The following is a 502,188-nucleotide window of genomic DNA, read 5'->3' as shown; positions in this document are numbered from 1 at the left end:
ACATATTAAAATCTGAGAAAAATTCACAGAAGGGTAATTGAGCTAGTCGTCGATAAAGACAATCATGTCAATTTTCACATCTAGAAAAATTCCCTCCCATAGAGATAACACGTCATAATGAAGATAAAGAAAGAAGTACATATGACCTTTGACCCTACTTTGCACAGACAAGATGGCGTCTGAGCAAAGAGTGGTTATTTTGGTGAAATGATTCTTGTAACATGATCTTTGCGTGTGCAAAATATGGGAGAGATAGGACATGTATTCACTTAGATACAGGATGAACCATTTATGACCTTTGACCCTAATTTACAAACCGAAGATTGTGTCCGGTCAAGTAATTGTTATTTTATGAAATGATGTACGTAACGTGAACTAAACATGTGCGAAATATTGGGTAGATAGGGCTTGTTTTTCTTGAGTTATTGCAAAGAAAGTTGCAAAAGGAAATTAATATGAAAATACATCGAAGATAAGCTTCAATTTCAACCAAGTTTTTCGACGTGATCCCGACACAGTATGAAAAAATGAAGGGCACATTTACGATAGCCCAAAGTCTCAGCTACAACATACTAAAATCTGGGAGAAATTCACCGAAGCATAAGTGAGCTAGTGCTCGAAAAAGAGAGTCATGTCAATTTTCACTGCCAGAAAAACTGCTCTCCCATAGAGATAACACGTAAACTGGTCAGATTTGACAATATTACTTTCAATCCATTTTTACGAGGTGATGCCGTCCTCCTATCAAAATGTTGTAATAATATTTATGAAAGATCATTTAATAAGCTACAATATACTGAAATTTGGGTGTAAATTGGCAAAGGATAAGTGAGATACGCTCGAGTGAACTTGAAATTTGATGACGTCATTTTGAAAATTTACTTTTTTTATTTTATCAAGAAATTTGATATCTTTTGATCATTTTGCCAGCATCGCCAACCCATGAAATGACATGTACAACTCATCAGCTTTCAGAATATGTAAAGAAAATGGGGGGTCACCGTCCATCCTGACGAGTAAAATCGGATTTAAAATTGGCAGTTTTTTGGCATTGTTGCACTGTATATCGCCATTGACGCGCGCGCGGAATTTCAACTTTGACGGACCCGTATGACGTCATTTTGAGTGGGATTGACTTGAAACTTGGTAGAAATATTCCTTGACATTTCAGACATCCGATCAAAGTGAAAAAACGGGAAATTTTCATTGCATATGAGCTGTGCGTGCGTATATGTGCGCGCGCGTACGCGTCCGTCCGATTTTTTTCAATTTTTCAAAAAATGCTCCAAATGGTCTGAAACGTGTGCAAAAAAATTTTGAGCTCGGTTTGAGCATACAAATATTTCAACGCGCGCGTACGCGCACGTTTTGATAATAAATATGAATTTTGATAATATGAGTAGAATGCGCTTGACTTGAAATATATGTGACGTAAATTTCATTGAAAATTTCCATTCCATTAATGAGATATGAATGAAAATGTGTTTTCATATAATGACGTCATCGTGACGTCACGGTCGACTGATCACTATGATACATTAGATTTGTCATCTTTGTGACATGATACATACATGGTATGATTTTGAAATTGATAGGCAGAGGACTTTCTGAGCTAACCTCTGCACAACTTTTGAGGAGAAATAAAGAAACAAAGAAGAAGAAGAAGAAGAAGAAGAAGACTAGAACCGGAATTTGTCAACACTGACAAATTAGGTGATCCGATCTCTTCGAAAATCAATGATTTGAGTCCTGATCCAAATATTCATGACCATACAGGTTTCATCTGTGTTGACGGGACATTGGCCGTGTGATGTTTGGATTCTCATTTAGAAAAGGGAGTGAGACCTGCCATCTTTGGTACCGAATTCCGTATACACTAACGGAAATACAGAATGAAGTATATTTGACCTTTGACCTCACTTTGCACACCCAAGATGGCGTCTAAGCAAAAAGTGATTATTTTCTGAAATGATTGTTGTAACATGGTCTTTGCGTGTGCAAAATATGGGAAAGATAGGACATGTATTCACCAAGATACAGGATGAAACATTTTTGACCTTTGACCCTAATTTACATACCCAAGAAGGTGCCCGATCAAGTAGTTGTTATTTTATGAAATAATGTACGTGACATAAACTAAACATGTGCAAAATATTGGGCTGATAGAGCTTGTTTTTCTTGAGTTATTGCAAAGAAAGTTGCAGAAAGAAAGGAATATGAAAATACATGGAAGATAAGCTTTAATTTCAACCAAGTTTTTGGGCATGATGCCGACTCCGTGTGAAAAAACGAAGGGCACACTGACGATAGCCCAAAGTCTCAGCTACAACATACTAAAATATGGGAGAAATTCACCGAAGCATAAGTGAGCTAGTGCTCGATAAAGATAGTCATGTCAGTTTTCATTTCCAGAAAAACTGTACTCCCATAGAGATAACACGTAAACTGGTCAAATTTAACAATGTTACTTTTAATCCCTTTTTACGAGGTGATGCCGTCATCCAATCATATTGTTGTTATTATATACCTGAAAGACCATTTAATAAGCTACAACATATTGAAATTTGGACGAAAATCAACTAACGAATAGGTGATATATGCTTGAATGAACTTGAAATTTGATGACATGATTTTGAAAATTTACTTTTTTAATTTTATTAAGAAATTTGATATATTTCAATCATTTTTCCAGCATTGCCAACCCATGAAATGACATGTACAACTCATCAGCTTTCAGAATATGTAAAGAAAATGGGGGGTCACCGTCCATCATGACGAGTAAAATCGGATTTAAAATTGGCAGTTTTTTGGCATTGTTGCACTGTATATCGCCATTGACGCGCGCGCGGAATTTCAACTTTGACGGACCCGTATGACGTCATTTTGAGTGGGATTGACTTGAAACTTGGTAGAAATATTCCTTGACATTTCAGACATCCGATCAAAGTGAAAAAACGGGAAATTTTCATTGCATATGAGCTGTGCGTGCGTATATGTGCGCGCGCGTACGCGTCCGTCCGATTTTTTCAATTTTTCAAAAAATGCTCCAAATGGTCTGAAACGTGTGCAAAAAAATTTTGAGCTCGATTTGAACATACAAATATTTTAACGCGCGCGTACGCGCACGTTTTAAGGGAATATATGAATTCTGAAAATATGAGTAGAATGCGCATGATTTGAAATATATGTGACGTAAATTTCATTGAAAAATTCCATTCCATTAATGACATATGAATGAGAATGTGTTTTCATATAATGACGTCATAGTGACGTCACGGTCGACTGATCACAATGATTTTACTTGATGGATCGTCTTTGGGACTCGATACATATATGGTATAATTTTGACATTGATAGGAAGAGGACTTTCTGAGCTAACCGATACACAAATTTTGTCCAGAAATAAAGAAGAAGAATAAAGAATCCGTACAGATACAGAAGGTGATCCGAGAGGATTCTCGGATCACCTAACTAGACTTGGAATTTGTCAACACTGACAAATTAGGTGATCCGATCTATTTGGAAATCAATGATTTACGTCCTGATCCCAATAGGCATGACCATAAATGTTTCATCTGCGTTTAGGGGACATTGGCCGTGTGATGTTTGGATTCTCATTTAGTAAAGGGAGTAAGACCTGCCATCTTTGGTACCGAATTCCGTATACACTAACGAAGATACAGAATGAAGTATATTTGACCTTTGACCCCACTTTGCACACCCAAGATGGGATCTGAGCAAAAATTGGTTATTTTGTGAAATGATTCTTCTAACATGGTCTTTGCGTGTGCAAAATATGGGAAAGATAGGACATGTATTCACCAAGATACAGGATTAAACATTTATGACCTTTGACCCTAATTTACATACCCAAGATGGTGTCTGATCAAGTAGCTGTTATTTCATGAGATAATGTACGTGACACGAACTAAACATGTGCAAAATATGGGGGTGATAGAGGCTGTTTTTCTTGAGTTATTGCAAAGAAAGTTGCAGAAAGAAAGAAATATCTCAATACATCGAAGATAAGCTTTAATTTCAACCAAGTTTTTTAACATGATCCCGACATTGTATGAAAAAACTAAGGGTACATGACGATAGCCCAAAGTCTCAGCTACAACCTATCAAAATCTGGGAGATATTTACCGAAGGGTAAGTGAGCTAGTGCTCGATACAGACAGTCATGTCAATTTTCATTTCCAGATAAACTCCACTCCAATAGAGATAACACGTAAACTGGTCAAATTTGACAAGGTTACTTTCAATCCATTTTTACGAGGTAATGACGTCACCCAATCAAAATCATGATGAACAAAACAAAAAGAGCAAATAATAAGCTACAACATAATAATTTATTAAAATCTGGGAGAAATTCACCGAAGGGTAAGTAAGCTAGTGCTCGATAAAGACAATCGTGTCAATTTTCACATCTAGAAAAATTCGCTCCCATATAGATAACACGTCATAACGAAGATACAGGAAGAAGTACAATTATGACCTTTGACCCACTTTGCACAGACAAGATGGCCTCTGAGCCAAAAATAGTTATTTTGTGAAATGATCCTTGTAACATGGTCTTTACGTGTGCAGAATATGGGAAAGATAGGACATGTATTCACCAAGATACAGGATGACACATTTATGACCTTTGACCCTAATTTACATACCCAAGATGGTGTCTGATCAAGTAGTTGTTATTTTGTGAAATAATGTAAGTGACATGAACTAAACATGTGCAAAATATGGTGGTGATAGAATATGTTTTTCTTGAGTTATTGCAGAGAAAGTTGCAGAAAGAAAGAAATATTTCAATACATCGAAGATAAGCTTTAATTTCAACCAAGTTTTTGGACGTGATGCCGACTCCGTATGAAAAAATAAAGGGCACACCAACGATAGCTCAAAGTCTCAGCTACAACATACTAAAATATGGGAGAAATTCACCGAAGCATAAGTGAGCTAGTGCTCGATAAAGATAGTCATGTCAGTTTTCATTTCCAGAAAAACTGCACTCCCATAGAGATAACACGTAAACTGGTCAAATTTAACAATGTTACTTTTAATCCCCTTTTACGAGGTGATGCCGTCATCCAATCAAAATGTTGTTATTATATGACTGAAACACCATTTATTAGGCTACAACATATTGAAATTTGGACGAAATCAACACAAGATTAAGTGAGATACGCCTGAGTGAACTTGAAATTTGATGACGTCATTTTGAAAATTTACTTTTTTTACTTTATTAAGAAATTTGATACCTTTTAATCATTTTTTCAGCATCGCCAACCCATGAAATGACATGTACAACTCATCAGCTTTTAGAATATGTAAAGAAAATGGGGGGTCACCGTCCATCCTGACGAGTAAAATCGGATTTAAAATTGGCAGTTTTTTGGCATTGTTGCACTGTATATCGCCATTGACGCGCGCGCGGAATTTCAACTTTGACGGGCCCGTATGACGTCATCTTGAGTCGGATTGACTTGAAACTTGGTAGAAATATTCCTTGACATTTCAGACATCCGATCAAAGTGAAAAAACGGGAAATTGTTATTGCATATGAGCTGTGCGTGCGTATATGCGCGCGCGCGTACGCGTCCGTCCGATTTTTTCAATTTTTCAAAAAATGCTCCAAATGGTCTGAAACGTGTGCAAAAAAATTTTGAGCTCGATTTGAGCATACAAATATTTCAACGCGCGCGTACGCGCACGGTTTTAAAATAAATATGAATTTTGAGGATATGAGTATGTTGCGCTTAACTTGAACTATATGTGACGTAAATTTGATCGAAAAATTCCATTCCATTAATGAGATATGAATGAAAATGTGTTTTCATATAATGACGTCATAGTGACGTCACGGTCGACTGATCACTATGATTTTACTTGCGCTGTCGTCTTTGCGACATGATACATATATGGTATAAGTTTGACATTGATAGGCAATGCACTTTCTGAGCTAACCTCTGCACAACTTTTGTCCAGAAATAAAGAAAGAAAGAAAGAAAGAATCCGTACAGATACAAAAGGTGATCCGAGAGGATTCTCGGATCACCTAAAGAATCCGTACAGATACAATAGGTGATCCGAGAGGATTCTCGGATCACCTAATAAAGGATATTCAACAAAAATTCACTTTTCTAGAATTATGAAAGAGCAGTGGACCAACCGCTTTCAGAAAGCAGGGGGAATAATTGCTACCCTTAACATATGTCAATATCAAGTTGATGGAATTTGTAATTTTCATGAAAAATGGATTTTTGTAGTATTTTCTTTATATTTTCTTGATATTGTAGTCCACTCATACGTCATAACCTCTAGTAGTCTCCTCATCCAGCGGTTCCAACACCAAAACTTTAAAAATTCATAACTTTTGCATCGACTGTCCGATTTTCTTCAAACTTTCACTGATGTGTTCTACTAATGTTGCTGTTTTCACTCAATCCACATTGTTCTTGGGGTTTATCTTCCCTTTGAGCTCAGTTTGAATTGTTATATGTCGTTGTATAAAAAACCGGAATCTACCATAATATCTGAAATGTAGTAACAGTATGACCACTTATGACTGTTGTTGTTGTTGTTATCATTATTATTATTATTATCATTATTATTATTACTGTTGTTGTTGTTATTGTTATTGTTATTGTTATTGTTATTGTTATTGTTATTGTTATTGTTCTTGACCTTAAACTTTTTAGTGAATTGATTCTACTGCCCTCACGGTTTCCACGATTTTTTTTACTTCGCACAAAAATGGCGTCAGATGTTTTTCTTTATAGTTGCATAGTTTGTCATTTTTTCGTGAATACATATTTGATGTATCGTAACCGGAGCTTTGGCCCGAGTCTGATAGCCATACAATCAACATCATAATTGCAGTAACTGAGTGTTTCATTCCACCCCTTTCTCTTTTTTCCTCCATTCTTTCTTCGTCCTTTTCTTTCTTTCTTTTTTTTTTTTTTTTTTGGTTTTTCCCCTCCTAAGTACACACGACGCTACCGCGTCAGACGTTAATGCGTGGCTAATGCTTAATTCAAAATTTTAAAAGGTTTACATAATTGTTTCCTTTTCGGATTTGGGAAAAAAGCTTTCACTTCTTTTTTTTTTTTTCCTTGTCTAATGAAGATCGCTAAATGATGTATCTATTCTAGTGCACCGGGACGAGACTTGTCTTAACAACAAACAACAAAAACGCAAAAAGAATAATATCCCTATACAGTTGTATGACGTAGGACTATGTTTTTGAGACACAATATTCTATCATAACAAAGTAAAACTTGCCTGGCTCGTGGAGAGCTATGATAAATGCAGTGTCACGCAAAAGAAAACGATGTACGTGCCAACGAATCATTTTTGTGATCTAAAATGTTTCGTTTCTTTTGATTTATTAGCGAGTGTCTCATATTTTGAGAAAGACGATTGAAACAAAAGGAGAACGAATGTATTGATTATTATATATATATAGAAAAAAATATTTCATATGCTGTTTTTCCATGTAAGAAAAACATCGATTTATTTATTCACACATTCCAGCGGAATGTACAGCAACGAATGAAATCAAAATAAAAAATGGAGAAAAAATGTGAGTGAGGTGTGTATGTGTGTGTGTATATGTATGTGTGTGTGTTTGTATGAGTAGGCCTACTTAATAATGTAAAACGTGTAAATGTCTATTGGGTGTGTCTTTCTGAGATAGGTGTCTTTTCTCCACTAATAGAACTAATTGATCTACGTCACTCACTGCTTTGTAGAGTGATTGATGGCGTCTCTTTGTGGCACCTCGCTGCCTTCGACTGCAAATCTGGAAAGCCTACTGAGAAGCTCATCACGTGACTTCCACACTGCTAATGAAGAAATGAGTGCCGTTGATATGAGAGGATTCTACCGATGGCTGTCCCATTTTTTTCCTCCTTCACAAACATCACTTCAACTCCATGTCGGCCGCTGAGCTCATCGCCTTGACATTTAGGCTAGATCCGCTGGCGTGATAAATCACGGACAGCGCAATTTTGGCGGCAGTCTGACAGCTTAAAATTTTGTCGCCGCTTGATCGTCTTCTTCGCGTATTTCAATTGTCGTTTTGAATGAATCTCGTACTGGACATGCTGAATACCTCAAACTTAACACACTAACACACACATATACACCCACACACACACACACACACACACACACACACACACACACACACACACACACACGCACACGCACACACACAGACACACACACACACACACACACACACACACACGCACACACACACACATACACTTACATTCACAGGCCTAATACATACATTATGCTTGCACTATCCAAAATATCTCAAAAACGCATGTATCAAACGCTTTTGTTTCCCTGATTATAGACCAGAGATGATATTCAATCATACATCACCTTCTTATAATAATAGACTGTGGTGGACACATTTTCACGTGATTTGTCTATCTTGGTTACTTTTGGTAGGATTTCCGTTCCCTCGGCACTGAGTGCTTTAAGTTCGACAGAAATGCCGAGGAACAGAAGTGTGTGTGTGTTTTTTTTTTCGTTGTTGTTGTTGTTTTTTTTTAAAGCTAGCTTTGAAGCCCAAATAAATAGTATATCAACTGCAACATGCTTTCGACCACTCGATTTTCTGAGTGGATACCGTAATTGCCCCATTATTAACTACAAACAATTGAGACAAGTCATCATTGAAAATGATAAGTGGACAGATTTAAATGCCATCGATTTTAAATGTGTGTGTGTGTGTGTGTGTGTGTGTGTGTGTACCCTCGGTGCGTATGTGTGTGATGGTGTGTGTGATGGTGTGTGTGCGCGTGTGTGTGTGTATGTGATTGTGTTTGGGGTGGGGGAAGATAGGAGTGAGATAAACAGTATTTTTCTCGTTGTCATGGTTACGTCTAGCTTGTATTAATTCACATAATCTTTCCTCCTCCTTCCTCGGAATCATCATAATAATTGGGGAAAAAAACAGGTCCTTTTATCACCGCAAGCGACGACGTTGTTGTGATATTCAATGATAAAAATTTCACCGCTATGCTGTTGTTTCTTTTTCTACAACTCCGTTATTATTATCATTGTACTATTAAACTATCAAAGTAGAAAAGAAAAAAATGCTAGCTTGAGCAATTCTACACCATATTATTTACGCTGACCTTAAATTCAGACGTAAATTCAAGATTCAGACAATCTTCCTAATTCTTGCATACCAAACACTTTGTCATATCATGGCTCATACAGCACCAACACTATACATCTGTATCCCATCCAGGACTTAATACAACTCTACATGCCATCAATGTAACTATGCTCCTCAATCAAATGAGCGTTATCGAAGTGTCATACCCTCCCCCTACTTTTTAATGATATTCAAATAATAAATGTTTATGAGTGCAATGGACAGAATATTTCATGAGGTGAAAGATGAAATGATCCATTCAACGAGGCGCAGCCGAGTTGAATGGATCAAACATTTCATTTTTCACCAAATGAAATTTTCTGTCCACCGCTCGAATGAAAAACATTCATTATTTGTTTTATATAACGCCTAAAATAGATCCTTGTCATTTGATGTTTTATCAATTTAGAAACAAAGAGAGAATCTAAGATCGCGAGAGTGCTCGCTGAGCGCTTTACGCTAGCGCGCTGTCGCATACACACACTGCAAACGCAAGCTTCTAGCGCGCTGTACCTAGCATACTACACACACTGCAAACGCAAGCGTTTTACACGCGTGTGTGCCGGGCTCTCAGCGAGCGTGCAATGGACCAAATCGTATGGATCCAAAATTGCAGGGTAAATGGAGCCACAATTGCACGGGTGATGATGTCATAGTGAAATGGGCCGAATGATCAATGTCAAACAACCAATCAAATCACAAGGATCTCCCCAGGCGTTATATAATATATAATAAATATTTCCATGGTGGGAACTGCACTAAAAATGTTACATGCATAGATTATCAGCCTGTATGTTGATCTCCTCCGCTAAGAAGTCCATCGGTTTGTGTACAAAAATTATGATAATAGGCATGATTGGGTATAGATAATCTAGCAATTACTGTGGAACCCTCTCCCACTATCTTTTTTAGATATTGTATTGTCAAAAAAGGAGGAGATCTGCTTTTGATTTGTGTGTAGGAGACGTCATCAGTCCACGTCATCATTACGTCATCTCATTTGCATTATGGGGTTGCTATCAATATCACTGTTATGTTTCCCGACGGCATGCTGAACTTCGAAATGGTATACATAATGCCATCATTTTTTTCTGTTTGTTTTGTTTGTTTGTGTGTGTGTGTGTGTGTGTGTTGTTGTTGTTTGTTTGTTTTGGGGTTTTTTTATACTTTTTTTAGGTCCGAAGTTGACGAAACCTCTACTATCAACTTAGAGTGATTTTATTCTGCAAAAATCAATCAGATCTACAACATACAAGTAATCAATGATATCTTCCATAAACCTCACTTCTTCAAATTTAGTTGCTGAAGAGTCGTTGACACCAAATTTTATACTGTAATGCTTCTTCTTCGAAGCTTTTTTTTTTTTTGAGACAATGATAGAAACGGCAACATGCATAATTTTGTATTTTTACTCGAGAAAACATGATTCATCTATCAAAAGTTGGAAACGAAGAGTATACAGTTTCCTCCAGGATTTCGAAACGCTTCAGTAATTACATGGATTTCTGTGAAGAAAATATAAAACAAAATACGACATGTGTTATTGATATATATGCTAGGTAACTTATTGTTCATTTGGAAGAAATGAAAAGCACCATTATAGCTTCTAAAAATAAATTTGCCCTCGATCGCCGGATGACTGGATTTCCCTTTCATCCCCCTTTCCCGTCCCCTCCCTTCTCTCTCCCTCTCCTTCTCACTCTTTTTTCAATCTCTAGCTATATCTCTTTATCTATCTCCGCTTTTCTTGTTTTCTTATAGATCGCTGTCTTATTTGTTTTTTTTTTCCTCAATGCATTTTTTTTTTCATCTCTCACTCAAAATGTCATCGCTGAATCTGCAAATCCCCCTCGCATAAGCAACGAGTTTGAAACCATGCCGTGCTGAATGCCGGTGAATGCAAGCCTACTAAGCGAAGCGTGAAGAGGAATAATGAGATATTCCTCTCTTTTTTTTTTCAGTCACAGGGACTGCATCAAGAAAGGAGAATGTTGCCATGGTAACACCTGTCAGCATCCTAAAGGACCCTGCCTCATCCTTCTCGCAGAATTCATCTCTTCTCTAAGTCGGTCAGAAGAGGAAGTAGCGAGCAGTTTTTGTCGTCACACTTGTTGCCTGCTCCACCCCTCGAAGAAGAGAGAGAGAGAGAGAAAAAAAAAATCATCTCTCTATCCGATGATATGTTCTATACAGTCTTTATCTCAATATGGTGTAGTCTCGTTTTCAGCTTTCTGACTGCTTTTTCCTCCTTCAATTTTTCACAATTGAAACAATATAGACACATTATTGGGCATATAATGATATTAAAATGATAATAATAATAATAATAATAATAATAATAATAATAATAATAATAATAATAATAATGATAATAATAATAATAATAATAATAATAATAATAATAATAATGATAATGATACTACTACTACTACTACTACTACTACTAATAATAATAATAATAATAACAATATTAATAATAAGACTAACAAGCAAACAGAACATACAAAATAGTGCAAGTATATTACACAATCCCATGTGAGAATGATTGTGCAGAGTTCCATATTCCCAACATTAAAACTAGCCATACGTAGGCGGAAGATTCCATTGAGCTTTAGTTGTTGCTTATATGGCTGTAGTTTAAAGCGACTATAAAATATTATGGCGATCCGCCAAGTCAACAATAATTCAATTTGCACATTGTAGAGACTGGCAACAATTATTATCATATTATATCAATAGTTCATCTTTAGGGATATGAACTTTTCCAGTGAAATCAAAATTTAGCAACAGAAAGTGGGGTAGCTAGCACGGAAATCAGGGAAGGTGGACAGGAGGTTTATAGAATTTGCATTTTAATTATACGGTTTCCTTGTCAGGAGCACTCTTATAATGAATACAAATGAGGGAACAAATTGGCCTGCTGTGATTGATTGGCTTTGGTTTCCTTCATGTATGCCCCCCCCCCCTTTTTTTTTTCCGGCAAGGGGGAGGGGGCGTTCTTTCGACGTGGGAGCTCAGCTCCCAGTTTCATTACCCTGTCTTTCCAGGTAGGAGCATTCAGCCCATTTAACCTGCCGGCTTGATGCACGTCACATTCTCTATCCTGTCCACTAAAGAGAATTATAATGAGTGGAGCGTATATTACATTATGGAGCGTCGGATTACTTTAAAATTCAGGAGGCGAGTAGCAATAATGATATTAATCATAACTAGCATAAATTTGATTCAAGTATATGAGATATAGGTTCTGTGTAATCCTTCATTCTGACGCCACACGTTATCATCAAGCAAACATTCATAACCAAGCTGGACATCATATTTGTTTATGACAGTAATTCAAGTCTTGCTTCAGCCAGTTTGGAGTCATAAGTGTATTTTGCCTTTGCACCCCTTGAGATCATTAAATTAATCCTCGTGGTATTCATCTTCAAGAGCTGTTGGTATCAGCAGTCTGCACGGAGGCGCTTTTTTGATTAGTTTGTGCGAAGAGGAATAAGGAAATAAAGAACGTGATTAAGAAACACTCTCAGGGCAAACACAACACACAGCAATACAGGAAACATTGAGAACTCCAAAGGTTAACTTCCCCCTTAATTTTCTACACCCATTTTTTTTTCTCTTTTCTTTTCTTTTCTTTTTTTTTGGGCAAAACTCTGCAAATGTGCATATTCGCACACGACAAAATGTAAACAAATAGTAGCAATAGAAAAGAGGAGAAATTCAAACATGATTCCGTGAATAGTACAATTAAAAAAGATGTGCATAAATGCATAAAGTGAATGACAAACTTGAGGAATCTTATGAATATTTCAAATCAGATTGTTTCAGAAACTCAGATGAGGACATAAGATAAAAGAATTACAATGATTGTATACACAGTTCATTGTATAAGCATGTAAATATAATGCATTGATATACACACATACACATATACATAAATGTTAATACATACATACATACATACATACATACATACACTGTGCACATACATACATATTATGCAATACAAACAAAGAGATCTTTCGAATAAGGCCATTTTGCCGTTTTGTTTGGAGTTGCTATAGAAGGGTACCTTTCCTAACAAAAATCATACGGAAATAACAACAGTGAAATGCGCTCATCCCACGTGAACCAGCCAAAGGTTTTGTAAGCAATCATTTTGAAATCATCCCGTATAATCAACACCCATCCCATACAATGCCATTGCCTGTTCATGGCGGCGTATCCTCGCTAATACCTCGCAGAAAATTGCGCAGTTAATTAAACATCACATTATATGTCTGAGAGGTTAAGATAAAAACATAAAAAACCCCGCACTGAATGCTGTTAACACATTTTCCCCCTTTAATCTTTGAATTGCGTCATTAAGAACGGCTTTCGCCTCTTACAATAGTAATTGGATAATGCATCCATTACACTAATCAAAACGGGCCGTGTCCATTTTCGAGCGAGCTTTCAATGCCTTTGCCATTATCACAGTCGTCGAGGGCAATATTCGTCATCCGGGTTTGTTGGTTCGATCAGCAGATAAGAGCAATATAGCAGATAAGAGCAATATAACACTGACTACTTAAGGGCGGGCAATGTAATTTTGTCCCACGAGTGTGACGACAAATTGACGAGATGAACACGCACATGCAAAACCGGGATGTCAATATTCTTCCCATTACGATAATATTATGCTCCACGACCGTGTGTCATTGACATGCTAGATGTAGATGGCATGAGTTAAATGACGCAGCGAGGAGATCTGTCATGTCATGTTAGTCTTTGAAATGGCTGCTCAATATCAGTCCTATCTCTCACACTTATACTAGACCCAGTTCCAAAAAGCAGTGTGTCATAAGCGATTGAAAGGAAAATTCGTGATATGAGATATCCGTTGTTTCCTTTTTATTGACTTTGCAACTTCTTAATCCTGTCAATAAACTTGAATTTAAAAAGCTTTCCACATGTTAGCCCCCCCCCCCCCCCTTCTTCGAAATACTGACATACAGCAATTTGTGATTGGTTCATTCTTCCACCAAAACTTATGAATTCATCTTTGCAGTCTATTCTATACTGTAATAAACAATAACAACAATAACACACATGCGCGCGCGCGCACACACACACACACACACACACACAACAAACAATAACAAATCCACGAATTCTTAGACGGATTAGGAGACAGGTGCCTTTTTGAGGGGAAGTCGTAGGAGAGATATTTTGAACGGATGGGAATAATGTAAAGAAATCAATACATTTTTTTTTTCAACGTTCTTCGAAGACATACTTTTCTCTATTTTGTTTCAGAAGTGGGAGGGGAAGGGGACTGGAGAAGTGGAGACTAAGGATGGACAGGTACTGAGGAGGGGTTAGGGATCTCATTTCTTTCTCGTGCTTTAATGATATGCTTTATTATATTCCTGACGAATGTCAGGAGTGATGCATTAAGAGCACACACTGTCTAGAAAGGCAAGGTGGTAAAAAGACATGCACGTATAGGCCTCCCACATGTACTACGTCTACATCTCATTTCTTTCCTTTTTTACGATCCATGAAAGTAACAAGAAAAGTATACTATTTGCAATATGAACAGCACCTTTCCAAATGCCCCCCCCCCCCCCCAAAAAAAAAAGAAGAAGAAGAAGAAGAAGAACGACTAGTTGTTCACCCTCTTTAAGTTGATATTATGATAAAATAGTGTACAACGCCGTGAACGGAGTTAAAACGACGGCAATAGATGGCGCTCTATATACAATACACACTGGTCCACCCGTGCCAACCAGTCTGCGAGCCCTTTCCACCCTACAGACCAGTTCGGAGTAGGCGATGGATTAAATGTAACCGAATTATCGAAACGAAACAGTTGAAGAGTGGTATCGCAAACGATCTAACTCCATTATTGTGATTAAAGCTGCTAAATAGCAAAGACAATTATTTAGAAAATAATAATTTTTAATCAATAACTTCTAGAATATTCCGTGTTTTGTATCAAGTCAGGTATTATTTTTTTTACTGGAAATGTTTATTTTGCTCTATCTAATGATGGACTTACTTTGAAATGTTTAAAACTCTTCAGTTGTAAAAAAAAAAAAAAGATATTACCCACTTACGTAGTCCATCTTGTTCTTATATCAAACTTCAATTGGAATGTTGAGAATTGTCTTTCACTGCGACGTCAAAAAAATTCATGCATGACGGGTTGTGCAGTCTGCTGTCCATGATATCGCTCATTATTACACCTTTGAATATCATTGTTTTTCTCACTGTTCTTTAATCTTCTAACTCACAGAATGCAACTCCAAAGTGGCTCACCTTTACATAAAGTAGACCAGTCCTAGCCTTATCACTTTGTCGCACCAAAGATACTTGAGATCTGGAATATAAAAACATAACAGAAGTATACAAGCCATACTAATGAGGTGTGGATGGTGAGGGTGAATCTTTATTTGTTTACTCATTTTCATTTTTTTTTTATTTATTTCCTTTTTACAAAAGACACTTTTAAAACTACGGCTTATAGGCCTATCTTCAGAAAGGCCTACACCTTTGTGTGAAACTGTAACCGGGGATTGATCTGCAATCCGCCCCCCCCCCCCCGTCCCTTTTTGATTATTCAAATTTCAGAACTAATGGAGTAAATTAGTAAATACATTGATGTAGTAAAAATGTGTGAAACACGAAAGACAGTAAATATTTCGGATATTTTTTATATTTTTTTAAAATTACTTATTTTTTTTAACAATGAAAAGAGTATTAACAGGTGTAAACGCATAATTTATCAAGTCTAATCGATAGAGCAATTTATTCTAATCTGGCGTGTTGCTTTATAAGAATTTTCAGGTTTATTTTGACATTATTCTAGCGCTAATGGCTAGTCCACTAAATTGGTGCAAGGCCATTAAAGTCAAACCATGGACCCTGCACCTGGTACAGAGACTCACACAAACACATTCTACAACAAATTTGCATCCACGCACACAAGGGCAAGACAAATGCGTCCATACACCTCACTATAGTTTTAAGCCTTGGCCTACAATACATGTTTATTTATACAACTTTCGATCGCTTTCAAGATTGTCAATTTTACTTACTTCCATTTCTTCTTTTTTTTTTTCTTTAAAACATTGGCTGCAAGTAATTTTAATGCCCTTTAATTGACAACACTCACACACCCATGCACACCCCCACGTGAAATATCATACTGCCACACGCATACAAATACATACAAACATAATCCATATGCATTTTCTCTCACGCACGCAAAAACGAAGTAATAATTTACTCCCCCCCCCCCCTCTCTCTCTTTCCCTCTCCGCCTCTGTCTTCTACGGCCTCTCCCGCCTGCATTCTTGTTCATCGATTCGTGAGGTCAATAGAAAAAGCCTCTGACCTCTGACCCCTGACGATCAACATGTCAGATACTGTCAACGAATGGGACGTTGAAGGAGAGGATAACAAGCTGTATTGGTTGTGATAGTTTGTGAAACCAGACCCAGTCTTTATCAAAATATAATAGTCTATCACAACACACACACACACATACACACACACATCAACACTTATATCACAGTTTTCGCGACATAATATACTATATTATAACATTATTACGCATGCATACGTCATACAGGCTCATACGAATTTGAGTAAAAACAATACATACGATGAAAATGCATGTTTATAGCTGTAACACATCCATACATACATCTGCACACAGACACGTACACACAAACACACACATACACACACACACACACACACACACACACACACACATGTACATTAGTTTTTGTTTCGATAAGGACTTGAAGAGATAGCTTCATACCCGTCGGTCATGACTCTCTTTATTATATATCTTTCCAAAATTAATTTGAATTATATAATCGAAAGTCCCACTTGGTAATCATCTATTATTCATTATCAATACATTGTATGCAAACCATCTGCCATATATTGTGGAATTTGAATTTGTAGGATTTTATTGCCTCTTTCGAAAAAACAACTGTGGAATATAAATACCAGTATCAAGAAAAATATTGTGAACACAATTCTTTTAGATTATGCATGACACAAGATGTAAAAGATAATGAACAAACATGAGTAACATGAAAAGAGAAACACAAAAATAAAAGAAATAAAAATGAAATAATGCATGTAATGACAAAACATGAATTTGAAAACAACTAGGACCTACAGACAATCTAAATGAAATTAAAATAGTATATTTTAGAAGAGGATCCACCCTTGGAAAGAATGTTTAGAAGTTCACCGAAAAATACAGAAGCAACTGTTACTTTTGTATCCAATCTTAAGAATGGAGCCCTATGCTGTCTACAAACTGTTCTGTTCGCCTATAGAAACGCGTTCAGGTATTCTGCAACGTGTTTTGAGGATTCAGCAATAATTACATCAAAAGACGTTTATCGCCCGTTCTGGGAACACTCCGAAGCTACATAGCTGAGACATATTCTGGAAATTCAAACCATTGTCTGCTTAATCAAAACTGGGCTTTGAGCCACTCAAGACATTAATGTATAACAAGTGCGACGGATTAAGATGCACCCGATAGATATCGTTTCCTATAATCTCATAACATGTTTGTTTGTTTTTTCGCAAAGATTTTCGGACGACTCTGTCCGCAAATGATACTGTTTGCACCATGTCCTGTTTCCTTATGTTCTAACCAGGTATAAGATGACTATCATAACAAGACTACCAAAATTCGTCTCCTGACCACGCACACTAACAATTCGGTGGGAAACCTCCGGAACTTATACTTAAAACAAAGATAGACTTGGTGATGTATTGTTTGTAGTTCTGAGGGTATCTGCCGGACGTCCTCTCGAGAAACACATACATGGCTGTGATGTTTCCAGATAGAGGGTGGAGGAAATAATTCGTCGAAAACATGCGTACAGGCTGACACAGAGGGGCAGAGACGTCAGGAATCATAGCTCCATGGTATCAAGGTAAGAATTGTTCATTTCATTTCTATTCGCGTCATGCATGTGTCGCGTGAAATGGCAATGCGATAACATGCATAAGGGCAGTCACAAGCTGGCTCGCTATCATTGTGCATCATGTACTTTTTGACTAGATCCCTTGGGTTGGCTCAGAATGCAAATAGTATGCAAGGCATTGGAAGGTATGTACATTTCACGGCACGGCTTCGTTAGCAAACGCGTCATGGCAATAATCATACGTGAAAGTGAATTAGTGAAATATCTGGGCAGCAAATGTGGGCTTATGGTTAAAGGGTTCTGTTTACCTTTGGGAGCAGTACTGGTAGGCCCTAGTGTCTGGGAATCTTGACCTACAAACTGTAACTATAATGCATGATTATTTATCCCAACTAGTAAAACGTGACAATACCTGGTATGAGTGTAAGAAGTTTTAAGAAGGCTATTGCTTTTGATATTCATTTTGTGTTATTTCACTATTTAATTTTTCTATTTCTTTTGTTTTTATTCATTTTTCAAATATACGCAAAGTCTTTTACGTTTGTTGTGAACCAAAAACACCTTACCACTACGTTGACAAAAAGAAACGCAACAACTCCGAATGACCTGCATGTGTCCTTTATTCGAAAGTGGTAAGTTGACGCTCACACTTATTGTTGTTTGTGCTAAGGTCAAAGTAAATAATGATGAAACATGCATGTCAAAATATGAGATGTTGTAGGGGCATGAGCACAAAATAATATTCGAAAATTTTAGTTAACTACGGTGAAAAAAATTAAGGGACGAGAACACAAAAACCAAAGAAACTATCTAAGTTTAAACAATTAATAAAAACAATATATTAATGAAACTGTACACGCGCGTTGTGAATCCATTTCTTCTTTTTTTAGTGGCCATTAGAAAAATTTAAAAGAACGCTGGAGGAAGAAATGCAACACTATACGCCTTGACTAGGAGGCCAGTAAAATGTCCGATGTCATATAGAGTGACGTGCTGCCAGAATTAAAATCTTCAGAACACGGTGTAAGGTACATCTCTAGCTTTGTAGCTCTCCTTCTCCAAAGAGTATAAACCGCGTTGTTCAATGCAAACCCTTATGATATTATACATTACGATATTAGGAAAATCAGAAGGATCCACACCACCATCATCACCCCCATCCCCCACACACCCTCATGGCTGAATGGCGGAAGTTGTGGAAGCAAGCTGCAGCCCATCAAGTATAGTAACAATCGAATTCGACGTGCTGCTTCTAATATTCCCACAATATTCCGTAAAGTAATCATTCCATGCCAGTTGCAATCACATCCACATGGAGTAGATGGGTCTATGAGCGTTGAATATCAAGAGTTGTTTTCGACTACTATACAGGAGTTTGCAAAATGTACCTTTTTGCTTATTTACATATGGTTATCTTTAACGCTCTCAATGACCTCTTGATTTTCGTTGATTCCTATGTTAAGGATATCATTCCTGAATGCAGTTTTTAAGCTATGATACCAAAACAGGGTAAAACACAAAGCTAAAATCGTAATTTTCCAAAATGTTTAATAAAAAGAAATGTTATTTATTATTAAGACAAAATAATTTGCTGAGTTGATGGTCACTTTGGCAGAACGTTACACCCAGTTTCCGTAAAACAAAACAAAACAAAACAAACACAAAAACCAACAATAAAAAATCTCCCGCTGCTCTGTATTATTATGATAACAATGATAATGATGATATTGAGAGATTTACTTGAAGCGTACACTAAATGCCTTGCAAGTATGTGTGAATTCAATAAATGCAGATGAATAGAAATCGGATAAGCAAAATTGGAGAATCCTTTCAACAGTCAGACATTTGTAAAAAGCTTTGATGTGTTTCATGTGCTGTCATCGCCATTGTAGTGTTAGATAAGGAGGCTAAAAAAAAAAAAACCAGTTTGTATACTTATCATTACCGCAGAGGAACGATACAAAGAATATAAAGAGAATTTTAAAATATTATGATTATTTTTACTTTTCTTGCATGAAGGAAGAGCGCCATATCCACCTATAAGACAAGGCAGGAGAGTATCAATCCTTAGTACACATTAGTTTAATCAAGCAAGTAGAGGGAAATATTTACGTTCCATGTAATAATACTAATAATACTAATAATACTAATACTACTACTACTACTACTACTAATAATAATAATAATAATAATAATAATAATAATAATGATAATGATAATAATAATAATAATAATAATAATAATAATAATAATAATAATAATTTTATGGAATTTTGTTTTTGTAGTGACACTCTGGTTGCACCAGCTATCGTTGCACCCTTCCCATCCAGCTGTGACAACACTTGGGTTTTTAGAAATAACTTTTGAGCAGAATTGTCTGATTTCTTTTTTCTCAATTTTCACTGATGTGTTCTACTATTTCTGCATGCACAGAATCTGGCATGCACGTATGCACTTCTTGTTTGAATTAACTCTCAAAAGACAGATCTGTACGTGACATATTCCGTGTGATGAATTTGGCAAAGCAGTGCCGAATTAGATAACGTTCGATTACATATTCCCCCGACAGCAACCATTTATTCATTCTCGGCTCTTGTTTATTTCCAACCTTTAATGTTAGAAAACGTGTCCTTTATCCACCGTGTGATATTGGGATCACTGAGAACGGAAACTGAAGACCTACACCTGGGGTCGTTCAACTTGGGCCCCGATGCCATGTCTGCATGTAAGCTCTATCATACGTCAGAATATTGGCCTCAAGGATGAATTCTGGTTCTGCGTTATAGACGCTTTGTTATTCATTGCCGGCTGTTGGGAATTTCCTCATATCTCCTGTTTGTGTCACTGCGATTTATGTAAATTCTATTTAAAAACAATCAGGATGGCATTAGACAATGTTAGACAAGACACATCAATTCAGATTATACAAGTTTGATGTGTAATGAAATGTCTTCCCAATCGCCTTGTATAATAAGTGTGATACAGTCATGCTTTACTGTAATTTGTATTCGTTTGCATGCTTATTTCTTTTTTTTTCTGTCCCGTCTATGTCTTGTAATGTCTGCCATGTCCAGAATGACTTTTGTATCCTCTTTTTGTAATTCTTTAATAATCATATGAGTTTTCCATAGCATACAAGCTCTGATTTTCAGTGGATTTCTCAATCTTTTTTCCTCTCAGAGCGTGGATAATGTAACTGTCACAGGGGACCCTTTTTCTACAGCTAGAAACGAAAGTTCTCCCTGCAACTGTGATTTTTCTTTCTGCAGTCAATAGCATTGTCTATCTCCAAAATGGAGCAGATTAACTATTAGGTAACAGACCATCACTCGTTAAATGTTTAACAAAAGACATTGGAATGCACCTTCCTCTCGACTCAGCATAACTTGCATGTTTCTGTCATATTTAATAAATGTGACTAACAAAAGACATGGCGAGGGAACATGCAAGTTATGCTGAGTCGAGGGGAAGGTGCATTCCAATGTCTTTTGTTAAACATTTCAGTACTTTAGCAATGATTGACAGATGAGGTCATCTCAAGAATATTAATATTGACTGGTTTGGAAGGATTTTCGTTGATGGGCGTTCCCAAGTAATCTGAAGAAAAATAGAAGAAAAAAAAACCGTTAAAAATACATGGAATGTTTCTAGATATTCGTTTCACCACAAAAGTGATGTTGAGGGTATCATAAATCAACACAAATAAACGTGCATTTGGATTTCAGGGCCCCTTTAACTTGTTCAACTTGTGCAATCAATGTTCCTCGATATGGTGGGGGGGGGGGGGGCAAAATATCATTTACCCCCCCCCCCCTCCATTATTCCCGAGATGAGAAGATTTTCTTGTTATTTTGAAAGAAAACTGTCCAATAAATATTTCACCCAAAGTGTGCACCAGATTGCTGAGTTTCATTTCTAATTAATGTAAAATCTCTCTCGCGTGGGATACCGCCTCCCACATTACCATCCCCCTTTAGGTCCCCTTCCATTATTCACTTCTTTTAGCACACTTGGGGGATTAACAAATTTCAGAATATTTCATCAAAAAGTGTCCATCATATTTGTCACTTCAATACAAATAACTTTTATGTTCAAAAGTGCCCTCGCCATCTTCTATTGAATTACCTTTTGCCCTCTCGGTTCCTATCCATCAAAGATTTAGACTCGGCACACTTTGGGAATTGACGAATTTCCGAATATTTCACACAAGTGTGCATCAGATCGTTCTATTTCAATTCTAAATATGCAAAATGTGGGAGGCCCCCCCCCCCAACTTCCATTTATCACTATAGGCCTACACATATCTCACACTCGAAACAATTAAGAGCTGAGATACCCCGATTTAGTCATTCAGTTATCTGTGAATATTTATTTTTCTTACTTTGTGATATAAAAAAAAAAACCCACAATTTCACCAAAAGCGTGCACCAGATCGCTGGATTTCAGATCTGAAAATGCGAAATCTCCTTGATAATATAAAGGAGCGGCTACTTTTATTATAAAGGGAAATTTGATTCTGATATTTCATTCCTTTGTATAAAGACAAAGAAATAGGTGAAGATTTTGGAAAATGTCAGATGAATTTTTTTTTTAAAGTGATGAACTGTAAATTTAGAGAATAAGGTAATTGGCAACTCTCTGTGATCTATAGCGTTGAGCAGCTCTCTATATCTGGTTTACACACAAAATTTAACTGGTTCTCATTACTGTTTTTTCTCAAACTTTTGGACACAGAACTTATCCGATCGAGGACACAAAAAAGCGTAGTCCTATTATCATGATACCAAGAGGATGTCGGAAGATCTTCCTTTTTTCTTTTTTCTTTTTTGATAGGAAAATTTGATATGACTGGTGAATTTTTGTGTACAAACCTTATTAAGAACTTCTTCTCACCTAGATAAATCACAATGCCAAGTATTACTCGATACTGTACATAACTTTTCTGATATGAGTTTGCTTTTCGCAATTTTTTTCACTGATCTACTTCTAGATCATTATATTTCTATTTTTCATACAAAGCATTCACTACACACTGTGCAAAAGTTAGTTCAAATGTATCTGTATGGGCAATGAAAGAGCAGAGATTAAAAAAAGAAAAAAACGTAATCTCGGCGCTTTGTACAGGCGCGTATTATGTGTGTAACGTACGCGCAGCACAGTCACCTTCTCGCTCACTGGACTGCGCGGCTAGGGATTGACCATTACGTAATAATACAAAGCTAAGACTATCGTTTGTAAACACACGTGTATACAGTGCATACTTATGTACTTGGTACGTAGGCCTACAGGTGAATACTACTACAGTACTGTGAGGAGCTTAATTTAGTTGTTTCCTTTAGTAGTTTCTGATTCTACCTGACGAAAAAAATGATCCCTCTACAGGGTCGGATCTTGTCGAGCTGCCGTTTTACTGCCGGTGAGTTGATGCCGTATCTAATACTAGTAATTATAGGACACACGATGTACGTCAATTTCTACGTGCATAGCCGTGTTGTAGGCCTATGTAGGCATCCCAATGGTACAGGTATTTTCAATGGCAATGCGTGCCAATAAAGTACGCCGAATCACGGTGCATTGAGTAAAATGAAAGAGGACGTGAAGCAGTTTACCGGGCGGGGGATAGTTGCTGCATTGTGGCAGGCTATGTAGTTATTAATTGTCAGTAATTCACGTAAGCACTGTTGGCTTCCTTTTTGCTCTGTCTTGAGTCTGTGACAGGCGTCATCCCGAATTTAGGGGTCTAACGTTACTATCCTTTGGCATTGTTATGTGTATTGTTAGCAACCATTTTTCCAATTTCTAACACTTTTTGTTTAGAGTAAGAAGATTTGGTAATGGCAGGAATACGATCTCCGCTGCTGATCGGCATCACATAGCCCGTTTTTGGCGTGGGTACGTGGGTACTCAGTATGTGGGTGGACCGCTTCACTCGTGAGCACCCTGCTCATTACGATGAATGAATGAAACACATTGGGATCTATACGTCCCTGTACGTGAGTGAGTCCCATCATTCCCCCATCCCCCCCCCCCCCCCAATCCCCGGACGACATGTCCAGTTTCTTTATCAAGAATATAGCGGAAGCATTCAATTCAAACTGCACTACGAAAGAGGCGTAATGATATTAATAATAAATCCTGACAATCATTGCCAACTTGAATTCGAATCTGGACGTCTGACGCATACCTCACGGCAACCCTTGTCAAAAATAAGGAAGGACTGTTAAAGTAAGCTATGCCTGATCTTGTCGATTTCGACCCCAGTTTGAGCCTACGGCAAGTTTTTAGCAATATAAGACCATTATTAGATTGGCGATACAGTCACCGTGCATCCTCTGTTCTCTCTCCCTCTCTCTCCCTCTCACCTATTTTCCGTTTTCATCTGATGGTTGCAGGCCTCCTCCGCAGGATCTCGGGTTGAAGTGATTTCAAGGTTCAGCACGTACGTGTCAAGCAAACATGGCGACAGGAATAGGGAAAGGACTGGTAGGTATGAGACATTTGATTTTTCCCCACCCCCCCCCCTCCCCACACACACACAAGCACACACACACACACACACGCACGCACACATCCACCATCATACGGAGACGTAATGTTCTGCTGTTATACATTCAGCGAAGTCATTTCTACCAAACGGTTGCAAGGAGAAAGAGAGAGAAAAAGTGAGCATGACTTTGTGTAGATAATCATGCACTATGGTATGTAGGCCTAATGTATTTTGCTTGACGGTGTGTGTGTGGGGGGGGGGGGGGGAGGAGTGATTTTTTTCGTGCATTAGAGCCACTATCTATCATTTGCAGATGAAAAAACAAACAAACAACAAACAAACCTAACTTTAGTGCTTCAAAATAGTTCTATAATGTGAGTTAGCCGTTAGAAAACAACCAACATAAGAATAATGTTAATCATGATAATCAATGTTGAATATATACAAAATTGGAACAATAGCTTTATCAAAATCGTTTCTAGAATAAACCGTCAATAGTTAAGTTTTATTGAGAAATTTTTTCTCAATGTTGTGATGTTTCCCCTGTATTTGCGGCTTTATTGCCAAATTTTTATGTGGTAAAATGTTTTGTGATACAACTGAACTATATACTAGATGCATTGTAAAGTTCGAATATTATTTGTAATCACTGCTCCTAATGGTACACAGTTGCTTTGTTAACCTTTTTCCTCCTAACCTGACCTGCTGCACTCCATTGCAAATGCTATTTCCCATTCACAGACAGGCCTTCATAGTTTGTCGAAAAAAATTAGATGGACATTATTCAGATTGCCCTCTTCAGTTTCTAACCAGAGATTCAGTGACGTCATCAACGCCTATTTGAAACTGAAATGATCAAGGTTGAATTGATTTTTGAAGTTTTAGGAGGTTGGAAATCGATTCCAGTTTTCCTAACCGGCGTCTGCAATCTATTCGGTGTGGAGATACAATTTTGTATCATTTTAACTGCAAAATGTACTCAGGATCAACCCCATGTGAAAGGAAAAAGAAACGAAACAGAGCAAATAATTATATAAAGGCGGTCCTTAATTCTTTTATAACAACGCAAAAAAAAAACAAAAACAAATCGTGTGAATAGACTAGTGTGGGGAACATTGGACTGGCAAAAGGGAAAAATCACAATGGTTCAAAATGTCATTATGAAAACGAATTCTTCTAACAGGTTCCGTTTAAGTCCGTTTAATGTTGTTTAGTAGCGCTCGTGGTTGGTTGGTTGAAGGTTCAATGCCACCCATCCCCACGTTTCTCGGGTCCACAAGAGAATCAAATTAGTATGATAGATTTGATGATTTTCTTCAAAAATCAGTGATAACTTTAAAGTGAAAACATAGTTCCCATGTGCCTACACACCTGTTAATTTTTTGATCAACAATGTATTACATACACATTAGAATTTATGTGTAAAATAAGGCTGTAGTAACACAATTTCAATTGGGTAACGACAGAAGTACGAAATATTATCCCCCCCCCCCAAAAAAAAAGAAGGTTTGCCGAAATCTTTTAATAGGAGCATGCCCGATCGTGGTTGCTACGTACGTATTTTTTGTTTATAATCGATTATCGATAATCGACAAATCGGGTAACAGCAGTAGAAAATACGATTGTTAGGGCACGATATCGTTACGAAATGTTCTACCTACCCACAATGTTTAACGGGAATGGCTCTTCTGGGATTTAAGTCTTGTACTACGATTGAAATTATTCTACATTTTTTTATATCAAATAGCGAATCGTCCTGGCAAATCGCGTCAGCCAGGTAAGTTTCTTGGTAGACCCTTGCGATTTCAAGGAAATTCCAAATGGTGGAAGATGAATTTTAAGCCCTTCTGAGAACTGGCTTTAAAGACACCTCAATTTTTCGTCCATTTACCTGACGCAGTACCAATGTTAATATTCATGTAGCCATTTTTCCCCCAAAGTTTGGCAGTATCCATCACTGATCCTTTTCTTCTGTACCCATAAATTAGGGCTAAAAATCCCAAATGAGGTAATCTCTCCCTATACTACTGTTTTGTTTTGTTGGGGTTTTTTTTTTGTGTGTGTTTGTTTTAAGAGATAGACTTGTGAAGAATATATAGAGAGGGAATGTTCCCATTAATCTTGAAAAGTTAATTGATCTTCCAGTAATCATATTTCTTTTCCAGCTGCAGAAGCCGAAAACTATCGGCTTCTTCTTCGCAGCTTGCAGTTTCCTGTCGTTGGCCTACTACCACCGAGCACTCCATTATGACTGGCACTCGACAGACATGACAGATCGTGAACTTTCGTCGGCTCGTCTCGGCGAGTACATAATCCCGACCGTCCATGGGGACCGGGAATCTGGGAGGAGGTCCCCGTTTACTTGGGGAAATAATCAGCAGAGACGTTACTCAGTCAGCAAGCTGCCTCGGACTGAATTCGTTATGGGCGGAAAAATAGAAAGAGACGGTCGTTCTGACGTCACAGGCGGGATTCGATCACGACTTGGCTTGAAAAACACCCCGAATCGCTCGATGCACCGATCGTTGGCTAATCGCACATCACCAATGCATAGAAAGATAAGTCACGGTAGGAACGTTATCGAGGAACTTAAATCCCTTGAGAGGACACTTGATGCGGATTTACAGCGGAGAGAGACGTTGGAGGGACTGCCGCTGAATGCATCTCTTCACGTAAACGATACCGACTTCCAAGGATTGCTGCGGAAAATCCGCGAAGAACTCGCGGATATGGCAGCTATTTCAAGCCGGAAAGCGCTGTGGACGTACAACCGTTCGGCGCTCCCAAAGAATCTGACTCGTCTTGGTCGAATGGTTTGTCATATAACACTTTCCTTATCAGTCAGCCTATGATCTGCAAATATGACGATTTTCTTAGCGTTGATACATAAGGCACCAAATTTCGGTTTGCAATGATTTTAAAACTGCTTGAAAGTAGAGCGGAGCCGCCCCTTCAACTAAAAATGGTATTCGCTGGTTTGTTTATCTCTTTGCTTGTGGAATTGGCTGTGCCACGTAAGACATGTATGTAACATTAAAATTTGTCCCAATGTATGGACACATCATCCTTTTCAAGAAAGGTGAAAGGTAAATTTTTCATCAGGTAACATGCTGGGAATATCTAATCAAATTCATTCATCTTCTTGAGGGGTGAGAATAATTCAAGGTAGACCCTTTTGATTGATGTTTAGGGAAAAAAAAAAAAAAGATTCCCCGATTTGTGGCCAGTCAAAGATGCTATCGCCAGGTATATTTCCATCCCATGCTTTACGATTGTGTGTCCTCCTTCAAACATAAGTGATTTGGGTTTCTTGTGGTTTTGAACTATTCATGATCTTAATGATATTGGTAATATTGATTTGATAGTAATATGATATGGCATGTCAGAGACGAAAATAGGACAGCGAATGAATTTGATATGTGTCTAATTAAATGCCAGTTTGAATCCAGTTGTACATTTCATACTCCCTCTCCACCCCCTCTTCCCCTTCACTCGTTGACACTCGTTGCTCTTCTATGACCCCATTCTTTCCTCCCTGGCACCTTCAGATTTTCCGAATGGTCCCGAAAAGGTTTTTACCCGACTACCGAAGTCCGTGTTTCTACTCATCCACGGATGACTTGGGACTGGTGTGTCTGCCCTACTTCTTTCTCGCCGGATTTCCGAAGTGCGCCACCACCGATCTGTACAAGAAACTCTTGAGTCACCCCGACATCGTTGAGGCGTGGAAAGAGCCACACTGGTGGACGCGTACGACATTTACGAGTACGGAAAAATTATAGGCTGTTAACACTTTTCCACTCAGAAGAAAGAAACTGTCGGAACGAGAAAATGTAATTTCTATCAGGTATTATATTATACTAGTATAGCAGTGAAGTAATAATTGCAAAAGAGTAAAAAGGGAATGAATTAGCCATGGATTATATAGATAGGGAGTAGCTGAATAGAATTTAAAGGGAATTTCCATCTTCATATTTATGTGGATTGAGTGAATGCAGCAATATCAGTAGAACACATCAGTGAAAGTTTGTCGGAAGTCAGGCAATTCATTTAAAAGTTATGAATTTTTAAAATTTCTGCGTGGTCAGTGCTTGATGAGAAGACTCCTACAGGTTAAGAAGTCGCATGCGTAGAACGATAAGGAAAATATGAAGAGAATTCCACAACTTTTTTTTTTTTGATTGTGCACATTCCCTTGACTTGTCACTGGTGTGAATTAAGGGATATATCGTTCTCCCTACATTCTGTAATAGGCAAGTAAAGTGATCTTTTATTGCGAGAGACAAACAAAATATGGTGAATTTCCTTTATTCTATGCATGTCACATCATCACAAGCTATTGTAGTCTTCTTATCCAGCGATGGCAGCGCTGATCTTCTAAAATGCATAATTAATGAATGGATTATCAGATTTTCCTCAAACGTTCACTGACGTGTTCTACTAATATTGGTGCATTCTCTCGATCATTATATTAACTACATTAAGGTGAACTTGTCTTTTAAAACTCTTGTGGAAATTGAAATATATTCAATTCGTCAATGTTCTCTCTCTCTCCCTCTCTATACCTTTGTACTTTCTCTACTCTATATTTCTTTCTTTCTATCTCTCTCTTCCTGTTTCTATCTCTTTCTATCCTTCTCAATCCAGGAGCAAGTGTTACCCACTACTTTGGCCATCAAAGAAATCTAATCAAAGAAATGAGAAAAGGTGGGAACAAGCAGCTTATCACACGTGAGTTCCTGTATATCATACCAATTCTTTGGTGTGAATTATGTAAATGCCTATTATCGAAAGACAATAGTCGCAGATATGGCAACTACTCTGTGCATATTGACAATTATTTCACTTTCGTTATCTCAGCAACTTTCTTACCGCAGCATCCATTGTAAAATGTTCAATTAGTATTTCTCTGTACAAATTTGTATGCACTATTTTGTCACTGAAGAAAGTGAGATGTCTGTTTATAGATTATTTCATTGTGGAAAGAAGAAATATATTTGAACTGAACTGTACTGAGCTGAACTGAACTGAACCACAACCTACATCTTACATTCCGTCTCTGCGCATCTTTGGAATGACGAAACTGCTCTCCTATCGGCAACAGTGAATTTTGGTTTGTCTCCACCTGTTTCGAATTCTATGTGAACATGTTAGTCAGCATCACTGTAGGGGCGATTAAAGGGATGGTACAGTATTGGTGGAGGTGCGGAATGGGCTTTTAACTTTTTGTGAGATACAACTGTACCAAGAAACCAACTATGAAATTGTATAGAGGATACCATTCTAAGAGGAATTCAAAGTTTGTTTAATGAAAAGCGTTTTTAGAATTGCTGAGACATCAAAAACAAAGTAAAGCAAAGTGATTGTAATGAAAGGTTGGTCCCACCTTTTATTAGGATCACTCTGTTTTGTATATCTCAGCCATTTCAAAACCAATTTTCAATAAATGCTGAATTCCTCTTAAAATTACATGCTCATTTATATTTCATAACATGTTTTTCATTATCTCACAAAAAAAAAAATCATTAATTCATCGCTCCAAACTTCGATTCGACAAACTTTTTAATTGGTCTAGTACATCTAAAAACACCATTCATAAACACACACACACACACACACACACACAAAATAATCGTATTTGTTATTGTAAATGTCTTTAGGTTTGCCTGCGGGCTGCCATGGTAAGTGATGAATAGATTAGATAGATAAACAGAGACGTCTTCTGATCATCTTTTGCCCATTGAAGAATGTCAGTAGAGCCAATGAGGTATGTGTGATACCTCCTTGCCATAGCAAACGGCAATTCCACCGATAGTGTAATAACATGTGAGAAAGGTCAGTAGATTGATACTCTCGTGTCTTTCGTCGTATTGCGCATCCCCATGTCGAAATTTTATTACATTATGCATATTATAGAGGAAATATTATTACGTATTTATTCTATTGTCTATAACTTATTCATTCATTCATTCTTTGATTTTTATATAATGTCTCCATCTATCTTTCTATCTATCTATCTATGTTTCTATTTATCTATTTTTCATTCATTCAATTTTGCAGTTGATGCTTCGGCGAGTACATTGTGGGATACAGCCTACTCCATAGGCAAGTTTTCCCTTCGCGCTCCTCTTCCGTTCACGCACGCGGACGTCATGCGCGCACTTCTTCCCGATACGCGTTTCGTTGTTCTGCTACGTGCACCGTCGGAGCGGCTCTACTCGGACTACATGGCATTTGACAAATTGTGGCGCCGGGAAAAATCGCCAGAGGACTTCCACCGCCGCCTTATACTGTGCCTTGAGGACTTCCGCCAGTGTATAGAGCAGTTCTCTTTCAGGACATGCACTCAAATAATCTCCCACTTGGTAAGTTATCATAGACCTACTGTCGACAAACTTCAGAGCTGGGCCCTGTTTCATAAAGCTGTTCGTAAAGGTACGAACAACTTACGACCGACTGGTGATCAGTTCTAATGTGCTATACTTATCAGAATTTCCATAATTCAGCACAAGAACTGATCACCAGTCGCTCGTAAGTCGTTCGTAACTTCACGAACAGCTTTATGAAACACCCCCATGGACTTGCATTCAACATGGGTCAGTTTCATGAAAGTCTTATGAGAGACTTTTTGCTCATTACATAAGACACACTCATTAGAGACTTCATGAAGTGGATTTAACTTCTCTTCGAAAGTCTCTCATAGCTACATATTGACTGATGGCTTGATTGATTTGATTTGATTTGATTTGTGAACATCCAAGAAGAGTATCTTCACATCCCAGGTGATATATGAGCAACTTGGCCATTGTGAGATTTATGTTACGACTTTTATGTGATGACGTCATGGAACACGGAACCCATCGCAGGCTATTTATTGGAGTTCAGACTACTTCAGTGTGAACATCCAGGAAGAGTATCTGCACATCCCAGGTGATATTGATCATAATGCACATGAAGATGCATGTAAATGGTCATATTGCAAAAATACAGACACGCAAAATAGATGCAGGGGAAAGTGGAGTCCCGCTAAACATGAACGACTTTCATAGGTACGTGATGACACATGCATAGAGAAATGTTCCATACCACACACCAACACCACTGAAAAATCATTTGATGTGTATAATACGTTTTTCCTTGTCCCAGGGGTGGATCTAGAGGGGGGCGCACCGGGCGCGCTCCCCTCTTTATTTTTTGTTAAAACAAAAGAAATAAAAAGAAAAAAAATGGGGGGGGGGGGGTGCTTGCGCCCCTCCCCCTTTAATTTTGTAACAAATTTTTATAAAGGTGCCTTCCCTTTACGGAATTCCTGGATCCGCCCCTGTTGTCCTGCCACCCACCTACCCCAATCGTGACATACAATGTAAGATGTGTCATGATACAGGTTATGTCACATTCTCCATTGCATACCAGAGGCTGAATGTGGGCCTTTATTCCGTTTTCATCCGGCAATGGCTGGAGCGATTTCCACGTGAACAGTTCTACATTCTGCGAACGGAGGACTGGGCCAAAGACCCCGCGAAAGAACTGGCTCAAATCTTCGCATTTCTCGGTCTATGTACGTGCAAGTTATGCCTTCTTATGGTATGGTATGGTATGGTATGGTATGGTATGGTATGGTATGGTATGGTATGGTGTGATATGGCATGGTTTGTTATGGCACCTTTTTTATATGATATTATGATACCTTGATAGTTGCGTAAAACAGGTCCCTACAAATGGATGGCCCTACTCAGCGATGACCACATAGCAAAGATCTAATTCACATGAACATGTGACTTGGTACGTCTCGAAAAATACAATAAAAATCTGAGACATTCTGAAATGGTCAGAACATACACAAACGGGCAAAATACAATAAACATTTACCGTGGTAAACATCTTGCTCAAAGTAAAAAGGGTGTGATTGCAATCGTATGAAATAGGTGGATATAATTGCAGTTAGAAAAAAAAATCAAACAAATTTTATATCAGATTCCTCTGGAGAGTAAAAAACAAACAAACTTGTAACAATAATGTGAATAAAGAGGAGAAGTATGATCTTAATATCTTATCAATATTTTATCAATTGCTGTTTCTCATTCGTATGGCAAGTTGGCCTGAGACTTTGCCAAACATGGCTGCAAGTAGGCACCAAATGCAAAATACAAACGAGCAAGCAAGCAAGGAAGCGCGCAAACATAAACTCAAACGCACACACACACGCACACACTTTCCCTCCTTACGCGATACGCTCCTCGAAAAAAAAAGCACAAACAGATTACACATAACTGACAATGACCGCACATTAAGATCATTTGGGTTTTTTTTTTTTTATTCGTGTATTCATTATATCACAATTCTATGCTTAAATCCACTTCTTCTTTGTTTGTGTAAACATTTTTTATGTAATAAAGTGCTGACAGACAGAAAATGCACCGTGTTTATAAAATGCTGCTGAGAATACTTTGCTGTTTACTTTCATCATTATTTGACGGTTGGATACGTCACTTTATTTTCAGACCCACTCCCGTCATCCGTCCTGAAAAATGTTACAACGCAGGGAAGAGAGAACAAGAGGAGGGACCCGGATGTCTTGCTCGGACAAATGTTGCCGGAATCGAAGCGGCTATTAGACGCGTTTTACCAGCCGTTCAATGAGGATCTCTCCAGACTGCTGGGAAACGACGACTATTTGTGGCGAACCGCATGACGTTTGCAAGGCTCATCCTAGATTTGCGCCCCATTTGGCACATAACCGTGCTCACAATGTATTTAGTAACGTTCAATGTCCGAACTTAAGATCTGAAACTGTAAAGCAAGACTTCCTGCTTCAAGAAAATGTTGTGAAATCATGGCGGCTATTGGGCAAACAAAAAACAGACAGTCGATAAATCGATTTTTAATAATGATTATTTGTGTTGAACCCGTAGAAGTATGTACACGGTGTTCTTGGAGGGGTGTGCAAAACCAGTAATGAACAAATGCTCCGAGCTTAATAGTGGTTGTTGCTGTTGTATGACACGTCTTACACGTCATTTACAGAAGGAATTGCAATAGTATTTAAATACGGTCACTCTTCAGTAGATTATAGTAAGCTTTAGATCTGCGACTCTAATCCTACGACGCGGTTATAAGGAGAAAGTTTTTGTTCAGCACACATGCGACAAACAGCTTTCCCCATTTTCTAAATGTTTATAGTCGATAAGATAAGTTAAGATAGTTTCACATCCCCAAAAATCAACCTGTTTTACCCCAGTCCTTAGGTTTGCGAAGAGTTCTCATCTAGTAAAGACGTTCCTAATGAGATAAATAGGTTTCTTTACTCAAATTTTTCGAGCGTTATGTTAATCCACGCTGAAACAAATTAGTCCCTCTTTATTGAAACGAAAGCGTGTGTACCCAGTAGCTGAGGTGCATTCTGCAGAGAAATTCATCGCATCAACTGTACATTGTTAATAAGTATTAATCGAACTGGTCTTGCTGATTTGTTTATGAAACTTTCCCCGCTTTATTTTGGTATCTTTGATAAGGCAGATAATGAGGCCGGGGATAGCTCACTTTAAAGTGTGAGACCTTAACAGCGGTCCTACGATTTCACTGTCGCTGTGGTGATATCCATGTCCATAATGTATCCTGCAAGGTTTTGTATGATTGAATGTACATTCATTCAGACACTTTGACTCATTACATCAATTGCTTTCATGGCCTAGAGGGAGACACGCCCACCCCCTCTTCCGTATTCTGCTACAAGTGTCAAATTACGATGTGACGTTTCTCGTATTATTACGTAAATCCACGCCGTCTGGTAGGAAAAAAAAAAGAAAGAAAGAAAGAAAAAGCATTAAGCAATAACTATTTGATTATTATCATGATTTGTAGTGAGCTTTGAGAAAAGCAAAGTCTTTGGACGTTTAACCAATCAGCTCGTCTCAATGCAGAATTCTTCTTCCAGCGTTCTCATTATCCTTTAAGCATATTAAGGACAATTCCTAATTTACATTTGGAAGCGTGGTATGCTCGTAAAGTGATGTTGTTTTGTTGATAGGGATTCATATAGTTAAGCGGTTTTCATCAGTGATTTGTTTTATTCTTTCTCTCTGACTATATCACAATGATGTTCGTTTTCTGCTACTTACGTTTGCATTGTACGTTCGATAAAAGATAAAGCATAAATTGAGTATTGACCACTCTGAATATAAGGAGAGAAATTATACATTGTCATTATAAATTCCAATAATATGCACAGATCAAAAATTTTACAAATTTACACGAAATTTGTTACAGAAACGTAAACTTCATCGTCAAATGAACATGACTCTTAAGAAAATCAGTTGCAAATTTAGTGGCTGAAAGCTAAAAAAAAATGTCAATTGAACAAAAAACTACATATGAACTGCAAAGGACTCGAATGAAATGAACACTTCTACACACATTCTCTTGTTACTTAATCCTACCTTATGAAACACTGACATTGAATAATAGGAATAATAGAAAAATTAGGAAATACAGCCCCAACTACAGAAAAGTGACTTCGTAGGCTTGATCGGCTAATACATCGTGGGATATGGATTGTAGCTGTAACTCGCCAAGCATTCAAATGGCAAATGTTTAAATGTTTGTGGTAGGATTCAATTTCATCTTCATGTTGCTTCGTGCACTGCGAGACATCTTGAGCTGAAACAAGGAAAAGGAAACCAGGAAAAATAAAATCATTTCGTTTTTGGTTCATCTCATCGCCGACGCTCAGTCATTTTAAGCAGTTTGATGTCTTCCGACGCAAAATACTGGATGCGGCCGCCTTGAACTTCTTGTTACTGCAGAGAAAGATGTATGGCATAGCCGCTGGATAGACGGGCATGAAGTAACCATAGAAGTATAAAACCGCGCGGAAACGACCAACGTTGTAATTTGTCGGAGTAGTAGCTGCAAAAGCGCACATCCGAAAAATCATCGGCACGACGAGTACAATATACATTGAAACCATCATCTTCACGATGCGCACTTCACTCTCTCCAAGGTGACGATTAAAATGAGGTCGAATGCTCCTCGCGAGTATTATCGTCCTCAGTCTCCTTGAGAACGTTTTTCTGTTGAGCAATTCCTTACCCTCGATGACAGCTGATTCTGGACGAGAACAAGACAACTGATCGTTGATTACTATCCCGCCACTGTGGGAAGTCCCTACCGTTCCCGAAGAGGATGATGCTATATCCTTTAGAGTGGTCAGTTCCGCAACCTCCAGTCCGTTAGCGCCCGAGACGCGGAAAGGCTCCTGGTGATGACTGCCGTGCTCCTTGCTTTCTCCTGCGCTTGGTCCAACTCTGCGACTTTGTATTCGCCTTCGACTCTTACCAATGGCTCGCAGCGTCAGCGCGTGCATTATGGGAATGACTACCATGGGCACATACGTGATGACAAATGCAAGATTGCAGAGAATCGTATAGTCTTGAACCAGGAACTGATCGTAGACGCGTAATTCTAGGGATGTGGTCAGAAACCAAATGGGTGCGGTAGTGATCACAGCTCCAGCCTTGATTCCGATCATGATTTTCGCCAGTGTGCTGCGACGAACGCACCACACCCTGAAAGCTGTGTGAGGCCTGGTGAGCAGGAGCCAGCGGTTGATTCCCACTGAACAGAGGCTGTACATTGATATCACATTCGTAGTCTGCAGGAAGGCGAAAGCTGACATGCCCGCCCAGTAGTCGTCGCATAAAAAGGCCGAGATGTAGATAGCATTGACAAGAAGCGACGAGAATAGATTGATGGCAGAAGTATGGACCATAAGGACGTTCATGGAATGAGCTCTAAGGGGTCGATGGACAAAGAATGCAAGGAGAACCAAGCCGTTTCCCAGCGTTCCACACACCACCATTGTTACGAAGTACACGAATGCACTGGTTCGGATGTAACCCAGGTCTGGAAGGGTGTGGTCGTAAAGCTGGTACTCCTGCTTCATCTCCGACTTGGTACTCGGAAGAATCTTGGTGACATTTTCCATTGTGCCTACTACAACTGTATAAACAAGGAAGTCACAACAGCGAAATAAATGTCCGATTCCACGTCTTCTGCATGTGAAACTCTTTGAGGAGACTGCACTAAAACTGAGAGCCACCAAGGAGCAGCTAAAGTTTCCGTCCTGAATAGCGCTGACAGCGAAATGCGTGTCTGCCGTGGACGCCTCGAGAGAAATAATGCAGCGTACATGTTTCAACTAAAACCACCCTGCTGTAAAGAAAGAAGACGCCCCTACTCTTTTAGTTGTCAAGGAGCGGAAATGACATGCAATCTCGGTATCATTAATGATCGTAGTCATAACGGTGATAGTATCATTTTTGGTAGTGTTTGCGAAGATAGTTCCAGGGTAGTTAACCGATGGAGCTCATGCTTTGTTGGAAATGCAATCTATCATTTTTAATCATGTGCCATGATTGATAGAGCCAATAACCAGCCAGCGATTATCACCCTATCCCTCTCTCTCTCTCTCTCTCTCTTTCTCTTTCTCTGTCTCTTTCAGTACCTTTTTGTAATTATGTACAAATGATCGTTTCGCGCTGGATATTGCCTCCTTGCATTGTCTGAGGTGCATGGAAACGTCATGAATTTTCAAAGATTATATTTTACGCTAATGATGATATCACTGCCCATCACTTAACCTCATCCATCAATATCATCCGTTTTGCTAACGCCTACTAAGCCTGTAATATTACAGAAAGCTTATTCTCATACTCTTTTATGCTGCATATAGGCCTACTCTACCCAACCCAATGAGGAAAAGACACGCTGGTGCGCCCTCCTTTCCCGGCGAGACAACTGCTGTCGCGCTTCTCTAGCACAATGCCCCTACCCATTCTTTTCTCTCTCTCCCTGGAACTAATATGCCCGAGCACCGTCTTTATTTCCTGAGTTGACAATGCTCTCTTGCTGTGGCAATGTCAGCGGGATAGTTATTGCGAGATCTCCGCGCTTCACTGATGTCCTAACCCGAACTCAAATTAAAAAGAAAGAAGGAAAGAAAAACTCACAAAAGGAAAGGTAATGTACACAGTTTTTCTAACGAGTGCGTACACTCTGTTGTAGGTATGAGTTGGTGAAACACTGAGCTGTTAGACCTGTTGACATTCACTAGTTTCTTTTCATATACACTGTAATAATATGTGAACAAGCAAAATATACCTGACATTATGTTAACTGAGATGATTAATTTTCAGATTGTTCGTAAAGATGGCGTAGCTGTTTGAATAATTATAGCCATTTGGAAATCCATCTCTTGAACCTTTTGGTCCAACATCACAAACAATGCACGAGAGAGTGGCAGCACTGCAGCAAAATTGCTACAAACAAAGTGACACCGAGGATGTCCCCGGGAAATCCAGAGTACATTCTGTACGATTCTGAGACCCTAAGGTGAGGAATGAAATGTGCGGCCATGGCAACCTCCAGGACATCCAATTTCAACCACAAGACTAGATGGTTGCCAACTGTTCAATCTCTGGACAAGAAACCGGAAAATGCCGTCGAATCATCCTCGTCGTTTGAGGAGGGAGCATCATGGGATCAACGTTAATTTTCCCTATCCGTTGATCGGATGTTACTCTAACATGGTTACCGAGCCCGACGGTTGACTAAACTTTAATATCCACGCCTGGTTGTCCACCACAGACTTGCTTGTCTCCGCTATAAAAGGTTTGGGAGCACAGAACGCCTCGTTCGGGACACAAGAGACAGGTTGTCTTCAAGGACGTGATGAGCCCACTTCAATATTGACCGAACAGATGGGCGACAACGACTTCGTTGTTCATGCGCCTGTCGGTTGTTTCTCCGTCCTCCGGATACCCGGGCACTAGCCGGGACTGCGGATCCTCTAAAAGCTGACAAATCCCCGCTAATTTCCCTCATATTTGGCGACAATTCACCTACTAATAAATCCCGACCCCCATACCACCAGAGAACTTTTCAATCATGGACAAAGTTCATGGCCCCATACCGGGCGTTGATTTGTCAAATTTCGAACGAAGTCACGGCCCTCGTACCACGGAAGAAATTCAGTTTACAAAATGTCGGGAGAAAGTTTACCTGTTCTTGATTTCGAATGAAATTGTCACGCACTATGAATGAACAACAGTGGCGGAGCTGTGGCATAGTGGATAAGACTTCGGAATCGGAGGACCCGAGTTCGATTCTCGCCATGTGCTTACGTCCTTGGACAAGACGTTTTTACCCACTATGTCCCTCTCGACCCACTTGTATAAATGGGCACGTGGCAACGCTAGGGTAATAATAATTTCAGGGCTCTCTGGTAGAGCAGTGTCAGCACTGAAGAGGCTACCCTGGATAAAGAAGATATTATTATTATTATTATTATTATTATTATTATTATTATTACTATTGCTATCATTATTATTATTATTTTCATTTTTGTTATCATTATTATAACTCTGCCGTAGGGGCTTTATATTTTGTGGAGGTGTCTAATAGGTCCAATTTGTTTTTCTATCATGTTGCGAATAAGTAGATACGATATGCTTATTAATGCGTCTCTGTATGTCTGTGTGTGCGCTTGGAGATGGATATTTGACATGATTCTAATTTTCAGTGCCTTTGTTGGGATTTTTCAAACTCACGGGAAATGTTGTGAAAGAATGCAGAATTTCCGACATGCATCCGTTTTCTGGCTTCAGATGACGTGCTGAATGAACCCGAATATGGAACAATATTTTAAGTCTCTTACCGTTCTACCAACTGCGAAAGCTTCTTTCAAAGGGCTATTATTTTCCTTATAAATTTCAATTTCTTACTATTCAGTCTATTTTGTCTCGCCCCCAACCCTTCAAGCTTTTTTTAGGTGTAAAAAGACAGGAGGAGTCTAAAAGAGTTTGGATAGTTTGAAACAAAGTGATTGACAGACAAGACGACGTTGCAGGTTTAAACGCTTATTGTCTATTTTATTCGTGATTTCGGTCCAGGACCTCCGTCAGTGGTGAAAACTGACTGCAATAGACAGCATGCTAGTATAATTTATATGTTGGTACATTGTATGCACATAACTGTAGATCCAGCTGTAAGGAGACATGGTGTAGATTAGCGAGGTCAGCAAGAAAACATGCGATTGAATGGGATATAGCTTGCGACTGAATGGGATAAAGCAAAGACTTTGAAAACATAATCGTCTACCTAAAGCTGGATCCACAGGTATAAAATAACATCAATAGATACATTTTACACTCAACCTGTCTTAGCCGACACACTTACACACACACAAAATAACGCATCATACTACAGACTCAGTCAATAGCGACCACCTGTGTATAACGGCCACATAGATTTGACTGCAATGTATACATAGCATATACAGCTCGGAATTTGATACATTTAGTACATTTTCAAATATCACGAGGATACAGTATTGATTTAAAAAGAACTATACTTTATGAGAACTATGTACATGTTTTGTTTTGTTTTTTCTTTACGTTATAGAACAGACATTTCTTTGAACATTCATTCGAACATAGAGAAGGCATTGTATCTGCATGTTAAGTCCAAATTTGAGATGGGTCTCCTATGTACACATACAAAAGAAATTTAACAATGTAACCCTAAACAGTGAATCTACCTCTTCAGCAAAGAACACGAACTCCGTTTCCTAGAGACATTTTCCCTAAGATCCACGCATGTTTTTTTATCATGAAGCCTGATTTGAGATCTTTCTCTAATATGGAAGGGGAAAGAAATAGCTCCATTCTTCCATAGACCAAAAAGCGGCATTCTCAATGTATATGTGTGTGTATGTATCTATGATGTGTGTGAAAGTTATCACGCTTAAGGCGGACGTCACTTTATAATAATTATATACTTTTCCTTTTAGTCAAGCTTTTGGCCTGTCATGGTCTTCATCATAATTTACTAAGAGGATATACATTACAATAATTGTCTAGATGGCATAATAGACCGTGATTTGATAGGTGCAATACCATATGCAACGCAATATTAAATACTTTAATGAAATGCTGATAACAATATAATTCTGGAATAATTACTATAATCAACTTTGCTCAAATGAATCGAATACTTCAACAGGGATATGCAGAGTAATGGAATATAATGTTGTAAATGTTTAGTGAATAATCGAATGTTTCGAAGGAGAGAGTTGATAGGTGTCTTGAGTCGAGGTCTTTTTTGTTCTCCATTCCCTTTAATTTCTTCCTCTGTTGGTTTATTCACGCATTCATAGTTGCGTGTGCATGTGTGGCGACTTCTTTTCTGAGGACCTACCCCCACAAGCATTTTGTTTTCTGCAGGTTCCCCCACACCCTGTCACAATTTTCAAATATAATTTGGCTTACCCTACAGTCATTTTAAGCCTCGTTGAGTGTATTCTGTGACTTTGTTCAATATTTCATTCTCTCTGCCTGTCTACTTTTTTTTAATTTTCCCTATACTATACGCAAGTGGTTGTATGTGTGTAGATGGATAATGTTACTTTTCTATTGTAGGAAATCTAAGGAACAAATGAAGTGCACAAAAAATGTACCAAACGCACGTGAGAATGTCTCAAAAAGTGCGCAAACTATTTGCGAATGTCGAACGAACCTTGCGGCTTTCGTTAAAGTATATGATATTTGGATAACAAATCACGAGCAAATCTCGAATCAGTGCGAGGAAAATGACCCAAGAAATTCCCAGTTTTACTTGTTTATAATTACCACCAAAAGAAAAACGACACCCACGAACAGTTAACGACGTTTTCGAACCCACGCGCCTGTTTGCCGATCTAGATTCCATTTAGCATGTGTTTGAGCATGAATTTTGGAGTGTCGAAAAAAGGCAAAGTCCATTATTCCTGTTTTAGTCTGCAAAAGATTGCAAAACCAGCGCGGTGGTTCGTCAACTGTTTATTCGTGATCTGTTCTCGAAAATGTCTTGAAAGCCTCGTCATATGCGCACGAACTACGCAAGACGATGTTCGCAAAATGCTCGTGAAACCTCAAAACCTGATCTCGACAGCGTGGAGAATGTCTCGTGTTTGTGCCGCGAAATTTGAACATTTAAATATATATCCACCAACTGTTTACGTACTTTTTTTGCGAGTATAATATAGCCTATGTGACATTACAAACTGTACTAGTATTTTAATCTAGCAGTGACTACATAAAAACTTTAAAATTCATTACTTTTAAACGGATTGTCTGACTTTCCTGAAACTTTCACAGATGTGTTCCATTGCAGGATTCACTTACACTCTGTAATTCATATATGTATATTAAGGCGAATTCGTCCTTTAAGCTGCCGAAACATTCAAGAGGCAGGCGCAGTAGTCAACGTCATCTTCATGCTGCTTCTCACACTGCGAGACATCATGAGCCCATGCAAGATCACCAGGAGACAATATCACTCAGTTATTTTAAGCATTTTGATGTCTTCCGACGCAGTATACTGGATGCGGCCGCCTTGAACTTCTTGTTACTGCAGAGAAAGATGAATGGCATAGCTGCTGGATAAACGGGCATGAAGAAACCGTAGAAATATAAAACCGTGCGGAAGCGACCAACGTAGTAGTTTGTCGGAGTAAGACTGGCGAGAGCGCACATCTTTAATATCGCCGGCACGACGAGAACAATGTACATGGATACCATCATCTTCATGATCCGTACTTCACTCTCTCCAAGATGACGTTTAAAGTGAGGTCGGATGCTCCTCGCGAGTATCATCGGCCGTAATCTCCTGGACAACCTAATGCTGTTGAACGATCCCCTGCCCTCAATGATCACTGGTTCTGCGCCAGAAAAAGATGGTTGGTCTTTGGTTACCAACAATCCGCTGTGGGAAGTTCCTACCGTTCCCGAAGAAGATGATGCTACATCCTTGAGAGTGGTCAGTTCCGCAACCTCCAGTCCGTTAGCGCCCGAGACGCGGAAAGGCTCCTGGTGATGACTGCCGTGTTCCTTGCTTTCCCCAGCGCTTGGTCCAACTCTGCGACTTTGTATTCGCCTGCGATTCTTGCCAATGGCTCGCAGGGTCAGGACGTGCGTTACAGGGATAACTAATATGGGCAGGTGCGTGAGGCCGAATACAACACTGTTTAAGGCCGTATAAGCTTTAATCGTGAGTTGATCATTAATGAGTTTCTTGGGGCAGGCGACCAGTATCCAGATGGGTGCAGTATTGATCGCAGCTCCGGCCATGATCCCGATCATGATTTTCGCCAGTGTGCTCCGACGGACGCAGCACATCCTGAAAGCTGTGTGAGGCCTGGTGAGCAGGAGCCAGCGATTGATTCCGACCAAACAGAGGCTGTACATCGATATCACATTCACAGTATGCAGGAAGGCGGAAGCCGACATGCCCGGTCTGTAAAAGTCGTCGTAGAAGAAAGCAATGGTGTAAAATCCATTCACGAAGAACGATGCAAGCAGATTCATGATAGAAGTATGGACCATGAGGACGTTCATGGAATGAGCTCTAAGCGGTCGATGGGTAATGAATGCCAGGAAAACCAAGCCGTTCCCTATCGTTCCACACACCACCATTGTTATGAAGTACACGAATGCACTCGTGCGGATGTAAACCAGGTCTGGTAGGGTGTGGTCGTAAAGCTGGTACTTATGTCTCATCTCCGACCCGGTACTCAGAAGTGTATTTGTAGCGTTTGCCATTGTACTCAGAAAATAAGAAATTTGCAAAAATTGTTTCAGTTGGATCAATTCTGAAACCCTCGTAGCAGACTTTACTACACCAAACTGGGGAGCTAGCATGGAGTAGCTAAGGAGTAGCTAAAGTTTTCGCTGCACGTAGCCCTGACTCGGAAATTGCACGTCTATCGGGGAGGCCTCGAGAGAAGAAATACATGTTTCATCCCAGACAATCTTCCTGTGAAGAAAGAAGACACCCCTCTACTCTTAAAGTTGCCAAGTGATAGAAATGACAAGCAATCTCGGCATCATTCATGATTATAGCAATAACTTATGGTGTCAGTTCTTGCGGTGTTTGTGAAGATTGCAGTTTCAGTGTAATGGACCGATGATGCTCATGCTTTGTGGAAATGTAATCTTGTCATTGTCAGCTATGTCATGATCGATACAACCAATAACCAGCCAGAGATGATCACCCTGTCCTCTCTCTCTCTCTCTCTCTCTCTCCATCTATCCATATATCTATCTCTCAGTACTTTTTCTGTAATTACAATGTATTTTTTTCGCGCTGGATATTGCAGCACTTATTGAGGGGCTTGGAAACACTTGGAAACATCAGTTACTGTAGTTTGAAAGATTATTATTTTACGCTGATGATATCAAAAGCCCATTACCTGCGCTCATCTATCAATATCTTCCTTTTCGCTCACTCCTGTACTAACTCTCTGGTTTCCTGAGAAAGCTTATTCTCATATTACTGTTTTACTGTACCAGACAACAGTGAGTCTATTCTCTTTTTCTTTTTTATATCCGTTCCTATGCATTCATACCGGTATATGCACCAAATCAATCGCAATATCAAACCAGGGAGCGTTTTATCGTTTTATCGTTTTATCATTGCATTTACATCATGAAGTACAGTATGCTTGTGTCCACGATGGCGTGTGTTGTATCATAGTCTCATTTTCCCTTTTTTCTTCTTTTTCCTTTTTTTTTTCTTTTTTCCTTCCTACGTTTATTTCATGTCAGTTGACATTGGTTTCTTTGATTTTGTGTACGTATTTTCCGAGGGTCCCATACCCTACAAGCTTTGCTTTTTCGTGGGACCCTCCACTTCCATTCTAATCTTTGTATTATGTATATGTATATACCTTAGAAAGGAATTTCTGTTGTTACTCGTGACCACTTGTACGTTTTCTTTGAAATTGTTACAAATATGTTCTGTAAATGTATTGTATATAATTTTCCCTGTTTATTCAATGGAAATGGAATTAAATTGAAATTGAAATTGAAATTGAAATATTAAGCTTATCTTATATTATACACAACCCTTAGAAATCATGAGGAAAAGACATACTGGCAAACTCTCATTTCCGGGCGAGATTGACAACTGATTTCAAACAATTACCCCCTCTCCACTTTTATTTTATTATTATTAATTTTTTCTAGGTAACGCAATATGCACTAGCCTCGTCTTCATTTCCTTGAGCTTCTAATGCTCTTCAGCTGGTGTGGCATTGTCAGCGCTGCGGGAAAGTTATCGCGAGAGCCTTATCAATTTTTTTTTCAATGATATTTTATTGATTTCATTCAAATCAATCATAAATCAACCCATTCTGGGTGTAACATGAACATACACGTAAAAACGGTACAAATGCCATTCAAAAGACAAATCCATTACCAACTTATACTGCCATTCATCTCCATTCAAACATAACAACTCGATTATAAATCATTCCTACTGACCATTTCTTCACGAGAAAGTATTGACATGTACAAATATATATATATATATATATATATATATATACATATCTTTGACTATGGTATACTTATACTGCCAATCATCTCTCTTCAACATAACAACTCGATTATAAATCGAGTATATAAGGGTATATACAAGGGTATATACATAAAAAAGCAAAAAAAAAAAATCGTTATACAAAACTAGAATGAAATCATTTCATTGAAAATCAAATCCCCATCCCCACCAACCCCGATGCACTCAAACCTATCCCACACCCCCACCACAACCTCAAACACATACATCCACAACCACCACACACATACACCCCAAACACCCACACACATACACACCAACACCAAAAACACACCTACACACACACCCCACACACAAAACACACCCGAAGCGGTACCGATTGCTCACAAAAAGAACACCGGTTATTTGCAACGAAACCAAACTCAAAAAGATTTTCCTTTGTGTAAACAACTCCGTGTAATAATTTATGCTGAAATTCCCTAAGTTTTGTTAGAAGTGTTGTCATTCTTGGTCTTAAAAATATATGTGTAATTTCCTTTTTCGAAAACAAATAATCATTTTGGCCATCTTTCATTCGTAAAACATACAATTCCTGTAAATTTGTAACAAAGAGTTCATACACCTTTCCAAATGAAACATCTTTCAATAAAATTACATTCTCAAAAATTTTCAAAGAAATATTATATTCCTCTTTATCAACAGAATAAAGATCATATATATTTCCCTCAAATTTCTGGCTTCTTACAACAACCTCCCCTATTTCCCAAACTTTAACTATATTTTCACTATCTAATCCTAACCTGTGAAAATATACTGCTGATCTCATACGATCTTTTTCCAAAATTTGCTTCACTAAATAAATATTCTTCCTATATAAATTTTCACAAAAAATCATATTTCCTTTACACAAATAATCCTTATTATTAAAAAAAAAAAAAAATTGGATTAATCTTGCCTTCTTGATAATTCCGGTTATTCTCCATTTCTTGCCATGCCCTCAAAATTTCTAAATAAAACAATGGTACATTAAACTTTAGAAATCGTATATCATAATTGCACAAAAATATGAATCTTCCTCCCGCAGTCCTAAAAATAAAATAAAAAAAGTTTCCAAACTCGAACACACACACACACAAACAAACACACACACATACACACAAAGAAAGGTAGCGCACACATTCAGCGGTTCAAGCCAGTCCGCAGACTCTGTCGTAGGCATAAATGCAGGTATTATAGGTGCTTGTTATATTAATCACAGTGTGAGACGAAGTGATTATAAACAAAAAGGAGACGCCGCAGGTTTGAACTAACATTCTCTATTTCTTTTTTAAGGCTTCAGTTCAAGACCTTCTTCAGTGTTATACTATTATTATTAACTTATACGATATGAGTTTATACAGATCAAAATTTGCTGCTAGTGACATATTTATTGTCAATCATGACGAGGTGTACAACAGTAAAAAGTTGTTTGTATAATATAATACACATGTATACATTTTTCTACAGACTTGTTTATTTGAACATTCATTCGAACATGCACAATTTTCGTTGAATTTGCATTATTCAGTCAAAATTTATTAGATATAGGTCAGCTTTTCAAAATAAAATGGAAAAAAACATGTATATACAATCTAGATCCAACGAAGTTCCAAAGACTGAACTTATCTCTATGCTTGCTTCAGCACAAAACAAAAACTTTATTTAGAATGACATTATCCCATAAGGTCCACACAATGTGGATTGTGCAACGGTCTATGTGACTGATGCGACGGTCACCCCAATGGTGATCATCGAATACAAGTACATATGTATTTCGTGTTCATCAAATTTAATCTTCTTCTTCTTCTTACATAAAGGACAACGAAGCAAAGTTCACAATTACAAACCTTGACGAGCCTGCATGGTTTCAACACTGTGTCTGCAATATAATCGAATAGGACTTTGTTTGTTCTATAGTAGATTCATTGTATAAAGTGTATCCTTAATTTAAGAATATGAACGTGAAAATGCTTAACAACGCAATCAAATTTAGATAAGATATGATGATGAAACAGCATTTATATAGCGCCATTTATCTGCAGAAACATTCAAAGGCGCCAAATGGTAATAGGGGCGTTCCAAAGTCAATAAAGGTGAATTCTGTTTTGTTGTACCAGGGGCGGATCTAGGAATTCCGTAAAGAGGGGGCGCCTTTACGAATTTATAGGGGGGGGGGCGCACGCCCCTCCCATTTTTTTTCTTTTGTTTTTTAAAAATAAAGAGGGGCGCGCGCCGGTGCCATCCCCCTGGATCCACCACTGTGTATTATATTTTAGTCCAGCGGCATATCAAAAATAGTTTGATATCCGACCAATTTAGTCTTGTCTTAAGCACCAAATTTTACAAACATGCAGATTGATAGATTTCGAATTACTTAATTGGTTTTCGGAAGTCCAAGTGTTAAACTATGGTAACAGCCATTTTTTTTTAACATCTCCACGACCTTGAATGACTGGGGATTTTTGCAATTAAATTAGTAATTCTAAATCCATACATTTAGTTACTTTTATTAAATTTTGATGTAGTAAGATTGAAAATAATGATTGTATACTATAGTCTGCACTTTTCGAAAATACTTCCTTAACATGCCAACGAGAGAAGACGTCAAAATTCTGAAGGGTTCAGAATTTGGTGCTTTTAGACCGAACTATGCATGCAATATTGTTTCACTATGCCACCGGAATAGTTTCATCTTTCATCTCGCAGAGAGATAGAGGCGAAATAGACGTATGTTTTGTTTTTAAAGGGTAGACACAATGAAATAAAATGTAGATTTCTTTCCCAGCTGTATCCAACACGCCTTTTTGTTGTTGTTTTCGAACTCTGCCTCCATTTTCTGATAAACAGTATCTATACACCTGCACATGTATTCAAGTTTGACCGTGACCGTGGCGGCCTGTCATAATTACGGTTTGCCATCAGTTACAATACGAGCGTAACAAAAGAGAGGAAACGAAATTATCTTCAACATGGAAGCTAAAACTTTTGTTGTGGATGCATGATGGATGAAACAGCTACTCTTTATCTACCGCCCACTCAAGTCAAAGTGCTGTGAAAACAAAAGCAATATGTGGCTGTATGCGGCAACGAGTATACATCGTAAACAGCGCTGTCGACCCACGTTACCAAACGGGAAGTTTGCAAATGAACGCTTCGACAGTGAACTCCAAATTGGGTTCACAGGCCAGATCGTTCCAGGTGTGCTCCCAGTCCACGCAGAAGGAGATACAGTCTTGCTCTCCCTGGTAGCTGTTAGGCTGTCCGGATGCAAAGTTACGGTAGTCAAGGGGTGAGCCGTCGCTCCAGGTGAATGTGTCTTCCGTGACCTTGTCGTGCAATCCGATCCAGACCCTGGTCTTAGTGGACACCTGTGAGAGAGACCACGAGCAAACAGCATCAGTGCAGGCTCAGTGCAGCTGCGGAACAAGGAAAACTAAATGTGTAGGGCTCCCTCCTATGATTATTTTCTTTAACTCTTTGGCCCGAATTCACGAAGGTGGTACAAATGAAACCATGGTTTAAACCATGGACAAAAACCATGGAGCGCCAAGTGTCGCACGGAATATTTCGTTACGAAATTGGTCATTTCGTCGACAAAATGACCGTTTCGTTAACGAAATTATCATTTCGTGGACGAAATTTTCATTTAGTTACAAAATGTTGTCATTTCGTTACAAAATAAACATTTCATCGACGAAATGACTGATTTTGTAACGAAATATTCCATGCGACACTTGGCGCTTCATGGTTTTTTGTCAATGGTCTAAACCATGGTTTCATTTGTACCACCTTCGTGAATTCGGGCCATGTGCCACGTTCGCACGCCTGACTCAGTCGACGGTGTGCCAAGTTCGCATATTCTGCTCAAACGCACGAACCCGCCCAAGCCCATCGATAAATCGTCAAATTCCACAGTACTCTGTAGAATGAAAAGGTTTCACACGATTCCGTTTCTCTCACAATCAACTTGCATTTTATGTAGTGATTGACTATTAAATGGTGTTCTCTACTCGATTTGCGAGTAAATCTTAAGTTTCTGTCACTGTGCCATGTGCAAAAGTCATGCCTTTATAGTAATGCATTTACTAATTAAAGAAAAAAAAATCATAGATTTGTCATTCAATCTCTGTAAAAGCAAAAACTTGGCATTTCCTCTGCAACTTTGCTCACCACATGTCCAGAGTAACAGAGTTATATAGATTTGAAAAACAGAATTCTTTTTCTCAAAGCATGACTACAATGGTACCTCAGAATAATGTGGCACACAGGGGGTTTCCACATTGGCACATAAAAAGTTAATGCCATTGGTGCGTTCACCATTAGGTGTAACTGAACGACTTCAAATTTTTTAACGAAATTCGCAGGGCTACATTCATATTATACTATACGAATGCATAACACGTGCAATGTATGTCTATCTTTATTGAAACTGCAATTAAATGAGCACCAAATGTGTTTATACCAATACATAGAGTTACTCTCCTCTGATGCAATCGCTGAAGAACGGATACATGACAAAAAGTAGGCCTCCACGGAAAAGTCGGAAAACGGTTTGCCCATACAACAATATTGTGCTTAACTATCAGAGTATAGTTTACATTACACAGAAGCAAGCACTGAAAGTTTTCACTTTAAAAGATGTCGTTTGGTGATGTGAGTATAGGATCTGAAACCTTTTATAAACAAAATAATGTTGCTCAAGATTTGATGTAAGCAGTAAACGGGGTCTGGGTGTTTCTCTCTTTCTCAAAATTATTGTCTTTAATCGTTTATTTGTGATTTGTTTATGACTTGCTTCATTTTGAGATGACAACTACTCTACATTGTAAGTCGAGCTCACCCGCTTGTTCCGGAGCGTTTCGTAGAGAGACACGATGAAGTCCGTTTCCTCCTGTGAGTGTATAGAGACGAGATGGCCCAGTTGAGGTGCACCGTCTCTTTCATTACATGGAACAGCGAAAGATCGGCAATGCAGCTCCGCTTCGTACCACGTTGTGTTCTCCACCGAAAAGTATCTGAGACGAAAATAAGGCGAATCAACTCGAAGTATGATTTTCGAAGGTTGCACGCTACGCTCAACTTGGCGTTGAGGAAAAGAGCAAAAACATCAAAAGGAATGAATACGAGATGTGTCATCAAAATCAGGCCCAAGATAAGAGAGTTATAGAATCTTCGAATTGTCATGTTTTCGCAAATTGGTTATAATAATCCTCTCAGTTACATAATCAAATCGGCAATATTGATGGTGTCTTAACTGCGCTGAACACAATACATCTTTACTAAATTTGTAGTTCGGCTTGAAATCAAGAAGAAATAATATTCATCCTTAAAATCAAACTACGTTTGTATTGTAGACTGTAGTCGTAGTATGACAGCGATGAGGAGAGAAGTATCATGGATTGCCTGATCAATGTCAAAAGAGCGGTGTTAGATTTAACACCAAGGGTGTTAAATCTACCACCGATCAAGTGTCAATAGAGGACCACACTGACAGATGTAGAAGTACGTTTTGATGGTGTTGAAAAGTGTTCACCTGGCCCTTCCTGGTGTTAATTTGACACTAGAGCTGGTGATATTTTGACACTGCGCTAGTCATGCTAGTGTTAAATCAACAATTACACTACTTGGTGTTGATTTGATATTGCTGGTGTTAATGTCAATGGCGTAACACCAGCCCAGCTTCAATAGGAGACCACACCAACTGGTGTTACTGTGGTGTAAATGTGTTTCCAACTTTTTTTCTTAAATCAAATTCTTTATCAATTAAAAGCTCTCCATCGGTGTCTTATTGAAGTTCAAAATCAACAAGAAAAACAGTAGCTAATCACCTATATCTAAAATTCAGTTTTATATTTTGAAGTGACACCCGGGGGGCATTTCATGAAGCATATTGTCTGACAAATTGGTTGGACAAATTTGCTGTCAGCCAATCACATGCAAGAATTTCAGTAGCATATCACAGTTTGTCAGAAAAATACCGACCAAAACGCTTCATGAAATGCCCCCCCCCCCCAGGTGTTAATTTAACACCAGAAATTTAACTCCAGCTTGGCTTTTCACAGTTAACACTCAATTTTTTGCAGTGATCACTGACGAAAATCGTGATGTTTGGATGGCAGCATTAGCTTACTAAGAAAGCAGATAAGGAATGACAAAAGTGCCTCATCAGAATGCGTGTATAGGATTGGATGAATTCGCGTGACACTCTGTAACAATTAATTCCTATATAAGTTTTGCGAGTTAAATGTCCACTGGTTGAAAACACTGAGGTGGAACTTTGCCCACATTACTGGTTGAAGCCGGTTGTATAGCCTGCTCATATGTCCATATAGTTGAATGAGTGCCCACAATAATATTGGTACCAAATTAGGCTGCCCAATATCCATGTACAGACATGAAATAATGTTCATAGCATACAAAGTAATGTCAAACATCAGACTATGAATGGGCAGACCAAATGTCGCATAGGCAAATTATATCCAAGTTGCTAGATCAGTGTTCCAGTAGAAAAGTCAAATTTCGAATACTGAAAAAAAAATATATACACAAATGACAAAACGTCCATGAATCTTATGAATATGACTTCCTTACATGTATGTTTGCATACGACTAAATAGAACTTTCTAGCAGTTGGCTATTCATTTTCTTTTGTGTCTAAAATACAAAAGTGCAAAAAAAAAAATTCTTGGAAATGATTTTTAAATCTTTCATATATGCCTTAAAATAAATCTTTTCATACAAAAAAGGCCATTCATATTCCATCATACAGTTGCCATAGATTTGTTGCCAAAAAAAAAAAAAGATTCTCATCAAATTTTAAAATCTAAATTGTATTGCGTTTCCTATATGGAAAAAGACTAGGAATAACTCCATGAATTCATTAAAGCTGCAGAAAACCCTTGAAAAATAAACACAGATTTGTCCTATTCTGACAAAAATACTAACTTTATTCGTTTAACGAGTCCACTGTGGCCAACTTGACAATGAGTAACCAAACGAGAAACATTGTTTTCGACAATTCTGCCAAAATGAAGAATGGTTTAATGACCAATAACTGTTATAGGGCTTACCTAAAATCAGAGTTTGTACTGTAATGTTTTCCATTGTAGAATACTAATGACCAAAATGTAGGGCTTACCTAAAATCAGACTTTGTACTGTTATGTCTCCATTGTAGAACACCGACAGTGATTAATCAATGTAAAAAAAGATAAAGCACGAAACCAATTCTCTCCGGACCCTCATGTTTGATTCCATGTTCCTTGAAAACAAAACATCCCACCCTGTACAATCCAATTACTTCCACTTGCCACGGACTAGGACTATCTTCGCAGTCTCTATTCGACACACTTTTTTTTTTTTTTGCTTTCATTTTGTCCAATATTTTGGAACTCTCTCAATACCACTTAAGACGAAACTTTAAGATTTAATACCTTTACTTTCATTTGTGCTTTGTGCTTACTCTTGGGAAGCGTTCTGTATGAAAATCGATGTTTCATGAATGTGTTTTAATATTACAGACAACAGGTATATAATAGGTCTATAATGTAACAAAACTTGTTGAAATTACCCAATTAACTGCGCATGCTGAGTAATATTATGTGTATACAATGTATGATGAAATTGAGCAAAATTAATGTTAGAAAAAAAGCATTGCCATACAGAAAATGAAAATCAAATCAAATCAAGTCAACATCTATCTGATCACCACTCACCTGTAGCAATGCCCCTGGAATGCGGTCCACAACGGTGGGCAGCCACAACCACCGGCCTGGGTGCCTTGCAGCGCTGCCAGTGCAAACCCGAGGAAAACCACGGGGTAGAGCCTCACGAATACGGAAAACATGCTGCCGAGTTTCTCGTATGCGATATCGTCAACACAATCACCAAGCGACACTGGCTACGACAAGTCCAACGCTGGATCGTAATAAAGTCATCGCTGGTGATAAGCCTTACAGATGCATGGTGTAATGTTAAAGATGACCCTGGAACCTATCATATGCCTGTTTTGATCATCAGTCGGTTTGTTTTTCTTAGTTTGTCGTGTGTGGTTATGTTAGCAGGAAGAGCGCCGACCGCTTCGGGAGAAATGAACTTCCTCGTGTTTACACAAACTATATTCTGATTTCCAGCTACATCCTGTCATGATACCACCTAGGCCTATTGAGTATGTTGAATGATACTTGACGTTTATTTCCTTTGATCGAATATTTGTTATTCGTGACATTATGTTCACATACATGTAAACATATATAAATGTTTTTCCTCGTATAATATCTACACAAACTAGGTCCTCCTCAATTGTTTTACATTCTCTTCGATACATAATGTTCTGTTTACCTTATTCTCTGTTGTCAAAAGAAGTGTAACTTATATGTTTTGTCGAAAAATGAAATAAACTTTGAATTGAATTGAATTTAAAAACTGTATTTCTTTGTTTTGGCTACCACTGAAACAGCTCAAAATACATAAAGTTAGTCTGTTTGACAAAACAAAGACTTATCAAGTACTTTGTAGGCTATAAGGTGATGATGACACCCCCATAATCAAGGATATCTGCCTGGATCTATTTATTCACCTTATGAAGAACTGATCAAAACTGCAAGATTTATATAAAAAAGGGCATGATTTTCAAAAGTGTCCCTTTGAGAAGCTTTATAAGATTTATTAAAAGAAAAAAAAAACCCAAAGGGCATGATTTTCAAAAGTGTCCCTTTGAGAAGCTTTATAACCCTTGAATGTGTAATTTCTCATATGATGTCGGGGCAAATATCATCAAATACACATTTATGATGCTAAAAAGTCAAATAAGAAATATGACCTCCGCTATAGGGCTCACACCTGTAAATAAAATGGACTTACCCAGACCCCTTCACAAATTCGTACCAAAGATACCAAAATAAATGAAGAAAAAAAATTAATTAAAAATCAATGATGTAGTTTGCCAAAAAACTGAATAGCTGTAGATATTACGTATGAATTCCTCTACAAACTGCATTTTGGTTGGAAGAAGACAGCTTTTCTGATGGAATTTGAGGGGACCGTATATTTCATTGGGTACGTGTACGGAAAATAGGTGATTTTTTGAGTGACAATAACTCGTAGTCTGGCTTTGCGGACCCTTGGACAGAATTTGAGCAGAAGAACCCACCCTGGAAATTTGATGGATGAAAGGTAATATCTCACTTATCCAGGTTAGTGAAGATGAAACACCTCATTTCTCCCAGCTATTTTACAGAATTTTTTTGAAATTTGAATTTTAACACACGTCTCTATGGGGAATTATTTACCCGTGTGAGCCCTTAAGTGTAAATGTGTGATACACTTCACCTCTCATTTGCATGTAAACTGTACATGTGTTCGTAACCATCCGACTCTACCGAGTTTTCGAGGGATTTAACGCCGATGTATTAACATTTCAACCCCCAAGGGTAGAACTCATTGCATATAAGATATAAGTACACTTTATAATACTTCATATAGGATGTTTAAGAATGTAGAGGGATTAGAAAATGCTTATTTCATAGGTGACACGCGTTACCATCCCATAGTTTGTCAGTGACATGAAGCCAAAGAATACAAAGGTTTGGAGCCACGGTACTGTGTTCCATGATTTCAATATACAAAATCAGTATTGCTACATTGATGGGTTGGGTTCTTGGGGAAAATTAAGTAACAGGGGTATGTGTACAGGGATGGGGTTGACATGATGCCACTGGGCGATTGAGGTTAGGAAGGGAGAAGAAGAGAGAGGGAGAGAGGAGGACAGATTGCGAGGATGCAATGTATTCAATTTTATAATACATGTAATCTCATATCGAGAAGAACCGTGATGCAGAAATCCTGGGTCCTATATAGATAGCTTGACAGCTTTAAAAGTAGACAGCATTTTTTTTTTTTTTGATTAGTAGTATCATGTTATTATTGTAACCAAAAGTGGATGGGGCGGGGTCACAGTATTACCCTCTCCCCCATGTATAACACGTTGACACTCACTCACTCAGCCACATTTAAACTTAAAAACCTCCACAAAACAACAACAACAACCGTTGAAACCATCTTTGCTATACCTCTTCGTTTATTACTTTTGACAATTCATGTTGTTTATTCAGTAAAGGCCGATATAGATTGGACACACCTTCTCACCTTCCCATTATTGCCGGGGAAAATATCGTCTGCTTTCGACAGGAAATACGCGGATACTATAGCCTAACGTGATAAACAGAGATGTATTTCCTTTACACATGAAAGAATATACGAAAATGATATCACACTGCCTCCAAATGACAATCAGGAAAATCCGTTGTGAAACGATAGTTCCTGGTCGCTTGTATACAGTCGTTTTTAATACTCCTTGAGGGTTATGTTACAAAATCACAGCATACAAATATTAATCGATGAATTCGTAATACTTTCTATCTTTAAGTATATACTTGTAATACACCGGACATTCTTGTCGGAAAAAAGAAAAGCTAAAGACGCTAATTTTATCTGTCGTTAATCTTGAAATACAGTATGTGAAAAAAAAATATATGAACTTAAGAGAAAAGCCGGAATCCTAATAAACGTGTCACCACGTTTTCATGTATTCGCTCCAAAACCAAGTAAATATTTCTACAACAAAACTATAATTGCTTCGTTAACGAAGTACTTGTCAAGTACTTCGTTAACGAAGCAATTATAGTTTACATTGTATGTTTTTGAAATGTTGATTTATCAGCATTATTGAGAGATGTACTGAATTGCAACTTTATATCTGTTTACAAACGAAAATGGATATCTTCTCTCAGCAGGAGATCACCTTTGTTTATCAGAATTCTTTTTTTGTTTTTAAGTCCAAAATAAACTATTTCAAACAGGGACATTTTTTCCCATAACACTGGGTTGTAGTTCGACTTTTGCTCGATGAAGATAATAAAGATTTGCATATAGCATGTTTTTCCTTTCTCTTCCTTATACATGAATTTGTCATCTGTTATTGCCAGAGTTGTTTCTCAGACTTTGTTATGATTTCTTACGAACTATATTGCATGGTTTCTCTGGTGTGCCTTTGAGTGGGTGATACAACATTTGCTCGTGCGACAAAATTGCTTATTTCCTCGATGGACATTAGGTTAGGGTTGTGATAGAGTTTTATGTTTAGTTTGATGTGAGGATTATAGTTAGGTTTAGGGATACATTTTTGGGGTATAATTTAGGTTTGGCTGTAAAAGCGTGCAGATATTTCATGGGAGCAATGCATTGTAACAAGAGCAAATGTCATTGAACCCTTTGAACGTGCTCGTCTACTGCAAAGATGGCATCGCTGTCGTCTGTAGTGATGTAACAGCCAAATTCTTCCTTAGTAAAAGAGAGGACCAAGCAAGTCCAGCGATGGCATCTCAACCGGGCGGCGAGAAAGCATATCGATGCTCTGTGTAGACAGTCAGAAAATCAATCAATCAATTAATTAATCAATCAATCAATCTATCAATCAATTAATCAATCAGTCAATAAGTAGATGTATGAATATCTATATAAATAAATGAATAAATATAAACTTACGTATGTATACATACATACATACATACATACATGCATACATAAGGCAAAAAAAAAAAATGTTTGTTTGCCCTTAATTGTCAAATCCCAAAAGGGTCAGTAGGTCGGGGTTTTTTTTTAATACTCGTTTTACCCATGTAATTTTGTAACTTTGGCAGGGCATCTCGTAATACACTCATCCTTCTGGCAATACTTCGAGTTCTAGTTCAACTTTTTACAGGATGTGGCGCAAGTTTAATGTACTCAAAACTCGAAGAGATTCATTCAAATTTACGTCTTGCCAGGGCCCGGAAGGCGAGGCAGAAACACTCACTGACAAACACTTATAACGTTCATTTGCAAACAGCTCCAAAAAAAGTACCTTCCAGTGAGATGCTGGCAACTGAACTCCAAACAGTTTTGGTGCCATGACAGCTGGTAACGGATGCTGCAAAAGTAGCCATCTTGGCAGTCGCGCTGCGCTGCGCCGCGGCCGGTACGGTAGCTAGCTAGCTAGCGCACTACCTATGCACGTAAGCCAAAAAGGTAGCTAGCATGCAATGCATGCTATAAAACGTAGCCTGCGGCCTCGCGCGGCCCGAACACAATTACGACGGGTCGATGAGATGAAAAAACATTTTCAGATTTTTTTTTAATTCTTTCTTTAGCTTAAAATGGATAATTTTGCGTTTAAAACCGTTCACAAATTTGCAGAAGATGAAATTTGTGGAAAAAATAAACTTGAAAGAGAAAAAAAAAAAAACGACCCGAAATTTCCGTAATTTTCGGTCGGTTGCGAAGGGCAAACAAACCATTTTATTTTTTTTTTGCCTAATCATAATGATTGTGTGTGTGTGTGTGTGTGTGTGTGTGTGTGGGTACACTGTACAACACATAAATGAATAAGGACGATAAGGGTTAATGACTGGGGATGGGAGGGGTGGGGCGGAAGCAAAGTAATATCGTCTGGTTGAAGAATTTCACGCTACAGTATACATTTTTTATTATCATTATGTATATATATATATATATATATATATATATATATATTTTTACGAAGTGTGAGGAGGCGGATGAGGTTAAATTCTCCATGTCTGCAGAAAATACCATGCAGACTGTTCACTCACACCACCAATTTGAACCTATTGTAAGGGATGCATATGATATTGTAACACATTGTAATATATAAGAATATATATATATTGAATATTGTCTCACCTCGTCGCTGCAATACGATGGAACAGTAAACCACCTCTCTGGATCTGGTATCCCAAGGGTTATGTTCATCATTTCGCCAGAGCTCACCACGAACACTATGTGCCAAAGGTGCAATTTCGGCGGAAAAAAAAAGCAGAAGAAAAATGTTTCAAAATGTGTTTCTGTCATGACCAATTACTTTCTTTATGTTAAGTTTTGTTTTGTGTGTTAGTGCACGTTTGTCTTTCTTCTCAATAACAAGGGCTTCATATTCCCTTCGTAGTATGTCTAAAATGATGTGGGCTCAATATTGCTCTGCAGATAGATATTTACTCTGTTTGAATCGGTACTAAAGTCGAGATCGAAGACTTACTTAACTAAGACTTACTTTCAGGCCCCGGACCCATGCTGAATTGGCCGGTGAATATCTTGCCCACAGGAAAGCAGGTTTCTTGGACGACGCTGAGATGAAGCGTCCCCCTGCAGCCGCGCCCGGAGCGATGGGCGTGACAACTGTACTTCCAGTTATCCACTGGCACTCCGTTCGGACCGCCGATAACGGCACTTCCGGTGTACGTTCCGTTGTCTGCAAAATGATGATGATAATAATGATGAAGATCATAATAATAATAACAATATTAATGATAATAATAATAACAACAATAATTAAAATCATCATCATCATCATCATCATCATCATCATCATCATCCAGAGTACCATCTTAAATGCTGCCTCTGTTCTACCAGAGAGCCCTGTCATTATTATTACCCTAGCGTTGCAAGGTACCTATTTATACACCTGGGTCAAGAGGGACATGGGTGGGTAAAAAAAAAAAAAAAAAAAAAAAAAAAAAAAAAAAAAAAAAAAAAAAAAAATCTTGTCCAAGGACGTAAGCATGCACTGATATGGGTGGAAATCGAACGCGGGTCCTCCGATTGGGAGTTGGGAGTCTTATCCACTAAGCCACAGCACCCCCCCCCCCCCCAAAAAAAAAAAGAAGAAGAAAGAAATGACAGAAGGATACATAGAATTTCTGTCTCCTGGTACAGGAACCATGGTACAATGTATATACAAGTTGTAAGTATAAGTAATGGATTTAGGGTTCGAATCCTGTCCTGCACGTACATCCTTGGAGAAGATAAAAATCATCCGTCCAAAGCTTTACTCTAGATTCCTAGGTGTATAATCACAGGGTACCCTGATGGCAATACCGGTAATGAAAATGACAGGGACCTTTATTGACAATTAATTAAGCAATGCAATGCAATGCAATGCAAAGCAATTATTTACAGGCATGCTTTATATCATATTATATTTCTTTCTCTCCTTGTTGGATGGAAAATAAAAACTGAATTGAACTTGAACTTGAGAAGACCATATTAATATCCAATGGTTAACTAAGCCCATAATTGTTATGACAGTAGTTATACTCATCACTTTATTTTATATCAAACAGCAGAGGGGAAAAGTTGATGGAAATAACAACACAATTCGAAATTACAGCTAGCTTTTCACTGCCTAGGACAGTGCGTATAAATGAACATGCAGAGCCAATGATACTATACAGGACAAATTATTTTACTTCAACTATAGTTACATACAAATCTGTGATGAGGACAGTTGTACAGTATGTCCCCACCCCCCCCCCTCAAAAAAAAAATACAATCAAATTTTCGCATTGATAACACCCAAAATGATTAAACTGTCTAAATGCTACTTCAGGGTCTTAAGATATAACATCTTAGCTCTATTTTGCAGAAAACCCCAAATGTGGAATGCTGGAAAGCATGTCATGAGTCTGATTCTTCCAAGTTTAGCACTTCGGTGCTTTTGTGTGTGAATACAATACACAGAACTTGGAGGGAAGAGATTCTTGACATCCTCTACAAAATTCCTCATTTCTCTTTAACCACTACGGTGCAGTAGTCAGTGTCAGTGGCAGTGATAAAATGAACACAGTGAAGCTTGAGGATATTGCACAATCGGGTTAAAGGAAACCAATACTTTCAGATGAAGTTTTTTCTTATTCAAACACACAAAAAAACAAATCATTTTGAAAGATGAAAGGAGGAGATCATACTTTTAGTTGAATGTATGCATATGTATATGTATGCACTACTAGTTGAATCATGAATGCATATAATAATTCATGATTTATTCTGTGTTATAAAAATGTTTTGTTGGAAAAAGGATGAAAATAAATGAATTGAATCGAATTGAATTGAATTGAATATCGCTACAGTCGACTGTTACTCTTCTATTTTGTTTTTTCTGCATTCACTGAATTCATATGCGTGGTCGAGGTAAGCCTTTAGTCTCCTTTAATGTCCCTCCCCTACCCTGTGGATCCTGAGATCGGCCCTGTGATGTAATTTGTTAATTAAATAATAATCATCATCATCATCATCATCATCTTCTTCATAATCATAATAAAATAGCTCCATCCAAGCATGTTTCTTGTTGAACAACAACAGAAACCAAGTCTCGGAGAGGAGGCTATACCTGTCAACCAGTCACAGTCACATGGTCCTGCAAGTTTATCACCAGGAAGGTAGAATTCTATTTTCACCCTCCTGGTATTACCGTATAGGTATTATGATATCACTCATACACTCACCTCGCAGACAGTTGGAGGGCTCCCTCATTGAGGACATCCTGCGCTTCTCGCAGTACTGTAAATCATCCAAGATGATCCACGTGGTATTCTGACAGATCAAAGATCAAGAGAGAGAGAGAAAAAAAAATATATTACTCCCTCAGTTCATTCTTTTGTACATCTTGAAACGTTCCGGTCATATCAATTTACCCCTAATTTTCTCAACTTTTGTCTACTGATATAATAACAAAAATTCCGAATAATGTCATAATGTTGGCCAGGATTAACGAATCCTATTTAATTTTCAACTAGTTTTAACGAACATCTACTTTTATACGGAATTTGTATGTTGCGAAATAACGAACTCTACGTAATTCTCGAATTAACGAACCTTCAAAATAACGAACATCACTAGCTGCAAATACCTGAGCAAACTTCTGGATAACCCTGGAGTACGATGTTCGGTATCCGATGGTGTTCATCATGTAGAAGCCGAACACGCGGGCGGCGAAATCGTAAGCTCCATACAAGTACATTTCCCCATTCCTTGTCCCGTGTCTGGGATCCGTCTCAGACCATACCACACCTGCATTATTTGTACATAATATGTATGGGCAATTCCACGGTAACTCGCGTTACAAATAATGGGTACATTTATGGGACAATGTGCCAATATCTTTGTAATTGGTAGGATCTACAAGTTACTTTTTTCATCATGGGTTAAGTAGACATACACCAACTAAATGAATCCAAAAAGAAAAATAAAGGACAAACATGTTGGGATTCTTGAATCATTTAATTTTGGTAACTCGCGTTACACAAAAAGGACGTGGTCAATTCTATAAAGACCTCTTTTTGGAAAGTCTCCTCATATCAGACAATCTTGATAAAACTTTTCCTACCTTCACTTGATAGTGGGTTAGGACTCATAAATTAACACTTTCAAAGTTGAGTAACAATGACCTGGTGTAGGGAGCCTTTATGTCGGTAACTCGCGTTACGGTAACTCGCGTTACATTATGTCCACTAACACAGGGTGACACAAATTGATGACATACAACTGTTCTGATGGCACTGAATCTTGTGTTGAATATTTTTAGAGATGCTTATTTTTGTACATAGTAAAATAATCAATGTTAAACAAATATTTTACTAATGAACCCAATAGAAGAATGCGTTTAAGACTAATAAGAGCTTCACTCCTCATAGAGACCTTGAATATGTTTTAATATATACCCAGATGATTTAGGTGTATAATTGCATTGTAATTTTCAGAGTGTAAAGATGAAAAATGTTGAAAGTCTTTTTAAAACAAAACATACTACTTGTAAAAGTATCAAACCCTATCTACAAGTTTACAAAAAAAAAAGCTTACAATCTTTCAAAAATTCAAATTCTATCTTTGTGAGTGTAAACTAGTACATTTCCTTGCAACTGATTGACAAATAGACCAGTTCTTAATTCCACTTTGCGCATGAGCAGAAAAAGGTACTAACTACTAAAGGAAAATAACTTTGTACTAACAGACATTTTGGTTTGTAAATTCAGTGAGATAGGCATCTGTGATGCGATGATTATTCATGCGATCCTTATCTAAATGATGCTTGCAAGCACATCCACCTGACAGCAAGAATGGTATTTCGCAATATAAAAGGAAATTTAAGCTGTTACTGCATTCAATACAAAACAATGAAAATGGATGCCTGCTAAATTAGAAACTGATGGGAGTATTCTGATCCCCTGATCTAAATGCAAGTTTATTCTTTTTTTTTTTTTTTGAACATGAATTCCATAAATTGTTATGTCGGGCAAGCTTATGCATTATGTCGCTTTGAAAACAAGTGAAGTGCCGAACCAACTGAGAAAAAAGAAAGGTCATTTGTACCAATGTGTACATGAGCTAAAGTGGATTATGAACTGGCTTATTACCCTACATCGACGTAAATAAGCACTGAATTTATCAGTGCTGTAGTAGTAGCCATGATAAAAAAAAAAGTCATTGGCGTACATACTCGAGCAGTATTCGAACCTAGGACCTCCTGATCACCGAACGGGCATTATCTCCACTAGACCACCGAGCTTTCGCCCAACAGCAAGTGTTGGATCTAATCCTTATAGCATGCAGCAGGTACTGCGTAATTATTCAAATTCATGAAATTCTTCCGTTGAGATGTTTTCATTGCAACTGATTGACAAATTGCACTACATCGACGTATTAATTAGCACTGAATTAATCAGTATTTTAGTACGTAGTAGCCATGACAAAAAATCATGAGCATACAGCTGTACATACTCGAGCAGGATTCGAACCCACAACCTCCTGATCTCCGGACAGGCGTCATCTTCACTAGACCACCGAATAAGGATTAGAACCAACACTTGCTGCTTTATAGCATTTTGTTATTAAAATTCTGAAATACTGATGCAGGAAATTCAGAAGATAAATTTCATGTTCTCATTCACTGCTGGATGTACATGTACACATGCAGTGAAAGCCTGGCTAGACTCTTCAATGTGGCATGTGATCAGTGGCCTTGATGCTAGTATTATACAATCACAGTTTATTAGGCTGCCCTCCTTTGTTTCAGTCCAGCATAGTGTGTATAACACTGCATTTGATTGTTTTCACCACAATCTAGCTCAATTAAGTGTTAAAATTTGCTTATGTTGGTGGAAACTTGTGTTTATAGTCGGTAACTCGCGTTACATACCGGTAACTAGCGTTACACGGTAACTCGCGTTACACTTTTCATTGAGATTTTTTAATGTGATAACAGTGTTTATTCAAGTCAACATCCTGTGTACAGTATCAGGGTGTGATGAATTTAGAAAATTATGATTCCCAATAAATTACCTTCGCTGCTTCCTTCAGAATGAAAAATATTTCTTGTTTCGGTAACTCGCGTTACATGGCTCAAGGGCTGAACTTTCATGTGGTGATTAAAATTTTCTGAAGGTGGCATAAAAATTTCCTCATGGGAGACTGAAGTAGAACCAATTTGCTTCTTTAAAATAAATTAATTGAAGTGCTAGCAGAATTTTTCTATTAAAAAAATGTATATTAAGTTAAGCATGCATTATAGCAATTTGGATGACTGAAAAATTGTCTTCGACATTTGTAGCTGTTTCTCGGGAAATATTTGATCAATTGATCTAATTCTTTGAGTTTCTTTAACTTCAATATATGGATAATACATAATGAGTAATTCTTTTGCAATATGATAAACTTGAAATTTTAGTGCCATGTCCACATTCCCATGGAATTGCCCGTATGTATTTACTACGGATCGAGCTATTTCTCAAATGAGTCAAACCAAACAAAACGAGTAGGGGGCCTACATACGGAATTTGTATGAACAATGACAACGACAAAACACAATATACCACATATTAATAATACAAACGCAACTGAAAAAAAATAAACTGAACTACAGTGAACTGAACTGTAGATCTTTGACGTCTGAAAGAGCAGAAGAAAGGATATTAAGAGAGAGAGAGAGAGAGAGAGAGATAAGGAGGGGAAGAGAGAGAGGGAGAGAGAGAAGAGTAAGACAGAGAAGAAACAATGGTAAGAAGCAATGATATTCTAATAAACTCATGTGTGCTTTGTCTATACAGTGACGCTCTAAAATCCGGATTGCATAATGATTTGAATCGACCAAATGGCAAAGACACAAAGAGTTGCCTAGATGAACGCCAGAAAATCTGATGGACATTATTATTGTTGTTATCATTATTATTGTTATGTTATTATTGTCATCGTCATATTATTATTATTATTATTATTATTATTATTATTATTATTATTATTATTATTATTATTATTATTATTATTATTTTATTATCATTATTATTACTATTATTATTATTATTTTATTATTATTATTATTATTATTATTATTATTCCTACTATTATTACTATTATTATTATTACTATTTTCAAATGCATTCTTAAGAAAATGTACAAAAATTGCCAAGAGACATATCCCTCAAGAGGTAAAGTGGTCAAGATTTCATATAGCGTTTCCGTCATGTTCGTTCTCTCTTTCTCTGTTATTTTACGACTACAATATCAACACGACAGTTGAAGTACAACTTTTACCGTATATTTTTCTCTTTTTAAGACTTAAGAAACTTTATGTGTATATTCAGGTTTTTGTGTTATCATAATGTATTAGGTGTTTGTTTGTTTGCTTGTTTACAAAACATCAATATAGAGAAAATTGAAACTGAAATTGAATGCTCTGACAGAGTATGGCACTTGATGACAGCATCACTGATTATGTTCTCGATCTGCGTCGAAGTCAAAACTAAAACCATCCTGCCTCCCCTTCCTTACCGCGAGAAAAGAGAGGGAGAAAAAACAAACGCACACACACACCACACACACACACACACACAGAACAGAATTGACTTTGTTTTATGTCATTGTTAAAGTGTGTCCGTGTGCGTGTGTGTTCTAGAATACTACTCTAATATAGGTTTTCCCGCCCAATTTCATCAGATTTGCATTTGATTTAACTATGCGGTCATTCAAGTTCGAGTGAATTTGAATGATCGCCGAGATCGACATTCGAAAAGGTAACTAGTTCATTCAAATTTAATTTCATCAGCATGCGATTTCATGAGTTTCTCACACAAGGATGTAAAAAGGGCACTCAAAATTAAAGATGCAAGTGCAACGCATTCAAATTCGCATCAGCACCGCCGTGGAGAGCGTTAAGGAATTCAAATTCACGATTAGGCAAACAATTACAAAGTATGGGCAGTCTTTTTCGTTGTTGCTTTTATTCCTTGTAGTTGCTCAGCTGTTTGAATATGCAAACTTAATATACCTTGAAATGTGTTTTGTTTTTGTTTTTTACTCATACTATATAGCTTATAACTCGTATAACCCCACTTTCCTTAATATAATATGTTAAGGAAAGTGGGTTTATATGTATATTATACATTTACATGAGTGAACATCTCGAATACGGACAGAATTAGTGGGTGAAGCACGACCTTGATAACAAGCAAAACTGGCGATATAACTCTTTGGTGAAATAGGTCTATCTACAGCTGATCCGACTGCGGCAACTTGTGATATGGACACGGTGAAGTAAGGAATGGAATCAAAATGGATCAATATGGATTTGGACGTACAGGACCCCTAAGATATAAAATTCTGAGATATGGCTATTTCCTAAATGTTACATCCATACTGTTAGCGATGAATTGAAAGTGACAGAAAGGTCGACCGGAAAGAAATATATCCAATACAATTAAGATAATTAAATGAGACTTTGAAATGAAAATGATATTGTATCATCCAATCGCATGACAGTAGAAGCTGTGTATGTTGATTGAATTCGAACGTTCAAAGTGCGAAGTCGAGTTCCTATGTAAATGAAATGAAGCTGCTATTAGGCACGAATTTTAACGTTTATCCAGCTGACGCGAAATTGAATAAATTTCTCTCTAAATTGAATGAAATAAAATCTAAAAGGAATGACATGAAATGAAATTGAATACTCAAAGAATTAAAATGAACCGTGAAAGGAGAGCAGTGACCAAAATCGCTTGAATTTGAACGCCTTTTCGTTCATTCGAATGCAAATCTGATGAAATTGGGCGGGGAAACCTATATTATGCTTATAATCGCTGTAGCACAAACTTACTCCTTCCGGACATGAATTTGTCGGGGGCACAGCACGGTTTCTGGGCGTTGACCACCGCTACAGCTGCCGCAACCAGAAAGGCAATCAAGTGCATCTCGATCGGGTCTCGCTGCATGAAATTCAGACTAGGAAAAAACAAACAAACATGGTGATACCAGGGACGTGTGCTTCAGCTAGTCTTGTTACCATGGTTACGTACACTGCAAAGCCGCGGCCCCGTCGCGGCCGTGATTCGACAGAGCTACGTATCTCGATTTTTTGACATTTTTGTTTTTTGGCTTTTTGAGTTTTTCATAACATCATGCTTAAGATGTTGAAATAATTATGATGTTATAACTCTTTATCATTTTTAGAATAAAATTCTCAAATATAAAGGTTTTGGAGTTAAAATGACGTCATTGAGCTGGCAGAAGTACGTTACTGCTATAGTTGCGTAGTTTCGCCTGATCGTACTCCTTCATTGAGGCAGCTTGATCGGCTGGCAGAACTACATGTCTCAAGTTCCGATCCGTGCGCCCGTCTCGTATTTGTACACAATCTGATCTCATGATCAGGCAAACGCGATCTTCTGCGAGTATAATCCAGTGTCATTCTGTCCATGTTCCAAAGTCGAACACCTATAGCCCCGTCTTTCTTCTTCTATACATCCCATTCCGAAGAACAGACAGAATGTGGAATTCTCTCTCACCAGCCTTGATTGTTACCTGATATTCCTTATGGTCTTTTTCAGGTCAACAAGAAATGCACATTGTTTTCTTGATGCAGTAATAACTTGTACATGTATTACTTTAAGAGCCGCTTTCAGCTACTTCATCCCCCCCCCCCCCCACTTCATCCTCCACCGATCATGTCAATTATAAAGGTGGTATATCATACAAGAAGCTGGTCGACTATGCTTTATTCTGTATTGAAATGATACAAATCACAATAGAGTTTTGTCGTCCTTTCAATTTTCTTGATGATAACCAGAGAGTAGCCTATATACTAAGAAGTATGATGAATAAAAATCTTTCCTTCCACTCACCTATCTGCTTCCGCCAGCGAATGAGAACTAATTGCAGAGGACTTGAAAGGATTTGCTGGTTCTCCTCCGTCACGTTCCGATGTGGCGCTGGGTCAATTATGCAGGAAAAATTTTATCGTTATTAGATTTATAGAATTATTGCAAACACACTGACAACACTACAGTGGGCATGCGCTGAAGTGAGGTGTCGAAATAACATTAATACACACGCATGATACAGACATGTCTCTGTTGTCGGTCAACAAAAACTGAAACTGGCCCGTCGTGCAAGGTACAAAGTGTATCCTCTTTATGTCATAGCGTCAAAGTAATTTTTCAAATGAAATTCGAAGCACGGGACTACATGAACACGAAGGACTCCTCGAGATTTGTGTAGGCTTTCCGATATCAAACTTATGTTGACGGGCTCTAATTGCAACCGAAAGTAAAAACGCGACTCAATATCGAAGGGCAAGTTACAGTCCAGCACTATATGTCAGTTGAAGAGAGGAGTGTAAGCAGCAACGCGTGATCTGTAATGAATAGAAAGATTTTTATCTTTTGTCTTAACAGCTCCTAAAACTGACAGCTTTCTGATCATAATGGTGATGTGAGAATAATATATTCGTTTTAACCTTGTCATATAGATACGGTTTAATCGTGACAAGCGCATTGATCATTATTACTGACACTGACTGAAGGTATGCGATACCAAAGATTGTTTATTGCTGCCATTATCATTTATCACTATCATAATTATTAATAATTATTATTATTATCATTATAATTATCTCATCACGATCATCATTATTAGTATAATTATTATTGTTATGATTAGTAATACTACGACCTAGTACTACTGCCATTAATGATACTATACTCTCTCACAGTGGCGGATCCAGGCAGGTGTGCACCGGGCGTCCCCCCCCCCTTTTTTTTTTAAGAACAAAAGAAATAAAAAGAAGAAAGTGGGGGGCATTCGCCCCCTTTAATTTTGTAAAGGCGTCCCATCTTTACAGAATCCCTGGATCCGCCCCTGCTCTTATTATCATTGTTACATAGGTGATAGAATCAATGATAACAATGGATTTCTTTGGAGGCCAGATGTTTCGAAGCTTTGGACATCTCTTCAGGTTAACAGAATGCCTGCTCGGCAGAAGTGTCTGCGGCATAATTTATAGATCTTTTGGTGTGGCAGGATGTCAGGGTGCTGCTGTTCGTTATTCCGAAGGTTCGTTAATCCGAAAATGAAAAAAAAAAAAAAAAAAGTTCGTTAATCCGAACACCTGTGTCGTTATACCGAAGATTCGTTATTCCGAAGGTTCGTTAATCCGAAAATGAAATAAGGTTCGCTTATTCCGAAGGCCTTTTTTATCCGAAAATGAAATTGGGATCGTTCTTCCGAAGGTTCGTTAATCCGAAAATGAAATAAGGTTCGTTATTCCGAAGGTAAGTTGATCCGAAAATGAAATGGGATCCGTAACGAAATTTCGGAATGTTTCATTTTCGGATTAACGAACCTTCGGAATAACAAACTGTAACCGAATGTCATACCTCAGTGAAGGGTAGGCTGTCATTATCAACATTTTCCACTACGGTATACAGTATTAACGTGTATTTGTAAGTCAGAATCATAGCGCAGTAAACAAATACACCTTGTGCTAAGAGGCTCTTCGTAATTATGGATTACGAGGAGGAAAGGATTGATTATTTTAAATAGTATAGTACTGTACATTTTCTTAGGGGACTAGCCACAAATTCCGAAAAGCTCTCGTCCTGATATACCGACCGCCATGCACCACGGGGTGGCAATTTTCCACGATTTTTTTTTTTTTTTTTTTTTAAGCGGATTTAACCGTAATGCCGCTGATGTTGACAGGAGAATACAATGTATAATAATATTATGAGTGAGAGTGATCTGCAATGCATCATTTCTAAATATAGTAAGATACTATGCACCTCCCATATTGATTGAGTTAACGTGGGTTGTGAGCTACAAGACCGTGAAGATGTTTTAATTATGGGGAATTTAAAATTCATCTTTTAAGTTTCTATGTAGGCATAATTTGGAACGTAAAAGGCAGACCTAACGGCACAAGCTGAATACAAACAAGGAAGCGTTGATACACAGCAGCCTAATACGAAGATTTCTATTGATGAAGCATACTCAAAACAAATTTGCAGTCATAGGCAATCTCACTTCCTCGTTTTGTGATGGGTAAATACATACATGTATTGTGGTGTAAGCATTTCCTGGACGTGTATATTTAGAATAAAGGAAGAGGAGTTATTTTTTTTTTCACACTGAAGTGGTCATGGAGAATTTTCTGCTTGAAGTGAACTAGGAAGTTTTGAGTAGAAACACTCGGTGAGTAGAAACACTCGTCTTTAAAACCGGAATATCAAGGTGCAATTCCACACAACGTTTTAGTTAAACTATGCAATGCAAATGTATGTTCACTAATTGTGTGGATTCATGATTCGCTTAACACCATCCATGTGGCCCAATGAATATCTTAATTGTATGCTATATGATATACAAGTATTGTCCTATTTTCCTCAATCACATTATCTTCAGTGATCTTGGATAGATCAAAGGATTGGACAAAAATCCTTCTAAGAGACATCATCTGTCAATCATTGCTGTTAGGTACTAATTTATGATCATCAAAAATATACTGGAATACACCTTCCCCCAAAGTGAACATACCTTGCATGTTTCTCTGCAATGTTTTTTATTGAACTCAATCACACTAGTAACTTGAAAACAATTAGTTTGGTCGTGTCGCAATATCCCTCCAACGGTAATTTTTCCTTCTTTTTTTTTTTTTTAAAGCGGGATAGAGGTTTGCCCTGATAATCATCGGCAGAAAAAAAAATATATAAATATGTTCATGCTATTTTTTGGCGCACAAACAAAAGGGAGAGCTACGAGTAAGCTAGCATAATCGCATTAGCTGAGGTGCCTTCCTTTCTCGACATTAATACACTGTGTATCAATATGCTTATATATTCCTTGTCAGATTTCCTTCAAACTGGGGCGACGCCCTCTTCGACTCGTCACGTTCTACCGTTGCAACTGCATTCTGTATGTGCAACTACTGATACATGTACAATCATTACAGCGTGGTACAGGATGTTCACACACACGCACACACACACTTTTTTTTTCCAATTGTATTCGTATTCATTACCACTAACACTAAAAGTATAATACAAACGGAATATATGCATTGCAAACTAGTATTGCTGCAACAAAGTAAAAAACCTTCTTTATCATTCACTCATTTATAGAGACAACCCTTTTATACAATGCAAATTCACTTTTTTACACGAATGTGCTTTTTGTAAGGTTTTCCATCCCCAACTTACACTTGCGTACGCATATATATTTGTGTATACAATTGTATACATGTATAATAAAAAAAAATCATCATGGTCTTTGCCTAAATTTAGCAAGGGTAACAACCTACCTATACATTGTACGAATATTTTAACTCACTGGCACAGAAAAAAAAAAATGACAAAGGCGTCATTGTGAATCGTACACTTGTTGTGTATGATATTGTGACAGTATTTGTATACCCAAGCATGTCATTGTATCCCCGATTTCTTTGAGATCAAATAAAACAATTTAAACTTGAACTTAGTCTTAAAGAAAACAATCCATATTATATATATATATATATACATTATATATATATATATATATATATATATATATATATATATATATATATATATATATATATATATATACAGTGTGTATATATGAAGGGTTTGTTTGCAAAAACCGATAAGTCCATTTTTGAAGATTTCGAAGTACGATCTTTGTCATAAAGTACAAAATAATACCTTTTACATGATATATTGGTCACTACATATAAAGATATATTCTTTAAGTTATGGTCAAAAGAAGCAAAAATTTTCTTATTATTCTCTTTATTTTTTTTTAACCTTTAATCGCAAATATCTCCATTTGGCAAATATGGACTTATCGGTTTTTGCAAACAAACTCTTCATATATATATATATATATATATATATATATATATATATATATATATATATACATATATAGTCATTTACCTTGGACGCACAGAGACCACTACCAACGGTTTCACGTCCTGCTATATATTAGCATAGGGCATTTTTCCTGAATCCTTCACAAACTCTTCGCACATATCTATCTATCGAGATCTATCTATCTATCTATCTATATATATATATATATATATATATATATATATATATATATATATGTATATATATATATATGTACCCTTGCTTGATTTAGCAAAGACAGCAATGATTAATTAAAGTGGCATGTATGCAGAGAGTTATTTATCATCCCCTCTCATTTTGTGGCATTCATGACATGGGGTAATGTGTAACAACATTCGTGTCGTCAAGTCCAAAAATTTCTGGCTCTGATGAGGCTACCACTAAAGATAATCGTGGTCATACCAAACTTTGTGTAAGAGGTCAACCAAGTAAAGTTCCTACAAATTTGCAATGGCAATGTCATCCTTGACTTCAGAAAGGTATACACAGTCTACAACGAACACTTTCCTAGGAAATGTATATAATTTATTGAATGAGATGCAGGTGAATGATCAAAACTAATACGATTAAAATATTATCTTGATAACAATATCTATTTGAAAGACTTATGACCTGTGGTAGGTGTAGAAAACTTGCATATTACAGAGTACTTGGTACGAATTCATTATAAACTTCAGCCAAGAAAAAATGAATACATACATGAACAGAAAGTAAAGAGAAAGAAAACATATAAGTGAACTGTACTTTGCACATTAACTTATTTCTAAAATGTTACCTGTCTGAGTGCAATTCAGCCTATAAAGATCAATCTTTGCCAACAATGTTTAAAACATTTGGCAATCAGCAACAGTCTACTCTAAACAAAAATAAGAAGAAGAAGAAAAAAAAAAGGAAACTAAAAAATTACTGATACTAAAAATTTTCATCGGCTGGGGATGATGAATGATCAGTAATTCAAGGTTGGTTGAAGCTCAGTCATTTAATTAAAAAATTACTCTTCAATGTCCAGCTTGCGAGAAGAGATCATCATAGTATAATTATTTGAACAAAGAATAAATTTCTGTGCTAAACACATGACAGACAAATTAAAGAAACATTGTACGACAGGTGTAAAAAATGTACAGTACTGTAAATGAATTTGCCATTGAGTCCTTTTACATCTCTGTGTATAATATTCTCTATTGCTCACCTCCCCTTCTTCATTTCTCTTCCTTTGTGGCATGCCAAACTACACAAAAGCAAACAATACCGCTATAACAATCACAACAACAATAGGATTTCTGCTCTTCTGCAACAACTAACTTGTTTTTTTGTGTGGGTAGGGGAAAAGGACGAAAAAATGACTTCATCTCTGGCATAAAGGAGCAACACATTAGCCTCTTGTCTGCCAAAATACACAAATGGTGTGACCCATCTCAACGTGATTTCTTTGAGGGGGGGGGGGGGTTCCAATATGTATAAAAAAAAAAAACTTGCTCACTTGTTCTGATTTGAGATGATACCATTAGATTTGACACTGATTATGATGTTAATACAGTAGTAGGGCAGATATGTAGCAAATATTGGTCGAGATGCTCACATCCGGCGGAAAGTATGAAATTTTGCATTCAGGGGAATTTTGGAGTGCTGATTTCAAAAATTGCCGGATCCTAGAGATCTGACCACGGGGTCGGCAGCCATTTTGAATTCCAATATGGCCGCCATCACAAAACAAATTAATGATTCCTATCTTCAGTTCTGAATGACGTCACATGTGGCACCAAAATTTGGTACACAAGAGCAGTTTGACATATTGAATTTGGTGACAGATTAATTTGAAGTGTCTGACAAACATCAAACCGCCGCCATTTTGAATTCTAATATGTCCGCCTTGACGAAAATAAATGTTCAAAATTCCTATCTCGACTTCTAAGTGGTGAGTGACGCTGAAAGTAGAAGCAAACAAATATTTTAACACACTGAAGTAAAAAATGAACTAATGTGATGTGTCTGACGAATGCAATGGCTGCTATTTTGAATTCCACTATGGCAGCGAAGATAAACATCACGACTAACACTCACAGGCATGCCAAAAAGTGCACAAAAATGAAGCATAATGCACCTTCCACTGACGTCACAATGGAAATACAGCAGCGCGCACTCAATCAGTTACAAACGCGTGCTCAATCAGGTAACCCAATTTACAAACCAGAGATAGAGATTTTCAACACTCCAACATGGCAACTATGTAGGAAAATCCAAATTGGCTGCCATGCAGCTTGTCAGACATATTAAACAAGTCTGTTATTGAAGTCATCATATCACCACGCTTTTAAAGGGGCATTCCGGACGATTTTCATAATTTCACATCATGTAGTACATAAATCAAAAGCTCCATGTATAGATCCATGGAATTTATTGTGGTCCTTGAGCAGAGAAACCAATAAATTGAAAATCTTAAACAAATTACACTGAAGAGTGATGATGACATCAGAGCCTCATATATTTCAGAAATGTAGCAGTGTAATTCCATTACAATACCGCTTGCTCAACAAGTTCACCTGTGAAAATTCATGCATACCTTCTTTTGTTCTGCTTCCTTGAGCCCCAATGCATTCTTAAGGTGAGGCTGTCATGTCATCATCCTTGTTCATTGCAATTCATAATAAATTTTGAAAACATTCTCATTACTTATCCCAATCACTATGAATTCTGAAACTCTGTGCTCAGTTTGACTAATTTATAGTTGTTTAAATGTAAAAGTCTGAAAATCATCCGGAGGTCCCCTTGAAGTGTCAAATTTCAATGGCTTATGTCATTCAGAACTGAAGATAGGGATCTTTGACGGCGGCCATATTGGAATTCAAAATGGCGGCCGACCCAGTGGTCAGATCTCTTGGATTCAGCAATTTTTGAAATCAGTGCCTCAAAATACCCTTACATGCAAAATTTCATACTTTCCGCCGGATGTGAGCATATTTTTCACATATCTGCCCCACTATAATGGATGTACAATTCATTTATTGTTAATATCCAGACAAAAACATATTTACGATGCATGATTTCTGTCTTACACCATTAGGCTCTTTGTCTGTCAATAATACACACTTCATGTGCCCATGCACTTAAAGGGGAAATCCAGTCCAGATAAATTTAGTCTGATAAAAAAGAGTAAAATCTTACAAATTCAACAGTAAAGAATTCACTGAAATCAAATGAAAAATAAGGAAGTGATGACATAATGAAGTTTTGCTAATTTCTGCAAAACAGTTCTTGGACAGTGGAAATGAATATGCAAATGAGTGAGCTTACCATGTCACACCCTCACAATTTTCCATTGATCATGTACAAAAATATGATCAAAATTCAATGTTTCTGTTACGGAAGTCTGAAACATGATGTTATTCCTGGTTGAATAACTTCAAAATAGTGATAATTGCATTTGAATGGAAAAATGGAAATTTCACAATCCTATGTATGAACCATAATAGTTATGGAAGTTGTGAGGGGATGACATGCTCACTTTGCCATTTGCATTATTCAATAATGACGGTTCAAGAACTGTTTCCTGAAAAACTAGCAAAACCTAGAATTGTCATAACTTCCTTATTTTTCATCCCATTTTGACCAAAACTTTACTGTTTGACTCATAAGGATTTACTTGACTAGATTATGCCTTTTCATACCACTATTCAATGGCATGACATCTATGCCAGCAGGTTAACTACACTATGCCACCTTCAGTTCCAACTCCAGCTCCACCTCTACCTCAACGCAGCCTCTTCCTCCTGTTGTCTCAGAAGAGGGAGGGTATGATAAACTCACCAAAGTCCGGCAACTCTTGACCACTCTTGGAAGATGTGTGGCTGTCCTGTTTGAAGATACATAATATATACAGTGTACAAGATACATGTATGAAACGAACCATTCTTAGCTCAGCAGATTTACCAATCTTTGCTCAATCAATTAAAGACTGTGCAGTCTGAGGATCTGTGGGTGGTTCATTTCATTCGCTGCCCAACTGATTACTCAGTGTTTTAGTAGTAGCCATGATAAAAATCATGTGCATGACATATTGTATACTTGGCTTGGACTTGACACAATAACCTGATTACTAGACAGACATCATGCCCACCAGACTTCCAAACTTCGGCCTGATTGCCAGCGCTTACAGATGGATGGTATGATCAAGGGCAATGGAGGGAAGGACAGATGGACAACCCAAAAACACAATGCTTCCTGCAATACTTTGTGGCAAAGGCATAAGTGACCCGCTACAACAAAAGGATCCTAAAGTCGCTGACGGGTGAACCGAGCATGGCCCAGAAAAATGCTCTTTTCAGGCCTTTCCTTTGATCACTTAGCTTCGAAATTTCGGCAGACGATAGAATATACATTCGACTACAAAGTTATGTTAAAAACAGAAATCCGAACGTTTTGACAGACTTTGGTGAGTTGACTTCAAACTCGATTTTCTCGGCTCACATATAGTCAGAGAGCTAGCGACCACTCAATTTACCCCATCAAACCCAAAAGGTTTGACCCTTCAGAGTTGTTGGGGCCACCCTCCTCATTCACAAAATGCGCGTCAGCCTGATCCCTGAGGGTGGGTTCGGCCCCCAGGGACCCCCCTAAAAGGGCCCTTGGCGGGTGTAATTTACCCCATGGAGCCCATGGACCAAACTTGGTGTAAAAGAATGTCCTATGGGTGTACATCATAAAAATATAAAAACTGACAAAATATCTGGTTGAGAAAGGGGTTGCCAGACCGCTAGTTGGCAGGCACAAACCCTTGTTGGTGGTGAATGAGTCTGCGCCAAGACTACACTTTCCCATAGGCCCTGTACTGTAGCGTCTCTCAACAGTCCGAGGGACAGTGCCAGTTTAGTGCATGTAGTAGTCTTGGCGCAGACCCCTATACTCCTAACAAGGGTTTGGCCTATATCCTGGGACCCAGGGTAGTTTGCAGGCACAAATTGACCAGGCACAATAGAACACACTCACACACACACACACACACACACACACACAACTCGCACGCACACATTTATGTTCCGCACATGACTCCAAGTATATACATTGTACAAGTACACAAAACATGTCACTTGAATTGGTAATCTAATTCTACAGCCATAGCACCTGCACATAATACAGGTCGGACCTAATTAAAGATGTTCATACTTTTTGAATGTTTTACATGGATACTATCAATGAACCTTCAAGCAAGAACTCGAAAGCAAGATCTCAAGCGAGATGTAGTTGTTATGTTTTACTGGCCACGCAGCCTGCTTATCCTTTATTATGTTTCCATAGTATTAGTATGTATGTCACAAATAGTTTTTGGAAATGCTGAAACAAGCCCTTTGTTGTCTACCCTATATAATAGGATGCATGACTTGATTTGTAATTACCAGGGTTATAATGACAACTAAATTATAGGCATGAATTGCATTGTAACTGCATAACTATTTGTGACACCCTGAAAGTTGATTTTTTTTTTTTTTTGGGGGGGGGGGGGTGTAGGCAAAGTATCTCACAAATGAGTGGACAAAAATGTTGATACAGTGTATAAAAGAGAACACAAAAACAATCATGTGGATGCTCTCAACATGCATGCTATAGTTAAAAGAAATCAAGCTAGCATTTCATTCAGTTGGTAATTTGATGTTTCAATTTTGTGTGTAATGTCAAGGGTTAATGACAATCACAATGCTATCGTTGCAGTATGTGACACCATAGATTGAGTTTTGTGTGGGGATGGAAAACTAAAGATGATTATAGAAATGAGGAGTTGACAAAAGTGCTGATATAAAGAGAACACATCAAGTTAACACTCTCAACCTGCATGCTATATAGAGCTTAGCATTTCATTCAAGTGATGATTCAGTGTTTCAACTTGGTGTGTATTACTGGCCAGGGTCAATGGCAGTGCAGTTTGCAGTATGTGATACAATTGAGTTTCATTTGTGTGGGGCTGGGAATTATTCTAAAGTTATAAATGTATCTCCAGAATTATCATAAAGTTATAATGTATCTCCATTATAAAGAATCTCCAGGAACAAAAAGTCGACAAAAGTACTGAAATAAGCGTTCTATAGTAAACCTTGTTATCTAATGTTTCAAGGAAGTTCAGGAATACATCTGATTTGGAATTTATTAAAATCGAATAAAGGAAATACTGGCATAAATGTTGTAATCCTTGCCATTTTTCGTACGTAAAAGGTGATATCCAAAAAAAAATCATGTAAGGATTGAGACTTGGTTTTTGCATTTTAATCATAAAATCATGAGAAAAAAGAAGTACTCCAAGCTATATCTGACTTTCTTTTGTTGACACGAACTTTATAAAAGTTATATTGAACACTGTTGATAATATGGTTTACTTCAATGTGCTATATAACTGGTCTTTAGTGCTTCTGTGGTTGGTCTGAAACTGAAGTCTCTACTCACAACAAAGGGTTCATTTCAGCATTTTCTGAAAAGCTATGGTGTCTCATGAGGTGAATACATAATACTGTAAATGGTAGGGCCAGTATAACATACATACAACTTCACACAAATTCTAAATTCTCCTAAGTGTTCCCGCTTGAATGTACATTGATAGCATCCATGTAAAACATTCAAAAAAAGTGAATTTCTTATAGGTCTGACATTTATTATACATGTGCAAGGTATCATGGCTGGAGAGACCTGTGAGACGTGTTTTGTGTAAAGGTATGTAGGTACATGTATGTACATAAAGAAATATGTGAACGTATGCGCATGCATGTGTGTGTGTGTGTGTGTGTGTGTGTGCGTGTGTGTGTGCGTGTGTGTGTGTGTGTGTTCTATTGTGCCTGGTCAATTTGTGCCTGCAAACTACCCTGGGTCCCAGGATATAGGCCAAACCCTTGTTAGGAGTATAGGGGTCTGCGCCAAGACTACTACATGCACTAAACTGGCACTGTCCCTCGGTCTATGGGAAAGTGTAGTCTTGGCGCAGACTCATTCACCACCACCAAGGGTTTGTGCCTGCAAACTAGCGGTCTGGCAACCCCTTTCCCAACCAGATATTTTGTCAGTTTTTATATTTTTATGATGTACACCCATAGGACATTCTTTTACACCAAGTTTGGTCCATGGGCTCCATGGGGTAAATTACATCCGCCAAGGGCCCTCTTAGGGGGGTCCCTGGGGGCCGAACCCGCCCTCAGGGATCAGGCTGACGTGCATTTTGTGAATGAGGAGGGTGGTCCCAACAACTCTGAGGGGTCAAACCTTTTGGGCTTGATGGGGTAAATTGAGTGGTCGCTAGCTCTCTGGCTAATAGAAAACAAACTGGCATTGAAAGATCGCATCAAATATCTTTTTTTTTTTTCAAGAGTTGTCATCAGCAAAATCTCAGTATTGACAAAATTGATAACAGCTACAAGGTAATGATCAGAATTTGAAAGATCAATGTCTAAAAGGTTCATCATAGAGAACATTTCCGATCACTTCACATGGCCTGCACAGACACAGAACACTTTTTAGAATTCAAGGAAGTAATGGCTTTCATATCACTCATATTTCACAAGAGCACATGACATGCTATCATACACTGCAACAAAACTATCAGGGCTATAAATTGCCCATTAAAGCTAGAATCTATTTTTGGGTGAGTTTCCGGGAAGGGGGGGGGGGGGGGGTGTTTCATAAAGCTGTTTGTAAAGTTACAAACTTATGAGCGATTGGTGATCAGTTCTAATAAGCTATACTTATCAGAATTTCGATAATTCAGCACAAGAACTGATCACCAGTCACTTGCAAGTTGTTCATAACTTTACAAACAGCTTTATGAGACAGGGCCCTGGTTGGATACTGAAATTGGAGGTTGTTGTGTTGTGCTTAAATGCAAGGTTTGAAGTCATGTCATTGTAGGATAAATATATTATGAAATTCATACACAGTGCATCAATGTAAACTCAGTGCACATGGAAAGTTATACATTTTCTTTGTTTATTAAGGTCAATCAAACTTTTTTTTTACCAGGATGCAGAAAAGAACACATTTATCACGATTTCTTTTCAAAATTATCCTACGAAAAAAAAAGAAGATATTATATACATATATTTATATACAATTATACATATGTATAATGGATGAGATTTTGATTCCATAAAAAAAAAGAAATACTAAGAGCTCAACACATAGTCTTACCCCATTGAGGACAGACTGATTTTGCTAAACCACCCATTTCCCATACACACCTGCCCGAGTATACTCGGGACTTGTCCTCAATGGGTTAACCATTACGGTTTTATTTTTAATGATCATTAGATCTCTAGTGAACTGATGTACCAATGCAATTTCATGTATGCCCAAATACATTTTGTGCCAAACTCTCAGTCAACATTCTACAGCAATGTGTTTTAAGAGGAAGTACGTACAAAGAGTAACATATGAAGTTTAGAAAACAGTGAATGCAGCAATGAAATTGTGAAACACAAAAAGTGAAAGTTTAAAGTGTTCTAAAATATACAGGTTGTGATTAATTCTGCTTGACACACTCTCTCATGTGACAAAATTACAATGACATATGACAGGAAGTACACTGTATACAAAGAATTTCCCACAATTCAATATCTCAAAGGAGTACTTTAGTTATGAGTCCTTCTCAAGGTATGGACAGTGACTGTAGCTAAACTTAAAAGCAGTAGTGAGTCAAGAAAGGTTTCGTTTTGTTTTGTTTTTGTTATTAAATTGAAAACACAGTTAGATGAAATCATGTTAGGTTAAACAAATTTTACGCATATACACACACAGATATCCATGCCCTTTGGAGGAGCTACATGTAGGTTGAGTGCTCTTTTGAATCTCCCCGGAAAAAAAAAAAAAAAAAAAACATTTATCTAAATTCTTTTTGCATTTTAAGAGTTTGTTCCCAAAAACCGATAAGTCCATTTTTGAAGATTTTGAAGTACGGTCTCTGTCATAAAGTACAAAATAATACCTTTTGAATGATACATTGGTCACTACACATAAAGGTACATGTTTGAAGTTATGGTCAAAAGAAGCAAAAATTCACTTATTATTCTCTTTATTTTTCTTGACCTTTAATCGTAAATATCTCCATTTGGCAAATATGGACTTATCGGTTTTTGCGAACAAACTCTTCATTTCCTTCATGTTCTTCTACTGCACTTTTGTGACACGGCAAGTTGGTGTGAAGTTCCCATTCAGAAGTGTAACACAGATTTAACCACACTTTAAAAAAAAAAGTTATTAGATAGACCATGACAGTGTTATTCAAGCAAACTTTCACTGCTAATCTCCCTGCATCTACTGAATCCCTACATGTTCAAGAAGACATCCCAATTTACATCAAATTCATTGTGATGACAAGTTTGTAAACTGAGAGCAATGAGCTGTCAAAATCTGCCAGAAGGATGTACATGTAAGTATAAAAGGGATGGTATGGCTTTTGTTGAGATGAGGATTCATATTTTAACATTTTGAGAGAAAATCATAGACCACTTATGAAATATCAAAGAGAATACAATTTTACGAGGAATTAGAAAATTATATGAAGAAAATTGGTTTTGGGGCCCTAAGAGGCCCTAATAAAAAGTGGGACCAACATTTTATCATGACCACTTTGTTTTACTTTGTTTTGAGATATCTCAGACATTTCAAAACCAATTTCCATCAAATACACTTTTAATTCCTTTTAAATGCTCTTAAAATTTCATAAAAGTGGTTTCCAATTATCGGGGCAAAAAGTTAAAACCTGGATACCCATCTCAACAAAACCTATACCATCCCTTCTTAATGAAACTTACCTCATTGCAGAACGAGGGGAGATTAAACCACTTGCCAGGGTCTGGAATGCCAACAGTCACGTTTGAAAACCCTGAAATTTCCATCATGCCAGCTGAAAATCAAGAAGAATACATTATAAACACTCTCTTCTTGCAGCAATTAATGAACACTCTCTTCTTGTGGCATTATGATTTTCATACCAGGTAATATTAAGGTGTTGAACATATGAGCATTACCATGTGTTGCACTGATAATTAGATATTCTTTGGAGTAGATGATGATTTCAGGCAAGGAACTTTTTCCAAACACTTTTAATAACTTGAAATGTGAATGTGGTATATAACATGCTATAAAGATTATTCAAGCAATTTCATGGAACAGGGGAAGGGGGTATGGGGAAGGAAGAGGCATGAGAAAGGTGGGTTGTTTGGAAAGGAGGGGATATTGGAAAAGTGGGTCATGTAGCCCATGGGGTAGGGAGGGGTATCTATCAGTGGTGGATCCAGAGGCCTGGGGGGGGGGGGGGGGGGCACACCATGCACACGCCCCCTCTTTATTTGTTGTTTCAACTAGAAATGTCGCTATGGCGACTGATGCCCCCACCATAATGCATGATTCTCCCAATAGGTGTATAGTACAATGTCTTCACAATGTGTGATGACAGTTTCACATAACTGGCAAAATACTGAAATGACAGGTTTGTCAGAAATATCTTGAATATGTTCACTTTCCTTGAACTGGGTTTGCTATAGTTGTCTTAGAGTGCAGGTACACATATTTAGGGAATTGAGAATTTTTGCTTGACTTCCGACGGACCCTTTTATAAGTTTAATGCATTGAGTAATTTCCAAGGTATGAAGAAAGAGTGTAATTACAGTACAAAATAGATTTTTTTTTTTTTTTTTTTTGGGGGGGGGCATTGAAACCTGGCCTTTGACCCTTAACCTTTGACCTTTTACCTTCTGGCTGGAAATTTCCAGGAGAATCTCCATTAGGTAATGTATGTATATGTTAAGTTTTTAAACTAATAATGCAAGCATTGCATATACTAGTATATGAGGGAAATAGTAAAATTTGGAGGATTTGACCTTGACCTTTGACCCCCTCACTATTGACCCATGACCCCTAACTTCCCTAGATAATCCCTGCCAGTCAGTACATGCATATGTACCAAGTTCCATGAAGATACATTGAACCATTTGCGAGAAAAGTGATATTGCAACATTTTCACCTAACCTCTGACCTTTTGACCTTTGACCTTATGACATGAAACTCTCTCTGGAGAATCTTAACGCAGTAGTACATGTCTACACTAAGTTTCAAGAAAATACCTTTGGGCATTGCATAGATATGGGGGAAATAGCAACATTTTTAGCATTTGACCTTGACCTTTTGACCTTTGACCTCTTGCCAATGTCACTAAAATCTACTCAACTAATTTTCCCATCATACATCATCCTTGGACTAAGTTTGGTGAAAGATGCTTCATCCAGTTTTGAGTTATTACGTAAACAGATAAATTTTATGATTTGACCTTGATATTTGACCTTTGACCTCTGTCCGATTTCACTCAAAAACTAATCAAGTAATTGCCCCATCACACGTCATCCTCCGACAAAGTTTGGTGAAATTTGCTTGATCCGGTCTCGAGTTATCGCGTAAACGGATACAATTTCATGATTTGACCTTGACCTTTGACCTTTGACCTTAGGCCGATTTCACCCAAAATCCAATCAAATAATTGCCCCATCATACTTTGTACTTTGACCAAGTTTGGTAAAATTCCAGTGAATATTACTCAAGTTATCGCGTAAACGAAAGCGGACGGACGGACGGACGGACGGACGGACAACCCGAAAACATAATGCCTCCGGCACCACTTCGTGGCGGAGGCATAATTATTGAGGATGTCAAAAAATGAAGTCTGTGTATTTATAAACATAGGTATTTTGTCATACCTGTTTACCCATGCTGACTGAAAGTGTGCGAAGTAATAAACAGATTTCTAGTGGAATAAGTTGAAGAATGGGAGTAACAAATCAGGGGGAAAAAGGAAATTTCAATTTACCCAACTTGAATTTTCAACTTGTATGTCACAATTTCAGTCCCAACCCCATGGAATTACCCATATGGAGAAAAACATGAAATTTCAACCTTTTGACTTGACCTTTGACCCTTGACCTTTGACCTCGTGACTCAAAACTCTCTCTGGAGAATCTTAATTTGGTAGTTCATATATACACTAAGTTTCAAGAAAATAACTTCAGGCATTGCATGGATATGGGGGAAATATTGAAATTTTGAGCATTTGACCTTGACCTTTTGACCTTTGACCTTGAGCATGTGCATCTAAAAGTTGATAGGCACAACTTCACTCACTCATACATATACATGCCAAGTTTCATTTAGATACCTCAACTGGTTTTTTAGTTATGCTGTCCACAAAATTGATTACGGACGAAAGGACGGACGGACGGACGGACAACCCGAAAACATAATGCCTCCAGCACCACTTCGTGGCGGAGGCATAACAAAAGAAATAAAAAGGAAAAAAATAAGATGAAACCCAGAAGTAGCACCAGAAATATTGTTTGTGCCCTCTTTTACAGAATTCCTGGGTATGGAGAAGGGGAGGGGTATGACAAAAGGGAGGGAGTATAACAAAGAAAAGGGGGTGGTAAAGGTCAGTACAGGTTGTGGGAAATTGAATGGATTATGTGAAACAAAGGGGTATGAACAAGGGAAAGGGTAAAGCGAAGGAAGGGGTGTTGGAAAGGGGTGGAGTATGGGGAAGGGAAAGGATAAATGGTAAGAAAGGGTGTGGTGAAGGGAGAGAATGTAAGAAAGGAGAGGGACAAAGGGAAGGAAAACGCTTCATGCTGTCACTCATTCAATTACATCTGTTCAGAATTAATCTAAAAATATACATAACATACAGTTTTGTACTCTGAAGAATTTTGGAATCCAAGCTGGTTTCAAGTGAGGGTCGGTGGTCAATACATTGACAAGGAAACCTTAGGCTCACTGACCTACGAGAGGCATGTCACTGCGGCTACCCTGGAATTGACTGCTGACAGGGGTGCATATTCCTGAGTTGTTGGTCTTCCGCACCCCGAGATTCACAATCCCTTGCCGTGGGTCATCGGGTCCAGGAAAGTAATAAAAGGAGCTGACCATTATCCCATCCACTCCTCCAATGACGCCATCACCAACAGGCACAGCTCCATCTGCAAATTGGAAATGTAAAAAAAAAAAAAAAAATCATAAAAAAAAAAGATAAATAAACCAATGGTCAGAATTGCTGTTAAAGTGAAATTTTCTTTTGTGATGTTGAAATTTTTGTGCATTTCATGCAACCAGAAAGTAGCATGATACATGTAAATAAAAACATGCAAATATATTTCCTTGCCATATGTTCCAGTAGTTAATATTCACTTCAAGGCTACATCAAAATGCAGGACTTGGGTGAGAAGTTCCTGCAACGATCAACCACTCGTATCTAGAAAACTAAGTAGACAAATAAAAAATATAAATACACAAATAAACAGATAAAACATTCTAAAACAACAATATCATACACAGCTGTACATAACTGAAACATCTACACACCTACAAACACCTAACAAACAATTCAAATATTTTTTTTGAATTCATCCCTCCACACATACAGAAACTACTCCAACTAACTCACTGACTACCTAACTAACTAACTGACTGTATAGAACTACGTAAATGAATAAGATAAAACTAATTTACTGTGAAATACATGAAATACAAGATAAAACAAATCATGTAAAGTGTTGTCAGCATGTTCATTGAAAAGTTGCCATGTGCTCCTCTCATGCACTAAGCTAACTAGTCCATGCAGATCTTCTGTCCAGGAATAAGAACTCCAAATTCTTCACAAATGCACACATTATACACACACATCTCACATGCTCCTCCCCCCCCCCCCCCCCCCAAGGGAAAACGCAGTATCTACATGATGAATATTTCCCCAAGGAAAAACGCAGTATCTACAAAGCTAGTCTTAATTACCAGACACTGTTATTTATATGTGAATACTTTGCCAGTTGTTCTGTAATTTGAACGTAAATTACTTTCGTTAGATATACTTGCTGAATAATAAGACATAATGTTCAAAATATCTAACCGAAACAATATTGATTAGTAAATATTTTGATGAGATCGTGATCCTAATATAAAACACAGTGTGCGATTAAGACTAACTGAGTGCACATTAAAACAATTTATAAAATGGGTTCAAGAATGTAGCCAATTGGAAGCGCTGAAATGAGTCACATGTGCGTTCATTAATTTCTCACTAACATTCACGGCCTGATGTCACAATGTTTACACTAGCAGTGCGCACTCCATCAGTTTTTACAAGTGCGTCGCGCGCTACTATACGCGCTGTCAATCCTGTAAACAACTTCTAGTTCGGGCCGCCGGCCGGCCTTTCTTGTGTGCATAACATGTGTGGCGTACGTATACTCTTATACATACATATACTCTTATACGTACAGTACTTATATGTGCGGGATTTCAGAGTGCGACGTGCGTAAATGTTTGGGACCAACATCTTCGGACATCGATTCTTGAGCGAGTGCTACATGTAGCTGACTGGTATTGACCCACAAATGTACGTGAAAAATGATGTTAGTTTTCTACCCATTTTATAAAACAAATGATGCACAGGATTATTTCGTGGCGTTAGTGGAGATGCAGCTCACTCTCGGGTATTTACAATGTAGGGCAACATGCACTCGGCTTCGCCTCGTGCATGTTTCACAATTGTAAATACCCTCAAGTGCGCTACATCTCCACTAACGCACTCTATCCTGTGCATCATTTGTATAACAGCACAACACTGTTAATGACAGCAGCTTGCAGCTAGCTGCACTGAGCATGCAGTCAGCACAGGGCACGGCTAGTCAGCATACAGTGTGGATTAAAACAAAATGTTGTCGTAGGGAAAATTACTCGTGAGCCTAGCCCTCAAGAAAAATTTATCTGAAAATAATGAGTAAGTTATTCAAAACTATTTCAATATTGAAAGAATAAAGCTGATCGTTTGTCGTTTGATAAACGATCAGCTTTATTCTTTCATAATACCTCGATGATGAACATCTTCCGTACTATTTCAATATTAACTTGTTGTGAAGTAACTTTGTTAGGCCTAGACCCTAGTCAAAATTCCTCAGGCTCCGAATCCGAAAGTTTCGGCGAAAGTCAATAGATCTACAATGTATTTGTGTTGTATCGGATAAACGTCAGGTTATGTAACATGTTAGACCCTATATTTAGATCTAAGTCTAAGACATGTCTGGTTAGACAGTAACGTTTGAGTCTTGCGTCTCTTTTCTAACGTTAGACTTAACGTTAATCAGAACTTTCAGGGTCCGTATTCCGAAAGTCTAAAGAAAGATCTAGTGTAGGACTAGAATAGGCCTACTACTAGGGCAGGCCTGTTTATAAAACTAACGTTAAGTAAGAAGTCAAAAAGTAAAACTTAACCACTTAGAATCCTATTACCTACAGTAAGTCTAGTGATGTGTCAATGTTCAATTATCTACTCCATACCATACTGTCTTAAAATTAAATACAGCTGTAGCTGACAATAGATTATATGAGGTAAATAGACAAAATAGAAACAGTTAAGAATAAGTTCTATTTTAATTCTTATCTAGAAAGTGTCTAGACCCTAACGTTAGTGAGACTGGGTTGGGTAAAATGCTAACTACACGCAGCCGCTGTCGCTGTGCGCCACAGCCGTCTGGTCATGCTAGGTAAAATGCTATGAAACTATACACAGCCCAGTCGCTGTACATGGTACGTCGCGTTTTCGCATAGCGTAGTAACAGCGTCTGGTCGGGCTAGTAAAATGCATGCATGATCCCATGCTGCATGCCACAACTTACAAGTAAAAAAAGTTACATTACAAATTTACATGACATAAAAAACTTAGGTTCAATCCAGAAGGAATAGGCCTAGAGAGCGGATGTCACTTCGATCTAGACCGGTTCTAGATATGTATTTTCTCGTCTCGTGTCTCGTGTAGGGCTTCTACTAGACTAAACCTTCTTCTAGGCTATTTTTTTTTTTCTGTGAGTATCATGCATGTATAGCCTAAGGCTGTATAGACTCGTGTAGCCTGCTACGTAGCCAGCCTAGAATAAACGATATAAAAACTAGTCTAGATCGATCTAGGTCCAGACATCCGATTTAGATTTATTTTGGTCTAGACAGACTCTAGCCCAGACTGTACAGATCTAGATCTAGTATTCTAGATGCTAGTTAGCGGCTAGGCCATGTAGCATCACATTACAGCCCTGGCAAGCTTCATATTAAACATGCAATGTTACAGCAAGATCGGTCTGGGAATGTAAGCAAAACGTTCCAAGAACGATCTGTTATTTGTTAATGTTATGAAGCCTGCTCTGTAATCAGGGCATAAATGGGGGGATGGAGGATGCATCCCCCAGGGCCAGAGGTTGAGGATGGTGCATCATGAATACTTGTACAATGATGTATACATGCATACATAATTATGGCAGAAGATTAATCCTAGTCATTCCGCTGTAGATACTGCGTTTTTCCTTGGGGAAATTCGTTCCATTGTAGATACTGCGTTTTTCCATGGGGAAATCAGTCAATTGCATGGGGTTTTCCCAAAGTATCTACATTTTCATCAATAACTTAAAAACAAAACAAAAACACAAAATGATATTTTCCAGGAAAATTGGTAGCTAGATAGACTAAAATTCCACAATGAAGGAATTTTTCAAAAGATTTCCAGGGGCTTTGGCAAAAATATAAAATGGTGAATATCTCGGTTGTTGAGAAATGAAGCTGGATGTAGATACTGCGTTTTTCCTGGGGGGGGGGGGGGCAGTCCTGGGGCAGCGTACTCACCTGGAATGCATCTGTTAGGCACAGGTTTGAAGGCAGGCTGCTTGACACACACCTTGTATGAATCAAAGATGGCCCACTGAGTGTCCTGGTGAGAATTGGTAGAGAATGAAATGAGATGGAGAGGAAACAAAAGTGAACATGAGAATCAAAGCAGGGCCGGCGGAGCGTTTTCAAAAGTGGGGTGCACTTCCGAGTCTGATGAGCTAACAAGCAAAAACAAACAAACAAACAAACAAAAATGGGCCTCAGCCCATCTCTCCCCTTCCACTTCTGGATTTCTTCTGCCAAAGTGATGACATTTTATTACGTATGTATTCCTTTGTATGGTGCACAAAAAGTACTGCCGGCCATGCAAAGTATCAAGTGTCTTTCCGTAATTATTTTTTAGTGATCATGAATTCTGTTATCTCATTGGTCAATCACACTAAGACCAACAACTGAATATTTTCCGTATTCCGTGATATGACGTCATGATATTACACAGCTAGCTGTGCTTGTACATATGCGCGCATAATCAGCCCGCGAGATGTAAGGTCAAAATGGCTAGGCTTAGAGCCAGCAATGTCAACATCATTCACCAGAGGAAATCAGTGATAAGAAGGTTTTAAATAGCACTTACACTTAAAAAGATAAAATCATTGCCCCCTGCTTGTTCTCACAAAATATGGGAAATATCTATGGTCTGGTGCCATATTCGATTCGGCTTTCGGCCTCATGGAATATGGCACCAGGCCTTAGATATCTGCCCGTATTTCATGAACAAGCAGGGGGTAACTAACATTACCTCTGCCAAGGAGGATATAATGTTTGTCAGCAATAGTAAGACAAGCTGGTGGATAAAGGATAACACTTATTAGCACTGCTTGAAATCTAAATAAAAGGCAAAAATATGGTCAAAACTGTAATTAACAAGCCTTGAAAGATACCTTGTAGAAACTCACTCCCCTGCATATAGAGCAAAATTAAACGTTTCCAGCAATATCTCACTTGTATCACAACAATGAATATTCAAGAAGTTATGGTTAAAGTTATCCTGTATTTTCTTATCATTTTCTTTGTTTTTGGCAGCTATAATAAAAAAATATCTCAACTTAACAAGAATGGAGTTAGCTCGTCCTGCGATAAAACTCTACAATTAGTGACTTTGGAGTTAAAAAATGATCCAATTTTTGCTGCATGAGTAGACTGTAAATATGCCAACAGGGCCATGTGAGACATACAGCAATAAAAAATATGCATAATGGAAAATAAAAGGGAAACAACATCTGTAATACCAGATTCAACTACAACTAGAAATACATGTAATTATTAATCTCCACTCAAACTTCACCACTGTTGGTTTCCAGTGTCTCATTAAAGACATGTATTGTTAATGCTACATTGTACATATGTATGTTTGCTCGGTTGGTGTGGCACAAAGCCTGATCTTTGTATCATTGAGCACACTGTCCAAATGCCCTTATACTGGCACAGATATGGTTAACTGGTGTTCGCTTACTGTGGTATAGTTCTGGATTATCCGAAAATAGATCTGCGTCCCATTCAAGTAGTCAATGTACATGCCAAAGCCGAAAGTCATCGCAGAAAAGTCGAAGGCGCCATAGATGTAGCTGGATAACCCAGAGCCGCCTTTGAAGTACTCGTACTGCCCCATGGAGGTCCCTAAAATTTGAAGCACACAACATGAGGACATTTTCAACAGCAAAAAAATATTTTAGTAGAAGTCACAGTCTTTGAAATTTGCACAATATCACCTTCATCCCTCCATTGCCCCCCCCCCCCTTTCAGGCTAATGTAATCTACAAGACTGTATAGCTAGATTTATCAAATTTTAATTCATGTATTTTTTTTTATATTAATTAATCTATGCTAATTTATGCAAAAATATTTTTTTGCTTATAAATAAAAAAATAAAGCTCAAAGACTTCTAGATTTTCGGTGAACATATTCTTTTCAATATCCTCAACAATAATATTGAAGCAAAAATTCGGCTTCATAATCATTTCTGATGTATTTTATTGTTTATTTAATTTCTTATGTATTTCTCTGTTTTTGTTGGGGGTTTTTCGTTGAAATTTGTCGCAGAAACTTTTTAAAACATAATCAGGCTAAAATCAATCATTTTCAGCCATTGAAAGTAAAAATATTTATTTCTATATGAATTAATTGCAAACAACATAATTCACATTGGATTTGTACACAAAATCATGTTTTTGAGCAATTTTTGGGTTGACAGTTTTTTTTTTCAAAGGGGCGTGGCTTCAAAACGGTATGGCCAGGAGTGACAAATTTGGTCTCAAAAGTTGCACGATACTTGAAAGAAATATGTCATACAATGTCGAGGCAAGAGCATCACGCCTTGCGGAATAACCACGCGAAACGTCAAGGGGGTTTGCCCCCCCTTGACGTGGGAATAGGGTTAAAGGGACGGTATAGTATTGGTTTTCAAAGATGGGGTTTCATCAGGCTACCAACTGTCTTGTGAGATAATTGGAAACCACTTACGAAAAATGAAAGAGCATACAATCTTAAGAGGAATTCAAAGTTTGTCTGATGAAAATTGAAATGGCTGAGACATTCCCCCCCCCCCCCAAAAAAAAGGGGGGCCGATTTATAAAAGGTGATACCCACCTTTTATCAGGACCACTTTGTTTTAGTTTGTTTTTGGATATCTCAGCCATTTCACCCTCGAATTTCATCAAATAAACTTTGAATCTCTGTACAATTTTGTGCTCTTTAATGTCATATTTAAGTGATTTGTTATTATCTTGCAAAAAATCCAAATCTGAATCTCCTACCTCAACCAAAACCTCACCATCCCTTCACAGTGATTCACATACAAGCTCCACTTACCGATTCCTGCCATGTACTGCAGGGGTGCACAGCAAGCTGACTGAGCATTGGCTGACGACACAGCAACTACGAGAGTGGTGATGGCAAATAGCTTCATCTTCAAGCTGTGGCAGATCTATAATAAAGAAGAAGAAGAATGGAAAAAAAAAAAGAAATCAACTAGAAATGTCGCTATGGCGACTGGTATGCCTCCGCCATAACGCACGATTCTCCTAATAGGTCTATAGTACATGTGGACAATGTGTGATTACATTTTCACAAAATTGGCAAAATATCAAAATGACATGTTTGTCACAAATGTGTTGAATGTTCACCTTCCTTGACCTAGATTTAATTGGATGAATAGGAGAGCATGTACATGTAATTTTCAAGGTATGGAGAAAAAGTGCAATTTCTGTATTGAATAGTAAATTTTTACCATTTTCATCTGGCCTTTGACCCTAAAATTCATAAGAGAATCACTGTCAGGCAGAACATGCATAAACATGTACTAAGTTTCAAGATAACTTGAGCCACTTCCGAGATATGGAGGAATTGTAAGTTCAGCACTTTCACTTGATCTTTGACCTTTTGACCTTTGACCTTTTTGGCAAAAAAAAAAAATACCCAAAGAATCTCTATTCAGTTAAAAGGCCTACATGCATACACCAAGTAAAAAAAAAAAATGCATTGCACAAATATGAGGGAAATAGTAAAATTTTGAAGTGTTGCCCTTGACCTTTGACCCCTGACCTTTAACCCATGAACCCCAAATTGCCTAGATAATCACTGCCAGTCAGTGCATGCATATATACTATGTTCAATGAAGATACCTTGAACAATTTCCAAGATACAGAGAAAAAAGTGAAATTTTACCATTTTTGCTTGACCTTTTGACCTTTGACCTTTGACCTCATGACCCAAAACTTTTACCAGAGAATCTTAATTGGGTAATACATGTATATACTAGGTTTCAAGAAAATATCTTCAGGCATTGCATAGATATGGGGGATATAGTGAAATTTTAAGCATTTGACCTTGACCTTTTGACCTTTGACCTTGAGCATGTGCACCCAAAAGTTGATAGGCACAACTTCACCCCCTAATACACATACATGCCAAGTTTCATTAGGATACCTCAAAAGGTTTTGATAGTTACCTTGTCCACAAAATTCATTACGGACAGAAGGACGGACGGAAGGACGGACGGACGGACGGACGGACGGACGGACGGACGGACGGACGGACAACCCAAAAACATAATGCCTCCGGCACCACTTCGTGGCGGAGGCATAAAAACTAATTCAGTTAGCTGTGATCAACATACAGATGATAAGAAATCAATACAAGTTGTACATTATTGTCTTGCATGTAATATGGGTACCCTCCTCCTTCTTAAGCTTTTTTTTCCCTTTTTTTTTTTTTTTTTCAAAAGTGCCACTTCGTTACATTGTACACTTCCATCATCAGGATCCATTTTCACAATGCGGATAAACAGGGAGATACAAGATTAACACATCTTGTATCATATTGCAATGTTTGCACTGGGCCGGATTTCAACTAATGGACTTTAGTTCGGCACTATAATATCCATTGAGTTCAGTGTCTAGGCAGATACATTTTACATTTGAATGTTCCCTCTTACATACTACTACTAGAATTGTTTCAATGAAAGCACTATACATTACATCATCACCTACAGTGCAGCTGATGTTGGTGTCTCTATATCATCCTATATTTCTCTTTAAATTGTATATATACCTACCCAAAGTATTGTATATTCATTTCAAATCTAAAACCAGAAGCAAATTATCAAAATCTATACACCATTTACAGAGACAATAGATCATTGCACTAAAAAGACAAAGGAATAAGAACCACTACAAGGTTGTACCTGGCCAGCACTAAAGTACCAGTGGCACTCCACAACCATACACACAGCCACCACCAAATTTTTCTCAATATCTCCACACAAATGTAGATTCTGTCACATTTGAGCTACATGTATACATGTGTGTGTGTGACGTGTGTGAAGGTGCCGACATGCAATGTTCCATCTGTAGAATGAGATAGGCAATAACGAGGCACCTGCACTATTCTTGATTTTGGAACCCCAGGGGCTCTATCATGCAGTTGTCCTTTTAACTCTTTATGTGCCACGTTCGCACGTCCGACTCAGTCGACGGCATGCCAACTTCGCATATTCTGCTCATCACACAAAGCCGCCAAAACCGATCGATATATCGCTAATCCCGCGGTACAACAAAAGCGTTTCACACACTTTTGTTCCTCTCACATACGGCTCGCATTCTATGTGGTGATTGACTATCAAGTGGTGTTCCCGACTAGATTTGCGTGTACATTGTAAGTTTCTGTCACGGTTTTATGTGCAAAAGTAATGAATTTACAGTAATGTAGCAACTGGTAATTCAGAAGACAAATTGAAAATAGATTTTTCATACAAATTATATCGAGGCAAAGTTTGGCATTCCTCTTTAACTTTGTTTACTATTATGTCCATCTTAACAGAAATTTGTAGAAGTTATGCAAATTGGAAAAGCAGAATTCTTTCTCTTCTAAAGCTTGACTACCTTCGGAACGCGGCACACAGGGGTTTCCACCATGGTACTAGTACATTGAGAGTTAAGGCTGGTCCCCCCCCCCCCCCCTAACTTTTTATAACAGAACGCCCCAGGGTTGTGGCACAAAAACAATATACCACACCACTAATATTTTTTTTTTTCTATTTTCTAGGTGTCACTTCCGGGGTGAAAGAAAAATGTGGTATGTGGGGAGGGGGGAGGGGCAGAGTGGTGAAACCCTAAGTATTCCTATGTTCAGGTGCAAAAAAAAGGGCCCCCTTCCCCCCCCCCCCCCCCCGGTTTATCACCCCTGTAATTGAAACATAACAAAGTAAAATCTAAAGCATGAAATATTGTGTCAGTTTAGGTAATTGAAACATAACAAAGTATCTGTAATTGAAACATAACAAAGTAAAATCTAAAGCATGAAATATCGTGTCAGTTTAGGTGCACTGCAGCCCACTTTGCACTCAAACCAAAAGGAGGTAGAGGTACATCCATGCTCAAACTCAGAAGGTAACTCTTTACCTATCCCCGGGGCGCTCCTTATGTACACAATAAGTTATACAGTATTCGGGCTGGTTACCCTTCACCCTACGCGCCCCGGAGACCGCGCCGCTGCACGTAGTCGTTGGGGCTGGTCGCAGTTACCTTTACCCCACCTATACAGAGCGCTGCCACACACACAACTGTGCGGTTGACCCCATACGCCCAACGGTATTACACTGCCGATCGATCCCTATCAGGATTTATTCGACAGGTAGACAGTCTAATTCACGTTAGTATGAATTACAGGGTTGCGAACGGAGAACTCTGGTGCTAATGAAGTATCAAACTAGATAATCGGCAATTGTTGGTATATTAACAAAAATACGTTGAATAAAAGCGAAGCAGTCTTACCAACATTCGTCTTGAAACAGAATACCCGAGTACATGGGTCTGACACGGGAGTCGAGTCCGGGCCTGAGTGTAGAACAAGTGTGACACCCAGCTACTGGCGGCCAGGGCAGGCGGTTTGGCAGGGGCGACAAGCAGCTCCCCTCGTATACAGCAAAATTCTTCCAGGGTAGCTGTCAGTATGCGATACGGGTATTATACAGTCACGAGTTCGTCTAAAGTTGGGAAATGACGTAATGTTTACGGCAGAAGTGACGTAATGTTTACGGCAAATTGAAGCGACTGTCTGTTCGCCACCTGTACCATCACAGTGGCCCAGAATAGCAATGAGAACGCCTACTGTTCAATACAGACCAGTAATTGGCGCTATGTGAAAGGCCCTTCAGCATAATAATTGGCAAGGACTGTTGACACATTATTAGGTGATCCGAGTATCCTCTCGGATCACCTATTGTATCTGTACGGATTCTTTCTTCTTCTTCTTTATTTCTTTCTCCTCAAATCTTGTGCAGAGGTTAACTCAAAAAGTCCCTTACTATCACTTTCAAACTTATACCATGTATGTATCATGTCATAAGGACGACAGATCTAGTGTATCAATGTGATCAGTTAACCGTGACGTCATTATGACGTCATTATCTGAAATCACGTTTACATCAATATCTCATTAATGGAACGGAATTTTTGAATGAAATTAACATATCATATAGTTCAAGTCAAGGTCTATTGATATATTTCATAAAATTTAGTCACGTTCATACTAAACGAGCGCGTACGCGCGCGTTGAAATTCAAACATACTCTAATCAACCTCAAAATTGTTTTGCACACGTTTCAGGTCATTTACAGCATTTCAAAAAAAAATCGACGGACGCGTACGCGCGCGCGCATATACGCACCTACAGCTCATATTAATAGAAATTTCCCGTTTTATTGCACGGATCGAATGTCTAAAATGTCAAGGAATACTTCTACCAAGTTTCAAGACGATCCGACCCAATATGACGTCATACGGGCCCATCAAAGTTGAAATTCCGCGCGCGCGTCAATGGCGATATACAGCGCAACCATGCCAAAAAACCGCCAATTTTAAGTCCGATTTTACTCGTCAGGATGGACGGTGACCCCCCAATTTCTTTACATATTTTGAAAGCTGATGAGTTGTACATGTCATTTCATGGGGTGGCAATGCTGGCAAAATGATTAAAAGATATCTAATTTCTTAATAAAGTAAAAAAAGTAAATTTTCAAAATGACGTCATCAAATTTCAAGTTTACTCGAGCGTATCTCACTTATCCTTGGCCAATTTTTACCCAGATTTCAGTATATAGTAGCTTATTGAATGCTTTTTCATTAACATAATAACAGTATTTTGATTAGATGACGGCATCATCTCGTAAAAAAGGATTGAAAGTAATCTTGTCAAATTTGACCAGTTTACGTGTTATCTCTATGGGAGTGCAGTTTTTCAGGAAATGAAAATTGACATGACTATCTTTATCGAGCACTAGCTCACTTATGCTTCGGTGAATTTCTCCCAGATTTTAGTATGTTGTAGCTGAGACTTTGTGCTATCGTAATGTGCCCTTCGTTTTTTCATACAATGTCTGCATCACGTCAAAAAACCTGGTTGAAATTAAAGCTTATCTTCGATGTATTGAGATATTCTTTCTTTCTGCAACTTTCTTTGCAATAGTTCAAGAAAAACATATCTAATCACCCCCATATTTTGCACATGTTTAGTTCATGTCACGTACATTATTTGATAAAATAACAACTACTTGATCAGACGCCATCTTGGGTATATAAATTAGGGTCAAAGGTCATAAATGGTTCATCCTGTATCTAAGTGAATACATGTTCTATCTCTCCCATATTTTGCACACGCAAGGATCATGTTACAAGAATCATTTCACAAAATAACCACTCTTTGCTCAGATGCCATCTTGTCTGTGCAAAGTGGGGTCAAAAGGTCATATGTACTTCTTTCTGTTTCTTCGTTATGATGTGTTATCTCTATGGGAGGAATTTTTCTTGATGTGAAAATTGACATGATTGTCTTTATCGAGCACTAGCTCACTTACCCTTCGGTGAATTTTTCTCAGATTTTAATATGTTGTAACTGAGACTTTGCGCTATCTTTGAGTGTCCTTTGTTTTTTCATAATCCTGTCGCAATCATGTTAAAATACTTGGTTGAAATTAAAGCTTATCTTCGATGTATTGAGATATTTCTATGTTTCTGCAACTTTCTTTGCAATAACTCAAGAAAAAAAGCCCCTATCACCCCCATATTGTGCACATGTTTAGTGCATGTCACGTACATTATTTCATAAAATAACAACCACTTGATCGGACAACATCTTGGGTATGTAAATTAGGGTCAAAGGTCACAAATGTTTCATCCTGTATCTTGGTGAATACATGTCTTTTCTTTCCCATATTTTGCACACGCAAAGATCATGTTACAAGAATCATTTCACAAAATAACCACTTTTTGCTCAGATGCCATCTAGGTTGTGCAAAGTGGGGTCAAAGGTCATATGTACTTGTTGCTGTATCTTCGTTATAGTGTATACAGATTTGGTACCAAAGATGGCAGATATGACTCCCTTTTCTAAATTAGAATCCAAACATCACACGGCCAATGTCTCTGAACACAGATGAAACCTGCATGGTCATGCCTATTGCGATCAGGACTTGAATCATTGATTAAAAAAAATCGGATCACCTTAATTTGTCAGTGATGACAAATTACAATCTCTAGTTTATTTATTTTTTTTATTTATTTATTTATTTTTTTTTTGTCGCGACAGTCGCTGGCTTTTAATTACAACCCCACCCCGGTACTTTCTTGGCTTTACAGTCCCACCACTCCTACAACCGGCCCTACCACTACCAGTACCACCACTGTTCAAATGGTCCACGGACCACGCCCTATAGCAGCTGTCCGAATCCATAATCTTCATGGCGGATTCAGATCTTAACTTTTTCCGAGGTTATGAAATATTAACGAGCACTCAATTCTAAGAGTAATTCAAAGACTGATGATTCCGTTGAATTGATGTTGAAAAGGTAGAGATATTATTTTTTAATTAAAACGAAGTGGTCCTAATAAAAGTCACGGGGTCTCACCTCTTGTATTAGGACCACGTGACGTACTATGTATTTGCTCAAATTCAATTTTCATCGAATAAACTTTGAATATCTATTAGTATTGTATGTTTTTTTCATAATGATCTAATGACGTTTCTCATTATCTCAGAGACAGGTAGTAAAGCCAAAGCCCCAAAACTATACCATCCCTTTAATTTATCGCATGCATGTATATATGGGTGATACGGATGGTTCAAAATCTTCTTTTGTGTTGGGTGTTTGTATTGTTTTTTTTCCCGCAAGTTTAAAATTGTAATTCCCAAAGAGAACGGCCCAAGTTGAGATAAAAGCACTGCTGATTTGTAGAGAAAATTGATTGGGTCACAGAGCTTCAATGACATGACATCCATGCCATCAATAAGATTTTATCAAATATAGGACAAAAATAAAGTACTGAAATTTTTGTCGAGGAGTTTCGCGCATATTCGCGTTAGGAGTCTCAATCTATGGGGCGAGACACAAGTGATTACTGTGTACATTGCCCCTCAAGTAACGCTATGGGGTTTTATAGAATCGAAATAACATCATCATATATAGCCATTTCTTTGTCGAAAATTTGATTAAAACGATAAATCAGTGGCGGATGGGGGGGGGGGAGGGTGGCACCGGGTGCGCCCCTTTATTTTTTCTTTAAACAAAAGAATAATATAAGATAAAAGAGAATGAAAGGGGTGCTTGTGCGCCCCAATTTCTTTTTAATTTATTGTAGTGGCACCCAAAGAGATTATAGAATCTCTTTGGTGGCACCCAAAAATTGTACTAAAGCCTTTTTTTTTCTTGCACCCCCCCCCCCCCCCCCTACGGAATACTGGATCCGCCCCTGTAAACCCTTTCCCCTTTTACAAAGCCAACAGGTGGTTTTGTGGGGGGGGGTTACATTTTTTTTCGAAGACAGGACAATCTCCTCGAAACTGAGAATAATTCTGAAGATTAACGAAATAATAAGGTTATTTCGTCATCAATGTATGTGATTGGAATGATATTGTAGGAGTACACAATGTCATACTATATTCTGAAAACATGTGGAACCAGAACTCGATTGTATCAGTTACATTTGCATGTACTGTTCTGTTTGTTTGAGTTCCCTATGTGTACCAATGTACATTACAAAAATACATGTATATTCCTTGAAGAGTTTGAATGCGAAGACAGATGCCATTTCAATTTTCTAAAGGTCATCATTCAAATGGAGAAATTTGTTTCTTTTTTTTTCTAAAAATACTGCACTTCCAACATGTAACAAGAAATAATTTTTTGAAGGTATTCAAATTGACACGCTAATTGTTTTATTTATTTCTCACCAGCTTTAATCTCAAATTAAGCTCAGACTCATAGAAATGGATGAATCTATTTTGGCTTATAATCTCGATCTTCAATCAGATATCTAAACTCAAAACAAATCCTAAGTAACGTTCACGTCATGTGCTAGCTTAGAACAGAGATTAGAGGCACTCTATATTTACCATTTTGTAGATTTAAAAAGCCGGCTTTATTAGAGTGCTTCAAAATAGTTCTAAAACGTGAGTTAAGGATAGAAAAAAATGTGAAAATGTTAATCAGTAGGCCTTATAATCAATGTTAAGTATTTTTAAATGTGCACAATGTTAACAACAGTTTTGTTAAAATTATTTCTATAATAAACTGTCTGCAGTAATGGTTTATAAAAATTGAGAAAAAAAGTGTCTCCTTTTCTCCTTATACTTGATGCGTTATTGCAAAAGTTTTATATTATGGTAAGATGTTTTGTGATGCAACTGATGTACTTATGCATGAACTATTTGATAAATCGAATATTTTCATTTTTAAATTACTGCTCCTGATGGAAAACAACGGCTCTAAACAGAATAGACAGAGGATCAAAGATCATGAACGCAATGCTCATTCTACACTGTTCTAGATTTCAGTCACACTCGGTATTTTTTTTTTGACGCTTTTTATAGCCTTTATTCAGACAATTCAAATGAAATTGTTACATTGTAATGACACAAAATATAACTTTAATACAATATTTAACGGACAACAAAAGGTTGTGTGCAAAGTAGTACGAGTGTATAGTTTATCTATACTGTACTACATACATAAATTGTACACATTTGACATGATTCATGAATGTTCAATAAACACCTCATACAGAAATGAAATAGACATAATTCTAAGACACTCAGCCTTCCTACTCGAGGAAAGGAGTCACCAGCCTGAATAAAGATTTTATCTAAAACAAATACAAAAAACGTGAGAGGTGATGGACTTTCAAAATCTTTAAAATGTATCCTATTCACCAGTTATGAACATCATAATGACTAATATATCGCAGGGTCTTATGCAAGAGGAGATTCATAACCAAATAATATTTGATTAAGTTTTAATGATATGAGGATCAGAGAAAATAAACAAGTGGAGCGGGCAAAGCTGAAAACACAGGAGTTTCAAATCACAATACGCAGTGCAGTACACTACACAATACACAGTGCAGTACACAATAAAGAGCGCCCTCACTTGACACGCTTCCCCCCCCCCTCTCTCTCTCCCTCTCTCTCTCCCACTCACTTCCGCTCTCTTGATGACAGGGACTGTAGCAGCTAGTTTTGCTTCGAGAAGAAAATAGAGTCAAAGACTCGGCTTTAGTCTGATCTTTCGGTTTATTCATTTTACAAAGCATGCACAGCTTTCCTTCTCATCACACCTTTTTCAAACTTGTAGGCCTACTGATCTGCACAATGTTTTGATAATCCATCTGTGTATGAGGTACGTGTAGACCGATTATCAATGCGATAATAAATTTAAATACGATGATGAGACACTGTGAGAACACTTAATCATTGGTTCACTTGCACCACATGTAAGCTTCATGAAAGCTTCTGTTGTGTGTGTGTTTTAATCAGCTAAAATAAAGAAACAGTAAATTGAACCGTTCAGTCGTAATGTTGTATGAACGAAAACCATGGTGTCAAATTATCAATACTGTTATCAAAATCATATCAACTTGAATCAGGTATGATACGTCATGGTCTACTGACGGTGTAACTGCCATAGGTTCCTCCTCAATTCTAGAAGAAACGCGGGATGCGGATCTTGCTAAGGTCCGGCAGATGTTTGGGAAGGGCTGAAGACGTCATGTTGCTCTGTGAAAGGGGAATTACCAGTAAATGAGTCTTAAATGGGAAAATGCATTTGACATTACGCAGCGTTTGAGTAAAATCTTTAAGAATTTATCAGTCAACAAAGAGCATTATGTAGGATGAGAGTAGAAGGCGCCGAGACTATTGAGCGACTAAAGACAGGGAATACAATTTTTTATTCATTTATTGTGTTGACTGAACTATATATAGAACTTACAATGAAGCGGAGAAGACAACCATTAGTTGTCATAAGATTGATTAAGAATTTCTTCGTAGACACGAGTGAAGCTTACCACAAGGAATAATTAGTTGTATCACCTCAGTGATCATAAACCACAAAGACAATTTAATGACAGGAAATTATTACAACCTTGCTGCAAGGAAAAAAAAAAGTAACGTGCGAATCATCTGATTCAAAATATGGCGTCGGTTGTTAATGAAATCGGTAGAAAGGCATAGCATAATTATATTTAGAGCTTTTGCTACGAATGCAATACAGTATTAAGAAGGGGGAAATATGATGCTACACAAAACTGTAATAATCAAGAAGATTTTTTTTTTTAAAGGTGAAAAACGGTCAATGTCTGACCTGTTTTCGGCAAACTTCAGGGAGTCTTAGCCACCTTTCTGGGTCTTCAATTCCAACTGTGGTGTTGATAAATCCGGAAGTCTCGAAGATAGAAGCTATAAATATAACAAAGTGTGCACAAAAAAGCAGCTAGATTAACACCGTGATGTGTATCAATAGAGGCATCGGAGTTTCACCCTTCTCTAAATAAGTTTTATAAGGGAACAGCACATGAACTGGCCAAAGCGTAAGCACAATTAGTTCTCTGAGTTTGACCAGAGAGGTCACCTCCATGGTTGGTCTTATACTTAGTAGGGCCCACATCTCTTCAGTTGGACTCTATGGCCCGAATTCACGAAGGTGGTACAAATGAAACCATGGTTTAAACCATGGACAAAATCTATGGAGCGCCAAGTGTCGCACGGAATATTTCGTTACGAAATCTGTCATTTCGTCTACACGAAATCTGTCATTTCGTCAACTAAATGATTATTTTGTAACGAAATGACAACGTTTGGTAACTAAATGAACACTTCGTCCACGAAATGATAATTTCGTTAACGAAACGGTCATTTTGTCGACGAAATGACCAATTTCGTAACGAAATATGCCGAGCGACACTTGGCACTCCACAGTTTTTGTCCATGGTTTAAACCATGGTTTCATTTGTGCCACCTTCGTGAATTCGGGCCAAACGGTTTGTATGCATGTATTGCTAGGACTTATTATTACCCTATTGTTGTCCCTCTCGACGCAGTATACAGTTTAGTGTAAATGTGATTCCTGATGTAGAGTGCTATAGGGTTAGCCCAATATGGCATAAGGTCCTTGGTAATAATATGGAGCACTATACGCTCCATATAAGAGAGCTGTGATTAGGATTACACTTGTGAATCTGTCCAACATTGAAAATGAGCCTGTTAATTGATGAACTGTCAAACAAATAGTGAGTATGGTCCATAAGCCTCCCCATCCCCCGCCCCGAACCATAACCCCAGCGAGGGAGACTGATCATGCTCGAACAATAGCATCAGTATCATGATAAAATAACTGTCTTATTTAACATTTTTGTCTTCTAAAATTATAAAAAATCATCAACATCAATACCACCACCATCACCCGCATTGTCATCACTATAGGGAGCTTTAGATTTTCGCGACGCGAACGTTCAGAGGGAAAAAAAAAAAAATGTTCTGCGCATTCGCACAAAAACGCTTATCAACTAGAAATGTCGCTACGGCGACTGGTGTATGCCTCCGCCATAATGCATGGTTCTCCTAATAGGTCTATAGTACAATGTCTTGACAATGTGTGATGAAAGGTTCACACAATTGGCAAAATATCAAAATGACAGGTTTGCCACAAACGTGCTGAATGTTCACTTTCCTAGAACTAGGTTTAATTCGATGAATGATTAAAACGTCAGAGTGCAGGTATTTGGGGGAACTGATGATTTTTACTTGACTTTTGACCCTTTTATAAGTTTATGCATTGAGTAATATTCAAGGTATTGAGAAAAAGTATAATTTCAGTATCAAATGGTAAAATAGTATTATCTAAACCTGGCCTTTGACCTTTGACCTCACAGTTCCAAAGAGAATCACTGTTAGGCAGAACATGCATAAATATGCAAGTTTCATGATAATACCTTGAGTTACTTTTGAGATATGGAGAAAGAAGTGCAATTTAGCACTTTCACTTGACCTTTGACCTTTTGACCTTTGACCTTTTGGCAAGAAACTTCCCACAGAATATATATATTGGGTTATACATGCATACATCAAGTTTAAAAAAAAAATCCTTCAGGCATTGCATAAATATAAGGAAAGCAGTGATATTTTGAGGAGTTGACCTTGACCTTTGACCCCTTGACCTTTGACCCATGACCTCCAACTTCCCTAGATAATCACTGCCCATCGGTACATGCATATATACTCAGTTCCATGAAGATACCTTGAACCATTTGCGAGATAGAGAAAAACATGAAATTTCAACCTTTTTTTCACAAAATAACCTGTGACCTTTGACCTTTGACCCCGTGACCCTAAAATCCAAACATAGTATCATCCCCCCAGGATATACCCTCATACCAAGTTTGATGCAAAACCACCTCACGGTTCTTGAGCTATGGACAAAAACCAAAACGGGACGGACGGACGGACGGACGGACGTACGGACGGACGGACGACCCGAAAACGTATAGTAATGCCTCCGGCCACTTCGTTGGCGGAGGCATAAAAATCGATCTCGCATCGTCTGAGTTTTCACTACGCGTTCTGGGCCATTGATTTTGCATCTGCTAAATTCACGACGCAGAGAGATACTACTAGTAACTTGATGCAATGATGTGGGGGGGGGGGGGGGAGGACGCCATTTTACTTTGAAAAGGCTGCGTCCTCGCGTAATTTGAACGGCCAAACGCAATCGTAGTCTAAACGTCCGCCCCCGAAAATCTAAAGCTCCTTACTTACAGCCTTTGGGTATGTCATTTCTCGTCCCGAGGAAGGAAGAGCCGACAAAGAAGCACGAGTCCTCGGTCACCGTGACGGTCGAAAGTCCATGAAGAGCCTCCCATGGGTGCACGTAGTCGTAGGTGTAGGACTTCACCTTGAGTCCGTTTGGACCGCCCGACACGAAATTACCGTCGTATCTAGAACCCTCTGGAGAAAAATACAACACTTCACTATCATAATAATGGTAGTAACAACAACAATAATGATGATGATGATGACGATTACGATGATAATAATAATGATGATAATAATCATTATTTATCATTATTATTGTTTTCATTATTATCATTATTAGTAGTAGTAGTATTAGTATTAGTATTATTATTATATTCACAAAGCGCTTAATACATGAGGTCATGCTTCCAATGCCTGCCAACATCTCTAAACATGGGTACTTCCCGCAACCCCCCCCCCCCCTCAAAAAAAAAAAAAAAAGTATTAATGGTAAAAATGGCGTCATAGCACGCTTGAAGAGGTGGACCCTTCAAACTCGGAGACGCCACATGAAAGGAATATAAAATAGTTGCAATACACACAGTGTTATCATATACACATATTGTTATCATATTGAATCGTCATCTACATGATAATTTACTCGCTTGAATGTTTTGGCGTGATGCACTTATTTGCATGCATGAAACATACGTTGTGATACTAGACTACTTTTTCTTGCTTTTTCTTCCTTATTTTCATTAGCCAGTTCGGATTACATACGTGTATATATGTACAGATCATGATCAGATAAAGTTCCTCTGAGAACAACAACAACAAAAAAAAACGACTTAATGACACACAAAGTTGTCATGAGCAATGTCGTGGACATCGTCTGAGCAATTTCCTTATACATTGTACGTTGCAGTGAAAGAACATTTCTAAACATCCGCGGGAGCTTGTTATTATTAACAAAAAAGCAATATGGATTTACGTATTATAAATGGATGATATCTAGCTTTACAGCTGATTTGTTTAAATGGTGTAAAATTCGGGGGTGTTTCGAATCATCGCTTACTGCGAACTGATCTATTGATGATGAATCAATAAATTCACTTGCCGTGGATGCAGTTAGATGGTTCGGGTTCATAGGCTGGTTGTTTCAAACAGAGCCCATAGTCGGCAAGAATGACCCATTGAGTTTTCTGTCAAAGTTAGAGAGTATTTCAGACAAATATATATATATATATATATTTATTTATTTATTTATTTATTTATTTATTTATTTATTTATTTATTTATTTATTCATTCATTCATTCATTTATTCATTCTGTTTTATTCTCACATGGTAGCCCATTCAGTAAAAACAAAACAAAACACCACAACAAACTGATTTACAATGGGGCCCTGCATAAAAACGATACAAATATAATGCAGAATATTACATTCTTGCCATGTTGTATTGTTTAGACAATCATTTCTTGGGTCACTGACCTCGTCAAGCGTTTGCTTATCCCCTGTACTTCTGCTACATCAATAGCGTTTCTTAACTGATTTTGTCTTTGAACGACAGATACACGGGATCCTACGATTGCACAAAATGTATGCATACAATAATGCCTGTTTGTTTTCATTTTGCATTGTGTTAATGTTGAATCAATCATTTACCAGTTTTAACCATGAGACTCAAATTATATTATACTGCGTTCAATTAGTTCGTTCAATTGACTTTGGGTTTTTGGGGGGTTTTTTGTATGAAAAAGAAATTCGGAAATACAATCAATCAATCAATCAATCAAAATACATACAAGGTTTCATACTAAAGTACAAAATTAAAGTAAATAAAACAAGAAAAAGAAATACACATGGCTTACAGAACTCAATACAGAATAAGAAAAAAAAATACAGACAAAACATATTTCACAAAAGGGCTTGGAAAACATTTTCTAACATTTGCAACTTGCAAAGTACATTATAATTTAATACCACGCTATATGGACCTGGTTTATGGAATAAACTCACTGAAACAGAACATTGGAAACCTCATCAAATCAATGCAGACAAAGAACGCAGAAAGTCACAGAAATCAAGTTCTTCTGGACTCAGATTTAACACAATGCAGACACAGAACTAACGAAATTAAGGCTGTTTTTAAGAGCTATCCACGTCGCACTATGGTTCGCCGGGAACATGGTGTAAACGTATACAGTTGTAGCATTAGTTTTCGCCTTCATTGACTTGCGCACAAATTCATGGTACTGGTTCACCCTTTCAAAGTGGCGGATCCAGATGGGCACCTTATTTGTTGTTAAAACAAAAGAAATAAAAGAAGAACCCGAGACGAAACCCGGAAGTAGCACCAGAAATATTGTTTGCGCCAACCTCCGCCCCTTTACAGAATTCCCCGCACCTGTTTTGTTTGTGTTTTGTTTTGTTTTTTATAATAAGGGGTCTCTTATGAAGTATGAAAGAGCGTACAATGATTCTATTAAAGAGCAATTCAAAGTTTACTTGACAAAAATTGTGGGTTTTTTTTTTTTATGCTTGATTGGAGATATCCGGAAACAAAGAGGTCGTAATAAAAGGTGGGGACTACCTTTTACTGAGATCATCACTTTGTTTATTTATTTTTCTTTTTGATGTCTCAGACATTTTCAAAGTCGATTTTCATCAATTATCTTTAATGCATGTACATCTTAAAATTGTATACTCTTTCATGTCTCATAAGTAGTTTCACATTTGTTTCAAATTTGTTTCAAATGAATTCAAAGGGAATAAATCTGTCACGATAGCCCAAGTAAATCATAATTTTTCACATTTTCGCGTCCCCGAAATACACAAGCACTTATCACGTCCAATTATAGGGTCAATTTAGTAATTGACTTGAGGGTCGGATTCTGATTTTCATATTGAAGTCAACATTTTACTTGCCCCTATCTGGCAGGCAACTTGTAACATATAATATCTAGTTGCATGACATATAATCTTACTAGCCCCGGCTCAACGGACACCCAAGTGCCAATGCCGAACCTTGTATTACTCTACATTATTACTATCATACCTCGGCGTAGTGTTGGATCATCTTGAAGAATATTGTAGTGCCGTTGAGGTAGTCAACCGATATGTCGAAACCAAATTGTCGTTCTTCAAAATCAAAAGCACCGTAGATGAACGTAGAGGAAGGTTGAGTACCCTCGGGTGACGTATAAACACCAGTAGTACCTGATGTTTGAGGGATAAGGGAAATTATTTTTCTGTTATCCGTGAAGAATTCACCTACCCAATACAATCGATACATGAGAAATACGGTGAAGTGAATATTACATGTAGCTCGATATCTTCGAAATTATAGAGTGTAACGACCTGATATACAAGAGAAAAAGCCATAGGCATAATGGTATATACGCCGACATATATTGCGACCATGGACCTGATTGCGACGTAAAACAACGTAGATTACGTACACGACGACAACAATTGTAACAACGATAATTGTATCTTCCATTACAGGATTACAAAAAGGACAAGTTCACCTTCATACACATGTGGGTTGAGTGCATGGAGCAATATTAGTAGAACACATCAGTGACAGTTTGAGGAGAATTGGACAACCCGTTCAAAAGTTATGAATTTTTGAAGTTTCTCCTCTCAAGACTGATGAGAAGACTACTATAGCTTGTGATGTCACATGAGTACAACAATATAAAGAAAGAATAAAGAAAATTCCACATATTTTCACTTTTCTCGCTTCACAAAGGAACACTTGACTTCTCTCTTTCAGAAGGCAGGAGGAATAATATTACCCTTAACATATGTCAGTAACAAGTCGAAGAAGTTTTGTGAAATTCTCTTTTTATTTTCTTTATATCGTTGTACGCATATGACATCATACACTGTAGTGGTGTTCTCATCCAGCAGTGACTGCGCAGATACTTTAAAAATTCATAACTTTTGAACAGATTGTCCGATTTTCCCCAAACTTTCTCTGATGTGTTCTATTAATATTGTTGCATTCACTCAATCCACAGTATATGAAGGTGAACTTGTCCTTTACGTAAACGAAATATAGTGAAAGGTTTTGGGCATTCTAAAGCACCTTGGTGCTTCTCAGAGGCAGAACTAAGACTGGATTGAAGCCTGCACGGATCCATATAGGCCTAAATAGTTGAAATGATTGGTATAATGCCATCATTTTCACTCTTCCTCTTTATAATGATGATGATGAATGAGGACTATAATAGTAATTTTATTCATGAAAATAATAGTAATGATGACGATAAGAACAATACTAATAACAATTACAATTATGATATCATAATTAGTAGTAGTAGTAGTAGTACACGTAGTAGTAGTAGAAGTATCATTATAGAAGAAGCATTATTATCATTATCATTATTATTATTATTATCATCATTGTTATTATTATATCATTATTGATATCCTCATCATTTTCTTCATTTTCGGGGCACCATTATCATCATCTTTTTGTATGCAAGGCCCCCCAAAAAAGAGAAAAACAATTCCGTTCTCGCGAACAAAGCAGCTACGTGTAGCAATAATTGAACGATTTTCCTCAAACTTTCAATGCTGTGTTCTACTAATATTGCTACATTCGCTCAATCCTCATGTTAATGAAGGTGAACTTGTCCTTTTACTTGGCTATTAGCCAAGCTATTCTGTTCTCATAGAGCTTTTTACCGATTCCTTGCATGATTTGTTTTGGAAAGCAGCAGGGTCTCTGTGCGCTGACTGCAGCAGCAGCAACCAGGACGAGAAATACGTCGAGCTTCATCTCGAACATAGGGAGCAGCTGTCGAGATTGAATCATACAAACAAAATATATTCAGTAAATAAAACATGTATATATATATATATATATATATATGATAAGCCATCATGAAAGTAATTGCTTTGGTCATAAAATGTAGCACATACAGTATGCATCTTAGTGAAAAGAGGCGCAATACGATTATCAGTATACTAATTTGATACATCTATAGGCCTTAACTAATTTTGCTTCTCCCTGAAAAGAAGTCTACTTTTCCAGGTGCAAGCAAAACCAGAATGCTAAATGTGATCCGAGAATTATAGTCTGCACCAATTATTTGTACTATTCAAAAATTACGGGAAAAGAAGACAACCCCTATCACCAACCAAACAAACGACAATGCAAATTTGAGACATCCAATTGATACTTGGGTACTTACATCGTGATCATCACCCCATTAAACGTGCACATCACTTTGGATGTCACAAATCCCACTGTCTTTAAAAAGAAGAAGAAAATGAAACGAAAATGGGGGTTAAACTCCCGTAAATTTCCCTCCCATCCTGTTCATTTGATTTCAGTCTGTAACAGAAACGGTGAGATCACGTACGATTTCCATTCATAGTAGCAAAATGTGTCTTCAATAAATCAACTTTGTCATTAGTGATGCAGCACTATATACACGAGTAAATGATAAAAAACTTACCAATACGCCAGAACGATAACAATTAATGTGTAGGCCTAACGTTACCTCTCTCCAGATAAAAGCCACCAACGAGAAATGACGTCCGTACTTGAGTCGGCTAGCTCTTTATACGAGAACCATGAGAGTTAACAGAATTCGGGGCTCCTCGTTATCTCAAATACGTAAGATTCCAATTTAAGAACACGATCCCAACGAACAACACACACCAGCAAATATTTACTTGCACGCGCACATTCGGTAGAGTCTTTTTCGATTTAACGCCATATTGACACATTACGTAACATCGGTCATGTGGCTGTGGGCGAATAATGACGAAGCAATCGCTTTGTACGCTAAATGGCTATTGTGCCTGTACAAGAAGTATTCAATAGTCCATGGGCCAGGCCAGATATTGGTACCACCTGAGGTGGCAAAACCTTTTTGGTGTCATTTTGTTTGTCGGGCATAGATATCACTTATCAAGTTATGATAGCATTTCCAAATGAGTAGCTTAGTCATAATAACTGAATTTTTAACCAATTTGGTCTCGTTGTTATATCCTTATACTTCTGAATCGACACTAACCGCTATACAAAGAAGAGAACAAGAAGGTTCTCCAAAAGACTTAGAGTTATGCAGGTAATATTTTTTTTTTAAGTTTTTGTTTAATTTAGATTTGCACACTGCACAACCGGATGTTTGCTTATTACATAATGTAAAATTTTGAATTATATGTAAATCATATGTTTATTTATTGGAAAATACATATGAAATACAGCTGTAGTTATTTTTGATGTTTACGAATTATCGCATTCGGGAGTCTGCTTGTGCACCATATAATATACGTTGGGCAGAGGGTCCCGAGTGCGGCAAATGAGGGATCTAGGTCTGTGTGCGCGACCGAGAAGCCTGCTCAATGTAACGAGCCAGGCTGATCAGAGTTTGCCATCAGCATGCACCAGAACTTATTTGCCCCAACCGTATAACAGCAGATACATAGCGCGCATAAAAATAATTGTATTTTTTTTTAATTAACTATATGTAAAATAATGATATTATAAAGATAAAGGCGCAAATATTCACATCTGAATGACGCGCGTCAAATACAAAAACAACAAAACAAAAAGAGCACTGTCTTCTGTATGTCCACAGGTGTTATTGTTGTTGTTGTTTTGTGTTTAGTGGCGTTTTCCATTCTCTTTAGAATATTTACGCCAAACACTTATCTTTAAATTTATTTTCCTTTTATCATTTTTTTTTTCAAAAAAAAAAAAATATTGTAATGAGTATCCTTGGTCAGCTGTCGGTACGTCTCTGGCCAATCCGGCTCATTGTCTCGAGCAGACTTCTCAGCCGTTATTAGCGGCCTAGGCCCCTCCGATATGCAGGCAGTAGAGTCCGATGCTTATACCAGCACAGGAACCTCGATTGGTCCGATTGCCCGGTTGTAAACGCGTTGCGCTTAGTCTTTATTCAAGGCAGCGAAGGGAATATCCAAAGGTTATGTTGTTGTTGTTGTTGTTGTTTTGTGTTTAGTGCTGTTTTCCATTCTCTTTAGAATATTCATGATGTTCACAGCGCTTAGTCTTTATTCAAGACGGCGAAGGGAATATACAAAGCTTATGATACACTGTATATCCCTTTATCTTAAAACAAAAACAACAACAATAAAAATTCCTCATGGATTTTGCCGTATTTTTCAATTATTCATCATTTTCCGGTGAAAACGCTACGGTGAAAACGCTAATGTCACGCCAATGTCGCTTTATTTCCATCCAACAATGAAAGATAATGCAAAAACAATGTACCGGTACACTATACAATACATTACAATAAATAATATTGTAAATGAACAGAGTGATTTTTGTTTAAACCTGATGTATTTGTTGAGAGGGTAGTATAAAAACAGTATAAATAATTCCTTCTATTAGAAACTTTAAATACAGTATGATAATGGGACATTGTTTTGTTTTGTTTTGTTTTTTTTCTTTTTTAGCTGTGCTTACCAGAATATTGATGTTAATCAGGCAAAAAAAAAAAAAAAAAAAAAAAAAAAAAAACACGGAAGCAATTGTCACATGTATATGTAAAGACGCAGTATTGTAGCAGAAATTAAGAACACATTGACAGGACAATGAAGGTCAAAAAGACAAAAGAAGGGGGTGAGAAGAAAGACAGAGAGAAATCTGAATGCCACGCGCAACTCCATCACCAGCTGGAAGTTTGGGCGGTGAGTTGGCTCAGTCGGTAGCGCGTCTGCCTCACGATCACGCCGCCCGGGTTCGAACCCGAGTCTGGACTGAGCAATGTTGTGTGTAAACATACCGTCCCCTCTAGCAAGAGGCAAAAACACTCTGTTCCTCGGATAGGACATAAAATGGAGGTCCCGTGTATGAGAGAGTCACAGCTCATGAACGTAAAAGATCCCGCTTCATTCATTCATCGCAAAGAGCAGGGTGTCTAACCCGGTGAAGTGGTCCCACCCCACAACCAACTGGACCCCATGGAAGACCAGCTTAGTGTAGCTGAATATGGGCTATCCAGCCATCTTCACAGATGGAAAAATGAACAACAACAAGTACGTATGGAAGTCATCCCGGAGATCAAGGTGAGTTGTTACACTTCACTGTGCTTCTATTTTAATATAACCGGTGAAATTTTGATGGTGTCATTTTTTAGAGCATCATATGCTGAATATATACGCCAAATTTCAGAGGAAATGGTTTAAAAACCTTGAAATTTTCAAAGGTCACACTCTGCCTGTCTTTGGTCAAAGAGCGTCAAAAAATATTTGGTATTGGTCGGGTTAATGGCTGAAATCTATGACTAAGCTACTACTCTGGAAATGCTATCATAGCAAAATATATGACATTTCATAATGCACAACTAGAACTTGCCACCTCAGGTGGTACCAAAAACCCATTTTTCGGGTCTTGGCCCATGGACTAATTATGAGACAATTGGTTGTTTTTTTTTTTTTTTTTTGGTTTTTTTTTTTTGCCTGATTAACAATATTCTGGTAAACACTGCTAAAAAGAAAAACAAAAAACTAGAGGGGCCGTCAAAGGCGGCAGACCCACGCCTTTATAGCGGCGCTACAGAGTAGGGGGTAAGCCTACCAGTACATATTCGGTCACCTACCGGAATTCGGTCACTTATCACTAATCACCAGCCAGCCAGTGAGTTCTACCATCACAACACACGCAAATCACATCATTTAACATACTGGCACACTCATTCACAACAGGAAAGTCCTTTAGTCCCCTCCAAAATTTCATCGAAAAACCCAAATTAAGTCTAGTTTTAAAGGAGCTGTACAGTGAACAGTACTGGTTCTTCTTCTTCTTCTTCTGATTAAGTCTGCCTCCTTCAATAGACTGAAGATTCTTGCAGACTGGTGCTATTTACATTATAATACAATTTATTTACAGATATTTACAAGCACATAGAAAATTTGACGAAAAAACTAGCCACTGTGATCAACCGTTAGACAGTTTCGAAATGATCCCACAGATGGCGCTGAAACAATTTCTGACGACAGGGAATTCCAGTTCCTTCACTAGGCCTACAGTTCTTGGGAAGAACGAATGGCGATGCGATTCAGTTCTCGAATATGGTACCTGATAGGAGTGTGGTTGCGAGGCTCTCGTTAACTGAGTAGCCTGTTTGATAACATAGTCCTGTGCTGAAAAAGGAGTGAGATTATTGTGTATTTTGTACATCATAATTAGCCTGTCATTTTGAGGTGGGGATTCATGTTTTTTACATTCCTAAGTGAGATAATGAGAACCTCTTATGAAATATGAAAGAGCATCAATTTCAAGAAGGATTCAACGTTTATTTGATGAAAATTGGTTTTCAGATGGCCGAGATATCCAAAAAAGTGAATAATAAAAGACTATACAGTCCACGCCTTTTATTAGGATCTCTTTGTTTCACCTTGTTTTTGGATATCTCAGCCATTTCAAAACCGATTTTCACGAAATAAACTTTTGATACCCCTGAGAATTGCATGCTCTTTGACATTTCATAGAGTGGTTTCTGAATACCTCGCAAAACGTTAAAAGCTAAATCCTCACCTCGACCAGAACTGTAGGGTACCTACACACCCTTTCAGAGTACGGGTCGCCGAAAAAGCGCTAAAAATCGAGAAATAACGCTGTTTTCTCGCAAGCTGAGAGTGTGATGGTATCCGCAAAAACGCAAAAGAAAAACAAAATTTCCGTACGTGCCGATGCAGTGATTCAATGTACACAAGGGTTGAATGCAAGGGTCGACTGCACCAGTATTCGGTCACCAACGAGCGCCGCAACGTCCCCGATGCAATTTTGCACCAACAGGGTAGTGCGCGGCGCATTTTCAGCTGCCCTGAACACGCATTGACTTTGAACGCGCATATCGTGCAGTGTGACTGGGACCGAGCAAAAGTTTTTCCGTGATTGAGGAATGTTCCTCCAACAAAACAACAAAAAAAGAATCAATATCAATATGAAAGATCACCAAATATGGGCCATTTTGTGACGACAGAAAGTGAACTTTCACAAAATTTTCACAAATTCAGAAGCAGATAAGGACTAGTCCCTCAAATAAACGTAAATTTCGCAATTCTTACGAACATTTGAGTAGCGATGTCCGTCGTCTGGGAGTTCTGTTTTCGTATGGTAGTGGAAAATCGCAAAGTAAGAAACGGGAAAATGTTTGGAGTGGTCACTATACTTATGGGGTCAAAACTACAAGGTCACACAGCCTTTGCAGGGGTCAACCGATTATCACCAATATCTAATCGATTCTTTCCTGTCACTATCCAAACATTCCCTGAACATTTGATGCAAATCCGTTTACCCGTTCTCTAGTGTTATCTTGTACACAAACAAACAAGCAAGCAAACAAACAAACAAACATACGGAACCCTTTAAATTTTACATAACCCCCTGCCGATTTTCATCGAAGCGGGTAACAATGTACCGTTGTCAAATCTAAAGTTCCTAATAAATGGGATTATCTATACTGTTTTTATAATTATACTACCCTCTCAACAAATACATCAGTTTTAAACAAAAATCACTCTGTTCATTTACAATATTATTTATTATAATGTGGTGTATCGGTACATTGTTTTTGCATTATCTTTCATTGTTGGATGGAAATAAAGCGACATTGGCGTGGTATTAGCATTTTCACCGTAGCGTTTTCACCGGAAAATGATGAATAATTGAAAAATACGGCAAAATTCACGAGAACTTTTTTTTTTTTTTAAAGATAAAGGGATATACACTGTATCATAAGCTTTGGATATTCCCTTATTTGCCGTCTTCAATAAAGACTAAGCGCACCGCGTGACTGCTGTGGACGTCATAACCGCTTGGATATTCCCTTCGCTGCCTTGAATAAAGACTAAGCGCACCGCGTTTACAACAGAACACCACCACCACCACCACCAACAACAACAACAACCACAGAACTCCTGTGGACATACCACCGTCACTGTGTTTCTAGTTCGGTGGGACATACAAAGACAGTGCTCTTGTTTGTATAGCGGTTAGTTTCGATTCAGAAGTATAGGGATATAAAAACGAGACCAAATTGGTTAAAAATTAATTTATTATGACTATAAAAGCTACTCATTTGGAAATGCTATCATAGCTTGATAAGCATATCTATGCCTGACAAACAAAATGACACCAAAAAGGTTTTGCCACCTCAGGTGGTACCAATAACCCATTTTTCGGGTCTTGGCCCATGGACTATTGTGTCTATAAATATGGGGTAGCCGTGAACAGCATGTCTCATTCATGTTCATCACTCTATCGTTCAAAACACTGCCCATCCATCATCCACTCATTTTAACAGCCTTCACCTTACTAGGTCACATAATGACACCACAAAATATACTCAATCCAATATTTTGGGATATAGCCTGCCGAGCTACTAGAATGACTACCACAAAGAAGGGCGTTTTCCGGGTCATTTTTTTTTTCAAAATGCCAAGATCGGATGCTATGAAACATGATCGCTCCTCAAACAATTTCTAGTAATGTTTCATAAAACGTATCAAAACGTATCAAGGACGACAAAAATCGTATGAGAGTAAACAACATTAATGCCCCCAGTTTTCATATAAGCCGGAATATAAATATTTCACTTGTATTTTCTGAACAAGGTGAGAAATTTAAATCTCCTGCATAACTGTATATTTATGTCTCAATTACATAATGACCTATGCTCTGCCTCATACAACTACCATTTATTTACAAATGTAACGCCTGAGTGACTGATAGTATTTCTTCCAGACTATCCTCTATATAGCCATCTTTGGCCCTGTCTCCTTTCCATCTACCGTGTCTTTTCCATATTCTGTCCTTCACTTTGGCCCTGGCAGCAGCCGTGGCTCCACTGGCTCTTAATGAGTGAAGACCCAAATTCAAGCCTTCGTCGACCTCTTTCAGGCGAGCTACAACCGTCTCGCGTGTTCTTGTGTAACTCATGGACTTGTTTTTATGTATCAAAAACACTTTGCCTTTATTGGCGTATGCAGGCTTGAACAGAAAATGACCCGACTTTGGGTCTATTTTTGCACACTCCATATAACGTTTCAAAATTCTCATGGGGCATGCATTTGTCAGACCTTTGCTGATGACTACTTCATCTCCCTTCCTGAATTGATCAGTCTTACTTTTCGAAACGTACACAGACATGTAATTATCATGAAAAGTAATATCGTTACACTTCAAGGAACGAGCTTCGTCGAACCTAAAAAATCCACTAAAACAAAGAACGATGAACGCTAAATCGCGAAGAACCAGAATGTCATGGGTGTCACTGTGATTGTCACAAAGGCGCACAAGTTGCTCATTTGACAAAATATCCTTCTTAGATACTCTTTTGTAATTCTTCCTTTTTGCTGCTTTGATCAAATTTAACACAAAATTATTGGTCGTAGGATCCTCTAGACCCCTCATACTGTGGGCCCATTTAATGGCATACATGGCGCTTTGAACGGCGCTAGGTGACTTTCCCTCGTCGATCAGACTCGTCAAGTACAGCGCAACGTGTAGGGCTCACACCTGTAAATAAAATGGACTGTCCCAGACCCCTTCACAAATTCGTACCAAAGATACCAAAATAAATGAAGAAAAAAATTAATTAAAAATCAATGATGTAGTTTGGCAAAAAACTGAATAGCTGTAGATATTGAGTATGAATTCCTCTACAAACTGCATTTTGGTTGGAAGATGAAAGCTTTTCTGATGGAATTTGAGGGGACTATATTTCATTGGGTACGTGTACGGAAAATAGGTGATTTTTTGAGTGACAAGAACTCGTAGTCTGGCTTTGCGGACCCCTGGACAGAATTAGAGCAGAACAACCCACCCTGGCAATCTGATGGATGAAAGGTAATATCTCACTTATTCAGGTTAGTGAAGATGAAACACCTCATTTTTCCCAGCTATTCTACAGAATTTTTTGAAATTTGAATTTTAACACACGTCTCTATGGGGAATTATTTACCCGTGTGAGCCCTGTATGGGCTCTGCCGGAATCACTCTACCGCCCTCTGCGGTGATAAACGCTTCCCATTTACGAAAAGATGAGTAATACTTGTTTGAGGTGCCATCGCTCCTGGACTGCACTAAATGAGATGCCATGCTGCCGGCTAAATTTAGAAGATTCCTTGTCTGCGTTCCGGATGCCTTGATCTCATCTGTGATCGCAGCTGATAGTCCTAGACCTGTCGCGATGCGATAAACAAGATCAAAAACGTAATTTCAATGCGATTAAAGTGAAATCTGTTGTTCTCGAAGAACCAAAGATGCCATTGTTACCCTTTCCTTTCTTTACTTCCTTTGAGGAAAACATAAATGAATTCTCAATGAAAGGTGCAAATTTGCCTCCTTTGAAAATTTTTGGCCAAAATGGAGCAGATTTCAACTGCGGCACAACTAGGGTACCATTGGCACAATCTTGTACTGCCTTATCAATAACCCTGGCTGCCAGCCGCGGTGGTGGCACCCACCAATTAATATCGTCACTCCAGGCCTGTTTAAATGCGTCTACCCCTTCTGAATTTGGACATCCCCACCTGGAATTAAACCTTCTACACTGTGAGTTATAATCGCATGCAAATCTGTCTACTGTGTGTGGCCCCCATCTGCGATCCAGATAACCAAATACATTTGGACTTATGTACCAATCATCGCTGTCTACAATTTTACTGAGGTTATCAGCTCGTGTATTCTGTTCTCTAGGAATCCAAACCGGAATTATGGTTAAACCAAACTTTTCACAAGTTTCATGAATTTCAAGGGCAATGCTCTGTAATTGCCGGCTTCTACTTCCTTTCTGGACAATTCTCGTGACATTTCTATTATCCGTAAACCAACGGACACTCTGCCCTTCCAGGCACGAACCAAACGATTTTAGTGCTCTGCTTAGAGCTTCAATTTCTCTCCACGAAGAGCTATACTCTTTTTCTTGTTCTTTCCAGAAACCAATTCCAGATTGGAATCTTCATACGTAGGCGCCGTACCCAGTGGCCGACGCGTCTGTAAACAAAGTAGCATTACATGGTTTCACGAATGTCATAGGGATGCCATTCACCCGTTCTATGTTCTTATACCAAAACATAAACTCTGATACTGCCTCGTCAGAAACTAACACTGGGGCATTCCACGAAGCCCTGCTATTAATGCACTTGAATATTTCTCTCGTTTTCAACTGAACTACTAACCCGACTGCGGCTTGAGTGGAAATGATTTGCCCAGCAACACTTGCTAGTTCGCGTACCAAAACAAGCCTGTTACCTCTGTTCACTTTGGTCAAAATACTTTCGACTGACTTTTTCAATTTTTGTATCCTGCGGTCCGTTACATGAACTACTCCCAATGCAAAATTCCAATCCAATCCTAGCCAGGTTGCGTTACTGCTAGGTTCCCACTCGCACTTTTCATCCGCTAAAAGGAAACCCAATTCGTTCAATTCTGATTTAATTGACCCGCTCATTTTTATCGCTTCTGTCTTATCGCTGCATCCCGCAATCCCGTCGTCTAGAAACATGACAATCTTTTTCCCTTGTGCTCTCCAGTAGGTGATTGGAACCCGTGTTATTTTTGTAAAAACATAACCCGCCGTGGAAATTCCAAATGGTAACACATTAAACACGAAATACCTTGTTTGACCTTCAGAACACCACGAAAATCCTAAATACTGTCTGTGTGGTTCAAAAATCTCTACATGATGGTATGCAGATTTAAGATCAATAAATGTGAACACATGATCCCCTTCTTCGAACACATCCTTCGCCACTGATGTATCTTCATACAGCTGTATTTAAACTTTTGCTTGAACGAATGTGGATTAATGTGTATGCAGTCCAAAACGAGCCTACATTTGTCCTTATTCTCCGAAACTGTCAAAGGATTCACAACAGTGGGCCTTGATTTAACTTCTGTCACACAACCCTTCTCCAATAACCTTCCAATCTCCTCTTCCACAAACATGCCATGATTTAAAGCGGATCTATTATTACGAAGCTCTTTACTATCAGGCAATGTGTGCAAAGGCAATTTGCAGCCATTCTCAATAATATCCAAGATTTCCCTACTGGCCCCGAAATCGGCCCACTTATTCACATTTTGTTTCAATCTCCCAACAGGGGACACATTAATCTTATTGCCACTATTTTTGGGCAGTGCCTTCAAGTCATTTGTCCTATCAAATTGATCCCTTTCTATCGAATCTAACTTAGACTCTGTGTCATTCTCTTTATCTACGTGAATAAATTCTGATCCACTTATCTGGTCGGATCTATTGCCTCTTGCTAGACAGTCAGCCTTCCAGTGACCGGGTTTACCGCAGGCGAAACAAAGCCCCGGCCTCTTGCGTTCGTCTACTCCTCCGCGGCTGGTTAAAGCGTGATTTTCTTGGTCTTTGGCGCCAGTCTGAATCGGCCTCCATGATTATCGGTTCATGGCGTATGGTTGGAATCGCCTTGGTTCCCACTGCTTTTTGACTTTTTTCGCTTTCCTCTCGGCTCTAGCCTCTGCTTTGAACATCCACTTTTCATCGTTGGAATTGTCGGCTAAAGAGTTCTTCTCGTACTCTGCTACCATCTTCCACCCCAAGGGTGAACTGTCGGCCATTTTGATTAACTTTTGCCGTTTGTCTATAATGTCAATACCTTCCGCGATTTTTGCTTTCGCGTCGGCAACGGATGCTGTAATATCGTTTTCTTCTTTCAGAATCTGTTCTGTTTCCCTCAACTTCCTCTGGACTTTAATGTTGACTTTGTACTGCTCCTCGTTGCCCTTGCGTTGAAATTTGTAGTTGTCCGTATGCATTTCTTCAATTTTGGCTACTTGCGCGTCACTGAGAGCTTTCTGAGATTCGTTCAAAGATTGCTGAAAATTGCTCAGTCTGTTTGAAATTAAATTATCGAGGTCTGATAAAAGACGGTTTTGGCTCTGATTGACTTTAGAGTCAATCATGTCGGCTATCCTGGCTGCATTCATATTGATAAACCGCGTAAAACGAAGGTAAATTGTGAGAGGCCCAAAATTCGAACGTGCTACCAATGGAGTGCAAGGCTAGAATGCCTCTTCTTCCTCACCGCTCCCTACACAGGCATCTATCACCTTTCATATTCAAATTTCCCTCCACTCGCATGACGGATACAATGCATTCCGTCATGCGTTCCTGAAAACAATTAAGTGTTCGCACTTTTGCCGTCTAAACAATATTTGCCAGCTATACTGCGTAACGCAGGCAAATACATTTTATAGTCATTCTTCCCAGATACTACATCCATCTCACAGCCACCCTTCCCCAGTCAAGCTCCTTATCAGTTCTCTGGTTTCTGTCTCTGGTCAAGATCAACTGATCTTCTGACATGCTGACAGCCACTTCCTATTCCAACTTCCTTTTCGCCCCCCCCCCCCCCCCCCCCCGCGATTTGTGTTTACCTCATCTCATGATAATTATAAGCAGTGCGTACGTAGGGCCTACAAAATACAACACCGGGAAGTCACCGGGAGATGTTTTGGATTATATTGGAGAATATTGAATAAAGAAAGACACTTGCATTCCGACTCAAACTATAGAAGCTGCTCATGCCTCGATAACTCTTCTGAGTCTATTGATAAGCGTCTAACTACCCCCACAAACACAAAGATGGCCTTCCTATTGTATGCCATATTTAATTGCAATTCTATTCATTCTATCAATAAAAGGCAATTTTCATTAAAAGTTTTTTTTTTTCATATTGCGTAATACGTCTTCTTGATTTATTCCTCTTTTAGCATCTGTATAGATGGAGATGGCCCATTACATTTCATGTCGTTGTCGTAATGCCATAACGGTAATGATCATCAGCGTAGAAAAACTGATAATGATAATAATATCAACAATCGTTATGTTATCACTATTATCCGTCTTGACATCATTACCATTATTATTGATATCAACATCATCATCATCATACAGGGAATGCGAAGTGCGAAATTCTGAAGATTAACGAAATAATGAGGTTATTTTGTAATCAACGCAATTGATGGAATGAATATTGTAGGTGTGCACAATGTCATATTATTTTCTGAAAACATGTGGAACCAGAACTCCATTGTTTCAGTTACATTTGCACGCACTGTTCTGTTTGTTTGAGTTTTCTATGTGTACCAATACACATTTAAAAAAAAAAATCATATATTTCTTGAAGAGCTTGAATGCAAAATCGGATGATGCCATTTTAATTTTTCTAAAGGTGATCATCAAATAGAGATTTTTTTCTAATATTACTGCACTTGCAACATATAAGATAATTTTGAAGGTATTCAAATTGACACGCTAATTATTTCATTTGTTTCTCACCAGCTTTAATCTCAAATTAAGCTTGGATTCTTAGAAATGGATAAATCTATTTTGGCTTATAAATTCGAACTTCAATCAGATATTTAAACTCAACACAAATCCTAAGTATCGCCCATGTGCTCAACAGAGTTTCGAGGCACTATTTACCATCTGGATCTGGATCTGGATGTAGTACAACAGTGCAGGACCTTTTGGTGTAAGGCACCGGGCGGGAGAGGGCGCGTGTTACTTTAGTCGAATCGAAGATGACTTTTCTCAATCTTTGCTTTGAATACTTCAGGTGGTAATGCTATTGACAACAGCACTTCGGTGGGGCGCCAGAGTTGTTTTCATTAAAAAAAAAAAGGAATTTTCAGTTACTTTGTTTTACAATGTCTTTAAATACCGAGTAATACTTTATATGATTTGTAACGTGTTTCTCTGCAATGTTGTCTACGTTACAATCTTCGAATTTCTAATTTGCTGTGATATTTCGCTATCATTTCTTGGTCTTACTTTTGAAAGAAAGCTTTCAACAGGTAGGACTGGGACCAACCCCTCGACCACTTTGAAGAAGGATGTTAATCTCATTACCTAATTTACAGATTTAAAAAAAAAATGCTTTAGTGCCTCAAAATAGTTTTAAAACGTGAGTTAGGGATAGACAAAAAAAAAATTGAAAAAATGTTAATCAGTAGGCCTTATAATCAATGTTTAGGATTTTGATATACACAATGTTAACACTAGTTTCATTAAAATTATTTCTAGAATAAACTGCCATGGTTTTCGAGGAAGAAAAAGAGTCTCCTTTTCTCCTTAAAGGAAGCGTATGGTTTTGGTTGTTGTTTCTAACATTTTTTGGCGAGATAATGAGAAGCCTCGTATGAAATATGAAAGAGCATGCAATTCCATGAGGAATTCAACGTTTATGTGATGAAAATTGGTTTTGAAATGGCTGAGATATCCCATGTGGGACCCACCTTTTATAACGATCGCTTTGTTCTACTTCGTTTTTTGGATATTTCAGTCATTCAAAACCCGATTTTCATCAAATAAACTTTGAATTCCTCTTAAAATGGTATGCTCTGTACTATTTCATATGTATTTTCTTGATATCTCGCAAATAGTTAAGAGCCCAATTCTCGTCTCCACCAATAGGCCCTACTGTATCATCCCTTTAATTCTTGATGTGTTATTGCGAAAGTTTTGCATGGAAGGATGTTTCGTGATGCAACAGACCTACTGTTTAAAGGGATGGTACAGTATTGGTGGAGATGAGAATTGGGCTTTTAACTTTTTGCGAGATACCAAGAAAACACTTATGATATAGTACAGGGCATACCATTTTAAGAGGAATTCAAAGTTTATTTGATGAAAATCGGGTTTGGAATGACTTAAACATCCAAAAACAAAGTAAAACAAAGCATTCGTAATAAAGTGTGGGTCCCACACTTTATTAGAATCGCTCTTTTTTTTTTTTTGATATCTCGACCAATTCAAAACCAATTTTCATTAAATAAACGTTGAATTCCTCAAAGAATTACATGCTCTTTAATATCTTATAAGAGGTTTCTCATTATCTCACCAAAAATGTTAGAAATTTGAAATTAGATCCCTTTAACACATACAGTATGCATGAAATTTGATAATTTGAACATTGTTACTTTTAAAGAACTGCTCCCAGTGGAAAACAACGGCTCTAAACAGAATAGACAGAGGGTCAAAGATCATGTGATCATGTTTTGTGATAATAATATTCTTTGCATTGTATATTGTTGTTGTTGTTGTTGTTCATTTTCCATCTGTGAAGATGGCTGGATAGCCCATATTCAGCTACACTAAGCTGGTCTTCCATGGGGTCCAGTTGGATGTGGGGTGGGACCACTTCACCGGGTTAGACACCCTGCTCTTTGCGATGAATGAATGAAGCGGGATCTTTTACGTGCATGAGCTGTGACTCTCTCATATGGGGGACCTCCATTTTATGTCCTATCCGAGGGACAGAGTGTTTTGCCTCTTGCTAGAGGGGACGGTATGTTTACACACAACATTTCTCAGTCCAGACTTGAGTTCGAACCCGGGCCGCGTGATCGTGAGGCAGACGCGCTACCGACTGAGCCAACTCACCGCCCTTGTAAAAAGGGTACCTTGTAAAAGGTATCTTCACGTATTTGTGTATAATTTGTTTTGTAAACGGGAATTATAAGTCTTCGGACTTTTCACCCGTCTGTGTGTTTTTTTGGATGGCAATAAACCTGATCAATCATCAATCAATCAATGAACACAATGCCCCTTCTATACTGTTCAAGATTTCAGTCATTTTCAGTACACAATAAAGAGCGCCCCACTTGGCATGCTCCCTTCCTCTCTCCCTCTCTCCCTCCCTCCCTCTCTTTCTTGATGACAGGTAGGCCTAACTGCAGCAGCTAGTTTTGCTTCGAGAGGAAAATAGAGTCAAAGACGCAGCTTTATTCTGATCTTTCGTCAGTTTATTTATTTTTCAAAGCATGCTCAGCTTTCCTTTCTCATCACACTTTTTTTAAAATTGAAACGTATAGGCCTACTGATCTGCACAATATTTTAATAATCCGTCTGTGTATGAGGTACGTGTAGGACGATTATGAGATGATGAATTTAGATACGATGATGACACACTGTGAGAACACGTAATTCATTGGTTCACTTACACCACATGTAAGCTTGGTTTCTGTTGTGTGTGTGTGTATGTGTGTATGTGTTTTAATCAGCTTAAGTAAGGAAACAGTAAATTGAACCGTTCAGTCGTAATGTTGTATGAACGAAAACCATGGTGTCAGTTATTGAAATCATATCAACTTGAATCAGGTATGATACGTCAGGGTCTACTGATGGTGTATAGCTGCCATAGGTTCCTCCTCAATTCTAGAAGAAACGCGGGATGTGGATCTTGCTAAGGTCCGGCAGATCTTTGGGAAGGGCTGAAGACGTCATGTTGCTCTGTGAAAGGGGAAGTACATGTACCGGTAAATGAGTCTTGAAGGGGAAAATGCATTTGACATTACGCAGCTAGCGTTTGAGTTATAATTATGTTAACAAAGAGTATGGTGTAGAAAGAGAATAGAGGGAGATAAGACTATGAGCGACTCAGAGCTGTGAAGTTACAGCTCTAAACAAGAGCAATTATAGACAGTGAATTCCTTCATTGTTTAGACTATCAACGAATCGGAGAAGACAACTCACAGTAGTTGTCTTAATTATTAGATTGATTAAGAATTCCTTTGTAGACACGGGTGAAAGTTAATACATGAAACTTAAAGCAATAATAAGGAATCTCTTGTATCACCTCATCAGCGGTCTAGAACCACAAAACAAGTTTTTAGTGACAGGAATATTACGACTTTGCTGCAAGAAAATGAAACGTATAACGTGCGAATGCTCTTATTCAAAGAACGTCGGTTACTAACGAACTCGGAAGAAAGGCAACGAAAATAGCGTGTGCTATGAAAGCAAAATATAGGTGGGGGAAATATCATGATGCTGTAAAAATAATAAAAGTGATGATCAAGATGATGCCTTACCTGTTTCCGGCAAAGTTCAGGAAGTCTTAGCCACCGTTCTGGATCTTCAATTCCCACTGTGATGTTGACTGATCCGGATGTATCGAAGAGAGAAGCTATTATAATAAAGTCAGCAATAAAAGCAGCTATAGGTTAACGTGTACCATGATTCAGGGGATAAAATTGCACCGGAGTTTCACCCTTCTCAATAATCTAATTTATAGTTTAGAAGTGAACAGCACCTGAATAGGCCGCGTGAGGCTCAGGAACGTAAGCACAAGTTTCTAACCCGGAGGCCTCCTCCTTGGTTGGATTTCAATTAGTACATCCAAGGAGCTCCTACATCTGTACAGTTGGACTCGAACGGTATGAATACTTAATACCCCACCTATCATTATTGTCCCGCTCGACACAGTTATAAGAAATGTGTGTCCTGCGTGCTAGGGGTTACCCCCAATGGGGGATGATCTTTGGTATAAGAGCATGGAACACTATTTCATAGCTATGTTCCATAAGAGGGCTGTGATTAGGCCTACATTTTGTGAATCTGTCCAACGTTAAAAATGTGAGTGTTATTCGATACTGTCAAATAAAATAATGGTCCGACCCATTAACCCCAGCGAGTGAGGTTGATCATGCACATTTAGAAATAAAGATCTGCGTGAACGACAGCATTAGTAATATTACTGTTTAATTTTTCATAATGATACTGTCCAATTCAGGAGTATTGTCGTCTTTATTGTGGTGATTTTCTTTATGAAACCATTATCATAAACATAATCATCATCACCATCACCATCACTTTCATTGTCATTGTCATCATACTTACTGCCTTTGGGTAGGTCATATCTCGTCCCGAGGAAAGTAGAGCCGACGAAGAAGCACGAGTCCTCGGTCACCGTGGCGGTCGAAACCCCCTGAAGAGCCTCCCACGGATGGTACTCGTAGCTGTATGACTTCACATTCAGTCCGTTTGGACCGCCCATCACGAAATTACCGCCATATCTAGAACCCTCTGGAGAAAAATATGACTTACTTTGATAATAATAATAATAATAATAATAATAACAAAGATGATGACGATTATAGAAAATAACATAATAAATGCAGAGGTCATACTTTCAATTCCTGCCAAAATCTTTGAACGATTGTAGTCCCCGTCCCCAACCGCCCCCCCCCCCCCCAAAAAAAAAAATGAAATGTCTCCTCTTGAGATTTCACTCTACAGCTCGTGTAGAAGAGTTGAACCTCTTAACTCGGAGACGCCATAGAGTAGAATAATTAAGATAGTTACAATGCTATCCCTTTTTGGTTGTGAAAATACATTATCATTATATTCAATCGTCATCTCTGGTCATTCATTCGCTTGAATGTTTTGGCGTGATGCACTTTATAATATTTGCATGCATGTGATACTACATTACTTTTCCTGGCTTTTCTTTTCTTTTCGCTAATCAGTTAGGATATACATACTGCGCATGATCAGGTAAAGTATCTCTGAGAAATACGATGTGATGAAACACTACATGAAACACACAGTTGTAATGTGCAATGTCATTGCAGCGCCTGAACGGTTAATTGCATTACGTTGTAGTGAAAGAACATTCAGAAATATCCAGGCCCTGGGAACTTGTTAACACAAAAGAAAGATGGATTTACGTAAGTAAACTGCGGAAGTAGTCTATTGTATCAAAATAATGATGAATGAATAAATTCACTTGCCGTGGACGCAGTTAGTTGGTTCGGGTTCATAGGCTGGCTGCTCCAAACAGAGTCCGTAGTTAGCAAGTATAACCCATTGAGTTTTCTGTCAAAGTTAAAAGAGTATAGATTAAAAAAAATAATAATCTATGTTGCATGCAGTTGATAGTCACAAAACGGAATAAACTAACAGAGACAAAACATTTAAAATCTTATTAAATCCATCAATGTACATGCAGCCAAAAAACGCGGGAAGTCACAGAAATCAAGTTCTTCTGGAAAGATTTATCACAATGTCACAGAAGAAAGTAAGACTCTTACTTTTTTCTTTTTTTTTTTTTGGTACTCATCCTTGTGACTAAGTATTTCATGGCTAGTGACAGCACCGGCGGAGCGTTTTCAAAAGTGTGGGGGCCCACTTCAGGATTTCATGAGCTAACAAGCAAAGACAAACAAATAAACAAACAAACAGACAAACAAACAAATAAAGGTTTTCAGTGAAAAACTTAACCTCAACGCGCTCACACTTCAAGATCTCTACCTATTTCTATTAAGTGCCACTTACGTACTTCCGGGTTTAAAAAAAAAAAAGTGTAGGGGCCCAAAGTGATGACACCTTATGTATTCCTTTGTATGGTGTACAAAATGTGTGGGGCCCGAGACCCCACGGCCTCCACGGTTCCGCCGGCCATGAGTGACATCAATAGTTTCCTTCCTCATTGACAAAGGATTCAAAGGTGGGGGAATAAATTTCTCAACCTTTTTCTGCAGGCCCGAAATCAATTCTTCCTTCATTTGCCCGACGGCTAAGTAAGGGCAAATCATTTGTTTTTACGTACTATAGTATGTGCTTGCCCTAAATGAAAAACCGTTTTACAGGGCCTACAGTTAAAGCTACTGAGTAGCCTACCATGATACTGCAGATGAAAAAATAAATCAGTGCTTTAGTGCTTCAAAATAATGCCAAAATGTGAATTGGAGATAGAAACAAATAATGTGAAAAGGATTATCAGCATAATCAGTGTTAAGGATTGTTAAACATACAAAATGTGAAGAATAGAACTTTTTATAAAAATTATTTCTAGAATAAACCGTCTGCATTATGGTTTTAAATTTGAGAAAATTGGTGCAATCTCCTTATATTTGCGACTTTATTGCAAAAATTTCATATGGTATAGGATGTTTTGCTGAGCTACTATGCATCATAACTCGCAATTTTTCTTTTTTTTTTATCACAGCTTCCAATGGTGAATTGCGGCTTTTAAACGCCCTTGTGGAATTAATATGACAATCAGATTCCGATGATAAGAAAGCCAAAAGTTTACTTGCCCCTATCTGGCAAGTAACCTGTATCATAATTCTATATCTTCACTTGCACGGCATACAGTCTTCCGAGCCCCGGTCTAGCGGACAAGTGCCAATGACGCGCCATGCATTGCACTCTACTATGTATTCAGTTACCTCGCCGTAGTGTTGGATGATCTTGAAGAACGTCGTTGTGCCGTTGAGGTAGTCAATAAACATGTCGAAACCAAATTTTCGTTCCTCAAAATCAAATGCCCCGTATAGGAAGGAAGTAGAAGGTTGAGTACCCTCGGATGACGTTTGAACACTAGTAGTGCCTGGTGTTAAAGACATGGGGAATATATTTTTCTTTTATTCTTTGAAGAATTCACCTACCCAATACAATCGATTCGTGAGAAATAGGGCGAAGTAATGGTTATAGCTCGATATCTTCAAAATTATGGAGTGTAACTACCTGATCTACAAGAGAATGAGCTATAGGCATAATGATACGCGGACATGTTATATTGTGATCTTAAACAACATAGATTACGTGCTCAACAACAATGATGATAACGATAAATGTATGTTCCAAAGGATTAATAAAGTGATAAAAATAATGGAAGTTTTTTTTTTTTTTTTAGTGTTCCAAGCATCTTGGTGCTTCCCAGAGGCAGAGCTAACACAGGATTGAAGCTTGCAAGGATGATAACATTATAGATATTTGAAATAATTAATCAGTAATGCCATCATGTTCATTCGTTCTCTTTATAATGATGATGATGATGATAATGATAATGATAATAATGATAAAAATGAGTGAATATCCTTATTGTTATTACTATTTGACGCATTAGATGACGTTATTATTATCATCATCAATATATGACGAAGATGATGATGATGATAATACCAATAAAGATAATAATAATAAAAATAATAATAATATCATTATTGTTATCATTATTGTTATCATTATAATCATCATCGTCACTATTATTATCCTCATTATTTTGTTCATTTCGGCTGCACCATTATCATTACCGTTTTGTATGCAAGTTGTGCAGGCAAAGTAAAAAAAAAAACAAACTCCGTTGTCGCAAACAAATTTAAAGCAGCCACTTGTAGCAATAATTGAAGACTTCATTAATTTGGTCAAATTCTATTTCGACATCCCTATTCTGTTCTCAGCAGCTTAATCATTACCGATTCCTCCCATGAATTGTTTTGGAGAGCAGCAGGGTCTCTGTGCGCTGACTGCAGCAGCAGCAACCAGGATGAGAAATACGTAGAGCTTCATCTCGAACATAGGGAGCAGCTGTCGGGATTGAATCATACTAAAAATATATACATATAAAGTAGATAAGACAATGTATATAATATACATAAGCCATCATGAAAATAATTGATTTTGGTCATATGTAGCACTTTATGCATCAAGTAAAAAGAGGCGCGATATGATTATCAGTTATTTAATCTTACTAATTTGATACATCTTGGCCCTAACTGATTTTGTTTCTCCCTGAAATAGAGTCGATTTTTCCAGGTGATAAGCAACTCCAGAATGCTGAGTGTTATCCGAAAAGTAGTTTGTACCAAAATTAATATTCTTACTATCAAAAAATTAGGAAAAAAAGTGCACAACCCTTGCCACAACGAAAGAAACGACAGTGCAAATTTGAGATAATTTTGATACGTAATAACATCGTGATCATCATCCCATTAAATGTGAATATCACCTTGTCACCAATTCCACTGTCTTTAAAAGAAAAAACTAGAAATGTCGATATGGCGACTGGTATGCCTCCACCATAATGCATAATGTTCCCAATAGGTCTATACTACAATGTATAATGTGTGATAACAGTATCCCATAATTGGCAGAATATCAAAATGACAGGTTTGTCACAAATGTGTTGAATTTTCACTTTTCTTGAACTAGGTTTATGGCTATATACTGTCTCAGAGTGCAGGCATTTGGGGATGTCAGGATTTTTGCTTGACTTTTGACCCTTTTATAAGTTTATGCATTGAGTAATTTTCAAGGTACGGATAAAAAGTGTAATTTCAGTAAATATTTTAGCATTTAACCTATCCTTTGACCCTTGAACTTGAACCTTGAACCTATGTCCCTAAAATTCCCTAGAGAATCACTGCCAGGTGTAGAACATGCATAAATATGTACTAAATTTCATATCTTGAGTTACTTCCGAGACATGAACGAAGAAGTGAAATTTAGCACTTTCACTTGACCTCTGACCTTTGACCTTTTGCAAGAAACTTCCGAGAGAATCTGTATTGGGTAATACATGTTAAGTTTATTATTCTGCAGGCATTGCATAAATACAGTGTATGAGGGAAATAGTGAAACTTAAAGGAGTTGACCATGACCTTTCACCCATGACCTTTGACCCATGAACCTAAATTCCCTAGATAATTACTGCCAGTCAGTACATGTATATGCACTAAGTTCCATGAAGATACCTTGAACTATTTGCGAGATAGAAAAAAGGGAAATGTTGACATTATTTTTCACTTGACCTTTGACCTTTGACTGCATGACCTGAAACTCTCTCGGGAGAATATTTGGTAGTACATGCGTACACCAAGTTTCAAGAAAATACCTTCAGGCACTGCAAAGACATGGGGAAATAGTGAAATTTTGAGCATTTGACCTGGAGCTTTTGACCTCTGACCTTGACCATGTGCACTCTAAAGTTGATAGGCACAACTTCGCCCACTCATACGTAATATATGCCAAGTTTCATTAGGATAACTCAAAAGGTTTTGTAGTTACGCTGTCCACAAAATTGACTACGGACGGGAGAACGGACGGAAGGACTGATGGGCGGGCGGACAACCCGAAAACATAACGCCTCTGGCGACACTTTGTGGCGGAGGCATAAGAAGCAAAATAAAAAAATGGGGATTAAAATCTCGTAATTTCCCTCCCATCCTGTTCATTCGATTTCACTCTGTAGTAGAAACAGTGAGATACGCGCGATTTCCATGTCTTCGATAAACCAGGGAGGTGGTTCTCTTCCACATCCCTGGATAAACCAAGTGGTGCAGCACTACACGAGTACAATGTAAAACTTACCAATAACGCCAGAAAGATAGCAAATGTATTTCTCTCTCCAGATAAAAATCACCGACGAGAAGTGACGTCCGTTTGAGTCGGCTGGCTTTTTATATGAGAACCTCGAGTGTTACCAGAATTCGGGGCTCTTCGATATCTCAATTACGTAAGATTCCAATATAAGAACACGATCCCAACGAACAACACACACACCAGCAAATATTTACTTGCACGCGCACATTCGGTAGAGCATGGGTAGCTAGAGGTTTTTGTTTTTCTTCATCTTCAACTATAACGCCTTATTGACACATTTCGTAACATCTGTCATGTGACAGAATGACGAAGCAATCGATTTGTGCGCTAAATCGTCTCATTTATGCCATATTTTTGGTGCAATTCTATATTCTTTCAATTAAAGGCAATTTCCATCAACATTTTTTTTTTTCATATTGCACAATATGTCGTTTCGAGTTATCCCCCTTTGGCATCTGCATAGATGTAGACGGTCCGTTACACTTATACCATCATCTTCGAATGTCATAATGATAATCATCAGCGTAGCAAAATGGCAGTGATAATAATATAAACAATGGTAATCTTATTCTGATTACTATCTTCTGTCGCATTATCATTACTATACTATATGTATAGTAACATTCTTATCATTGACATCGTTATCATATCATCATACAGGAAATGCAAACAATATAATGTTTCCAAATACAGATCTCTCTCAAGCATACTGTGCCTTATTCCAATTATAATCATGGCTGGAATATCTTCTAAAAGTTGATGGTTGAGAGGAACAGGTCCCGGAAGTTGATATGCCGTAATATATCATCACACGTGATGCTACGGAATCGAGAGAAACCCTGTTAAAGGGTGTGTACAGTACTGGTTGAGGTGAGGATTTAGCTTTTAACATTTTGCAAGATATTCAGAAACCGCTCTATGAGATGTCACAGAGCATGCAATTCCAAGGGGTATCAAAAGTTTATTTGATGAAAATCGGTTTTGAAATGGCTGAGATAGCCAAAAACAAGGTGAAACAAAGAGTACAGTCCCTTTAAAGCTAGATTTGTCTTTCTGTGTTTTTATCACTAGCGCAAACAGGGCGGGAAGAAGACTGTGTCCAAAGTGCGGAGGTCGTCTCTTTGTATTACGTAATGTTTGGGGTCTGACGATGTAAATAATCCTTATGCGTTTATTTTCAAAAGCAGAGACATCCTATACCAAAACAATTCAAATCACTTTAGAAAATAACTTAAAGAATTAATCACTTAAGTACTGCGGTGTTGTTGTTGTTGTTGTTGTTGTTGTTTGTGTTTTTTTTTTTTTTTTACCTACTATACTGCATAGTTCATATTGGGATTTTTTTCTTTCTTTTTCATCTAAGTGCAATGAACATTCATGCATACACAAAGGGTACACATCCCGCTGTTTTGGAGCTATTGCTATTCGCATTCGCGAAGAGCGATCAGCAGGATGAGTACGATCATTTCGTAATTTCGCAAGGCGCTATCTTAATCATTAGAAATTCAGGGCGTTTATGTTTTATCATGATACAGTACCACAACTATCACACTCGTGGTATTTAAGATCTTGACTGATTACCATAATTGGTTGCGGCTTGATTTTTGGTTCACATCACTGTAAACATGGTTGTCAGCTAGGGAGTGTGTGTGATACCTACAGTTGTAAAACTATTCGGCAACCACCTTCATGGTTTAAAAAAAAAAGAAAGAAAAAATATTTGTCTTCTTGGGTATCCTTCATTCAGGGTATAGCCTCTTCAGTGTTGACACTGTTCTACCACAGATCCCTGACACTATCATTACCCTAGCGAATTACAGGCTGTACCCATTTATACACCTAGGTCGAGAGGGACATTTTGGATAAACACATTATAGTTCAAAGACGCAAGCCCTGGGCGGGAATCGAACTCAGGTCCTAGGGCCCTCCGATTGGGAGTCGGGAGTCTCATCTACTATACCACAGCGCTCTTTATGACAAAGAGGATCCCCGACCACAGGTCTGCCGTGTGTAAATATTTAGATTCCTGCTAGTTTGTACATGATATGGGCGATGATGTAAGTCTGGAGCAAACTGTTTGGTGTATACCCTACCCGGGACTGGAATTAGGTCATTGGCTTTTATTTTTCTGCAACTGTTACAAACTAAGGGCGCCTAACTGCTTAAAGGGACTGTACAGTACTGGTTGAGGCGGGGATTCATGTCTTGAATATTCCTACTAAAGTCAGATAATGATAAACCTCTTATGAAATGTGAAAGAGCATGTAATTCTAAGAAGGATTCAACGTTATATTTGATGAAAATTGGTTTTCAAGTGGCTGAGATATCCAAAAAAGTGATAACAATAAAAAGTGACAGGCGACATCTTTTATTAGAATCTTTCTGTTTCATCTTGTACTTGGATATCTCAGCCATTTCAAAACCGATTTTCATCAAATAAACCTTGGATACCCCTTGGAATTGCATATATCTCATAGAGTGGTTTCTGAATATCTCACAAAACGTTAAGAGCTAAATCCTCACCTCAACCAGAATTGTACACACCCTTTATACCTTCAAGAGAGAAGTGGTCATGAATCAACCTGTCTGCTAATGGAAGGCATGCTTGTTGCTAAAATAGTTGTAGATCAGAAAAAAAATATAAAAATTCTAACTTGAACTTGAACTTGATATATGTATATATATGTATAAGTGTGCCTGTGTGTATAATATGTATATTTATACGTATATACATAATGATATCTAACTTCACTAATGGAGAAACACTATGACAAACCAGATTTCTTGTGTTATCGGATGGTTGGTGTCACAAATGGTGTAGGTCCAATCATTATGACAATTATTGGACCGCGAGTTCGAATCCCGCCCAGTGCTTACATCCTTGGACAAGATGTTTTTACCCACAATGTCCCTCTCCACCCAGGTGTATAAATGGGTACCTGGCAACGCTAGGGTAATAATAACAGTAGGGCCCTCTGGTAGAGCAGTGGCAACACTGAAGAGGCTACCCTGGGTAAATAAGACCTTACTCTTATTATTATTATTATTATTATTATTATTATTATTATATACTTATCAATCATCATAATTTGCATGGAAATTTAAGAAAATTGTAATAATAACAGTATTATCATCTTCTCCATCATCAACACCATCATGATCACCATCACAATTACCATTATGATTATAATTATCACTATCAAAATGTCATCATAGTCATCAGTTGGACTGAGACTGTGTAAACCTTTCAGGATATCAAAGGCTTATAACTAATTTTTTAAAGTATTCTTTCTCCCTCTGACTTTAGACATTTCATAAAAAATGTTTGAAGGGTCAATTCCAAGCTAGACAAGACAAGTGAAAGAACAGACAAAAACACCCAGTGGTTATGGTGATAAGCAAGATACCGCTTTTTATTTGGATACTTTTACAAAACATACACGAGCAATTTTAACAAATCATCATTTTGGCGATGAATCAACAAAAGACAGCTTTACGAAGCCTGCGGGCTGAGCTCACGTAACCGCAGCCAATCATAAAATCACTCTCATCCAGTCTTTGCTTTAAAAATGATAACGAAAAAAAAAAGAAGCCATTTTCTGACGTTCATTCTTGTGATAATAAAAGGCGACGAGCATCTCTCCTATATAAACTGGCATCAAACGAAGTTTCCAAGTATGTGTATGCGTGTGTGTGTGTGTGTGTCTTTTTCTACACGGTAGGCCTATAACATGTACACTCCATTTTTGTGCCTTTATACTCTTTGCAAGAGTGTGACACTTCAAAAAAAAAAAAGGACATCATCTCTTTGGCACCACCGGTCAGTTGTTTTCTCCCCCCCCCCCCCCCCCCCCCTCCAGTCTTCTTCCCTCCTAAAACTGAAGCTTACTCTTGTCCATTCCACTACATGAAATATCACTGAACACCCTGAAATGCACAAAATCCATATTACATGTACTAAGGTTTCTATGTTTCTCCGCCTTGACAGACTCCACAGAATGCATTCAGTGACAGATGTACACTGTACCTCAAATATCATACCCGCAGAACAGTGCAGTTTTTGCAGTTCTTGAAACCTTACTGGCACATTACGTGCTCTGTGATACCAGTGCCAAAATGAATTCGCGTGCAATTATTTGCTTGTACTTTCCTTTACTCGGCGTCGATGTGAATCAATGTTATAACTTGTAAAGCATCAACAATTAGTGATTTACAAAATTTGTGAATTTCATATCATTATTAAATTGCACTCTCAAAAATCGATTTCACAAAAATTTCCACTGTTGCAGTACAGTATATCACAAAAAAATGCGCAACTCCACTGTGCTTTAAAGTGCTAATTAGCACAAACTTCCCATAACATTGTACAAACTGTCCAAAGTCCATGGCACAGCAAAACTGAAAAAAAAAAAGAAAAGAAAGAAAGCTCCATCATTCTAAACTCGCTCTTATTAGGCATGTTTCTGTGTAGGCATTTTTTTCCCCCCGCCAAAGCACCAAAATCATATTACCAACAACACATCAACAAACTGACCACTGTGAAACAATATAAAAACACACAAAAAAAAGATTTAAGATAGTGCCGGAGTGATCATGCCCCCATGATGAATGCCTGGGGTACATGGGATTTGGCACCCTTGACCAACATGTCTGGTGAATTCCTTCATGTAACATACAATTTACCGTGAAGCATGTGATACTATTCCAGACTGCACAGAAATCCAATCAGGCTTTATTACATCTTCATGTCAGGCTGTCGTGGTTGAAAAATTGGATTAAAACCAGGCAAACCAAACACACAAGTTCATCTATTCATTGTACCTATATTCAATGGTGCCTTTGAAATTTGTTACAATTACAACATTATTTGTAGGCCCTACATGCACCGGTGATTGTATGTACTGTACAGTGTACAACCACGTACAATCTTTAAGTGAAAAATAAAATATAGGTAACAGATGTGCATGAGTGAAATAAGTTATGATATCAAGGTTGTCAAACAAACCACAGATATCACTAAAGTCTGGTGAATAATTAAGTTGAAAATGTGCATCTCAATTTCTGCTTTGTTTGTTTGTTTGTCTGTCTTTCATTCCAGATATTAAAGGAAACCACTCTGATGCTTTTGTGTCTGTAAGTGCATTTTCTTGTATGTACATTGACCAGAACAGGTCATGTTTACTATTACAGTTGTGATGACAAAATACGATCTTCACAACTCTTCTCAAATTTGTCTTTTACTCAGCAGGACTTGTTGATAAAAGCACACGAAATGCAGCAAAATTTGTGCATTTACTTTGGCATGATCTGCAGCAAATCCAATCGGAACACACACTCTCACTCTAGTCAGCTCTAGATCAAGAAGGATTGAGTTTCTCTCAGAATCTCAATATCAGAGTGTTTTGATTTACTTTCAGTTGTATCGTTACGGTATCAAATAGCGAAAACAACATCTCCCGCAAATGCCTGTGACCCTTCTCATGCACAAAAATATCTGCATGTGAAAATAACGGCTTTTACAGTACATTACATTTCCCAATATGTGAATTTCGAGTTACAAGCAGAGTTACTCTCATACAACTTGATCCAGAACGGTTCCTTGCCATCCACATTTTCTATTTTACAATCTCATCGAAGCATCTTCATTATGATTAGACTTTGCGCTGCTGATATTCAAAACAACAAAACAAAACAAATGTTTAAGATGAATCTCTTCATGTAAAGAAAAACCAAAACCAAAACAAAGTTGACAGGGCTTTGGAAATTAGGGTTAAGAAGTTCCCAGAAAATAAACATAAAATATCTTTCACTAATAAGTTGATAGAGGAATTGTAAAATTACATACACAAAAAAGAAATATTTCATTTAGAGAAGTACAATATAACATGGTTTCTGACAAAAGAGACAGGTAGATGGCTCTCATTTACATACTGTTAGTTCATTTCTGTAGAGGAATATCAGTGAGTGCTTTTTATCTTTACATGGAAGTAAACAATACTATCATCTTAACCTGTTCCGTATGAGAATCTTGTGTCCTGCGTATTAAGTCTATGGGCATTTCAGAATTCAGTATGGATCAGGTTAATAAACCACCTTTTCAACTGTCTCCACCCTAAAGGTTCTACATAGTCTCCCTATTATGCTGGTGGCATCTTGAAACAAGAAACCACAACAGGTGCGTCCTACTGCTGCTCAGTTGATTTTCAGTGCCCTTGATTTACTTTGTGCACAAGAAATTAATACAGAGCAAACCGCCCTGCCTTGAAATTGATATGAATACACCGTACCGTTGATACCTACAGAATTTATAGGTGCAAAAGTTTTTGTTTTCCTAAAAATGAGAGAGCTGGTATTGTACACATTTCCGAGTATACCTGTAGCACCCAATTGCCGCTCTCTGAGAACCTGTCACATTCACGTCTTCATTCCTCAAACTCTTAAAGTACATCAACATTTAACACAGAAAAAAGAAAAGAAATGTCTCTCCATTCGGGTGAAGAGCATGATTGCACGCTTATTGTGGTGACTGGGGCAGACCCCAGTGAGGTGTGAGGTGCACCAGGTGAGATGGAGCCCAGAACTCTGGGGAGGATGGTGGGTGTCTTTGGTCTCCTCACCAGAATGGGCACCTTTATAGTGAGACAGAAGAAAATGCAGAGGAAACATTGCCAAGTCTGTTAGCATGCCTTTGAAAGAGACAGAACAAGACACAGAAGATACGTGAAAGAGACAGTCATCCTAGCTCCAGAGCAAATCATAACATGAAACACTCAAAACCCTGCTATTAGATCTTTTATTCATTCTGAAGTGTCTATTGAGAGCAAGGAGGTATGAGAGAACCCGTTCTCTCAAACCTCCTTGCTGAGAGACAATACCAAATTACAAGATGACACCAAATGGGACAAAATGATGCCATATGAGTCTTTCTTGATATAAAATGAAATATATAATCAATTCAAAGTCTAATACTCATATGGCGCTCTTATTTCATGCACAACTTTAAAATCATAGAAGAAAGAATTCAAATAACATCAATGTACAATGTAACACACAGTGTAACAATACCTGTAAGGACAGATTGTGCTAATTACACTAAAAAGTGCCAGACAGCTTTAATATTTCTGTAGTTTCATGTTATTTCTCTTTCATTTATGCAGTATTTTGGATCATATAAAGCTATCACGGTTGCAAAATTACTAAATTCCGACACTACACTGTGTCACATGCTCTCCTCAGATGGATTGATAGTAGTAAAAGAGGTAATGACAGTGGGTTTTAGGTTTGGTTTATTTTTCCTAGTTGCTCATTTGGTTAAAAAAACAAACAATGACGACGACGACAACGACAACGACGACGACGACGACGACGACGACAACAACAACAACAACGACAACAACAACAATAAAACACCCTAAACACCCAGATCTGTGTAAATAAATATCTCTGTATGTACGTTCTGTTCTACTACCTGTTCTGTAATAGAAATGTTATCTCAACTTTATCCCCCATCCCCTACCCTCTCTCAGTCTGATGTCGAGCAATCAGTTACTCATTAAGGCACACAGAAAAATGTTTGTTATTAGGCTGATTACAGGAAAGATTTGTATGCTTGCTAATAGCTTCAGCAAAGCTGATAAAAAAGGGATAAAAGGACTTAAATAAACAGCAGCAGACAAGGCTGTACTTGTGTAAGCATTATGTCTCTGTGCTCCAGTGATTCTGGAGTGAAGTATAGGTGCAAAGGAAAACAAAATTGAACTGAAATTCAATTTGTGGGAATGGCACATACAAAAGATTTATGGTTAACTTGGACATGCTTCACTGGTCAAAACTCTGTATGCTCTGCAGTGGGTTAATCAGTGATCAAATGTTTGAAAACAACTTCCCAAACAACTTCCAGACACAGATGTTTCTGAAGATCTCCATATCTACATTGAAGGTCTCTAAGAAGGTCCTAAGAGGGGGGCTTCTAGCAGCATCCCCTTGGGGTTCACCATACACATAAACCCTTTAAACCCCAACTAGAGATAAACTAACCTACATATTTCCTACCATTTAAAGGTGAACTTCTCTAGAAGTAGACTTGTTGACTATTGATAAGATGGTTACAATTCCTCCACGATCACTTCTCAGTTTTGGGATGATAATGTGCGTGAGATAATAAGAGGTTTGTGGATCATGGCTAAGTGCAAGAGAGGACACACAAGGGGGGGGGGGGGGTAACCTAATAAGAAATTTGCCATGGGGAGGAAGGGATGGGGATAGGGATAGGGGTAGGTCTTGGGTCCCCTTGGCACTCACCATCCGATGTAGCACTGACACAGGTTCTCGTGGGAGGTGGCCTGCTGGATGAGGAGCTCCACCTGGTTAGGCACGTCGACAGGGTTGTCCGTCGAAAAGTCACATCCTGCAGGATGGAGGAACGAGAAAAAAGGGCATCTGATTGAGATAATGAATTACTGAATAGATATGAATTGTATAAAACTAGCAGAAAAATATGTTTTTGTTCACCCAGGAAGGTCTGGACCAGTGTTAGCACTGTTCCTCCAACAAAAGATTGCAGAACATTTGTTAGTATTCTTGCACATGTGGAATTAATTTGTTTGCTTGTTTTGTTGGCATTGACGCATTTGGTGTCAGTTTAGATGTCAGATGGACGACAGTAACGTCACTGAGTTATTACTCAGTGGGCTACCAACAAATTTCCATATGGTTCTACTGTTAGTTAAAACCAGACTACTCCCACTACCAACCTTCAAATTTTATTCTCTAATGAAAGCTATTACAGCAATGGCCAGAAATTCTGAAAGCCGACTGGCTGTTGCTAAAGTATCTGTCATATTTGGTAACTTTTTCTTATGGTCAGTCATTGGTATAACAGGGCTCCACACTAACTTTTATTTTCGGTGGCCCAAAGGCAAACATCCGACCTTTTTTGGTGGCCCGATCAGGCCATCAAATTCTTCATTTCTGAAATTTTGGTGGCCCGACGTGCGTTCTTGGTGGCCATGGGCCACCGGGCCACCGTTAGTGTTGAGCCCTGGGTATAATCATTAATGCAAAAAAATCTTCCTGCCATTGATAATAGTTTCTCTTGTTTATTCATGTAACTAAATGTAATTGGCTGTTGCCCTGCAGGTCATAGGTCAATTGGACAGTGCTGCATCATGCACTTGTCACTATTCTCACTGAAAATGTTGCTGAATGAATGGTTAATTTGATCAATTAGGAATCAAAGAAACTTGGCATGAACGCCAACTCAACAGCAAATAATGCCATGATGAATGTGCTGATGACCTAACATAATAGTAGGACATATCAGATCAATCACATCTTGACTTGATGCCACCAAAATATCATAAAGGTTTGGTCTGTTGGAGGCTCTCACCTGTCAGTTTATCCTTGACTCTGTTGATGATGGAGATGGCCTTCTTGTTGAGGGCTTCTGGTTGAACACCTGGCTCTCCATCTGAAAGAAAAGCATTAAAAAACATGGAAACGATGATCCATAGTAACACTATATAAAACTTAAGTAACTGCAACAAAAACATACAACATAACAACAACCAAAATAAACAACATGACAACATGAACAAAAATATATAACATAACAATAACCACAATATACAACATAACAACAGGAACAAAATTTACATAACAATATGAACAAAATAATACATGATAGCAACCCACAGATACATACCAAAATGAACCGAATGTACTTGACAACAACCAAAATACACAAGCTAACATCAACATAAAGCAAAACATATAACATTACAAAAACCATGATATACAATACAAAGCAGTAAGAACAAAAAAGCAGAAAATAACATGGCAATATGACATGGCAAATTTCTGCCATTTTGTGGTACATGTAAATAAGAACATGATTAGCATCTCCACCTATCCCTAAGATTGACAGAATATTCTAAAATCAATCATAATTCTCGCTTATGACTACAGTCAAAGAACTACTGCAAAACATCAAGAGTGTCCCAAACGATTATAAATGATATATAATTGAATGAGAGAATGATACAAGTGCACAAACATACACAATGGGCAAACTGCTATGGTAACAAATCTATTGAAGTTGGAATCACTGGGCAAATGTGAATTCATGTCTGCTGCAGTCAATACAAGTCGCTTTCTCCCCGTCAAAATTGCACATATGGACAATTCATAAACAGGGCTTCGTATATATTATACTCTCTCTCTCTTTCTTGCCTATATATTGCATGACACAAATGGCTAAGTAGCACAAGGAAGGACAATGTTCATAGGACACCTACTGAGAAAGAGGGAGCATGATTGAGAGAGAGAAGTGGGAATCTTTTATGGGTTTTCCCCTTCTTCCCTCTTACCTTGGGACTGCACGCTGGAGTCTGCCTGTCCTGTTAGCTTCTTCTGTTTGGGTGTCTCCATGTCGACATTGTCCAGCAAGTCTGAAAGAGTTCATTTAGATTAAAATCTTGAATGCAATCCAAAAGAAAACATTTCATTCATAATTTGTATGATAAAACAAAAACACTTCACACATTTTTTTTCTTCTCTTGTCTGATATTAAAAGTTTTAAAGTTATAATTGCATTTATTAGTGGAAAAATGAGCAAAGAAAATGGGATTCCATCGGGATACGAACCCGAGACCTCCGGATTGCTAGCCCGGTGCTCTACTGCCTGAGCTACAGAAAGCCCTAGTTCAGTGTTCGTCCCAGAAACCCTAAATTCTCAATGTTCTGATGGTCAGAAGCTATAACGGTATGTTTGTGTGTGACACACACGCACACACTTAAACCTGGCATAAACCCGAAGGATAATTCAACTTGGGGATAAATGCGAGGGATCACCGAAGTGATGCAGCTTTTTGAGCATGTAACAAACGCAAACAGAAGAAAACTGACCAGAAATGAATATGAATTATTAGTGGAAAAATGAGCAAAGAAAATGGGATTCCATCGACATTTGCATGAGAAACACCATATACATGTACCAAACACATTCATCTTCGCCGATTCCCCAGTCTGTCACTCCTGGTTGCTGGGTTTGTCAACATTTCTATGGTATGTGTGTGCCTGTGTGTTTTTCTATAAAGTGAGACAAAATATACTTCAGTGGATAGCTTTTGAGTATGAAAAATTTGAAAATTGCAAAATCAAGAGATCGACGTGTGACTATGGTGTATTTCATCGTGCATTCGTAGTGATGTTTCAAGATCAGTTATCAACAACCACTCATCTCCTGTCCCTGATGTATGTGTGTCTGTGTGTCTGTGTGTCTGTGTGTTTACTATAAAAGTGAGACAAATTATTCATCAATGGATTGCTACTGGCGATGAAAAATTTGAAAATTCCCAAATCAGGAGATTGATGGGCGAATACTGTACGCTGTATGTCATCAAGCGTTTGCGGTGACGGGTTGCATGTTTGAAAATCAGTCTCAACCACTACTCACCTCCTGTCCCTGATTGGCTGGTGGAGTAAGCACCTGATCTGGCCTTTGACCTCTTGCCCTTAGGAGCTGTGGAGCGAGAGAAATGGTAAAGAGAAGGGGAGATACATGAAATGCTCATTCTCATCTTAAGTGTACCACTTAAGGAGTTAAACCCGTTGAGGGCGAACTGATTTTGCTATAACACACATTTCCCATGGTGCGTTACCAAAGATACTTGGAACGAACTGTAGTCTTTATCGGGTTATACGAAAGCCGGAGTTTAGTCATTCCATCTACAGTGTACTTTAATACAACATTTATGAAAAGTCCAAGAATAGTAATTGCATACATGTGTTTTAGTTAGATGTCTCAATTTATTTAGCTCATTCCTTTGAATTATGTTGTTGATTAATTATAATATATGAATTATTATAACACCTTGAGTAACATATAATTGTCAGGAAGTGTGCATTAGAAATATTTATTATTATTATTATTATTATTATTATTATTATTATTATTATTATTATTATTATTATTATTATTATTATTATTATTATTATTATTATTATTATTTTTATTTTCATTAAGTTCACTCACTGTCCATCAGTCTCCAGTTGAGCAGGGGGTCGTAGACAAAGGCCTCCAGCACGGCCATGATGCTGTCCTTGTGTTCGCGAAGCACCTGCATCACACTCTCGCAGGTGATGCGGTAGTTACCATCAATACCGGTCACCTGGGGTGGTGGGGTGGGGGGGTGTAGACATGGAAGAGATATCGGTTCAATTCAATTCAATTCAATTCAATTCAATTCAATTCAATTCAATTCAATTCAATTCAATTCAATTCAATCCAATCCAATCCAACCAACCCAATCAAATCCAATCCAATCCAATCCCATCCCATCCCATCCCAATTCATCCCATACAATCTAATCCAATCCAATTCAGTTCAGTTCAGTTCAGTTCAGTTCAGTTCAATTCAATTCAATTCAATTCAATTCAATTCAATTCAATCCAATCCAACCCAACCAACCCAATCAAATCAAATCCCATTCCACAATCTGTTCATCACTTTTCAACAGAACACATGTCATATTAAAGGCATAATTTACCATTTGCAGATGAAAGCATTAGTCCTATAAAACAGTTCTAAAATGTGAGTTAGGGATAGAAACAACCACTGTCAAAATTTGAATCCGTATAATGGATGTTAAGTGTTGTTAAATACACAAAATGTGAACAATAGTTATAATAAAAAAATTTCCAGACTAAACCGTATACAGTTACGGTTTATTGAGAAAAACCCTGATATCTCCTTATATTTTAGGTTTTATTGCAAATATTTCATATGGTAGGATGTTTTATGATACAACAGACCTACACATATGCATCACCTATGATATCTTGAAAATTTTTGAAATCACTGCTCCCAAAGGTAAATTGGACCTTTAACTGATTCATGATCGTTTATCATGATCCACAAAGCTTTGAAAGGCAAACTGTGCACTGCATGAAGTTGCCAGCAGAGAACAAAGAGGAACTTTTTTCATGAGGTGAATATGAGAAACTCCAGAACGAAACAGAGGAAGGGGGAGTGGAGATGTGCATGTGAGAGAAAAACATGATGAGAGGTAAACCAAAGAATTAGACAAGACAAAAAAAACCAACAACAAAGAAACAGACCATGAACATTAACAGTGAAGCATCTCTTCCTGTTGATTTCATGGGATACATCAGAAGAAAAAGAGAAGAGAGAGCAGATACACATAAATCAATTTACAAGCAAGATCAGGAGACAAAGGGAAACTTTGATAAACCATCTTGCCTCCATGACACCTCATGAGTCAGAAGGACAGAAGACAAGATGAGACAAAACAGACTGATAGACATGGAGGAGAGATGGAGGGGAGTAAGGGGAAAGAAAGGGAAGGGGATGGGGAGAGGGGGTGAAAGAGAGGGGGAAGAGAAGAGAAGAGGAAACAGATAACATTGCAGACAGACAATAAAATCAGAAGTTGCACAGACAAGAGGGAAATTCCACATGTCATCTCACCTCCATAGCATTGATCAGCATCCTGGTGAGTCGGAAGGGAATCTTCTCCGGGAACTTCTCTCTCGTCATGGCGACCTGCATCAACAATGACAACAACCACCATCACAACATCCTGCTTCATGTTCCACTGCCATGAGACAACATCGCAAGGGTCATCAATTAAAGTACAGACCATCCACATGCATTTCATATCAAAGGGTAATTCAGCTCCAAGTACAAGTTGGGTCAAATAAATTCAGCAAAACCAAACAAATGAAATGGTACAAATTTCGTCAAATCAGAAATTATGTAAGAAGTTGATGGTGTTTGTGGTGGGCATTAATAGTCCAGACTGCCCTTGCTCCACCATAAACTCAACTGATGCTTGGCAGTCCTACAAACAAGTCCCCTAAACTTGGATCTAGCATAATGTTTTGTTGGTTTGGTGCCAGAAGGGCATTAACATTGTACACATAGTCTATGAAAGCACTGTACACAGAGTCTATGAATTGCTTTAACACACATTTACTGTGAAACTCTCAACCAGTCTCACTTTGGAATTGTCACAACCTCAATACATTTGTACCTCCAAATCTGAACTGAAGACTTATCTTTCCCGCAACTTTGTGAATGATGTGTGACACATTGTGGGAGCCGGGGGCTTTTGAATGTTTCTACAGATAAATGGCCCTATAAACTGTAAATACTGTTTCATCATCATCATCATCATCATCAACATCATCATCATCATCATCATCATCAACATCATCATCATCTTCAAAAGATCAGGTCTTCTAGGATACCGCACCTCGAAACAGTCGCCGAAGTCGATGTGGATGATCTTGCCGGTGAGGCGGTCAAGCATGAGGTTGGAGGGATGTCGGTCACCCAGCCCCAGGATGTAGCCCACCATGGACATGACGGCCAATGACCGGGTGTAGTTGGTCCTTCTCTCGAACCAGACCTTGGGGGGAAAGGGAGGGAGGTGGAGGGGGCATAGAGCATGACAAATATTAGAACAATGCTAGAGCAGTATGTATCATAGCTTACTCTGTCCATCTTGCATGTATCCATATTATATGTGAGTCAAGCAAATCTTCCATAATTTCTTGTGTGCAGCAGCAATAACTGTTTATTTGTTCTTGTCTGGAAAAAGTCTCAAATATGCAGTGAATACCATGTGGCATGTAAATGTACAGTGTATGTGATATTCATGAATTCCTGATTAATCAACAATGTGTGCATAGCATCATCTCCTTCTTCTTCTCCCTCTTTCTTCTCCTTCTCATCCTCCTCCTCTTCTCCATCTTCTTCTTCTTTGACAACTTCTTTTATATTTTCTTTTTCTTTTTCTTCTTCACCTTACCCAACTGCACACTATCAGCCGCTAAAGTACAAACTTCATGGATGCGTGTTTACCACCTCAACGACCTTCTTGCCCTATTATCAAGTGATATGCATGAAGGCATGGCATGTTTGTGGAAGCATCTATGTTCTACTGATCTCACAATTTTAATCTGCATCAAAAGATGTATATGAATACAAGGTACCAGATTTATGGCCATTCACTAGTATATCATCCTTTCTATTATTCATGGTACAAATTAACTGTATGACTTGCCTTGTCTGTAAGTTTGTTTTCGTAACGCTTTAGGTAAGATCTCCTTTAATAGTGAAATGTATATCTACTGGAGGAATTAATTTTAGGACCATCTTGCACTCACCTCAGAGCTGGGGCTCTTGAGCCAGAGCAGCTTGGCAAGGTCGTCACCTTGGGTGTAGTCCAGGGCGTGCTCAAACACCTCCACCTTCTGCATGAGGGTCAGGTGCTCGTAGTCTGGCGCCATCTATAGTTCAGAGGGAGGACAGTGCGTAAGACCCTGCTATGATAAAACTTGTAAAATGATTGTGAGAATGTGGTCATGCAAGGGATTTTCTTCTTGGTGTCTTCATGATTTGCAAAACCACAGAATTGACACTAAAATCTGTCTAGTGTTCATGCAGTGTGATACATGATTACAAAAGGTAATTTTTCTAATTCATGAAATTCTTCCGTCGAGATGTTTTCATTGCAACTGATTGACAAATTGCCCTACATCGACATAAATAAGCACTGAATTGATCAGTGTTTTAGTAGTAGCCAAGATAAAAAATCATGGCCGTACATACTCGATCAGGATATTTTTTATCTTGGCTACTACTAAAACACTGATCAATTCATTGCTTATTTACATTGATGTAGGGCAATTTGTCAATCAGTTGCAAAAAGATAATTTATTCATTAATGTTAACAAAACATTATATGACCATGACATAAAAATTATCAATTGTTTCCCTCTACAAGTACTGGGATATGAGATATGAGTATATCTTTTTTTTTGCAAGTGCATCACATTGATGAAAGAAAAAAATATGATACTATTTCTTTGTTAATGTAAATGCAAAAATCACTGTAAATCGATGCAAACAGATGAAAAAAGGGTCTTAACTTGGAATGTACCTCTTTCTGTAGAAGTACATGTAAGCAAATAACAAGAATGCTAAACTCATTACATAATATGGGCGAGGTAACGCACCCTGAGCATGATGCGGTGTTCAATGTTGAGGAGGATCTTTTTCTTATCCCGATAGTCCCTGATGAGAGTATGGAGGGTATCACAGTGGCGTACCCAGCCGATGAGGCCTGAGTTGGTGGAGAGGGGTATGGCTGCATACCGCTGGATACTGTTCAGGGGATGTAGAAAATGGTACAGATTAGTACAAGTTTAGAATGATCATGACACATTGTAACACTGTAACAGTGGAAATTTTCGCGTTGTTTAAATTTTCGTGCATTTCGCGCAACCAGACAAGGGCGCGAAAATAAAAGCATGTGAATATTTTCGCTTGCCATATGTTCCAACCGTTGATGTCTTGATATAGCGGAATTAAAAACACGCGAAACTCTTCTTACACTGCCAAGCGCGAAAAATTAGTCGCGCAAACATATCCACTTTTATAGTACGGTACTCTTTCTCTACATTCGCTGAAGGACTGCTATTACAATTTGTCAAGTTCTGAATTGAAGAATCCACTAACTTTGTGATAGAGAAATCATCGTCTACTTTCAATAAAAAGCTTTTTCACGCACTCTTCCACAGGTACAACGTACCCTCTGAATATATGCACCTTAATTTGCCTAAATTCACATCCACATGCGAGGAAGATATACTAGTATTTGTAAATTGCAACAGACTTTCTTGGCCTACGCTGTGGAAGGTTAGCGTTAGAGAGATGCAAACTTGCAGTGTGACTTTATTGAGAGAGTTCAGGGCAGCAAAAAGAACAAGAAGGAAGAAAACAAGGGACATCATAATACACTTGACCTCCATAGAGACTTCAAGAAAGTTACATTAAACAGATATTCAACAACATATTGCAGATAGTCTGAAAATCATGGTGGTATCCTCTACTAAATAAGATAACGTGTATTCACAGTGTAACAAATGTGCATGGAATGATACAAGATGCCAATAAAAACGAATGATGTGAGACAGAAATATAGAAAGAAAGAATTGATGTTAAGATGTGTCAAAGAAAAAGATTATCCTGTATAAAATCAGCACTTCAGCAAGTGTGAAAAATAACATCTAAAAAAAAAAATAGATGAAAAATGTAACTTCACTGAGAGCTACTCTTGATAATATTCTATGAATTTTAAATAATTTTTCATGAAAGGGCTCTGAAGATATGAAAACTGGTAAGAGAATGTGTGGTGCTGCGAGAGTCACAGGTAAGTAAAGCTCAAATGTGCAAAACAAAAACTGGAAAGATAATCAGAAGCAGCAAGAAGGTGGACATGATGAACACAGAGCAGAACACGGATCTCACTTGAGATGTCTGCGGAAGGTGTCCGGGTTGTTGGCCAGTAAGGTGTTGACCAGTCCAAAGAGTTGCATCACCCTCTCATCCTGCCTCAGATCCTCATGACCCTTCAGCAGGTACATGAACTCTGCCCCATCACTCCCTATGAAGAGGAACATTGATATCAGATTATTTCACGGATCATCCAAAATATTGTACCCTTGCCACGCTATCTACACAGAGAGTAGATTGAATCCTGGATTATCCCATCAGCTTCATATTTATTCAAACTAGTATCTGGGCTACCCCTCCCGAAGTACATTAGAAAGTGGAACTACATAAATGTAACATGAGTAGAAATTGAATACCTAGTGTAAATGTGTAATAAACAGAAGTTCAATACAGTCTATAGTTACTTCTGCTCTACCTCACATGGATGGAAGCTTAAAACATCACACATTTCATAATAAGTAATCTTTGTATGTGATTCATACCAGCTTTCTCATAAAATATATATTTTTTTTTTAGATGATCAACAACAACTATTATGTTCATAGTAACAAGGATACAGAATCTGGAATTTTTCTTCTCTGTAATTCTATAACTGGACTTGCACATTGAAAGAGATAACAAGCTGGAAGAAAGTTATTCAAATTTTAGTGCAAACATACCATATCCAGACACAGAACAGTAAATAAATAGGAAAGTAAAAATGCCTCAATCTCCCACTGAAAGAACATACTGAAGCTGTTACTGAGTGAGCTCTGGGATTGCAAAGTTCTACATTTGATACAAAAGTTACAAGGTGATCTTTCAAACCTAAATTCAGAATCACTAATTTTTCTTCAACCTGTGTCTTTAACCCGTTGAGGACGGACTGATTTTGCTACAGCATGCATTTCCCATAGACACCTGCCCGAGTATACTGGGGACTCGTCCTCGACGGGTTAATCTTACCGAAGATGCTGAGCTTGCGAGGGCGCTGTTTAGATGTGATGACCTGCAGGGTGGACTGGACCCGCTGGATTTTGGCCACGGGTCGGTTGGGGTCGTAGGTGCCCGGGACGGCCAGCTCAAGGTCACGGCACATGAGGAGCTTGGGGGAGACCAGCTGGAGCTCCAGCTGGGTCAACTGGAGAGACAGAAGGAGAGGGTGGGAGAAAGAGAGAAAGAAGGAAAATATGAATGTGCATGTACATGTATGTGACAGTACATTGTATGTGTGTGTATTTGTGTGTGCAAGGAAAAGGAAGAGGAAGAGAAAGAGAGAGTGAGCATGAGAGAAAATGTGAATGTTTGCAAGGGTATGTGCGTGTGTTCATGTGTAATCAAATAAATATAATGTATTAATATCTCCACTGAATCTTATTAAGCCCCCCCCCCCCCCCCCCCCCCCCGACGTTTCGCGTGATTATTCCGCAAAACGTGATGCTCTCGCCATGACATTTTATGACTTTTTTCTTTCAAGTATCGCACAACTTTTGAGACCAAATTTATCACTCCCGGGCATACCGTTTTGAAGCCACAACCCTTTGAAAAAAATATGTCGACCCAAAAATTGCTCAAAAACATGATTTTGTGTACAAATCCAATGTAAACTGTGTTTTTGCAATTAATTCATATAAAAATAAATATTTTTACTTTCAATGGCTGATGATTTATTTTAGCCTGATCATGCTCTAAAAAATTTCTGCAACAAGTTTTGACAAAAAAACCCAACAAAAACAAAAAGTAAAAACACAAAGAAATACATAAGAAATTCAATAAACGATAAAATACATAAGAAATAATTATGAAGCCGAATTTTTGCTTCAATATTATTGTTATGGATATTGAAAAGAATATGTTCATCAAAAATTAGAAGTCTTGGAGCTTTATTTTTTGATTTATAGGCAAAAAATTCATTTTTGCATAAATTAGCATAAATTAATATAAAATACATAAATTTAAACTTCAAAAATCTAACTATACAGTTTTGTAGACTACATTGGCCTCTACCTTCGTGCAAATTTTCGCAAGGATCGTGCAATCCATGACGGAGATCGGGGGGGGGGGGGGGGGGCAAAAAGGCCCCCCTTGTGGTTTCAAGTCCCTCAAAAAAAACGGTGGGATTAGGGTTAAATCGATCAAACAACATCTCAAGAAATTGTCAGTGACCTCCTCATTCATGAAAAACAGCTTATACAGTATTCACTTTGAGGTCACAGGCAAGCCTGTACAGCCAGTCATAGACTTAAAGGCCCAAATTCACGAAGGTGGTAGAAATTTAAACCATGGTTTATGCAAATTTTTTCTGCGTAAATACAATGTATGATTGACAGATTTTTGACGTAGGACAGGACAGTTTTTTTTGACGTAGGACAACAGACTTCAAGTAAGAAATAATTGTACAAACATGCCAAAGGTACAGGTGAATGCCTATTTAACGTTTATTTTAGCCCATGGTCTAAGTTTAAACCACCTTCGTGAATTCGAGCCAGTATGTCTTTCCTGAACATGCCCTTCCTACAAATGGAATGCTGCCCCCTTTTGGCCAAGTCAGGGTAACTTGGTCAACCGTTACCTTGACTCGGTGAAGAACCTATCAACCAGCAGTATGGATACCATTGAGTGGGAAGGATGGCCTGGCTGCGTATTTTTTATTTACACCACTGCTCCTCCACAATATTGAAAAAACCCCACAGAAACGGCTCGCGCCCTAAGACTACGAGTATAGGGACTCTACCTAAGACAAATTGTGTTCACATAGGGCCTACTTCTTAATGACAATGACCACCGCTCTCGGCATCACCTCGCTTTGGCATGGTGAGATCGGGGCTTGGACTGAAAATCAGAAGGTCCGGTGTCACGGTGGTTCGACTCCCAATCGGGGTCTTGCTCAATATCTTGTTTTCATTTTTGCTCTTAATTTCTAAAGTATATGTAACGGTTTATTCCGTCAGGCTCAAGGCTAGAGAGAGTAAGAAAGTCAAAGACTTGATAGCCGTTTCTTTCATATTTCTGGGAATTGTGGCGGAGCAGTGGTGTAAATAAAAAATATGCGGCCTGGCTAGGATACATTCAAGAATTCCTGTAACACATTGTGTATAGCTTTATCACCGATCTCTGTGTAAGTACACCCACGGCTGAAGAATCTTGACTAGAGTCAACTGCCACCAATGAGTGAACACTTCGATGCACACATTCACTGACCAGTGCAACATGATTGTGGTTTTGAATGTACCCCGGTGGGCAGCGAGTAAATTGGGCCACCCATGATTCCCCACACACATGGGTCTTTAAAAGTAATTTACAAGCATGTAATTACTGAGAAGTTGGCTTGTGGTTGCCAAGCCATTGTCAGGAAATCTGCAAACATTTCATCCCACAAAAATACAGAAGTCACAAGATGAAACAGGAATGTGAAGTCACTTTACTTTTGTGTACAATTGGTCAAACAAATCCTCCTTTAACCCAATGAGGACGGGCTGATTTTGCTACAACACATATACATACAACATGTATTTCCCATAGACACCTGCCCGAGCATACTTGGGACTTGTCTTCAACTGGCTACTTTCAAATCTTTCTGTAAACACGGAGAAGTACAGATTTGAGATGACCAAAAAGATGCTCAACCAACCCCCTCTCCAACCCACCTGAGGTAGTTGCTTGGAGATCCTCCTGAAGACGTGGTAGTAGAGGTCCCAGGCCTGGGTGAGGTCCTTGACGTTCCTGGACCGGGAGTACTTGCGGCACCATTCCTGGGCCTCCATCAGGTCCCTACCATAGGCCTGGTGGAGATGAACACATCCAAGTCATTACAAGGAGCACTACTACTACTTTAATACGTCAATATCATCAATACAGTGGACTCCTGTTATAACAAAGTCCTCAAGACTGGCAGTCTTCTTTTGTTGCATAAAAATTTAATTATAACCGACAAATAAACAATTAAAAAGAACAACAACAAAACATGGAGCAGATAATGCTGCGGCCTGAATTTTCACTTCATTGCAACCAAAATTTCGTTACCACCGTGTTCATTATAATGGGAGTGCACTGTACTACTAGTACTACTACTGATATCCTTCCAACAACCAACAGTGTTACTACCTCAACTACTGCCACTACTGCTACTGCTGCTACTACTACTACTACTACTACTACTACTACTACTTCTACTACTACTACTACTACTACTACTACTACTACTACCACCATTACTACTACTTCTATTGGTACTACTGTGACTACTGTTACTTCTTCTACAATTATCACTGTTTATCATCATTATCACTATCTGCATTAACAGGATTAGGAATATTGTCCTCCTAACAAGATCACAACAATTGTTCCCTTTCTATATCATCCTCTTCTTGCTGTGACTGTTAGCTTTATTTCATTCTTTTTTGATGTACATTATGTTGGCTAGTTTTCACTGCTTTTCTTCCTCAATGTTCTGATAAATCTATTCTCAGGGTTACTAGCTACCTTACTGTTTGAAAATGCCATGTTTCCATTTCTTTTTCTTTTTTTCAGCCTTGTTTATAACTGTTAACATCTTCCAGCAACATTGGATAAAAGGTGAAAAAAAAAATCTGATCCAGGTAGGTGTGCACTTTCCAACTGACCCATTGAGTTAGCACGAAACCAAACAAGCAGAAAAGTCTTTCATAAATATCCTCGGTTATAATAACAAATGTTTATTATTGCCAAATATACAGATACAGGAGGGTCAAGTTGAGCGATGGATTTTTTTTTCTTCCAGCAACAAATATTCATGCATGTCCTGAAACATGTAGTGCACTCACTGGTCTTGGCCAACAGTCTGGTAAATTTAAATGTTGGAACAAAGTAATTTGTGTTGTATGTTGCTGTTCTACTCTTTCCATGTTAAATAGTGAAAAATATTGCCAAATATATGTTCTGGAAAATAGAATATAAAAATTTGATTAGGACTACATTTCAGTGTGTGGGTGTAGCCAAGACATTGTCATACATGGATTATTGTTTCAATTCTAAATTAAAAAAAAAAACAAAAAACATATTAATAAAACAAAAATAAAAACCCAACCTTTGCCAGGCATGAAAAATAAATAGATATGGGATAATGTTGTGACTGAGGAATTACATTTTTAATGTGCTGTAGATCAATGTTTATCATGTTCCATTCTATCTGCTGAAAACTTTGCCAAAAAGCTGTGCCTGAAAATAAACAGCCTTATTCTTCTAAAGATATAATTAGACAAAACTTGAATGGCAGCATGGTTGCAGCCAAACCCTACAGTAGTTATACATGTATTTCTGTTTTACATCTACATTTATTCTTTTTTTTTTCACTTATTTTTTTTTAATCCTTGCCAGGCATGCAACATAAATAAACATTGGATAGCTGGGAGAGATGCAGGCTTGGGGGAGGGGGCTGTCTGAATCATATGTGACAATTGAAGAGTGCTGTTGAAGAGTGCTGTTAACATAATCATTTCATTTATAGCAAGAGAAAGGGGGATTTGGGAGGGGAGGGCGAAAGGAGGGAAAGGGAGGGGGTGGGGGAGACCTAGGTTAGAACAATCTTTCAACTGCAGGGGTTTCAGGAAGCAAGGTTTACAAACATGACATGTCAGGCTGGATTTCTGGGCTGGTGGCAGCTGGGTGTCTTTGTCGCCATATGCAATTTTGCGATGACATAAATACAAGCCTAGAAGTAGGTCAACCGATCTTTAACAAGATAACATGCTTGCAATAGTATTGGTAACACAGGAATTTCTGCATGATAAAAAAAAAAGTGTTTGTGATTACATTGACAAGTACATTGTAGGTCCAATGTGGAAATTTCTATCATGAATTTCACTGTTTTGCGTTTTCTTTTTTAATCGTTTTCACTCAAACAGAGGAATTTTGTCAGCTGACTGATCACTCATATACTCACAACGTTGTCATCTTTAATTTCTCTTTGCCCTCCAAACCCCTCTCCTCTACATCTGTCTTCCTGTCTCTGATTGATTGATCTACCTATCTTTCTATTTATCTGTTTATCTATCTATCTACGTTGTATCTATCTATCTATCTATCTATTTACCAATCTATCTATCTGTGTATCTTTAATTCATCTACCTATTCATCTTATCATATATCAATCAAATGTCTTTCTATTCATCTATCTATCCAACTATCTATCATCTATCAATCTACCTATCTATCTATCTATCTATCTATCTATTAATCAATCTATCTACATTTTGTACCTATCCATCTATATCTATCTGTCTATGTATTCACCAATCTCTCTGTATCTCTCATGTATGTGTCAGTGTCAGTAGGAAGATTATTCTTGTTCTGAGTAACACATACTATTATTCTTTTAGGCGTATTATCAAACGCAGACATTCTTGACAGGTTTGCAATGTCCCCATCTTGTTGCCTGTAACTACTCAATTGTTGCTTCACATCCACAAATCAATCTATACGCCTATCATTCTACCATCTCTGGTTTCTCTGAGCCATTCCCACCCTCGACGAGACTAGTCTCCCTCTGCCAGACTTTTCCTTACCTGATTGAAAGATGTTTCCTTCATGGTCTGGGGTCCCCTCTCCATCATGGCGTGCAGCGGTTCCAGGACGGCGAACATCCCCTTGACGTTCCTCTCGCCGAAGTAGAGTCGGGACGCCTCCTCCAGTCCCTCGTGCCAGAGCTCATGCCAGAGGATGGCAACACGGATCAGCTCCTCGCTCACCTGACGGACCAAAGATGGAGATTGTGTCAATTTTTTTTTTTTTTTTTTTTTTTTTTTTGCTGAGATGAAACACAACTAAACGAGCCTGGAAACACATCTACAAAAAAGCACATCATTGCTGGGTTGACAAAACTTTGTATCTGAAATTTCGGAGAAAAATCACTTTTGGAGATTAATTGCTGGATAATCAGTTAATTAGTGATGTCCTAGTCCAAAAGCCAGCTGTCTTACCCCCATAAATGAAGCCATCACAGCATATCAAAGGAAAGGAGATGTCATTTATAGTGATTTGGCGGCCATGTTTTTTTTTCGCTCACCTGAACATGTGACAATTTTGGAGATACAAGGTTTTGTTGCCCAAAAAAAGCATTAGGAATCATCTCAGCTCTGTACAGAATTGAAATATGTGCTTCTTGCAGTGTGCAAAAAAAAAAAAAAAAAATCTTTCTGTCATCAAAATATTAACTTGTAGTAAAATTGGATAAAACACTCATATTCTGCTTGCCCTGTCTCGTTGATACCATGTCGACTATTCACAATTAGTTACCTTCGCTAAGGAAGGTTATGTTTTCATTGGCGTTGGTTTGTCTGTTTGCAAAATAGCTAAAAAAGTTGTGAACGGATTTGAATGAAACCTGCAGGAAAAGTCAATGACAGAAGGAACAAATGATTAAATTTTTGTAGTGATCTAGGAACTTTTATGGATCTTTGACAGATTTTTAAGCTTTTGGCAGATACAGTCAATGAACTTGAGAGTTCAAGCGGTGCATAGTTGAGCTTTGCATATGCACTCTAATAAAGTGCATGCTTTGCTCATGCAAGACATCGCCTAGCTGGAAGCTGATGACGTAAACAAAAGGCTTCTATGTATTGGGAAATTTGAAGATTTTCAGCACGCCTGTAAGGGTGAAAATTAGCTGCTTGGTGGAGGTCTGTGCTCTCAGGAGTGCTTTTCTAGTTTAGAATATTGCGGCTCTGTGGGTCTGGTTTAAGACATCTGTTGGACTAGAAACACTACACAGGTGTTCTGTCTCACGAACACTCACAGAAAATTCAAGCAAAGTGGTGAGTTGAAAGTTTAATCAAGATAGGGGGAGGAACCTCCAGTTGAAGAATGCTAGTCATTCATTCCTCGCAGTCAAAACCGGCTTTTAAACTTTATGCAGCAGTAAAAGTTAATGAATGGCAAAGAGAAGGGATAACTTAGAATGGCAAAACAGTGACAAGATAAACAAAAAAAAATTATTGGAATGTGACAGGGTGTGAGAGCACTTGCAGAAAAATGTCTGAAAAAGTCTGAAACTTACGTAGAAAACTTTGAAGTGCATTAAACTGTGAACATTTCAATGCCTTTGAACTACAAAAAAAAAAAAGTCTTTAAAGTGGGTTCTGGGCAGAGTAAAAAAAGTCTGAAATCAAATTAAACTCTAAACTCTCACATCCCTGATGTGAGGGAAAAGTTTGACGGACATTCTCACCATCATGGCCTGTTGGACCAGGGTATAGCTGTGTTCACACATGTTCTTGAGCACCTTGTTGGCGGCATTGTGTCGGGCGGAGCTCTGCGACTTTGAGGCCACAGTCAGGGGGTAGATCAGGGCCTGAGAAGAAGGAAAGGGGATACACACAATCATATTTACAACTGGTTCATTGATTTAAAGTATGATGAATGCACATGATGACACTACATGGTGGTACAGTGGTCTTGATTATACAGTGTATGCTCCGATGGTACATTTCACATTTGAAGCTCAGAGGTTCAAATCCCACCTATGACACTTTTGTCTTTTAGCACGAAAACTTTCAATCAACATTTTTCTCTCCAACATGTAAATGGTGGGTACCCATTGTCAAATGGAAAACACAAATACAATTAGTACAAAGTTTCAGCAGGACAAGGCTACTGATCTTACTAAAAAATCATTTGTTTCAAGCTCTCAGCTTTTGTTACTACCTTTCCCCCACCCTCCCCCCTTCAAAAATGTAAAAAGAAATGTAAGAAATGATAAACTAAAGAGCAGATCACACATTCAAACATGCATTTTCATCACTGTGCACAATAATTATGTGCAAGATCTTTGTCAGGTCTTCCAAAACTGTGAATGTGAGCAGCAGACTGTTCAGCTGATTGGACATGCAAAAAAAAACAAACACACAAATAAATACCTTAAGAGTGGACATTATCGCGGTGTTGAAATTTTTGCGCATTTCGCGCAACCAGAAACTAGCGCGAAAATAAAAGCCCGCGAATAGTTTTGCTTGCCGTATGTGTCAGTAGTTGATGTCTTGATTCCGTGGAATTAAAAACACATGAAACTTTTCTTACCCCGCCGATAAATATTAGTTGTTATATAAATATAACGATAAATATTAGTCGTGCAAAAATATCCACTTTTACAGTACACAAAAATAAAACAACAGCAACAACTAAACAAAAACAAAACAAGCCCCCAAATAACCTTATGACTTTGTAGAGCCATGACTTCACAATATCTTGTTGCAGTATAGATGGACAGCACACTTCATATTACAATTTTTAATGTCACAAAGTTTGCCAATTAAATATTTTGAGAATGGTCTTCCCAAGTTGGCCTTACCTGAGGATGCTGCTTGCCGATGTCTATGAGGAGCTGTTGGATGAGACGACCCACAAGCTGTCTGGTGTCAATCCTGGCTATCAGCTGGGGTATCACCTGGTGTATCAAGAGAGATGGAGAGGGGGAAGGATCACAGAAAAAAGGGAGGAAGACAAAGAAGGAGTAGAAGATGGAGAAGAAGAAGAAGCAGGAGAATAAAAAGAAGCCAAAGAATAAGAAGAAGCATGAAAGGGAAAAGGAAAAGAGAATGGAGAAAAAGAATAAGAGGAGAACAGAGGGGGGTTGCAGAAAAAGAAGAAAGAGAAAGACAGTTATCAAAACTTGGAATCTTCATCTATTTAAGCAGAGTTTTACCACTGTGAAATCAAATGTACACACTGTATACATAACAATGGGTACACTAGTGCACTACTATACATATGTTGCCATATCAAGACAATATGATGCATTTAATACTGAATTCAGGGCATTGTTCATAGTTTCTTTATGAGAGTATTGAGATTATGTAAAAAAAAATTAACAACTCTTCGAAATTCTATGCTGTATGTCAAATCACTTGAAAAGAAATGTGAAATCATGTAACATATACATTGACCACAGTCTTATTCAAAACAATACCTTTCTTCTCAGATTAGGTAATCTAAAGCATAGATATTGTATACACTGTCACCCATTGGTGGCATCACAAGTCATTACGATGAAGAGCAACAATCATTCTCGTGTATTAGATACCCCTGAAAGGATATTCAGATATAGAACTGCTTGACCACACAGGATTAAAGCAGCTTAAACTGCTTCTGAGTCTGTGTCTCCTTCCTCTCTCTCTTTCTTCATCTGTTTATATTTCTTTTGCCCCATCTCTCCCTTTCTCTCCCTATCTTTCTCCATATTCTCTCTCTCTCCAACTATATATATATATATATATATATATATATATATATATATATATCTAACTCTACATCTCTCTTTAAATATATATCTCTCCCTATAACTCCATATCTCTCCCTAACTCTATATCTCTCCCTAACTCTGTATCTCTCCCTTATCCCGTTGAGGACGGTTTGATTTTGCTATAACAGGCATTTCCCATAGACGCTTGCCCGAGTATACTCGGGACTCGTCCTCTAACGGGTTAAACTCTATCTCTTTCTCTCTCTCTCTCTCTCTCTCCCTCTATATCTCTCTGTAACTGTACATCTCTATCTCCCTCTATATCTCCCTCTAATTCTATATATCTCTCTCTGATCCCAAATAATTACATTAAGGGTCTGTCAGATAAACATCATACAAAGACATTGCACTATCACATGCTTAATCAGCTAGCACCATTTCTGAATTGGCTATGTCCTGATCACACATCGAACTGTCACAAGGGCATGACAGATCCCACGCTACTTATTGTCAACATGAAATGTGTTATGACTTAGATAGGCTTCAAGTGGCCACGACAATAACAGCTTAACAATGTAATAAATAATCCCGTTTGTCACGGACAGCTCTCATCCTCCCTCCCCCTCTACCTCTCCTTGAATAGTTGGTAGGATGTGTCTCCATGGCAACGTAATACATAACATGCAAGGAAGTGTGTTTCTATGGCAACATCGCATATGATATCCTCAGAAGTGTTGTTAGTTCCATCCTATTATCACTGGGAACTTCCGAATTTCATTAACACCTCAGCAAAAACATTTCATAACTCCAAAACCGGCTTTTGAAGCCATCCAAACATGCAGGGTTAGCATTCCTTTGTTGAACATTCAGCACGTATGCTATACTTAGGCTGATAACATTAGGACATGCTAAAATAGAAACCATTACTCATGGGACCACACACATACATGTAACTTGTAAAACATTACCAACATTCAATACCTCTTCCCTTCCTCCTCTCCCCCCCCCCTCCCAAAAAAAAAAAGAGAGAAAGAAAGAAAGAAAGATAATGCTGAAGTCTCCCACATCTGTTGGCCCACATTTTTATCCACTTGCACGTTTTGTAAAAATAGATCAAGAATCACAAAGGAGATCCTCCGTGAGCTCGACTCTACTCTTCCTTTCCGCCCTGGTGGAAAATTGACACTTCCCGAAAGGATGCCCCTTCATAACACTATTCCCTCACTGAATAATTAGAAAAATAGAGAGCAAAAGTGCCAGCCTCCATGGATCTGAACACCAATGCTAGACGAAAAAACTAATTTTTGCGAGGGTTTAATTATCACGAATTTCGCCAATAACATTTAGATCGCAAATTTAACAACACGCGAAAAAATGTTGCCATGCGCTTGGTTTACAATGCATTTATGATAGTGTCAGTTTCAATTTGCAAAAACAACATCACGTGAAAATGTCTGCGACCTCCTAATTTGCGAAAATACATGTATATGTCCGCAAAAATAACAGTTCATGCAGTACCAGGCTTGTGCAGTGAGGGAGAACAGGTCCCCCACAATGCACTTCTAATCTTTGATAAATTTATACAATGCCTTGAGTTGCGTCTCGATACTTTGATAATGTTCAGTGTTATTTATAGTATTTGATTTTTTGATGTTTTACATATTTTGTTTAAATTTGTTTGACAGCGAAAATATACCAACAACAGATAATGCATACACAATACATTATGATTTGTATCAGAACTTTATTAGAAGATATTGAAATAGTGCAACTTTGCACGCATTGTTCTCAATAGAATTATTTTTGGCAATGCACTAATTGGTAAGTATTGAAATAAGTGCAACTTTGCACGCATTGTTCTCAATATAATTATTTTCGGCAATGCCAAAATTAGTAGGTATTGAAATAGTGCATCTTTGCACACACTGTTCCCAGGAGAATTATTTTCGGCAATACACTTGGCCTGAATGTTTCATGATCCCAACTGATATTGTTGACTAAATTTTAAGGGTATATGATGCAATCAATTTTGGTCACTGTTCCATGTTTTGCTCATCAAAATTTGGTCCAACACAATCTACTCTACTTTTTATACCCCCTCCCATACTATTTTTTATTTTTTGATTTGTTTTGATTTATTTTGCTTTTTTTTTTTGAGGGGCGGAGGTAAATTTCTCAAATTAAGTGACTGACAATATTAACCAGATTCTACAAAGGTGCACAGATTCCATCAAGTTGAAATCAGATATAAATGAAAATTATGCTATAAGTTGGACATTGAATAAAAAGTGTTAAAAGCATTGTTTTCATTTAAAGTCATAGAGTACAAAGAAAGCACAAAATGTGATGTTCTGTATCAATTACTTCAGTGTAAAAATGTCCAAAGTAAAAATGTCAGAGGTAGAAATGTCAGCGGTATTGTCACAGGTAAATATCCAATTTTAATCAAATTTCCACTGTCTGCTGTTGTAGAATTTTACTCTTTCTTTCCTGGCTGACTTTTAACTGGTTCACAATTTACCTTTAACGAACCCCATGGGAGGTGAATTTTAAGTGAGGGAGTTTAAAACTGATGTCATAGTAAACTGGTCCCTGTAAATAATAATCAAGACTCCTACGTCCTAGCCACAAGACTGTTTCAGGTTATACCTCTATTACACCACATACTATAATGTTGTATGCACCACACTTATGGATTTATCATCGAGAGGTGTTCATGGATCAAGAGAACCAGAGACCTTTTACATGAATGACCTTGCACTCATCAAGGAGCAATTTATTCTATCATTGCCATTGGTTCTGGTCCATGGATAGGTAAAGGCCCCGTTCCATTGACCATCAGAAGCTCATCTGATTGCCAAAATTGCAAAAATTTCAAGTGGTTCAATGAGTTCTGATGAAATTTGATCTGACAAGCTCAGGAGACTCACACCGAGGTTCACCGAGGGTGATACCATTGCCAGAAGAGCCCCAGAACCAAGACTCAATTAACCTGAACGATGACTGTTTAACTGTCAGAAACTTAAATAACATACTGTCATTGGACATCAACTTGACACACATCTGAACTGGACTTGCAACTGGAAATGGCATACAATGGCGAATTAAGCTCTGAGCTTTTAGTTCCTTCATCAGACGATCTTGCCTGATTGGATCACACCCAACATGGATCTGACACTGACCTGGTGGTCGACTAACACAAGTCAGATTCACCAGACTGTGATCGGATCCAATACACTTCGATAGATAGCCAGAAGCAGAAAACTTTGCTTCTGATGAGTGACCAACGAGAAAAAAAAATCGGGGGGGGGGGGGGGGAGGGGGGTTACAAATGGGCAGAATGTTAGCAATTGAAACAGAGGACACTTGCATTCCATAGGATAATGGTCTTGAATAAAAGATGAAGGGTCAAGTTGTTTCCAAAGCCCAGTTTGTGGTGGCTTTCCAACTGGGTACTCATTGGCTGTGCATCCACTGAATTCCATGAAACAGGTGTTTACATTCAAAAGAAAAAGAAAGAAAAAAAAAATCAGGAGAAGACTATCTCTGACAGTGGAATGCCACGTTAGATTGGATTTTTAAAATCATTGCCAAAAGCACAAAGGAGATTTCTGGGGCCATATACAGGCATTGACTGTTAAGTAAATTTATTGTCTTGCTTTATTGTCATTGCATATGTTACACTCTGTGGAATCCGAGAAACTCCAAAATGATGGGATGACTTGTTACTGATAATGTTATTATTCCCCCTGCTTTCTGAAAGAATCAGGAACCTATACAGTCAAGTGCTCTGTTTTTAAAAAGAATATTATGCTAAAGTAAGTAAAAATATGTTAAATTTTCTTTATATATCCTTCGCATCAATTTCCATTAGTGAATTCACAATGTGTTGTAGTCTTTTCATCTTGCAATGGCTGCACCAAAACTTGATAACTTTTGAACAGATTGTCCAATTTTCCCCAACTTCGCTGATGTATTTGTATTCTACTAATATTGCTGCATTCCCTCAATTCAGATCAACAATATTTGGATTTCAGTCTCCTTTAACAAACACACTGTCATTATTCTGCACTGCCGAAGGGGTGTAATTATGATGAATACAGCCAACATGGGTTTCGGAAAACATATATCACTGCACTCCATACCATATGAAAGTGACATTCATCTGGTTGCCATATAAGTTGTACGTGAAGCTGAATTATATTGCTGTCATTAATCTACTAAGGAATCAGCATTTCAATCTTTTCCATAGAATAGCTGGGCCTTACCCCAATACTAAGGAATCCATTGAATTGAACCTGACTTGCAAAGATTGAAAACAAAAATCTGAATTAACAAAAACTTTGATATTACCCTCAAAGCAAGCACACTCAATGCCGCATGCCCTCTTGCTGAATCTAATTCCGACCCCTCCCCACATCTTTCCATCCATCTTCCTCTTCCTCTTCCTCCTCCTCCTCCTCCTTCTCCTCCTTTCCCATCTCCAGTTCTGCTTTTGGCAAGCAATAATGACCTTTCTCTCCTTGGGCCCCGTTTTACCAAAAGATATAGGCCTAACCGATTATAAATTTCCTTACCACACAGGCTGCCATAGACTTACCAAAGAAATCATCTATATAATCAATAACTCTTCATTAAACAGGGTCCTGGAATGCCAGTGACTGCTGCTGAGAGGTACAACTTAACACAACAAATGCTACAAACTCAGAAGGCCTATATCTCAATTATGAAACAATTTGATATTGTCAGCAAGAAGACATACTGTAAAACCAGGAATGTTTGCATGCATCTTAATTTCATGAATTTTGCCAGTGCCAAGGTTTGCAAAATCAAATATTTGCAAGCAGAAGTTCTTGTCTACTCTATACGCACTGAATGGCAGTGATGATTTGTGAAAATTTCATGTCATGAAAAAGGGCTGTCTGCTCTAATTTGTGAAAATTTCATGTCGCAAAAAATATCTTGTTTTACAGTAGTCACATACAGTCACAGTGACAGATTTCTGTACTTGAGTATACACTTTTGACATCTCTTTTGTTTTCTTCAATGATAGTAGGTGACCACTACTACACCAGAGGCTCAGAAAGTCCCACCAGGGGGGGTGAGTTTCCCTCCTTCCTGGCTACACTAACTGCTAGTTGGTAGGTGAACTTCTCCACTATTCATACACCACTATTTTCAAAGAAAATCATCATCACTGTTTTTGAACACTTGTCTTTAAAATACTTTTCTCTGAAATCAGAGATCTTATGCTATGACATGAAATGAATCATAAACTGCCAAAGATGATTTGGAATAAAAACAAACTTTACAAGAGACATCAATTTGGCCCACATCTAGCCATGTACATGGAAATTACCATATGACTACAGGCATTATCAAACATGCAAAATAAAAACTTGTATGAAATTTTTGAAAAGGCCGTATTTTGGGAACGTCAGCTTGAGGACAGCCAGAATGTTCTGCATGAGTCAGAAAATTTTTGAACTCATTAATCTTGGACTGGACTGAAATCATACATCATAATTTCAGCTCCTCCTTTATTGGCAGGCAATCCCCAAGACACCAATCTAGTGGCTTGCTTCTGCTCCTGAGGAAATCATTTGGAGAGACGACATTTCTCTTCCCAACCTCTGCAAGAATTTCATGACCTTGTCTACATCCCCGACTCTGGACATGAAACAAAACTTAAAAGAAACCAAAAAACTCAAAGAGAAATGTGGATTGAGTGAAAGCAGCAACATTAGTAGAACATATCAGTGAAAGTTTGAGGAAAATCAGACAATCGAATCAAAAGTTACGAATTCTCAAAGTTTTGGTGTTGCAGCCACTGGATAAGGAGACTACTACAGATTACGACGTATGTGTGGCCAACAATATAAAGAAAATATGAAGGTAATTTCACCCAAAAAAAAAAAAAAAAATCATTTTTTATGAAAATTATACATTCCATCAACTTCATACAAACATATGTTAAGGGTAGCAATTATTCCCCCTGCTTTCTGAAAGCAGTTAGTCAAGTGGTCCTTCATTATGCTAGAAAAGTGAATTTTTGTGGAATTTTCTTTATATTGTTGTCCACACATACGTCATAACCTCTAGTAGTCTCCTCATCCAGCGGTTCCAACACAAAAAACTTTAAAAATTCATAACTTTTGCATTGATTGTCCGATTTTCCTCAAACTTTCACTGGTGTGTTCTACTAAAATGTTGCTGCTTTCACTCAATCCACATTGCTCTTTGGGTTTGGGTTTCCTTTAAATTTGAGTATAATTGACCCTCGCTCTCCTCCATCTCAAATCTGCACCTTCTCCCTGCCACTCATGCGATAAAATACCAGGACCAAACAGCTGGTGCTATCTATTACTTCCTAAAACAAACACAGACCGTTTTCCAGTATGTGACCTTGATCCTTAAATGGTGAACTGTCAGAGCGGGGACAGCGATGTTTACAGGGAAAGCAGTTGTTTTATTATCGTTTATATTTTCTTCTTCGTCTCAGTAATGCTTGATGATTAACCCACTGAATACAGAGATGGGACATGGCGTGAGTTCACCGTATGGGGTACAGCAATATCAGGAGAGTGAAGGGTTTGATAGATAGCCATAAAAACCCTTTCTCCGGGTGTGTGACTGATCTGTAATTGATGAAACGTCAGAAGGATGACAGTCATATTTACATGGTCGACAGTTTGTTTTATCATCATTCTTATTCTCTCCTTTAATAGTATTACATGTACCAGATGGTTTTATAACCCACTGTATATGGAGACTGGATGTGCCATGCTGTTACCGCGTGGGATATAGCCATATCTCAAAGGTAGGAAGTAATTAAGGTGACATACCATGTCTCTCGAATGTCTGACAATCACAGTACTGTAAAACCAAACATTTGTGCATGCATGAAACTTTCTCAAATTAAGCAAGGAGCCAAGATTTGTGAAAGAAAAATGCACACAAAAGATTTTGTCTACACAATAAATGGAACACAAGTGGCAAATGGCAAAAGTTTCAAGCAGCGACTGTTTCTGGCTTTACAGCATGCTGCATCTCTTTCTGACTGCATAGTTTGAAAGTTCAAAAAAAACTCACATAAAGATACTAAAAAAAAAAGGAAGAAGAGTACCCAACTGACAATGCCTTTTTTCATTGAAATTGCTGGCGTAAAACAACTCTACCTTGTGCATATGACAATCCAATGTGAGTATTCATTGGTAGATGACATAATTTGACAAAGAACACTCATAAGCCTTCTTTTTTTTTTTTTTAGGTTCACAACACATTTCAAAGTTGAAATCCAACAAAACATCCCTAAATTGAATGTGGAGAATCTTCCTGATAAAAAAACAAAACGAAACAAAACAAAACAAAATAAAAACAGTGAATTTTCACAATTTCTCCCAATCCAAACATTCATGGAAACTTAAAATGGCCCTCCCACCCCACCCTTGGGGATCTCTACTCACTATATACCTCAACAAAACTCTAAGAACACAGTACAAATTCACCTTTGTCAACACATCCCAACCCCCAATATATTTCAAATGTAAAATGGGGTCAGACGAATAGGAAGGGATGCACCCTAAATGTTTCGTGAAAGGAATTCAACTTCATTAAGAATGGAAGGAAACTGTGCGGCAAGTCTCCCTCTAAAGGGGTATCACCTAACCGCATATATACACTGGGGACACGCTTGAAGCCAGAGAGAACATTAAACTTTGCCATCATACGTATACAGAGCATCCATTGTACCCTGCAAATGCGAAAGAAACTTGGGTTACGCGACAACATACCTGAGATTAATGCTGTCACAATTACACATTCTGTGTGGCGACATCAGCATTCAATCAGGTCCATTTTCGTCAAATTTGGCACACAATGAGTGCAAAGAAAACTTGTGAGATTTCAAATGGGAAGTCACCTACCAGGGCAAATCGAAGAATCCTCACACAACAATGGACCATTGTGACGAGAACCATTGCTGAGGGCCAGTCACATCATCTCTGAAAGGGAAACCACAGTTTGGGCCCAGACGACAGGGGGGGGGGGGGGGGACTTGCCCAAGTACCAGGAATATATTGATGTGCACATATTACAGCATCCTCTCATAGTGTCTTGTGTTTGACAAGGGTATTTGAATGTTGTATACCTTTTCATTTGTGCTGCAAAGGGTCTCTATTGGGAAATCACAGATTTGAATGGCTCGGATATACCAGCTTCTTGAGCTCCCGGATCAATTTTCAGGATGAAAAAGTAGATGTACATTTGAGGTGAGAATGAATATGAACAACAATGGATGAAAATAAATCAGTTGCAAAACTATAAATCACAAAGGTACTACCATGCACATTTTGTACATAAATCAGCTTATTGGCAGGCATCTAATACTGATTAACACAATCAAAAACAGCAGGACATTTAATATTCCAATGAAACATAAAATTTCAGGTCTTAAATGACTGCCATAAAGACTGTGATGGCCTCTTAGAGAATTCCAGTAAAATTCTGCTCATGACAGATGACTCTACATATCATGGAAAAAAACTCAACATCAAATTGATTTGAATCAGTTGGGCTGGAAAGAGATGAACTATGTACACCTGGCAAGTATTTCGGCACCAAGGTTAATGTCAGCAAAGTCATTCATCACACAATGCAAATGTCCACAAAACAGGAAGCACAGGAAAGGGAAAACATTTCACTAAAGTTTTAAAAATGAGCAAAGGAGATCATTTCAATCAAGGTTAGAATTCTTGGAGTAACTGCCGAAACAATCTTTGGTCCGCTGCACATATTTCTGACCTGATCATTTCATGCTGCATCTCACGGTCATGAGCTCAGAAATAGGCCGAGCAGTTTATCATTGGGAGGCCTACTAGATGAGCTGTGACACTTAATGGGAACTTTGCATCTAACTCCTCCACCCCCTTCCCTCCCCTACCCTCCCCCCCTAAGTTAAAAAAAGAAAAGAGAAAAGAGAAAAAATATTGAGTCTGTTGCTACGGAAATATTAAAGTGTGGGCAAATTTCCCCTCACAAGAAGTTATTTTGTGGTGTGTTTTTTTCTCTTTCTTTTCTTTTTTTTTCTTTTTTTGTTGTTGCAAATATCTCTGTCTCTGCAGACAATGCCAAAAGTCAGCTGTAGCTGTGTGTGTGTGGGTGGGTGTGTCTGTGTGGGTGTATGTGTGTCTCTGTGTATGTAACTCAATAGTCCAAGCAATCTAGGGGCCCTCTGAAACAGACATTATTTTGTAATTACAATGTATTGCAACATTGCAATGATTGATCTGATCTGAGTGCATCAAGGCCACAAGCATATATGCAATTGTGGACAGTTCCTGTTCAGATTCAGTGACAAAATTTTGCATGTAGGCCTACATGTATTCTGGGATATACCTGGGAAATAACTTATAAACTGTTTAACTCAGATAACACAGAATTATCATACTATGTGATTGTTAATTATATTTTTTTTTGTAATCTTGGATGGAATCTGCTTATACTCTAAAAGAAATGGGAGGGTGAAGCCTCAAAGAAAACCAGATGAATAATGAGATGAAGAGATCTGGACTACAGCGATGCAAAGCCATTAGGGATATTTTGCTTTAAAATTCTTCAAAGCAAACTACGGTGAGTGTGAACATCATCTAATTACAACAACTAAAAAAGAAAAAAAAAAAGATTCTGTCCCTAGAAGGCTGGGTAAAACAAGAGTGAGATGGGAGCAGAAGTGCAGAAGGCATGGAATGGATCAGGCAAATGGAGGGCCTCAATTGCAGTGTTGGTGTGGAGAGGGGGAAGCAAGGACGCTAGTGCTGACACCCAGATGATACGCGATGACAACGTGGATGTTGGTTATCAGCATCCACACACGTGTGCTGTCATCTGCGGAATGCTGCGGACGAAGTAAATTGTGACAGCGGATTATCACGCATGTAAAGCAAAATGAGCCCTTCAAGCAAAAAAAAAAAGAAAGAAAAAGAAATGAAAAAACGAGAAGACTCGGTAAAAACATTTAGGTCACTCAGACAAGCACCATGCTAAAATATTCACTGTATGTGTGGCGTGCTTATGCAAGAGTCTACATGTAACTGGTACTTATTCAAATTAGTTCACTCTTTTTATAAATTCATTTGGATCTCAGTGGGATTTTTTTGTGTTCAACAATAACTGATTTAAATCAATCAAACACACTGGCAGAGGCATGTCTTACATTTCTTCTGCTTGGTCAGTGTTTGTGGCACCTGTTTCACACAAAACTCAGCAATCATTGCAAGCTGCAATGAAGACAGGTACCACAGTAAATGCTTACAGCTGATTGGATGTATCATGGCTGATGTCAAAGCAACACTGCAAATTGCTGCAACTGACTATAATTGCTGATTATGGGATGGAGCCCTGGGTCATTATTAACAATTAAGTCCACCTGTAAGTGAGCTCCAGGAGCTTCTAAACAAATTATGCTCCAAGGTTTGCATTTCTAAAAAATATAAACATGAGTTCAATCCCCTGAAAGAGGGATAGGTCAGCCATTCATTGTCTATGGAAAGCCATGTGTTGTTAACTCCTTCACAGAATTCTTTTTTTTTCCACCTAGAGACAGGACTACATTTGTTGTTTTTATTAATTTCCATGCTTGAAAATAGCATGAGCATGCTTGGCTTGCCATACACCAGTGGAGTTGCAGTCTTTGCAGAGAGAATGGCATTCATTCCCTCTGCATTCTACCAAAATTTATGGCAATCAATTGGTAATTTTTGTCACTACAGTAGCATCATTTTATCTGAATACATATTTGAAAGCATCAAAAACTCATACAGTTGAAATATATGAAATGTACATTGAGACTTTACTCACTCCTCCCTCCCCCCCAAAAAGAAAGACATTTAAAAAACAAAACAAAACATGATTACAGAGTCGAGTTGTACAGATTGTGTGACTAATCTGTCCATTACTCGGCTGATGCATTTGATATATCACTTTGGTTTTTCTATCAGTTTGCTTCTTCTGTGCCTTGGACCCAGACACCTCATTCAAAGTCATTTACGCTCAGTACCCCAATTAGCATTCCTCAGGAGAGTTTGGGCATCGGTGGCTCCTCTTTCCAGCATCAGCTGCTGCTTTTGACGTCATCAGACTTCCAGCAGGAAGTGGATATGTGAGGAGAAATCCAAAATGATTCAGGATATATATCGCAAGCAAGCGTAAGAGGTAGAGGAGGGGGCAGAGTGCAAGTACTTTTGATTCATGTCTACCACTGGAGACTGTGTAGAGTATACTGCACCAATAAAAACTGCCTTTCCAAATCAGGAATACATCACTGCTACTTACAGTACATGTGATGCAATATAATATTGTAGGCAAGTATTTAACTCACAGCCAGAGAACTACTGATTGATAACCTTGCCACTATCTTTTTTTTTTTTGGGGGGGGGGGGAGGGGGGAGAGGGGGTGAATTGTAGATTAAAACTTGTAACTGATTATGCATTGAGAAAATCAAGGATATCTCTATCGATTCACTGCCCACTCTCCGCAGCCCTCCGCTGCCCCAAACCCCTTCCGGAATCCGGACGACGCTCCCTCATGAACATCACTGATATAAAGGCAGATTCCCTCTTGCCAAGAGACACGCCCACCTCATGACTGGCCGGAGGACGGGCTGGATGATATTCCGGTCTCCAGGCAACCAGATGAAAACACTTCAAAGGAGATGCTACATTTTTCTAGCTCTGTAGATGTATGTGACCGCGCATGGACTGTTTTTATCAACTCGCCATGCCAGCTTGTCTGGATAGGTCATCTGCCTTCCAGCACTCGGCATCATTAATGTTGACTCCAAGAAATAGTGTGGCTTTCCATAGATTAAAGGCATGGCGCATCAAGTTCCCATGAAGGCTGGTTCATATCTCAGTGACAACATCAAAGTTTGTTTTTGGAATCATTAATCATTTCAGAGCAGACAGCCAGTATGATTTGTAAACCGTATGGAGATTACAATTTTGATAATTCCATGCCGAGTTCTTGGCATCGTGTTTTGGGGGCATTCCACACTCAATCTTTAAATCTCTCAATACTTTGATGAAGAGAAAAATAAGCATCTTGGTATCACTGTAAATGACATAGGCAGTTCTGGAAATGCCCAACTATTAACCAGCCTCATATTTTCAATAATGGAGATACAGGGCTGATCTAAACAACCAATTCTATGTCTTTGTACATTTTTATTACATTTCCTGTTGACATTTGCACATTTTATTATAATTCCTGATGACATGATCAGACAGAACTCTGTAATACATTGATTTCCCACTGTTTGTTTCATTGCTGACTTTCATTATAGTTTTGCTACAGTCGGGTAACGTGATAAAGAAAATAGAAAGAAAATTCTTTTCAGAATTCCTTTTTCAATTAAAAGTACAAATTCCTTCAACTTATTACTGAGACATCAGAGTCTGTTGCAGTCTTCTTTTAATATCCAGCAATTATTTCACATGGATTTACCTAAAACTTATTTTTTTAAATTCATAAGTTTAGAACAGATACTCTGATTTTTGTCTTCTCCACTAATGAGTATATGTACTTCGAATATCTCTGCATTCACTCAGTCTACAAATTTGTGTATCTGCAGTAAAATCCTCTTTAATCGTTCTCAGATGGTTGCATGACAGATTTTTGGACTTCTTTTGTAATACCAATGTGTACATTGTACTTCTAATATTTCTGCATTCACTCAGTCAACTACTGTTATTTGCGGTAAATTCCCCTTTAATTACTCTCTGATGCTTGCATGTCAAGAGGCTGTAGCTCCACTTCCGTGTTCTGATGAGTGTGGCCCTGAGACGAACCTATAATCATTGGTAGTTTCAAAAAGTTTATTTCTGGTCTCCATCCATCAGCACATTCAACATGATCACTGTTCAGCTCGGAAACATGCCGCTGGAACATAGTTGAGAGCTTTGCGACTAACTGGTGCCTGAACATCTGCCAACTTAAGGACAAAGACAAATGCGCAGACTGATGATTTTAGAAGAGACAATTAAAGATGTGTGATATTCTTGGAAAGATTTCCCAGACAGACACCATCGGAAATATACTAATAGATTCACTCTTGTAGCGTATACTTAATTCAGGGGCTATATTAAGCCAGTGACTACAGTCTAATTTCACATTGACAATCATTCTTCAGTGAATGTTAGTTTTCAGAACTAACACTTAACCACTTAAGGTAAGCTGCATTTGCTATGATAGCACATATCTGACCGTGCATCTCAAAACGAACATAAAGTCGCACACACTGCGGGTCTTCTTTTACATTTTGCTAAAATTTGGTATCATAGAACGGGCAGGAAAGTGTGTTTTTTTAGCAGTTTATCTCGAACATTTTTGGTAGAATAGTGTGATTAGGTGTGTCTTTAGAATCCCTTTTTCATTTCTGAAAAACCTAGTCCACACTCTTCACTTTCAACTCTAACAACTTTTGAACGGATAGTGCTACTGCTTTGAAAGTTGACATTAATTATGGACAGAATGTGTTAATGAGGCATGCTTAATTTCAGTTTAATCTGATAATCCCTTCATTGTTGCTACTCTGGTGGTTTACTTCCTGTTTTTTGTCCCATTCATCGCACAGCCAGCGCGGTTTGGTAAAGATTAAGCGCTTGAATAGACACTGTACTTCAGGGCCTCTTTTCTCAGTTCACACTTTTCCTGAGTTTGTGCTTTCTTTCCAATATTTAGATAGGTTAGGAGAGTCCATTTGACTTGAGTTATACATAATTTTAAAGCTTAAAGTCTGCTCTTTCAGAATATGGTCTTAACTAAAAATTAATGTCTGGCGACTTTTTGTTTGTTTTGAGGTGCAGGGTCACATATTTCCCATAGACATGTGCGAGAGAATACGCGGGACTGGACTTCAGTGGGTTGACAGTGCTCCGATAACAACAAAGTATATTTTAAGCTTGGTATGGGCCTTCTATGCAAATTTCTCATATTGTTCGTATGTTCATCAACTTCCGCTATCTCTATTAAAATGGTACCGCTTCAGTCCTTGCAGTATCGAAATTCCCTCTTTCTTTTTTCAATATCATGTACAATTTATGCTTATAGCATTCATGTATTGTAATATATATTTTGAAAATACAATTGTCTCTCTATCCATTCATCTATATCCACATAGATATAATCTACCCTGCTACATCACTCTCTCTCTCTCTCTCTCTCTCTCTCTCTCTCTCTCTATCTCCTTTGATCTAGCCATCCAGCTAGTTATCGATCTATCTATCCATCCATCTATTCATCTAAACGTATGCATCTACTTCATATCATTTACAATACCAAACATCCATCCACTGCGCTTAAATTCTACGTATCCTCAAATCCGTTCATCATCTGTATCATCTGCCCAATCAGATACTTTCCCTTTACCGAGGAAAAACCTGGTGGGGCACTTTTCTGCCCCTCTCCCGGTGCAATTTGAGCCAAAACTCGAGACACAATCACCGATTTGATGACAGGTGATCACACTGACATCCAATCCTCCTAAGTGGGTTATTGCACAATGTGAACAAGGAGAAACAAGTTTCACTCTTTATTTGGGGCACGGACAGATAGTTTCCTCTCAAACATCTGAGGATAGCGTTGATGAAGCGACAGATGTCGCGCATTATCTTTCGGAACTATCTCCTCTCGTAAGGAAGAGAACTGGGATATCTTTTCTTGTTTCAAAGACCAGGCTTCCAGGATCCCTTTCGAACCATTGAGTCATGGCACATGATAGTTAACAACCCTTTGCACCTGCTGTACTGGAAATGTCATTCTTTTACGTCCTGGAAACAGGTTGTAAAGCAGGACAACATTCGAAAGTCTCTCACATGATTCACATATTAAGATGAGTCACCTTGCAATGTAGTGAAAATCCTAAGAACAAGAAGTACGCATCTCTAGCTTTTCTTACAATGCAATCCCCCCTCCATTGCACTCCTCCTACAGTATGTCATCCTGATATTCAGTTAAAAGGTTCTGGATGATTTTCCTAAATCGAGAATTGTTATTTTCTCACATTCTTCATATTGGGCTCTCACATTCTTCATATTGGGCTCTCAATTTCTGTATAAAGTGTTTGAAATCTTTGCACTAGAGTTGATGTGGGTGCACTTTTGATTCCACTGAAGATGGCTGAATTTTTTAATCATGATACATGTCATCACAGGACTGAAGACCCAAACAGAAGGCTGCTCACAATTGGTTCATGATGGGTCATTAGGAGTCCTCTACTCTAAAATAAAATCTTGAATCTTCAGGTGAAAAGGTGTATAGCATTGCACGCTGTTGCTATTAGAGAAAGAGTTAAATCAACCAATATTTCACTTCGTTTTGTGCATATAAAATGAAATAATTTAATAAATGTCACAATGAATAGAGCTGTAAAAGATATCTGAAATTAAAGGTCACAGAAAACTGACAAAAAACTTTGTGATATGATCTGGGGTATGTCTTGAAAAGGGGCTGTCTTTATGTTACTGTAAAGTACATCAGAGGTAAAATGAGTATCTTGTTGATATTCCAGAATAGGTGTGGGAGCGGCGACACCCATATGATAGATTGGCGGTATGGTATCCCTTTATGATACTATAAAAAATGTGGGGCCAGTCCTCATAGCTTTTGAGAGAAGAGAATGATTAATAATGAGGGCAGAACACATACCGGGGATCCCTTTTCAAGCAAGAACCATCAACTAATGTCTGTGAGGGTATAAAGGTCAAAATATGAAGCAGCTATGGGATGGCGACAAATGATGATTTATTTGACGGTTCCTTGGAACCATCTCTTTTATTTGGGGGTTATCATTAGTCATCTGACTGATAAAAACGGAGACAGAGGTTAATGTGAATGTGGGCCAATTCTCAAAGGGGGAAAACACTGAAACATTACAAATGGTTGAGCTTTTCATTCACACTACAATAAAAAATCCCGTAGTCAGAAATATTGCCACATTTCTTCAGATGCTGCAGTATGCTAATACGGTTAATACATGTTTGATGATGTCATGATAACCTGAGGGACTACTCCACACTCTGCACACAGCAGGGTGGAGAAATTCAATATCGAGTTGAAATCTTGTCACAAATAAAATTGTTTTTGTTTAATTTTGTTTGCTTTTTTATTGGTGAGAATCCTCACCATAAAATATCACAGCCAACTACAAGCAAAGTGAAACAAACTGAAAACTGAGTCTGCTGTACATCTGGTCGATGTTTCGGGTGACTCTCAGCACAGCTGGACAGCAACTGCCACTGAAATGATGTAATTTTTCGTTGCTGGTGAGAATAGCCTCAATGAGGAGTCTTCCATATACTCTATACGCCAAATATTTCGCGAGGTTTTTATTTTCGCGAATTGGGTGCTATTCACAAAATTAAAGACACGCGAAAATATTAACTCTGATCCCGAAGTAAATGTGACATACGCATGTACATTATGTCCGTTCAGTACAGGACTCCACGAATCGTCGGGAGTTCCTTATTCGCGAAAATTTAGATTGGCGAAATATATGCCGTATACAGTATTAAAATGTGAGCAAATGCAAAATGTGTCAAGCTAATTCACATTTTTGATTATGTGGACAAAAGGAGTTGTAAAGCAAAGAAAGCTGTTTGCAGTGAAAGAAGAGCAGAAATGAATAATTTCTGCCATTTATATATATAAAACATAAAGAAAATGAATTGTAAACACTCAAAGTCTCAAACCTGTTTTTCTTGTTGTTAATGTTCTAAGTCCATCAGCCCTCTCAATTATATTTGCATGGTAAGCACAGGCAAGAGACAGGCAGGTACTAACAACAAATAAATCAATAATAGTTATTAACAACATAAAATAAAGTTTCCCAAATGCAGTGTTTTTTTTTTTTTTTTTTTTTTTTTTTTACAAGGTAGAGCTCTGAGGTTAGAACAAAACTGTCCTCACAGACACTCGAAAATTAAACTGAACTTAATTATCAACTATACCACATACAGTAGACTGTTTTTAAGGCAGTGAACTACAATTTTAGTTGGCTAGTCATTAGCATGGCATTATGCTTCTGCATTTCTACCTCTCAGGAAGCAGAATTCTGAAATATGTCAAGTCCACATCCCCAACAGATAATCAGCTGATGTACATCTTCGACTGTGGTCCAGTGCATTTGACATTACACATCATTTTGAATTCAAAGAGGCAAAGTTCTGATGCATGCAGAAATGTGGACATTTATCTGTTAAAAAAGCATATTCCTCTCCTTTATATGCATTACATTAATTTTATTCTTTTTTGTTTTTTTCCTGTTGTCCTTCCCCTGTATTTGAAGAAAAAAAAATCCAAGACCAACTGGAAGCCTTATCTACAAACTGTAGCTCTGCTAGATTGGCACTTCTTGGGGGTGACATCATGAAGTTTATTTCCTGGGGTGGATATTTATAGCCTTGAAGGGTCTCCCACACCGCAAAATGGATTGAAATGTTTATTGAAGATGGAAAGAATGTGCAGACAATCTCCTGCCTTACTTCAAGATGCTAAAATGTCTACTATGGGGCAACATGGACTATACTTCATACAGTTGCTTTTAAATTTCATACCTTTTTTTATTCTGATGCAATCTAACTTAGATAAAACCCTTCATTTTTTCTTCTGTGAGTGTGGAATCACATATTTCACTAGATTGTGAGTGTCTTTTTCAGGGCGATGCTTTTGCCAGTACTGCTCAGGACTACCATTTTCAGTCTTTTGTAAAGATTTATGTTTCAGAGCATGGAATCTAATCAATCATTTGCATTCAGTAAAGCCTCTAATGGACAGTCCAAACCTTTTGACATATCTCCGCCCCATTACAGTGAACTTGGCCTGTGTAGACCATTTCATGGTCTGCCTCGTAATCGTCTGCAATTAATTTCTCTCTCAAAAGAATCATTGCGATGGCGGCTGTCCTGGGAACTCCTTGCTATTTGCCGTTGAGTGTCACCGTGCTCTGTGGTATTTTGCAGCAGTTAACTAACCCTAAATATCACCATGGCAACCTTCAGGGCCTAGCAACAGGCAGTGAAGAGTGTAATTGAAAACTTGATACTGAAGGAAGAAATAATTCTTGAACTTCTGCTCCCTCTTGCTAAACTACTAGCTGTTCGCTAGAAACAAAGGAAAAGGCTGCCACAACATGTCTCACGATTTTTCTGTTTTTTAATCGCTCCGTAGGGAGTCTAAGCATAGATCATGTATTTCCTTCCTGTAATAAACATGAATTAGTGATTAACTGATTCTCTTAACTATCGAGTACTCTTTCGGAGGAAGTGCTGGTAGGATGCCAAGGAGTGGATTTTCCTCCTCGTTTCAGCACACCAGGAAAGAATGCTTGGGCTACGAGGGGGGGGGGGGGGGAATGGCTATCAAACACAGGACAAGCCAAGCTTACCTCAGGCCCTGGTACATTTCTTTTTTCTCCTTTATTTTCCATTTCATTTCATGGAAAATATTCTACTGTACTCAACATAAGTAGATCTGTCTTCATGTAATTCATTCATTCATTCATTCATTCATTCATTCACTCACTCACTCACTCACTCACTCACTCACTCACTCACTCACTCACTCACTCATTCATTCATTCATTCATTCACTCACTCACTCATTCATTCATTCATTCATTCATTCATTCATTCATTCATGCATGCATGCAAATGTATGGTGCAATGTGTCTTGTGTCTTTTCAAAAATCAAATGGGGTATGGAAAGTTTTAGGGAATATAAGGAATTGGAAGCAAAACAGCTTGACTCTCACAACTTGGTATGATGCCGAGGTGAAGTGCACTGTACACCAGACAAGGCATTACCACAAGTACAGTGTAAAATATAGGGGACTTGTAAATCACTAATGGCCAGGAGGAACAGTACGAGCATTGCAGTGCCCCCCAAACTAATTTACTGTCCAAGTAATTATGTTGAATGATTTTTTTTTTCTGCCCAGCAACACCTTGTCTGATTCATGCAAAAGTCGTCATCTTTATGATGGGGAACTACTCGAGAATAGGTGGGTGCATGTATTTGTCATCACCAACACTTGGTACATGTATTATCGCATCTGTCAAACTGTCCATATTGAAATAGAAGACTGAGGTAAGAATATTCTAGTTGAAAAAATAGATAAATAAATAAAAATCAGTTGATGTGATCACAACATCCACACTCAGTACTGTGTCCTACAAGGCCTTCAAATTTCTTTATATTTTCTTTACATAATCAGAAGATTGTTGTGCTAAAACTGGGGAGGTTGCCAAAGTTCAAATAGAGTCTGTAATTGTAGACTACAAGAGCCTATGACTTGACCTGATGAGGACACATTCTGAGCATCCCACACACACTCCATGAAAAGAGAGTAAAAATATTTGGTACTAGGCATTTACAGTGTGTCTTTCAGACATTACCAAGCAATATCGTCTGATACACAAACAGTGCTTCTAATGAGACAATACTGCAAAAAGTGTCAATTACTCCATGAATTTGGAAGATTCAAAATACTTGTACAATGCAAAAATGGAGGGAGGGCAACCCTGTTGATTTATGTATGCCTGCTACAAGCAATAATCTCCCATTTGGTTGAGAACATCTATAATACTTTTAAAGGGACTGTACAGTACTGGTTGAGGTGGGGATTCATGTTTTGAACATCCCTAAGTGAGATAATGAAAAGCCTCTTATGAAATATGAAAGAGCATGTAATTCTAAGAAAGATTCAACGTTTATTTGATGAAAATTGGTTTTCAAATGGCTGAGATATCCAAAAAAGTGCTAATAATAAAAGGCGACATGCCACAACTTTATTAGGATCTCTTTGTTTCACCTTGTTTTTGGATATCTCAGCCATTACAAAACCGATTTTCATCGAATAAACTTTTGATACCCCTTAGAACTGCATGCTCTTTGACATCTCATAGAGTGGTTTCTGAATATCTCGCAAAACGTTAAAAGCTAAATCCTCACCTCGACCAGAACTGTACACACCCTTTAAAATCATCATTTTATCAACCTTGCTTTTATAGTCTAAGGGTGCGTTTATCAATTCTTTTTCTCAGCAGACACAGGTTTTCCAAACAACTTTCAGGGAATTTTTACGAGATGATGAACGCAAAGCTGTTTTGATTATGGGGTTCGGAAAGCCTTTTTGAAAACCGCACATTTGTGCTTTCCGAAACAGGTTTCCAGAAACCTGTTTCTAGAAGCCCTTTGAAGCAAGATAAACGCAAAGCTGTTTTGAAATGGCTTTGTACTGCGGTTACGAACCATGCGGGTCAAAATATGCATTGCAACTGCGCAGTGACAAGGCCAGATGTTCGCGATGAGTTAATAAGCGCAACTATTTTGGAAGCCGTTTCTAAAGGGCTTTGGAAATGGCTTTGGAAAGGGCTTTGGAAACGGCTTTCGAAAGCCGTTTCAAACAGGCGACAGATTCCATGACCCTGTCTAACCTTGTATGAAAACAAGGAGACAAATCCAATGAAGAGGTTATCACCCTGGCTGTGGCTCAAATTCAACCTACCAAATATATCAGATAGGCCTACCATACCACCATGAAATAGCAAAGCCCAGCCTCGTGTATTGCTCATCATTACGGGATAAACCTGTCTCCCTTCACCATTCTCCAAGGGGTGCACGTCCGGGCAACCACAAATTGTGCAGGATGGAAAATTTGCAGCAACCGCCTGTTTAACAACATATGGAAAGTGTCTTTAAAACTCTTCACATGTCCTTGTTGGAGTCAGAAAGGTTAATAGGATGGCTTCCTGTGCCCTTGAGATGCTGGGCATTGGACCCAGTTTTCTGCTTTCATCCAAAGAGAGAGGGATGACAAAAGATGCAGTCCTTCCTTGGAAGGCTTTAGCCCGTTGAGGACGGTTTGATTTTGCTAAAACATGCATTTCCCATAGACACTTGTCCAAGTATACTCGGGACTCATCCTCAATGGGTTAATATGTCAAACTTTCTGCAGTTGGTAACGCAATGTGATGAAACAGTGCTGTGTATGATCTAACAATCTTCATCATTATCATCATCATCCTCATCTATATCATCCTCATCATCATCATCATCATCATCGTCATCATCTTCATCATCATCATCATCATCGTCACCGTCATCATCGCCATTATCCTCATCATCGTCATCATTGTTATCATCTTCATCACAACCGAAGAGGATGTGGAGGAGCTTGGGAAGGTTTGCTCAAGGAAGGAGCTAACCCCGCGTTCACATTGGTCCCCACAACACGGGGAAAGTCCCGAGCTGTGGGACTTTCTCCACAAAAACCATAATGTGAACGCTCGCTGGGACTTGTCCCCTCGTCCCTGCGAAGCAAGTCGGGTACGGGGACAAGATTTGGAGGGGAGAGTGACCTTGGGGCGCAATTGATAGTGTCCAGCTGTGGTCATCAAATGTGCGCATGCGCTATGCCTGAATTCAAGTGGCAGAGCTCGCTCCAAGCCCCAAAATGCCCCCACAGCTCGGGGACGGATGAGATACCAAATGTGAACGGTCAGTCGTAAAAAAGATAAGATCTCTTGTGGCTGTCCCCGCGTCGCGGGGACCAATGTGAACGCGGGGTTAGATGCCCTAAGGCTGCATTCATGCGAAACTAGAATTGCGTTTCTAAACACGTTTAGTCGCTAAACGTGTTTAGTTGCGTTGCGTTCATGCGATTTTTCCATTTAAACGCGTTTCAAAACGCCGATCTGTAACATGGAAAAAAGGGCGTTTTGAATCATGATTCTGCCAGAATCATGATCGCAGAAACCGCATGAACGCAACCGTGATTTCAATCATGATTCTATGACGTCATTGTGCGCTGTGCGCATGCATGTCTCATGGGGTATCCCACAGCTTCTAGTTCTGTTCGTACGCTTGTGTACGTCTTATGAATCATGTGTTTTGGTACAATACTTGCACTTGTTTGTTTACATCAACGCCATACACCGATTCTATGCTAGTATGTAACGTTAAGTGTTTAATATAATAATACATGTAATTACTCTCCGATTGAGTTGATAAAAGTAATGGCTGCAGCGCTGTGTCTACCAAGGGAAACAGTTGGAGAGACGAAGAATTAGGATTATTCCTCGATCTGTTCCTCGATCTGTGGGCAGAGCCTGAATGACACAGCTTATCGGAAAGTATTCACCGAAATAAAAACGTAAAGGCCTGTACAGAAGGAGGTCTGGCTCGAGTTGTAGAGACGTAGACAAGGTCAAACTGCGCAGTGCACTGCGCAATGGCAAAGGATGAGCTGAGCCAGAATCAGCATTGCGAAAGCCCGCATGAACGCTCTTCCGCTGAGACCGTGATTTGAAACGCCGTTTTGAATCATGATTCATGTTTGTGAATCTGGCTACGAAATTTGCATGAACGCGGCCTAAATCGGGTGAGATGGAGAGAAGATGTGAGAGCAATCGCTGTGAGAGTGGGGGAAAGCCAGCCATCCCCGTTATTGGGGACAAACCTGGATGACAAATGGAGGATGAGCAGATCACAATCCATTTCATTTTCACTTTCACTAGCACAATCATAATCATAATCACTATCACTCTCATTATAATCATCAACATCAATAATTTCGTTGTCATTATCAAAGACATCAGTACTATAATTTTGCATCATTGAATCCTGAAAAAAGGGGAAATGTGATAAGACACTGCACACAGTTTGAGGTATGTTTCATAGAATTTTTCAAAACATGAAACTTTTTTTTTTCAAAAACTGTCAGGGAAGGAAACCATGATGAGACATACTGTGAGGGTTTTTTTTTTTTTTTTCGCAGTCACCCCATCTTATATATTCTGATTTTTAGAAAAGAAGTGTTATTCATAATGGATATACTCATACTTTCATATCATGAAATTCCTATTTTAAAGTTTAACTTAATTGGGCCTGTTTCAGAAATTAGTTTGTACTCTACATTCAACCACTCAAATGAACTCCATGAATATTCAGCCTAAATTATTTCATCATCAATTCCTCATCTACTTTTGGGCTTGAAGGTCTTATCTGTATTACCAAAAACAAAAGAAGAAGAAGAAGAAGAAGAAGAAGAAGAAGAAGAAGAAGAAGAAGAAGGAGGAGGAGGAGGAGGAGGAGGAGGAGGAGGAGGAGGGAAGATCAAAGAACAAGGTACCTTCCTTGACAATTTCAATGTTTCTATGGCAACCATAATCAAGGAGTGAGTGATAAGGAATGAATGTTTGTTGCTCCTCCTGGAGATGAAATCTGCAGGATGGGGCAAAAATTTGCGAGGTAGATTCACGTTTTCTGATGGGATACAGTCAACCCTTACACAACTAATTGAAGCAATTTTTGTTATGTAAGCAGACAGACAGTGTCATTGCTGCTGAATTTAAAGGTTGCAGCTCTTGTGTTTGAAACACCCTGCAATTTTTTTTTGTTTTTGTTTAAAATATCTCATTTTTGGTGATGTCTGGTGTAAATACTAAACTTTTCAGCCATCTGCCACTTCCAGTTTTATGATCTGACCTTACAATTTATGTAAGATGACAGACAGTTTGTACATTACATCTCTCAACAGTTAGTCTCTATTTTTTCTTCAATTTCTTGTGATTTCACACAGACAGGGAAAACAGTTTGCAGTAGCTGACACACAGGCATTGTTTGATGACCCTGAATTATCTGCGTTGATATAATCTCCCAACCTGGTGACTAATATCATTTCAGGGTAATATGTTCAAGAGACAGTCCCAACTCTGCCTCCCTGGAGGATGGAGCTATGGAATCAGGACTTATTGAATGCACCCTAACAGGTAGCTGAGTGATCATGGAGCGGGGGTTCGATTAGCTCGATCGGGACAGGGTTAATCGCAACTTGAGCTAATTGGCCCCCAGACAAAACATTTCCGCTTGTTTTCTGTGTTCAGGAAAACAATCCTCCCACAGGACTCTGTATTTTCACACGGGGGAGCATTCATGTTTTGGCAAGAATTGAGTCTAATGTTTCTCCTTTATCGATCCTGTAACTGAAGAGAACAATGTGGGTATGGTTGTACGTGCCCTCCAAGGGGGAGAGGTTAAGTGGCTGACACCCATACCACACCCATCGACATGTATAAAATGTTGCACATTCTCATGCACAGTCCGCCCACAAATGGTTCTAGCAGGTGTTTCCAAACACTGGCATTCGTTGTTGTAAAAGTGCCTGGATTCCTCCATGGCCTCATGGGTTATGTGACAGATAAGAGATGCGCTCAGGGTGACAGGAGCCACGTTCCATGATAGGCTGAGTCCGATCTACAGGTTTCCGCTCGTGGAGCATCTTTTGCTCAATGAAACATGAGCAGAGTTTGATGATGATGATGAGGAGGAGGAGGAGGAGGAGGAGGAGGAGGAGGAGGAGGAGGAGGAGGACGAGGAAGAAGAGGGCAGAGATGATATTGACTGTGATGCTGAAAATAGTGATGATGAAGATGATGAAGATGAAGATGATGATGATGATGATAATGATGATGAGGGAGGAGGAGGAGGAGGAGGAGGAGAAGGAGGAGGAGGGAGAGGACAGAGATGATGTCGACTGTGATGCTGATGATAGTGATGATGATGATGATGATGATGAAGATGACGATAATGATGATGATGACAATGATGACAAATATGACTGATGCCAACAATAATGATGTTAAATGATAGAAATGCCAGTATTTTTGACACTTGCGATAAGACAGCCACATGACATAGAATAGAAGAGATAGATAAACAAGGGTGATGATGGAGCTAGTAGTGGTGGTGTCACTTTCAGGGCTCAACATGTCTGCTGGCCCATGGCCACTAAAATTGGTACGGGGAAACCAAATCTATCGGGGGGGGGGATCCCATGGGTCAATTACGATTAAAATTGGATAGTTACTTTTGCTATTATTTCACGCCACTGCAAATCTTTTCAGGCTGCCAAAATTTCAGTCTTAAAAGATTTAAATGGCCAAAATGGCACACCAGACAAAAAAGTTTTTGTCAAGCCCTGCTTTAGTAGGTATTTGCAATAATGCTGACCACAATAATAATGGTGTTGATGACAAAGATGATACGACAGCAATGAAGATGATGGTGATGTAAATTTTGTCAATGACTGCTGCAAATGACTGACTACCAGAGTGATGAGGCTGATTACAATAATATGATGATGAAAATGCCAAAATGCGACCAAAAAACTCCAAAAAAATTGAAACAATAAGATATGGAATTATCTAGTTCCTTGCTTCTCAACCTTCTTCAACCAGAGGCTCACTTCAGCTCCTAATTCTTTTTTTTTTTTTGAGGCCCAATATTAAAGACTGAATGAGATTATTATTTCATTTCATGTTTGGCCGCACTGATTGAGAAGTAGGGGTCTACTTCATGTTGTGTGGATCATGCTGTCGTAACAACTTTTTGTTACTATAAGGCCCTCTCATGTCCTTGTAAATTTGCTACACGGACAAAAACAACAATCTCTTGGTGGCAGACACACACAAAAATATCAAATCAGCACCAGTGATCATTCTTTCTTTGGTATATGTTCGTGTTCTATTTTAACTAAAATTTCCCTGTACAAAGCTTGCAAAAGCTTGTGTTTTGCCTCTGTCAACGCAAAGCAGGAAAATTGATGGTGACAGTAGCCAATTCCAAATCTTACGCCATTTACCCCGAGAATGTTTATGACTTTGTTTGTGCAGTTTTCATGGTGATATTTTCAGATACAAGTTGCCTTATCTGGAATAATTGCTGCCTGAACACCTGTAAAATACAAGAAAAAAGGGCCAGCAAAAATCTGCAGCAGCTCCCCTTCCTTACCAATTACAACAACAGGCAACGACCCCCACCTGTAAAGTGATCCATAAAGCGACCGCCATCCCCGGACAAATGGATATGATGCCGTCGAGACCTCGATGACATTAGACTCACAAAGTGGCTTTGGGAGGGAAAACTAATTTCGAGAAGAATATAAACAGGAAAAATTTGTCTCAGCAGAAAGTGAATACGAACAAAACTAGAAATGTCGCTATGGCGACTGATGCCTCCGCCATAATGCATGATTCTCCCAATAGGCGTATAGTACAATGTCTTCACAATGTGTGATCCATGACAATTTCACATAACTGGCAAAATATTGAAATGACAGGTTTGTCAGAAATGTCTTGAACTGGGTTTGCTATAATTTTCTAAGTGTGCAGGTACACATATTTGGGGAATTTTGGGGAAGTTTATGCATTGAGTAATTTCCAAGGTACAAAGAAAGAGTGTGATGACGGTACAAAATAGATTTTTTTTTTTTTTTTTTTTTTTGGGGGGGGGGGGCATTGAAACCTGACCTTTGACCCTTAACCTTTGACCTTTGACCTTCTGGTTGGAAATTTCCCAGAGAATCTCCATTAGGTAATGCATGTATTAAGTTTTGAAACTAATAATGCAAGCATTGCATATACTAGTATATGAGGGAAATAGTAAAATTTTGAGGAGTTGACCTTGACCTTTGACCCCCCTGACTATTGACCCATGACCCCTAAATTCCCTAGATAATCCCTGCCAGACAGTACATGCATATGTACCAAGTTCCACAAAGATACATTGAACCATTTGCGAGAAAAGTAATATTGCAACATTTTCACCTAACCTTTGACCTTTTGACCTTTGACCTTATGACATGTAACTCTCTCTGCAGAATCTTTACGCAGTAGTACATGTCCACACCAAGTTTCAAGAAAATACCTTCGGGCATTGCATAGATATGGGGGAAATTGCAACATTTGTAGCATTTGACCTTGACCTTTTGACCTTTGACCTCTTGCCAATGTCACTAAAATCTACTCAACTAATTGTCCCATCATACATCATCCTTGGACCAAGTTTGGTGAAAGCTGCTTCATCCAGTTTTGAGTTATCACTTAAACAGATAAATTTTAGGATTTGACCTTGATCTTTGACCTTTGACCTCTGTTTGATTTCACTTAAAAACTATTCAAGTAATTGTCCTATCATACATCATCCTCCAACAAAGTTTGGTGAAATTTGCTCCATCCAGTCTTGAGTTATCGCGTATACAGATACAATTTCATGATTTGACCTTGACCTTTGACCTTTGACCTTTAGCCGATTTCACCCAAAATCTTATCAAATAATTGCCCCATCATACTTCATACTTGGACCAAGTTTGGTAAAATTCCAGTACATATTACTCAAGTTATCGCGTAAACGAAAGCGGACGGACGGACGTACAGACGTACGTACGTACGGACGTACGGACGTACGGACGGACGGACAACCCGAAAACATAATGCCTCTGGCACCACTTCGTGGCGGAGGCATAAAAAAAAACTTCAGTGATTCAGTTCTTGTCAGTTTGAGCTTGCAAATAGGAGGGAAAAAAATTCTATTAATCATGGTGCGATAAAATGATGACAAATGTGGGTATTCACTCATCTTCTTCATAACAAAGAAAAAATAAAACAAATAGCACAGCTTTGTTTGTCGTATGGGCTACCTTAAAGTGGTATTCAAGTCTTCATCATACAAAAATGCAATCGTGTTTGCAAATCATGCCGACTGTCATTTGCCCTGATGCAAAGTAGCCTCATCCCTTCTTCAGTGCTGTACGGCAGTGGCATCTAAAATTAAAGTTTCTCTATTTACAGCACCATTCAGAAAATGTTTACAAAGAAACGTGAAATGGGGGGGGGGGGGAAATAGTTCTCTGCAGGGACCTTGTAAGTGCTGGCAAACATTGCAATGCGATACAAAATGATTTGCATTCAAGGAAACTTTGTAAATTTCAATGTCCTCTGCTTACATTTGAAAAACAACAGAAGGAAAATTGCTGTAATTACATTGTGTATTGAGGTCACTGGTCACATGCCATTTCATGTCTAGGTTCTAAGTTGCAGCATCCCCCCCCCCTTTATTTTTTTGACTCTCGTTGTAAATTACAAACAAATTAGTTGGCAAAATACTTCTTTTCTAACATGCATCACAGCCAGCAGAACTAAATCTATTCAATCATATTTTCTTTCTTTTTTTATGTTACTGGGCAAGAAGAAACCAAAAAATTGCTGAAAACAATTTTTGTCTGAAGTGAAAGATAAAAGTGTGGAGGCCAATACCCCAATCACCTCCATTTCTACCCTTCCCCCTTTCCTCCAGCCCTCACCCCCCCCCCCCCAAAAAAAAGAAAGAAAGATAGGAAACTATAACATCAAATACAGCTTTGTTTGGCTGATCTTTCATATAACTTTGTTTTGCCAAGACTGTGGGACACACTTGCAAATGACATATAGCACCATACACCTAATCAGTTACACCATTCAACACACGCTGTGTGAGTACTGCCCCCTGTCATTTCAAAACACTGAGTTATCACAACGCATTACACTCATGTTTTATCTAGTCTGTCTTCCAGGCACTAAATTGTATTTCATTATCCCCAAAAGCATGGCAGGTACATTATCAGAATTCAACAGACTTCATGAGCTCAAGGTAGAGAAGCAATAGACCCAATTCAGATTTTCTTTCAGTTTTTTTTTTTTTTTTTGCCTTGTAGACGAGTACGTTCTGACGTTCTTGATGAAAGCATTCCTTACAATATGCTTGATGATACTGTATGAGAGAAAATTATTGCGTTGAAGAAATTCCATGCACTTTGCACGAAGGGTTGTGAGTATAGCTGTAGCTTGTTGTTACATTCTGAGAAAAAAAAAAACGAAAAAAAAAAAACTTGAATGTATATTTGAAAGCATAGGTAAATTAGCTTAAAGAAAAATTCCCCCTCCCCTCCATACCCCCCCCCCCAAGAAAAAATTATAATAAAAAAGAGAGGGAAAATGATGACAAGCTTGGGGTGCATTTATATTGAACATTTTTTGGCCATAATCAGTGTTTTGCAACATGATTAGTGCAAAACACTGTTGCATCCCAGCTTACTTTGATATGAACATTTCAAAACGCACAAAAAGATGCAATGACAATCGAAATCACTGTTGTGTCCCGACTTACTTTAATACGAACGTTTAAAAACACACAAAAAGATGCATTTACAATTGACCATTCTCTCTAACCACTGTCAACCACGTTCACTGATGCATGAAGGAACATCAAATTTATGATCTGCGATTCTCTCCAAATACATTTACTGGAGAAGTACAAATAATTATGTAAAATAATGAGTGCTGAACAGCAAGCTACAATAGGAGGCTTATAGTTTTTCAACAGTGCACAGTGCATGTTCCCTAAATTGGCTCAATTAGCTCCAAAAAAAGAAAAAAAAATTGGTATAAAAATTAATCCTGTAACATATGTTTTGGAACAGCGATTCAAAATGCTGATTCTGCCTTCACAAATTGAGCATGAACGCACCCTTACTCTTTGAGCTCGTTAAGTTATTGAGTTTCAACTCCTCCCCCCACCCCCACTTCAAAAAAAAAAAAAATAGAGAAAGAAGAATAGAGATGACAAAGAAGAATCTGCAAAAAATAAAATGAAAAGTTTTCCAACTTCTCTCAAAGGGTAATAGTGATTGGTCAGTCCTTGAGTCAGCAAAAATTAACTGGCCAACAGGACCTCTATGACCGCCCCTGCTGGCATTCCGTAAATTTTTGTTTTTCCTTGCATTCCAAGGCTCTATTTTCTACTCCTCCTCATTCCAAGTTAATGCAGATGTTTGCTGCGAATGAGACTCCATCCAAGTGCTCGGTAACAAGCCAAAATGCCACGTGGTACAGTAGTACATGCAACCCTGTCATATCACTGCACAGCATGCCTGTACCTTGAACAGGTAGATTTGGATATTTTGTTAAGGACATGGAGTTGAGAGATCATAATTTGTAAATTGTTAAACAGAGAATTATAATTTTCATTACAAAGAGACAATTTTGTTGTTGCTCCACAAATATTTTTTTTTTCTTTTTCAACAGTCCCATGTTTCATCACACCTACATTGTAAGCCAGAGTTGATCAAATAAAGATGAAGTGAAACAGTTACAGTTTGTTTTTCTGAAGGTTCGTTCATCCTAAAATGAAATAAGGTTCAATATTCTGAAAATAGATTAAGGTTCATTACTCCAAATATTTGTTAATCTGAAAATGAAATTAGGTACATCATTCAAAAAGTTTAATTATTCAAAGATTAAATGATTAGGTTCCTTATTCAAAAAGTTTGTTAATCCAAAAATGATATCAGGTTCATTAATCCGAAAACGTAAAGAGGGTGCATACTAATGAAACTTTGGAATTACGAACCTTATTTCATTTTCAGATTAACCAACCTTCTGTATAACGAACATCGCTCAAATGAAACATATGTCACAAGGCTTCTCAAACTGCTGCTTATGCACTCACAGTTTTGTAGGAGTTTCAAAGCCATTTCCTCCTTTTGCCCTTACAAGTATGTCATATTTTTTGTAGAGTTTGAATGTATGCAGGTTCTACCCAAGATACATGTACCATACACTCTGTCACTGGATGGGGAGATGTGATTGTCAGATATAATCGGATACGACCTTGAGTATTGTCACAGGAAAAAATCAACTGCATATTTTGTGCTCTTCAAAAAATATTCTGTGGGATTTTTCTCCATACCACACCTCTTTGGAAATCTACTGATTCCAAATAATGGTGCTATCTCACAACAAGCACATCATCAAAAGAAAAAAAAATACAAGAAACAGAAATTCCAAACAAAAACATGTAGAATGCATTCTGAAAGAATGTTTGCTCCACTGTTGAGGAGGCATTTAAAGGAGTCTTCACAGAAATATTTTGAGATTTCTTTGCAAATCCAACAAGACTGTTCATTATAAAAAGTTCTTCCTGACAGAGGATTTGGCCAACATCACTTGCTGAAAACTAATGTACATGCGAAAGCATCATAAGCACTTCATGCGGTGGCAGAAAATAATGCAGAGGTGTGGAAACATGGAGAGATGGCTTTTTCGGTACCGCCGACAAGGGGCACTCACTTCTACCTTTATCCCTCTCAAAAAAAAATTGTCTCAGACTGCCACTGACTTTGTAACGCAAACAAGCTGCGGATGCCCATGAGAGTCGTAATTCTTGAAGACCCTGCAGTCATATGCAACCAAAACATGGCATTGCACTTGCACACATTTGACTTCTCCCTTTCAATAAGAGCTACATACTCTCATGAACGCTGCCAAGTGTTGTCACGACATTATCTATCATGAAAAAATCTCATGAAGTCTCTCAATACAAAAAATAAAAAATAAAATCTCTAGATCCCTGAAAAGAACTGTGCTCATGCAGTGTGCGTCGACTCCTCAAAATGAATTTGCTGGCAAGCGCTTTCAGATATTGGGAAGTAATAAAATCTGAGATATTATTCGCTCTCACTGTTGCTGCTTTCCACAATGTGCGAGAAGAAAAAAAACAACAACAACTAAGGGGCAGAATCTCTCTACAGTTCCCACTCCCCCAATTTTGTCTGTAGGCAGTACACTATTCATGGTCAAGTTCTCACCAGGTGAACTTTTTAGGACCCATGAGGGAGCAACCACACACTAAGACATACATGTGGGACTAATCAGGCGCGGACGGAAGTAATTCAACCCATGCTCGGCGGTAGTGTTTTCCGATAATACCTGCTGACAGGCGTCTGTATTAATGTAGATGCAAAACATCTTTAATGCATCTGAAGAGGTTGTATGCTGATACACAGCACTGCAACAGATGCACAGACATAATCCAGAAATTCACACTTTGGTCCATTTTCATGAAACCATTATCATGAGAGACTGAAGACATATGGTGTGTCAAGTCATGTGAGAAATACACTGTATACCGCTGTGCAAATGGTGGTATTTCACTACACGATTCACACTCAAATCTCATATGCATACTTCCTGCAAAGTTTGAAATTTACCACTGGGAACAGCGTTTTAGAAAATGTTCAAGTTGCCACATTTGATGCATATGTGTAGGTCAGTTAATTGTATCACAAAACTTCCTACAGCTGTACCATACAAAAAATTTGCAATAAAGCCTAAAATATCAGGAAACATCACTATTTTTCTTACTAGACCATAACTGTATACGGCTTAGTCTAGAGACAATTTTATTATAGCTATTGTTCACATTTTGTATATCTAACAATACTTAACATTGATTATACAGTTGTACTGAATTTTTTTTTACATTGGTTGTTTCTATCCCTAACTCACATTTTAGAGCTATTTTGAAGCACTAAAGCTGGCCTTTGTTTCATCTGCAAATAGTAAATAATGCCTTTAATCATCATGGTATTTTGTGATGTATTTTCTGGTGTTTTGCACAATGAATATGCATTCACATTACAACACACCACAGTATTTAACCATCAATGTGAATGCACCTAATATCATGTTGCTATCATACATACGACATACTGGCAGGGAGTCAACTCAAAAAAGACTATTATAACAAAACTTTTCAAAACATTGCACATTACTCTGAAGAAACAAGCCTTTGTCTCATTATTTGTCCTTGGTGGATCGACACCATATTCTTTTTATCCCCAATGGAACTACAAATTTCTCATATCAGAAGAAAAGGAACAAACAAAAAAATCAAACTGCATACTACTATCACCTTCAATGCATAATGAGGAGAGATTGCTGATCATTACTACATTGTTGTGTTGCTGGGGCTTTTTTTCCATTGTTGTTGTTGTCATCGTTTTGGGTGTACATGGTCGAATGGCATGTAAAATGCAAGGTAAGAGATGTATACACAGAATTCATGTTATGTGCATGTGCAAACTACTGTACCCGAGGAAAAGACTCACACATACACAGACAAACACTGACTCACAAAGCACAAATCACCATCGTGCTTCTGATACCTTTCATCGCATGACAAACTTGGTATATACCTAAAAAAAAAAAAACACACACACACACAGAAAAAAAAAACCAACACTTTCACAACAGCATTCATCAAGATGATGAAGGACCGATGTTAACAGGGTCAAAGACTAATGTAGTTGGGTAGCGACATTATTCTGATAGCTCCGCATCCTCCCAGACAAAAGCTATCATGAAATTCCGCCAAGTTTCGGTTCAGTATTCGTCATCCGGAGGAACATATCGTATCTCTACCATCTCAGCGTCATTTTCGCAATTTCATGGGTGCTGCAAATAATGGCCCTCTCTTTGGCTGTGAAAGGATTTTCATGGGAAGTTCAATGTCACGCATCGAAGGAGGAAGTCTAATTTAACCCATCTTCTGCCTACCGGGTAAAAGGTGTTTTACGTATTCAGCTGATATGGTGAACTGCAGTAACTCAGCAGTGGAGAGAGGTTAATCAGTTACAGTAAGCATTAAATTGAAGAAATTAGAACCACAAACAGTAATTTGTGAAATAATAAGAAAACAGGATGAAATTCTAAATCTTGGACCCAGCAGTTGGGACTATTAAACCAAATAAAAATGTTGTTTGTGTGGGTGTATGTGTGTGTGTGTGTGTGTGTGTGTTTTAAAAAGTAAATGTTTTAGAGACAGAGAGAAAACAAATAAAAAAGAAATAACATATCCTAATAAAAACTGTAATGTGTGCACGTGTGGGTATGTGTGTCTGTCGTCTCACATAACACTACGCCAGGACAAAGGTGCATGGTAATACATGTACGTGCCATTGTTCAAAGTGTAATACAAATCATTTCACAAATTCTATGTTTCAAGAAACACAGACGAGATGATGACAGAAAAAAGAAAGTTAGATAATCTTACAACAAGAAAGATTTGGAAAAGAAGAACCATGAAAGGAGAACAAATTACAGGGAGACAGAAAAGTGGTGTCTAAGATGGAAAAAGATAAAAGTTCCAGGGCCAAACTTCATTTTTTTTTCTTCAACAAAGCTTTACATGAACTTCATCTTTCATCATGTATGAAAACACCCACACTCTCTTGTGCCAAAGGGTAACCCCCCATCCCTCCCCCCCCCCCATCCCTCCCATCCCCCCCTCCCAAAAGGAGTAAGAGAGCCTACAAAAACTCAAAGTCCAACACATCCACAAACTACACCTACGCCAGCCACACAATAAACATGGATCTCTTCAATGTCGTTGGTTGGTCCATCTTCAAAATTCCCTCACGTTCCACCAAACATCTCTCTCAAGCTCCCAGACACCAGCCGGAGGATTTCGCTCCACCAATGTTTGTGACAGGAGGAAGACATCCGGACGGATCGAGGGGAGACAATGAGTGATCCCCCGCATCCAGGGGGATGGCTGACATTTTGGATAGTTCCTCTTGTAACATATTTCGGTGCCATTTCAGTCGTCTTGTCCCTCGGACAGAGTGTTATGCTTGTCTTCACAAATCGTAAATCCTTCCAATTTTCGTACAATCTTGGCATCTCCCGGGTCACCGGGGCATGAAGAATTGAGACACGCTAGGTTTAATGTCGAATGGAGGAATAGAAACAACAAACCTAGAGCTGGCATCATGTTCTCAAGAAGGCTTGAAGAGCTCTTGCATTGGATGTCATCCATGCAATGACCTTCAGAAGACGGGAAAAAAAATAGTCTTTCATCTAAATCTACGCAAAGTCGGCGTTTGAAGTGTTTGTATGATAGAATAAAATCAAATCATACCGCTTTAAAAAAATAAAAAAATAAAAAAATGGGTTGGGCCAGACTGCCTGGGTATCACCAGAAAAATGTTGTACATTCTGTGCCAAGGCTACACCAAGAAGAAACAAACTTGCTCCCAGAATAACATGAAAGACAGAAATAAGGACTACACAACTGAGGGGACTTGCTTTCTCATTTTGCCTGGAAAGGATTTTGGAGATAGCTACGTGCTAAGACTTTGCAAACAGTAGAATTTGACTGGATGTAACAGACGCTCCCTTCTACAAGCACAATCATTGCAGTCAGAATAGTGTTTGGACGGTCTACACTTTCGGGCACATGGGAGGACGTCAGTAAAACTGTCTTTGATATATCGCTTTGTAAATGACACGAGGAAATTGAAAATAAAGCTCACTACATGCCACAACATTTGTCTGAATCATTCCTCTATCCGTGGATTCTACCATACATCAATCACACCTCTCTTGAGGGGATAAGAAAGGAAGAGACTTATTTTGTTAATGGATGGCAGACATGATGTGGAAAAAAAAAATAGAACTATCAATTTCAGTCATGTACCATGTAGTACCCTGCGGTGGAGAAAATTGGACATGTTCACCAACAATGCCATAATGGTCCAGTGATGGAATGTCATTAGAAACCTTTAGGGCAGGAAGAAGAGACGTTGAGGGAGTAAGAATGAGAAAGAGAGAAAGAGCGAGAGAGAGGGAGAGATGGAAGAAGAAGAAGACATTTGAGCACCAGCTGAGATGTCAATCACCAACAGCAATACCTATCATAACCCTCAGATCACAGCCCTAAGATCACCAAAGGTACAAACTGACATCAGTCCTACCCCACTCTGATCTCAGAACATGGTTTTTTTTTTCTTCAATCTATGCATACCTGGATTGTCTAGCAAAAACCAATAAAACAAAAAAAAAAGAGAAGGGATTGCATTAATGGTTGCACTGAAGAAAAAAAAAGCACAATTAAAGTACAATTAGGTATGTACACATATATGTACAAGTATGCATATGTCTTTCTATATTACATAAAACGAAATGGAGATAGACAGACAGACAGACAGATAGATAAATAGATAGATAGATAGATAGATAGATAGATAGATAGATAGATAGATAGATAGATAGATAGATAGATGGATAGATAGATAGATCACATGTAGATAGGTAGATAGATGGTAGGCCTATGTACATTGTGTGTTTATATACTACATTTTGTTACATTAGTCTCCTCTTTCACATTGCCCATCCTTGCTGCTAATGCAGTCCTCTGATTTATCTGCTGTTTATCCCAAAAACTCATGTCAGAGAAATTCAGAAGAGCGTGGCATGAAAAGTATCTGACAAACTTCTACGATTTAAAGGGACTGTACAGTAGTGGTTGAGGTGGTGATTCATGTTTTGAACATTCCTAAGTGAGATAATGAGAAACCTCTTATGAAATATGAAAGAGCATGTGATTTTAAGAAGGATTCAACGTTTATTTGAAGAAAATTGCTTTTCAAATGGCTGAGATATCCCCAAAAGTGATAATAATAAAAGGCGACATGCCCCACCTTTATTAGGATCTCTTTCTTTCACCTTGTTTTTGGATATCTCAGACATTTCAAAACCGATTTTCATCAAATGAACTTTTGATACCCCTTAGAATTGCATGCTCTTTGACATCTCATAGAGTGGTTTCTGAATATCTCGCAAAACGATAAACGCTAAATTCTCACCCCGACCAGAACTGTACACACCCTTTAAAGACCCCCCCCCAAAAAAAAAAAAAAAAAGGAAAAGAAAAATGGTACAAAATAAGACATGACATGAAGGAAGATGCATGACCCTATCCACTGACTGATGACTTCCTACAAGCCAGATACAATCAGAATAGAGGAAATCCAGGCTAGCCGTCAATGGATGAATGGACGGATATTCAGCATCTTCAAGCTACCTGTCACTCGAAATCATCCCGGTGCACACTGATTTATCTCTTGGGTAAGGAAAGGATAGTATGCAATAGTAGGAGGAGGTGAAAAGGAGATGATGATGAGTTGCAGAAGAAAGCAGGAGGAGAGGGAGAAGAGGAAGAAAAGGGCAAAGAGGAAAAAGTAGAGAAAGAGAACAGGATCAAAGAAAAGAATGGAATACTGTAAAAGTGGAAATTTTCGCGGTGTTGAAATTTTCACGCATTTCGCGCAACCAGAAGCTAGCGCGAAAATAAAAGCATGCGAATATTTTTGCGTGCCATATGTTCCAGTAGTCGATGTCCTGATTCCGCGAAATTAAAAAACACACGAAACTCTTCTTACCCGGCCAAGCGTGAAAAATTACTGTAAAACATGATATATTCGCAGCACAAAATTTTCGACAATTGGAGCCGACGGCCTTATTCGTGGCATGAAATTTTCGCGAATTGCCACTGGGGTTCAATGCGTATAGAGTAAACAAGAAATTTCGCGTGCATTTTAATTTCGTGAATCTTGGCACTCGCAAAATTAAAATGCATGCGAACATTTCCTGTTTTACAGTACTGAAGGGAAAGGAAGAAAAATAAGGAGAAGAGGTGTTGAGGTGAAAGAAAGAGCAGAATAAGAAAAGATGAAGATGAAGAAGACAAAATTAGAAGAAGAGGAAGATGAAAGAAAGATGGAGAAGACAAAAAGAGAAGAGGAAGAGGCAGGAAGAGGAGAAGGAAGAAGAAGAGGAGGAGGAGGGAAAAAATTTACCCAGTTTCTGGTTTCTGAAAGTGATCAATGTCTTGTTGTCTTGTCTTGTTGTCTTTCTATTGTGACATGTTTCAGTTTGTCTTTCTAGTCTGGTGTCCCCGTTTGCAGAATGAGGACACAGCAGTGCAGACTGCTCAATTTTTTCCTCCTTCATCTAATGCGGGAAGGGCGGGGGAGGGGCGAGGCAACAATATGATCAATTAATGACTTTATCAAGCCATCAGTGGGTACCAGTATACTGCAGGTGGACTCAATGTACACGTACAGGCAGATACATATTATGTATGTGATATGTTTGACACAAATTGTGTGTGTATGTGTATGTTTGTGTGTGTATGTGTTGGGGAGGGGAGTTTACATGATGGAAACATGCTTGGCACAGAGTAGAGGACTTACAAAAGAATTTTCAGACATTCATGGCTCAATGTTGAAATACATTCCACACTTCCAAAGGACCTCAACCTGGACTTCTTTGTTACAAAGTAACGCAAATACATCTCACCTTTATTATGTGTCAAAAGCTGCATGAGAATTGGGTGCTTCAAAGAAGTGTTCATTTTCGCACTCATGGTTGCAAAACTGGCAAAGGGTGCTCTGTCAATTTGATCTATTAAAATTTGATGATTCTTTGTGACAGGAATGCAGGTTTTTCATAAAACAAGAGAAATACCAGTGGGTTATCATGCTGTCAGCTCTTAACGGGTCAAGGCTAATCCAAGGAAATAAATTATGAAGCCCTTTACAATGAAAATCACTTCTCTCTCCTCTCACAAAGGATAGAGAGGTGAGGGGGTGGACCAGGTGACCCAAAGTTTGACAAGTTCGACTCCATCAAGCAAAGTGAAGGTGCCAGGTGGGGATCTAATCAAAATTAGAGTAATTTTTGTTTTCTCTGGTGGCAAATTTGTTATTAAATTGGTCTTCAAAAGCAAAAGGACGATGCCTCAGGGTGTCAAGAACAGAAAAAATAAATGCGGTCACTGTGTTCTAACAGTGAAAAACTGATCATCTCATTCATGGGGAAATTGTAGCGACTGAATTTAAAACTCTTGCCTATTTTTGCTTTGAGATTTGAATAAGAAAAAAAAATACTTCAAATGCAGAGTATGGTAAGCAAAGAAAAAAAAAAACTCAAACAGGAACAAAGTTGTAAACTAGCACTGCTTCTCTTTTCATATTTGTGTGCAATTTAGAAGAAATCTACAAATTGAATCTGGTGTGATACATTCTAGGACCTATATATGTTGAAAATCAAATGACTGACATACTTTCTCTGAAGCAAACAAAAGCATCAAATGAAACATTTCCGCACCCCATCCCTCAAGTGGGCAAATTTCAATGTATGGTCTATTTTGGATACATTTTTGTCATTTCCATTCACACTTTATGAGTCCATACATGACGAGAAATAACTACAAATTGCAGAGTCAATAAAAAATTCAAGCAGACATTGTCTATTTGTTGCAAAGAAAAAGTCTGTGCTATATGTGCAATTTTGAAGGTCTAGAACTGATGGAAATTGTACAGAGTATGATGGCACCTGAAACATTTGAAAGGAAGAGTTAATTGTTCATCATTACATGCTAATGCAACTCACTTCCTTCAAATAAAGCAATAAAAATGTATTTAGAACTGAAAAAAAAAAGTTAATCCTCATAAATGTTGCATCGTCTGCATTCTGGATATGCATAGTGTCATCACAGATTATAGATAAGGTTTGCTCCGCACAAACTCGTATGGGTGGTTGACGAGAAGCAGTGGCCGTCGACCTTTCAGAAAACTTGCTGGGGTCTGAGCCAAGTAATCTAATTGTGTCGGATTATCAGGGAAGCCTGTGAAAATGTTTTTGGAGTCCAACTCCGTTTTTTATGATATCTATATGAGTGTGCTACAGGCAAACTGCCTTGGACAGATCAGATTTGCAGGGCAGTAGGTACAGAGTCATTGAAGAAGCAACTTTATATTAAATCCTACACATTCATCACTCAGTAGCTCTTGATTTGCGTGGAAAAATGCTTGAACTAGAACAGCACTCTAAACTTTGAGTCTTTTCAGAAATTATTTGTCGCATCAATCTCCGTCTGATAAAAGGAAACAAAGTCAAGTACATGTGTAAATGTTTGAAGCAAGGTGTATGGGTTTTTATGATTAGCAGAATAGAAATAGGCCACAACAGCGCGATAGACTCCATCATACTGATCATTTCAAGAAATGCTAAAAGGTCTAAATCTTTGAATGCAAGTGTCTGTCCACACATGCGTGATAAAGCTCTTTCAGAAAACATTCCATGTGTACATCTTGTCGCAAAGTAATACAATATCAAACATAGATTTATAAACAGAAAACACAGTTGGTAATCCATAATGCCCCATCATCTCTGAGCTTACAAAACCAACTGAAATGACTGAAGAATGTAAAACTGCTCCCTGTTTAAATACTTACTAAAGGAAGCATCTAATTACAAAGCTACATTGTATCAGAGCCAGCAAAAATATATGTATTTAAAGAAGATTGAATTAAAAAGCACAAGATGTAAGTAGCCTTACAATTTATTTCAGTCATCTTACATGTGATGAATTTGGACACAGAGTAATTTTGTAAGGGCTTCTCATTATCATTCAAGGTTTTATTTTCTTTTTCTTTTTTTAAAATGAAAGTTATGATGACTGACAAAGTCGACAATTTTCCTAGGTTGCCATAATCTCTCTGAAGGCTACCATACCTACATCCGGACTGGTAAGTGGGACAAATTGGGGAAAGGTTATTAAAATGAGGCGTTTAATCAGTCGCTTTGGATTTAACAGTAATCCCTCTTCCTGAGTCTTCATACCTGGGCCACTGGCAGATAACTTCATTTGAAAAAATAAAATGAATATAAGGGGGAGGTGGAGGAGGGGTTGTGATAAAATCACAAGAGCAAACTAAACTATATATCCCCACCCCATCATCACCCCTCCCCCCATTTCCATTTCACTCACTCTCCATCTTACTTGGCTCTGAATTAAGTCAAGCGTTCTATCCCAGGCGACTAGACGCAGACATCTGTACTCTGTATCACATATCGGCGGAACTAATTCTCGTCATAATCCCTGATCCTGATCGTAGTCCTCATCTCCTAATACAACCTCCATTTTCAGTTTCGGACGGCGGTTGCTAAAAGTCGCTGCACTGTCACACCGGCATGGGAGGGGATCGGTCTACACCTGTGAGCCACCAAGATTGCGTGAGACGCTCGGAAATTATTTCTCGCACCATTTACGGCCAAGTCTTTCCGAGTGCGACAAGTTACAAATTCATAATTCCGGATGTCATACACACATCAACAGATTAGTGATGACAGAGAGGAATTACCATTCTTCAATTCTCAAATGTTTATTGAAGAGATAACGTGTGTGTGTGCGTATTTGGGTGTATTCACATACATATGTATGTGTGTACTTATGTATGACTAACAAATATATTCAATTTCATTTGATTAAATTGTAGTTAATTTCATTCCAACTTAAGGGGAAAATGTTTCACAAAACATTTTGTTTCAACAATTTGTAAAATATATTCAGTACGGGGTGAATTATGAAATATTGTATATGTACAAAGGAATTAAACAAAAAGAGAAACAACGCATACTTTGCAAGGTTGAATTAAAAGGAATGTGGTTCATATGGTGGAAAAGAGTGATCTACTGAAAAGAAGAGTTTATAAAATGACGATTTATAACCTAATAAGTACCTGTGCAAATGACACATCAAATAAAAGTTATCTGTGTCAAACCGTTGAATGTAATGCTGGTAATCTGAAAGCACATTGTAAAACTGTTACCATTTTAAAGTACAGAAAAACGAAAAATTGAAAATCAGATACCCTCTTTTTGTATTGTTCTGTCACGTTACTTCAGTATGACATGATTACTGCCATTCAAAGCCAAAAAGGCATTCCTGTCATTACAGGCATTTTGTTGCATCAATGCCCTTCTAGTCCTTAAAACATGATAGCATCTCAAAGTTCCTGGCATCAATTGTTGAGGGGCGACTGAGCAAGTGTTGCTCTTACTGTAAGTTGCATTTGACAACCCACAACCCAACCACAAAGGAAGCACTGAAACAGCGGGTGGATTACATCACCATCTGTGGTAACCACATACATCACAACAGCAGGTGATACAAACAAACTGTAGGCAAAAAAGAAAAAGAAAAGAATAATCATTTCATCTTTATGCAGAGAAAAAAGGCCTTGAACACACTAGTTTCCAGGGCAAAGGAATTAAAATACATGTATGTTTGTTTACTCATATATTGCTGAGATTACAAATTTGAATCATTTTGAGTTCACCTGTTGAAAGACAACATGTGCTTGAGTAAATTTTGACTAAAAGGTCCAAGAACCACTGACCCTAATTTAAAGAGCAAGTAGATTTGAAATTTCCTAAAAGACTGATTCATTGGGAAGAGACAAAAGCAAAAAATAAACACACAAACAGAATGATAAACACAAAGTAAAACACGTTAGTGGATGAATTTTCATCATAATTAGAAATGAATTAAAAGTTTTACGAACAAAACATCAAGAATATGAAAGACCTATTACAGGGCTGCAACATTTACCCACAAAAATCAGGGAGATGTCAACGATCAATCAGGGAGATACTTGTGTAATACATGCACTTTACTACATGGGTAAAAAAAGACACAAAAATCTATGAATCAGGAAGATTATCTCTTATCTAGACTCGAAGAGATACTAAAAGTTTCAAGAAAATAAGCCTCTTGCAGAATCAGGGAGACTTCTAAAGCAGCTCTGCTGTTATATAGCTGCTCCTTTCATCAGAATCCAACTTCATTTTCGTTTTTCTGTTTATTCACAATTCCCTGCCATCACATACTATTCCATCAAGATACACACATGCTTTAAATATTCAGGACAAAGGTTGAAGTTCAACTACCAGGCAGTGGGGTAACCACAAAAAGGGCATCGACCTTCCACCATCCTAACCAAGTATAGATGGTAGACTACACCGTTTTGTATGCAAGGAGAGGCCTGCAAAGTACATACAGTACTATTCTATCTAGATACACACATGCTTTAAATATTCAGGACAAAGGTTAAGGGTCAACCACCAGACAATGAGATAACCACAAAAAGTGCATTGACCTTCCACCATCCTAGCCACGTACAAATATGTAGATGGTAGACTATGCAAGGAGAGGCCTGCAAAGTACAGGAAAAAATCTGACAAAACACTCATGGATTTCTCATCAGCCTTTACATTTTAGCCTGGGCAATAATTGACATGTTGAGGTCACAACATTCCCATAGTTCAGCTGCACTAAAGGGAAGAGGGGGGGGGGGGGTAACGGGGGTAATTAACTTGTTTTTATAATAACACTGAGATGCATAAACTAAAATGAGGGATATTATCATACAAATGGCAGACCATTTATTCCATGCAAAAGCAATTATTATAGAAAACAGATCATCCCCCTGCCCACCTGACCCCCATCCTCACATTAAGTGCAATTCCAAATCATGTTTTAATAAGTTGGTGTCGATAGAGAAAACTCCCATGACTTAAACAAAATGACTGAGGTTTCATTACATATGACAAACAACAGGAAGTTAGTTTTATAAATAAGTATTTTGTGTTATATTTGTATATGGTTATGTCATCAACTTTTTTTTTTTTTAATCTGAGCAGGGGGTTGAAACCAATATAGAAAAAAAAAAACACAAATAAAGCTCAAAAGTGCCAGGACTATTTGATTTCATATCCAATTTGATGAAGTTTCTGCAATTCTGTTGATCTACTGTTACTATACATTCAATCTTGGTTGGAATTGAATTTTAAGGGAAAATGTAAGATAAAGATTTTTCTTTTCCTTTTGTCCCCATGTATCTCCTGACTGAAACAAACATGCAATAAGACATGCTTGATAGAGATTGGTGATGCTATGAGCAGAATCTGGAAAATATACATATTTTTCCATTTTCAATGTTTGGATGATGTAATCATGAAAGAGGATGGATAATGGGCATGCTGAGAAGAGCCAGCATAGTCTTATCAATGTTACATCGCTCATGACATTAAAGGGAAGATAAACCCCAAGAGCAATGTGGATTGAGTGAAAGCAGCAACATTAGTAGAACACATCAGTGAAAGTTTGAAGAAAATCGGACAATCGATGCAAAAGTTATGAATTTTTAAAGTTTTGGTGTTGGAACCGCTGGATGAGGAGACTACTAGAGGTTATGACGTATGAGTGGACAACAATACAAAGAAAATATAAAGAAAATTCTACAAAAATCCGTTTTTCATGAAAATTACAAATTCCATCAACTTGATATTGACATATGTTAAGGGTAGCAATTATTCCCCCTGCTTCCTGAAAGAGGTTGGTCCATTGCTCTTTCATGATTCTAGAAAAGTGAATTTTTGTTGAATTTCCTTTATATTTTCTTTGTATTGTTGTCCACTCATACGTCATATCCTCTAGTAGTCTCCTCATCCAGCGGTTCCAACACCAAAACTTTAAAAATTCATAACTTTTGCATCGATTGTCCGATTTTCCTCAAACTTTCACTGATGTGTTCTACTAATGTTGCTGCTTTCACTCAATCCACATTGCTCTTGGGGTTTATCTTCCCTTTAATACCCCCCAATTCATTTTCCGTCTCAAATTTCAGCCCCTTTTCGGCCTTTTTTAGCATTTCCTGAGAAGTCACGTTTTCTGGCACGATGAACTCGTACGACGCACTCTGGACGTTCTGTCATGTAACATCATTTTAAGGTCAATATATGGGAGTTAAAAAGCCTTCATGTAATTTCTAGGAAAATTCACAGGGCACCGAGATCACACAAGGATATTACAGTCATAATGTAATAAACAATGAAACAGTAAAAGGAAATAGAGATTATGTTGAGGTCCCCCAAGAGACGCCATGAAGATGAATTTTTGATCTGCAAACTGACGAACCTTTGTCTTCACTTGTCAGATTTCTCTCAACACAAGCACTGACACTGAAACTGATATACCTTCACAATTTCCTTGTCAGATTTTTCTAGGACCTTCCAGTTACCTGCTAACACAATATTTTGAAGGAAAAAAAATGCTTGGATTTCTTCATAACTTTCTATCATTTAACAGTTCAATTTCATTATTCACAAAAGAAACAATTCTGTTGCAAGAATTGTATTCCAGTCAAATAACAACAAACTTTGTAGGAGGGAGAGAAATCTTCTCTCAACTTTTCCCATTCTGGTCTCCCCTTTTGTTCCTTAATCTCGATTCAGTCTTGTCATGTTCCTCCTTGTTTGTCCTCTTTGATCAAGTGATATTGAAAACACTCATAAGTTCTTGTCACTAATTTTTGTGTGTAGATGCTTTATTACTTCAATTTAAAATACAGGAGAACTGTAACAAATCTTAATGCCAAGAGGTGGTTATCCAAGTCAGGCAAACTGCTTACTGATGAGATAATATGGAGGGAGGTTAACTTGAAAAGATAAGGAATCAAAACAATCAATAGAACAGCAATAAACCCCGCGTTCACATTGGTCCCCGCGACGCGGGGAAAGTCGCGAGCTGTGGGACTTTCTCCTCAAAAACCATAATGTGAACGCTCGCTGGGACTTGTCCCCTCGTCCCCACGAAGCAAGTCGGGTACGGGGACAAGATTTGGAGGGGAGAGTGACCTTGGGGCGCAATTGATAGCGTCCAGCTGTGGTCATCAAATGTGCGCATGCGCTATGCCTGGATTCAAGTGGCAGAGCTCGCTCCAAGCCCCAAAATGCCCCCACAGCTCGGGGACAGATGAGATACCAATGTGAACGGTCAGTCGTAAAAAAGATAAGATCTCTTGTGGCTGTCCCCGCGTTGCGGGGACCAATGTGAACGCGGGGTATATCTACGATGTCCGGACAGCTACATAACATACCTGAAATCTGCACATTTTTTATGTAAAAAAAAAAAGAAGTATATCATGTGCGTGAGGTCATGCCTATCAATCAAATGGAGTTAAGAAGAATTTAAAAAAAAATGTTCCTTCACAAGAAAAAAAAGTACATGTATGTGTGTGTGTGTGGGGGGGGGGGGGGGGGAGAACAGGTAGCCATATCACCTCAAGTGGCTTATCCAATACTTGCACAAGGCATTAGGGCCGACTCTACAATCTAAAACTTTGATACACTCTGGGAGGTGTGTTTGCTCAGCTCCAGCCAATCAGGATAGGGATGACCTTGGCTTTGTTTGCTGCCTGGCTAAGACCTACTGTACATCTTTACTCTGCAACCACTGAACATGTACATCTCATGCTCAAAGGCTTCTATCTTTCTTTCTTTCTTTTCTCTCTCTCTCTCTTTCATCGCACCCTCCCTCCACTTTATCAGTCTATTTAATAGCATACTGTTTTCCTTTTGGAACAGTGATTTAACAAAATTTCAAGATATGATACTTCATGCATATGTGCAGGTCTGTTGTACCACAAAATATTCTATCATACAAAATTTTCACGATAATGCCTAAAATACAAGGAGATATCTGAAATTTTCTCAATAAACAGTAACTGCAGATGGTTTAGTCTGGAAACATTTTAATTATAACTATTGCCCATATTTTGTATATCTAATAACACTTAACGTCCATTTTACCAATTCAAATTTTTACAGAGCCTTATTCTATCCCTAAATCACATTTTAGAACTATTTTAAAGCACTAATGCTGGGTTTTTGCTTCATCTGCAAATGGTAAATTATGCCCTTTAAGACATTAGATGGTTTTACATGGAGTATCTAGCTGTCATCAAGACCTTTGGTGTTACCTGCTTTAGCAGTGTATGTTCCACATTCTTCTAGCCAGGACTTGACTATGCATAGCAAAAATTGGGAATGGAAAATTCAATCCATCACCTACTGTAAAGCATTTTTCCCCCATTTTTCAACCCTGTAACATTCAATTTCCTATCTGTACTTATCAAATCCTATTTATTGTACTTTATCTATATTTATTCATGTAAACTTACATTTATCAATCATACCATCTTTATCTATTCTGATCTTGATTTAATATCTGTAATACTGGTAGCATGTAGGACCATGAATATTGTAGCTTAGATTTTTCAAACTGGAAATGTTGATTTTAAACAATGCCTTTAAACTGAATTTGGAGTTGATGCAGTTGTTAAATGTTTACTCACGACACCCCTTTCCCATGTCACTGATAGAAATGACAAGTATGAATGAGAGTAAGAATGTGCTGTTTACCAGTGGCTCATAATGACATTCATGGATTACTCCATATTGTTATTGTAATCAATCTTTCCCCACGAATATTGACATACAACATGTGTATTTCCCAGCTTGTCAAAATTTTGCATGGCTCTCTTTCTCATCACAAACACCAAATACAAATAAATGTGACTGGCGAGTATCCCTAGTACATGACTAGAATGATGGTGTTTTTCAGTGTTAATGATGTGCGATGTTGACCGTCTACATTCCAGTTTCCCATTTGACTCATCTCCCTGTGTCTCTTAAGGGTGCATCTAATATCAACTCACTAGAGGGCTTTTTACACTTGTGTTTCTTAACCCCGGACTTTCTCTGACCCAGGACTATCGTTAGTCCCGTACCAATTTTTTCAGCTTTTTACACTCGCCAATTAGTCCCGTACTATCTCTTGTCCGGGGCTAAGGAGAAAACTGACCTTTTTACACTCGTATTTCTTAGCCCCGGACTTTCCAAACCACATGAATATTCATAATTACGCTGTGTACTGTACACGTACATGCACGCACCGGCAGCACTTGATTACCTCGTTTCTGATTGGTCAGTGAGGGTCAGACTTCGTCTCTATCGCTTAGCCCAGGATTATTTTTTCGTTCTGTTTACACTCACTTGCTTGGCACCGCAATTGCGGTGCTAGCACCGCAATTGCGGTGCTAACCCCTGCTATTTTGCAGGGCCAGATAGTACCGTACTATCGGTGGGGCTAGCCCACTTTGGCAAAAACGAGTGTAAACAGAAAGTGGGCTAAGGCCCCCCCTTAGCCCCACCGTTGGTCCGGGGCTAAGCAAAAATTTACAAGTGTAAAAAGCCCTTTCCTGGATGTAGAATTAATGTCCCCAAACAACTTTCAAGGAGATTTGGGTCAATGATAAACGCAAGCTCTTTTCATTATGGGAATAAAAACACCTTTCTGAAACGCCGATAAACGTGTGATACGCGCTGGAGCCAGAAATGCGTTTCTGTGGAGATGATAAACGCAAAGTCATTTTGAAAAGAGTTTGTAGCTCGGGTCTGCCCTTGCCTACAAGACCACTGACTGCTCACAACATATCTCTGCTCCTCGGGTCAAACAGCGCAATGGAGCTGTGCAGTGACAAGGCCTTCCACTCGACTCACGATAAAGATGATAAATGCAACAACTCAAGAAACGCTATCCAAAAGGCCTTTGAAAACATGTTTTGATAATGGGAACTGTATAAGCTGTCATTTCGCAAGAGTTTAATTTTTACGAATTTCACGAATCACTATTGGATTGCGAATTGAATAACTTGCGAAAATGTTGCCGTAGGCTATGGTACCAATGCATTTATTATAGCTTCGGTGTCGATTCGCGAATACATCTCATGAAAATGCCTGTGACTTCCTAATTCGCAAAAATATCTGTACCCGAAAATAACAGCTTATGCAGTATAGAAATGTGTTTCACACATGGGAAAGATGATGAATGCAGCCTTAATTCTCCTTTCCTTCCTTTACAGTGATTCTTCAGTGTTTTATCTTTTCTCTTTGATGACTCATCCTTCTTTTTCATTTGATTTTTCCCTGCCTCATCTTACTTTCTATTTGATCTAGCTTTTAATTGTCTTCTCAGTTTTTCCTAATAATTCCTCAAAGATTTACCTTGGTGAATGTTAACAAAAAGTCTACAGCCGCTCTCCTCTCTGATTAAGAGTTCTGCACAAGATCAGCTTTCATTTCTTGGTCATTCTACAGACTGGTAGATATCACGAGTGAGTCATCCTTATAGAACTGAGCATGAAGGCCTTGGTGCCAAGTAAAGGAGGTACAATCGTAGCTCTAAAAAAAAAAAAAAAAAAAAAAAAAAAAGTGCACTGCAAAATTTCATCTGATTACATTGCAACCCACGTTTATTACTCATACCAGGGTAGAACTACAGTTGTATTCCTGAAATGGGATCAATAATGTAAGCCTATTTGAGAATGAAATTATTGACATTGCAATTATGAGGAAGTGATAGGGATTATTGTGGTGGACCCACAATTACTGGAGGGAGAAAAAATACAAAGAACTATTTCAAGAACAAGAGGGAAAAACAATCTAATATAATAGTTAAAGAAAATAATCTAAGCAAACCTACCAATAGGCATAAACATATTCAAAGGTAAAATAGATTTGTAACAGCAATGTATTTCAAATCTTATAAACACTTGAATACTGACAGGATATTGTGAAACAAATATCAGCATGCAAGTGTACTGACAGGAGAGTTTCACAGCGGTTCAGTTGGAAAAACAGAAGGGGCACTTTCAATAGTTAAATAAAACAGTTGAGGGGGTAAAAGGACTGGCAAAAGGGTTTAAAGGATTGGTTGATTTTGGCCAATTACACATCTGCTAACGTTCAGACACCACAATCGAGAGGTCCTAAAGAGCAACCTGGAAGATACTGATGTGCTATGTTCATCACTGTCAGCAAAAATACTTCCCAAATTTAAGAGGTGTATAGATTCTTTTGTCATGATGTGAAAGACATTTATTATGTGTATTTCAATTTTCCAGGGAGTCTGGGATCAAAATATTGTGCCTACATATTAATACACTTATCATAAATCTCAATAAGGGGCATGTAAAGCTTATTGGTCTTTGAAGTTCTTTATTCCTTCTATTTTGCCCTCCCCCCCCCCCCTCAAAAAAAAAAAAAAAAAAAAAAAAAACTAAACAGATCTTTAAAGGACAAGTTCACCTTCATAGACATGTGGGTTTAGTGTATGCAGCAATATTAGTAGAACACATCAGTGGGAGTTTGAGGAAAATCGGACAATCCATTCAAGAGTTATGAAATTTTGAAGTTTTTGCTCAGTCATGACTGGATGAGAAGACTACTATGGCTTGTGATGTCACATGAGTACAATGATATAAAGAAAAAATAAAGAAAATTCAACATATTTCCTTTTTTCTCGCATAACGAAAGAACACTCAACTTCTCTCTTTCAGAAGGCAGGGGGAATAATATTACCCTTAATATATGTCAGTGACAAGTTGAAGTAATGTGCACTTTATTCAAAAAGTAAAGTTTTGTGAACTTCTCTTTTTATTTTCCTTATATCGTTGTACGCATGTGACATCATACACTGTAGTAGTCTTCTAATCCAGCAGTGACTGTGCAGATACTTTAAAAAATTCATAACTTTTGAACGGATTGTCCGATTTTCCTCAAACTTTCACTGATGTGTTCTACTAATATTGCTGCACCCTCTATATCCTCACGTATATGAAGGTGGACTTGTCCTTTAAGGCATTATCTACAAATGTAACTCCACTTGACTGGTGTTCTCACATCTCTCAGCATGTTGCGGCACATAATAGTAGTGCGGTTTTCATCACGGTCCGCCAGTCGCTGGCTGTGTTTCAGTCACTTAATCTGAGTTCCCTACTGGGCAACAGACACCACACACGGGTTTACCACGAGCTCGGCCTTGTACATGAACCCTAAATTCCTACCAAATACCCCCCCCCCCCCCACCCAAGAAAATGCAGAAGAAAACAAGCAAAATAAAAAGAAAAGAAGGATAGGAGACGATTGAATGGAAAAACCAATGGAAACGTATTTTCTACTACTGAAAACTGTTAGTTGTCTAGTCAGTAGCTGTCCTTCGGACAGAATTTGGCGTAATTTGGAAACCCACTGGCTTTGCTCTTTATACCTACATTGTACTTGTTCCGCATCTTGTCAACCTCTTGAAGAATTTATCACACACCTAGTGACTACAGGATGATTTTAATTCCTATCATTTTCTTTAGCAGGCTCTACATGCCATGACTGCGACCCTGTCTAGACAAAGATAATATGGATGCCTTGGGTTGCAAATTTTTTATCTTTTTTTTTTCTTAAGTCTCTATCTCTCTATGAATCTTGAAATTCAGAAAGATTTTATTCCCAGTAGTTTATTCCAATGTAAGGTCTGTAATTTGTCTAGCATGTTTGCATCAGCCTATTAGTGGCAGCAGAAGTAATGAAGCGTGATTAACAACTTTTGAACAGATTGTCAGATTTTCCTCAAATTTTCACTGGAGTGTTCTACAAAAATATTTCTTTTAATAAAAAAATTATAAAAAAATTTCATGAATTTGACAAATATTGCTGCATTCACTCATTCCATATGTTTATCAAGGTAAATTTGTCCTTTAATAGCAGCGTAAACATTCAAACATCTGAAGCCCATCCTAAAGTCTTGCAAGTACCAACATGGTGGAATTCTCATGGGAATTTGGAGGGAACACAAGAGTCAAACTCATGATGTGGAATGAATGGGACAACATGGAGAAAAGGAAGTTGGACAAATGTAACCAAACGCTGACGGTCTAATGGCATGCTTCCACAAATCCAAAAATAATGTTGGATGATGGACAGACACACGTAAACAGAATGTGACTCTGTGACCCGAAAGAGGCAGACTGCCATCGGAGCGGATTTAGTATCGCTACGTGCTACAATCCCCACAGCCCACACCCATCCTCGCACCACCGTGAGTTGTACGCTTCTCGCGACAAAAATCTACAATGGCTAAGTCGGTGAGCAGTGCTCTTTGACACCGAAACAAACTCTCTGCTACCTACAAGGAGTGGTATACTGAATTAGAGATGATCCATTCTCTCCAGAGTTAGAGCAAGAATTACCTCACACAGTCTACAATGGCAACTAAAACATTCTTGGATCACATTATTACAAACTTTGCGCAGTGATCAAACATCGTGAATTGGATACAACTTAACATATGACTTAAATTTTGAGTGATTGAGATGGATGTTTAAGGTAAAGAATGTTGCATTTTCTTATGATACACATTGACTTCTCTGCATCTGGCTACTTTTTTCACTTACTCTTTATCTCCTCTCCACTCCCTTACAAAATACCCATATAAAACCCAAGAACTGAGATTTAGAAATAAGATTGTATATTTGATCTCAACTTTCTATATTTCAGTAAAGGTAATGTACAAAAAAAAAACTAAAATGATGAATATGAGCTGTATACAAACTGAAAAGAAAACCACACACACACACACACACAAAAACCCCACATACACAAAACACCTAGGTCCCATTCCATAAAAAGTCGTTGTGATAGCAACTCTTGCTGGAATGGTAATTTTCACGGTAATGACAAGAATCCAGCTTCCTGACTGGCTGTTGCTATGGGAAGTTGCCATTCTAGAAAGAGTTACTATCCTAACATCTCTTTATGAAATAGGGTCCAGGTCTGCTAGGAGATGCTTGGGCGTGTCAAAGTACCCCTCCCTCTTAAAGGAGAATCAGTTCTTGGCAGGTTAATGAATCTATGGGTTTGACTGACTGACAGTATCTCTCCCCATGGATGTAAACGATGATGATCGTCACAGCAGATGGCACGCTTGTGCCCTGGGGAAACTGACGAGAGAGCAGGAGGAGGAGGAGGAGGAGGAGGATGAGGAATCGGAATGATGACATCTGCGGTGGCCACACTCCATCATCCTCTTCTTGGTTCCACCTCACCGGGGGAATCGTGCCCTCGGCTCATCCCAACACTCAAACTGGCAGAGCAGGGGGTTTTCTGAGCTCGCAGTATTGGTACACCACAAAGAGGCAAAAGTGAAACAGTAGATGCCACCAGTATCACAGAAGAGAAAAGAGTGGCATTCTCATGTTTGACATCCACTGAGAAGCATTTTATCCTCATCATATGAGCTCAATTCTTGCGGTCATTAAGATTGAAGACATGATTGACCGTGATGGATTGGGGAGGGTAGTGAATTTGTGGGCTGAAGAGATGACAATTCAAAATGACTGGATCCTTCCTGTTAAAGTGAAGAAGGAGGTGTCATAAAAAGATGTCATTAAAGAATCCATCTATTTCCAGCTTCACATCCCTGTGCGCTCATGCACACTACTCTCAAAACCATTAATGCCATTTATTTTGTTTTGAAAAAAAAAAAAAGAGACATGTAAATGTAACCATTTTCTCTCACTGTACCCTGCTAGACTGAAATGTTTTCTTCTCTACTTCATCACCATGATCCTTGTCTGGTCTGACAACTTGTTATCTCCATAATAGTCTGTCAAGTTGACCTCACTTCACCCAGTCTTGGTCTTATCGTCCTCTTGCTCTAACATAAAAATAAATTGCTGTCATTCTCATAGCGCTAATTAGCCTTCCATTGGCATGGCATGGCATCTCCTTTGCTCGCTCATGCCTTCTGCCTCCAAGGCTTGAGGTGATACCCAGGATTACGCCATGCTCCCTTTTGCATCATTGCCAGAGGCTTCAACGACGTATAAACAGATACCCCCATCTTAAAGGTCCAGTTTACCTTTGGGAGCAGTGATTTCAAAAATTTTCAAGATATCATATTTGATGCATATGTGTAGGTCTGTTGTATCATAAAACATCCTACCATATGAAATATTTGCAATAAAACCTAAAATATAAGGAGATATCAGGGTTTTTCTCAATAAACCGTAACTGTATACGGTTTAGTCTGGAAAAATTTTTATTATAACTATTGTTCACATTTTGTGTATTTAACAACACTTAACATCGATTATACGGATTCAAATTTTGACAGTGGTTGTTTCTATCCCTAACTCACATTTCAGAAGTATTTTATAGCACTAAATGCTTTCATCTGCAAATGGTAAATTATGCCTTTAAGGAGAGATGTCACATCTTTGGTAGGAATGGGAGGATACGTTCACTCCACTTTTTTTTCTTCTTGTTTGAAGAGTAGCAATAGGGAAGGCAACTCTGCTCCGTGCTTGAGTTGAGCTCAACCGACAATAGTGTAGTTGAAACAGAGCCACAGAAGTTCATTTCAATGAGACACTACCTTGGGAAGTAGCACAGTTTTGAAGTTTTACATCTTTTCAAGAAATAGTGACATCTGCCGACTGTGTCCAAAAGACAGCTCCAAATTCTCTGTACATCTGTTCCAGATCTGCTTTGAATTAACTGAATCAATCTCAGGCATCTTTTCTTTTCTTTTTTTTTTTCCTTTGACAGTTAACTACAATCTGTCACACAAAGTCTAGCCCTTTTTACACTTGTGTTTCTTAACCCCGGACTTTCTCTGACCCAGGACTATCGTTAGTCCCTTACCAATTTTTTCAGCTTTTTACACTCGCCAATTAGTCCTGTACTATCTCTTGTCCGGGGCTAAGGAGAAAACTGACCTTTTTACACTTGTATTTCTTAGCCCCGGACTTTCCAAACCACATGAATATTCATGATTATGCTGTGTACTGTACACGTACACGCACGCACCGGCAGCACTTGATTACCTCATTTCTGATTGGTCAGTGAGGGTCGGACTTCGTCTCCGTCGCTTAGCCCAGGATTATTTTTTCGTTCTGTTTACACTCACTTGCTTGGCACCGCAATTGCGGTGCTAGCACCGCAATTGCGGTGCTAACCCTGCTATTTTGCAGGGCCAGATAGTACCGGACTATCGGTGGGGCTAGCCCACTTTGGCAAAAACGAGTGTAAACAGAAAGTGGGCTAAGGATAGTCCCGTACCAATGGTGGGGCTAAGGTCCCCCCTTAGCCCCACCGTTGGTACGGGACTAAGCAAAAATTTACAAGTGTAAAGAGCCCTATAGAAATCATACAACAAATAATGCACACAATGAAAAATAACTACTGGAAAGGAAATAAATCATGTCAGCATTATCTTTCAATTGAATATCAGTGGAAATCATGATACATGTATGAAACATAAACTCAAACTATCACACTGTAAAAGTAAGTACGTTCAGGACTAGTCCCAAAATGAACCAGGTTTTGGGGCCAGTTCACCCAGGCATTAATGGAATGTATCGCACCTCTATCAACCATTTCGCAAATAGTATTTGGAACATCCTCAGTCTGCACTAACTTCTCTTTCGTCAGCGCCTTTCACTGGACTCTGTCTCAACTTGGCAGGGACAGGCACATCATTACAGCAATGCGACAAAGTCATAAATCAAGGATGGCCATCTACGTGCCTCTGCACTGCCAAACAACCATATTTACCTTCTAAAAATGAGTCCTGCGGCGGATATATAATCGCATATACAGAGTAAATCTTCTGCTCTAAGGGCCATTGTACATGACTTTGGCTGAAAGATGGGAGTCCCCATGCCTTGGATTCTTGCACGCATGTTTTCGCCAAACAAGGTTTCTAGACAGGATCCGCAATTTGCGCTACCAAGTCTAATATAAAAGAAAATATCATTATACATTTGCTTCATGAAATAACACTGGACTAGCTCTCTTACAAAGAACTAAAACACAACCAAGTAAAGAACAGAGATCATGAAGATTAGCCATTGATTTGGAAGGTGAACACAAGTGTGATCTGGCAGACTTGAGTGACATGACATTAAACAACTAAGGTTTGGGCTATGGAAGATATACTTGTATGTTATTGCAAACATATAAGCCAGAGCTATTATGGGGGCATCAAAGGTGAGTCTACACTGTACCACTGGCATACCAGCTGCATCATCTTTCACAGTTTATTGACCTTTCAATATAAAAACAAAGAAGAGAGAGACATTGCAATGATGATGTCCCACATTGGGAGGGAAGGCAACCAGCCAACAGAGATGAACACATGTCTTTGATATTGTGACACTATCAAAACAGATGGGACAATATAACAAGTTTCATACTATATACAATGTACATGTATGAATGTTCCAGCTTTCATTCATCACAGTTATTTTGACATGTAAAAAAAAAAAAAATATGCTGAGTTTTGTAATTCTGCCTGAATCTAGAGAGCTAACCAGTCAAAATAAGCACTGTGGGTGGCTCTCCTGGACAGAAAGATCTTTTCAAAATACCTACTTAAATGTAATACTGTCACATATTCAAACTAAAGACGCATTTCAACAGACACACACACATACAGACGTACATGTACAAACGCACAGATCACACCTACAAATGACGACAACACACCTCAGTCCATATCTAGTTTGTACTTTCAATCGTTGTGACTGTTTATTTTCAACGACTTACAGAGTTACGACTGCTGGGAGCAGGAATTTGGTGCACGCTCCCAGCCCGTCATCAGGCACATTTAATAGTCAAAGGCAATCCAGAGATGAATTTTGATTACCTATATCTCTGCTTTTACGATCAATTAAAATACCTCCTTCAGGGGGAAACTTGAAAACTTCAAACTTCCAAATCAGAGACCCGAGTGTCTTTCCAAAGGCAAAGCTCTGTGACAGATAATGCTGAGAGCTGGAAGGATTTTTTGTTTGTTTTTTTTAATCGCAATTTCATTTCTGCTCAAGAACTAAATTGATTAAAACAAATTGAAAATATTATGACATGTTGAAGACACGTTTCCAAAACACATCTGAAATGTGGAGGTGGTAGGCTCTAATCTGCAACGCAACAGCGAAGATACGCCTCTAACTCTATCCAATGAGTTCAAATTCCCAAGAAGAACTGTGAAGAGACGTAACACTATTTTTTAAAATGTCATTAAGAAGATGCAAGAAATGTGATAAGGCATGCATCCAATATTTCAAGAGAAGAAGGAAAATGATCCATGAATGTATACAAAGGTCATTTGATGGGGAGGGGGCTGGAAGAAAATCTGCCTTTACATGCTGATATTTTTAAAAAGTTCAAATTCCTAAATACACAAAGTTAAAATAAAGTGAAACTGTTTCTTAAAGCTATCCAAAGACAGATCTACAGGTTGTGTTACAGCACATAAATAATATCTCAACATAAATGTACCAAGGATACATTAAATCATATGCAGGTCATTTCTTTCTTCTTCTTCTTCTTCTTTTTTTTTCTTTTTTTTTGGGGGGGAGGGGTAAATGTACAGGTTGTGATAAAGTTTGGATCAAATAATTGGAGAGGAATACAAGTACATATGTACATGTACAGGCTCACCTGAATATATACACATGTTGCTATAGTGGGTGGGGAGGGCAAAGAAATATGGAGGGAGTGTTGGTATCAAGCCCTTTTTACACTTGTGTTTCTTAACCCCATACTTTCATACGTTAGTCCCGTACCAATTTTTTCAGCTTTTTACACCCGCCAATAAATCCAGTACTAAGCTCTTGTCCTGGGCTAAGGAGAAAACTGACCTTTTTACACTCACTTTCTTAGCCCCGTACTTTCCAAACCACATGAATATTCATGATTACGCTGTGCACTGTACAAGTACACGCACGCACAGGCAGCACTTGATTACCTCGTTTCTGATTGGTCAGTGGGGGTCGGACTTCGTCTCCGTCGCTTAGCCCCGGATTATTTTTTCGTTCTGTTTACACTCGCTTGCTTGGCACCGCAATTGCGGGGTTAGCACCGCAGTTGCGGTGCTAACCCTGCTATTTTGCAGGGCCAGATAGTACGGGATTATCGGTGGGGCTAGCCCACTTTCGCAAAAACAAGTGTAAACAGAAAATGGGCTAAGGAAAGTCCGGTACCAACGGTGGGGCTAAGGCCCCCCCTTAGCCCCACCGTTGGTACGAGACTAAGCAAAAATTTGCAAGTGCAAAAAGCCCTTTATACCCCTTTCATAAACTCTATAATGCAGATAATATCCGCAACATTTGGTCGTAAAATCGGAGCAGGAAAAGAATAATGCGCTTTATTTCGACCCTTCTATTATCCGCATAATAGCAGCATCGGGACCAGATTTGGAGTTTATGAACGCAAACCCAAATAATGCGGATAATTGCCGGGGTGCGGTCAAACGTCACCTGTCTTTCTCGCAGGGGGGACGTGTGCAGTCACCATGACGATTATCCGCCTTTTTCAGGACGGGCGCTCGTAAAAATAATGCGGATTATTTTCAGAGTTCGTGAACGCATTTTTTATTGAATTGTCCGCATTATTCTTATGCGGATAATAGGAGGATGAGTTTATGAAAGGGGTATAAGTCTCTGGTAACCTGAACTAAGTTGGCTAACAACACATCACCAATTGACTCCAGATTATCTCTCTTGATGGCAACTATCAAAAGTACCTTCTCTGAAACGAGATCTCAGAGAGGAAAGAGGGGGAGTCTTTTTGATCTCTAATTACTCAAACGACCCGACAAGAAGAGACAGAACCATCTTCTGAAGCTCTGGGGACCACACAAAATGTCCTTATCATTCTCGCATCACTGAAACGCATGCATTCTTACATATATAGCTGTAAGATGTACTTCTGAAAAAAACACGCAAAAAAAACAACAACAAAACATTCCAATCAAGACCACACACACACAGGAAAAAGAGAAAAATATGTTCTTGATCACTGTTGACTACTACATATGTAAATAAGGGTGAAAAAAAGAAATAACCGAGATCATGTTAACCAGTATCTGGTCAAAGCACTTAAAGGACAAGTTCACCTTCATATACATGCAGATTGAGTGAATGCAATAATATCAGTAAAACACATCAGTGAAAGTTTGGGGAAAATCCAACTATCCGTCCCAAAGTTATGAATTTTTTAATACAGTCTCTGCGCAGTCACTGCTGGATGAGAAGTCTACCACAGTGTACGATGCCACATGCATAGAACAATATAAGGAAAATAAAAAGAGAATTTCACAAAACTTTACTTTTCGACAAAAGTGCACATTTCTTCGACTTGTTACTAAAGTATATCAAGAGCAATATTATACCCCCTGCCTTCTGAAAGAGAGAAGTCGAGTGTTCTTTAGTTATGCGGGACAAGTGAAAATATGTTGAATTTTCCTTATACTTTCTTTATATCATTGTACACATGTGACATCACAAGCTATAGTAGTCTTCTCATCCAGCCGTGACTGCGCAGAAACTTCAAAAATTCATAACTTTTGAGCGGATTGTCCAATTCCATGCTTATAGTGTAGACAAAAACTTTTGTGTGCATTCCATTTTTTCAAATCTTGGCTCCTCAGGAAATTTGCAAAAAATTTCATGCATGCAAAAATCTCTGCTTTCATAGCAAATACATATGATGTATACTTTGCAGGGTTTATATTTCCAAAAATTTCAGGAGACGGGTGATATTTTCAAATCTAACAATTAACACACACAAAAAAAATTTCAACTGAGATCCCAAAATGAACGTGACATGCATGTGCACACTTCTGCATTCATTACTGTAATCCACGCTGGCAAACTTAAAGGCATAATTTACCGTTTGCAGATGAAACAAAAACCCAGCATTAGTGCTTTAAAATAGTTCTAAAATGTGAGTTAGGGATAGAAACAACCACTGTCAAAATTTGAATGCGTATAATTGATGTTAAGTGTTGTTAAATACACAAAATGTGAACAATAGTTATGATAAAAATGTTTACAGACTAAACCGTATACAGTTACGGTTTATTGAGAAAAACCCTGATATCTCCTTATATTTTAGGTTTTATTGCAAATATTTCATATGGTAGGATGTTTTATGATACAACAGACCTACACATATGCATCAGATGTGATATCTTGAACATTTTTGAAATCACTGCTCCCAAAGGTAAACTGGACCTTTAACCACTCGAAAAATTGTCCAGAAGTCCTTATTCGCGAAAAATTAGACTCGCTGAATAATATGCCATATCCCCAGTACTTGAAGCAGCCTCGTGGGAGTGAACCTCACTTCCACAGCAGGATTCTAGTGCCAATAGTGTGTCAAACTTTGCAAAATGTCATTCATGGAGCTGTGGAAATTTGAGTGGTCCAGCAAGTATGCCAATCGAGAATGCGTGCCCAAACCACCCACGATCAGGATAAAAAAATTCATTCAATTCAATGTCTCCCATCTTCTTAATGTCATAACTGGTGACAGCTCGGTTGACTCAGCCTTTACGAGTCCAAGATTTTAATTCCCCTGCAAACTTCCCTACAAATAGTCGAAATCTTCTTAAAAATATGTACAGAAGCTCAAATTTTTAGTTAGCATATTCAGACTCTGAAATGCTCAGTTTCTGAATCAACATTTCCGCTTGACCCCAACTTGTAATATCTTTTCGTACCCACGGCTATCAGGCTATATGTCAATCTCTAGCAGGATATTTTGAAGGTCTCATTCAAGAATTTCATATTTACCATCTGTAACTCACACTCTTTCACAGCAAATTAATCCAAAGACTTATCAAAGTATTCCTTTTTTTAACCTTATTTACTTCTGCATTTCAACAGCAGAAAGCCACTCCATATTCCAATGACTACCATTAAAAGAATAAAATCTTATGAATGGAGTAAAATAAAAAAAAACCAGGATGGTACACATTCATCCAAACCTGACAAAAAATTACAAAGTATGTGTAACTGAATATCACGTCATATCATGGAGCAGTGATATTTCGTACAACTGCATTGAAGAGAAAATTAAATGAGATAATGGTGCCATCTAGAAAGTTGTAGATAGATTTCATTCCAGTGACATGACATGAAAATCGAAATGAAGAATTACCATATTCAAGCTTATAAAAAATTTTCCAAGAATATCCAGTTGTTGTCATGATTATTATAATTTCTTAAGGCAACACTGAATTTAGTGAATCAAATTTTCCACTGTTATAATCTATAGTGTAACACCAACAGCAGCCTCAAATTATAAATCATTACTTGTTGGTGACAGTGGACATAAGCAAATTTATATGCAAGCTCTAAAAAGTCTCCACCTTAATCCTGATAGGACTACATTTAAGAAAACACAATTTGACCTGATTCGTTGCACTTTCTAGTCATTGTTTGTAAGAGGCTGACTAAGTCAATTTTAAAGTGATTGGGATAGCCTTACAGTATGTCTTTGTGGTATGGAGCATTGTGTCAAATATCAAAGTATCTATTAAAGGTACATCCATTAGGTCCATAGTCCCACCCTACTGCACAAACTCACATAACATTCCAAACAAGTGGAGCTTCAAGGACCAATTAAATAAGATCATTGATATTATGTGACTCATCAAGGTAGAATGGGGACAGGGGGGAGGGGGGGGGGGTGATGGAGTTCCTCTTCACACCTTACTGATGACCCTCATGTGCCTTTTGTTAAGTCTGTCAAAGATAAAGGCTGGTGTAGTCTTACAATTCAACCAATACGACAGGTTTCTTTCTCTGTGTGTGTGTGTGTGTGTGTGTGTGTGCGTGTGTGCATTTGTGCATGCACATGTGTGCTTGTGTGCTTCTAAGGAATGCATGCTTCATTATACTGACAGTAAATCTCAGTAAACAGTACTTTAAAGAGTATCCCTCAACCTTTTTTTCATTGTTTCGCCCATTCAAGCTAAACAAGTGCATTTAAGGACACATACAATGTACCTCCCTCTAACAAACCTGATAAAGTTCCTCTTTTCCCCCAAGAGCCTGGCATCAAATCCTGCCTGCTACTTACAAGATATTTTACAGATTAACTCACTTTAATAAGTCCCTGAAGATCCATCAGTATAAATGGGTTATTGGTATTAATTACCCATTGTAGAAAATAATGCCATGTTTACATTGACAAGACTTCGGTGGGTAAATACAGTAATATCAATTATACCATATATATCATATTATACTATACTGTATTATATTTTATATTAAATCTACTAGATTATTACAATGTACATACAGGTGTAGTATACCACATCACATAATGTTTCAACATATTATAATATGTATATTATGATGTAATTCACAGCAAATCATTTCTTTTAACTTTTATGCCACACTGTCTTGTATCTTTTACTCATCTTTGATGAAGCTTTCTTTTCATCAGATATTGGGTAAATAACGCAGCTGAGGTGAGAACAATATTCTAAGACTGTTGTCAATGAGAATCATTATGGTAAGCACCAATGCAGTAAATTCCTCTTTTTAATCCCTCATTCCGTGCAGCTTGGAATATGATCTCTATATTAGCTGCTGCCTTGCAGGCAACAGATATGACACTGACCTCTTGGGAAGCAGAGACAAGATAGAGACAAGAGAGCTTGTGGATGCATGCGTGGGAGAGATAAAGTCAAATGGCAGTCATGGGAGGTGGAGTGTACAAGGTGTGACAATTCAAACACCACGCTCGGATCACTACTTTCAGCAGGAAACAGACCAGTGAATAGTCAGAGAGAATGCAGCAATAAGAGACTATTTATTAATAAAATCAATTTCTTCATCAGTGTTCATTAACTGCGTGTCAGGCGACTCTGTGAATGAGTTTTTAGAGCTGAAATTGGCAAAGCAGCTTTTGAGTTCCACCTTGATGCACACCAATAACCTTTTGTACCACAAGCTTGATATTTGGCACCATATTCGATGTTCCCTGGCAGACTGCTATCAGTCAGGGAATGCAAGTATTTCTTCCTCACTTGAAAGCTTCTAAACTTTCTTGTGAATGTCTCCTATGCATTTAAGAAAAGTTACAGCTCTAAACTTCAAAACAGTTTGGGGGGTTTCTTTTTTTTTTCAAAAGTACATTGTAGGTTTACTTACCAAAATCCTTATTCAAATTCTAAGAAATATAGATAGCATCCTTAATTTCCACATCATGAAAATATTGTGCAAACTTCAATCAATATCTTATAGATCATTAAGGGAGGTTTTGACCTAGACACTCTATTGTTTCCAGTGCCCATCTACAGACCTTTTATAAAGATTGTCAAATCAACATGAGTAAGTACAGCCTGTCATGCACATACAATGCTGAAACACTCTGTCATGTCCCTGTATATAGTTTTTCTCTCTCTCATGTGTCAAAATTACACACATGAATTCCTAATAATTCAGATTTACAATTTAAAAAAAAAAAGGAATATGTAAAGGATCATCGTCAAAGAGATAACAAACAAGAATCCTTATCAATTCTAGCACATTCTCTCATAATTGATTTAGCACATCCTAATGCAGATCAAAATGAAGAGCAGAAAAAAAGAAGAAGAAACAACCTAAAAATCAAAGGAAATAGAATGACACAACACAGAAACTTTAAAAACCTTGTGAAAATAAAGATGTAAACACCTGTCACTTCCCCTTCAATGCAATATTACTGTCTGCCTCTGATGTGGAACTACTGTATGTATTCCTGGACCTCCTAGACCCCGATTATAGTGGCTGGCCTGCCCGAGGCCGGGAAGTGAAGCTTCCTTTTGCATGTTCTATTTTTCATCATAGTGGTGCTTTACATACTTGTAAACATTTTTTCCCCCAGCAATCCCTACAGTACAAGTGAGTGGACTTGGCCACGCATTTGGGTCAGCTTGTGTTTATGTCCGCAATAGGTGGGCCTTGGATCGGCCCCGCTCTTGGTACAGCGATTACGTTGACTTTCAATTGGTGTAAACGGGGTCTTAGACCTGGACCCGTGCCAAAATACTTCTAGCATGACCCACACTTTGTAGCTGCCAAGCATCACTAATGAAGTTGAAGAAGGCTAGCTGCCCAGATAACCATGAACTCCCTCCCAGCAAAATTGCATTGTCAAACAGACCGCTTCCAATAGAAAAGCTCCTCCAAATAAAAACCTACATAATGAAAGAAAAAGGACTTCTGACTTCTTACAGGACTTAATTACATGTCAAGTCACATCTGCTCAACACATAAAAAGAGATCCCTTGATATGCGTTATTCTTTTCTTGTTTTTCATGCATCAATGAAAACAGACAAGGAGACAATAAAAAGAAAATGACAAGACATAGAAATGGACAAAGAAAGAGAAAAACCCTGAGTGAATAGCTTCACTGGTCTGTGTGCTTTTGTTATTCTGTTTGTTGTCATATTTTTGTTACACTCTTATAAAGATGTCAGGAGAACGCCCTGCTTTAATTACCTGCCACATGACCATACTTTCTGATTCACGGAATATACATCCTCACGTAAAATCAAGGCATGACAACATTGCAATGATTTACCATAAAGAAATATGCCTCAAAGTATTTTTCAATCATATTTGTGGAGCCAATCCTGAGAAGTTGTGCTTAGTAGTTTGAGATTGCTGGATGGCAAACACAAAAAACTGGTTTGCTGGCACAAACTTAATAAACTCCTTTCAAACAGTGTTTTGCTTTTGGTAAATTGAGAGCTTGCCTTTACCTTGCCTAACATAGCAACAGCTAATGCATTTCAGTTTGAGTCTAAGTACTAAAGTAGATTTAATAGAAACGGGTGATTTGAATACTAGCTTGTTGTTCCATCCTCATGTAAAAATGTCTAAGAACGTCATTTCGTGAGTAAACATGATAATCATGTTAAGTTTATTGAGATCTCAGCAGGAGCTGTTCTATCACCCTGAATTCAACTTCACGGTAGCTTTTTGGCCAGTAGGCTATGTACCTCAAAGCACACAAACATGACTACTCTATTAAGGAGTCTGGGGCATCCTAGTTATCATTTGCATATATGGTTTTTTGTTAGATGTCTCAATTTATCAAACTTACTTATCTTTTTGAATTATGTTGTTGAGTGATTATAATGTATCCATTATTGTAGCGCCTTGAGTAACATACTGTTAAAAAGTGCGTGTTAGAAATACTTATTATTATCATTTATTATCCTTCTGCATGTCTTCACAACCAGCCTGTATAGGAATCAATGTATTCCCATGTTTTACTTCATGTGTTTTACAACTTCATGTTTTACTTCAGTGTCAGAACCGCTTTGTCTTCAGTTTGTTTGACAATTTTTCTTTTCTTTTCTATCTCTGCTGGCAATGTTATACTAGCAGGAAGAATCAACAATGGCTGAACCAGTGAAGCCCATCTACATAAACCTTGAAGCATTATCAAGATGCAATACACCAAACACCTTCTTTTTTATCCTTTTCTTTTTTTAATCCATGGTCCCATGGATGTGTTCACACATATTCTGCATTGCTGCAGTTATGAAATTGAATAAAACAGAAGAGATTTTTTTTTTCTTTACCAAAATCATTTTTTGAAGTTCTACGACATTTGGCAGTCAAAACATGTAACCGTGTACAAAGGCCTTGAGTAGGCAAGAATTCAGTGGCAGACGCTGAAATCACCAATGAGCATTTCCGAGCAAATTTCCACTGGATTTGGTCCACTGGATTGTCCATCAAATTGGCTCCCCTCAAAATGGTCCGGACAGATGTTTCTGCCACTTTTTATGGGACCTCTGGAGTAAGAGATCCTCCTTGGGCATTCCGCAAAGGCCAGGTTCAATGCAACAAAGACTCGACCTCTGACCCCTGAAGAGGAAGCTGACGACCGTAACAGATATCTTGATTGAGGATTGTCTCCTTTTAGGAATGACAGCTGTCAAGATCTTCTTGCGGAGTTCCCTAAATACTATTCAAGTGCAATTCCCTAGACAACACAGAAGTGACCGTGCTAATAACCTGCTGCCTTGACACAGGAGATGGGGGGGAGGGGGGAAGTTTGAAAGAAGTGTGACTGAAACCAAAATGATGATCCAGATCTCAAGAATATATCATTTTTATTTGCTTACTGTCCTCACTTCAAGACTGCATATATATCTTCCTTGTTAATCCTACAGAGAGGCCACGTTTTTTAAAGACACCCATCATTCAACAGCGTAAACCAGGCGATGGTTTAGAGGCCAAGTACACTTGTACATCAACCGGACGGACGTGTGGTAGCTGGGCTCAGCCTCTCCCCATACCCCTGACCTAAAAAAAAAAAAAAAAAATATGATGCAGATCTCAAGAACAAATCTTTTCTATTTGCCTATACTGAAAGCAATATAAAATTTTATTTCTCTCCTCCATTTAACCCTACAAAGAGGTCATGTTTTAAGACACCCATCATTCAACAGCGTATTCCAGGTGATGATTTGAAGGCCAAGTACATGAACTGGATGGTCTTGTGGTCAATAGCTGGGCTCAGCCTCTCTCGTACCCCTGACCTCCCCAAGCGGCGACGCTGACATCCATTGTCGCCATCGGTAACGGATGGATAATGGTCAGGGAGGACCCAGGAGGGGGAGTGGTTGGTATTAAAGCTACCGGACCATTCCTAAGCTGCTGGCAGGGATCCAAGAAGGCATTATTGTAAATGTCTCTGACTGATATGACGCCAACTACTGAGAATCTGCTTCTTTGCCAATTTCTTCCCATACGGGAGGCATTCTATGGTGTTATCTATACATCTCTTCATCTACTGCTACCGTATCAGAAGAGGAAAGAAAATAAATATCAAAATCCCATCATGGACTCGCAAAGATCATTCTCTCATGATAGAAGTTAAAGATAATAAAAAGTTTTGGTACCTCAAAAATTTCCTTGTCTTAGTTTGTGTTTCAGGTTAAAGTACCTTTCATATGACTAACACTGTGAGACTTACTGGCCCCAAAGTGCTCTCATGTCTTAGTAATCATGCAATTAACTGCGACCAGCAGCCCCATACGCATAGCGACCAGCAGTCCCATACGCATAGCGTAATCGGGCTTCGCATTGTAGCATTCAGGATCATGACAGATATAGTATCGCGGGATAAATGTTAACTTAAAATCCCAAAAATTCTTCAATTTGAAGACTTACCAATTAAGGTGAAGTATTGAAAACAGGCTTCGGGCAACGTTTGGTTCTGGCTATAGTCCCTTTCTGTTCGAATTGATGACTGAATGTGACTCGGCCGAGAGGACCTTGGGAGAGCTACATACACCATGTACACTGAATACTACAGCCAGTGCATGCAAACACATCACATGCGCACAAATTTCAAATCCCATATCAACGGATAAGATGTTTGTGTGCGCATGCGCTGGCCGTAGTAGTCAGTGTATGCATCGGTCCATGGTGTATGTAGCTCTCCCAAGGTCCTCTCGACCGAGTCACATTCAGTCATCAATTCGAAAAGAAAGGGACTATTGGCAGAACCAAACGTTCAAAGCCTGTTTTCAATACTTCAACTTAATTGGTAAGTCTTCAAATCGAAGAAATTTTGGGATTTTAAATTGACATTTACCCGCGATACTAATTCTGTCATGATCCTGAATGTTACAATGCGAAGCCCCATTACGTTATGCGTATGGGGCTGCTGGTCGCAGTTAGCTATGCGTACAATGGGCTGCACGCTGCTGGTCGCAGTCAGTGGTTTCGTACAATATTTATCGACGCTGTACGGCGACGGCTCTGGTACGAAACCATTATTGCATGATTACTAAGACATGAGAGCACTTTGGGCGAGTAATTCTCACAGACAACATACTTTAACGTGAAACACAAACCAAGACAAGGAAATTCAGGGAAACTTTTGAGGTACCAAAACTTTTTATTATCTTTAACAAATAAGAACTGTTACCTATCAATATCTACATGTAACTACTAGGAAAAAAAAATCAACAGGAAAATAGGCATACAGAGAAGATATCAAAAATATTGTAATTGTTATCATAAGGAGCAAGGCATTCTCAAAGACATAATGTAAATATGTAAAAATGTATATGTGTGGACATGTATGTGTGTATCTTTCTCTCTCAGTCTCTCCCTCTTGCTCTCTCTCTCTCTCTCTTTCTCTCTCTCTGTCTCTCTTCCTGTATCTTTCTGTCTCATATACATACTCATATAGCAGCACAGCTATTTGAACTACAATGTACACACTTTACCTATCTTTTCAGAACCATTCAGCCACTCTCTCTGGAAAGGATTTCTTACCTGCAGAAGAACAAAAGAGAGGAACAAAGATGACATTATGTTAATGAGAGAAATGGTTTGATAAGATCTGCATACAAAACAGGTAATATTGACAAAGGCCACATACATTGTACTGCTTTGAAATAAAGTAAAAAAAAAAAAATGTGAGGTGCTCTTGAAATGAGTTATACGCAGCGGAGACTATGTGCCAAAAGAAAGAAAAAAAAAATGAAGTGCCCACTTTATTAACACTAGCATTACTTCCAATCAATGAAGAACATGCCAAACCATACTTTGATAACACAGTGGTGCTTGGAGTGTTTGTAGAATAAGCATAACTCAAGATATTACGCCTGGGGAACAGAAATTTCTTTTTCTACATAAACTCGTGGACTCTGCTCTCTTTGTTCAAGATATTTTCTCAATCCTTCACTCACATTAATAATCCTCTGTATTGAAGAGGCAGCGCTCATACGGAAATTGACCACACAAAAGACACAAAACTTATTTTACCCTTGTACCTCCTCTGCATTCCCTCTATGACTGAACCTCTTCTTAAAGTTTGTGCAAGACTTTCTCACAAGTCTCACTTAAAACTTATCATAAAAGTTTCCTTTGACATTACTGTATACTTTATGTACAGGTGCACTAAACATCCTAAAAACAGGGGTTGCAGTTTAGACATGGTAACATTACAAGTCTGTTTCCACATAAACAGTCTACATCTACAGGAGATAACCCTCATGCGTGATATGGTAGCTGAAATTTGAAACAAGCATAGTCTGGAGCACATTAAGTGGTAGATTACATTATATCTCTGAACCTCTTAAAGGCTTAAGAATGGCAAAACACCTTAGATCCCACTAAGATCCTGAACGCTGAATGGAGCACTCATTTAGAGCCATTACAAAAAGCATTCAACTATTTTCTGCTTCACCAAATGGGGAAAAAAATGGTTACAGCTGTAATTGGAAGTGTAGGAAATAGCAACATACCAAATATGCATGCATGTTTGAAGGTAGTTGTATGCAGAGTCTGTGTAGACTTGTACGAGTGTGTATGCAGAATTCATTATGAATTGCTTGAGCAGACAGGAAGTTCAAGAACATAATTCTAAGGCTGATACTTCTGACAATTCAAATCATTGAACATGAGCACTTCAGCCTCTCTCTACATTTCTCTCTTTCCCATTATCACCAATACTATGTACAAATTTAAGGCAACACTTAATGAGAAGATTGCCCAGAGAATGTACATGAAGTAAAGGATTTTCAAAAAACAACATCAACAGCCCATGTACACAAGCTACATTCTAGAAGGAGTAATATGGAAACTGTTTGCTGCAGTTATGATTGCTCGAAGCACTTTTTTTTTTTAACAATACTGTCATGTATTTGTGAGATATCCCTAATTAAAATTCATGATGAAATTGGTTGATATGACTGTCATACAGCCACAGCGAAGATGTAGAAGTGGGATATACACTGTAGAGAGATGTAAAGAGATATAAAAGAGAAGGGAATGAAAACATGACCCACCACCATCGCTGACCAATCAGTAGTGGTGATATATTATGGTGGGGGACAGACGGCTGTATACAAATAGGAATGTCAATATGTCGTATCAATTGGGGCTAACAAGCCCCAGTGGCTACAACTTCCCCGCCTGCCAGGATCCATCGTCCACTTTTCGGCACTTGAAAATAACCACAAACTTTTCCCCTGACAATCATTCTTTTGGAGTTTGTGATATTTCAATTTTATATTGTTCCCATTTTTGTTTCCTTCCTTCAGCTTTTATTTGTCAGCAACGAATAAAAACAGGAAGTATATGTCATAGTTGGCTATCTGAATAGAGCATATCATCAGCTGAGAAGCAGAAGGGTACAATTCGTCGCTGTCACCACGAACTGGCATTTTAGTGAAAAATGGTTGGATTTCACGTTTTCGAGATTTTCTCATTTTTCGATACTACTCTAGACCCTTTACATTCCTGCTAAATTTGGAGACTCATATTTCAATGGTTACGTAATTATGACGTACACATGAAACGACATTTAGCTAAATCCGCGGATTCAGATATCACAAAAGAGACACTTTGCAACGCGCGCTGAAATGTCTCTTTGTGAAAATTAACTTCGTAACTAAATCCACTGATCAAGATATCACAAAAGAGACACTTTGCAACGCGCACTAAAATGCCTCTTTAGTCCAGGCTAGACGGCACCTAAAATTGTTTCTTTTTTTATGTATACAATGTTTTTTAATGTTTTTTTTTGTCAATTCGGGTGCTGATTCCAAATCTGATTGATGCCACTCGCGAAACCTTGAGCATTTTCGGCAAAATGCAAAATCCAAAATGGCCGCCAATTATGCTAATTTGGCCGTGATAATCACAATAATATGCATTCTATGACCAATTATTCCACTAAACTTTGTACAGTTACACTGTATGTCCCTAGAGTTACTCCATCTGCATTTGCAAGACAATTTCCATTGCATAGGGTTAATTTAGTATTTAAAGCTCATTTTCAATTCAAAATGGCCGCCATTCCTATGCTCATGTACAATATGAATGGCAAAAAATATGCATGGAAGTATAAAACAAATTTACTGTATTTCCAGTCCCGTACCTACGCTGTTATAATGTGTTGCGTGTGCAATAGAAGTATATTGGGTGCCACTTACAATATAGACGGCCAACATGTATTTTTATTCTTTTAAATTCTAAAATTCAAAATGGTCGCCACTCTTATTCTCCTGTATAAGATGTATAGCAAAAATATATGTGGAAATAGAAAACCAATTTGCTGGGGTTTTTTTCTGACATGCAGCTACATCGTTTATTAACATTTAGTGCTGATCATATATCTGAAGAATGTTCTGAACAAAAAATTATTCTTTTGTAATGCAAAAGTCCTAATTTAGCAAATAGATTAGGATTCTTCCTACGAATTGAAGACCTGAATATAAGAACGACCCAAGTCCAATTTTTGGCCAAATTCAGTTTGACATAGCAAATTGTAGCTTATGCATGGACTCATCTTGTGTATATTTGATAAATCCTAATTACCCCCGGAAGTACCTGAAATGAATGAGTATGAATATAAGAATGAAGGACTTGGGTCATTCTTACATTCATATCATAGCGCCCTCTCTCATCCTTCTCTCATCTCTATAGCAGAATATCATGTATATGATTCAAATAACGACCCAAGTCCATCACACAAAATGGCCTCTCCACAATAATGTGAATGTTAATTGTCATAATAGTATAATATGTTCTAATTTGTATATACAATGTTACCTTCCCATCACATTTGAATAGAATATTATTGGACAAATAAAAAAGATATGAAGTTTTTTGAAGTTTACTCGAAATGGTCTTCCATGGACTTGGGTCTTTCTTATATTCAGATACTCAGTTATGAATGGAGTTTTGAGCATTTAATATTCATAAGCCTTACGATGTTTAACACAATTTCATATCTTTTATTTTGTTTCAACAAAGACATTGAAAGAATAAAAGTGCACTTAACATCACGCAAAAAATCAATACCATCATGTTCTACATGCAGGTTGAATATAAAAATGTCATACTTACACAATATATTAAGATGCTGAGATGCATGGTATTTATCAAATAATGTTAAAAATGGAGGGGAAGCTAGAAAGCAAAGCTTCTAATATGCATTCCCCTAAAACCATTATTAATAAGGTACAGAAAATCCTATACAGTAATGCAGAGATACATGGCTGCTGACAAAAACACATCGGACATTAAATGACAAAACTAAAAACCCTTTACGATGTAGCTTTTTTCAGCAAGGAGTATGGGGGGGGGGGTCCTGAGGCGAGTTTGAAATGGATCATAACCTCCATCACTGTGATATGATATAATTTAGGAGTACCGCCTTGATATTATCGAGCAAACTTGATTTTCTTCTTGAATTAAAACAACAACAAAAACTGGTGAAGGCATAAACGAAACTGTCCTAACGCAATACCGTACAAACTATTCATTAATATTCATTATTCATTATAGAATAATGGCCTGGAGGATTTGTTTCAAAATACGCCTGGAGTCTATCTTCAGAATACAAAAACGAGCTATAAGGATTATCAATTGTACCAATATTATTATTTAGCACCGACAAGCCCACTGTTCAAAAGTAATAACCTCTTAAAGATTTTTTTATGTATATTCTTACTCCCTTGGGATATTTATGTACCAGTTAACTAAATTACCTTATGCTTTCACTCCCATGTTTGTAAAAAATAAAGTTATACATTCCTACCCTACAAGACGGGAAAATTCATTTCACTTTTGTCCCGTGAGAACTGCAAACAATTATAGTACATACAGGTCCGACATTCTGGAATAGCCTTGACTCCGACATTACTGAATCGTTGTCACTGAATTGTTTTAAACGTAAACTAAAAAAAAAAAAATCCCTTGTGTAGGCTTATATCTAATAACAAAACATGCAATTTTATTTGAACTCCCTCTTCTTTATCAGATTCGTTGTTTATTATGTATTCCAGGTTTGCTTTTCGTTCTTTTTACTGAGTCATTTATGTCAAGGCTATTCCTGAATTAATGAATCATTATGTATCATGTGCATTTTTGCGCATTCTTACATTTACGTAACTGTGTTGCTCGGGTGACAAGGAGTCTTGTAAACGCAACTCAGGTGGCTACTTTGTATTTCGCTATGCTTTCATATATTTTATTCCTTTCTCTTGCTCTTTTTGCTCTCTTATCTTTTACGTCCCTTTCCTTCCTTTCATAGTTTTCGTTACTAGGTTGTTTAAGAAGACCAACACTTTCATCTATACAGGGACCTATACATTACAAGCTTTGCTTTTTAGTAGGTCCCCACATTTCATGTTTGTTAAATTGTCTTCTCTTGTATTCTTTGTAATCACGAAGCTATGTTCAATCGATCGTATCATGTTTGATGTTTTTAGATGTGGAGCAATAATATAAAAAAAAAATAAAAAAAATAATATAAACAAAATCAAATCAATTAAACATCAACCACCGAGCAATGTGAGGTACCTTTTTCAATTCTCTCTCAGTTCTCAGGTGTTGATTTATATACTTTGACATCATGAGGTCATTCATTCTTGTCTTAAAACTAAAACTGTCCTTTTTATTGTCTTCGAAGATCTTTTTAATTTGATGTTTGGCAGCAGGCGACATCAGCCCCAAATTTGCAGGATTCTCAGGCAAAAGATGCATAAATATCAGTCCTGCAATTGCCTTAATTGCAACCACATCTGATGATGTTCAGCACTTCCTCAGGAGTCAGAGGGTAATCATTTGCCATAGAAACAGGATGAAGACATGAAAATTTGCTTTACCACCCGTTGAAGCCCTTTGGCTTTGTTGCCAGGCCAGAGACAGTATTGTAGGTAACTTGGGTGGTATCAGAGATGGCATCAGACCAGCATCTGCACCACCAGTTTGGGGGTCAAAGCTTTCAAGTGATGGGAGGGAAATCTAGGTTGGCTTGTGGGATTTCAGAGGCATTGATGAGAATGAGGCAGCACCTTACAGATCTCAAAGGCTCCCTTGACATCACATGCAGATACATTCACTCCGAGAAAACTGGCGGTAAAATCCACATACCTCGAGAACAGTGAAGCCTTTCACCTATGTTAGTTGTTACCAGAATTGTAAATCTTGTATACCTTTAACCACCATGATGTAGAGTATCCCTCTCCTTCTTTCTTCCTCTCCTTTTTTCTTTCTTTCTCTCTCCTTCTCTCATTTCCCTATCTATGAATCAATTGAATGCGTATAATACATTTTTATTGTATGATGCTTATGTACATTATGTGCACCTTATCCATACTGGACGTCCCAGTCAAGCTTTTCATAGCTTATGACGTTCCACACAAAATGTATAATAACATGTTTCATGTACAAACTATGTACATAATAATTTGTGAATAATGTATGTATATGCATTTTGTGAATAAATCAAATCAAATCAAATCAAATTATGGCTGCAGTTAGGCAACAATGTCAGCATGCCTATTGTCAGATAGCTCTGTGGATGGTTGCTGGTAAGGTTGGGCTTTGGATCATCTGTATTAGGAGTGCTCAAGCAAGTCCCCATGTCTTCACCCTGTCTCTATATGGCAAGATCACCCAGTGACCCCTAAGTACCTTGTAAGGCAATTGCATGATTGCAGGGGTTGCGGAACCAAGGGATGGGCAGCAGCAGACCACCCTGAAGAGGTGGAGGCAAACAAGAGTAAAACAAGCCCCTTGACTAAAATGGACCTATCCCATTGCATAGCCATCATGAATCACCTGCATGCATTGTATTAACATTGGTTTTATTCCATGATTTCAGAATTCATCACAAAAGGAAAGGTGTGAGTAAAGAACTCATCTCCAGACACAAAAATGTGTCAATTTTACAGTGGCAAGCACAAAATTAAATTTACCTGATGTTGTTTTGTGCATTTTGAGTGAAAATAGGTGCCTACTTATGAGGTCAAATCTGTTTCAGTGGGAGTAACTAGGCGCTCTAACAGTTGTGTGGGGTGAGACAGACTTTTCTCCTGATGGAAGTAGCAATGCTCCTAACAACGACTCACTCTTCCATTCAAAAAGCTGAACAATTATGTATTAATATATCCATTTTATTTCATAATAATCGTGAGCTCAGCATGAAACATTTCCCAATTCTATGTGCCGGAGTCTAGGGAGTGTGTAACAGGTGATATGCTGTTTATAGTCGTAAGAACATTGTTTACTATATTTTTGTAGTCTCTCAAATTTGTTAGATGTGTAGCTCTAGTATGCTTTCACTGTCCCTGGTGCTGTGTAAATATGGAGCCCCGAAACTTTCACTTCAAAAAGTTTGTTAGGTGCTTCAAGAAGTGAAAGCAACGAATTTCATCATACTTCTGCGGGATATGGTTGTTGGAGTTTGATGAAACCTCATGGGAATGGTTTGTAGATATGGAGATAGTTATTCGTAAATTCCATTTGATATAGTGATAGCATCCGTTTAATACTTCGGTTTCAGAAACTGATCTTTTTTTCCTTTTTAACAACTTGGTACAGCTAACCAATCACATTCATCTCTTTAATCAAATCTTAGAAATATTCAACAATAAAGCGAACATATGCTGTTGAATTCTTTTAATGAAATGCTAGAGCCAGTGTTATGAAATAAAACCAATTTGGGTGTTGATGAAAATTTCATAATTTTTTTTTCAATAATTTGCATACTTGTTTACCTTTGGAATGATGATCAGCATTCTCATATGGTTGTATTGTACCAGAAGAGTGTTTCGCTCACATGTAAATGTGTTACACATTTCTTTATTGTGTCCAGGCCCGACCCAAATTAGTTTTTATTTTTCAGACCATTTTTGACCATTTTTGGTGCCTCGACTCCTCCCCCAAACCTTTTTGGTTTGTTTGTTTTTGTTTTGTTTTGCTTTTTTTTTTCATAGTATGACGCGTGGGGGGGGGGGATGGTGAGCGTCCGAAGATCACCGAAAAATCACGTTTTTTGTTTTGTTTTAGTCGAGATGGCTGAATATGTCATTCTGCATATTAGCTGTGTGAGCTTCTGTGGGTGTGTATGTGTGTTGTGTGTGTGTGTGTGTGGGGGGGGGGGTTGTGAGTGTGTGTGTTTGTCTGTGTGTACCCATAATGTCTGTGTACACCCTGTGTTATAATGTGAGAATGCGCATTGTATGTCTCTTTGTCAAAACTTCGGACTGTGTAGTGAAGTTTTCACAAAATGACATTTTTGTTTGGGAGCCCATATTGGCGTACTGAGAAATGATATTTCAGCACGATTCACATCTATGGAAAGCTTGTGTGCTGTTTATTCTTATTCATTAATTTTGAAATATTTTCAATAAGTTCAAGTATAGAAATATGAACAAACAAACGATTGCCCGATTTCTTATGATTTGTGCTGGATACTCCATTGACAATGCGTACACAACACTGAATATGTCACTTCGTGGTGACTGCGCACAGCGGGAAAACGATTTCTTTCGTCACCACGAACTGACATTTTTGTATGGAAGCTAATTCTGACGAAATTCTTGATGATTGATCATAAAAGAATACTCCAATAGAAAGCGTGAGTCATGTAGATTGACTACATATCAAATTCAGTGTAATCTTATTCCATTAACGCATTCAAACATAAAGTTTAAAAACATGAAAACTTTAAACGCGATTTACTCGAAATCAACGTTCGTGCGCTAGAGCGCTAAAATGCCAGTTCGTGGTGACAGCGACGAATTGCTTTCTAAGATTTGAGCATGAAAACAAAACGATTTTTAAAAAGATTTGAACATGAATGAAAACGAAGTAGTCAATTTTCATGAAATAAAAGGTTTATTGAATCAAAGTAGATAGATCTATAAGCATCGTTCTAAATATTGGATAAAATAGCACCCTTGAGGGTTTTTTCTTAATACATTTTACTGAAAGTGAAAATAATCTAAAATTGACATGGTAATGTAGCAGAGATTGCGATCTCTATATGATACCAATACCTCAATACCCCTAAAATTGCGAGAATGCCCTTCTAGTTCTCAGCTGGCAATATAAGAGCCTTTTTGCAATGGCTGTATCAAAGTGAGATTTGAATCACTGTACACACCATGCATATTTAGCAAATCTAATTTTTTGCAAATCGGCACTTCCCGACAATTTTGCAAGTGGTGGGATTCATGATCGTGGAGTACATGTAGGATATCAAATGGAGAAAAGTATGTGACTGTGCATGTCGCATTAATGTCATGATCAGAATTAATATTTTTGTGTGCTGCTGAATTTACAAATAGCACCAGACTCGTGGAATTCACAAAAATGAAAAGCCTGCGAAATCTAGTCTATGGCCTCCAGCAGAAGGTGCACAAAAACCTCCAATATTCATAACTTTGACATTGACCAATATGCTCTGCTAATATTGCCGCATTTTACTCAATCCACACATATAATATGGGTGACTTGTCCTTTAATGCAGGTCTTCAGCACACAAGTTATCAGCTTTCACACTTTAAAGAATTAGTAGGAGTAAAGTCCTTCTGCAAGAAAACTGGAACACATACTTTATATGTATCCTGTTTCAAAGATCAAGGTCATGAAGGTAATATTACTTTTCCATTTTCCTTATGTTTGTTTTAAATTCCCTACTCAATGAAGTAAACACAGTACACAGTAAATGACACAGTACACCAATCTTCAGTTCGTAACTCTGATTCTTTTATTTCGCCATAGGCTATTGGTATAACCCACTGTACACCTACTGTGGACAGCACCATCACTGGGCCCTGGGGCCTCCGAGATGCGTGAGGGCAGAAGTTAGAAATTAATGACCACAAGTGGAGAAATTATTTCGTGACTTCTCGCAGTTAGGAAAAGTAGGTCAGGTTGCATTTAAGTCGCTGTGGCAATGTTTGGGGGAGAGGTGCTAGGAATTGGGTCAGCGTCACCAATCATGATGTGGAGGCACTACCCCAACCCTTTTTTTTTTTTTTTTTTACTCCTTGACACTTTAGAAAAGAAAAAGAGAAATAGTAATAGCAACTCGTTTGTTACAATGTTTCCTTTCACTTATCCTAATAGGCCTTGGTGACATACTGTTGCAGTTTTCTACAATTCTGTTATATTTAGAGGCAAACATGAATGATACACAGTATAAGCTGAATTCATGACATACATGTAGACTTACTGTGGAATGTTTGCTTGTTTATTAGTGTCTGTTTATTTGCTGGTTGTTGTAGTTCTGTTATAATGCAGATAAAAAACACTGAACTATTTACACCTGTGCATCACATTTTCAGGGTATGTGGCCCAACAATAATAGAAAATGATGCCTCACAATGTAAACACATGACATCATAAGATGCATCATAGTGGAACGCGATAAAGACTTAACAAACAAAAACAAAACACACACACACACACACATACACTTTTCCTCTAAGCTGCCATTTTTATTTATTTATTACTATTTTTTTTTTGTTAAAAGAAAAGTGAAAGTATTTGGCTACTTTCTTGCCTCACAACTGTTGGAAAATATGAAAAGAATAATCACTGAATACTTCCATTTCAGATTCATGGAAAAAAAATGGGGAGGGGAGAGAAAATGGGGCAGCTTTAGGGAAATTCAGTAAACACACTCGATTCCTATATATAGTGAAAAGACTAAACTGGGCTAGCTAAAGGTACAATTTCAAATATGCCATTCACATTCCTCAAGCCGCCTACTTGCAAAATTAAGCAGAAATCCTCGAAATCCGGAAGTTACCTCCATCTTGAAGAGGGAGTTGCCCATAGATTGAGCACAATGAGAGGCTAGACTGAAATAACTTCCTGGAGGCTTGTTACAATGAATCACCTGGTGAACTTGTCAAAATATCAGCCCTAGACTAGACAGGTTGTATCTAAACCACTACCTCTGAAATTGGCAGTTTTGTCAGAGGATGTTCATCAAATCTACAGATCAATTGGCAAACTTCATGACCAATCTTCAATCTCCATTTTCTCAATGAAAAGTACCTTGGTCCAAATTTTGTACTCTACTTTATCGCCCAATGCCATCGGCATATTTGGTACAAAAAAGTTGACTACTTTATTGATTGTTATGGCGATTGATTCTCTTTATGAAATTATGGAAAGCTGGAAGTGCCAGGCCTCTCTAGCAAAGAGCTAATAAATAAAACCAGGAAAATCCAACAAAGACATAAGCCTGAGGTAGAGAAGGATCAGCAGGCCAATTTTTACCACCTGACCGTCCTGGGAGACAACCTTTGACCCAACCCACCTACTCCGAAGTCAGAGGTCAACCCTGGAGGTGTCTAGAGGCAGTCAGTGTGTAAAGTGATCGTAATTGGATTGGGAATTTCAACTGGAAGTCGAACACGGGGCTTAGAATACACTTTCTGGTACGTGTGAGCAAAAAAAAAAAAAAAAAAATGAGCTCAAGTGTGTTTATTGACACAGATATCTACAGCTGAGCTGTAAATTCCCTGAACTCTTAAAGAATGACAAAGAAAAGCAAACTTTTGGGAAGGAAGCAAATTTTATTAAAGGGAATGGATACCTCTGAGACAGATGCAGTCAGAATATTCTGACATAAATAGCTTTAAGTTATATGAATGTATCTCACTTTGCAAACTTATTAACATCAGTATGCTCTAACCATGCTACAAAAGTCAATGCATGATTACAAATAAAATTTATTTAACATACAATGTGTAGGTGAAATAGCCCTAATCTCTAATGGCACCAATAGTTCAAAAGTTCTTAAAGTTCTTAAATTTGTTACAGCTTTTAAAAGTGTATACAGGTTCAATGATCATTAGTCAAAATTGAATGTGAGAGATAATATCAAACTATCAAATATAATGTGACTATAACTGAAAAGTAATTTAAATTGTGACCATTTTGAGAAGACAAATGGGCAGAGCAATGCTACTTTTGCCTCATTTTGTGATTCTCTTCAAGTAAAATTAATGATGATAATAGAGATGATGATGACACAATTACAGTAACCACGGTGATGACGATGATAACGACCATGGTTTGAAAGAATTATAGCATTTCATTGAACTTCAGTCAAACACATCCAACGTTAGAAATACACGCAACTTTAAAATGCTACAACTACATAAACAGACGTACATGTAACACGTACATGTATTGGGCAAACTGCACAGAAAAGAAACAACCTGCTCTCTTAATTTCTAGGATTTATTTTTAAGTCCTAAGGATTTATTTCTTTAAGTCCTAGCGGACTGTAGATACGGACAGAACCTTAGGACTTAAAAGTAAGTCTTAGCTAGGATTTAAAAATTTAAGTCTATGTTCGACTTAAATTTCAAGTCTATAGGATTTATTTTTTAAGTCTTATTAGATTACATTTAAATCTTTCTTAGACTTGTTTTTAGAATAAATCCAGCTTGGATTTAAACAACAAAAGACTTATTTTAAACCTTCCTTGGATTTATTTCAAATAAATCCATCATGGATTTAAAATCAGACTACTGAAAATGACAGCCAGTTGATGCACTTTCTTCACATGTAAAGGTCTATTTATTTTAACAAAATCAAACTGATGCATTTTTCACAAACATCGATAAGTTACAAAATATAGAGATGATTGTCATACACATGTAGGCTCCAGAAAAAATGAAATACGACATGATGAAAACAGAGCATATTTTGCAATAGTCTCAGATGGTCACATCTTCACATTCATGTTACTGATGCTTTTTTCACTGTGTTCTGTAAACAAGTTACTAGACGACTGGAACCTTCATTGCCAAATAGATTACTTTTTTCACGTTTTTTTTTTTTAAATCTTGCAAGATGACTCCATACGACTCGATTCACTTTCATTTTATGTATTTCTTTCCCTGGTGAGCATCGTTAAGTTGTAAGATGGAAACTATGAACAAATATAAGATTATATCATAATGAATTCCAATAACTTAAATTTTAGAAATGATGCTGTGTAATAAACAATACAGCCTCCATTAAGTTGACGTTTAGATTTACACGATTTGTACGTCCCATGCATGCAATTTAAAGAATTATTTGATTTTTTGGAATGATGCATAGTATAAATTTAATCAAGAGGGAAGTAAAGGCCAAAATTAGTGTAATCAAGAGAAGAAATTTCCCTACACAGAATGGTGTAAAGACTATGAAAATCAGCTACGAAATAAGGAAGATATGCCTCTTTTCAATTTCACACATTTCCAGAAAACAGATCTTGTCCAGTCTTTATGAACGTCCAAATGAGGGAATTGATGATGTCATTCCTTCAAAATATTTTTACACTTTTCACCTGCATGTATTTGCATATTCATGTTTTCTGAAAACGTGTTACATTTCCTTATTTCTTACCAGACTTTCCTAATTTTTCCACTATTCCGTAGAGAAAATTTACAATTGAATCCAAACTGTATTACATACAACAAAAGGGAGCAAGATCTATGTAAACTCTGAAGTAAATTCACCTTAAAACATTAAGAAGCTCAAATAACAATTAACATTCTAAACTTACTTCTAAAATTCCTTGAATATCGATTGTCTGAAATGGATTTACATAAGTACATTTCCATACTGCATTTTGGTAGACAAAATGTTTGACAAAAGAATATACAAATTCCTGCTTAATCTATTGATATTTAAGAATCCATCTCAACTGATGACAGGGAACCATCTCAAGAGACTGTTCAAGTGAGATGGACCACTAGTTTCTTAATTACTTTGATGTCATATCTCGTAACAAAGCACTATGTTGAAGTGATGCAATCTGAATTTTTAACTAGAATTATCACTCATTGTGATTAATATACCCCACCCACAACTGAGGGAATTAGCTCAACCAGGATTATTTTTTCTTACTTTTTAATAAAGAAAAAAATTACCATGGCAATGCACTGTTCCACCTCTCAAATCAAGTGCTCAAAAACTGAGTGAGCAAGATAAATAAACTGACGATTTCTATGGTTTTTAATTTTACTAACAATTGTGTAACCATGGCAACACAATGTTGGACATTAAGAAAAAAATGAAGTTTGCACAAGTAAAGGCCCTATATCATAGCCGTCATATGTGCCAAATTTCAAGCTAAATGCTAAAAGGGTGAGGGGTTTAGTTGAATTCACATTACTGTATCATTTTCATGCAAAATATACTGTTACCATGGCAACACATTTTCCACACTGACAAAAGATTTTTTGCACATCTAGGTAATGCAGAGGTAACATGTGCCAAATTTGAAGCCAAAATGCTCTGATGTTTGTATGATTTTCATTGAAAATGCACCGTTACTATGGCAACACATTGTTTAACAATGATGAAATATGAAGTTTGCATATTTCTGAACTACAATGGTTGCATGTGCCAAATTTCCAGCCAAATGCTCAAAGACTGAGGGAGTTACCTGAATCCAAAATATTTTTGTACGATTTTCATTCAAACTATGTTGTTACCATGGCAACACAATGATCAACAATGACAAAAGGTTAAGTTTGCACATCTACGTACCATAGTGGTCAGGTGTGCCAAATTTCAAGCTAAATGCTCAAAGACTGAGGTTGTTACATGAATCCACAATATCTTTGTATGCATTTTAGTGAAAAGATGCTGTTACTATGGCAACGCATTGTTCACCATTGATGAAAGATTAAGTTTGCACATCTATATGCTAAAGTTGTTGCATGTGCCAAATGTCAAGCCAATTACTCAAAGAGTGAGGGAGTTAACTGAATCCACAATATTTTTGTATGATTTTCATTCAAAATATGCCGTTACCATGGCAACACATTGATCGACACTTACGAAAGAATACGTTTACACATCTACATACCACAGTGGTCTGTTGTGCCAAATTTCTAGCTAAATGCTCGAAGACTAAAGGAAGTGAGCTGAATCCACAATATTTTTGTATGTTTTTTTGGTTTAAAAAAAGCTGTTACCATGGCAAAGCATTGCTCACCACATTGTTTCCATATATACCATAGTGGTCATGTGTGCCAAATTTCAAGTCAAATGCTCTAAATTTGTTTAAGGTGCCCACCTGCGCTGAATCTATCCTTCCTCGTGGGTTCAAGCACATACTTTGGCTGGAAAACCAAAGTTTATTTCTTTATAAATAGAGAGTTTCATATTAAAGTGTTTAGCCACAACGTCATAATGAAAATAGCAACAAATCAGCGCTCAATAAATGTGATGGACAATGGCTCAACAACACTGTGGGAGTGATGAAAATTAGGTAATCTTTGAATAATTACAAAAGTGTTCAGGGGAACTTAAAACTTTCTTCTTTCAATTTAAATCAATGCGGATCTGGCATTACTTTTTTTTTCATCATCAACCAGACATAATATACAGAAAACAAGCCAAAGATGAACAATAAATAAATTGAAACTGGACGTGTATAAAAACTTGAAATATTGTTTAAATGTTCACGTAGCAATGCAAATGCAAAAGTGAGGCACACACATACATGATAGTACCTCTAAAGGTAACATTGCGGCATGAACTTTCCTTATTGTGTTATTTTCATTTAAAAATGCACACACAAAAAAAAAAATTACAAGGAAACTTTACTACAACCAGGGCATGACAGATATGCTTCTTGTGTGCATGGATTTGTAGCTCAATATAAATGGAAAAGTGAGGCACACATAACATAACTCAATATCCATGAGTCAAACATTATGCATGATAGTATCTTCAAAGGAAATATTGCAGCATTTTACCTGTGTTTCTTTGATTTAAGAATTCACCGAAAATTAAGAAAACTTTGCTGCACATCAGGGCAAGTCAGATATGCTTCTTGTGTGCATGAGTTTGTGGCACAATGTCGGAAAATCTTACTAGCATCATACACTGACGTATTCTTGAAGTTCGTGGCTAATGCCCAGAACGAAGCCCTCACTTGGGATTGTAGTAGTACATGAATATGCCGCCACAAAATCAAAGAATGCTTCAAGCACCCAAGCATATTTGACGATGAAGACACAGTGGGCTTTAAAGAGTCTGTCAAATTCTTGCTTCTGGTCATCTCCAGCCTGGACTTAGTATGGTCTCGTCCAGGATGAGAAAATACTGGATGTACGTCTAGTCACTCCCTTATCTGACTAAGCAGGGCTGGCTGAAGGTGGCATCTTTAGCATCACTGAACTTCGCGCTTCTCGCTCGTGATGTATACGTTTCGCGCGGATCAACTTGGCGTTTCCCGTTTGCTAGGGCTTTCAGGTGGGAGAATCTCCAGATCAGAAGATGCTTGGGGCTGGGGTTGGAGTCTCTGCATCAGCAATGCCATGAACATTGGTTCCTACCTGAAAAGAGATTGAACATGTATAGCACTACTGATATTTCGAACTAAATTTCACTTGAATCGTTTGAGCAAATGACAAAGACTACAATTATTATCAAATAAACTTTGCATTACATAGAGGGAAGTTAAGTTCTCAGTGAGAGGGCACTCTGGAGGGAAAAAATATTAAAATATAATTTTACATATTGATCTTAAATACAATATTCATCACATAACTGTTAGTTTGTGATGTACAAGTAAATATTTCTGATATATTTCAGAACATATTATTTTAAAACATTTTGTCTCATCTGGTAAACCTCAAAGCCTTGAAAAAAATTCCCAGAAATCAGATTACTTTTTGCCATCATCGGGTGGGGCCTACTTGATATTTACATGTTCCAGACTCATAAGATATTTGATATACATATTATTACAAATCAATAGAAGTCAGCATGCATTTCTAATCCGTAATTTAATGAATTTAAAAGAAAACTGTCAAAACACGGTAGATACCCCTACACAATACTCATTGCTGAATGTTCTAAAGTTTGTTTGAGAAGAATCACTTCAAAAACACTGATATATCAGAGAAGAAAACTTTGCATTTCTCACGACAGCATGAGAAATTCAGATTTTTAAATTCCACCTGTTACTGAGTACTTGCAGATTCTACACGAGTCTTGCTTTGTAAGATACGAAGCTAAAATATTCTTCTCTAAACATGAGCTGGTACTTAAAAACCCAATGAAACATGCATATTGATAATTGTTAAAATTGGAAGCTCAATGATTTGATCATAAACTGATTTCAAGTCTATAAACATTAAGCATATACTGTACTTACAGGCACATAGTCATTCTGCACCAGGTACTGCTGGGCATCCCTCGGGAGCATGAGAGGTCCTCTCCCTTTCTTGTACATGGGGATGTTGGGTCTGTGAAGCATCGCTGCAAGTAGTGACATTCCACAAAATTCCTATAGAATGGAACACAATACAAAATATTTTTTTTTCAACTTTAAGTATTTCACACATTCTCTTTAACATATTAGATATGACGTATTGTATAAGCTCTGACAATCCCTAACATTCAGTTTTCGACTTATTATCAATATCAGTCTATGAAGAGCAAACTCGTACACATTCACTTTCCTGAAAGGTGTAATAGCAATGAAGCATAAACAAATGAGTAAGTTTTACTCTTACACTTTGGACAGAAATTGTTCCAGTAATTATAATCAATGCCACAAGATCTATGAGGATTGGCGGAAGGACTTACTGTCTCCATCCATGTCTTCACATCTTCTTACGATGTCTTGCAACTAAGGGTAGTTTCGCTTGGCAAGTGCAAGATTCTATTGACGTAAAATGGCCCCCATCTGTTCACCATCTCCTGCACTTTTCTCGGTATAACTGGGCAAAGTCCGCATTGATCTGAAAATAAACACAAAAACTGTGAAATATCAGTGATAAGGAAGTGGAAAATGAAAAACAGAAACGCTTGACAAAAAAAAAAAAAAAAAGGAAGCAAACAAATATGCTTCGGGGGTATAAACGGTCGCCATAGCCACATTTTTAGATTTTTATGTAATTAATTATTTCTTATTGGTCTCGAGGGTTGTATTTCATGCTGGAGGAAAAAATGAGACCGATATCTCTGATTTTTGTTTCAGATGTTATCGTTAAAATCAATTTTTAGAAATACCAGGGATGTCTTGCATATCTAAACACCAAGAAGGGATAGTCCTGACAGAGTACTTCTTGGAGTACAAATTATACAAATAACAGGTAATTTGCATTCCCTTTATCTTAAAAAATATCAAAAGTAAAAAATAAAAAAAAAGGCCTCATATATTGTAAAACTTCACTACATTCTCTCACTGGTGTATGTGATGCTTAAAGCATACAGTATCTCGGCCAGAAGTGTAGATCTGTAGAATTTTTAAGTCTAGATCCTTCTACTCAAACACAGATCACCACATTATGCTACAAAGAGAAAGACTGGAGTAGAATATCTTTATCCAGGTGCGAAATCTTGTTCCATTGCACGAGTTAATCCCATACATTATTTGTTTCATACAACGCCTTCAACAATAACACTAAGAGACGTACTAGTTATAAGTTCAAGAAAGAGTCTTGAATTCAGTGCAGAAATGGCAACCATAAGGCCTAGGTGTCCAGGCCTACTACTGAGTGGTAGTAATAATAGTAGAAGTATTTTCATGGAATGCAAATCAGTAGCACAATCACATGTACGCAGCCGAGTGCAAGTAGCATTGAAGTTGATTATTCCAGTAAAATGAGTGACATGATGCACGCTTGATAGTAAGAGTGTTGAGTGCACACGCCAAAGGTAATTGTTTATTGTGACATCAGACTCAGTAGACCTAGTCATGCATTGGAACAGAAACTGTTTATTAATTGTAGACCCCCTATTTTAATATGGGAGTCAATGGAAATTGGTGATGTCAGCCAATATGGCCCATGCGATAGAAGTTTTTACAGTTCAGAGCTTGACGCCACTGCACTGGCATTGCAACATTGGCGCCCTAAACCCTGGGGCGCTCATCACATAGCCTCAGGGGGCTTCGTGTTTGGGATGGTCGCAGTTCTATTTTATTAGTGCCCTTAGGGTCTACGTACTATTGGTGGCCTATAAACACAACATTAAAAATAAAACCCATCTAACAGCATAGGCCTATGCCCTAACGTTACATTTTATCACAGCATAGGGCATGATAAGGCCTAGAACTGTGCCTTTCTACGTAGAAATTGATAAATTAAACCTTACAAGAGTGTAGGAAGGGGTGAACTGACACTAACTTGTTACTGTTACTCAGTCAGTGTTAGACGACAGTTGAGCTAGGCCTACGCTACAGTAGCCTGTCGTTATGCCCATAGCTTTACCTTTCAGTCAAGACACTAACATCGTAAATCATTTAGGTCTATAGGTAGAATGGGCGCTTTATAAGAGTCCCTGTTACACTTGTACTTGCAGTTTCACCGAGATAGAGCCCCCACAATACTAGTAAACGCGTATAACGTTAGCCTACATGTAACTTGCTACAATGTTTGGATAGACACATTAGCCATGAACAGCTAACGTTAGCACTGGCGCTTTCAAAGGGATGGACAGCGCTGTATACAGCGGCAAGGCTCAAACTCGCCAAAAATGTAGGGCGGTTAGTGCACATCTTAACATCTTTTATCTTTGGTTACTGAGTCCCAGAGTTATCAAACACATTCTTAAGCATTCATACAGTAATATGCTCACCTTTAAGCAACTTGGTCAAGCTTCCGTCAGATCATGCCCTCAAAAAACTCCGGCCTGCATGACTTCTGCCTTCAAGACCAACTCAACTGTTCGAGTCAATAGCGTTTGTTTGCAAATGGTCGATGGTGGTATAGTAGACGTCGACTGTGCACTGAATGTACAATATGTGTGTGTATGACTACGCTATCGCTAGCATCGCATGAAGCAAAGTGACGGCCAGCGCCAATTCCGGTTTTAGGCGGTTCAAGATAGCGCATGACGTCATTTACAAGTCATCTGATTGGCTGAAAGTTTAAGTCCTTGTTAGATTTAGATTGCGAACAGCTTCGACACTCAACTTTTAATCGAAGCCACCTAAAATAAGTCTTAAAGACTTAAAATATTTTAAGTCGTAAGAAAGATTTAAAATTTAAGTCCTAGAAATTAAGAGAGTGACCTACACACCTGTAATAATAAACAGTCAACGAAACAACTACGAAACAAAGTTGCACTCACGCAAACATTTCTGCCATCATAAGAATTTTCGCAAAGTCGGAAGAGTTTGACAAATTCTCTCTACTGTGCACAAATCTCAGCATGAACAAGGCTTTGCGCTTTGGAAATATTTGAAGTCAAAAGGGGGAGGAGAAAAAGCATAAATTCTCACAAACAGATATGTTAATGGCTGCGGAAAATGCTGGCTTTCTGGTCGTGTTTTATATCAACAGGCAATGTTATCACAGCAAACAGGGACCGGTGTGGGTGTGTGGTTTGCTTTTCTATGCATGACAACATTGCCAATATCATTTTCAATGCCAGGGACAAAATTATGCATTTGTGTGGAAATTGGAAGCAAAAGTGAGAATAAAGTCAGGAATAATGTGTAGCAACAATGATCAGCATTCCCACCACACCTCAGAAAAGGGGGAAAAAATGAAGTCAAAGAAGATTTGACATAGGGGACATTCACACTGACAGAAATAAAAAAAGAATAGAAAAATCAAGACATTTTGTTAGAGTTTGCTTGGCAGCTATGATAAAAGCCAACCAAAGCAGCCAAAACTATTTCACATCCGACTGTGACTTTCTTTAAAGATTCCACAGTGATGTATGCAATGTTTTTATCTCACATTTAGAGGAAGTATAACCACACACATGCGCACACACAGTAAAATATCATAGCACAACGGACAATCTGATCATAAGTCTGCCTTGGCACAATAACAGTGCGCAACCGCAGAAATACACATTCACAAGTTTACACAGTTGATTTATCTCCACTGTCATTTCTGAGTTTTGTGATCTTTATGAAATAGGGACAAAACGTAAGGCTTCGAGAAATAGTTACTCTCAGATCCTGAAAAGGTTTGCCCACATTCAAAAGCTTATTTTCTGCAAATAAAAGACACTATTTGGAAAGCAGATTTTGAAAAAAAAAGAGGAAAATACAGGCAGTGAAACATTTTTAATGCAAACTAGTTGACAGACGGGATACGAGACATCAGACTGTAGTTTAGAAGATTATTTGATATCATTGTTGGATATTTCACATTTCACTGAGTGATATTTGTTAGATTTACACTCCCTGATATGAACTATCTCCAAAATACATGTACAAATGTGTACACACACATATACACATGTACAGCTGTGTATCTACAGATATGTCTCTATGATAACCACAGACACAGACACAAACACATACATATATGCCTTTAAAGGGGATGGCTAGTAACTGATCAGTGGAAATCAGTGGGAATGCTGGGGGATGATTGTTCCAATCCTTGTGGATTCATTTAAGAGTACATGTATCTATTTTTGTGTGAAAATTATTTGCTTCAAAATGGTCTCATATTCAAGTAATGTGCAATTTAATGTTTCCAGGTTAGCATGCCTGTACAGTGACGGGGCGATTAAACTGCACGTTACTTGAATATGAGACCATTCTGAAGCAAATAATTTTCACACAATAATAGATATATAATGTACTCTTAAATGAATCCCACAAGGATTGGAACAATCATCCCCCAGCATTCCCACTGATTCCCACTAATCAGTTACTAGCCATCCCCTTTAACATGCAAATCTGCCAAATAATATAAGTTACAGCCTGTAACTGCACTTATAATTGCATTACACAGACATTACTTATACAGTAAAGCCTCCTTCGTGTTTGATTATCTGGTATTTACCTTATAAAAGAAATAGATCGAGCAATCATCTGTATTTGCTGACAGTGGGGATTTACCGCCAACTATTAATGCTCCTTTTTGTCAGACAGAACTATAGCGTATTTGCGGATGATTATCCTACCATCGATAATCAAGCGCCTTTTTGGAAGCCAGCAGACACTGTGCCTGTAATCACAAAGACGCCAAAGACACTTGAGTCCCAATAAAGCTGTTTTCTTTTATTTCCAGTAAACTTTGAATTGTCTCTTCTTTCTTGGGGCCAGATAGGGGTTAAGTGGAAATGCACCGTCCAACTGTCATACCATCAAAACGACTCTGCATTCCTCATTCATTCCTCAGGATGATTTCTGCCAATCATCGTCACTGACCCACCACGGTGTCCTTTTTTTCTTTTTCTTCTTCTTTTTTTTTCAAGAATTGAGCCAAATTAGGCAGAAAGTTTGGACACAACAGACAGTGGAAGACTTACAAAAAGTCACCACCTGACAAGATAGTACACGTATTAAATGTTCAATGTTGGGGGGGGGGAGACAAAAACAAAGGGGACCACCTCATCCTGGTGATACATGTTGTAGTAAAAGTCCAGAATAGTAAAGAGAAATCTTTGGAGGAGAAAAAGAGGAAAGAGGCAGAAAATAGATTTTAAGTGCATCTCATGCCTAAGGAATATCAAGACATAGCTGTGGACTAAGTATGAATAGCGATGAGCCCTTCACACTGAATACCTACCAGTATGCTTCCACAAAAGGCTCTCATTGTGTTGGATTATTAGGGGAAAGGTGTGTACACAAAGCCACGAATGGGAACGACCCGGGGGAAAGAAAGAAAAAAAAACCGCTGCATTGGACTAGATCACACAGCCGAATCAAGGCTCTAGGACCATTGTGCTTTTGTGTCGCTGGAGAAAAGAATTTCCCCTCTTTGGAGGGAAATGGAAACCACACAATTACAGACAGAATTCGTAGACAGTACCCACATGGCTTGTAAGAAACCATGAAGAAACCAACATTCCTTCTAACAGTAATTATGTAAAACAGCAATCCAGCCCCAAATGACTCCCTCAAGACCACTCATATCAATTGTTTGCCATCGTTTGAAAATGTTTCCGGTTTCTGTTATAGGAACCCCCAAATTAACAACATGTTAAAGAAAATTTACTTGTAGTATTGACTGTTGTTTGTCATCTAATGATTTTCTTTCATCAAGTCATTAACTTGTTGAAGAGTAGTCCAAAGTCTCAGGCAAGCATCACTGGGAAATGCATAAAAATATACAATGTACAATGTATAGCAAGCAAGAGATACACCAAAGAGGGCACAGTTGATCTTCCAAAGAACATATGAGATTTTATTTCTATTCTCTGAAAATTAATTTTTGTAAAATTCCATCATTTTTTTTATTTATTATTTATATATCTATCTATCTATCTATCTATCTATCTATCTACCTATCTATTAAAGGGGACGGCTAGTAACTGATCAGTGGGAATCAGTGGGAATGCTGGGGGATGATTGTTCCAATTCTTGTGGGATTTATTTAAGTGTACATTACATATCTATTGTTGTGTGAAAATTACTTGCTTCAGATTGGTCTCATATTCAAGTAATGTGCAGTTCAATGTTTCCAGGTAAGCATGACAGTACAGTGTCGGGCTGTTAACGCTCGCCCCGACAAGACATAGAAGCGGTAGAATATCATTTGATTAACATGCTGAGCCCATTAATAGCATGGTGAAATCTGTTCACTGATTCCTTAATATAGTGACAGCATGACTCTCAAGGCTTTGCAACAATGGTGTTTTCTCTCTCCATTCGTTTGAAGATCATGCACTGATACAGCACAGTCGAGCAATACTCAACAATGTTTGATACTGAGTTGTCACTTGTCACATTGTGGAACAGGCTTGTTAAAGGTACACGGTCCTGTCGTGGCAGAATATTTTCATACTTATTAGCTGAACATCATGGTCATAAAGTTTAAGTGTCTTGCAAAAGCTCTACTGTACCCTTAAAGGTATTGTAAAATTTTGGTTGAGATAATACAAAACCTTTTATGCAGTATGAAAGAACACGTAATTCCAAGAGAAAATAAACATTTAAGAGGAATTAAACGTTTATTTGAAATGAAAATTGATATGTAGATGGCTTTTTCACTATCCATTTATTACATTTATTATATATCATTACAGTGGCTTTGTTAGGTGATACGCTATCAGCGTATCACCTATTGTGATTGTCAAAATCTGTCTTTTTTCTTATTCTTCTTTCTTTCTGGCCTATTTTGTGTCGTCAATATCTCAAGAATGACATTACGGAGTAACATGACATTTTCAGTCAACATGTCTCATGACAATATCTAGCCACAATAAGGTTTTCATGACAGTAACGTATCTATGACGTCATCTAGGCGCCATTTTGTGATTTTCGGACCATGTTACATGATCGATCATAACTTCATAACTAAAGGTCCTTTCTGTATCAGTTTTTGTGGACATAAAGTTCAGGTCACGCTCTATCTTTCTTTCTCTGATGCTAATTACCTAGGACGTCATCTAGGACGCGTAAGCGCGCGTCAAACATTTAAAAGGCTCAAAACAACTTTCCAATGGGAAATCTCGAAGTTTCAGACAATCTTAAGCGTTTCAAACAATTTTGCGCGTGCGCGTCCGTCCGCGCATTTTCGCGCGCACAGCGCGTCAGTAACATGAAAACGCACATTTTTTGACTGATCTGGATTCCTGATACTTTGAGTAACAATATCCATTGATTTCTGATCGATTTTGACAAATAACAAAGCAATGCACTGTCGTCAAAGTTGAAATTTCGCGTGCGCATCTATATGCAAATATAGTGAAAAAACATGTCTTTGTTTATTTCGCCATAGCTCTTTAAAACGTCAGGTGACCCTATGTTTTTATTGCATATTACAAAAGCATATGAATTGAAAATAACGTTTCAAGTATCATTATTTCCATAATTACAATATGACGTCATCATATCGTCATCTGAAATCAAAAAAGTGGAATTAATTTTTTTAAGGTACTGTTTCTGACATTCATTTGCTCGTATCTCTGTTGTTTAAGCTCAATATTATCCCAAATTCAGATATGTTGTACTTTGAACATTTGCCTTTTAAGTCCATGTCATGCTTTTGATATTTGATGACGTCATCATACCTTAAATTGTGATTAAAGGTAAAGACGCAAAATCGGACAAGTTTACGTGTATTGTCTATGGGAGGTGATTTTTTTTTAAAGCATCAATTGACTTAACAACGTTTAAGCACCTTTATCTCAGCTGATTTTGCTTCATTTCCTCTGAAACTTTAATATGTTGTAGCTGAGACAATAAGCTGCAGTAATCATGCATTTTATTCTTTGAAATCTCCTCATCAGATTGACAATTTTGCAGTTTAAAACTGAAAATGAAAATGGAATGTGGACAAAACGATTCCCCATGTATCTTTCACATACATAAGTTTACGTTCCCCATATTTTCTCGTCGAGACGTATGGCCGAGTGGTTAAAGGCGCCGTCTCAGAGACGTGAGATTGCGGGTTCGAACCCCACAAGATCACGAAACATTTTTTTTTTATTTTACTTTTTTTTCTTCAATTTTGTATTACATATTCGTCCATGTAGAAATCACGTTCGTATATAAACGCACCTATATACACACACAGACACACACACACGCCATATCCCTCTTTTTTGTGTGTTGGAGACCACATTGCTTCGACTGCAGCAACATTTTGCAGGTTGACTTTGTCAAACCGATCATAGTATGTAATGACGACGACTGAGGTGTTGTACTTTGAACAATTGTCTTTCAAGACGATGTCATTGTTTTGTAATTTGATGACGTCATTACACTGAAAATTGTGATTAAAGGCAAGGTATCAAAACCAGCCGATTATAGGTTTTATGTCTGCGGGACGTATTTTTCCCAAGTTGCCAGAAATGGCATAGTGACCTCAGTGGTTACAGGGCCGCTTCTCCGTCTAGCAATGCAATAGATGTTCACCAGGCCACGTTAGTTGAGTGGGCATTGACTTTCCCCCTGTTATATCTATACATTGTTGTTGTTTTTTTGTCTTACCATTTCCGGGGATGTCCCGTGGCCGAGTGGTTACAGAAACGGTTTCGCATGCACGCTCAATATAACTTCAAGGTGCCTATATCACATTCTTTTCTTTGTCGATCACAGATGACCGTCATCTGATGACCACAAGCGTATCACCTAACTCGTCCTCAATGTGACGAGTTTTCATGTCTCGTTTTACTTTGTTTTTGGATGTCCCAGCCATTTAAAACTGATTTTCATCAAATAAACTTTGAATTCCTCTTAGAATGGTATGGTGTGTTCTATTTTACATGTGGTTTCTTGGTATCTCCCAAAAAGTTAAAAGCCCAAAGCTCATCTCCACCAATACTATACCATCCCTTTAAAGAAGGCATTTAATTTGCATATTTGGGGCATGTTACAGTTATGGTCACACACACTTTTTCTGGGTTTTTTTTTTCTTTTTCAACAGGGAAGAGACTGTAATAGATAAAAGCACCGCAGATTTGATAAAGATCTTCAAACGCTGAACAAAAAAGATAATTTACTCAATGACATTTTGGATGGCACCTGACTTTACACCATTACTTGATGATGTACTGGAGCTTTAAAGATATTCTTTCTTTATGTTATTTTTTTTTCCCTCTCTCTTTCTAAAATTGTGGCACAAGAAACTGAACCTCACAAAAGCACAATGACCTAATGGAGGGTGTGTATTGAATGATATAGTGGGAACTTGATTTATCTCTCCCATTAGCTAGCAAGTGAGCTGCATCATGACGGTAATGTCATTACCGTAATTATTATCGATTTCCAGCAATTCATCCCCAGAAATGGGATGGTGAAAGGAAAAGAAAGAAAGATATCAAGATGAAAATGAACAAATGTTACAAGTCTTTTGGGCTTCTCTAATGCTCTTTGTATGTATTGACACCAAAAGAGTGGCCGCCACTTTATCCACGAGCTCTCGACCGAACAGTCTCCAACTAAAGTCGATTTCGCAGCCGCTGAGCCGTGTCATGGAAATTGCCGTCTCTTTGAGGCAAGAGGGCCCAGTTTAGGGTACGACTTCTGGTCAAATTTTCCTAGTTTTTTATATCATACTCACCCCTGTTCCCCGTACCCCCCAAAAGCACCTGCCACAGCCACAGTAAGGGTTTGTCATGTATATACTGGAGTACATTGTACTTCTAAGAGAAGCATCAACCCATGAACTCCTATTAACCCATTGAGGACGAGTCCTGTGTATACTTGAGCAGGTGTCTATGGGAAATGCGTGTCGTAGCACAATCAATCCGTCCTCAATGAGTTAAAAAGAGAGATTCTGCTCGAGAAGTCAATGCTGAGACAGCACAAAATTGGCACCTCTGGCTTTCACTGCATAATCTCACACTGGAATAAAAGATTCCATGAAACTTGCTTAAATTTGTTATAAATCTGCACTAAATCAGACAGAAACTTGCAAAAAAAAAGTGCCTTTTTGAGATAGAAACAGAAACTTTCATCTTCAAAATTAGGTTACCAAGGCTATAGAAGAAACTGCTACTGAAAAAGAACAGCCATATCTACAAAAATGAGCTGATATGAAAGAGAATCTGTTAACTTTTAAATGAAACACTGATGTAGAAAAGTCACAATTATGCTAAAAAGAAATGGCTCAAAACTAAAGTAATATGTTCTCCATGAACTTCATGGGCTAAAGAATAAGGAAAACTCTCTTATCCATATGTAAGTTCTTTTCCTTTCTCCCCACACATTTTCTTGACCCTTGGATGGCACTTGTACCTGTGTGTCTTATCAATGAAAAAAAAAAATTGACTTTGATAATCTTCTTTTGCAGTCGGCATAGCTTAATTGATCTTTTGAAATTGCACTCTTTCAGAAAGACACAGAAAACGTGCTACACAAAGAAAACAGATAATTGTACACTTTATGGTTTCTTCCACATTACTTGCGAAGCAGCAAAAATTGCGAAATTGGTATGCAGATGCTATTCAGAACCACTTCACCGCATCAGACACTGGAATTTGTTTTGATTTGTTTTGTTCTGTTTTGGAGGGGAGGGGGGAGGATAGGGAGAGGGGAAGTGTAGAAAGTTAATCTTGACTTGAAACAATCTTGTTTCCCACCCGTCATGGGCTCATTTCCTTGTATTTGTTCCTATTTTTTTTTTCCACACCTTGTGATATTAAAGTATACTTGCCAATAGGGCCGTCCTCATTACAACAACAAAAAAATTAAAAAAAATGAAAGTGTAACTTGACAATTTGTGAAGTTTATATGTGTCTTCATTATAAAAAAAAAGAAAAAAAATCAGTAAGTAGGCTCTTACAAAAAAACAAAAACAAAAACAAAACAACAACAATCAAACAAACAAAAGGAGACAAGACACAAAAAAATCATGAAGTTTTGGGAAGAAGTGTGCATGAACAGTATACTCCTGCAACATGCTCTACAGGAAAAGTAGATGCAGATGTTCCATGAGCATGTGTGTGTTCTCATCACAAAAGTTTAGAAAAAGATTGCACTCTGACTTGCAAGTTTTCCTGCAAAATATCCTGTGGAAATTGGTAAAGTTGCTAGGCAACCTTCTCCCTATACTTTTTTTTTTATAGCTTTGTGAGTTTTGAAGCCCAATGAGATTGGTCCTATTGTGTCCCTAGTATGTGAAATGGGGTAAGGGGCAGGAGAGGTAAGAAGGTATTACGGAGCAAGGGGCGGAAGATATCACCCCTGTGTGTCTTCTTTGTGACCCACTAACACCACTGGAAGCACAAAAGAGTCCTAGAACCATCGTATGGTATAGAGAAAAAAGTGTACCACGCACTGGTAACTTTTTAAAGGCAGGTGTCACCAATAAACAGGACAGTACGTGTTTATATTTTTTGACAGAACTTTATGAAAAGACAGTATGTAAGTTGTGATGATTGCAGCTACAAATACGATACAGCTATGAAGCTATCATTTTGTTGAGAGGATGTACACTGTATTTATATCACCATTTTTATAAATATTATCTTCACTGTTTTAGCTTCAGTTCTTATATAATGATATCTACCAGTAGGGGGAATGAAGCATACATGGAGGTACATGTAGTTGTTGATCCACACTGTAATTTGAAACCAAAGTAGAACTTGAAAATCTATGGATCATGTTGCCGTATAGTGATGAATACATGATGACCCCTGACATCATAATTGGTCCTGCATGGTTACCCATCTCGAGGTCGCTAGTTTAATCACTCTGGTAGGTGCATGCGTTTATGGGCAAAAAACATATTATATTAGAAATACTCTGGTTTTTATCCTGATAAACAAATTCCAAAAGATAAAATGGACCAGGATTTTAATAGATATGAATAGATTAAAAAGTAAAGGTTCATAGGCCTTGCTTGTCAATACACATCAATGTTGAATACACAGATTGTCCATTTCTACAGTATAGTTCTCACTCAATACTTCTTTCACACTAGTTTAATTTTTTACATATATACATGATCTTTTCCTTAAGTTCTTTTTGAATAATAAAAAGATACATGTATCATGTACGTTATTCTTAATCAAAATTTAAAAGTAAATTTACTTCTTATAGTTATATCTTGAGATGCAGAGACTTATGACTATTCAAAATCATCTCTATCCTGGCAAACATATATCACTATATCACCTGTTGAGGATGGTTTGATTTTGCTACAACATGCATTTCCCATAGACGCTTGCCCGAGTATATACTCGGGCCTCGTCCTCAACGGGTTAAAACAAATTTATATTTTCTCTCCCTTCAGGTCTTCTCTTCGCCTAGTCAAGCTTCACTCGCCTCGCGGCGACTTCAGGACAAGACGTGAAGAAAGTCTCCATGAGTCTCATTTTAAGACAGAATATGATGGTCATGTGATAAATTACAGTCGCATTGTGGTGTTCCAGATCAATTACAAATCAATATCAAAGGCAAGAGTGATGTTCAAGTGAAGAGACGAATAACAGCAATAGCGATGATATTGGAATATCATGGACAACCAGAAAGACTGATGTATACTTTTTTTTTTGGGGGGGGGGGGGGGGTTGTCCAAGATCAAATCAAACAAAGCAGGGCACAAAAGAAAGGAAAAGGAAAACAAACTTGAAATGTGTCTTTTATTAAAGCTAGCTAGGGATCGTATAGTTTTGGTTGAGACCTAATTTCAGGTTTCCTACATTTTTTTATGAGATAATGAGAAACCTCTTATGAAATATGAAAGAGCATGTAATTCTATGAGGAATTCAACGTTTATTTGATGAAAATTGGTTTTGAAATGGCTGAGATATAAAAAAAAAAGAAGGATTCTAATAAAGTGTGGGACCCACACTTTATTACGATCGCTTTGTTTTACTGTGTTTTTGGATGTTTCAGTCATTCCAAACCCGATTTTCATCAAATAAACTTTGAATTCCTCTTAAAATGGTATGCTCTGTACTATATAATAAGTGCTTTCTTGGTATCTTGAAAAAAGTTAAAAGCCCAATTCTCATCTCCACCAATGTGTAACTGTACCATCCCTTTAAGAACACATCACCAAAAACCTGGGGCAGCATCATCTTGACAAGCTGGCAGTGGCTGATGTTTCATTACTTAAACTGCTAAATCATTACACTCATAATCCCCCTTCATGTTAACATCCTTACAGGTGTAGATTCGACCTTTCAACGGTGGACTTGTACAATGGTATTTGTATTTTGGGGCTTGTCATGTCCCTGTCAAAATCGATGCGAAATGCCACCACTGATCGATGACTGTCGTCAACAGCACGGCAATCAATAACTGGCAGATCATTGCGTCATCTTTTTTGCCTAAATTCTGCACCACAATACCTTTATTTTTTTCACAAGCATGCTCAAAATCCTGGGTACGTACATATGAAGCATACAATGTCTGTCATTGCGACAAATTCCATGGAATCCATCTCAAGTCATTTCATCAATATACAAGTAGCATCATAATGGAAAGACAGATGTATACAGAAGGAACAGACCCCAAAATGTGATGCCTCTGATATAACTGGCCAGCTCATTTCAAAGTCTCAACAAATGTGTAGCATTAAAAGGGACCGTTAGAGATAAACAGCACTCGTCCAAGGGACTAGATTAACCCATTGAGGATGGTTTGATTTTGCTACAACACGCATTTCCCATAGACGCTTGCCCGAGTATACTTGGGACTCGTCCTCAACGGGATAAAACCTGGAGACAGTATTCATTTTACCAGTGAGGTAGTACACAACGTAACTTGAGCATTCCGCACTTTGCATCATTCACTGCTCTTTCAACCTTGCTTATTCAAAATGGCAGCTAACAATTTCTAGATCCAGTGTTCAAGTATGTGATGTTCCAGAGGCCTAATATGACCTCTATTATCAGTTTGCTAATTTTACTGAGAGAAGGTTTGTGAGTGGCCACACCGACAAAGCCACTTGCTGTAAAGTGGCCATTTAGTTTGAATTCCCTTTATCCATCTTCATATTATCGACTGCCGTACCCTAAATAGCATCCATCTGATGATACAGTTGTAGTTTTGTAGACAACGAATGAACAGTGCTGGACTAATACCCTCTATTTGTGGTCAAGATTGCACACTCGGGCCAGAACCAAATCTGCACAAATCGCCCATATTGTCAGAAACTACAATGTATTCTCCACACTAAAGTGTAATAACTACTCATGGCGAGCAAGGACACAGAATCTATCTCACATAATGAATTCACTCTGGACAAGGGTAATTTGTAACAATCATATTGAAAAGAGGATGGGAACTTTCTGGGCGCAAACTGCCCTGGGTGGGCTATTCTACACTGACCATCATTGTCGGTGAATTACGGAAGAGAGATTCTAGACACCATGGCCTAGAATGATAATTTCCATATATACAATGCACACAATGAAGCCTCTTGTGTGATATGCAGCCACTAATTTGCGGTTAATAAGATCTCCTCACACTGTGTAAAAACCATTCTGGAGGTCATACAAGCTTTAAATACTTCAATGTATTGTTGACTCTCAAATTGTCTGCTCTTACTTATAAGTACATAGAGAATGTATTACACTTGTTATCAGGTTTTTCTGTAAATTTCTTCTTTCCTCTTGTATTTTAATACAATCTATTCCCACAGTATGTGCTTCCTCAATCAATATCTCACTCTTTCTTAAACATAACTGATGCTGCCTCCTGTTGTTGCCGTAGCCATGGCAACAGAGCGGATGCGGAATTGAGTAGAAGAACAGCATGGAGTGGGCTGGACATACTAATGAATTCAAACATGTTGAGCGGAAGGTTCCTGTCAGTGTAGATACAACACAATATGTACAACGTCGATACATATTGTATTAAGTATAATATGTGTGTGTGGAGAGTGCAATGATTCTCTGTGTAAAGGTCATCACATCATTCCTCATTCCAAGCTTTCATTTACTTACAAAGAGAATACATGATGCACAGTTAAGTTTAACATTTAATAGGAATATTTTAACACATGATTGGCCTAAAATATTTCTAGCTGTCCAAGAACATTTTATTTTAGTATAGCAATGTATTGTAAATATGCAGGGTTGCAAACTAACCCATTTTTTTCCCCCTACTGATTCAGCCTGTCTGTCGGACCAGTACCCCCGTAGATACTCAATGTTTCCATTTTTTTCTTGGTCCATTCCTGAAAAAGTTACTATCTGACAGTGATTTTTACTGGTCAGGGACTGTCAGACCAGTGCCACTGTGCAGCGCTGGTATATGTACATTAATAATACTTTCAGAGCACAAACAAACAAGATATTCCAAAAGTTCCAGAGAATCCTCCCCCACCCTCTGAGAACGAGGAGCGCCAATTGTCAAACTCTAATCTCCACTCTTTGCTCTTTTGATCTTTGATTCACGCTACCTGTTTTGTCTTAATTAAAGTGGAGCAATTCTTCAAAGTGCTCTACATGCTGACGGCTTCCTGTCGCCATCCTTGATAAGAACGAATCTGGGTGATTGCATGGCGTCCTCAGCGAGCAAATATTGTGGTGGGACGCCCGAGCTGGCAGCCCCAAACTGATATTTGCAGAGGACAGGAAATGGACACAGTCCAATGATCGTTTCATGCACTTGATTGTGAACAGGTGGTTTTGGCGACAGACACATGAAGTTTAAAATCACGTGCAGTTCAGCTTGGAATGTGTAAACTGTCAAAAGGAAGCAATCAAGAGGCAAATTTTGGCAGAAACTGCTTTTAATTTTGACATCCCGTATAAACAAAGTATAACTGAAATGAATTGAACTTTGAACTTCCCTGAAAAGTACACACCTTGGTCTGTTCTTTTCCTTGCTATTCATTGAATCGATCTAACAAACAAAACAGTAATTTCTTTCAATCAAGTAAAAAAGATGGGAATTTTGATGACACTCAAGTTTGCATTTTAGCAGCTGGTGGCCAACTGAACAGGCGTGACACAGGGACATCTTTCCCATTGATTGGTACCGAAAGATTTGAGATGTGAGGCATCATACATGTATAGTCCACATATTAGTGTCTATTTGCAACAACATGTTCATGCATGTACAGGTGTATATATTTATGTGTCTGTGCAGGTATGAACATATGTATTCAAGATCTCATATATCAGAAACGGTTCTCAGGCAATTATCCTCGGGAAAATTACCCCAGACCCTGATACGATTAGAAACATTATTTAATATCATACACATGCATCAATATTTTAACAAACATTTCTGATTACCAGAAAACTTAAAATGATTGTCATCACAAGATGAGAATATGTATTTCATTACAAGATATGAAATACTGCAGAACTTCAACAGTTGCCCTTGTGTCCAATGACAATTTACAATATGCACAGCTTATTCATTATGCTGCTTCTGAAGTGTAAATAAATAGTAAACACTGGTTTTAACAACACCAAACAGACCATGGACATACTCAGGTCAGTTTGACAATGGTAGGTTCAGCAAACACGCTTTGGCGACAATACGACAAACTCAAAAGCACGGTGATAATCTGTTGGCTTTATGCATTCAGTCCTAATCTGGTGCAGGGAAAACTTGATGGGGTTATTTCTCAATTATTTACAATGGGACATATCTATTCAGAATTAGATCTAATTGTTGTTTACGAATCTCTCCTTTGGCATGTCCAGCTAAAAGAGGAGGACAAGAATTGAACTGTCAGCAGTGGCAATACACAAAATGTATGCCCTGCAGGTATAGAGACTGGGTCACCATTGCCCGTCTACTAATATGTACATATATGTCAAAGATCTGTAAAGGGATCTAACCTAATATTGCATCGGTACCATTTACTTGTTGCTGTTGTTACTTACTGCAGAGCCCCTTTTACTAGGCAGGTGTAGTTTGTTTTCATTATCGTTGTAGGCAAGTCTTTTCTTGACAACAAAAAGATACTGTGCATCTTCCCCCCCCCCCCAAAAAAAAGCGTCTAGGTTATTCAGCTTCGGTTATTGATTAGGATAATGGTATCTGAAATGAAACTTCAGGCTGCCCTAAACGGTATGGACAGGCAGTTTGGTTTGTAGCCACATACAAAAGATTGCAAAGGATCCCAAAACTAACTTAGGTAGAAAGGGGGAAAAATATCAAGAAAAGTAGCTTGGCTCTCAGCCAGTCGGAAGTATGCATGACTAGAGAATCAACATTATCCTTCAGTTGGATTATATCAAAGCTCTTCTCTTCAACATGGCTATACAGCATGAGAAAGTAGATTTATATGAGCATATACTAAGTGCAGTATGCTTCCACACCCGCAATTTTGTAGAGTTAAAATTCTCAAGAATATGTGATAAAAAGAAATGGGTTCAAATTCTCATAAACAGTCTATCATAAAGGGATTTCATCCTGAGGGTTATTTGACCTGTGACCATTTCTTCTGCTGTAGTGAGGTTTCGTAATTAATCAAGGAGGTGGCCTAATATGTCAAACGCATATTCAAAGCAGACTCATGATTGCATTATTATCACAAAGACAGACTACAAGGTCTTATTGAGGTATGAAGGAGAAATACTCCAAAACAGTGTCATAAATCTGTAAAACCACTGTCGATCTGTCCCCTAAATGGAGTTATACCGCATCATCCTCGGTGTTCAGACATCTCTCAAAAGGAGAATTGGCATTAATGCCCTTCTGGCATTCAAGTAATGAGAGGCAAATTCCTTCCTGATATCATGTTGCTTTGTACCACAACAGAATAATCAGAAAAGTAGATCAGTGAGTTTCTTTCTTTCTTTTTTTTAGAATTTGAAAGTGGAGGGGGGATCAGACAAACACAAAAAGTTATGAACTAAGAAAGTTTAGAGAGTAAACCTAATTGGTAACTCTGATTAAGGTGTTAAAACGGATCTCTATTTTTAATATCTGCACATACAGAAATTTATCAATTTTTCATTTTTGCTCTGGACAAAACGCCTTCAGATCTGTTCTTGGTAAGTAATACAAAAGAGTAATATGATTTTGCATACATCTTTGCCATTCGATCGAAGTTCTCACTGTTCCTAAATATAAAAAAACCCCACAAAATTATTGCTATTATGTGTACAGAGTAAACAGCAAAGCAGCTGAACACCTACATTACACAGAGTTGTCAATTTGTCTTTACCTTCTAATACAGTCTCTGTTCATATTTTTTTTTAGTTTGTTTGATTCCCTTCACCCATCCCACCCGCCCCCCCCCCAAAAAAAAAGTATATCACTGATCTAATTTTCTGATTATTCTGTTGCACAAAGAAACATAATGGTTACACCATGGTGCAGAAAGAGTTACTGTATAAGCTGTTATTTTCGCGAGGGTTTAATTTTCGCGAATTTCGCGAATCACAGTTGGATCACGAATTTAACAACACGCGAAAATGCTTCCATGCGCTTTGTTCATAGAGCATTAATGTAAGCGTCGGCGTCAATTCACAAAAAAAAAAACATCTTGCGAAAATGTCTGTGACCTTGCCATTCGCGAAAATATCTGTACGCGAAAATAACAGCGTATACAGTGATAGTTCAAGTTTGGATGGATTACAGATATCTAATGCCAAAGATTGGCAAGTTAGGCTGAGTGCCCTGGCACAGAAATGGTTAAACATGGAATAGGAGTTTCACTGTCAAGTCGACAGACCAACATTGGTTTTACAGATTTATGACACTGTTTTAGCGTATTTCTCCTTCATACCTCAATAAGACCTCGTAATCTGTCTTTGTGATAATAATGCGCTCATGTGCCTGCTTTTAATATGCGTTTGACATGCAAGGCCACCTACTTGATTAATTACGAGACCTCACTGCAGCAGAAGAATGACAGCAGGCCGAGAGACCCTCAGGTCAAAATCCCTTTATGATAGACTGTTTAATGAGAAAAGTGATATCTTTATATCACATATTCTTGAGAATTTTAACTCTATAAAATTGCAGGTGGGGAAGTATGTACTGGGCCTATATGCTCATGTCAATCTATCTTCCCATGCTGTATAGCCATAATTAAGAGAAGAGCTTTGATATATAATGCAAATGAAATATCCTGTTGATTCTTTAGATACATATACATCTGACTAGCTGAAAGCCATGCTATTTGTCTTGATATTTTTCCCCCCTCTGAAACAACCTGTCACTGAAACAACCTGTTGCTGAGCTCATAACATCCAAAGCGAGCCACTTACCTCACAACTTTCTGACAATGCACAACTGTCTACTGCTTAATACTCTACGGGTAGTAGGATTCCAGAAGGTGATTCTTACCTGTGTGATGAAAAGAGAAAGAAAAGACAAAAATGATTCTATTTTCTCAATCAAAGAAATGGACCTGATTTATCCTGTAACATACAAAAACAGGTCCTAGGAAGAGTTTACTCACACGATATAAGGGCAGGCAAGATGCCAACCTTGTAAACAGCACTGCAGTATTTGGAGGGATGTACATGTGTACAATATTTTTGCCTTTCTCTTCCTGCACTAGACATCATTATCACTGAGGAAAATTATAACAGTTAAGAAAGAATAAAGTACACCACCATCAGAAAACTACACTACCTCTGTAGTAATACAGTTTTGGAAAACAATGTTTTCCATGAAATCTGCAGCATCTTTGAAAAAAAAAAAACAGTGTAAAGTACTGAAAAAAAGTAATAGTTGGCAATCTGTCAGTGGAAGGTGAATGTGTGAAGGTATGAATGTGTAAGAAAACTCAGGATTATTCTACTGCCTGCAATTTCTGCCACAGAGCAGCATAATTGGTTTGAATATGCCTATACAGGTGGGTTACAAATAAAAAAGCAATCATACATAATATGAACAAACAACAACAGAGCAAAGTTTAAGCTCATTTTTGCAACAACATGGTGTATAAAGAATAAACATATTTATATATTTATATTCATATATAAACATATTTGTTTATTCCTGCACAGGTACATGTTCATGTATGCATGTTTGTGTCACAGTAGCATTAGAACTCACCAATGAAAGCATTGAACTCCTCATCCTTTGAAGAGAGTGACAATGGTCTTTCTAATGTCTCATGATTTCAATTCAGCTGTGCTTCTCTTTTGTAATCAGGGACGCATGAGAATGTACATTCTCTGACATCTACAACAAAATCTTGACTGTTCTTGTTTCTTTCTTTTTCAACACTGAACTTTGCTCCTAATGTCACATGACAGTCAGTGGCAAGTTTGATTCTTTTTTGTTCCAAATCAGCTTGTATAAATTCACATTCTGTCATTGTCAATAAATCATAATGCTGATTCCTTGCATACAGAGTCTCCTCACATTAGTTCGTTCTTGCGAGACTCTCAACCAAATTCCTCTTGAAGTTCTACTTTGGCAAAGCACACAAGAGAAAAAAAAAGCATACCACACAAAAGGAGATTAGAAGAGAACCTGATATCATGGCAAATTACCCAGTGTCTATTGTCAGAATATTACATTCCTCCTGTTACTAAACCCCCCCCCCCAAAAAAAAAAAAGAAATCTCCATCCCGATCGCAAAGATGTAGAAAGAATTAAACATTAGCCGACTGGAGACTTGAACTCCAGACATTTTCTCAGGTGAAAGCGCACCGAAAATCAGCCGGTGATGAGTTGATCGCTTCGCTGACATACGGGAATGCTATTCAAGAAATAAGAATCCAGTAAATAACGAAATAGAGCAGCGAACTCGATTGATGTCGAATTGATTTTCCGTGGTGATTGACGCTTTTGAGATTCCATTTCTGATCAAATGTGAATGCTTTTATGTGCATACGACATTGAATTCTACCTCACATGGTGCATGTAGAACACTCAACAATTTACCACATAGGGAGGCAGCTAAGCAGCAAATTGTAGAAGCATGGTGATGGCGAACATAAATGTTGTAGTAGTAGTAGGAGGAGGAGAAGGAGGAGTTGTAGCAGGCTGGTGGCTGTGGTAGTAGTAGAAGTAGTAGTAGTAGTAGAAGTAGTAGTAGTAGTAGTAGTAGTAGTAGTAGTAGTAGCAGTAGTAGTAGTAGTAGTAGTAGTAGTAGCAGTAGTAGTAGTAGTAGTAGTAGAAGTAATAGTAGTAGTAGTAGTAGTAGTAGTAGTAGTAGTAGTAGTAGTAGTAGCAGTAGTAGTAGTAGTAGTAGTTGTAGCAGTAGCAGCAGCAGCAGTAGCAGCAGCAGCAGCAGCGCTGATAGTAGTTGTTGTTGTTGTAATGCAAGTATTGGTAAAAAATAGTAGTAGTTGTGCTAGTATGAGCATGGTTTATCTCAAATATTCTCATACAAAACTCTCTGTCTAGTACATGTAAGCTTTTACCTTTTATTTAAATTTATTATCTTCTTTCATACAAGCATAATTTTTGGCCTTTAAAAGTTGCTCTTGCAGCAGCAGTTTAAAACCTTTCTTTATTTCTTTTCTTTTCTCTTTGATTGCAAATGCAATCAACTGTCGTCTCCAGATCGGCTCCTCCGAAATGTCACAGGCTGCTCTCAAATTCTCCAATTTTTGACCGACTATTTTGACAATAATACAGTCATTGTTGTCTATTGCCTAAGCTTCTACAAGTTTTACACATACATCTTTAACATTCTGAGAAGCTGAAAAAAAAAAAGAAGAGGCAGAGAAGAACATTGGGGGGGGGGACCTATTGAGGCTTTGATTTATTTCAGACAAACAGGATAAACATTCACCCGTGGATCCTGAAAAGTCAAAAGAAGACAATGCACGCACACAAGACATAATACAAACCCGCGAAACCACTCATTTGACACGTGCAAAAGCTCAAAATAATGTGACACATGTTTGCTAGAGTTTGACTCTTGAAGATTTACGCCTTGAGGATTGCTAACAGGCACATTTTCTGACTGTACACCATACTTTCTTCTTCTTCTTTTTTTTTTTTTTTTTTTTTTTTTTTGAGGGTGTTAATTATTGTCATCTCTTGCTGGGTTGTTGTGAGGTTCTTTAAGCTTTTCCAATAGAATAGATTGGACATTATACACCATCTTGTGTGAATTACATCTAAATAGCACTTTGGTTCAAATCAGACGGATGTGTTGAAATCTGCCACAATACATCCAGGCACGCTTCATTTCCTCACAAAATTACAGCTTCTTCATCAGCTTATTTACGGACTCTAAATCTCCCTCCCTCCCTCCCCCTCTCTCTCTCCGAGATCATTTTTACTCTCACTAATATCCTTTTCACACAGGAAATCTAGAGCACTCCAGGAGCATTCCTGAATCCCACTGAACTCTATAATTGGTGTATAATCATGAAGAGACAGTCAGGCTCTGGAGCGCTCTCAAGTTATAGGTCCGAGCCATAAATGCGTTTCAAAATGACTTTGCATTTATCAGTTATACAGAAATACATTTCTGGCTCAAACGCATAGAAATTTGTTTGTGACTGCATTTTTTTTTCAGCATTCAGAAATGTGTTTCTAACTCCTAATAATCAAAACAGCTTTGTATTTGTCAACTGCCCAGAACTCCTTGAAAGTTACTTGGAAACCTTAATTCTGCGCCAGGAGTGAGTTGATAAATGCACCCTCGGAGGGGCATAAGTCTAAGCGCTTCAGGAGCAGGGATGCCAAGTTCAAAAACATTTTTGGAATGAGATTTTCATGACACGGCATCTCGGCGCGAATGTGCCCGCGAGCGAGGGTGTGGGAGGGGTTTTTTCTCCCTCCCACGGTAGGGAGCTTTTTCAATTTTTAGCTTTTAATGGTGCGATCAGGTGCATACTTACAAGTAAGTGACTATTTTTTTACTTATTTTGAAAGACAAAAGGGAAATCCTTTGAGCTATGCTCATTATTATAGGCCCAAGTTGCAGACTTTGCCCGATGTGTGAGAAAAATGGGTGCCATGCATAAGATGGTGAGACGGACCCTAAATGCTTGAGTCTCACGCAGAATGCATGAGACTTGGTAGCTCTGCTTGAGACTTGGTAGCTCTGCAGGAGCGCTCCTGGGCCCAACTTTGTGTGTGAACGGGGTATCACTTCTGGTCCTTCCTCTCCTCCTCACTTCTCTGTCTCTCTCCAAAATCAGAGCACTGTTCCCTCTTCTCTTCTCCCACGCTTGCCCACACACACAGATAACCACCTTGTGTAAATCCCCAAAGACATCTTATAATCAAACTACAAGAGATAATTTGTCCAGGCGAGAAGAAAGGCACCCTGCAACTGATGTCCACTGGTGGAGGAGAGTGAGAATAAGCCCTGATTATCCCAAACTGACCATAATGACCATAATTTTCGCCACTCCATTCTCGTACTCTCACCACCTGATGAAAAACACCCGCACTCATTCACCAAGGGGTACTCAATCTCCTCAGTGTTCATGCCACTTGATAATCAAATGTGTTAAAGGCATAATTTACCATTTGCAGATGAAACAGAAACCCAGCATTAGTGCTTTAAAGTAGTTCTAAAATGTGAGTTAGGGATAGAAACAAACACTGTAAAAATTTGAATCCGTATGATCAATGTTAAGTATTGTTAAATACACAAAATGTGAACAATAGTTATAATAAGAATTCTTCCAGATTGAACCGTCTACAGTTATGGTTTAGTGAGAAAAATACTGATATCTCCTTATATTTTAGGCCTTTTTGTGAAAATTTTATATGGTAGGATGTTTTGTGATACAACAGACCTACACATATGCATCAAATGTTTTATCTTGAACATTTTTAAAAACACTTCTCCCAAAGGTAAACTGGACCTTTAATATTGTCCTGGGACCCATACACTGTAGCTTGGCTTTGTAATGATAACAGATAAAAGATTCATCCTTTGTGGTTCTCTTTTTTTTTTTTTTTTTTTTTTTTAAGCTACTTTTTTGGTGACTCCTAAGATATGTTGGTAGACATAACTACAGTATTCTAAATGTTAGGCAGATGTCATATTTCACTGAAAGTGTGAATAGTCCTTGGAAGAAAAAGAATTTTGTAAGTGGTTATCCTTATGAAAACAAAACAAAACAAAGCAAAATTTGCACCATACAAGTATCTGATGAAGCTTGTCACTAATTTCCAACCATATCAAGAATTGCTTGAAATATAGTCCTATATGATAGTCTCTTGCATTTTCCAACTGACAGCTACATCAATCCCATTTGTTATCATGACGATTATGTGAGTTTTCAAAAACTTTTTTTGTGGTAGACTACAACTCATTTTACCCTCTGGAGCCAAGTCAGATCTGATCAAGTTTTACAAGTAACTCTTTGATGGACTAGTATCAGCCTGTGTTGTGGTGATCTAGTCTCAGACTTGTCTCATGAAATTTAACTGCAACTCCCTAACTTCTTTTTGTACATGTGGGACTAGGCAAGAATGTCACATATGCCCAATGTATGGCTCCAACTGTGCTTCAATCAGCTCGCACAGTAAAAAGCCTGATTGTTCAGATCACAGTGTTTTGCCCTTCACCCACAAAGGCGTGAATATTGGACAGACACAATGACCTTTTTCCCCTCACATCTTTTTTTTTTTTTTTTTGTCAAAAGAGTACAACCATGACACTCAAATATTTGCTTAATCCAACTTTTCTGATTCATCCAACTGCTTTCTCGTGTGAGGCGTTCAACCTTTTGACTTGCATATCTGACGTTTATGAATGTTCGTCGGGAACGATCAAATGAAAGCTGTTAAGAAACAGCAGGCGCTTGACCTTACGTGAACACACCTGAGGAGAATTCAGTCTCGCCATGATGGCTGGCCGAGATTGAGAATACCACAGTTAAGGCACAGATATTGAGAAGCTTCTGTGATCCACAACTGCTCATAAGTTTGAAAAGGCATGTCTCTCTATCTTCAACGGACATCATTTTGCAAAAATTCTTGGCTGTAACAGGGCAGGTATTTAATGAAAAGCTTTGACTTTTATTTGCTTTTATAATCAAATAGTGAATGGTCACGAGTGCAATGGTACGAGATTTCGCATGAGGTGAAAGATAGAGGCGCTCTATTCAAAGAGGCAAAGCCGAGTTGAATAGTGCGCCTCATCTTTCACCGAGTGCGAAATCTTGTTCCATTGCACGAATAAAGACCATACACTATTTGTTTTATACAACACCTCGAACGTCAACCAATTTGGTACTCACAGATTCTTGAATTTAGCACAGAAATGGCAACCATTTTCCATGAAAGACAAATGAGTAGCCTCACAGTCGCAGTCACCGTGTATGTACATGTTAACGTGTATGTACGTATGCGAAACGAAGTTGTTTACAAAAAATAGTGACAAAAGTACGCGCTTGTACATTGTAAGTGCGCTTGTAGTTGTTGAGTGCGCGCGGCACATGTTTGTTTATTGTGACATCAGAGCGCGTGCAATAGAACATTTTGATCGAACTAAAATTGCACGCTGAGACAGCCAGAGCGTGTAATAGAACCTTTCACTAAATGTCACGTGATGGGCAATCGACCAATCAGATAGCTACATTCTAAATAGGTGTTGTATAAATGTGATGATTTTTGACTGCAAACTTCAAATGCCCATTCGTAGTATATTCTACACTCATAACACACTGCACTGAGTTCCATCAGAGCGCTTTATCATCCAAAATAGGATGGATTTAATTTGCACTTCATGGATGGAAGACGGCTGTATCTTGATAGTTTCCATACGTATACCTTTTCAAATGTTTGCAGTCCACCCATGATTCTGTGATGATGCAGTGTTGAAAACAAATTCCAAATTTATGCAGTTTCAAAAGAAAAACTCTTACAAAGTTGATTTCATTGCAAAAGGGACTTCTAGAAACTATACCTGAGAGAAGCTTGTTTATGAATTTAAAAGACAATAGCAAGTGCTGTACCATTACGATATAAATGAAATGATTATTTATACAGCAGTACAAAAAAAAATGAAATTTCTTAAATTATGCAACCCTAGATGTACTCATAATACACAGACTAATTACTAAAAGAATTCTTTCTTAATACTGTGGTAACAAAATCTCATTATCGAAAAACTATCACAATGATGGCATCCATTTCTGGTAACATATATCCCCCTTTAAGTATGGGGAAAGAAAAAAAAAACAGCATGTAGGGTTTACATTAAATCTCTTTTTTTTTGCCCTGGAATGACAAAGGAACCATAGGCAAGGTGCGCTGTGGCAGTCAATGTCAAAGTTCTCACAAAACTTGTCAAAGCCCACTGAGCAGTGGCAACTACAGCTCTCGGTGCGTGGGGCGGGCAAACAGGGCGCCGTTGTACACTCCCCCCCCCCCCCCAACCTCCCTCCACCGCTGGCAGGCGACGGCGCGGGGACAATATCACACTGACTGACAGGGAGATGGCAAGCCGCGCACTGTGCAGCCACACGTGACATGGAGATTTATATCCACCCAGTCCGCGTTTACATTCACAGGCTGAGACAGAGAGAAAGCACACATTTTACATTTAACTCTCTCAAACCCATGATCTTTCACTTCCATTGCTATCATACAAAAATGACAATCTTTGGCCATGAAAAGGTTACACAAAGAGCAATCCAAAGGATTGTTTCATCCATGTTGCTTTGTCTATTGAATTGATCTACTTCATATTTGCTATTCGCTTGTAAGTTGTTAGTGCCTTGCATTTCACTCCTGTGATTTTCATAAAATGGCTCAATGGACCGATATGAAGCCACTGTGTGATAAAGTTTCTAGTTTATAAAATCTGAGCTGCATGGTCCCCTGTGGCACCAGAGCCTCTAATTTTGTGTAAATGTAAAGCCGTGAAAAAAGAACAAAAACAAAAACTGTTCAAAAGAATAATTTAAGAAGTGAAACTTACTTTTATTATTATTACTGCCATGAAGGTTAACTTTTGCTGCATTTTTTTTTTTTTTGTTCACATACAGTTCTTAAGTGCACTACTATAAAGTAGAAGTTCAACAGGTGACTAGTTTCCAGTGATGCTCTGAATCCCATATGTTGTATGGATGAGTTGACAGTTCTATGGCAGTAGTGACTCTATGGCCTTGGAAAAAAGGTTTACATCCCTCTAGGGGCTTTCTTAAAGTCTTAATTGGTAAATCATTGTTTTATCTATGAACATAAATAAGAAAGGAATATACCCACAAGTATACAGATAAAAATGAGGCCAGAAAACATACACCCTCCCCCTAAACCCGAATAATCCAGCTCATGTTTAGATTTCAGTAGCGGGGACTTTTCAATTGTATGGACGGTGATGCCGTTCTCACACAAGAGCAGTTCCAATTGGCTGAGGTCCACTCGTTACGTCCGCGGTGTTATCACCCATTTCGATTTTCAGTGCGCACCTTTCATGACATACTGTTATGATGTCATGGCCCCGTCCCCTTCCATGGGCTGGCGATTGGTGAGCCAAAGCAATGACGTAATTCCCGTCCTGAATCTAGGAGGGCGTGAAATCCGTAGAAGACGCATTCTCGATTCTGGCACTGGACGTGCGGGAGAACTCGGAGCATGCGCAGTTCCTTCAAAATGACGTCATTACGTCGTGGTCCGTGTCCAGGATGTGAAATCAAAAAAATCCCTAGTAATGCGGTCTTGTGAACGCTATTGTATTTCTAGAGTGTGAATTGGGCAATGTCTCATCCAAGTTCAAGAAAAGTAACTGCAGCAAGCATGGCTGCTCCTTTGTGTCAGGTAAATGGAATGTGATCATCTAAGATTTCTGCAGATCACTGACTTTCCCACGACATTTGTTTTGCTCTATTTTGTATTTTTAGTTTGTTTTGCTTTGTTTGTTTTGCATTAGTGTTAGTAGAGGGGGATGCGCTGAATAGTCTTGATGAGAGTGAATGAATGAAAACAAAAGGCGTTCTTTTTTGCCAAGTCAGCCATGCGTTTTTGCAACCAGGGTTGACACTGACAGTGCCGGAAAGAAAGAAGTGTACACAAAAATTTCAATGCATTTTTCACAACAATGAAAACACAAACAAAACTACCAGGAGGCAAATATTCAAGCAATCTGACACCACTGAATGGACTGAAGGAATTCATCATTTGAACATTATGGTCAAAGACCTATGAAAAATGGAAAGTATCAATTTTGATCATTTTGACTCTCATACATGTAGAAGGCAAAGTTTTCGTTCTTGTATAAAGCTTTCTTGGCACAGAACATCAGATCACAAACATTTCTGGCTCATGCGCAAATACATACTATGGCTTGAATGTATATAATGTAAAACCAGAAACACTTGTGAGATGAAACTTTCTCAAATTAAAGCCAACAGCCCTTTACGCAGCATGGAAATTTTGTGAATTGTCATTGGCATTTAATGCGTTGTGTAGACAAAACCTTTCCATGCTCATTTTACTTTTGCAAATCTTCGCTCCTTGTGAAATTGCGAAAGCTTCATACTGTACAAGCTGAAATGTTCGCGTACAGATATTTTCATGAATTGCCACTAGAAGGACATTTTCACGTGTTGTTAATTTCGCGGTTGCGAGGTCTAACTGTACTTATCTATTCGCACGTTGTTATTTTCGCGTGTTGTTATTTTCGCGGTTCAAAGGCGATTCACGAAATTCGCGAAAATTTCAGCTCGTACAGTACTTGCATAGATTACTAGTTTTACTCTGACCTAACTGTAGTTGTGATAGCTATACCAGTTCAGTGTATGGAGTGTAACACCAAAACACAAAGTGATAGTGCACCAGTGTATATATTCCCCAGGGTGTCCTAGGAGGTGCATATGGGCTTGGCGAGGAAGAAAACAAGCAAATTTTAGGATTAGGCAAGTAATAATGACAGATGATCACCCAATTAAAGGAATTAATCACAAGATCCTGTGCAACAAATGGCAGTGGACAATTGAAAATGGATGAGTGCACAGGTGTACAGCACCGTCTAACGTAATAGAGGCTTTGAAGAGCCATTCCAGTTTACTCAGGGTCAAATGCACAAATGAATATATTGTACACATTTACTCTCTTTGTCACTCTGTCTCTCTCTTCCTCTCTCTCTTCCTCTTGCACCCCCCCCCCCCCACATTCTGTTCTTCTTTCTTCACTCTGTCTCCTCTTTTATACTTTCTCATACTGATGAATCATAAGGACAGCTTAAAGGGAAAGCATAGTTTCGCTTGAGATGTGGTTTCCGGGTTGTTGTTGGGTTTGTTTTTTTTTTTTGTGTTTTTTTTTTTTTGGGGGGGGGGGTAAGATATTGAGAAAGAGTGTACAATTCCATGAGGAATTCTAATCTTATTTGATGAAAATCAGTTTCGACATTGCTGAGATATCCAAAAACAAAGTGGTCCTAATAAAAGGCGGGACCTTTTTGCATGTCTTACAAGTGGTTTATTTGATGAGAATCAGCTTTGAAGTGGCTGAGATATCCAAAAACACAGTAGCCCTTGTGTAAAGATTTGGCCCCAACTTTTATTACGACCACTTTGTTTTTGGATATATCTAAGCCATTTAAAAAGCGATTTTCATCAAATCAACTTTGATTTCCTTTCAGAAATGTAGGGTTTTTTTTCATATTTCGTAAGTACAGTGAAGATTCTCATTATGCCACACATAAAAAAAACAAACAAACAAAAGATCTGGAGCCCCATCTCAACTACAAGCAGCTATACCATTCCTTTAAGACTTTGTATTGATCTGTTTCTGCTATCAACATGCGAGGCATATACTGGAGATATTCATACTATGTGTACATATTACACTATATGGTCAATCTTCTACATTGTATACATAGATCTATGGAAGTCCATTGGTGACTTCTTTAACAGACTGAATATGTACACCTTTTCTTTCACTCAATTTGATAAATATCATGATTATAATTTGCTTTCATTTTGAGAATTCAAATCACAATTGTCACTGACAATTTCTGTGCATAACGTTACAGTCGGTATTCTACTGATTTATCTTTAGTTACTGAATTGCTTTCTTCTGGGATTTTCTCTCCAATTCTCACGTTATTATCATAGTAGGGTCTGTAAGATGAAGACTATTGATCATCTTGGGTTTGCAGTGGACAATATCGGCTCACAGTAGGGAGTAATTAATACGGGTGATGCAAGTTCAAGGCAAGTTATGGATGCCTTCGAGCTGGGATTACAGAGTGCAGTACCCATTCTATGCATGGCTTGGCAGGCCACTTCAAGCCACTCGATATCATTATACTGGCAGAAGAGTTCTCAGAAATAAAACAAAACAAAACAAAAACACTTGCAGAACTGTTAAATCAGCATCATGAATTTGGAACCACCCCTCCACCCCCCCCCCCCCCCCAAAAAAAGAAGAAAAGAACAGAGAAGAATACACCAAAAATGATCTTGTGATAAATTCATGGAGAAATTAGTACATGATGAATATATTATGAAATAAAGGTAGATGATCAGGGCCAGTGACAGTGAATTAGCTTTTATATCAGCAGAAAACTGCACTTCAACAAATTATAAAAAGGCAGTTCACTCCCTCCCCTTCCCCTTTTTCTTTTCTTTTCTTCCCTTCTCTTCTCTTTTCTTCTCTTAATCTTCTTTCTTTTTTCTATTTTGAAAAAGTGCAACAGACCTTGAGGTATTAAAGGTATCCTTTTCCCCCGTGTACACACAGAATTCTGAATGGACATGTGCTATGGATCAATCAGTCTGAGAAATATAATACAAGGTTGTGTTGCACTTTGCTATGGCTTTTCATAGCCTATACTGAAGTCCCTTGAAGAGATGTGTAAAAAAGCACAAATTTGCAAAGGGAGTTACATCTGCAACTATATTAAAGTTCCAAGCATCACAAACTCTGTACCAGGTTCCCCCCCCCCAATAAAAAAAAATAGTAATAATAAATAAATAAATAAATAAATAAATAAATAAATAAATAAATAAATAAATAAATAAATAAAATAAAATAAAATATTACAATACTTCAATATTCCAACAAAACCAGTTTTGCCCCATGATAGATACAGGTTATATCTTCAGCACATTTTCCATTCTTGTATAGGCCCTATCTATCATGTTCCCATACTTATTGGGATTGTGGGAATGATCACCAATCTCTGCTACCACGGATAGCATCAAGACTTGCCAAGATCTAAAGGAAGACACTGTTCACCTTACTCTAGAAAGACACAAAGGACATACATGATTAAATGTAAACTTTTTTTTCCTTAGCTGATGATGAACATAAACATCCTATCAAAATTACAGATAGTATGAAAAAAATTCTTATACTCCATTGGTCTCATGAAATGATTTTGATTAATAGCTAACTTGGTATTGGGTAAGAAAAAAATACACAGACAAACAAACAAATCAGGTCATTTGTTTTCCTTATTTCCCTTCCACCAAACTAAAACAAAAAAAACCAGCAGTTATTCACATTTCTGAGGGTTTAGAGCCCATTTATGTGGAAAGCCTGTAAAATGCAGATTTTCACTTGGGCATTGTGTGTGAGGTATTGCTTGTCAAAACAACAAACAGGGCAAACAGCAAAATACCACTGACTTTTTTCCCATTCTGGCAAGAAATGAGTTAGGTTTGTACTGAGCAATGCGATTTCAAGTTAACATAACATTGATTAACTCCAGTGATAAAGGAACCCAAACAGAGCTAACATTAACTTTCAGAATGTGCAAATGCTCTTACATAGCTAATTTTGAAATTATCATCAAATTTCCTATCGGGCAAAATTCATCATAGTTAAATCATGGATAGAATCAAGGACAAGAGTTCTGTAGAGCTCACCCAAAATTGATATATGCATTGCTGTTGTCTGAATGATGGAAATTACCAGATAAGTGCAGCTTTAAAATATCAATACATGCTGAGTACAGATCATGCCTTGTAAGGTATCGAGTGTTGCATTAAAGTTGCATTAAATGCATGCATGATTTCAATACTGAAAATGCCTTATCATTGGCTGTATGTTCTTTTGCCTGTTTTTTTAATGGCACTGAAATAACTTCCAATTATCTATTTTTTTCAATGAGCTTTTACAGACAGCATAGCCTGCGGTACTAGCAGCATTATACAAATACGAGTATCAGTCAGTCTTCCATGGAGATTAATCGCACACCCCAGAGGAAGCTGGTATTAAAAGACACTAATGAGATGTACTCAAATTTGTCTACCGTGCTCCACAAAATGCACATCTCTATTCAGCCTCTGGGATCCTCTTCCTTCATTCATTCACTGACTGTCATATTGAAGCATTCAAACTATTTGATAAGCACTGGAATCAAAGGACTGGGTCTACAACTGTTATGCACGCTTACACTGGGTGGAGGACCTATTACAGTGGGATTCATATACTCAAGTAGTTTTGGGGGGACTTTTATGTTCTTTTTTTTCTTTCTTTCTTTTTCTGCTACTTTGGTCAATCTTTCTTGTTGGCCTGATGTCTGTACCTTTCAACAAAAGCTTTCCTCTGCCTCCTATTGTACCAATGCTATGCTGTGTCTCTCTCTCAATCAAAGACTGGTAAGGTGGGTATATACTTGGTTCACAGCAGAAAATTGAGGAGCATTCAGTGAACAATTATTTTGAAGCACAACTCCACACTATTTTTGGACCAACTTCCATGGATAAAGCCAAACATAGTGAGTGAGTGTCATTTCATCCAACTTCCAGCCTCAAATTATATGAAGTTTAAAAGTGATGCGTGTACATGTATTTACGAAAGAGTGATTAAAACAATCGATCACATTCTTATAAGCCCAGTTGATAACGTACTAGCATCACCACAAATCTGCCTACACACAGATTTCCACAATGTACAACGTAGTTGAAACTTCATTCTGCTCAAATTTTCCTAGATCTTTTCATTCTGTTTTGCAGCAGTCACAGAATACATCTCTACTTTATTGTAGGTCTTCCTTTAAAGGTAGGGAATCCCATTTGCAAGCCTGAAATGAAGAGTTGTATAAATACAGTGGTATGTTGAAGAGAGTATCATTTTAGAAATTCCCATAAAGTATTGAAAGTGGAAGGTAACATTTAGTACATTTTTATTGACCGTTAGATTTTGAATTGAATTTTTTTCGGGGCTCACCATAAATTTCAGTACATTACTAGGCTACCTTTGCAGACCCATGCACTGCATGTGTGTCCATCATGTATATTTTGTGAAGAAAGTTCATCAAAACTTACAAACATTTCTATATACATTCTTGCCACACACTCTATATGTTATTACATCAGCTCTTATACTTTTAGATTTGTGTTTATAGATTAAAAAAAAAAAAATACAGAAGACTGCAACAAAAAGGCTTAAGTGTGGCTGACACACAGAACTACTGAGTAGTTGAGTTTCGTGCATTATTCAAATTGTAGATAACTGTTGACTTCCAAATTTCTCAGCAGTGGCCTAAACAAGTCCCATGAGGTTCATATTTAATGTTTTGCTGCATTTTGGGAGGTCTGTAAAAGGTATCCCCTACCTTTAAGTGTCATTGATTTATCCACTAGTCCTCGTACAGTTTCCACAAAACAGTTTATTGTAATGATGTCTTACTCCATGGTTCTTATCTCTTTTATTTGTATGTGTTTGTCCATGCATTCCTAGGGTGCTCTGATTTTTATCAACTGTTTATAGTCGACATCATACTTTATTGCTATTATGGCTGGAATCCTACATACATCATTATGACATGCTATGATTTTTACAAATCTAGCCTCTCCAGGAAGTCTTGCTTGATTGTTCCTTTAATGTTTCATAATTTCTTGTGCCCCTTCCTCCTTCCTCAAACCACACCATAAACATCAATAACTTATTTCCATCCGATTCCACCACACAGTGGCAAGTAAAGATTCCATGAGCTGCTATGCTCCCTACTGTCCAGTGTGACTGCAGCTCTTTCATTCCACACGAGCCAGTCACTCACAGTCAGGAGCCACTCAGGCTGACGCTATGATTGGCTGGCCGAGTGAACTTTAGCAAAGAGTGGGCGGGGCTCAGCTGCACTGTGGGCCAATCACTGGGGAGTTATTCCTGGCATCCTCCCCTGCTCTCCCCCCCCCCCCCAAATCCTTTTTCAACCAACTCGAGTGGTCTCTCACAGTTTGCCTGGGAGGCAAAAAGGAATAGGAGCACTTGGCATAAAACTTGCAGAGCCAAAGAGAGGTGGTATACAAGAACTGATTAAACTGAGCTCTGGCTTTCAGTCTTGCGCTCTTGAAAAATAAGAGGAGTGAAGTCAGCTTTGAGCTCTGAAAGAAAGTGCCACCTCAGGCCACCCCTGTCAGGAAAGCTACGCCACTTGCTCCATCCTCTTGTCGTCGAAATAACTTCATGCTGGTCGGTGAATAGATCTGAAGTACCAGTGGATGACAGTAAACTGGATGCCATTTAATCTGCTGGACACCAAACTGGATTATCATAACTGCTTGAAGTCAATGTGAATACTTTGTTATCTACGTGCTGGACTGATTAATACAGATTCTTCACTGGAGGAAAAAAAAGTGAAGGATTTCACATCATATACAATTTATTCGGTGGGCACTGGAGAGGACCACTAACTGTGAGGAACTAGTTCTTACAAATGAACCTCCCCACTGGGATCACCACCGGTGACATATAGCAGTTAGACAATTGGAGAAGTTTTTGGGAGGACAGGTACCAACCAATTTAGCTTTTGATTGCTTGGGTACGAACAGAACGAGGAGCACCCCCTCAATAACATTTTGATTCTTAAAGAGATTTTTTTTTTCATCATCCCAGCTGCCAGCGTGTCACTGCCATTTTGGAGCAGACCAATCTAGGCCTAATAGATACATCAGTAGAGTTCTTAACTTTGAGTTGGAAAACCTCCCGAGTGTCTTGGAGCTCTTACTGTACATCGCTGGGTTGGCGTCTGGCATCCACCTACCAAGGTATTACAGAGGAAGGCACACGATAAAGACTGCCATCTCCTTTTTTCTTTCTTTTTTGTTTTTGTTTTTTTTTTTGGTGGTATAAAGCAAATGTTACAATATGTTTTTGTGCATTGTTTATGTCTGATTTTTGTTCTTATTGTTCACCAGCTATAAAATGCATTGGTGCATCTTGTGGTATGATTTTGTGTTTGTTTGTATTATTTTTTTCATTATTTGAAAGTCTGATAAACCTGCTACTGTGTGTGCTTTGGAGGGCACTGTTGGGCAATTGTCTGGCTTGGCTGACAAAGTAAAGTGTCAGTTTGTGCAAAAGCAGGCTTCATTTGAAGTGCTGCATGGGCAACCGGCAATAGTTCATTTTGAGGGTTTCATGGCAAACACTACACCAGCATGTTTTGGGGGTATTTGAGTATGTGTGTGTCTCTCTCTCTTTCTAAAAGGAGAGGCATATTTCTACGAACAACTCAACATTTACTGGTAGAGCACGACGGGGCATTTTGAACAAAAGCAGGCGTGCTGCAACTTGCGAAGACAACTTGCAGAGTAAACACATGGTAACAATGCACCCATGGTCATGATGGGACCTAGAAAAGAAGAGAAACTATTTTCCATTCTTCTTCTTTCTTTCTTTTTTTTCCCTCCCCGATTCCAAGGTTGGAAATGTCTTGTGTATTCAATGGGGAAACCAGTTATCATTTGACTTCTCACATTTAGCATGGACATTCACTGAAATCAAAGTAGCATGCTACTGATCTCTAATGGTATGTAAAGCAGGAATTTTGTGAAATCTTGGAGGGCTGCTGTTTAGTGGGTCACTGAATACAGTCTCCTTTTCAGGAATCGAAGTGCTGCCAGAGTAAAGAAATGTACAGGTCCCCTTTAATACACATAGCTATTTTTGTTTACTATGCAAAGCTTCCGTATTTTCTCTGGTATAGGGCCTACTACATATTTTGTAACATACCACTGCCTGGTAAGTAAATCTGCAGGACATTATTTTTGCATAATGTTTTGACTACTAGGTCAGAATAACCAGTACAAGAACGTTTGTTTGTTGTTGAAAACCAATGGTAAAAGTTTCAATAAATCTCTTTTGTTTACACTGCTCTTGGTGGAGTATAATTTCACTCGTACAGATTAGACTAATGTGACTAAGTCGGAAAGCTAAGCATTCTAGCCAACTAAAATCTATGATCATTAAATGTTAAAAAAAACAATGTGCAAATACATTCAGCCTTGCACTGTTATCCATCAACTAAAGTGTGCACATCAGTGGCTGAGTATTATTTCTTGCTTTTGTTTTGTTGTATCTTTTCAGGAAAGGACAGAGTATCGCCCACTGCCATGGTAACAGATTTTCTTGGAATCATATATTGAGGATTTAACCAAGGAACATCTGGGGTGTAATTCTTGACTAGCGGAATTGGTTTGGAAGAAGCAGTGGGCAGCAGTCGTGGTTTTCAGTTGACAGATTCATCTATTTTCTCTTTGAGTCCCCAAACGATACAGTGGAAGCGCCATGGGTTTTATATGGTACACAGTGTACGTATTTGCCAGTGTAGTCATCTTTTCAAGTTTGATGGCCCAGCACACTGCATCTGGTGCAGCAGATGACTACTATGGGAGACTACGCTCACAGCGCCTGTCGAATCCCAACCCCACGACCACAGAGCAGCCTACAGATTCTACCGCAGAGGAGCAGTGCGTTAGCTGCTGCCGGGGTCCAGGCATGGGCATGGGCATGCCTGGGCCGCCTGGCCCACCAGGCGTGGCAGGGGCTCCAGGAATCCCCGGCGTGCCTGGAAATCACGGCATCTCAGGCCATGACGGGAATCCCGGCGTGCACGGCCCAAAAGGTGACATGGGTCCCCAGGGACTGCCCGGTCTGAAGGGGTCATCAGGTACCCCTGGTCGTCCTGGAGCCCCTGGTTTGCAGGGGCGTGTTGGGCCAAGGGGACCGCCAGGATCGGGAAACCAGGAGCAGGAGGTTATGAAAAGCGCCTTCTCCGCCGCTCGACTCACCACCCTCACAGCTCCTGCAGAGTCTGACATTATCGTCACATTTGAGCACGTCTTCACTAACTACGGCAACCACTTTGATGCCTACACCGGAGTCTACACAGTCCCTGCTTCGGGCGCCTACTTCTTTATCTTCAATATCCACATGGCATCCACACACAAGAACCCCTACGTCAAACTCATGCTCAACGGCAAGATGCAGGTGTCCGTCCATGACTATGACAACAGGGATGCCTTCGACTCGACAAGCAACAGCGTCATCTTGGAGGTGGAGACAGGTGACCAGATTTGGTTACAGCTCGACGCTGACAATGAAGTCAGCAGTAACAGCAACAGGTACACAACCTTTTCTGGATATTTATTGTTCAAGGTATGAGACAGGGACTATGAATGACTGTGCTAGTGACTAAAATTACTGGGTACAGCAAACTTTGAGCACATGCTTCTGCATCAATCGACTGGCTGAGAAACCCCCCAACAGACACTTGGCAAATATGATATGGACTCTTCACCGATGATTTCTCAGAGGGATTTGTGAAGCTTTGACAGGCGAGAAATTGAAAAGAAGAGAGTTGCGCTTGGAATGTGTGGGGGTTCTTTTCCTCCAAGGAAACATAAACTGTAAGAAAGAACAGCAGTGGGTATTGTTATGTGCCTTGTTATGTATTTGACAGCAGGCTATTGTGAATGAAGAGAAGACTGCCCCAGTTAAATGGAGGGACGGTAAACAGAATGTTTAAGGTCACATAACAATTGTTGACATGGAACCGACAGCGTGGAGACAGCATCAAGTGAGGGATGTGTACACTTAGTGTTGCCAGTGTTCTTATCAAATGTCCAATGCATTTTGAATGAATAGTCTAATATCGAAGTCTTTTGTCACAAACTGGTCTCTCTGGTAAAAACTTCAAAGTGTAGATGCAACCTTATCCTCGCTTCATTGCAATTTCGATTCAGGTGTCATAATCATCAATGTTGACAAATTAATCTTGGCTAAATTATGTATTCAAATTGATCAAAGTTGAGGTAATAACAAATTACATGCATGTTGTGAACCTATGGTACAAGATAGTGTACTAATCAACCTTTTTTTTTTTTTTTTTTGCGAATCAGAAGAAACGTTACAATGGAAGCTTCCAAAGTGTGTCATTTGGCATGATTTCTGGAATTAGAGTATCAACAAATGCATTTCCAGAGAGGCCAGTTAGCAAAGAGATTTACACTTTGATTCATGATTTCGTAAGATTTTAATATGACATTGTAGACACACTTTACGTAGGACTATGTACAATCATGTCCGTCTTGAATGTATCAAAGGCGTTGTTTCAGTAAAGTTATTCTGGCACCCTGTGTCAATGTAAACTTCAGTTCTCAATTTACATGTACATTGTGAAAGTATTAAATGACTATGGCAGATATTTATTTTTGGGGCAAGGAAGTTGAGATCGACTATATGCTATTCATTTCTGTATTGTGATGAATATTGAAGATTGTACTTAATTTATTCTCAGCAACTCATTCATATCAGATCTTGAGTATTTGAGAAACAAAATGATATGTATTGTAAAAATTCACAGTGGCATTTGCCAGGAACAAACATGTAATGAAAGACTTGATGCAGCAGTTAATTTCTTCATGATTGTAGTCTGTGGCACTCAACTGCACTCTTTCTATAAAGAGAGGTGTTGCAAAGAAAACCTGGATGGATGTACAGTTCTTTGTTTTCCTTCAAAGGGATTGTATAGTTGTGGTTGAGACCAAAATTCAGGTTTCTAACATTTTTGGTGGGATAATGAGAAACCTCTTATTAAATGTGAAAGAGCATGTAATTCCAAGAGGAATTCAATGTTTATTTGATAAAGATTGGTCTTGAAATGGCTGAGATATCCAAAACAGAATGATCCTGATAAAAGGTGGGATCTACCTTTCATCATCATCGCTTTGTTTTACTTTGTTTTTGGATGTCTCAGCCATTCCAAAACTGATTATCATCAAATAAATTTGAATTCATCTTAAAAATCATAAGTGGTTTCTTGATAGCTCACAAAAAGTTAAAAGCCCAATCCTCATATCCACCAATACTATACCATCCCTATATAACCTGGTGTATTACTTCATGGAACATCTCAAGTTTATTTCCAAATAGAGATAAAAAATAGCAAAACAAAGGAAGGAAGTTCCATGATATCACACCGACCCTGTATCTTCTTGACTATAAGGTCTGCTTAAAATCTTACATTCGAGCACAAGTATAGAAAAACATCTACTGCAATACGTGGTACTTGTAGACGAGCGAAGGCCATTTTTTTTTTTTAATTCTTAAGTCTCATTCATACAGAAGTGCCATGCTTAGACACCATTAGATGTGCTAATTGATGTTTAAATTCATTTTAACTTCCTGTTGCTACAACATATCCTTTTCCCTGAAAGGCAGAAATGCCACTCGCCAAAGTGCTCTATGGCTGATTACACGCAAATGCAATCATCTAGGATTCAACAGTCCCTTTCAACTTTATTTTCTGTACCTATCTGTAACATTATGCAACTCATGATGATTGGTGCAGGGTACATTATCTTTTTAAATTATGGGTGTGAGAGTACTTGCAGAAAAAAAAAAAACACTAATCTCATTAAAAAAAAAATGTTGAAAGTGCATTATAATGCATTTGAACTGCAAAAAAAAAAAAAAAAGGTATGAAAAGTGAGATTTGGGCAGAATTAAAAGAAGTCTGAAATCAGACTAAACTCTGAATTCTCACATCCCTGTAAAATTCATCTGCAATGGTGCATCAAATTTCATATATTTAGTATATACCTCCTTTATGCAAGTCAGCTGATAAGATCACTGAATTTAGCCAACGGGCAAGAGATTATATAAAGTCTTATATAGTGGAGAAGTAGCAGCATGCTTGATTTACGTGTAACTCTGTGCACAATCATAAAACAATTTGCGCAAAAAAAATGGATATTGCAATTTATTTGATACAAAAAATAAATGAAAAGTATTGATGATCAGTCATGTATGTTTGAAAGATCAGAAAGATATTCATGTAAAGCATACAAGTATACAAACCTTTTGTAGCCATTGATTCTAAATGGATATGTCATCCTGAAAAAAATACTTCATCAAAATAAAACAAACAGCTTCCAGTAACTCTTTCTCAATCACTTTAATCTGTTGAAGACTAGCCTCAGTCAAGTACTCATGGGCAGGTGTCTATGAATAATATGCGCAATAACAAAATCAGCTCCCTGTCAATATAGGTTAAAAATGTTATAAAATCATTCTACTGGTTGTGATAGAACTTGCTAGTTTTGAGCAGTGTATCAAGTATATATCCAAATTAATATGAAGATTTTTTTTTTTAATAATTACAATTTGTCAAACGTGACCCTTTGCCATCAAAGCCTCGTAAAGTTGCTACCAGCTGGCTTCCATATTGTGGCACTTTTAACGTCCTGAGAATCTGAGCACGACAAGAAAATACGTTCTGTCTCAAAAGCCCAGCAGAGAGAAGGTAGCAAAGTTTCTATCAGTCATGAAAGACACTACAATAGATTTAAACACAATGGCTCAATGGCAAATGCCAGGCTACCATGCAGTGCATACAAACAAAAATGTTTTTCATTTCATAAAATGCTCTTTGATGACAAACATATACTTATTTTTTAACAAAATATTCTCAGACAAACAAAAATGTTTTTCAATTTACAAAATGTTCTCAGACTTTTGGAGGCTGGACAGGATGCGGCTAAATTACAAAACTCAAAAGTTTTTGAGCAAATATAAGATTTCTTGTTTGTCAGTCAGATTGGCTTATTTCACAGATTTTTCATTTTATAAATTTGTGACTTTATTAGGACAACATGGTGAAGGGTCCCAAATGACAGAGAGAGAGATGTGTAACATATGAAAAACTGAATAGCATAAGACATGGTAGCCAACAAACAAATATAATAAAGCAACAGAAAACTATAAATTGCAGCCACTTCTGAGGAAATGGGCAAGGACAATTGGATTTACATGAGCAGGATGGGTGATCACAAGTTTATTATTCATCTCAGAAAAAAAAAAAGGTTTTATAACAAAAATGAAGTCATAATGACCTAATATATTTAAATTTATATGAACTGTTATGTTCTTTTTTTTTGTCTCAAAGAGTCAGTTGTTTTCTTCCTTTCTTGTCTGAAGTCTGTCTCAGAGAATACATGCCTCAGTGATTTGTTTTGAATAACTACAAAGAGAAAATGTCTCAATTTTCTTGTCTCATCGATCTCTTTCTTCAAACCACGTCATCACGAAGTTTGAGGTGGTATGCAGACGCACGTCACCTCTACAACAAAAAAATACATGACTGTTCTAATTGTTTTCCATCTGAGTAGTTTAAAGAGACTACTTTGCATTATTCATATCACATGTTGAAGTGCTTCAATTCTAATAAAGGAATGATGTAATTTGTCAACACATCAGAAGTCTATTGTTTGGATTTGAAGAAGGCAAATAATTGATCCCCAGACAAGATTGACAAGCCTTTTCCTGTTATTATGTCTGTAAATCTATTTCTCTCACGTGAAAAACACCATTAGAAACATCCATTTCGTCACATTCTTTGTTCTGTACGAGTGATTCCTTTAGTCATCAATTCAAACTCCCTTCATCCGTGTCCTTCAATTCTAATGAGCAATGCCCCATTGAAGGAAAACACACTCTCTTGTGTCTACATTGCAACAAGCAAGACATTTGCCACTCAAAGTCGTAACTTGCCAAATCACAGGCTTGCTGGCACCATACTGTCGAAGTGGTAGAAAAGGGACACATGACTATAAAGAAGAAAATCAGAATGACAATTGTTCCAAATCACGCCAGGTCTATGACTTGCCAAGGAATAAAACTACACATTCAAAGAAGAGATTAGATCAAATCAAGACCAAATTCAATAAAGCAGCAGTCCAAAATGCTAGATGATGATTTGGTTTTTGCTAGCCCATTCTCATTTTAAACAAAAATGAATTCACTGATACTCTTGCACTATAGAGTTGGAAAAATTCAAATCAAGACAATCTATGTCACCACAACTCATATGATATGACCTGGGAAAATATTACTTGTGAGCAAAATGTATTGCTGGTGCAAATAAAGTAAGGTGATATTTATGAAGCTTTGCAATGTGCACTATGGCAAAAGAGTGAAGTTACTCTTTGTCAAAAGTCATGCCAGCATTTTTGGTACTTTCTGTTTCATGTTTCATTCTGTTTTTCATGACTCACAGTCTCTCTTTTGTTCGAGCATTTGCAGCAGATGTTACTGCTTCATCAATTTCCTTGGATTTGTCCTATGTAGCTTACATGTAATAGGAGAAAAAAGTGTTAGATATTATTATTATTATTACTGTTGTATTTGTGTTGCTAAATGGTACCTCATCATAAAGATTTACTTTTCACTATGTGTATGAGCTGAAGCTGAGGACTTGCAGAGTCCACGTGCTCGCATTATTACTGTTGTAATTGTGTTGCTAAATGGTACCTCATCATAAAGATTTACTTTTCACTATGTGTATGAGCTGAAGCTGAGGACTTGCAGAGTCCACGTGCTCGCCTATTTCAGAGTTATTATTGTCGTCAGTAAAGTATAAATATCCTCAGATGAATCAGCAGCTATTTCCAATAAAGTCTACTTCATTCAATGTAGTACAATCTGTTCAGAGCTTCTGTCACTGTTTCTATTAATATTGAAATGGTTTACAAATCTGTTTGAATTTGGATTGGTGTAACTAAACAGACAGTACAATTTATTTGTGGGACTTAGGAATATGAAGGGATCAAACTAAAAACAACATTGTGTTTATTGCAAAATCTACAGTAATCATAAACTCAGTTCACCTCTTGTTTACACAGTCTGCTCTTTGCGGATTTGAAAACTTTCTTTTTATTTCAACGTTACCCAATTTACATCATTACCATTTATGGTAATACCAACCGTTTTTGTTCTCTCTTGTTGGTGGTTTTATTTCCCCTAGTGGTAGTAGACTGCTAAATTATTTATACTTTTTAAGCCAGATACTTTAACTCTTTATGTGCCATGGTAGAAACCCCCTGCGTGCCACATTATTCTGAGACACGAAGGTAGTCATGCTTTGAGAGAGAATTCTGTTTTTCCAATTTGTATAACTTCAACAAATTTATGTTAAGATGGGCATAATAGTAAGCAAAGTTAAAGACGAATGCCAAGCTTTGTTTCGATATAAATTGTATGACAAATCTATTTTCAATTTTTCTTTTGAATGACCAGTTGCTACATTACTGTAAAGGCATGCCTTTTGCACATAAAACCGTGACAGAAACTTAGAATGTACGAGCAAATCTGATTGGGAACACGGCTTGATAGTCAATCACCACATAGAATGCAAGCCGTATATGAGAGGAACAAAAGCACGAGAAACGCTTCCATTGTGCCGCAGGATTAGCAGTGATTAGCGATTTATCAATCGGTTTTGGCGGCTTTGTTTGTTGAGCAGAATAATTATGCGAAGTTGGCACGCCGTCGACTGAGTCGGACGTGCGAACGTGGCACATAAAGAGTTAAAGGTTTATCTGACCACATAAGCCATTTTTGGCTTACAATTACATGGTTTAATGTTGTTGTTTTTTTTCAATAAGCACAAACTCTCTAAGGCCATAATACATTACGATAAGATCAATGGTCTCTCACACTTATCCACTGTCAATACTACCATATTCTTTGCAATGGAATGCCTTCAGTTTCTTTCTTCTTTGTGGTAACATCTCAACATCTCAAGAAAGTTGTCAGGTGATCAGAATTGAATTTGACTCCAAGAACCATCATGAAATAACTTTTTGAACAGTTGTATATAATCAAAATGACCCAACAGATTGGAAAGTTCTCATATTCATACTTGTATTACTTCATTAACGTATTCAAAATAAAAAGTCATAAAGTGGCCAGGAGGCAACCAAATATTGAGTTAGCCTCTAAGAAAAATCATAAAACAACTTTTCTTACATTTGTATATCAAACACAATTCTATTCAAAATGACAAAGGGGAAATTCATCCAATGCAAACGCTTTTCTGTGCTCTTTGGTTTTGGTTTTGTTTTGTGTTTTTCTGGTTTTTCTTTCCAAGAAGAGCATGATGCCACATTGGCACTGAAAAGTGTGCCTGTTGAAAGATATGTTGGTTGTAAGCCCCACCCCCTTGGGGAAAAGAAAAGGAGATGAAAGGTGATAGAAGAGAGAAAGTGTTCTGTCATCATGCTGAACTGACACATGTCCACCTGCTGCATCCGTCTCAGCAGGGAGGTGGTTTCCACCTCCCTGGTCTCAGTAAGGAGCAAAGGAGCCATGACTCACACTGTGATGAGGAGGAGGAAAGGTGAGGGGGGGGGGGGGTTGTGTTCAGGATCATGAAATGTCCTTAATCTTTTCTTTCTTTTTTTGGTGGTGGCGGTTTTCATGCTTTCAGTTATTGAGGTTTCTCTATGGGTGTCCAGAGATTATGCAGCACTTATCCACTCAAGCTCTTACCCATCATCTCTGATATATATACATGTAGGGCATTGCGTTATGAATTGAACAAGAATTAACTGTGTCATACCTTAAAACAATTACAATGTTGGTCTGCTTAAACATGTTGTATTATGATCCCCCCTCCTTTTTTTTTTTTTTTTTTCAGGTGGGGGGGGGGGGGGCATTAGCCCATAAGGATTTCAAGTGATAGATTTGATATAAATTTATTTATCTACTAGATATATATTATTTCAGGCATTCCTAAAAATAAGAAGATATTGTCTTTCCTAGATCCAAATGATCAGTTCTTCTATCTGACATTTGACAAATTTCTTAATACACTGTACGGCTATTATTTGTACAGCCCCCCCCCCCCCCCCTCCCCAGAAAAAAAAAAAATGAACAGGAGCAATTAAAAAAAAAAAAACAGATTCATCACATATTATTCACTAGCAATAGAGAGTGAAAGGTGATAGGTGAAAGGGTTTTTTTTTTCAAAGTATGAATGAATATCGGCCTATCTGTAATATCAGAGTAAAGCTGACAGCAACAACAAAAAAAAAAGAGGTTAAAAATTATTCAATATGACAAGACTTCATATTTTGTAACTTTCAGTACACTTGGAGATAATGCATATTCAAAAATTACTCATGTGTCTTCTGACATGACTTTTCAAAAGGGTAACTCAAACACTGCCCTTGATTCCTTCTAGGAGGCTGCATGTAATCTCGGAGGAACGGCTTGAAATGTTTCCAGGAAATCATACCAGGCAGCCCCTCATTCTCACACAACATTCCAAAGAATCTCCTCAACAAGTCAGGATACATGTATATTGGATACAGTAAAATAAAATAAAAAGTACAGTTTCTGAATCACACTGTCACCTGGGTTAGTAAGACAATACAAAAGTAAAGTGTCCCCAAATGCACTTTCCTCATTGTTTTTAATCTACCTGTGTGTGTTCCTTGGCATTCGCATAGAAATTAGGTGCAGCCACTTTGTACCTTTTTTTTTTAAATTCAACTCCATTTCTGTTCAGCATGCAGTACCTTCAATCTATTTCGTGACAATTCCTTGAATATAAACAAAAAGGAAAAACACTCTCTCTTTCCCTTTACTTTTACAGCAGAAATATAAACAGAGGAAATGGTTCTTCCAAATGTCAAAATGAAACATTTTGGAGATTATCCAAGTTCGGTGCGAAGACTGATCACTTTTTTTGCCGGACTGGCGCAAGTTTGCGGATGACGCGGACCTCGGAAAGTGATTTCACACATTGCGTTTGGAATGTCATAAAGACACTTGAGAAACACTGAATGTTCGGCTCATTGCAAACATTTTTTTAGATGGAAAGGCAAAAAAAAAAAAAAATGATTGTCAGCATATTTGTGGCAAATTTTTCTGCCATGAATGCAAAACATGTATTAGCAAACCACTCATTCTTTGTGAATTTTTCTCTGAGGTTCTAACCAAGCTTCACTCATCTGAGCATACATATCAAACTTGCACATCAACATGTACACTCTGTACACACACACTGTGCTAGGCAAATTATCCCAATAGTTTGTTTTATTTTTTGCATTTTGTTTTTTGTTAATATCAAACAGGACTGATTTTGCAGATAGCGATTATTAAGTTTCTTCGTGTCTACACACATAAATTAACAGTTTTCACATCATGCTCGAAAAATCTCATTTTTAGATACCATTAATTTCGGGCATGTGTGAATGATGCTAATGGTGCTTACATTCTCCGTCATGAAGGAATTGCATGTTTGATGGACAGTGCGCAGAGACTGCAGTGCAGATGTTGTATGGTACGACTTTGGCAGTTAGCAGTTGGCGAGAAGACTCATTTCAGAATCTCCATGCTGCACCATCTTTTTACACACTTTCTCAGGACATCTGTCGGAGACGTGACTCACAAACGAGTTCTTTAGTTAAGTGTGAAACGGCACTGGGCTTCCTTGCTTAACAATCTCCTGCTGAGATGCGCCATATTCTACAAAGAAACGTCATATCAAACCTTGTTTGTTCCTCATTCACTAAGGACCTTTGTCCAAACAACTCTTCGGCTACCGAACAGAGAACATAAGGTATGCAAATGAACAATGACGATTCATCCTGCCATTATTTGATCTGTATGCCCATCGAGATTTTTTTTCTGTTTTTTTGTTTTTAAATGCGGGAATTGTTCCAAAGTATTTGTAATCCAGCCTTGATGGGGAATGATGATCAAATAAAAATGCCATCGCATTCCGACAGGGCACTAAAGGCTCGTTGACATGCAGTTTATACAGCAATGGTGTCATCATGGGCAGCCTACAGCATTCATGTAGAGTATCAAATCGTGTGCATTCAGTACCCACGTGTATCCTTGCACAAAAGAAAGAAGAAAACCTTGGAGACCTTCAGAGTTGGCAAAAGTATATTGAATGCATTTTTTCCCAAGAAGATTTTACACATTTGTCCCTGCAGTACTATTAGGATCTTGAGGCTGAATTGAGTTGACTGGCATTGATCTATCACTTGACATGTGGAAATGAATTCTTCTTTTGCAGTGGCAGTTTCATTTCCAGAAGCAGAACTGATTTTAATGGGGAGGGGGTAGTAGGGGAACGGTCTTACTTACATGAGGCAGCCATAAATTACAAAGAAATCATGCTCCTTAGTTCATTTTTCTCTCAGCCAATATCCATGAGTGACTGTGGCACATTGCTGAACATATGGGCATACTAAACATCAAGAACATTTCAAAAGAGATAAACCCCAAGCAAGGAAGCTACCTTGCTTGAAAATATCATGAAAAGTGAAAAGTTAATGAGTAAATCATTGATAAAATGAAGTATACCATGGTTCATGAAAAAAAAGGGGGAAATACCCACTTTAATCATTTTGAATGAGACAGCTCAAATTCTCTCATTTTCGAAAACTATCAGTTCAGTTCAAATTTATTTTGTCAGGAAACGAAACTATAATAGCATAACAAAAAGGTAATCAAATATCTGTGGCCACACTATGACTACAAGCTATTACAATTCTAAGTAAGATCAAGATGAACTATTTTTGGTGATATATTCATATATTGATACTGTTGTTCTTTCCTTCTCAAAGGGATTGTTTACAATTGGGAGCAGTGATTTAAAAAAATGTTTGAGTTATCAAATTTGATGCATATGTGCAGGTCACTTACTGTATATCTCAAAACATCCCAACTACATAGAAATTTAATAACAAAGCCTACAATATAAGGTGATATTTTATCACTATTTTTCTCAATAAACCATAACTGTAGACGATTTATTGTAGAAAAAAAAATATCATAACTATTGTTCACATTTCGTAAGTTTAATAAAACTTAACACTGATTATACTGATTAACATTTTTACATTGTTTCTTTCTATACCTAACCCATATTTTAGAATTATTTTGAAGCACTAAAGCTGGGTTTAAGTTGTTTCATCTGCACATGGTAAATAATGCCTTTAGCCAGGGAACAAGTTTCATGCACTTAGCATGAATACAGAGACCATCATATTCTATGAGAAGCTACATTTCCTATCAAGTGACATATATCATCATTTCACCAACAGACTCTTAATCTGGCACAGGTCGAATATGAGAACATGTTATACCCACCACCCATCTATGACTTGAATCACTATGCGCATCGCCTTAGAAATCGGGTCCACGAATTTCGCTGGTTGGAATGTTAAAGGACGAGTTCACCTTCATAGACATGTGGGTTTTTGTGAATGCAGCAATATTAGTAGATCAGCAAGAGTTTGAGGAAAATCGGACACTCCGTTCAAAAGTTATGAATTTTTGAAGTTTCTACTCAGTCACGACTGGATGACAAGACTACTATAGCTTGTGATGTCACATGAGTACAACGAAAGTATAAAGAAAATTCAACATATTTTTACTTTTCTTGTGTAACAAAAGAACACTTGACTTCTCTCTGTCAGGAGGCATGGGGAATAATATTACCCTTAACATATGTCAGTAACCAGTCAGAGAAATGTGCACTTTATTCAAAAAGTACAGTTTTGTGAAATTCTCTTTTTATTTTCTTTATATCGTTGTATGCATGTGACATCATACACTGTAGTAGTCTTTTCATCCAACAGTGACTGCACAGATACTTTAAAAAAATCATAACTTTTGAACGGATCGTCCGATTTTCCCCAAACTTGCGCTGGTACTAGTATTGTTGTCTTCACTCAATCCACATGTCTTTGAAGGTGGACTTGTCCTTTAACATTACGAAACTCCCCCCAGTGGATCGCCTCCACACTGTCGACTTGAAGACCCGTCGACCCCAAATCACAAATCTCTCCAGGTTGTGGGGAGAAAGTGTTTTCTAACATCGCCTGCCTCATTTGATAATGGGGGCGTGTCTGCAGCGTTCAATCAGAGCGCTCCCCTCCAAACACGGGGTGACAAGCATCTGTTGAGGTGGTGGATCTCTCCACATAATGTCTGACGCCGACTAATGAGCATTGACAGACTGATGGAAGAAACCTGGTCTCAACATTATTTGCTTTCGCTCATATAAAACATTCTTGAATCATTAGTTCATTACATTTAGGAAATGTCTGAGCTAATGCTTCCTGTCCCGATCACAACATGTTTTACCCCCAATAAATTCTTGAAAGGCTTGGAAGATTCTGATTCAAAGGTCTCTATTTCCGACTCATGCCATACATTTGTAAAGCTGACCTTCCTATAAGATGCACAAAAATATAGATACATTGTAAAACAAGCAGGATGAAAGCCAATTCTTTAATTAGAGTTACCTCTTAATCAGTCAAGATATCGTGCGCGTTAGCCAGATGAAGCTGTGATATAACATACCTCAGGAATCTCTGCATGGTTGGGCAAAATATGTTGTGAAATCCCTTCATTTCCACATACTGCTTCAGAATTTTCTTGTCAAATGTTGTCTGTTTAATAAAATAAACTTTAATATTTTAATCACAAAAAATAAGCCTGACATTGAACAAGATTTGCTGGCAGGGCTGATGTGAAATTAATTATCCTTCTGAGGTTGTGAAAGGAGATACCCCAAAAAGCTTCTCAGATATGTCTTCTAGAATTGTCTTCACTGGCCATGATGCAGCAAGTTCCCAGGAATTTCTGCTGATGATGGATGTCAATAGACATTGAACTAGGATTCCTACCACTAGAGCTACTGCTCTGGAATGCTCTGTACAAAATATATCATATAACAGCCATGGTATGCATTGATATATGCCATTGATTTCAGCATTCTGTGTGGATCAATAAAGGCACCTTGAAAACACGCGCAGCCATCACAATAGCACCCTATTCAACTTTACAAGCACCTATCTCTTGCACAGCGCTGGTGTCAAAAGCAATATTTTCTGGACAAATTTGCCGTCCGTATTTGAGCTCCAATGTCACCCTTTTCTCAAGGAGGGACTGGTCCGTGACGTCTGAGTGGCGTTTATTTTCTCAGGCTCCTCAGGTGGCAACATTCCACACCCATCATCCGCTGGCGAATGAGAATGGAAGTATGACAACTGGCAAAACTGGGGTTTGCAGATACATCGGAAGTATAATTTGGCCAGGAATGAATATCTGTCATGAATGTACACAGAAAAATGATGATCAAAGTTCAATGGAAATGTGAGCAGGTGCAGACCAAACTTTTGTCATCCATGTTTAATCAGCAGATTACTTTACCATTCAGGAAGGATCTGGATGTACACCGTGAGGATAGGAATCCAGCTGGTTTAAACTTAACCCTTTCTGCATTATAGGGACTTTGAACAACGTGTAGAATACAACGGGGTTTGCCATGCCCATTGGTACTCAAAGCACACAATGGGTTTAAACACTGTTAGAGATGAAACACTAACTTCTCGGTATCCTTGTGATCAATTTAGTGCCATTTTACTGCTTCTATTCTTTCCTGTAGGGCCTACTCATCATGGAACAAGTGTTGGGAAGCCAGTTTGCCTCAATACATCATACACCTTGCAAATGGTTTTTCATGAATTATTTTTTGTAAAATTCACTTCATTTATCAGGAGTTTCCAACCAGTGGTTGGTCCACATTTACAATTACAACAAAAAACATACTCATATGTATACCAGTACACCTGTACATGAATAAAAATACACAATGGTGTATGTCACTAATGGGTTAAGATTCTATGCAAACACTTTTATTCTCACATACACGTACAATCAATGTAAGTGGAGTTACATTATCAATATGCCTCCATGCTATTAAAACAACATTGAATTTCCTTGTTAGCATACCCTCAAAAGTTTTTCTTTTTCCATCTCTCTCTCTCTGCCTTCTCTTACTTATTATTCTCTCTTCTGGAATGATCTGACACAAGCTAATAAAGGTAACAGCATCATTTTCCCAGCGATTTACAACTCGGAAGAAGAACATTCTTCATTTTATATGCAAATTGGGGACAAATATTTGCCCAATCAGTCAGGTTTGCACAGACTATCTCCCTCACAAAAATTGTGCAGGTTTCTTTAAACAGACAGAAAAAATGTCAAAAATAAAAAAATGAGACATGGAAGAAAATTGAGCTATACAAATCAACAAGACCTGCTGTGTTCCTATGGATACTGTTTGTAGACAGCGAGTTGAAGTTGACCCTCCTCCACTCAAGGAAAAGTGGGCAAAATGTTGACCCATTGCTGATGACAGACAAGCTACCTTTTTCTTCTTTTTACCATGTATCAACCTTTGCTTTGATTTTGTTTTGTAACCTACAGCCCCAGCATGCTGCATACAGTCTGTCCTAAATACATTATGAAATTGACCTGTTTATTATGGGTCATTGGATGGTACAACTTGTAGCACGAATTCTCAAGACTTCACTGCATAGAAAATCGAGGGATGCACTCACGTTTCGCTCTATCATTTCAACCTTTCTTGCCCATTTGGGTTTGATACCTTTCTTTTCTTCTCCTTTGTATTAAATGTGACTCAAATGCTGTTCCACTAATATATTTAGATGCGCCTGATTGGGTCTTTTTAATTCATACTGTTTGAAAGACTGTCGGGTAAAACTCTATAAAAAGAGGCATTGATCTGTTTGCCCTGTTCCCTCAAGCTAACTGACATGATTTCTTGATTGAAGACAATATACCGTAAAACAGGGAATGCTCGCATGCATTTTAATTTTGCAAATTTTGCGAGAGCCAAGATTCGCAAAATTAAAATGCACAAGAAAGTTCTGGTCTATGCTTTATGCATTGAATGTTTCAACAGAGGCAACTCGCGGAAATTTCATACCGCGTAAATGGCCGTTGCCTCCAATTCCCCCAAAAAAATTCTTACCACAAAAATATAGTGTTTTACAGTAGTCAGTAAGTTTTTTAAAAGTGCAATGCTGAGGGCTTCAAGTCCATGGGTTTGAATGTTAAGAATTAGTTTAATCCCTGTGATACGATCACTGACTATCTCTGAAAGAAAAAGAATGCTTTATTTTCTCTCTGCTTGTCTGTCTCAGTAGGCGTTTTCACATCAGCCCGATAAAAATCCAAGCTCGAGATATTCCTTAACTTACCAAGTCAGAAAATAGCGCGCTATTTCGAAACATCGGGCTGATGTGAAAACGCCCAGTTTGTCTTTGTTTAATGCATTAAGAAGTTATATTCTATAATTTTTTACTTTTCTGTAGCATCACGAGCAGCTGACACCAAGGTGCTCATAAATTCTAGACAGCTGAAATCACCCAAAGTTTTATAATCATTCTGCAGATAGCACTGTGCATATTAATTGGCAAATATTATAATTATCTACATGTAAACAAGGTCTAGCTGAAGTGATCTTTTAAAGATGATCATGTCTGTATACTAATGGTGTCTTACTGCCTACAGTACAATCGCCTTGCACTCTTGAGTCCATACAGAAGCCAGGAAACCAGTTCAAAGGACGCTGCGCACTGGAAGTGACCCACAAACTACAACAGATGTAAGCGGAGACAGGAATGCACAGTTGTCTCCATCCCGGGTATCTGTGTTAACCTTGAACGAGGGGGGAGCATCACCTCTCCATTAATAATTGCTCACTTCATCATGCCTCTGTTCTTTGGTCCAGCGATGCCTTTTAGCTATCTACCTCATTCTCTTCCCTCTCTTTGCTACGACTTGATCTCTTACCATCTCAACTCTGCTCTTGCTCATTTCATGTTTTCCCATCTCTCCTCCCTTCCTTTATCCTTTCATTTTCATTTTCCCTTTTCTTCCTACCAAAGATAGTAGAGATAAGATACGAAGGCGCGCGATAACAATGGACACAAAATGGCTACCCTACATGACGATACAAAAGAGAGCTAAGTACAAACTCAGTACACCTAGGAACATCATTCATTTCCAAAGGTAGTGGTATTTTTATTATCTTAAAAAGATTTAAAAATTATAGCCGTAGCTTTTTTTCGATTAAGGGGATTATTTTGAAGAACGAGATTTTAGAGTAATAAGGATTATTTCGTGGAGGTAAAAATTTGGCAACAACATGATCTCACAATCAAAAACGCTTGATAAACAACAACAACATCTGCAAAGACAGCGCGTCTCAGGCAAAGACACACATCACCTGAGACGCGCTGTCCCTGAAGCCGCTGCTGTTGTTTATCAAGCGTCAAGGCAGCGCGTCTCAGGTGACGTGCGTAATACGCTTGAAGACCGCGCGCTGTCCATTTGTTTTGTACAGGATTAGCGCGCACTTTCGTGTCTTATTAGTTAAGCATCTTTGCTTCCTACCTAATTCTTTCTTTCTTCCATCCCTCTTCCTTCTTTCCAGGATCTCTCCTTTCAGCAACATGCAAACAATCCACATGGTACTGAATACAAATGACCGAATGATGACACGCATGCCCAAAACAAACAAAACAACAACAAAAGCAACAACCTTTCTACCATTTCCAAATCCATGTGACATACTTCCTATAATTCTATGAGCAACTCACTAATGATAAAAAAAATAAGGCACATTTTCCCCTTAACCCGGTGAAGGCTACTCCCGAGTATTCTTGGGCTGGGGTATGTGGGAAATGCACATACAGTGCAAGACAAAAATCAGTCCATCTTCAGTGGGTTAAAGCTACCAGGACTCCTGCACACTATATATGGCTTTCTCCTAGAAAAGTCTTCCATTCTTCTCTTTCTGTTATCTGTGCCCTTCATTTCACAGTGAAGAGTTTCCTCGTCACGTGGCTGAACGGGGTCAACATCACCCCCTTTGCACGGCCAGTAAACTTGGCAACTGGAAGCTGTCTGGGACTGGAGCTGGGATCTTGCTGACATCACAGTTTGCCGCTAAGGTTTGACTGCGAGTAGTGCACGTTTTATATTAAACATATACATTGCCTATGTATTTTTTTTTTTCTTCTTCTTCTCTTGCAGGGGCCAGTTGAGACTGTATATCCCGGCCTATGGTTAAGCATTGGAAAACATTCTGTATCAGCACTGTTAAGAGAGGAGGAGGCATATCTAGCAGTTGAATCATCAGAAAATGATCTATGGCCTTGGTGCCCCCTTAACTTGTCTGTTCTTCTTGTCACGCTTTGCTTAGCCTCAGCTCAAGACTTTGCTGAGTTGCAGTAACCCCTTGGAATCACTTCTAGATGAAGCAGTGTCTTCGGCTGCGTTTCCCCTGTTTGAAATGAGTTTCAATACCCACTAATCAAAGCACATTTGCAAACGCCTTTTGGATCACATTTCTCAAGTTGTTGCATTTATCAACTGTGTTGTGAGTCGATTGGGAGGCCTTATCACTGTGCAGCTACACTGTGCTGTTGGCAATGGTCGATGTGGGCAGACCACAACTTTGCATTTATCAACTCTACAGAAAAGTGTTTCTGGCTCAAACATGTTTGCGATAACACTTTTTTCGGCATTTCAGAAATGTGTTTCTAACAAAACAAAACAAAACCAAACAAAAGCTTTGTGTGCATCAACTGTCCAAATCTCTCTGAATGTTGTTCGGAAACTGTAATTCTGCACCAGAAGTGAGATGGTAAACGCTGCACCCTTTGTTTCCCCAATTTCCTCTTTTTATCAATATGCCCTCGTGATTTGTGTCGATCTTGTGATAAAAAAAAGAAACAGTGAGTTGGCGATTGTGTCTTCCGTTTAGTATGTTGAAGATTAAAGATAATAAAAAGTTTTGGTACCTCAAAAATTTCCTTGTCTTAGTTTGTGTTTCAGGTTAAAGTACCTTTCATATAACTAACACTGTGAGACTTACTCGCCCCAAAGTGCTCTCATGTCTTTAATAGTAATCATGCAATTAACTGCGACCAGCAGCCCCATACGCATAGCGACCAGCAGTCCCATACGCATAGCGAGCAGTCCCATACGCATAGCGTAATCGGGCTTCGCATTGTAGCATTCAGGATCATGACAGATTTAGTATCGCGGGATAAATGTTAACTTAAAATCCCAAAAATTCTTCAATTTGAAGACTTACCAATTAAAGTGAAGTATTGAAAACAGGCTTCGGGCAACGTTTGGTTCTGCCTATAGTCCCTTTCTGTTCGAATTGATGACTGAATGTGACTCAGCCGAGAGGACCTTGGGAGAGCTACATACACCATGTACACTGAATACTACAGCCAGTGCATGCGAACACATCACATGCGCACAAATTTCAAATCCCATATCAACGGATAAGATGTTTGTGTGCGCATGCGCTGGCCGTAGTAGTCAGTGTATGCATCGGTCCATGGTGTATGTAGCTCTCCCAAGGTCCTCTCGACCGAGTCACATTCAGTCATCAATTCGAAAAGAAAGGGACTATTGGCAGAACCAATCGTTGTTCGAAGCCTGTTATCAATACTTCAACTTAATTGGTAAGTCTTCAAATCGAAGAAATTTTGAGATTTTAAATTGACATTTACCCGCGATACTAATTCTGTCATGATCCTGAATGTTACAATGCGAAGCCCCATTACGCTATGCGTATGGGGCTGCTGGTCGCAGTTAGCTATGCGTACAATGGGCTGCACGCTGCTGGTCGCAGTCAGTGGTTTCGGACAATATTTATCGACGCTGTACGGCGACGGCTCTGGTACGAAACCATTATTGCATGATTACTAAGACATGAGAGCACTTTGGGGCGAGTAATTCTCACAGACAACGTACTTTAACGTGAAACACAAACCAAGACAAGGAAATTCAGGGAAACTTTTGAGGTACCAAAACTTTTTATTATCTTTAATCTAGTTTTATACTGTATATCTTCTTTCCTGTAAGAATGCTGCATTTCAACTGTGACAAGATTGTAATAGATACTGTAAAATGTCACACCATACATGTCAATCTGGGTTGTTGTTTTTTCCTCTATCAAATAAAGTCAAAAGCATTTCTGTTTGATTATTTGTTAGTTAGTTTAATAGTTTGTTTGTTTGTTTGTTTGTTTGTTCAAATCTACTGCACATGAAACTGAAGCATGTACACCTGTATATCACAACTATACATAGAAAAAAAAAAATGAGGCACAGCACACTTCACATCCTGGGATAAAAAGGGCAAAATACACCGTGAAGTCAATACATTCGATGTGTCAAAGAAGAAAAATTATGATTCTTTCTTTCCAGTTTATGAGTTGTACCTCACTATGCTACTCGCACAATGGCTGCTTTTATCCATTTCATCAGACTAACCCCCACTTGCCAAGGCAATGAACCCTCTCGTAACATGGATTCAGAGGTTTTTGACATAAAAAGGCACAGCTACAGAAATTCGGCCATTCTCTCCAAATCAGTGAGCTGTATGACAAAGCATCATAGTGTTTCAAACAAGAAAGGCGTCTCATTTCTTGTTGCATGTTCTGAATACATGTCTTTATCATGCTGTTCACAGAGCTTCAAGTACCATTCTTGTGCTGAACATTGTCTCCTTGCCTACATGTAGCTCTTCCAAGTTGCAAACAACTTTTTGAATACCAAACCCAATGGCCTGTCAATAAAAGCTGTATAACTCACAAGAAAAGTTTACACAATCAAGAGTATGTTACATGCATATATTTGTATGCAGAGCACCATGACACAAGGGAATACAAGGCCCAGCTATTTACATCATCTCATTTTATACGTTAAAAAAGTTCTACCTGCAAATGTACAATGAAGATGTCCGAAATCAAGCAAAACTGAAGCTAAAAGTTTACCCTTGACTGGAAGTCAATTTTAAACAGCCTTTTTTAATCTATTCCAAAAATAATTTTCAAATCTGATTTTGGAATACACTTCCTCCTGCACAAGTGATCGCTTTCTCTCTGGTTACTTTTCTTGTTCTTTTTTGTAACAAACATGATTTCCTCAACAAATACCCAAATCTCAAATATTAAAAAGAAAAGTAGTTGACCTAGTGCAAATCTTGTTATCAAGAGAGTGCCTCCATGATGATTGAATAAAATTACTTTTCTGGAAATACGGCGGCGAGGCAGAGAAACTTGCCACGTCACGGAGTCCTCCAAGGTATAACAGGAGTAGGCAAAACACACTCGTTACAAACAGTCTCTTATACTTAGAAATTGTGACTTTTATTTGTCTCTTTACAACTCCCACACCAATTTTGGTTCTCTAGTCTAATTGTCTCATGGTCTACACGGCTGTTGACACTCGTTTGCTATAAATACAGCATGGCTTTGGAAGGAGGAATTAATACTTTTTGACGCATGTGATTTCCTTGAAATTCCTATAAATGCCTTATATGTATTCTGCTCAAAGTACTCTTGTCACCAACAAGCAATGAGAAATTCTATGAATGGTGTGTCACTGAAAATGTCTGCATTTACAAGGCGGTATTTTGATCTGATATTGATTTGAAAAAAAAAAAAAAAAAACTATCAGAAAATAATTCACACCTACAAAATTTGTATGCACAAAGTGGATGTTTTTACACAAATTCTGGGAACTCTGCCCCAATCTCCTCTTTCTGTCTTGCCTTTCATACTTACCAGTACTCTGCTCTGTTTCATTCAAAAACATTTAATTTTATTTCTCACTTTATTGCTTACATTCACTTCAATGACCCTTGAAAGGAATGGTATAGTTTTGGATGAGATGGGGATTCAGGCTTTAACTCATGGCAAGATAATTAGAAACAACGTATATATAGAATACTAAAGAACAAACAATGCTTAGATGTCTGGAAAGTTATTTGTCGAAAATCTGTCTTTAAATGGCTGAGATATCCAAAAACAAAGTGGTCCTAACAAAAGGTGGGTCCCTCCCAATTTTTATTAGGACCATTTTGCTCTACTCTGTTTTTGTTTTTTTCTTGTACATCTCAGCCACTTAAAAAACTGATTTTCATCAAATAAACTTTTAATTTCTCTTTGCAGAGTTGTATGTTCTTTAGTATTTTGTACAAGTGGTTTCTAATATCTCCCAAAAAGTTAAAACCTGAATCCCCATCCCAACCAAGATTAAGCCATCCCTTTAACCTTTATCTCCTAATATCTGTAATCTAGAGACTGTCAATGGGGTAACATTCTGAGAGTGATTTTGCAGGTGTCATACCAGGTTCAGGGAGTCAGTGTTGGAAAGTGATTTAGCAATTTCTACCTTGTGAATCACAAATCCCACACCCACAATTTACAAATTAACACCTTTTCACCACTTTTTCATTCAAGTCAAATGACCCGCCCAGCCACTTCATTTCATCAACACCTAACATTCATGCTTTAGCATCCTTGCGTGTCTGAGGCTCCTAATATTGCAAGAAGAGCAAAACATGAACTCAAACAAAACAACGATAGATTTACCATCCATGTCAGAATTAAGAGCTTTTTTTTTCTCTCATTATACCTTTCTTTAAATAAATAATAAAATCAATATTCATAAATGATTAATTTTCAAAGAATGGTTCTTCAGGAAGAAAACACTAGAAATTCAATGCTGCCAACATACCAACTCACTGCAATTTATTGAATTACAATATTGACTAATAATCGGTTATTCAATAAAAGAATTCACAATCCATGCTTTAAAGGTAGGGGATACCTTTTACAGACCTCCCAAAATGCAGCAAAACATTAAATATGAACCTCAGGGGACTTGTTTAGGCCACTGCTGAGAAATTTGGAAGTCAACAGTTATCTACAATTTGAATAATGCACAAAACTCAACTACTCAGTAGTTGTAGTGTGTTGTAGTGTGTAGTAGTGTGTCAGCCACACTAAAGCCTTTTTGTTGCAGTCTTCTGTATCTTTTATCTATAAACACAAATCTAAAAGTATAAGAGCTGATGTAATAACATATAGAGTGTGTGACAAGAATGTATATCTAGAAATGTTTGTAAGTTTTGATGAACTTTCTTCACAAAATATACATGATGGACACACATGCGGTGCATGGGTCTGCAAAGGTTGCCTAGTAATGTACTGGAATTTACGGTGAGCCCCGAAAAAAAAAAAAAATTCAATTCAAAATCTAACGGTCAATAGAAATGTACTAAATGTTACCTTCCACTTTCAATACTTTATTGGAGTTTCTAAAATGATACTCTCTTCAACATACCACTGTATTTATACAACTCTTCATTTAAGGCATGCAAATGGGATTCCCTACCTTTAAAAGAATATCCCACTGTGTTCCTTACTTCAACCACAGGGTGTTTACCAAAACCAAAGAAGAGTTAGGACATTTCTTATAAGACATCTAGGGTGAGATCATGGTAAACCAAGTTAAAGCATCTACGTGCATTTCTTTTCATTTTGATCTTGTTCATTACTGCATTTTTCCTCTCCACATGACATTTTGAAAATAAGGGCATCTGTCACTTCACAGCTCTATCAAAATTCTATGTTGATTATGTGTGATGTATTTCTAAAAACACATTGTACCTATACTTCAGCTGGTGTGGTGGGGGTGAGTATTGATGATGATGATGGTGATGATGATGATGATGATGATAATGATAATTATTAGTATTATTATTATTATTATTATTACTACTACTACTACTACTACTACTACTACTAGTACTACTACTACTACTACTACTACTACTACTACTACTACTACTACTACTACTACTACTACTACTACTACTACTATCATCATCATCATCATCATCATCATCATCATCATCATCATCATTATCATTACTATCATTACCGGAATAGGTAAATCATTAATCTAGTCTGATGATAGATGCCATATTAAAGAATCTGAGAAACTAAGAAGCTCACATACTAGGAAAGAATAAACATACATGCACAACTCAGTAGAAAGGACAGAACGTCACTGCAGGTGGCTGTGTGTAAATTCATCATTTCCTACGCACACGCCCATACCGTTTAGAATAATTACTACATTTAGACAAACTGTCTCTCTTTCTCTCTCTCTCTCATATACTTTTTCCCTACTGTATGCTTTCTACTTGTCACAGTATACCATCGCCAGAGTGATAAGACCTTTATGGGTCAAATTTTGATGAAAATCCTTTTTTTTTTGGGGGGGGGAGGAGATTAACTGTCAGATGATCAGTCAAGTGATGTCCTAATCCAAATCCTAGCTGTCTTTTGTTTATTTTTTTGTACACTGTGACAGAAATGGTTTTAAATGGAATATAAAAGTTTAATCTTATCGAAGATGCTTGGGCCATGAGATGAATAATCGCACTATGGACAACAAGGATGCATTTAACAAACCTCGTAAGAGGACGACTACATTGTATGTATCCACTTACAATTGGGGAGTATCTTAACAGTTGTTTTATGATGCCATAATGATGCTTCCTATCTGACAACTGACTCAAGAGAAACAAAAGAAACCAGTTTCCGACTCCCTAAACACCTTAAACCCCGTCTCAGAGAGGTAAGGAGTGATAAAACTGGACCTCAAACCTGAGAATTCACGGTCATCAAAGCAACACATTTGTTTTTGGAAGCCCATTTTAGGGTTCTTTATGATACTCCTCCTTAACAACACTGGGATTCAAATGATAAAACTCCAGACTATACTTTATTCCCCCCTTCACAGGAAAGAAAAGCAAGTAAGCTTTGCACAAAGTCCCAGTAATTACACACCGTAAAGTTAACCGAGCTCACCAACAGATAAATGCACTTAGAGCTTTTCTTTGAAGCAATTATCAGTCTAAAGCGTATCCCCAGAAGGTAAGTAACTCTCTGATCCTCACTTGAATAAATAAAGAGACAATAAAATGCTATTAGATCTTCATCATTACTTGAGCATTCTCTCCCTTGCTGAGGAAGACTTTTAAACAGGTGAATAGATATTAACAAAACTTCAAGAGTGGGGCTTTCCACTGTGAGTAAACTTGTGTAGACCTACTGCGGCAGCACAATGGAGAAAGCTGTGACTACCACATTCACACAAAATTTTCACTTCTGTGAGTGCACCCCAGACTTGGGGAAGTTCAAACCTGTTTTTTTCAACCCTTTGAAGATGAGTCCCGAGAATACTAGGGCAGGGATCTATGGGAAATGCATGTTATGGCAAAATCAGTCTCTCCTCAACGGGTTAATGCCATGGTTTACTGTATTCTGTATTCCAGGAGGAAAGGGCAGCTACCCCCTCCTTTTAATATACCCCCTTTTATAGATTTGTGAGGTTCACTCCCTCTGCTGTGACACTGACAGGCAGACATTGTATGTGTGAACCAAAGAGAAATTGACACAGTGAAAATTCATTAAATAGTAGAATAGGGAGTATATTTGCCCTCCCCCCCCCCATCTTCCCACATACTGTACAAGGAATGTTCGCGTGCATTTTAATTTTGCGAATTTTGCGAGAGCCAAGATTTGCGAAATAGAGATGCATGCAAGAGTTCTTGTCTACACTGTATTATGCATTGAATGTTAGAGCAACTCGCGAAAATTTCATGCCGCAAAAATATCATGTTTTACAGTACACCTTTCTAGTATCTAAAGTATAAATGTACATAAGGGCTTTTTACACTTGTGTTTCTTAACCCCGGACTTTCTCTGACCCAGGACTATCGCTAGTCCCGTACCAATTTTTTCAGCTTTTTACACTCGCCAATTAGTCCCGTACTATCTCTTGTCCGGGGCTAAGGAGAAAACTGACCTTTTTACACTCGTATTTCTTAGCCCCGGACTTTCCAAACCACATGAATATTCATAATTACGCTGTGTACTGTACACGTACACGCACGCACCGGCGGCACTTGATTACCTCGTTTCTGATTGGTCAGTGAGGGTCGGACTTCATCTCCGTTGCTTAGCCCAGGATTATTTTTTCGTTCTGTTTACACTCACTTGCTTGGCACCGCAATTGCGGTGCTAGCACCGCAATTGCGGTGCTAACCCCTGCTATTTTGCAGGGCCAGATAGTACCGTACTATCAGGGGGCTAGCCCACTTTGGCAAAAACGAGTGTAAACAGAAAGTGGGCTAAGGATAGTCCCGTACCAACGGTGGGGCTAAGGCCCCCCCTTAGCCCCACCGTTGGTCCGGGGCTAAGCAAAAATTTACAAGTGTAAAAAGCCCTATAGTGTAGTGGTACAGCCTAGTGTGACATACTTTGGAGTCCAATGCAACATCCACATGTAGAGTCACATTTACGTAATTTAAGCTACATGTAGTGTAATGTCAAGACCCTGAGCACTGCTTAACAACAATCCAGGGCTGCCCCAACTCTTCGAACAGCGTGTGAATGAACTATGAGCAGTGTCTTTCCTATACAATCATGTACATTTGTACATTGTATGAGCAGGGGTCACTCGAGGAAGACGAATGCTTTGTGCACGGGGTATTGATGAATAAAAGAGAAAAATTTATGTCAAATCTTCAATAAAAAATCTTAGTGTTTGAGCACTCTGTATTAAACTCATTGCAGTGGTTTGAACTACAAAATGTATTTGCTCAAACACACCCAGCTGAGGTGTGACAAATATGCACGACAGACACAGCCTGACTGCTATACCCAGTGACTCATGACGAAAATATTTCACAATATTTCAGTGCTTGATGAACGGTCATAATATTGGGATTGAATCAGGAAAATACACATCTATTTCCCTATACCCCAAAAAGTGTCAATCTCCCCTCCCCCTCCCCAAATCAACAACACATGAAAACATTGCAATGTACAGTAAAAGAGATGGAGTGAACAATGGTATTGGTGTCAAATCGCGAAAAACAACATCTCGCAGAAATGTCTGTGACCTCCTCATTCACGAAAATATCTGTACGTGAAAATAACAGATTTTACAGAGAACTGACCTCAATCTATACACAGACAGAGAGAAAGATCTGGGCGTTGCAAATAACGAGGCTTCAAAATGATATTCAACTGCCGGATCAAAGGGCCTAATTCTGCCACTGTGTTCTTGTAGGAGAAAGTACATGTGTACCTACAAGTTAGTCCCTTTCTGCACCAAGATTTACACAAGAAAACACAGAAAAGACAAACAGAAAATGAATAGATAACAAAACATTTGTTACATGGACGGAAGAAGGATGTTAATGTCTGAATCCGGGGTGCCATTATTGCAAAAAGCTTGCATGTTGTAGCCCACGTGTTATGATCAGAGGCCTGGTGCACAAACATTCTGCAATAATGCCAGACTCAATACCCATGTGGGTGTAATCACTGCTAACTGCAGAAACTTGTTGGAGGAAGAAGGCAGACAAGACTAAAAATAGGAGGGACTTAAGGGTAGTAATGGCAAGAATAAGAAAATGGAAATAAAGGGGGAGAGAAAAGAGAAAAGAGAAAGAGAGCCAAAAGGGTAAGATACAAAGATAAATAGGAAGGGAAAAAGCTGAGAGGAAGACAGAGAAAGGGAAAAGGGAGAACAAAAGAAAAGAAACAGAAAGAAATAAAGAAAGTAAGATTTAAAAAATTTAAATACAAGATAGGGAGACAGAGGTACATACTACAAACAGAAAGAGACAGTGAGAAAAATCATTGAGAGAGGGAGATATTTAGGGAGACAGAAAAAAAAAACATTCAAGGAGACGAAACATAGATGGCATCGCTATATTTGTTATTTGTTAAAGGACAAGTTCACCTTCGAAGGATTGAGAGAATGTAGCAATATTAGTAGAACACATCATTGAAAGTTTGAGGAAAATCGGACAATCCGTTCAAAAGTTATGAATTTTTGAAGTTTTTGTGCAGTCACCACTGGATGAGAAGACTACTGCAGTGTATGATGTCACATGCGTACAACAATATAAGGAAAATATAAAGAGAATTTCACAAAATTTCATCTTTTGAAAAAAGTACACATTCCCTTGACTCGTTACTGACATATGTTATGGGTAATATTATTTCCATTGCCTTTAGAAAGAGGCAAGTCAAGTGCTCTTTTATTATGCGAAAAAAGTGAAAATATGTTGAATTTTCTTTACATTTTCTTTATACTGTTGTACTCATATGACATCATGAGCCTTAGTAGTCTCCTCATCCAGCGGTTCCAACACAAAAGTTTTAAAAATTCATAACTTTTGCATCGATTGTCCAATTTTCCTCAAACTTTCACTGATGTGTTCTACTAATATTGCTGCATTCTCTCAATCCTTATGTTTATGAAGGTGAACTTGTCCTTTAAAGATACTGCTTACCATTGGGAGCAATGATTTAAAAAAAAAATGTTTGCGTTTTCACATTCAATGTATATAGTGTACATCAGCTGCATCACAAAACATCCTACCATATGAAAATTTCACTTTAAAGCATAAAATATAAAGAGGTATCATTACATTTGTATTTTTTCTCAATAAACCATAAATAAAACCATAAGAAAAAAATCTTTATTGGTCTACTGTTCACATTTTGTATATTTAACAAAACTTAACAACACTGATTGTACTGATTACCGTAACATTTTTAGATTGGTTGTTTCTATCCCTAAACTCCCTAACTATTTTGAAGCACTAAAGCTGGGTTTTTGTTCCATCTGTAAAATGGTAAATACTGCCTTTAATGCAATCATGGCAATGCAAGCAGAGATGAGAACTGACGAGAACAGAAAATTATACAGAGGAAGTAGGAAACTTAAAGTAATGAACTCTCTAAGATCACACAGAGAAACAAGTCCCACATATCTACCTCCGGTCGCCCTCTAATACCTCACCCTACCCCTGTTCAAAAAAAAAAAAAAAAAGGAAACAAGGCAACATTCCATGCCTAATGAATAATCCTCTTCAATGACACAAGTGCATGCTGAGGTTGCCATGACAACCAAGATGATGACATCCGCCCCCTGATACTGCTGTCAGCGAGCTGTCTACAGTATATACCAAAAGAAACTTTGCGTTAATCAACATTAACGTTTCATTAACGCAAGCGCTTTCACCTGAATCGTTAGTAACGCAAAGTAACGATCGGGAAAATTAACGTTTGTAGTAACGATGAGTAACGATGAGTAACGATGAGTAACGATCCCTCACGCAAATTAACGATGTTTCGTTAGAATTAACGATAGGTAACGCAAGAACTCACGCGAGATTTTGGTTTTGTAACGAGACCCGGTGAAAGGACGACGTAGCCCCTGCCGAGTGTAGCGATTTTATAGCGGAGTCTTTTCGCGAATCGAATCACGATTTCGCGAATTGTGAATTTGCGACCGGCGTCACCAAAAACGCACGCCGGGCCACCAAAAAAGCCGGATGTTTGCCTTTAGTTTTGAAAATGAACAGCGGTAACTATCGGCTCCGTAAGCTGCTAGAATAAATGTCAGATGTTTGCTCTTAACTTTGGAAATGAATAACGGTAATATTCGACTCCGTATTATACAAAAAATAAATGTCGGATGTTTGCTTATACTTTTGGAAATGAATAATGGTAAGATTCAGCTCCGTACGGTGCTGAAATTAATGTTAGATATTTGATTTTGCGTTCGGAAATGAATAAGGATAAAATACGGCTCCGGAAGATGCTGAAATAAATGTCGAATGTTTGCTTTGACGGTCGAATATAAATGATAATGATATTCAACTCCGCACGATGATGAAATAAATGCCGGAAATTTACTTTTACGTTCGAAAGTGAATAACAATAATATTCAGCTCCGGAAGATGCTTAAGTAAATGTCGAATTATCCCTTTGGCGTTCGGAAATGAATAACAATAATAATCAACTGCGTACAACGATGAGATAAATGTCGGATATTTGCGTTTACTTTCGAAAGTGAATAGCAACAACATTCGGCTCCAGAAGATGCTGAAATAAATGTCAGATGATTGTTTTTACGTTCGGAAGTGAATAACAGTAATAATTTGCTCCATACGATGCTAAATAACTGTCGGATGTTTGCTTTTAAATTTCGAAATGAATAACGGTAACATTTAACTGCGTTTCATGGTGAAGTTAATGTTTGCTTTGACGTTCGGAAATGAATAACAATAGTATTCAACTCCGTCCAGTGATAAATAAATGTCTGATATTTACTTTTATGTTCGAAAGTAAATAGCAATAACAATCAGCTCCGGAAGATGCTAAAATAAATGTTGAATGTTTGCTTTGGCATTCGGAAATGAATAACAATAGTATTCACTCGATGATGAAATAATTGCTGGATGTTCGCTTTTACGTTCGAAAGTAAATGGCAATAACATTCAGCTCCGGAAGATACTAAAATATATGTCGAATGATCCCTTTGACGTTCGGAAATGAATAACAATGATATTCAGCTCCGTACGACGATGAAATGCCGAATGTTCGCTTTTACGTTCGAAAGTAAATAGTGCTCAATAACATTCGGCTTCGGAAGATGCCAAAATAAATGTCAGATGATTGCTTGAACGTTCGGAAGTGAAAAGCAGTAACATTCTGCTCCATAATTAAGATGCTAAAATAAATATCAGACATTTGCTATTTTTTAACATTTCGAAATGAATAACAATAACATTCAGTTGCGTTTGATGTTAAAGTAAATGTCGGATGTCTGCCTTGACGTTTGAATGTGAAAAACAGTATAACATTCGGCTCCGTTTACGATGCTGAAATATGTCAGATGATTCATTTCACTTTCGAAAGTGGACAGCAGTGACATTCGGCTCCTTCGATCATAAAATAAATGTCGGGTGTTTACAATGTCTGCAAATGCTCCCACTTTCTCATTTCAAACGTAAATTTTGACCACTTTAATAGGCATCAACTTTTATGATAATCTATAAGCCTATTTGCGAAATAGTAGCACTCAGAATAACGGTTTAAGATGACTAAATTTTCTATTCATTTATTTTAGACGTGGGTACCTGTATCACTTCAGTAATACTTGATATTCATTTTTCTGTTTAGTAGGACCGGTAGTTTTGCTTGTTTGTTTTTCTTTTCGGGCCACCACAAAATAAAACTCAATCATTTTGGTGGCCCGATCGGGCCACCAAAATAAAAGTTAGTGTGGAGCCCGGCCTTTTGTGGATAAAGTGTCTTGCTGAAAGGCAAATATCGGGCTTCGAGGGGATTGAAACCGCGAACCCGTACCATTATATTGATTCAGATTTTACTTGTATTTGAAGGTCAACTTTAGATTTTTTTTTTTTTTTTTTTTTTTTTTTTGCGATACAGCTGGGACTCCATGCGCATTTATTTACAACAACAGTATAATCGGAAGACAAGCAGAAAGATTGTCAGCACCAGGAGTAATCGCACCGGGCCGAAAGGGGAAAAGGAAAAGTATATCCTGAATCTACCCCCCACATCGACAAGAAGACAAATGAAAAAAAAAAAAGAAAAGAAAAGAAAATGAATGGACCCACATGACGCATATGTAATTTTGGAAAATCTGCGGGATATTCGTTATTTCATTTTGCTGTGTTCAAACTATACACCAGTATAGCTTTTCGAGTGTGATCTTAATGCGTATGAATGTTCTATGGACTTTAGGTTTATAATGCGAAAGAGGGTAACTATACAACAATTAATGACATTGATAACGCCAAACAATAGGAAATTTCAGAGTGCAAGAAAAATAAGACGTCCCGGAAGTACGCCAGACATCATAATTGCTTTTTTTGTTCCTTTCTAGCTCCACAGCATCACCTAGGTAAATCGATTTGACCAAGAACAAAAGCGCGTCCCTCTTTTCTTCCTGGGCAATTACCCCGGACCCTTCCCCTGGCCCTAATCCTAACCATAACCCAAACTCCTCACCCTAAACCTAATCTTTACTCTAACCTTACCATTAACCAGTATTTAGCGGGGGGGGGGGGGGGGGTGGGGGTAATTGCCCTCTGGGGTTAATTGCCCGGATTAGGTTGCAACACACAACAAAAACCTCTTCCCTAGCCCTACACCTTCCCGATCTCCGTGTGCTGTCAGGTGAAACGACATGTTCAAATACAAGAATAAAACAACAGTAAGGTAGTGATTGAAACTCGACACCCATTCATGCCAGCCAGGCCAGGCTGAAATGTAACTTCAAAGCACATTCCGACAGCTGGCTGGCAAAACCACATGGCAAAGGAATTTGCGCGCGCGTGTGGATTGCTCAATAAAATTGGAGGGCCTGTGAGCGGAAAAACAAGGGTGATTACTGAGTAGTCTGTGAGTTATCAAAAGCAGACCTTTCGAACAATTGCAAACGTCATGATACTATTTTGTCTTCCTTTTGGACTGAAGAAAAAAATCACAAAGACGAGTTGAGTACACGTTGTATCACAATTTTTTACATAGCCATGCAAAAAGATTACTACACTCATGTCATGACAAGAAGAATCAATATCCCAAGACAAATACAAAGCAGCCTCGGGTACTGACGGTGACAAGAAACGCCACGCATTCACAATGCACGTTGGGGAGCAACAGGGAGGTGGGAAGAGACTCTTCCCGCCTCCCTGCGGCCCTGGGAGCAACATGGAGTTGGCAGGGTGGGGTGATCCTGGAGTTTGTGAGAACTTCCCGATACTCCGTGACAACAGGGAGGTGGAAGAGAGACACTCCACCTCCCTGGTGACAACACGATTGTGACGATATCAAAGCATGGACCCTACCACGCCCAGCAAATCTGCGTGCTACTTCTCAAAAATTTGAAGGAACTTTGTCTCTGATCTGTTGAGTTGTTTTTGCTGAATATCAGGAGCTTTTCATGCCTGACGTTCAAATGGATGGTTGCCAAAAATTTCATAATCTATAAATCTCTCAGTAATTTATTTTAGGCAGTTGATGCTGCCGTAAAAACATTTAAGATTTCATAGGAACTAGTCAGGATAAAGACAAAAAAATCTCCGCACAAAACAAATACAAGTATATTTTATTGTCAGTGGTAGTCAAATTTGTGTTATACAGATACATTGTATGGTTAAAGCAATAGGTATACATGTAGTATTAACTATTGTATTACACGTAGTAACACTTTCATGGTGAGTTTGACGTTTTAAAAATTGCAGGAGAGTTTTTTTTTTTTTTTTTTTTTTTTTTTCAAGGAGTGCAACCATTTCTAAACGTGAAGGCATGTTAAATGAAAGGGGGAAAAAATCAACGTTTGTAATCCTGGGTCTTCGACTTGAGCTATCTTTAATTAAACATTCCTTCTCTGTTCATCTCCAAGACCCCAGACTGTTCATGACCTCCGAGAATGCGCCAGTACGCGCGGTTTCTTCTGTTGATTGGTCTCTCTCTCTCTCCACCCCTCCCCATTCCCCACTCTGGCACCTTGGCATCGTGGGATTTTTCATGTTTCTTGGGTGTCTGTAAACTTTCATGTGAAGCGTGCCTATCAAGTCACCACTTGACTCACCTGCTGGCAGTGTGATAATGCGAGCAGAAAGTGGTAGACATTTTCTTCTGCTGCAGCCACTTTTACTGCCGAAATACTCAGCTTTGTCACCACACACTACCACCAGTTATTCGGCGAGACACACGTTGTGTATTGGAATATAAATGGACTTCTGCACCTTCCCGAATTGAGTAAGTGTCTGACAGTTGTTGAATCGTGACATCGCTAACGTTAGACAGTCGGCATTAGTTTTAGGCTTGCGTATGCGTGATTTCATGGGTTCAATGTTCGATGGAATACTAGTATGTTGGCTGTGGGGAAAAATGTGGCTTCGAAATTTTTGCTTGCCCGATTCCATTGACTGCGCCCATGAGTACAAATTTGACGACCATGACAATACGACATTGCCAGGGGAGTTCTGCTCAACTACAAAATCTTTTCGGTATTTGATATCGCTATTTAAATGCCTTCCGCCGGCAGGAATTGTCCGTAGTAAATATTACGAACGACAGTTACTTAACCGAGGCATCTCCGAGTCTCGCAATTTCCGAGATTTCTTGCCAGTCCACATGACAAGTCCGCTAACGCAAGATCTAAAAATTAACGCACAGTAACGATCTGTAACGCACAGTAACGATCTGTAACGATCTGTAACGATCATTCACGCACGGTGATCGTTAATTTTGTAACGCAGAAAGATTAACGCAGTACCGATCGGCGCTTGCGTTACACGTAAAATTAACGCAAAGTTTCTTTTGGTATATACTGTAATCGGGGAAAAGAAATATTCCTCTCCCCATTAGATTGCTCGTGGAATGATGCTGCAGGTGTCGCTGAAACGCACATCAGCACGTCAATTCCAATCAGCGTCTTCGCGACTGCCGTACGACATCCCATCTGAATTTTGTTGAACAAACAAGACTTTACAATCAGGATGTATTCATATAATACAATATTTTTTTTCTTTTCCTTTTTTTTTTTTTAAAGACCTCTGGTATGAGAGGATGTAATCAATTACAGATCTTCCGCGGGAATGCTGCTGCAGAGTCTCAAAAGTTCACTCGGGCGTGTTCGACCCCTGACTGTCGTGGAAGGGTGCCAAATTCAACGAAAGCAATATGCACTCATTTCATTTCCTCATTATTTCACACATGTATGAAAAAAATATGGAGCATGTGTCACATCTGGCACTTCAAAGTCAAGTTTAAGGTCTCACAGCTGAAGCAAAACAAACAAATCAAAAAGAAAAAGAGAAAAAGGACATATCTTGCACAAAAAGTACAGATTTGGGAAATTCCCCAACAGTTTTGGCAAGTTTACCCTTCATCATGTATAGTTCTCTGAAAGAAGTGACGCTCAGCATCTGATTTGAAAGGAGGGTTATTCATACAAATCATTTGGAAAACCAACCAATCAACATAATCCTCACTATTTAACAGCATGCCAAATCTTTCTAGGGACCCCATGTCCACTACAAATGTACACAACAATACAGTTTATCATGCATAATTTTATATCATGTTAACTTTGGTTCATACAGATACCACTTGCTCAGTTTTTACTGTGTATACATCATTATTTTGTGGTGTTTTAATATTCTGACATATTTCACGAGTTCGTTTGCAACATTGACAGCTTGCAGAAATATTGCCATTTATTAGAAAAATTCAGTGTACATTTTCTTCAAGATATGAAATAAGTAATTTTTCTCTTAACAAGGGATAAAACCCATATTCTCTAAAGTTGCATAGTTATTCAAACTTACTGGAAAATTGACTGACTGACTACAGTAGTTGCTGTAGTTCTTACTCAAGGATTTGACCACATGCAAAATCCTCTTATAAGTCCTTATTTGTCAAATGTCCTACTCCCCCAAAATATGGCACTTACAGAAATAACTGTAATTTGAACATGTTTGATTGCTTGATTGATCACTGTCTTTCTTGTTTGAAGAAAACAAAAATACTTTACTGACATAGTGTAACAAGAAAAATATAGTTCTAAATACACCAGCTGCAAACATTACTGTCATTCTGAGGGACCCCTCCCCCCCCCCCCAAAAAAAAAAAAAAATAAAAAAATAAAAATCCAATTAAAGGCATAATTTACCATTTGCACATGAAACAAAAAACAAGCTTTAGTGAGCACTTTAAACAAGTTCTAAAATGTGGTTTAGGGATAGAAACAACCAATGTAAAATTTTGAATCAGTATGATTAATGTTAAGTATTGTTAAATATACAAAATGTGATTGTGAAGGAAAATTATAATTAAAATGTTTGTAGACTAAACCTTCTACAGTTATGGTTTATTCAGAAAAATAGTGATATCTCCTTATATCTTCTAAGGCTTTACTGCACAATTTTTACATGGCATTGGTCGGATGTTTTGTGATATAACTGACCTACACATAGGCCTATGCATCAAATGTGATATTTGGAACATTTTTTGAATCACTGCTCCCTAAGGTAAACCGGACCTTTAAGGCAGACCTTCTCTCCTCACATTTGCACTCTTTGGCATTAAATTTTGACTATAACTTTGAAGGAAGGGGTCAAACCAGAGCCAAGGCCCAGGCCACTACTGTATAGCAGTCGCACCTGTGGCAGGACGATGGTATCCGGTGCCAGCGGGACGAGGAACTGGATGACCACATGTGCCCCATCGGCGGTCTCACTTTCTATGAAAAATTCCTCCCAATTGACCACCTGGTCCTCCATCTGAACAGATGCGGCCAAATCATCACCAACATTGGCTTGACCGATGCTATGAAACATCACACAGGTGTTTTATAGTCCCTTTCTGGTATGTTTCTGGAAGTACCTTTCATGTGTAAAATGCCATCCTAATGAATAATGGTAAATGTCATCTATACATGCAGTCAGTTTTTGACAGCAGTGTCGAATAAATTCTCTTTAGCAGATACATAATGATACCAATAATCAAACAGAGCTTAAAATGATTAGCTAAGTAAGCACAGGTAAAGGTTTAGTATGATCATGCAAGAACATTCTTTTCTTTCATCTGATTTTGTGTCTGTTTTTGTTGTTGTTTTGAAAATTCATATTACTGTACCATAATGAATTCAAAATCATAACACAATGTACCAGTGCAATGTAGTGTTAGGGCAATGATAGTTGGAAAATCACTCTGGAAATTCTGGCCATTTCCACAATCTTTCATTGGTCACAGTGATAGACTGGTCTGGGTAGTCATGCAGGGTATGACACATTGTGACCACTTCAATGACTGGTGACACACGCTTGCAATTCATGCACTAATCCACCCTCACCCCTCCCCTCTCTCCCCTCTCCCCCCCCCCCCCCCAAAAAAAAAAAAAAAAAAAAAAATATATATATATATATATAGATAAATAAATAAATAAATAAAAAACAATAATCATAATAAATAAATAAATAAATAAATAAATAAATAAATAAATAAATAAATAAATAAATAAATAAATAAAAAATAGAGACTTCTAAGATAATTCCCTATACTGTGACATTTCCACAAATTTCAATATGTAGACTGCAATTAAATCATTTTTTTTTTCACAGGCAGCTGCATATTGAAAAAAGAACAAATCTCTTCACAATCCCCTCTTAACACCACTGTTTGAAAATTCCACCATTTCAATCGCAAGTGTCTGTCTTCACACATTGAGAACGGACTGATTTTGCTACAACACGTATTTCTCATAGACACCTGCCCAGTATATACTCGGGACTGGTCCTCAACGGGTTAATTGCCCCTAGAATAGGAGAGGGTTAACCCTTTCTGTGCCATATACTTTTCGGGCAGTGTGTGCAACAGTATGGGATGTATCTGTGCCAATCAGCACTCAAAGCACACAAAGGATTAAAGGTACTATTTACTATTGGGAACAGTGATTTAAAAAATGTTCGAGATATCACATTTGATGCATATGTGTAAGTCAGTTGTATCACAAAACAACCTACCATGTATACATTTCACAATAAAGCCATAAACTTTAATAAGGAGATATCACTATTTTTCTCACTAAACCATAACTGTAGACAGTTTAGTCCAGAAACAATTTTACTATTAATACAATTGTTCACATTTTGTACATTTAACAATACTTGACATTAATTATACTGATTCAAATGTTTACATTGGTTGTTTCTGTCCCTAACTCACATTTTAGAATTATTTTGCAGCACTAAAGCTGACTTTTTGTTTCATCTGCAAATGATAAATAATGCTTTTCAGCAAAGGATGAAACAAATACAAGTACACAGAGTTTGCTGTGACATGCTGTTGTGTTAGAGGTCTTACAATGACATACTGGGCTTTACAAGTTCACAGGGGAAACGGTTCATCAAAATTGTTCTTAAAGATCCAGTGGGAGAAAAAAAAAAATATTGATCTATTCTGTACTACAAGTAACTCATAGAGTAGGCAGAGGAAGACAAGTATTATATCCCTGGAAGAGGATCCGGATGTTTTACGGGAGGAAGCACTCCGTCTGCGCAACTTTTCTCTATAATCCCTACAAGATTATTCCCTTGGGATCTCTTCTTCAAACCTTCGCTCCTTGGAAGAGTGGAGCTGTTTTCGGATCATCGGGGAAACCGTCTTCCCCGCTCGCGGTGGCCTGACAATATTGAAGTCATACCAGATGCTGACAGGCGGGATTACCCAACCGAGCATCTCAAAATAATTGGGTTGCATCCATGGTAACGCATCATGGGCACACGTTTGGTTAATCTGCCTGCCTTGTTTTGCATGGCCCACGGAAAGTTAAAGTTACAGGATAGCCGCTGGATGGAGAAATGTCCAAAACTTTCCTGCGATTGGTTGATACACACAAAATGACAGCATTTTCTGGGTCAGCACACAATACAAAAAGTAATGGAAAAGGTAACAAAATACACCAACAAAGATTCCAGACCACGCACATGACACACATACATGTACACACACATGACACACATACAAATGTGGGGAAGAGATACCAATTAGGGTCTGATCCAAAAATAGTATTTACTTGGGATAAATTTTCATATTGACACTTGTATTTCATGTTATCTGAAGCTGAGAATCTGCAGTTTTCAGAAAAGTAAAAAATGACATGGTATACTTTCTCCTTCTTTTCCTGACAGCATTAACAAAAAAGAAGAAAAATAATCTAGAGGAAATTCTAATTAATTTCACATTTCACCAACTCAATGTACAATGTTCTCACACCCCCTGCCTCTCCAACCCCCCCCCCCCCCCAACACACACACATACACACACCCAACACACCATAAAATATACAAAGTAAGATATTGAAGCACTGGCAAGACCACTATTTCTTTCTTTCTTTTTTTCTTCTTTTTTTTTTTGCATTTTGTTGTTTTCAAATACACCATCTACACCACCATTTCTACCAGGTATAGTGTATGTGGTAGGTATGACCCAAGCTGTCATGTCAGGCTGCATTGTGCTAACAAGTCCCCGTTTAATCCTGAAATCTAGCCTGATTTATGGCTGCAGCTGGCGAGGAGTCAGGCAAACAGCAAGACAATCATTCCCTTTTGAAAAAAGGGGGCTAATCTCTTTAATTTTTCATGGATTGTAATGTACATGACCTACTTATTATGACAGTACTGGCAATATGTTCTGTTTCTTGTTGTTGTTTTGTTTTGTGTGTGTGTGTGTGTGTGACACTGGCAGTGTTGGTATGCATGACAATTGGTAGAGTTGGAATTTACTGTACTTTGCTGTTCTTGTTTGCAGTATTTGGGTGGATGAACATTTTTTTTTTTTTTTTTTTTTGGGGGGGGGTCTCAGTATGAATAGACTAATGTTCGCATTAAGACAAAACTTAAAAGAATCACAATGGTAAATCAGTCATTGTAACCCCTTTCAGACTGGCCAAATACTGTACGAGCTGAAATTTTCGAGTACAGATATTTTCGCGAATTGCTACTTGGAGGACATTTTCGCGTGTTGTCAATTTCGCGGATGCAAGGGTCTAACTGAACTTAGTTATTCGTGCGTTGTTATTTTCGCGTGTAGTTACTTTCGCGGTTCAAAGGCTATTCGCCAAATTCGCGAAAATAAAACCACCGCGAAAATTTCAGCTCATCCAGTAACTTGCTTGCAAACATGTCTAGAGCTAGGTTTCATGCTCATCCAGTTCCAGTATCGTGCTCGGCCAATTGTGTGTAACTATAAGATATTGCCAAGTCACAAAAACAAAACCAAAATAAAAAAATAATAATAATAATAAATAAATAAATAAATGGCAAAAAAACACCAAAAGTTTCCCTGCCAAGATCAAAGACTAAACTGTTGGTAAACTCAGAATCCATACAGTGTAGGTCAAAGCTTGCAGCTCTAATTTGTTAGGTCCAGGATCACAGGATCAACACCCCCTTGATATTCATACAGAGTGACAAAGTGACTATCTGGAAACAAAATTATCAAAATTGAATCCACTCACGTTCCTCCTTAGATATATAGTGCTCTGAAATTGTATGTAAAAGGCAACGGATGAGTAGCACATTTGTATGGGATGTGTGTGTTGATTGGATAGCACAACTGTCGTTATGAGTGGGGACGGCCAGTCACAGCCCTACATGCTTGAAGGAGAGGAAGTGGAAATGGGAAAGACATGTCACATAGAAGTGTGGCTACTAAGAGATTTCCACTTTCTTCAGCTCTCCCAGCCCCCCTCTTTCTCCCTTTCCTCCCTCATGAACACTCTCTCTTCATTTATCCATCTGCAAAGGTATTGTATCTCTGTATTTGTCTAGATCTAAATTACTACATTGTAGATCTAAACTAACCTACAGATTGTACCATCTACCATGGAAAAAAATCATATTATGTTATGAGTCAAATGGGATTACATGACTGCTGTAAAACCAAAAATATTTGCAGCATGCAGCTGACCACTACATCATAACTGCTAGACAGTAGTGTACAGTAATATCAGAAGAAAAAGTTTTTTTTTTTAATGCATTAAATTATTTACCATTTTCAGATGAAATAAAACCCCGGCTTTAGTGCTTCAAAATCGTTCTAATATGTGATTTAGATATAACAACAACCACTGTAAAAATTCTAATCAGGATAATCGATGTTAAGAATTGTTAAATATACAAAATGTGAATAGTGATTAATAAATTGTTTGTAGACTAAACCGTCTACAGTTATGGTTTAATGAGAAAAAAAGTGATATCTCCCTAATATTTTAGATTTTATTATAAAATTTTTATATGATAGGACATTTTGTGATACAACTGATCTACACATATGCATCAAATGTGATGAATCAAAAGTTTTTAAAATCACTGCTCCCAAGGGTCAACTGTACCTTTAATCTGTAATGGTTTCATGAAATACATGCCTCTAAGATACTGTGGTATTGAAGTATCAAATGAAACTCAATGATGACCTATACGCAGTTTTAAAACAATACATTATGTGCAGATAAAAGATTTTTTTTTAAAGATAAAAAAGTAAAAGCCAAAAACTCCATGACAGTTGTGCAGGCCTGGCCCAGTGTATATTTAGCCACTTACTCATGTGTGTCGACTTGGAGAGTAATAGGTATGTCAACGAGTAGATGTAATATTAGTTCATTTGCCTACAGCAACGTCAAACCAAAATAACTTATTTTCCTCCGCCCATCACAGAGACTTGAATCAGAAACTGATCCTACACACCCGGGGGAACGAAATATGGCGGAGGCAGATGGTGCCCACTTCACACTTGGCAGCAGGGATGATCAGTTAAAAGTTTTAACATCAATTATATCCATCAAGAACAGAAAGCATCAAGTTCTTATCAAAAAGAGGGAGGTTAACCTTCGACCTTTGGCCATGAACCCATCCAGTCCCTTAAACAATGTTTCTGTGATTTGGTGGGCACTGTATATTTCTATGACAATTTCTGCTATAAGCCTCATCTTATGAATCCTTGATTCTGATTGGTCAAAGGTGCAGTCACTATTTTGGGCTATATTGCCCAGCAGTCAGCTGGGAGATAGAGTGTGGATGACCAATCAGGGTAGTGATAACTAGAAACATGATTCAAAATGATCTCCTTCTTAAAGGTGCATGGTCTCGGTGTTTTAGTCAAATGCATACGCGGGCGCACAGCGCAGGTTTCCTATAGAGACCTACGCTATCGACTCCTCTTTAGCGCTTACGCTTTGGCCCACTTCCCCAAGTCCGATTCACTGTAATCAGTGGTCGGATCACAGTTTGGCTCATGATTCGGCTGAGGGGGATGACAGCTTTAGCAAACTTCTTTTGTGATGTCGTAATAACAAGCTCATATGCACGCATCCTGGCATTACTACAGACTGCGCAATGCGCAGATAAGACAACAAAGGCAACGTTACTTAGCAACACCTACGCACTTTACTCTTGATGACAGCTCAACTTCGGTAATCTTCGTATCAATGCTAACGGTGATCGGCAGTATCATCAACAGCGCCCTCTACACTACCGGGACTATGCCCCTTTAATATTGATGAAGTGCCTGGTTGATACAGTTGTAGCGGACTATTGCTAGTCACCTGGGACCAAGAGGGTCAGCATCATTCGACCGTTTTCCTTGTGTGGGTAGGTACAACTGTAGGTGGCCACTTTACTGGGTTAGCACCCTGCTCTTTGCACAGAATGGATGAAGTGGGATCTTGCAGATGCGTAAGTTGTGACGAACTCTAACAGGGGACCTCCATTTCATTTCTTATCTAAGAGACAGTGTGCTTTGCCTCTTATTACAGTAGACGCTATGATAACACAACATTGCTCCGCTAAGACTTGAGAATCGAACCGCTGTCATTCGGACTGAGAGGCAGACACGCTACCTAGTGAGCCAAGTCACCACCCTAGGGTAATAGATTTATTGGTGGTGTGCAAAAAAAAAAAAAATGGAAAGCTTAACTACCAAAGGGGCTCACCCTAACAGATTCATCAGTGATGTACAAATCTAAAGTTTGGGAAGCTTCTACCAAAGCTCTCTTCTTGAAATCAACAGCTAACTTTTGTAGCAAGTACTTGATTCGTATGCATTCAATGACCAGAGATACAGTGTATGCATCCAGACGATCTGAGCTTCTCTCTCTCTCTCTCTCTCTCTCTCTCTCTCTCTCTCTCTTCTTTTCTTTTTTTTATCATCATGCATTACTTTGAATTCATAATATCCTCTATATTTCTGTACGAAATTGATTTCCTGAACTGCTGCCAAGACATCTGTGAAATCATGACTACTATCACACCGTAAGCCCCGATGATGGGCAGCTGGCTGCACGATATCGTACTCTCTAATAGAACATGTCCATTCCATGAGGCTGAGATTTGGCCCACCACCAGACAACATGTGTGCTGCAGGGTTCCCTCTGGACCATTTTCATGATGTGTCATACTGCACTTCTTCATTCACTGCTAACAGCACAGAAACTGTTATCACTATACAAACACACACAAAAAAAAGAACATTTTCAACCCTTTCTGGCACTTTCAATTTGATTTGAGTCGCCATGGTCACTTGTGTCATCCCACCTGCACTTCGCTGCATCACTATTCCATGTTTTTATCACTTTTGACATAATGTCCCCGAAAAAGGTGCCTGCGAAACAACAACTGTCATGAAAGACAGATTCTAGCATCTTATTTACTTCACCGATGCTCCAAAATTCACACTTGCCAAACTGGGCACAAGAAGAAAAAAAAAATAAATGAGAGGGTGTCAAGGGGTCTTAACATTCTTGTTGTGATGAAGTACTTCCTCCTACCTAACCTGCCTGGAGGAACGTCAGGTCAGCTGGTGAATTTCATCTAAATAAAGGCTGATGCCACTCATTCCTTCTTTTTTTTTCATTCATGATCTAAGAAACTGACCTATCCCTAGAGGGGGTATCTCACTGAGTGGCAAATGTTTTGCGAATGTAGCAAATTTCAGGTTTCACCAGGGTTTGTGAACAGTTGCAATCACAGTCGCAAACACTTGTCCGTGTCACAAACAGTTTTCCTTGTTGCAAAGAAAAAAAATAGAATCAAAGCTTGCACATACAAACTGTACACACACACATGAATACGTACACTTAAGGGCTTTTTACACTTGTAAATTTTTGCTTAGCCCCGGACTATCGGTGGGGCTAAGGGGGGGCCTTAGCCCCACCGATAGTACGGGACTATCCTTAGCCCACTTTCTGTTTACACTCGTTTTTGCCAAAGTGGGCTAGCCCCACCGATAGTACGGTACTATCTGGCCCTGCAAAATAGCAGGGGTTAGCACCGCAATTGCGGTGCTAGCACCGCAATTGCGGTGCCAAGCAAGTGAGTGTAAACAGAACGAAAAAATAATCCTGGGCTAAGCGACGGAGACGAAGTGCGACCCTCACTGACCAATCAGAAACGAGGTAATCAAGTGCTGCCGGTGCGTGCGTGTACGTGTACAGTACACAGCGTAATTATGAATATTCATGTGGTTTGGAAAGTCCGGGGCTAAGAAAGACGAGTGTAAAAAGGTCAGTTTTCTCCTTAGCCCCGGACAAGAGATAGTACGGGACTAATTGGCGAGTGTAAAAAGCTGAAAAAATTGGTACGGGACTAACGATAGTCCTGGGTCAGAGAAAGTCCGGGGTTAAGAAACACAAGTGTAAAAAGCCCTCTATACACACAATGCTCGTCTATTATGATTTCAAACAAGCAGCCTCGGATACAATAACCATCTGCACCAAGCCTGCCCCCCAGACTGCACTATTCCTTGTGCTCAATACCAAAATATTATATGTACACACGTGTAGTTACTTCCAGACTCTCATAAAAGCAACTCACAACGAATTTGACCTGAAATTGGAATCACAGGTTTATAGCCGGCCCACTCAAGTGTAACAATGTGCCTCAGTCCAATAAGATGGCCACTGTGACACAATGAAGATTATAGGGTATTAAAGGACAAGTTCACCTTCATTAACATAAGGATTGAGAGAATATAGCAATATTCAACACATCATTGAAAGTTTGAGGAAAATCGGAGAATCCGTTCAAAAGTTAGGAATTTTTGAAGTTTCTGTGCAGTCATCACTGGATGAGAAGACTACTGCAGTGTATGATGTCACATGCGTACAACAATAAAGGAAAATATAAAAAGAATTTGACAAAATTTCATCTTTTGAAAAAAGTACACATTGCCTTGACTCGTTACTGACATATGTTATGGGTAATATTATTCCCATTGCCTATAGAAAGAGGCAAGTCAAGTGCTCTTTTATTCTGCAAAAAAAAGTGAAAATATGTTGAATTTTCTTTATATTTTCTTTATACTGTTGTACTCATATGACATCACAAGCCTTAGTAGTTTCCTCATCCAGCGGTTGCAACACAAAAATTTTAAAAATTCATAACTTTTGCATCGATTGTCCAATTTTCCTCAAACTTTCACTGATGTGTTCTACTAATATTGCTGCATTCTCTGAATCCCTATGTTTATGAAGGTGAACTTGTCCTTTAAAGATAATAAAAAGTTTTGGTACCTCAAAAGCTTCCCTGAATTTCCTTGTCTTGGTTTGTGTTTCAGGTTAAAGTACCTTGTCTGTGAGAATTACTCGCCCCAAAGTGCTCTCATGTCTTAGTAATCATGCAATAATGGTTTCGTACCAGAGCCGACGCTGTACAGCGTCGATAAATACTGTACGAAACCACTGACTGCGACCAGCAGCGTGCAGCCCATTGTACGCATAGCTAACTGCAACCAGCAGCCCCATACGCATAGCGTAATGGGGCTTCGCATTGTAGCATTCAGGATCATGACAGAATTAGTATCGCGGGTAAATGTCAACTTAAAATCCAAAAATTTCTTCGATTTGAAGACTTACCAATTAAGTTGAAGTATTGAAAACAGGCTTCGATCAACGTTTGGTTCTGCCAATAGTCCCTTTCTGTTCGAATTGATGACTGAATGTGACTCAGTCGAGAGGACCTTGGGAGAGCTACATACACTGGATACCATGGCCAGCGCATGCGCACACAAACATCTTATCCGTTCATGGATTTGAAATTTGTGTGCATGTGATGTGTTCGCATGCACTGGCTGTAGTATTCAGTGTACTGTATGTAGCTCTCCTAAGGTCCTGTCGACCGAGTCACATTCAGTCATCAATTCGAACAGAAAGGGACTATAGGCAGAACCAAACGTTGCCCGAAGCCTGTTTTCAATACTTTAACTTAATTGGTAAGTCTTCAAATTGAAGAATTTATGGGATTTTAAGTTGACATTTACCCTGCGATACTAAATCTGTCATGATCCTGAGTGCTACAATGCGAAGCCCGATTACGCTATGCGTATGGGACTGCTGGTCGCTATGCGTATGGGGCTGCTGATCGCAGTTAATTGCATGATTACTAAGACATGAGAGCACTTTGGGGCGAGTAAGTCTGACAGTGTTAGTTATATGAAAGGTACTTTAACCTGAAACACAAACTAAGACAAGGAAATTCAAGGACACTTTTGAGGTACCAAAACTTTTTATTATCTTTAAGATATCTGTACTCATTGGTATTAAGTTTCCAGACATCCATGCCAACTGGCTAAGAGAGCACTTCCAGCAGCCCTGCCAATGGAGGATTTAAGGATTTAACCAGATTAACAAAATGAGATAAAATCATAATTTAAAAAGAAATTAAAACTTCTTCAGGTTTATTATACAGACAGGACAAAGCAGCTGCCGTTCCCAGTCATATCATATCTGTGTATGTCACACAAACAATGTACCACCACAGCACAATCCAATTCTGATTCTGATCACAGCCAAGAAATGATGTGTTACACAAACTAAGTTGGTTTTTCAGACAGGAAATTAAACCATCTTCATTAGTGTAAGCAATTAATGTGAATCATCTTGAGAAGTGAACTGTCAATCATTTTAAAATCACAGGCGCAGTGTTCATCCCACTATAAAGACTGACAGTAAAATGTATTCTCAAGACTCTTTATACAGGACCCATCACCTTCCCATCAGCAAAGTGTTAAAGGGATTTGATTTTTTTTAAAAAAGAAAAAAAGAAAAAAGAGCACTTCATTACTTTCTTGCAAATATTCTGGCAAAATTTACTTTGAAGAAAGCATATGAGGAGCTATCAATTGCAATGACTTTTATAAATAATAAATGCAATCTATGGGGAAAGGCTGATTCTTATTGCCATAGGCATAACACTTAGTGGAGCTGAGAAAAGTTCCCAAATTGAGACAGATAGTTGAAAACAGGAAGAAGCCATATTAGTTCAAGTAATGCTATTAATTTGAAGATAATTAGACAGTGATGGGTACACTGACCCCATTCTCAGGGGAGAGGGGGATTTTGTCCAGTCAAAACTCAATATCCTAACACTGATGAACTAAGTAAGAGATGACCACTATTTGGGTCAAAAACAGGAAGTACCCGATTACAATGACCATAATCATTAAGAAAAAAAAATCAAACATAAACATAATATTATGTAGAAAGGGTGGTTTGGAAATCTCAACATCATTGATTAATATTCTGTCGTATTTGCATCTTTTTACATAATTCTCATCATCTATGCTACGAACTGATGGATGACAGGTGTACGTCCCGAATCAATATCTGTCACGTACTGTGCATGCTTCGTCTTAGCAAGACATCTGTCTCAAAACTCCATGGTAAAATTTACAAATGATGGACTTGCCAGAGGTGATAATCGGGTTCCAACAAGCCAATACTTTCATCATCTAGGTCAGGCCTTATCAATTCCCTATGCAACATTAAGCTACAAACATATTCAAACACCAATGTTTGCTTGTTCAAGACATTGGAGATGATGCCCGAGACTGAGGTTAGCCTGACACAACTACGATCAATTCCTGCAAACTGGATTCCCAATATCAAAACGTACATCTGAAGACCAAGTGACTTTTATTTTGTCTCATTAAGTCACTTTAAATGCAGTATACGTATTACGGATGCTCCCCCACTCCCAATACAAAAAGAGGACAAGATACTTTACAGATATTATTTAGGTCCTAACTTTTCAGCAGACATTTTTAAAGACAGACAGAGCTTGATTTAAATTGGCAACGCTACTGGCCACAGCGCCAATTTTGCTCTGCCGCAATGTTTTCATTCCACCCTCCCCCATTAAGCGTTGCTTCCCAGCGAATCTGTCGGGATCTTGGCTTGCCTTCGGAACTTGTTAGCACCTATTTGTCAGCTAGCAACAAAGGGCGTGTCCTCACGTGTCATCGCCTCCGTCGTCGGAGACACGTGTGGGGCGTCGTAACAATGAACATTTACGATGCTCGGACCCAACAAAAGGAGCGGACCGTTGACGGCCATTCAAGTGGTCATTTCCTTTGAGCAAATGGTCAGTTTCGCCACCTCTTCCCATTCTAAATATCTCTTTCACTGTGTTGCCAGGCCTCGACTTGACAATGTAGCACGGCAAGTCTGTCATGTGCTTGTAAAGACAGCCTTAAGCAGAACGTCTGGAGACATTCACATTAAATGAGCAAATGTCTGCTCTTCATTCACTGACCTTTCTTCCTTTCTCTGCTCTCCTTCGATCGTTCACTTCCCTGTCACTTTTCACATTTAGGTTTATTGTGGCAATTACATGTGCCAGAGTTTGGCTTCTTGCATCTATCAAGAGTCAGTACTGGACTGATCAACTAAACTGGGAGTAGGAATGTGCTTTTGATAGTCAAGTCCTCTGTAAACAGATGGCATTTTAAATTTTTGTCTTTCTTGTTTAATTTCCTGAATTATTTCTTCTCACCATTTGCAGAAGAGAATACTTGGAAGTTTTGGATCTATAGATGAAATATCATCTGGAGGTTTTTGCATCTACAAACAACTCCCCTCCACCCCCCCCCCATCCTAATCCCATAAGAAAGGAGGAGTCCTCATCCTCTCAGTACATTTTCTTCAAAGTTTATGGGAAGCCAAGGAAGATTGCAGATGGGTCTCAATGACCTGTCACTATCAACTGCACACCTGAACTTTCTGCTAGCCACCACCACTCGAAAACCAGATGTACATCAAGCCATGAAATGAGATCAATTATCCGTAGATTAATACGTGATAAAGACATGAACAGTGTTTAAATCAGTCTATTTTTTCGTTTTCTTGAAAAAATCTCGCATTTTACTAACTTTTCGCGTACCCGATTTTCCCATTGTAGTGGCGGCTTTGATTCGCCCATCATCATAACCACAAGAGCTCGCTAGCGCTGAGCCAGCATGCAGCCTGCGCGGCATCCGCGGGTAGTCGTAAATCACACAACACCCACTGCGACACCCGTGGCAGCTCTCCACCAGGCTCCGATCGGGCAGCCAATTTCACTGAAACAGGCATTGCAAGGTCCATTTCGTGTACCGTTCTTGCCACATGCGCTAACTTGCGCTCGATAAATTTTCCTTTCAAAAAATCAGAAAACACTTCAATTTTGAAACTAGATATATCGCTACGGCTACTGATATGCCTCCGCCATAATGCATGGTTCTCCTAATAGGTCTATAGTACAATGTCTTGACAATGTGTGATGACAGTTTAACATAATTGGCAAAATATTAAAATGACAGGTTTGACACAAATGTGCTGAATGTTCACTTTCCTAGAACTAGGTTCAATTGGATGAATGATTAAAATGTCAGAGTGCAGATTTTTGGGGAACTGATGATTTTTACTTGACTATTGACCCTTTTATAAGTTTATGCATTGAGTAATTTTCAAGGTATTGAGAAAAAGTATAATTTCAGTATCAAATGGGAAAATAGCATTATCTAAACCTGGCCTTTGACCTTTGACCTCACAGTTTCAAAGAGAATCACTGTTAGGTTAAACATGCATAAATATGTAAGTTTCATGATGATACCTTGAGTTACTTTCGAGATATGGAGGAAAAAGTGCAATTTAGCACTTTCACTTGACCTTTTACCTTTTGACCTTTGACCTTTTGGCAAGAAACTTCCCCAAAAATATATATTGGGTAATACATGCCATACATCAAGTTAAAAAAAACAAAACAAAAAACCTTCAGGCATATTGGATTTTAAGGAAAGTAGTGATATTTTGAGGAGTTGACCTTGACCTTTGACCCCCTGACCTTTGACCCATGACCCCCAACTTCCCTAGATAATCACTGCCCATCGGTACAAGCATATATACTAAGTTCCATGAGAATACCTTGAACCATTTGCAAGATATGGAGAAAAACATGAAATTTCAATGTTTTTTTTCACAAAATAACCTGTGACCTTTGACCTTTGACCCTGTGACCGTAAAATCCACACAAAGTATTATCCCCCAAGGATATACCCTCATACCAAGTTTGATGTAAAACCACCACACGGTTCTTGAGATATCGACAAAAACAAAACGGGACGTATGGACGTACGGACGGACGGACGACCCGAAAACATAATGCCTCCGGCCACTTCGTTGCGGAGGCATAAAAAGTGAAGTTTCGATACTGCCATATTTTGCCCTATGTGGATTAAGTACACAATACACCAAAGGTCATGGCAAATAAGTGCGAAATTTCGACTTAGCGTGCTGAACAGATCATCCTCCTTGGGCTACTAGCGATAGGTAGCAGACGCAAACCCACGTACAGGAAGGCAAAAGTAGTTCAGGTTTGAGATTCGAGCATGTTGTTTGACATACGGCCGTATTACTTCTGAAAAGAATGATATCAATGCACCCCTGTCATACCTGCTACAGCTGGCGATTGTCGCGAATGGGCTCAGAAGTTGAGCACTGCGTGTGTAGAAAACGATGTACATGCGCGACAGCGCCATCTAGTGCTGAATGACGAATGCTATTTCTGCAGTCAATTTAACTTATCCAGTCATTTGTAACAAAGCGTCAGAGGCATGTTTATGAAGTATCCAGCCCCTAAAATCACTGAAGGGGCACAGCTACCCAAAACAAAACGTAAAACCAACATGATTATTCCGTAAACAGGAAATGCTAGCGTCATCACAGAAGTACATCAAACCTTCTCATAACCAGGAGATACGGTGACCTTTGAGAAAGTTAAATGATACATGTACATCAGACTGAGCAGCCATCCGTGACTTTTACTTTGAAAGGATGGACAGATAAAGATTTATCTGCTGAAAAAATGGATGGTAAAGACAGACAATAACAGGATGACATTGGTGCCATATCAAGGTCAATATCTGCCCTTTTCTCTTTCTACATGGTTCCTTTGTTATGATAAGATAGTAACCTGAGCCTCTGCACTTATAAAACTTGAACTTCTTAGTTACTCAATTTGAGAACATTGTCATGCACAGTACAATTCAGTACAGTGCAGTATTATGTAAATGATGACATAAATGGTACCCTGGGGTACCAGAAAAAAAATCGGCCATTTTGTTGAATTATTTTTTTTTTTTTTAGGGCTGTACCCTGGGTTACCAAAAAGTGGGAAATTAATTTTTTTGTGTGTGATTAATTCTTCAACATTCAATTATGGCCATTGTTCTTGTAAAAAAAACCCTCTTCATCCTGTAGTTTTCTCAATTAATCCCTTGTTAACGTTATGAGTAACTATTTTACAGTGTATCATTGATATTGTTTCATGCTGTTATATTACTTGTACACCCTGTATTATTACTTATATTGATTCCCCATGAAATAGCTATCTTGTGTACTGATGTTATCTATGTTCAACAGTCATAATAATTTCATGTATATTGGAGAAAAAACAATCCAACTGAATAATAAAAAAGAACATTAAATAATCAAATGTTATTGTCTGCTGGCATTTTTGCAGCTTGATCCTAATTGCGAAAGGATATTTTGTTCGGCACAAAGTGCACAAAGCTTACAAAATTACGGGATCGAAACTACGTCTCCGAGATCGTAACTTTGGCACAGCTAGCGGGCTATTATAATAGTGCGTGTAGTCAGTGCATGAAGCGCTATACTGAGTATCGCACCATACCACGGGTCAGTACAGTGCGCATACGTAACGCAGTAACTCTGCGGTTGTACTCGAGTGAACGTGAGATGGCGCTACACAACGTGGTACCCCGGGTTACTACGATACCCCGGGGTAGCGCGTGGTGCATCAAATGCAGCAAAGGCACCAAATTTAGGCTCTACAATGGCTAGAACCACTCCAACTCATTACTTCTAGTTCTAAATTTTACCTGACACTACAGTGCACTCCCGTTATAACGAATACTGTTATAACGAAATTCCAGTTACAACAAAGTGAAAATTCTGGCCACAACGTTATCCACTCTATGTATATTTATAGTTTATTTTTTCGGTTATAACAAATTTTGATATAACAAAAGAAAACTGCTGGTCCCAAGGACTTTATTATAGCAGGAGTCCACTGTACAGTGTACCAACCAGGCTTTGTTAAGAAGATCTGAATTTCACTTTCACCATAATAACCTGCACCAACTGGACAAATGAAACCATTACAAGCGGTCATCTGCATGAAATACTTTACAGCGTTTCCGATACCACTTTGGCTTATTCAAGCAGTGCTAACATTTCACTCACTACAAAATAGCCGAGGCCAATATGACTGTGATGAGTGTAGGGAATGTGGGTCACTCATACAACTTGTGTAGATGCGTTTCAAGCAATCCCATGATCCACAATAGATCAATGACATGAATCATTCCACAGCATTGCACATCAAAGGAAGATTTAGACGGCATTAAGTCTATCTACAAAGGGGAAAAACAAAGGGCAGGAAGTGACAGATGAGCTGTTTCAGACTGATATAAACACAGAAGGAGACATCCAGGAATGCTTTCTGTATAAACCATGCAGCCCCACCTCATGTTATGCCACACTCATCCCGGCTTCAAAATATTTATCCGAGCCAGGTGACTGGTCTCTCCATTGTTGACGCATTTCCGGTATTCTGGTTAGGATTATGTTTGCCAATCAGATGTTCACTTTGTTCATCCTAATAGTCGTTTATTCAGATTTCTTGGGTTTATTTTCTCCCAGCCCCTCCCATCCCTCCCCCCCCCCCCAATTCAAAGACATCTATGCCATCTTTTTTTTTTTGTTATTCATTACAGCAGACATTCCTGGTGTTGTTCTGCTTGATTTGATTCTGAAGGCGAGAAAAGCAGAGTCACTCTTAATCATGTACTTCCAGTCTTTTCTTACAGTCAAATAATCAGAAGTCTGGGATCTTTCAACAGAATTTGATGAGAGCATCCCACACTAATGACTGATTTAAGGTCAGTTAATTTCCTCATTCACAGAAAGGTATTTCACCACTCTAAAGGTCATATATATTAAAAGCAACTTGCATTAGAAATTGGCATTCAATCTGGACATATGTAATACGGCTTGCTTGCAGTGAACTTCACACATGGAGAGAACAAGGTCAAAATGCAGGCAAAGTAACCTTTATGTGGATCCAGGGCTGTCAACTACTTATCAAAATCACTGAGGTTCAAGCGAGAGCACTCTGCATCCTTTAATTGGCACCAGTGTCCTTTAATCTACAATGTAACAATTATTATGTAATCCTGTTGATCCCTTTCCTAACACAGAAGTGACTGTTGATAAAATCTGCGCATTGCTAATTCTGAAAAAGGTTTGTACATCTCTATGTGAAACAATGCTGCACACTGGCACTGGTCCGACAGTCCCTGACCAGTAAAAATCATGTCAGACCAGTAAAAATCATGTCAGACCAGTAACTTTTTCAGAAATGGACCAGTAAAAGATGGAAAAACTGGGCACCTACTGGTCTGACAGACAGGTCGGACCAGTAGAAATAACAAGGAAAAATAGAAATTACGCGGTGTGTAATATATGTCCCCGCCGGAAGTAGCATTTTGTAGCAAAATGTACAATATAGGTCAAAAATCAAGGTCTAAGGTCAAAGAAGTCAAGGTCAAAATTCTGTGTAGAAGTTTTGAAGCCCTCACCTAGTGCCATCAAATAAAGCAAACGGAATCGAAATCGGGTTAGAAATGGCGAAGGAGTAGCATTTTGTAGCCAATGTACAATATAGGTCAAAAATCAAGGTCAAAGGTCAAAGAAGCCAAAGGTCAAAATTCTGTGTAGAAGTTTTGAAGCCCTCACCAAGTGCCATCACATAAAGCAAACGGAATCGAAATCGGGTTAGAAATGGCGAAGGAGTAGCATTTTGTAGCAAAATGTACAATATAGGTCAAAGGTCAAGGTCAAAGGTCACAACTGAAATTCTGTGTAGAAGTTTCAAAGCTCCCATGTAGTGCTATCATAAAAAGCAAACAGAATCAATATTGGCTCATAAATGACAGAAGTAGCAAATTGAAGATTTTGATCACACACGGACGCACACACGGACACACGGACGCACGGACGCAAGGACGCACGGACGCACGGACACACACACGTACGGAGCCCGTTTCATAGTCTCCTGCTCGAACTCGTTCGGCGGGGACAAAAATGGGTTAGTGTGCAGCTCTGTACGGTAGAAGCAAATCAATGTGGAGAAAGTGATGAGATTGGCACGTCTGGGCAAGGTGTATGCTTTCCATGAAGGGTAGTCGAGTGGTCTTTTCAGCTAACTTCGGTGACAGAACGAGAGATTAGGGAGTGTGTTTTGTCCTTGCCTGATTTCAGATTCCCGGTCAACTCTTTACAAGCATCACTTCCTCTTTGATTAAATACCACCTAGTGAGGACATGCACCAATCGGAAAGACAAGAGTGGACCATCCACACCGGACACAAACCATCCACAGAGGATGGTGAACATCAGCAATGGGCTTGCAAACTTTACTCAAGGGAAAACATCCTTCCCATCCCAACCCCCCCCCCCCCCCAAAAAAAAAAAAAAAAAAAAAAAAAAAAAATTCTTAACCCATTGAGGACGAGCTGATTCTGCTATGAAACAAATTTCCCTTCACAAACTTGCCCGAGTATACCATACTTGGTACAAGTCTTTAACAGGTTAAACAGATGATGCTGGAGGATATCTGGAGAATTTCATCAAAGAGATAACAATCTCATTGTCAGTGAATCAGTAAATGAAATTACATGGGGAGTGTCAATGAACTGTCTAGTCACATGACCATGAAGTCACTGCCAGAAGGCTCTGTTGTATGTTTCATGCAAGAGAAAAGTCTTTCCAACATCTTTTGTATTTCTTCTCTAGTTCTGATCATCATGTCGAACATGTGACCACTGTAGAAACAAAACAGGAAGTACTGGCCAGGAGAAGTCAGAACTTTGTAAGAAAGATGCCTGCTTTGAGATACTCATGGAAAATCAGTCACAATGATTTCTTTGCATCACAGGAGCCAGGACTTTCTTCCAATTTTTTTTCCATGTCACATCAGAGCTTCACACATCTGTAGGTACAGCTGTAGTTGGATAACCACTTGCAATGTGTACATTAACTATTTTGAGTTATTGCCAGAAACACCAGGGATCACTTGGAGAAAACTTTGCTGCTTTGATAAGGGACGCATTAAATTCCTTCAATTGTCCCAAGAAATCATCAAGTTCAGCTCTTATGTCTAACTTATCCTTCTGCTTTGCTCTTACATTTGCTGCATCTCTTTGTCCACCATCTGCCTTAAAACCTAAAGTCACTACACTCAAATAACAGCCCAGATATACATATTCCTGTTTTTTTTGTATTTCGTCAAGGACTAAATGCCCTAATCATATTTCTCTGACTCTGCAAACATTTTCATCATCAAAGGTTATCTTGAACCAGCAAAGACTAGGAGTTCTATTGCCAATGGAAGGAGAGGCATCTGGTAGTATTAAAAAGTTCACAGCAATTACAGGTGTGGAGTTGAGTTGATTTCTAGCAAACAGTCAACTGTAAAAAAAAAAAAATCATAATAAATAAATAAAAATAAAAATAAATAAATGGTACCTCCATATCATATGGCACTAAAAGGCACCTGAAAGTTAGACAGGAGTTCGACCCATCAGCGATCCACATCACTTATCTCTTCCTTCATTTTTTTTTAAAGTCACTTGTCTTTGTTCCAATCATTTTGTTTGATCCGCTTCACGGTAATTCTGTTTTGATTGATGTTTACAATAAAGCAGTCTTGTAAACTTCAGCGACCCCAAAACTACCACTTGTTCACCCTACTAACAATATTTCTTGTCTGCTGGAATGTCTTTGGATATCTCACTGGGATATTACCTCCTCGTTTTCATATTCAACCCATTCATCCTACCACATCCTATCACATCATATGCAATGCACATGTGGAGGGAATGGGAAATGAAGCTACAGAAAACGCAGAGGAGCCATGGATCATGTCCCATGTCAATCAGTGTCATCTGTCACACAGTGAAAGATGTCACTTCAAATGTTTGGTGCTTAATTCAGCTAAACATCCAGGATGTTACTCCACACGCCCACGGTAAGAGAACAAAAGCTGCTCTCAAAGTTAACCCCAGCTGCTGTCTATTTTTTGCAAAATCATTTTTCACCGGGATTTGACATTTGATATTCTGTAAGACAATGAAACTGCACGTTAAGGATCCCAAAGAATGGTATGACAGAAGATATTTCTCTTCAAGATTTTGCTACAGATATGAAGTTGATCTTCCTCATTATTCTCATCAGGCTTGACCTGGAAGCAGTTTCATAGGTCAGCCTAGAATTGAAGAGAGGTCAAAAGTTCATAGAGAAGGTCCAAAGTTCACAGAGAAGGTCAAAAGTTCTTAGAGAGAAGGTCAAAAGGTCACATGCATTAAACAACCATATCCATCTCTCTCACTCATTCCTTCAACGTCACATACATACGGCCATCTTCCGCTTACCTGTAACCACGTGTCGATCTGGATGGACTTGATGCCGTCGGTCAGAGCCTCGTAGACCTCCATGTACTGGCCGTAGTCAAACCAGAGGGTCAGCAGACGCAAGGTGTCCTGCAGCGAGTTCTCGTTGGACAGCGAGATCGACCGGAAGAAGCCATGGACGGCCGGCACGGCGTATTTCTGGACATGGTTGCTCTATTTTAAAGGAAGGAAGGAAAATGGAGAATTTATCAAATGCGGGGAGCTGATCTCCAAAATATTCCTGTTTCACTCTACAGTAGTATATCTGCAATGTGGGCCTCATCATGTTTCTTAATTTTCTTTTGGTATTTCAACATTGGTGTGTCATCAACTATTTTGTCCATTGCATCATGCTCAGTAACAATGACATCAGTACCAAGAGTTCCCAATTTGAAGGTACTTTGTATGTTGTAGAGTTAGAGTGTACATAATGCTTGGTTATGGCAGGATTATAACTTTGTCAAAAGATTCCCCCAAATCTGGATATTTTAAGTTAACAAAATATTGCCCATTATGAAAATTAGTTTTGTTTTGTGTATGTGTTATTTGTTTTGTTTTTACTTTACTCAAAAATAACACCAAAAAAGAGTGTAATAAATAACCAAAACGAATTTTAGCGAAGTCACTAATCCATTAAGTAATATCAGCTGACCTGCATAAGGTCTGAAGAGGCCCCTTCAGCCCCCACAGTATTGGCCCCTTCCCCAGACCCCACCCCGCTGCCAACCTGACCCTCCCCCTCCCCTCCATCTCCGACCGGGCACGTCCCCACCCCGGGGGAGACCTGGGAAGACGGGGGGATGGGGGACGGGTGACCCTGGTCGGCCAGGGGGGAGCCCGTGGCGAGGCCGCTGGTGGCGGCGGAGGGCGTGGTGGGGGTGGTGGAGGCGGTGTTGGAACTTGGGGTGGCACTGGGCGGGGCACCATTCTGCAGGCTCTGCTGCTTATAGTAGAGCACTGACTCATAGTTCATGAATGCCCACGAATGCCAAGCCTGGAAGAAACAAAGAACATATTGAATATTATCTCATCACTTATCAATCAATCAATCAATCAATTGATCAATGTAATTACTGCAAGTAAAATAACATGTAAATGAAATGTCTCATAATCAATCGATTAATAATGTATAGCTTGTACTGTTCATTTATCATTCTCCCTACTCCCTCAATGTAAAAGTTTCATGTTACTTTGTGATGTGCTGCGATACATGTTCACTCGTCGTAAGAGCGCTATTGGAAGTACTAATATTGTTATTGTTGTTGTATCATTACAGAATGTAAATTACATCTAGATACAACGTGCTCTGTGCAGAATGGATGGAAAAAAAAATCAAGCTATGTACTTTTATCCAGGGATGATTCATGTGTATACTGGCTACTGATATTTTATTAGGCACTGTCACTCTGATGAACAGCTTGTGGCTTAAGATGTTGCCATGCACAAATAAACTTCATGGATTGTGGAATATTGACGATACATTGAAGACAAAACTAAAGCAATAGCATCATTAGTCATCAAAGAAAAAAAAAAGTAAAAATCACAGCAAATCAAAGTCGAAAGTGTTGCTTACCTTGTACCAATCGCGGTCATGCTCTGTGGCTTGCCTGAAGTAGCCAAGGATCTGTTCAATGGTACACTGGTTTAGGCCCTCAATGTTCTGTTGCCATTCACCTAGCTTCAAGTAGCATCTTGATCAGGAAAAGAAATACATGGATGCATGAATCCAGTGCAGTCAAATTTCAAAAATGTTGGGATTGTGTGCATATTTTCTCCCTCAACATTATAACAGACAAAAAAAGAAGAAGAAGAAGAAGAAAGAACTACAATAACACCAGCAACAGCAGCATCAACAATAATAACAGAAACAACAATTGCGTCTACTACTACTACTACTACTACTACTACTACAACTTCTGTAAAACATGATTCATTCGCGGCATAAAATTTGCATGCCGCGAAAAAGGCCATCGGCTCCAATTCGCGGCATGCAATTTTTGAAAATTGCCACGAGCATTCAATGCATATAGTGTAGATAAGAATTTTTGCGTGCATTTAAATTTCACGAATCTTTGTGCACGTGAAATTCGTGAAATTAAAATGCACACAAACATTCCTCGTTTTACAGTACTACTACACTGTACAACTACTATTAATACTAGTACGTCGACTACTACTACTACTACTACTACTACTAGTACTACATGTACAAAACTGCTGCTGCTGTTAATACTACTACTGCTACTACTACTACTTCTATTACAACTAGAAATGTTGCTACAGCGACTGGTTATACCCCCGCCAAACAACATTTCATAAGCTTTGGTCAAAACAACATTTCATAAGCTTTGGTCAAAAAACTGAGGAAGTAGTTAAATCCGCAAGATCTTTCCTTGATCTTCTGCCATTAATATGCTGTTACCATGGCAACGTACTTTCGGGTACTGTCGAAAAATGCGTCTTGCACATCTACAACCAAAGGCACACATCTGTACCAAGTTTCATGGAAATTGGGCAAAAACTGAGGAAGTAGTTTGCAACACAAAATTTTCCATCATTTTGGCTCATAATATGTGAGCGTGTTACCATGGCAACATACTTTTTGTAACTGTCAAGAAATGCGTCATGCTGACCTATATCCTAAGACAAACATTCAATATGAATTCCATGAGAATTGGAAGAACACTGATGAAGCAGTTTTGCCATGAAGCATTTTGCCCTATATTTTACCAATAACATGCCGTTACCATGGCAACGCACTTTTTGCCACTGCGGAAATATGTGTCTTGCACATTAACATATTCAGATGAACATCTGTACCTAATTTCATAAAAATTGATCAAAAACTGTGGGAGGAGTTCGCGACGCAAGATTTGTACCCATTTTTGCCCATAATATGCCGTTACCATGGCAACATACTTTTGGGTACTGTCAAAAAATACGTCTTGCACATCTACAACCCAAGGCACACATCTGTGCCAAGTTTTATGGGAATCGGTTGAAAACTGAGGAAGTAGTTCGCGACGCAAGATTTGCAACGGACCGACCGCCCGACCGACCGCCCGACCGCCCGACCGCCCGACCGTCCGCTGATTCCTATATACCCCCTTCAAACTTCGTTTGGCGGGGGTATAATAATGACTACTATTGCTACTACTGCTAGTGTATAACAAAGATGCCTTGTTGCACCTTCTTCTTGTTTGTTTTTTGAGATTATTATACAGTAATATTGCCAAGAAATTCTGCCACTTCAAACCATATATATGTAGCTTGTCTTTTCTCCACGTGGTTCCATTCATAGAACAAGGGGAGCACAGGCCATGGATTATTCAAGGACATGCATTCAAGGGGAATTCCTAGACCTTCTCGGTTTTTCTACTGCTGCAATCTCATACAAGTCAAACATATAAAAGACAGCATTAGTCTTCATCAGGTGATTGACACAAATACATTGCTGGAAGTTTTGATGACGTACAGTTGTATGATCACTATTTAATGAAGACTATGAGAATTAAAAGATTTGATGACTTGTTATACACAGTCATTATCATAGGCAACCTCCATCTACACAAAGACAGTGGCATTGGGGTATAGTGGTCATAGAATGGTTAAATTGTCAAATATGCAATTTGAAAACATTATGGACCTACCTGGCAAGAAGTTTGTGAAGGTCCGGATTCTCTTCTCCGTTGGGGAGCGTCAGCATGGGGTGCTGGGTGAGGGTCGTCTGTACAAACTGGTGCAGCTGAGAGAAGGCTAGGGGCTGTAGGGGTTAAAGAACAATCATCACGATAAGATATATAAAACATAACAGGTATATAGCACATATAGCGTTTCATGTGGGTATTTCTATTAAAAAGTGCATTGATACAGAACTGAAAAGTAGAATTGAAATACAGAATATCATTATAAACATTACAATGGTTACACTGTATATCACCAAAAAAAAGAGATATTTCATTATGATTTATTGAATAACTAAGTTTTGAGATATCAGTCATGGTGCACAACAGACTGAAGAAAGGGGAATTGTATGGCACAAATTAGAACTTTCATGAGTTGTAGAAAGACAAGCCAGGAAGATATTACCACAGGATTTCCCAGCACAGCAGTCTCACCTGTTTGTGTAACTTTGCTGTAATTATTTCACATTAATATGAGACATACATTGCAATCTAATGACACAAACACAGAAGTAGGCAAAAGCGAGTAGGTTTGTTTGTTTGTTTGTTTGTTTGTTTGTTTGTTTGTTTGTATGTATGTATTTCCCCAGGGGTAGCGGCCCTTTCTGTAGCAGCTAAAGACCTTGTTGTTCTGGTCCTTGGCTTATTTAGGAGCAGCTGACCTTTCTTTGGCGAGGGAAAAACCTTTGATCTGGCGAAGCTGACTTACATATAGGGGCAACTAAGATCTATTCAGCAGCACAAAGGACCTTTTATTCAGCGCACTTTTTTGAATTTTTACTTTTCTGATATGGTGCAAGACAACTTTATTCTAGTTCAAAGATTTTTACACGGGGAAAAAGACCCTTCATTAGAGCAAAAAAACCTTGTTGGGACATGCAAAAGATATTATTCTGATTCAAGAGATTATTATAAAGGAACACAGGACTTTATTTTCAGAGGTAAAATACCTTTATTTAGGATAAAAAGACCTTTTGTACTGTGTGAAATAAAAGGTATTCCACTGAAGAGCATTAGATCTTCATTCAGGGGCACACAGCAGGAGACTTTTGTCACAGGGGCGTACAACCATCCTCACATGGCAACTGACCTCTTATTTACATGTACATCTAAGCAGTCTTCCTCAAGAAACCAGTGACCTTTACTCAAGGAATCAGTGCCCTTTATTCAGGGAGGTCACTGACCTTTACACAGGGGGACACTCACCTTTATACCATCCTTCCACATGTGTTTGATGTAGGCGAAAATGACCCGGGGGTCCTTGATGAGCGGGGCCAAGGATTCCAGGGAGGCCTCCTGGAGGGATGGGTCCGCCCCCAGCAGCATCACCAAGGTCTTGTGGGACAGGAGCTGGAGAGGAAGGACAGTGGGAGGGATGGGATGGTGTTACCATTGCGACGGGACGACATTAATGCACTAAAGAATATTTCTCCATCTATTTGTACGTAGTAAGTACAATGTATGTCAATTCTTACGTGTGAAGAAATGTACAATTTGAGTAAATTGTATTATGAGAAAAAAAATTGCCTCAAAATTAAAATTTGTGGCACTTCAATGACATTGTATGACATCATTAAGAGCTAGATCCAAATAATCCATCCCTTGCAGGTAGTGAGATGAAAGCCAAATAAGGAAAGATCCAAAACTGTGTTGCCTTGTAAAACGCTGTGCAGATGTGATGTCCTTGTAACCACAAATTGTTGATTGCAAATTGTTGGTGAAATCCTCACCACAAATCTCATCTTCTAGAATGTTGAGATATTCTCGTCATTATAGATATACACAAAGCTTCACCCTCGGTTTCACAAATTGTTCATAAAATCAATTTCATGACCTATATCATTGTCTCATAAAAATGAAGACTTTGGAATCATATTCCATCACCAGTATGCTTAATCAGCATTGAATTCTTTTAACAGCAAAGGACTCACATCTAGTCAAGCTTAAAATCATTAACAACTACATGACAGATAATGTCATCTGACTGTTGCCACGAAAACAGAGTTTTGACTCACCATCCGCCCGCTCTTCCTGCAGAGACTGGCGTACTTGAGCCACGTGCGGAGGTCTTCTTGAGGCGAGATGACCAGTGACCTGACCTGGATGACCTTCTGCCAGTCCTCCACATTCCTCTGACAACCCTGGGGAGGGAAACAGACAGAAGGACATCAATGACCATCTATCTCTTTCATCTCCAAAAAAAGATCGTAAAGATCATATTGGAATAGAGAGTATGACATGTTAGCACAGCTACATTGTAGTGACATTTAACTTGTATTGGACATTAAATGATTAGTAATTACGAGTATCGAGAATAGAATTTATGTAAACTTTGATTCATGGGCTCCTTCATAGTTTACGCATTATGTACACTTTAAGAAGATATTCATGTATTTGAACATGCTACTGTTAATAGAGGTGTATATTATGATTTGCTGAAATAATCTTCCATGAAGTATAAAAGATGCAACAGGACTATGCATCCATACACTATGGAACAAACTGCACATCATCCCTTGGGTGACAAGACCTTGTATCTCAATCTGCATTTATATATCATAAAACATCCTAACTCAATTTTGAACTTTAAAAATACTGATTGCAGTTTCAAAACAGAACAATTACATGTATCAAGGTACTCCAAACAATGTTTTTACACAATCTGATCTCAATATTGATGTTATTTTGCAAAAATGTTGCAAAACTTTTTAAAAATTTTTGCTCTCCTCCCTCCTCGCCCCCCAATCAAAAAAAAAAAATGTTTAAATAAAAAAAAATAAAATCACAATTTTGAGTCTTGTCACTCCAGGAATGATGAGCTTTCCGCACTGGTCACCATGGTGACACAGCCATGCATCTCATGAATAGATGAGGCTGGTTCCTACCTGCAGCCTGTCCCACCACATCTCCTTGATGATGTCCCTCCTCTCCGGCACCAGCTTGTACTGGATGATCTCCTCCAGCTCGGACAGCATCTGGACAGAGACCATGGCTCCGTAGGCGCGGTCGTAGCTCTCCCCGGCCATGGCCGTCAGCTCCGTGTCCAGGATGTCGCGGGCCTTGTCGATGCACTGTCGACGGACGTCGCAACACACAAAAATAATCGGAGCAGCACAAGTAAAAGTTTGATTTCCATCTGTACTTCAGAGCAATTTGTTTAGAAAAACTGCCACAAACAAGTATATTGAAGTGTTCTTACCCACATGTTCACTGTACTACTGACTGAGTTGGACAAAATTAACCACTACAGATACGGTATGTGTGCATTGCTTCATACCACAACACAGTAGAAGAATTCAATTCAAAACACTGCTCAATTCATTGCTTATTTACGTCGATGTTGGGCAATATGTCAATCAATTACAGTACAAGAAGTTGTCATAATAATAATTCTAAGGGACACTGTTTATAAAGACTGAAAACATGGCAGCATCTAAATCAGGAAAAAAAAAACAATGTTATAATGGATATTGTTAATGGAACTGAAAATGTGATGCAGTTCATACCAGGAATAAAACACCACCAAACAGGAAGATTTTTTTTTTTCACAGAAATAAATCTAAATTGGTGAAATATATTATATATAGAAATACCATATACTTGAAAATAAAAGATAAAGTCAAACATGTAGGGAAAGCTATCATATAAATGGACTACTGTAACACACAACAAGCACAGCCTGAGGAGGGCTGGGGACACAAAACAATGAAAACAAAAGGTGTGGTTTAGAAGTCAAGATAGGAAGCCAAACAGGTACAAGTAAGGAAGGGGGATTAAAGCAAGAGGGTGAACAGACAAAAGGCAAAGGTGGGCCAGTGATGATCCCAAGGATCATAGGGGGTAACCTGTGAAGGATAAAGATGAATAGGGAGGCAACATCAAACAAGATAAGGAACAATACAATTTCAATTCTTTGCCACATTTTTGTAAACCAGGATAAGGGCTGGCTGCTTGTCTCCCCCCCCCCCCCCCCCTTTCATTCATGCTGTTACTATTATCTTGTTTGATGCTGCCTCCCTATTCATCTTTATCCTTCACAGGTTGCTCCCTATGATCCTTGGGATCATCACTGACCTGCCACTGCCTTTTCTCTATTCACCTCCTTGCTTTAATCCCCCTTCCTGTTTGGCTCCCTGCCTTTGACTTCTAACCCACCCCTTTTGTTTTCTTTGTTCTTTGTCCCCAGCCCTCCTCAGACTGTCCTTGTTGTGTGTAGTCCATGTATATGATTGCTTTCCTCACATGTTTGTCATTTTGCCTCTGACAAAAGATTCTGCCAGGATCCAAACCTCAAGCCAATTTTGACTCCATTTTACTCCTTTGGCTTACCACTGTTTACTCCATTGGCTTACCACTATTTGATAAGCACTTTTCAGCAGCTTCTTTTGCTTTAAAAAAAAAAAAAAAAAATCAAAGAAGAAATTTTACATGGATGGTACACATAAGGGCTTTTTACACTTGTGTTTCTTAACCCCGGACTTTCTCTGACCCAGGACTATCGTTAGTCCCGTACCAATTTTTTCAGCTTTTTACACTCGCCAATTAGTCCCGTACTATCTCTTGTCCGGGGCTAAGGAGAAAACTGACCTTTTTACACTCGTCTTTCTTAGCCCCGGACTTTCCAAACCACATGAATATTCATAATTACGCTGTGTACTGTACACGTACACGCACGCACCGGCAGCACTTGATTACCTCGTTTCTGATTGGTCAGTGAGGGTCGCACTTCGTCTCCGTCGCTTAGCCCAGGATTATTTTTTCGTTCTGTTTACACTCACTCGCTTGGCACCGCAATTGCGGTGCTAGCACCGCAATTGCGGTGCTAACCCCTGCTATTTTGCAGGGCCAGATAGTACCGTACTATCGGTGGGGCTAGCCCACTTTGGCAAAAACGAGTGTAAACAGAAAGTGGGCTAAGGATAGTCCCGTACTATCGGTGGGGCTAAGGCCCCCCCTTAGCCCCACCGATAGTCCGGGGCTAAGCAAAAATTTACAAGTGTAAAAAGCCCTATATATCTCAAGCATTCAATCTCAGGTGTCAACACAACACTTATGTACACCGAGAAATTCTACCAATTACTATCTAGGAATCCTTGCAACATAGGAAAACAAAATCCTGATAAGAGCAATATAATACTGTACTATGCAAATCAAAGGGAAGGCTCACCTGTTGAGCCTGGCCAAAGTGGTCCTGGTGAACAGCCAGAACAGCTCGGTAGAAGGCCCCATCGTACGTGTCCCGTGGTATCAGGCAGGTGTATTCCTCCATGCTGTCCCAGTCCCCTAGGCCCCAGGCCGCCGCTGCAGCCATTCTGGCCATGCGCTGGCGCCCTTCGTCCGGCACCAACGGCCAGCGGTCACAGGCGACATTGTGCAACTGGCCCCTATATTGTAAACGTCCACAGGAAATGGCAAGAGTGGTCAAAAACCAGTTTGGGACCAGCTTGTTTTGCTATAACACACATTTCCCACAGACACTTGCCCCGGTACACTCAGGACCAGTTTTCAACGGATTATAGGAACCAGTAATCCTCCCCTTCCCCCACAAAAAAATATGATGATGATAATCATATTATTTTTGTTCAGACAAATAAATGAATAAATGAAAATAAAGATTGAACATACAATCTGTATCATAAAAATATTATAAGAATGTATTTAATCCACAGCTACGGATCATTCCTCTATTAGGAATGAGTATATAAAAGTTACAATAGTAAGCTGGCATTCAGAGTGTCAGAAAACGAGATGATTCTGGCACAGGGGGGATTTGATATGCATGTGGAATGACTACAAATTCCAGTTTTCAAGTAATGCCAACACTCACTCATCAGACTCAAAGAGATACATGTCGGCTGCTTGCGTCTCAAAACGTGCAAACAAGACAGGTCAATGATGCAAGACTGATCTCGACATGAATGCAATATGCACACATACATTTCTCTGTTCATTACTGTACTCCAAGATTGCAAATTTAAACCACTCGCAAAATTGTCGGGAAGTTCTGATTCACCAAAAAAGAGACTCGCTGAATATATGAAGAGTTGTATCGCAAAGCGAGCTAACTCCATTCTTGTGAAGTTAGGATATTTGTGATTAAAGCTGCTGAAAAACAGAGAAAATAATACGAAAATACAGGATATTTGCAAACATAACTTCTAGAATATTCCTTGTTATGTCACATGTGAAGTATTACTGGAAAAAGTTTAATTTTGCTCTATCTGATGATGGACTTACTTTGAATTGTTTAAAAGTGGCACTTAGCTCATTTTGCAATAAAACTCTTCATATGGCATATGTAGTATCTCACCATTCTCCCAGGGCCTCCAGACATCTCATCCGACCCAGGGTCAGGTCAAAGTCATCTGGAGACTGCTCCTGTTTCTTCTCGTAGGCTGTGAGGGCGTTGTCCCAGTCATGGAGCTTCTCATACCATGTCTCTTGGATTTGCTGTTGGCAGCGAAAATAGAAAAAAGAAAAAAAAACCAAAAACAGCTTTAAATACATATATTTGTACATACATAGAGGTCGAGATAAATGCAAGGATTAAAGCCAAATATAGTTCTCAGAAGGGCTCACATTTCCTCTTTCAACATTTGGAATTTGCTTGCAATACATCAGAAGGGTCTACCAAGAAATTAATCTGGCTGATGCAATTCGATAGGATAATAAGGTTGTTATTTTTTTTGCTGGTTTTTTTTAAGAGTATTTTGAGAGCAAAAGTGTAAAGTAATTTCAATCATATGCATATGACTTATTCCTGAAGCACCCTCCCAATTCAGTAGTGGGGAAGGAGAACATTATGTGATGATCAATTGTGCCCTAGCAATCATATTTTCCAACACTGTAGCGCAAAAGATTGCCCCAAATATAATGCGCACATGCCATCTCTTAAAGGAAAATTAGTGAAAGAAATTTTGAAAGGGAGGTTTTGAAACATAGTATTACACAATGTTAATGTCATACATTCTGTCAAGTACTCAATGAAAGATTTGTGAATCTACTGTCAGTGGAAAGAATGCACCATTACATCAATCAGATTTGGTTTTTAGCTTTCAAACATTTGCACATACATGTACAGAAATCTTGCTGCTTCTGCATAGATTCAAAGGGTTCAAATATACTTGTACTCTTCTTCATGGTGAGCAGTGTGAGATGCATGCAATCGTAATGTATTTACTGTGTATCCAAAAATACAAATTTGTACATACTGTCTGGAACGACAGTCACAATCACATCTCAGATTAGTCCATGCATTTTCAACAGCCATATTTGCAAACTAAGCCCTGGTGAGTGTGAATGAGTATCAAATAACAGAAGAAAACAAAGAACTCACCAGTTCTGCTCTGTAATTCTTCATGGCGTACTGTAGAACGCCTGTTGCCGCTTCAGACTGGTGGAGCTTGTTATTGATGCTGTATTGAGATCAAGGAGAGAACAGAAATGATTGGCAAATGCTGTGAAATGATTGCACCCGACACCTCTCTACCTTTTACTGCATGCTGCTCCTATATACTCTTAAAATGTCTATCAAATGTGATATCCGATCACATATCAAACGACAAAGGACACAACAAAACAAACTAAAGAAAGTAGGAGTATCTTTCACTGTGGAGTGTATGCTCCCATGTATATTGTACAGAAAAAAAGCACACACACATTTTGTTCATTCCTCCACTTACCTAACAGCAATATTCTGGTCATAAAACTTAGATTTATAGAAAGACACAACAATGAAAATAATTCATAACCTGTCGGAATAGATATTACATGTTTTATTTTGTGTTTGTTTTTATCTTTCTGATTTGCACACAGATGCAAAATTCATTGAAATACTTTGAGGGATACCTGCAGCTCCACCCATTATTTAAATCCCTTGTGCACTACTCTCACTGAGGGTTGTGTTTGATGGCTTGCCTATCTGCTAGATGGCGCAACAGAGCCCACAGTGCATAATACATTATGCAATCACTGGGATAAAACCAGGGTCCAAGGCAAACATTTACAAAGTGAAGCAATCCCCCCCCCCCCCCAAAAAAAAAGGAAGAAAAAGTGGTATACCTGATGAGGGCCTCCAGAATTTCTGTGTTTGGCCCGCGGTGGAATTCCTCCTCCTTGTAGTGCAGGGCCTTGGCGTAGGCACGACACTTTGATGCCCTCTCTCCCAGCAGGATGGTGTTCAGGGGGAGAGGCCCCTGTCGAGAAATACAACCGATGGGGAGAAGATTTGATTTCCTGCACCACATTGCCATAGCATTGTATACTATATTTAAACCGACCAATCTGAATTTGATAAAGCCATCATCAAACAAAATTGCTGAAAGCAAGAAGAAGTAACTACTGGGTGAAAGAATCCAGAATAACAGACAGGGAAAAAGTTATCCATGGGGTTAGGTACATTCTGTAGAGCAGCTCACCTTGTCGGAGTGTTCCATGAACTCGGCGAGGTTGAGTAGAATCTGGACTATCTCTGGGATATCCTGGGAGGTCAGGGCCTTCTGCAGACTCTGGATCAGGCTGTCCTGGTCCTGCTCAGTCAGTTCTGACCAGCAGGACACAAAGGCTGCATTGAAGAGCTCTCTGCGGAGGTTTGTGTAAAGTAAGAAACGCTACATCTTTCTCTTACGATCTACCACATATAGAGGGATACTACAAAGTGGCAAACATTATCTTTCTACCTGAATACACTTTTTTACAGCATACAACAGCACAGCAAATCACATGCTGGCATTTTCGTAGCACAACAGCAGTTGCATAATGATGTGATATGAAAATTTATAGTGAAGTGAATTATTGTAATGCAGCAGAAATAAACTTTGAAAATGTGCACACTGATTATGGGCTTTCATTTGGAGCTTTATACACTGTACCAACTGATGTTCATCTAAAAGACAAGAAACCATCAAAGGGACTGTACAGTACTGGTTGAGGTGAGGATTCAGGTTTATAACATTTTTGAGTGAGATGAGAAACCCCTTATGAAATATGAAAGAGCATGTAATTTCAAGGATTCAACGTTTATTTGATGAAAATTGGCCTTGAAATGGCTGAGATATCCACACAAAAAAAAGCAATCCTATTAAAATTGACAGGCCACGACTTTTATTAGGATCTCTTTGTTTTTCCTTGTTTTTACATATCTCGGTCATTTCCAAACCGATTTTCATCAAACAAACTTTTGAGTCCCCATAGAATTGTATGCTCTTTAACATTTCACAGAGTGGTTCTAAATATCTCCCAAAGCATTACAAGCTGAATCCTCACGTCAACCAGTAACTGTACAGTCCCTTTAAGATGTCTATAAAATGACGGAAAACCTCTCATCATTTTCTTTCATTTCTTTACACAAACACTGATCAAGTAAGTATACGTATCTGTACTCATGGCTTTATTCTACTTGAACAGCCCAGACACACACCCACACAGTTTAATCAGTCAAATACACAGAGAAAAGATTCAGAACTGAATCAAATGGACAATGTCCATCTGCCATATTGATTCTTTTTTTTTTTTGGGGGGGGGGATTGGGGAGGAGGTTTCCAGACGGCATACCTGGCCAGAGGGTTGTAAGATTGTGCGAGTGCCCAGCAGGACCTCAGGGCATGAGACGGCGATTCCTTGAATCAAATGGACAATGTCCATCTGCCATATTGATTTTTTTTTTTTTTTTTTTGGGGGGGGGGGGGGGGGGGGGGGGAAGGGGAGGAGGTTTCCAGACGGCATACCTGGCCAGAGGGTTGTAAGATTGTGCGAGTGCCCAGCAGGACCTCAGGGCATGAGACGGCGACTCCTTGAGAAGCTCCACACTCAGACGTCGCAGCCACTCCATCCAGTCATCACGGGAGACTCGGCGAGTTACAGCCCATGCCTACATGGTTTATAGACAGTAACAACGATACCACAGAGGAATGAGTGGTCCTTGCTCTTCCATACAGTGATGCATGGTCAATAGACCAGTTCATAATTCCACTTTGCGCATGAGCAGAAAAAGGTCATTTGTACCAACAAGCATTTTGGTTTATTAATTCACTGAGATAAGCATCTGTAATGTGATGATTATTCATGTGATCCTTATCTAAATAGTGCTTGCCAGCACATCCACCTGACAGCAAGCCTGGTATTTGGCAATATCAAAAGAAAAAGGTTGTTATTGCATTCAATACGAAACAATGAATTAGATGCCTGCTAAAGTGTCAACTGACGGACTATTCTGGTCACCTGGTCTAAACACAAGTTCATACTTTGTTTGAACACGAATTCCATAAATTGTTATGTTGGGCAGCTTATGCATTATACTGCTTTGAAAACGGGTGATGTGCCTAACCAACTGAGAAAAAATAAAGGTCATTTGTACCAAGGTGTACGTGAGCTAATTACGAACTGGCTTATACTTTGCACAAAGAAAAAAAAAAAAAAAAATCTAACACTCAAAATCCATCGTGATTAGTGATCACTGATTATGGGGGTCACTACTGAGTAAAATGTGACTCTACTGGTCACTAACATACTGTTTTATCTCCCTGATCTCAAGACATGCACCCAAAATACACGGCTGTCCTCAAGATATAATCCACTGGCATGTGCACTGTAGATACACCACTGCAAAGTTACTGCTCTTTTCAGGAAACATCCATACAAAATTCAAGCAACTTAAGGACTAGTTTGGTTACAAGAATGAGAAGTGATGTTGAAGCCTTGTTCCATTAGTGAACTGTTAACAGATGGATAGTTCGAGTACGAATTTGTACAAATATTTCTTTCTTTCAGAAGATACCACTTGTTCAGACAAAATAATCTGTTAAGAATGCATGACTCACTGATAGTACAGATCTCTTTAATATATAAAGAAAGTAAGATATCACAGACAATCAATTACATATCTTTTTATAGCAAAGACTTTGGAGATTTTTACTTTGCAAATGTGGGGGAAATGACACAAAAAACAATAGAGAACGACAAAAATTTAGAGAGGGAGATTCAACAGGAAAAAGGGGATGGGGAGGGGGAAAGGGGCTTACCCGCTGGAGGTTGCTGGTGCTAACGGGGAGTTTCTTGATGGTGACAGATTCCATGGCGGAGCTGTCCTCCTTAGAGCTCCCGCTGCGCTTACTTCTCGCTCTCATCAGCAGGAGTTCATCCTCAGCAATGGTGGTTCCCTGTGGAGGAGGGGTAGGAGGGGAGAGGAGGGGAGGTGTGGTGAGGAAATGGAACAAACCATCCTGCTATTTTCTGTATAACATAGCACAACAGACAACAGGAGAATCCCTCAAGACAGCTAACAATACTTTCCAGATGTGTAAACCATAGAAAACAGATGGAATTAATCTGAAGCACAATATCTCATGTAGATTCACTTCACTACCATGTTTATTGAAGAATTTCACAACGAACCTCTGATATGTGTTCAAAATACGAAATAACTTTGAATCTTGTGGTCCTTGGCTTCCATGTCTGCATTTTGTCAGAATATCAGTTTGCTGGATAACGTAAATTTAAATTGCTGTGGAAGCCTGACATGACTCATGACTTTGCATTTTTGCTCAAAAAATTGTGCCCACTGTGCCCATTATTAAAATGATCATTTTCATTTCAGTTTAAAAGTTCTCTGCTCTTTTAATCAACTCACAATTTCATGATGAAATGCCCTCAACATCACCAGAAAGACAAAATGAATACTATGACACTATTTTATATACACTATTTTGAAGATGCTTTGAATTCTTCACAAGTTATTCTACCTTGTCTGGAGCATTACACAACAAGTATCTATTCAGTCACTTATCAATTTGCTGTAACCACAATCAAATAAACATTACACAAATTTGTATCAAATCAAACAAGAAAGCAAAAAATAGCTATTCAAGAAACTGTTAAGCAACAACATTCAGTAGAAGAAAGAGACTTTCACTCTAGCATTTTTGCACCCACCATTTCCTTTTCACCTTCTACCCCAATTAAATTCAAATGAAATCAAAATCAATCAAAAGAACTTTACAAAGTTCACCTCTCATCAAATATCTAAGCAGAAGAACACTTCAAGAAACAGTCGAGCAACAGTTTCTTTGGATTCTGGCACTTTTCCAGCTGCTGTTTCCCCTCTCACCTTGAGAATCTTCAGAATCAGCGTCTCATACTTTTGGTGGTTGATGCGGTGCTTCACCAGGACCTTGTTCACCATGGCGATGAAGATCTGGAACTTCTTACCCAGCTGGAGGACGATGGACGACAGCATGTCCATGGCGACGGGCCGCAGCTCGGGCGTGGTGTCCAGCGTGCGGACCAAGGGGTGGACGATGCGGGAGGCAAACTCCATGAAGTCCAGTGTGTCACTCAGGTGGTCAATGGTCTCTAGAGCAGTCCTAGTAAAATCAAAAAAAAAAGTTGAAGGCATGAGGAAAGACAATTTGATGTGATCAAATGTAATTGTGGTCTAAATTTGCATTTGTCCACACAAGAAAATTTGCTTGTCATATCTTTTTCAAAAGGGTTACATCCATACATTGCTTATATTAGCATCATAGAGAGAGCCTGCAGTCTTGTGGTACTGCTCAGTCACAATGTTGCAGCTTATCCAAATGCTATATTATTAGTTTTTACAGCAAGGACCAACAGTTACTTTTGTCATTGTTGTTGCTACGCACATAGAAAAAAGATTTACAGTGACTTTCATACCTTTCTTGTATAAAATAAAAGGAAACATTAAATCAAGGCAGACAATCACTTTCTAATGTTGGTCAACACTGATGAAATATACATCAGGATCAAATCGCATTGTTCCAGGCTCTGGTATGAGACTCTGTGTGATGATGAGCAAGGCAAACTCTCTCAGCTGATCACTTAGTACTGTCATCAAATACTCCCATTCCGTTCACCCTCCAACCCCCCCCCCCCCAAAAAAAAAAAAAAAAAAAAAAAAACAAGAAATAGTTATACAAGTCTGTGTATTAATAACACAAAATGATAATGATAATAAAACAGACAAAAAAAAAAATCTGGCAAAGGTATGTCTGTTGGTTAAACCACAATCAATAATCTTGGGAAGTGGGAGGGGCCACTACTCACCTGCGTACTGGGATGGGAACATCGTGGGAGTCAAAAAGTTTGACAACAGGGGGTAGGAGGAGGTGGAGGTAGTCATCCAGATTGGCACCAAACTTCTGCATGGCGTTCAGGAGCTAATGGGGAGAGGACGAAACACAAGGGGAAAAAATGAGATACTCACACGTGAAATTTCTGGAAACCTTTCACATTGTAAAAGATATGTTAGAATCCGTTCAACAACTTCTAGTTTGGCAGCGGCAGATGATCATGACTGCTTTTAGTTGAATTTGCCAAAGATTACCCTCACTAGACTCCCCAACAGTGAAAGTGGGCCAACAAGATACGCCCCTGACTGTTGTCATTCATGAAGACCTTGAGCATCTGGGGGACTCTGGATTGCTCTGGATTACCCTAACCACACTCCCCATCGGTAAAGATGGGACTATGGACCGCCACCCCCCACCATAAAATTCAACCCGTACCTGGGTGGTAATAAACTATTGAATCGAATTGAATTGACTGTAAATGATTTCGTTTCGTTTCGTTTCGTTTCGTTTCGTTTCGTTTCGTTTCGTTTCGTTTCGTTTCGTTTCGTTTCATTTCATTTCATTGAATTTCATTGAATTGAATTGAATTGAATTGTAATGACAGACCCCTGAATATTGCCCTGCATAAAGACCTTGAGCACCTGTGGGTCTCTGAATTGCTCTGGATTACTCTAATCAGATTAACCAGTAGTAAGCTGGTACAAAGAGCCCCCACCCCCCCCCCCAAAAAAAAAAAAAACCTTCACCCTTTACTTTGATGGTAACGACATACATGTACCCCTAACAGTTATGATGTATGAAGACCTTGGGCTCTGGGCGTCTCTGGATTGCACTGGATTGCACTGGATTGCACTGGATTGCTCTGGATTAACCTAATCAAACTCCCCATTGGAAAAGCTGGGACTAAGGACCAATTCTGCCCCATCCCCCCCCCATCCTCCGAAAAAAAAGAAAATCCACCCCTTACCTTGGTGGTTACGACACGCCCCTGGCTGTTGTCGTGCATGAAGACCTTGAGCATCTGTGGGACAATGCAGGGGAGGTAGAGCTTGAACTCGCCCCCAAGGGCTACCACTGTCTGCTCCACCAGGAGGATTATGGTGTTCTGAAGTGAGCTGTTCACTGTCCAGAACTCCTGTAAGGACCAATGATAATAACAATTATTAAATCCAGGGGAATTTCATCAACATTATAACTAATCTTTTCTTAAAAAGCCCATTCTGTATCTACTGAAATTACGATTGAAAAATTGCCAAACATAGCGAAGATGAAAAAAGAAAGAATCAAATGCTTGTCATTTGCACAATAGAAGTTCATTTCTTCTATACTGCCGACTGTATCTTCCCTTTTCTATCAAATGAAAGCAGGAAACACCTACACCATAACACTCCTAAGACATGTAAACTCACACCATACATCAAGGCACTTTAACATGTAGAAGGCATCAATGCTTCATACCCACATAGTGGCACACACGCATACAATATCTGCAAGAATATCTAGGATGGATGCAGGCATGAGACCAAAGAAGGGGAAAAAAGACAGAGAAAAAAGATAAGTAGAAGGAGAGAAAGGATAAGAAGAAGGGGTAGTAAGAGGAGGAGGAGGAGAAGACGAGACCATCATACTGATTTGATTGGACTCACCCTGATCAGGTCAAAGATATCATCCAGGAAGTTCCTGATGTGTTGCTTCACGATGGAGATCATAAATCCAAGCTGCTGGAACAAGAACTGTGAGAAGGAGAGAGAGAAAAAAATCAGAACCCCCAAAAATAATTGCTTGCAAAACAGTAAGACATTACTGATACTATTCCTAACATTTTCATGGACATGAAAATGAATACATTTCTCAACCAAAGGACATTTCTGCAAGTCTGTGTTTACAAAATTTTTTATGATAAAAATGTCAATAACTTTGAAACACATTACCACAGTGTGGTAACTTCTGTTACAGAGGACACTCACCTCTCTTGTGCCATTATCGCAGGTGCGAATCACGTTGATATAAGTGGGCATGATCTGAGGAAGGAACTGCACACACTTCACTCCCAAGCTCTTGAAGATGAAAGTGATGGCCTGCACGACGCCGGTGTGGTGGTTTGCCAGCGAGCCATCTCGCATGATGCGCATCAGAGTTGCTATGGCAACGGCCGGGTAGAACTCCTCCAGGGATGCACTCCCCATGTTGACGAGCATCTCACTAGCGGTAGATTCCCCTAATTACCATGACAATGGAAGAAAACAAAAAGATAACATTCCATAATAAAAGCATTGAGAAAAGGATTACAGAAAAGTTACACAAGATATTGACAGAAAGGAATGGGTAAAAACATGACACAAGCATTCTGCTTAGTAGAATATGGTGTGGTATTGTCAAAGGAACCAGTCCCTAGCCCACTTGGCTGGGTGAGAGTGGACACAACCATAGCCTCACATCTAATAACTCTGGGCTTTTGCTTTCTGTTCTACCTTGCATAATCTTTTAGCCCCATCTACGATGGCAAAGCACCATGACTGCAATGCTAAACCAACCAGCTTATGCAGACTTCTGTAATACATAGTCATGGACAATTAGTAGTGTTCACCCCCTTTCCTGAACCAGTGGAGGACAGAAAGAGGGCATAACTCAACCGATGGGAAGTTGCAGGACATGGGGGGAGGGGGGGGATTACACCCTAACAATTTTCGGTATTGCCAATACCTTAGGTGTTGTGAACAGAGCAGCATTATAGATGCATTATGGAATAGCCAAGGAGACAAAATTGCCCGGTTTTCGCTGCACATGCACTCAGGTCATGTTCCGTCTTTACCAAGGGGAACTCGTGTTTTTTTTGAAGATTTCTTCGCTTTACATCATGAGACCAGCACATTAAAACCTTGTAGTAGTGAACCGTGACTCTAGTGACTGCAAATCAGTAAAATCTAGAAAATTTTAAAGCTAAAATTGAGCCAAGAAAAAAGGAGTAACCAAAGAAAAGCAGACAAATAACTCCATTGAATTGTACAGGATTTGCAATGTGTGCGAGACAACCGGAAGCGACAATTTCTTCGCTTTACATCATGAGACCAGCACATTAAAACCTTGTAGTAGTGAACCGTGACTCTAGTGACTGCAAATCAGTAAAATCTAGAAAATTTTAAAGCTAAAATTGAGCCAAGAAAAAAGGAGTAACCAAAGAAAAGCAGACAAATAACTCCATTGAATTGTACAGGATTTGCGATGTGTGCGAGACAACCGGAAGCGACAATGGCATTGAGGAATCCGACAGTGCATCTGTGACAGGGCTTTTTAGCGTGAGCAGAAGTTTTCTGCGCATTGGCGATACCGAGAATTAGTGGACCAAGGGCCAAAGATTTGGTAGTAAGAAAAGGCCTCATCCACACGTCCATTCTGGGACTAGGCATTAGGGAGGGGAAGGGGAGGGGTGTGCTAAGCACCAAGTCCTGGGCCTAGACCAAAGTTTGATCATGAGGAAAGGCCTCATCCATACCTCCATCCTGGGACTTGGCGTCAGACATGCTCTGGGTAGCACCGCCATCTCCCGCCGTATCAATGACGCCCTGGTTGATCTTGTGCTTGTATGGATCCAGGGCTCCCAGCAGCCCAAGCACTCGGATGGTCTGTAGGAGGAGAGTTATAAGGGGACACATTAAAGAGAGTCAAACCAAGGAAGAGTCAATGTACATTTGACAAAAGAAAGTTTTATTAGCGGCAACTCCGGAGCATGTCAGAAAGAGATAAACAAACAGACAGACAGACAGAGGACAAACAGAATTGGTGGTAAATTGATGTAGACATACATGCAGAGAGATAAAAGGTGAGATATAGTGATATATAAACAGATAGGTAGAAAACATATATTAACCCGTTGAGGACGAGTCGCGAGTATACTCGGACAAGCGTCTATGGGAAATGTGTGTTGTAGCAAAATCAAACCATCCTCAACGGGTTAAAGAGAAAGAGAGAGGGAGTGTGTGTGTGTAACAGACAGTACTAAGTGGTGGTAAGGAAAGTAATTCACAAGTAAAGTTATTAACAATGCAGCTTTACAAATATATATATATATATATCTTTTTCTCACCAATCTATTCCATTTTTCTGACTGAAAAAGGAAATTAACATACGCTGTTCAGTTCAGGTTTTTGCCATATGCTACAGATTCACTGCAGTTTTTATCGTAATGTACCTTTGTATGCTACAGCAACCCCGTGCTACTTGAACATAAAGTGGACAAAGCCACTTTGCACACTGAAGTCACTTCGGTGCTTTTGGCTAATCAAAACTCCTGATAAAACTGTTTTGACATTTTAACATCTCTCAAGAATGAAAGAGAATGAATGAAATAAAATGGAAAAGACTGTCTGCTCTCCTCTGCTCAGTTTTACAAAGTAAGAGAAAATGAAAGAAGTTGCTGCATAGATGGAGTACGAGATTATTTTACAACGTACCTCTCTCCTGAGGGTCGGTGACTGCTCCGTTTTCAGAAAGTTGAGGAGTACATCCAAGAGGTTTGGATACTTGTTGTAAGGCTCCACCACATACCCTGTGCTCTCAACTAACTGGCCCAGGGTCCACAAGGCAACCTATATGGAAAACAAATACAAATACAAAACATAGGAGCATATAAGGTAATTAAAAGCAATTCTGTGGATTATTCCATCTCTGTTTCGTCTCTATCACATAACCCACCTCCATCATCAGCGCACACAGATAGCTATGTGGCACGCGGCATGAACTTAATTGTATAATTGTATTCCAATAATCATGCAAACTGGCCCAGTCGTCAAATTTCTTGTGAGATGATATACTATCATCTTTCATATACAATATGTACTTTGATCTGTTTGGTAACTTGCATTTGTTGGCTGGTTTTCACTTTCTTTTTGTTGCCTCTTCTTGGTACACCAGGTTAGTTCCCCCCCCCCCCACTCTTGCTGTTGCTATTTGACTCTTTTCCTTTCTTTATCCCTCTGTTTTTTCTTTAGTCTTGTTTGATGTTGCCTCCCTATTCATCCTTATCCTTCACAGGTTGCCCCCTTGGTCTTCGGGATCATCACTGACCCTCCTCTGCCTTTTGTCTGTCCACCCTAATCCCCCTCCATTTATCTGTTGGGCTCCTTGCCGATGACCTCCAACCCTTCCTTTTGTTTTCTTTGTTCTGTGTCCCTAGCCCTCCCATGACTGTTCTTGCTGTGTGTAGTAGTCCTTGTATATGATTACTTTCCCTGCCTGTTTGTCATTTTGCCTCTGACAAAGATTCTGCTAGTATCGAAAGCCCAGGCCCGTTTTGACTCTAAAAATATTTCTACAGAAAAATGGAAATCAAGCTGAACATATCAAGCCCTTCAGGTTTGAGTGCACAAACAGGCAGATGAAGGAGTATTTTTCATTTTGTTTTGTTTGAGTGCTGACAGTCTGACAGTGATCTCCCTGCAAGAGGGTAAGTGTGGAGCCATCCATGTTTTGGAAGGAGTTTGGCATCTTACCTCCCTCTTTCTGAGCGAGGCGCTGTCCTGAAGCATCTCCAGCATGATGGGGCAGAGTTCATCCATCCACTTCTTCATCTCAATCCCGCTCACCTGGAAGACAAGACATAACTCACACTTATCAACAAACTCATGGCGATCAGGGAATGCAAGGCAATATTATATAGCTTCATAGCGATGGACTATTGTGTTTATCGTATTAACTCTGTCTCTGTCAGGGACTTTTGGCAGTGTACACAATAAAGTAGAGTTTTCTGTATCAATCAGCACTCAAGAGCACACAAAGGATTCAACTTGCCATGCTGAACCAAGTGCTGTGCTAGGTTCCCTAATCTGTTTCTCAAGCTAAAAAAATAAAAACTCTTTGAAATTCGACTCTTAGATTGATTCATTCCATGAAGTACAACACAATATGTTTGCTTATCTTGTTTTAGTTTGAAAGATCAATAGCTTTTCTTCTTCTTTTCTTTTTCAGAAAAAGCTGAAATGCAATTTGCAGCTAATACACAAATTCATTTAGTAAACACAATATGTTTCTTTCTTTTGAGTTTAGTTTACAGCAATTGTCCTCTGAAATAGTCATATTCTAAGACCTGTGTGTCTTTAACTCATTTTGTCAAACTGATAAAGCCTCAATATCACCACCTCAAAGAAAACTACACACATTATCGATGGCCAAAGACAAAGAGTATGACCATTTCATTTTTTTTTCCAGTTTGGTCCTCCTAATAATGCTGATATTTTCCATAATCAATGAACCAACATACATGTACACATATTTCACTATCAAACTGTATAAAAAGACATCGCTAATATAAACATGACAATCATCTTGACATCTGAACTCACCTGAGCCTGTTCTCCAATCGCAGCCAGGACGTTGATGACAACGCTGGGGTTGGGATCCGCTTCTTTCAGTTTAGGAACCAAAGCCTGTGCATCACACACACACACCCACAAAAAAAAAAAAAAGACAGTCACATCGTTTACAGAAGTTTTAGAGTCTACGCGCTTTACAAAGTCAAATGCTTGCAATGTCCAAAAACCTAGTGAGATATTGTCATGGGCCATGGATTATACAAAGTTTGCCTGCATAAATGTGCAAGACATATCAAGTATGCCAACAGAAATCCAACAATGAACGCGTGCTGACACATGCATGTGAAAGGTACATCAATTCTGCTACTTGTTTAAAATAGTTCATGGACTATACATAGACTGTGGATTTGATACAAACAGCCTTGGTGAATTTGAGCCATTAAAAGTTAATCTGTGCTCTATTTCCCCTCCCCCCAAATCACCCGGCCATCTCCCATACCTTGAGAATGGGCTCCATGTAGGGGCGGATGAGGCGCGGTGCGTTGGAGACAAGGTGGGCCAGCATGCGGGCACTCTGCTCCTTGTTACGCCCCACACCGCTGTGCTCCAGCTCTGTTAGGATCTTGAGGACGATGGTGGGGAAAAGGTGGTCATTAGTGTATGGAAACATGTGACAGGACACCTTCCCTACACAAATTCTTCAGTTACTACCCCAAATTTTGGGGACTCGATCATATTTCACGTTGTTCTAATATTTCATGTTGTTCTCCATCAAATTCTTCAATTACAGGCCACACATCTTTAGGGACTTGTTCAGTTCACGGTTGTTCTTTAAAAAAAAAAAAAATGGTATCTAATACATTTGTACTGGTAAAGCTAAGCTACTGTACGAGCTGAAATTTTCGCGGTGGTTTTATTTTCGCGAATTGCTTTTGATTCGCGAAAATAACAACACGCGAAAATAACAACGCGCAAATAAGTTCAGTTAGACCCTCGCAACCGCGAAATTAACAACACGCGAAAATGTCCTTGAAGGACCAATTTGCGAAAATATCTGTACGCGAAAATTTCAGCTCGTACAGTATGTAGTGACAGCAGGTGCAAGACCATTGTCTTGACCAAACTTTTAATACATGTGATCATATAGCAGTACCAGAATATACACAAGACATTAGTTTTTTTTATCATTATGCTTTTAACATTTCACGAAGGTTCTAAAAACTGATACATCTAAAGAATCAAATGACAACTTAGCAAATACTTGTATTTGTTCTGCCAGTATTGAGATTGGAAGAATTTCCAGTAATTGATCTTTTGTATTCTGAGATCTATTCAAAGCCATTCCGCAATTTCCAATGGTAAAGAAAAACAAAACGCTACCTGTATTAGTGTCTTCCTCAAGGAAGGCATGACGTAGGCGGGGTTGAGGTTGCTCAGTCGTCCAATGGTGCACATAGCCAGCTCCCGGATTTCAAAGATTTCATCGTTGAGGGCAAGGAAGAGGGCACCAAGGTTCTCCGCTTGGGCCAGGTGCCCGTCGAAACGCTCGTCAAGAGAGGCGAGGACGCAGTACCGAATGTCCGGATCTTCATCAGAGGAGTGAAAATTGCATTTATATATACCATCTCATGGAAATCACCAAAACAAAATTCACTGATAATCAATACATGTACATAACACAAGTCAAGATATTGTGTTGTCAAATTGCAAGTACACTGCAGAGCAAATCTTGTGGACATGAATATAGTACAGTTCTCCAGCGCTGTCATCACATCAGCACATATTTCACTGTTATATCTGATTGAAGTGTTTCATCATTCGCCAATGCTAGACATAATTTTTAAACTCATTTTCTATTTAATTTCTTTCTTTTTTTTTTCAGCTTGGAGTCACGAAAACCAGACTGAATCCATTGTAAAGGAAATTTACATTCATGAACACTGTAATGATAGTAAACAGGAAATGCTGTCCAATCATTTCAGTTTTCAAGTTCATTTTTATCATTAGTGCTTTTTCTTCATCATCATCATCACTGCAACTACTACAGTTACCATTCTAATCCTCTCAGCATCTTATTCCTCATCACTTTCCTATTGAAAATATCTCTAATGTCTACACTCACTTTGTTTCATGAACTCATTTTAACCATGTTTCATAGTCATCACTGATATCATGTGGATGATACCCTTCAAGAATCAAAATCTTTTAAATCTCACCAATATAAACATCATCATCATCACAACCACCATCATTGTCAACACCACACCACTACCAACACCATCACCATCACCGTCACCATCATCACCCCCACCACCACCACCATCACACCATCATCATAATCATCTTCACCACCATCACCACCACCAACACCACCACCACCACAACCATCATCATCATCACCACCACCACCATTAACACCACCACCATGACCACCACTTCCTCCATCATCATCAACATTATCATCATCATCATCATCACCGTCATCACCACCACCATAACCATCATCATAATCATCACAGTAAGAGTTGCAACCATCCCTTACCTGAGTCAGTAATGGCAACCACGAGCAGTTTGGAGAGGACCTCAGCAACAACTTGAGTGTTAGTGGCACTCACTGGGTGCGGGGCACTCCTTAACTGTATAATGAAAACGAGGAAAGGAAAGGTGGATAATGCATCTTTGCAAGATAGGTTTGGTTTTTTCCTTGACATTGAATATCAAAGTTAGAGTGTTTACTTTCTTCAATACTTTCTCTGTGAACTGGAAGATAGCCAGATGCAGAATGAGTAGAGAGGGGGTTAATATAAACAAAATAAATTACTTAAATAAAAACACAGAATTGCAGTAGTAGAAGTAGCGGTTGTAGCAGCAACAGGGGTACTTTCATTATCATCACAATCATCAGCTTCATTAGTGACAGTACAGCATTGGGAGTAGCAGTTGAATGTTTAGTACTCTGACAGCTTTAACTTTGATGTATGCAGAAAATCAAAATTTCTGAAAGAACAAAGCCTATTGTGAGATATAATATTTTCAAACTACACGCAAACAATTAATATGTCTCACGTTGACAGCCGGTTGCAATAGGCTGGAGCACGTTCTGGCCGCCTCCATCCTGATCTCCTTGTGCTCGCTGGACAGGAAGTGGTCAGCGCAGTGCCGGACAAACTGGGTCAGGGAGTGACCCTCAAAGTCAAAGGTCCCCAGTGTCCGAAGGGCGAGGACGGTACTGGTGATGTCCCCAGAATCCGGTGAGGCCAAAGCTGTACCTACAGCATTATTGAAGATAGAAATTTGGGGTAAGCATAGAAAATCTTCAGGATTTTGCACTGCAAGTGTTGTGACTTGATAGGAGAGATCATAACCTAAATGTCATCAATAGGAAAGTCCTTGATACCTACAACCTTGTATTTGAAATGAGGATAAAGATTTCTTATTTCATTTACGCAGAAGAGCCTTGCTCAGGACTGATAAATCCATACAGCAATACACAATCAATGATGTGAATGTTTCTTGGTAAATGAATAAAACTCAAGGGCCCGAATTCACGAAGGTGATACAAATGAAACCATGGTTTAAACCATGGACAAAGACCATGAGGCGCCAAGTGTCGCACAGAATATTTCGTTACGAAATCGGTCATTTCGTCGACAAAATGACCATTTCGTTACCGAAATGCCCATTTCGTTAACAAAATTATCATTTTGTGGACAAAATGTTCATTCAGTTACAAAATGTTGTCATTTCGTTACAAAATAATCATTTCATCGACGAAATGACTGATTTTGTAACGAAATATTCCATGTGACACTTGGCGCTCCTTGGTTTTTGTCCATGGTTTAAACCATGGTTTCAATTTTACCACCTTCATAAATTTGGGCCATTGAGTCCTGTTTGTTTTCTCCCAAGTGCCATTTCAATTTTGTCAGCATCAGGGTACCTGGATGACCCAAAGTTGAAAGCACAAAAAGACCAATAACACCTAAGATAACATCACAGATTATTTTGAAAAGTATCCTCTTAACAATGAAGCAACAAGACATGTTACTTGTGTTACAGGCAACCATGTGAAATGGGTAGTCATTTGTCCTTTTTCACCACCACATTTCTATATGCGAATGAATAAGCAAGTCTTGTACAGCTGCAATCAAAATTTAAAAAAGAAAAGAAACCAGATATGAAATCCTCGAGACTATTATTGCCTTAATCCAAATTGTTGTCCAGGATAAGTGAGGCCACTCCTGCCTCTACATACTGTATCTCACTTCAATACATGATATGATCCACTGTATGTGAATATGAAAGCTAACAGTGACTCACAGCCAAAGAATTACACACAAACACACACCCAAACACACACATACACATACACGCAGACAGACACACAAACTCATCAACAGACTATAGCTGCTGAACCTGGAATTTTTTATTATACCGCTTCATCAACTCATTCTTAAAACTGCATTCTAGTAAACTGCAGTGGTTGGAAAATAAACATCAGCAAAATGACACACACACACAAATGCACAAACCTGTCTGTCCAGCTGGTGACATGAGCGCCCTCGGAGTGCCGGGGTGTCTGAGCGGCTTGTGCATGAGGACGAGGGAGAGCATTTTGAGCAGACCATCCTGGATGTCTTTCTTCAGCTGGGGGATCTGCTGGGCTAGGTCGTGCAGGGCAGCAGTCAGGGCGGGGCTGGATGAGAGAAAAGTGCAAAGGTGGTAATGATGATGATGATAATGATGCAAAGGAGGCAGATAATAATAAAAATAATGATGAAGACCACAGTGACGAAGATGAGGAGAAGAGCAATGATTAAAATGATGATGACGATGATGATGAAGATGATGATGATGATGATGATGATGATGATGATGATGATGATGATGATGATGATGATGATGGTGATGATGATGACGCAAAGGAGGCAGATAATAATAAAAATAATGATGAAGACCGCAGTGACGAAGATGAGGAGAAGAGCAATGATTAAAATGATGATGACGATGATGATGAAGATGATAATGATGATGATGATGATGATGATGATGATGATGATGATGATGATGATGATGGTGATGATGATGATGCAAAGGAGGCAGATAATAATAAAAATAATGATGAAGACCGCAGTGACGAAGATGAGGAGAAGAGCAATGATTAAAATGATGATGACGATGATGATGAAGATGATGATGATGATGATGATGATGATGATGATGATGATGATGATGATGATGATGATGCCGAGGAGGCAGATGATAAAAATAATGATGAAGACCACAGTAGTATGAAGATGAGGAGGAGGAGAACAATGTTTAGAGTGATGACGATGATGATGGTGATGATGATGATGTGGGAGAAAACGATGGTAAAAATTATGACAAAGATGATGGTGACAATGAGGAGTAGGAGGATGTTAATGAGGAGAAAGTAGAGGAGGATGAGGGATAGAGGAAGAGGAGGAGTACAAGGAGAGGGACAGGGATCGGGAGAAACAGCAGATGAGGTGAAAAAAAAGTAAAAAAAAAAAAGAAAAAAGATGATGTTATGATAAGATGACAACAAAGAACAAAATATGCAGATGAGGAAGAATAGCAATAGGATAGAACAAAATGGGGAAGAGGAGGGAATAGAGGAGAATAGGAAAAGAAATGGATGATGAGGAAGAGGAAGAGCAAAAGGAGTGGATGAGGGGAAATGGGCAAAGGACCAACAACAGATATTACAGAAGGGTAAGGACGAGTACGAGCAGGACCGAAAGGAGGATGAGATAAATTATTATCAACTTGGAAGATTACATGTATCTACTATCATCACGAATTATCTTATAAGAGCTTGGGTCAGGATATCTTTCAAAATATACTGCTAAAATGGCCTGTTCCACTTTTTCACTACATCTATTCTGTTCTCAAAAAGCAAGAATAACTGGTAGATGAGAGTTCACTTACTGGAAGCAACCTACACTGAGAAAGTCATCCGGGGCTTTTCCTACATGAATCAACGTGAACTTTGCACCAGAATCCCATGCACAGTGCACTTGGAGTTTAGCATCGAGAAAATCACCTCTGGGAATGTGTGGCAGGGCAGCCAAAGGCATAAAAACATGGGGGGGGGGGGGGGAGAAGGAGTGAGAAACATACATGTATGGTGTACGCGTTTCTCAACTCGTGGAAGGGGGTTAACACTTACAGCCTCTTCTCCACGGGCATCACACATAATGAGTGAGTATGATGAGTTCTCTCTAAATAGGTTTGCTGAACTCAAACTCAAAAGTTTGCTGAACTCATTTCTCACCTCAGCCCCACAGCCAGCATGGGTTCCAATAGTTCTTTGACCTCTCTGGCAATGGTTGGACCCACGGCCCTGGCAAGCATGCTGATGCAGGTGAACACGGCAGGGTCGACCACAATGCTCTTGTGTCTCCTGGATGGATGAAGAGAAAATAAGAAATATATTCCATGATTGTTTTGCACTACTGAGCTGTCATAGCTCTCTACACACCACTGCTATGTGTTAGGTAGGAAACAAAATCTCAAGCAAAATCAAAATCTCAATCTGAAAGGTGACATGCATCCTGTGCTCCTACTCTGTAAACAACACAACCCATGTATGTAGAGCAAAGTGGGACCTCAATAAAAAATTCTCAGTGTTCCAAAAATCGAAAATTTAACAAAGGCATGTGGACATTTGCAGATCTCAGTGCCAACAGCAACCACAACAAGCTGTAATTCTAGATTTTAATACTTAAACATGTGACCTATAGGAGAAGCCAAATACATACATGATGCAAGACAGAGTCAATGTCAATGAGACTTAATACTAAACTGGCAAAATGTAAAGGACAGAAAATCTACAGAATATCCCCATAAAACCATACCACATGACCTTTAACAGTATTACTTGCCTTTCATTGTGAAAAAAAAAAAAAAAAAATCAATGACACGACACAAAGGGAGCATTCTACATGTTCTTCTCTTATGTATGTTAAATGTCTTGAGCAGTACTCAAAGGCACAAATATGAGGGTTCACACAGGACAAGCTAGATAGTAAAGAAATCTGAAGGGAGACTGTAATGCTATGAAAGTGTCTGCCATAAAAGAAGGGAAAAATCAAACAAAAAAAACATATTTACAAAATTTTATTTGTACTCCCAAGAAATACTGCTGAAATGGGCAAAATTTCCAAACTCCACATCTCCACATTATGAAATATTTCCAGTGTCCAGCGACTAACCTGTGTGGAATGTCCTTGTGCGGAAGTGAGGATCTCACAATGTCCAGAATCTTACTGAGATGGTCAGTAATGTTCCCCTTGACCGCCACAGCCAGCAAACCTACAGCCTGAAAGGCATTGGACTTTTCTCGCTCCTGTGGACATTGAATCCAAACAACGGTCACAGTAAGTCCTAACCTTCAACACGATGTGTTCATGTCCACTCACATACAGTGAATCGTCACTCATTCATACTAAAAAAAAAATGTTACACTTATTTCACTGTGCATGCAATATTTAACAATCAATTAGCCAATTACATTAGTACATAGTGTGCCATAAGCTGTTTTTTTTCTTTTATTATATCTCTTTCTCTCTTTCACTTATTCTCACACCAACACAGGCATAGCCCCCCCCCCCCCCCATGCACACACTTCCTTCAACACACTTTGTTCATGTCTACTCACGTACAGTGAATCATCAGTGGTCAGTTATACATACTAATAAAATTTTGTGCCTGTTTCACTGTGCATGCAATATTTCACATATCAGTTAGCCAATTACATTCGTACATAGTGTGCCTAAGTTGTTGTTTTTTTCTTTTACTCTGTTTCTTTCTCTCTTTCACTTATTCTCTCACCAACACAGGCATAGCCCCCTCCCCCCCCCCCCCATGCACACACTTCCTTTCGTAATCTTTGATGATTTAACTTAATGGTAGCATAAAATATAATTTTACTTTGAATTACAATGTATTATGTTATAACATTAAAGAACAAACATGAACATTCCTCAGATATATATAGAAAATACAAACACTAGTAGATCATAAGATGTGGTACCGGTATACAAATCAACGTAAGATGGTATTCTAATTCATACCACACCCCTCCACAGCTCAACACTCTTTTTACCCCATAACCCTTCACCAAACACAGAAACACTAACAGACTCACACCTTCAGAATCTTTCTCTTTTCAAGGGCATTATGATGCTCAGTCCAACACATGCATTTTGCTGTTGGTAGAAACAGGAATATGTCCACAAATCCCAAAAATAAAGTGTATGGCCACAGGCTTTGACATTTTCATAACAATTTCCTGTAAATCTCCCATGTGGACCAAATAAATCAATGACTTTGAAAAATGCTTCTGTATTCTTTGGGTGTTTTAAAGAAGACATGTTTCTACACTATCAAAGAGACCAAGATTTTGTATACAGTACATACCCTTCTCAAAGAGATCAGCATGTAGTTCACAGTGTCATCCAAATAGCTGAAAGAGATATAAAACAGAAGAGTAGAAATCCATATGACATGATACAGGAAAGGAATGAGTGCAAATCTGAGAGACGCATGCCATATCATCTAGGCCTTATTTTGTAACCACAAGCAATTTCAATATTGCTAAATGAATTCTGGACTCTGTTCATAAAGACTGATCGTAAGATTGATCTTACGATTGAAGCCATTCAAAATAGTTACACTCGATTTGCTGGTAAACCGGTGCTTCATATCAAGCATAAGTATCTTTATGAAACAGAGTTAAGATCAGGAATGATCGAGTTCACCGAGTTATGCTCAATAAATTGAGCGTAATATCAATCGTACACGCAACTCTCTATGAAACAGTACACTGGTCTCCTAAATACTGTAAAACTGGATATTTTCGCGGTGTGGAAATTTTTGCACATTTCGCGCAAACAAAAAAGTGGTGCAAAAATCAAAGCACATGAATATTTCACCTGCAATATGTAACATATGTAACAATATGTAATATCAATCGTACACGCAACTCTCTATGAAACAGTACACTGGTCTCCTAAATACTGTAAAACTGGACATTTTCGTGATGTGGAAATTTTTGCACATTTCGCGCAAACAAAAAAGTGGTGCAAAAATCAAAGCACATGAATATTTCACCTGCAATATGTAACATTATGTGATGCATTGATTCCACAAAATGAAAAAAAAAAATCATCTCACTCAGTAGAGTGTGAAAAATTACTTGCGGATAAATATATCGCAGTATTACAGTTACAAACTGTAGTTTCACAGTAACATTGGAAGAACTCACTATGAGACAAATCTCTTTGGCTCAAAGGCCGCCAGCCGTGGCAGCAAGTTGAGGAGTGTCTGCTGAATCAACGGACTCCGGCTGTTCCGGAACTTCAGGACTTGATGACATACCTGTCAACAAACAGCAGTAATGAAAATAAACAAATGAAGAAAGATCTTTTCTGTGTTTTCGCAAACATAAACAAAATGATACGGCAAAAGCAGTTCATGGCCACCAAGAGAAGGAAATCATTGCAGAGTTTCTGACACCTATTCGCAAACATCACGTCTTGATGTTGTAGTGTTGTTTGATATCTTTTTTTTTTTTTTTTTTTGCTTGCACTGTTCTTTCTGTGACAACACAAACAAACATACAAAAATCAGTTGACAATGAAAAGGAGTGCTTGGACAAAGTGAGAGTGGATTAATGCAACCTTTGAATGGAAATAAAAAAAGGAATGCAGAACTCTAATTTGAAAGAAGGGAATGCTTGGTCGGACTCACAGCATCAAACTTCTGCTGCATGAGCTCCTGGCAATAGCGACTCTCGGTGATGCGAGGCTTTGGCTGGATACTGGTGCTGACTAGGGACAGGGGGCTGGCCAGACCCCGCTGAAGGTGAAGGCTGTGGCCTAGCTGGGGGCCAGGCGGGGGCTTGGCCTTGCTGCTTGACGAACCTAGCTCCTATGGGGAAAAGAAAATGGGCATGATCGAGTACTTGCAGAATTAGACACAGGTCATTCATAAAGCATTCGAGCATCGCACTTCCCAGCACTTCAAAAAATGCACTAAAAAACAGCAAAACACAAATGTGTAATGATATGATTAATGGAATCATAAAGGCAAGATAGAAAGCAAATTACACTACTTGTGTAAGCATAAAATACACTGTAGCAGCACAATATCATAAGGACATATTTCTTAAGCATCTAATTGCTTACATTCCTTGCCATTTTCACTCAAGTGACATATCAGATGACATGACAACAGATTCTAAGCAATTGACATAAGATTAACTACTAGTGAGAAATGTACATACAATTCATACATTTCTTAAATCCATCTACAACTAAGAGGCTGTGTGTACACACTGAACTGAAGTATTTTTATTGTAAATCATACTAGACAATTATATTGACATCAAAACTGGTGATTTGTTTGTTTCTTTTTTTCCTTTCTTTGTTAATTTATTGTTTTTTGGGGTAAATGGTAGAAACTAAGCTATACAATGTATGTTTCTTCATGACACATTGTGCACACCATTATAATCATGAAGAGGAAGTGGTGCAGTGCATAGAATATCCAATGTTGTAAACTGCTCTTGCCATTTTGTGTCTACATAGAGAGGACACATTTCAATTTCATCCTCACACATTTCTGGCCTAGCAACAGCAAAGAACTACTGTGTATGATGATGTTGAAGCATTACATTTTCTTCTGGACACAACTTGGAGCAAAGAAAAGTCAATTTGAAGACACCATACCTTAAAGCTGTGCTCGTGCTGGGTCTGCTGTTGGGATATCTCTTCCATCTCCTGGCGTAGGCGCTGCACAATGGGAGGTAAATGGGATTTTGAGTCAATGAACAACTGAAGTTAGAGATCATTGTGTCACTATGTGCCGAGTTGAAAAAAAAAAGAGGATGCATCACCACAGAACACACAAACTTGAAGAAATGATACATAATATTCTCTTATCTACCAAATGTTATACAGGAGGGGACTTGCAAATGCGAGTTCAACAGTTAAAAGCTAACTGATTTTAACACCTCAGAAAAGCTTATATTCAATATATCTTGGCACTGATGACTGAAAATACAAAGAATTTTTTTTTTAAAGTAAAACAGAAATTGCATCAGAACTGTCAGCAAACTGTATATCAAACAAGCATCACTGATGTACTTTCAAACTGCATAAATTGAAAACTAGATATATCGCTACAGCTACACATATGGCCTTTTTTACGATCAGTGGTGTAACTTTTGTACTCGGAGGGTCAAAATTTCAAACAAAATATTTTTTCATTATTCTGTTTGATTCCTGTTTGAAAGTATTCAAATTTTTGAAAAAATAACATTTCAGACCTTAAAGCTGAAGGGTTATTGGTGTAATTTAAGGAAAACCCTGGCACCTGAAGTAAATTTAAGCAAAATTTTGCTTTCATGAATTGCACCATATTGACAAAACTCTGTAGTCAAACTTCACCAGCAAAGTTTATATGGTTAACAACAATATATAGTTTGTGAATCAAAACTATTTGGGGGTTGAATAAAAAGTGAATTAAAAAAAAATACATGAGATCTATAAATTTTTGCTAAAAATACCAATTGACATGTAATTTTTAATATTTCAACTATTTATTGGAGGGCAGGCCAGGTCAAACTCTTACTATGACAAGTCTTTAAGAAGGGCTACCTTCCTATGTAGGTTAAATGAAATTCCAATCATTTCTTTAAAACTTGGATTTTTCACACATGGATGTTTCGGAGGTGACAGTTAACATATTAGAATGTTTCGGAGGTGACATTAATATTAACACTCACTTTTTTTGAGAATAAGTGAGAATAACACAAAAACTTCTTCTTTTTATCAATGTTTCTAATAATTATAACTCGAGAACAAGAAATTAACTCCTGTTTCAAGCAGATAAACCACACAGAACAAGTGTTTTTTTACACTTCATTAATTAGCACGGGTACCGGTAGTTTGCCTTCCAATTGGACGAAGGATGTAAGCTAGATATTGAAATCTTAAGAAACATGGCATTCCATTTTCTACCTTAACTTGAGATGAGGGTGTGAGATCATTTTAGTAATGTTTCTTTGCTCTCAGAACATTTTATTCCACAACACCAGGGAAGAATCACTTCGTTTCGGAGGTGACATTCAATGTTAACATTGTTTTAAAATATTAATTTACAGTAAGAATATAACGGACATAAACTAGATATTGTAACCCAAAGAAATATGGCATTCCATTTTCTACCTTAAATTGAAATGAGGGTGTAAGATCATTTCAGTAATGTTTCTTTACTCTCAGAATATTTTATTCTACAACACCAGGGAAGAATAACTTTGTTTCGGAGGTGACATTCAATGTTAACATTGTGTTCATGTATTCATATAGTATGTCCCCCCAAAAAAATTTGCAATTAGACTTTTGCATTGATAGCACCCAATATGATTAAATCAGCTAAATTCTACTTTGGGGTCTTAAATCATAACATCTTAGCTCTATTTTGCAGAATGCCCCAGTCAATTTGGTTACGTGATCTCAAAGAAATGTGGATTGTTATAAAGGATGTCAGGAGTCTGATTCTTCCAAGTTTAGCACTTGGATGCTCTTGGAACTGCATGTTAATGTGTAAACACTTGCAGAACTTGGAGGGAAGGGATTCCTCACATGCTCTACAAAAATCCTAAATTCTCTTTGACCTTTGAAGCAAATTGAATGGGGTTTTCTGTAAGGTGTAGGCAATGAGTTAAAGTTTCAATCCCTCACATTGTATTTTAGATTGATTCACTATCTTTAAAGTTATCATTGCGGAGGAGGATACCACTGTAATTTTTTGGCGGGGACATACGGTATGAATACCAAAAGCAAAAATTCTTATTTGACTTGTGTACGTTTTTGTTTGCACATAGTTTTATAAATAGATTAATTCAAGGATGTTCATGAATTCTTCATCATCCTTGATAGCCACCATACAAATGTTATAATACTGGTGAAAGGTGTTTGGTTCATCTGGAATAAATTTTCTATACACCAGATTCATTTAAGCTGTTGACATTACTAAAATATATTTTACATATCATTTTGAATTGATTGAAAATTACCTGCAAATCATGCATATTTAACAGTCACTTTTGAGAGTAAAAAGTATAAGATAAGAAAAAACATTTTATTGTTTTTGGGGTGACACAACACAGAGACAACCCAACTTCTCAGGTGTTAACTATTTAGTGAACATTCATGTCTTTCCTCATGGCTTTAATTTTCAAATATAAGCTCTTTCTTTCAGTTCTTACTTGTTATTTTGATTGTTTGTTCTCTTTCATGATAATTGATACCAGCTCATATTTTGTTTGAGATTGTAATTCATACTAATCTTTAACAGGTTTTTACAGTTTGGTTAAGACAACAGTTTGTGTTTCCCAGCTGAAGAGAGCAGCATAATGCTTTTCTGTGAACTTGAGGGGAAAATTTGTTTTTGTTCAGTAATTTTCCTCATCAACTTCACAGAAGGTACCGGACACAAACTGGTCTCAAATAAACCTACAGCTGTACATCCGTGTATAAGGGACCGAAACTGGAAAAGGACAAGTTCACCTCAGTAGACATGAGGGTTGAGTAAATATAGCAATATTTACCCATCAGTGAGAGTTTGAGGAAAGTAAGGCAATCCATTCCAGAGTTATGGATTTTTAAAGTTTCTGCTCAGTCAAAGCTGAATGAGAAGACTTAAACTATAGCTTGTGATGTCACATGTGTACAAGGATATAGAGAAAGTATCAAGAAAATTCAACATTCTGTATTTTCACTTTTCTTGCATAACAAAAGAACACATGACTTCTCTCTTTTGGAAGGCAGGGTGAATAATATTGCCCTAAAAATACATCAGAGCAAGTTGAAAAAATGTGCACTTTTTTCAAAAAGTAAAATTTTGTAAAATTCACTTATATTTTCCTTATATCGTTGTATGCATGTGACATCATACACTGTCGTAGTCGTCTCATCCAGCAGTGATTGCGCAGATATTTAAAAAACCCATAACTTTTGAATGGATTGTCCAATTTCTCCCAAACTTTCAATGATATGTTATACTAATGTTGTTGCATTCACTCAATCCACATGTATATGAAAGTGGACTTGTCCTTTAAGAAACCATTTTCTTTTCCTTGAAATTCCAGTTACTTAAAGCCAAATTCTGAGATAAAACATAATAACAAAACAAGGAAAACACCTCATAAAAATTATACTGAAATAGAACTACAAATCTTGTTTTTTTATCTTTCCCTTTCTAGTCCTCGGGACTTGTTCCTCTGTTCACTTTAGTTGTCATATAACTTGAATAATCTTAAAAAAATACAATGTCATAAACAGTTGGTTCAACTTGGAAAATGTAATAATTATTGTCATATTAAAAAAAAAATCACATACTTTTGTTTATAATTACCACATTGTACGTGGAAAAACAACAACTAAGAATTCAAGAACAAGTTGTGCACCAGCTATAGGCATTTGGCCTTTTTGTGAAGTTTGATTATTTGATGATTTTTTTTTTTTTTACATTCTTTTTTTTAATGATTGTGGACTAGGGCATGCATGAACTGCCACATGTATCACTTTGGTATCAAGGGAATTCTGGTGAGCTTTGTATAAACAAGTCACTTCTGTTGTGAGGATTTTGTAGATATTAAAAGTATTAGAAAATGTTAATAGATAGTGAAAAGGAACTGAAGTCTTGCCTTTCACTATCACATAACAATATGGTGTTAACAAACAATGTCACCTCCGAAACACAAGAAAAAGCAACCTACATGGAAAGCTGTGATTGGTAAATCTTCACAACTAAATTGCTTGTTGGAAATCAAGCTTCTAAGATGAAAGCATCTATATGTTTACTTAACTAAAGCAGGAGAAATGATCTTGATTACAATATTATATATACAACAGAAGGGTGTATTTTGTGCATTCTCATTGTTAAAAAAAGTGAAAAAATGTAAATTTGCCCTAAAACGTACAGTCTAGCAACAAAAAAAAGAGTGAGAGTGTGGTAGTTGATTTCTTCACTTTGAGACTTATGTTACTAAAATAAATGAAACCATTGGTGTACATGATATGGTTTCTCTTCAACAGAAATGAACAAAAAATCTTGTTAACAGTGTTTTGTCACCTCCGAAACAGTAATTTTTAGTTTTAATTGGATCTTTTTTTAATCCCTAGAAAATTCTCACTTCCTGTTGCCATATTACTATTGTCATCCAAAAGAGATTCCTGTCAATTGGGCAGAATCAAACAAAATTGCTTTGTCTTCAAGAAATTATCAAATATAATATGCTTGTTGTTTCGGAGGTGACAAGTGTTTCGGAGGTGACAAGTGTTAACGGAAAATTGTAAATTGCTCCGAAATGAAAACAACAGGCTATATTTCTACTACCTTCCTTCAGAGATAATGTGAGGGGATATGTTACATTTTTGCAAATGTAATGTATAATTGATGTCAAGAATAAAAAAATTAAATACATAAATCTGTTGTCTCGGAGGTGACAGAAATGTTAACGGAAAAGTTACATAAATTTATAAACGCTCACCAAAAAATGATAAGTTATTTGAATTAAATAATCTTTGGATCAAAGTTAAGTCAGATTGATTACTATTCTGTTTTGATGGAAATTAGCAAAGTTGAATTTTATAATTGTGAACAAGAGCTAACTCAAAAGAGGGGTTAATTGTTAACGGAAAATGTCACCTCCGAAACATAAAGTTTGGACAATTTCAGTATTTAAAGAAGACAAAGCAGAACCTGGTAAACATAATAGTTCTTAATGTTGGATACCTGTCTATCACAACAGCAACAAAAATAATGAAAAGGAATAAACAATTTAATATGCTAGCTCTGACAAAAATACTATGTCAGAGTGAGTACACCAAATGTGTTGGATTTCAAGCATGTAAGTGCCTGCCACATCTGAAAGAAAAAGAGAGGAAAGTTCATTAAGGTACCCAAGGTAGACACTGTGGGTGGTAAGTTTATGAGAAAAAATAATGCATATCTGTCAGTGTATAAGAAAGTTATACACCAATTAGTGCCAACACTGTGTTTTACACCACTGATTGTAAAAATGGCCATATGCCTCCGCCATAATGCATGGTTCTCCTAATAGGTCTATAGTACAATGTCTTGACAATGTGTGATGACAGTTTCACACAATTGGCAAAATATTAAAATGACAGGTTTGCCACAAATGTGCTGAATGTTCACTTTCCTAGAACTAGGTTTAATTGGATGAATGATTAAAACGTCAGAGTGCAGGTATTTGGGGGAACTGATGATTTTCACTTGACTTTTGACCCTTTTACAAGTTTATGCATTGAGTAATTTTCAAGGTATTGAGAAAAAGTATAATTTCAGTATCAAATTGTAAAATAGTATTATCGAAACCTGGCCTTTGACCTTTGACCCCACAGTTCCAAAGAGAATCACTGTTAGGTAGAACATGCATAAATATGTAAAATTCATGATAATACCTTGAGTTACTTTTGAGATATAGAGGAAGAAGTGCAATCTAGCACTTTCACTTGACCTTTTGACCTTTGACCTTTTGACCTTTGACCTTTAGGCAAGAAACTTCCCATAGAATATATATTGGGTTATACATGCATACATCAAGTTTTAAAAAAATCCTTCAGGCATTGCATAAATACAAGTAGTGATATTTTGAGGAGTTGACCTTGACCTTTGACCCCCTGACCTTTGACCCATGACACCCAACTTCCCTAGATAATCACTGCCCATCGGTACATGCATATATACTAAGTTCCATGAAGATACCTTGAACCATTTGCGAGATATGGAGAAAAACATGAAATTTCAACCTTTTTTTCACAAAATAACCTGTGACCTTTGACCTTTGACCCCGTGACCCTAAAATCGAAACAAAGTATTATCCCCCCAGGATATACCCTCATACCAAGTTTGATGCAAAACCGCCTCATGGTTCTTGAGATATCGACAAAAACAAAACGGGACGGACATACGGACGTACCGACGGATGGACAGACGGACGACCCGAAAACATAATGCCTCCGGCCACTTTGTTGGCGGAGGCATAAAAAAAATACAGATTTGACTTTTTGAAAGTTTGCCACCATCAGGTTAGAGGCGAAACAGGGAAATACAAGAATGATCAGTGACAAAAGAAAAGTGAGATACATTGTATCCTACTAACTCAGTGATGTGAAGGTTAAAAAATGCATCAAAAAAAGCAAGTACATTCCCCTCCCCCCCCCCCCCCCCCATCCTCATGCCCCCCACCCCATCACACCCCCTCACCTCCCCTTCTCGGCTGCTGTTGCGAATGAGCTCGTTGATGATCAGGAGCGACCCGTGGGTGCGGTCATCTCGGTTCAGGCCTTTCTCCTTGGAGCTAACCTCTTCAAAGCCCTTCTCAGCCTCCTCATAAGTTTGCTGCCGTAGAGAGTGCACATTCATCAGAAGTCAATACTTTGTTATGGTTGGTTTTTTATCACCTCTTCAGCACTTGTGTCATGCAAATTTCAGATTGCAAGACTAGATCATGAGGCATTCCCTGATGTTGTTTCGATGTAATGATGTAACCTCCTGACTAAAGTAGGTGAAATCTACATGCACCTCTGTAAAGGCAAAACCTCTCAAGTGTTTACTTTTTATCAAGTGAGCAATCATCACTGTCCGAAAAACAAGAAATCAGACACACAAAATGAGGATTTTATTTTTCACTCAACTGGTCTGAAATTATATTTTGAGACAAAAGTTAATTAGGGCACACTTTAAAACAAAAGAAAAAAACAATAAGACATAAGTGATAAATATTTTGCATGGGGTTTACAGAACATGCTTAGATAGAACCATCAAATTTGCTGAGTATGAACACCACCAAACCAATTCACCTTGTACCACTGTGGTTTCTGCATCTCTTTCGTTTCCCTCTGGGCTGTTAGCTCCAAGCAGGCTCTCAGCGCTGACACCGCCGCCTCTCGAATGGCTTGCTGTGACAGATCATGATATGAGATTAGGAAGATGTCAACACATTTGTGCTTATGACTATCCGTTATCTTCTATTGTCATCATGTACAAATACCCTGCACACAATATATCACAGATACACAGACTTTACCTGTCTACCTGATATTTACCCGTTGAGGATGAGTCCCGAGTATACTCGGGCAGGTGTCTACGAGAAATGCATGTTGTAGCAAAATCAAACCGTCCTCAACGGGTTAATAATCGTATGCCAAAATCTATGTGCTCCATCACACCAATGTCTTTTCATTAATCTGATCTAATTTACATTAGTCTACCATCACGGAAAACATCATATAGGGTGCATACACATTGATGATAGTGATGTTTACACCATGGCACACAAATAGTTCAGTATGTGAAGCAGATTTATTTCACATGTTGTTTCAGCAAGCTTACATACATGATCACTTGAAAAGACAAAATGTTTGAATAATAGATGTGGTGAATGTATCGTGAATGTACAGTTTATGAATTTGAATGAATACAAGATCTTCTGTGTACCAATAAAAGCAAGTCATTCAAAACAACTCACCTTTGGGTCTCTGATGGCATTGAAGATGTTGTCAAAGAAAGATTGCACTTGTTGAAAGAAGAATGTTGGGGTGTTCTCTGCTAGCTCACGCAGAACCAGGACCTGAAACATGAGACAAGCAAATTATACATCCATTTTAAATCAGAGTATGACCTCAAATAGTAGGGAGGACACTTAAAATTTGAGTGTCCTAAATCAAACTTCACAACATACTGCGGTCACAACAGCAGAGACAGCAGCCGGCCAGTTTGAGAGTTTGTTACTATCAAGTACAAATGTGTATATCATGTTATGAAAGTCAAATTTCACTTCTTCTTTTTTTTTCTTTTCAAGCAAATAATCTGTCAATTTGAATTAACCTACATGTACACCAAACATGTACAACTACAAAATAACAACTATAAACCACTCATCTTCCTGAGTGGGCTGATTTCTATTAAAGCATTTATCTAGATTACAAGTCTTCTCATGAATAAAAGATGGTATGGAGTCCTAGGCACAACAAAGGTTGGCAGTCACATCCACAACAAAGATGACATTCTAAAACAGGACAAAATATACAATATTTGCTGGAATAAATGTAGCTTAAACAGGTCATCTTCTGACAGTCATATCAATTCCTCTTGTAGATAACTCCACTGAAGAATCTTTGAAATAAAATTAGCTCTGCAACTTACAGCAGCATGTCTGCGTCCCTCTTGCCTGTCCCCGCCCAGCCACTCGAGGGCTCTCTTCACTTCAAAGTCCACATACTCTGGGGTGAAGGTGCCTCCCGCCAGAGCCAGGTGACCAATGGCTTTGGCCGCCATCTCCATGACAACGACATCGTTTGAGGGCAGCAGGTTCCTCAGGTAGTTGGCGAATCTAAAGATTCTTGTGGCATTGTCTCCATCTATCCCGATGAGGCTCACTGTAAGAAATGTTAACAGTAGTAGAAACGAACATCAATTCCTTGTCACCACTTAAAGCAGACTAACAATTAAAAGTTCTATGACATCGGCCAATGTAATGAGTGGATGTTTGCATAATTTGTGCAATCTTACAAAGTTTAAGTTTGTTTATGATTTGACTTTTTTTTTTACTTTCTTTCAGCAGCATGCTTGTTGGTACACTACAATTATTGTACAACATCCCCACCACCAAGGTTCGACCTCCCCTGCCAAGTTTGGACTGTGCCCAAAAATATTGGTTTCTACTTTAGAGTCTACATGTAGCAAGCGGTCACATGTTGCAAAGCATTGTGGTCGAATTATGGCCAGCTTGCATTACAAATTACCACCACAGCTGAGCTAATCTCAACAGCTAGTACAGAAATATAAATTTAATTAATAGATCTTAAAGAGTAAGGTGTTTCAACACTTCCTAGACACCCGGTCTAGTCCCAAGAAGAATTATGACATCACAATGGACTTGCGACAAGATCAGGAGGCAGACCACAACACTCGCTTTACATAAAAGTTTTAGCCTGCTAACATCAATCACATTTTTCATTCACATTTAGACGAGTTGTAAGTAGATCCAAATTTACTCAGCTCAGCAGGTCTCTCTCTCTCTCTCTCTCTCTCTCTCTCTCTCTTATTTATCTAACTGTTAATAGAAGTTTCTACCTGTTATAACGTTAGAGGCACAGTCTGCAAAATGCAAGTAGCTAAATTCATCATTTTTATTAAGCAATAACTTGAATGCTTGAGATGTGATAAAAGGGTAAAACTCTTACCAATGGCTAGAATGCCACCTTTCTTTTCGTTGACGTCCTGACTAGACACTAGCTCAAAAATATGGTGGTTCAGTTCGTCCATGAAGGAGGTGCGCTCGTCCGCCGACACCTCCCGCAGCTCGGTGCTGACATAGTGTTGCAGGTTTTTGGCTGCTCTCGTGCGGACATCGTCGTGCCGACTTTTGAGACCCCCGATAAGGCTGTTCATCATCGACATGTTGCCAATCAATCTGAGCCTCAATTCACACCATTACCACATCGGGCCAGCAACACATCAATAGTTAGAGCTAGACTGAGTAACGTTAGCGTCTAAATTCTAACGTTAGATGTTCTTGAGCTGTTGAGGGTTGACCTACCCAGGTCGATAGTGCGCTGTCCTCGCATGAGCTGCAGCGCAGCAGCTGCCCCACGACAAAAAAGGCGTTTCGAAAAGGGCACCGCTGTGGCGCTGATAAAGTTGTGATCACACGATTTCCTTGCAATTCCAAAGGCCAGAATTTGCGCCAGACCATCCCTTGCAAATCCCTTTGCAAATGGTCAGGGATCTGAAAGAAGTATTCTTTGGCTTGGAGAGTTTGCAGGGTAAGAAAGAGCTAGATCATAGTCGTCGGGCACCACTTACTGACTGCACTGATAGGATCACAACACTGGCTGGAACAGGAAGGAGTTTGACCATTGACCCTTGACCCACATTTCCGCCGGCTACATGAATCCCGAAGATTTATACGTGATCTACTAATCAAATTAGATGCTTGAAAGAGATACAAAATGCTTTGAAGTCAGTTTAGAGAATATTTATATACTTCTCAACGGAATTTCGATAATGAGAAGCAAGTGTCCTCTGCAACATGTAAGATATGACATATCATTATCATCTGGCGAATTATGGGGATCACGTAACTTTCTATCTCCCAATGTGCACACAAGGGCGCGGCCATATTGTTGTACTAAAATTATTTTTCATTCTTTTGATTATTAACAATTTTTGCAATATCAGAGATACGATAACATAGCAAATAATATATTAGATGTACACAAAAATAAATTTATCTTTATTTTCCAAAATGACATATTCTAAGCAGCATGAAGGTGCGACGAATTTCCTCTCTATAACTCATCACGAGTGCACTGCGGAGTAGAGTTAGTCGCCTTAATATGCCGACAGCGTTTTTACCTTTGCCAATCTACTTTGTCTGAATTACTATAGTGAGTACTGACTTCACAAAATGCGTGGATAGAAAGTTATAAGTCGCGGATGAATCGCTTAACGAGCTAAGTGTTGTAAATTCTTCATCCCTTTAAATGTATTAGATAACCCTTATAGGAATGTGAATCGTAACAGCGGGCCACACAATTTTCAGTTGATGCAATGGAAATGAATTGATATGAGTATATATTTCCGATATTGACGATTGAGCATAGGAATCTTGAAAAAGAGTGACTATCAATCAAAGCAGTAACATTAACCTTGTGCATCGTTCGTCATAATCTTTAGTGGTTTATTTAACTATTGTTAATTCAGTTTTTGGTACAAAGGGAAAAATTGCAGGAAGATAAATGTACTACTGAGTGATGATACCGTTTTATCTGGCATATTCTCAAAGAACCATATTATCAAACAATATTAAATCGGCTTTAACCATGTTTTATGAAAATATACAGAGAAAGAATATAATCAGGTGATTTTAGGTTAAAGATGATCGCTAGGCCTATTTACATTAATTATCACACTCATCAGTTCCAATTTACAAGGGAATTCGTGTTATCAATAACTTGCCTTAAAAAATCTTGAATGTTATATTGAAAAAAAAAAAAAAAAAACACGAACACGAACACATAATAATAATATGTCCCGGGGCCACTAAAAGTGGTGTCGGGCCACCAGATTTCGAAAAAAAAAAAAAAAAAAAGGTTAACGTTGCATGATGGCGATCGGGCAGCTAAAATTCAAAGTAAATGTTTATGTTGCCTTTTTATCGGGACGTAATTACATTTTTTTCTTCTTGCCACCAAAATTTTAAATGTTAATACTTTTAAAGCCAGGCGTATTCTTTGAAAGACTTGTGAAATGTCTACTTTATGGGATATAGCTATGAACATGCCAAGAGAATCACTCTACAGCATTATAATTTCCAGTGTGTAAAGTACACCAATACAAACAGGAAACACCCACCCACCCCGAAAAGTTCAGCAAATTTGTATCATGTTTTGTTAATTGAGGGTCTTCTCGGTGTTTATATATCAGTAAAATTGGATAACAGAAAGGTATACTATCACTATAGGACGGATCTCGTTTTACCAAGTTGGAACCTGTTTACTTATAATTTATGATAATAGGCTTTAAAATATTTGCTTTCCATTATTATAATAATTCCGCTTATGAAAAATCCGCCATGTTTCACTTGTCCTTGAGATTTTGTAGCGCGTCAACAGACCTTTTCCATTCCTTTCCTTTTCCTTTTCTTTCTCCATTCTTCCCTGCTCCTCTTTCCTCGTTCTTCGTTGTCCAGTAACTGTGCGTGTGCTATTTTTCTTCATTTCTGTTATTTCTGTGTTTTGTGTTGTTATTGTTGTCGTTGTCGTTATTGTTTTGTGTGGCCGCGTGTTGTCTTCCTTTTTTGGTCAATTTCCTGGCATACACGGCCAAATAAAAAAAAAATAAATGTAAACAAACATGTGCCATAAATGTACTATGTTATAATTATAGTTTATGTTTGCACTCTAAAATCAAATGGTATTGTTTATAGTTATTAGCATCATAGTCAATGAGTTAATTGAATATGAATAAATTTTTTTGGCATAACGAATTGGTGCTGCTGATGTCGTTGTTATGTTTCCAGTGTGCCACGTATCATATAAGCTTTGATTTTTAGTGGAACACTGTTTTCCATCGTTATGATTATTTACTTTTTTGTTGCCATGACAAAGTGCATTGTTTCTTTTTATGACATCATTCGTAGGCCTATATACTTTATATTGCATTTGAGGAAAAAAAATGCCCTTATCAGACGAATGAAAGACAGATCGACGACTTGTACCGCTTCTCATGTTCTCATTTTCTTTTCTTTCTTTTTTTTTTGATGATGGAAGTAAATAAACTATTGAATTGATTTGAATTAAAAAAACATAAGCTGTGGATATGTAATTTTGACATTTCACAGGTTTTATGAGGATGTTGGTCGAATGCAACCCTCAAACAAAAGCCAGCACGGAGTTAGTATTGCTGGCCAGTGGCGGATCCAGAGGGGGGCGGCGCAAGCCCCCCCCCCCCCCCCGCCTTTATTTATCGATAAAAATAAAAGAAATAAAAAGAAAAAATGAAATGAAACCCGGAAGTGGCACCAGAAATATTATTTGCGCCCCTCCCCCCCCCCTTTACAGAATTCCTGGATCCGCCCCTGCATTGGTACAAATTTTGATATGGCTTTTCTTTTTCCACAGTTACTACCATAATTCGCTTTCAAATCGACATACGGTATAGTGCGTAACGCTTGTCTGAAAAAAAAAAAAGAGAATACAGTAGGCACCTAGAATTCATGTTCAAATAATGAATGAACTTTGATGCAAGCGTAGACCAGGTGCAAGAATGAATAGAAGAAGAATGGTCCGTCAAATAACACTGGGAAGCATCCCATTGTTTCGCATCGATTATATGTTAAAATCAGCATTTTCTATTACTGATAATATATGCAATGGCGATGCAAGGCTCGCTGTCAGGTGGATGTATAAGCCTATCATTGCAGGCATCATTTATAGGATCACACGAATAATCATTATATCACAGATTATGAGTTTTCTTAGTGAATTTAAAAAAACTAGGGTCTACTGCTTGTGCAAATGATCTGTACTCATTAATGTGGAAACTGGAACTCCACAGTCGTGGCTTATTAGCTGGATGACGTTGATCAGCCACGTTATCCCCAATTCCGATCTCAGTCAAAGCGCGCAAAATATAAAATATAAAAATCTGGAGCAAATAATATTATATTTTCTTTTCTTCTTCCTTTCTCACAAACAAGTGAACTGGTTTCAATAAAATATAAAAATCTGGAGCAAATAATATTATATTTTCTTTTCTTCTTCCTTTCTCACAAACACGTGAACTGGTTTCAATTTGTGCAACATTGGGAATAAACATTTTGTTTGATTTTACTTCAGTTTGAATGAAATGGTGCAGAAATGTATATAATACATTATACGACTTAACTGATGTTGACAGAAAGTGTGAAACTCTATTTCAGATATAAAATTCATCTGACTGTTCTATACAAACCATGCAGGGTATGGAAATCGTTACTATGACTGATCTTTGTCACACTTGCCATATCTTAAATTGGCAACGTAAGATTTGCCCACTTTCTCATCTCTTGCATAAGTTCTATGTTCAGTCACTAGTATGTTGCTGCAAGTGCACGTCACGCACGCGCACGTCAATGAATGACGACCGACCTTTTCCCGTACGTTTTTAGCGCATATAAGTAGTCCGACCAGCTGACGAAAACCAACTTGCGAGGACAACTTCATTGCATCATTTTGGAAATGTTCATCTGCGCCCTATGTCGTGTTCTCAAATTGTTCCGAAGAATAGAAGACTACTAGTCTATGTTATACATGCCTCTGATCGAGAGGAATGATGGCCACTAACACAAAAAGTTCACATTCAGGGACTGAAAATGGGACGACCAAATGCAATGGAGCGCATGAAGACACTAACGGGTCCACGCAGTGCCCCCAGAAGCTCGGCGTGGGCACGGGCGAGAAACTGGTCGTGACCGTAGGACGATACTGGAAGGCCTTGAGGCCGTGGTCTTTCAGCGCATCGCTTACCGCAGTGTTACTTGGATCAACACTCGCGTACAAATCCATCGGAACATTGAATCCCATCGTCTGCATTGCCTCGTCTTTTGCCGTGCTGTTCGTCCACGGCGCTGGCAACCTAGTGAACACATACTATGATTACGTGAGAGGAGTGGACAGCAAGAAGAGTGATGACAGGACACTGGTCGACCGTCGCCTGGAACCAAACACTGTAGCAACCTTTGGAGCAGTCTTGTATGCGCTGGGATGTGTTGCCTTTGTTGTTGTTGCTGCCTTCTCACCGGCAAAAATGGAGCACATTGCTCTGCTTTATTTCGGAGGCCTCTCCAGTTCGTTCTTGTACACGGGAGGAATCGGGCTGAAGTACCTCGCTCTTGGAGACATTGTCATCCTCATCACGTTTGGGCCTCTGTCAGTAATGTTCGCATTCGTCAACCAAGTGGGTCAGTTAAACATTAGCCCTCTGTTGTATGCGATTCCACTTGCACTGAACACGGAAGCCATCCTTCACAGCAACAATGCCCGCGATATGAAAGCCGACAAGCGGGCTGGTGTGATCACAGCAGCCATTTTGCTCGGAGAAGCCGGATCATATGCCTTGTACTGTTTTCTACTCTTTGTGCCATATATAACATTTGCCGTTGTAGGGCTCAATTTCTCAATAGGTCTCTGCCTGCCTGTACTGACCCTTCCTATGGCTTTTTCGCTTGAGAAGAAATTCCGCCACAGAAGACTGATGAAACTACCGCAAGATACAGCCAAGCTAAACCTGCTTTTTGGGATGTTGTATGTGATCGGCTGTTTTTGTGCTAAAACAGGGGCATTGCCAGGATTATAGCATTTAAGAATTCAGAAATTTCTATCTCCCAGTCAATTATGGAGACTTTAAAACTGCAATAGCACTCAGATATTTCAGTATTTCAGTCAATTATACGTTTTGTCTGTAGAGTACATTTGTATGTGATGGTAAAATCTTTAAATATCAACCAGATGATGTACTCTGGAAAATGCTTGCCCTGTTTGTCTATGTGCTGAACTCCTTGTAATCAGCTCATTTTATATGAGATAAGCAAACATTGCCAAATAAAAGCAATTGTAGGTGACGGAAATCAGAACTACATGTGGTACTGTATTGCAGAAAAAGTTTCATCGTATTGTACAGATGTATGTGTATAAACAAGTATTTGTTCCTCTCTTTTTTTGTTTTCTTTTTTGAAGACACCATGAAATCTTGGCTGATACTGTTTCTGTTTTGGATTCAATAAAATTTGCGCATACACGTAAGCTGGTAATCTGTCATAAAATAAAGTATGTGAGATGAAAAAGATTGAAAGGGGGGTGTTGAGTCAAAATGTTAGAAGGTATCAACTCCGTGTAAAATTACGGTATGCAGGAACAGATCAGTTTCCTTTAACAGTATCATGTTGTACACACTCGTTTTGTACATTACAGTCTCCTCTTGATAATCAACAATAGCCTTGAACTTTTTGCTGAAAATATCTGTTTTGCCAACAGATGATGAAGTTTTGTGAGTATCTTGATAAAATTCAAATTTGTTCCCGACAACCAAGGCTCGTCTTAAAAAGCAACAACCAGTTAATGCACACTGGGTTTCATGAATTTGAAATGCCTATATTAGCTGGATAGATGATATGCAGGTATTAATAAAATAGGAAACATTGTTACTAGTCCTACAAGTAGGTCCTCAGTAGGAAAATAGCCATGATTTTGAATGCAGTATTCTGACAGGTCTATCCTCTGATGCCTCATCAAAGCAACTACAACAATTTGTACTGGTGTTGTGTACAAACGTACATTGTATCGGGTACCTTACTCATCCGTTGAGATACTGTAGACAAGTTGCAAATATTGGATTCTGAGTAATCATTAAGCCTGTCAGCCAAAAACATATCAATTACAGTGAATACCTTGAAAACTGGTCTTCTGTAAGGCTGTGAATTGTAATTGTAATATGCCCAATGTCTGTAACACAAATGTATCAATGTCATTTATACTGTACATCTTGTAAATGGTGCTGGAGGTGACCTGGTGTATTGATTAATTTCTGCTTTGTACTCCTGTAGGCCATTGCTCTCCTAAGATGTAGAAATCACATAGCACAGTCATAGAAAGTTAGTCAAAGCAGTGTGATGGGTACATTGTAGCAACTGACTGGTACACATACAGTGTGCATTAAGGTATGTACTCTGTCACGTACATGTAGTAACTTTCACATTGTGGTCACAGTGTGGTATAGCATTGCATGATTTAGAGATGGCAGTACCATTTTGATGTCCTGTTGCATGTTTTTTATGCGGTAACAAAACAAAGTGAAATGTACATATAGGCAGCAATGCCCACTTACTTTAAGTCTCAAATCCTGGTAGTAGAATGATTAATTCCCTAAAAGGATTATGCTCTGGTGGTGAAGATAGTTTGCAGAAAGGAGGAAGTCTTGGTGAAGAAGCTGCTGAGCTGCTTTTAGTGGATAAAGAATAAAGGAATGTGTTCATGCAATGTTCTATGGACACTATGCTGTCCATCCCCTTGTTAAAGTCCAGTCATCTGTCATGTAATGTGATTCCTTCTGCTGATGGATAATTTACATTAATTGTTGTTTATGTTGTGGCAAATACAATGATGGAATATATACCAATATGTTATTGCTCTGTATTGTATAATGTATTGTGGTCCTGGAATCTCCACTGTTGAATGTTTGATTCTGTACCCAGTAATGATTTTGCTGTGTTTAATTCCTGAAAGCTTCATCTGCATTTAAATGTACAGGAGGAACAGTGTATGCATGGACATGAAAGAGTGAAACAACAAAGGTGTAAATGCATGATCTATGCTTGTATGTCAGTGGATGCACATGTACCAAACTTCACTGCCTCAGCTTCAGTTCATAAACATCTATATAGCTTATTTACTTGACATGTATATTTGTGGCACTGAGAACACCTTGTATGGTATGGTAAGAGTCCGGTGTGAATGAAAGCAGGGCTGCCAGGTCTCACAGATGGAGCATGAAACTAGCACTTGTTTTTTGTTTTGTTTTCTTTTCCAGTGCAAAATTTCAGAGTGATCTCACAAAATGTCATGTTTGAGAGGGCAGTGGACACCTTTTGCAATGCATGTTTAAAATGCCAGTCTCTGATCAGAGGCTGACCGTTTCTTTTTTCATATATTCCAGTAAAAAAAAAAAAAAAAAAAAATGCATGTACTTTGCTTAAAATCTTTGGACAGTTCTTATAATTTGTTAGGAGTTTAAGACTAGACTGAGTCTACACATTTGTACACATGCGAGATTGAAAAGTACAGTGGCCCCTATGATACCCTCATATCCTCCCACACCACCCTTGGTCACATGACTCTGAGTCTTGTTCAATATTTGGAAAGCCCAAATAGGGAAAAAAAAAATGTTTTCTATGGAAATGATACCATGACAATGACCCCACATTGACAGTGTATCAGGATGTCCTACATTAAAGAGACACTGCATTTAAATGTACATTTGTACATTGCTGGCCTATGGCTGATGGATAAACATACAACATTCTGAGAACTTTATTTTTAGTTTGTTGCAATGGTTTCACAAAAATCATGGGACATTTTGATTGTTTCTTTCAACACTGCAGCGCTGTAAATTTTCCCTTGCCATGTTCGGTTCAAATTTGTCACTGTAAGTGGCAGGACGGCACAAAGCTTTCTGAACTTTTGAACCAGCAAAAAAAGCTTTCCAGTTTTATGCATCACTTTAAAACACAGTGTGGTTACAATAGCTCTCTCATTACTTATGATGAGACATCGTTGAGTTTGCTAAATAGAATTCAGTGCAATGCCTACAGTATGCAGTGAATGCATTCCATGTAGCGTAATGCATAATGAAACCAGAGCTCAACATCCTTCCTCTGGTAAATTTGATGAACCATTGTGATGATTGTGTACAGGGGACTTGCATCTGGGGGTCAAAAGGTGTTTTCCCCCAAGTGGTCCAAGACCAGGATATTGAAGAAGAGAGAGGAAAACAGAAAATGTTTTTGTTTCTTTAATACAACATCATGAGGAACACATGCAATCAGCTCAGATAACTCATTCTATGTGCAATGTATGTTGTGTAGCAGCCACCTACGTATCACTAAGTTTGCTTACAGTGGAGGTCAGGTATGCACTGTACATTTTCAGCACACATGACTCTTTCAGATGTTCAAGCTTTGAACTACCAGTAGACTTTAATAAATCAGATAATGAAATCAAACATCACCATGACATCACTGTATCATTGACATTAGACAAAAAAGAACAAAAGAAGAGAGAAAGTGTAAGACTTTTAAAGTTTCACAGATTTTGTCGAATACACTGTACAGGGTATTCCAATGACAACAAATAGGGTTATACGTGTAATGAAATTTCTTGATAACAAAGTACAAATGCAGGTCCCCGAATTGTTCACAGTTATTTTATTTGTTCAGTTATAACGAAATTTCAATATCTTAAAAAGAAAACAGCCAGTTCGAAGGAATTTGCTATGATTGAAGTTACAGTAGTGATGTCACTCACTATGAACCCATGTAGCACAGGAAGATTGGTTTAGGTGATTATTCAATCACCTTGATATTATCCAATTATTTGCTGCTGATTAATTCATTTTCATGTACACCTGTATATATGGAAGCACAGAGAAGACACTGTATCGTATAGCATACAAAAGTTGCATCAAATCATTCTGTGGGACATGTCATGACTTCAGCAATGATGGGGGGGGGGGGTTGCTTGAACAGAAAAAAAAGTGTACCCGGTACATATCTTAAACTTGTAATGTACAGTACATGTACAATGTATGAACCGGTGGGAGAGTTGAAAGGCAATGACATGATCACCTTATTAATAAGTAGATGACAGTGATTGTGACTAAAATCAGTTTATTCAGAATACATGCAAACCTTGCAAAATGATGAACTTGCATTATTATGTCCAATATTGTGTTCACCCTTTCCCCCATCTTCTTCGTTACCAAAGTATGTTACACATATAACGTATGTAGAACATTCAGATTAAAGTAATATGTGCGTTGCACAATGTATGCCCTTGAAGCTACTTCTTGTTCAATATTAGTTTAACAGTATCAAATGTTTAATAGGCCTTATGCTGCAGAACAGTCCTCTATCTGTTTGTGCTGTTCCTCATCAACTTATTGAAATATGCATTAGACCCTGAATCCTCAGTTGTGTAGGAGATAATATGCCTAGCCCTTTTTTCAGCTATAGACACTTAGGCCTATGTTTATTTTGTCTCCGTGATATGTACCTGTGTATGAAATTTCAGGAAATATCAGTGTGCTTGCCCATAAAGACATAGGGGTTTCAATGTGGGCTTCCCCATTTACTTTCATTTTCACTTTTAATTGATGGGACGTGATAAGATCGCAACATTGTTGTAGTCCAACATTGCATACATACATGTATGTTAATGTGATGCAGAGCATATGGGGGGGGGGTGGAGGTTGGAGATAGAACAGCATCTGATATTATTAAGCTCCTGACCTGTAACTAATACATTAATTCTCAATAGCAACAGTTGATGTGATTGAAGGAAAGAGGAAGGAAGGAGTGACATCTAACATCAAACGAATTTACATTGTACATGTATTTTGGTAAGGCTATATAGTTTACACGCGATCCCATGATATAGGTGTAACCCTGCATTATCACGTGAATGAGGGTAATCCCACTGTGCAATAAAGACAGCTCATCTGTTTCAGCTATAAGATCCATTCAAAGTACAACTACCACTTACAAGTGTCGCTGAAATTGATAAATACATATACGTGTCCAGTTCATATCACGTGTTTCTTCGTCATTGATCCACTTCGTTGTTTTTTTTTTCCAATGAGTATCTTCCTCGTATTTGTTTCTCAGCGCATTATTATATATTCGAAATCATTTTCCAAGAAAAATGTCACTCGTTCTCCCCCCCCCCCCCAAAAAAAAAAAAAAAAAAAAAAAATACGGATGGACTTCAGGATGTATAAAAGCTCAGTATCTGCACTTGGAGAGATTTCAAACATTTTGATACAGACATTTGCTAATACAATGTACTTTGACACTGATTTTCCGTGACGTTTGGTACCGCCAAGAACTGTTCCCCGTGTGTTCCACCGTTCTTATTTCATTCGCTGAATCTGCGTCTGTGTTTGGCCAAAACGTCTCTGTGACAATATGTTTCTCTCCCTCACTGATGTAAAATACAGTAGACCTCGCCTAAGTCGACTTTGCATAAGTCGACAACTCGCTTAAGTCGACACAATAAAAAAGTCCCAATTTTTGCCTTTGTTATTCCTTGAAAATTTCCTCGTCTTAGTCGACATTTATAAGTCGACAACTCGCGTAAGTCGACGTGTTTTGCTCAGTCCCGATTATGTCGACTTACGCGAGGTTGACTGTATTCGCTTTCTCAAATCCCCCTTTCTTGTCAAAGTGCATAATCATGATTCGTTGATGTGCATATCCATAATATGCCGTTGATTATAAATGCCATATTTGTTATATGAGTATAATAAAGACTCCAGTCATTGTCAGTCGTGGAATGAGTGCAACTTGGTTGTTCAGTGACTGTCTATGTCGGATTGTATTAATTGATACAACGTGTCCGTCGGTTACGGGGAAATAGTAACTTTGCAATGCGCAACATTCAGATAGGCTATGATATAAATAAACGATGAGTTTGTGGTCATTTTAGAATGGTTTAATTTGGTCTATTAAAGAACTATTGTGTAAATATCCCAAATGTGGAATATATAAATGCCATGTATGTGCTTTATGAAAGCAATTATTGAAATAATATACGAAGGGCAGGGGCCGCGGAACGTTTTTCAGTGTGTGTGTGTGTGTGTGGCTGCGGGACCGGGGGAGGGGGGGTGGCAAGGTCAAGACCCCTCCCCCCCCCCCCCCCCCCCCCCCCCCCCGCTTACACTGGAAGAATCTAAGGGCGGAATCTTTGGGAATTGAAATTCATGAGTGTTGTGATTATTTTTCGATTTTTTTTTTTTTTTTTTTTTTTTTTTATACACGAACCAAAAGTGTGTGTGTGTGTGTGTGGGGGGGGGGGGGGGGGGGGCTGCCCCCCCCCCCCCCCCCCCGCTTCCGCGGCCCCTGAAGGGTTCTCGATCTATGATATACTTATATGAAGTTATACGGCTTGTTTTTGAATTGGCTACTTATTCTAACGGGACGTTGCATATGAATAGGTGGCGACTGGTGGGATTAGGGGAATACAGACTGTTCCAATATCATTCTTTCCTTTCAGATTCTCATCTTTCCAATTTTTCCATCCTCAACCTCCACCTACGTTTCGTCCCGTTTTTCTTCTTCCTCCCTTTCTTCCACTTCTCCTTAATTTCGTCTACTTCTCCTCTGACTCTACCCTTTGACTCCTCTTTTCTTTTGATTCTTTTGTTCGCTTGTTTCGTTTGTTGGTTTTTTTTTTTGGGGGGGGGGAGTAAACGAGAGTACATGATTGTACTCCTTTCTATATACATGATGTGCGATACTTCTACTCGTAACATCAGGAGCTTATAAGTCGCGGGGTTTGGTTTGTGTGTGTGTGTATGTGTGTGTGTGTGTGTGTGTGTGTGTGCGTGTGTGTGCGTGTGTGTGTGCGTGTGTGTGCGTGTGTGTGTGCGTGTGTGTGCGTGTGTGTGAGGGTTTTTTAAATTTCAGGTATTTTGGCAAACTGTCAGAATCCTGCTTTGTTGGCGAGCCACCGTAAAGCTACTTCCTGTCTGAAGCAGCAAGGTATGATTACTTTCATTTACGATCAGTGCATGGTACTTACAGTGGAAACTCGATATCAAAGAGATCTGATATATAATAAACTACCTGATATAACAAACTGATTTCTCCGCACCCAATGAATTTTCATTTTTATTTCCTTTGTTTTGTTCTGTTCAGTGACTACTGATATAACAAAATATCTAATATAAAGAACAAATTGTCTAGGCCCCAAGTATCTCGTTATACTGAGTTTCCACTGTAGTCTCATGACTAAGTTGTTATTGTATTCTTAATGACCGCAGTTGACATGCATACTTTTTCGGTTTAATGATGTTTAATGCCGCAACTATTCGTCAATGAGGAATTAAGTGCGAAAATTAATGTAAACATACCGCTCCATGTTCAAGTTGACAATGATAACAACATAGAGGCAAATATAAACGAGCAAAATGGGATTTATAAGTCTCACGATAATACAATGTACGTAAAAGAAGGAAGATCAATTTGAGAAATTTCACAGGTTTTCACAAAGCAGTCTCCGCATAAACTGTTCATGTTTATGATCACAAAATACTAATTACATGCATTGATGATCCGTCGCCGTCTCACGCGCCTCCCGTAAATAAGAAAAAAAAAAATCGTTTCATTCACTATACCTACATGTATCTTTATTCAAATGAAGAAATATGCGATAATGTAGCAAATACTATACTTTAAAGGAAAGGGTTTTAATGACGTGATCGACTAAAAACTTGATTTACAATACAATTCAAAGGGAAATTTGTGCGGTGATGACGTCATCACTTTATTTTGATAATCCATTTTATTTATTTATTTTTTTGTATGTTTCGCTAACCTGGCCTTCAAACTTGATGACTCTTTCGGTGCGTTTTTAGTGGATCTTATTGACAAATTACCCCTCATCGATTTAAATAAGGACAGACTATACAGTCAGTGTTTACAATAGGCCTACACATCCAGGATTTAAAAAAAAAAAATAAATAAATCATGGGCATTCATACCCCTTTGTATTCGAATCTTATAATACCCACGTCTTCTTGATCGCTGGTTAGGCCCTATATATTTATTATAGACTATAGCAGACAGAGCTTCCGCCAGATAGCCATTGATGGTTCTTACCCCTTGTAGCAATGGGTACTGCATAGATTTTATTCCAATGAATGTTTTTTAGGTCGTGATGAACCAAAAAAAAAAAATGTTTATATTTGCCTTTATCAGTCAGCTCACGAAAACATGCCACAAACTACAGTAAAGCATCAACAGAATGCTACTTACGCGGTTGCGGCCATCACCAAGCAGTCATGAATAGGCTATGTGAAAGTTAAAGGTTTTATTTTCAAAGATTTCCTCTTACGTTTGGTTCCTGAAAACTTAACTCTTCATTTTCCTTTAAAATTTACTCCCTTTTATTGGAATCACTTGCTGCTGGAGTTGGTGCATATACCATGACGTTCCATTCTACCCTTTCGGCTAGGTTTTCTTAAACCTAAAAGATGACTTTTAAGACTTCTTTTTTTTTTTTCAAGCGCAGGATATTGACGAAATTCAGACCAACTCATTAACATCAGGAACAACAAAATGTGAATCGCAGTTACGCCCACCGCAATTCCCCTGGTGCAGGGCTCAGCGAGCACGCAGACATCCATTGAAGTCCAGTGGGAAACCTCCCCACTGGCCGGAGCCCAAGGACCAACAGATGTGCTCCCGCAAACCCAAGACTCAAGGGTTCTGAGTCACATGTCCTTCCTTGTTAGAGACTGCTGAGCAAATCGAGGAAATTATACAGTCTGCCTTGTCTAAGTCGGCCTCACGCAAGTCGAAAAATTGGATAAGTCGAAGAAAGATTCTACTTACGAGTACCCTGGATATGGGTACGATCAAGGAGCTATTACTCCTTGGTACGATCCTGTGTCAATTGCGAGTGTAAGTCGAAATTCACGTTAGTCGAAGAATTTTTCTCCAGTCCCCTTGCATCTGATTTAGGCGCGGGTGACTGTAATTCGGAGTAATGGGAGGATTTAAAACTCGGTACCCGACCAGTGTTTGATTTTCTCCCGAAGTTGGGTTTCTAAACTTTAGTACTGTATTACACATTCGCTCCTCTAAAGGCCTATCCGATTGCCTCTACAACATTCCCCCTCCTTCATCTATGGCTGTTCATGTTGTTAGTCTATTCATTATGATAAGGAAATGAAAGAGAGAGGCGGGGGAGGCGATAGGGCCTTGAATATTGACTGAATTCAACCAGATTAAAGAGTGTATAATAATAACAAACAAATAAACAAACAAAAACTGTCCATGAACAACAATGTAAATTTTTTCACTCAGTGACAATGAACTCGGAAAGGAAACCGCAAAATATACAGCGGACTTTCGACAAACAATCGACGCATGCGTAACCTACATCTCAGATCACTTACACGGATCTTCTTTATTCTCGGAAAACCCGTGCCCTTTTCTTTTTCTTTTTCTTTTTTGTATTTCCAAAACAAAAGAAAGAGAAACGTCCTGTTCTGAACATGTTGAATCATACACTAGCCAAATCGTCAACCATGTTTCCGTCGATCTTTTTGATAAGATACATTCAATGACTGCTTGACTCAAAAGGTGCATACATTTATGACTGTGTCCTGTAACTGTCTTCCCGTAAAGATCGGTTTAGGTAACCTTGAGATCTCGAGATATAGTCAGTACAATAATGTACTTGGATGTGTACGCATGCGCACATGAATGTAAGTTCGGTGTCGGAGACCTCATACTTGATGTTCATCCCTAGCTCCGCGGCTATCACCATCATTCTCTCCCTTCTCCCAGGGAGGTGAGGCACCTCCCTGCTTCTCCCATGCCAGTCTTCAACTGCCCCCCCCCCCCTCCTTCAACACAGACAGCCAGTCAGGACCTTAGCCATCTATAGCAATACATAGACATTGCTTGATAACTAATCAAACAAATGTAATTAAAATTAAAAACACACACACACACAAACAACAATTAAACAACATAATGGAACTTACATGAACTTTCTGTACTTGAACAATCATATTATTGTATGGTTGTGGGTGAGAAAAAAACATTAGACATACAATTGACTTGAAAGTAATGAAGGAAAATTACTATTGATAGAAATCGACAAAATCTATAGAAGGCTGAAAAAAAGCAACTTCACTGAGAAAAAAAGGACTCAAGGAATGTTGAAAACGACCGATGCCACTGAAATAATTGATTGGCAAACATTGCTTGAACCAACAGTAGTTTTTGTTCAGTGTTTGAAAAAAAAAAAAAACCCTTCAGATTGCAAACTTAAAACGGAAGTTTTAAGTTGTCTTATTTCCTGTAATCAACGAGCCTATGACACGTAGACTCACTGCTGTAATTTTTCAGTTTTAGGTCTTCTGTCGTAAGTGGGGTAGTTGCAGCTGCAGCCATCGTTATCCTTTTGACGAGCTCTCTCAAGGGCAAGACACTTTGTTGTTGTTGTTTTAAAGAACGAAGAGAAAGAGAGAAAATTGGGGCCCTATCCATCAAATAATTTGCCCCAGACAATATTAATATAAAACAAATAAATCTTATAGATATTAAACAAGAATATTAAATATGCCATGCTGTCCCCACAAGGGAGCTGATAATGGGCGTCTCCGCAAAGGAGCTCATTATAGTCTCCACGGGGGAGCTCATAATTATGTTTGGTTTTTTTTTAAAGTACAACTATTAGATATTACTTATTATCAGAGTAATATTATCCAAAACCCAAAACAATTATCATGTCGCAAAAGATATTATTATAAAGGTGACAATATCTATGTTGATGAATACCTCATATTCTTTATGCAAATTACACTATGTATTATATAACTATAATTTATAATACACGCGCCGCGCGTGTGTCGCACACTAGCTCACACACGCACACACACATACTAATATCAAGGGTCAGCCCGTATTTGAAATAAAGCACGCACACAGTTATATGCATTACAAAAATATAGAGAAAATTACTATAACTGTATCATTATTTCAATGGAAATAAAGAAGGATATAAAAATAAACACACAGTATAATACAGAGCTCTAGGCATCATAACAATGATGCGGGGCAAAACCAGAGGGCGTTTATACAGCAAAGCAATTTTGCAGCAAAACAATAAAGAAATATTGTACAAATATTGTGGTGGTTTCAATGATGAATGAGAATACCTGCGGGCTTTAAGCCAAAAGAGAAAGCGGAAATTCAGTGCAAGAAAGTGGGAGTCATATAGCATTCTTCAAGGTAAATTTAGACAATACATCTTTGTAAGTATTAAATGAGTGCAGGGGACTCATACGAAGAGGGGGATTTACAAAGTTAGAATTGTTCTTACTACAAAAATGATGAGAAATGTATCATGAATAACTATAAATAAGTATATCGACGCAAGATACTTCAGCAGAAACGGGGAAGGAAGTGAATCCGGGCATGCACTGTTACGTAATACCGCTATGACAATAAGCCAGTTCGGGGTTCCACTTTGAGCATGAGCAGAAAAAGGTCATCTGTACCCGCAGAGCATGTTGGTTTTTTATTCACTGAGATAAGCATCTGTGATGTAATGATTATTCAAGTGATCATTATGAGTGGTGCTTGCCAGCACATTCACCTGACAGCAAAAGTGGTATTTGACAATATCAATAGAAAGAGATTGTTGATGCATTCAATGCAAAATAATGAAATGGATGCTTTCCAAAGTGCTAATTGATGGATCATTCTGGTCACCTGGTCTACGCAAGTTCATTCTTTGTTTGAACATGACTGATGAATTCCATAAATTGTTGCGCGGGGTAAGCTAAAATACCTTCTCTCGCTTGAAAACTCGTGGAGTGCCTAATCAACTGAGAAAGAAGAAAGGTCATTTGTACCGATGTGCCCATGAGCTAACCCCGAACTGGCTTATCTGTTCCAGGGTGATGGAACGATTTTTTTAAAAACAATATGCATCGGGGTGGGGTGGGGGGGGGGGGGGGTTGGGGGTCGTGGTCAACTGTCAAAGTTGTTTGTCTCAGTTTTTCTTATGTTACCTTCAGACTGCAAAATATGAGAAGAAAGTTCTAAGTTATCTAATAATCTTATCTTTGTAATCCACGAGCCTATGACACGCAGGCTCACTGCTGTAATTTTTCGACGTTTTCTGTTTTCTGTCGTAAGTGGGGTAGTTGCAGCCACCGTAAAACGAGCTCTCTCATAGGACAAGACACTTTAGCAGAGTGTTTTCTATCAGCAAAGAAGCCAAAAGAATCCATGCATCTAAGCAAAAAGGTAAAGTCATTTGAAAAAATAATGTAGTGATGTCGGTTTTGATATCAAGCTTTTCTTAATGTAGGCCTATTTTGAAATTATTAGCGCTAAATGTGTCTCGCAAAAACGCCACAAACCCTTTTTCACATTAAAGAACAAGTTCACCTTCATTAACATAAGGATTGAGAGAGAATGTAGCAATATTAGTAGAACACATCATTGAAAGTTTGAGGAAAATTGGACAATCCGTTCAAAAGTTATGAATTTTTGAAGTTTTTGTGCAGTCACCGCTGGATGAGAAAGACTTACTTGCCACATGCGTACAACAATATAAGGAAAATATAAAGAGAATTTCACAAAATTTCATCTTTTAAAAAAGTACACATTCCCTTGACTCGTTACTGACACATGTTATGGGTAATATTATTCCCATTGCCTTTAGAAAGAGGCAAGTTAAGTGCTCTTTTATTATGCGAAAAAAGTGAAAATATGTTGAATTTTCTTTACATTTTCTTTATACTGTTGTACTCATATGACATCACGAGCCTTAGTAGTCTCCTCATCCAGCGCTTCCAAAACAAAAATTTTAAAAATTCATAACTTTTGCATGGATTGTCCAATTTTCCTCGAACTTTCACGGATGTGTTCCACTAATATTGCTACATTCTCTCAATCCTTATTTTTATGAAGGTGAACTTGTCCTTTAAATGTTCATGTCTACCAAAGTCACATCATGGACATCGGCCTTGTAAGTGACTAGAAAATGTCACTGACTTGTTTCAAGTATTGCAAAGTGCATGATCACAGATTATCAAACATGGACAGACATAAAACATAATGCGTGTTTTCAGTTTAGTTTAGTTTACAGACTACAAATGAATTGTTATTACCTCGCTGTGAACGGTCTACCAGGCCCTGTTTAGTGGCATACTGCTGAGCCAGTCTTTGATGCACTGAGTGTTCTCTTAACGTAGAGGGCTTTTGCAGCAAATAGTGATACTTTGATCAAGCTTGAGTCAGCTTGACTCGTTACACCCGTGCGACAGAGAAAACAAGTGGAAGTAACTGACCTTTTTCGGATGTCTAACGTCTTATTCACAATCAAAGTTAATGGCTTCCGAACTTAATTCTTTAATGATAAGCGAAATATGGAATTTTGCAATTTTGAAATAAATAAATAGATGGATAAATAGATGGATAGATAGATAGATAGATAGATGGATAGATAGATAGATAGATAGATGGATAGATAGATCATAGAGAGATGGATGAACGGATAGATACATAGACAAAATAGATAGACAAATAGATAGATAGATGATAGGTGATAGAGAGATGAATAAATGGATAGATAAAGAGAGAGAGAGAGAGAGAGAGAGAGACTAAAATATCATTTACCTTCCGATTGTAGACCCACATGACGCGTGGGTTGTTCGTACTCACGAAATCACCTGTATTCCCACGACAGGTCGTTGTAGTCAATGACTATACCCCAATTAAGCCATCGTCTTTGAGACGAGTTCTCAAACGACGTGCAGTTAACAGGGACAAACACAGCACAATATTCCCTTGAGTTCCAATTTAGTATTTGCGCCCTTCTTGACCAAAGAGACGAAAAGAGGAGTACACAGGATTCAAACTGTTCAGTATCTATGAACTCTGCAATGCACGAATCATACGTGTTTTTTTTTTTCACCGATATTTATCACTTTCTTCTCGGTTGATGAGCGACACGTTACGTCAAATGTGTTTTCAAAAGACTTTTGCAGGCAGTATGCCTTGTACGCCATTTTCATTTTCAGGTTTCGATGCGACAGTTGTGACAGTACAGGTCGAATTTATGGACCGACATTTTGTAATCACCTTTGAATTGGGACATTTCATTGGGACGCCATTCATCCTAACTCATCAGTTCTCTCGTTATCTCATTATCAAACAGAAAAATCGCTTCAAGTTTCCATGGGATGACCTAAGTGAGTGGCTGATGGTCCCAATTCGATTCAGCCTTTGATGCTGAAGCGAAATGCATTTTTAACTGCGTGGTAAATGTAAAGAAGATGCTGAAGATCACAATACGAAAACAAGTTGATCATGTTGATCGCATCCTTAACTCTGTCCGTTCCACAACAAAGTGTGGTTTCCTCCATTTTACAGCAAATTATCAGTATCGAGCGGAACACGATCCGTATTGAAAAAAAAAAAAAACTTTTAAAAGAAAATCTCTGAAACTTTTTTGTTTGTTTTGGTTTGATTTGACGGAACCAGTGTGACATCACAATGGAAGGCTCATGCGTTTACATTATCACAGTTTTCACTCTGCAGTTGGTGATTGGTCTGCCGTCTAACGCGCTCATTGTTGTAATCTTTTCACGAAGACCTTCTAAGACGACCACAGACTACCTCGTCATCGCAAGAGCCGGCGTCGATTTGATAGCTTCGGTCGTGGCCCCGATGAACATGGCCGGTGCGGCAGCTCAGTCGTACGGAGGAGCTTGGGTTAGTAAGGCAGCGACAACAATCATCAGCGAGTTCCTCTGGTATTCATCGATGTCATCCTTCGTGGTCTTTGCCCTCGATCGTTACGTGGTCCATTGCAAGTCAGCTGAGGTGACATCGTCCAAGCATGGAGCCGTGATGGCGGTGCTAGCTTATCTTGTTTTTTCTTTCGTGCTTACGATGATCTCGACCCTGGATGGAACGTCCACGAAATTTTCCGCTTCTGATGTCGGTTGTCTTCATCCATTGTCGGAAATAAAAAATGTTGCCGTCTGGGTGAAAACGACACTTTTCGTGTTGTCGAGCGTAATCACTGGAGTCTTTTATGGCATGATTTACCGCAGCATTCTGGTCTGGACCCGATTTCGTCGTAGGTCTTACAGCGAAGGAATTGACAGGAATCTCATCTATCGTCGCCGTCGCACTCTCTCTGTCATTAACGAAAGGAAGAAGAATTCCGCACACAATCCGACAAACGTCACGCTGATCGAAGTTGAACCGGCGTCGTCATCGATGGCAGTAGACTTTATCGTACACGGCCACGGAGACGAAAGCGGAAGAACACACAGAATGCCGGATGTTGAGAATCGCGCCGACGTAGAAGTAGACTGCCGCGCCAATCTTCCAGACTTCCTTCTAAATGCTTCAGACAACGACACCAGTACACGTGCACAGTCTTCAATTATACACGACGACGCACCACAGTCGACCCTACAGCACGGTCGCCGCTCCCAACCAAGCGCCGATCCTCCGCGGCGCCCGAAGACGAGTGGTGTACGTGGTCGCGAAAGACGATCCATTTCCGTGTCGGTCGTTCTAGACAGAGGCGTACGGTCTTCGAGCTACGCGCATTGCGGCGCGTCGGTCAGCAGTAGTCGGTGCGCAGATACGAATCCGCTGCAGAGTGCGCGTAGTCACGATCGTCCGCATGACCACGATGACCAAGACGGAAAACAAACCACTACAATGCTCTTTGTCGTCAGCATCCTTCTGATCGCCTTCTCTTTTCCCACTCTTATCTTTTATCATCTCTCTCCCTCAGTCGCTCGTCGTACTTCATCCGCGATGTCTGTTGCCATGACTCTACCTCTCTTTCATCACTTTACAAACTATTTTGTGTACATTTTGATAAATCGTCAATTCAGGAAAGAAAGCAAGGACGTTTTTAAACAGCTGAAAAGGTCTTGGAGGCAGTGAGACTACCCCCCCCCCCTCCATCTCAGATGTTTGCTTAGCGTCCAGAACAGATTTGAGCGAAAGTTATGAGGACTATATAGTAAAACTTCGTTTGCAGTTTGGCTTTAGTGTACCAGAATTGTTCCGTTGACAGCACAGGCATGTAAGATGCAACATGCATCACTCAGTCGATCAAATGTAAATTAAATGTACCCAGATTTTCACCAACAGGGAACGAATTGTATGAGTGGAAAAAGTGAAGTCCTTACGAACTCCAAGCGCACTGGTATACCGTTCCAGACATTCACTATATGGTTTGCGCCGTGAAATGCATTTTGTTCATGTTTACGATTGCATATGATCATTATTTTTTCATAATTAACACAAGTCGTGCTACGTCACATTCCACATAGACTTGTGAATGACCCGATCCCACATTGTTCATCGGAAAGAAAGACAAGAGAGAGAGGGGGAGAGAGAGAGAGAGAGAGAGAGAGAGAGAGTAAGAGAGAAGGAAACTTAAGGTAATCACTTGGCTGGGTTGGAGATTTACAATTATATTCGATGTTATTATTTTTTTTTGTCACCAACTGTAAAGGTTTAGGAAGGCCTCGCTTAAATTAATAGCAAATGAAGGGCATATTTAGGTCTCACTTATGTCATGTATGTACAGTGTATTAACTAATGAGACGTAACTTTCCGATAAAGCACAATCTGATTGTTATAATCAGTGATATTATTATGAATATAAGTACTGTAGATACATTTGTTTTCCACTGGTCCCAAAAGAACTCAAGTCCTAAAAGAATTCAAGAGAGTGCTTCGCCTGTAACCCTGTGCTTATAGATTCTTCGCACTAAGCGTCCTACAAAGATTTCCCACAATAATATCATACGACTCAACCATTGGACTCATTACAGGAATAAACATAATAATGAAATGATTTAAATGAGAATATAAGAGCATGCTCAACTTTGTCAAGTTTTAAAGTATTATGTAAACGGGAAATATTTAACAAAATGAGAATTTGGGAAGTGAAATTTTTATCGTGTAGTTTAACATGTCGCTGATGTCATTTTTATTACATTTTTATTTGCCTTATTATAATATGTCAAAAAGTGCTTGTATGTGAATTGAAATTGAATTGAAATTGAATGTATACATGATTGTATAGCTGCACATGTCTTGTAAATCCATGCTAAGGAGTAAAGGCCGATCATAAGGCCTACGAGCTCGACACCACGAGCTTGACACTATACTTCTAGGCAAAATAGGTCAACGAGCACAACACTGCGTAAATAAAGCCCCTCTATCTATGTAATGTCAAGTTCGTGAGCCCTTTTTAATCTAGTGTAGAGCTCTCGGACCTTGTTTACTTCGTATCTAGCTCGTAGGGCATATTTGCCTAGTGTCAAGCTCGTGGACCGTATAGTTTGTGTCTAGTTATACGTCATGTCGAGCTCGGCCTTGTTCACTAGTGTCTTGCTCTTGGGCCGTAGTATGATTCGATTGTGGGACATATGACTCGTGAGTGTCGAGGTCGTGACGTGCGCCCAATAAATCTTGCCCGAAAAACAGAAAAGACAACCATTCATGCAGGTATAATCACGCTCAGTATATATCGCCGGGATAATACAGCTGTATTACTAAAAATGCCACATAGAGCGACAACCTAATTACATCATCATCGTACTAGATCGCCTGTCACTGAAGTTGCTTTTCAATTCAATGCATCTTTGCAGAAGATATTATCGTGATAATTTTCATCACACTGTATTTAAAATAATATGAAGACAGTAACCATATTGTTAAGTTTTTCATCTACTATTTTCCCTCCGTCTTCCTAATGACTACTCAAAGCTGGCACAAAAGTTCTTTTAATTAATGAAAATGGAATCAATGTTTGCAAGAAGCTATCTTTTGTACACTCAGATCACATACTGTATCTTGCTTTTGTGTTAAAACAAACTTCAAATAGTTGAAAGATGTTCCATCAATATAGAAAAGGAAGAAAAACAGTTTTCAGGCAAGAGGGGCACAGTGTCCGGGGATAGTTTTTTATGAAGTTAATCATTGTTCATATTAGTCAGCCATATTTGCAGTCTTTAATCTCAAGGATGCAGGCCACGATTTTTACTTATGGTTAAAATCTCGAATGGAGAACCACCCCGCTATAGACTGGGTAACGCATCATCAATTTTAAGTTTCAACGATGTGAATGAATCATGTCACCTTGGTGTGACATTGGTTACATTTCATCATTCCGAGGGTTCCTTTATCCGAAAATATAAAAGAAAAAAACAGAAATGAGGTGCATCATTGCGAATGTTCGTTAATTAAAAAAAAAAATGACACACGGTTTGTAAACGAACTAAGGTACATCATTCCGAAGGCTAGTTAGTACGCATAAAGATTGTTCCATTTTCGGACTGACGAACCTTCAAAAAACGAACCTTGTTTCATTTTCGGATAAACGAAACTTTGGAATAACGAACCTCATTTTGGATGAACGAGCCTTCGGAATAATGAACCTGCGGAATAACTCTGCAGATGTTCGGATTAACGAACATCTAAGTAGGCCTACTGTATAAAAGGAATGTGTGTGTTTCGTAATAACGCTAACTTTACTTCATTTTCGGATTAACGAACATTCGGAATAATGAACATCACGAGTCCCTGTATCTAACAACATCTTGGTGCATAGCTTTGGTATTACGTGTCATTGGAATTAAATTCTGCATTTAAGGCAACGCCAGTGTGTATATAAACCCTGCTTTTGAGAATGCTAGTTCAATCATGTCGATATTGTTTACCTGGCGATGATCGTATTTAAGTCATTGTGCAGTGTTCACAGATTACTCATCAATACGTACTTTTGCAATCTTACTTCGCCATATATACCACAAGACGACACTAAAATGTTTCTGTTATCAGTATACGGCTTTATTGTCCCCGAGACATATATGTATTACGACAACGGAACAATATTCAAAACCGAGGCAATGTTGGCCTTTAGTGACATGTGGTTTGTATTTCAACTTGCTCGCACAGAAATATAGAAATCGATTTTTTTTTTAAAGATCAAGATTTATAATACAGTGTATACTGATAAATCTGAGCAAAGTAAAATGCTGATAAATGCTTTCCACGACGGATCCACGAAATGCACACGCACGCAGTGTCAAATCTATCAAATTTTAAAGTACACTGCACAGTGTATGTATCATATTGTGACCCGACTTAGGAGTCGTAATACAACGTGTATTATGATCACAGAGGTGGTGAATACTTGCACATATTGTAATTTTTTCATCAGAGTCGTAACGAAAAGCCTGCCATTGTATTCTTGTCAATCTGATGTAACGACGTTGAAATGGTAACACTCCCGTGTTTTTCACGTTCTTTTGGCTACGCCATGCATCCTGTAACGTCCGATATTCACTCAGTACGCTGGTAGAAAGAGGCATATGTATTTCAACCCCAAACAAGCCAAATTTTTAGTACAAAGGTGAGGCCTAAATATCATTCATTAGGCAACTTTTTCTAAGCATGGTTTGTTTCACTATAATGATGGATCATGCATACTTTGCTAAACATGAAGTTCCTTTCCTCTGTAACAATTCGAAACAATTAGAATTTACTGATGCGCTGAGAGAAAGAGAGAGGGAGAGAAAAAAAAATCAGCATAGTTCTTCAAAAATATGTGCATGCAAATACATCTGTGATTTTCTTTCTTTTAATCTCAATAGATTCAAATCAGAAAGGTTAGCTTGGCAAGCTATGGATCGGCTAAATGTTTGGTTTTGCAAGGATACACACACACATATGACTTTGTATGTGTGTGTGTGCGTGTGTGTGTGTGTGGGGGGGGGGTCTAATCTCAGGACTGACGTAAAAGCTAATCATACAAAGCTTACTTTGCATTAAAAAAATCATATTAGACTGATTGCTCTCAGAGGAACAAACATGTTTAGTGCCCAGCCTAATCTAGATCCATCTGATAGCATACAGAAATGTAGTAAACAAAATGTCCCATTTATCATTTTAATAAACAAGTATCATTTATGTGCCCATTAAAATGTCTTGTCTTTAATACTCCCTGGTATACCCCGATTAAGATACTTAATACTCTTTCCAGTTAACCCTCTGATCATGATAAGCATGACCTCATAATTCCATTAACATTATATGCAAACAATATTGTTACTGACCAAGATTATTCTTCATGAAATGTACAGTAAGACAGGTCAATCGCCAATGTCATATTTGCATACCATTCTTCAACAGGTAAATGTTATACAGTAATAATTTACGTCAAAACTCCATGTTCAGTCAACCTTGTGGATTGCGGATTTTCAGTTGTCCGATTAAGTGTATTTCTGCCTGCCCTTTAATAGGATTAACAACTGTAGGCAGTCATGCAGTTTGAATCACGAAAACAGCAGCTCCAGACTGAGCTGGCTTCTGTTCTGAAGAATTAATGAAGTCTCATCTAATGACCCAAGACAAATTCACCGACATTGAAGAGTATTGCAAAAAATTCCTACCGAGTAAAAATATGTACATGATTACATATGCAGGGGATACATGAATCTGGCAAAATGAATTACTCCCTAAACAGATCGCTTATTCCATCAGCATCATGACGAGAAGGAGAGGAGGTGACTTGTATAAACTCACCATGAAGCCAAAGCAAGTAACAAGTTGCCCTCTCACATTCTTACACCAGAACAAGGTACCCTGACGAATTTGAGCATGAAACATTTTTGCCTTGAGTTCTTGTCCTTAATCTAGCACCTAGATGCCTTTCAGCACATTTTCATCTCACCCCTTTGTCCTGAAGAAGGCATCCAAGCGAATTTGAATGAGACACAGCAGAACCTAGGCATTACATATTCAGCACATTATCTTCTCATACTTTTGTCCTGAACACGATGCCCATGCATGTACAGTGGTAGTTGAGCATCTTCAGATTAATTTGGTCATTTAGTTGGCTTTGAGTACAAATTCTAATCCACACAACTGGCTCCTTTCTTCATCACTGACAAACCACATAGAATTTAATGTGATGCGCAGTCATCATAATTTCAAGTAACAGATATTCCATACAGTAACAATGACAATATAAGATTCAAATGTGATTGTAATTTTTCCAACAGATAAGAACTATCCCACCTAATCTCCATAATTAGTCTCGATCAAATTAAATAACTTGACATCTTCATGCAAACGAATGATATACAGTATCAAACATGCTTTCAGGTTTTAACTGTATATGCACATTCACACATAACCAAATAAGATTACCAAATTCTATAGCCTCTGTGGTTTTACAAAGCGACATTGTAACTTCCAAACATAGTACAAAGATTCATAAATAATATGACTGCTAACATGTTATAATACACAATGTCAACTACACATACTTGTACTTGCATCTTAAACCGAATCACACTTCCAATCAAGGTGTGTGAGAGAAAGGAGAAAAAAATCTGAAAATAAATACATGATTATTGCCAGTTGAGTACTGATATCTATTTAAAGTAAGCCTGCCTATCACTGCAAAAAGTCAAGACAACATGATATCACAGCCTCTTTAAGCCACATACATGTACAAAATACACAAAAGAGGAGAAAAATTGAGTCCCTTTGTCAATACGTAACATGGTGAAATCAGGGATATGCAGAAATATAAATGTTTCAAAGCGATTTAACTATGCAAGATTTAATAATTTCCAAAGTCAAGTCAACCGTTTTCATCTTTTAAACTAAACAGACACTAATCTACACACTCTGGGGTGGATATAAGAACCATTTCCCTAATTTGCTAAATTAAGAGATATAACATACCCCAGGACATATTCCTTACAAAAATGCTTCTCTAATTTTAGTGAATGCAGAAAAAGTAGTAAAACACATTACAGAGAGAAGTTTCAGTTTGACTAAAACAGATTGTTCTATCTATTCAACAATTATGGATTATTTTGCATTTTCCAGACCGACATTGGTGTGTGTGTGTGTGTGGCGGGCGGGGGGGGGGGGGGGGGGGGGGGGGGAGGGGGGGTGGTTAAGTTTAGCTAAGTATAATTGGATTCATGCTATTCACACTTCTGTAAATGAACAGAAAAGAATGAATGAATAAATAAATAGATAATAATGGAAAACTGCCTTTTAAACTTGAACCAAGACCACATTGAATCATGCGATTTATACCTCTCTAGATGAATAGAAATGAACGAATAAATAAAAACATCAAAATGGAAATATCAGCCTCAGCGTACAACAAAAAAAAATCACTTTCAACTCTAATAGATAAACACTTATCTATTACAAGACTATAACAAGACTATGATCTATTACCATACAAGAATTTTATAAGACATATCTCTGGGTCAGTTTTTCTGACACAGAGCTTTGTGTTAGCTTTTTGACTCTATGCTCTCCCAGTGACTAGGGACATTTCATGCATAACAACTACAAGGGCTCAGATAAGTGGCAGCACTGTACTTCCCTTTCAAGACACGTTTCAATTCAGCAGTCAAAAAAGAGGGGGAAAAAACCCCAACGGTTTCTAGCCAGACATAACTCCAGTACCACAGCAATACATGAATAGTTCTACAATGGAAGTTCTGGAATGGAAGACAGTATATTACTTGCATGCATAATCATTACCACAACCTTGTGCGAGTATCAATTACATGATATCTCATATTTGTCATTTCTGTATATCTGGTCACTTTGGCAATAATTATTCAATTCTACTTTTATTCATCTATTTTTTTTTTTCTTTGTTCAACACTACAGCTGATATGCTTTCAGTTTGGGATATACATGTATATATCCACAATAGTTGGCTACAATTTGTCCTATTCCAAATACATTCAATTCACATGATTCCTGTTCATAAATAAGCGAGGTCAACAGGTCAAATTCACGTCTTAGCAGATGACACCCTCAGCTGTAATCTCCAGGTTAGCTTTCCTCCCTTTCGACCTGTACAAAGAGATGCGAGCGGAGACTGAAGTGTTAATTTTTTATTTGACACAAGTCATATTTCTTTGTGGTGGAAAAACATATCCAGTTTATCAACTATCAACCAAAGAACCATGACTGTATCAGTGACTGGATGTCACATCACCTACACAATATATGTGTCATCTTTGCAACTGTTTAGAGTTTATTTTACAGTAGGATCAAAAATCATGATTCTTTTTATGTCAACACAGCTAATATGGGGTTTGGGTATTTTCTGAAAGATTATCCTGTTGTGATTTTTTTTTTTTTTTTGTGGCTGTATTTTGTTTTCTCAGCATTCGATCCAGTGATAAGAAACATCTCTGAAGGATGTTTACCACTTTTCCAAAAATCACAATATTTTGCAGGGCTGAAGAATTGTGTCTCGCAACATCATGTATGAAATCTTGCAACATAATACACCTCAGATTATAAAAAACAAAAAAAAAACAAAAAAACGAAATGAAGAATTAACCCCACGTCACTTGAGAATACATTCCCCATTTCTACTGAGAACAAATGTTTGATTTTTTTTTTTAATGGTCTGAATAAATTTACTGGAAAGATATAGCACATTCTCTGTCCATCAGAATTGTCCAGTTATAACATTCTGAGAAAATGTCTGAATTACAAACATATACCTTTTCAATATACCTGCTTTAGTTATGAAAGGAATACTACTACTACTACTGATGATGATGATAATAAAAATAATAATAATAATAATAATAATAATAATAATAATGAAAATTATAATACAATGTAGCAGCCATTTGTACAGCGCACAGGTCCACCTTTCAGTGCTCACAGCGCTTCAAAGTTTATCATCTTGACATCATGAAATTAGCAACTTTGCATTTTCACACCACACATCATATATATATATATATATATATATATATATATATATATATATATATATATATATTAGAGAAAGAGTTGAATGGGGCTGGTTACATCCAATAAATCTGTACAAAATTTAAAAAAAGAATACGTAAAACTTGCCTTTTTTTAGAAATGGTAACTTAAATCATCTCAAACGCATGTATGTTGCCAATTGTAGGACTGTAGTTAAAAATCTAGCCACTTAGACATTTTAGTTTATTCCCAAAATTCATTTAAGCACTATCATGACCAAAATATGTTCTTAACGAATGGAGACTTTCACTCTACCTTATGGCTTGTGATAAAAAAAAAACAACAACTAAAAATCATAAGAAAAGATAGACATAGAAATATGATAAATGGGGATTGATGGCAAAAAGACCAGCTATATAAAATTGATCTACATAGAATTGCCAAGGCTGTAAACCAAATTATGCTGCAGGACTTGTATGATAATTGCACTTCTGGGACTAATTATGAACAAAACTAAAGGGGGGGGGGGGGTGAAATGTACTCATGGTGCATCAATTTTGATACTGATTTTGAAGGATTTTTTTCAATTGTTTTCTGCAGATATCCTTGGAATTTGCACATTTCTGCTGTTTGAGTGCCTCCATTTAATCTAAGCTTTAACACTACTTTCATCCTTGCAGTAACTTTTTTTTTTTGTTTGGTTACTGCAATGTACAATTTCATTTGTCACAATTCTTTAAAGTGCACTTACTACCTTTAAATATTCTAGAAGAAAAAGGTGAACTGACATTTTCTTTCAAACAGCGTTGCAACAAAATCATAAACAATATGTTCTTACCATTTATGAAGGTCACAAGACTAATGAGATTTCAGATTTTTAAAGGGGAAATAATCATAATTTCATAAAATTGATTGTGTCATTTTCATTTATGCTCAGATCTTAGAATGCAAGAGCCCCCTTCTGGTTCTAAGCTTATGATATATTCTCAGTTTTAATGAATATATAGTTTCTGAGATGATTAATTTTGACATTAGTGGTTGCAAGTACAGACAAGAACACACAAAACAACATATTTGCAAAAAGTGTAAAAGCAAAAATTAGGGTTGATTAAAATACTTTCTCCCCCCAAGCATGTTACATTACATGTAGATACTGAATGTACACTGTATTAAATCATCGTTATCATGGACAATGACACAAGATCAAGATACATTTGTATGAACAGAATGTTAATGCAAACAACATTAAATTTCAAGGGACATCACTGAAAGAACAAACAAAAGTGAGTAGCAACACTAAGCTCTAGTTATGTTGAGTAATTGCAACTGCAAAAACAATTACACAAGGACAATTGTACAATGCTTTTAAATCACATGAGAAATCACAAAACGTGCAAACGAAACATACAATAAATAGGAAAACACACTCAGATGCACAATACACCACATAATGTACACTTACTGTTCAGAGCTGGAGATTGGATTAAAGAATACATAAGTTATCAGAGCTTTTCTTTCAAGTAAGTTGTGGATATAATATACAGACTGCCTAAATGATCAAGGGGAGATTGTTCATTAGCTTTGATGCAGTAACTGTGAAGGTCCTAGAACTGTAGTTGTCACTAGCTGATTTTGAGTTACTGGGTAGCTGAGATGAAGCATGTGATTTGAGGATCTGAGATTTCTGCTAGGGGGGTGTACACATTTAAGCACTCATCAGTTATGTACCTTTAGGCATGGCTGTCCAAAGATTTATATTCATGTAGAAGCAGTTTAAAAATTATACGCTGTTTAAAAAGTAAAGTTATAGTGAAGGGGATGGAGTAGATCGAGGCTGCGGAGGATGACCGCTCCTCACTTCAAACACAAAAGACGTGCTGCCTAATTCTGCAGGTGATGCAGATGGTTTATTAGGAGACTTAATACCCCTTGAGGAGGAGCTGATTTTGCTACAACACGCATTTCCCATAGGCACTTGCCCGAGTACACTCGGGACTCGTCTTCATCAGGTTAAGAATAGAGGAAAGAAGTCTGCTACGATAATACAGTCTGAAGAGAACAAACGCAAAAACAAACACAAACAAACAAACAAACAAACGCACACATGCATAAATGCAAGCATGCATTAAAAACAAAGAAGAAACCAAGAAGAATGAAGCAAACACGTACATCTAGCATACCAGTCGGTCAGAGGTAAAGGGCTTTCTACTGCTGGTGGTTGGAGTATGCATGCAGGAACAGAGGAAGATTATTGGAGGCACAAAAACAAAACAAAACATAAAGTTGGAAAAGAAGATGGTTAGCATGCATAAATTCACAAATATGCATTTTTATATGCCCGATGAAATTATTATGAATAATAATTAAACACAAAAAATGCAAGCTGATGACATAATTAAAGCAGAGCATAGATATTTTAGAGCAAATCTGAAGGAAAGCAATGGAAAAGGGATGCTGGCAAGTGATGCGCTTCATTAGACAAAAGAATATTGTGGTGAATGTTTTGACTGTAGATTCATGGATGTTGCTAAAAAATAAAAACAAAACAATATAAAACAATGAATAATTTTAAGCAGTCTGCTGCCCTCATATAAGATCAGTTGTTGTTATCTATTTAAAGCCATTTAGACTCTTGTCCACTATGACAAGGTTATCAAATACAGAGCATCTTAAGCAATGATATCCTTTCAGGAGCAATGCATAGAGTTCAGGCAGGCCATCATCACTCCAAAAAAAAAAAAAAATGTGAAAAATGAGGAAATTTCACTTGTCTCTAAAGCAGGATGATTTCTCTGCAAAGAATGTTATTTTGCAATTGTTACATTAAGCAGCTTTAGTGTGAGAGAAATTCTCTATTGAACGTGTCCTCCATTATGCGATATCAGAGGGACGTTGGGTGGATGTGTGTGCCAAGATATGCAATGTACCACTATCCCTTGTAGTCTCTTCAGATGCATACAAGGGCCAAAAAGTAACTGGATGATACCATTGTTGTCACACATGCTTCGTACGCTAAATTAACTGACAAATAAGTACATAGATGAATAAATACAAATGAAAATGTGCATACACTGTAATTATAATAGTCATCTTCATGGCTTGACACCTTTTTGATTTCAGTGTCATTTCATTTTTCTTTTTAAATCAACAATACCTACACCAGAGATTAAAATGCAAAAAGGATGGCATTTATATATCATTCTTGACAACAGGGAATGTTCAATGTCTGCACTGAGAACAATGAAACTCAATGCGGACAAGGCAAGTTCATCATATACCCATACACTGTAGGACTCACACCTGTCCATAGAATGGACTAGCCCGAGTCTCATTACTTTGTTAGACAAAGGATAAATAATATCAGATTGGAGAAGGGGTGGGGGGGGGGGGGAATATGACCCATACTATCTAGGTAATATTTCATTAGCTATAATGGTTAGTTTTACAAGGTGAATTTCTAGGTTCAAAATATACCTCTTTTGGTGGCTGGTCATGCTTTCTTTTACACTCACAGGAAACTGTATTCATTTTGTCATAGGTTCAGAAAACAAATGATTTTTGAGTGGCGAAACAGAAAAAAAAAACATTTCAAGACTAAAGTGAAACAAGTTTGTTCACTGGTACACTTGCATATGAAAAACATCAATTTGTTAAAGATATTGAATCTTTCATGCATTTCACATTTTTTGATTTATCTGTTTCTAACAGGTGCATCAATCAAAAGTTACAGTTACGTGTATGAGACCAATAGAAAGATTGATGGTATGCTTGATGGTTTGCTTTGCTGGATATGTGGCACGTTAAAGCTGGATAAAAGCGGCTGATTTTGCTGGATATTGAATAGCTTGTTTAACTGAATAAATCGCTTGTCTGGTTGGATATATGGCATGTTTCAATAGCTGGATGTATGGCTTCACTATGCAAACCAGCTTGATAAATGGCTGGTTTTGCTCGGTTTCATATGGCTTGTTTTGCTGGATATATGACATATTTAGCTGGATGTATGGCATATTTTGCTCAATGTATATTTTGTTTACAAATGTAAATTAGCTCAAGCTGGATTAACCTGTTTGAAGACGGTCTGATTTTGCTACAACACGCATTTTCCATGCATAGACACCTGCCCGAGTATACTCGGGACTCGTCCTCAATGGGTTAATGGCTCGCTTTGCTGGATATATGGCATGATAAGCTTGATAAGTGGCTGATTTTGCTGGAATTGTATAGCTTGTTTGACTGAATAAATAGCTTGTCTGGCAGGATATATGACATGTTTAGGTGGATATATGGCTTGAATAATTAGTAAATCAGCTTGATAAATGGCTAATTTTGCTGGGTTTCATATGGCTTGTCTAGCTGGATATACGGCATATTTAGCTGGATGTACGGCATATTTTGCTGGATGTATGGTTTGTTTACAAGCGTAAATTAGCTCAAGCTGGTATTGCTGGATTCCATATGGCTTGTTTAGCTGGATGATTGGCTTGTTTCCCTGGATATATGACATGTCTAGCTGGATGTTGGACATGTTTAGCTGGATGTAAGGCTTGTTTTTGCTGGATGTAGGGCTGGTTTGCTGGATATATGGCTTGATTTGGATTGACAGCTTACTTGGCTGGTCTTCGCCTCCTCGGTCATCTGGACAGATTGCTAAAGCACAATTTATATAATGGAGTATAATTCTCTTTTTTTTTTCAGACAATGATGCCACACACTATAATCTCAACTAGATCTAAGAAAAAACAACAACAACAACAAACATGAATATAGGAGAGCTGTTGTACTTTTTTTGTGTGTAGATTTATCTTCAAATTCCATGGCAATCTTACCCATCATGCTTCAAATTCTAACTGGTCTGAAATAGGAACAGTGTGACCAGTAAGAAATTAATTAGTTTCCTGGATAAAAATCTGCATATTTTCACTTAATGTAGGTAAAAAATAATCAATATTGTAATATTTGTTTGCATAATATATATGGAACATGATTGTTGAGAGCAGCATCACAGATTCACATTGGCCTATTAACAATCATTTGCCTTTGTCAGAAATGACCTTTTGAACAAAACAAAATAAAAACAAATCTAAACAAATCCAAATGATCTCAATTATGCAATGTACAATGTGCTTTTAGGAGGGCTGTGGTTAATCATTATTTTGCCACTAATGTTTGTGTGCGTGTGTGTGTGTGTTATTGGATATACTCTCAATTTATGGCACGCATCTTCCATCAGCTACAACAATTGTGCGTTTCAATATAGAACTGAAAATACGGCAATTTCAGCTTCAGGCTACATAAATTCAAGAATCAAAGCTTGCAACAACTCTTCTGTGCACCCTTCTAAACTCTAAATGGAGTGTCTCACTGAGTGGCTAATGTTTGCAACGTAACAAATTTTAGTTTTCGTCAGGGTCTGTACTAAACCAGTAAGGTTGCAATCAAATTTTTTAACAGTTATAGTCAAAGTCTTAAACAGTTTTCATGATTGAATCGCAAAGACATTTTGAACATGTTCAGAATTTCTTTGAGACAAGAAAAACTGTTTGTGATTTCATTGTAACTGTTTACAAACTCTGACACAACCTAAAATTTGCTAAAATTTGCTATGTTGGAAAAAACACTGAGAGAGATTAAGAGAGAATAAAGAAAAAAAAAGGGGGCTATCAATGGATAATTCATGCAAAGTGTTGAGTGATTGAATATCAGCGTAAGGCCAGAGTGCTTCATACTCTTTTACTACATTGTACTTTGTCTTGTTCTTCAAATGAACAGATGGGTTAGATACAATGTGAGTGGATTTATTTGTTGTTACTGTATGAGAATGTATAACACTTGTGCCAGTAAATTGATTTGTTGTTGCTGTAAAGAAAAAAAACACACACATGTAAGCATACACTCAGGTTATGATATCATGACATAGTATATGAAAACATGATTTCTGTCATGAAAATCCGTGCAAGAATTACTGACAGTGCAATACCATGCATTGAGACATGCGATTTCATGCAATTACTTCCACAGGGTATATTGGATATACCTTAACCTCCCGCACCTTAGGCTTGTCTTGAGACTTTGCCTACAAGCACAGACAAAATGGCAATTACAATGATAAGCAAAGAGGATACAACCTTCTGTAGATTACTGTATTGGTGGAAATGAATGTTTGTGCAACTGGCTTTGTGCTTCCAAATCTAGTTACATAAAGTTCTGCTGTCAAAACTTTCTTTTACAGTATAGAGACAGTGACATCCAAATGAATAAAATGAATTCAGTGGTTTTGCATGTTTTTTTTTTGTTTGTTTTTTTGTTTTCTGCTTGTGGCTCTCAACACAAAGTATGCAGAAGCCACTTTAAAATTATGTGGAGCATTTATCCAGAGAATAACATGAGTTTAAATTCAAATATCACAAAGTATGATATGCACAAAAACTTCCACACTGGGAGATATTTCCCATTTGAAATCACCAAGCCCAAAACCCACATAGAGTCCCAGATTAGGATTCTCTGTAATGTACCAAAATATGTCATTTGGGTTGACAAACTTCCAATATTTTAAAGTCTATCTGATACCTGGGAGAATATATTTTTTTCTACCTATTCCACCTACAATTTTTTCTGACCTATTTCACTATTAACGTTTGGCTGTTTACTAAAAAACAAGACTGAAATCGGGATAATAGAAGTTTTTCCTTTACTGTATTTTGGGGACAGGTGCTGTTCCACTTGGAAATTGATAATTTGTGCACAGCAAGCCTGAGTGACCCTGTTCTTTATTTTAAAAGAAAAAAAAAATCCTCTTTTCTTCCTTATCTATAAAACTGTACCTCCTACCTCTCTCTTTCTGAATGGGTTAGGAAGGTATGATTTTAACAGGTTATATTATCATTTTAAAGCTTAGAGCTCTCTTTAACAATGACGAAAAGTGAAAAATCTTTTTTTTGGGGCCTACATTTTGTGGGTTTTGAGCTGGGCAGTCACATTTGTGATACACATAGTTGTTGGTATTCAGCAAATATGATTCAAGAGATTTGCAGATGGGTATTCATGCATAGATCCATATATCTCCCATATCACAGATGATCCAAATGATAAAATGGAAATGCATATGCCCCTATATTCACCCAAAACAAATGTTGGCACACACTGGAATTGACACAAATGACCCAAAATAAAATGACATAGTTTTTATACAAAAACAATGTGTTGGCTCAGTGAGTAGAGCGGCTGCCCTCACAATCGGGAGGTCATGGGTTCAAACCCCGGCCGTGTCATACCAAAAGACGTTAAAAAAAAGATGGGAGTTGCTGCTACCTTGTTTGCCGTTCAACAGTTGAAAAGGTTTGAGCAACGTCGATCTGGCGCTGCTCAGTGGCTGCCGGGCCCATGATCAATTGGGCAAAAAGAATTTTCATTCTTGGACAATAAAATTTGGAGTTTATATCCAAAACAATTATTATTATCCTTGACATCACTAACATAAAATACTGCAAACCTTTTAAAAAACAAACTCTGGGATTCTTATATATAATGGGCGGAGCGGCACATTGAAAGTAAATCATTTCTTTCAGCAAATTAGGGTATGTTATCTTTACCAATAAATCAATAGTTGACAATTATTGATAATTATTCCTGCTAGCGATGCACGCTTCACAATAAGGAAAAAGGATTATGATAACTTTACACCACACATGCATGTCTTAAGCTGCAACTGAGAGTAATCGATTATCAAACACTTTTTCTACCTGCCTATTGAAAGCCAACCCACACTCTCCCTTTGCTAAAGACATGCGAGAAACAGTGATGGAAGAAACTAGATGCCAAAGTGCTGAATCGCAACAGAATCCTTGGGATCACGTAGCAATTATACGTTAAAAAAATCAGTGTTGCTCATGATGAAAGGCAATTCACGCAGACACAAATTCCAAAATCTGCCCGAGGCACACTGATGTCCTAAACTTTGGGATATTATCCTCAAGTATTACAAACAAAGTTGAGGCATATGGTACAAGCATAATGTCAGTTTAAATCTGGTCCAAGTTCAAAGCTGAGATTGCATGGCATAAAGAGTCATAATCATCCTCTGAAAGGCAATCATCATGAGCAACACTGTCAAAAAAAGGATAAAAACTTTGACACAAAGGCCCGAATTCACAAAGGTGGTACAAATGAAACCATGGTTTAAACCACGGACAAAACCATGGAGCGCCAAGTGTCGCATGTAATATTTCGCTATGAAATCAGTCATTTCGTCGATGAAATGATTATTTTGTAACGAAATGACAACATTTTGTAACTAAATGAATATTTCATCCACGAAATTATAATTGCGTTAACGAAACGGTCATTTTGTCGACGAAATGACCAATTTTGTAATGAAATATTCCATGTGACACTTGGCGCTCCATGGTTTTTGTCCATGGTTTAAACCATGGTTTCATTTGTACCACCTTCGTGAATTCGGGCCAAACAGACAAACACACACACACAAACAAAAAAACACCTAAAGCATAATAACCAACTTTGAGTGAAAAAAAGAACGCAAAAAACGCAAACCCCCCCCCCAAAAAAAAAAACAAAAAAAAAAAAAACCCATCACCACTGTTAAAGGGGAGTGGGAGCACATTTCACCGTCATACCTGGAATTCCTGCAACGCTTGTTTGCCCATGTAGGCCTCCCGCTTTATCTTCACCTCCAGCGCTTCTGGGATGTCGGGCACGACGAAGTCGATGAACCGCGAGACCCCAAATACAAAATGCTGATGGGACAAAGAAAGACAAAGAAAAAGATCAGAGAAAGACAAATACTACATTGTACACTGACCATGAATCAAACAGCAGTACATCAGCTGAAAAAATCTCTAACATATACAGTAACAGAAGAGAAAGTAACATTTGCGTTAAAATATATGTGACCCGCTACAACAAAAGGATCCTAAAGTCGCTGACGGGTGAGCCGAGCATGGCCCAGAAAATGCTATTTTCGGGCCTTTTCTTTGATCATTTAGCTTCGAAATTTCGGCAGATGATAGAAGATACATTAGACTACAAAATTATGCAAAACAGAAATCCGAACGTTTTGACAGATTTTGGTGATCTGACTTCAAACTCGATTTTTTCGGCTCACCCGTCAGTGACTTTAGGATCCTTTTGTTGTAGCGGGTCACATATTGTCAGGTTGTTGCATACTGTGCTTGTTTTGGGCTAACGACTGACATTCGAAATGGGGAACACACTGTGTCTATTCAAAATCATTATTGTTTGCTGGTATCTTTATCATCTCAGAAGTGGAAATATTTAGTTCTGACAAGACAGACACTATTATGATGCATGAGGTTAATTTTCTTTCTTTCTCTTCTTTTTTTTTTACTTCATATCTTAGGCAGATGACTGAACAGCATTTATGAGTGATAACAACCTTATGCATAGAATGGTTCATAAATTATTGACAAACCCCTCCCCCCTCAACAAAAAAAAGGGGTTAAAGGGGATGGCTAGTAACCGATCAGTGGGAATCAGTGTGAATGCTGAGGGATGATTGTTCCAATCCTTGTGGGATTCATTTAAGAGTACATTATATATCTACTGTTTTGTGAAAATTATTTGCTTCAGAACGGTCTCATATTCAAGTAATGTGCAGATTAATGCCCCGTCACTGACCAGGCACGCTAACCTGGAAACATTAAACTGCACATTACTTGAATATGAGACCATTCTGAAGCAAATAATTTTCACATAACAACAGATATACAGTTAAACTCGCATAAGTCAATCTTCTCGGGACTGAGCAAAACACATCGACTTAGGCGAGTTTCGACTTGTGCGTAAGTCGAAAAAATCGACTTAACAACAGTCACACCACACGTACATTGCATTATGTATAATGTACATGTATGTTGTCTACTCTGGAGCCGAGAGCTGGAGAGGTGTGCCGCAGCACGGGTCGCCCGGCAGGGCCGCGGCTAACTTTGCATGGACAGTGCATTAGCATTGGCACAGGTCGGATTACTTTACACCCTCGTTAAACCTTGGGGAAGTGAATAACGATATTTGAGCAGTGATTGATTCCAGTTTACCATACCGTGGCTTGAAATGCGTGTAGAGGTGTACTTCTGATTTACCTGTGCCCGTAACTTTCCCCCTACTTTCCGCTTTGAAAACTCAGCAGCTTCATCCATCCACTGCACAGCGCAGACTGCAAACATACACAGACTATACACAGCCCAGTCGCGCTGTACGTACGTACCAGGGAGGTGGATCCCACCTCCCTGTACGTACGTAGCGCTAGCGCGACAGGGCTGTACCAGCGGACCTCCAAACACGAAGAGAGTTCAACAATCGCATGCGATCGCTTTGAATTTTGATACTTTAGATCATTTTTTTTGTCACCTGTCTGGTCGGGCTAGTTCTTATGTAAACAAAAACTGGCGTCTCGTGATTTTGACAGTGATTTATTGCACAATAAAATCTTATTCGACTTAGGCACAGTGAATTTAATGGTTTTTCCGTGAAAGTGTTCTTGGAATTTCATCGACTTAGGCGAGTATTCGACTTACAAAATTCGACTTGTGAGTGAATTATTACACGTAAGTCAATGGAGAAAAATCGGGACTTTTTAAAATCATCGACTTGCGCGATTATTCGACATATGCGATGTCGACTTAGGCGAGTTTAACTGTATAATGTACTCTTAAATGAATCTCACAAGGATTGGAACAATCATCCTCCGGCATTCCCACTGACTCCCACTGATCAGTTACTAGCCATTCCCTTTAAGAATTTCCGCGAGTCAGGTCAGTTGTAAAGGCCGTGAGGTCAGTTGTCATAGCTTACAGTGAGGAAGGGAAAAGAGTGGAAATGTTGAGATGCTACAGGCATCTCCTCACCTCAAAGAGGATGACGAAGCCGAGCTTGACACACAGAAGCTGCCAGTAGAAGATGGTGGTGTTGCCCTCATCGTCGCGATAATCGGTATATCTGGAGGATGATGAGCACGACCGTGCAAAGAGATTTGTAATCACTCTTCCTTTATATGAAATTGGAATGATTTTGACATCGCCTCTGTGGCAATTGATACTACTTAATCATTTGCAGAGAAACTGATTTGATATTAGAGTGCTCCTCTCTTTCTTCTGTTTTGACTACTGTTCATATATTTCTCTCTCACTCTTTATATGTTAATGCAAACAGTTAGCATATACAAGCATGTGGTAAGGACTAACTAGTTGAATGCTATTGAAAAGATGAATGATGTCAGGGAAACTGTAATTTCTCTCTGCAAATGTCAGTACAAGCTGCACAGAGAAATGAGATGGGTTCAAGGCCTTACTAAAACTCTAAACCAACAGCATGCGATCAGGCAACCTGTATGAAAATCGGTACAACAAAAGAACATATCAAAAACAATTCAGCCATGCTTCAGAAGTCAAGTTTTGCTTCAGGGTGAGGGTGTGGCCACTCTAAAAAGTTCTCACAACAAGGTGATTACATTACCTCTAAGGACTTCACTGACCTAGCTGTTATCTGGAATCTAATCTGTAGAGAATGTACGTATATACACCTACATTACCCCCCCCCCATGTCTTTTTGTAGACCATCCCTGTCCAAAATGAATTATTATTCCTGTGAAATAGGAGCAAATGAGAGGTCAAAGTTTGCACTTCACATGAAAAGACTCAATTTCTCAGTTCTTTGTAATATATTTTCACCTTATTTGCATAAGGTGCCATGGAAAAGAAGCGTTTTGTTTTTGTTTTTGTTTTTGTTTTTACCTGCACGGTGCCTCTGATGCATTCTTGGGTGCGTAGGCGAGGGTGAAGTTCACATAGCCATCGAGACTGAAGTTATATTGGTACTGATACAGCAGCTTGGGAAGAAATTCTGATGTAAACGCTATGAGGAATGCCTGCATGGAGAAAGGAGGAGAAAATCTGAGATTTATTTGTGTCTTTCATATTGACAGAGTGCTTTATTTAAGAAGATAAATGTGAATAAATTTCATAAAAATGGTCTGTTGTAGGCCTTTAGAAGATGGGAAATCATGTAACACATCGCATATATCACAATCAGGGCAAAGTTCATCACAGACAACGGATTTCATCATCACATATAGAGCAGATCTGAAATGTCTGAAAGATACATGGATATACTTCTGCTTCTTCAATATTCTGTGATTCCATGACTACTTTACCTCTCATATATTTTGTACACAGTGGTAACAGTTGTGTAGTGTCTAACTGAGCCTGTCACTCATTAATTATTGTAAAAAAAAAGAAGGTATATGACAGTTTATACTAAGGGGTCTTTTTTCCAACTTTAGAAAGATTTGAAGGTCAATTTTACATTTTGGAGCAAATTGAGATTCCATTGCAAGAAATATGAAATTGTGGTTTGTAATATACATGTAAATAACAGTGGTGTATAGGCCAATCATGTTTTATATGAAAAGGTAGGGGCACAAGTCTACTGGGTCCCACTCACATTACTAATGACCGCAATCTGTGCTGTGATGTCCAAGATGTCAAACCAAACACCAATGTCCTGGGCTCGCTCGGCCACCGGTCGCCGCAACTCGCAGACAAACTTCTGGGCGTCCAGCCGAATTTCCAGCCAGTTGTTGAGGATTGCAAAGAGTGGGGCGAGTGGGAAGGCGGCCACAAAGATTGTGATGAACCCAAACTGAATGACTGGGAGACACAAAAGTAGAGGCGGTTACAAGAAAGGTAACCCCTTGAGTATGGGAGTGCGGTACGCCCTGCAGAAAGCCTATGGAGGTTTGAGGATCTATCGCAGAACAGGCTAAGTTGCAGGGGTGCGCTTGTTTTTAAGCAGAATAGGTGAAGCAAGACAAAATTCTGAAGTTAAAATTTGCTGAAAGTTAATTTTTCCCTTAAAAACTCGAGTCCACATGTGTATCTCTGTCTTGCTTTTCTATCACAGATTCAATGTTTTTATGCAACATTGAAGATAAAATATTTCTTTGCCTCTGTGAACTCTGAGCATTAGGGAGTTTTAGATTTTAGACGCGCGGACGTTCAAAGAGAAAAAAACATGATCTGAGTGTGCGCAGTAACTTGATCCGCGCTATACTGCGCACGCTCAGATCATGTTTTTTTCTCTTTGAACGTCCGCGCATCTAAAATCTAAAGCTCCCTATTTATATATTTGCGGGGGGGGGGGGGGGTCATGCATGTATTGTGATGGATTTAAAAGAGTGATAAAGCACTGTTTTTAAAGCTTCAGTGTCAACACATGCAGATCTACTGTATGTCATAGAACTGAAGCAATGTGCATTTCAACTGTGAACTGTGTTGTTGGCACGGATATGGTACGTTGCATCAACAGCCAATCTGAATATGTGTAATCAGTGTTTTTCCTCTTTTTTCATGAGGGTTAATTGCTATGAAGTGGAGACTGACTGTTTATTTACTTGTTTGCTTGTTTATATTCATTTTCATTTACATTTCAATCTCTATTGAAAACTACATCCTATAGCTATTTCATCCTCATCATACGCACTGAGAATTCATGAACACAAACACCAGCTCACACATAATTTTTCTAGTTACTTCGGTAAACAATTTTTGGAATCTCATGTTTTTGATCAAAAACAGAAACACATCCAATTTAAGATGAAAATCTCAGTCATCATGCAGTCCCACTCACTCATTTCCAAGTACTCCTCAAACAGGCCTTCGTTGGGGACAAGCTCGTAGTCCTCCTCCCAGCGACTGCTTTCCTCCTCTGTCCCCGAGAATGAGCCTTTCACCTTCCACCGGATGTACATCTGTTTCAGCTTCCTGCAAAGGCAAGGACAGGAGGATGGGTGAAGACGTACAAGTATATATTCTACATCATAGAACGTACCCTGTATGTGTGCCACAGTGTAAACTCCATGTGTGTGCCACATTACCATGAGACTGCTATGCATGCTGATCGCGAGCCCTTTTGGAAAACATTCTATAAAAAGCCATGTATAAACTATATGTAGAAATGTGTATGCTAGACATGCAATATGCATGAGCAAATCAGTTGCGGAGAACATTTCAAGCTTACTTACTGTAAATCTCCTGACAAATCATTTTCTTTCCTTTTCTTTTTTTCTCATGAGAACATATTCTTCAGGTATCTCATTCTTGGTATAAAGAGAAATAAGTTTAAATGCATATCTTCCTCAGTGGATAAGGTATGTCTGTGCCAAAATATTTGAGAATGATGAAAATTAGTGAAATTTTGTGAACAAAACAACTGGACAGCTGCTCAATCAACAGATACACTGTACTTCACACAGAGTTGCAAATTTGTCTTACTCTGTACACTTTATCAAATCATAACTTTTCTGTGTGTCTGATTCCCCTCCCCCGACAAAGTATCAATATTCACGAATCTACTTCTCTGATCTTCATGTTAATTCATACAAAGCACCATAATATCAGGACAGACTTTTCTTTTAATGTGCTTGAGTTAACTCCTCCACATCATGCTGAACATCTAATTAATGTTCTATGCGGGGGACCAAGTGTTTTTGCCTCTTACTAGAGGGGACAGCATGATTTCACACAACATTGCTCAGCTAGACTCCATGATGGGAATCAAACCTGAGTCACTTGATCGCAATTAACCCGTTGAGGACGGACTGACTTTGCTACAACACGCATTTCCCATAGACACCTGCCCGAGTATACTCGGGACTCGTCCTCAACGGGTTAAGGCAGATGCGCTCCTGACTGAGCCATGCACATATCACCACCCCATGTCTCCCCTATTGGCCTTGTCTAATACAAACACCTTGACAACTACATGTATGTCTGGGGCCCTATTTTATGAAGAGTTGAAATTGTTGATTTCAACTTAAGTCTATGGCAGCCTGTGTGTAAGGAAATTTAAAATTGATTTTATCTTTTAATAAAACACGGCCCTGGACTTAAATGCAGCACCCAAGACATGCAGTTGCCATGGCAACTTACGGGATGGCGACCTCCTGGACGTTGTTGATCATCTGCTTGCCGACCATGATGATGAAGAGCTGCTGAGCCAGCTCCACCAGACATCCTCCGCTCCCACATGCCTCGTCTCGCAGACCAAAGAAGGTGTTATAGTTGCCGGGGTAACCCAAAAATCTGCAATGCAGGGGAAACCAGTTTACATGGTCACATTTCCAAGAACATCACTTTCTACATAATACAGCTACCAACATGTCTGTGTACAATTTACTAATTTAACCATTCTAAACAAAACAAAAATTACAGTTGTTTTGCATATAAGCACACAGCACTGTTTAGTATATCTATTACAAGAAAATACTAACACGCAGAATTTTACAAGGCCAAAACAACAGTCACATGCTCAGAAAACTAATTACAAAATTTTTACTTATAGTTGCCAGCTGTGCATACGATTATCCTCATGCATAAAGTGAAGTACCAGGTACAGAATTAATTTCATGTGTGAGAGACACATTGTCAATGAGTGCAATGGTCATGGAGGTAATATATAATGGCCAACTTAACCTAAGAATCTTTGCACATGAAGGAAATTTCATCATAAAACTTTGAATCACACTCTTATACACTCTTATCAAAATGTGAGGCCCTTTTGCACCAAATACACAAAACTTAAAATGCCCTTCTTGCAAGTCGGAAGACATTTCTGACAAGAGAAAATGTCAAGAACTTTAAAATGATTGCCATGGGTAACAAATCAACATGAGATCAATTTGGAGACACCTGTATCCCGGCAAACATATTGGATGACAAAAAAAAGAGAGTTTTGTTAGAAAAGAATACATAAAACAATTTGAATAAGTTTTCAAAATGGTCTATTGTCTGATGTCGAACATGGGTTAAATCTCTTCCATTCCATTTTTACTCTATCTAGCTATAAAGTTGAAAGCCCACCACGCTATTTGTGCCTGAAAATCAGTGCGGATTGATGGTGCTAATGGATCTGTATCAATGTCGCCAGTTCACTGCAAGTCACTTCATGCCATTAGAGAGGCAGATCTGAGAGTGCTCACTATGCGATTCTGCTTGCGAACAAACAGCCTAATTGCCAAAATTTTGAACATGTTGAAAACTCGATAACAGCCAGGCACCCCTGTGGATGCCAGTTACATGCAGTGAGCAGGTGTGACCATTGGGTGCCCACTGTACGACTTTTCCACAGATCACAGGGAAACTTTTCACTCTGGCAAGATCTCTCTAAACACTGCAATTGCAGTGGGCTCTGTCTTTAACCCCCTGCATATGCCACATAAATTACCCATCCATAGGTTTGCCTGTGAATATAACCACTGATGTATGTGCGCATTAGACTCATAGGCAAAGAAAGGGTAAAGAGGCATATTGATCATGATGTGACATAATTTGGACTGTTAGCAAGCTTTAGATTTGCGATGTGAACACTATGATGATGCAGCCTCCTGGGTTGGACAATGGAAACAACTGTGTCAGTATGTGCAGAACACCATTTTTTGCCTAATTAGTTAATAGTATCTGCGTAGCATTCGCATCACGATCTAAAGCTTGTTATTCCAAGAGAACCGAAGTGACTCAGGTTAAACCTACTTTCCCTTGAAGAAGGCAATGTAGAAGATGGAGGAGAAAAAGTTCATGAACTGGAAGATGAAAACTTTGAAGGTGAGGTTGTCCTCGTACTCAGTCTGCGTCCTGTGCATTTCTGTTTAGAAAAAAAATTGTCAAAAAAGAAACAAAAAATAATTGTATCCATGTTACAATCATGTTAAAGTGCAAGACATTATCAGAAAGGAAAGTTTTACATGATAGACAAATGATGTAAAGACTCAAAAGAGTTTTAAGAGTTTCATTAGACCCACCAGAATTGGAAACACCTAACTACTGACACTGCATGGTGGCTGTCTTTATTTTTAGGAGACACCAAGATGGCATGTACAATGAAATAATGACAATTAATCCATAAAAGTTGTCATTCTACTAAGCACAACTTATCCCCAAACAGCAGCACGTGAATAATAATAGTGAATATATAATACTGACGGTATACTGATAACATTACTGCTGCTGCTGATATTATTATATCTACTACTACTACTACTACTACTACTACTACTACCATATAACTACTCTACTATACTTTACCAGTGTATTATCATTTAATAACAATACTATATAACAGTAATAATTATACAACAACAAAAACATCATCATCATCATCATCATCATCATCATCATCATCACCATCTACAGGTAAAAGCAGAATTTGTCCACTGCAACTCCTTACTCACCCCAGTCATTGAGGATGACAGCTAGTTTCTGGTAGACCTGGCCCAGCACCATGATGAGGATCAGGTTGAGTACGGCCCCAGTCATGCTGGCTATCGTCTGGGCGTTGGGCCTCAAGAAGGCGTTCTGCGACAGCGGGATGCTCACCAGCACTCGGTACATGATGACTCCCATCAGGAAGATGAGGACGAGGGAAACCTGTCAAGTTCACCAAAAGAAATCACAATGACAAGCCTCAGCTTGAGGAAGCTTAAGTTTAATTCCACATCATGTTCAAATAAGCTTTTAAACACTGATATAGAGTAAAACTAGACTTTACAACAAGATTGCAAGAGGTTTTATCAAACTCAGGTCTAATACGTATATGTGAAAATTATGGAGCTTTGATGTCTGACACATTTATGCAAAACAATACTAGTTGCAACCGAATACACTGTAAATGTGCAGATTGAGGGTGGCCATAGCCTACAACACTATCACTATCTCTAAATCTACACTAAATGTCAATCATTTTCTTGATATAAAATAATAAAAAAAAAGCCTGCATCCTTTGCATCAAATCTCTACTGTGTTGCTATGACTTTGCTCTGATGACCACTGCATAGGCCTATATATGCCATACATTTAGCGAGTCAATTTTTTTTTGGTTGCAAATCTGGACTTTTTGATAATTTTGCGATCATGGAGTACAGTAATGAAGGGAGTCATGTATGAATGCATGTCACATTCCTGTGCGAAGTCTGAGTTATCAATTACCATCCGAGCATTGAGAATTTAGGGTATCTGGGACGAACACTGAAATAGGGCTTTCATATACACCGTAGCTCAGTCGGTAGAGCACCGGGATAGCATCCGGAATCCCCGTGGAATCCCATTTTCTTTGCTCATTTTTCCACAAATAATTTTGCATGTTGTTAAATTTGCAAATAGCACTCAACTTATAAAACTTGTGAAAAGAAAGACCTTAAGTTGTGAAATGTATGTCATGCATGTATACGGTGTTAGATTGAGAAAAAAAAATAGATAAAAAGAATATATATAGATATGTTCATATGTTTGCAGGTGCATGTCTGTCAAAAAAGTACTGTCTCACCATTCCAAAGAGGACGGCAATACCGGTCAGCCATCTCCTCTTGCGCATATCTTCCGGGAAGTAGGGCTCCATGATACCGGTGATGGGGTTCTCCTCCATGGCCGGAGCCTTGGCTGCAAACTGCGGGCGTGGCCGCTCCTGGAGGGCATCGGCAGGGGAAGGACAGAGGGATGAATAAATGAGATCATGATAGCTTGGTTATTATGCAGTCTGAGTCACATCTACAAATTCTCATTTCTCCTTATCTGTTATTGTTGGGGAGTCACCTTGGAATTTTCATGCTGGTTGGTGTTCTCATTCATAATAAGATATGTGGCCGCTTGGCTCAAAACCCATAAAAGTAGGCCAGAATGAATTCTCACTTTTTTACATACTTTAAAAAGACTATGCTCTAAGCTTTAAAATTATATCAGTTGTTGATATTGAACCATCCCAACCCATTCGAAAAGTGATTGAAATGACAAAGAGTTAGGAAGTGCATTTTTTAATTGGAAAGGGAGAAAAGAGCTAAGATTATAATAAATATGATCAAAGGTCACTCAGGCATGCTGTGCAGAAGTATCAATGGAACTCACAGTGAAAGCAGCTCTAGACTTGTCCAAAAATATAGGGTTCAGAAAAACTCCTAATATCTTGATTTTGATTTTGATTTAAGCCACCAAATTTTGACAGCAGGTAGAAAAGAGACCATTTTCCCAAGAGAGACAAACTTTAGAAATTTGAGTAAACTTAAATGACTATATTGGTCAATTACAGGGTATCCTAATCTGCGACTAATCTACGCCTGTCTGAGGGAAAGCAGTCATAGCACTAACAATAGTTGCACTGTACAAGCAAAACCAAATAATATTGAGAAATCACTCAGCGCAATAAAGCCATCTACACAATAATAACCCGCTGAGGATGAGCTGATTTTGCAATAACATACATTTCCCATAGACATCTGCAAGAGTATACTCGGGACTAGTCTTCAAGGGGTTAAAAGGAGACACGATCAGACTCACTTCTTCCTCTTCAAAGTTCCAACAGTCCCAGTGATGTGCCAGGCTTGCCTGCTTTCTCTTCCAACTCTCAAGGAAAGATACGGCTGTTAACAAGGGATGAAAAAAAACATATGCAAAACGCTAAAGGGACTCCACATTTCAAGAAAATACTGTCAATGAAAGGTGCGATTGTTTAATATGCATGTATGACTGCCCATCATAAAAACAATAAACAATAAAAAGTCACACTATTACCTAAGCAATACCCGGTAAATTACACAAAGACTAAAACTACATGAAATGGGTCAACCCAGTCAATTCTTCTTTCATGATTCTTAAGTTGATGGGATCATAAAATGGATGGGACATTGTCTTCTTTACAGTTTTTCTAGAACACTGCCTTTTTGGTCTGTGTGACCAGATATGTCTTGTAGCAGCCCCTTGGCCCCTCTGAGGACAAGGTGATGTTGCTGTAACACACATATTGTATCACACGGACAGCTGCCCAGGGGCCCGTTTCATAAAACTTGTCATCAGTGACAACTGCCACATTTCTATGACAAATTTGCTCTCAGCCAATCAGATGCAAGGATTTCAGTAGCTTGTCACATCTATGACAACTTGTCACTGATGACAAGTTTTATGAAACGGCCCCCAGGTATGTATACTCGGGACTACATGTTTGTCATCTGACAAACCCTTCACACACTTTTCACTTTAGTTTTGAACAGACTGTACCTATTGAGTTTGCAAAATGTCAGCTTAATCTGATAATCCCTTCCACAGTGGCTGCTTTGGACATTTACAATTGTATGTCCCTTTTTTTTGTCCTATTCATTACACATAGCACCACTGGGGCAGATTACTTTGTAAGCGCTTGAATAGACCCATAAACTTCAAAGCCTCTTTCATCATCAGCAAACAACTTTCCAAAGGACTTCCTTTCTTCATTATTCAGATGGTTTAGGAAAGCCCATTTGTATTGAGGTATGTCATTCTAAATCCAAGAGTCTGCTCTTTCAGAATCTGCCCTTTATTGCAAAATCCATGTCTGGTGACTTTCAGTGATTTTGTGATGCAGATAGGGGCGCTGTGATATGCAACTGCCAACTCTTGAACAACTTTCTGGTGTTTATTTTGTCACAGCTTTATGTCACGGTTTACTCATAGTCTCCACTGAATTGATTCTTTGATTTCTTTAATTCATTCAAAAGAGCTTGGATAGGCCAATCTCTAATGGAACTTCTCCTTAAAGGGATCGTATAGTTTTGGTTGAGATGTAATTTCTGCTTTTTTGGTGAGATAATGAGAAACCTCTCATGAAATATGAAAGAGCATGTAACTCCATGAGGAATTCAACATTTATTTGATGAAAATTGGTTTCAAAATGGCTGAGATATCCAAAACAGAGCGATTCTAATAAAGTGTGGGACCCACCTTTTATTACAATCGTTTTGTTTTACTTTGTTTTTGGATGTTTCGGTCATTCCAAACCCGATTTTCATCAAATAAACTTTGAACTCCTCTTAAAATGGTATGCTCTGTACTATTTCATAAGTATTTTCTTGCTATCTCGCAAAAAGTTAAAAGCCCAATTCTCATCTCCACCAATACTCTACCATCCCTTTAACTACTCAAGGGCATTTTGCTGTCTCCCATGTTGCCTAAGTGGAGGGAAAACTCAACCCCTTGAGTGTAAGCTGATTCTGCTATAGCACGTACACATTTTGACACCAGCCCGAGTACACTCGAACCAGTCTTCAACGGGTTAAGGGATATATTCAGCAATCAATACGAGCCAAGAAACACTTCCCTTCATACAGACATTTGGCTTTGCACATAAAGCATTTGTGTGGAAGAATGGCACGAGCAATTGCAGCCACATATGCTATGCTTAATATACATATTGAATTTTGAGCACTGCTTAACCCTATTCCAACTGGGCTATTTGAGACCAAGTTTTTACTGGGGGGGGGGGTCAATTTGACCCCCCCTTCAGATCTCGGCCGCCGATCGTGCGATCGCCGCAAAATTTTGCCTGAATATCGAGCCGGATGTCAACTACAAGATTACATGGTCAATCAATAGAAAAATGTTGATTTCATATTTTTTAATAAATTAATTATGCAAATTAATGCATGAAATCATATTTTCACCTATAACTCCATCAAAAAGACTGAAGGATTATCAAATTTTTGTGTCAGAGTTCCTCAAGACACATCAAACAATATTCTTGTAAAAAAATAGCGCAATCAAAATCATTTTCTTTTGTTTTTTATTGTTTTGTTAATTTCTTATGCATTTTATTGTTTTTTCGATCTTTTGTTTTCTATTGTTTTTTTTCCAAAATTTGTTGGAGGCACTTTTTAAAGCTTATCTACATTAGAATTGATTTATTTCAATGGTTAAGAGTTGAAATAATCTAATTTATATCAATTAAACAAGAAAACACAGTTTGCATTGGATTTGCACACGAAATCATGAATTTGAGCGGTTTTTGGGTTGACATGCATATGCAAAACATTGCATAACTTCAGAACGGTGTACCCGGACGTCGCAAATTTGGTCTCAAAATATGCGGGAGACTTCAATGAAAAAAGTCATGAAACGACGCAGCAAAATCTTTGTGCGTTGCGGAATCGTGGCGCGAAATGTCGAGGGGGGGTCAATTTGACCCCCCCCCCCCAGTTAGAATAGGGTTAAAGGATATGTACATGTAAAAATACAAATGGCTATTTTCTGCCCGTTGGGCAATGCATTAAATTGTACAAAATTAATGTAAGAGTTGTGGTTCAAAATTTATGTGTATTCATATGAGGTTGAAAACTAAAAAAGGGTGATGAATACATGGAACTTCTGTATCCGACAAGTATATGTGTATTTTGACCTGAAATCTACATGTAAAAGGGTGTCCAGTTTTGATTGGTGGGTTAAAACAGAATTACCTGTGTTGCTGTTTAATCATGACTTTATGAAGTTCAAGGCAATGTGAATGGAACATTATATACTTGTAAACAAAAACCAGGTCCACCGTTTCATGCAAACCGAAATGGCAGGTTAAAACACGTTCATAAGATACAAAAAAACAACTATTGAACGTGACATTACTTATTAAGACAAAATGTGATCCTGCATCACAAAACCAACAAAAAGTCGCCACACATGGATTTTCAGTTACAGACAGATTCTAAAAGAGCATACTCTAAGCTTTAAAACGATGTATAACTCAATTTAAATGAACTCACCTAACCTACCTAAATACTGGAAAGAAAGCACACACTCTGGAAAAACTGAGAATAGAGGCTCTGAAGTACAGCCTGGGTCTATTCAAGCACTTAATATGTGCTATCTATGCGATGAAAGAGACAAAACACAGGATGTAAACCACCTGAGCATCAACAATGAAGAGAGTATCAGATTAAGCTTAAATTGAGTATATCTATATGAACAAAGCATTCTGTCCATGATTAATGCCAACTTTCAAAGCAGTAGCATTATCCTTTCAAAAGTTATTATACTTGAAAGTGAAGCATGTGCAAAGGATTTCAAGAAATGGAAAGGGGCTTCTGAGACATATCTGATCATTCAACTAACCCCCAAAAAATGTTGTAGAAAAACTACTGAAAAAACACTTTCCCATTCATGTTATGATCCCAAACTAAAGAACGATGTAGAAGGATACACGTAGCTCCTTCAGAAAATATGAAAAACTCAATTTTCAAAATATGAAAAACTCAATGGATCAGTAGATCCATTTCATCTTTTTTGAGTCCTCACGTAAAATCAAGGGGTGCGACTTTTTGTTGGTTTTGTGATGCACGGTCACTCATATCATGTCATATCATATACAGTATATCCCCCCCCCCAAAAAAAAAAAAAAAAAATATATATATATATATCATCGGATCTCCACATTGATAGCTTTCAAAATAATTAAAAATTCTGAAAGTTATTTGAAGGAATTAAACTGTAACTTCTCACCTACCTTTTGCAGAAAATCCTGTTCAATTTGATAAAGTGGTCACAGAGAATCGTGGATCATTGTAAAAGCATGTCATGGGTGTGCCTTCCAAGTTTGGCACTTGGATGCTCTTGGAACTGAGAGTGCAAAGGACAAAACTTGGAGGGAAGGGATTCCCAACATGCTCTACAAAACTCCTCATTTTTCTTTGACCACTGAAGCAAATCGGATGGGGTTTCTGTAAGATGTAGGCAATAAGTTATAGTTTCATACCTTTAAATTGCATTTGGATTGGTTCACTATGTTTAAAGTTATCGTCGCAGAAATTCCAGTTGTAATTTTTTTTTTTTTTTTTTTGGTTTGGGGGAGGGGGGACATTTGGTACATAAACTCTCAGCTATTAATAATATTAATGCATTACAATGACAACAATGAGAATATTCCTCCTCCTCAGAATCCCAGTAATAATTGTCGATATGAAATAGATATGTATGTGACCCGCTACAACAAAAGGATCCTAAAGTCACTGACGGGTGAGCCGAGAAAATCAAGTTTGAAGTCAGAACACCAAAATCTGTCAAAACGTTCGGATTTCTGTTTTTACATAATTTTGTAGTCCAATGTATCTTCTATCATCTGCCGAAATTTCGAAGCTAAATGATCAAAGGAAAGACCAGAAATAGCAATTTTTCTGGGCCATGCTTGGCTCGCCCGTCAGCGACTTTAGGATCCTTTTGTTTTAGCGGTCACATATAGAGTACATACACATATAATATAATATAACATTATTCACTGCAAACATAGTTTTGTTACATTTTGTCTGCACTTACCCCAAAATGACATGAAAATGGCAAAGAAAACTGTTCCTGGATTGTCAAACAGGTAGGCAAGCTGAATACACAAATAGAAAAAAAAGAAAATGATGGAAAATAGTCATATAGCATAGCAAAACACAAAAAAAAACGTGAATTTAAGCCATGAATACAGGCACTCTTGCCTACATTTTGGGAATCTGGTATACCAGTTTCCCATAATATATCAGTTGACACCACAGGAACTGTGTATACCACGTTCCCATAAGGAAAGGGTTAAGTCCACAAGACGAAGCACCCGACAAGTCTCACGGCTATTCAGGTGCAAGACATGACATGTATGCATAGCCAAGAACCATCATTCTATTTATAAAGGAAAATACGAGATGTTCCCTGGCAACAACTCACCTCAGATTGGAAACAGGTGTCGGAGAGGTTCCAGTAGGTGCAGCCGATGGACTGGTCACACACTGGACACATCTTGAAGTCAGCACCACTCTCACAGACCTGCTTCCTATGGTAGCACACAACAATTATAATCACAATAAAAAATAATAATACAATACATTTACTAGGTGCCTAATACAATATGTTTCTAAGCAAACAGTTTACCGGAAAGTTAAAACAATGAAATAATGAACATGATTGAGCTTGTCATCTATTGAAAAGACAATAAATAGACAACAATGGATTTAAGATGGATTTTTAAGGTGAATGTTAACAGCTGGATGTTCCCAAAAAGCAATATATCAAGCTGAAACTTGACTGATCCCAAATTGTACTGTGTGAATACATGTACTTTTGACTTGTAATCCTTTTCTTTTAAAGGTGTTCAGGCACTAAGCTGTGAACTACAGTGCTGTTTTTTCTTTTGTTTTGTTTGTCTGTTTCTTTTTCTAGCATTGATCAGCTTAGTCCTCCAAACTTGACCTATTTTACCGCAAGTTAACCTGCCCACTTAGGCGTATGTGTCTAGTCCAACAAAATGGCCATGGTGACAATATGTGAGGCTTTGAGGGGAGTGGTAATCTCTATTCAATGGCAGTTGGTTTTAAAGAAAGCACTTCGGTGGATATATTGCCATTTGTTGAGTACAGCACAGTAGGGATTAGTGGCTGCATTAGTGTGGTGGAAGTGCAGTGGTTTAATTCTCTCTCTTTTTTGTATTTAACATTCTTTATACCATGCTTTTTTTTTTTGCAGCATGAAGTGTCATGTTGGGAGACTATGAGGTTCAATGACTGGGTGTTGTTTTCATTCTTTTGGAGCAAACAATACAAGTTATACTGTATACCTCATATATAGAATCCTCTCATCTGATTGGTTAAAAGCGGAGTCATGAAAATAGCTGTGCCCCATTTTTGATTTACTGTGCCCGGCACCGGGGCACAGTAACTCAACTGTGCCCTGTAGATAGGTTTGGAGACAGTCGCGACCCCGTACACATAGATCGCTCATATGTACGCACCAATGATACGACTGCCGCGCATTCGATCAGCGTGCTGTAAAAGAGACTAGCGGTTACTGTGCCCTGTGTGAATAGGTTTGGAGACAGTCGCAACCCCCGTACACTGTACACATAGAGATGATCACTCTTATGTACGCACCAATGATACGACCACCGTGCTGTCGATCAGCATTGATTACGAGTGCTGTAAAAGACACTAGAATCTATATTTTCGGTATCTATATTTTGGAATCTATATTTTTGGTATATAAAACAAATAATGACTGCTTGATATTCGGGGCACAGTTAAAATTATGTAGGCCCTCGGTGATGTGAAAACCATAACCATGCCCTCAGCTTCGCTTCGGGCATAGTTACGGTTTTCACATCACCTTGGGCCCATAATTTTAACTGTGCCCCTCATAGCAGTCATTATTTGTATACTAATCCATTTATTGCACAATCCTGAAGTCTCCAAAGATGCTGCACAGACCCAATTAAGTTCCAGTGGCCATGATATAGTTTTACTCCTTCTGCATTTGGCCATCAATCAGCACAGCAACTAAAGGCATGCTTTCCTTTTGAATTCTACAGCTGTCCCAAAAAATGTTGATGAAAAGGAATTTCTCATGAACGTATCAAACTTGAAGTCACATACAACTGTTGTCGCATTAGGACAGAGTGACTTTATAATGATATAATAATATGGTCTTGTATTCAACCAAGCCTCTTCATTGATAGTTATCACTGTTTTTCCAGAGGGTTCTACCATTAATTATCATTACCCCAGCACTGTCAGGTGCCCTATTTTACATCGGGATCTGAAGTGGGCATTAAAGTGAGGGTAAAAATCATCTTTCTCCAAGAACACAAGCACCTAGCTGGCATGACTTGAACTCAGGAACTTATGTTCCAAATTCATACCCACTTTACTACTGTTAGAGCTCCACTTTGCTTTTACAACACCTTGCAGCTATGCTTTCGGAGAAGAAAGCTGGGCCGGGCAACGGTACGGCACTATATTATAAAGAATGTGGCATGATGGCACAGGCTATACTTACGCCACAGGGTTGAATGGCAGAGTGATGAGGCCATAGATGAAGATGAGGATCCCCACTAGAGATGCTGGTATCAGCCATCCAGTGTATAAGCCTGTTTGGGGAGCAGCGAAAAAAAAAAACCTCCAATATTAAACTTATATTGACGAGTCACAGATTTGGACTTCATCTCTTGAGAGGCTAACAAAACTTGTTGATGCATTGGTTAACCTTTCCACTTCCTGTTACGACAAATGTGTCTGTAATATGGTCTTTATACAGAAAACAAAAAGATGGCATTAATTATGTTAAACTTTGTTCAATAGGCATGACATCCACAAAAACCCAACAGAAAATGTTTGGTATATGTACAAAACATCTAACACAGCCAGCTCCACATTTTCAGAAGTGGGGTGAGGGGGCCCAGTTTATATTTCTGGTGCCACTTCCAGGTTTCATCAGCTAATAAGCAAAAAAAAGGCCTTCCGTGCAACTTTTCCACTTCCGGATATCTTCAGCTGACAAGCAAAAAAAAAAAAGACATCAGCAACAAAATAAGCAAATTGTGAGCCTTACTCATGCTCTCACTTCAAGGCTTCATGGGCTGACCAAAAAAGAATCGCTCTGGTACATGTAACTGGATTTTTTCGGGTGCCACTTCCAGGGTCAAAAAAATGGGGGCCCTGTCAAATACTACATTGTATTCATATAATATTACAGTGAGACAATTATTAATCAGTACAGTTTCAGAACATAATGATGATGGGTATAAAGTACATTGTATACTAGGATAGAAAACTCACCAAGCCATGCAAAGTAGAGCCCGATCTTCTCTCCGAAATACTCCCGAATGTGGTCCAGCGGCTGGTACTTGTACCAGTTGCCCCAACGGGCCCAGTACTTCATCAAGATCTGGCGCTTGTTCCACTTCTTGACATCCACGCTTTTGTCTGGGTACTTGACTGGTCCCTTTGAGTGTATTGAAATGACGAAATACAATACTGTAAAAGTGGAAATTTTCGCGGTGTTGAAATTTTCGCGCATTTCGCGCAACCCGAAACTAGCGCGAAAATAAAAGCACACAAATATTTTTGCTTGTCATATTTTCCAGTACTAGTTGATGTCTTGATTCCGTGGAATTAAAAACACGCGAAACTCTTCTTACCCCGCTGAGCGCGAAAAATTAGTCGCGCGAAAATATCAACTTTTACAGTAGCTTTAAAATACAAGCAGTAATACATCCCGTTACATCTGTATGTTCAGGCATGACTATCATGCAAGGTACTTATAATGCTTCAATACTCGTACTCAAACAAACACAATCATACATATTGCATAAACTTATAACATCATTAATCAAATAATGCTACTGCTATACTGTATATAGGCCTATACTGTATTTTTCATAAGCCATCCAATACACAAACGAAAGGACAAGAACTTCACACAAAACTTATGCAAAAATGTGATACACATACACTTTGTACATCTGGAGAAAAAAACAAATGACTATGAAAATTAGCCCCTCTATCAATGCGATTGTTAATCGTTGTCAAAAAGTCACTGTAGGGTTTTTATAAGGGAAAATAGTGAACACAACATTATAGAAAGTAAATAAGAAAGTTTTTTTTTTTTTTTAGATAGAGTGCTGAATGTGAGTTTATGCTTCTAGGATGTACTATCGCTTCAGAAAGTACCCATTACCAGGTATCAACTTTACAGACCCAAAACACAAACATTGAAATTTACTAGGAAAATGAACTGGGCAATTTTTTGAGGGTTTGTTATGTAAGATCCCAAATATAGAGCATTAAATTTGTCTGTAGAAAAGCTACTGAGACTTAAAATGCCAGATGTTATTGTTCTACGTCACCATCAAACCAGGTGTCTGCTTTTGACTTTTGAGGTACAGGTGACTCCCATTATAACAGGGTGGAGAGTCCTTGGGACCGCCAGTTTTCTTTTGTTATATATCAAAATATTGTCGATAGCAGAATGGTGAAATATATAAAGATATACGTATGATAATTTGGGAACCTGAATTTGCACTTTGTCATAATGAGAAATTTGTTATAACCCTGTTTGTATAACAACAGCTAGGAGTACACTGTACTAGATCTGAACCATAACCAACTCATATCGTAGAGGGAATAGGCGGCATGGAAAATACAATGTAGCTCAGATCAGGGCAATACGTACCCCCCCCCCCCCCCCCCCCCCCACGGTTCAGGATTAGGATTAGGGTCAGGGGAAGGGTCTGGGGTAACTGCCCTGGAACCAAAATAGCCAAATAGTTAAGTACCAAAAGATATAGATTCTTGGGACTTGAATTTTCACTTTGTTGTAGCAAGAATTTCTTTATAACTGTGGTCATTAATTATAACAAGTAGGCATTGTACTTGATCTGAACCATAACCGACTCACGTCATGGAGGGGATAGGCGGCATGGAAAATCTCCTCCTCGAGCAGTCGGCTGATTCCGACCTCCGCCCGCTTGCGCTTGCCGTACGTGGTGGTCTCCAGAATCTCGTTGACCACCCGGGAGCGGTCCACGTTGCTGAAGAATTGGCTCCTGTTGTCACAATTGATGAACCTTCGAAGAGTGTGGAGACAATTAAGAGTTCAACTCTCACATCATGTCATAGTTACAATATGAGCAATGACTGGAGAAGGTTTTATTTCTTGTTTTGTGTTTCTTATTTGTTTTACATTCTCATTTTGTAAGTGAAAAAAGCAATTCCGTGAAGTGAAGACTGTTTGAATGGATGTAAGAGTGTATTAAGTCACACTCCTTTTACAAAATTAAGGTATACATACCAAAGGCGGTCTCAATAATGTACTGTAAAATCAAAATTGCTCAGGGCATGAAACTTTCACAAATTGCTGATCATGAAAAGATTATAAGAGTATAAACTATACATGTACAGTGGACTCCCATTATAACGGAGTCCTCAGGACTGGCAGTTTTCTTTCGTTATCTAATATCAAAATTTCGTTATAACCGAACAAATAAACAATAAAACCACGCACATAGAGTGGATATCATTGCAGCCCAAATCTTTACTTTGTTATGACGGTACCAGAATTTCGTTATAACCCTGTTTGCTATAACGGGAGTGCACTGTACTAGTAATACAGGGATTTACTGAACACATACTGCCGGTTGATATAAATCCACAGCAAAACTGAATGTGCACTACTACACATGCGTAGTTATGATATAACAAAAAAAAAATATATATATATATTTGTTTGCGTGCTTGGTCTAGCTGTTACAGCAGCAGTACAAGTCAATTTTACACAGTGTACAGCATTTAAACTGTACTGGCATTCAATGCATGATGTAGACGGAAACTTTCATTTTACTTTTGCAAATCTTGACTCCTTACAAAATTCTCTTAAATTTCATGCAGATAAAAATGTTTGGTTTTACCGCACTGTGAGATGATAATTAAAACAAGAGATAGTCTTCCAAATTTGTAAGATTTTGTTGCAATAGGTATGCCAAATGGGGAAAAGGTTTCATCTTTCATTTTGGAGTGCTAACAAACTTAGTTGACACAAAGGCCAATAGAGCAAAGAAAGTTTGAACTCCCTATTTGAATGTTATTTTTTTCCTCACAACATTCTTCTTTAATAACACTGATTTTACTGTACCAAAGACATGATACAAGTAAAAGAAATGTCTTGTTATAGTGGTGATCTGAGGCTTCAGTACACAAACACAATTTTCTTCTTAATTTGTACACTTCAAAACATTTCCTTGAACACTCTCCCAACGCAAGTAACTATAGACCCACAATTAGATCTACTGTATACGCCATAAATCTTTTTAAAATAGCAGCATTTCTGATTAAATTGTGAATTTTTATTCAATTCAATCTATTTCAATCATTCAATAAAAATTTTACAGGAAATTCAGTGCAGGACATTTACACATTAATGAAGGATAGTGTTAAGATAAAAAAATGTTGAGACCATGAAATAGTACACCATAAATATACATAAAGTACCATATACATGTACACATCGTACATACAAAATCAAAGTGAAAGAAACATTCATATAAAAGCATGACATAAGGATTCAACTGGGACATCAAAATACTAAAAAATAACATCCATAAGTCTCATGTTGCCTATAACAATGCAATAATTCTCCAAAATAAATTGCTCCCAAAATGTTATTTGCAAAACTGCAACATGTACATCAATTTCATGGAGGAAAATAGTTGACTCTTCTCTCAAAAGAGTCTTGCATATATAAAGTAGGTTCCATCATATATGCATCATATTTCTTTTCAGAATTAGCAATTACATGTACAATATATTCCGAGATTCCAACTTTTATAGATTTACCACCATGTTCTATATGTTTGCAATATATTCTATCATGCTTCCTAGCTGGATATCATGCATTATTTCATTATGATATCTGTATATTTGATGCATTTTTCAATATGAAAATAAATTGAAATTGAAATTTAAAAATGAAAATTGAAATCTGAAAAAGAATTATTACATATCATTTTTTTTTCTGCAGTTCACAATCATGACTTTAACCACTTCCAAAATTGACATATAATAAGTCATCATCTGTGATATGCAATATTTGCAAAGTTTTTGGCAAGTACATGCAGTAGTCATGAATACATATTACCCACTGTGTCAGTCACACAGTAAATGTGTTTTGTGCAGGTTTAGTGTGCAAATGTACACTCGCAGGCTGTTAGTTATCCAATGGTTAAAGCCCTCAGTGGGCCTCCAGAACTCGTAACTTACTAGCACTCAGGTATTGTTGCCCCCCCCCCCCCCCCCCATATTCAGATACAATACACCATAGAGTAAACCCTCTCAGGTGTAAAACATGCTTTTCAGCAGTAGATGAAGGATATTGTGGTACAACAGGGATTATCGCATAACATCTCTTTTTCACAGACAGATATAGTCATCTGACATTTTTGCTGATCAGTAGAGCGCTTGCCGAAGGATTTGGGAGTCAGACCAAAGAGCAAAAAGACTAGGGAGAGTGAAATCAAATGCCAGCTTAACTCTCTATGTGCCAAGGCGTAAATCCCCTGTGTGCCACATCATTCTGAGACCGCAATGTTGATGCATGCGCTTTGGGAAAACATTCTGTTCTTTAAGTCTACGTAACTTTTCATAGATTTTTGTTACACTGGACATGCAATAGACAAAGATGTAAAGAGAATAATAATGTTTTGCATCTTGTAAACTTTATGAAAATCTATGATTATTTTTCTTTCAAACAACCAGTAAACTCGTCATTTTCAAGGCATGACTTTTGTTCACGAAAATGTGACAGAAACTTAGAATTAATTCAAAAGTCCAATAGGTAACACTGCCTAAATTGCTATTCTGTCACAAAATAATGCAAGCTACATCTGACAAGAAAGGGATCGCAAGTGATGCTTTCATTGCACTGTGGTATTTGCCGATTTATTGATCGGTTTGGGCAGGTTCGTGTGTTTGAGCAAAATATGTAAACTTGGCAAGCCGTCGACTGAGTTGAGTGTGCGAACGTGGCACATAAAGAGTTAACGGACATCTGCACGGCACAGGCATTATATGGGATTTAGTGGGAACCATTTCTGTGCTTAGCAGAGCAGACAACCGGCTGGTTAGATTGGCGATAGAGCCAGTATTGCACATGTGATCAAGCTAGGTCTGAGTTGAGTGTGCAAAAATGGCACATAAAGAGTTAACGGACATCTGCACGGCATAGGCATTGCGATTTAGTGGGAGCCATTTCTTGCTTAGCAGAGCGGACAATGGGCTGGTTAGATTGGCTATAGAGCCAGTGCACATGTGATCAAGCTAGGTCTGGACAGGCAATCGCTATCTGCAGGCAGCCAAACTTACTTGTTCAGTTTGGACTTTTTGAAGCTGCACGTCATGTAGTCTGGTGGTTGGTTCGGTATATCCAGCCTCATACAGTTTCTTTTGATACCCATCTTCTTTAGTAACCGGTCGGATGCATTCTTGGGTGGGTTGAAGGTCGCCTGTAATGCAAACAGATTTTTCATAAACATCTTAACATGTACACATTTTCACTCATTGATTGAAAACCCTGTCAGCAATAGTAGTTTTCAGTTGGGTCCAATGTGAGGTAAGTATGCAGAAAATAAAATATATAATAAGAAAAGGGCTTTACAGAGATATCATAAAAATGGAGTCTGAAATTACAAAGGTAAGTCATGAAATTTCAATAATATAACTCCGGAGAAAAAAAAATGTACCATAACCAACGATGTAACTTAATATGACACAAGGAAAACAAACAATACTGCAATGTAAACTCTAAAACAAAATACCTTTAAACAGTAATACTGAGTACATACTGTACATAAAACATAGAAAAGAAAACAACTTGACATGGTATAGAAAGATTATTTTGGTATACAAATCCTATGATATATGTATAAAAAAATGATGTAAAACAATCAAGAGAGAAATCAAATTAGATGAACAAATACATAATGACCCCCCCCCCCCCCAAAAAAAAAAAGAAAAGAAAAAAAGAAGAAGATACATTGTGCTAATAAAGGTACACTTAAGGTCCACTCAGTTGAATTACGTCTGGATTAGACATAATTTCACAATGCTACTTTGGCATGCATAGGAGTCAGTTTACTAAAATCATTTCGGTCTTCCTAAAGAGATTAATAGAGCAAGACTTAAACTGCAGTTTTAGAATTGCTTCACATGGCTCAAAGTTTTCTCTAATCATTACTGTCTAGATATTTTATTGTCATTACCAGTAACGTAATAGCTGTTTATCCGATACACAAGCAGATCCCAACAAACATCTCTAAATTAAGTGTCATTTGGTCTTTGCAATTCCTGTACATGTTGGTAACTTATTTCCTTTTTCAGCTATTAACATACCTGAAGAGTGGCTTTTATAACTAACACACATTAATTCTGCTCTCTCCTACAAGTAATGCAAGGAATGGCTGAAGATTTGGCAATCTACCAGGTCATATCTAGAAATGTACATCATGTATTACATTCACACTGCGAGCAGTCCTTTGTTTTTTCTGTTCTTTCATGCAATTGTGTGCACATCTGACCTTGGTTTGCTTCTGATAGTCAGTTTTGCCATGAACATATTTTTGGCATACTAAAGAACCAAACAAAAGGATGGATGCAAACCATGCCTAGCAAAGAATGTGCAATGTACACCAAGTTGAACGACCACAAAAGAGAGCAATGGAGATTACATGCCTCTCTACAATTGCTTGCCAAGTGTGACTATGGCACAGATGAAAGAACTTACAAGAAGCTACAGAGTGTTGTTTTTGTTTTGTTTTTGTTTTTGTTTTTTTATTTTTGCTTCCAAATTGTACTGCACACGTGCACAGGATTACCAATCTCAGCTTCCGGGCTCCTGATGGATTGAGAATGGAAGAGATAGACTAATAGAGCATGTGATGACAAGACTTAAACTAAGAGTCAGTTGTTGTTTGATGTACACTCAGTTGCTTTAAAAATCATATAACTGGTACACTTTATTATACCGGTACTTACTACAATTCATTTATTTTTTTCATATCCCCTTGCTCTTTAATAGTATTTCTGTATTGTGAGTAGATTCATCAACTAAACTACAGGGTACATATCTTATGCCATACAGAATGCTACCTACTTTGCAGGGTGTTAATTGTGAATTTTTTTTTTATGTTGAGTGCTATTTGCTAATTAAACAACAAGCAAAAATATTAACTCTCATTCCGACATGAATGTGACATGCATGCATGTACACATACTTGTACACATCTAACAGTACACAGTACATGAAAAACATCAAGGTGTGTAAAAATGCTGACTTTTGCACTCCTGGATCCCGAATTTAATCCACTTGCTATTTGTGGAAAAATAGACTTGCTAAAGTATAGCATATAATAGCATTATGCTCCAGACATAGTGAACATTTTCTTAGCTCTAGCAATCACTTAAAGGGACTGTACAGTTCTGGTTGAGGTGAGGATTTTGCTTTTAACGTTTTGCGAGATATTCGGAAACCACTCTATGAGATATGTCAAAGAGCATGCAATTCTAAGGGTAATCAAAAGTTTATTTGATGAAAATCTGTTTTGAAATGGCTGAGATATTCAAAAACAAGGTGAAACAAAGAGATCCTAATAAAAGGCGTGGCCTGTCGCCTTTTATCATTATCACTTTTTTTTATATCTCAGCCATTTGAAAAGCAATTTTCATCAAATAAACATTGAATCCTTCTTAAAATTACATGTTCTTTCATATTTCATAAGAGGTTTCTCATTATCTCACTTAGAAATGTTATAAACCTGAATCCTCACCTCAACCAGTACTGTACAGTCCAGAATTGCAAACCAACTGATAAACACCTGCTAGGAAGGCTCAATTTTCATTTCATCATCTCTATCAAAGCAGCAGTCAGAGTAAGTCACAGTAAGTCACAGCACATAGTGAGCACTGATTTAAACTCTTCTTTTGCCTCAAAACTTACAAGCATCTGCATTTTCCCCCATCAGTATCTGTGGTGGTATATAAAAAAGTTCTAGATTCTGTTTACTTTGTGTATTCTGGGAAAGGCACCATAGCCTTCAGTGTGCCATTTCTCTGAAGGTTTATATATTTTTCTTAGCATCACCATATATACCATACCATACCTGTTTTGAAAGACATTTACAAAAGACCTATACAGGCTGAAGTGAATAGCCTGCAGAAGACAGAAAAAATCAGTTTACATTGCTGGTTTTGTGATTTTATACAATGGTCTGCTCTGGATAATCCCAGTCACACAAAGACACAAAAAAGGTGCATGCCTTTACCCCATGCAGGCAGGGTTTTCAAGTGGACATAATACCATCAATACAATTTGGTTCTGCAGGTATTGGTAGTGTCTGTGTGTAGAGTATCAAAGAGTATCATCACAAAAATGTAGGTTGTTGTAGAATGGACTATTTCCCTAGCCCCATCACTTTGTTCATAACAAGGATACTGAAGAAAATCAGAGAAGAGAATTTATCAAATCATATACCAGACCCTTCATAAATGGTAAATAATAAAGCTGTGGTTGGTGAAGGTGAATTCCTAGCTGTTTACCATTGGGATTCAGTGATTTTAAAAATGTTCCAGTTATTACATTTGATGCATCTCTGCAGGTTAGTTGTGTCACAAAACATCTCACGATATAAACATTTTGCAATGAAGTCTAAAATATAGGGAGATATATCACTATTTTTCTTATTAAACAATAACTGTAGATGGTTTAGTCTGGAAACATTCTATTATTGTTCACATTTTTTACATTGAACAATACTGAATGTTAATTATACTTCAATTAAGATTTTTACATTGGTTGTTTCTATCCCCAACTCACATTTTAGAACTATTTTGAAGCGCTGAAGCGCTAAAGCAAATGGTAAATAATGCCATTAAAGAAAATGCACAGCATTTGGGGGCTCGACACACCTAATAAAATCAAAGGTCTATCATTATTATCATCTTATACACTGTAACAAATATCATATTTTGTTGTCACTTATACTGCTCACTGAATTCCCTTTCCCCCCTTTTCCCCTCTGTTTTCTGATCAGGAGTGCCCAGTATTATAGAGACACTGCTTAAAGGCATAATTTACCAATTGCAGATGAAACAAAACACCCAGCATTAGTGCTAAATAGTTCTATAATGTGAGTTGGGGATAGAAACAAGCACTGTAAAAATTTGAATCTGTATAATCGAGGTTACATATTGTTAAATACACAAAATGCGAACAACAGTTATGATAAAAATGTTTAAAAGACTAAACCATCTACAGATATGGTTTATTGAAAAAATACTGATATCTCCTTATATTGTAGGCTTTATTGTAAAAATTTCATTTGGTGGGATGTTTTGTGATACAACAGACCTACACATATGCATCAAATGTGATATCTTGACAATTTTTTAAATCACTAGCTGCTCCCAAAGGTAAACAAGACCTTTAAGGTGTGATCTTGTTTTATTATACAGGGATCAGAGTTTGACTGTATTCATCACTGATCAGTGCGATGTGCCATAAATGAGAACTGGCAGTGGAGAATATATGACAATTTCTCATGGGAGTATGGTTGATGAAACACATCCTTCAATCTCAACAGTATAGGGTATCCCATAAACCCATATCATTTAAAAAAAGATGGAGAACGTGACACACTGATCACTGAAGATGTTGGGCTTCATTACTCAAAGTCTGATTCGAGAGCTCTTTGTATTGAGACGGAGTGGTAGCTGAAGGCCATTCCCCGGAGATATCAATAGGTAAATTTCGTTTGGGTTTGACAGATTCAATGCATTGCAGATTGGCAAAAAAAGAAAAGAAAAAAAAAAAGAGGAAAATATGCTGGCAAAACCCTCATCAGCAGGCACACTGCTGATTACAGACAGTAGTGTAGGTATACAGCAGGACTTTGGTTTCCAAGAAATCTCGAAGTGTCAGAATTAAACAATCACGGTTTAAGTTTTGCTTTTTAAGTTGCACTGGTCTTTTTTTTGCGACCTCAAATGAAGAGTAAACCCTTGCAACTTCTGATGTTTTGTTGTTGTTTTTTCTTGACTATCGCTGGTATTTTCACAAATCCTTTAAAGCCAGTATAAAGCTCAGTGACAGTCATTCCCTGATGGCAGCTTCTATGCACTAAAAGCTTTGCCAATGCATTCTATAATACTACAAAGGAAAATGCAGCTTTGCACCCAGGACTGTTTCCACCACAACATGACACCCGAATGAAAGAGGCCCAAAGTCCTTGAATGATAATTGCACTCTTTTCTGTATCATGTGTGCTGAATGACACAAAACATTTAGGCCTACCAGAGAGAGTACCTGGCATATGATCTCATTCTTTTTTTTCCCCCAGCAATATACATGTATGACTGCAGTGATTTGATGTAGTGTTTTGTAATCCCCAAGCAATATAACACCAGCCACAGGCTGTTAATCAACCATTCCACATTCCAATAAAAAATCACCCCTTTTCACCACTCATTCTAAAATAAGGAAAAGCAGGAAATTTTGAATATCTGGAACTGCAACACCAAATACGAAAAAACTGCCAAACCAAATACAAAAGAAATATCAAATCAACCAAAAATCCCCTTTCCACAATTTTCCAAAAAATCTGATGGTCAAAATGAATACCGATGTGTAGAAACACTTTGAAAGCCAATCTAAAAGCCTTCTGTATTGTTCGCTTGGTCTACTTGATTATCCTGTTATTAAGAATAGATGTACATCTGTAGTTCTATAAAGAACTTGGGCTCGATGTAATGGACAGTATGCTCTGCTCATTGTCAAGAGAATTAAGGCAAATGTGGCTGGTTGCTGGGAAGAATAGATACAGGAACCATTCCTGAAGTTTAGCTATCATCATAAAACTGTACTGACAAGTCAATTAATCTTGTCTATACCAAGCTGTGTGTATCAAAGAAACCTTGGTTTATACGGGTTGTAAAAGTGAATAAGATTTATTGAGTACCTGATTGATATTGTAACTGTATCTCCGGTTTGTGATTTTTGCTGGTCATGCATGCCAGCTCAATTTTGGGAAGAAAACTATGGGTCAGATTGGATGTGTGTTCAAGTGATTATCTTAATGGTTATCAGTTTACAGGAAGATCCTAGCGGTATTAAAAAAAATGCACAGATTTTATTCCTTATATGCAGCCTTGACGGCTGCGTGCGTGTATGAGGGGATTGGGGAGATGTTGAGTATAATCATTTCAAGGATATCATATTAACATCAGTCAATATCTAAAGTTCGCATACCCCATTGGGTAGGGGTAGGGTGATTATTTGGCAGAGAAGGCTCAGTTTAAAGGAGAAATGACAGCCTTTTGGTTATGGGCGATCCAACATGAATTTCACAGTCACCATGACACACTTTCTTGCAAATTTAAAGTGATTACAAAATATGTCATGCAGCCAGTCTCATAAAAAGTGGACAGAATTTAATAGTGACTGCATAGATTTGAACAGTTCTTCCAAGGACTACACACACATGGTGTATTTTAGGTAAGATTTTCCTGTCACCTCCTCACTATGCAAACATAAAGTCACTTATTCATGTTGTTGTACCTGAGACTGCAATTCATCATGGATTGAATGAACAGGGTGACATCAGAGAATGGTACAGATTTCATTGACTTTACACCTAAGATGAGAGAATCTGGATTTTTTTTTGGTTTCTCACTTTTTTTCTTCATACAAATCAGTGATACAATGGACTGTACAAGCTGAAATTTTCGCGGTGGTTTTATTTTTGCGAATTTTGCGAATCGCCTTTGAACCGCGAAAATAACAACGCGCGAATAGCTAAGTTCAATTAGACCCTAGCAACCGCGAAATTAACAACACGCGAAAATGTCCTCCATGTAGCAATTCATGAAAATATCTGTACGCGAAAATTTCAGCTCGTACAGTATTTAGTAGTCATAACTATTTGACAGTTAACTAGCATTACATCTGTCTATCAATCTTTATTTTGAAGATGGCATCAAACACTGTGGCATCAAACAGTGTCATCTTAAATCCTGTGTCTGTGTACTTTTAACACTTCTGTCATCATCACCAATCCTGTCTCAAGATGCAATGTCCATGGCTTTTTGAGCTGGTGCTTGCAAGAGCTTGCAAGTTATATCTATTTAGTCACATTTTGGTATAGTTCAATGTGAATCGTCTAGACATTTGTGTGTAATAGAAAGGCACAGGCAATGGAAGACAAAAGGAGAATGAATCTGGTGAATGTTGTACTGAAAGACAAAAACTGTTCCCACTACACGATTAGTTCCATCGCAATAGAAAATGGTTTGAAGACGTTCGCTTGTTAGTTTTTTCACTCGATTTTGTAGTTGGATTGCTAAATGCAACTTTCAATTGCCTAGAAAAAGAGAACACTACTTCATCTGGTGACTGTAACACTGTAAATGTGGAAATTTTTGTGCATTTTGTGCGACTAGAAACTGGTGCAAAAATAAACACACAAATATTTTTGTAACGTCTAGATACCATGAATTAAAAACAAATGAAATTCATCTCACTTGACAGAGCATGAAAAATTACTCATTAAAAAAATATCTATCAATAGCTGTTACTACAATCCCATTTTCACACCAACCCCTCCCCCCCCCCCCCCCCACACACACACACCCACTCAATCCACACTGGTGAAGAGAAATAAGATTAGATTGCTCAACCAACCCACCTGCAAGGGCGCCTTGAGACCGAGCTCCTCAGCGAAGAAAGCCAGCGTGTCCCAGGGGGCATGCAGCTTGTAGTAGGTGATGAACTTCTTCTCCGTCTGCACCACGTCTTCCTCGATCTGCACCCCGGCCCTCTGGATGGCCTCCATGAACTTCTTGCGCCATGCCTTGTGCTGCTGCTCCTGGGCATCCTCCTCGGTCGGCGGCAGGTTGCTGGCCCGCCGCTCGCTGCGCTCCTTTTCCTTCTTCTGCAGCTGCTTCTCGCTCAGTTTCTCTTCCTCGTAGACGACCACGAAATCTGGTCACGTACAGAGACCCATATCAGAATTCGTTTGGGAAAGTTGGCATGTACTCTGCATCTTCTCAATCAGTGCATTCATAAATTAAAAGGCATACGTACTGAATTTTGTACAGTTATACCATACACTACTCATATTTGAGCACATCTGAGCTCTATTGCACAATCAACACATGCCTTGTCAAATATCTCTCTTCATCATCAGTGATGGTGCATTAATGTACAATAACCAGGAAAGAGGTTTCTCTATGAGCAACATCTTTCAGCATTCTTGTACTGCTTTGAACAGTTCTAAAGATTCTGCAAAGAGTTGACAATTTAAAGATTATAGACATCAACTAAAACTTTTAATGATGATTTCATACTGTTGTAATGACAACATAATCATTACTGCTATCAATACCAGTAACATCACTTGGGTGTGAATAAAATAATAATTTTGCTGACATCATCGAGTACACTGCTACTGTACTATTATTAGTCTTCATTATCATCATCATCAATGCTAAATAATATTAAAATCTGACATCATAATTCTACTAGTAACATTAGCATATGTTGCAGCTGTGAGAGAGAAAGGTACTATCTTCATCACCTTCACTATCATCATTGATATTACTGTTATCATTATCACCATGACCACTACTATCACTGCTCTTTTAATACTGATTTTACTTTCACAACTTTTAACTGTATTTCTTCTGCCATTTCTACAACTGTCTTTACCATTACAGTGACTCATATTGCCAATCATACTTCAAGTGAGGAAATGAAACATCCGACAGAGCCACAGAAATTGGGTAATGACTTGGTTTGGTAAAGCATGGTCCTAGATCTACTCACTATTAAATCCTTTATGTTCACAAAGACAATGTTTGTGGAGCTGTATCTTCTGTTTACATGTGTCAGTGGAGTGAATCACCCTTTTGCACTTTCAAATAAGAATCTAGAGCAGTCTGATCAGTCCCAATGATGCATGCCCAAATAAAATTTAATGATAGTCCAGCAGGTAAATCGGTCCTTTCAGAATGCACTGACACTAACATAAAATTTCAGCTAACATTGTTAGAATGCATGTGAGCAGTCTGCATGATCAACACTATTACTATGTTTTTATATATTTTGAATCAATAAACTTGTTTTTGATCACTTAATTCATTTTCAAACAATTATGGACTTAAAATTAATCACTTTTGGTAGGAAAGCAGTGGACCAAGAAGTTTAATTAAGTAATGTGTCAATATGATTTTTATTTTATACTTTGTCTAGAGGCAGACAATAATAATATGAAGATATTGTACTCATCATGATAAAGTTACGCTGAATGAAGGTGTCATTTCAAGTATCTGGTAATTACTCCAAGGAATGATAGCCTTCTCTCCACTCTGAAATAAAAACTGACTGTGCAGATTCATTATATTCTACATGTAGGTAGAGTATTGAAATAGAGTTGTAACGGAATAAATGGACTTGATATCAGGCTAGTTTCTTACCAATCTTTCTCTTGCCATCATTGAAGAAGGTGCCTGGATGATCATTGGTGTTTTGCTGGGTGAACAATATGGTGTCCGAAGTATCATTTTGCTATGCAAAGGAAAAAACAAACACACATATAAAAATGATAACAACAAAGTTGACAATGCAAGTTAAACTTCTTTACAAAGATCCAACTACATGTACATCTCAACGCCACACAATGCATATTTTTTTTTTTCAAACATAACTGACTAAGTATGAAAAAGCTTCCTCCTTTTTCTAATAATTTAAATTCATCAGCACCTGAGTAGATATTGTGAATTCTTGGAATTACATGCTCTTTCACGTGTCATAGGAGGTTTCTCGTTATCCCACCATCATATAAGAAACCTGAAGTACAATGTGCAAGTCTCAACCAAAACTATACGATCCCTTGAACAGATGGACCCTACAGAGCACTGGTAAGCACTTTTTAAAGGGTGTTTAAAAGTCCTCAAAAGTTTTAACTGATGAATTGTCTGTAAAAGGCACTAGAAAGCAAAGACCCAATCATAAAACATACTGCCACTCAAACTCACGTTTACGAAGTAGACCATTCACACAATTAGCAACAAAAGAACAATCAACACAATAATGCCTTCTATTGTCTTTAGCCTTACAGACAGAAGGACATCTGTTACGAAGAAGTCTGTATGTTACCTTGCGCGCATGGATTCAAAATGCTCACAACAACTAGGCGTACAGCTGCCCTTTGAAGCTGTATATTGGAATGGTGATTTTATAAACTTCTAACGGAGAATGCCACCACAGGACAAATTACTTGGAATAATCATTGATACACTGTAGTTTTGGATGAAATTGGAATAGGGGTCTACAAGAGAAGGAATAGCATTTGAATGTTGGGGTGTTATCAAACGTGGGCTCCTGTCTGTGGCGAGTTGAAAATGGTCATAAATATGACAGTGATGTCATAGCTGCAAAAAAAAAAAGAAAAGAAGATTTTTCCTGAATCATTTTAAGAACTCTGTTCATGATGCATGACTCATTTCTTAACATTTTCTGGAAGAGAACAAAATACTCATTAGAATGTAACTGAAATAAAGATATTTTTTCTTCGAATTTTTGTATGCAATTTATATGTGCTTTTGCAACGTGGTACAAACAAGTTGCCACAATGTATGTCTGCCAATTTCTCCTCAGCAAACATACACCTTTTACCAAATGTACCGAGACGAACATTAGAAATACTGACATATGGTTGTGTCATCTGGTAGTGAAAGTGATGTGTAAATAGGAACAGTTACGCTCCGTCAGCAGAGCATCCTTTGGGCGTCGTTTGCCCCCAATCATATTTGTGAAGTGAAGCATCCTACACAGGCATTATCAGAGTGCCTTGAAAACACGCGTCCTGTACTAAACTGCGAATCTTGAAAAGGAAAGAGTAAATTCAGAGGGTGATTCCTAATATTGCTGTGCATTGAAAGTCAGTAAAATTCTTTTAATTACGTGTGATTATTTAGATACGCTAAACTTCAAATATGCTTATATTTTTTTTTTTCACTGACGGCAGACATATCAAACAAGGTTTAGTGAAACCATTTACTATATTGGAAATCAGACAGGAATAACAATATTCAAAAGTACAAATTATAATGATTTCAACGGCATACACTGAAATCAACTCAAACATAGAATAGAATTGCACTTTACCAACACCATTCATTATCCACATGAAAGTATGCATATTATCATTCATTTGATGCTGGCATTGTGTGCAAAAGATCCATGTAGTAATATCACCTAGTCTTCTTTTCAGACTGCAAACAGTATTTTTCCCTGGTGTTAGGTGCAATTCCACTCATACAGGATGTAAATGTATGTTCAAACCGACTCTAATTAGTTATTGTAATATGTGTTTATACTGTAAATACATTGTAATCAATATATGACTATAATATGATTTTGAGGAATTGAGCCACTGGAAATTGCAAATCATTTAACAAATGTCCTGTCCCTTTTTCAATATGATTCATAAATGTCAAACAGACTGAAACAAGACTAAGAACCAAGGAGACTTTACAATGTAAAGGCACACTATTTTTGTAGCGGAGCCATCCAAGCATAAAAAAGCATATGAATGGAATATGTCTGAGCATTAGATCTTTCATAACTCATTCGCTGACGGCTTAGTGTCCACAAAATCACACCAGGAATGAAAGACCAGCAGTTGGAAGGGCGTGCATTTTCCTCTGGCCTTCACACACTGTGATTCTCACTTTACAGTCTATATAAAGTTGACAAAGTTTTCTACTATTACACTAAATGTAAACTTATGAGAGGCCCTTTATACAGGTTCTTTAAGGGGGCAAATCGGGGGTGCATTTATGTTCAATTTGCCGAAGGCAGAATCAGTGTTTTCAAATATATGCTTTCAAACATGCTGATTCAAAACGACACTCATGGGGGTACTGTGTAAGGTAAATATTTTCAAGCTTGAGAAAAAGCTGATAGTACCTTATACCACACACACGCACTGTGTATTGCTGAAGTCCTTTAAACCCCTATTGTAGTGAACTGTTCTGCATATTATACATGTCTACTCATTGTGAACCTGAAAGGCATTGAGATGATCGTCGAATCATAAACTTCTGTTTGGCATAAGATATGCTTCTCCCGTAAATGTGATCAGAGCAAAACACTGACCATAAATGCACTAACTCGTGCATAAAGAATCAGCATTTTGAAAACACTGTTTGTATCAAGGCGAGTCGGAACACACCCATGTTTTTACTCTAACCACGTTTCAGAATGCTGATTCCAGCACTAAAATGAGAGAATAAACACACCCTAATAATCATTGCTGATAAATTTATTAAACCTCATACTCCACTGCATGTAGACCAGACATAGAGTGGTTAGCTCTTTATCAAAATCATCACTGCTTAGAAATAACATGATGTGGGGAGAACTGAGTTTTTATCGGGCAACATGTACATATCTTGGATGATTTGAAAAGTGGAAGGCCAATTTTGTACAACTTTATATAAATAGGTCCCTTTTCAGGAAAACTCTCCTTTTAATACACAGAAATGGTAAATTCATACAAGGTTTTGAGCACAGAAGCTATAAACTTTGCATGCCAATCTCAGAAAAAAAAACAAAAACCAAAACACCCATTGTGTATGAGTGGAAGAAAAACCCAGAAAACCTATCTCAGCACGCATGCCTCCTAATTTCAAATGCTCACTAAATTTCTGTATACCTTGTGTTTAACCAATTTCATACTGAATTATGAAATCCCCATAGACTAATACACAGGCCACAAGGTTCCCGTATGGAACGGGCCTGCCTTGGTTAGGTCTTTCGCAGATTTGATAAAACATATATATAAAAACAAGAGAAATTGAGGATTTGTGCCATTTTTTAAAGCTTTTAAAAATGCTTGTCTAAACAAAGAAATAGAGTGTCAAAAAATCTTAGTAACTGACTTGTCTTCATTTAATATGCATAATGAGCTTCCACATAAAATGGGATGGAAGAATAAGTGGATATTTTTTACTTGCATGCAAAAGTGCTGTCACAGAAAGCAGACTGGAACATATTCTGCTTCTTTATAGTGATGTGAGAAAAGTGAGTTCAGGAAATTATTTGCTCTGGAGATCTAGATGTTATCTGCCAAACCATTAGCTGAAGAGGGATGACACTTCCATTTCTATTTATTACTCTCTATACTTTAATTTTTAGATTGTTTGGCTTTATCAAAAAAGGTGAGATATTTCATATTTTTTCTTTCTGCAGTGTAAAAATAAAAACACTATTCTTTAACCCTTGCAAAATCCTATTTAGGTGGATGTATATGTATAATTGCAAACAAACAAACAGAAACACAGGGAAAACCCATAGCTTATCATTTACACTGCCAGAAAAAGCAGAATCTTCCCAGTGTTTTGGCAAATGCAGATCATGCCGAAGAAAAAATGTCATAGATTTGGGCCTTTCAGTAGTCAAGGAGTGCACATAAGTGCTTTATGGACAGGCTGGAAGGAGTTTGCTCCCTGTGAAGAGGGCAAATGTGTGACAAAAAAAAAAAAAAAAAAAAAAAAAAAAACCCAGAATAAAACCAGCAAGTCGGGGAATGAACGTCCATTTACACTGCCCCCCCCCCCCACCCAAAAAACAACAACTTAATAAAATAAAAAAGAATGAAAATAAAAATGCACCTGCAGTACATGTGTAGTTGCCCAGCATCTTCTGACAAAACCTGGAATGTGCCAAAAACAATTAATTTTTTTTTTCAGTGGCAGTGTACAGATGTAAATGACCCTAATGTTGCCACACTGAAGTCTACATGCCATTCAAAGCATTATTTACAATTCGCAGAGGAGGCAAAACCCAGCTTTAGGGCTTCAAAATAGTTCCAAAATGCAAGTTAGCAGGATAGAAACAACCAATGTAAAATTTTAGTCAGTATTCAATGTTATCAAAAAGTATTGTAAATAATTACATGTACAATCTCATGTAAATATACATAATGTGATATTATGTTTCTAGACTAAACTACCTAGAGTTATGGTTTATTGAGAAAAATATTATCTCCTTGTATTTTAGGCTTTATTGCAAAACTTGTATATGGTAGGATGTTTTGATATGACCGACCTACACATATTGCATCAAATGTGATAACTCCAACATTTTTAAATCACTGCCTCCAATGGCAAACAGTACCTTTCATAATGCATTGAATCTGTATCTTCCCAACCTATGGGCCAGATACACAAAAGGACACCATGGTACCTCGTAATGGTACTGCTTTTTAATACAACTTTTCCTTTTTCAGTTAATTAGTAAATTGGCTGTACTCAGATACTTCTGACATAACCCCTGGTCTACTTTGCTGCAAAGTGGAAGTCCCATAAAATATGCCATTAGTCAGATATTGTTCATATTAAAGGATGGTAAAAACAAACATCTTTACTAATTCAAAATAATGATTCAAAATGTCATGGGATATAGAATTTGGCATGGTCTCTTTGGGTTGGTGGGAATGGCATACTGCAGATAACAGAAAAAAAAAAGACAATTAGTGCAAACAAATACAATCACTATATTTGTGGCACACTTTAAAAATAAACTTTATATGATTAATGTACATTCACTTTATATATTTATAGTAATCATAACGTATGAATGAAATTACACATTCATGCAAGAGATCACACAAAGAATTACAATGTAACAAAAAGGTGAAAATCAAATTCACCCTTTGGCTTTACTTCACAAAGACTTCTAGGTAGCAATGTGGGTTGCAAATCACCAGAATGATCATGGGCACTTGATTTTGGACAGGCACAATCGAACACATTTATGGCCTATTAAATCTATATTATGAATAGCATACAATCTTACAGTATATATGGAGTCAAACGACCTTTAAACAACAGCCAAATATCTGAGAATGGCTGAATGCTGTGTATCTAGGTGGAACTGCACAGTTGCATGCACTTTCAAAGCTACTGGAACGGAATGGTTTGGTCAAAATTAACAACCAACACTGCATACACATCCCCCCCCCCCCTCCAAGCCAAGCCCATGATTAATCAAGTGTAAAGTAAATGCCACCGGGTTAAAATGATATATCATGGCAGTTGCCATATGAGAGACTGCAAACTGTTGTGGTTGTTGTTCATTATCTGCTTTGTTTTTCCTCTTGTTTAAATCAGACCAAGACTTCACTCATTCTTGAACTACACATGTAAGTCTACAAGTTTGCAATTATGTATTTGTAGGGTCCATAAGTAGTCTATGTGAATGACAACATCTCACGTATCACAGGTGGGTTGTACATGATCAATTGTAAAAATCATCACTGTTGAATAAATGATTTATTGCTCAAATAAAATCTCCTCTTCTAGGCATACAGCTGTGTCAAGAAATGTCTGTCAGGATCCTCAAAAACAATTATTGCTGGTCAACTGATGCTGATTTGCACTCATTCACTGCTAACTGCCAAATGGATGACAAACCAAATCATACTCTGAAGGGATCTTTATCAATTTGTTTTCATAAAAACATTGAATGAAACCTACGAAATACAATTTATGCATGTTGACCTGTATTGACTTATTAGTCATATACCCTAATAATCACATACAGTGTAGGTGGTTGATGCAATCTATCAAAATATGCATCATATATAGATTTAATCTTAATTGTTTTTACTATTTTTTTTTAAATTACATACTAGTACTATACTGTATGTACTTGGATTTATATGCCAAGAGAAAAAGCCTCCAAACCATAATTCTGTCAATAACATCATCTGTCAATCACTGGTAAAGTAACAATGCACCTTCCCCTAGATGGAGTATACAGTGTACATGTGACTTGAAAGTTTTTCTGCAATGCCTTTTATTTTCAAATCATAGGAGTACTAAATATGCAAGCTATGCTCCGTCTACAGGATGGTGCATTCCAATAAAAAAACTTTTGTCAATCACATCTGTACTAACATAATAGCAATTAGAATGCTGAATTGGCATTTAACTTAATCAGTTTCTGCAAGCAACCTGTAACCTAGCATGTTTCACATTATGAATACATTGTTTCACATATTAAGCATTTAAAGATAATAAAAAGTTTTGGTACCTCAAAAGTTTCCCTGAATTTCCGTGTTTCAGGTTAAAGTACCTTTCAAATAACTAACACTGTGAGACTTACTCGCCCCAAAGTGCTCTCATTTCTCAGTAATCATGCAAATAACTGCGACCAGCAGCCCCATACGCATAGCGTAACGGGGCTTCGCATTGTAGCAATCAGGATCATGACAGATTTAGTATCGCGGGTAAATATCAACTTAAAATCCAAAAAATTCTTCAATTTTAAGACTTACCAATTAAGTTGAAGTCTTGAAAACAGGCTTCGGGCAACGTTTGGTTCTGCCAATAGTCCCTTTCTGTTCGAATTGATGACTGAATGTGACTCTGTCGAGAGGACCTTGGGAGAGCTACATACACTGATTACTACGGCCAGCGCATACGCACACATCACATGCAAACAAATTTCAAATCCACGAACGGATAAGATGTTTGTGTGCGCATGCGCTGGCCGTCAATTCAGTGTAGCTCTCCCAAGGTCCTCTCGACCGAGTCACATTCAGTCATCAATTCGAACAGAAAGGGACTATTAGCAGAACCAAACGTTGCTCGAAGCCTGTTTTCAAGACTTCAACTTAATTGGTAAGTCTTCAAATTGAAGAATTTTTTGGATTTACGTTGATATTTACCCGCGATACTAAATCTGTCATGATCCTGTAAGCTACAATGCGAAGCCCCATTTAGCTATGCGTATGGGGCTGCTGGTCGCAGTTAGCTACACAGTATGCGTATGGGGCTGCACGCTGCTGGTCGCAGTTATCATGCAATAATGGTTTCGTACAATACGTGTGCTACCTCGCCGCCGTACGGCGGCGGCTCTGGTACGAAACCATTATTGCATGATTACTAAGACATGAGAGTACTCTGGGGCGTGTAAGTCTCACAGTGTTAGTTATATGAAAGGTACTTTAACCTGAAACACAAACTAAGACAAGGAAATTTAGGGAAACTTTTGAGGTAATACCAAAACTTTATATTATCTTAAAGTGAAGAGAGTAATCAAATATCACCTTGTTAGTTACGAGAATATTTATTGTGACAATTATTCATTAGTGTTCCATGCACAAATATGGGTGACTTGGCCCAGTGGGAGAGACCCTACAAAGATAGTTGTTGTTGTTGTTTCAATAGCTGCATAAATTTCTACTGTCAGTACGGTACATGTAGGTGAGGAGCATTCAACTTTGACGAGTTGTACTGTATTTGAAGGCTAAGGATTTCAACAGTCAGATTGTGACCTTTACTGAAAAGTCCTTCGGTGACTTTTTTATGCTTTTTGTGATGCAAAATCTGACGGGGATCAAATACACATTTGGCAACCAGGAAACATGCAGAGTGAATAAAAACCTAAATTAATGCCATTAATGGATGAATGGCTATGATGAAAAGCAAGAATCATTTAAATTCTTCCTCACAATTATTGTTCCAATGTTATTTAAATATAAACATGTTGTGATTCAGGGAATTCTACACCCGTATTTATAAAGGTCTTTAAGAAACCTGCATAAGGCTTGAAATCCAAAGGACATGACATTCAATATTGTTTGTTACATTACATGACAATTGTTCCAACTGATATTGATGATACAAATAGGACCTACACTGTAGGGACAGTATGACCTGATCATGCTACAATGGAGGGGAATTAGGTTCATAAGCCAAGGTATTAACTTGACAGTAGAAGCTGTGTGACTGAGGAACATAATAATGGTAATTTTATGAGTTGTTCTGACATAAGTGATCTGAGACAATCTGTTATGATTGACAAATAAGATTTCATTTGATGCATTTCATGTTCAAACTGGACCCAAGCTGTTACAGATTTTAAAAAGGGATGGTACAGTTTGGTTGAGATAGGGATTCAGGTTTTAACTTTTTATGAGATAATTAGAAACCACTTGTATTTACTTGTATTCAAAATATCAATGAGCATACAATTTTAAGAGGAATTAAATGTTTATATTTAATGAAAATTGGTTCTGAAATGGCTGAGATAATATCCAAAAGCAAAGCAAAACAAAGTGGTCCTAATAAAAGGTGAGAAAGAAAATATTTCAAATCTTTCTGTGGTGAGCAATTCTCATTTCAAAACGCCAAAGCAAATTTCACCAAAATTTTCACTGGTAACAGTTGAAGGCTGCACTGCCCTTTTTTTCCTGCATTGTTAATGACGGCTCTTAGGTATGAACAGCTGCCTAGCAACAGATATGATTCTGCATGGGTAACGTGAGTGGTCCTTATGTTAACATGTTCACATGGTTGTAAGATATGGAACCTGACCAAGTAAGAAGCTGTGTACAGTAAAATGTATCCTGTTCCTGCTGAAGACAGCAAATATTGATCCACACATATACATGAGGGTAACTCAACCTGTTGTCAGCCCCAAAACAGGTGGTGATCTTCCCACAGGGTTCCACTTTCCCTCCCTGTCACACAATGTAACTACTAGATGTAAACCTCTGTACATTTTCTATATATGGTAGACTTCTACACACTGTAGCTAAAAACAGTGTCCACTGGAAGCCATTCTCCAGCAAATGCTTTGATCTATTTTCGTGTCGCATTATTTTGAATCCACAATGCATGCACACTTTGGGAAAACATTCTGTGTTTCAAAGCCATGTAACTTTTTATAGTTCTAAGTACTATGCTAAAAATTCAGTAAAATGCAGCAAAGTTACTGAGGAAATTGCAAGCTTTGCTGTGGTGTCAATTTTATTACAAACTTCGGAAAGAGTGTTTGTACAGTGCTATGATGTTTGCTGTGCAAGTCGGCACATGAAGGCCCGAATTCTCAAAGCTGGAATAATTAACTTTTCTGCGGAATAGTTATTCCGGGGAATAAGATATTCCACCTTTGAGAATAGATTCCGGGGAATAAATCGCGTCATTTTACGTCATGAGGGCCTGATTTGCATAAGAGGCGTAATAAACCAGTGGAATAAGCGGTGTTATAAAGTTATTCTACCTTTGAGAATTCGGGCCAAAGGGTTTAATAGAAAGGATGATGAAGTTTATAGCACTTTTTTTATGCAAAATATATATAACAAATTTTACTGGTTGCTTTTATGTATGCCACTTGAAAGCATGTCTGTTTTTTTTTATTTGAACTTACAAAGTCCATGATAAAACTTTAACTCATTAAAGCCTGTTCCCTACATAAATGAAATTCTGAAATCCCAATAGACCTGGACAGTGCTTGCCATGTTCTCTCTGACATTGTGCTCACATCAATAGAAATGAATGGAAATACAGAATCCTATTTCACTAGTACTAGTACAGTAGTAGCAATTCAAATAATCTTCTGCCATCTTAATGAAACATATATCTGTGTATGTTTCAATGTCCAACCCATTGCTTTTCTTTCCATGTATGCACACGGACACTCACCAGATAGTCCTTATTGGTCAGTGTAGTAGTCTCGCTGGTTGCCCCGTACGTATCCATGGGAACAGCCACACCGTTCCGCTCCGAAGCTGAGGAGGATGACATGACACGTTTTTCCGCTCAGGTCCAACTCTGCTCGCATCTGCGATACGCTGTCATCCCACAATCATCCCTTTCTGCTCTGAAGCTGCTCTGAAGACATACAAACATAGATGTGTACATTCCATAATTCAGACAATCATAACTTTGCAGATTTACTACCCTATAGAGACATTTATAATGTTCATTAAAATGTAAGTTGACCCATTTTTCTCCTACAGTTAAACTCGCATAAGTCGATCTTCTCGGGACTGTGCAAAACACATCGACTTAGGCGATTTTCGACTTGTGCGTAAGTCGAAAAAATCGACTTACAGTTTCACCACACGTACAGTGTACATGTATGTTGTCTACTCTGGAGCTGAGAGCTGGAGCTGTGTGCCGCAGCACGGGTCGCCCGGCAGGGCCGCGGCTAACTTTGCATGGACAGTGCATTAGTATTGGCACAGGTCCAATTACTTTACACCCTTGTTAAACCTTGGGGAAGTGAATATGAACGATATTTAAGCAGTGATTGATTCCAGTTTACCATACCGTGGCTTGAAATGCGTGTAGAGGTGCAATTCTGATTTACCCGTGCCCGTAACTTTCCCCCTACTTTCCGCTTTGAAAACTCAGCAGCTTCATCCATTATACCACTCCACTGCACAGCGCTGCAAATGCCAAGCTACACTATACAAGCTCAATACTGTACATGTAAATGAACGCATGTGTACTGTACGAACGCTGTACATACGTAGCGCGACAGCTGACAGGGCTGTACCAGCGGACCTCAAAACACGAAGAGAGTTCAACGATACCATGATATCGCTTTGAATTTTGATTTTAGATCATTTTTTTTTTGTCACCTCAAACTCATCTGACAAACAAAATAATGATTGAGTAATAAATAATGAATAATAAATGACAGTGATTTATTACACGATAAAATCTTATTCGACTTAGGCACAGTGAATTCAATGGTTTTTCCGTGAAAGTGTTCTTGGAATTTCATCGACTTAGGAGAGTATTCGACTTACAAAATTCGACTTATGAGTGAATTAATACACGTAAGTCAATGGAGAAAAATCGGGACTTTTTAAAATCATCGACTTACGCGATTATTCGACATATGCGACGTCGACTTAGGCGAGTTTAACTGTAGTTTCAAACTAAATCATATCAAGGTTAGTGATTGAAGTCAAGCATGGTAATTCCTCATACATACCCAGTTGACCTGTTGAAAAATATAGTTATTGTGCATTCATGTATCAAAAACTAATTATCCTTCTATGTTCTGCCAACTGAGCTCCATTTGTCCTCATCCCTTCACACTCCACTAGCTTTCCATGGCCAGTCACGGACTACAAATGAGGCTGAAATCAGGACAACATACCACACTCGGACAACTGAAAAATAACATTTTGCTTTTGAAATGTTGGTATTCAAACTATTAGGAATGACCATGCTACTGCTATAGACTAGTGTGCAAGTACACCTGGGGAAGACATTTCATCATCATGGACCCATGAGGCAATTGGGCAAAATTGTATGTTTGTACTAGGTGTCACAAAAAACATTTCCCACTTTTGATCCTTAATAATTAAAAAACTATACATCAGATAACACTGACATTGGTATTCCGCCCGAGCAATAGCTGAATATAGTGTACAATTTTGTTGGAGGCAATTTTAAAATGAAAGCATTATTCAATTTCATTAAATCACACATTGATTTTTCAGTTATAGGTTTCAGATTTTGCTCTATTTTCAACCCTCTGTACAAAACTTTAACTTTGCACAGAAGTTAAAGGGACATTCCGGACGATTTTCATAATTTCACATCATGTAGTTATCTAGTACATAAATCAACAGCTCATGTGTAGATTCGTGGAATTTGTTGTGGTCCTTAAGCAGAGAAACCAATATATTGAAAATCTTAAACAAATTACACTGAACAGTGTCGATGACATCAGAGCCTCATATATTTCAGAAATGTAATAGTGCAATTCCATTACAATACCACTTGCTCAACAAGTTCACCTGTGAAGAATCTATGGATGCCTTCTTCTTTTGTTCTGATTCCAACTCATGCATTCTTATGGTGAGGCTGCCATGTCATCATCCTTGTTCATTGCAATTTGTTATAAATTTTGAAAACATTCTAATTCCTCATCCCAATCACTATAAATTCTGAAACTCTGTACTAAATTTAACTGATTTATAGTTTTTCAAATGTAAAAGTCTGAAAATCATCCGGAGGCCCCCTTTAATTGGTGTGTATGGGAGTGTGTAGTTCACACTCAGACAATGATCCCGGACAATTAACAGGATTTGAATGCTGCACTATTTATTCATGAGGAATTCCACTTTCACAGCTAGTCTTTATTCATTTTGAAATGTGGTGTATGCAAGCACATGGAAACATGTGCTTACTATCTTAATAAGCGTGCATTTCACCGTTTGCCAAGAATTCAGACTAGCAGTGCCCAGGGCAATCCATCATGAATAATCAATAAAGCATTCATGTGCCTTGGATCAGAGCTCTGAACAGGTGGTATCCATGTCCATTGTTCAGGGTCATTGCAAGTACACACTCACATGCACATCATTAGTTCCTGTGTAAAGTTCAGGTTTTGTACACAGGGTTAAAATCTGACTAAAATCTGGAACCTAACTTTGAAATTAATCATAGATTTCATGAAACTGATATCGGTTTCCATTATATTCAAATCACTTCCAACTAAATTGTACACTATTCAGCTATTACTCATATCAAAGACAGTTTTCTCTGATGTATAGTTTTTGAACTATTAAGCATCAGTGAAAGTGGGAAATGTTTTTGTAACACCTAGTACTATTGTAGGGTACAATACATCTCAAATTTCTTTAGTTTTCAAGACTTGTTTTTAACTAGCTGTCACTTGGGAAAGTCCAGAACTGCACTGTTTATTCCCTGTACACCTATACAGGAAATCTTTCACACTGAAAACATCAGTATCAAACAGTATAATGTGGATATTGCTGTATAGGTACTAAAGGCTTGTACCCAGTGTCCAATTTTTATGGGATCAGGTCCCTGTTGCATAAAAAGAGATGCATTTAAACACAAGTCCGAAAAAAAAACCTTCTTAAACTTGGGTAGTGCTCAGCCAATCAGAATTGAGTAACAGGTATTCATCAGAGACTTGTGTTTAATTTCCCAACTTATGTTTGATATTAACTTTTATGCAACAGGGCTCTAAGCTGGATAGCTAATTCTTTCATTCTGATTGGAAGATCTCTGTTAAACAATCATGATCACAACATAAGCCTAGATATCTAAATTTACCATGTACCCTCAGAAACCAAGTGGCCCCCACTTGTTCAGGTGATATACAGAACTGTTTCCATCTGGGACATTATGGAAAAGCAGCACATTAAGGGTGTAGACTGTGTGAATGTTAAACAAATGAACTCTTTAAAAATAATTGGACTCTTCAAAAATCACCTGTGGAATCAATGTCAAAACCTCAGTTCATTTTCTGTTCAAAGTCAAAGGCTGCAATAACTTTCCTTGATCTAGTCTAGACCTAGTCAGTTTACAAAATCTCATCATCTCAGACATTGATGTTTCATTGAGTTTTAAATCAACAATTTCATATCTACTGCTTGCATTCTGTAAAAATTAATGTTGTCCCAGACATTGCTTCAATTAAATCACAAGTGGCCAATAGGCCTATCTTTGACAAAGTTTAATTCAGGACCTTAAGTTACAAGAGTGCTCTTCAGTATTAGATGGGAGACATGTATCACTATCATTCATCTCATATTACTGTAAAAAGTGTAATAATTATAAATGTGCACATCAAAAAAACATCAATATATAGATCCTTTTCTTGCCTTTTATCATAATTTTCTGACATCATTATTAATACTAATAATAAATTGATAATTAATTAATCATGAAATTCACCCGACTGTGACGATTTAATACTGACAGAATATGGGGTAAAAACCTTAGTGTGATATAGGTTAAACTTAAAGGTCTATGACTAGAAGCACTTTAAATTTTACAACTTGGTAAATATATTGGCCGGTGCAGTGTATAAACTGATACTTTCAATTAAAGAAATAGGAGAGAGTATATTCTTCTAATGAGTTGTGTGGGGAAGACAGCAAAGAGACGTTTATTATATTGCCGTTTATTGCAAGTCAGAGATGTAGCCAAATGTGGAGTTGAAGGTAGTCAGAAAGAAGACCGAAACATCGGGCAAAATGCGAAAACCTACAATCTCCTGGCGCGGCGCTGTCCGCGCTCGCGGCGCCTACTTTCCTAGCTGCCAGCGGAACCAACCTGTCAGCCGGTGGTATCACACCCACCCGCTCAGGGCGCGCCCCATCAAAGTCTATGCCTCATCCCGTAAAAGTAACACATTTAGACCACTGTGCTAAAGGATTGTGCTGAGTGAATGGAAATGTGACAGCCTGGAAGATTCATGAGAAAGCATCAGTGAAACATAAACATCATCTCTAGCGAAAACTTACCGATTGTGAGTGGAAAGTATAAACGAGAAAGACTGGTATAAAAATCCGGTAGATTCCACAACTTCCCTAAGAACAGTGTGAATTTACGCACTTGTGTGCGTTTGTGTGTGTGTGGTATTCCACCACTGTGCGTGCGTGTCGCGTTATACACTGACGTACACGCCTAAACACAGTAATAAGGTGCTACTCTTATTTTTAACGCGGCTCACATCGATTTCTGTGGCTTTCGCTATTCTGAGGCACACACTGTCTTGTTTGTATTGATCCGAACAACTTGGGGAAAAAAGTTCTCAAGGTTTTGTTGGTATATACCGCCATCTCGCAACCAGAATGGGAACGACCCACTGATCTCTGTGTATTCCCAGGGAGTTGGTGCATAGAGCTCACTTGACGAGCCAGTTGTCAATGGAACTTGTGAAACCAAGGAGTTGCAGACGGAGAAAGTTGTTTCGTCATGACTTTATCTAAGTTCAAGACAATGATAGAGTAGAACATACACAAAAACCAGGTCCACCGTTTCACTCAAAATAAACGAATGGCAGGTTAAAACAAGTAGGCTGCAAGAGTTGTAAACTGTTGAAGTTTACATTACCACAACAATACACAATACGATGTCATATCACACACAAACTGTCGAATGTCAATCAGTCAGTCAAACATCAATAACATCACTGCATTACAATGACAATAGAGATGTAATCATCTTCCGCAGTATCAGTACAATAATTCTCGTTAAAAAATGATGAAATAATACAAATATTACATACCTACCGTCATCATCATCATCATCATCATCATCATCATCATCATCATCATCATAATCATCTCATCCCGTCTTCACTATCTTAAATTTTCATTTGACCCTATGATATTGCCCATAACCCCCTTCCGACAACCATCAATTAATGATAAACATTTAAGATCATCTTTACAACTACTAGTATATCATTTTTTCAGAATATAACAAAAACACAAAATTCTACATCATTCAGTTGACCCTTAACCGATGATCCACTCTTTCTCCATAAAATCACGACATAACAATGCAATCATTAACGTTATACCCAATCAAAAAGAATGTATGTAATTGAAACATTTCTAAAATACAAACAATAATCTCGTAATCTAAGTACACAGATGATCATAACCTCAACTTTCTAAACATAATTATTTAACCATTATATTTTTGTTATAACCTTCGCTCACATGACCTGAGATTCCCAACAGAAACAAAACAAAACAAATCTATAATAAAGAACCCAGGCCAACAACAATGACAAAATAACATTTTCACCTAAACCCCATTTCCTACCCCCGGCTACCCCTCCCCCGTCCCCTCCCCCCCCCCCCCCCCCAAAAAAAAAATCTGTAACCAATAACGCATATTTCATTTTATTTCATTTCATTTATTTTCACTTATACATATCAAACACTTGCGCCCGCATATTAATACAAACAATTCTATTTTATTCACATACCTCAACAATAATTCTGAAATTACCGCATATTTTTATAAAATCGGTTACGGACAGACGGACGGACCGACAAATTTATTGCCTCCGCGGTGACACTTGCTCTCCTGAGAAGTCATGCTCGGCACCGCTAAGAAGTTATGCGCTCTGTACAAGTTTATACCGAGGTGCTTTACAAAACAAGAAAGAAAGAAAGAAAGAACAGTGTCAAACCAGCAGCAAAGACCCCCCCCCCCCCACCCCCACCCCCGCAGCAGTTCATTCTCTCTGTCAATGTGCTAGCAACAATGAATGTGTGTGCTTTTAGATGGATTAATCAAAATACACTCTCCCTTTTGATAACTGCAAAATTGGGAAAACAAGCTGGAATACTCGTTGGTGGAGTACTGTATTTGAAAGACCAATCTGCCTGATTAACTCAAGGTAGGAGACTAACACGTACAAAATGTGCGCCTCATAAAGAAATAAATCATTTGCTTTTTTGAGAGAGGGATTGAGAGTGAGGGAGAGAGAGAACGCAATGTCCATTTCATTTTGATTTGCTTATTACGAACAGTACACAGAAATGCATGTTGAATTCGTTCCTAAATATCAAAGTTTACATAAGAATTCTTACTATTAGATTACAAAATTGCGTTGAAATTCAGCTTGTAAGTCAATGAAATCCGAAACGTTTTCTTCGTCTGAAATTTCGTCTTGGAGCTAAAAGTAAGAGCGGCACCGAGCATGGCTTCAAAGAGAAGAAGAGAAATATCATGTAGACAGCCCATTGAAATACTGCAGAACCTACAACACGTGTTTGCAAGGATTACGAAGAGTTGCCACTCCATGCATAAGATCACGCTAATGACTCTTGTTCAGTCCCAACTCATCCCAACTGAACTTCCAATAGGTATTCAATATGCTTATAAGTATCCATGAGAATGGCCATGCACACCGTTCCGCTCCGAAACTGGTGAGGATGACAAAAGTTCATTTCATTCGTATTTATGATATAAGGGTAGTTTAGTCACTTTTTGTTTTAAAATTTGTTTCAGAAATTGCGGTTCAACTAAAACAAACTCAATATTACTTTTACCAAACGATTAGCGCGGTTGATCATGCATTAATCTCCCTGTGACCCAGTGCTTTCTCAATCCAAATATTTGAAGTTGACGATATTCATACAAACAGAAATTTTTATGCACAAATACACATTCAACTAATTTCTCTCAGTGTTCAATAATCTTAAAGTAATCACTAATTCCAATATCTATTTTTTTTTCAACCAAAGTCGACGTTCATCTGATTATCATTCTGAAAACCCAAGAATGATTGTTTTAGCACAAAAATCTTTAAAATATCATGGCCCCGATGTCTGAAATTTTTACTTGCTAACCTTAAACAATGTAGATTTATAGATTTATTCAAAACAGCTTATTATATTATGATCTTAAATAAATCATATCGTCGGCATTACCACGAACCGACGCTATTTCGTTTTTGAGCGAAAATGCAGTTCTGAGAAAATCGCGTTTAAAGATCTCACAAGTTTTAGACAACGTTTTCAATGACTTTTCCTGTCTTGTGTGTGAAAATTTTGACAGGGTGATGAGAGTGGAAGTTATTCTTCCTATCCATAGTGTAATTTTAGTGTGAATTCAAAAAATTTACGATATTTCTGTCTTCAAACTCACTGCGTCGGTTCGTAAATCCATCGTTTCTTGCGCGCAGAACCGACGTAAGTTGTATTACGCCGGTTCGTGAGACCCGCGCTGTAGGGCCTGTACAATAGGTAACGTGCAATACGCGTGTATCTACGAACCGTCGCTATTTCATTTTCGTATGTGTTTACATACAAATACTATTAGGGCTATACCTGCTTATCAGCAATAACCTTATTAATTGAAATTAATTGTCATGTAATGATTGTTGTGATGATTACAATACATTTAGTGATAATTAAGATGATAATACAAGCCAGTTTCTCTTAATTGTTCTAAAAAGAGTGTTGTCATTGTTTTCATCTTCATTTAGTACACGCATGTATTGTTATTATAGCTGTGGTTGATCGTTCCAAAGATTTCTTTGCCCCCCCCCCCCCCCTTTTTTTGTGGATATATTATTATTTAACACTTTTGCATTTGGACATCTATGGTAATACATGTATTCGGTATACTGTGTTTCATATTTTTTTACTTTTTACCGTTTTTTTTTTTTTACTTAATTAACTTACTTTTTCATTTTTTCACATTATTTTTAATTCAAATTCGGTTCACTTCTTTCATAATACACTGTAATTATGAATGTTTGTTCTAAGATGAAGGATACCGCTAAATCTTGGGAAAAAGACGTGCCAGTCAGTAATAATTACTTGTATTTACTCATCTTTCATACTCATGCATGCACTCTGTTATTTCTTTCTCTGAAATAATATATTAATTTCTTTATTTCTTATTATTCCACATATTTGTGACATTTACTTTGTCACAATTTTTATCAGTGTCATTATTGTCATTTGGCTCGCATGCGAATTCACTCATAATTCCTCATTTTCCATCTTTCTCTTTCCTGCTCAACAGATTCTATGATAGCTGCACCTGATCATATAAAGACATAAACTCATCCTGCATGCACTCTTCGAAACTGATAAACTCCTAAAAATACATGAATATCAACACTATCAGAATTTCAAGCTTCATTTTAAATATATAATAATGGTCATGTTTTATTATGCCTTTTGCAGCAATATATTGAAGAGGTACATTATGTAATCGAAGAAACATAGGTCCTCAATAGAATATCAAATTTGAATTATTCAGAGATGAGTAATGACAATGGGAAGGATAACAATTGTGGAAGAGCTCCATAAATCAATACATATCCAATGGCAAATGGAGATGGAATCAAGATTCAAGAATATGTGTAATTCAAGTTCATTATTATATCAGTTCTTGTGTGTTCACAAAAAGAGGAACACAGTTCGAACATGCACACCAAATCTTACATCGTACATTTACATCTATAGAGTGTGGACGGAACATATACAAGAGAAAGAATAACATCCTCAAATTAATATATCAAGCATAACTACATGTATGTATATGACCACTCAAAGATGTTGCTGCATATGCATGAAGCTTGAGAGTGCTGCAACACCCATATGCTCAGATAAAAACTTGATGTATATCATACAAAAGAGAAGAGGTACTGCATGTACATGTAGTTACACTATTCACAGGACAGTAGAGAAAAAGCACGAGAGAGGGAAATGGGTGTCTAAAATAGGTCGATGTAAGGAGTGCCAAGCCAATTAAGTCTCTAATAGAAGTCATACATATATAAGGAAACAAATTAATCACAACATAAATGATCATGCTCATGTTAACCAATAATTAGCATCTAAAAATGTGTGTAGAAAGCCCATAATATCAGCCTTTCGCCCCGAAGGCTTGTATTATGAGAAAAGAGAAATTTTGGCCGACCCCCCCCCCCCCTCCCTGTGAATCCTTAATCCACCAGTACTATAAACACATTCTGAGAATGTGTTTTAGTACATGTACTAGCAAATTCACAAGAGGGTTGGGGAAATTCAGCCAAAATTGTGTGTGGCTAAAATAATTAAAAAGAAAGGTCATCAGCAAAACTACGGGGTGGATGCAGACAAATTTTCATGTGATGACTAAAAAATATGCAGCTAAAGGAAAAAAAAAAAGACGGCGGAGAGGGGCCAAGGCTAATTTGACTCCCCTCCCCCCCCCCCCACCAAAAAACAAACAAACAAACAAACACCACTGTTTTACAGCACCTTTCAAGGACTCTTAATTTTTTGTTTGTTAAAAACAAACGTCTCGAAGTAAAGAATTCCATATTGTAGGCGAAATGTAGACCGATACAGTGTATAAAGTGTACATCCCAAGCTATTAAAGAAAAAAAACACAGATTATGAATATCATTTAAAGTAAGAATTTCAGTGTGTTTAATCATCTTTAGTTGAGTTGCAAATGACATGTACATATTTAATAAGAGCAGTAAACTTCGAAGCGCCCCCAAGCCCTTCTATACTTAATTATTCATGTGTAAAGGTAGCGCCAGGGCACTCTGGTGGTCTAGTGGTTATGACGCTGGTCTAGTAATCCAGTGGTCGTGGGTTCGAATCCTGCTTGGGCTGCCTGTGATTTTTTTTTCACAGCAGCCTACAAACTGCACACTGCAGTTGCGTGCGTTACTACGGATGGAGACAAATGAATAATCTATTATTTTAATATACGATGTTTGACATCCTTATTGCAATCACTTTCTTTAATCGTGAATTTAGAGACATAATGAATTATTATTAAAAGAACTCAAATTTCTGTATTTTGTTGTGAGTTTGCATGGGAACATACACGTATCATAATTTACAATTTTAGTTAGATAAAGAACATCTTATAACAGAACAGTCTAGTGATGGTTGAATAATTATGTCAATTTGTGAAAAGTCCTATCATTTACATGGAGTGCATGTTCCCATGTTTATAAGAATCATACGTGACACATTCAAAGTGGGTTGAAGACAACAAAATAATAAATAAAAGAATAAAGGAGAATAGAACTTAATCTGATGACAGCATCATCTAAATATTGCCAATGTGCACTTAGAAATCTATCAAGATTTATCACAAGGTTATGATTACCACACAAAACCTTCAAGATTTATTATCATGAAATACATACCAATGAACACTTAAAAAAATCTAACGTTCCACATCCACATGAAGCTTTCCTTGATATAAATGTCTCTCTGTAGTGTTATTAAAGTGTAGCAAAATTGTAATTATGACATCACAGAATGGAATGCATTGTTTTCACCTTCAATCTTAGGATCTCCTTTCATGTTTCCACTTTACAATCACATTTCACTGTAGATATACCGTCCTTATGTTGTCGCCCTTCATCCCAATTTCTCCCTTCTATCCTATCTGTAGATTGTCTTCTTTCCTAAGCCATTGTATTCACATTCCTTGATGATCAGCACGATGCTGTACTTTTTTCTTCTTCTCTGAAACAGTCCAGCTCTTCGCTACTGCATGGCATCAGTCATCTGAAAGAAAAGACAGAAATTAAGAACTTTCGATTAAAATCAAACATCATGATACAAGATACAACTTTCATTTTGCGAAAAAGAAATCAGCCAACTAAACTGTAGTTGAAATTATTTTGCTCTATTTATCTAAACATAAAACAAAACGGTATACAGGATCAAAGAATGTCAAAAAAATACTGCTGTTTTTGATGCATATTCAAATTGTCTCGCCTTTTACATATTTTAATGATGCAAGATCTTATGTCTAGCACTTAGTAAGTCTCATGTAGAATTTAAATTATTATTCACATGAATAAATCTGCATGTCCTTGTAAACAAGGCATTGCTTTGAAAAAGCTGAATATTACTAATTGCATCTGGGAAAGAGTCTACGACAATCAAACTTGTTTATTATCAGAGACTTTAATATTTTAATAAGACCTAGACTCTACATTACCATTGTATTCACATCCGTTGGTGATATACACGACCCTGTACTTTTCCTTTTCTTTTCTGAGACAGTCCAGTTCTTCGCTACTACATGGCACCAGTCATCTGAAAGAAAAGAAAGAAATTAAGAACTTTTGATTAAAATCAAACATCATGGCACAAGATACAACTTTAATTTTGAGAAGAAAAAAAAAATCAGCCAACAAAACTGAAGTTGAAATTATTTTGCTCTATTTATATTAAACATAAAACAAAATGGTAGGCCTATGCAGGATCAAAGAATGTCAAAAAATGCTGCTGTTCGTATTTGATGCATATTCAAATTGTCTCTTCATTTACACATTTTACTGATGCAAGATATTATGTTTAGCACTTGGTATGTCTCATGTAGAAATTGAATCATCATTCACATGAATATAAATCTACATGTATTTGTAAACAAGGCATTGCATTGAAATAGCTGAATATTACTACATGTACCTGCATTTGGGAAACAGTCTATGACAATCAAACCTGTTTCTTATCAGAGACTGTAACATCTTAATTAGACCTAGACTCTACATTATCATTCAGCTTTTAAAGGTATTAACCATTCACCTATAAAACACTGGCATTGTCACGTGCATCATATTTCTTTGATACTGCACATATTTTCATGAAGTCTGCACAAGAATGCAAATGAAACACGTCTGCTGTTTGGTATTTATAAAAAAAAAAAATCACTAACCTGGAAGTCCTTGGCCTTAGAAATAAAACGTGGCGAGTTAGTAGGAATTGACGTTAAAATAGAATAAGAATAGATCTACTAAATAGGCCTTTGCCTCATGAATGTCTGGTCTAATTATAGACTAAGTGAAGTCTAGACCTTTCACTTTTAAGTTACCAGTGGTTCACAAAATTTATATTATAGATCTAGACTACATCTAGATCTAGACATCTAATACTATTAGATCTTGGCAACTTTTGTCTTTGTGACACGAAATTAACACGTCACGGATGATATTGCGGCGATATCCAACAGGATGACAGTACCACTATTACTGACTCAGTAAGTTGACATAGATAACTAACATCAACTTGTTAACGTACGTTAGAGATGGCACCATATACAAAAGCCGGTGACACTGACACTGACAGATCGAACGACTACGTTTAGACTAACGTTAAAGAGTTAGACTCGCCATCTCAGTAAGTCGGCCAAAGACAAAGTCAATACAGGGCTAAGTCAGTGTTACTGTTATGTTAGGCCTAACAAATGTTAACGGTTACTCGGTTAGGTTAGGTTTACCAGAAGTCAAGAGTCCTGGTTAAATCAGTCGAGGGACATTTCTTAGAAGTCCTTCGATTCCAAGAATAAAAAGTGTGAAAGAACAAAGGGAAATAAGGAAAGAAGAAAGGACAAAAGATTATGTATGGCTGCTGTGGAAATCGACAGCGCCACTGTATCACTATCAATCAAGCGTAAATATATAAACGCCATTTGGTTGGGCCACATTCACAAGTTTTAGGGGAAAAAAGCCCCACCGCTGTGCTTAGGTACTCCACTCGAACTAACGTTAGACATACACTACACACAGTACGGTACTAGGGCTGAATTCACAAGTATACTTTAACACTGCACTGTACAGGAAAGCCACCTAACCTGTAGAGTACTCGTAGTGTTTAGGTAGTATCACTAGACCACATACTGTCATAGATGACATCTACACCAACGCTGCACACTGGCACTGGTCCGACGGTCCCTGACCAGGAAAAATCACTGTTGGACACTGACCAGTAACTTTTTCAGGAATGGACCAGTAAAGATTGGGGGAAAAAATGGGTGGACTCTACCTACTATTACCACTAGTCTAGATGTAGATCTAGAGCTAGACTACCGTGTACCGGTATGGCTCTGAACTGTGTTAATTTGACTTGGTCTTAGACTTCAGCTGATCTTAGTTTTAGTAACTGGTACCGTAGCCCGACCAGACGCTGTTAATACGCTACGCGAATACAGCGTCTGACCAACGAGCGGGCACCTACAAAGTGGGGAACCACAACACAACTACAAAACTTATGAAAATTTATACGTTCTTTATAAACAATGTACACGTTACCAAACGTTACTCACCTTAAGTGCATGCTTGTATTACAGAAGGTTCGTAAGTCCATTGAGAGCCCTCGTGATAAGTCCGTGGAACCAAAAAATGATACTTTCTGGCGGATTCCCTAACACCGTCAGGGTTCATCGTTGCAGAATTCAAAATGGCGCCTTGATCTCTGCGGAAATCTTTTGCGTGCGTGCGATGCGCTGCTTGAGTGTTGGTGTAGCAGCACGGTCGACAGCGCGACCTTTTGAAAGGGCATTCAGATCATGTGACCTCCCGGATATTGGAAATGGCCTGGCGTGAAAGACGATGTACCGTTCGTGAACCGTTCACACATGCTGCATATAACCATCATTTTAGGTAAGTTATCAAATCTAAATTTCAATATTCATAGCATAGATATGAAGTCTCATTATCATTTTGTTCGTCAGATGAGTTTGAAGTGACAAAAAAATGATCTAAAGTATCAAAATTCAATCCGATCGCATGCTATCGTTGGACCCTCTTCGTGTTTGGAGCTTCGTTGGTACAGCCCTGTCGCGCTACGTATGTACAGCGGCGACTGGGCTGTGTATAGTTACTGGTACCGGTATTACAAGTAAAGTCTTAACTTAGACTTAATAGTTAGACTTGAAAGTAAAAGTCTAACATGTCTAACTTTATTCTTTACTCTTCCTTTGAGTTTTACTGTTAGACTTTTTTTTTTGTTTAGTACGCCTACTTTGTCAATCTCATGATTTCATTTTCAACTCAAAAGTCAAGGCTTTAAATAGTGTCTTCGAGACTTTGAAATCTTGCAATCTGCATGTCTTGCACACAGACGTTACGACTACAGTACTCAGTAGTCTCAGAAGTAACGACATAAGTTGAAAAGAAACAATAAATAACATGATTTGGGATCTAATTTGAAATTGTATGGCGTTTACAGACTAGGCTTCATAAGCATCACGCGATTGAATACATGGGACTACACACTACCGCAATTAATGGTTATGGTAGTCCAACTGAAACTGTTATTTTGAGCATGATTTTAATAGAAAGATTAAATGAGAACTTACCTGTTTGAAATTTGATCTTTATTTTACGAGGGAGTTGTAGGAAGAGAATACATTGAGAGACCCGCTTTGCGCACGCGCAGTCATTTTTCGAAGCATCAAATGTGGCTGCTGGATATTTGAAAGATTATGGAGAACTTAGCTTCACGTTTGAAACTTTGGGAGGGAGAGGAGGGAATGTATTCTCTTCCTACAACTCCCTCGTAAAATAAAGATCAAATTTCAAACAGGTAAGTTCTCATTTAATCTTTCTATTTTACTTCTGGAGTCTCCGAAAGAGACTACATTGAGATTTTGAAGCCCAGTAGCCATATTTGTAAGAAATATAACAGAAATGACTATGAATTGTCATTTACCAAAACGGTAAATTGTTTACCTTGCCTGGTCATTTTAGTAGAGCAGTTGAAAGACACTTGCTCCCATCCAGCAAAGGTTTTCTGTAGTACTTTCTGAAAGTCTTTTCATTCGTCCAGCCTGCCTTCTCAAGGATAAACGAAACTGGCAAGTCTGCTCTGTGTGCAGCTGACGTCGCAGCTGCTCTTGTTGAGTGAGCCTTATATTTTGAAGTGTCGATTCCTGCCGCTGTCATAACATCTTTGATCCACCTGGAGATGGTTTGTGACGTAACTTTCGCATGGGGTCTGCGAAAACTAATAAAGAGCCGACGCTCTTGGCCTCGAATTTCCTCAGTCCTCCGTATGTAGGCTTTGATGTAGTTGACAACGCACAATCGACGATCTGGAGGGTAGGCTTTCATGCTCAGTGTGTAGCCAGCGTTTCCAGGCCTATTTTGTTTCAATAGCTCGCTGAAATGAAATGTAACTGATGATCCCTTGAGTATCATGTTGTCCAAATTCAGGAGCTGCAACGACTGTGCTCTCTGTGTTGAGATGAGAGCCATGAGCATGCATAGCTTTTTGGTGAGATCTTGTAGGCTCAGTGCATTTGCCGGTGACAGCTTTCTGAGATAGCAAAACACAATATTTACATCCCAAGTATCTACATAGCGAGGTCTTGGGGTTCGGAGATGGAAAACTCCCTTCATAAATCTTGATATCAAAATGTTGTTCCCAACTGTAGAGGCACCATCCTCAAGAACTAGGAATGATGCGAGCGCACTTCTTGCTGTGTTGAGTGCATTGTATCCAAGACCTCCTACATGAAAAAGCTCACTAAGAAATTCTAAAACAAACTGAACACTAGAGTGAAGATGGCTTTTCTTCTTACTCTTGCAAAAGTCTTTCCACTTCTTTATGTACACACAATATTGCTTCTGGGTAGAGGCTCTCCAAGAAGCGGCCAAAATGTCCACAATTTCCTTCTTTAGTCCTGTCCTTTCGAAGGGCTGCCGCATAACCTGCAACAGAGAAGATCAATTCGATCATACAAGGGATGTGGTTCATGCGTAACAGGTTGCGTTAATAGGTTCCTACTCCTTGTAATTAGCACTGCTTCACCCTTTAACATCCTTTTCAGCTTAGGAAACCATGCCTGTGTGGGCCAATTTGGCACTACCATTATGCCTTCAGCTCTATCTGTTCTAATTTTTTGAAGACATCTTGGGATGAGACAGAATGGGGGAAAGGCATAGAATTTGAATTCTCCCCAATCCAACGTAAATGCATCTACGGCTTCTGCATTTGGATCTGGCAACCAAGTGACATATCTCTCAAGTTGGTTGTTTAGTCTGGACGCAAAGAGATCAATGTCTGGAAGCCCAAAAACTGAAACTAGTTTGTTAAAGGCTTGCTTGTTAAGCATCCATTCATTTCGGTCACTGAACTTTCTAGACCTGCTGTCTGCCTCAGTGTTCTCACTCCCTGGAAGGTGTGCTGCAGTAACCCAAATATTACGTTCCATGCACCACCTCCAGATGTCTCTAGCTGCACTGTCACAGTCCTTGGACTTAATACCCCCCATGTTATTCAAATAAGCAACTGCTGTTGTGTTGTCTGACCTAAGGAGGACATGAACATCATGTAAAGAAGAGCAAAAGGACTTCAGTCCAAACCCGGCTGCCAATGTCTCCAGGTAATTGATATCATTCTTTCTAGCTCTTTCCATTTCAAGATCGTTCCATCTGCCTCCTGTTTCAATGGACAGATTTGTGGCTCCCCAACCAAGCCCACTAGCGTCTGTACGCAGCTCAAGTGTAGGTCTGTTACGCTTAATTGGTGCACACTCCTCAAAGACATGATTAATCCACCATTTGAGCTCTTCTTTCCCTTCTAATGACAGCTTCATAGGTCTGTCAAAATGGCCTTTGTTAGCTTTAAGGGCGGCAATTTTGTCACGTTCTAAGCATCTGTAGAAAAGAGGGCCATGTTGGACTCCAGGGAAAGTAGCTATTATCTTCCCGATAACATGTGACACCTGCCTGATTGTGGGTCTAGTATTGTCAAGCAAGTCTGAACAGACTGTGATAATGTCCTGCATTTTCTCTTCTGGCAAGGAGATAGTCATATCACCAGTGTGCAGCTTAAACCCTAGGAATGTGAGCTCTTGTTGGGGTTCTAGCATAGATTTCTCCTCATGGACTACGAAACCTAGCTCAGACAGGAGATTTGTGGTTGCACGTACAGCCTCCTTTGTTTGTTCTATTGACTCTCCGATAATGAGAGTATCATCAAGGTAGCCTAATACTATGTGCCCCATTTCTCTCAGTGTAGCGAAAACAGGTTTCATGAGCTTGGTGAAAAGTCTGGGCGCTGTGCTGAGCCCATTTGGTAGGACTTTGAACCTGTAAAATTTCCCTTGCCATGGAAATTTCAAGAATTTTCTGTGTTCAGTGTCAATTGGAATGGAGTAGTAAGCATCTCGGAGGTCGACTGAGGCTAGGAAATCTCCTGGGGAGATTAAAAGGGCAGCTGTATGAATGTTATCCATTTTGAAGTGTTGTACGCTCACACACTTGTTCAAATCTGTCAAATCAAGTATTAGTCGAACACCACCATTTTTCTTGGGTCGTGTGAAAATGTTTGAGAGAAATTCTCCTTCTTCATGACCACATTCTTCGATAACATTCTTAGTCAGTAAGCTTGCGATCTCTCTGTCAATACAAGCTGAATTGTGCTGGTTTGGTTTGTATTGAATGAAGGGCTTATCCCTCCTAGGGGGCATACATGCTTCTTCAAATTCAATTTTGTAACCCCTGATTGCTGCCAAAATAAATGGATCAGCTGTGATTTGGCACCATCGCCTGTAAAAAAGCCTCACTCGACCTCCGACTGCCACTGGAGCTTTCTTTGGAATACATTGCACACACGTACAAATACATTGGGGAATGCAGGTATGATTATGATGTGAATCGAAACTACCTACCTCTTTGGGTATGCTGGTAGTTATTTCTTGCGCTGCATTGGAGGCCTGTGCTGTGGAGCCTGTTGTGGGGGGCGGCTCGCTGTGCGGGGTGGTGGCTGCTTGCTGTGACCCCACTGTGGGCGCTGACCTAAAAAAGGCCTGCTACTACCGCCGGCTGTTGGTCTGTGTGTTGAGGCAGCTGAACTTGCAGTCCAGCCAGCACTTCTGTATTGTCGCTTGGAGAAAGCTGCTCCCCTGTACGGGTGGTACGTACTAGACTGTGGCCGCGAAATTGGGTTTCTCATCACCCCTGATGCAGCTTTCTGCTCCTCTTTGAGGTCTTTCATTCTCTTTCCCAATTCATCCCCGAATAGGAATTTAGTGACGGGAGTGGAAGGTTTGCAAAGATGAGAGTAAGTGGCTGCCATGTCCGGCTTGATAAGTTCTTTCCTCAACGAATTGAGTTCAAAATTGGCATTGCACAGCAACGCCAATGCGTCCTGCTGTGTGTCGGTCAGCCGAGGTGATGGGAAGGACTGTATTAGCGCGCTCAGGCCCTTCGTCAGCGACTTCTGCACACGCTGTAACTTGGCATCTCTACTGCGTGTGTGTTGCGGTAGGTTATCCCAGATCGGGCCGTTCACCTTCGGTGTAGCGAGGTAAACACAGTTGCTCGGGGCTGGATACTTAGATGCCGTCTCTTCCAACACTTTTTCTTCTAGAGGGTGGCTTATGAGGTAAGTAGTAGAGCTGGCTAAGTCCTCGTCTACCGGTAGCCCTGTATCACCCGGCTTGGCAAATTTTGCTGCGAGAACGGGGATTTCTAGCACGTCTGCCGCGTCTGACGCAAATTCGCCTTCTTCTCTGTTGGCTTCGCCCGTGTCACGCACGTGCGGCTCCCCGCACTGTTGAAAATCAGTTTCCATAGGAATTTCACACTGTCCGGCGCTGTGCGCCTCATCGTACGCCACAAAATGGCGCGATGCCGGTTTCGGCGGCGTGGAGTTTACACTGGGCAGCGCGTCGACCACTTTACTCAGAAGACTTTCCAGTCTCGATAGTCTGTCCTCGACATCCGAGGATTTTTCGGCCGTCTTTGGGCCCTGCTTCGCTTGCGGCACTTTACCCGCCATGTTAGTACCGGAAACCGTGACCGACTTAACTAGTTTCTTTTTCGGCTTGACTTGTTTGCCTGTCGGAGGGGAACGTTCTTCGCAAACAACGTTGGTGTTTGCCACTGCGCCGGGCTTAGCCGGATGATGCAGCTGTTCTTGGGGCTGTTGTACCTCCATCACCGTAGCCACCGCGTGACTTTCGTGGAATGAGGCCGCTAGAAAAGGCTGTGCTTGCCGCCTTGCTAAGCACCGAATAATCGTTGTACGATATAGGAAGATAGCGGAATCTAAGTTCCACTAACTGCTGGTTTCTAGAACCGTTAGTACCGCGAAATGCGAAAAAAGATCAGAATTTTCGACTGCGATAAGGGAACTGCGTTCGAATACTCGTGCGTAGAAAAGCGATATGACTGCGCGTGCGCAAAGCGGGTCTCTCAATGTAGTCTCTTTCGGAGACTCCAGAAGTAAAATAGGATTATAGCTTACCATTCACTTCACTCGTGGACAGTGGGCTGGCTTAGGCCGTCATTCATCTTTCAGAAGGTTTGGTTCTCACTCTGAGATCTGGATTAGGGCCAAAACCTAATTCTAGGCCAGTAAGTTGAACAAAGCTCAAAGTAACGCAACTGCGACAGTTCGTGAAACCCGCATTGCTCTTCACCGTAGCAATTCGGGTTTTACGAACCGGCGTATCTTTCGTGCGTCGGTTCGTGAAACTCCTTTTTCTCAATTTCTCGATATTTCGAGTACCGTCGTTTTTTTTCTTTCTTTGATAAAATTAAGAATAATTAATTTTGTGATCTAAAATTTTGGGATTCGGTAGAGTTTTGAAAGCACTTTCATTTGGTACCAATATCTCGATTTTGAAAATTTTGACCAAAATCGAAATAGCGTCAGTTCGTGAAAACGCCGACGATATGTCTAATCAATAGAGCATGTTGCTATTCACCTGTATGCTATCATATTAACTGCTATCTTATCTATGTGGGGGCGCTGTGGTATAGTGGATAAGACTCTCGACTCCCGATCGGAGGACCTGAGTTCGAAGCCCGCCCAGTGCTGACGTCCTTAGACAAGATGTTTTGCCCACCATGTCCCTCTCAACCCAGGTGTATACATTAATGGGTACCGGTACCCTGGCAACGCTAGGGTAATAATAATAGCAGGGCCCTCTGGTAGAGCAGTGGCAAAACTGAAGAGGCTCTTACCCTGGGTTTGTTTGTTTGTTTGTTTGTTTGTTTGTTTGTTTGTTTGTTCATTTTCCATCTGACAAGATGGCTGGATAGCCCATATTCAGCTACGTTAAGCTGGTCTTCCATGGGGTCCAGTTGGATGTGAGGTGGGACCACTTCACCGGGTTAAACACCCTGCTCTTTGCGATGAATGAATGAAGCGGGATCTTTTACGTGCATGAGTTGTTGCTCTCTCATACACGGGACCTCCATTTTATGTCCTATCCGAGGGACAGAGAGTTTTGCCTCTTGCTAGAGGGGACGGTATGTTTACACACAACAATGCTCAGTCCAGACTCGGGTTCGAATCCGGGCCGCGTGATCGTGAGGCAGACGCGCTACCGACTGAGCCAACTCACCGCCCTAAGACCTTATTGTTATCTTAATAATAAGGTAAATAAGACCTTATTATTATCTTTAAAAAAGAGGGCTCCCGAACTGAAATCACACAACAAATATGAACCTAAAAGACACATTCATTATCACATATTACCCACAACTCATCTCCACACAAACACTTCATGTTTATGCACAATGCACCGCTGCACTTTTTTGTCTTTTCTTCTTCTTTTTTTTTCTCTCTCTCTCTCTTTATCTCCACTCAGTGGGTAGTGACTTGAGTATCGTACTGGTTACACAACTGTTTCTGAGACCATTATCCTCTTGAAGCTTTTCCTGATGGTTTTCTGTATTTCTGTTGTATTTAGAGTTGCTAAATTTGTCTTTTGAACAGCAGGTACATGAGATTCTATGTTTGCGTATATATAATATATATATATACATACATATTTTACCTGCTCTTTTTCATATTTATCTATTTATTTATTTATCTGTCTATCTTTTTCAGCACGGCACAAGATTCAGCCAGACGGCTGTTCTTCCTCATTGCATCATTTTTGAATATGTCGCATTTTTTTATCAATCACATCTGTTTTAACTGTTAGATTCAAACAATATTGTACGCAGTCAGTTTGTTCAATTAACTTTGTATTACATTTTTTGTGCATTATTTTGTGCATTTGTGCATGAAAAATTATTAGATTAGTCCTATTGGATAACATAAAAATCAAACCTCGATAACGAGGATGAGAAATCCATACTGCGATTTCGTAGGCATTGTGAAAAGTAAAAATAATGATTTATAAAAACTTGATCGAAGAACTTTTTTTTTTTTTGATGATGATGATTTGTAATCATCTTATGCTTTAGCGCCCTCTTGGTTAGTTTATCAGCTCAGACAAAGTACAGCACTAGTGCTACAAATTATCATTACCACTGTAATGTATAAGCCAGTTCGCGGTTCCACTTTGAGCATGAGCAGAAAAAGGTCATCTGTACCAGCAGGGCATGTTGGTTTTTAAATTCACTGAGATAAGCATCTGTTAAACGTAATGGTTATTCAAGTGATCCTTATAAGTGGTGCTTGCCAGCACATCCACCTGACAGGATATTTGAAGCGGTATTTGACAATATCAATAGAAAAAGACTGTTATTACACAGGCCCTGCATTCAATGCAAAATGATGAAATGGGTGCGTTTCAAAGTGGTAATCGATGGATCATTCTGGTTACCTGGTCTTCGCAAGTTTATCTTTGTTTGAACATGACTGATGAATTTCACAAATTGTTACGTCCGGCAAGCTTATGCATTCTGTCGCTTGAAAACTATGCAGTGCCTAATCAACTGAGAAAGAAGAAAGGTCATTTTAACCCATGTGCACATCGAGCTAACCCCGAACTGGCTTATTGCATTGAAGGAAAAGTTCCTTAAAAAGAAATTACATACACCACTTGGATGTGATTCTCTTTGTTTTGGATTCAAATATTTATGTATTTTATTGTAAAGAAGTTTAGGAATCCGTTTAAGATCATGATGAGAAATCCGTCTGCAGGACAACAGCCATCTCAGAGCTTCAGGTAGGCACACTGTGTTCAGCTCTGTTTCAAATCAAGTAATTATTAAGGAACAACCTGTAGGTGGATTAACAATTTTTAGCATAAAAAAGAAAATTTTCCTATTTCGAACCTCCCCTAACACAATAGATCAAAAAAGATATAACACATAATTGCGTTGAAGCAACTTGGACAGCTTTCACAACACTGCTCTCGAAAACCAAACGAAGAGTATCTTGTACATCATGAAAAATTCTCCGGTAAAAGCATATAAAAATCCTGAACGAACTAAGATTGCCCCCCTCCCTTTTCCTTCCCTACACTCTAAAATGAAAATTATTTTTATTTCACACTCACTTTTTCCTTCCTGACCCTCATTTCCTTATATCCCTATACTCCCCTCCCATAGTGTGTGTGGGGCCCACACACACGCACACGTGAAAGAAATTGTACAATAATAACAATCCGAGGCAGGTGAACGAATGGTTCTATGTCAATGGTCGAAATCGTCTATCTACAGCTACACACACAATCATGTTCTCGAGTGGGGATGAGATATACAATGTATTTAACGCCAGGCAGAAAGAGAGATGAATAGATAGAGGGAGGGAGAGAAAAGAATAATCCGACACACAATCACTATCTTGTGCTCCCTCACCACACAGTTAATATGGAATCAAAATGTTTTTTATTTTTTATTTACTCAAATGAATAGCCAAGGTACTTTATTCATTACTGAGACTATTATTATTTCTCTTCTCTCTCTCTCCCTCCCCCCCCCCCTCTCTTTTTATGATGTTGCGCAATGATATCTGTAACACGTGTTTGGTCGTCGGTCTAACTCGCTATACACGTACACGTGTGTGTGAGTATAGTGGTGTCTGTGTAGTCGCACACGCTGATGGGTCTACTGTCACGCTGTACGGCCTAAGATATTTTTCGGAGAGAGTTTTCTGTGAAATGGCACAAAACGCATCAAAAACCGATCTGTATGACGAGGCAGCTGCAGTCATTCAGAAGGCCAAATCCAAGGAGAAATCCCTCAAATCGATAGTATATGATAGCAACTCGAAGGTAAGGCTTGCGATATGCACTTTTCAAAGTAGTCCCACACGTTGAATATCTTGTTTGTTCAAGAAATCGTCATTTTCGGTGAGTAGGCCCCTATCGTGATCCCATGGAAGGCATTAACTAAATTTAATACACACTGCCCTGTCATAGCTGTCGCTGTACATAGCGCGACAGGCGTGCTTCGCACGGCGTATGGTCGGGCTACTACTAGTATCCCATAATTTGGCATAAACACTGGCTATATTTTGGTAGCAGTGGGATTTGTTTGCAGGCATGGCAGGGCCATTAATACTCCAACTGTAAATTTAAACTTAATAATTTTAATTGCCTTCTAAACTAGCAGGGCTTGGGTATGAACGAGTAAATTAGGTTGTAGATGCGTGCTACGTGCATGCATACTACATGCTCCTCCTCAGTATTGCAGTTAAGTAGCGATAACGACAACAACAACAAACAAAAACAACAACAACAACAACAAGAATGTTGCAATGAGCAAAGTTTTTCACTGTTCACCCCAAAACGCAACTAGACGTAGACCCAACTGGTCGGGTCTATTCAATGTTAGAGAGTTGTCCATTTTTATCTGTGAAACTAAAAAAATGGACAAACAGCATAATCAGAAAATTATTATCTTATCATTAATATCAAGCCTTGAACTGTTTTCTTGTCATATGATGGATAGATAACAAAGGAGGCAATACCAATGCAATGTCAACAATAAAAAAAAATATTGGTTTATGGTAAACACAGATCATACACATAAGTCATAGATGATAGAGCTATCTATATTCCACATAATAAGAATGTTGCAATAGGATTGGTCCAGAGCTGATCACGTGATGATCAGAAGCGTAGTTTTGCCCATCACATCACCTGAGAAGAAAAGTTCGTTACACTCTATGTTGATAGTCCCTTTTATTTCGCTGATCTCCACACAGTCCACACAGTCCTAATGCAAGATGAGTACGCGCGAAATAAAAGTGCGTTGCACTGTGGACTATCATGTGACCTAGGTCACTTGATAGTACACAGTGCCACGCACTTTCACTCGGTGCCGCGCGGTGCGCGCAGCAAATTCATTGTTTAGTCATCTATGCGCACACATAGCCCAAGCCCTAAGGATACCTAAAGACAGCTGAAACGGTTTCAGATGTGGAATGAAATGGGAATTTCTAGGACCCTAGATGTGGAATATAAAGCAAATAATCAACTTTTAGTTTCAGGCAATGAGACAAACTATCACTTCCTCGGCGATCTGAATGTGTACGCTATCTTTCCTCAGCTGCGCTTTGGAAAGATAGCTACATCCAGATCGCCTCTGAAGTGATAGTTTGTCCCATCACCTTCACCAACGTTGATTATTTGCTTACTACATCTAAACCACATCTGATGACCACAGAATTCCCCCCAACTTTCATAGTCATGTCACATCCTAGCTAGTAGTACAATGTAGTTGAGTATATCCTTCCCAGTTTAGAGTGGAAAAGTGAGAATGTAGAACAATCCATTTAGATTTATGATTTTAGTCCCATTTGTTGTTTTCAATTAGTACACTTGTACGATGTATGTTGTCTGTTTAATTCCTGGATCCTGTGTTGTCACAAGATAAGGTATCACTATCAGCTTAATTTTCTTTGGCATACCTTTATAAAACAAAACAAAAACTATGTATATATTATATATAATATATATATATATATATATATATATATATATATAGTTTTCTTTCATTTTTTTTTTTTTTTGGGGGGGGGGGTGGTAATATAGCTTGCATTTGTAGTGCTGCAGATGTCTTTTTCAGTGCACTCACCATCTGCACTATAAGCCTACTTAAAAAAAGATGTTTCCCCAAGTTTTTGTGTAAATTGTCAATGTGATAGTTTACTCCTGTCATCATCTTTCTGGTGAGGACTTAGTAAATATTTATACTATAGATCTAGTGTGAAGCAATTCTATGAGCCATGTGTATGTATTAATGTATTTTGATATTTGAACTGCAGTCTACATCAGGAGTGGATTCTGCATACATTTGTATTGTACATTAGGCAAGTCTCAAACAAGTCTTTTGTCATGAATGACCACTTTTCTTGTTTTCTTGTTCTAAAGCTACACATGCAGCACTTGGGAATAATAAACTAGTCTATTCATTTGTCATTTCCTTTTTGTGTATGATTTTCTGTCCCTATTGCAGAATATACGCCAGCTGTATGCCCTAGTATGTGAATCCCTGAGGTATGGCAGTGTCATAGACAAAATCTTGGAAAACACCGCCTTTCTCCAGAAGGTTCCATGGATGAGTCGAGAGCTTGCCCTGGTAAGAAAAAGAACAATTCAGGAAACTCCAAACAGTGCAGCTTCCATGTGTGGTATTACTGGTTGTGATGTGTATAAAAAAATAATAAAATAAAATGAAAATAACTTTCCATTTTCATATTTTTTGTCATAACATGTACTAGTATTCATTATGTATTAGCAAAGGCAGTGCATGTTTTGGAGTCAGTATAGACGGGCAGTGTAATTTTGCAGTGAAGTAACTGCACTTCAATGGCGCAATTGTGAATTCACAGTGATTTATACAAAGAGCTTCTATGTATTGCTGGAAGGAAAGAAAATGATATTGGGTAATAATTCACAATATTTGAGTAGCGCATTATCTATCTTAGCGAAATGTCTCTAAGCGCTATGGGAAAGAAAAAAAGAGAGAAACAAACCAACCTTCTGTTACCTATGATGTTAGCCCAAATGCAGAATAGTGACTTATATATTCTCATTGTACCATGATTGTTTTAGCATGATTTCAATGTATATGGATACCAAGTCTACACATCTCAGGCAACATGCTGAGTGTTGAAGCTTATTACCCCTTACTGATGTCATTTGAATGCATCACTTGTATTCTATCTAGGTCCTCCTCTATGACTTTCTCTTTGGGAAGAAGCTCACTGGAGTGTGCTCGGGGAAATACCGCAAGGCAGTGGTGAAGCAAAAGATGGAACTGAAGAGTGAGCTGCAGCGGTTGAAGGAGGAGAAAGGTGTCCAGAACTCTAGAGATCTCCTTCCAAGTGACATGAAGGATGAAAGTAAGATGTTGTGCTGGTCGGGAGAGCCTTGCAATTTCAGATTATTATTGTCAATCAGTTGCAATTTCAGATTATGTTCAAGTTGCACAATTTGACAAACGTTGCTCATGAATGTCTTGCTTTTGTGTTTTACCCTTTAGCCACTGACTCAATAGGCAAAGTAAGGGTGTAAGGACAAAGTGCTGGAAAACCATACTGAACCTTTTTTTGTGTAAATTTGTAGATGTGTCTGTAACTAGCGATGTTATTTCATTGCTCCATTTTAACATATGGTTCAGAGCTGTGTAAATATTTTCTCTTCATGCCCTGACCAAGAACTTTAAAGGAAACCCAAACCCAAAGAGAAATGTGGATTGAGTGAAAGCAGCAACATTAGTAGAACACAGTAGTGAAAGTTTGAGGAAAATCGGACAATCGATGGAAAAGTTATGAATTTTTAAAGTTTTGGTGTTGGAACCACTGGATGAGGAGACTACTTAAGTTTATGACATATGTGTGGACAACAATTATAAAGAAAATATGAAGAAAATTCAACATGCTTTCACTTTTTTAGCATAATGAAAGAGCACTTGACTAACCGCTTTCACAAAGCAGGGGGAATGATTACTACCCTTAACATATGTCAGTGTCAAATTGATGGAATGTGTAATTTTCATGAAAAATGATTTTTTTTTTTTTTTGTGGAATTCCCTTTATATTTTCTTTATATTGTTGTCCAGAATGATGTCATAACCTCTAGTAATCTCCTCATCCAGCGGTTCCAACGCCAAAACTTTAAAAATTCATAACTTTTGCATTGATTGTCTGATTTCCTCAAACTTTCGCTGATGTGTTCTACTAATGTTGCTGCTTTCACTCAACCCACATCTCTCTTTGGGTTGGGTTTTCTTTAAAAGCACCCTGATTTGAGAATCAGTTTTGTGCAGTAAGATGCATGTAGCATGCAAGTTATTTCCCTGATTGCTCCTTGAATATCCCTGATTTTTACACATGTTTAGCAGCTCTGTATAAGGCCAAAATCAGGCTGTCAAAAAATTTCATTTCTTTTTCTTCTTCCATGGAGTTGTTTTGACAAGCATGCTTTTATATTGTGATTTACATTATTGTAGTGTAAAATTCTCCATCAGTGCAATAATTATCATCAGAGACTAATCAACACCAATTTTCCTCTAGTCTTGATACCTAGGTATGTACGGGTCAACCTGCTCAAAACCAGTGTGGATGAGGTGGTGGATCATTTTATCAGGGCGGGGTACACCTGTGTGATGACACCGGAGGAGGTCACTGCAGAGAGAAGTGGCAGCAGCGCACAATACATCAGGTTGGAGATGATTTCTGGGTTACCGTAGTTTCAGGCAATAGGCTGCTTCTGTAATGTTTTGAAATTTATGGGCATTTCATTATGTCTTACAGCCTGGTACACTTCCTGTAAGGAATGAGGGTGAGAATCAGGTATGGGGTTCAGAAGTCGATCGGAAGAGAATGATGAATCGGAAAGGAGAGGGGATGGGGAAGGAGAAGGAGAAGGTTTGAAAATCGTGAAGATAATGGAGAGAAATGATGAAGATGTTACTTTCTCAACAATGTACAATGTAGATAAGAAAATGAAGCAGGAGAAAAAAAAGGTTGTATGCTTTAACAACTGCGGTAAAATTTTATTATTGCTTTTGTGATGAAGTCTTCCAAGAAGCCATACTGTGCTTTTGAGTAGAATCCTAACAATCAATAGTGCTATTTTGTTTCGTTTTTCTTTTCTTTTCTTTTTTAACCCCATTGAGGACGAGTTCCGAGTATACTCGGACAGGTGTGTATGGGAAATGCATGTTGTAGCAAAATCAGTCCGTCCTCAACGGGTTAAACTTCAATGGAAAATAAGAAAAATGACAGAACAGAAGTTTCATCAGCATACATAAAATCAGGTATACCTGTAGTTTGCACATTTTGGAACATATTATTAGGGATTGCATATATTCGTTTTTGCTGATATTATTTTTTCTTTCAGTTATGCCGAGCAGAGTTCTGATTGGCACATCATGAACAAGACCATTGATAGATATTTAATAACAATTATTATTTTTTTTTGTGGAAAGTCTTGCCAAATAATCTCTGGAAAGCAAAAATGAATTAAAATGCAACTCTTTCAACTATGTAGCAGAGCCTCAAAGTAAGAATAGCTCTAATGATTCACAACCTTACATTAAATTGTATGATTTGTTATTTTTCCTTGTCTACATCTTCTCATAATCACAGTTGTTTGAGTGTAAATGTTGCCAGGACTCTTGGAAAGTATGACTTTGCTGCCGACCTGCACCTCGATGATGTCCTGGTGTTTGCTGCTGGAACCGACTTCCATAACCATCCTCTCTATCTCACTGGACACATCATACTCATGGACAAGGTATGAATGCAAATAATTGGACCATGTTTAAAACCTTTAGAATTGCTGTAACCCTGTCATCAGCAGAAGTACCAGTTTGGCATACAAATGAATGGTGGTTTGAACTAACAGACCCCAAAAGGTAGAATGTTTTATTGTTTTCAGGAACTATCAGCCCTTGAAGTCTTCTCTTCCTTTATCTACCCCAAGAGTGGGAAGGTACAGTGTGTATCACAATATTTTGCTTGTGTTTCAGAGTCAAAGAAAGTATGAAATACTCACGGAAATCATAGCATTTTCGTGAAAGTGTTGAATTTTGGCTTTAATTATCAGACAAGAAGCATGGTACCAGTCTTATCGAAATCAGACATGAATTTTTACGAAAGTTAACTTGTGTTACTGTTTTGTATATTATCACAGAACTGTGAGGATGACCAAATAACACATGCTGATCAGATTACTATGGTGATGTCGTCACCAGTTCACAGCTTTCCTGGGGATTTTTCACTAAAATATTGTAAAATTAACATTTTTGATCAATTATGTATCAACTACAACCCTTTCCCCTAAAAGTCATAATTGTTAGCTGATATCATTGTAATAGCTTACGAAAGCCTTAGATGTGATTGATTTTTATTCTTTTGATTGTGTGGTGAAAAATAAAATGGAAATGGAAGTGATCATTAGCTCTCTTTCCTGCAAAAATACTTGACTTTCAAATTCCAAAACTTTCCTATTTTGTAGCAGATTTTGGTTAGTCTTGTACAAGTCCATCTGTGTGACTGTTTTTTTTTTTCTCTTTCTGAACTTCAAGTTGAACATGGAAAGGAATTGCAGTTTTTGAACTGAAATAAATGAAGTGAATCATGGACTATGTATGAATATGTGTGTTTTTGTCATTATTACTCCTATTGCCATTGCCAAGCTAAAAATGTCACTCTAACCTCCTCAGGCCAGTTGTTTTCCTGCCCATTTGCTGTTTGCCAGCCCTGGATCTCATGTGATAGATGCCTGTGCAGCTCCTGGTAACAAGACAAGCCACATGGCAAGCCTGCTCAGGAATCAAGGGTTTGTACACCTCACATTTTCTCATCTCTTCATATTATCAGACCAGTCGCATAGTCCTACCAGACATTTGGCAATTTTACTTGAAAATTTCATATTCCTATACTAAATGCTGCAAAAAAAAAAAAAATGAATGGTGGACTAAAATTTTTCTGGAAAAAAAAATCTTGTGTGGATGTGAATTTTTACATCATCCTAAAGTTACTGTATAGAAACAAAGTCATAATATTATAAGATGTAAAATATTTCCATGCCTGCATAAGTTGACTCTCCTCGAACACACTCTCCATTGATTTTTACTCCAATCATTCATAACTTAATTTGGTGGGTTTTTTTTAATTCATACATTTCATATGAGAATTTATTCTGACTTCAGAAATTTGACTTCTACGAGTGTGACTTTTGCAGAGGTGGCTATGGGTACATGTCACTGGCATGACTTTGATATGGTACTGTGGACTTGTCTGGAATATTCAATACCATATTCTGTTGTAAAGTATATAATGATATCTATGGATCAACTACTGCCATTTAAATTTGTTGCAATATTCAACATTGTGAAAATGTCTTATGAATAAGAGCATTTGAATTGGCATAAAGAAACATACAGTTTCTTTTTTCACCTTTGGTTTTTAGTTGGAAGTTGCTGGGCAGCTATCTATACAGTCTGTAAAAAAGATTCAAAGGAGCAAAAACATCTCGCTCGTTTTTGTATGTTTTATTTCAACTCCATCTGTCTCTTACTGGTTAATGCCTTTTAAGTGTTGGTCTGTTGTTCACAGATGGAAAAACTCTGTTTGATTTTTTTTTTTTTTTTTTTTTGCGGGTTGGAGGGGGGGGGGGGGGTCAAGTTCCTATTCTAACTCCGTGCATTGTATGCAGTAGCATCCATGGTTAATATCTGACATGTTCTGCAACTTTATGGACATATTTCAAACTCATACTATCACATGTTACAATTCTAAGGTGCACATGGGCAATGCTGGCCAAACAAGCAATGACAAGCAAATTGGAAGGTAATTGTACAAATTGTTGTCATCCTGTGTAAATGGGAAAACATGGATACTTTAAGAGTACACTGTCACTGATTATATACTACATACATGTAACATGAATAAGTCATCTCACCCTGGGAACTGAATGTAATGAAGGAGGAATAGTACAGTACCCTTATTGTTAGTGAAAAAAAAGTGATTTGATGACTCTTCATGAACAATGTGAACATGTCTTAATTTCTGTCATATTGATTATTGAAATATATGATGTCATCTGTTTTGTACATCTTTCATGCTGACAGGAAAATTTTTGCTTTTGACCTCGATGTGAAACGTCTCGGAGTCATGCGATCACTGCTGGATAGGGCTGGAGTGACATGTGCCGAGACCATCCACCAGGACTTCTTGACCTCTGACCCCAACAGCCCAGACTTCAGCCACGTCGAGTGTATCATCGTTGATCCCTCATGCAGCGGATCGGGGATGGCCAACCGGAAAGACTACCTCGTCGATGAGAGCATTGGGGGCGACCCGGGTCGACTGCACTCTCTGCAACAACTCCAGATCCGCATCCTTGGACATGCCTTGTCCTTTCCTCAGGTGAAGAGAGTGGTATACTCCACCTGCTCTGTGCATCATGAGGAGAATGAGGAGGTTGTGAATGCTGTGCTGAGGCAGAGAGAAGGATTCAGACTGGTGCCTGCCCTCAGCAATGAATGGGACCATCGTGGGTCGTTGGAGATTGATGTAGGACCGGCGTGCTTGAGAGCGTCGCCGCAGGCTGACGCGACTAATGGCTTCTTTGTAGCACTCTTTGAACGTGTTACGGAGAGGGAAGGAAAGCAGGCACAGGTGGAGCAGGTTTCGAGGTTGTGTCCTTCCATTGTTAATGGAATCGGCAGCCAGGATGAGGGACAGAACGAGGTGTTGAAAAAGAAGAGCAAGAAGAGGAAACGAGAGGAGTCTCATATGAACCGGGAAGCCAGAGTTACATCAGAAGCAAATCATACTGTACAAACCGAGCCAGAGGTGAAGTCTACGAAGAAATTAAAGGGGAAACTAGAAGTCGCTGAGGACACAGACTCACTTTCTGAAAGAACAGTCACTGTACATTTTGACAAATCAAGAAAAAGGAAGGGGAAGAAGAGAAGCAAGGAGAGGAATAATGAAGAAATTGAAAATTGAAGCAACAGATGTAAGAAACACTATACTGTTGACTGAAAATAAAGGACCATCACAAATCCTGATGTAGGTATTTTTGTAATTTGTGAAGTTCTTTGCATAACTTAAACAGGTATCACTTGTTAAGAATAATTTCAGCTGTCCATCAAGACTGATCAAAATTCAACCAAACAGATTTTATGATAGTACATGTCTGTACTAGATCTCTAAAAAGTTTGCAGTTTTAAGTCTAGATTGACGATTTTACCTACCATAGGTATTGTAATGAACTGTACCGTGGTAATTAGACCGAGCAGTCTGAAATTCTATTTGGTCAAAATATACGACCTCTCTGAAGAGGATGAGAACTTTTGAACTCTTATGCCACACTCATATGTCACTAATTCACCCCATGCACTTCACAGCATCCAACTCGGACCTACTATTTTATCTTACTCTCGCATTACCCTCATCACCGTACAGCACACTCACAACTGAATAAGAGTTGCCTCATGCCACATCATGTCGTGTTTCCTTACACACCTGTGCATGCATATGCTGCACCTTTTAGCTTCTCCACATGTATCTCCCTGTGGTGACGAGTAAGCTAGTTGAAGAATTCTCTCGGGGTGGACACCTTCACTTGGCGTGCAGCACTAACATGTTTACCAATTTTTTTACTACTCCAATCTCACGGCCTCAAGGACCCCTCCCATGACGTGAGCCGAAATAGTGAAACTCTGTAGGAGCAATCTGTGAAGTTGGTCTTACTCTTATACTGGGTCGGACTTCCACCTGAGAACTGGATCACCTTTTTTACCTGGATCCCATCTTGTTGGAGCATGTGGGTAGCTGTCTTTGCGAAGTGCTGCACTCCATATTGGTCATGTTTGAGATCATCAGAGATGAACACGATGGAATGACTGATGACTTTTGGGCATTGGGGTTGTGGGCATGTGTAGGAGGCAACTATTGGATGGATAGTGCGTTATTTATTGGTCCAGTGGTAACCCTCGGGAGCATCTTGGGCTGTGCATGTATAGTTTTCCCCATAGTCCATGCACATCACAACTGTGTCCTTTGGGATGTCGCTTATGATCTCTTTGTACTGTTGATATTGTCATTTGGCGTTAAACAAAGGATAACTGAATGTATTAAGCTCCTTGCACAGCTCAGTTACCAGTGCTTCACATGTCCCTTCCTTCGTTGTCTTCATTGTGCGCTGCAGCCCGCCAATGCAACCTTGCTGCCACCTTGCTGAACCAGTGGACAGGCTGAGTTTGTGGCATGACTTGAAGATGATCCTTGACCAGTTGAGTTCCACACTGGTCACACTTGCGATCAATGCATTTCTTTGCATGGTATTGGTCTGTTTGTCTAGACGTAATTATGATCATGTCTTAGAGTTTATACTTGTTCTCAAGCTTCAAGTCAGACATTTCCAAGACAGCCAGAGCTCTATCTACCACCTGGATCTTAAGATCGATATTAATACCTGTACAAAACCCGCAGAGGCATTCGCAGAATTTGTTTTCCCTGTGAGGGAGGATGTGAGTCGGCCACAGTCGCATGCATGTACTGAACCCAATTGACAGCATTCAGCAGTTCTGAAGACAGTGAGTCTTTCCGTTTCTCCCGTAACTTTTCCCAGTTTTCCTCCTTTCGCAAGTTGCTCACTTTGTCTGCCACCTTTCCAGAAATTCCTGCAGTCTTCAGCAATTTGAGGCTTTTCTTCTTCAACATCATGGCATACACGATCGTCCTCCACCTGGCCATGTCTCTCTTCTTTCTATTCACTTGCATTCCTTGAGGATGTGTGTCAAGGATTCCTTCATGCTATTAGAAGAACAGAGTCTCCTCCTTTCATCTGGAGAAATCATTCCCAGTTTCTTTGTGATGATTTTGTGGGTTGTGGGAGTTTGTACCTTAATGGCAGTAGCATCAAAGACAACTGCCTTCAATTCGCGGTCAGCTGGCAGACTTTCTACAATCTTCTTTTTGTACTGTGACTTTGCTACCCGAACACGTGCTGCTGATTGATCCAGAGGAAGGGGTGGAGTTCCTTCCATCTGAGAGCAGGACTGCCCTTCCATCTCCGCACTCCTTTTCTTCATCTTTTTCTATTGGTACTTTTGCCTCCTTGCCTGGTTTATCGAATTTCTCTTTTGCGTGGACATTTGTGCTCTCTCCTGCCTTTTCTGTTCCCTCCACTGTTTCCGCAGCTTTTCTGATGCCTTTCTTGTCTTTGGTAGAGAATTTTGTGCCTCCTTCCTTCGCAGCCTGTTCTCATTGGAGTTCGCGATTTCGCTGCTTAGCCTCCTCTGTCCGTCTGTCCCTGTAATCCTGTAATCTGAGACACTCACACTCCTTAAACAACTTGTACATTTGTAGATTGTTTTTCATTTACTTCCTGCAGTGCTTTGCGCACTCCCTCCTGATTTTCTTTTTTTGTGTTTACCGACTCGGTTAGCTTGATGGCTGGAAATGTCCTACTTGGTCGCATAACTCTAGCGGTCACGGCTCCAGGCTCTCCAGCTCCAGGCCCCACAGCTCCAGGCTCCACAGCTCCATGACCCCTATCTCCTGGCTCTAAATTACTATATTAAAGAAAAAAAAAAAAACACCTAACTGCATTGTAGCTTCTTCCTTCGTTTCCTTAAGCTACATGAGGATAATCGGAATGCACTAGGTCGTAATGAAAACTTCGCAACATTCGGTCATAAAGTTAATCGTTCAGTTTATCAATCATCAAGTGTTATCACCGTTGAGTGTGGCGAAACATGAAGTAAGCATGGTATAGCGTATGAGTCAGGCGTAATCACGCGTAAAGGAAAGATGGGAGTGTAGAAAAGCATAAAGTGTTGATGCAGAGTGTCGGCGTAGAGTGTTAACGAAGAGTGGATAACGTAGAGTGAAGAGTGATAACGATCGAAGAGTGTAACGAAGAGTGTAGACGACGTAAAGCAGTGAAGAGTGGTTCACTGAAATACAATAGATATATACAGTCGTGATGAGGATAATGATAAAGAATGTAACTATGCACATTATAAATGAACGTAGATTTGCTACACTGCAGTGGCTATACGAAATGTCACATAGAGTATTCCATCAGTTACTTGTATGATTAACTGTTAATTACTAATAAATGATTAACTACATTACTTGTATATTCCTATGAACACTATTAAACTAAAAACATGTATATCACACTTATACTACACTATAATGTACACTTAATCTTGTATTTAATCCCCCAACTACATGTACATCAGTACTAACTTTAATCCGAATACAACAGCTTAAACTACTGTGTGAACAGGCCCTCACTTCTCAGAAGACCGTCCCCATGGCAACGCTATCAAGTCTTGTCACTACGAGAATATAGGGGCAGTGCGAGCGCACCGTGAAACAAAGGACCTTCAGTCTCTAACCCAAAATACAATGTGCATGGTACACACAAACAGGTCAAGAGAGGCTGCAAATTCTACCCTTTTCTGAACTAATCTTCAACATTAAAGGACAAGTTCACCTTCATAGACATGTGGGTTGAGTGAATGCAGCAATATTAGTAGAACACATCAGTGAGAGTTTGAGCAAAATCGGACAATCCGTTCAAAAGTTATGAATTTTTATAGTTTCTGCTCAGTCACGGCTGGATGAAAAGACTACTATAGCTTGTGATGTCACATGAATACAACGATGTAAAGAAAGAATAAAGAAAATGCAACATATTTCCATTTTTCTTGCATAACAAAAGAATATTTGACTTCTCTCTTTCAGAAGGCAGGGGGAATGATATTACCCTTAACATACGTCAGTAGCAAGTCGAAGAAATGTGCACTTTATACAAAAAGTAAAGTTTTGTGAAATTCTCTTTTTATTTTCCTTATATAGTTGTACGCATGTGACATCATACACTGTAGTAGTCTTCTCTTCCAGCAGTGACTGCGCAGATACTTAAAATATTCGTAACTTTTGAACGGATTGTCCAATTTTCCTCAAACTTTCACTGATGTGTTCTACTAATATTGCTGCATTCTCTCAATCCTTATGTACATATGAAGGTGGACTTGTCCTTTAAACACAGTGTTTGTACATCAATTATGCAATGGTGAATGCTGAGGTAGATATTTTCCTCCTCCTTCTACATAATCGTCACACACAGCAGCATTACTTTTACAGAAGAAACTTTGGTATACAGTTCTCAACTGATCTGTCTCTCCCTGTCTCTCCCAGCTCTCTCGCTATCTCACACACACACACACACACACACACACTCTTTCTCCCTCTCTCTCTCTCTCCGGAGAGTGCATCCCTTATGGGTCATCTACACTATATGTATTGGGTGTGAAGGGTACTTGACCGTACGTACACAATGTTTGCCAAACTTTCCCAAAGCTAGGAACTTCCTCAATTTTCTTGGGTCAATATCTAATAAATGACAGTTATATACATGGTTATACATTACACACAAATGCAAGCATTAAATATATAGTGAAATACATGTATTTGACATACCGATTGTTTGGCCTCTAGAAATCTCCAATTTTGCTGAACATTCCAAGACAGTGGTAGGATAAATGTACTTTACCGTTGAATTTCCTTTTGCTTTGTGATACCCTGCAAGGTGAAGGTTGGCATCTCCCCTCCGCCTTGGAGCTAATTTACATGTTTGCCCAAGGTCTCAGCCAATAGGTAAACTGTTGCTATGCCCCTTTGGACTTGCTGGGGTGAAACTTACCATCCACAGGTCATATCATTATCAGCTGGATTGTTACTATTAAAGGGAAAGTGGGTTTCTTTGACCAACCAGTATTGTCGTTATTTTAATGCATGTACATATTAATTAACACTGTCAAACTGATAGTCTTGATTTTCAGCACTTATGCCGCAACATTCCGGCCCCAATGAGCCAACTTCCACTTGGGTCATTCCCAATTTAGAATGCGGCATTGTAAACATAACACAACACATAACATTACATACATATTGTTGCAGTAGATACCTGAACACTGTTGTCAATTGAAAAGTGCACACAAACATGATTCAATTGTTACTAAACGAACAGAACAAATACTTATAACATATAAGCATGTATTCTCCCATGTGGATGCTCGATTTGGGAAATCATCCCTCATTACTTGCTTCCAGCAACCAGAGCTTTACTACAGGCCTTCTGAAGTGTTTGTGTCCCACCCTTACTTCTACCTGTCTCACTCTCCCATCCCTGCCTGGGTAGACTTCTACCACTTTACCCAGCGACCACTGCCCACATGGAAGGTTATCATCAATGAGCAGCACAAGGTCGTCCTTTGCAAGATTTTGCTTGGGTCGAGTCCACCTTTGCCTTTCTTGAAGCAGGGAGAGATACTCCTTATGCCACCTTTTCCAGAAGATAGATGCAAGGTACTGCACCTGACGCCAGCGTCTTCTCCCGTAGTTGTCATCCTTGTTGAAAACGCCTGGTGGTACGTTTGGATTGCTTCTCAGAAGCAGTAGGTGATTGGGTGTCAATGGTTCTTCGTCATTGGCTTCCATGCTGATTCTGGTAAGAGGGCGTGCGTTGAGAATCCCTTCGATCTCTGTCAAAGTTGTGGTCAGTACTTCCTGACACACCACCTGTTCACCAGTCATGTTCTTTAATATTCGCCGAATAGACCGTATCATTCTTTCCCATATGCCACCCATATGGCTTGCAGCTCGAGGGTTGAAAGTCCACTCGATAGATTTGTGATGGAGGAAGTTCTCGACCTTTCTTTGGTTGATTCCATCCATGCTCTTCTTTAACTCCTCGGCGCTCCGGAAATAGGTACCATTGTCACTGAAGAGTTTCTCAGGGACTCCTCTTCTGCTTATGAATCTCCGAAGAGCGTTGATGAATGAGTCGGTGTCAAGGACCTTGTCAGCTCGATATGAACTGCCCTCATTGTCAAGCATGTAAAGATGCAGCCATAATGCTTGACTCGACTGCATCCCTGCTCCCTGCTTAACATAGAGAGGCCCAAAGTAATCTACCCCTACATAGGTGAATGGAGCCTTCACCGGGTTTACTCTTTCTTTGGGCAATTCAGCCATTACTTGTTCTGATGGCTTGGCGTTTCGCCTTTTACAGGCTAGGCATTTTCCAATCACATGTCGAACTGCAGCACCAACCTTAATGATCCAGTACTGTTCCCGAATGCAAGGACCATGTCATTCCAGCGCCGGAGTGCCCTACCAGGCGGTGATGGTGTTCGATGATCAAGCGTGTGACATGATGGTCATGTGGTAGGATGACTGGATGCCTAGAGTTGAAGTTGATTGCGGTTCTACCGATGCGGCCACAGATGCGTAGTACACCGTCCACTGGCTGTGGAGCCAACCTTTCCAGCGACCTTCTGGAAGACTTGCCTTGCAACTCATCAGGAAATTCTTGTCTCTGTGCCATTCTGATAACTGCTGTCTGGGCAGCACATAGCTCCTTCAGAGTTAAATTTCCACGAGTGCATTGTGTATCTCCGGTCACCTTCATTCGCAAGAATTCCTTGTATCATAAGAGCCATGCTACGTTCCTCATGAGCTTGTCCCATGTAGAATAGCATTAGAGAAGATCTCTTGACTTCTCTTTTTGGGTGTAGTGGACATCAGCAGCTTTCTTGACTTCCACATCCCCTTCTGGCAAGTCTGGTAGTACATCAGGTGGCTTGGGCCAGGTGTCCTCTTCTCCTTGTAGGAATTCTGGACCAGTCAGCCATCCAGGATTTTTAACGAAATCCTTGGCTTTCATCCCTCTTGACCCATCGTCAGCCGGATTCGTTGTGGTCGCCACTGGGAGAGGGTTGTCGCCTCGTGGATTTTTGCTACTCTGTTCGCGACGAATATTTGAAACCTCCGGCTTTCATTTCTTATGTATAGTAGCACTGAGATGGAGTCAGTCCAGTATGTGGTGGATTCAACAGTCATTTGCAATTCTTGTACCAGACTTCAGATCCACTGCAAGTACTGCTGCTGTCAGCTCGAGTCGTGGGATTGAGGTGTTCTTAAGAGGACATAGACGAGACTTGCGCATGATGAAGGAACAGTGTATATTCCCCATTTCGTCTACTAGTCTCAAGTATGACACGGCTGCATACCCATTCTGAGATGCATCACAGAAGTGGTGCAGCTGGCATGACTTGACTGTCCCAAATCCTGCCGGCTTGAGACAGCGTGGAATCTTGATATCTGTCAGTAGTGTCAAGTACGACACGGCTGCATACCCATTCTGAGATGCATCACAGAAGTGGTGCAGCTGGCATGACTTGACTGTCCCAAATCCTGCCGGCTTGAGACAGCGTGGAATCTTGATATCTGTCAGTAGTGTCAAGTACGACACGGCTGCATACCCATTCTGAGATGCATCACAGAAGTGGTGCAGCTGGCATGACCTGACTGTCCCAAATCCTGCCGGCTTGAGACAGCGTGGAATCTTGATATCTGTCAGTAGTGGCAGATCATCTAGCCATTGCTTTCATCTTTGGAGCTCATCATCTGTGACCGTCTCATCCCAGTCCACACCTCTCCGGCAAAGGGACTGTAGCAGGAGCTTGGCTCGTAGGATGAAGGGTGCAAGAAATCCCAAAGGATCATAGAGAGAGCTGACCATGGATACCATCGACACAGGTTCCTTGCGAAATCTAGTGAGAACTCCGACAAGACTGTTCGTGAAATCTGGCCTTTGTAGGAGTTGATCATTCAGAGATGTCCCTTGGTGGCGTGCTGCGCAGTCAAACACGACCCGTACCTTCTCTGGCTTGTGTGGGTGTAGAATGGGGTGATGGGGTAGATACGTCACCTGGTCTGTGATGTCAGTCGCCGGGACTTCCCCTGCATAGCCCTTGTTGTCTTGCATCGTAGCTGTGTATTTCTTACAGAAGTCTTGATCTTTTAATAAACTTCTCTTGAGGTATTTCAACCGCATGTCTGCCATCTGCCGATTATCTGGCAAGTATGGGGGAGTATGATTCCATGGCAGACCTACTTCGTAGTGACCTTCGGTAAAGTTCACAGTTGCGTCCATTGTGGCCTTGGCTCGCTGATCTTGAATGGACTGCGCTAGACCGTGGTTCCCTCCAACATCGTGGTCAAGCTGCCAGAACCTTTTCAGTTGGTGTTCAAGGGCATCATCTGATTTGAGAAAATTTGTTTGGTAGGGGCTTTGATCCGTAGAGGACTTCGTTGGCCCTAATACGGTCCACCCTAGGATTGTTTTCACAGCGTAGGGTTCCTTCCGGTTGCCGCGTCTTTGCTCCAGCATCCAGAAGGCCTCTGGTGTGTCTCCTCCTATTAGAAGTTGAACTTCCTTGCCTGTGATGTTGGGGAGTTCCAGCCCTTAGAGATGTCGCCAGCCTTTCAGGTCTTCCGGTGTTGGTATGCAGCTGGAAGATATGTTTAGGTCGCGTACCATCCACACCTTTGGTAGTCGGATGCCTTCCCCGTCATTAATGTTCTTCACTGTCAATTTCACCTCGAGCCCTTTCTTTACTGCTCCGGTGTTACCAACAGTAGACAACTGTTAAGTAATGCCCATGTTCGGACCTCCCGACCATTTCCAGTAACCCTCACCGGTACTACGCGTAGACATACTTTTTACGTGACGAACTGGTACTGTGGCACTGACCGTCTTCTGGGGGTAGTTTAGCGCCGGCCCCAGTCGCTTCACTTGCCTTTGTCGAAGCTGTCCTTGCTTCAGTCGTTGTCACGCTTTCGTGGTGTCCTTTGGTGCGTTTCTCTGTGTGACGATGTAACAACGTGTAGTGCCTCCATTTACACCAGTCCACCTTGCAGTTGCTTTTCTGCTTGCAATTCGTCGCAAAGTGGAATGGCTTGAAACAATTATCACACAGCTTGGCTTCCCACACCGTTCGGAGTCGTTCGTCGCGTGACTTTTGGTTGAACTGTTTACATACGTCCAAGTTGTGCATTTGTAAACAGCAAGAACATTTTGTTTGCAATCTTTGACGTTGAGGCTGGGCTTGCGTAGATAGTGTTGTGCGTCTGGCCGTACATGTTTTGTGGTCACTTTGGGTGTGCCCCTGCCGCTGCCGATATTTCGCCCAAACATGTTATTGGCAAGCTGCGCACATTCTTCCATGTAGTCGGCCATCATGTTGAAGGTCGGTGTTATCCCTCGCTTCATCATATTGTGAGTACATTTTGCCCACTCCGTCTGCAGGTAAACTGGCATGAGTTGTTGGATTTGGAGCAAGTTACCGGAACTGTCCGTGTCTGCACGATAACTCATGTGGGACAGGACCATCTCACACCTCCTCATATCACGTGCTAGGTCCCAGAGCGCAGTTCCATCATTAGGGCGTATTTGTTGACGATTCAACGCCCTTTTTATGTGGGCAGTGGTCACTTGGAAGGACTGCCCGAACTGGTCATGTAGAATTTGTCTAGCCCTGCGATAGCCTTCAGAGCCGAGAAACGTACAATTTTCAATGCTTTCTCGTGCCTTACCAACACAAAACTGAATCAAGTACATCAATTTCACCTCTTTAAAATCAGATCACAGAATATCGATGACAACTAGTTCAGAAGACCATTTGTCAAGACGGTTAACATTCTGATGCTTGTTTTAAATGTCATTAACGTTCTGAATCAAAGGTACATACATTATCTCCTGATTTTTTTTTTTGACTGATAGAAATCATAAAACAAATTGAATTGGAGTTCTTACCTCAATTTTTCCTGCGATTACAAACATTGGACCTTTTCTTCATCATCCTGAGTCAGTTGCGTTTGGATGGAAAACAAATCTGAAGTATCGGGCCTTATCGGCACATTGACCAAATCCTCATTGTATCAACCACTCATCATTTATTGCACATGTCAACAAAGTTAATAAATCCCTTTAAAGGGACTGTACAGTACTGGTTGAGGTGGGGATTCATGTTTTGAACATTCCTAAGTGAGATAATGAGAAATCTCTTATGACATATGAAAGAGCATGTAATTGTAACAAGGAGTCAACGTTTATTTGATGAAAATTGGTGATAATAATAAAAGGCAACAGGCCACGCCTTTTATTAGGATCTCTTTGTTTCACCTTGTTTTTGGATATCTCAGCCATTTCCAAACTGATTTTCATCAAATATACTTTTCATACCCCTTAGAATTGCATGCTTTTTGACATCTCATAGAGTGGTTTCTGCGTATCTCGCAAAACGTTAAAAGCTAAATCCTCGCCACAACCAGAACTGTACACACCCTTTAAAGGGATGGTATTGTATTGGTGGAGATGAGAATTGGGCTTCTAATTTTTTTCCGAGATACCAAGAAAACACTTATGAAATAGTACAGAACATACCATTCTAAGAGGAATTCAAAGTTGATATGATGAAAACCGGGTTTGGAATGACTGAAACATCCAAAAACAAAGTAAAACAAAGCGATCGTAAAAAAGTATGGGTCCTACACTTTATTAGAATCGCTCTGTTTTGGTATATGTTAGCCATTTCAAAACCAATTTTCATCAAATAAATGTTGAATTCCTCGTGGAATTACATGCTCTTTCATATTTTATAAGAGGTTTCTCATTATCTCACCAAAAGGTGTTGGAAACCTGAAATTATGTCTCAACCAAAACTATACACGTACGATCCCTTTAAGTATCAGTCGTGATAGTCTGAGACATTTTGGAACATGATTGTATCGAATCTATGTAAAATGTACATTTTCATGTAACAGTGAAAGTGTGCTACCACTTACTGTTAGTACAGTTGTATAATTATAGTGTACATTGGTCATTTCAGGCTCAAAAGTTTTTGACTTTCACACAGCTATTCCTAACAAAAACAAACAAAAAAAAAAACTGCAGATATTTCTGAATTTGTGTGCCCATCCAATCTTAAACAACTCTGGATTATAAAGATAGTGATCCCATGTTCTGGATTGCATAAACATTCAGGTAAAAATAAACTCTTGATACAATTTCTTCTATTTATAAATGCTGTTGGCAAAATATAGTTGGATGCTTATGGGTGAGAATTTTGAACGATGTACAATTGCCAATTTTCGCACCTTATGACATTCTTTCCCTTAGAACACGCCAGGATGATCTAAGAAACCAGATTTTTTTCATGTCATCTCAAAGACTGGTAAATTTCCTTTCAGGAAATATATGGTTTGGTTGACTTTTGCCAGATATTTTTCATTTGACAAGGACTTAAAGAGTAAAAATACGGTAAAAACGCTATTTTCACAATAATTTTTGTTTTTCAAACTAATGATGTGCATTTTTAAGCGTACGTGGCATCTAATATCTGACCATGTTCTGGATCTGACATATCATGGGTATGAACCACAAAATTATAAGAACTTTATGAGCATGTATAAAGTCACACAGAACAATTGAAATATCAAAGTCCTAAACAGACGAACGTCCGTGGTGCTTTTATTTCTATCGCTGCTGCAAATTCTACTTTGTTGTCCCAACTGTAATGTATACGAAAATTTGGTGTTCCACCTAATGAACATATCCTGCAAAAAAGTGTACGTCTGCTGGCTGTACATGGGACGTAATATTCTTTTATGCAAAATTATACTCAGTTTTCGTCACGGACGTGCTTCCGCTATTTTCTAATAAAGATTGTATCCCATTAAACGCTATAGGTGATATTGTTCTGAGTCGTAATCAACTAAGATCTAGCCACACGATAATATGTTTGTTTTGACTTTCTGTCCATCCTTTGTCAAATAGGAACCGAAATTATATTTTTAGACGAACCTCCGAGAAAAAAAGAACGTCCGTGATGATTAAAACGTTTTCGAGTGGGACACCATCTTGCTTTGATGACGAAGGTGCATTTTACCTTTGGCTCTCTAGCCGAGGAGCTGTATGTTATTTTTGGAGCGGACTGAGGCTTGTCCGCAGTTTTTGGACCATGCAATTCACCGAAAACCAAGCAAATAATTGATATTTTCTCTGAAAATTCTCCTCCTGATCCCCCTCTGAGCAATACATATGTTGTAAGGATGTCAAATTTCTTATAACTTGCATTGACAATACCTTTTCAAATTTTTGAAAGAGTTAGGAAGGCTAGGTACTCTCTGCCGATTAGTTATCCGTCCGGGAACATGACCCTATCAGTAGAACGAACGTCCGTGACAATTCCAGCGAAC

General features: G+C 38.4%; 15 protein-coding genes, 1 long non-coding RNA gene and 1 pseudogene across 19 annotated transcripts; 4 read left to right on the top strand and 13 right to left on the bottom strand.

Annotated features, from left to right (window-relative positions):
- The first annotated feature begins 18,070 nt into the window (after positions 1 to 18,070).
- Positions 18,071 to 34,545, top strand: LOC140238944 (carbohydrate sulfotransferase 15-like). 4 transcript variants are annotated; one of them, XM_072318839.1, is made up of 8 exons: positions 18,071 to 18,138; positions 24,522 to 24,612; positions 26,782 to 27,429; positions 28,165 to 28,381; positions 29,264 to 29,347; positions 30,677 to 30,981; positions 32,030 to 32,174; positions 33,118 to 34,545. In XM_072318839.1, exons 2-8 carry the CDS (start codon positions 24,586 to 24,588, stop codon positions 33,306 to 33,308), a joined length of 1,617 nt encoding a protein of 538 aa, XP_072174940.1. In that variant the 5' UTR covers positions 18,071 to 18,138; positions 24,522 to 24,585; the 3' UTR covers positions 33,309 to 34,545. The 4 variants fall into 4 exon arrangements, with proteins under 4 accessions (XP_072174940.1, XP_072174939.1, XP_072174943.1 ...); XM_072318838.1 differs by lacking the exon at positions 18,071 to 18,138 and adding an exon at positions 23,410 to 23,545; XM_072318842.1 differs by lacking the exons at positions 18,071 to 18,138; positions 32,030 to 32,174 and adding an exon at positions 23,410 to 23,545 and having other exon boundaries at positions 33,118 to 33,260.
- Positions 34,546 to 46,366: 11,821 nt separating this feature from the next.
- On the bottom strand, positions 46,367 to 52,927 carry LOC140239050 (echinoidin-like). The gene is made up of 3 exons (XM_072318946.1): positions 52,761 to 52,927; positions 49,887 to 50,061; positions 46,367 to 48,414 (listed from the first exon to the last, which is right to left on the bottom strand). Exons 1-3 carry the CDS (start codon positions 52,889 to 52,891, stop codon positions 48,169 to 48,171), a joined length of 552 nt encoding a protein of 183 aa, XP_072175047.1. The 5' UTR covers positions 52,892 to 52,927; the 3' UTR covers positions 46,367 to 48,168.
- A 2,226-nt stretch (positions 52,928 to 55,153) lies between these two features.
- Positions 55,154 to 67,183, bottom strand: LOC140239049 (development-specific protein LVN1.2-like). The gene is made up of 7 exons (XM_072318945.1): positions 67,044 to 67,183; positions 66,020 to 66,128; positions 60,785 to 60,945; positions 60,381 to 60,468; positions 58,151 to 58,348; positions 57,784 to 57,878; positions 55,154 to 56,458 (listed from the first exon to the last, which is right to left on the bottom strand). The coding sequence occupies exons 2-7, from the start codon at positions 66,111 to 66,113 to the stop codon at positions 56,387 to 56,389; spliced, it is 708 nt and encodes a 235-aa protein (XP_072175046.1). The 5' UTR covers positions 66,114 to 66,128; positions 67,044 to 67,183; the 3' UTR covers positions 55,154 to 56,386.
- A 5,805-nt stretch (positions 67,184 to 72,988) lies between these two features.
- LOC140239046 (development-specific protein LVN1.2-like) lies at positions 72,989 to 94,139 on the bottom strand. The gene is made up of 7 exons (XM_072318942.1): positions 94,076 to 94,139; positions 90,615 to 90,729; positions 89,260 to 89,423; positions 87,762 to 87,846; positions 83,876 to 84,073; positions 80,867 to 80,958; positions 72,989 to 74,937 (listed from the first exon to the last, which is right to left on the bottom strand). Exons 1-7 carry the CDS (start codon positions 94,079 to 94,081, stop codon positions 74,863 to 74,865), a joined length of 735 nt encoding a protein of 244 aa, XP_072175043.1. The 5' UTR covers positions 94,082 to 94,139; the 3' UTR covers positions 72,989 to 74,862.
- Positions 94,140 to 98,945: 4,806 nt separating this feature from the next.
- On the bottom strand, positions 98,946 to 113,457 carry LOC140239047 (development-specific protein LVN1.2-like). The gene is made up of 7 exons (XM_072318943.1): positions 113,429 to 113,457; positions 108,058 to 108,169; positions 106,421 to 106,581; positions 104,479 to 104,563; positions 103,386 to 103,574; positions 100,936 to 101,030; positions 98,946 to 100,349 (listed from the first exon to the last, which is right to left on the bottom strand). The coding sequence occupies exons 2-7, from the start codon at positions 108,158 to 108,160 to the stop codon at positions 100,275 to 100,277; spliced, it is 708 nt and encodes a 235-aa protein (XP_072175044.1). The 5' UTR covers positions 108,161 to 108,169; positions 113,429 to 113,457; the 3' UTR covers positions 98,946 to 100,274.
- A 1,155-nt stretch (positions 113,458 to 114,612) lies between these two features.
- Positions 114,613 to 115,798, bottom strand: LOC140238551 (integrase/recombinase xerD homolog). Its single transcript, XM_072318453.1, has one exon. The coding sequence runs from the start codon at positions 115,796 to 115,798 to the stop codon at positions 115,061 to 115,063; it is 738 nt and encodes a 245-aa protein (XP_072174554.1). The 3' UTR covers positions 114,613 to 115,060.
- Positions 115,799 to 116,346: 548 nt separating this feature from the next.
- Positions 116,347 to 119,383, bottom strand: LOC140239039 (uncharacterized; annotated as a pseudogene).
- Positions 119,384 to 123,169: 3,786 nt separating this feature from the next.
- On the bottom strand, positions 123,170 to 130,396 carry LOC140239048 (development-specific protein LVN1.2-like). Its single transcript, XM_072318944.1, has 7 exons — positions 130,275 to 130,396; positions 128,381 to 128,492; positions 127,352 to 127,512; positions 125,912 to 125,996; positions 125,019 to 125,204; positions 124,211 to 124,305; positions 123,170 to 123,629 (listed from the first exon to the last, which is right to left on the bottom strand). Exons 2-7 carry the CDS (start codon positions 128,481 to 128,483, stop codon positions 123,555 to 123,557), a joined length of 705 nt encoding a protein of 234 aa, XP_072175045.1. The 5' UTR covers positions 128,484 to 128,492; positions 130,275 to 130,396; the 3' UTR covers positions 123,170 to 123,554.
- Positions 130,397 to 134,128: 3,732 nt separating this feature from the next.
- LOC140239051 (serine/threonine-protein kinase mTOR-like) lies at positions 134,129 to 377,472 on the bottom strand. The gene is made up of 55 exons (XM_072318948.1): positions 376,964 to 377,472; positions 375,924 to 376,156; positions 375,247 to 375,348; positions 374,579 to 374,677; positions 373,983 to 374,117; positions 367,412 to 367,474; positions 366,432 to 366,611; positions 365,947 to 366,059; positions 365,100 to 365,145; positions 363,893 to 364,026; positions 362,953 to 363,081; positions 361,187 to 361,350; positions 359,721 to 359,923; positions 359,197 to 359,290; positions 358,035 to 358,240; positions 357,154 to 357,276; positions 356,685 to 356,768; positions 355,836 to 355,928; positions 354,798 to 354,932; positions 353,840 to 353,969; positions 352,314 to 352,564; positions 351,993 to 352,079; positions 351,314 to 351,481; positions 350,321 to 350,433; positions 349,362 to 349,617; positions 348,277 to 348,414; positions 346,984 to 347,126; positions 345,676 to 345,838; positions 345,320 to 345,453; positions 344,595 to 344,673; positions 343,569 to 343,708; positions 342,426 to 342,642; positions 340,144 to 340,329; positions 339,274 to 339,399; positions 338,465 to 338,608; positions 337,226 to 337,338; positions 335,149 to 335,266; positions 334,228 to 334,569; positions 333,558 to 333,749; positions 156,911 to 157,006; positions 155,792 to 155,914; positions 154,131 to 154,313; positions 151,236 to 151,370; positions 148,555 to 148,729; positions 147,625 to 147,760; positions 146,331 to 146,478; positions 145,479 to 145,601; positions 144,563 to 144,718; positions 143,776 to 143,850; positions 142,321 to 142,456; positions 141,742 to 141,807; positions 140,654 to 140,734; positions 139,675 to 139,755; positions 138,588 to 138,693; positions 134,129 to 136,915 (listed from the first exon to the last, which is right to left on the bottom strand). The coding sequence occupies exons 1-55, from the start codon at positions 377,178 to 377,180 to the stop codon at positions 136,900 to 136,902; spliced, it is 7,629 nt and encodes a 2,542-aa protein (XP_072175049.1). The 5' UTR covers positions 377,181 to 377,472; the 3' UTR covers positions 134,129 to 136,899.
- Positions 276,453 to 283,177, top strand: LOC140239045 (uncharacterized). The gene is made up of 2 exons (XM_072318941.1): positions 276,453 to 276,586; positions 277,908 to 283,177. The coding sequence occupies exon 2, from the start codon at positions 278,109 to 278,111 to the stop codon at positions 278,982 to 278,984; it is 876 nt and encodes a 291-aa protein (XP_072175042.1). The 5' UTR covers positions 276,453 to 276,586; positions 277,908 to 278,108; the 3' UTR covers positions 278,985 to 283,177.
- A 3,990-nt stretch (positions 377,473 to 381,462) lies between the features above and the next one.
- Positions 381,463 to 384,763, top strand: LOC140239042 (ubiA prenyltransferase domain-containing protein 1-like). Its single transcript, XM_072318938.1, has one exon. The coding sequence runs from the start codon at positions 381,594 to 381,596 to the stop codon at positions 382,617 to 382,619; it is 1,026 nt and encodes a 341-aa protein (XP_072175039.1). The 5' UTR covers positions 381,463 to 381,593; the 3' UTR covers positions 382,620 to 384,763.
- A 20,227-nt stretch (positions 384,764 to 404,990) lies between these two features.
- LOC140239053 (anoctamin-7-like) lies at positions 404,991 to 458,214 on the bottom strand. Its single transcript, XM_072318950.1, has 21 exons — positions 458,045 to 458,214; positions 448,019 to 448,109; positions 446,230 to 446,525; positions 438,860 to 438,999; positions 435,402 to 435,570; positions 433,781 to 433,946; positions 433,002 to 433,092; positions 430,902 to 431,007; positions 430,512 to 430,572; positions 425,742 to 425,824; positions 424,738 to 424,875; positions 423,647 to 423,842; positions 422,949 to 423,060; positions 421,350 to 421,502; positions 420,049 to 420,182; positions 418,864 to 419,069; positions 418,155 to 418,288; positions 417,270 to 417,360; positions 415,023 to 415,142; positions 408,567 to 408,597; positions 404,991 to 405,507 (listed from the first exon to the last, which is right to left on the bottom strand). The coding sequence occupies exons 1-20, from the start codon at positions 458,144 to 458,146 to the stop codon at positions 408,592 to 408,594; spliced, it is 2,595 nt and encodes an 864-aa protein (XP_072175051.1). The 5' UTR covers positions 458,147 to 458,214; the 3' UTR covers positions 404,991 to 405,507; positions 408,567 to 408,591.
- Positions 458,215 to 468,803: 10,589 nt separating this feature from the next.
- Positions 468,804 to 477,854, bottom strand: LOC140239054 (uncharacterized). The gene is made up of 3 exons (XR_011901948.1): positions 477,658 to 477,854; positions 469,619 to 469,716; positions 468,804 to 469,179 (listed from the first exon to the last, which is right to left on the bottom strand). It is a non-coding gene; the product is annotated as an uncharacterized lncRNA (long non-coding RNA).
- On the bottom strand, positions 473,062 to 477,624 carry LOC140239043 (uncharacterized). Its single transcript, XM_072318939.1, has 2 exons — positions 477,583 to 477,624; positions 473,062 to 475,017 (listed from the first exon to the last, which is right to left on the bottom strand). The coding sequence occupies exon 2, from the start codon at positions 474,108 to 474,110 to the stop codon at positions 473,142 to 473,144; it is 969 nt and encodes a 322-aa protein (XP_072175040.1). The 5' UTR covers positions 474,111 to 475,017; positions 477,583 to 477,624; the 3' UTR covers positions 473,062 to 473,141.
- On the bottom strand, positions 473,987 to 477,423 carry LOC140239041 (uncharacterized). Its single transcript, XM_072318937.1, has 2 exons — positions 476,078 to 477,423; positions 473,987 to 474,113 (listed from the first exon to the last, which is right to left on the bottom strand). Exon 1 carries the CDS (start codon positions 477,346 to 477,348, stop codon positions 476,098 to 476,100), a length of 1,251 nt encoding a protein of 416 aa, XP_072175038.1. The 5' UTR covers positions 477,349 to 477,423; the 3' UTR covers positions 473,987 to 474,113; positions 476,078 to 476,097.
- A 3,339-nt stretch (positions 477,855 to 481,193) lies between the features above and the next one.
- On the top strand, positions 481,194 to 490,124 carry LOC140239040 (28S rRNA (cytosine-C(5))-methyltransferase-like). Its single transcript, XM_072318936.1, has 7 exons — positions 481,194 to 481,369; positions 483,558 to 483,680; positions 484,272 to 484,446; positions 485,620 to 485,767; positions 486,697 to 486,844; positions 487,776 to 487,891; positions 489,186 to 490,124. Exons 1-7 carry the CDS (start codon positions 481,256 to 481,258, stop codon positions 490,066 to 490,068), a joined length of 1,707 nt encoding a protein of 568 aa, XP_072175037.1. The 5' UTR covers positions 481,194 to 481,255; the 3' UTR covers positions 490,069 to 490,124.
- A 2,434-nt stretch (positions 490,125 to 492,558) lies between these two features.
- LOC140238550 (uncharacterized) lies at positions 492,559 to 496,119 on the bottom strand. The gene is made up of 2 exons (XM_072318452.1): positions 495,262 to 496,119; positions 492,559 to 492,633 (listed from the first exon to the last, which is right to left on the bottom strand). Exons 1-2 carry the CDS (start codon positions 496,117 to 496,119, stop codon positions 492,559 to 492,561), a joined length of 933 nt encoding a protein of 310 aa, XP_072174553.1.
- Between the last annotated feature and the right edge of the window lie 6,069 nt (positions 496,120 to 502,188).

Source organism: Diadema setosum, chromosome 15, assembly GCF_964275005.1.
Source record: "Diadema setosum chromosome 15, eeDiaSeto1, whole genome shotgun sequence".
Taxonomy (NCBI): Eukaryota; Metazoa; Echinodermata; class Echinoidea; order Diadematoida; family Diadematidae; genus Diadema; species Diadema setosum.
This window is presented reverse-complemented; position numbering and strand designations above follow the sequence as displayed.

What these genes read in the sequence shown, in the direction of transcription:
- LOC140239040 (XM_072318936.1), top strand. Translation starts at nt 481,256, where the DNA reads ATGGCACAAAACGCATCAAAAACCGATCTGTATGACGAGGCAGCTGCA. An exon ending in TATATGATAGCAACTCGAAG is followed by an intron (nt 481,370 to 483,557) that starts GTAAGGCTTGCG and finishes TCCCTATTGCAG; the next exon opens with AATATACGCCAGCTGTATGC. An exon ending in TGAGTCGAGAGCTTGCCCTG is followed by an intron (nt 483,681 to 484,271) that starts GTAAGAAAAAGA and finishes TATTCTATCTAG; the next exon opens with GTCCTCCTCTATGACTTTCT.
- LOC140239043 (XM_072318939.1), bottom strand. Translation starts at nt 474,110, where the DNA reads ATGCGGCAGCCCTTCGAAAGGACAGGACTAAAGAAGGAAATTGTGGAC.
- LOC140239046 (XM_072318942.1), bottom strand. An exon ending in GCAGTACATGGCAGGAATCG is followed by an intron (nt 89,424 to 90,614) that starts GTAAGTGGAGCT and finishes TTCAAATTTTAG; the next exon opens with GGACCTCCATGGGGCAGTAC. An exon ending in GCCTAACAGATGCATTCCAG is followed by an intron (nt 84,074 to 87,761) that starts GTGAGTACGCTG and finishes TCCAATTTGCAG; the next exon opens with ATGGAGCTGTGCCTGTTGGT.
- LOC140239047 (XM_072318943.1), bottom strand. Translation starts at nt 108,160, where the DNA reads ATGTTCGAGATGAAGCTCGACGTATTTCTCGTCCTGGTTGCTGCTGCT. An exon ending in ACAAATCATGCAAGGAATCG is followed by an intron (nt 106,582 to 108,057) that starts GTAAAAAGCTCT and finishes CTCAAACATCAG; the next exon opens with GTACTACTGGTGTTTATACG. An exon ending in TGATCCAACACTACGCCGAG is followed by an intron (nt 104,564 to 106,420) that starts GTATGATAGTAA and finishes TAACTTTGACAG; the next exon opens with AAAACTCAATGGGTCATTCT.
- LOC140239049 (XM_072318945.1), bottom strand. Translation starts at nt 66,113, where the DNA reads ATGCACTTGATTGCCTTTCTGGTTGCGGCAGCTGTAGCGGTGGTCAAC. An exon ending in CAAATTCATGTCCGGAAGGA is followed by an intron (nt 60,946 to 66,019) that starts GTAAGTTTGTGC and finishes CAAATAATGCAG; the next exon opens with GTGTGGTATGGTCTGAGACG. An exon ending in CATCGTATTGCAGCGACGAG is followed by an intron (nt 56,459 to 57,783) that starts GTGAGACAATAT and finishes CTGTCTACACAG; the next exon opens with AGCATCGATATGCTTTCTCG.
- LOC140239048 (XM_072318944.1), bottom strand. Translation starts at nt 128,483, where the DNA reads ATGTTCGAGATGAAGCTCTACGTATTTCTCATCCTGGTTGCTGCTGCT. An exon ending in ACCAACTAACTGCGTCCACG is followed by an intron (nt 125,205 to 125,911) that starts GCAAGTGAATTT and finishes ATTTTTCTCCAG; the next exon opens with AGGGTTCTAGATATGGCGGT. An exon ending in ATATGACCTACCCAAAGGCA is followed by an intron (nt 124,306 to 125,018) that starts GTAAGTATGATG and finishes TTATTATAATAG; the next exon opens with CTTCTCTCTTCGATACATCC.
- LOC140239050 (XM_072318946.1), bottom strand. Translation starts at nt 52,891, where the DNA reads ATGTTTTCCGTATTCGTGAGGCTCTACCCCGTGGTTTTCCTCGGGTTT. An exon ending in TTCCAGGGGCATTGCTACAG is followed by an intron (nt 50,062 to 52,760) that starts GTGAGTGGTGAT and finishes TTTTCGTCTCAG; the next exon opens with ATACTTTTCGGTGGAGAACA. An exon ending in AAACGCTCCGGAACAAGCGG is followed by an intron (nt 48,415 to 49,886) that starts GTGAGCTCGACT and finishes TCTCTCTCACAG; the next exon opens with GTGTCCACTAAGACCAGGGT.
- LOC140239042 (XM_072318938.1), top strand. Translation starts at nt 381,594, where the DNA reads ATGATGGCCACTAACACAAAAAGTTCACATTCAGGGACTGAAAATGGG.
- LOC140239053 (XM_072318950.1), bottom strand. Translation starts at nt 458,146, where the DNA reads ATGTCATCCTCCTCAGCTTCGGAGCGGAACGGTGTGGCTGTTCCCATG. An exon ending in AGATTGCGGTCATTAGTAAT is followed by an intron (nt 418,289 to 418,863) that starts GTGAGTGGGACC and finishes TTCTCCATGCAG; the next exon opens with GCATTCCTCATAGCGTTTAC. An exon ending in GCTTCGTCATCCTCTTTGAG is followed by an intron (nt 415,143 to 417,269) that starts GTGAGGAGATGC and finishes TTGTCCCATCAG; the next exon opens with CATTTTGTATTTGGGGTCTC.
- LOC140238550 (XM_072318452.1), bottom strand. Translation starts at nt 496,119, where the DNA reads ATGGCTGAATTGCCCAAAGAAAGAGTAAACCCGGTGAAGGCTCCATTC. An exon ending in ACCCAGGCAGGGATGGGAGA is followed by an intron (nt 492,634 to 495,261) that starts GTGAGACAGGTA and finishes ATAGTAATTTAG; the next exon opens with AGCCAGGAGATAGGGGTCAT.
- LOC140239041 (XM_072318937.1), bottom strand. Translation starts at nt 477,348, where the DNA reads ATGGAGGTACAACAGCCCCAAGAACAGCTGCATCATCCGGCTAAGCCC.
- LOC140239045 (XM_072318941.1), top strand. Translation starts at nt 278,109, where the DNA reads ATGGGTTTTATATGGTACACAGTGTACGTATTTGCCAGTGTAGTCATC.
- LOC140238944 (XM_072318839.1), top strand. Translation starts at nt 24,586, where the DNA reads ATGGCGACAGGAATAGGGAAAGGACTG. An exon ending in CAGGAATAGGGAAAGGACTG is followed by an intron (nt 24,613 to 26,781) that starts GTAGGTATGAGA and finishes TTTCTTTTCCAG; the next exon opens with CTGCAGAAGCCGAAAACTAT. An exon ending in TGACTCGTCTTGGTCGAATG is followed by an intron (nt 27,430 to 28,164) that starts GTTTGTCATATA and finishes TGGCACCTTCAG; the next exon opens with ATTTTCCGAATGGTCCCGAA.
- LOC140239051 (XM_072318948.1), bottom strand. Translation starts at nt 377,180, where the DNA reads ATGTCGATGATGAACAGCCTTATCGGGGGTCTCAAAAGTCGGCACGAC. An exon ending in ACATGGAGCCCATTCTCAAG is followed by an intron (nt 356,769 to 357,153) that starts GTATGGGAGATG and finishes TGTGATGCACAG; the next exon opens with GCTTTGGTTCCTAAACTGAA. An exon ending in GCACCAGCAACCTCCAGCGG is followed by an intron (nt 347,127 to 348,276) that starts GTAAGCCCCTTT and finishes TAAACCATGTAG; the next exon opens with GCATGGGCTGTAACTCGCCG.
- LOC140238551 (XM_072318453.1), bottom strand. Translation starts at nt 115,798, where the DNA reads ATGTATGCCATTAAATGGGCCCACAGTATGAGGGGTCTAGAGGATCCT.